Source organism: Macrotis lagotis, chromosome 5, assembly GCF_037893015.1.
Source record: "Macrotis lagotis isolate mMagLag1 chromosome 5, bilby.v1.9.chrom.fasta, whole genome shotgun sequence".
Classification (NCBI taxonomy): Eukaryota; Metazoa; Chordata; class Mammalia; order Peramelemorphia; family Peramelidae; genus Macrotis; species Macrotis lagotis.
The window spans coordinates 174,833,503-175,375,711 of NC_133662.1; the positions used below are offsets into that span (position 1 = coordinate 174,833,503).

The 542,209-nt window shown below is 36.5% G+C and overlaps 4 protein-coding genes and 2 pseudogenes across 14 annotated transcripts; 4 read left to right on the forward strand and 2 right to left on the reverse strand.

Moving 5' to 3' along the window:
* The first annotated feature begins 53,532 nt into the window (after window positions 1-53,532).
* TULP4 (TUB like protein 4) lies at window positions 53,533-282,166 on the forward strand. 7 transcript variants are annotated; one of them, XM_074187933.1, is made up of 17 exons: window positions 53,533-53,627; window positions 71,680-71,781; window positions 97,354-98,332; window positions 98,935-99,762; window positions 205,644-205,772; window positions 207,730-207,891; window positions 237,332-237,512; window positions 242,126-242,260; window positions 245,274-245,440; window positions 254,307-254,531; window positions 256,146-256,380; window positions 261,897-262,041; window positions 264,255-264,399; window positions 265,142-265,235; window positions 269,438-269,581; window positions 274,274-276,861; window positions 281,708-282,166. In XM_074187933.1, the coding sequence occupies exons 4-17, from the start codon at window positions 99,511-99,513 to the stop codon at window positions 281,822-281,824; spliced, it is 4,719 nt and encodes a 1,572-aa protein (XP_074044034.1). In that variant the 5' UTR covers window positions 53,533-53,627; window positions 71,680-71,781; window positions 97,354-98,332; window positions 98,935-99,510; the 3' UTR covers window positions 281,825-282,166. The 7 variants fall into 7 exon arrangements, with proteins under 7 accessions (XP_074044034.1, XP_074044033.1, XP_074044035.1 ...); XM_074187932.1 differs by having other exon boundaries at window positions 97,354-97,473; window positions 98,135-99,762; XM_074187934.1 differs by having other exon boundaries at window positions 97,354-97,449; window positions 98,135-99,762.
* Window positions 238,936-239,468, reverse strand: LOC141488128 (peptidyl-prolyl cis-trans isomerase FKBP2 pseudogene; annotated as a pseudogene).
* A 24,517-nt stretch (window positions 282,167-306,683) lies between the features above and the next one.
* Window positions 306,684-404,679, forward strand: TMEM181 (transmembrane protein 181). Of its 3 annotated transcripts, none has more exons than XM_074187939.1 (17): window positions 306,684-306,829; window positions 344,040-344,143; window positions 359,086-359,144; window positions 365,012-365,102; window positions 365,487-365,608; window positions 370,128-370,247; window positions 373,417-373,497; window positions 379,944-380,043; window positions 380,807-380,937; window positions 381,195-381,286; window positions 383,012-383,069; window positions 387,766-387,868; window positions 388,558-388,609; window positions 398,491-398,573; window positions 399,856-399,945; window positions 400,110-400,176; window positions 400,627-404,678. In XM_074187939.1, the coding sequence occupies exons 1-17, from the start codon at window positions 306,699-306,701 to the stop codon at window positions 400,703-400,705; spliced, it is 1,563 nt and encodes a 520-aa protein (XP_074044040.1). In that variant the 5' UTR covers window positions 306,684-306,698; the 3' UTR covers window positions 400,706-404,678. The 3 variants fall into 3 exon arrangements, with proteins under 3 accessions (XP_074044040.1, XP_074044041.1, XP_074044042.1); XM_074187941.1 differs by lacking the exon at window positions 306,684-306,829 and adding an exon at window positions 322,337-322,440 and having other exon boundaries at window positions 400,627-404,677; XM_074187940.1 differs by lacking the exon at window positions 373,417-373,497 and having other exon boundaries at window positions 400,627-404,679.
* A 740-nt stretch (window positions 404,680-405,419) lies between these two features.
* On the reverse strand, window positions 405,420-417,581 carry DYNLT1 (dynein light chain Tctex-type 1). The gene is made up of 5 exons (XM_074187942.1): window positions 417,406-417,581; window positions 414,223-414,264; window positions 408,271-408,394; window positions 408,094-408,171; window positions 405,420-405,738 (listed from the first exon to the last, which is right to left on the reverse strand). The coding sequence occupies exons 1-5, from the start codon at window positions 417,430-417,432 to the stop codon at window positions 405,668-405,670; spliced, it is 342 nt and encodes a 113-aa protein (XP_074044043.1). The 5' UTR covers window positions 417,433-417,581; the 3' UTR covers window positions 405,420-405,667.
* Window positions 417,582-417,791: 210 nt separating this feature from the next.
* SYTL3 (synaptotagmin like 3) lies at window positions 417,792-535,389 on the forward strand. Of its 3 annotated transcripts, XM_074187943.1 has the most exons (14): window positions 417,792-417,835; window positions 431,994-432,097; window positions 450,709-451,213; window positions 455,476-455,694; window positions 479,225-479,289; window positions 492,628-492,679; window positions 493,627-493,693; window positions 495,445-495,517; window positions 505,183-505,307; window positions 513,003-513,134; window positions 522,710-522,888; window positions 527,220-527,322; window positions 530,178-530,348; window positions 532,888-535,389. In XM_074187943.1, the coding sequence occupies exons 3-14, from the start codon at window positions 451,104-451,106 to the stop codon at window positions 532,954-532,956; spliced, it is 1,365 nt and encodes a 454-aa protein (XP_074044044.1). In that variant the 5' UTR covers window positions 417,792-417,835; window positions 431,994-432,097; window positions 450,709-451,103; the 3' UTR covers window positions 532,957-535,389. The 3 variants fall into 3 exon arrangements, with proteins under 3 accessions (XP_074044044.1, XP_074044045.1, XP_074044046.1); XM_074187944.1 differs by lacking the exon at window positions 417,792-417,835 and having other exon boundaries at window positions 431,766-432,097; XM_074187945.1 differs by lacking the exons at window positions 417,792-417,835; window positions 431,994-432,097 and having other exon boundaries at window positions 450,210-451,213.
* Window positions 516,738-518,735, forward strand: LOC141487898 (vacuolar protein sorting-associated protein 29 pseudogene; annotated as a pseudogene).
* Window positions 535,390-542,209: the final 6,820 nt, after the last annotated feature.

Below are 542,209 nucleotides of genomic sequence, written 5' to 3' on the forward strand. Positions count from 1 at the left end.
AAAGTTAGAAATGTCCCTGATTCCCTAGGAATACTTCACTTAGAAGTAGTAATTAACAATGCCTAGAAAAGAATACTTAGACTGTTACGTTGGCTTTTCAAATAAACTACTTTACAGAATTTGAGTTTCAAAATACTAAAATTATATAAAGGAAAATATCCTGAATGGTAACTACCTAATTTTTTCTTAAAAAGAGATACATATTGTTAATAAATAAAATTTATATTTAAAGTAAGGGATTTATTGTAAAACAGATACCACCAAGAAATATATTTCTCAGAAAAGCATTTGTGGTTTATTTTAACTACAGTCTAGGAGTCTCTAAGAAGTTAGCTTTAGGTTGCATGATGAATGCTAATGGCAGCCAAATTATGAAGGTCAGCCTGAACATGATGATAATCATTTTGATTGCTAGTGTCACTTTTGTCATAAGAGACTTGCCCAGAGTCACCCAGCTAGTTGACTCCAAGGTCAGTGCTCTTATCAGCTGTGCCACCTAACTACCCTAGATGATTTCTAAAAATCCTTTGCAACCCCAGGCCCATTGATCTGGGAAGCAGTATGGTATACTGTCAACAGATTTGTAGCCAGAATCTGGATTCAAATTCTGGTTCTGATACTGCCCATGTGAACAAGTCACTTAGCCTTTTTATGCTTCAATTCCCTCAATTCTAAAATGAAAGGGTTGATCTACAGATGGTCTCAATATTTGACCAACTCCAAATCTGTGATTATATATGCTACATTTTATGGTTACAAGTTGAATATCTTCTCCAAATTCTTGAGTGAAATGCAAGTTAAATTTCTAACTAGTGAAGTAATACTAAGGATGTTCCCAGCATTTGTTACAAACTAATGAATTGGCATAATTTTAATTAATCCTTACAATTCTAAATTTATAATAATGGTGTTGAAGGTGATGTGTTTAACTGAAATTTCTAATCTTTTCAGAAACTTGATAATATTTATATACTTAAAATGCCACTTGATCTTTTATGACCTTGTCAGGTGGGTGAAGGAGTATACAGATAATTTAGGATAGAGTACTCCATGATTTAAATCCATGCATTCTCAGAAGAATACTAGTATTTTAAAATGTAAATTATTTTCTAAGAAATATACTATTTCACAAATGATATCAGTCTATGCTCCTTTTTTAATTTTAGCTTTAATTCACTGTCCCATCATTTTGTCATGTATTATGTATGTTTATATACACATAAAGATCTAATTATCGGGGGTGGCTAGGTGGCACAGTGGATAGAGCACCAGCCCTGGAGTCAGGAGTACCTGAGTTCAAATCTGGCCCCAGACACTTAATTACCTAGCTGTATGGCCTTGGGCAAGCCACTTAACCCCATTGCCTTGAAAAAATCTAAAAAAATTTTTAAAAAAGATTAATATCTATAGTATCTAGATATATCTATGTATGTATATGTAGATTGATGGTTAGAATCTATATTATCTATTCAAATACCTAAACAAGCCTTCTTCATCCACATTTTACTGTCTGGATTGCCAAATTTTCTTGAGTTGTCAGTCTCTAGTGTGCCCAGACTTGTAGTCAGCACAATCTCATCTTCAGCTGGACACCTAGAACTTCTTCAGCTTAAATTCAGTGCTGGGCTATCTCTGTCATGTTGGTAAACTCTTTGGTGATTATCTATTTCCCTGTTTTATTCCTCTTTTAATATTAATGATCAAAAGGTTGTAAAAACAAATCTTTCAGGGAATCTTGTATGATTTTCAAACATATATATATATATATATACACACACACACACACACACACACACATATGAATGAAAGTCATTGTTGAAAGAAGATCCTTCTTGGCACCATTTTGTTCTATCCAATCAATTTTTTTTAAATGTAGTAAGTAGAGAGGGAGCCTGTATTACCTATACCTGTCAAGACAGCTGTATAAATATGTGTTTTACTATGGAGTATCATTTGTAGAAGCCTGTAAGTTTCCTTTCAATACCCTTACCAAGGATTCTCTTGATGTATGTATAAGATTATTTTTATGAATTTTCTATAGGTGGGAGAGTTGCTACTAGATTAAAAAAATAGAACAGATAATCCATAATAGGATATATACAAGATATTAGAGTTTATTAGTTCTCATGTTGTAAAACTTTAGGGGAAAAAAATGAAATTGTTGAGAAAACTAGCATCATAAAAACATTTAAATAGGGGCAGCTAGGTGGCACAGTGGATAGAGCACCTGCTCTGGATTCAAGAGGACCTGAGTTCAAATTCGGCTTTAGACACTTAATAATTACCTAATGTAACCTTGGGCAAGTTATTTAACATCCTTTGCCTTGCAAAAAGCAAAAAAAAATTTAAATACATTCTAATTGGGTTAATAATCCTTAAAATGGATACTCCATATGGAAATAACCAATCAAAGAAAAGAACTACTAAAAGGAAGGATCTTTCTGGTTAAGAAGACTATAGTGTGAAGGGATCTTCCAAATTAAGAAAGCTGCTTGAGAATTTAAGATAATTGGAAATGCAAGGAAATTGTACTCAAAACTTTCCAGTTCAATTGCAGACATCCCTGAAGATTTTAAATCCAATTTTTTAGTAATTATCTCCGAATTATGATCTTGTTACATGTTTTTTACTATCCAGATAAAGTCAGCCGCTTTTAAGACTGTTTTCTCTGCTTAGAAATAAAAAAAGAAATTTAGAGTGGAAAACAATTAAGAAGTAAGAAAATTTTGTATCAGTTTATGTTACTGAAAAATCACTTGGCAATAAAGGCAGAAATGTAAGTGGTATTAACAATATTATTGCATTTGATGGGGACAGGACTGGGGGGGTTGGAGCAGTTTACACTTACACATCTAGGACTTTCAAATGTCCAATCTAGAAATATATTAAAATAACTATATGATATATAGCTTAAGAATAGACTGGAATTTAAGAACACCTTGAAAGATCAAGCTGAGTCAACTGACAGTACATTGTATATAGTAGAGATAGAATGAAACTGGTTATTTCAGAGTAAAATTATATCTACTTGTAATTATATTTAAATTATGATTGCTCAGCTAGGAAAAAATGTAGTAAAATTACAAAAATAATTGTTGGATTAATTGATTCCTTACAGTGTTAAGAGTATTATTATAAGTATTATTACTTTATAGAAGGAGAAAATGGAGTCTGGGAGTGATTTGCCCAAGTTCAAACAGTGACTGAATCCAAGTCCAAGTCCTTTGATTGTAAAATCAGTGCTATTTCTGTTAAGTTGCTTAAAGCTTGGTAGCTTATAACTGCTATTGCTGCTGGAGGATTGGTGTCAACACTCGAGATTTATTATATAAACCTGCAAAGTTGACAGAGTAAAAGCCTTTCTTCTCCTGGAGGATCTGCAAGTGTTTTGTGGGCAGGAGTGAATAACAAAAGGTTAGGCTAAGGGGTGTGTGTGTGTGTGTGTGTGTGTGTGTGTGTGTATGTGTATGTGTGTGTTTTCAGGTCACACTTAATCCACTACCTGGGTATAGGTCAGGAGAATAAGGCCAAAGGGTGAAGTCCCTCCCCCCCTTTACTCAAATCTCATAAAAGGCCGAAAGCTGGGGAGATTGGGGCAGGGAGGTTGGAAATGAGATGAGGTTGCAGGAATTAATACATTTAACAGTGAAACAATAGGAGCCAATTTACATCTCAGGCACAGATTTCCTTACTAGACAGATACTTCCCCTACCTATTCCCCACTCAGAATTTAACAGTGTAAAAGATTACAAAATTTGTTTCCAATTACATTATTCCCTATGTCCATAACTCTCTACATCACTATTACAAAATTTAAAAGATAGTAAATTTGTAGATTTTTTCTATTGCAATTTTCATATCAAACATATTAATTGTATGAGAAAAAACAATTTTACATTTTTTTATTATTTTATTTATTTAAGGCAATGGGATTAAGTGACTTGCCCAAGGTCACACAGCTAGGCAATTATTAAGTGTCTGAGTTCAGATTTGAACTCAGGTCCTCCTCCAGGGCTCTATGCACTGCAAAACCTAGCTGCCCCTTTTTTTCTTTCTTAATTAGCATAACAAGTAACCATAAGAAGTACTCTATACTTGTAACTTCAAAATTTCCATAGATCTATTATCTTATCAAAGTAGATCCTATCAACAGTATCCTTTGCAACCCTTATAACTAGAGACAGAGACCTTGAGAGGGGCAGAAACAAAATTACAGACTTCAATTAGAGGCTTTGTATTGTGATTTTAATGAGGTTCAGATTCGTTCCTCAGTTAAAAATGGAAGTATTTTAATTATACAATACAAGGAATAGATTGCTTGCAATAGCATCCAATACAGCAGATAATACATAAAGGACGAAGGATTATTAATACTATAATCAACATAGAAAAGAAGGGTAAGAAAACATCACCAATTCGGGAAGCACCAACACTCGAGATGTTAGGTCGGGGAACCCCAGTTTTCATCGACCTTTGAGGTCCGAATGGGAGATCAAAGACCCCAGGCAGGACATCTCCTCCATGGGTGAGATTCCAGTAAATGCTTGGAGTCTCAGGATATTTATTAGAGGAGAACAAAGAAGGCTTGGAGGGATCCCAGAATTCTTAACACAGGTGCAGGAAGTTAGTGGGTAACGGTTTTAGGGAGATGCCATATGGGGCCACCTTACACAACATTATCAAGGTCAGTACCGTGAGAATAGCCAGTTCTTCCCAGTACTGTTTATGTTCCAAGGAATGGCTAGTTCCTGGGACTCTTAAGAACCCGCATCCAATCACATAGGACATATTCCCGGGGTGGGGGAAGGTTAGTTCATGGACCAGACACTTTCTCATACAGCCTCAAGGGAACTTATTCATATAAGAATATTAATTTCTTATACAGGCTTATAGGACAACTTTTGATCAGAAATATTTTAATTCCAATTTAAAGAATATCAGATTTGACAACCTTGAGTTGAAGTCAATCAGTCCCTAGATGAAGTTCCAACTGAAGATGAAGTTTTAAATACACCTGGTGCTGATTCTATCCCAGTTGAACTCCACAGGGTGGGAGGTCCATTGCTCATCCAAATAATGACTGAAATTTTCCAGGTTATACGGCACAAAGAGGTCATCCCCCAAGAATTTAAGGATACCTTCATTGTGCATCTCTATAAAGGTAAAGGGAATATATTGTCCTGTGACAATAACAGGGGAATTTTTCTTTTATTTATTGCTGGTAAGATTCTTGCCAGAGTCCTTCTCAAATAGGCTGATCCTCCTGGAAGATGGTTATTTCTCTGAGAGCCAGTATGGCTTCAGAAAGTGTAGAGGAACAGTTAATATAGTGTTTGCTGCCCAACAATTCCAGGAAAAATGCCAGGAACAGAACAGAGATCCGAATACAACATTTACAGATCTGACCAAGGCCTTTGATACCATCACTCATGAGGGTTTACAGAAAATTATGTCAAAATTTGGTTTCCCAGAGAAGTTCATCAGTATTGTACATCAATTTCATGACAGTGTGCATGCCCGGGTTCTGGATAGTGGATGACGCTCTAGAGATTTCCCACTCACCAATGGAGTGAAACAAGGATGTGTCCTTACTTTTTAGCATGGTGTTTTCAGCCATGTTCTCAAACGCATTCACTGAGGACAAACATGTCCTCAAGGTCAGTGATGGCACCAATAGCAAATTCTTCAACTTGTAAAGGCTATAAGCCAGGATCAAAGTGGAGGGAGTATTGGTGTAGGATCTTCTGTTTGCAGATATGTGCACTCAATGCAACCTCTGGAGCTGAGATGCAACAAAGTATGGATCAATTCTCTGCTAACTTGTGCTAATTTTGGCCTAACAATTAACACTTAGAAAAACACAAGCCAGCACCACTCCATTGATATGTGGAACCATTGATTACAGCAAATGGAGAAGCTTAGAGTACTGTAGACAAGTGCACTTACCTTGGCAGTGAGTGTCCTTTCCAGGAAGGCAGAAATTGATAATGAGGATGTCACACAAATTGCCAGAGCTAGCTCAGTATTTGGCAGACTCGAAAGGAAAATGGGAGAAAAAAGGCATTAGATTGACTACCAAACTGATGGTCTACAGAGCCACTTTGCTATATGCTGTGCCTGGACAGTCTACCAGCGCAATATCAAGAAACTGAGTCACCTCCATTTAAACTGTCTCAGGAAGATTCCAAAGACCACCAAGCAGGAGGGATACCATACTCTGAGGTCCTTTCTTGAGCTAAACTACCTAGCATTCCAACATTACTACAGATTATTTAACTACAATGGGCTGGACATTTTGTTAGATGTATACTTGCCAAAAAAAACTGTTTTATGGACAACTCATACAAGGTAAGCACTCAAAAGAAGACACCCTGAAGGTCTCATTGACGAACTTTAAAACTGATTGTACAGCATGGGAGACACTGGCACAGGATTGCCCAGCATGGCATGCCCTCATCAGTGAGGGGGCTACACTATAAGAAGCTCAAAGGAAATGTGACATATCTAAGTTTAGAGTGCCCATTCCAGTGGACTACCTGTACCTGTGGTAGAGCATTCTTGGCCACACAGTAATTTGTCTCAAACATAGTGATGTCATTTTGGTCTTCTTCCATAACAAAGGACAAGAACCAACTACCAACAAACAGATTTAGATTTAAAGGTGTAATCAAGAAGCTTTATTTAAAACACAATGGGTTTTTTTAAAAAGCCTGAATTTTTCAGAGCTATATTTCAAGAAATCAAAAAAACTGCACAGAATAAAAATTATCAGTTTTTTGAAAAAATAAAAAGGAGGAAAAGAAATAATAATAATAGCAACATTTCTCAACTTCTGTTTGAATTGGCAGGTTGAGTCCCCATTAGGGCAACTACTAATACTCCATTCAGATAGCTATGTTTGTCATGTTCACTCTTTCCCACAAATACACAAGCATCCTTGGGAGAATTAAGCACTTAGACCATATTAGTAGTGAGACAACCATGTAAGAAATATATGTGATAAAGTTTTGACACACATCTATTGCTCTAGAAGTTCTCTCCATATGCAGAACTCTTTTTTTATTCTCTCAAAAGGGACAAATGACATCACAAGAGTGATGTTGCACATGTATTGGATTTAAGTGAAGCAGAGCTTTGCAAAATTAGTCTTACTTTCTTCTTCAGAGAGTGAAGGTAAAGGGTGTACTGGATACGAAAAATGAAATACTTTGTGTTTCCATGGAAGGAGGAGATGGTTAGTTGGTGAAATACAAAAGAAGTAGCTACTCTACCTACTCACATCCTGATTGAAAAATTCCAAGAAGACAAGTAGATAAATGAATTAGTCAAGTAGATAAATGTAGGAAAAGGGGTTACTTGACTTCACTGCTTTGCACATGCTTAATAAATTCATGCATATGAACTTTTAAGCCCCAGAGTTTAAGCTCATTTACCTGCAAATGTGATTTAAGATGGGGTGGGGAACATATCAGGGAGTAACATACAGGATAAGGACTGACTGGGAATTTGTGATTTACATAATCTCAATAAGGTACCTGAGGGAGTAATCTTGCTTTTTGAGGGCAGAGATAAAAGTTGCTTGCTTTTTTGCTTCTGTAATCTTTGATTACATATACCTTTCCTTCGGGAATGTATTAAATTTTGATTACTTCAGTCACCCTGGAAACTTGATTTTTTTCCTTTAAGGTATTTCTCTCACTAGATAAAACTTGTCTTATCATCCTGAAGTTTATAGTCCAGTAAAGAGATGATAGACACAGAGATACTCATAATATTCAGTATTTCAGTGAAGTATAAAATTTGAGCTATATGAATTCCAAAGGATGATTCATATTTTTGAATTAGGAGAATGAACAGTATAAACAAAGGAATGGAATCAAAAAGATACAGGATCTATGCTCTAATTTTTTTCTTATTATCCATTTCCATATTTTCCATTGAATATAGTAAGGAATAATAAATAAAATTGGAAAATTGGTAAGGTGGTATTAGATTGTGAAGCAGTATGTTCTTATGCTGTTTAATTTCAGTTGTATCTGACCCTTTATGACCCCATATGGGGTTTTCTTGGGAAAGATACAGAATGGTTTTTGCCATTTCCTTCTCCAACTGATTTTACAGGTGAAGGAATTGAAACAAACAGGGTTGAAACTTGTCCAGGGTCACAAAGCTAGGAAGTGTCTGAGGTGGGATTTGAATTCCATAGGTTATCTATTCTACTCTGGAAGCCTTCCTGGCAGAAATCAATGAACTTCAGTGGAGTACCTTATCCCTTAGCAAGGACTGGTAAATCCCTGGTCCTGGGCATAAGACAAGACCCTATAAACAAAACAATAAATCCCTGCCCTAGTCTGAAAAAATTAAATCTTTGAGCTACTGCCCCTCATCTTCAACTCTTTAATTTCTTTGTCTCTGCTCTCTGAACTATACAGCTTATCCTCTGCCCCAGGCTACAGATCTCTGATTATCTCATCTCTATCCTTTAAAAGTTCACCCTCTCACTTGAGTTGCTGTCTCCCCTCTCTTTTGGGGAATGTGATTCCCCCCAAATAAATGCCTTCACTGAATTTGAAAATATTCTAAGTCCTTGAATTTTGGGGGGGACATCTTGCAACTCACCACTATGCCCTGACATTCTTCTAAGGTATTTTTCATGTTCAGCCTTACTGACCATCTATTATCTTTTTCTATTACTTTTCCCAGATAATGTCTTTTAGATAAATCCATAAAAGGCCACTTAAAGTCACTGCATATATTTGTTTTCCAAAAAGTTTCCTTTTTTTCCCAAAGTAGAAAAAAAATTACAGAAATTTTACACCTCTAAGTTAGAATTCACTACTCTTTTCATTAGAGTAATAGAGAGAGCATGTAGGTGGTGGTTTTTTTTTTCATTTCAGCTTTTCAGTAGTTTATTTCACTAGCACAGCTGTTTGCAATAACTGCCAAGAGAAGTGCTGAGCATGCCCAGCAAGAAGCCTGATTTGGGTAAAACTTGCTAATTAGAAGATAACTGATTTCCCCCAGCAGTAGCTGATGCTATTTATTGATGGTAGTTATCTCATTTTGGATCCTTTAAGTAGTCTGAAGAATGTCTGTGTTTTTTTTATTTTTTTAAAAGTCGAGATTTCACTGTTAAGTTATTTAAGAAATTTCTTTTCATTCTATTTCTTCTTGTGGACTCAGTATCTCATTACAGGAACAGTTAGAGCCATGGAAAAGAATGCTCCACATTTGTAGTATTGTGAATTAGAAAAATATCTCCCCCCCCCCCCCCCCCCCCCCCCACGGCAATGGGGTTAAGTGCCACAACACAGCTAGGTAATTGTTAAGTGTCTGAGGTCTCATTTGAACTCAGGTCCTCCCTCACTCCAGGGCTGGTGCTCTATCTACTGCACCACCTAGCTGCCCCAAGAAAAATATCTTACCAAGAACTCCTCAGACTCAGACCACTGATGAAGCTAGGAAAAGTTTTTATTTACATTCTTAAGAATGGGTGTTCCAAAAAGGGGGAACACACTCACATATTTCCCTTTGCTATGTCCCTCCTCCTTGATCATATATTGAACCTATTAAGCAAGTGTGATTACTGATACAGCTACTCCAACCTATGTTCAACCTAAGAACTGGTCTTCATTAGCTTTTATCTACTGACTAGAATATTTCTAAACATTACTTCTTGAATTTTACTCCTATCTCTTCCTGTCTGAGTCAACTTGACCCCCCCCCCTTCTTGCACTCATCACTCACATTCTGTTTATTTTTTCTGTATAAACTAAAGTTAACTTTTTCATCTATTTCTCCCAGTATTGTACTTATCATTTTTTCTATAAATCTCATTCTCTCTTGGTTATACTAGAAAGATTGGAAAACAGATTCACAAAGATGTAAGGACTTTAGAGATAGTTTGGCTGTCTCATTTAACAAATAAAGGAAAAGACTCAGAGAAGTCAGGTAGTTTGCCTTAGATTCACTTCAATTCAAGAGTATTTTTTTTTTTATGGGCCAGGCACCTTACTAACAAATAGGTGATAAAGAAGACAAAAAATCTCTACCTTACCCTGAGGAATTTCCATTCTGCTATGTGGGGAGGTGAGTGGGATAGAGGGGGAGGAATGTAACATGTTCACAGATATGTAAATACAAAGAAAACAAATACAATACAAATACAAATTAATTTTTCTCAGGAGAGGGATAGCAATCAGCAAAGACTTAAGCAAAACTAAAGGAAACTAGGTATTTTGAAAAGATCTTATTTAGGAAGACAGCATTCTAGACCTGTGGGCAATTTTGTTCAAGAGAATAGAAAAGTAGGTCAATCTGGTTAGAACATAGAGTACAGGACCATAAGAACTACCTAATCAGTTTAGAAAGATAGATTGGAACCAGATTGTGAAAGACAAATTCCAAACAAAGGATTTTGAATTTTATACAAGAAACAATAGGAATTCACTGAAGCTTCTTGATTAGGGCAGTGATGTAATCAGGACAGTCCTTTAAGAATGTCAATTTGGCACCTCTGTGGAAGATGGGTTAGAGAGTAGAATGTTTGGATAAAGGGAGACTGATTAGTAGGAGTTAGGACTATATTTCTAGTGAAGAGATGATCAGAGCCTTAAGTTGGGTAGTTGCAATATAATCAGAGAAAAGGTTCCTGATGAGAGAGATGTTATGGAGCCAGTATTGACAAAAATCTATCAATTGATTGAATATGGGGGGGAGAGTAAAAGTAAAAAGGTGAAGTTAATTCCTATAACATATACTTCATTAATTGAGAAAAGATGATGATAAAGCAGAATAGGAATGGATTTAGGTAGAAAGAAGAGGTCAGTTTTGGTTTTGATGCCCAAAGGATATCCATTTAGAGATGACTCTAGCATTTCAGATATGAAGGGGGAGTTCAAGAGAAAGATAAAAGTGGGAAATGTTTGTCTTTTGAATAGACTGTTAGTTGAACTAATGGTTATAGATCACTGGGAGAATGTATAGAGAAAAATAACCAGGAGAAGTATGTATTTGAGAGAGAGTACAAAAATGGTACAGAAGCAATGTTGGAAGCCAGGGTCTCTAAGCTGCTTGACATAGTCGTGGCAAGGAGACTCAAGGTGGCCACACCACCTGATGGAACAACATTTCCTTCTTCGATATGTATAGGGATTCCATGTATACCAATATTTGTAGGATTAATATTGATTGCAAAACTTACTCATCCTAATAGTGGAATGACTATAAAAGAAGGATTCCAGAGAAATTCCTTGAATAAAACAGATTGTGAACTCTGTCCAAATTTAACAGGGCTACCTCCCCCCAAGGCATACAAAAGGTTCCAACATTATGAAATTCCCAACACTGGGAATTCCAAGGAGATGTCAGAATATATACAGGGAAAACAGATACAAGATGGGTTTGGTAGAATTCCTGGGAAATCAACAGTTTTGTCCATCCTTACCATACACAGGAATATATGATAAAGATGGTGTAAGAACAGTTAGTATAGGTGACCGATATGTGAACTTTAACAGCCTTAGTTTATTGGGAAAGAATAAAAAAGTCACAGAAACTGTGGTTTCTACCAACAAGGGCTGAAAGGAAATTGCTTATTGAAGGAGTCAACCGATGGGTGGACAAACACAACTATCCTTACTATAGGTTGTCAAGGGAGCATATCAAAAAAAACATTACATATACAGAAACATAAAAAACATGCCATTAAATGAATTGCTTAATTAATAACTTTAAATGAAAAAATAATTTTACAATGCAGCAACAAACTAGGTAGAAGACAGGTTGAGGTCATCATGGTCTGAGCAGGGATAAAAATTATTAACTACATGCTTGATAATCAAACTTGTAACCATATGAACTACATGATCAAGCTTGTAACCACATGAAATATATGACTGATAATGAAAATTGTAAATTTTTGTAACCAAGGAAATGATCTTAGCTTGCTTGCTTGATGCTTATATGATTCTGAGACTATAAAAATAAATCTGAGCAGCAGTCAGTTAACCTGCTTCTGCCTTCAAACCCTTGCATTGACTCAATTCCTTTGGCCAACTCTATCCTTCCTGTCAGGTTCCAAGGACCCTGCAGAGGCTGGACCCCTGCAAAGCAGATTGTTACTAAGACAGATCAGGAATGTGCAGAACTCATAAGGAGGGGTTAGTGGAGCAAAAGATTTTGTGCGAATCATTCCACTTCGGGAATACTGAAAACTTAAAGGTTCCCAGCTTGAGCTTTTCCTGGGATCCTAGAACGACATTCACAAGGAATCAGTAACAGGGACAGCCTGCAACTTTCCTCCAAAAATGCACATAGTCTAGTCCTAGCATCAAGTTTGAAGCAGAAATAGGTTTGATTAAGCAAACAAAAAAAAAAGGATCTCACCATAAAAAAGGCTCAAGACACACCCAAAATATCTATAAGTAAATTCTTAAATCAAAACACAGAATGAGCAAAAATTTAACCAGAATTCCCAGAAGAGATGAAGCAAGATTTTACAACTGAGTTGAAAAGTACTTTTGCCAATGAAATTAGACTGCTAAAAGTTAGCAATTAGAAATTAATTCAGAGATGTAGAAGAAAGAATTGAAGAGTAAATTAACAGTTTGGCACAAATGGTACAGAATCTTGTACAAGCAATAAGCTCCCTGAAAGTAAGAAGGGACCAATCAGAAGTCAAAGATCTGATGAGAAAATGAGAAATATCAAAGCAAAGTCATATCTAAAGAAAAAGAAAAGTGTAAGATATCTCATAGCAAGAAACAATTGACTTGGAAAATGGAAAAACAAATAAGATGCTTGAAGAAATCTTAAAATTACCTGGAAGTCTTAGCATTAAAGGGAAAAGTGAAAAAAAGAACCAACCAATCAGCTTCTGAAGAAATCTTCCAAATGAAAAATTCCAGGAGCATTATAGCTAAAATCCAAGACTTCCAGGACATAGAAAAAAATTACTTAAAGCAGCCAGAAAGAAAGAATTCAAATGTTAAGGGACCACAGCCAGGAGCTCACGCAATTTTGCAGCCACAGTATCAAGGAGTAGAAAGCTTGGAATGCTACATTCTAAAGGCAAAGGATATAGACTTATAGCCAAGATTAATTTACCCAATAAATCTGATTATTATCCTGCAGTGGGAATATCAGAACTTTAATTAAAGGACTTCTAAGCAGGCTTGATGAAAAGATCAGTGCTTGTAGAAACTTTGAAGTTTAGATATGGGAATCAGGAGAAACAAAAAAAAGTAAAAAATTTTAAAGGGCTAATAGAGAGATGATAAATGTGTGACTCCACCAAATCCTATCCTCAGGGATCATAGAGGGTGGCCTTGAAGTGTTTCTAATATATTACATATTAAATATTGATGATCTTTAAACTGGGGGAGAGAGGGAGAGAGAGAGAGAGAGAGAGAGAGAGAGAGAGAGAGAGAGAGAGAGAGAGAGAGAGAGAGAGAGAGAGAGAGAGAAATACATGAAGAAAAAGGGAAAGGTTGGGAAAAATTATCCCACATAATCAGGGTGTATTAAGTAGAGCTCAGAGCTCTATTCAAACAAGGAGGGATTGGGGGGGGGAGCAGATGACACTTGAACCTCACTCTTGTCTGAAATGGTCAAAGAAAGGGAAAAATATGCAGGCATTTTAACAGTGTAATGGGAGAAGAGAGAAAGAGGAATTAGTGAGAAGATATTTTAAGGGAGGATTAGTGTTAAGCAAAACAAACTCTAAGAATGCATAAAAATATTTATAGCACTTTTTGAGATGGCAAAGAATGGGAATCTGAATCACCAGTAAATATTGGTCATAAATTGGGAAATGACTGAACAAGTTAAGATATAGAAATATGATGAAATATTTGTGTGCTGTAAGAAATAATGGAAATGGTTTCCTAGAACCATAGGAAGACTTTGATGAACAGATGAAAAGTGAAGTGAACCGAATCTGAAGAACAATTTATATGGTGACAGCAATATGGTAAAAAAAACAACTTTGAAAAAATTAGGAACTCTGATCAAAGTAATGACCTTTGGAATCTTTTTCTCTGTCTCTATATATACTTACAAAAATATTTGTTTATACTGCCATTTATTTCTTCATTAAATATTTTTTTTAGATTTTTTTTTTTGCAAGGCAGTGGGGTTAAGTGGCTTGCCCAAGGCCACACAGCTAGGTAATTATTAAGTGTCTGAGGCCAGATTTGAACTTAGGTACTTCTGACTCCAGGACCAGTATTCTATCCATTGTGCCAGCTAGCCACCCCCATTTATTTCTATAAATATATATGATATATATTTGTACAGAATATATGTTTGTATAGATACATATATATGTATATATAAATAATATGTTATATATTATATATTATATATATATACTCATTCTGTAATCTAAGTTCTTTACCTCTCAATTCTTCACCTCAGAGATTTTAGCTTTGTTTCATTGTCAACTGGGAGAAAGATTGAAGGAAGGAGAAAAGGATGATTTTAAAAAATATATACATATACATATATATTTACATATACATACACATATATATTTAAGTTGAGTGAGAAGTGAGAGAGTGGAGGCAAAAGTATACATAGGTTTTTCTAGGAGAATGGCTAACAAAAGAGAAATAGAGGATAATAATGAGGACATGGTAATATCAAGTGAAGGATTTTTAATTTTTCCATTATTACAAATTTAGTTTTCAACAAACAAATATTTTTGGATACAAAAACAGGGAAGAATATTGTATAAAAGCTTAAACTATTATTTTAAACTCCTGCAATTTTAAAAGTAATATTAGTGGGACAGATAGGTAGTGCACTGGACTTAGATTCAAGAGGCCTCAGACACTTGACACTAACTAGCTGTATGATCCTGGGCAAGTCACGTAACCATGATTGCCTCACATCCAGGGCCACTTCCAGATATCCTGATTCATATCTGACCACTGGACCCAGATGACTCTGGAAGCGAAAGTGAGGTTGGTGACTTAGCACAGCACCCCTTAACTCAAATCCAATGCATGTCATGGCTTCACTTCCCTGATGTCATCATGGTCTTCTTCAAGAATGAAGGGTAAACATTATTACATTATTTAATAAGGTACTAAGAAATTTCAGGGTCTCCTGTTCTATTTTCTGTATATTTAAATAATATTTATGGATACTCTTCTTTTTCACGTCTATTATTTCAACATACTAACTCACCTTTCTCTAGATACCCCCAGAAGTCATCCTCCTTTATAACAAATATTTATTGTTAAGCATTGAACACATGGACCACAAATGAGAATGCATTCTTCATTCTCTATATTTTTACCATTTCTTTTCTGCCAAGAGGAAGAAGGTATATTTCATTCTTTTGAAGTGATAATTTGCTGTTGCTATGACTGGAGTTCTAACATTCTTCAAGGCTGTTTCCTCTTATATTATTATAGGGGAGATCACATAGATTTTTCTTCTGATTTCATTTTCCATCAATTATTGTCAATTTCTGTATTATTCTGAATTCATTATATTCATCTTTTTTAGCACAATAAAATTCCTTTATACCTTTATGTCACTATTTATTCAGCCATTCCTTAAAAAGTTTTTTTTTTAAATAAGGATCAGTGAAAAATAAGCATGTTTGTAGGTAGAAAAAAAATTGGATAAAGAGATCTTGAAAATTTTGAAGAGAATGATCAATGGGGTAATCTGTAGGAAAATATAAGGAAAGAATGGACCCAAGGGCACAAATAGAGGAGTTGGTGGCATTCTTTCTTCCTCAAAAATTGGTTCAAATTAGGGACAAAATATAGGACTGGAAATTAGGGTCCCTGAATTTTAGTCCAAAAGTAAAGGCAGATGATCCCTCATTGTAGCAAGGAGGTGATCCTTTGTTAACAGAGCTCAAACTGTCTTAAGCCCTGCAAAGTTAGAAATGCTTCTAATATGATTGGTAACAGGAAGCCTAACAAAATTTGGAAAAGTTCATCACCAGTAGTTTGATTATGGGTTAAATGAACTATTTAATCTCCCCTCTCCTGGAATACAAGATCTTGGAAAGCAGGACCTGATGATCTTTTTTACCTTTGAATTCCTGACCTTTCCCTTGGCACTTAACACTAATGTTAGTAGTAGATGGTAGTAGAAACTTAAATAGAATTTATTGAAAGAGGAGTATATTGCATGATTATACCATGTTATACTATTTATTGTTGTTGTTGTTTGTCCTTAGTTTTCAAAATCACCAATGACATCACAGGATGATGTCTTGACTCATGTGTGATTTGGATGTGTGAGGCAGAATTTGCCCAAAGTTGTTTGCCTCCATCTCACTTCCAGAGTGAGTGGCAAGACAAAAGACAAGATGACAGGTGATGACCTGGAATTGCAGTGAATGACCTTGATGTCTTAACTTCTACACTCTCCACAATGCTTGCTTCAGCCACTTTCTTGCCTGTTCGAATAAATTGTTCTAATCTACCATTCCCCTAGTGGAAAATCTTCATGTGTTTGGTATAGACATCCTCCTAGCAGTGGGATCTGAGGCCTTCAGTTCAGTTACCTTCAATTCATTTAGCCTCTCTGCTAAGACAGTTTAACAGGGTGTGACTACTGCCAATGCGATGACTTCTTGGAGCTACAGGTGAGAGTTGAATTATAGGTAGACACCAAAATTAAATGAGCAGCCCTGAAAATATCTCAGCAAGCCCTCTCACCAGAAGTACCAGTCCTCTTTGAACTCCCCAAACACCTCCATAATATTAAATGGCCATACGAAGAAATAAACATTTCTAAATTTAGAAAAATCTTATTCTCATGGTCTGTGGGCATTATCTAGATGTTTAAAATAGATATTTGGCTACATTACCACGACTCTCTTGTGGATTGACTTAACAGAACATAAAGTGGAGTAGTATAAATGTACTGAAAAGATTAGGGAGGAATGGAATGTTCCTTTCTTTTAGTACAATGTGTTCCCAGTCCTACCCTTCTTAGTAATTTCATATTTAACATCTGACACTTTATAGCTTGAAATACTATCCCTTGAAATACTTTGCCATAGAATTACTTCTAATCATTTGAAAAGAACTTAGGGTTGTAGAAGAAGCTGCCCTTCTTCCACCTAGCTCACTAATACAAGATTATTCTCCAAAGGAATCAAAGGATTGAAGGAGTAACTTTCCATGATAGTCTGGGGCGGGGGGGAGGGCAAATGATATAATACTCTGAAACCCTAATAGTCATGTGGAGTAAATTGAAGAATTGACTTTTGGGTTGTATTTTTATCCCTTATAAAATGACTCCTTTTTACTGAAAAAATTTGCAGTTGGAAGCATGGTACTACTTGTAGGTGCATATGAGGTATTTATAGCATGTGACCTGGTTTGAGTGAAAGAGTAAGCAGGGCTCTGAATTTATTCTCTTAACTTTTCTTCTTCCTACTTCTTCCTGACCAATAAAATCGTGACATCCTAGTGCTGCCTACATATATAAGAGCTCCTTTTTTAGACCTACAATGGTGAGGATCTCTTTTTTTCTTTTTTCTTTCTGCTTAAAGTTGACACGTTCATGTGGCCATGTTTGTGCAGACCCACCTGCCCAAGTAAAAAGGTATTGGTCCATTACTCATTTTGTATTTTATATAATTAGAACTATTTTAAATATTCTATTTCATTAGTAATAATATATTCATTTGTTTGTTTATTATTGAATTAACAATTCATTTAATAGTACATGGTTTTACAGGTCAATTTACTGTACAGACTGATATATTACTGAGTTAAGAATTCCTTATGTCTATGAGTTGAAAATTCCCATTTAACTTCTCTTGCAAGCAAAATGACTGATATATTGCTGAGTTAAGAATTCCCTTATGTCTATGAGTTGAAAATTCCCATTTAACTTCTCTTGCAAGCAAAATGATACAGTTATTTTATGAGCTTTTGCTTTTCAAGCTTTCTGTGATCAAGATCTAAAATGATCCTAGAATCTCAACACACCTGAAGGTATAATAGACCCCTTAGTTGGGAATTCTTGAATGAACTGATACAATGAAGTGAACCTAATCAGGATCATATTTCCACCTTCTCTTCCTTCCTCATTTCCTGTAGCAGTAAACAGTCTGGTAAAAGTTGTAATATATACATACATATATATATATATATATATATATATATATATATATATATATATATATATATATATATATATATATATATATATACATATATATAAAAGTAAACTGTAGGTAACAGATTCTTGATTGCATATATAAACCTTTGCTTGGACTTCTCTGAAGATGAAAATGTTCATATTTGTTGATGATTGTTTAGTTTGTAATAAAAACTATAAGTAAGGACATCAAATTCCTCACAAAAGTCTTCAGAAGGAGATGAGAGATAGGGAGAAGGGAAATTACGTGATTGAATATCTATATTGTTGAAAACTCATTGAACAGAATTAGAAAACCTCTTCTGGGATATGGCATCAGACACTGGGAACATTGAAAAAAATGAGGTAGAAAAACTCATGCTATAAGTTATACTATAACATTAGAATAATGAACAATTCTGAAAGACTTAAGAATTATGATCAACTAAATGATCATCCAGGATCCCATAGGATTGTTAAAAAAAGAATACTACAGGGGCAGTTAGGTCACACAGTGAATACAGCAACGGCCTTGGAGTCAGGAGGACCTGATTTCAAATCCTGCCTCAGATGCTTTAATAATTACCTAGCCATGTGACCTTGGGCAAGTCACTCAACTCCATGGCCTTGCAAAAAAAAAATCTAAAAAAAAAGAATACTACCTTACTTAGGACAGACTGAGGAAGTATGCGGAAATTAGAAATAAATTTTTGAGTAAGACCAGAATGGGAATTTGTTTTGCCTTACTGTGCTTAGGGGGTATATAGGCCCTTGAAATTCTTCCTTCTTTCTCTACTTCCTTCCCCTTCCTTCCTTTTTCTTTCTCTCTTTTTCTATTTCTTTCTTCCTTCTTCTTTCTCTCTTTCTATTTATTTCTTCCTTCCTTAATCTTTTTTCTCTTTCTTTTCTCATTCCTTTTTGTCTTTTTCTTTCTTTCTTTCCTTTCTTTTCCTTCCTTCTCTTTCTTTTTTCTCTTTCTATATCTTCCTTCCTCTCTCTCTTTCTCTCCCTCCCTTTCTTTCTTTCTTTTCTTTCTTTCTTTCCCTTCCTTCCTTCCTTCCTTCCTTCCTTCCTTCCTTCCTTCCTTCCTTCCTTCCTTTCTTTCTTTCTTTCTTTCTTTCTTTCTTTCTTTCTTTCTTTCTTTCTTTCTTTTTCTTTTTCTTGAAAGCAGCTATATCTGACATTGTTCTTTTTCCTTCTATCTCATCACCTTTTATAGTTCTTCCATCTCACCGCCTCTGACAGCGAGTACTTATCCCTCTCCTTGCCTTCTATATTCTTATCCTAACTTCCCCTCGCCCCTGAATGAACTGATAAGAAGCAATTAAAAAGTCAGGAATTTATGCAAAATTCACAATATTGCCTTATTAGGGATAATGCTTAAGTCGAAACTGTTCAAGTAAACCTCAGTATTGCACAGAGCAGTAACTAGGACACTAAGACTTTTGACTTGAATTTTTAATAACATTGTTAACATTTTTTATTGATATCTTTTGTTTTAACATGACAATTATTTCTGAAAACATCACTTTTCTATCATTTCCCAATTAAACTCTCCCATGTAACAAAGAAAGAGATAAGCAAAAATCCCACATACACAGACTAAGTCTGACAGTGTATATAATATTCTATCCTTATGGTCCTCCACCTCTCTGCCAAGAAGATATGTTTCATTATTGCTCTTCAAGGGGTGTTTCTGGAAATCCAGTGTTTTGTAAAATGCTAAGTGCATCAAGAAAATTTATTTTACAAGGGAAATTGTCCAAGGTCTTACTTAGAGGACACAGAAATATCTGTTTTGAATGTGAAAAAAAACATTTAAGTCATCATTTTATGTTATTTCCAAAGGGAATTCATTTAAAATTTTGATGGACTCTCTGAACAAATTGTTTTGGAACAGAGCTTCATAGCTATTTTATCTCTTTTATTAAATTTGTGTTAATCAATTTACCCCTTAATTTCTATTTAGGGATTTTTCCCAAAAATATATTATACCAAGTGAGTTTAGATAATCACAGACATAATCAATAACTACTTAACCCTGTTTGCCTTAGTTTCCTCCTCTTTAAATGAGCTAAAGAAAGAAATGGAAAACCACCCCAGTATCTCTGTCAAGAAATACCCAAATGGGGACACATAGAGTTATACACAACTGCCCAAGAACAAAAACAATAGAAATTAACCTACCACAGCGGAAAGAAGATTTCAAAAAATTCAGAGAAAAAAAAATGGTGATTTCCCAAATTCTATAGAAAAAGTTATTCAAGAAAAATGGTATACACTTAATAAATTCCAGTAACAAGAATGCAAGGGAAAGAAAAGGGAGTTCTATCTATCTAGAGAGACAAATGTGGATGCATAGGGAATTCATTGACCAACTTTGATTTGAAAATCAAGGTAGTCATTGATAATAAATATAAAAGAATGGCATAGTCATGTACAAATAGAGTTAGAAAGGGACATGTAGGTGGTGGTTTTCCTGGAGTAAAGAAGACCTGAGTTTAAATTCAACTTCAGACTAGCTGGATGACTCTGGACAGGTCACTTACCCTCCATTGCCTAAAAAAAAAAAACAGTCAGGAAGTTCCAAAGCTCAGAATGAGTTGAAACTTTAACTAATAATAAAGATACACATACACACACACACACACACACACACACACACACACACACACACACACACACATTATTTTGTAGCAAGAAAAAAGACTAAAGAAGGGATAAGACTACTACCTGACATGGATGGGACAGTTATAATGGAAGTCAGAATGCAGGCAGAATGAATTTATTTTTTCTATTTAATTCAATTCAACAAATATAAGTTAAGTGATGAAGGATGCAATGATCAAATGAAAGAGCCAGTGACTTCATAAAGCTTACATACTATTGAGGGTATATTACATGTACACAGATAAGTAAATACAGAATACATTGGAGGGAGGGAATTCTCATAAGTAGGACGAATCAATCAAAGCTTTACATAGTCACTCAAGCTGAACTTTTAAGAAAATTGGATATTCTAAGAGGCAGAGATAAGGAAGTGAATTCCAGGCAGAGGAGACATCCTGTACAGAATTGGTCTATACAGTTTGACTGGAATATGTGCTTGAAGAAGTATAAAATAAAATGTTTAAAAAGGTAAGTGGCAGGGGGAAGCAAGGTGTCACAGTGGATAGAGCACTGGACCTAGAGTCAGGAGGATCTAAGTTCTAATCTGACCTCAGACACTTAATAATTGCTTAGCTCTGTGACCTTGGGCAAGTCACTTGGTCCCATTGCCTTAAATTAAAAAAAAAACAATAAAATGCTAAATGGGAGGCACATTATGGAGGACTTTAAATGCCAGGCAGAAGAGTTTGCATTTTAAGAGTGAAATGTTTTGTGTGTGTGTGTATGTGTGTATTAATAACAGAAAGAAGAAAACAAAAAACAGTTAACAGGAAATCAAAATCTAAGATAAATGAGAAGACTAAATGAAAGTTCTTAACTGCTTTTAATAAATTCACTTTATCAGACTAAGAAAAAAAGACATCAAGGAATACAGAAAGAACTCATAAATATAAAACATCACTGATTTTTCAAATTTGGGAATGATGGAAGAGATGCTTCAGAACTGGAGAAAGGAATATTTCCTTTTTTTTTTTTCCTTTTCAAAAAGGGGGATGAAGACCCAAAGTAAATCTGTGGGATAAAGTAGACTTTTATTTTTTTTTTAGATTTTTGCAAGGCAAATGGGGTTAAGTGGCTTGCCCAAGGCCACACAAGTAGGTAATTATTAAGTGTCTGAGGTTGAATTTGAACTCAGGTACTCCTGACTCTAGGGCTGGTGCTCTATCCACTGTGCCACCTAGCCGCTCCTCAGAGTAGACTTTTATATTTGACAAATGCAAAGACTTACACTTTTGGGATAAGTATACATTCTTTGGTTAAAAATTATTGGGAAAAACTGAAAAGCAATCTAGAAGTTGGGTTTAAATAAATATCTTATACCATTTACCAAGATGAGGTCAAGATAGCTACATATCCTAGATATAAAGGTGGATATCATAAGAAAACTGGAGGAACATGGAACATATTACATATTACATATTACATATCAGATTTGTGAAGAGAAGAATTTATGAATAAATGAGAGATAGAGAGCATTGTGAGATATAAAATGGATAATTTTGATTACATTAAATTAAAAAGATTTTGTACAAATAAAACCAATATAACTAAAATTGGAAAAAAATTTCATAGTTTCTTAGATAAAGGTCTTACATCTCAAATATATAGAGAACTTCATCAACTTTATATGAATATAAGTCATTCCCCAATTGATAATTGTTCCAAGGATATGAACAGGCAGTTTTTCAATATTTTTCAATATTTCTTCCTACAGTTGCTATCACTAGCTGTATTTCCCTCCATCCTATTCCTCCCCATCACCATTTATTCTATTCTTTCTCTTCTTTCACCTTTTTCCTTCCTCAAAAGTATGTTATATCTGACTACCCTCTCCCATGATCTTCCCTGTCTTATATCATCTACACCCCCCCTCCTCCCCTTTCCTCTAGGGTAAAATAAATTTCTTTTTTTATTTGAAAGATTTTATTTATTTTGAATTTTACAATTTTCCCCCCAATCTTGCTTCCCTACCCCCACCTCCCACAGAAGGTAGTCTGTTAGTTAGTCTTTACATTGTTTCCATGGTATGCATTGATCTAAGTTGAATGTGATGAGAGAGAAATCATATCCTTAAAGAAGAAACAAAAGGTATGAGATATAGCAGAATTACATTATAAGATAACTTTTTTTTTTAAATTAAAGGTAATGGTCTTTGGTCTCTGTTCAAACTCCACAATTATTTCTCTGGATACAGATGACATTCTCCATTGCAGATACCCCATAATTGTGCCTGATTGTTGCCCTGTTGTTATGAACAAGTCCATCAAGGTTGATCATCACCCCTATGTTGCTATTAAGATGTACAATGTTCTTCTGGTTCTGCTCATCTCGCTCAACATCAGTTCATGCAAATCCTTCCAGTCTTCCCTGAATTCACATCCCTTCTGGTTTCTAATAGAACAATAGTGTTCCATGACATACATAAACCACAATTTGTTAAGCCATTCCCCGATTGATGGACATCCCCTCAATTTCCAATTCTTTGCCACAGTAAGATAGATTTCTATACCCTATTGAGTGGGTAAACTATTTCCTCTCTGAGCCACTTCTGATGAGTATGAGATAGTAAAATTACATAATAATGTAACTTTTTTTTTCTAATTTGATGGTAATAGTCTTTGGTCTTTGTTCAAAGTCCATAATTCTTTTTCTGGATACAGATGGTACTCTCCATTGCAGATAGCCCAAAATTGTCCCTGGTTGCCACACTGAAGGGATGAGCAAGTCCATCAAGTTTGATCATCACCCCCATGTTGCTGTTAGGGTGTACAATGTTTTTCTGGTTCTGCCTATCTCAACAGCAATATTATTCAAAGAATAATTGTGTGGGACGGAGCCAAGATGGCAACAAGAAGGGATTGAGTCTTAGGCGCTCTCTGATAAAACTTTGAAACTAAGGACTCCAACTAAATTTTCGAGAGACAGAACTCACAGAGGGACCCAGTGAGGCAGTTCTCCTACTCAAGGTAACCTGGAAAAGAGAAGAAAGGCTCTGCTCCCCTGGGTTGGAGGGGCTGCCTGCTAGAGGGGTGGCCTGCCAGAGCGAAAGAACTTCAGCCTCCTGGAGGCAGCCCCAGGGTGCTGGGAGCCTCAGCTCACAGCAGTGGGGGAGTCTCCTGAGCTGCACCCCGGGGAGCACCAGGCACAAAGTGGGGGAACAGTGCGGGGGACCTCTGCCAGAGTGAGCACGTGGAGCCCTGCCCTCAGGTCACGCAACCAGCAGCCCTGATCCGGAAACAGAAGCAGCAGGAGCCCCCAGGGCATGAGCCCATTGAGCTGAGGGAGGGGAGTGAAGAGAGACTGCAGAGCTCTGTCCTCTGCCCCTGGAACAGGACTCTGGGGTTCTGACCTGATCCCAGTCTAGGCCCCCTCATAGAACAACAGGGCCCCCCCACCTCGGCCCCATGGTAGAGGGGGGCGCTTATGGTCATTCACAGATCAGGAGGGAGGACAGAGCCTCACACACCGAGACCCTTGTGGGAGTGTCCCAAAAGCTCAGGAAGCACCCCAAAATCAGGCCCCGGCTGGGAAAATGAGCAAGCAGAGAAACAAGAGGAAGACCATTGAGAAATATTTTGCATATGAGCCCAAGAAGGATCAAAATACTCAGTCTGAAGATGAGGAAGCACAAGCTTCTGCATCTAAAGACTCCAAGAAAAACAGAAATTGGGCTCAGGCTATGACAGAGCTCAAAAAAGACTTTGAAAATCAAATGAGGGAGTTGGAAGAAAAACTGGGAAAAGAAAGGAGAGAGATGCAGGAAAAACATGAAAATGAAGTCAGCAGCTTAGTCAAGGAAATCCAAAAAAATGCTGAAGAAAATAGCATGCTAAAAACCAGCTTAGGTCAAATGGATAAAACAGTTCAAAAAGTTATTGTGGAGAAGAATGCTTTAAAAAGCAAAATTGGCCAGATGGAAAAAGAGATAAGAAAACTCTCTGAGGAGAACAAATCCTTCAGACAAAGAATAGAATTCAGGGAGATTGATGAATTTACCAGAAATCAGGAATCAATACCTCAAAACCAAAAAATTGAAAAAATTAGAAGAAAATGTGAAATATCTCATTGAAAAAACAACTGATATGGAAAACAGACTTAGGAAAGATAATTTAAAAATTATTGGAATACCTGAAAGTCATGATCAGGAAAAGAGCCTTGACATCATTTTCAAAGAATTACTACAGGAAAATTGCCCTGATATTCTAGAAGCAGAGGGCAAAATAGAAATGGAGAGAATCCACCGATCCCCCAGAGAAAGAGATCCCAAAAAACCAACCCCTAGGAATATTATAGCCAAGTTCCAGAACTCCCAAGTCAAAGAGAAAATATTACAAGCATCCAGAAGGACACAGTTCAAATATCCTGGAGCTGTAGTCAGTATCACACAGGACTTAGCAGCAACTACATTGGAAGCTCGGAGGGCTTGGAATATAACATACCAGAAGGCAAAACAGCTTAGAATGCAGCCAAGAATGAACTACCCAGCAACGCTGAATGTCCTCTTCGAGGGAAAAATATGGACTTTCAATGAACCAGGGGAATTTCAAATGTTCCTTTTGGAATGGCCAGAGCTGAACAGAAGGTTTGATCTTCAGATACAGGACTCAGGTGAAGCACGGAGACTGGAGGAGAGGGGGGAAATATGAGGGACTTAATGAGGATGAACTGCATGTATTCCTGCATAGAAAAATGACACTGATAATACTCATATGAACCTTCTCAGTTAACAGAGCAGGTAGAGGGAGCTTTTATAGTTGAAGCACAGGAGAAAGCTGAATTCAAAGATAAAATATGGTGTAAAAATGGAGTCAGTAGGAAAAAAAAGGGAAATGTAATGGGAGAAAGAAAAAGGAGAGGGGGGGATAGGCCAAGATATTTCAAATAATAAGAAGAAATAAAGGTATAACACACTTGTGTGATGATGGTGGTGCTGAAAATAACAATAAAGACAATTTAGAAAAGGGGGAAAAAAAGAATAATTGTGAACAACTAAATTATTCTGAGTATGTTAAATACTCAAATCAACTTCAAAGGATCCTTGAAGGAAGATACTAGCTACCTTTAGAGAAAGATCCGATAAATAAAAATATGCTTATTATAGTTTTATACATATTTATAAACTTATTTCAAATGGTAGCTATCTCTAGTACGGAGTAGTTCAGAATTTGAAATGTAACAAAAAAAGATAAAATGAAATTTAAAAAAGATAGGGGGCAAAGAATATTATTGTAGGCAGCATAATGGATAGAGCATCAGCCCTGGAGTCTGGAGGACCTGAGTTCAAATCCAGCCTCAGACACTTAATAATTGTCTAACTGTGTGTCCTTGGGCAAGTCACTTACCACCATTGCCTTAAATAAATAAAAAATTTAAAAAATAAATCCATAAAGAATATGATTATATAGATTAATGAGTTTCACTTTGATAGCAGGAAATACTCTAGATTTTATTGCCAAATGTTTGGTTTGTAAATACTAAAAGGAGCAGTGAGAGCCACCATGGATTCCTCAAAAACAAGTAATGCCAGAGTAATCTCATCTTTTTCTTTGTTTCTTTCCTTCTTCCTTCCTTCTTTTCTCTTTCTTTCTTCCTTTCTTCCTTCCTTCCTTCCTTCCTTCCTTCCTTCCTTCCTTCCTTCCTTTCTTTCTTTCTTTCTTTCTTTCTTTCTTTCTTTCTTTCTTTCTTTCTTTCTTTCATATTTGGGAAATGCTAAAGAAATAATATAGCTAGATTTCAAACTAAATATATGACTAAATCTTTCATGACTTTCTTGTTCCAATGGTAGATAGGTATGGGACAGATGATTGTAGAGTTAGGTGAATTTAAAACTATTTGAAAGGACTCCTAAAATAATGATTAATCAATTGGTTTCACCCTAAATGGAGTTCTTTAATGAAGTACTTCAAATGTCTATTGTTGACTCTATTCTGGTCAACATTTTTATAAATGGTTTAGGTGAAGGCAGAGATGTTATACTTTTTTGTTTTATATATATATATATATATATATATATATATATATATATACACACACACACACACACACACATATATGTGTGTGTTATATATGTTATAAGAGGGATACCTATTATATTAAATGACAAAATCATGATTCAAAAAATTCTTGAAAAGCTAGAATGATGGGCTGAATCAAAGATGGAATTTAATAGGAATAAACTTAAAGTCCAACATAGTGTAAAATAAATTTGTGTTCATGAAATAAGTTCATGATAATACTTAGTTCAAAGGGTTAATTGTGCTGGACTCTCTTTTCATTGGTAGAAATTGATTCTCTCTCTCTCTCTCTCTCTCTCTCTCTCTCTATATATATATATATATATATATATATACACATGTTTATGTGTTGTTGGTGTTGGTGAGAGCTAGAGATGAGAGATTCAACTATTTTGGTTTTCAGTGTCAAAAGAGGATTTAAACTTTTGTTAAGATCCATGAAGGGAAAAAGACTGGGATAAAGTCATTACATAAGGTTGCTAGTGATCTCTTTCATGTCCCTATTTCTAGTTTGCTGTATTAGAGACTTTGGGAAATTTCTCTTTGGACAAGATCTGAATATCTCTTTCTTGGATGAACTAAAGTTATCTTGTTCCCAATGGGAGAGCTCATAAATTTGCAAATTGCCTGTTATATATTCTCCTGTGTATACTTTCTCTGATTTCTGTTTTGCTGTTAACTTGGATAAATGGTTCTATTTTCTACTTGCTATGCACGTTCATGGTGGAACTGACATTTGGTGGGAAGGAGTCAAGACTTGGACGTATAGCTTAGAGCCCTCTTTTCCCATTCCTTAGAATAGCAGTCAAGAGTACAGCTTGAATCTAAAAATTATTTCTCCTAAACTAACAATATTTAAGGGAACTGATAGATAGAATTCGAGCCCAATAACCTCTTTCCTTGAAGAGAGCAAAGTGGTCAACTTCTAGCACCCTGCTTTCCCTCCTGGCAGAATTCAAAATCTGTCTTGGAGAAAGTGGGGGAGGAGGAGATTCTGCCATAACTAGACAAATCCATGTGAGCATGCATAACCTACATGGGTCAAACAAATCTAGCACCCACACACATCCTTTTCACATGTAAAAAAGATTTGAGAATTTCAGTGGGTTGTAAGCTTATATAATTCAGCAGTGTGACATGGCCACAAGACAAAGTAATTGAAATATTAGCCTATATTAATAAAAATACTACATCTAGGAGGCACAGTAGATAGAGCACTGGGCTTTGAATCAGACGGACTCATCTTCATGAATTCAAATCTAGTCACTTGACATTTACTAGCTGTATGATCCTGAGCAAGTCACTTAACCCAGTTTGCCTTAGTTTCCTTATCTGTAAAATTAACTGTAGAAGGAAATAAAAAGCTATTCCAGTATCTTTACCAGGAAAACCCCAGTGTCATGAGTTAGACACCACTGAAATGACTCTCAACAACAAAAATAAAAACACAGCATCCAGAAGAGGGAGATATAATCCTACTTTCCCCTGCTTTGATCAGAACATGTTTAGAATATTGTGTTCAATTCTGGGTATCACATTTTAAAAAGGGTATTATTAAATTGGAGCAAATTCAATTAAGAGTGACCAGGGGTGCGGCTACGTGGCTCAGTGGATAGAGCACCAGCCCTGGAGTCAGGAGTACCTGAGTTCAAATCCAGCCTCAGATACTTAATAATTACCTAGCTGTGTGGCCTTGGGCAAGCCACTTAACCCCCACTTGCCTCGTGAAAACCTTAAAAAAAAAAGTGACCAGGAAGACTGATGATAATCAACACACTAAGTCAAATCATTAAGTGCCTACAATGCTCCAGTCACTGTGCTTGGGTTATAAAGAAAGGGAAAAAACCAATTTCTGATATCAAGGATTTCAAAGTAATGGGAGAGTCCATGAACATGTAAGCTAATATGTCTAAGACATATATATGTATGTATCAATACAGGATAAATTGGGGAGAATTGAAGGGAAAGTACTAGTATTAAGTAGGATCTGTAAAAGGGTTCTTGCAGGAGGTTAAATTTTAGCCACACATACTATATACTGCTGGTTGGGACTAAAGAGGAAAAATGACTTTCTCCTATCCTTTACTGCAAGGTATAAGGAAATTTTCAAAGAACAAATTCTTAAGAGGTGACAGTTCCAGAGTAGGCCCAGCCTGCTAGGCCACAAGGGCAGCTGTCCTCAAGATAAAAATTGGGGGTGGCTAGGTGGCACAGTGGATAGAGCACTGGCCCTGTAGGTCAGGAGTAACTGAGTTCAAATCCAGATCAGACACTTAATAATTATCTAGCTGTGTGTCCTTGGGCCACTTAACCCCATTGCTTTGCAAAAAACCTAAAAAAAGATAAACTCCCCCTCACTTTTAATTTTTATATGAGGAAGAAAGAGGAGTACAGAATCAGTAGTCATGGACAAGTTGAAGCTGAAGGAAATGAACTGGAGATGTTTAGCTTGAAGAAGACTTAGAAGAAACATGGTAGCAGCTGTCTTTAAATATTTCAAGAGCTGTCATGTTTTGTTCCAGAGGGAAGTACTAGAAATAATAAATGGAAGTTTCAGAGTCACAATTCAGTTTAATTAAATACAAATAAACTTCTTAATTATTACTAACAAATAATATCATGTGTTGGAATGAGTAGCCTCTGGAGGGGGTAAATTTCTCCTCTCTGGAGGACTTAAGGTAGAAACTGAATGATCATTTTTGGGAAATAGAATAGTGGGGAGATTTCTGAGTTCAGAATTACAGCACTATAATTGAAAGGGACCTTCTATTTCAATGGTCTCCATAGTTTGGACTGATCTGACATGAAGGAAACTGGGATCTGACCCCAAAGATAATGTGATCAGTGAATCAAAGGGTGGAAAGATGGATTAAATTCTACCCTCCCCTCATCCCACAATGGCAGAGGGTGCTTGTCTTCAACATAATTATAACATTCTCTTAACCTATTGTAGCGCAATACTCCCCAACTCCACTTAACTTCCTCATCAGGCTGTACAGGTTTGCATCTTTCCAAATATTTATAACTTGACCTGGACCAGCAGTTAGGTGGCACATTACACTACTGAGCCAAACACTTACTTACTACCTGTGTGACCTTGGAAAAATCACTTAACCTCAATTTGTCTCAGTTTCCTTATCTGTAGAATGAGGATAATAAGAGCAACTACCTCTCAGGTAGTGAGAATGGTTGTGAGACTCAAAAGAGATAATTGTAAAGTACTTAGTATAATGTCTAGCACATAGTGTTTTATGTATGTTAACTATTATTATTATTACTAGGGAGCAAGCACCAGAAGCAGGCAGATCACCTTTTAGCTGCCATGGATGCCCCTCATTGCCAAATTCTGTAGCACTTTTCATTTGTGAGTGAGAAAGTAACACAGGATAAGCAACCATGGATACATTACAATTTGCAATGAGGATGTCATTTTATTATCATTCTCCTCAGACATATCCCTCTTCTGAATTTCCCTATTGAGTTTGTCACCATTCTTCAAACTTCCAGGTTATCAATCTCGTCTTATTCTTGAATTCTTAATTTCTTCTTATCTTTGAATTCTCACTCAGCTGAAATTATTGCCTTTACTGTTACTGATGGTCTCTTAATTGTCAAATTTTAGCTCAATCTTCATTCTTGATGTCTCTGTGGCATTTGAAATAGTTAACCATTTTTTCCTCCTGGATATTTATTCTTTTTTTTTTTCCTATGCGGTTGAAAATAATATGTAACCTGTTTAAAACTCTCATATCTATTTTTAAATTAAAAAAAAAACCCTTAGAAACAGAATTTTCTAGCCTGTTTAAAAATCTTCCAAATGAAGAGTTTCAGTGGGTTTTGAAACCATTTGTTGAAAATTTGAAAATATAACCCATTCCATTTAATTTTTAAAAACTGACTACAGAGAGAGATAATAGAGGTTCACTAGCTGACTTTCATCAAAAACCTTGGCATAATTGGTTTGGTAGGACTAAAAAAAAGAGTATAATAAATTTTATGAGCACAGTCAATAATGCACTTATTCCATTAGGATCTCTATGTCTTTATAAGGCATCTTTTCTTTTCTCTCTTCTTTTTTTTAAATAACACCTTTTTCTTTTCTTTTTTGCAAGGAAATGGGGTTAAGTGACTTGCCCAAGGTCACACAGCTAAGTAATTATTAAGTATCTGAGACCAGATTTGAGCTCAGGTCCTCCTGACTCTAGGGCCGGTGCTCTATTCACTGAGTTACATAGCTGATCCATATTTTTTTTTTTAGTTATGACAGCCATTAAAACTAAATAAACTGGGGGGCAGCAGTGGTGTAGTGGATAAAGCACAAGCCCTGGAGTCAGGAGGACCTGAGTTCAAATGTGACCTCAGATACTTAATAAATTCTATCTGTGTGACCTTGGACAAGTCACTTAACTCTATTGCTTTGCAAAAAACCCCCAAAACTAAATAAACTGAAGTTAGAGTCAAATCTTTGAATTTCTATCACATAGTATTAAACTATGATTTATAAAAAAACATATTTAATCACATTGCTCTTATGAAAGACATCATTGTCATTTAAAAATTAGTGAAAGCAAAACGACTTTTTCTACTGGTAGTAAATAAAATATTTTCAAAATTTTCTGTCCTTTTAAAAATGTCTATTGTGTTTTTTGTGTTGTGTATATTATTAGTACAGTTGTAAATGTATATAATTCAAAGTTAAGTAAACACACATAGTAAGAGAGACACATGCTCAAATTTCTGTTTAGTGATAGGTATTTTAGCATTTGGAGGCTCCTCCCCCCACAATGAAGTGTACTTCTTACAACTCTGAACTTTGGTGATTCTAGTCATTATGTGAATGCTCCCTCAAATTATATAAGTTAAGATCAGGAGTGATGGGGGTGGCTAGGTGGCACAGTGGATAAAGCACCGGCCCTGGAGTCAGGAGTACCTGGGTTCAAATCTGGTCTCAGACACTTAATAATTACCTAGCTGTGTGGCCTTGGGCAAGCCACTTAACGCCATTTGCCTTGCAAAAACCTAAAAAAAAAAATCACGAGTGATGTGGTGTGATGTGAAGAATGCTGGATATGAAGTAAGAAGACCTGGATTTAAATTTTTGTCTCTGCTACTCAGTGTGTGACCTTGGTTAAGTATCTTTTCCATCTCTGAGCTTCAATTTACACATTTCTGAAATGAAGATATTAGCTTAGATGACCTCTAGGTCCTTTCCAGTTCAAAATTCATGAACCTGTCACGAATCACTGACCCTTAATAATCCCCTGAGGGGAACTTTAATGTTAGAAAATATTAATTTTTTCCCCCTGTGCCCTTCTACACCACTGGGATTCCCTGATGATTAGTCTTCCTATGTATTTCCTCATAGCAACTCTTTCACATGAAAAATATGAGTAGTCCTGGGGTCATCCAGAGAAAATTCTCTATGGCCTTAGATACAATCAAGGGCTCTATAGATGATCCCAAAGCAGCTGACTGTGACAACGACTTCCAATGCAGAGATCTTTCATGTCCCTCTTTGCTTTAAAACTTTCAATGATTCACTATTGCTTACTAAATCCAATCTTTCTGCTTGGCATAAAAACCCATCTACTATTTGAACCCAAACTACTCTTGAAACAATACTTTTTTTCCTTTTGTTAATAAATCCTAGAAAGATCTATTGTGGAAGTAGAAGTAAGAGGAGAAATCTATTTTGAGGGTTTGGAGGGTGGTGGAGCATGAGAAAAAAAATTAAGTTTCACAGAGACTTGGGAGTGGAAAAAATTAAAATTGTCAAGAGTGAAACCCCACCACATTCTGTCATTTATTATAAATTATAGTATCCCACTAAAATCCTATTTTAATGTCTCATGATGGTATAGAGTTTTACAAAACTAGGTTCTTAAAAGCTATATTAGTCTGAAAAGGTTTGTGGGGTGAAGTGCTGAGAGGAAGTTAGGATAGCTCTTTTTAAGTATTTGTAGTATTTGTGAGGCAATATGGTGACTTGCGTCTAAATTCTGGCTGACAATCGCTGTGTTTAAAATTTTTATAAAGATCCTTTATAGTGGTGGCTGCTAAATTTTATGTGATCTTGATTATGATTCCTTTGTACTTAAATTCTTTACAGAATATTTTCCTTGACAGGAGAGCTATGATTTTGGCTGTCATCTTCCTGGGACTTTTCCCTTGGGGATTTCTTTCAGAAGTGACTGCTGGATTCTTCTAATGTCCATTTTGTTTCTTGTTCTAAAACATCAGGTGATTTTCTTTAAGATTTATTGGAGTGGGTGGCTGGGTGGTGCAGTGGATAGAGCACTGGCCCTGGAGTCAGGACAACCTGAGTTCAAATTTGACCTCAGACACTTAATAATTACCTAGCTGTGTGGCCTTGGGCAAGCCACTTAACCCCATTGCCTTGCAAAAACTAAAAAAAAAAAATTATTGGAAATATTGTCTAGGTTTTTTAAAATTGTTTTCAGGTAGCCCATTGATTCTTTAAAAAAATTTTTTTTATTTATTTAAGGCAATGAGGTTAAGGTGGCTTGCCCAAGGTCACACAACTAGGCAATCATTAAATGTCTGAGGTCGGATTTGAACTCATTTGCCTGACTCTAGGGCTGATATTCTATCCACTGCACCACCTAGCTGCCTCAGTTCATTGATTCTTAAATTATTTCTTCTCAAAGTTTCAGGTTAGCTGTTTTTCCAATGGAATAGTTTATATTTTTTTTCTATTTTTTCATTCTTTTGACTCTATTTTATTATTTCGTAAAGTCTCAGGGAATCATTAACTTCCATTTGGTCAATTCTAATTTTCAATGACATTCTTTCATAAGTTTTCTAAGCTATTAAATCTCTTTCCATATCTTTCATAGCTCTTGCTTCTTTTTCCATTTCTTTCTTTACTGCTTTCAACTGGTTTTAAGTTTTTTCTTTTTTTTTTAAAAATAAAAATTTGCTTTACCTCTTCTATAATTCTTGTTGAATTTATGTCCAAGCTGGATTTTTTTGTTGAGGCCTTATTTGTAAATATTTTAGAGTCATTTTCTTTTTGTTGGTTAATTCTGTGAGATTTTCTAATATATAATCTATATATAATATAATCTATATATAATATATTTTCTAATATATAATCTAATATATAATCCTAATATATAATTCTATAATCATTCTTTATAATGTTTCTTTTTTTGTTTATTCCTTCTTCCAGCCTGTTCTTGACTTTAAACTTGATATCAGAACTGGGCTCTGAAACATTTCTTGGGGAGGATGAGCTTCTATCCTTCTATTTCCATTTGGTCTTTTAATAGGTTAGGCTGGGAATTTGTACACTTTCAGAGGTCCCAAAGTGATATGATCCAATTCTGCTCACTACTCTCCTAGTCTAGGCTCTATAAGTTCTTGACCTGAGATGAAATCTGTGGACTTGTCCCTGATTGAGGGTCATTTGACTGTTGACGGTCTATTGATGGGAGGCTCTGCAGGTTCAAGCAATTGCATTGAAGGTGCCATTGGTCTGAGATTCTGCCCTATTGCAATGCAAGCTTGCATGTGAGGTTGGAGACTAGAAATGAGTTGCCTCTATGCTTCTGGGAACAGTAGCAGAGTTACATAACTACATTTCACTTTGAAAACTTGTTACTTGTTCAATACATGACTAGGGTTCCTGCTTATAACCATTCCTTTACAACCTGGATCCATGACCCCAGAATGATTAAACAGAGATGCTACATACATAGTACCCTGATCTAGTTCAAGGGATCTCTTCTTATCTTTTTCTGAACTGCTGTACCATTTCTGTGATCTTTCAGTCCCTGGGTGCTAAAATACTTCCCCTTCATGTATACTTCTAGCCAGACCCCATTCACACAGTCAGAAGACTTTTCTGTCTCCCTTAGTCTCCCTGGGTTAGAAAAATGACTATGTATTTTCTTTTTATCTTTTTCAATCAGAATTAGGTCTGGTGGTGCGGCTAGGTGGCGCAGTGGATAGAGCACCGGCCCTGGAGTCAGGAGTACCTGAGTTCAAATCTGGCCTCAGACAATTAATAATGATCTAGCTGTGTGGCCTTGGGCAAGCCACTTAACTCCATTGCCTTGCAAAAAAAGTTAAAAAAAAAGAATTAGGTCTGGTGCATTTTCTAGATCATTGTAGAGGAGATATCATGAGGAACTAGATAGCACTGATCTCTCTTAATGTTTGTCCTTCATTTTTTTTTTTTTAGGTTTTTGCAAGGCAATGGGGTTAAGTGGCTTGCCCAAGGCCACACAGCTAGGTCATTATTAAGTGTCTGAGGTTAGATTTGAACCCAGGTACTCCTGACTCCAGGGCCGGTGCTCTATCCACTGCGCCACCTAGCTGCCCCTGTCCTTCATTTTCAAAGACCATACACATGAATTAGATTTGAGTGAGTGGGTGCTGCCAGTCTCACTTTTTCTTCCAGCGTCATCTGGGTCCAGTGGCCAGAAATGAATCAGGACAACTGGAGACAGACTTGTTTGTGAGGCAATCAGGATTAAGTGACTTGCAGTCACACAGCTAGTATGTGGCAAATGTCTGAGGCTGCTTTCGAACACTCATCCACCTGAATCCAAGGGAGGGAGAACTTAGACAAGTCTAAGAAAATATAGAAAGGGTAGAGTCAAGAAAGAAGAGTAAGAGGGGAAGCCATCTAGTTGTACCATCTAGCTTCCCCCTCTTACTCTTCTTTCTTGATTCTACCCTTTCCATATTTCCTTAGACTTGTCTATTAGTTTTGCAAACCAGTTTACTAAGATAGTTCCTCATATTGGGAATGTTCTCCCTCCTCACCTTCAATTCCTGAAATCCCTAATTTTACTCTAGCAATTACATAAGTTTATTATTTTTTTAAACTCCCTCAATTGCTAGTGTCTTTTTCCTGAAATTACATTAAATTTATTTTGCATATATTTATATTTTTATGTATATTTGTTGTTTCCCTTTATAGTAGAATGTAAATTTCTTGAAGACCGGTACTATTTTCATCCCTGGTTGCTACCACAATTCCTAGATTAATAGCAGGTTCTTTAGAAAAAAACTTGTTGGAATGAAATAAATTTCAAGAAGAATGGCCATTGCATGGCGGAAATGACCTCTTCTGGAGAGGGAGACCTCCACTAGATGTCAGGGTACATCTATCATGAACTAGTTATGCTCTGATTTGAATCAAGCCTTGAAATATTTATAGGAAATAAATAAAAAGGAGGTGGAGAAGGATTGAAAGCAAAAGTCAATTGCTTTTAAAAATTGCTTGAAGATTCATATCAATATATTCTTAATTATTTCAATTTTAATAATTATAGCTGAATATATGTACCAATTTGCATTATTACTTCTTGTTATTTCTAGCTTTATGCTTCTATAAATCACTAGTATCTAAAAAATAGAGTATCACTGGGGGCACATTAGGCAAAAGGGAAATGTAAAAAGGAAGGTGGGACATGAACTTTTTTTTTTAGTTTTTTTGCAAGGCAATGGGGTTAAGTGGCTTGCCCAAGGCCACACAGATAGGTAATTATTAAGTGTCTGAGGTTGGATTTGAACTCAGGTACTCCTGACTCCAGGGCCAGTGCTCTATTCACTGTGCCACCTAGCCGCCCCAACATGAACTTTTAAAATGAAAAAAGTAGTAAAGGTTTAAGTCTTGTTTGTAAAAAAAATTGTGAATTTCACATCAGGTAAATCTGAATAATATTCTGTAATATATGTGGAATACCAGTAGAGGGAACTCCAACCCAGAATGTTAGAAATTTTAGCGTATTCCCTGGAATTTCAGGAAAATACCTGTAGTACAGAGCTTGACCTCCCTTTTTTCCCTATTAAGTATGATCTATTAAGTGTGATAGGCTCCTGATGCAGCTGTATGGATTTTGAAATTTAATGCTCCTATGAAAGATATTTTTCTCCTAGAAAAATATCCCCTGGAACAAATAAATTTGCTTTCCTCAATCCTTCTCCTCCCCTATATCTACTGCTAACTTCTTTTCCATTTCCTAATGATGGATCTTCCTTTCCTGACAGTTCCTGCTTTTTCCCATTAGTGAGTTCTTTCTGATGTCCATTTTGAGAACATGCTCAGGCCAACCTTGTTTATTTTCTCTTTCATTTCTCACCTAGTTCTACTCCTAAGTTTATCTTCTTCCCTTCTCCAATCTTCTCATCCCATTGCTTTTCAAATTCCTTTTATGTGTTGCCTTTTGCCATTACAAGGTAAATTCCTTAAGGACATGGGGCTATATTTTTCTTTTGGCTTGCATTTGTATGCCTGGCTTAGGACACTGTCTAGCACATTTTCAGTAGTTGTTATTTAGTCATTTTTCTGTCATATCTGACTCTGTTGATGCCCTTTAGGGGTTTTCTTGGCACATACTAAATACTTAATAAATGCATATTGATTTAACTTGTTGAAGTTCAAACTTAATAGTTAATTGACTGGCTTACATTGCAATGAGAGTATTTTTAACCAATTTATAAAAAGAAATATCTGGGCACTGATAGTGCCACTGATAGTCACATTTCTTTTTTTCCCCTTCTTTTGAGGCTGATGTACAAAAGGTTACACACCCTAACAGCAACATGGGAGTGATGATCAACCTTAATGGACTTACTCATACCAACAGGGCAATAATCAGGAACAATTTTGGGGTATCTGCGACAGAGAATGCCATCTGTATCCTTAGAAAGAATTGTGGAGTTTGAACAAGACCAAAGATTATTACCTTTAATTTTGAAAAAAGTTACCTTATTATGTAATTCTGCTATATCTCATACTTCATGTTTCTTCCTTAAGGATATGATTTCTCTCTCATCACATTCAACTTAGATCAATGGAAAACAATGTAAAGACTAACAAACTGCCTTCTGTGGGGGGTGGGGGGAGGGAAGCAAGGTTGGGGGAAAATTGTAAAATTCAAAATAAATAAAATCTTTCTTAAAAAAAATAAAATAAAGGGGCAGCTAGGTGGCGCAGTGGATAGAGCACCAGCCCTGGAGTCAGGAAGACCTGAATTCAAATCCAACCTCAGACACTTAATAATTACCTAGCTGTGTGGCCTTGGGCAATCCACTTAACTCCATTTGCCTTGTAAAAACCTTAAAAAAATAAAATAAAATAAATTTTAAAAAAACCAAAAAAGGTTACACAAAGGGTTTTGGGCCTCAAATATTCACTCATTTTTTTTGTACTCTATCTTTTACTCACAAGAATCCTTTAAAAGGAATTTGAATTATCACAAGAGAAGCTTTTTCTGAGGTCATAGGTCAAGCAGGTGAGCCCTTTTCTGACTCTCCAGAGAGACACGAAAATCCAACGTAGATTTATGGTTATATATAAGGCCATTTGTCCAAGGGTTTCCCTTTGTCCTTCCCTATTGTGAGGTACACTTATTTATAGCAAACATTTGATCAGAATGAAATAAAAATCAGTTTTTCTTCAAATGAAGACAAAACTCTTTATAGAACAATAGATAGAAAAGAGTAAGAAACTTCTGAGGGTAAGTGAAATCACTTTTCCAGAGAGTAAAGGGGGGAAAGGAGGGGAAAGAAGAGGAAAGGGGGAAAATTCACCAAGTCTTAGTACCCAGCAAATTTCTTTTAGGAAGATCACCCCTTAAGCAGGTCAGTAAGCTAGGCAAGACTCCAACCGCTCTTGATTGTATTCAATTTGATGTAGTAGTGCCCTTCCTTTGCAATCAGCAAGTCACCAGTTGCTTCATTTCACAGCACCCTGGGGAACCTAAGTTCCTAGGAGTAATTGCTTTCTCCTTCCCTGCTCCTTAGTCCTTTAAGGCATCTACCTTCAGTGTACATTTAGTGCCTCTTTCCTGCTGGGAAATGCTACATTTCTCATCAGTCCCCTTGATGATAAGAGGTTTTATGTGGAAAAGAATTTAAGTCCCTCAATGTCTGCTCCTGACTTTTATCTATGCCATAATGTAATTTTTCCATAGATGTAAAAAGAGGGATTAGTTTTGCTTTTTCAGATATAATTTCATTCCTACAGTAATTTCCATTGTGTTAATGTTTTGAATGTGAACAATCTTAGAGCTATAGAATATCACTGCAGGAAAAGATCTTAGAGATTAACTAGTCCATTATCCTCATTTTACTGAAGAGGAAACAGAAGCCCTTAAGTGAAATGATTGATTTATGATCATATAACTAGTTAGTGGCAGAATCAGGACTATAACCTGTCTCCTAAGTCCCAGACCAGGTTTTTTCTTTCATATAGCATATTTTCTCTACTTGTTCTTAATGTTTATATTCTTGTGGTTCAGTCATTTTTAAGTTGTGTCGATCTTTGGGGTTGCATTTGGAATTTTCTTGACAAAGATACTGGAGTGATTTACCATTTCTTTCTCCAACTTATTTAACAAATGAGAAACTGAGGCAAACAAAGTTAAGTGATTTGCCCAGAGTTACACAGTTAGGAAGTGTCTGAGGCCAGATTTGAACTAAAAAAAGATGACTATTTCAAACTTGAGGCTTGGCACTCTACCCACTTGCTATATAGCTGCCCTTATTTTTTACAAGTTGTTCAATAATTGTGCTAAATTTTGAATATCTAGACAATAATAGGGAACACAGCTCAGTATTTTGAAGTTGCTAGGCAACCATTCTAGTTCTTTTTATACCATTTCTATTCAAAGGGTGTGGTAAGGAGAGAAAAGGCTCACAACTTTTAGGGTAAATCTATACACTTTGCTAATCGGCTAAAAGAGTATGAAATTTAAAAAGGATAATTCTTTTGTTTTACCATATTGGTGTCTTGTAGCAGAAAAAATAATGACCTTGGATTTTTGGATATTTGGATTTTCTTCCTGACTCAGTTAATGTGTGACCCAAAGCAAGGCATTGGACCCATTTTTTTTCCTCTCAAAAACAAGTGCTAGATTAGGTTATTCCCAAATGACCCTTCCATCTTTATGATTCTATTTGGTATGGTTGTTTTAGCAGAATAAGTACTAGGATAACTGTTTTTGCCTTTGGATTATAATTTTTAAACTCATGATAGATCACTTTTCTAAAGCTAACTCTAACATCATCACCTTACCAGATTCTAAATTAAATAAAACTAAGGTATTAAATCATTTTTACTAAGTTCTCCTGTGGTGAAAGTGAACCACAATATATCTCCTCCTTTTTACCTCCCAAATTTCTCATATGAGACCTAGTCTTTTCATAAAAGTAGTATTAAATGAAGCCCATAGATTTATCATTTCATCTCAAGTGACACATATATTGCTATATTACTACATATATGATCAAGTTATAACCTGGAACTCCAAAGACAAATTATTTTCTCTAGGGTATTTTTTCTGTAATTAGAATAGGCTTCTACCAAGGGAACCAACTTGGTTATATAGTCAAAGCAATAGGGTATGCATTTTGATCTGAAATCTAATTTATAGCCATGAATTTTTTACTCCATATGTTTATTAGAAAAATATTGGTGCAACTAAACATAATAGCTTAAAAAGTATTATTAAACTTTATTTTTTAAAAATGATATATAAATTGACAACTACTCAAAAGAGATCAACTTAACTATTCACTCAGAGAAAAAAAGGGTGAAAAATACCATTTTTCTACACTAGGATATGTAGTTGGATGGGCAGCCCATTGAGTTTGTCCATCTTTCTCAGATTACAGAGTTCTCTCTATCTCTGTCTCTCTCTCTTGTCTCTTTCTCTTTCTCACTATACATTGATATTGTGGACCAAAAATTTTGGTAGAAAGGCAAGAGAGATCCAGATTGAATTTGTGAATAGTCTAGAAGTTCTGACAATCCCAAACTATTTCTTGATGCAAAACCTTATGTTTTTAACAATATCTTCCTAATGATGCTGTATGGTTGCAAATCATAGAATGATGATAAAACATGTTGTCTACCTTTTGAAAGATTTAAGATGTAGAATAAACATTTTTTGAACACCGCTAACTGGCTTTATTTCATTATGCATATTTGATGTAAGGATTTTTTTGAAAGAAGTGGAGTATGGTAGGTAGAAAAAAATGGATTTCTTTTAATTTTAAAAATACTTAAAATGACTGCTTATAAGTTCTTTTGAGAGATGGTTAAAAATTCAAACATTAATGAACATTATTTTATGTCTTAATAATACATTTTATGTCATATCATTTTTATAATCTCCTTATAGTAATTGACATTATAACAAAAATAAAAATGTTTAAATAAAAATTGACCTGTATACCAATGAATACAAAATGTGACATTCTGCACTTAAAATCCAAATATTAATGAATGTTTTTTAAGAAAGAAAGTAATGTATAAGTCAACTGTCAGTTAAGGTATAAATGTTAGCATTTTCTATAATAAAATTATTTTGAAATGTTGAGTTTGGGACTTTCCATAAAATGACCTTTCACTTATCCTAAATAAAAAGTTTATAATTTTGCTTTCATGAGCAAAGCTATTCAATCTATATATTAAAGTTAAATATTCACAAAAGGTATGGTTAGTTTTCTAAATGAAAAGCCAAAATACTTTCCTTTATGAATATCCCCCAAAGACCTCAAAACCTTTTATCTATATTCAATTGTTCTCAGAATAAATGCATCATATAAACTCTGAGTATTATAATTTCCATTCACAGATGCATACCACCAGAAACAACAGTTAAATAACTTGCTCAGGACAATAAGACTCTGATAGTACAGTAAAGGGAACTGAAGATTTTTCTTTTGGTTCTGTCCTGTGGGATATCATTGAGATACTATTTCTTTCTTTTCCAGAGAGGTTGGTATAATGCTAGTATTATTCTAAACCTACTACATGAAGTCATTCACTTAACATATTGATTAAACACCTAGGGAGCAGTGCTGGGTATTGTAGGAAATACAAAGAGTCTCCCTGGTTCCCAGCAGGTAATCATATTAGCCTTAATAAGCAGTATTAAATTTATATATATATATTAAAATAATATATAAAGTACATTTGCATCTACTCAAAAGAGATCAACCTAACTATCCATACAGAAAAAAACAAATAGGTGAACATGTCTCATTTCTATACTATGGTCCATAGGTGAATGGGCAGCCCCTTGAGTTAGTCCATGTATGTTTTATATGTCTATATATGCATATGTTCTAATCTATTTCTCCAACATTAATATTTATATCTATTTGTTTTGAATAGCACTATGAGGATTGTGGATTAGATTGGTTAACAGGGCAATCCTATTTCCTGATGTAAAAATCTCATGTTTTAAACAAGAATATTCCCCTAATGATGCTATATGGCTGAAAATTATAGGATGATAATAAAAGATATATTATCGGGGGGGCGGAGCCAAGATGGCGAAAAGAAGGGATCGAGTTTTAGGAGCTCTCTGATAAAATTCATCAGCTAAGGACTCTAACTAAACTTTGGAGACAGAACCCACAAAGGGACCCAGTGAGGCAGTTCTCCTACTCAAGGTAACCGGGAAAAGAGCAGAAAGGCTCTGCTCCCCGGGATTGGAGAGGCAGCCTGCCAGAGGGGTGGCCCGCCAGAGCCAAAGAACCTCAGCCTCCCGGAGGCAGCCCCAGGGTGCTGGGAGTCTCAGCTCAAAGCAGCGGGGGAGTCTCCTGAGCTGCACCCCGAGGAGCACCTGGCACAAAGTGGGGGAACAGCGGGGGACCTCTGCCAGAGCCAGCATGTGGAGCCCAGCCCTCAGGGCACACAGGAAGCAGCATCCTCTTTCCCCAGCCCTGATCCAGGAAACAGAAACAGGCGGAGCAGGAAAGCAGGAGCCCACAGGGCATGAGCCCATTGAGCTGAGGGAAGGGAGTGAAGAGAAACTGTCTAGCACTGTCCTCTGCCCCTGAAACAGGACTCAGGGGCTCTGACCACATTCAGATCCTGATCCCAGTCTAGCCCCACCCCACAGAACAGCAGCCCCCCCCCCTCACCTCAGCCCCTTGGCAGAGGGGGGAGCTTATGGTCATTCACAGACCAGGAGGGAGGACAGAGCCACACACACTGAGACCCTTGTGGGAGTGTCCCAAAAGCTCAAGAAACACCCCAAACCAGGCCCAGGCTGGGAAAATGAGCAAGCAGAGAAACAAAAAGAAGACTATTGAGAAATATTTTGCAAATGAGCCCAAGAAGGACCAAAATACTCAGTCTGAAGATGAGGAAGCACAAGCTTCTGCATCTAAAGACTCCAAGAAAAACAGAAATTGGGCTCAGGCTATGATAGAGCTCAAAAAAGACTTTGAAAATCAAATGAGGGAGTTGGAAGAAAAACTGGGAAAAGAAAGGAGAGAGATGCAGGAAAAACATGAAAATGAAGTCAGCAGCTTAGTCAAGGAAATCCAAAAAAATGCTGAAGAAAATAGCATGCTAAAAACCAGCTTAGGTCAAATGGATAGAACAGTTCAAAAAGTTATTGAGGAGAAGAATGCTTTAAAAAGCCAAAAAAGAGATAAGATAACTCTCTGAGGAGAACAAATCCTTCAGACAAAGAATAGAATTCAGGGAGATTGATGAATTTACCAGAAATCAGGAATCAATACTTCAAAACCAAAAAAATGAAAAATTAGAAGAAAATGTGAAATATCTCATTGAAAAAACAACTGATATGGAAAACAGACTTAGGAAAGATAATTTAAAAATTATTGGAATACCTGAAAGTCATGATCAGGAAAAGAGCCTTGACATCATTTTCAAAGAATTACTACAGGAAAATTGCCCTGATATTCTAGAAGCAGAGGGCAAAATAGAAATGGAGAGAATCCACCGATCCCCCAGAGAAAGAGATCCCAAAAAACCAACCCCTAGGAATATTATAGCCAAGTTCCAGAACTCCCAAGTCAAAGAGAAAATATTACAAGCAGCCAGAAGAACACAGTTCAAATATCGTGGAGCTACAGTCAGGATCACACAGGACTTAGCAGCAGCTACATTGGAAGCTTGTAGGGCTTGGAATACAATATAAGCAAAAGAGCTTAGAATGCAGCCAAGAATGAACTACCCAGCAAGGCTGAATGTCCTCTTCCAGGGAAAAAGATGGACTTTCAATGAACCAGGGGAATTTCAAATGTTCCTTTTGGAATGGCCAGAGCTGAACAGAAGCTTTGATCTTCAGATACAGGACTCAGGTGAAGCACGGAGATTGGAGGAGAGGGGGGCTGCATGTATTGCTGCATAGAAAAATGACACTAATAATACTCATATGAACCTTCTCAGTTAATAGAGCAGGTAGAGAGAGCTTTTTTCGTTGAAGTACAGGAGAAAGCTGAATTCAAAGATAAAATATGGTGTAAAAATGGAGTCGATAGAAAAAAAGGGAAATGGAAGGGGAGAAAGAAAAAGCAGAGGGGGAATAGTCCAAGATATTTCACATAAGATTTTTTTTATTACAATGAGCTATTGCAATGATATGGAAGGGGGGAGGCAAGGGGGAATGAGGGAAACTTTGCTCTCATCAGAGATGGCTAGGAGAGGAAACAGCATATATACTCAATGGGGTATAGACATCTGGAGTAAGAAGGAGGGGGGGAGCAGGGGGAAGGGGTGGGGATGTGAATAAAGGAGGAGAGGATGGACCATGGCGGGAGAGTGGTCAGACATAACACATTTTCTTTCTTACTTCTTGCAAGGGTCTGGGAATGGAAGGCCTGTCCAGGACCACAGGGCCAGGTGGATTCTGGGCCTAAGGGGTGGTATGGGGGCTCAGGGCTTGTTGGCCCTGGGACCAGGGATCTGTCTGCTATGCCACTCAGTGACCCTACAGCAGAGTCATAGTGAAAGGAGAGAGAAAATAGAGTACATGGTAGTGGAGAAATAAGAAAGGAGGGAGTTGCGATCAGCAATGGCAATGGTGGAAAAATATGGAAATAACTTTTGTGATGGACTTATCATAAAGAATGAGATCCACCCATGACAGAGTTGTTGGTGTTGGAACAAAGACTCAAGCACATTTTTTTGTTATGATTATTTGGGGGAGGGTGCAGGGCAAGTAGGGCTGGATGGCCTGCCTGGGGCCACATAGCGGGGTGATCTTTGGGTGTCTGGGGCCGTATTTGGACCCAGGTGCTCCTGGCTCAAGGGACAATGCTCTGTCTGCCACCCAGCTACCCCTACTATTATTACTATTTTATTTTATTTTGGGTCTTTTTTTTCTTTTTTCTTTTTGGTTTTTGCAGGGCAGTGAGGATCGGGTGGCTTGCATGTCACACGGCTGGGTGATTGTTGGGTTTATGAGGCTGGATGTGGACTCGGGTGCTCCTGGCTCCAGGGCTGGGGCTTCATCCATTGCGCCACCTGGCCATACCTACAATTATTACTATTATTATTTTTTTATTTTAATTTTTTTCCTCTCCCCTTTACTTTTTTGGCCCAAACAAGTCTATCTATATTCATGGGGGAGGAGGGGTATTTTGTTTACTTGTAAACAAGAATATTTTATTAATGTAAAAAACCATTTGTACAAAATGAGAATAAAAAAATAAATTTAAGATAAAATCAATGAGATAATTTAAAAAAAGATATATTATCATCAAGAAACTATACATGTTGAGAACTTTTAGCATTTTGGGAATAAGTCAATCAACTAACACTCATTTATTAAGTACCCTATTCCAGTTGCTGTATAAGGTATCGGTAAAAGAAAAACAGAATAAAACAAAACTGAAACAGTTCTTTTCCTCAAGGATTATATCAGAGAGACATTACACGAATATATATATATATATATATATATTTATATTTATTGATAAATATATGTATATATGAGCAAATTTTTGCACACAAATACATATAAAGTTATATACCCCCCCAAAACGCAAGGCCACTTGAGAGCTAGAGCAGCAATAGAGGGAAGTGAGGAAAAATCTCATAGAGGAAATGGCACTTGAGCCAAGCTGTGAAGCAGACTGGGGGTCCTAGGAGGCAGATTTGACATTGGCATGGAGAACAACTACTGTATGGGCAACAGGCAAGAGATAAAATATCCTATGAAAGAAAGCAAGTAGTCAGACTACAGGAAGGGAAATGTCAGAAGTGAAAGCATTTATAGGATAAAGATCACCAGCTACTCTTCATCTTCTTTGACAATTCCCTATGATTTTCTTGCCCTGGACCATCATTGTTCTCATGGAAGGGAAAAGAAAATGAAACCTAATCTTTAAATCTAAGAAAGTGTAGACAAAAAGAAATTCATTTCTTGCTCCCATCCTTTCTCACTTTAGCCCTAGCACGAAAAAGGTTCATAAGGTAGATAATCTAAGCCTGAGAGGTGTTGTTTTATTTGTTTTGTTGGCTCAGTTTAGTTTCTGTAGTCCCTGGGGCTATGGCTAAAGACTCTGAGCCCTCTTCTGTGACTCTTTATAGAGGCTGCAATTTAGCAGAAGACCAGTTGATGGTGGAAGAGGACCCAAAGAAAACACTTGGCAGTTAAGACCCGAAAGTGCCAACAGAGAATAGCAGCAGCACCAGAGATAGGAGTTTATCCAGAGCAATAAGAGCAAAGACACCATGCAGAGAGAGCCACAAAGCATCCAAGCTTACTGAAAGGAAAAAAAAAAGCAGCTCTAAACTGATGACATCACTGGAAGATATCAGTAATTTTGAAGGTGGAAACTGGTCGAACTGTAAATTGTCTAACAATCCATGTTCTCTCAGTCCCTGCAGGAATGTTTCCTGGTTACTTGTGTTACTAGTCAAAATTCCCTGAGTGAATCTCCTCTCCCACTGGTAGCTGGTAAGAGATATACTATTGATATAGAGAGAAATCTTTCTAGTCATTTATAGTTATGTTGTTTGGTTAAATATCTTTTATTTTGAACTAATGTGTTATCTAATTGGTTGAGTAAAAGAAGTATACTGATAGGAGTTTTTGAGCCATGATTTTGAATGGATGGTGAACCAAAAGTGCCTTGAACATGGGGAAACTAAAAACCAATATGCAAGTGGGGCAACAGGGTTTGATTAAATCTTTTTAATAAAAAGTCCTTTCAGAAAGGAAACAAATAAATATATATACCATATTTCCCAATGTATATGAAGCACCTTAACTTTGGGGCCCAAAATTTGAAAAAAATTATATGTTATTGAACTCAAGTTTTATTCATCATGAAATTCAAAGAACTTCTGCTCATAGCTTTCAGGCATCTTTTGGGCAAGTCTGGTGTGTGGATGCACACTTAGTCCATTCTGTTTCATGAACTTGAAGCACCAATTGTGTCCTCCTTTGAAATCAGTAATTTCTTTTTCATCAGCAATTCTTCTGGCCTCATGGTGAACCATCATTGGTCCTTTGTTCTTCAATCTATATCTTCAATGTCCTCTATCAATCAGGGCAGGCTTGCCTCTCATGGCCTTCTTCTGCAGGGGTGTTTTCTTTCTTTCTTTTTTTTTTTTTAAGGTTTTTGCAAGGCAGTGGGGTTAAGTGGCTTGCCCAAGGTCACACAGCTAGGTAATTATTAAGTGTCTGAGACCGGATTTGAACCCAGGTACTCCTGACTCCAGGGCCAGTGCTTTATCCACTGTGCCACCTGGCCACCCCTGCAGGGGTGTCTTCAAGGAGGGTTTCTCCCCATAAGCAATCTTGGATTGTTTTCTCAGTTAGAGGAGGACCACACTGACATTCAGCAGCACAGTTTCCATTTAGTTTTGCAAATTGGATCACTTTGAACTTGAATTCAGCACTGGACAAAAATCTTTTCTGAGCAATTTCTGGGCAGAATGTGGCAAAACATAACCTAAGATACTAGTAATAAATGTGAAATAATGAGTGCAAAGACATCAAAAAATAAAAAGTGGAAAATGCAAGTAAAAAGATCTACAACTGTTGTTAAAGATACTCCCAGGTTTTAGACTCCAAATTTTTCAAAAAATGGTGTGTCTTATACATGGGAAAATAGAGTACATATATATGTACTACAATAATGGTATATAGTATGGTACAATATTTGTTTTTATGCCTGACAGAACACCTAGGACTCTGTTGTCCATTTAGAGCATTCAGTTCTTATAAGCAATGATAATGGTCTTCATAAGGATTTGTAGGAACAAAAATCTGACTAAAACTAGGTGTCTAACCTCTTTTACTAAATTTTCATCAATATACCATATGTATACCTTCCCTTCTCCACCCCCGGTACAACTTCTACAAACCATTTTGATGACTCATACTATGGAGCCAAGGGACAGGACAATTTCTTGTAAATTCAAGTGTCTTATTTCTGCAAATTCTTCTAAGCCTCCAGCAGAGATAGTATTGGATTGGAGGACAGCATTGAACATTATTGGTAATTGAAGGGGTTACTTACAACCTGGATGTATTTTGATTGAGAACTAAAATTATGCTCATTATAGTAAACTAGTATGGTATTCTTTTTTTTTTTGGTATGGTATTCTATAGAACATAGGAAGCCCAAATTGTAATCTTAGGGATTTAAAAAAAGTCCTACTTTCTTGATCAGATGCGTAAAAATAAACATTTGTATTGCCATTCTAACTTAATCTTGTATTTCCCAAAACCCTAACCTAAATGTGAATCAAGAAATTTTAATTCTGTTATTTTGTTGATAAACTACTTATTCAAATACATGTCACCAAAAGCTCCCCAAAGAAATAATATATTTGAGTTAATGGAACTTTGCATGATTGGGATTCTTTGCACCTGACTTCCTTGCTTTTTAACATTTAAGTGTTTTTTCCTTCTAGCTGTGAAGGAAATCTCTATTTGCTGGAAATGTTTGGGATTCCAGATGTCAATCTAGAGAATAGTGTATGAGTAGGTTAAAAAAAAAAGATCCTGGCTACTACTGCTCTTTCTACTTTACTCACTCTTTGTGAAGTCTGTCTTGCATTTCTGTAGCCTTCTGGACTATTTGTGAAATACTTTCATAATTAACATTTTGACAGTGGATGTTACCCTTTTCTCAGAGCACCACAAAAGGGAAATGCACTTAGACAAATCAAGAAAAACTCTAGGAATTAGGTTGGCATCTATTTTAAGAAACTGATGCAGAGGACCAGTCTTCTGAATATTACCCATGTGTCCTGAAATGTCCTCTTGCAGCTCATAAAAGGGAAAAAAAAATCACCAACCATCTAACAGTAAAAGAGCAAGCTGTTACACTGAAGCTGTTAAAGTATTCCAATGAGCTTATAATCAGTGAAAATTAGCTTATAATCAGTAAAAATGTACACATTTTTAGATTTGAGTGAGCATCTGTAACAATGCTATTTCCAACTGTGAATCTTGTCCAATATCAAAGAAATGGTCAACCTCAACTGGCCTGAGAAAACTGTAGAGGAAAATGATTTTCTATTGTCAATTAATATCCCCTAAAATTTTGAGTAGAGCATCATGCTACATGAATACATGACTGTGAAACTTTTAAGACTAATCATGCATGTATAGACTTTAGTAATTAAAAATTTTTTTGATACCAGGACTGTGATTTCACCTAGGGAGCTTCCTCAAAATCAATACAAATTAGTATTTTTTCAACAAATTACTACCTTAGAGAGTTGCCTGTGGGCCTTGAGGGGAAGGTCAAATAGCCTGTATTTATTAGACACAAACTTGAATCAAAACTTATAAGTTAAGACATTTTTAATGTTATATATATATATGTATTTGCTATTTTGTTGGATGGTAACTAGGCATAATATAAAAGGTTCTGATTAGTACAAAAAATGAATTCCCCATGGTGTCATATTTATTTGAATTTATACTTTTTGAAGCTATGAGTATGTACCATATGGTCACTGGAATGTAAATATATGCATGATTATGTAACATTAACAATATGGACCAATTGAAATATGCAATGCAAATTAAATAGTTCTAGTCACAGGATTCATAATTAATATTATTTAGGACCTCACATCAGTTTTTAATATATTTTGGGATTTTCTTTCTAATTTTTTATTTCTCCAGCATCTATAAATAGTATGAATGCTGACAATTTTACACTGTACAACTATCACGTAATCATTGTTATCTTTAACTGTCACACACTGAATCACCTAACTATAGGATCTTTGACCCAGACATGCTAGGGAAATGTAAAGGACACAAACCCTGCTCAAATGAATAATAGTATAGGAGAAAAGAAGTCTTCAATTTGGAATGGATTTCAGTCCTCTTCCCAGTAAATCCAGAAACATATTAAGTTTTGCAAACAGAGGCTACGGCCACAAATGAAAATATATTCTATCCTTGTACTCATGCCCGTGGTTTCATTTTCAATTTTTTTTAAAGCTATATGCATGTTCATTGTCTTACAGTCATCAATGCTATTTCTTTGAACATGGTAAAAATGATAGGAAAGCTATGGGGCTATAATCACCCTGAGTCATTTGGGTTCACAGCACCATTTGGAGACCCTCAAGTTACAGCTTATTATTTTTTTACGTATCCCCTATTTATTTCTGAATTCTCTTATATACTGTCCTGGGAGAATATAAAATACTTTAGTCTTAGTATCTGCCACTCCTAAGAATATATGTACATCATTTAATAAGAGAGTTGAGATCCCAAGTTCTCCCAAAGTTTTGCATTATGGTTAATAAATCAAGAGAGAAGGCTAGAAGATCAAAAAGTTTAATTAGTATCTGCTGATGGGTAGTTGCCAGGTGGAAAGGTAGGTAAGGAACAAAAGGAGATATATGGGATTTTACAAAACCCCAGGACAACATTCTAGGTGACAAAAGGAGCCTATCAAATGAGACTGCTCAGTCATTTTTCTTATTAAGTTGAATAATAGGGATATGATGTCAAATAAGATGGGGCAGGGGGAACATGTTAACCTTGGAATTAGAACATGTTAACTTTGGGGTTTCAGGAATTGCCAAAAATCAGATTTGTTCTTGTGGGGATTTTTCTCTGTAGTTAATCTCATCAGAATACCCTAGTGGGGCAGGAAATTTTGAAGATAATGGAGTACTCCTTCAATATAGAATTGGTGGGTTTATCCTGTTATTAAAATATAGACTAAGGATCTGTCTTTACCCAATCTGCTAGCTCTTGTTATTTTATCTCTAGGGAGATTTTCTCTAAACTCAAATTCTGCCTCCTTCATAGAACAAAAGCAGTTATTTTCCCCCTTAAAAGTGAAAATTCATTACACATTTCCTTTCTAATTCTCTCCCTTTCCCCCTATACAAAAGTAGTATTGTTTTTGAGATCATCAACAAATGACTCACTGTTTTCATGTACTGGATATATGGTGCAAGTTGCTGGTGGTGCTGGTCCTGGTGCCTTCCAGTTTTAAAGATGATGGCATTCATTTCCATCATCTAGCTAATGAGATTCAGAGTTTAAAGATGATAGTGTTCATTTCCATCATTTGACTAAGGAGATATCAGGAGAGTTTATAAGATTAGCTTTTAGGTGATATCATTTAATAGAGAGCAGGAGAGACCTGGGTTCAAGTCTCAGTTCTGAAACTTAAAGGATCACAGTTAGGTCATTTAATTTCCATAAAAAGAGAAACAACATTATTTCTCCTGAATTTGTTTAGAGGAAAACTTTTCTGAAATGCCTAATAATAGTTAATATTTTTATATCACTGTCTTGGGACCAGGGACCCACTGCAAGTGCATTAGCTCATTTATCTTCTCAATTACCCCTTTTACAGATAGGGAAACAAGGTAAATGAATGAGTCATTTGCTCTGGGTCACACACTTAGTCATTGAGACAGCATTTGAATTGAGGCCTAATCTGTTTTCACTATACTATCCAGCTGAATATTTATATATACATATATCATACATCATACACATAAATATGACATACATTCACAATGCTACACATGCATGATACATTTACATACATTACATATAAATGACACATATCCACTTACATGTATAAATGATGTTTATTTACATATCAATCACATGCATATGATATATTTACATATATAACACATATAAATGATTTATATATAACAATATATAAATGATATATATTCATTTACAAATATACAGAAATAAATGATATACATTTACTTACAGATATAACAATATATAAATGATATATATTTATTTACACATTACACACATAAATGACATGTCTACTTACATACACAACACACATATAAATGACATGTATTTATTTACATATGCAGCACATATATAAATGATACATATTCATTCACATACATAGCACCTATAAATGACATATTTGTATCTACACATATATTACACATAGAATGAGACATATCTACATATAAGACATATAAATGATACACATTTCTTTATACATATAACACATGTAAATGATATATTCATTTACATACCATTACAAAATATCTATTTACACATATAACACATAAATTACATTTATGTTTATTTGCACATTACATATAAATGACATATATTTACACATTACACACATAAATGATATATATTTACTTACACATATAAATGATATGTATTTATTTACATATATAACACATACAAATGGTACATATCCATTCACATGCACAACACATATAAAGGATATGTGTATTTACATATATATTATACATAGAAATGACACACCCACACATAACACACATAAATGATATACATATAACACATATGTAAATGATATATTCACTTACACATCTATCTATTCACACATATAATGCACATAAATGACATTTATCTTTATTTGCATATATAACACATCTATAAATTATATATCTTACAGACATGAATGATATATCCATATATAACAGACACAAATGGTATTCGTTTACTTTTCTACTGTTTATTTGCCTATATAAGACATGATATAGATGCATTTCCATACGCGGCACACGATACTTTACACAGGCAACATGCACACGTTCCTCCACACCCATGTCACACACACACACATACAAATAGGATCTTCACTTTTTCCAGCAGTCCTGAGTTTTGCAGGCCCCCGCGCTCGCCTCCCACCCCCACCCTGCTGGTGTTTACAGTGTCCACGGTGTACGCGGCCGGCCGGGAAGGCGGTGGGAGAGGAAGCACGTCTGTAGTAAGGGTTGGCCATGAAGCTGCGTTCCCTGGGCTTGGGCACTGACCGCCGGCGGCGGCCAGGGTGTCCGGGGGGGGGGGGGGGGGGGGGCGGCGGCCAGGGTGTCCGGGGGGCGGCGGCCAGGGTGTCGGGGGGGGGGCGGCGGCCAGGGTGTCCGGGGGGGGGGCGGGGCCAGGGTGTCCGGGGGGCGGCCAGGGTGTCCGGGGGGGGGGGGCGGCGGCCAGGGTGTCCGGGGGGGGGGGCGGCGGCCAGGGTGGGGGGGGGGCGGCGGCCAGGGTGTCCGGGGGGGGGGGCGGCGGCCAGGGTGTCGGGGGGGGGGGGCGGCGGCCAGGGTGTCCGGGGGGCGGCGGCCAGGGTGTCCGGGGCCGCGGTCGCGTGCGCGTCTACCGCATTTTTGGAGTTTCTCGGGGTTCCCTCTCGCCCTCCGGGGTGGGCGGGGGAGGTGTAGCCGCGCGGCTCCGGGTCGGCGGACCGGCGACGTCACAGCGCGTCTCGGCGCCCCGAGGAGTGGGGGCCGTTGTCCCCGCGTGACCCCGGAGGCCGCCGACCCTCGCGTCCGTGGGGGCGGCGGCGCGGCGGGCGAGGAGCGCTCCGGGCCGGAGGGGGGGGCGCGGCCCCGGCGGAGCGGGCGGGCGGGTCATGTGACGGGCCACGTGACGCCACAGTCAGGGTCCGGAGGCGGAGGGAGGCGGAGACTCCGCCGGAGACACTCGGGAGGGAGGCGGCGGCGGCGGCGGCGGAGGCGGCGGGGGAGGCGGCGGAGGCGGCGGAGGCGGCGGAGGGGCCGTGGCTGCGGCCGGCGCGGACCGAGGACGCGACACGAGGCGAGGCCGCCGCCCCGGGGAGGTGAGGCGCGGCGCGGCGCGGGGTGGGGGCGCGGAGCTCCGGCCTCGCGGGCTCGGGCCCGGCCGAGGAGCGGCGGCGCCGGGAGGGGCGGGGGCCGGGGCCGGGGCCGGGGCGCTGCCGCCTCGCCGTGCAGTGTCGGCCTTTTGTTTGGGCGCCGGAGAACGGCAGGAGGAGGAGGAGGAGGAGGAGGAGGGGGAGGAAGAGCGATAGCGCCGGGAGGGGGGGATCCGGAGGCGTTTGGCTCGGAGCCATTTTATTTCACGGCGGCGGCAGAAAACCCCTCCAGCCGCGGTGCCCCCGCCGGGGAACGGGGTTCGCGCGCTCCCGTCGGCCTCCCCCGCCCCCCTCAGCCAGACCCGGGGAGGCCGTCGGCAGCGGGGTGTCTGCCAAGCGGCGCCCAGTCACCTGTCGTGCCAGCTGCACGGACACCCTGGCACGCGTGTCGTCTGGAGCCCGCCGCGCGGCGCGGATCATCAGCCTGCTTCCTCGCCCCTGCTCCCAAAAAAGTTACTCTGCCAGCCCCAAAGTTTGACCCCTTGGACGGACTCCCGTTGGACCCCCCGAGACTGGGCGGCTGCAGAGCTCTTGGTGCTGGGATTTTGAGGATTGGTTCACGCAAATGAGTGACTATTGCAGCACCTGTTTAATGGGAATGGGTTATTTTCTGAGTGAAAAATGTATTCTTTTTCTTTATTTTCTCTATTAGCTTATTTCCATACCTTTCAGAGAACCTTTCACGGAGATAGGGCTTCCATTTAGTCAGTCTCAAAAACTTGTTTATGCAAACGCTGGAAGAAATTGAAATACTAAATCTAAAGCTGGAAATCTGCTTTTTAAAGTTCTCAGTTTTTCTTTCACACGTCCAGGGTTCTGCCTTAATCAGTCCTGCCTTAATTTAACTCTGTAGGCAAATCCATTTTGTGTGGAGAACTCCTGACACACCAGTCAAATATAGCTTCCACTTTCAGGTTTTCAGGAATGTGAAATAACAATTAAAAAAAACCCTAACAAACATGCAGACTAGAGAGTGACTTAAAATTCTGGTCTTGCCTGCCTGGACAGGTTGGAAGCTGATTTCAGAAGTTCATATATATAATTACATACATACGTAGAACAAAATGAGATTTTTTTCGACCAGATGTAGTCAGTCATTCATTCACTGGTGTGGAGATATGAATCTATGAATGAAACATGAATATCTAAATTCAGTGTTCAGCTTTTTAACTTATGGAAGTAAATCTAGTAACTTTGTTTCAACAAGCATTTTGAAAGTTTTGGTAAATGGTAGATTCATAGTTGTATATCTGGAGATCTTAGAAGCTTTAGTAATTCCTCTCCCTTGCCAAATGAAACTGGGGCCTTGAAAGGTTAAATGACTTGACCAAGTTTTCACCTCTCTAGTAAGTCACAGAATTGATTTGAGACCAAACCTCCATCAGATTCAGTGATCTTTCTATCAACATTAAGGAATTAGAAATAGTCTTCTGCATGAACCACAAAGTTAGGGGTTCAGAAGATAAGTGGATAATAGACTTATTTAATGAGGATTTTAAAACTTTGGCAGCTTTCGCTCATGGAAGATATGCAGAAAGATAGGACTCCCATCAGTTTTTGAGAAATGAAAGCACTATAGTGAATCAGTCCCAATACGTTTCTCATTTCTCATAATTCTAATGCTTTGCTTAATGTGAAATTTGTTTATCCAAAACAAATTGGGTATTGAGATAAATACTAGTCTTTCCACCCAGTCCTACTTTCTGCAATATGACAAACAATACTTTTTAAATTTAAAAATCCAGGCTGTCTCCAAAATCTTAGTGCAGTTTTGATCTCGTGAAGCTAAAAACTGTACATGCTGCCACACCAAGCCTACTTTAAACATCATCCAACATAGACCCACAGGGTACCTAGAATAGGGTTGAGACCAGGAATAGATTTTTCCATTTTGACAGGTATGGTTTTGTACTTAGGGAATTGGGGTCCAGAGAACCAGAAGCGAAGTTAGGTATCCTTTTCTAAAGACAAACTCAGAGACTGAGACCAAAATAAATTTTAACATTATTGAAGATTATGTAAGTTACTTTATTTGTAATTTTGCATTTTCTGCCAGACTTTTTTTATTGTGACATGCATTGGCATTAATGTTTTGTGAAAGACATCCAAAGTGCCATAAAACACTCTTTTCTTTACTATTCTATAAATTGAGATATCCTATAGATAAATAATATATTTTCGTGGATCTGTGGTCTCATCATGTCTATATTTTTATTTGTAAAGATTGTAGCATATCTTTTCACCTTAATCTTATGTGATTCTTTCCATGTCTTCATATAAATCTGTCAGAGTATCTACCTGGTTTGCCATAGTCCTCTCTGGCTTTTAGTATTTTATAAGTACCAATACTGCTCCTTCAATCAACAAGCATTTATTGAATCTCTACTATATGTTGAGGCTCTGTGCTAGGTGCCAGGGATACCTTGCTCGCAAGGTGCTCATATTCTGATGGGAAAGACAAGTCTGTTAGCCATGGAATTAACCACCTAATTTAGGTTTATTATGAAGTTAACTTGACTGGCTCATGTCTTTTTCTAACCCCATGCTTTTCAGGGAGTAATTTTGCTTAGAAGTCAAAGTCTGTGATTACTGTAGTCTGCTTTTGCTTCCTTTTAAGTTACTGGAAATTTTTCTATTCAGATTTTGTTATAGTCTCTGCTTTGCAACTGTAGCCATTAGTTAGCAGGCACTGATTAAGTGCCTTCATTATGCCAACCATTGTGCTAGACTTGAGATACAAAGAGAAAAGGAGGGGAATACTTATTGGTAGATCTCCATATAGTTTCATATAAAAGAAAGGTTAAATTTAGAGGAACTGGGGAAGATCAGGAAAGTTTTTATGTAGAAGGTGGTACTTAAGCTAAGACCTAAAGGACATAAGAGATTCTAAGACAAAGTTGAGAAGGGATTGAATTCTAGATGTGGACAACTTTAAGAAGGTCAGTAGGACCTAGTCATAGTGTATTTGAAGCTGAGTAATATTGATCATTTTGGAAAGGTAAATTGTGGCAGGTTGGGAAGATATTTAAATGCTAACAAAGGAACTTGCATTTGATCCAGGGAGCCACTGTAGTTTGAGTAGCTTCATGGGAAGATCATTGGTGTTAAAAAAAGATGATTAGCATATGACAAACAAAGAGTAGCTTGGTATCTCTGAAAACACTATAGAATTTCTCAAATGCAATTTTGCCCTCTAACTCCTATTCAATTCCAGACCTAGCCCTGTATGTCCCATGCACATTGGCAATCCAAGATAGCAGCTGATAAGCTTACTCCATGGGGTGACATAGCTTGGATAATAAGCATTGTTCATCCATTTGGTTCTTCCTGTGTGACTAAGTCATGTTCTCTGGGGACAAAATATAAGCTAGTTTAGCTGGAACTTGGAGTTGGCAGAAGGATGATAGAAACAAGTAATATGAAAATCAGGGTAGGGAAGTTAGAGTGACACTGGATTATGTTCTATTTTTTTCAACTTTATTCAACTTCAGTGGCAAGAGAGAGCCACTGAAAATTTTTGAACAGAGAAGGTATGACCATGCATTCGGATGATGATTCTGGCAATAGTAGGAAGAATTGTGTTGGAGGAGAGTGGTGACTGCAAGATCTAGTTCAAAGTAGCTATTTCTGTAGTTTAGTAATGTCTTAAATGAACACCTGTACTGTGATTGTAGTTAAGAATAAAGAAAAACTGTAGAAATGGAATTGGTAAGATTTGATAATTGATTAGAGATGAGATCAAGGGAAGAATTGAGGATAAACCCCAAAGTTTTAAATGGAAGAGATTGGGAGAAACTAGGCAGTTACAAATGGAAACAGTGAAGTCAAGAAGAGGAACACTTTTTAGGAAAAATGTTCGGTTTTGACTGAGGGTAGTAATAGGGCATACAAGATGTCTTCTAAGCAGTTCAAAAGAGAGATTGGTATTATAGCAGGGGTGTGATGAGTGAGTCTGAGCAGTGAACTTATTGTCAGATTTTAAAGTGTGAGCATTTACATCTCAGAAATCTGCAAACTTTATAAATGAAGTCTTAATTTGTTGCTTTTGTTGACTGACTAAAGAAAGTGGTTGAAAAATGATATAAATTTAAGTGTCATGGATCTACTACCCCTTCCTTACCCTCAGTCATGGACCCCTGTGGCCTCCTTGAACTCCTAGCCAAGCTAGTTGTTAAACATTTGCTAGCATACCCTTTTAATAGAGGAAGGGATTTCAGAGAGTCATCTGGTGGTTGAAATCTTGGGAGTGAGTACCTAAGGAAGAAGATAAAGAAGGAAAGTAGTTTGGACAGACAGATTCACATTAATGGATTGGGAGAGAAGGACCCAGTGAAGGAGCCAGGTGGGATGCTTAGTAAGAGAATAAAGAGAGCAGGGAGGATGTGTCAGGGAAGGAAGGGCAGTGATTCTAAAAATTTCAAAAAGGATGAGAAATGAAAAAAAAAAGGTCATTGGATTTGACCACTGGGGGGGTCTTTTTTGAAAGAGCAATTGGGGACAGAAGTCAGATGACAGTTAGATTGAGGAATCCCAATATATTGGGTATAAGCAAAATTTTCAAGAAATTAATATTTTTATTGTCATTTAGTGGGAATTAACTATATTGTCTTTAGCTGCTGTAAAATACACTTACCCTTAGGATCAATGCCATATTAAGCCTTTGATTGATAAGTTGGTGGTGTTCACATGAAAAAGAGATTTGTGATCCAGTGGATTATAAAACAAATTGCTTATAATTGAATTTAACTGTGGCTTCTGTAAAATTCTCCCCAAAATTACCATTTAATTTCTTATGCTGATCCATAATATAGCTAAATCATGATGGGGAAAGTAAGATAACTGTACTCACTAAGGTTCTATCCTTACTACTTTTAACTTTTTGTTCTGAGATCATCTTCAAGATCAGAAGAAAGTGGACACTTTCAAGTTAGTATCCTAGGAGGCAAAATTATTTACAGGAAAAGTCATGTATCAGATGGAAATGTTTTATAAGGTCTTAAATAGGGCAGAGTTTCATGTTTATCATTTTGTTCTCTTTCTATGCTCTTATTTCCTCATCCCTAGCTATTAAAATTGTACATTAGTTCCTGGGAAAACTACTGGTAGATCTGTTACTGCTAGCTTTGGTAAAACTATCATTAGACTTTAGTTTTATCACTAGTTTTTAGGGATGGTATAATTATGACTAGAAAGTTGATCAACACTGCTATTATTATTGACTATTATTGAACTAAGAATTTATAGTGTTAGTAAATTATCAATTTCTAGAGTCTGAGACAAAATTCTTCTAGTTCAGGGGATGTGACACTTAAGAATGCTTGTTGATTGATCTCCTGTTAAAATGATAAACAGTATTCAGTGTCAATAATTGGAACAGGAAAAACTGCTTGATTAAAAAGTTGTGCCTTGTGCCATTTAAATAATATCCTGGCTGGTTAAATTTTTGTCTTATAGTTGTCAGAATAGCTTCTAGATTTAGCTGATACTCAAAAGTTCAAAAATATTTGGCATTTGTCAATAGTAGGCTTAAAATTTTGTGTGTGAAAGTGTGTATATAGGTACACACAAATATACACATATATACATATAGTTTCCACTATTTTTCTTCCTTTACTGATCTCCTTGCCTTCTTATCTTGTTTTTGCCAAATTTTAAAATGAAATGAGAAACACAGAATTTTTCCTTTATTTGGTTATAACTGATGAATGAGGTAAATTCTGAAATACCTAAAAATATTTATGTCCCTGGGGAAAATGCAATTTGCATATATTGTCTGTTATCCTATATCTTTATACTATATACTTTGTCACTGAAAAGTTTTATTTCCTGTTTTTACACAAATTCGATTCTAAGATACAGGAGAAAAAATAAAGTAGTCTTGGCGTGTTGCCCAGAATCCACCTATAATAACTTACCAGATCAGTGATTTCCAACCTTTCTAGAGTTTTGATATCTTTGTTGGATTTCACAGGTTTCTGATTCCTCCCAAAAACTGTATGGAATGGCACACACACACACACACACACACACACACACACACACACACATATATCAGTTTTTTAAATATAAGTGAATTAAAGCTTTTTAAAGAATTTTTTTCCTTCTTCAATATAGATGAAGTAGAATGGAAATCGTTGTTATGATCAGTTAATCAAAGTGAAATAGGCATGCATCTTGTGTGACTATATCCTTGGAATAACAGAAATATTAAGCACATGTTATAGGTTCCTTATGTACTAAATGCATCATGCTACTCCTCACAGAATAATCTGACAAGAATATTTGGAATCAATTTGGAAACTTTTTGAATAGTGCAAGTGGAAATAATTGAATAAGACATCCCAAGGCATAATAGAATATCAGTCATAATTTGAAGTGGGATGAGGTGGTGGTGGTGGTGGTGGTGGTGTGATCACTCTCTGCATCTTGATAAGTCTTGGGGCATCAAAATTTGTGTTTTCCAAGTTGATCTTGGCACCAGTATGTTGATGTTAATGTTGTAAAACCAGATACCTCAGACTTTCTTGTTCCCACATCAATTGAAATTTTTCTTCATGTATATAGACAGTATTGACTCTGTGCTTCTATTTGGGAAAGCCCCCCTTCTCCCTCAGTCTTTTTAAAAAAATTTTTTTTAAGGTTTTTACAAGGCAAATGGAGTTAAATGGCTTGCCCAAGGCCACACAACTAGGTAATTATTAAGTGTCTGATGCGGGATTGTGGGATTTGAATTTAGGTACTCCTGGCTCCAGGGCTGGTGCTCTATCCACTTCGCCACCTAGCTGGCCCCTCCCTCAGTCTCATGTCAACTAGACAACATTGTACAATCTGTGGTAGACAAAGAGAAATTTGACATATGAAATACATATGTTAATCCTCACACCTCAAATTTTTCTTTTTTTTAATATTTTTAATTTAATATTTTTAAATATTTTTAAATTGCAATGGCACCTTCCTCATAATAAGAAAAATAGTTAAACAAAACTAATTGACGCAGCAAATGGACCATTTCCCACTAATTTTTATATCAAAAGAGGGAAATATTTTCATTATTATTCCTCTGGTACTAGTTGTCTCAGGCTACCAATTTCAGCCCAATTATTTTGAACCTTTTTAAAACAATTAGACTTGTGTAAGTGTGTCTTTAATTTTTTTCTACTCATTTCATCTTATGGTAGAATTGCTAAGTATTTGAAACCAGGTAGACAGATGGTAAAAGGAGGGTAGTAGAGTGATTTATTGAATGATGAGGATCTAGAATAGTTTTACAAATTAAATATCACTTCCTCAATAGTTGAGATTATTTGGGCCCATTTTTGAATACTTTGTCTACCTGGGACTTGGTAGGTAGTATAGATTGCCTCTTCGAATATGGTCCTCTGAGAAGTATGACATTTTACAGAATAGGAATTCTAGTTGAGAAAGATCAGTGAGCTTTAAGTTGGGTTGGTTTTATGAATACCTGCATTTTGTTTGTTTTTTACATGTATGGAATTAAAGACCTGTTTGCTTTTTGATTTCTTAATTTCATATGCATATGGAAACATCTGGAAATAGAATATACTCCTTCCTTTATTTTCTGAATCTTTGCTTTATCTGTTAAGCTAGAAGACAGACAAAAATCTTAATAAAAAGAATTGCCCTTAATATAAGCTTTGATATAAAGTGATAAGTAAACTTAATTTAAAAGAATATATATATATACTTATTAGTTTTTTTTTTTTTTTTTTTTTTTTTAGTTTTTGCAAGGCAGTGGGGTTAAGTGGTTTGCCCAAGGCCACACAGCTAGGTAATTATTATGTGTCTGAGGTCAGATTTGAAATGAGGTACTCCTGACTCCAGGGATGGTGATCTATCCACTGCGCCCCCTAGCCACCCCTGAAAAAATATTTTTTTCATGAGATTTTCCTTGCTTGAATATGTGGATCACTTGAGGGTCAAATACAAATAGTGATCTGCCTACAAATATAAAGTGCCTTTTTTGTACTAGGTGTTTTGATAGGGACAGAAGTTATAAAGATGAAACATGATCCCTACTGTCATGGAGATTGTACTCTAATGAGGAAGACAAAATGCAAATAAATTGTACATGCATTATATTTATTAGATAAAGGTAATTTACGTGTGTGGTAGAGGGGTGTGTGGCAGGAGGAAGGACCAGGAAAGACCTCTTGTCTGAAGGAGGCTTTGAAGTCTGAAGTGAAGAGGGAGATGAATTTTGAGTATGCAGTTCAGTCAGTGCAAATGTAGTCTTGAGAGCTAGAGTATTTTGTGTGAGGAGTAGCAAAAGTCCCCCAAAGAGGGAAAGCATTTTGAGTATGGAGTTCAGTCAGAATCTTGAGAGCTGGAGTATCATGTGTAAGGAGAAGTGAGTAGGCTCGTGGACCTGGATTATAGAGTGTGCAGAAAAGAGAGATATGGAAGAAGACTGGAATAGCAGGAAAAATCCAGATTTTAAAGGACTTTTGATGTCCAGAAGAGTTTCTATTTAATTCTGGAGTAAGTAGGGTTAAATCCTTCTAGTTCATTGAGTAGGAGGAGGACATGGTTTATTTTATGGTGCAGATCAGAAGTATCAAATAATTCACAACATTGTGGCCTGAGCCTAATTTTTTAAAATTTATTTTTATTTATTTTATATTATTGCAATAATCTTGTTGTGAGAGTAATCATACCCCCCCCCCCAAAAAAAAAAGATGAGAAACCTCAAGAGAGTGTTCAGATAGCTCTTTTTCTTAGATGAGTTGCCTTCCCGATCATGGCCACCAGAGAAGTTGCTTCAATATTTTTCCCACAGTTACTATCACTAGCTGTATTTCCCTCCACTCTATTCCTCCTCACTCTCATCTGTTCCATCTCTCTTTCCTTTCATCCTGTCTCTGTTCAGAAGTGTGTTGTGTCTGAGTACCCCTCTCCTATGCTCTTCCCTCTGTTCTATCACCCCCCCCCCCATTTCCCTTTATCCTATTCCTTTTCTCTCATTTTCCCTAGGGTAAGATGTATTTCTATATCCCATTAAGTGTGTATGTTATTTCCTCTCTGAGCCATTTCTGATGAGAATGAAGGCTCACTCATTCCTCCTTGCCTTCCCTCCATTTCACTCCATTGTAAAAGTTTTTTTCTTGACTCTTATGTGTGAAATATCTTAGCCCCTTCTTCCTCTCCTTTCTCTTCTCCCCACTACTTTCCTTTATTACCTATTGACTCCATCTTTTTACTATATTATATTTAGCTCCTTCTATTTGTCTATTTAGGCAGTAGATGTGTGAATGTAGATGCAAGAAATGTTATGGGGGTAGAAACTGCAAGATTTAATTGTTTGACTTTGAGGGGTAAGATTCTGAGGTAGGAAAACCAGGGTGACTGGAGGGATGGTGGTGGCTTTGACAGTAATAGGAGACTTTGGAAGAGGGAATGAATTTTGGAGGATATATAAGAAGTTCAATTTTGGAAATACTAATTTTTTTCTCTTAATAGTATTTTATTTCTTTCCCCCTCTCCTTTCCCACTTCTCTCCCTAAGACAACAACCAATTTGATATATGTTGATACATGTGCAATTTTGTAAACATTTCCACATTAGTCATGTTGTGAAAGAAGAATCAGAACAAAAGGAAAAAAATCAGGAGAAAGGAAAAAGAAAAGACAAAGTGCAAATAATATGTGTCTGCTTTCAGACTATTTCTTTCTCTGGATGTGGTTAGCATGACTCTTTTGGAATTATCATTTCTTATTGTGTTGCTGAGAAGAGCTAAGTTTATCATAGTTGATTATTGCACAGTGTTGCTGTTAGTATACTCAGTGTTCTGGTTCTGCACACTTCACTCAGCATCAATTCATGTGAGTCTTCCACATTTTTCTAAAAATGCCTACTCATCCTTTCTTATAGAATAGTATTCCATTGCATTCATATATCACAACTTGTTCAACCATTGCCTAATTGATAGGCCTCCTCTCAATTTTCAATTATTTGCCACCACAAAAAGAGCTGCTATAAATATTTTTGCTCATGTGAGTCCTTTTCCCTTTTTTATGATCCTTTTTTTGCAGACTTAGTAGTGGTATTGTTAAATCAAAGAGTATGTATGCAGTTTTATAGCCCATTGGTTATAGTTCCAGATTGTTCTCCAGAATGGTTGAATCAGTGCATAACTCCCGCAGTAATGCTTTTAGTATTCCAACTTTTATTCACATTTTCTCCAACATTCATTTCCTGTTCTTTCCTATTAGCCCATCTGATAGGTGTGAGGTGGTACCTCAGAGTTGTTTTAATTTGCATTTGATTGAGACCTTTTTTCTTTTTTAAAAAAATTTATTTAAGGCAATAAGGTTAAGTGACTTCCCCAAGGTCTTATAGCTAGGCAGTTATAAGTGTCTGAGGCCACATTTGAACTCAGGGCCTCCTGACTCCAGGGCCGGTGTTCTATCCACTCTGCCACCTAGCTGCCCTGATACCTTTTTTAATGACTTAAAGAGAACTTCAATTTCTTCATCTGAAAACTATCTGTTCATATCCTTTGACCCTTTTTCTGTTGGGAAAAGACTTGTATTCATATAGATTTGACTCAGTTCTCTATATATTTAGAAATGAGGCATTTATCAGAAACACTTGCTGTAGAAATTGTTTCCCAACTTCCTGCTTCCTTCTAATCTTGGTTTTGTTTTTAAGGCCATACTAATTTTGAGATGCCTTTAAGGCATCTTGTTTGAAATTTTCAAAATTGAGTTGGCAATTCAGCATCAAGCTTAGATGAGAGATGGGGGTTGAATATGTGGATCTGAGAGCATCTGCATAGCTGTAAGCCCAAGGGAGCCACTGAGGTCACTGAGACAAAGTTGAGAGAGAGAGAAGAGGACCCAGAAAAGAGAATTGGGAAAACTGTCAAGGAACATGATATGGGTGATAAACTAATAGACTAAAAGAAGGAGTGGTTGGAGAAAAGGAGTGTTTAGAAAACCTAATGAAAAGAATGTACTGGAGGAAAAGTTGTCAATAGTGTAGAATGCAGGAGAGATCAAGAAGGATGTAGATTGTCAGATTGGGCAATTAAGAGATCATTCATTGCTTTGGAGAGTTTCAGTCAATTAGTATGAGTTTGGATGAGAAAGGGGATACATTCTGCTAACAGTATGTGTTGGGGAGAATTGAACATCTTGAAAGAAGTAGGGAGAGTAGAAAGATGCTGAAAATTAGAAAGGAGAAAGTGTAATGATTGGAAGGGGCAATGTGCTGGAGAAGATAGAAATGAATGAGATAAAAAACATGTATAAAGAAGTTGGCTTTGACAAAAAGAATAGCAAGGAATCGTAATTGGAGATGGAGAATGCACTGAGAAGTGGGGTATTTCCTGTTCTATTGCTGAACCCTGAGTACAGTTTTAGATGAGTCCAATGTGTTCTGTCATACTTCTCTTATTCACTGATCCTGATGTTACTTACTTCTACTTTTCATACATGAAATACTCAGGGAAATACTCAGGTGATTAGGTTTTACTTTTTTATATTTGTCTAGCAAAAAGGGAGTTGAACTGAGTTGGATTAAATTTTGGAGTACAGAAGGTAATTTTAGACATGAGCGATTGAACAAAAACAATTAGATCCAGAAGTTGAGACAGTTTCCTTGAGCTGCATTCTCTGGGACTAAACATATGCTAAAGCAGGATACTAATAGAATGTATCATGAGATGAAGTAGTTCCCATTTCATATGACATGAACAGAAAATTAGTTGTATTGTCCTCTGACTCCTTATAACTTCCCAGAGCAGGTGTTCTAGACCACCTCCTTTGTCACTGCCTTTAGGCTCAGCAGAGGATTTCATCTCAGTTCCCTGAAAAGATCAAGGCTATTTGTTAGCTTCTTGAACATTTTTCTTTTCACTCTTTTAATCCTTTTCTGTCCTCATGAATCCTTTCTTTCTGTCCTTTCCTAAAGGATGAGGTAGTCTTTCCCATACTAATCACTCCATCTATGCTTTTTTTTTGTTTCCTCTAGGATTTTTTCCAGAGTTCATTTCTTTCATATATTTTTAGTAATCTCCCTCTTGATTAGTCCTTTCTACTTTGCTTAGAAACATGCTCAGGTTTCTGCCATCCAAGAAAAAAATCCCTTTCTTGTCTTTGCTGTCGTTTTTTCTTTCTCTTTCCCTTCATTACTGAACTCTAGGAAGAATAGTTAACATTTCCTTCTAATTAACTAAACTCATTGCAGTCTGGTTTCTATTTCCCCAAAACCACTCTTTTCCATGGTCACCAAATCTAGTGGTTTTTAGTTCTCAGCCACTTTGAGCTTTTTTGCTGCATTTGAGATTTTGATTTTCTTAATTTTTCCTTGACATATATGACACGGCCCAGTTCTGGCTTTCTTTCCTGTTTGATGGGTACTTCTCAGTAATCTTTACAATTCCTCTTTATATATGCAAAATTTGGTCATTTTTTCCAAGACCCAATCCTTCTGTTCTTATTTGTTCTCTCTCTCTCTCTCTCTCTCTCTCTCTCTCTCTCTCTCTCTCTCTCCCCCATATATATCTATATCTATATCTCTATATATCTATAACTGTAACCCCCAAATTCTTAATTCCAGTGCTTGCTGTGGATATTTCTATCTAGATTCCCTTTTGAGACCTTAAATGCAAGAAATCCAAATGTGAACTTATTATTTCATTGAGTGATACCATTATCATTATTTCAACAAGACATCCTGATGGAGAGCCATCAGGGGGCAGCATGTGTCAGACAAGTCATTTCCTCTTAAAATAAAACGATAAAACTAGCTCAGGACCAACAGCCTTGGGAATAGCAGGACTCTCTAAAACCACCAGGCCTATTAAGACTATTCCCAAAAGTTTTATTGAAAGGAGAAATCCTTTTTTCCCCTGTTTGTCAACATTTTATTTGTTTTCTAATTATATACAATAGTTATATGTACCTATCATTTTTGTAAGGTTTTGAATTTTACAACCCCCCAGAAGGCTGTTTGATAGTCTTTACATTGTTTCCATGTCATATATTGATGTAAATTGAATGTATTATAAGAGTAAACATAAGAATAAACATAAACCCCCCTCCCCCCCAAGAAGATGAGAAACCTCAATAGAGAGAAAAAAATATACCTCAGTCTGTGTTCAGATTCCAATGGCTCTGCCTCTGGGGTGAATTGCTTTCCTTATCATAAGTCCACCAGAGAAGTTGCTTCAATATTTTTCACACAGTTGCTATTACTAGCTGTATCTCCAGTCTATTCCTGCCCACTCTCATTTATTCTATTCTCTCTTTTGAAAGGGGAAATCCTTGTGGAGAGTAGGCCCACTTTTCTTATCACCATCTGACTGCGGCCTAACTACTATGGCAATCAGGCCCCTGAAGTATGGAAATGGACGCTTCTCCCAGACCACCAATTTTGCTTCCATTTAGGCTCTCACAGTCATTATCTAGGGAAGCAACACCTGTGGAGAAGGGTCCATTCAGTCTTGCTGAAGCAGGCTGACTTTTTGAGTGATACCAAGCAAGTTGTATAATTACTACCTGTACCTCCATTTTCATTCAGCCTAGAATTATGGGATAACTCTGCTTCCAGCCCTTATACATAGAAACAGGCTGACTATTACTTCTGCAAATGTTATAGCTTCCTACAAAGATGCAGGGAAGAAAGATCTTGCCAACAAAGTCCTTGTTATAGTCAAATGGTTCAGTATCAGAAATTTATATGCTCTCATCAATGGAAATGATATTAAAGAAAAGACATTTCCATCTACTTTGCTGCTGCATCCTAAGGACCATAGGAAGTTTCCATCTGTCTTGAAATTGAAACTCATATGTGCTGAATGTGAGCTTCCTAAGAGCAGAGACTGTCTTACTCTTCTTTTTGTATTCCCAACACATATCCTAGTACCTTTTGATGGAGAAAGTGTTTTAAGAAATACTCATTCATTACCCTTTTTTCCTCTTTGAACTTGCTCTTCCTCATTTCTATATTGTTGTTAAACTTCCTACTTTAATAGTTTTAAAACCTTCTGAACATCTTTTTCTAGCCAATCATTATTTCCAGTCATGTTGTTTTGACCTCCACAGTAACTATACATCCATTCTCTCCTTTCCATTCCCAATTTCATTTCTTTTTTTTTTTTTTTTTTTTTAGGTTTTTGCAAGGCAAATGGGGTTAAGTGGCTTGCCCAAGGCCACACAGCTAGGTAATTATTAAGTGTCTGAGACCGGATTTGAACCCAGGTACTCCTGACTCCAAGGCTCCTGACTTTATCCACTACACCACCTAGCTGCCCCTTCCCAATTTCATTTCAAGTGCTTCCTTACTTTTCCTCTGGAAAATATTTTTTGGGCCTTTTTAATTTGTGCAGATACACGTTTCACACTTCTATCAAGGTCATCTGTCTTAATATGAATATGAATATTCATCTATTAATGTGTAGATCTAAATTACTACTATGCTCAAATGAATTCAGGGATTCCTTGTTACTCTGATGCTGCCATCCAGTACACTACATAATCTGACTAATCAATCAGTTATCATTTCCCCAGTCTTGGTTCTATGCTGTCCATCCTCAGTGCATTTGTGTATATCTTCCCAAATTTTAGAACAGACTCTCCACAGCTCTGACTCTTGAAAATCTTTATTTTATTTTTCAGTGGTCTTATGAAGTTACCTCTGGTACCCAGCTAGAAGTGACCCCGCTCTATGAATATTTTAGTCCTTTCTATTTGACCTCTTTTATATACTTACTGCCTTTTAGTTTGTATCATAATTTATGAATAAGCATTATCCCCTAAGTAGATTTAAGCATCTCGAGGACAGGGACTACATAGTTTATCTTTATATCCCTGATGTACTGAAATCCGTGCTTATTGAATTGAAAAGTATTTTAGGGATTTAATTTCAGTTAAATTTAATTCAGCAAGTATGTATTAAGTATCTACCATGTGCCTGCCTCTGTGCTAAGTGCTAGGGGGGATACAAATAAGAAAAAGGAGACTTTGCCTTCCCTTGCTGACTTTACTGTCTAATGGGGGAAAATACACACACACACACACACACACACACACACACACACAAACACACACAAGTGGGGGGAGGAGGCATACTAAAAGGAATACCTCACATGGAGCATAACATTCCCTCAATTTAAGTCAAGTAGAGCTGCTGATAGAAAATACACTCAACTGAAAACTGGACCTAATTGTAGACATTATGATGCTGTTTTGTTTGGTTCTTGATTTTTTTTTTAAGGGAACCAGTACCATCATGGGTGATGTTTTGACTTGTTGGCAAATTGGATTTATGTGAGGCAGAGTTGTACAGAGTCATCAGCCTCACTCTGTCTTCTTGAGTTATTAAAAGTTCAGTTGCATAATAAAGTAAGACTGGTATTGACTCAGGATGCTGTAGATGACCTTGGAAATGTAGACATGATGTCTTTGATATGAAATGTGAAGAAACAAAGTTGCATATTGATTAACCAAGCATGTAAAAGTTAGAAATGTGTTTGCCTTTTTTCAAGTGCTAGACTTTTAAATGGAGGCAAAGCCACAAAGAGCAACAAAATCCTGTAAAGGCTAATTTGGGTCTTAATTGAAAACATGTCACATAAAGATAGAGACTCCAACAGTGACATTATTTTAAAAATGTGAAATACAGTACATACATGCAAAAAAGTATTATTCTAATCTTCCAACTTGTCATTTTCTTTTCCACTATACACATATCTTCATTTCCTAAAGTGCCTTTTCTGTCAGACCTCTGGTATTTTCCTTTTTCCTGAGGCAGGAGTTGAAAGTTTGTCAAATTGTTGCCACTATTTTTTTTTTGCAAGGCAAATGAGGTTAAGTGGCTTGCCCAAGGCCACACAGCTAGGTAATTATTAAGTGTCTGAGGCCGGATTTGAACTCAGATACTCCTGATTCCAGGGCTGGTGCTCTACCCACTGTGCCACCTAGCTGCCCCTCCAGAGATATAGACATTTATATGATGATTTTTGCTATGAAGAAGCCTTTTATGTTCCTAGATGACAAAGATGAACTAACATGTAAATCTAGGAAATCTCTTCTCTTATCCTGTACAGCTTTGGGTTTAGGGAAGACCAGTATCCAGGTCTTTTTACTTAGACCCTATTCTCTCTTCATGTGATAATATTTTTATGTGAATTTGAAAGCTCTTCTGTTTCTTTGCATGGTTCTTACCTAACTTTAATTTCTTTCTTTCTTTTTTTTTTGCAAGGCAAAAATGGGGTTAAGTGGCTTGCCCAAGGCCACACAGCTAGGTAATTATTAAGTGTCTGAGGCCGGATTTGAACTCAGGTACTCCTGACTCCAGGGCTGGTGCTCTATCCACTATGCCATCTAGCCACCCCATCTTACCTAACTTTAAGAGGGGACTAATGATGACTTGAAACTAAGTGGGAATGGTAGGGAGGAAGATGAATATAAATGATTATAACTTACATTAGTTGTTCTTGTTGTACCTTAATCAATCTTAGATACTATAAAGAGATTGGTATAGAACATTTATAGTTGGCCCCAGAATTTTTTATCTGCAGGACTCTCAAGCCATCCACATTAGTTATATTGTTTTTTTTTGTCAGTATAAGTTTCTTTTTATTTTAAAATGGAAACAGTGGAGTAAAGTGGTTTGTGGCTAAAACAACCTTCACTGGAAAGAAAACTGGAGCCCACATAAATCAAAAGAACAAACTCCGAAAGTCTGAACCAGCTGCCCCGCCTCCCCAGAGGACAGAGTAAAGGACAGGGTTAAAGCAGAGGGTATAGAGAGGGTACAATCAGAAAGAAAGGTCATTTACAGTCAAGTACAACTTCCCAAGGCAGTACAATCACATAGATAGAGGGTAGCACTTAAGTTGAGACACATTCAAAACTACAAGCCCTACTCCACCCCCAACCCTTTCTTAAAAATTCTTTTTCTCCACTAAGGAGGGAACAATGACATGGAGCATTCATGAGGGTAGGGGTAGGAAGGCATGGTACATGGCCTGTGTTATTTTTGCCAAGGCCAGGATGTTATCAATGGTAGTTGTAGGAATTGTGTATTTTTTCATAAATGAAGTGGAGGAATCCAGTGTGGGATTCAGGCATTTTTTTTAGGTATTACCTGCCAGAGTTAGTTTACATTGCTATACATGAAGTTGCGAAGAAAAGTTTTACTACACAAAAAATATTACATTAAAAAAAGTTCCTCCCCCCCTTACAGGTGCAGTGGTGGGTAAGGCGTGGAGCCCTCCAAAGCAATGGCTTTTGTGGGGTGACCTGATTCTCAAGGGTGTTGGGGAGAGGGAAGTGAAAGAGCCCAAGTGAGGCTTGCCAATGTGATAGGGGGTGGGGTCCACTGTAGATAGTTGGGGAATGCTGTACCCAGAAGGAAATCGAATATCTTCAGAGTGGGGAATGGGTGGGGGAAAGTCGCAGAAGATTGAAATGTATTTAAGGGAGAGGAAAAAATCACTGGGGGAATCTAGACAGTCTGTTGGATATTGGAAAAATGTCTCTTTTTTTTTTGGTTTTTATATTTTATATTGGTTTTGACTCATTAGATTTTATTTTATTGAGGGCATAAGTTTTATTACCCAATTTGATTTCTTCTTTTTTTTTTGGCTACATTTTCAAACTTAAACTTTTTTGACTTCCCAGTTTCTCAAGAGTGTTTTTTTGAGTGTTCTTGAGAGATTCATTGTTAACTATTCATTCATTTAAACTTTTATATATTGTATGTAATATTCTATATACAAATAGAGGCTTTTAAGACAGGAGAAGAAAAAGAACATTTCTCAAATGTTGTTTAACACTAATTAGTTAAAACAACTTAATTGTGAAATGGAAGTATAATAAAGATAGTCTCCCTAAAAAATATGAAACTGTTTCTGCTCTAACAGTCATCTATGCTGATATTTAAATTTGTAGAACAATGATTTGATTCTTATCTGCCAAATTTTTTGGTAACTAATGGACAGTTTATATGTTCTTGATTTGTGTTTTTGCAGAGGCAGTTAAGTCTGGTAGAATATCGGCCTGGGAATACTAGATTGCCCCACTGCCATCACTTCATTTATCTGTATCTATTTCTGAACTAACACTAAGAAATGGTAAGTATATTCAAATTCAATAAATATTTATACTAAGTTCCTTATTGGATAGTATTTCTTGCATTGCTATAACTGTTTTTGAGTTTTTGCTAGAATGAATTGTAGGAAAAGATATCCTATGTAAAGATAGAAAAAAAGAATTAAGATTAAAGAACAAATCGCTAAGAGCCTAAACAGGGTAGTAAGGTACCCAGGAAATGCAATTGCTTAGAAAAGAAAGTGGTGTAGTAGAAAGGTTAAGACAAAAAAGATGTTGGTCATGTTTTTCTGTACATTTTTTTTTTGTAAGGCAAACGGGGTTAAGTGGCTTGCCCAAGTCCACACAGCCAGATAATTATTAAGTGTCTGAGGCCGGATATGAACCCAGGTACCCCTGACTCCAGGGCCAGTGCTTTATCTACTACGCCACCTAGCTGCCACTTTCCTGTACATCTTATAAAACTTGTAAGAGAACAGTTTCTGTGAAGTAGTTAATATAGGAACCATTCCACCATTGTAAAAATTTTAAAAATAACCCAAACTTTAAAATTCATTGACAGATGCCCATTGACATTTATAGGTAGCTTGAGAAATTTTTCAGGGTAGATAATAAGAGCCCTAGTCTTTTTTCTATACTTATATTTTCAAAAATATCTTGCCTTTTTTACTACCATTTAATGAACCACTTAATGACCTCACATGAAAATCAGCAAGCTTCAGGTTTTCTCTTGGTTGTGAAAAGGCAGAATTGACTATTAGAATGTGTTTCTCTGGGGTGTCTAGGTGGCGCAATGGATAGAGCACCGGCCCTGGAGTCAGGAGTACCTGGGTTCAAATCCGGCCTCAGACACTTAATAATAACCTAGCTGTGTGGCCTTGGGCAATCCATTTAATCCCATTTGCCTTGCAAAAAACCTAAAAAAAAAATGAGAAAAGAACATGTTTCTCTTTGTAAGTTTTCTATTTTCGGAACTTCTGGCCAAGATGGCGGAGAGAAGACAGGCACAGTTCTAAAGTCTCCTGATCTCTTCCCCATCTATCACATGAAACAAACCTCTTAAAAGAAAACTGACCCACAAAACCCAGAAAGAAAAGCCAGGAGAAAGAAAATCTACCTCAGGATTTGTCTCCCACAGTAGCTTTGGCCGAATTCTGGCGTGGGTGAGTCTGGGCTCAGAGGGAGGATCAGCCCCGGATCAGCCAGATTAACAGCTGAATTGGAACTGGGAGTCTGAGGGCCAGAGAGTCGGACCTGCTGGATCAGCGGTGGGGCTGGATGAAAGGGGGCTTGGGTCTGCGGGGAAGCAGAGGTGCTGGTGTTGGTGCTGTCCCCCTGGAGCTTGCGGACCAGGCTGAGGGAAGAGTTCTGGTGCAGGAGAGCTGCGGACACCATCCCTGGGCTACTTGGGTCTGAGAAACTCTGAGGGTACACCTCCATTGCACAGAGGCCTCTCCCCAAACAAATGCAAACTACTTCTGCCTCAGGCCCAGAAGAGCAGAAGAACCAGCCCAGCTGAGGAATGACCTCAGGCCAGGGTAAAGCTCACCATTTATTGAAGGCAAAAGAATTCAATAGCTCCAATTACTCCCTTCGGGCAAAGGGAGAAGGCCTCCCAACCCAGGTCACAGACACTCCAGAGAGGGCAACCAGCACCTCCTACTGGCCACCCAGAGAAACTGCAGCTTTAGCGGTCCCAAGCCCAGGTGAACCAGTCCCCCCCAACTCAAGGTCTTAGCATAATGAAGAAGGGTCAGTGGAAAGGTGGATCTGTAGAAAAATTCCTGGAAGGGAAAGACCCCAACCCAGAGAGACCTGGAACCTCTGAGGAGAGTACAATCTGGTCTCCAGCACAGAAAGACTTCCTTGAAGAAATAAGGAAGGAGCTTAAAAATTTGGGAGAGACAATTAATACCACGCAACAAGAAAACAAAACCTTAGAAAGTACAATTGGACAAACACAAAAGGAGAATAAATCTCTCAGATCATCAATTGGACAATTACAAAATAAGAATAATTCTCTCAGATCCTCAAATGAGCAAATGCAAAAAGAAATTAATTCTCTCAAAACCTCAATTGGTCAAATGGAAAGCTCTTTCAAAAGTAGAATTGACCAATTGGAAAAGGAGTTACAAAAGGTTAATGAAGAAAACTCCTCTCCCAAAAAATAATGGAGTCTACAGAAACTAATGACTCCACGAGACAGCAAGAGTCAGTTAAACAAAATCAAAAAATAGAAAAAATAGAAGCAAATGTAAAATACCTCATCAACAAAACTACTGACCTTGAGAATAGATCGAGGAGGGGCAACCTGAAAATTATAGGACTTCCTGAAAACATTGAAGAGAAAAAAAAAGTCTGGACTTAATACTACAGGATCTAGTGATGGAAAACTGCCCTGATATTATGGAATCAGAAGGCAAAGTAGTTATTGAAAGAATACATCAATCCCCACCAGAAAAAGATCCTAAAAGGAAAACACCAAGGAATGTTGTGGCCAACTGCAGAACTATCAGATAAAAGAGAAAATCCTGCAAGCAGCCAGAAAGAAACAATTTAAATATCAAGGAGCCACAGTAAGGATCACGCAGGACCTGGCTGCATCAACATTAAGGGATCGAAGGGCCTGGAACGAGATATTTCGAAGAGCAAGGGAGCTTGGAATGCAGCCAAGAATCTACTTTCCTGCAAAGCTGAGCCTACTCTTCCAGGGAAAAAGATGGACATTTAACGAAATGGAAGAATTCCAAAAATTTCTGAAGTTTTCTATTTTCTATTAAAGGTTCTCTAATTTTAAGTTTGCTCTTTCTCAGTGTAAATTTAGGCTTAACACATCAAATAATATATCAATTGTTAAGGCAGAATGATGTTATCAGGGAAGCTAGAAGGGAATAGTGTCCAGAAAGTCCCAGTGGAGCATTTTATTTGTAAATCTGATTTATTGAATTTGTCGTAGTCTCATTGTCTTTCTTACAGACTTACTGTATTCTAATTTGTATGTTGCGTCTTTAATTATTTAAGAAGAAAATTCAAAAAATATATGTATGTTTAAAACCAGGAATTAATATTATAAATTAAAAAAGTTTAAGTTCCTAACATTTCCAAGTTCTCTAGGATCAAAATAATAAGATATTATTTCTTTTCTCACATATATATGAAGCAAAACCATCACATCTCAGTGTAACTATGTAGAAAACACAGCATATAGTAACACTGTGATAAAAATAAAGTTTTCCTGTATTCTCATTATAATGTAATTTGATTCCTGCTTGTTTTAATTAGGTGTGTTTTAATGAAATTAATTTTATTACTTATAATTTAAGAAATGAGAACCAGGAGTTGAATAGAATTCTAATTGTGATTAGAAGCTTTTTGAGTAAAGGTGGTGGAAGTATTGGTGTTTCAGATAGCAGCAGGTGAGCATACTGTTAAACTTGCCATAATTGGAACAAGACTCTTCTGAGTTGCCATCTGTTCCAGAGCTGTTCAGAAATCAACAGTGTTTTTTGAGTTGTATAGAATTATTCTGTTAATGTTGAAATTTTTAAGAACTAGTAATAGTAGAACAGAACTGGTCAGGCATTAATAGCCTGGGGAAAATTAGTATTTATTGAAGGGGAAATTACTGAGTTATTTATGAATGCCTATATTAGCAGACAGACAGGATGAAAACTATACCTTTTATCTCTTTTGGATACCCAGATGGTTACTCAGTTAGATTCAGTTCTGTATTTGTTAGGCATGGCAATGAACATTATTTGTGATTATCCCTATGTAGAGGATACAGAAGCAGAATAGTATAGTGGACAGAATATTGGATTTTATCAAGAAAGACGCATTTGAAACTTTTGCCTTAGACACATATTAACCTGAGGTTAAGTCATTTGCCCAAGGTCACACAGATAATACTAATTAAAATACTGTTCTCAAGTACAGCCAGACTTGGATTAAAATGTAGTTGGGAAGTAATTTAACAAAATAAATAAAAATTCAAGGAACTTAAAAATTATATTAAAATTGAAAACTAAGGCAATATATAGCCTACAGTGACCTTATGACAGTTTAATGGACTCTTTCTTATTTGAGTTTGACAATACTGACTTAGACATGGTGGTGGTCGAGCAGATGAGAATTGTAGCTATAATGGAGAAATGCAGGAGCTTAAGGGCCAACATTCTTTTGGCTCAAAAGATATGAATAAGAAGTTGGTGAAAAGATTAGAGAATTACTTTTTTCTTCCCATTTGAATTTCTTGTTTAGCAAAATACTATTCTCTGATTGACTCAAAAATTGTCCTAGTTTTCTAATTAATATGGCACGTTTCATGGTGTCAGGAAAGAAACTTAATGACTCTTAAGACCCTCAGGCTAGTCATTTGATCTTTTTTGTGATGTTGATAACCACTCCCTCGTTTTTCTTGTGTAAAATTTCAAATCTTCTTAAAGCCTACTGGTACATAGCAGTGGTCAGTATACCCTATTGGGTTAGAACTTTTATTAGTATTGTTTTTCTCCTGAACCCCAAGGTTATAAATTACAACATTGGTTAACTGGTTCTTGAGTATGTGATCCTCTATATTTAGCTAATTGCTAGCTTTTGTATCATGAGGAGGCTAAGCCGAGATGGTGGATTGAATTCAGGAATTTACCTGAGCTTTCATCTCATTGGAAGAGCTTCTCTTCCCAGCTTTTCCTCTGTCTCTTTTTCTTGAGCTCTTCCATGAACTGTGAGACAATTCATATTTTTCTTCAAAGGTTTGGATATAGGAGTGTGTATTCTGATCTTTCTGTGGAACTGCCTCATTACCTATTAGATTGACTAACAGGACAGAAAAGGAAAATGGCAAATGTTGGAGGGGATGTAAGAAAATTGTGAAATGAATGCACTTTTGCTGGAGTTGTGAACTGATTAAACCATTCTATGGAGCAATTTAGCAGTACCACTAGTAGGATTGTATTCCAAAAGATTTTTAAAAAGCCAAAAAGAAAAGAGGACTATGACTATAATGTACAAAAATATTTAGAACAACTCTTTTTTTGGTGGCAAAGAATTCGAAATTAAGATTATGGGAATGACTATCATTTGGACATGGCAGAAGGATTGTGTTATGTCATTAGAAATGATGAGCAGGATGCTCTCAGAAAAATCCGGAAAAATTTACATGAACTACTAAATAGTGAAATATACAGTATACAAAGTAACAGCAATGTTGTATGATGATCAGGTGTACAATGATCCAAGTCAACTCTAAAGGATTTATGATGAAAAATGCCATCTATAGAAAGAACTGATGGTGTCTAAATACAGATTGAAGCATCCTTTTATCTTTCTTGAGGATGATCTCTTTTCTTTCACAGTATGACTATTATGGAAATGTTTTGCATTAATAAACATGTATACTCTATATCAAATATTAAATTTATGAAGGGGATGGGAAGGGAAAAAAGAGAATTTGGCACTGTGTTAAAAGTGAAGGCAACTCTAAATGGGTGGTGCAGATAGAGCACCAGACCTGCAGTCGGGAGGACCTGAGTTCAGATATGTCCTCAGACACTTAGCAAATCACTTAACTCTGTTGCCGTGTAAAAAAACCAAAAAACAGAAAAAAATGTTAAAAATTGTTTTTTTTATAACTGGGGAAAATAAAATATTAAATGAGAATATAGTCTGAAAATTTGGTTATATGATCCATATTATATTTAGAACTAGAAGAGAACTCAGAGGCTGTGTGTTTTAATTTCTTTTTTTAAGAAAATAATCTTCATTCAGAGTATTTTATATATATACTATTCCTTATTCATTACTCCTTTACATACTTTGCTTCTTAGAATCTCTATTCTCCTTAAAGAATATTCAAATACTATGTTTTGTAAAGAAGTCTTTCCCCAGGCCCAATATTTCCCAGTTGCCCCCCTCCCCCTCATGTAAATACTTTATATTCAATTTGTATATATCTTTATTAATAAATGTTGTCTTCTCTGGTTGAAATTTTTTGAGAAAAGGATTGTTTCACTTTTGTACTCCCAAGACTTGTCCCATTGCCTAGAATATAACAGATACTTAATAAATGTTAGGTGATAGATTGACTTGAGAAATGGGGGTTTAATAGGGCCTGGTAAAATGCCACTTACTAACTTTATGAACTTGACAAGCTGTACCCTCAGTAAATTTTAGTTTTTTCACCAGTAAAATGAAGGGGTGTGAATAGATGATCTTTTGCTGCAGTTGATGCTCTAATGTCCTGCTATTCTATGAAAACTTGGGCTCTTGGAGGTAAAACTTACTTGTCTGAAATCTGATAGACTGCAAATAGCAGAGAAAAACCCTATTTAGAGCTAGAAGGGAGTGTAGATGACCTTTTGACCTTCATTTGGTTACAGTGCGAATTAGGGAATTTGTTGACTTTCACACAGGTCAGAAGTGGGATTAAATTCATCACCTTTGACTGAAGTGCCAGTATTTGCCTTTTCCCTCCTTACACTCTAGGTCTGAGTACAGAATTTCTGGTTCTAAGTACTCTTTATTTTTTTTGGCTACATCTATTAAATTCCATAAGCATCTTTACCAGACTTTGAAAATGAAATGATAAAAATGAAACAGATCCATCCTCAAGGAACATAGATTCTAATTGGGAGAAACAAAACACACACACACACACACACACACACACACACACACACACACACATCTATATATCTAGATATAGATTTTAATATATATTATTTATATATATATAATATATAAAATCAGTGTTGTATTTATTGGCTTGTATTTACCTGTTCATTTAATTATTTGCATTTTATTTCTTACTTGTTTTAATCAGCCAAATTATTACTTCTCATTCTTCCACTAATTAATTAAAAAAAAATAAGTACCAAGTTTTCATAATTGCTACTTTGTAATTTAATTGGAAATTTGATGCTGTCAAGCCATGTTTTTTTTCTCCACTTATCTCATGTTACTCTAGATGGATTTTGTTATTTTTTCTAATTGTAACCATTGTTAGTAAGTTACAGTTTGTTAGTAAGGTACTAAGAAAGTTATTTAGTTGCTATTGTTTTTGTTATATTGGCACAGTCCAACTATGAGCAAATAATATATTTTCAGTAATTTTAAATCTTAAATTCTCTAAAACAAGTTTTCTAGTATATATATATATATATATACATACATATATATATATATATATAATTCCTTTATCTTGGTTATTGAACTTCCAAATTTTTTTTTATTCTATAATTATTGGTAATATAATTTCTATTTCTGTCCTTTTAGCATTTTAGTTGTTATTATACAGAAAAGCTAATTACTTGTAAAGGTTTTTATTTTATATTCTGCAGATTTGCTGATTTGTTAACTCAGATTCTTTAGACTCATTTACAGAAAGTAAATTTGCTTATTTTCTCTCAAGATTTTTCTTGCTTTATTGCAATAATTACTATTTCTATCACCATGTGTGAAGATTACTGTGGCAATAAGGGGTGTCCTTGCTTTTCCCTTAATCTTAATGGAAAAGCTTTTCTTCATTGCATAGCATATTGGTTTTTGGTTTTAGATAATCATATTCACTTTCTAGGTTTTTTTTTTTATTTTTTGGTTAAAGAAAGATGGAATTTGGATTTTGCCAAAAGCCACAAACTATTATTTTTGTATTCATTTATAATTAGTCTATTTATAGTTACCCATATATTGAACTGACCCTGCATTCCTGTAATAAATCCATCTTGGGCACAATGATTAAGTGGATACACACTGGACACTCAGAAAGGCCTGAGTTCATATCTGACCTCAGACATATAATAACAATATGAACCTGGGCAAATCACTTAACCTTTGTTTGTCTTAATCTACTGGAGGAGGAAATGGCAAACCACTCCAATAGCTTTGCCAGGGAAATCCCATGGACAGTATTGGCATGCTGTGGCCAGTAGGATCATGGAGAATCGGATATGACTGGACAACAACAGTGTATACTCCTTTGATAGGTTCTTGTAAGCCTCTTTGGTAACATTTTATTTATTTTTGCATAGATGTTTATAACAGATATTTATGTATAAGTTTAATATTAATAGCCAGCATTTATCTAGCTTCTCAAGGTTTCCAGAGCTCTTTACAAACATTACTTAATTTTATCCTCACAACAATCCTGGGAGGTAGACAATAATGTGCTCTCCATTTTACAGTTGGGAAAACTGAGAAAATAGAGGTGAAGTGACTTAGCTGATTCACACTGCTGATGGTATAGTGGATAGAGCACTAGCTGTGTGATCTTGGACATGTCACTTAACTCTTGATTGCTTTGCATCCAGGGCCATCTCCAGTCATTCTAATTTATATCTGGCCACTAGATCCAGATGATTTTGGAGGAGAAAATGAGAAAATATCATCCCTTCACTCAAATTCAATTCATGTGCTTGTCATGACATCACCTTCCTGACATCATGGTCCTCTTCATGAATGAAGGGCAAACATCATAACATTTGTATCTAGAAAGAGTTTAGGAATCCTATCTTATTTTTATAAACAGTTTATGTAATATGGAATCAATTGTCCTTTGAATATTTTACGGAATTCAATTTTAAATTCCCTCTGATGTTGAAATATTTTCTTTTGGAGTTCATTTATGATTTGTTCTAATTTCTGAGATTATGTGATCTAAATTACCTCTTTTTTCCTTCTGTTAATCTCTGGGTGTTTTATATTTTTGTAAATGTTTATCCACTTAGTTTATCAGTTTTATTGGTGTATTACTAGGTAAGATAGTTTCTAATAATTTCCTCTATTTTCCCTTCCTAATTTGTGAATTTTTCCTTTTCCTTTTTAATATTGCCAATTTGACTTTCCCCTTACTTTTTAACTGGATTAGCTAATAGTTTATCACTTTTATTTTTTAAAATTAGTTTCTAGCTTCATTTATTTGTTATATGGTTTTATAAAACAATTTGGTGCTTTTCCAGTTTTTTTTTATTATATGTCCAATTTATCAAAAGGTTCTTCTTATTTTTTAACGAAAACATTTGGAGAGTTAAGTTTCTCCTTAAGGTCTTCCTAATATTACTATGTTTGTTGACTCATTGTTGAAATTTTCTGTAGTTTCTATTTCTTGTTCTTGGATTCACCAGTTTAATCCTTTTCTTAAAGGTCCTTTAATGCTTATAATTTTTAATTGCATTGTAATCAGTAAAGGATATGTTTAATATTTTTTTTAAAGTTTTTGCAAGGCAAGTGGGGTTAAGTGGCTTGCCCAAGGCCACACAGCTAGGTAATTATAAGTGTCTGAGGCTGGATTTGAACTCAGGTACTCCTGACTCCAGGGCCCAGTGCTCTGTCCACTGCACCACCTAGCCACCCCTATGTTTAATATTTTTGCTTTTTAGTATTTGAAGTTTTATGTTTTATACATTATTAGTTCCCCTAGTCTCCCCTTTGTCTGCTCTTTTCTTTCTCCTCTTAGTACTATCCAAAAAGATTAAAATCATTCTCAAACCATGTGTCTGTTTTTTCAACTCTTAGTGATTTTGTGGGACATTTATCTCCTTTCTTCCTTTTAGAATATAAATATTTCATCATCGTTCAATCTCTCTCTATTGTTCAGGTAGCTTTACCTTCCTAGATTTTTTGTGTTTTCAGTTTTGATATTTTCTTCAGAAATATTTGAAAGTGCTTTATTCCTTTACAGATGCATTTTTTTTCCTTTGTAAGATTATACTCAGACGTGCAGGGTAAATTAACCTCAGTTGTTAGTCTTTAATCTTTAATTTTTTGGAATATTGTTTTCTGTTATTATTAGTCTCTATGTTAATTTTGTGTGATGCTTACTGTTGTTTCTTTCTGGCTTATTGCAGTGTTTCTTCTTTTAAGTGGACGTTCGAGATCTTGACTGTGACATTCCTTGGAGCTTTTATTTTGGGATTTATCTCAGATGATGACAAATGATTCTTTTTTACTTTTTCATTTTGCCCTCTGATATTAATAGATCTTTGTAGTTTATATTTATTTCTTAAAATATGATATTCAATCTTTTTTGTTGTTTTCAGGGAGTCTAGTAAATTTTAAATTGTCTTTCTTCTATCTGCTTCCTCCATTTAATTTGATAGTAATAAATACCTTTTGACATGCCAGCCAAGGTAAGGGGAAGCTATTAAAAACCTAGATTTTTGCTATAATAACTTCAACAAAAAAACTAGAAAAGCATACTAGACACCAAGACTTTATCATGAAAATTAAGGAAGAATCAGTCATTTTTCTAGCCTGAGCTGGCATAGGGTGACAGAGAAAGGCCTATATAGGGAGTAGGATCAGGAGACAACTGTCATACCATGTTTGGAACTTTGCCTTAGATTCAGTGCAGACTAAGGAGAAGGGCATGAGACCAGGGCATGAGTAGTTCTGGTTTTTTGACTGTGTTGGAGCAAGGAGCGGGAACAAAAGAGAATAACAGCTGTGAAACTGACCCTGGATCAGGGTGTTGAATTAAGTCCCTAGGCGTATCTATGCCAAAGCAGCTCAGAGCAAAGAGACTTAAATTTCTGTCATTCTGAACCCGTGGAACTTTCAGCTAGGTGACAGTGTCAGATCTATTAGGGGGTTCAGACCATATCCAGGATCAGTAGGTTGCAAAATTTAGACCAGGAAGGTTGTGATGATCAAACTTTACCATAGAACAGATTGCTTTGGACATGGTTAACCATTTTAGATCTCTAGACTGAGCTGCTCCAGAGATCCATGAAGAAGACAGTACTTAATACTACTCTGATAACGTAAGAGTTATACTAAGTAACCTAAGAGAATACAAAACAGGATGATGTAAGACCCAGATATTTACTCCAGAATTTCAGAGTCCAACTCAGAACAAAGCCACAAAGACAAACACAGCTTGGACATGATTTAGCAGCCACTGGTATAAAGAAGCAGAGTATGATATATCAGAAGACAGTTCATATTGGTTTACAGCAATAATTTACAAAGCAAAATTGAGTATAATTTTACAGAAAGGAAAAATGGATCTTTAATGAAATAGAGGACTTAATGCATTCTTGATGAAAAGAGCAGAGATGTGGAAAAATTTTGAAGTGCAAACAGGAGTGAAAAGGTAAATATGAACAAGCAATAATAAAGAACTAAAAAGGAAGAAGCTGTTAATTCAGATATGGAGAGATATGTGTTCTGAGCTGTTTGCAGTGATTTTTCTTTTTTCTTTTTGCAAGGCAATGGGATTAAGTGACTTGCCCAAGGTCACACAGCTAGGTTATTGTTTAGTGTCTGAGGCTGGATTTGAACTCAGGTCCTCCTGACTCCAGGGCTGGTGCTCTATCCTCTGGGCAACCTAGCTGCCCCAGTGATTTTTCTTTTAACCTTGAAACTCTGGATTTTGGCTGTGATGGTTCTAGGAGCTCTCACTTTGGCATTTCATTCAGGATTTGGCCTCTTAATTCTATCTCTTTCTTCTTTATTCTCTGTTTCCAAGAGCCCTGGGCCATTTTCTTTTAAGATATATTAAAATGTGATTTCTAGACTTCTTTTTAAAAATTTTTTTATTGTGATTTTTAGATAGTCCAGTGGTTTAATTTTTTTTTTTTAACTTAAGGTTATGGGTTTAAGTGACTTGCCCAAGGTTATACAGCTAGGCAATTATTAAGTGTCTGAGGCTGTTTTTGAATTCAGGTCCTTCTGACTGCAGGGCCGGAGTCTATCCACTGTGCCACCTAGTGGTTCTTAAATTTATTCTCTTTAACCCTTTCTAGGTCATTTACCCTAAATTTTCTAATTTTTTTTTCAGCATTTTGACTTTGTTTTCACATTTCTTATGGTGTAATCAAGTCATTGGCTTCTTGAACTGTCCTAATTGTCAGGCAGTTTATTGCTTGGGTAAGATTTTGTACCTATTATGTTAAATTGTTAATTCCCCTTTTAATTTTTTCTTTCATAGCTTTCATTTCTTTTGAGTGAGTACTCTCATTCAATTTAAAAATAAGAACAAAAGAAAAAAATACTCTTGCCATTGTCTCTTCAAGGAATTCTAGTTGAATTTGTGCCCAAGATATGTGTTTCTCTAAGACTTTTCTTGTAGGTGGTTTAGCATCATTCTCTTTTGTATTTGTGTCTTGGGTTTCTAATAACTTTATGGGGGGGCTTCTGTTTTTGTTTACCCATTTTTCCAGTCTACTTTTAGAAATTTGGACTTGATGTTAAGATTGGGCTGTACCCATTTCTGGAGGGAAGGTCTGGGCAGGTCCTGTTAGCTATGGAGTGTTCTATACCAGGATCTTAGAGTCATGTTGGGGAACTACCAGCTTTCAGGTCTCTTAATGCTCTGATTCATGATCAAATTTGGTTGTTTCCTGCGTCCTGGAAATTGCTGACCCGAGTTTGGGTCTGAACAAGTGTATAGACTGCCTCTATCCTTGTTATTCTTTTACAGACTGAAATAGTTACTGAGAATGAGACCCTGTTCTTTACGTGAGGTCTAAGCCACACTGCTGCTGCTTGCTTCTGAACTTCTTCATTTCTCAGTATGTTGTCCAGGACTTCACTATACAAGAATACTTAGTTCCCAGTCCCTGAGCAGGTTCCCTTCTCATCATGCCTTGGATCTATGACCTGCACTTATATCTGTGTCTCTCCCCATTGCAGTGTCCAATATGATTCTGGGGAGTGCCCAGATAAAAGTCTAGAACCTCCTCCAGGTTAGTACAGTCTCTCCTTGCAGAGTAGGAGTATTCTTGTTACTGAATATGTCCCCTAGGATCTATAGTAGTCCCTGTTTGTCTTCCTTATGCTTGATTGGGCCAGACAAAGAACTTGGTGTTTTTTTTTTCTGATGCACTTCTTTTTTTAGTTTTGTTTTTTTTTTTGCAAGGCAAATGGGGTTAAGTGGCTTGCCCAAGGCCACACAGGTAATTATTAAGTGTCTGAGACCAGTTTTGAACCCAGGTACTCCTGACTCCAAGGCTGGTGCTTTATCCACTGCACCACCTAGCTGCCCCTCTGATGCACTTTTTAAGATTATTTTGGAGGAGTTTGTGGAGAGGAGCCCCTGGCTTTATTTCCTATGACTTTCCATATTCTTTTTGAATTTTTATTTTACCATATAGACATTTCCCTTTTAGTACTGTTTTGGATGTCTTTGTCATCATTATCTTTTAAATAATCATTGTTTCTATAATTCATTAATTTCAGGTTTTTTTAGTAATTTGCTTCCTTTTAGCCTTATACCTTTTGATATACTATTGTTTCCTCATTTGTAGTGTAGAGTTTTGGACTAGTGAATTTATAAAGTCCTATCTTGCTCTAAATTCTATTCTGTATAATTTAATTCATTGTCTTCATTTTACAGAATGTAATGTCTACATATTACAGGTTAAAAAACTGAACCCATGAGAAGCTGACATCTTATTATCTTTTCTAGTTTTATAGACCCTGGTATTTGAAATACCCTAATTTGACCTGACCATCAAATATGCTAGCAATTTCCTATTTCTCTTCTCCCCTTTGTGGCTAACCTCCTTGAGAAAGTCATTATATATCCATTATCTCTGCTTCTTTCATTCCCTTTTAAATTTTGTTTGCTGTTTAGCTTCTGATTTTTTATTCAACTGAAAACTGAATCTTTAAGAATTATTAGAGCTTTCTTGTTTGCCGAATCTAATGAATTTCTCAATTTTGATCCTTCTTCACCTGTAGAACATTTTATACTGGCAGTCTCCTTCTTCTGGATCTTCTTTCCCCTAGGTTTTTGTAACACTGCTTTCTTTCAGCTAAGTTCCTTTATACTGTTCTACTCTTTCCACCTTTTCCTTTTAGTCTGTCTTAACTTCAAGACTCAGCTCCAATTTCACCTTTCTTGGTCCTTTCAGATGATAATACCTTCCTCTTCAGATTATTTTTATCTACTCTGAGTGTGTCTTATATGAACCTAATAATTTACATTTTGTGACTACTTTAGAAAGTGCATTCCTTTAGGCCAACCATTGGGTTTTTTTGGCTTTTATCTCCAGTGCTTAACCCAGTGCTTTGCAATAAGTGCTTAATAAGTCCCTTAATAATTGGTGATTAACTGTTCTTCTAAACCTAGATTGCCTTTCGAAATGAGAGTTTTTATACTTTTCCCTCCCAGAATTCTTCTCTAGTTCTACTTGACCTGGTTCTGTGCCCATAAATGTATTTTTAGATTAATACAGGCTTTTCTTTGAACAGCCTTTTAATCACTTTTATTGTTTTATACCAGATTTTTTCATTTTGCATTGTGTAGAATATTTGTAGTGATGTTATTTGTATTCTACTTTAGGCTATTTAAAAACTTAAAGAATAACAATTTGGAAAATTTATCAAAGAATCAAAAGCAGTCTCAGTAAAATATTTTTGTCAATTGAACATATCCATTGTCTGGATAAATTCAGTCTACGCTAGTCTTATACCTTCTTTGTATGGAATTATTATTATTTTTTTTTAGTTTTTGCAAGGCAGTGGGGTTAAGTGTCTTGCCCAAGGTCACACAGATAGGTAATTATAATGTATCTACGACTGGATTTGAACTAAGATCCTCCTGACTCCAGGGCCTGTGTTCTATCCACTGTGCTACCTAGCTTCCCCTGTATGGAATTTTTTATAGCATACTGTGCTTTTTCTTTTGGAACATTTCAAATATGTATTTTCTTCTTCTAAATAGCCATAGACTTGTCTAGATCCTAGTTACTTTTGCTTGGATTTTTTTTAACATGTTTTTAAAACTTGTGCTCTATCCACTGTGCCACCTAGCCACCCCTTAAGTTGTGTGGCCTTGGACAAGTCACTTAACCCCATTGCCTTGCAAAAATCTAAAAAAAAAATTATGAACTTAACCATCAACAAAAACAACCAAACACAAAAATGAGCAAAGTATTTCTTAAAACCCTTAGCATTTCACAAAGTGTAGCCAATATTGTTTGATTTATAAAGCCTTTCTCTTTGGCCTTGTCACTTATTCATTAATACCATCTCTGACAGGCCCTAATAAAAAAAATAGCAATAGATCTTGTCTTAAAGAAACTGACTTTCTCCAAGGATAATCTGTACACACATGTAAATGTAAAATTTGTATAGTTAAAACACAGAAATTAATTTTATTGGAGGTGAGGTTTCCAATATTCATTGATTTACAAGTTTTTCTACCACTGTTTTCTTTCTTTTCCCACCCCATGGCAGCTAACAATCTGGTAAGAGTTGAACATGTACAGTCATGTTTAGCATAGTTCCATATTATTCATGTTGTAAAAGAGGAATTTGCGCTAAGGGAGAGAAAAATCATGGGAAAGTAAAAACAAAAATTTATAAAAAAGTGAACCCAGCACACTTTACTCTTCATTCAGACTCCATAGTTTATTGTATTTTTTTGTCTGAATGGGGAGGTCATTTTCCATAACAGGTTCCTCAGGGTTGTCTTTGATCACTTAACTGTTGAGAGAAGCTGTGTCCATCATCGTTGTTTCATGTCACAAAAGTTGCTGTTAATGTGTATGGTGGTCTCCTGGTTCTGTTTGTTTCACTCAGCATAAGTTCATGTAAGTGTTTCTAGACTTTTCTAAAGTTTCGTTGCTCATCATTTCTTAAAGAATTAAAACATTTGTATATCATAACTTGTTTAGCCATTCTCTAATGGATGAGCATTCCCTCAATTTCTAATTCCTTGCCACTACAAAAAAGAGCTGTTATGAATATTTTTGTACATGTGGATCTTTCCCCCCTTCTTATGATCTCTATGACCAGTGGTATTGCTGAATCAAAGGATATGCTGTTTTATTGCCCTTTAAGTGTAGTTCCAAATTGCTCTCCAGAAAGGTTGGATCAGTTCACAACTGCACCAACATTGCATTGGTATCCTAGTTTTCCCTCGCCTTCTCCAACATTATTTTCCTTTTTTTGTCATCGTAGTCAATCTGATAGATGTGAATGGTACCTCAGAGTTGTTTTAATTTGCATTTTTCTAATCAATAATTATTTGGAGCATTTTTCACATGACTTTAATTTTTTCATCTGAAAACTGGAGTGGATTCTTGGGTCCAGGAATTTATTTTAAAAAAATAATTTGATGACTGTAATTGGTTTCCTTTGTACTCCTACTTGTTTTATGCATTTTTACAAAACAGAATTTTTAAGCTTCATCAAAGTGTCAAAGGAGTCTATAACTCAAACAGTATTAAGAGCCTTGTTTTGTTGGAATAGGTAGGACAAAGTTTTTTTGAGCAGAGGAATTACATGTTCAGAGCTGTGTTTTATAAAAATCAATTTGACAGCTATATGAAGACTTGAGCTGTTATTAGCCTTGGAGTTAATAAAACTCAAATTCAAGTTCTACCTGTGGCATATACTGACCTTGTGACCCTGGGCTATTTGTTTCTGCTAGGTGCTGTAGGCGATCTCTCTCTCTCTCTCTCTCTCTCTCTCTCTCTCTCTCTCTCTCTCTCTCTCTCTCTCTCTCTCTCTCTCTATATATATATATATATATATACACATGCACACACGCATATAAAATCAACTTTTTTTCTTTTTTAGTCTCTCTTGCTATTGATAATCACTCAGGCTTTTCATTACAGAAAGTTTGTTTTATAAAACCAAATAAGGCTAACACACTCAGAAAAACTCCTCCACTGACATTAGAAACATTTTTGTGAACATTGTGTTTCATAAGGAATCTCTTATTAAAATGTAGAATGGTTCTTCTTATTGCCCTTTCTTATTCATCTCATTAAAAAATACTGCTTGAAGAGATTATTCACAGAGGTTAAGACAAATAGATGAATCAGAAGAATAGTAATATGTTTTAGCTGTGTGAAAATGGTCTTTTAAAGACTTGAAGCTTCAAATAAAAAAAAATAATTAGAATTTACTCCAGTTACCTATGGATTTTTTTTTTTTTTGGTAAAAAAGGATAAGGTGTTGTTAAGGATAGAGTAAAAGTATGTTGACCTGACCCCAAACTACAGTTTATTAAGTTAGCAAAAACCTCATCTTGAAAAGAAATTTATTCACTCATGATTGAATGAGGTTTCTTAAGTATAAAACAACTTTATGCTTTGTCTTATATGTTGTAATGTCAGCAAGCTAGAATAGAGCTTTGAATATGAGGTTTGAAATCAGGAGGATGTGAGTTCAAATCCAGCCTTAGATACTTACTTGGTATATATATATCTCTTTCCCAGGGTTATTGTGAGGATTAAATGACATATTTTCAAAGCACTTGGTATAATTCCTGGCATATTGTTCTTTTCTCTTCATAGACAAGTATTTGAAATTTTCACTCTATAGTATTGACTAGTATATGGACAGAGACTGGGGAAAAAACTGCTTGTATAATTTATAATTGTGACTTTCTTTGTACCAATATATCCAGTATGCTAATTTAATCAACTAAATTCAATATTGTTATAACACTCCTTAATTTTGTCAAAAAAACTATTAAATAGTAATGCTCATTCACCATTATCCAAAAGGAAATATTTTACTTAATGAATTTGTTACATTAGAGCATATCCTTTAAGTACCCCAAATTTTTACTTAAATCATTTTTGCATGCATTCCTATTTTTGTCTACTTAAATGGAGAATATTTCATCTACCAAGCTTTATTTATTTATTTATTTTTTTGTTTTTGTCTCTTCCTTTGTAACAAGGGGAAAAGTTTAGCTTAATAAGTTAAAGTGTTGACTAGAGATAGCAACAAATGTAATGTTGCACATCTTAAATCTTCTGCTTCAGAACTGAAGGGAGGGCATATGAGTTTTTTGAACTTTTCTCTGATATTAGACTTAGTTATTATAAATGCCCAACATTCAGTTTTATTTTATTATTATTTCAATTTATATTATTTAGTAGGGATAGATATTATCTTCTTGGTTTTGCTTGTATCACTTCAAATTAGTTCATATATTCATTTTTTCTTATAGAGCAATGATATTTCATTATATTCATATATCACAATATATCACATATATCCAATTGATGGTTACTTACTTTGCTTCTAATTTGGTGTATCTAGAAATACTATATAAACTTTGACCTTCTTGTGGGAAAGGATGAATTCCAAATTGGTTTCAGAATAGTTGGAACAGTTCTCCTATTAGTGTGTTTGTGTCCTTGTAACTCCTTTAATATTGAATATTTCCATCATATTTCCATCATCTTCACCATTTCTTTAATCTGTATTTCTCATAATTACAAGTTATTTGGAGCAAATTTTCATAAGGTTATTAAATATGCAATTTTCTTTTGAGAGTAATTTGATCACTTCTTTGATGTCTTATATGTTGCTAAATGAGCCTTGATCTCTTGGTCTTTTTTTGTAATTTAAATTTTGTAAGAAAGAAAGTTTACCTTTGTTCTAGAGGGAGTTTTTCCTAGGTACTTCAGTTGTACGAATTACAAAATAAAAAAGAGATATTGAGAAATTTTCTTTTAGCCATAACAATGTGATATCAATCAATTTGAGATTAAGGCAATTGGTATTACATAGAAAACTTTTTTTAAAGGTTTTATTATTTTGAGTTTTACAACTTTTCCCCTAATCTTACTTCCCTCCTCCTACCTCCCACAGAAGGCAATTTTCCAGTGTTTACATTGTTTCCTACATAGAAAACATTTTGTGATTGATAGAGCCATATCTATGAAATATGCGTAGGTTAAAATCAAATACTACTTTTGCCATAATGATGGATGGGATCTCTTTGAGGGCCAAGGTTGCTATTTGGGATGGGATTTGGAAATGGTTAGGGGTGGTTAAGCTATAGGGTTTAGGACTGATTCAAAGTTTAGTTAATGGGGAAGGGATCTACACTGTGGGGAGGACTTTGTTGTCATCTTTTCAATGTTGATTACTCTGTATACCCTGAGCAAAATTAGTTGCTTTGGAAAAAAGTATGGTTGGGTTATATTATCAGCTTGATTCTTACTATAATTGTGAGAAAGCTACTATTCTGATAGGACTGACAAAAATGCCATCTCAGAAGTGAAAAGCATGACAAAATGCCTACATGTGAATCCTCAAAGGGGTTTTTGAATTGTTCTCAAGTCCACAAAGACTACATTGAAGAGCTCAAAAAAGATTTTAAAAAACTAAAGAACAGATGAAGAAGAAAAATGGAGTCATGCAGGAGAAATATGAAAAATTGAAGAAAACAAAAAAAATTGGCAAAATGGAAAAAAGATTGTAATTCATCAAAAAAAGAATTGACAACTGGAAAAGGAAACAACTCAGTAAAAATGAATTAACTGGAAAAGGAAAACAACTCATCTAAAAGTAAAATTAACCAACTGGAAAAGGAAACCCTAAAAATTAGAATTTGACAAATGGAAAATTTGTGTCTCTAAGACACCAATCCATCTGCAAAAATAGAAAAAAATGTAAAGTGCCTCTTAGGAAAAATGACCAACCTGGAAAATAGATCCAGGAGAGATAATAGTTATTGGTCTACCTGAAAGCCATGATCTGAAAAAGTGCCTGGACAATATCATGCAGGAAATTATCATGGAAAACTATCCTAATATCCTAGAACAAAAAGAGATAATAGTCCTTGACAGAATCCACTGATCACACTCCAGAAAGAGATCCCAGAATAAAAACTCCAAGGACTATTGTAGCCAATTTCAGAATTGTCAGCTGATGGAGGAAAATACTGCAAATTGCCAATAAGAAACAATTTAAATGCAAGGGGGACACAGAATTATGCAGGATTTAGTAGCTTCAACATTAAAGGATTGAAAGGCCTAGATTAAATATTCTGGAGGGCGCAAAGGAGCTTGAATTATCCAATAATCAACTACCCTGAAAAATTCAGGATATTCTTTCAAGGGAAAAGATAACTTTCAAACTTAACCTGAAGACTAAAACTGAACAGAAAATTTGATCATCAAATACAAGACTTAAAAGATACATAAAAAGGTAAACAGAAAGAAAAAAATAAGTCAATGAGACTAAAGGAAAAATGTTAGTCAGTAGAACTAAATGGGAAGATAATACCTCTTATCTCTTGAGAATTGTATTTCTCTTAGGATAGCTAAAAGGAACATAAAGTGTGTGGATATATCTATTGGGATAACTGGAGTGGAAGGGTACCCCTCAAAGGATATGGATATAAATTGAAATATGCTCCAGAGGATATTAGCCTGGGAGGAATGTTTACACAGGTAGTAAGAGTCAAGTTTCTTTTATTTTTTCCTTTTTCTTAAAGGCCTCATTTATTTATTTATTTATCTACTTATCTATCTATTTATTTATTTAACCATTCATTCCTTTATTTATTTATTTATTTGGCAAGGCAGTGGGGTTAAGTGGCTTGCCCAAGGCCACACGGCTAAGTAATTATTGTCTGAGGCTGTATTTGAACTCAGGCACTCCTGACTCCAGGGCTAGTGCTCTATCCACTGCGCCACCTAGTCGCTCCTTGAGTCAAGTTTCTGAGGCTGAATTCAAACTCCTGTCCTCCTGATTCCAAGGCCAGTTCTCTATCCACTTTACCATTTAGTTGCCCCTGCCAAGGAAGAATGAAGAATACTCAAGAATGAAAACAATAAGAAGTCATTCCAAGTAGGAAAATTCTATTTGTCTGAAGAGATCAAAGTAGGTGAACAAAGAACTCACAAACTGATTTAAATATGAAATGCACAAAAAATGGAAGAAAGAGTAGTTAACAGAAGATAATAATACAGAGTTGTTAAAATAGCATGAGAAATACTAAGGATCAGAGTCAAAGATAAAGTCACCAAAATTTTTATTTTAAATCAACTATATTGGGTGAAAAAAGGAAGATCAAAGAAGGGTTGGGACATTTGCTTAGGAAGAACAGGATAGTGATAATAGAGAATAGGCAGAGTTACTCTGTAAAGAATGACTCTTCCTTAGAAATGACAAAACAAAAGTAACCAAGAGAGATTAAGAGATATTGAGACAGTGAGTAATTAAACTCAATGAATTCAAGTCTCTACCCCAGAAGAATTCCTCAAATAACTGGCAGATAAAACTGCTGAACCAAGAGATTTTGATAATTGAAATTCATGGAAAATGGGACAGGTACCACAATATTGGAGGGGAGGACAAAAAAGAGAAAAAAATGCAGATTGAAAACCATTGGCCTGTGAACTTGAATTCAAAGTCTGGGAAAATTATTTAAAAAAAATTTTTTTTTAATTTTTAAAGATTTTATTTGTTTTGAGTTTTACAAATTTTCTCCCAATCTTACCCCCCCCCCCCCCCCCCAGGAAAGCAATCTGTCTTAAAAAGTTTTAAAAATTTATATTCTTTCAATAATCTTGTTGTGACAGTAAGCATAACCCCCAAAAGAAGAGAATCCTCAAGAATAGTGAGAGAGAAAAAAGTGTGCTTCAGTCTGTGTTCTCAGGCTCTGTCTCTGGGATGAGTTGCCTTCAGTATTTTTCCCACAGATGCTATCACTAGCTGTATTTCCCTCCACCCTGTTCCTCCCCACTCTTTCATCCTGTCCCTTCAGAAGTGTGTTGTATCCGAGTACCCTCTCCCATGATCTTCCTTCTATCATCTACTCCCCCCTTTCCTCCTCCATCCCCTCCCTTTCCTCTCATTTTCTCTAGGGTAAGAGATATTTCTATACCCTATTAAGTGTGTATGTTATTTCCTCTCTGAGCCATTTCTGATGAGAATGAAGGCTCACTCATTCCCCCTTGCCTTCCCCTATTCCACTCCATTGTAAAAACTTTTCTTGACTTTTATGTGAAATATCTTAGCCCCTTCTTCCTCTCCTTTCTCTTCCTCTCAGTACTTTTATCACCCATTGACTCCATCTTTTTACTATATTATACCATTATATTCAGCTCCCGTTGAGTCCCTGTTCAGACATCATATGTTGAGTCTCTTTCTGGACTCTCCCAATCTTCCCCAGGCAAGGTAATCAGTGAATTCCCTCAATTTCTGTTTTGCCCTCTGCTTCTAGAATCTCAGGGCAATTTTGCTGTATTATTATTATTATTTTTTTTTTTTTTAGTTTTTGCAAGGTAGTGGGGTTAAGTGGCTTGCCCAAGGCCACACAGCTAGGTCATTATTAAGTGTCTGAGACCGGATTTGAACTCAGGTACTCCTGACTCCAAGGCCAATGCTCTATCCACTGCGCCACCTAGCCACCCCTGTATTATTTCTTGAAAAATGAAGTCTAGGCTCTTTTCCTGGTGATGACTTTCAGGTAACCCAATAATTTTTTTTTTTTTTTTTTAGGTTTTTGCAGGGCAAATGGGGTTAAGTGGCTAGCCCAAGACCACACAGCTAGGTAATTATTAAGTGTCTGAGGCCAGATTTGAACCCAGGTACTCCTGACTCCAGAGCCGGTGCTTTATCCACTGTTCCACCTAGCTGCCCCATCCCAATAATTTTTAAATTATCTCTCCTGGATCTGTTTTCAAGGTTGGTTGTTTTTCCAATTAGATAGTTTTGGAATAGTTTTATTCTTCCTGAGTTCTCTCAAAAGTCATCAGCTTCCTTTAGTTTTATTCTGCATTTGAAGTAGTTATCAGAGAGCTTTCTTTATCCCCCTTTTCCAGCTGGCCAGTTCTGCATTTTAAGGCATTTTCCTCCTCATTTGCCTTGTGTGTTGCTTTTTCCATTTGGCCTAAACTGGTTTTAATGTTATTTTCCTCATTTTTTTTTGTATTTCTTTCACCAAGTTGCTGACTTGATTTTCATGATTTGTCTTCATCACTCTCATTTCTCCTCCTAATTTTTCCTCTACCTCCCTTAATTGCTTTTCAAAGTCTTTTTTTGAGCTCATCCATGGTCTGAACTCACTTTCTATTTCTCTTGGAAGTTTTGGATACAGAAGCTTCGATTTTGACTTCATCTGTGTATGTATTTCAAAGTAATTATCTATGATCAGATTGTTCTTTTTCTGTTAGTTGTTCATTTCCTCAGCCTATGACTAATTTATCACACTTCCAAGGCTTTGGGGTTTGTTTTTGGGGACAACCCACAGGGGCATTAATTCCTTCAAGGTCTTATACTAGGCTTTGACTGCTGTCTTGCCTGTGTTCAGGTCCTCCCTTCTGCCCTGGAACTGTGAGGATGGTCCCTGTTCAGCTATGATGGTGTTGTGGCGGCCCAGACTCCAACCTGGATCAGCATATGGGCAAACAGCAGAGTCCTGCCCCAGGAGAGCAGAGAGACCTCTGTAGTCTCCCCTGACCCCTTTACCATCTCTAGGCTGAGTGCTCTGAATGTGCTGCGTAGTTCCACTGATTCCTGCTGCAGGTTCTCTCACCTCTGCTCTGAGACCATTGCTTTTATTTTAAATAAAAACCACACTGGTGTGTCAGAGCTCTGTCACCACCCCTTCTGGCTGTCCCTGATGATCCCTGGCCCAAGAGAGGTCTGGAAACTGCCCCTTCTGCCATGGATCCAGGTACCCAGCCCAGCTGTGCTGTGCTGGGGCTGCACTGAGGCTTTTTCCAACTCCTGGTCCCAGTGGAATAGATCTTTGCTGCGGATCTTCAAAGTTATCTTAGCCTGGGAAATTGTATCACTCAGTCTTTCTGTGAGTTCTGCCCCTCTAAATTTTGGCTAGAGTCATAATTTGATGGCTTTTGGAGTTTTTTTGAGAACAGTTTCTGGGGATTCCTGCCTTCATGCTGCCATCTTGGCTCTGCCTGGGGAAAATTCTAAAGAGATGTTTAGTGAATGTTTAGAAAGGGAAGTGGTAATTACAAAGAGGTCACATAGCTTCATTGACTAGAGATCATGCCAGGTTAACCTTATTTCCTTTTCTTAAAGGATTACTAAACTAGTACATGAGGGAACTTCTACAACTGTAGTTTCCTATATTTTAACAAAGTTTTGATTAGATATTTCAAAAATGATGAACAGATATGAATTAATAATAAATGGATTCAGAATGAATGAATGAACCAGTTGGTTCATGATAGAATTCAAAGAATAATTGTTAGGTATTCAGTGTCACTGTGATAGGAGGTGTCTAGTGTTGGATCTGAGAGATTTTTGTTGGGTCCTGTATTTACCTTTTTTTTTTTAATGAATGGATAAAGATAATGTGTTACTCACATTTACAGATGATATAAAGTTGAGAGGGATAGCAAATGGTGAATGTTGATATCCAGAATTATTTTATCTAGAAAAATTTCATGAACATTTAGTTGCCTGTATTTTTTCTTCCAAGAGAAAGGTTAAGCAGTTATTGAGAATAAGCATTTATATGGTGCCTACTATATGCTATGACACTGTTCTTAGTGCTTTAAAAGTATCTTGTTTAATGGGGGAAATGAGGTATAAAGGATGGAAGTGAATTGACCCACATATCTTGAGGTATTAAGGGAAGTTTTTTTTTTAATTTGTTTTTTGCAGGACAGTGACACAATTGAGAGTATTAAGTGTTTGAGTTTGAATTTGAACTCAGGTTCTCCTGACTCCAGGACCATTGCTCTATCCGCTACCTCACCTAGCTGCCTCTGAAGGGAAGTTACAAAACATCAGCGTTGTCTTAGTTAGAACAGCTTATTCACTGTCACTATGTACTTTGTCATACCTAAAACATGACCCATTCTTGTGTTACTTCATAAGGTATTGATAATTTTCTATAAAAACTCACAAAATCAATTCTTAATTTTCAAATTTTAAGTTAAAGAACAAAATTAAACCCTTCTCTTTTTTTCAGTTGTTTCTGTGCAGTTGACTTGAAAACTTTATGCTTTAATTATGATACTATTTTAAGTTATATTAAACTGTTTGGTTGGGTGGTAGCTATTAAATGAGGATCAGTACATCTTGGGAAATAGATTTTTACCCTCTATTGCCATAAATTCTTAACAGACCAATCATAATATTGTTGGGTAGCCTTAATACCATAGGAGAACGCATAAGGGTGTGAATTTTAGTTTCATAGGTTTTCTTCTTTGCCGTATCACTTTGAGAGAATTTTATTTACTATTTTGATTGATGGATACTTTCAAGCAGTTGATAAAATCCACAAATCTGAGTGAGAGTAACTCAGAAAAATTATTCAGAAACTTTCATTCCTACCAAAGTGATTAAATCTTTAATAGTATATATTCCTAGAACATAGATGTGCTTGTTAAACAATTTGGGTTTGAGAGTGAGCAAAATTTGAAAGTGGAATTCCAGAGAGGAAGGAATGCTATTTAAGACTTAGAATCACGAAACACAATGGGGAACTAATTTGCTTCACATTCAGTCAGCCATTGGCAAAAAGACTGACTTTTTATAGTGTTTAATCTGTCTGCTACTCGCCTCCTTTTAACCTATTTGATTGTTGGCCATTAATAGATTAGCTCTATATTAGCTATGTAAGTAACTATATTAAACATGTCTCAATTTGTTATTTTTACCTTGTGTTTACAACTTCTTTTTTTCAGTATTTTAAAAATTTATAGGGGCGGCTAGGTGGCACAGTGGATAGAGCACTGGCCCTGGCGTCAGGAGTACCTGAGTTCAAATCTGGCCTCAGACACTTAATAATTACCTAACTGTGTGGCCTTGGGCAAGCCACTTTAACCCCATTTGCCTTGCAAAAATATAAAAAAAAATTAAAAAAAAGAAAAATTTATAACCCTTTGTTTATATTTTCATTTTTACAGATTTGGAAGAAGCTTGGGACTGAATGCTATGGTTACTAATATGGCTCCTTCAGTGACAACCCTTCGTGGCAACTGACTGGAAAAGCAGAGGCAATTGCAAGTGACAGGCTGAGGAAGTGTGTGTGTATCTGTGTTTGTGTGCGTGTGTGTATATTTAATACTGCATACAGCTAGACATATATATGTGTGTGTATATATATGCATATATATATACACACACACACGTAAGTACATACATACGCACACATATACAGTAACATATGCACTCACTTTGGCCCCCTCTCAAAAGTTTTACAACTCATGAAATAAAATTAAGAATCAGATGGGTCAACTTGGCAGTACTGGACTCTGGAGTCCAGGGAGAAAAACACACTACTAAAAGTCAACTTTTCATATGGTCTTCACGGGTGAAGAAAGTTTGCAAAAAGAGGAAAAAAAAATCCTGCATAGATCACGTCCCACAAGTACTTCTACATTTAAAAGAATGCACTAGATAAGGAGGTGACAGGGTTGGGGGGGGGGAATCTGTCTTTTAGTACCATGAGTATGATCATGTGCTGTCCTTGGCACTTTGTTTTTTCAGTGGGTTCAATGAATTGAACTCTTATTTCCTGGACTGACTATCAATCATTACTTTGTGATTATGACTGGAAGAAAGTAAATTCAGGAGTAATGCAACAAGTTTGGACATTGAACTGATTTGTTTGCCTTTTTTTAAATTTTTGTTTAAAGTGTTTGTGAAAATATAATTTATTTCCCCTTTCTCTTCCTGCATCTATAGGATAAATATCTTAAAATTGTAATCTAAACCAATAATTAAAAAAGAGATGAAGAGAAACCAAACAGTAAGTTTCCTTTTTACTGGACTACAAGTGTGGTATTTGGAGCACCCTTTCTGAATTTGAACAGAAAAAATTCATCGGACAAGCCATGAAACATCAACAGGGCAACAGTGACAAAAAGGAAATCTGATTTTTGTGTATGTGCTTTTGTTTTAAGTAATTATTTTCTTCTCTTGAATCCTAGAAGACTTGGAGATGAGTGGGAGATTACTTATGTGCTTAATTCTAGGACTTGTTTTTATACCAGGATGGAAAAAACACATGATCTTTGTAGCAGAATAGTGGAAAAATAACTGAGGGAGTTCAAAGTGGGGGTGGAAGTGAGGGAAGAATCAAAACTGAAGTGTAGCCCTGTTTTAAAAGAGGGAGGACTTATGATTCACCCAAGGCAATGTTTTTTACTGCATTAAAAGCTTTAGAGCATTTCTGATTCTGCTAGATCAAAGAGGGATTTTCTTTTTGGGGCCTCTATGGCAGCAAGAAGTGAGAAAGCAGGCGAAAAAACGTGATAACAGTTCAGGGTATGTTAAGTTATAGGAGGAAGCAAAGACCTGCCGTGAATGTGAGACTGGCTTTGATTTACAAAAGCCATAGAATGCAGTGGGTTTCCTGGTTCTGAAGGGAGGAGGAAACACCCTTTCTTTCCCAAATTTGGACTGGTGTGCACCTACCTGCACAAGCTCTGGTCTGTTTTGCACGGTTTGTGTGCCTTTTTTTCCCTTTATGCAATCTTTTTCAGCTTTAGCAGCAGAAATTCGTCTAGTTCAGAAAACATGCCAGAGGGTGGCTCAGAATAACGGATGATTATGTATATTCAGCTTCTGCTTTTGAACTCCTGAAGAGAAAAATCCAACTAGAGGAATTCTTAAAGCCTTAAGTTACTTGAAATCTACACATTTGCAACTCTTTGTCTCTGGAATTGTATTACCCTAAACTGGAATCTCAGGCTGTATAAAGATAAACAAGTTGAGCAAAAAGACGACACATCTGTTTCTTGATCACCACTTCTTAATCTTGCTGTTTCTCCAAAGGATAAGTGAACCCTCACTCTAAGGACTTGAAAATAAAAATGAACCTGAAGTTTTTTTTAAGTGTTACTTTTTCTTAGCAGACTGCCATCATCTTTTATAGAGGAATTTTTCACTATGCATTTGGTGGATATTTCTAAAACACTGACCCTATAATGTGTGTGTCAGGTCAGTATTTATGATTTGAAGGAGAAAAAAAAAAGCAAGTCAAACCAACAAAAAAGAAATTGGTTTAAAGTTTTCTGCACTAAACATTAATTTTTTTGTAAAAATATTAATAAAAAAGCATGTATGCAGCAGTGGAACATGGACCTGTCCTTTGCAGCGATTCAAATATTCTATGCCTCTCCTGGAAGGGTAGAGTTCCTAAGAGTGAGAAGGAGAAGCCAGTGTGTAGGAGACGGTATTATGAAGAAGGATGGCTGGCAACTGGCAATGGTCGAGGAGTTGTAGGGGTGACATTCACTTCAAGCCACTGTAGGAGGGATAGAAATACTCCTCAGAGAATAAACTTCAACTTGAGAGGCCATAACAGTGAGGTGAGTAGATTGTGGTATTTTTTCCTTTATAAAAATGTTCAGAAATTTATACACTTAGAAGTGAGCCTCCCTTGACATAAAACTTGATCCCTTTGATTCAAAGAATGTTGTGACTTTGCTTAACTGGCTCTTAGTAAATGTACTTTTTCAGCACCTTTGGTCTCTTCTAGGTTCCAACTGGAACAGTTTTAGTGAGGTTGAATATTCTTCTCTGTAGCTCTCTCATGTAACAAGTGTACTCCACCCCTATTGTTTTGTATTTCTCCCTAAAAATAATTCAACACTGATTCATTGGAAGTGTTAAAGCAGGCTAAATCTGTCAGGGGGTTGTAGATGGTATTATTGCATTGAATGCTTGGTCAGAATAAATAAATCTTTTAATTAAGGTTATTTGATCATTCACTACCTTTTCATCCTTTCCAGGGACTTATTATTTTCTAATAAGATAAAGAAATGATATTTTTGCATGATTTTTTCTTAAGAGTTGGGGTAGAACCAGCTAATTTACCATGGAAAACCAAGAAAACCTTGATTTAAGAAAAATTTAAATATCTAAGTTCATAAAACTCAATAAAATTGTTTATCATAAGTTTGAGTGGGAGTGAGAATCTAGGCTGAGTCAGTGGGTATCATTGTCTCAGGAATTAAATAATAAGGCAAATAAAGTATTTTTATTTTGAACTAGAAAATCATCAACCACCACAAATATTTCCTTTCACAAAGAAGGTAGTAAGTGGGGATTACACATGAAATTGTAAATTTATTATATACAGTTCAGTTTAAAGTAATGTACTTTAAATTTAATGTGGTAGTACCAGTGTTTCTCTGCTTATCTGTGTGCCCCTGTAAACTTCCCTCAGATCTCCTGTCAGTTTTTACAAATATTTCCTTGGTGTTCTTTTCTCCCCCTATCCTTTTATATTGCTTTACTTGTACAGTTCCTGTAATCAACCCTCTCTCTACACACACACACACACACACACACACACACACACACACACATACACACACACAAACTCTTACTTGTAAAATAAAAGTACAGTTAAGCAAAACAGCATGAGACATTTTCAGACAACTATAATACAATCTATAACTATAGTCTATCATTTCTTTAGCAAGAAATGAAAACCATGCTTCATAGTCTGATTGCTTTCAAAGTTGTTTTCCCTTACAGTATTGAAGCCATTTTATAAATAGTGTGTTTCAGTTTATACGCGTCTCCCCAGGTTTCTCTGGATCTATACCTTCCATAATTTCTTATAGTACAATAATACTTCATTTCTTTCATATACCATATTTTGTTCAGTGGCATATCCTTTGATAGACACTATTTCTGGTTCTTAGCTACAATCCAAATTTCTTTAGATATAGTACCACACTAGTACAAATAAAAATATATTTTTATAACATAGATCATTTTCCTTTGTCTCTGAGCTCCTAAAGATAACTGCATCTTTAGAAAAAGCTGATATTTTTCTTCCAGTCAAAATTATAGTTGCTGTTTTCTGTTGACCTTTAAGATACTTTGGTTTCTTCCTGAATGATTTTAGTGCCTGGCTCAGTCTTTTTCTCTTCTCTGACTCCTGAATTATCCTAGCTGCCTTATTGTTTTTTCTATGACCTACTCCTTTGCTCCACCAGAGAAATGATCTTGCAGATATCCTCAAGTATTCAATTTCTAAATTTGTTATAAGAACTTTGAAATTCCTTCATATGATTATAATTTTTGATCTTTTTACCTCTACCTTTACTTTGCAACCTCAAACACTGTTCTTTGTCCATGTACTTATTGAATGAATGATTGACTAGTTCAGCATGACCTCTGATCCCTCTACTCTTCCTTTTTCCCCATTCTATCATTCACTGTAGTTAGAGAGCTAGTTCAGCTTTATATTTTTATATTATTGTCTTCTCTTGCATTTCTTGCCACTATTGAAAATTCTATTTTGCCAAAGCTTCATCTTGGATTACTCCTCCCTTCTATCTACTGCATTTCCTCTTCTGCTCAAGTGATGTCAAAGGAAACTGAAAAAAAAATATGAAACTTTGCCGAGCTCACCATGTATTTACAGCAAAGGAAAGTGTTAGACTTTTCTAATTCATTATTCCATTCACCATTTACCTTTTTGATCACTCCTTAAACCTTCTTTCTCCCAGTCTTGTTAAATATTTCATTGAAAAAAATTGAGAACTTTTTTGAGAACCTTGATAGCTCTATTTCCCCTTATCTCATATCATTTGGATGCCTTCCACATCTTCTTTTTTAGCCCTGCTTCACATGAAGAGGTTGCCTTTCTCTTTGCCAAAGCTAATCCTTCTATGTGCTCAAATGATGCTATTATATCCTGTTGGGATGGAATGCTGGATCCCATTCCAGCAGATTGTTCCCTCTCCTCTTCCTGTGTGTTGGTTGTTTCTCTTCTGCCTATAAACATCTCCATTTATTTCCTATCTTACAAAAACCTTATCTGTCCATCCCTGTTAACTATCCCCTGTAGGTCTTTCTGGTGGTTAAATTTTTTATGAAAGACTAAGTATGGTTGGTGCCTCCACTTCTTTTTAAGTCTTACCCTCCTAAACATTCAACTGAAGGGAAGAAAAGGACATTTATATAGTATTTGCTGTGGGCCTGGCAATATGATAAACACCTCACAAAAATGACTAACACTGGAAGCGAGGTACTCTTTATTATTCCTATTTTACAGCTTTGGAAACTGAAGCAGTCAGCAGTTCAGTGATATGTCCAGGATCACACAGCTAGAAAGGGTAAAGTGTGTGAAGCTGGATTTATAGTGTGCTCTCAAGCTGCCTCAGTAATTGCTCAATCTAACAATCTGTTCCCAATCCTTATCTCTCTTGACCTCTCTGGAGTCTTGGACCCTGATTTCCTCTCTCTAGGTTTTCTATCACATCTTGATCTTCCTCTCCCCTGCATCTCTTCTTGCCTCCCTGAGGGCTCCTTTTCAGTCTTCTAGGATGTGCCTCATGACTGCGGTATTAGCTCTTGAGTCTTGATCCTGTTTGCTCCTTCTTTTCTCTTTCTGTATTTGGTATACTGATTTTTCTTGAGCTTCTACCTCTAAATCCAGAGGTTTTGTTGTCATCTCTGTGCAGATGATTCTCAGATCATTTAACCGGTCCCGTTTTCTCTTTTGATCTCCATTTGAGTGTGTCTGATTGCTTAGTGGATATCTTAAACTGAAGATCCCGTGGACATCTTAAACATGGCAGATCCAAAAACTGAACTAATCATTTTTTTTGATCACCAAAACTTTTTAAAATCATAATAATTGTCAGTTCTCCTTTTGCAAACTTTTTAGTTCCACATTTTACACCTCTCTTCTTTCCTTTTCCCATCCCCATGGCAGTGAACAATTTGATATGTTATACATGTACAATTATGTTTTAACATATTTCCAATTAGTCATGTTGTGAAAGAAAAATTAAAACTAAGGGGGGGGAGCTATGAGAAGGACAACAACATAAAAGGTTTTTTTTTTTTTTTAGGTTTTTTTGCAAGGCAAACAGGGTTAAGTGGCTTGCCCAAGGCCACACAGCTAGGTAATTATAAAGTGTCTGAGCCCGAATTTGAACCCAGGTACTCCTGACTCCAGGGCTGGTGCTTTATCCACTGCGCCACCTAGCCACCCCAACACAAGTTTTAAAAAGTGAACATTCTGCATTCAGATTGCATAGATTTTCTTTGAATGTAGATGGCACTTTCCAAAAAAAAAAAAAAGGTCTCTTTGAATTGTCCTTGATCATTAAATTCCTGAGAAGTGCACCATGGGGGTGGCTAGGTGGCACAGTGAATAGAGAACCGGCCCTGGAGTCAGGAGTACTTGAGTTCAAATGTGGCCTCAGACACTTAATAATTACCTTGCTGTGTGGCCTTGGGCAAGCCACTTAACCCCATTACCTTGCAAAAAACCTTAAAAAAAAAAGTGTGCAGTCCATCATAGAAATTTTTCCTACTGTCTAATTTTCGTACTAATATTTGGGGCACCACCATTGTCTCATTCACCTAAGATTTTCTACTTAGGTAAACATAGTGCATAATGTTTGTTGTCTAGCTTAGCAGAAACTGATTCCATGTTGAGTGTTATATATAAGGTGCTTGCTATTTTTAGGCACCAGTTACCATTCTGTTTTTACTAGTCTTTATAAAGTTATTAACCTTTTCTTTATTAACATTTCTTTAATTGTTGGGTTCTTAGGATGTTGAAGGATATAATATGAACAGCTGAGGGACATGAGGGTAGAGAAGCTTTAGGTAGAACTATTTTTCAAATGATTTAATGTCAGTCATTAAATGTAGAGGAAAATATAAAACTTGAAACATTGTAGAAAAAAACTATATAAGTTTTGGGCTGGTAAGTTAATAGTATGAAGAGGTGGGTTTTTTTTTTTTAATATTTAGAGATGATTCCCAGTGGAATGGGCTGCCATGAAAAATAGTTTCTCATCACTGGACATATTGAAATACTGGCCAGTGATCACTTCTTTAAGGCTATTTATTGTCGAGGGATTTATTACCTGAATGATAGTTTGAATCTAAATACCCTCTCTTCTGCTAACTTACAAGATTCTTTGATGCATTCAGGGTCCAGGTCAGGACATAGAAGAGTCAATGGTGTCTGCAACAAATTACCAATTGGAACCAAAGATTTGGGCATAGAACCAACATAATGAACTAAGTCTAGGAAAATATATTCTGGTATTTAGTCAGTGTTGTATAAGTTACCAAACTGACTGTACCTCAGTGTAGAAGTAGCATGTCAGCTCACTTCTTTCATAACAACATTCTTCCATTAATACTTTATGGGTCCAAGTCAGTAAACATCACAATCTCAGAAGAACCAAAATGCAATGGACTGTTGCAAGTATATTTTAATACACTGCCAGTACTACCAGTATTTTTTTTATAATGTTCAGTTCCAAATTTTTTCTCTCTACTCTCTCATACAATACATATAGAAGTCAAGAGAATTATATGAAATACAAAACATTTTCATGTTACACATGTTGTGGAGGAAAGAAGGCAAGGAAAATGAAATGGAAAATATGTTTCAATTCACTTTTTGGAGGGGGATAGCATTTTTTCATCAGGAGTTCTTTGAAATTGTTGGGGTTCATTGTATATATGATTAGTATAGTGTCAGCTTCATTTTCTAACTTTCTATTTTTCAAAATTTTGAGATCTCTTACCTTCTTGCCAGTCCCTCACTGAGAATGCATGCAGTATGATACCCATTGTACATGTGAAGTCATATAAAACATATTTCCACTTTAGTCATGTGGGGGGGTGGGGGGAAGGGGGGGCAGCAAGATAATAAAGTGAAAAATATGCTTTTGTCTGCATTTGGAATTGCACCATTTTTCCTCTAGAAGTTAATAACATTTTTCATCATAAATCCTTTGAAATTGTCATGGATCAGAATGGCTAACTTAAGTCTGTTATAATATTGCTGATGCTTTCTCTAATATTCCTGGTTCTGTTCACTTTGCTTTTGCATCATTTCCCAAGGTTTTCTAAAATTATCATTTTTATAACATAATATTTTATTATAATTGGATGTCATTACTTGTTCAGCCATTGAGTTTCCCAATTCTTTGCTGACACAAAAATTGCTACTACAAATATTTTTGTACATCTGGGTTGTTTTCCTTTTTCTTGATGCCTTTGGTTAGTGGTTAAAGTACTGACAGTTGACATTTACTAGCTATGTGACCTTGGGCAAATCACTTAATCCTGATTGCATCGCATTCAGGACCACCATTTCCAATGGTCCTGATCTATATCTGGACACTGGACCTAGATGGCTGTGGAGGAAAAAGTGAGTCTCACTCAAATCCAGTTCATGTACTTGTCATGGCATCACCTTCCTGATGGTCATGGATCTTTTGAAGAATGGAGGACAAACATCATACAATGAAATTAATTTATTGTACAGATTTCTTCTTTGATTAACCAATTTTAGGCTTAAGTTATTTAGTTTTGCTTCCAAATGAATGTGATCTTTATTGTATTATTTTCCATAAAGGATGCAGTTACTACTTCTGCTTTTCTGCATTTGCTTTTTATGCCCTAACACATCAATTTTTATGAACATGTCATGCACAGCTGAAAATAGGAATGCCTTTCTCTTGAACAGTTTTGTGGCTTCTACCAAGCACTAATCTTCCTAAAATGTTTTTCTTTGCTTCCTTTTAATTCATTTTTTTTTTGTTATATTCATCTAGGTTTGAGAGATCCCCACATTGTAATAGTTTTATTCTGTTTCTTCCTGATCTCATTTAACTTTTCCCTTAAGAATTAAGTTACTATCCTATTTGGTGTATGTGTATTTGAATATATGTATGTGTTTGTTTCTTTACTCAGTGCTTAGTTTTGGCTCCTTAACCCAGAAAGTCACCTCAGATCTCCCTATTATCTCTGACTGATCTTGGTGTAGTGCCTTTGTCAGAGCTGATATGACAGTCATTCTTGCCTTTGCAGAAAAAGTGGAATCCTCCTTTTACCTCTGTTTTCCCCCTGGTCCCAGGGTGTCCTGGTGGACAGCTTTGATCTTTTCTTCAGTCTATTGGTGCTTTGTCTCCCTGAGTTAGACTGTTCCTAATATACACAGACCTCTATTCTCTCTTTTTGCTGAATTTGAATGGGAAAATAAGTTTTTTGTTCTGAGTTTTCAGTGTAATGTGTTTTCTAGTTTGTGGAGAGTTATGGTGGAGGATCTGATCTTATATAAATCTTCCCATTACTCTGTCTTCTTGGCTCTGTTTCTTCTGGATTCTTGTATGATGATATACTTAGCAGGAATAATGAAAGTTATGCAATTTATTTTCTGTTACAAATATCTTCCTGGTCTTTAATTGTACTTTGCACCCAACTCTTTGATTCTTCAGCTTTGAAAGTCTTAGGCTTTTTTTTTGTTTGTTTGAATTATTTCCTATTTCCTATTTTCGTACTAATTCATATATTGTTTTACTGTTTATAAAGTATTTTATATAGATTATTTTCCATAAAGGATGCAGTTACTACTTATGCTTTTTCTGCATTTGCTTTTTATGCTCTTAATGCCTTAAACCATTATGGAAAACCTAGTAATGATCAAAGGTGCAATTTGACAAGTTCTTTTTTTATTTTAAGTCAATCACTTTTTTTTTTTGGATTTTTGGCAAGGCAAATGGGGTTAAGTGGCTTGCCCATGGCCACATGGCTAGGTAAATATTAAGTGTCTGAGACTAGATTTGAACCCAGGTACTCCTGACTCCAGGGCCGGTGCTTTATCCACTATGCCACCTAGCCGCCCCATTACAAAATTTAAAGATAAAATGTTTTCCTTAATAATTGAGACTTGGGGCAGCTTGGTGGTACAGTGGATAGAACATCATCCCCGGAGGACCTGAGTTCAAATTTGACCTCAGGCACTTAATAATTACCTAGCTGTGTTGACCTTGGGCAAGTCACTCAACCCTGTTGCCTTGTAAAAAAACAAAAAAACCCACCAATAATTGAGACTCAGAAAAGCATTTAGAAGTATAGTATTTGCACATATATATTCTGAGATTATAGTCTAGATTAAAGAATTACAGAATAATATATGTGTGAACTTTGGTAAAGAATTATTATTATTTTTTTTTAGGTTTTTGCAAGGCAAATGGTTTAAGTGGCTTGCCCAAGGCCACACAGCTGGGTAATTATTAAGTGTCTGAGACTGGATTTGAACCCAGGTACTCCTGACTCCAGGGCCTGTGTTTTATCCACTGCTGCACCTAGCTGGCCCCATGTGGATTTGGTTTAAGGAATTTTAAGTTCTCTTATACTTATGGTAATTAAATGTGAATCCTTTGTTGACTTAAGGTTGTTGCTGAATTGTTGACTAGCCTTCAGTATTTCCTTGCTTAACCAGGTACTCAATGAATATTTGAAACTGCAAATTGCCAAGCCACAAGTTGAGAAGGTTTCCTGGGCTGGGCTTTTACTTTGGTAATAATTTATATTCGTGAAAGTGATGAAAATAAGGGAGAGTTCATAAATTGATAATAATTTAAAATGCAAATATGATGATTAGATTTTAATGTTTCATCTAGCCTGTAGCGAAAGGATACATTTAGAGGAGAAACATGAAGTATGGAAAGAAATACATGGTGAACGGGAGGTTAAAATGATTTTCCTAAGATCATATAGCTAGAGGCAGAGTTGGGATTATAACTAAACTTTCCTGACTCTCAATGTAGGTTATCTGGTTAAAATTAAGTATAAAATACATTTAAAATTTATAGGGTTAACAATAAGTTAAGTGAAGTAACGAGAAGTTACTCTGTTAATGTCAGCAGAACGGATTGCACTGAATAGCTTTGGAATACAGAAAATAATTATGTACAACTGTCTTGCTCATACATAGTTGCTTTTTTTGTTGTTTCCCCATCAGACTGTGAAACTGCTTGAATACAGGGACTAGTTTTGTGTCCTTTTGTTTTGATATTTCCAGCACCTGGTACAATGCCTGACAGAGTGGTCACTTAATAAATTTTATTGACTGACTGACTGATGACTTCAGAAGTTGCAACTCCCACATGCTTGATAAAGTTAATAGAGAAAAAGGAAGTCACTGCAGAATTGGTTGCTAAAATATAGGATACACATTCTGAAGTTTTTCATGGAGAAGACTTGAAGCAGACCTTGAGGGAGTGGGAGAATTTGCAAAGACCTGGAACAGGAAAGATTGCAGTCGCTTTGGTCCATTTGTGGAACAATGAAGAATCTGACCAGAACTGAGTTGGAATGAGGAGGATATTTTCTAGGATAATGAAACTAGGTGGATAGGCCCAGCTAACTAGCAGTGAAGAGAGTTTTTCAATTATCAGGTATTTTTGAATGCTTACCATGTGCCTGGCATTATACTAGTAATTGTAAATACAAAGATGAAAATAAAACGCCCCTTAGGAACTTTCATTCTAACATTGGAACTAATAGGCACACAAATAAAGAAACTTAAAATCTACAAACATAACTCACAAGAATTGTGTGTGTGTGTGTGTGTGTGTGTGTGTATCTAGAGAGAGAGTTTCTTCATATCCATGTATATATATATATATATATATATATATATATATATTACTACCACAGTTTACAAAGTAAATACAAAGTAATTTCAGATATGAGTGACAGCAAGACAAGGAGATGAGAAATAATATTTGGGTATGAAGAGTAAGTAGGACAGGTTTGTTTGGAAGGGAGGAGTACTAAGAATTAATAGAGGGGCAGCTAGGTGGCACACTAGGAAGTCTAGTCTCAATATGCTAATCTCAAGCCAGGCTTTGAAGGACTTCAAGTGAATAGAGGAATTTGATTTCTTAAAAGGGCAGAGAGTGCACCCCTAAAGCTTTTTTTTAAGTTTTTTTTACAAGGCAAATGGGGTTAAGTGACTTGCCCAAGGCCACACAACTAGGTAATTATTAAGTGTCTGAGGCCGGATTTGAACTCAAGTAACTCCTGATTCCAGGGCCGGTGCTTTATCCACTGCGCCACCCCCTAAAGCTTTTTGAGCAAGCAGTTGACATGGCCATACCTGTGCTTTAGCAGTTTAACTTTGGAAGCTTTGTGGAAGATGATTTGGAGAGGCGACTGGAGGCAGGGCAATTATAGTTGGAAGGCTATACACACACACACACACACACACACACACACACACACACACAATTCTTGTGGTGCCCTGAAAATGTAGATTAGGGACTGTCAGAAGTGTCCTGATGATAGAATCAACAGGATTTGGTAACTAATTGGATATGAAAATGAGGAGTGAGGAACTGAGAATTACTTTGATGCCATAAACCTGGCCAACTTTAAGAGGGATGATGATAAGTTTTTGAGGAAGGATAATGAGTTTTGTTTTGGAAATGTTAAGTTTGAGATTTTGTGTGTGAGCTGGTGGTGATATATAGGAGTTGAGGTTAAGAAAGAGACTTAAGGTTGGAAGTGTGTAACTGGGAGTCATTAAATCTATTGGGAATATTGATAGTTAAGAAAGCACAATAATAATCATAATCATAATCATAATCTTTTATATGGTTTTAATGTTTACAAAATATTTTACATCTATGATTTCATAGAAAAGAAGATACAAATACATACAAGTATACTTGGTATAGTCACAATTAAGAGATAGAGATGTTGGTCCAATGAAAGGATGACTGAATAATGAAAAGTTTTACTGGCCAGGCCTTACACAAATCTTTCTGGTGGTTAAGGTTTGGTATTGTGAATGAAGCAATATTTTTATAGAACATTTGATAGTTAACAAAGAAGTTAACTTTGCTTTAGCATAAAAGGAATGTTTAGCCAAAGATACAATGCTGGTTCAGGTAAACTGCTTTATTTCCATATGGAAACATATTTACAGAAGAATGTGTTGATTTCAGTTTCAGTGTTCTCCCTTCCTGTGTGCTGGCCTTTTTATGGCCTCCCTTCCCAGGATGCTGTGTCTCCAGTCCAAGCTTTAACCCTCTGGACTCCTAAAGTCTCAAAGACAGCTTTCCTGATTACTATGCCAAACTCCACTAGCCAACGAGTCAGGGTCTTAACGCAGATGTGTCCTGAGAGATAACAGTGTCACAAATGTTTTTAGTGCCACATGCTGCTGAGATTGCAGAAGGATAAGGATCGAGAAAGGGCCATTGATTTGGCAATTAAGAATTCATAGAGGGGCAGCTAGGTGGCACAGTGGATAGGGCACCGGCCCTGGAGTCAGGAGTTCCTGAGTTCAAACCCAGCCTCAGACCCTTAATAATTACCCAGCTAGGGGCGGCTAGGTGGCATAGTGGATAAAGCACCGGCCTTGGAGTCAGGAGTACCTGGGTTCAAATCAGGTCTCAGACACTTAATAATTACCTAACTGTGTGGCCTTGGGCAAGCCACTTATAACTCCATTGCCTTGCCAGAAAAAAAAAAAAGAATTCACAGAGTTGTAGAATCAAGGCTGAAAGGGATGGTTGAGGCCATATATTCCAACAACTCCTTTTACAAATGATGAAATGGAGACTGGGAGATTAAATTGACTTGCTTAGCATCATCTAGAATGTAATCTTCAAAAGTAGAATTTGAATCCAGGTCCTCTGATAGAGGTGGAGAGGTTGTTATTAATGCTTTAATGATGCTCATTTATTAGAACTGTCTTACAGAGGTATCTAGATGGCACATTGGATATAACACTGCACCTCAGATCAGGAAGACTTAAGTTCAAATCTTGCTTTAGATACTTATCAGTTGTGTGACCCTGGACCTGTTTGCCTCAGTTTCTTCAACTGTCAAATGGAATCATGATGCCACCCAGCTCCAGGGTTGTTGTGAGGATCACATGAGATCTTTGTAAATAGCATTTACCACAGTGCTTGCCTGGCATGTGGTGTAGGTATTATATAAATGCTTCCTTCCTCCTCATTATAATTATCACAGCATGTAGCTTGCAGTGGATTATCTTTAGAGGTTGGGAGTTTCTTGCATATATTAACTTAGTCATATTCAAATGCAAGTACAAAAATGAATTCTATAACAATCTAAGGATTTTGCATGAACTTGCCTTTGTTTTCTTTCTGTGGATGGGGGTGAGGGGTGGGTAATCAACCTGAGCAAAATGTTATCTTTTTAATTTGTTGTAGGGCAATTTGTTTGAACAAACCAGTCTATAAACATGAGCTAGAGAACTGAGATAATAGTTGTATAGACAAAATGGGAGGATGAAGGTTATTGAGAAGTAATTCTTTTTGTATTTCCCTTTATAGCTTAAATAAATGATTTATAGTAAAATGAAAGGTCTTTGAAGATGGAGATTTTTCATTTAGTTTTCTCAGGAGTGCCCATTGTAGCACCTTTCTCATAGTACACCTTTTATAAATAATTGTCATATTTAATTGAACAAATTCTTGATGAATCCAAAACATCATTGTATACATGCCTAATTCCAACAGAAAACTGTTCTAGTGATATTTTAACTTTAACAAAACATTGTTGTTCTGCTTTAATAATAGCTAGAGTTTAATGTACTTTTTTTTTAAGGTTTACAAAACAATTTGCAGAAAATAATACTGAGACGTAGATGGTATTGCTGTTCCAGTTTTATGAGGAAACTGAGCCAGAGAGAGGTTGTGATTTGCTCAGAATCACACTTGGCTGAGGCTGAATTTGAACTCAGGTCTTCCTGACTTCAGGTCCAGTGCCTTTTCTCCTGGGCCACTTTTGAACCTCACAACATTAGTAATAATAATAGTATGTCTAAAAATGTGGGTTCAAGTATTTTTTAAAGTTCTTTGAAAACAACTACTATTCTAAATCTCTCCTTAAAATAAAAACTGGTTATAAAAATGGAATAAATAATAAATTATAACTTTGTTTTCTGTAGCTGACTTTTTAAAAGCAATTTTCTTATTCTGTTAATGGCAATAAATGTATGAAAGCATCAAAAAAATGGTCTTTGTTTTAATACTCTTTTTGACCTGATCATAATGTTTTGGGAAAATTGCTATAGTTACATTAAAGCAAAGAAGGGATGTTTTTATGAACTATTGTTGCACACATTTTGTGTACTATTGAGTTTAGTATATGTGACCTTTATTCAAAATTATTGTTTTTATTTATTAAATGATTTTATTTCACTGTCATTCTTGGGTTTTCTACCTATTTTTCATCTCCAGTGTCTGCCTTTCCTACTCCCTCACATATGCTAGAATAATTGTTCTGACACCACTGTCTGATAAGAAATGATGGCCCTTTTGATTGCTAATTTTCATGAGAACAGAATCTAAGGAATTAGATGAGTGGAATTATGGGGCTATCTTAGTAATTGATATGTATAATGCCAGTAAAATAGAAGAGTTGGGGAGAATAAGGAGAATAAGGGTGTTTGAGTATCTGGGATAGTTATCTGACATATCATGGGTATGGAGTTGTAGAACATTGTCAGTTATCAGCATATAGATAACTCCCTTATCTATATGTCATTTTATATATATCTAGGGTTTTTTTTTTTCAGTTCATTTATCATCATTTACTTTTAAGTGAATAAGCTGATTTTTTTTTTTTTTATTATTTTTGCAAGGCAGTGGGGTTAAGTGGCTTGCCCAAAGCCACACAAGCTAGGTAATTATTAAGTGTTTGAGGCCGAATTTGAACTCAAGTACTCCTGACTCCAGGGCCAGTGCTCTATCCACTATGCCATCTAGCTGCCCCTGAATAAGCTTTATTTTGACAAAAATCTGTATAATGTATACATGGACTTTACCCCCTGAATTGGGCCCTTAATGAAATGAGTGTCACTCTTCTTATAGCAGAGTTGTATTGAGTAGGATTAAAGTAATTCTAGGAGATTGTTAGAGAAGTGAAGAGTAGAGCAGTGAGAGAAGTGAGAAAAAAGGAAAGCCAGCTTGCACCAAGCAACAACAGTTCCTATTTCTAATTGGATCCACCCACTCACTTGGCTCTGAAAGTCTAAAACAAACACGTCTGTGCCATTATGCTGCTGTGTGTATTTATTGTACCTTCTGGCAACCTACATTGGTTTCTTTTCCTCATTGTTGCTATTTTATGGAATTCTTACAGGTTCTTGTTGTTTTTTCCACTTGACCTACATAGATTTTGTCTAGTATGTATTCTACTGGGTCATCTTTTTTCTTAATATTTATGACTGAGCTCAGTATCTGCAACATAGTAAGTTCCTTAAAAAGGCTTATTGATAGATTGAATCTTCCTTTTCAACTTTTGTCCCCTTTTTTCTTTCTTTCCATAGATGTAGTCATCATTCTACATATGGAAAAAGTAACACTTTGAGTTCTGATTCCCTGCCTTAATCTGATTTTTTTTTGGTTAAATAAAAAAAATCATAAGTATTTAGAATTAGATGGGACCTTAGTTATCTAGTAACCATCATGAGAGACAGCTAGATGACTCAGTGTATAGAGGTCTGGGCCTGGAGTCAGGAAGACCTGAGTTCAAATGTGGCCTTAGTAACTTACTGTGTGATCTGAGTGAGTCCCTTCTCTTCTGTTTACTTCAATTCACTGGAGAATGAAATGACAAACCATGCTAGTATTTTTACCAAGAAGATTTCATATGGGGTCAGTAAGAGTTGGATAAGACTAAACAACAAACCATCTACCTATGCCACTTTAAAACATGAGAAAACCTGAGTTCCAATCCTACATGTATTAGCTGTGTGACCTTGGGCAAGTAACTTAATCCTGATTCATATCTGGCCACTAGACCAAGATAACTCTGGAGTAGAAAGTGAGGCTGGTGACTCAGCACAGCATCTCCCTCAATCAAATACAGTTCCTGTGCTTGTCATGGCTTCGCCTCCATGATGTGGTCTTATTTGAGAATGAAGGACAAACATTGTGCCCCTGTTTCCTTATTTCTAATAAAGGAGCTAATAACAGCATCTGTCTTCAAGGATTGTTGTGGACGTTTGAGTTAATATGTGAAGTGCTTTGTGTGTTTCAATATATTATACAAATGGTAGCTGTTGCTGATAGTACTGCCATTGAAACTCGTTATTAAGAAAACATAATAGTCTATAAAGTATTGGTTAATTTGTTTTTTCTTGTTTGTGGCTAATTCAGGAAATGCCTCATAGATATGATCTATGATAATTGTTCTGGTCTCAAACCACTTTGAAGAAAAAAGTTACCCCTTTCTATAAATATAAAACACAAAAAACTTATTTCAGAATTTATTTACTGTACTGATACCTCTGAAGAATAACCAACATCTTTATGATTTCTTTCTTTTACAGTAGTGGTGAAATATTTATTTAAATAGACCATTGAAGAGTGTGGTATAATTTTATATTTACCTCTAAATAGTTTGTCTTAGAGATATGTCTTTAGGAAAGAATTTTAAGTCATACAGTGAAGACAAAAGCAGCTTAATAATATTTTATACCTGCTGAGCCTCTCATCCTCCTGCCTCCAGGACCAGTGCTCTATCCACTGCAGTACCTGGCTGCCCCTATTTAAAGATCTTTAAAAACTTTATAAATACTAATTAGTCACTGTTAGGTTTGTCAGGAAATGTTTATTTCTGATATATACTGGAGAGAAATTATTTCAAGTTATCAGTGCCTTTTTTTTCCAACTACCTTTATCTTTTAGCCTCTTGACATTTTCATCTAGAGCTTTTTGACATCAATCCAGCCCCAGTCCCCTTACTGCAAACTGATAATAAGGAGCTTTTTTCCTTGCTAAAGACAACTTTTCTTCAAGGATCCATCTCCTTTTCTTCAGCAGTTTATCTTCTCAGTTTGCATTTTTCTTTATTTCACTCATCTTTGAATTAAATATTTTATTTATTTATTTTCCCAACTACTTGGAATGGCATGGAAACCCTTTTTTTGCAAGGTTTTTGAGTTTCATAATTTTCTTTCTCCCTCTTTTCTATCCCCTTCTAATTCAACATAGGTCATACATGTATAAATCATGTTCAGCATAGATCTTCAGATATGTTGTGAGAGAAGGATCAAAATGGAGAAAAATAATAGAGAGAAAAAAACAGACAACTTTTAAAAATTGAAGATAGGAAGTTTTGGTCTACTTTTAAACTCTACAGATCCTTCTCTGTATATGGATGGTGTTTTCCATCACAAGTCTTTTAGAATTGTGTTTGATTATTGTGCTCTTGAAATGAACAAGTCCATCATAGCTGATCATCAACCAGTGTTGCTGTCATTGTGTATAACGTTCTTCTGGTTCTGCTTACTTCACTTAGCATCAGTTCTTTTAAGTCTTTCTAAGATATTCTAAAGTCCTGTTTCCTTCGTGATTTCTTAAAGAACAATGGTACTCCATCACATTCATCTACCACAGTTTGTTTAATCATTCCCCAATTGATGGACAGTGCCCTAAATTTTATATTCTTTTCTATTATAAAAAGAACTGTTATTAATAATTTTATCTGTATGGGTTTTTTTTTTATACTTTTTTGTGATTTTTTTTTTGGGGGGGGGATGTGGTAGTGCTATTGCTGGATCTAAAAGTATGTAGTTTTTATTGACCTTTGTGCATAATTCCAAATTATTCTCCAGAAAGGTTGGATCAGTTCACAATTCCACAACAATGCATCAGTGTCCCAGTTTTCTCACATCCCCCTAACATTGATCATTTTTCATTTTAGTCATATTGGTCAATCTGCTAGGTGTGAGGGGTACCTCAGAGTTGTTTTAATTTGCATTTCCCTAATCAATAATGATCAACATTTTTTCATATGTCTATAGATAACTTTAATTTCTTTATCTGAAAATTGCCTTTTGACCATCCTCTTCTTTCTTTATACTTTAATCTTTTACTATGTCCTAGTTCTTTCCCTTCATCTTTCAAAAATCTTCCTTAACCCAGGCATAGTTTCACATGCCTGCAATCCCTGCTACCAGGCAGGCCAATGTTGGTGGATCATCTGAACTTTTTTATTTTAGAATGGGTTTAACCAGTCAGTTAACCAATTGGGTGTGTATATTAAGTTCCAACACTAATATGGTGAGCCTTTGGGGCAGAAACTATACTACCTATGGATAGGTGAACTGACTCAGGTCAGACAAATAAGTCAAAATTCTTGTATTGATCAGTAGTTGGATTGGATCTGTGAGGTGCCATGCTCAATGAGATAGGAAGACATATTTCTCAAAGCAGACAAACAAGAAACCACTATTCTCTGTTCACCTTTTCAGCCAGATTCTTAGAAGAAACAGAACTAACACATCATCCTGACTTCTGCCCACTCCCAGTATATCCAAATGGCAGAAATTTGCTGAGACTGGGATAGAACTATGGCTATGGTCTGTGAAGCTCATCTAGATAACTGAGGAATAGAGAGAACAAGGCTAGGATACTTACGAATGTGGTGATGCGGCACTCCACTAAATTAGAGGGCTAGTGGCTGGCATCTATCTTTAGCCAGAAGTCACTTGGGGGCAGAATCCAAATTGTGATTTATTCCACATAGAAGGAGACTCAGTGCTTTGTAATCCAATCCCTTGAATATCCATCTGGGAGGGAGAGAGTTGGAAAATGAGCAGTAGGTGAAAACAGAGCAAAAAAGCATGAAATATTTGAGCAGGAAAAAAAAATTCAACTGCGAAGATGTTCATAGCAAAAGGCAATATTGCGTCTAGATCAAGTGGAAGAGTTTAGGGATCTATGAATAAATATTGTGAGACAAAAGAAAATGGATGAGGCAGAGGACAGTATGAATTCTCCAAAAAGTATAGGACTACAGCAGGATGTTCCTGATTTGTAAAAAAGAAAGCAGAAATTTACATAGCAGAAATAATTACCAGAATAGAAAAAGTTGAATTCACAAGTCTCAACAAAGAAACAATGGAAAAGACAACTGGTTGATAATTCAAATACATAGAAGTGAAAGGCTACCCAGAAGAAAAATATAAAATACCCAAATTGATAGAAAACCAAAAAGGAATCTTAAGTCATCCATCTCAGAAAAGGAAATAGTACTAGTTACAAAGAAACTACCAAGAGTTGGGAGAAAGGGACTGTGTATGTGTATGTGTGTGTATGTGTATTCACTAATTCTTTTTTTTATTATTTTATTTTTTCCAATTATATGCATAGTTTTCAATATTTTTTGTAAGATTCTGAGTTTAACATTTTTATACCTCCCTCCCTATGACAGCGAATAATATGGGTTATGTATATGCAATCATATTTAACATTTCTATATTAGTCATTATGTGTAAGAAGAATCAGACTGAGAGGGATATAGAAACCATGAGAAAGAAACATGCATAAAACAAGTGTTAAAAAGAGAAAATAGTATGCTTTGATCTGCATTCAGACTCCAAAGTTTTTTCTCTGGGTGTGGATGACATTTTTCAACACAGGTCTTTTAGAAGTGTCCTTCATTACTGAACTCCTTAGCTAAGTCCATCACAATTGATCATCTCACAGTATTGCTGTTAATGTGTACAGTGTTCTCTTGGTCTTGATGGATTTATAGGAGAATCCTTCTAAATGTTTTAAAAATAATAACTATATAAGAAATTTTCAAAAATTGAGAAAGCACCCAATGAGATTCATTTTTGAGGCAAATGTATTTCTCATACCTAAACCAGGGAAGGGTAAAAAAAACAACTTTAGAATAATTTAAAAAATTTTAAATTTATCTAAAAAATATGACAAGAAATTACTCATTTTGACCAAGTTGGTCTAATTTCAGGGATGATTTAACATTTAGAAAACAATCAGCACAATTACATTAAAAATAAAAGCATCCGGGGCAGCTAGGTGGCACAGTGGATAAAGCACTGGCCTTGGAGTCATGAGTACCTGGGTTCAAATCCGGTCTCAGACACTTAATAATTACCTAGCTGTGTGGCCTTGGGCAACCCACTTAACCCCATTTGCCTTGCAAAAAAACCTAAAAAACAAACAAACAAAATAAAAGCATCTAAAACCCGCAAAGTTATTTCAATAGATGTGGGGAAAGCTTTTGATACAGCACTCTGTATAGGCTTTGAGGAATTTTTTTTAATATTATAAAAATTACCTAAAAACAAAACCAAATATCTTATATAATGAAGATACACTAGAAACTTTCCCAGTAAATAAAGGAGTAAAACAAAAATGCCTGTTCTCTCCACTATTATTTGATAATAGTTCATGAAATGCTGGCAATAATGAAGACAGTTGAAAGAATTTGAAGCTATCAAGATAGGTAAAGAGTTAATACAATTTTTTCTGTTTGCAGATGATCTTACCGTATAAGGAGAGGGAGTGAAGAAGCACTGCTATGGAATGCATTATGAGCCAGACATTAGGCCAAGCAATTTTTCAGTATTACATTTGATGCTTACGACAACTCCACAAGGGAGGTGCTACTAATGTTCCATTTTTAAAGCGGAGGAAACTGAGGCAGACAGTGATGTTACTTGTTACTGTTTGTAGTTAGATTTGAACTTGAATCTTTCTGTCCCCCAACCCAAGACTCTTGTTCATTCTGCCATCTAGCTGCCATAGCTGGTATACTTGGAAAAATTCTAGGGAGTCAGTAAAGGTAATTGAGATAATCACTTGATCAGAGTTGTCAGTAACAAAATAAACATTGAAAAATAGTTGTATTTTTAAATATGTAAAACCAAAAGCATTTTCAATAGATAACTGGCCAAAAGATATTTACCAAACTCTTCTCTCAAAAGAATTCCTAAGTATTAACATCATTCATTCTTTGATATTGAAGAGGACCAGTAACATCATGACATGATGGATGATGTCTTGGTTTGAGCATGAATTGAATTTGTGAGGCAAAATTACACAAAGTCGTCAGCCTCACTCTCTCTTGCAGAGTCATCGATGTACAGTAGCAGAAGGACAAAGTCAAGATGGAAGATGACTAGTGATGACCTGGGATGCAGTGGATGACCTTGGTGTTTGTGATGTCTGACCAAGCTCTAAGTGCTCCATAGCACCTGCTTCATCTGCCTTCATGACCATTGGAACTCCTTATGTTGCTAGGGGATGTCTTTACATACTTGGTGGGGTAGACATTCCTCTAACGCACTATCAAGTTTGAGGCCCATATATTAAGTAATACACCAAATCATCATAATAAGAAAAATGGAAATATAGAAATAGAAAAAATGGAAACATCTAGCAAATTAGCAAAAATGACAGAAGTTCGAAAATTGTGTGTAGGAGGAGTTATAGTTAGGTAGACACAAGTACATTTTAGATTTTGATGTGAATTGCTTTAATTGTTTTGGAAATAATTTGGGATTATGACTATGAAGTGACTAAAATATTCATATTCTTTTACCTGAGAGATTACTCCATTTCTGAGATCATACCTTAATATCGATTTATACAACTTTCTTTAAAGTATATACTGATTTAAACATCTTGCTTTCAGAGTTCTTTATCTTCCTAGTTTCTTCTTTTATAAAGTTTCAGTGGCCCTTTTTTTTTCCTTTTCTTTTTTGGGTACATTATTATTGCTAGCTCTCCTCATTTTACCTCATTAAAAGAAACAAACACCTTTGTCACAAATAATTATGATCAAGAAAAAAATCCTCAAAATGACTGTTTGAAAAAGATAATTCTTATAGCTCATCATCATTCTGTGATAGCTCAATTCAAATGGGTGGTATCCTTTGCTATAGGACACTTTGAATATTGTTGGTTCTATGATAATTTCTTATAATGGTTTGTATCTTTATGTTCTTTTCTCCTAACTTAAGTTGTTAAAGTAGGTTTTTCTACTAAGGATAAATTTGACACCCAGATGCACTTTTGGGTGAGGAGGTTGACTATGCTTAGACTTTTGGTTACCTTGATTCCTTTTTTTGACCACTTAGGTAGTTGGGAGACTGGAAGGTTTTTTTTTTTGTTTTTTTTTTTAGGTTTTTTAGGTTTTTGCATGGCAAACGGGGTTAAGTGGCTTGCCCAAGGCCACACAGCTAGGTAATTATTAAGTGTCTGACTGGAAGGTTTTAAAACATGTTTCTTCCCCCCTATGAAATTCAGAATACTGAATGTTCATGTTTTTCTTTGGCACCCATCCTGTGGTGTCCTGATCTTAAAGCTTTGCCCAGATTTGAAACTTTTTGGTATAGAACTTTGCATGTAGTATGTCTCTGGCCCATCTGTGAGCCTATGAGGTTTCTGTCTAGTTGGCTTGCAGTGGCACTGGTTTTCTGGAAAGTCTTTTTTTTTCTGTTGCCCATAGATTTTAGACTAACTTACTGGGCTGTTCTGGTCTGGTTAAAATTAATTTAAATTTAAGTAGTTTCCTATTGGATTTCTTGATTGCTGTTTGGTCCAGTGTTGTTTTTAAGTTTCTGCTTCAGGAAATGAGTGAAAGCTTGCCTCTATTCAATTGTCTGAGGTGTGTACATATAACATTTTTATTGGATTATACCACACTCTTCCATTTAGTCTTTCTTACCTGCCCTTGTGTTCATCTTTTGTGCTTTTATGCGTATCTTTTTAACATCTAAATTAACAAGTGAATTTTTGGTGGCATCCCTTTGTCCAGTTTGTTCTTTTCTCTAAACACTTAGAAGGTTAAAGGAGAATTGGCACTCTCTCCCTCTCTCCATTCAGCCCCAAGGTAAAGAGAAATTGTCACTATCATTTATTTGTGTATGTGTGTGTGTGAGTATGTATGTGTGTGGGGGAGAGAGAGAGAACGAGATGATGGATGGAGGGAAGGAGAAAGGGAGAAGGACATTTCATTGCATGAGTATATTTTCATAATGTAGACTTAATGCTAATTTCCCCTCCACTTTTTACCAATTCTATTACCCTATTTCTTTTGAATTATATACATCCATCCTTGTACAAATCCATTAAGTCCCAGTGATATCTGTGGAGGTCAGTTTTATCTCCTTGCTGTAGGTATTCTGCTTCATCTTTTTTTTTTTTAAGGTTTTTGCAAGGCAAATGGGGTTGCCCAAGGCCACACAGCTAGATTATTATTAAGTGTCTGAGACTGGATTTGAACCCAGGTACTCATGACTCCAAGGCCAGTGCTATCCACTGCCTAGCCGCCCTTGCTTCATCTTTCTCATTGGCTGAACTTGTATGTTTGTGTAGACACTTTTGAGGGCATGGGTTTTACCACTGTCTTCCTTCTTGGATTTTTCCTGCAGGGCTGGGATTTGACCCCATGTCCTCTGACTCAGGATCCACTGCATATTCTACTGCAATGGGAGTCTCTAAGGTAGAATTTATTTTGTATGAAAAGAATATAATATGGAATCTAATATAATATAAGCACTAGCCTAAAAGTGTATCGATTCAGATTAATGTTTTAAATGAAGTATTTGAAAAGTATAACTGTTTAAGTTAATAAATAAAATAAATGTTGTATTTCAAATATGTAGATTATTTGAAGTTTTTTTTAGAGGAAAGAAAAGTCTGAAAATTACTATTGTATTAAAGATACATACCATTATCATTATGATCACAAAATTTGATGCCTTCTTAACCATTCTGGTTAATGCTTTCTGATAGTCACATTTGTTTTCTGGCTCCTTCCTACTTATGTATTAAATGTATATTATTCTAGTTTTAACTTATACTGTTATTTCCTTCTCCTTTTTGAATTCTTTCCTTTCATTTGCTTGTTAAGGTTTGGAAGATTAGCATCATCTTATATCTAAGTCACAACACTGTATGCTTACATTGTGAGTGCGTAGTAGTAGCTGTTAAGAACATAATGTTGTCATTGAAACAGATTTCAAGACTTTAATACATGTAAAATTATGAGCTCATGATACAGGGACTTTATAAAGGATGTTTATAGTAGCTCTTGGTGGCAAGGAACTGGAAATTGAGAGGTGTCCATCATTTGGAGAATGACTGAACAAATTGTAGAATGTGATTAAGATAGAATGCTATTCCACTATAAGAAATGTTGAATAGGATGCTCTCAGTAAAACCTGGAGGGACTTAACATAAGCAGATACAATAGGAAATATACTATGTATAATGAAACAGCAATATTAATGATCAGCTGTGAATAACTTTTTTTCAGCAATGCTGTGACCCAGGATAACTCTGAAGAACATAGGATAAAGAATACTATCCATCCCCAGAGACATGCTTTTTGACTTTATTTTCATTTTTCTTGAGGTTTCTTTTTTTGGGGGGGGTGCTATCTTTATTTTCACAACATGACTTATGGTAATGTTTTGCATGATTTAGTTTATATCAAATAACTTACTTTCTCAATGAAGAGAATTCAAAACTCAAAAAAGTTTTTTAAATGGATGTTAGTGTTAATATTAGTTAACCTTTTTTTACATGTAACCTTGGAAAACTAAAATAAAGCATATCAAAAGAAATGCTTAAACTATATGCTTGTCTTCCTATAAGAATAGTTTTTTTCCCTTGAAATCTAAAATTGCTTTTACATTATGAGGATATTTTGCCTAATTGCCTAATTAATTCTATAGGAATAGATTTTAGAATTGGAAGAGATCTTAGTGTTATTTTTTTGGTAATTTTTTTTGCAAGGCAGTGGGATTAAGTGACTTGCCCAAGGTCACACAGCTAGATAATTATGTCTGAGGCTGGATTTGAATTTAGGTCCTCCTTACTCCAGGGTCTGTGCTCTATCCACTTTGCCACCTAGCTGACCCAGTCTTAGTGCTCTTTAGTTTTTGTTTATTTTTAAACTTTTTACTGATGCCTTTTGTTTTTACATTAGTCTTTGTTGAATGTCTCTTACTTTACTGACTAGTGAATCTTCTCTAGTAATATCTTCAACAAAAGTTGAGCATTGTCACAGCCATTATATTAGACAGGATAGGCAGCATTCCATTCCATCTGATGACTTTCTTCTTCTTTCCACCCCCAGTGAAAGAAGACTGGTTATATTTCCATATCTTTTCTCTTAGGGTAAGATTCAGCCCCCTCCTTTTAGATTATTTTAAAAAAATAGGCCAAGGGAGGACTTTGAACTAATTGTTTCTGTCTACAGGAACATGGTAAATGAATTCATTGTAAATGAAATAAATTTGATTATAATGTATATAAAATGAAATGATGAATTTGATCAGAAATAATCTTGTTCAGAATGACAGTATACTCTTTAGATTATCATTTGTGCCATTTGTAAAAAAAAGGATTACAGAATACAGGATGATAATAATGTTCTGTTGACTGAAATCTTGTTCAGAATGACAATATACTCTTTAGATTATCATTTGTGCCATTTGTAAAAAAAAGGATTATACAGGATAATAATGTTCTGTTAACTGACAGTGTATCTTCTTATTTTTTAATTGTTTTTTTTTTGGCAAAGATACTGGAGTGGTTTGCCATTTCCTTCTCCAGCACATTTAACAAATGAGGAAACTGAGGTAAACAGGGTTAAATGACTTACCCAGGGTCACACAACTAGTAAGTATGAGAAGTTGGATTTGAACTTAGGTTGTCTTAATGAAAGTCCTGGCACTTTATCCTAATATACTTCCTGGCTGTCCTAAATGCCTAACAGTATATCTAATCAACTCTGAAGTATGCTATTCATATGACCTTGGTGAAGTTATTTAGTCTTTTTGTATCTTTGTTCACTTTTGTGAAATGTGGAGTTGGATAAAATGATTAGTTCTAAATTCTATGATCCTAAGACTCTTGTGAAAAACAAATTATTATCATGATAACTAATTCTTGATTTCTTGACACATTTATCCGCTCATCTTTTTTTGGTTTGTTTTGTTTTTTCTTGTAGCATAGCAAAGGTAATGCTATCTTATTTCTTAGTATGATTTGAGGAATTTATAGGCAGAGTTTACAAGATCATCCAGAAATTAATCAGTAATAATCAGCAATTATTAAATATTCAGCATTATGTATTAATGTTGGCTTAAAGAAGACTTGAATACTTCTAAATACTTTTATCACATGTTGAGTAATAGCTGAGTCACTCTTGGTAAAACACTTGAACTCTGTGCTTATTGTCCTCATCTGTAAAATGGGAATAATAATAGCATTATGTTCCAGGTTGTTGTGAAGATTAATGAGACCATATTTGTAAACTATTTTGAAAACTTTAAATGCTATGTAAATGCTAGATATTATTATTCTTACTATTTATATCTGCTCTTGACTGCCTTGGTCAAGGCATGTTGTATCTTGCTTCTCCATATTTATCACATTCCTAGTCAGTGATTATGTTCATGTACCAAAATTTTTTAGTCATTTCCCCATTCTATGCTACTTTAAAATTAAGCTATCAATACTTACATGTATATGTCTAGTATTTTATCATGATTATGTTTTATTGTGTAATTTTATTATTCACTTTCTATATATTTGCTTAGTATCAAAATCTTTGGATCACAGGATATGGCTATTTTACTCACTTCCTTTGCATAGTTCAGAATGGTTGAATCAACTCACTGTGCCACTAATAGTGTTTTCATGTGTCTTTTCACACTCCTTCCAATATTGATTATTATTCTCTTTTTGTCATCTCTGTCAGGAGCATTATTTCATATATTTATACTTTGTAGTTCTTTTGAAAACTATTTGTTCATGCCTTTTGAACCCTGACTTTTTTGAACGCTGGGTTATCGATTTTGATTGTTTCTTATCTAGTCTCTTCCATTGAACTGTTTTTCTGTTTTTAAAAATCTAGTATGAAATTCAGGTTTATGTTTTTACATTACTTTTTTTTTATCTTTCTCATTTCCATATAGGTTTCAAAACATTGCTTTTATTTTATAGATGAAGTAAACTATTTGACATACTTTTTTCAAAGTTTAGATTGAAGACTTATATTGATTCAAGGTATACAAATCAGACCATATCCATGGATTCCCATCCCTAAACAAAATTACATGGAAACTAAAGCATTTTTGATAAAAATGAATTATAAAATATAGTATTTTTTAGGCTACTATTGCTCACTCCTCTGAGACACAAAATTATTAGGGTATCTTTAAGAAGTAGCAAATTTTGCATGCTTCAGACTATTATAGCAATCTGGGTAAATTCCTAGACATAACGATAGCTCTTTACATCCAAGGTAGGCATTCAACATCACAGTGATAAAAGTATGTTCTCTAAACACTGATGCCAAAGAGGCCAAAGTTGATCAGTTTTATGGAGACCTACGATATCTTCTAGAAATTACATCAAAGTAAGCTATCACATTCATTGTAGAGAAATTGGAATGCTATTCTTAGAAGAGGCTTTGGAATATAAAATGAAGCAGGGCAAAACAAGAGTTTTGTCAAGTAATCTTGACAAAGAACTCAGAAGGTTATGTTACCAGATGATCAATATCAAAATCAGATCACTTTTCAGTCAAAGGTAGAGAAGCTCTGTTAAAATAACATATTTCAGGGAAAAATTATTAGACTATATTAACATCTCTTATGAAAGTGAAATGGAAGTGGTGTTTAGAAGGGACTAGATCTGGTAGATAGAATGCCTAAAGAACTCTGGACAGGAGGCAGCAACAAAGAACATTTCAAAGAGTAAGAACAGGAAAGCAAGGTGGTTTTATGATGAAGCTATACAAATAGCTGAGGAAAGAATGAAAGTGAAAGGGAATACCCAACTGAATGCAGAATTCCAAAGAATACCAAGGAGGAATAAGACTTTTCTTCTTCATGAGGAATACAGAGAAATAGAAGAAAACATAGAATAGGAAAACTTAGGGATCACGAGTTATTAAGAGAATGTTTCATGCAAAAAAATGGTCATGATGACAAAAACAGTAGGGATTTAACAGAAGTAAAAAAAGGTTAAAGAGGCAAAAATATACAGAACTTGATATATAAAAACTATAGATCTTAGCATCACTAATAAGCTGGAATGGTTAATGATCTAAAGCAGACTTCCTGGAGAATAAGTCAAGTGAATCTTAAGAAGCATTGATCACAGTCACACTAGGAGAGTTCCAATTGAGCTATTTAAAATCCTAAAAGATGATGCTAATAAAAGTGTTGCAACCAATAGGCAAGCAAATTTGATAAACTTAACAGGGACCACTAGATTGAAAAGGATCAATTTACATCCCAATCCTAAAGGACAATTACAAAGTGAAGAATGTTCAAATTACCTAACTCTTGTGTTCATTTTACATAGGAAATAATGGAGCATAAGATTCTGCGATCTAGGCTTCAGCATTATGTATACTGAGAATTAGCAAAAGTTCAGGCTGGCTTCTGAAGAGGTAGAACTAGAGACCCAAGTTTTCATTATTTGCAAGGGTGTTAGAGAAAAACATCTACTACTTCCAGAAAAAGTTTTCCTTCATGAACTACACTAAAGCCTGTGAGTGGATCCCAATAAGCCTTCTAAGAGATGGTCGTTTTACTTGTCTTCTGCCGAACTTTTATGTGAACCAAGATTGGAAAAGATATGTGACAAGACAATATGTTGTCATCTAATAATTTACATACAGAGTACATCATGTGAAATGCCTGATTGTACAAACCAAAAGCTGGAATTAAGGTTGCCAGGAGAAACAACAAGTATACAGTACCACTGTAGGGTGGCAGAAAATGAAGACAAGAAACTTTTGATAAGCATAAAGAGGAGAGTGTAAAAGGTGGCTTGAAGGTTAATATCAAAAAATGTTGGCAGCTGATCCCATCACTTCCCGGCAAATAGAAGAAATGGAAGGAGTGTCAGATTTTATATTTTTGCTCTTAAAGATAACTGCAGATAGTGACTATGGTCATGACATTAAGAGGTACTTGCTCTTTAGAAGGAAACTTGCAAATTTGGACTAAAAAGCAGAGCTGTTATCTTGCTGACCACAGTCAAAGCTATGATTTTTTCAGCTGAGTGCCATAAAATCTGTGCTTTTGAATTGTGGTACTGAAGCAAGGCAAGGAAATCAGTCAAAACATAAATTGAGAGTATTCATTGGAAGGACAAATATTGAAGCTGAAACTCAATTGGCCACTTAATGAAAAGATAGGATTTATTGGAAAAATCCCTGGTGTTGGGGAAAAATTGAAGGCAAAAATTAAAGGAGATGGCAGAGGATAAAATGGTTAGTGCAATGCAAAAAACAAACTTGGGCAGATAGTGGAGGGACCTTGGGGTCACAAAGAATTGGATATGAACAAGACTGAACAAGAAGATACATTAGAAAATTATTTCAATATTTCATCAAGCATTGTAGAACCCTTACAAATGAATGGTTTTAAGTCAGTAAATAATATTTTTATATTAGTATTAAATATTAAAGAAGGTTTGAAAATGACTATTTTAAAAACAACATACTTTAGAGAATAATTGAATTTCTCATTGGATAATTAAATAAGCAAAAGTAAATTTTCCATAGAAGAATATAAGAAAAATATAAAATATTACCAAAATATTTTGTTGTTAAACTGTGCCTTAATTTTTATATGGTTTCTTATGGATTTGTAGCTGTACAGAGATAGTCTCAACTATATAGTTGACAATTCTGTTTTTAGAGGATAGGAATACTACTATTCATTTCTTCTCAACCATGTCTTACAGACTAGGTAGAGTATGAAATTTGAAGTTAGATAACTACTACCAATGATTACTTGTAAGAACCTGTTAAATTCCTAAAAAGTAATTGGCCTTAGGGATAGAATCAAGATGAAAGAGAAAAATGGCAGGGAATTCCTTGAGCTTTCCCTAATTTCCCTTACAAAAAGCTTCAAATCATGACTCAAAATGAATTCTGGAGCAACAGAACCCATGAAAGGGTGGGTGAAAGAATTTGCTAGCTCAAAATAGCTTAGAAGAATTGCAGGAAAACTCTGTCTCACTTTGGTAATGAAGAGCACAGCACAGCCCAGCATGGGCAGTGTAAGGGCAAGCCAGCAGCTCAACACAGATCAAGTAACAAAGCCCTATGGTCCCAGTTCAGCAAGGCAGTGGCACAGCAGGTCAGCTATGAGGCCTTTTACCTCCATGAAGCAGATTAGTGGTCAGATCTGGCAGGTCCCAGAGTCCTAGTATAGCCAGCTAGACTAGGTTAGGTGATCCCAGCACAATAGGTAGTCTGTCAGACTCTTTAGAGATCCAGAGCAGAAAGCCAGTGACAAGGTCACTGACCCCTGCCTCAAAAAGCTTGGAACAGTGTCTCTTGTATCCCAGGGGCAGAACTCAATTTTACAAGTCATAAAATAGACTGGAAAATGAGCTAAAAAAAAACTCATTAAATGTTCTGACCATAGGAAATTACTATGGCAACAGAAGAGGACAACAATATCAAAATACCTACAAAGCCTCAAAAGAAAAACATGAATTGACCTAGAATTCCTCTTGGGAAAAAGCTCAAAGTAGAGTGTACCAATCAAATAAGAGAGAAGAAAAACTGGGAGTTCTATAAGAGAATCATGAAAAAGTCAACCCTTTGGTAAAAGTAACACAAGTTGGAAAAGAAAATTCCTTTAAAAATGTAGAATTGGCCAAATGGAAAAGGAGGTACAAAAACTACTTCAAATTTTAAATTGGGCAAATGAAAGCTACGATCAAGAATCAGTTAAAATCAAAAGAATGAAAGAATAGAAGAAAATGGAAAATGCCACATTAGAAGAACAGTTGATTTGGACCATAGGTCCAGGAGATAAAATTTAAGAATTATTGGAGTAGGTGGAACCAAGATGGCGGAGTGGATACAGAAGCTCTCCCTCAGACCACTCCAAATAACTCTAGTTCTAGAGTCGCAGAACCCAGAGAAACACAATTTTGTGACCCAGGACAACTTTGAAGACCTGTGGGAAGGGTCTGGACCACTGGGGTGGGAAAGGGAAAAGGCTGTGCTGCATGGGTGTGCAGTCTTCCAGGAATAGCCTGCAGAACATCTGGGTCCCTCGGGGTGCTTGGATGCATGGCATCAAGGAGGTTTCCAGACCTCTCAGCTCAGGGATCACCAAGGACAACTTGGAAGGTCAGCAGGTAAACTCGGCCAGAGTGAGCTTGGAGCCCAGGCCAGTGCAAACCTGTAGCAGGCACAGTTTCCTACTTCCAGAATGTTCAACCCACAGAAGGTAAGGGGGTCGGAGGAGATTACAGAGGTTTCTCCACTATTGCTGGTACAAGACTCTGCTTTGCCCATATTCAAAACCAGGTCAAGGTCTGGGCCTCATACTGCTATAGTGGAGCAGGGACCCTCCTCATAGCTTCAGGGCAGAGGGGAGTGTTTGTGGTCTTCCACAGACCAGAGCACAGGCCAGGAGAGCAGTCAGAGCCTCTTGTAAGACCTCAAAAAGGTTAAAAAGGTGAAAATCTGGCCATAGTCTGGGGAAATGAGCAAACAGAAGAAAAAGAATCTGGCCAAAGACAATTATTTTGATCCCAGTGGATCAAAATACACACAATTACACAGATGACAAAGACAAGGCTTCTGTATCCAAAGTCTCCAAGAAAAATATGACTTGGTCTCAGGGTATGGAAGAGCTTTGAAATTTTGAAAAGCAAGTAAGGCAGGTAAAGGAAAAATTGGAAATAGAAATGAGAACAGTGCAGCTTAATGGAGAAGCAAAACAATTCTGAAGAAAATAACATCTGAAAAACCAGTTTAGATCAAATGGAAGAACCAGTTTAAAAGGTCAGTGAGGAGAACGTCTTTTTTTTTTACTTTTTATTTTTATTTTATACAAATGATGTTTTTTATACATTACTAAAACATTCTTGTTTAACAGTAAACATAATACCCCCCCAAAAAAAGTATAGACCTGCATGAGCGATAAAGGAAAGATAAAAAAATTAAAAAAAAGTAGTTTCAGCCAGGTGGCACAGTGGACAGAGCACTGGCCCTGGAGCCAGTAGTACATGAGCCCAAATCCAACCCCAGACAAACAACAATCACCCAGCTGTGTGACCCTGGGCAAGCCACCCCAAACCCATTGCCCTGCAACCCCCCCCCAAAAAAAAGACCCAAGATAAAATAAAATAATACTAATAATAGTAGGGATGGCCAGGTGGCACAGCAGACAGAGTACCAGCCCTGGTGCCAGGAGCACCTGGGTCCAAATCTGGCCTCAGACACCCAACAATCATCCAGCTGTGTGACCCCAGGTAAGCCACCCAGTCCCATTTGCCCTGCAACCCCCCCCCCCCAACAAAAAATAATAAAAATGCTTCAGTCTATGTTCCAACACCTCCAGCTCTGTCATGGGTGGATCACATTCTTTATGGTAAGTCCATCACAAAAGCTACTTCCATATTTTTCCACCATTGCCATTGCTGATTGCAACTCCCTCCATTTGTACTTTTCTACTACCACGTACTATATTTTCTCTCTCCTTTTATTCTGTCCCTCTTCTTAAATGTGCTGTAGGGTAGCTGAGTGGCATATGAGACAGATCCCCGGCTCTGGGGCCAAGAGGCCCCAAGCCCACATACCGCCCTTATAGGCCCAGCATCTACCCAGCCCTATGGTCCCAGACAGGTCATCCAATCCCAGCCCCTTGCAAGAAGTAAAAAAGAAAATGACCACTCCCTCTACAGTCTATCCTCTCCTTCATCACTCACATCCCCCCCTTTCCCCCGTCCCCGTCTTTCTTGGGGAGATTGGTGTATTCTCTCCATTTCTATTTTGCCCTCTGCTTCTAGGATATCAGGGCAATTTTCTTATAATAATTCTTTGAAAATGATGTCAAGGCTCTTTTCCTGGTCATGACTTTCAGGTATTCTAATAATTTTAAAATTATCTTTCCTAAATCTGTTTTCCAGATCAGTTGTTTTTTTCAGTGAGATGTTTCACATTTTCTTCTAATTTTTCATTCTTTTGGTTTTGAAGTATTGAGTCCTGATTTCTCGTAAAATCAGCAGTCTCCCTGAGTTCTATTCTTTGTCTTAAGGATTTGTTTTCCTCAGAGAGCTTTCTTATCTCCTTTTACATCTGGCCAATTCTGCTTTTTAAAGCATTCTTCTCAATAACTTTTTGAACTGTTTTATTCATTTGACCTATGCTGTTTTTTAACATGTTATTTTTCTTCAGCATTTTTTTGGATTTCCTTGACTAAGCTGCTGACTTCATTTTCATGTTTTTTCTGCATTTCTCTCATTTCTTTACCCAATTTTTCCTCTATCTCCTTCACTTGATTTTCAAAGTCTTTTTTGAGCCCTGTCATTGCCTGAGCCCAGTTTCTGTTTTTCTTGGAGTCTATAGTTGCAGGAGCTTGTATCTCCTCATCTTCAGATTGAGTGTTTTGATCCTTCTTGGGATCACAGGCAAAGTATTTCTCAATGGTGTTCCTCTTTTTTCTCTGCTTACTCATTTTCCCAGCCTGAGCCTGGTTTTGGGGTGCTTCCTGAGCTTTTGTGAACCCCCACAAGGATCTGTCCTCCCTCCTTGTCTGTGAATGACCATAAGTGCGCCTCTCTACTATGGGGCTGAGGTGGAGGGGGCCCTGCTGTTCTATGGGGAGGGGCCTAGACTGTGATCAGGATCTGAATGTGGTCAGAACCCCAGAGTCCTGTTCCAGGGGCAGAGGACAGGGTCTCTCTCTCTTCACTCCCCTACCTAGGCTCAGCATTTACGCCTGGGGACTCCTGCTTACCAGCTCCACCTATTTCCAGTTCCTATATCTGAGCTGCCAAGGCCATGCTGCTCATTGAGTGTCCTGAGGGCTGGGCTTCACATGCTCGCTCTGGCAGAGGTCCCCCCACTGATCACCCAAGTTGTGCCCGGTGCTCCTCAGGGTATAGTTCAGGAAACTGCCTCATGCAATAAGTCATGGCTCCCAGTGCCCTGGGGCTGCCTCCAGGAAGCTGAAGTTCCTTCACTCTGGTGGGCCACCCCTCTAACCATGTGGAGCAGAGCCTTTCCACTCTTTTCCAGGTTACCTTGGGCAGGAGAATTGCCTCACTGGATTCCTCTGTGGATTCCGACTCTCTCGAAAATTCAGTTGGAGTCCTTATTTTATAAGTTTGATAATATCAGACAGAGAAAGAGCATCTAAGAGAGGATCCTCTCCTGTCACCACCTTAGCTCTGGAGAATGTCTTAAAAAGCAGAATTGTCCAGATGGAAAAAGAAATACGAAAGTTTTTAAAGAAATTCTTCAGGAAAATTGCCCTGATATCAGAGAGGAAGTGGATAAAATGGAAATGAAAGAGATCCTAAAAGAAATTCTGAGGAATATTATAGCCAAATTCCAGAATTCCCAAGTCAAAGAAAAAATATTATATGCAGCCCGAAAGAAACAATTCAAATATTTTGGAGCTCCATCTGGGATACCACAAGGTTTAGCAGCTTCTACATTTAAGGGCTTGTAGGACTTGGAATATGATATTCCAGAAGGTAAAATATCTTGGTTTATAACTGAGAATCAACTACTCAGCAAAAATGGACAGCATTTTTCAGGGGAAAAGATGGATATTGAATGAAATAGGGAATAGGGGACTTTCAAACTTTTCTGTTGCAATGACTCTAGCTGAACAGAAAGATTGATTTTCATTACAGGACTCACGTGAAGCATAAAGAGAGTGGACTTAATAATGTTGAACTGCTTATATTCTTTCATGGGAAGATTATATGGACCTTTTTATTTAGGGCAGTTAGAAGGAACATACATAGACATGGCACAGGAGGGAGCTGAATATGAAGGTAAAATACATTATAAAAATGGAGTTAATGAGTAAGAAAGTAATGTACTGGAAGAAAAGAAAAGGAGAGGTATAATGGGCAAGAAAAAAGTTTTTGCAATGGAGTGGAAGGGGGGGAAGGGTGGGAATAAGTGAATTTCATTCTTGGCAGTGACTTAGAGATCCACATACAATAGGGTATAGAAATCTTATCTTACCCTAGAGGAAAAAAGGAAAGGAAGGGGATGGGAGAAAAGGGACAGGGGTGGGGAGGGGGTACAGGTGATAGAAGGGGGGAAGATTGTGGTAAAGAATAATCAGATACAACAGAGAATAGAATAAATGGGGGTAAGGATGAATAGGATGGAGGGAAATATAGCTAGTACTAGCAAATAAGGGGAAAAATACTGGAGCAACTTCTCTAATTCTAGTAGTAGAGTTTTTTTTTAATCCTATATATTTAAGGCAATGGAGTTGAGTGACTTGCCCAAGGTCACACAGCTAGGCAGTTATTAAGTGCCTGAGGCTGACTTTGAACTCAGGTCTTTCTGACTTAAGGTCTAGTGCTCTATCTACTCCGCCATCTAGCTGTTCTTTTTTTTTTTAAGTTTTTTTTGCAAGTTAATTGGGGTTAAGTGGCTTGGCCAAGGCCACACAGCTAGGTAATTATTAAGTGTCTGAGGCTGGATTTGAATTCAGGTACTCCTGACTCCAGGGCCACCACTGCGCCACCTAGCTGCCCCATCTAGCTGCTCTTAACTTCTCTAATTTTAAAGAATGTGATCCTTCCCAGGTACAATTTTTTCTCTTTATTTTTCTTGAGTTTTCACTATCTTTGTGTGTGTGGGGGAATCATCTTTACTTTTACAACACGCCTATTGTAATGTGACATAAATAAATGCAAATAAAAAGAATTATTGGGCTAGCTGAAAGCCTATACTTTGAGAGATCATTTTGGTAATACGTTATTACTAGAGAATTGTGGTTGAAACAGAAAACCAAGATTTAAAAAAAAAAACAACTGAATGGTATCTTGTCAAGAAAAACTGCGGAGATCCCATCCTCAAGGAGCTTAAAATTTGACAAATGCACCCAACACACAAAAGGAAGCTGAAAACCTGAGGAATGTACCTGACATTGTGGGAGAATGAAAAGGTCAGAGAAATACTAAAGGATTTAGCCAGGTGGGAAATGAGATGTTGTGAACCAGCTACTGCTTTTAATGATTCCACAAAGGTTCTACCCAATGCATGAGGCCTTTCATTTAGGTTTTATAGGTGATTGTTTTGAGATAGATGTAAAAGTTTAAGCTTTATGTGCTATGTGAACATGAATTATGATCATTTCTATTATCAGTTATTACTAAACCAAATGTTATTTTAATTCAACAAACAAAATTTATTGATTTTGAAGTAGTATATCTGTGGTGCATTGTTGGACCAGTAACTGCATATATAATTGATCCTGACAGAGATGTCTTTTTTTATTTTAGAAAGGTTTTATTTGAGTTTTACAGTTTTCCCAATCTTGTTTCCCTCCACCCCGCCCTGCCTTTTTACATCATTCTCATATTTACATCATTGTCGTAGTATACATTGATCTAAGTTGAATGCGATGAGAGAGAAATCATAGCTTTTAGAAAGAAATATTTATTATATAATTCTGCTTTATCTGATACTATGACAATTTTTTTTTTTAAATTAAAGGTACATTTAAAGTCTTTTGTCTTTGTTCAAACTCCACAATTCCTTCTCAGGATACAGATGGCATTCTCCATTGCAGATATCCCGGAATTGTCCCTGATTGTTGCCCTGTTGGTATGAGCAAATTCATTAAGGTTGATCATTACCACCATGTTGCTTGTTAGGGTGTACAGTGTTTTTCGAATTCTGCTCTTCTTGCTCTGCATCAGTTCATGCAAATCCTTCCATGTTTCCCCGAATTCCCATCCCTCCTGGTTTCTAATAGAACAGCAGTGTTCGATGACATACATATACCCCAGTTTGTTAAGCCATTCCCCAGTTGAAGGACACTTACTTGATTTCCAGTTCTTTGCCACCACAAATGGGGCTGCTATGAAGATTTTTGTACAGGTGATGTTTTTATCTTTTCTCATAATCTCTTCAGGGTATAGACCCAGTAGTCCTATTGCTATGCACATTTTTGTTGTCTTTTGGGTATGCACATTTTTGTTGTCTTTTGGGTGGAATTCCAAATTGCTCTCCAGAAAGGTTGGATGAGTTCACAACTCCACCAACAATGTATTAGCTGACAGAGATGTCTAATAGAACGAATAATATTTTTAAATGGTAAAAAAATTGAAATTTTTTTTGTAGGCAATTGGGATTAAGAGACTTGCCCAAGGTCACATTTGAACCCAGATCCTCAGAACTCCAAGGCCAGTACTCTATCAAGTGTGCCACCTTGCTGTTCAAACTGTTCTTTGCTTCTGTAGTTGGGGGAACAGACAGGGATTTCACAGGACTGAGGGTCACTTAAATTTTTTCTTAAGATCTCCATGACCAAATAATTTGCTACTTACAGTATAAACCACTAGTGATGAGCATTTTTCCATTAAACTGGCTTGAGACTCAGATTGCAGAGTTTTTTCACTTTACTTAAAACTTTATTTTACTTAAGCCTTTCTACATTGTAGATTTAACATAACTTATGAAAAGTTACTCTCCCTGAAGAACTTTGGTTTGGATTGAATGTGTGATATGGAAGACACTGGCACATGACCAGCTTGCATGGTGTGCCCTTCTCAGAAAGATTGCTGTGCTCCCTGAGGAAGTGCGGCTCATAGGACATGTGAGATGCACAAGTTTAGCAAACCCAGTCCCAGTGATCACATGGTTGTTCACATTGGTTCTGAGCTCTAATCAACCACAACTGGATACATTTGAGACTTGTTTCTAACGGTGAGGTTGTTTTGCTCCCCTTCAAGAACAAAGGATGGTAACTAAACTTATGAAAAGACAGACTTGTCTCCATAATGTTGGGAGACATTGGAATAGGACTTAGATGAAGGGTTTTTACATTATAACGGTGAGTTTTCATTCTTTTACAGTGGTGCTGTTTAATGTTTTGTCACCATGTGGTATAAATGGTCCTAAAATGAGAAGCCAGTGAGTAGCTTCAGATAGTACAAAGCATTGTTTGGTCTCTAAAATGAAATCCTACCTGATTTTCTAGGCCTGTTTAATTCTGGGACCAGCTCATTGTCTAATTACAATATTTGTACAATACATTCAGATACTGATGGGCTAAATTTAGAGGGTAGTCCTTTTGCTGGTTGTCATTATTTTGATAGTATGCATTTTAATCTCTTGTCGCTTTAGTAAGAATAATTAGATAACTCCTTTGAAAAGCAGTTAGAGGATCTTTTGTGCATTAGTAAAATGTCAGAGCATTTTAAAAATGTCTCCCCTATTGATGGGGATAAAAATCAATTACTAGACACAAAGACGTTAGGATTCAATTTTGATTTCAGGGAACTGATATGATACCCTTTCCTCCCCTTAGAACAAAGGCTCAAATGCTATAACCCTCATCAGGTGTTTAGGATGGTGCCCTGGAATATGGCACTGTTTAGTAAATGCTTGTTACCTCTGCCCCTCATACCCCAAACGGTCTTTTTGATAAAGAGAACTTTATGAGCACAGAATGTTGTATATGTTGTTAGATATCTCTGAGTGAGATGCTTTTATTTAACCTTTTTTTTTATATAAGGGAGACTAATATATTGATATAGAATTATTTGGACATAACTGGTACATAAAAAATTGATTTGAGAAATCCTAATGCTGTTAGTCTAGGCTTGATGATTTTATTAATCTTTAAAACAGCAGTCCCAGGGTGTCTAGGTGGCGCAGTGGATAGAGCACTGGCCCTGGAGTCAGGAGTACCTGAGCTCAAATCCGGCCTCAGACACTTAATAATTACCTAGCTATGTGGCCTTGGGCAAGCCACTTAACCCCGTTTGCCTTGCAAAAACCTAAAAAAAAAAAAAAAACCCTAAAAAAAAAGAAACAAAAAACAAAACAAACAGAGCAGTCCCTATCAACAGTAGGACTAGGCTCCTCTCAGCAATTCAGTGATCATGGTTTTGAGATGGAAAATGCCATCCACATGCAGAGAAAAATGAAGGCAGACCAAAGCATACTATCTTCACTTTTTTAAAACTTGTTTTATGGTTCCCCCCCCCCTTGAGTTCTGATTCTTCTTTCATTACATGATTAATATGTAAATAGATTAAACATGATTGTACATGTGTAACCTATATCAGATTACTTTCTGTCATAGGCAGAGGGAAAAGGAGGAAAGGAGCTGGGAGGGAAATAGAGAATAGAAAAGTGTGGAATGCAAAGCAAAAAAAAGATGAATGTTGAAAACAATTTTTACATATAATTGGAAAAAAATAAAAATAATTTAAAAAATGGAGCAGCTTCTACTAATAAACTTAATCCTTGTGAAGTTATTAGATGACTTGAAAACTTTACTTATTTTACTTAATTTGAATAAATATTATCATTTTAACTAACCTGAGGCTTTTAGGTTTCAGTAGGACCAAGAACCTGTTTCAAGAAGCTAAAGAGGCTTCATGATTGCTTTTCTGTGTAGTTGTTAGAAATCTGTTAGAAGTAAAATATATTGTTCACTTTTTTTTTTTTTTTTTTTTGGTTAGGTTTTTGCAAGGCAAACAGGGTTGAGTGGCTTGCCCAAGGCCACACAGCTAGGTAATTATTAAGTGTCTGAGGACTTCAGGGCCCATACTTTATCCACTATGCCACCTAGCCTCCCCATATTGTTCACATTTTTGTTAGAACTCTCATTTCTAATTATCTGCTTTTGTTTACTTAAATTTCAGCAACCTAGTTATATAGGAAAGACTTTTGTTTTACTTGCGTTTTACTGCTGGATTATAAGTCTAAAAGGGAATCTTTCTCATAAGCCATTTAGTCTTGAGGTTTCCAACTTTTTTGTTTTTCTAACCCCTTTCAGTTAAAAAAATGAGGTGTTGTGAAATTGTAGTTTAATATACTACCTATTATATTCTTTTAGATCTTACATTGACAACTTTCCCACCAAAAGCTCTAAATTAAAATATAGTTTCATCTATAATTAAAAAAGCCTATAAATTATAAAACTCTGAATTGTAAAATAATTTTTAGTCAGGAAATTCTATAAGAATTAAAAGGAAAAAAGAAAAAGCTTATATTTACTATTATCTGTAAAACTTATTTTTCAGATTTTATCGTAAGATAATTATAATAGAGATATGTATACTTTGATTTATTTCATTACAGGTTGGCTTAACATCAAACAAACATAGATTTAAATCTGATTTGGCATTATTAATTTTTCCATTTTGATTTAAATAAAAGTAAAGTGTTCCCAAATGTATTTTGGGAAATAGTAGATTGAGATGGACATAAGTTTTAATCACTTAACCAGTCAACAAAAGTGAATAGTTACAGTAAAATATAGTTACTTTTCTACTGCCTAAAAAGAAATAATATATTAAATGCTATTTAAATTTTATTTGCATATAGTGCATTCCTTTTTAAAAATATTTTTATTCTTATTTTGTACAAATAATGTTTTTTATACATTTCTAAAATATTCTTGTTTAAGAGTAAACATAATATCCCTCCCCTCAAGAAAATATAGACCCACATAAATGATAAAGTAAAGGGGAGAGAAAAAATTAAAATTAAAAATAACAACAACAATAATAATAATAGTAGTAGTAGTAGTAGTAGTAGTAGTAGTAGTAGTAGTAGTAGGTATGGCCAGGTGGCACAGTGTGGACGGAACATCAGCCCTGGAGCCAGGAGCACCTGAGCCCAAATCTGGCCCCAGACACCCAACAATCACCCAGCTCTGTGGCCCCAGGCAGGCCACCCAGTCCCATTTGCCCTGAAACACCCCCCCCGCCAGAAAAGAATACTGATAAAAAATGTGCTTCAGTCTGTGTTCCAACATCAACAACTCTGTTGCAGGTAGATCACATTCTTTAGGATAAGTCCATCATAAAAGTTACTTCCATATTTTTCCACAGTTGCCATTGCTGATCGCAACTTTCTCCATTCATACTTCTCTACTACCATGAACAATATTTTCTCTCTCTTTTCACTCTGTCCCTCTTTTTAAATGTGCTGTAGGGTAGCTGAGTGGTACAGCAGACAGATCCCCGGCCCTGGGGCCAAGAGGCCCCAAACCCACATACCACCCCTTACCCAGCATCCACAGGGCCCAATGGTCCCAGACAGGCCATCCAATCCCAGCCCCTTGCAAGAAGTAAAAAAGAAAATGTGTTATATCTGACCACTCTCCCCATGGTCCATCCTCTCCTCCATCACTCACATTCCCCCCTTCCCCCGTCCCCCTTCTCTCCTTCTTACTCCAGATGTCTATACCCCACTGAGTATATATGCTGTTTCCTCTCCTAGCAACCTCTGATGAGAGCAAAGGTTCCCTCATTCCCCCTTGCCTTCCCCACTTCCATGTCCTTGCAATAGCTCATTGTAATTAAAAAAAATCTTATATGAAATATCTTGGCCTATTCCACCTCTCCTTTTTCTCCCATTACATTTCCCTTTTAACTTTTGACTCATTTTTACAATATATTATGTCTTCAAATTTAGCTCTCTCCTGTGCTTCATCGATAAAACCTCCTTTTACCTGCTCTATTAAATGAGAAGGTTCATATGAGTCTGAGTATCATCTTTCCATGCAGGAACACATGCAGTTCATCATCATTAAGTCCCTCATAATTTACCCTTCTCCTCTACTCTCTATGCTTCCCCTGAATCCTGTATTTAAAGGTCAGACTTTTTGTTCAGCTCTGGCCGTTTCAATAGGAACATTTGAAATTCCCATTTCATTGAAAGTCCATCTTTTCCCCTGGAAGAGGATGTTCAATTTTGCTGGGTAGTTGATTCTCAGGTTACATTCTAAGCTCTTTTGCTTTTTGGAATATTATATTCCAAGCCCTGCGAGCCCTTAATGTAGTTGCTGTGAAGTCCTGTGTGATCCTGACTGCAGCTCTATGATGTTTGAATTGTGTCCTTCTGACTGCTTGTAATATTTTCTCTTTGACTTGGGATTTCTGGAACTTGGCTATAATATTCCTGGGTTTTGGTTTTTTTTTTTTGGATCTCTTTATTGGGGAGATCAGTGGATTCTCTCCATTTCTATTTTGCTCTCTGCTTCTAGGATATCAGGGCAATTTTCTTATAATAATTCTTTGAAAATGATGTCAAGGTTCTTTTCCTGGTCATGACTTTCAGGTATTCCAATAATTTTAAAATTATCTTTCCTAAATCTGTTTTCCAGATCGGTTGTTTTTTTCAATGAGATGTTTCACATTTTCTTCTAATTTTTCATTCTTTTGGTTTTGAAGTATTGAGTCCTGATTTCTCGTAAAATCAGCAATCTCCCTGAGTTCTGTTCTTTGTCTGAAGGATTTGTTTTCCTCAGAGAGCTTTCTTATCTCCTTTTCCATCTGGACAATTCTGCTTTTTAAAGCATTCTTCTCCCTAATAACTTTTTGAACTGTTTTATTCATTTGACCTATGCTGTTTTTTAATATGTTATTTTCTTCAGCATTTTTTTGGATCTCCTTGACTAAGCTGCTGACTTCATTTTCATGTTTTTTCTGCATCTCTCTCATTTCTTTACCCAATTTTCCCTCTGTCTCCCTCACTTGATTTTCAAAGTCTTTTTTGAGCTCTGTCATTGCCTGAGCCCAATTTCTGTTTTTCTTGGAGTCTTTAGTTGTAGGAGCTTGTATCTCCTCATCTTCAGATTGAGTGTTTTGATTCTTCTTAGGATCACAGGCAAAGTATTTCTCAATGGTGTTCCTCTTTTTTCTCTGCTTACTCATTTTCCCAGCCTGACCCTGGTTTTGGGGTTGCTTCCTGAGCTTTTGTGACACCCCCACAAGGATCTTAGTGTGTGAGGCTCTGTCCTCCCTCCTGGTCTGTGAATGACCTTAAGTGCCTCTCTCTGCCATGGGGCTGAGGTGGAGTGGGCCTTGCTGTTCTATTTGGGGGGATGCCTAGATTGCATTCAGGTTCTGATTGTGGTCAGAGCCCCAGAATCCTGCTCCAGGGACAGAGGACAGCGCTCCGCAGTCTCTCTTCAGTCCCCTCCCTAGGCTCAGCAAGCTCATGCCCTGTGGGTTCCTGCTTACTGGCTCTGCCTGCTTCTGGTTCCTGGATCTGAGCTGCCCTGGGCATGCTGTTTGCTGTGTGCCCTGTGGGCTGGGCTTCACGTGCTCACTCTGGCAGAGGTCCCCTGCTATTCCCCCAAGTTGTGCTTGGTGGTGTAGGTCAGGAAACTGCCGTGCTGCTGTGAGCTGCGGCTCCCTGCACCCTGAGGCTGCCTCCAGGAGGCTGAAGTTCCTTCACTCTGGAGGGTCACCCCTCTTATCCGGTGGAGCCGAGACTTTCCACTGTTTTTTCAGGTTACCTTGGGTTGGAGAATTGCCTCACTGGATCCCTCTGTAGGTTCTGTCTCTCGAAAATGTAGTTAGAGCCATTAGTTTATAAGTTTTGCTCCAGATCAACTCGGAGAAGGTCCTCTCCTGTCGCCATCTTGGCTTTGCCCCTCCCTTTCCTTTTTAAAAAATGATAAATTAATCTTTATAAGGAAAGAATTCTTTCATTTCAATAAATGATAGAGTCATTTTATTTCAATTCAAATGCAACTTTCTTTTTACCATTGGCTTAATGGCTCCTTCTTTGAAACTCTCCCAACCTGTAGATTTTCAGTAGTAGCAATTAATAAAATGTTGAGTAATAGTATGATGGTAGACTTTTTTTTTTTAGGTTTTTGCAAGACAAATGGGTTAAGTGGCTTGCCCAAGGCCACACAGCTAGGTAATGATTAAGTGTCTGAGACTGGATTTGAACCCAGGTACTCCTTACTCCAGGGCTAGTGCTTTATCCACTGCACCACCTAGCCGCCCCAACTGCACCACTTATCTGCCCCCCCATTTATTTTTCTTTAATTTATTTACACATTACTAAAATATGTGAAAGTAATACATAATACCCCCTTTCGCATAAAAATATAAAACATCATGAGAAATAAAATAAAAGATTGAGAAAAATGTGTTTTAGTCTGTGTTCTGATGCTATCAACTCTGCCTCGGGTGGATCACTTTCTTTATCATAAGTCCATCATAATAGTTACTTCCATATTTTTCCACATTGCTGTTACTGATTGTAATTCCCACCATCCATTCTTCCCCATTATTATCTATTATAATTTCTCTCTCCTTTCACTTTGTCCCTCTTCAAAATTGTGCTGTGGGGCAGTTGAATGGCACAGTGTACAGAGCACTGGTCCTAGGGCCAGGAGGCCCCATGCCTACGTCCCACTCCAGAGACCCAGCAACCACCTGGCCCTGTGGCCCAGGCAGAGCATCCAATCCCAGTTCCTGGCAAAAAGTAAAAAAAAGAAAATGTTTTCTATCTCTCTATCCTCTCCTGTAATCTACCCTCTCCACTTTCACCCACATCCCCCCTCCCCTTCCTTTGTTGCCCTTCTTTCTTTTTTCTTCCAGATGTCTGTACCTTATTGAGTGTGTATGCTGTTTTCTCTCAGAGTCATTTCTGATAAGAATGAAGGTTCCCTCATTACCCCTTGTCTTCCGCCTTTCCATACCACTGCAAAAGCTATATAAAATATCCTTTATATGAAATATCTTAGCCTATTCTACCTCTCCTTTCTCTTGCTCCTGGTATTTCCCTTTCACCCACTGACTCCATTTTTACAATATATGATACCCACAAATTCAGCTCTCTCTCCTGTGCCTTCTATAAAAGCTCCTTCTACCTGCTCTATTAAATGAGAAGGTTCATAGAGTCTTATAAGTATCATCTTTCTATGCAGGAATACATGCAGTTCATCATCATTAAGTCCCTCATAATTAACCCTTCTCCTCTACTCTCTATGCTTCACCTGAGTCCTGTATTTAAAGGTCAAACTTTCTGTTCAGCTTTGGTTGTTTCAATAGGAACATTTGTGATTCCCGTTTCATTGGAAGTCCATCTTTTCCCCTGCAAGAGGATGTTCGGTTTTATTGGGTAGTTGATTCTTGTTTACATTCTAAGCTCTTTTGCTTTTTGGAATATTATATTCCAAGCCCTGCGAGCCCTTAATGTAGTTGCTGTGAAGTCCTGTGTGATCCTGACTGCAGCTCTATGATGTTTGAATTGTGTCCTTCTGACTGCTTGTAATATTTTCTCTTTGACTTGGGATTTCTGGAACTTGGCTATAATATTCAGTATTGGGAGTCATTATGATTATTATTATTATTTTTTGGATCTCTTTCTGCAGGAGATCTGGATTCTGTCAATTTCTATTTTACCTCTGCTTCTAGGATATCAGGGCAATTTTCTTGTAGAAATTTTTAACAATGATTTTAAAATTGTCCTTCCTGGCTCTGTTTTCCAGGTCAGGTGTTTTTTGAATGAAATACTTAACATTTTCTTCTACCTTTTCATTCTTTTGGTGCTGAATTATTGTGTCTTGATTTCTCGCAAAGTCATCAGCTTCCTTTAGCTCCATTCTACATCTGAAGGATTTGTTTTCATTAGAGAGCTTTCCTATCTCCTTTTCCATCTAATTCTGCTTTTTAAAGCATTTTTCTCTTCAATAACTTTTTTGAACTGTTTTATGCATTTCACCTAAACTGGTTTTTAACATGTTATTTTCTTGAGCATTTTTTTGGATCTCCTTCTAAACTGCTGACTTGGTTTTCATGTTTTCCTGTATCTCTCTCATTTCTTTCCCCAATTTTTCTTCTATCTTTCTTACTTGATTTGCAAAATCTTTTTTGACCTCTGTCATAGCCTGAGCCCAACTTCTATATTTTTTGTAGTTTTTAGATGCTTGGACTTTCTCATCTTCAGATTGAGTATTTTGGTCCTCCATTGGACCAAAGTAATTGTCGATGGTCAGGCTCCTTTTTTCCTGTTTACTCATTTCCCCAGCCTGTGCCTGGTTTTGGGGTGCTTCCCAAGCTTTTGAGTATTATTGGGACACCTCCCCAGAAGGAACTCAGTGTGTGAGGCTCTTGACTGCTTTCCTGGTCTGTGAATGACCACAAGCTCACCCCTCTGGCCCAGGGGTATGTGTGTGGGGTCCCTGCTCTATGGGGGGCCTAGACTGCGATCAGGGTCTGAATGTGTTCAAAGCCCCAGAGTCCTGTTCCAGGGACAGAAGACAGACCTTGTCAGTCTCCCTCCACTCCTTACCTTTGGTGGGCTAAGAACTCAGGGCAAAGCTGCCTGGAAGCTCCTGCTGGGTGTTTCCACAGGCCTGTTTCCATTTCCTGGGATCTGGGATGTTGAGGCCATGCTGAGGGCCTGGGTTTTGCATTTGCTTTGGCAGAGTTCTCCCCGCTTATCTTCCAAGTTATACTTGGTGCTCTCTGGGGTGCTGGTCAGGAGACTGCTTCTGTTGCTGGAAGCTGGCACTCTAGGCATCCTGAAGCTGTTCCTGGGAAACTGATGTTGCCTCTTTCTGGCGAGGTGCTGCCCCTGCAACCTCATGGAACACAGTTTTCCTACTATTTTCCATATTACCTTGGGTTGAAGAATTGCCTCACTGGATCTTTCTGTGGGTTCTCTCTCTTGAAAACTTAAGAGTCATAATTTTAAGGTTTTTGAAATATTTTGGAGACAGCACCTAAGAAAGGTTCTTCTTCTGCCTCCATTTTGGCTCCACCCCTTCTCCTAGACTGTTTTTAATGCTCATATGCAGCAGTCATAGTTTTCAGATAGGAAATCATCATCTATGTAATCATGTAGTCTATTATAGAGTAGTAGAGGGGAAATGAAAGGAACTATTACTTTGCGGTGTATAAAAAGCATGTGTGCATGCATTTGAGATTCTGGTTTGTGGTCAGATGTTGAATTCTTGCTTTGATGACCTAATTGAGAAACTGCAAACCATATTCTACTTACTGAGAACTCATCACAGTTTGATGTAGTTCCTGCATGTACACCAAAATTGTGTTCAAGATCACGATAGTTTCAGTTATTGTAGAACCAAATCTATAATTTATATGTTTATATGTCATAGAGAAAAATTGTGCTTATGACCATCTATTGCTGTTGGACCACCATCACAATCTTCTAAGGGATCTCCCAAATCGTTACATGGGTACACTTGATCTGGTCCAACACCCACATTTTCCAGTGGGGAAAAAAATGAGTTCTTAGGAGGTTGTGACTTACCTAGTAGCAAACAAATAGTAAATATCAGAAGTGAAATTCAACACAATTCAAATGATTATGCTTTCACCTCAGGCCTTCCATTCCCAGACCCTTGCAAGAAGTAAGAAAGAAAATGTGTTATATCTGGCCACTCTCCCGCCATGGTTCATCCTCTCCTCCTTTATTCACATCCCCACCCCTTCCCGCTGCTCCCCTCTCCTTCTTACTCCAGTTGTCTATACCCCATTGAGTATATTTGCTGTTTCCTCTCCTAGCCATCTCTGATGAGAGCAAAGGTTCCCTCCTCCCCCCTTGCTTCCCTCCTTCCATATCATTGCAATAGCTCATTGTAATAAAAAAAAATCTTATTATGTGAAATATCTTGGATTATTCCCCCCTCTCCTTTTTCTTTCTCCCATTCCATTTCCCTTTTTTCTATTGACTCCATTTTTACACCATATTTTATCTTCGACTTCAGCTTTCTACTGTGCTTCAACTATAAAAGCTCCCTCTACCTGCTCTATTAACTGAGAAGGTTCATATGAATATTATCAGTATCATTTTTATATACATGAAGTTCATCCCCATTAAGTCCCTCATATTTCCCCCCTCTTCTCCAGTCTCCATGCTTCACCTGAGTCCTGTATCCTGAGATCAAACCTTCTGTTCAGCTCTGGGCATTCCAAAAGGAACATTTGAAATTCCCCTGGTTCATTGAAAGTCCATCTTTTTCCCTGGAAGAGGACATTCAGCCTTGCTGGGTAGTTCATTCTTGGCTGCATTCTAAGCTCCTTTGCCTTCCGGTATATTGTATTCCAAGCCCTACGAGCTTCCAATGTAGATGCTACTAAGTCCTGTGTGATCCTGATTGCAGCTCCAGGATATTTGAACTGCGTCCTTCTGGCTGCTTGTAATATTTTCTCTTTGACTTGGGAGTTCTGGAACTTGGCTATAATATTCCTAGGGGTTGGTTTTTTGGGATCTCTTTCTCTGGGGGCTCAGTGGATTCTCTCCATTTCTATTTTGCCCTCTGCTTCTAGAATATCAGGGCAATTTTTCTGTAGTAATTCTTTGAAAATGATGTCAGGGCTCTTTTCCTGATCATGACTTTCAGGTATTCCAATAATTTTTAAATTATCTTTCCTAAGTCTGTTTTCCATATCAGTTGTTTTTTCAATGAGATATTTCACATTTTTCTTCTAATTTTTCATTTTTTTTGGTTTTGAAGTATTGATTCCTGATTTTTGGTAAATTCATCAATCTCCCTGAATTCTATTCTTTGTCTGAAGGATTTATTCTCCTCAGAGAGTTTTCTTATCTCTTTTTCCTTCTGGCCACTTTTGCTTTTTAAAGCATTCTTCTCCTCAATAACTTTTTGAACTTTTTTATCCATTTGACCTAAGCTGGTTTTTAGCATGCTATTTTCTTCACCATTTTTTTGGATTTCCTTGACTAAGCTGCTGACTTCATTTTCATGCTTTTCCTGCATCTCTCTCCTTTCTTTTCCCAGTTTTTCTTCCAACTCCCTCATTTGATTTTCAAAGTCTTTTTTGAGCTCTGTCATAGCCTGAGCCCAATTTCTGTTTTTCTTGGAGTCTTTAGATGCAGGAGCTTGTGCTTCCTCATCTTCAGACTGAGTATTTTGATCCTTCTTGGGCTCATTTGCAAAATATTTCTCAATAGTCTTCCTCTTATTTCTCTGCTTGCTCATTTACCCAGATTGGGCCTAGTTTTGGGGTGCTTCCTGAGCTTTTGGGACACTCCCACAAGGGTCTCAGTGTGTGAAGCTCTGTCCTCCCTCCTGGTCTGTGAATGACCATAAGTGCCCCCCTCTGCCATGGGGCCGAGGTGGGGGGGCCCTGTTGTTCTGTGGGGGGGGGGGGCGGCTAGACTGGGATCAGGATCTGAATGTGGTCAGAGCCCCAGAGAACTGTTCCAGGGGCAGAGGACAGAGCTCAGCAGTTTCTCTCTCTTCACTCCCCTCCCTCAGCTCAATGGGCTCATGCCTTGGGGGCTCCTGTTTACTGGCTCCGCCTGCTTCTGTTTCTGGGTTTGGGCTGCCAAAAGACCAAGCTGCTGACTGTGTTCCCTAAGGGCTGGGCTCCACGTGCTCGCTCTGGCAGAGGTCCCCTGCTTTTCCCCCACTTTGTGCCCGGTGTTCCCCAGGGTGCAGCTCAGGAGAGTCCCCTGCTGCTGTGAGCATGGCTCCCAGCACCCTGGGGTTGCCTTGGGGAGGCTGAAGTTCTTTTGCTCTGGAGGGCCACCCCTCCAGTGGGCTGCCCCTCCAACCCCAGGGAACAGAGCCTTTCTGCTCTTTTCCAGGTTACCTTGAGTAGGAGAACTGCCTCACTGGGTCCCTTTGTGGGTTCTGTCTCTGGAAAGTTTAGTTAGAGTCCTTAGCTTATGAGTTTTATCAGAGCTCCTAAGACTCGATCCCTTCATGTCACCATCTTGGCTCCCTGTTGTTATTATTTCGAAGAAATAGTGTTCTAAATTGCTTTCGACATTGTACCTTTCATCGAAATACATTAGGCCTGACTCCTGGCTAAATATTTTTACTGTTACACTTGTGGTAGTTCCTGTAGTTGTTTATTCTTTTTGTTGTTTGTTTTGTTTTTTGACTATATGTTTTCTTTATTTTAAATTTTATTTAGTTTGAATTTTACAATTTTCCCCTTAATCGCACTCCTCCCCCCCCAGAAGGCAGTCTGTTAGTTTTTACATTGTTTTCGTGGTATACATTGATAGAAGTTGAATGTGATGAGAGAGAAATCATATCCTTAAGGAAAAAAATGAAGTATAAGAGATAGCAAAATTACATAATAAGATAATTTTCTTTTTAAATTAAAAGTAATAGTCTTTGGTCTTTGTTCAAACTCCACAATTCTTTCTGTGGATGCAGATGTTATTCTCCATAGCAGATATCCCAAAATTGTGTCTGATTGTTGCATTGACCATTAAAGTTAATCATCACCCCATGTTGCTGTTGGGGTGTACAGTGTTCTTCTGGTTCTGCTCATCTCACTCAGCATCAGTACATGCAAATCCTTCTAGGCTTCTCTGAATTCCCATCCCTTCTGGTTTCTAATAGAACAATAGTGTTCCATCACATACATAATGCTGCAGTTTATTAAGCCATTCCCCAATATTTTTGTACAAGTGATGTTTTTACTCTTTTTCACAATCTTTTCAGGGTATAGACCAAGTAGTGGTATTGTTGGATCAAAGGGTATGCACATTTTTGTTGCCTTTTGGCTGCAATTCCAAATTGCTCTCCACAAAGGTTGGATGAGCTCACAGCTCCACCAACAATGCATTAGTGTCCCAGATGTCCCACATCCCTTCCAACCTTGATCATTTTCTTTTCTGGTCATATTGGTCAGTCTGAGAGGTGTGGGGTGGTTAAAGCACTCAGAGATGCTTTAATTTACATTTATTATTTTTTCTTTTTTTTCCTTTAGGTTTTTGCAAGGCAAATGGGGTTAAGTGGCTTGCCCAAGGTCACACAGCTAGGTAATTATTAAGTGTCTGAGACAGGATTTGAACCCAGGTACTCCTGACTCCAAGGCTGATGCTTTATCCACTATGCCACCTAGCCGCCCCCTAATTTACATTTCTTTAAGAAGTTAGTGATTTAGAGCAATTTTTCATATGACTGTGGATTGCTTTGGTTTCCTGATTTCCTCATCTACAAATTGCCTTTGCATATCCTTTGACCATTTATTTGTTGGACTATATGTTTTCACTGATATTGACAGTTCTCAGAGAAAAAGTTTTCACTGATATTGACAGTTCTCAGAGAAAAAGTCAATGTAGATCCACAATTCAGTTTAGAATCTGAGTGACACAGAGATCTACTGACTTGCCTAGCATGTTAGAGGTGTAGGATCTTAAACCCCAGTTTTTCTGACTGTAATATTTGCTACTTCTCTCAAGTTAGGAAAAGTATATCCTAAAAAACCCACAAAATTATAAATTATAAAATTATAAAAATTACAGTGACTTCTGTTGTAGAATTCAGTAATCCTAAACAAAAAAATTTGACCTACAATTTTCAATTAATTTACTAAATATGAAAATTTAGTCAGTTTCACGAGAAAGAGTTTGAGATCCATTGTTTTCTAAGATGACTTTGCTGCTGGGAAGAGACACACCATGCACTTTGTTTAATAGCTAAACAACTGCTGTTGTCATGTCCTTTCCTACATTTAATGGTTAATTTGTTCCAAAGATGGATTATATCTTTATTTCAACACTATCCTTTATATAGCTTGAACAGTTTTTAGTTTTCCTCATTTTGCTTCCAAAAAATTCATGTGCTTTTTTGTTTTGCAAATTTCTCTGGTTTCAAAGCTGGTTTCAGATTTTTTTAAAGCTGAATTTCCTTTTTTTTTCTTAAAGATTTTATTTGAGTTTTACAATTTTCCCCCAGTCTTACTTCCCTCCCTGCCCCCCCTTGGAAAGCAATCTGTCAATCTTTACTTTGTTTCCATGTTGTACATTGATCCAAATTCAGTGTGATGAGAGAAATTGTATCCTTCAGGAAAGAAAGAAACAACAAGATCAGACAATAAGATATCTGTTGTTTTTTTCTAAATTATATAATAATAATAATAATTATTATTATTATTATTATTATTTTAGGATTTTGCAAGGCAAATGGGGTTAAATGGTTTGCCCAAGGCTACACAGCTAGGTAATTATTAAGTGTCTGAGCCCAGATTTGAACCCAGGTACTCCTGACTCCAGGGCTTGTGCTTTATCCACTGTGTCACCTAGCCCCCCCCCCCCTTTTTTCTAAAGTAAAGAGAATAGTCCTTGAACTTTGTTCAAACTCCATGGCTCTTTACCTGGATACAGATGGTATTCTCCATTGCAGACAGCCCCAAATTGTCCCTGATTGTTGCACTGATGGAACGAGTAAGTCCATTGAAGTTGATCATCACCCCCATGTTGCTGTTAGGGTATGGAGTGTTTTTCCGGTTTTGCTCATCTCATTCAGCATCAGTTCATGCAAATCCCTCCAGGCTTCCCTGAATTCCCTCCTAGTTTCTTATAGAAGAATAGTATTCCATGACCTACATATACCACAGTTTGCTCAGCCATTCCCTAATTGAAAGACATTTACTTGATTTCCAATTCTTTGCCACCACAAACAGGACTGCTATGAATATTTTTGTACAAGTGATGTTTTTACCCTTTTTCATCATCTCTTCAGGGTATCAATCCAGTAGTGTTATTGCTGGGTCAAAGTGTATGCTCATTTTTGTTGCCCTTTGTACATGGTTCCAAATTTCTCTCCAGAAAGTTTGGATGAGTTCACAGCTCCACCAACAGTGTAATAGTGTCCCAGATTTCCCACAACCCTTCCAGCAATGATCATTATCCTTTCTGTTCATATTGGCTGTCTGAGAGGTGTGAGGTGGTACCTCAGAGAAGCTTTAATTTGCATTTCTCTAATAATTAATGATTTAGAGCAGTTTTTCATATGGCTATAGATTGCTTTGATCTCATCTATAAATTACCTTTGCATATCCTTTGACCATTTGTCAATTGAGGAATGGATTTTTTTAAAAGTATGACTCAGTTCTCTGTACATTTTAGAAACGAGTCCTTTGTTAGAATCATTACTTGTAAGTATTGTTTCCCAATTTACTACATTTCTTTTGATCTTGGTTACAGTGGTTTTATCTGTGCAAAAGCTTTTTAATTTAATGTAATTGAAATCATCTAGTTTGCTTTTGGTGATGTTCTCCAGCTCTTCCTTAGTCATAAGCTGGTCCCCTTTCCATAGATCTGACAGGTAAACTAGTCCTTGATCTTCTAATTTGCTTATAGTATTGTTTTTTTTTTTTTTAATGTCTAAATCAAGGGTCCATTTGGATCTTATCTTGGTAAAGGGCGTTGAGGTGTTGGTCTAATCTAAGCTTCTTAAATACTAACTTTAAATTTTCCCAGCAGTTTTTATCAAAGAGAGCATTTTTATCCCAATAGCTAGACTCTTTGGGTTTATCAAACAGTTAGTATAATTGTTTCCTGTTATTGTACCTCATCTATTCCACTGGTCCACCACTCTATTTCTTAGCTAATACCAAACAGTTTTGATGACTGATGCTTTATAATATAATTTTAGATCAGGTAGGGCTATGCCACCTTCTTTTGCATTTTTTTTCATTAAATTTCTGGAAATTCTTGACTTATTTCTCCATATGAATTTACTTAAAATTTTAAAGTAATTTTTTGGAATTTTGATTGGTAAGGCACTAAACAGGTAGTTTAGTTTTGGTAGAATTGTCATTTTTATTATATTAGCTCTACCTATCCATGAGCAGTTGATATTTGCCCCCTTATTTAAATCTGATTTTATTTGTGTGTTTTGTAATTGTTTTCAAAAAGTTTCTGAGTCTAGCTTGGCAAATAGACTCCCAGGTATTTTAAATTGTCTCAGCTTCCTTTGAATGGGATTTCTTTTTCTAGCTCTTCCTGCTATATTTTCCTAGACAGTTATAGAAAGTTGAGCATTTATGAGGGTTTATTTTATATCCTGAAATTTTGCTAAAATTGCTTATTGTTTCTGGTAGTTTTTTTTTGTATGATTTCTTGGGATTCTCTAGGTATACCGTCATGTCATCTGCAAGGAGTGTCTTCCTTCCCAGTTCTAATTCCTTCAATTTCTTTTTCTTCTCTAATTGCTTAAGCTAACATTTCTAATACGATATTGAATAGTATTGGTGATAATGGGCACCCTTGTTTCCCTCCTGATTTTATTGGGAATGCCTCTAGCCTCTCCCCATTGCATATAATGCTTGTTGATGGTTTCAGAACAGTCCATTTATTCCTACACACTCTAGTGCTTTTAATAGGAATGGATGCTGTATTTTGTCAAAAGCTTTTTCAGCATCTATTGATATGATCATATAATTTCTGATAGGTTTGTTGTTGATATAATTGAGTATACTAACAGTTTTCCTAATACTGAACCAACCCTGCATTCCTGGGATAAATCCTACTTGATCATAATGTATTATCCCAGTGATAAATTGTAATCATTTTGCTAAGATTTTATTTAAGATTTTTGCATCTATATTCATCAGGGAGAAAAGTATACTTTTTGTTCTCTGTTTTAACTCTTCCTGGTTTAAGTATCAGCACCATATTAGTTTCATAGAAGAGTTAGAGTTCCATCTTCCCCTGTTTTTCCAAAGTGTTTATAATAGAACTGGACCCAATTTTTTCCTTAAATGTTTGGTAGAATTCACTTGTGAATCCATCAGCCCCTGGAGATTTTTACTTTGGGAGTTCAATGATGGCTTGTTGAATTTCTTTTTCTGAGATACGGTTGTTTAGGTATTTAATTTCCTCTTCATTTAACCTGGGTAGCTTATATTTTTGTAAATATTCGTCCATTTCACTTGGACTATCAAATTTATTGGCATAGAGTTGGGGAAAATAATTTAGAATTATTACTTTAATTTCCTCCTCATTGGTGGTGAGTTCACCTTTTTCATTTATGATACTAAGCAATTTGGTTTTCTTTTTTTTTAATCAAATTTTATTTTTTTCATAAAACCAACTTTTGGTTTTATTTATTCAGTAGTTTTTATTTTTGCTTTCGATTTTATTAATTTCTCCTTTAATTTTTAGAATTTCTAATTTGGCATTTAATTGGGGATTTTGAATTTGTTCTTTCTCTAATTTTTTTAGTTACATATTTAGTTCATTGATTTCCTCTTTCTCTTAATTTATTCATGTAAGCATTTAAAGATTTAATATATCTCCTGACTGCTGCTTTGAGTGAATCCCATAGGTTTTGGTATGTTGTTTCTTTATTATCATTATCTACGATAAAATGATTCTTTCAATAATTTGTTTTTGGGTTCACTCATTCCTTAAAATGAGGTTATTCAGTTTCTGGGTCTTTGTCTCCTTGGCCCAATATTGCATATGACTTTTATTGCATTGTGATCTGAGAAAGATGTATTCACTATTTCTGCCTTTCTGTAGTTGATCATTAGGTTTTTATATTCTAGTACATGGTCAATTTTTGTATAAGTGTCATGTACTGCAGAGAAAAAGGTGTATTCCTTTCTGTCCCCATTCAATTTCTTCCATAAGTCTACCATATCTAGTTTTTCTAACAATCTATTTACCTCCTTAACTTCTTTCCTGTTTACTTTATGATTTGATTTATCTAGAACTAAGAGCAGGAGGTAGAGTTTTCCCACTAGTAGAGTTTTGCTGTCTTTGTCTTCCTGTAGTTCTTTCAGCTTATCCTATATGAATTTGGATGCTATCCCATTGGGTGCATATATATTCTGTATTGAAATAACTTTATTGTCTATGGTACCTTTTAGGAGGATAAAGTTTACTTCCTTATCTCTTTTAACACTATTTTTGCAGCTTCTTTATATGAGATAAGGATTGCTACCCCTGCTTTTTTCACTTCAGCTGAAGCAAAATATATGTTGCTCCAATCTTTTACCTTTACTCATATGTATCTCTCTGCTTCAAATGAGTTTCTTGTAAGCAGCATATTGTAGGATTCTGGTTTTTAATCCACTCTGCTATTTGCTTACGTTTTAAGGGAGATTTCATCCCATTCACATTCAAAGTTATAGTTACTCTTTATTGCCCACCATGCTATCTTCCCTTTGTTTGTATTTTTTCCCTTTTCCCCTTTATCATATTCCCCAGTGTTTTGTTTTTGAATGCTACCACCTTCAGTGTGTTTACCCTCCTGTATCTTTCCCCTTCCTTTCCTTTCCCCTTTCCCATTTTCCCTTCTTCCTTCCCTTCCTTCTGTTAGTGCCCTTTTTTCTCTCCTGCTTCTCATCCCCCCTCTCCTTTTCCTCTTTTAATACTTGAAAGGTAAGATAGGTTTCCTAAGTGAGTATGTGTGAGTTTACTTTATTTAAGCCAAGTATGATAAGAGGAAGATTCAGGAGGTTCTTACCTCCTCCCTTTTTCCCCTCTATTATCATAGGCATTTTGTACCTCTTAGTGTAATGAGATTTACCCCATTCATTCCCTCTTTATCATATTCCCCAGTATTTTGTTTTTGAATACCACCCCCTTAAGTGTTTGCCCTCCTATATCCACCCCTCCCCTTTCTTTCCCCTTCCCCTTTTTTCCCTTTTCCCCTTCCCTTCCTTTTGTTCCCCTTTTGTCCCCCTCCCCTCCTCCTCCCTTTTTCCATTCCCCCCTCCCCTCTTCCCCTTTTAGTACTTGAAAGGTTAGATTTCTTTAAGTTAACTGAGTATGTGTGTAAGTTGACTTTAAGCCAAGTCTGATGAGAAGAAGATTCAGGTGTTTCTCATCTCTTCCCTTCTTCCCCTGTATTACCATAGGCATTTTGTACCTCTTAGTGTAATGAGATTTACCCCATTCAATCCCCTCCCTCCTCCCATCTCCTTCCTGTCCCCCTTTTCAAGGAGGTAGTGTTTTTAAAATCATTCTGAGTCATAGAAAATTCTGAGTTTTATTAACTTCTAGCTAAGTACATTCTATCTAATAGAGTTAAAATTCTTTGAGAGTTATTAGAGTCCTTCTCCCATGTGGGATTTTAGCCAGTTTCTTCCCATTGGATAGTCTCATGCATAGGTCATGAATGTCCATCACTTCTGGCTAGGTATATTCTCTCTGTTAGAGTTACAGTTCTCAAGATTTATGAGAATCTTTTCCCCCATGCTGGAATATAGCCAGTTTCAGCTTATTGGATAGCAGTTTTTTTTTCTTTACTCCCCCCCCCCTTTTTTTTAACCTTTTCATGTGTCTCTTGAACCTCCTGTTTGATGTCCAGATTTTCTATGTAGCTCTGGTCTTTTTATCAGGAATTTTTGGAAGTCTTCCATTTCATTAAATGTCCATCTTTTCCCCTGTAAAAGAAGCCTCAGCTTTGCAGGATAGTGGATTCTTGGCTGCATTCCAAGCTCCCTTGCTCTTTGGAATATCTTGTTCCAGGCCCTTCAATCCTTTAATGTTGATGCAGCCAGGTCCTGCATAATCCTTACTGTGACTCCTTGGTATTTAATTTGTTTCCTTCTGGCTGCTTGCAGGATTTTCTCTTTTAGCTGTTAGTTCTGGAATTTGGCCACAACATTCCTTGGTGTTTTCATTTTAGTATCTCTTTCTGGAGGGCAATCGATGTATTCTTTTAGTAACTACTTTGCCCTCTGGTTCCATGATATCAGGGCAGTTTTCCATCACTAGATCCTGTAATATTAAGTCCAGGCTTTTTTTCTTTTCAATGTTTTCAAGGAGTCTAATAATTCTGAGGTTGCCCCTCCTCGATCTATTCTTGAGGTCAGTGGTTTTGCTGATGAGATATTTTGCATTTTCTTCTATTTTTTTCTATTTTTTGACTTTGTTTAACAGGCTCTTGCTGTCCCATGGAGTCATTAGTTTCTACAGAATCCATTCTTTTTTTTTAAGGAGGAGTTTTCTTCATTTACTTTTTGCAAGTACTTTTTCACTTGGTCTATTCTACTTTTGAATGCGCTTTCCTTTTGACCAATTGAGATTTTGAGAGAATTATTTTCTTTTTGCTTTTGTCCAATTCTGAATCTGAGAGATTTATTCTCATTTTGTATTTGTCCAATTGTATTTTCCAGTTATTTGTTTTCTTGTTGCAAGGTGTTAATCTTCGCTTGGGTTTCTTTTTCTGAATTTTCCAATTGATTTTTAAACTCCTTCCTTATTTCTTCAAGGAAGTATGTGCTGGAGATCAGATCATGGTCTCCTCCGAGGTTCTAGGTCTCCCTGAATTAAGGTCTTTTCTTTCCAAGAATTTTTCTATGGATCCAACTTTCTGCTGACCTTTCTTCATTTTACTAAGACCTTGAGTTGGGCAGGGGCTGGTTCACAGAGGCTTGCTGTGGGGTTCCCTAACGGCTTTACTCATTGAGTGCATTTTTCCGGCTGGCCAGTAGGCGGTGCTGGTTGCTTTCTCTGGAGTGTCTGTGAGCTTGATTGAGGCCTTCTCCCTTAGCCTGAAGGGAGCAGTTGAAGCTGTTAAATCCTTTTGCCTTCAATCAGTGGTGGGCTCTAGCCTGGGGTGAGGTCATTCCTCTCCCTATTGTCAGCTGGGCTGGTTCTTCTGCTCACACACCTGTCCTGGGGCAGAAGTAGTCTCTAATTGTGTTTGTTCTGGGAAGAGGCCTCAGCTGCAATGGAGGCTTGAACTCAGAGTTCCTCAGACCTGAGGAGCCCAGGGATGGTGTCCACAGCTCTCCTGCACTGGAACTCTCCCCTCAGCCCTGTTGGCAAGCTCCAGATGGTCATCACCAACACCAGTGCCTCTGTTCCCTAGTAGACCCAAGCCTCCATGGTCTAGCCTCTCTGCTGATCAAGCAGGCCTGGCACTCGGTCTCCAATCCAGCCCCTTATCATGCTGATCCATGGCTGATCCGTCCTCTGCGCCTGGACTAGCCCATGGCTGCAGAAGACAAATCCTGTGGTAGATGTTCTTTCTCCTGGCTTTTCTTTCTGTGTTTTGTGGGTCGGATTTCTGTTAAGAGGTTTGTTTCATATCATAGATGGGGAAAGATCAGGAGACTTTAGAACTGTGCCTGTCTTCTCTTTGCCATCTTGGCCAGAAATCTTTAAACTGAATTTCTATAAACTAAATGCAAAGCAGTTAAAGTATCTAAAAGTAGATAATTGTTTTGTATTGTTTATTATTCAGCAATCTGCCCCATACCCTGTTACTCTGTGACCAAGAACAATTTCTTTCAGCATTACAGAATGATAAATTCTTTCTCCATGATGGCATCAGTTGGAAAGGCAGTTACCTAGATGCTAAAGAACCTTAAAATATCATCTTGTAGGAAATTTGTTCAAAATCATAGATAAATCTACAGGCAAAGTTGTGTGCTCTGTGGTCCAGGGAAGTCTTTGGAATACTTTCACCATCAGAGAGAGTGTTAGGTAGGTAACTTTTTTTAAAAATTGTTTTTTATGTTTGCAGTATTCTATATTTGTGGTCTTTCACTTCTCTAAAGAGAGTGATACATTTTTTTTAATACATTTGTTTCTTTGGGCCAAGATTGGTCATTATAATTAGAAGGTGTTTAACCTTATATTAATTTTGATGATATTTTAGTAGTTGTATTTATCATTCTCCTGATTTTGTTTACTGTACGCCTGCTCATGTATATTATTATGTTTTTCCTAACTCTTCATGTTTGAAGTTTCTTATTGCACAAAAAATACTCGGTTACATTTTTATGCCACAGTTTATTCTGGCATTGGTTTGTTTAGTCCAGTTTTCCAATTTTTTTTCCTACCTCAGAACTGCTAATGCTTTTTGGTGTAAATAGAAACTTTGTGTATTTGATCTCTTTAGGATATATATCTATCAACTGAATATCTGGGTTAGCCAATATAAAGAATTTAGGGACTTTTCTCATGTATAGTGTAAAATTGTTTTCCTAGTTGGACCAATTTTCAACTGTACCATGTTCCTGTTTTTTTTTTCACAGCCTTTGTGGGTATATAATGAATTTTGAATTGTTTTAATTTAAATTTTTTCTTAAGTAATTTCAGCATAGTCTTTTTAATACTACTTTTTTTCAAAACAGTATATTCACATCCTTAATTATTTGTGTTTGTTTGTAAGGCTTGTATATTTCCACTTAAATTGTTTTAACTGTATCCCAGAAATTTTGGTATTTTGTTTTATTATTTGTCATTTTCTTTTACATATTTCTAAATTACATGATTTGTCTTTTGATTCTCTGATTATTTAAGATTTTATTTGGGTCAGAGTCAATTTTTATTGGAGGATATATTAGTTATTTCTGTCTTTTTGTGTTTATTTGCAGTATCTCTGCTCTAGTATATGGTTAATTTTTATAAAAGTTCCATGTGATTCTGAAATATATATATATATATATATATATACATATATATATACGTATATATATATTCCATTTTTTTCATTTAGAAGGTAACAAATTTTTCTTGTACTTTGTTCAGTTCCTGTTTTTTTTTTAATTTTTAGATTTATCCAAAATTGAAAGAAGGATATTGAAATTTCTTGTCACAGTTATGTTACTGTCTGTGTTATCTTTGAGCTCATATGATATTTTATGAATTTGTCATTTCGAGCATATAAGCTTTTTTACTATATTTATCTGTTGTCTAGGGTTTCTTTCAATATAATGTAGCATCTTCCTTTTATTTTTTGAATTTTTGATTTTGTTTTGTGTAGTTACATGATGGTAACCTCTCCTTTTTTTGGTTTAACTTGAAGCATAGGAAAAAAATTTTGATTCAGAGTTTTATTTTGTATATTTCATTTTTAAAATATGTTTCTTGCAAGCAATGTTATGGGATTTTTAAAATCTAATCTCTTTCATTTTATTGGATTGTTTAATCAATTTACATGTAAAATTATAGGAATTAGGTTTATATTTTTCTTCATCTCTTAATAGCTGCATTTTTCCCCAACTTGTGATATTTTCCTCTTTTTTAAAATTTTTTTTTTACAAGACAATAGGGTTAAGTGGCTTGCCCAAGGCCACACAACTAGGTAATAATAACTATCCTTTATACTTGATCCTTTTGCTCTTTTCACTTATCTTCTCTCATGCCTTGCCATCCTTATCCCTGGATTACTTTTTTTTTTAGGTTTTTACAAGGCAGTGGGGTTAAGTGACTTGCCCAAGGCCACACAGCTTAGGTAATTATTAAATGTCTGAGACCGGATTTGAACCCAGGTACTCCTGACTCCAGGGCTGGTGCTCTATGCACTGAACCACCTAGCCAACCCTCCCCTCTCTTCTTTTGTAAAGGCATGGTATCATATTCCTTATTTAATCTTTTTTTAATAGATGTTTCTGTTGACTCTCGTTGTCTTCTGTTTGATCTCCTCTTATTTGCTCTCCTTTTCTCTCTCTCTCTCTCTCTCTCTCTCTCTCTCTCTCTCTCTCTCTTTTTTTTTTTTTTAGGCTTTTGCAAGGCAAATGGGGTTAAGCGGCTTGCCCAAGGCCACACGGCTAGGTAATTATTAAGTGTCTGAGACAGGATTTGAACCCAGGTACTCCTGATTCCAAGGCCGGTGTTTTATCCACTATGCCACCTAGCCGCCCCTCCTTTTCTCTTTTCTCTTGATTTTACCTGGTCATTTCTTTTGTTCCCCTACCTCACTTTTTGAATTTCAGATAGTTGATTTCCCTTTTTTCACCTTAAACTAGTCCTATTCATTGTTTTTAAAAATTTCTTTCTTCTCCATTCCTTTCCAGGAAGGATGTCTCTCATTCTCTTCAATCATCTTCTCTTTCTGAATATTCTAAAACTTTGTTCTCTGATTTATGACCCATATAATTATCTGATCTCTATCTTTTTTTTTTTTTTTTGAGTATTCTTCATGCTTCAAAGCTTCCAAGGTATTCATTGTAGACTCTTGCCTCTAGGCACTTTCTGCCTCTTATCTTGTAGAGTTTACCCTGTGGCAACTCACTTCCAGAATAGTGCCAATTATTAGAGGTACTAAAGAGGATACTGCTCCATGGTAGGATGTTCTCTCCTCAAACATGTTTCAAATTATGCAGCTCATTGTTGATCTTTTTCCCTCTACTAATCTTTCTTCTACTCTTCCCCCCATTCCAATTGCCTCAAAATCCCTTTGGTTCCTTACTCTCCTACTCTCTCTCAAGTGCCAGTTGCTCTTAGCAATTCCAACTTTTGAAGCTCTAAATCTCATGTTAGGTCCCATCTGTCTTCACAAATTGAACCCTTTCCCTTCACCAAAACAAGACCTCTAACCATCTTCCCCAAGCTTCCCCATGTTTTAAGTCTTTCTTCTCCAGTCCTAACTTGCTCTTCTTATGTTCTTCTCTTTCTGTTCTCTTTCTGAGACCACCTTGTCTTCCATTGGACCCCAGCACATCATATACATTCCTCTTTATCCCCTTGCTCCCCCCCATTTTATATCTCTTCTCATTTTATAACATAGTCCCACCCACCCTAAAAAAAAAGAAAGCATTCATTTATATACAGTGTTGCTAGATCCTGTCCATAATGTTCCCTGTCAGCCTCTTCACAATTACCAGATTTGCATCTACACCTTTGTCTCTTTTCTTACATATAAGAAAGATGTCTCTTAGTGGTCTTACTCCTGACATTTTGGCTGCTGTTGCTGTCTTTGGCTGTTGCACTTGTTCACTCCTCCTACATTTCTGTTGTGGGGGTTTTGAAAAAAAAAAAACAACTTTCCTTAGTTCTGGTTTTTCTTTATAAAAATGATTCAAATTCAAATTCTACTTTATTATTGTATGTCCATCTTTTTTCATGTATTTATTTTACAAGTCACCCTGGGCTACTATATCCTCAACTCCATAATTTATCAATCCCTAGATTTATAGTTGGTGCAAAATACTCTGGCATTAATTCATATATTTCCTTTGCATTTGAAAGTCTTTATTTTGATTGCTTGCAGAACTTGTTTCTCAATTATTGAATTGTTAAATTTAATTATTTTTGTGTTTTGGAGTTTGCAGGTTGGGTTTTTTCTTGTAGTAATTTGTGAATTCTTTAAATTGGGGTTTTGTTTTCTAATTTAAGAAGTTCTGAACTGTTAAAAAAATTTCCAATTGCATGCAAAAGTAGTTTTCACCATTCATCTTTTTTCAAACTTTCGCATTTTTTCTATTACCCTCCCTTCCCTTCCCCCTCCCCATAGCAGTGAACAATCTGCTATAAGTTGTACATATACAGTCATGTTTAATTTTATTTCCACATTAGACCTATTATGAAAGGAGTTAGTTCTAAGGGGAAAAAGAGAAACAATATAAAATCTTAAAAGTATGCTTTGCTCTACATTGATTCCATAGTTTTTTCTCTGGATGTAGATGGCATTTTCCATAACAAGGATCTCAGGATTGAACGAATGGGAGGAGCTGCATCCATCATAGTTGTTCATTGCAAAATATTGTTAAGGTACAATGTTCTCCTAGTTCTGCTGATTTCCCTCAGCATTAGTTCATGCAAACCTTTCCAGACTTTTCTAAAGTCTATCTGCTCATTATTTCTTCTAGAACAATAATATTCCATAGCATTCATTTACCATCCCTTAATCAATTCATTCCCCAATTGATGGGCATCCCTTCAGTTTCCAGTTTTTTGCCACTACAGAAAGAGCTACTATTATAATGGACACCCCCCCCCCCCCTTTATGATCTCTTTGGGATATTTGATCTAGCAGTGATGTTGCTGGATCAAAGGTATGTACAGTTTTAGTGCCCTTTAGGCATCATTCCACATTGCTCTCCAGAATTCACAATTCCACCCACAGTGCATTAGTGTCCAGTTTTTCCCACATCCTTTTCAATATTTTTTTTGTCATTTTAGCCACTCTGGTAGGTATGAGTTGGTACTAGTTCTTTTAATTTGTATTTCTCTGATAACTAATTATTTGGAACACTTATTTCATATTAAATCAGATAGCTTTAGATTTTTTGTCTAAAAATTGCCTTGAACCATTTAACAGTTGAGGAATGACATGTGTTATTATATATTTGACGCAAAACTCTATATTTTAGAAATAAGTCCTTTACCAGAAGTACTAGTTGTGAAAATTGTTTCCCAGCTTTCTGCATTCCTTCTAATCTTGGTTGCATATTTTTATTTGTGCAAAACATTTTTCTTGCCCTTCATCCTTTCTTCCCCCATTTGTACTTTACTTTTTCCTTTCTCCTTATTCCTTCTCCCTCCTCACTAGCGGTTTGCTTCTAACTGCTACCTACCTTACACTGTCCTATCTCCTGTTCCCCACTCCTTCCCTATAGGGTGGGATAAGTTTTATCTAAACCCAATTGGAAATTTATATCATCTATATCATTTTCTCCTTGAACAAGATCTGTTTGAGAGTAAGATTAACTCACTGTTTACACATTATCCCTACATTTCCTCTATATAATAAATCATTGTTTTCTCTTCATATAGTTTTAAGTATCCTCTAATGCCTCTGCCTTCTACTCCCATATATTCCTTTCTTCATGTCTTAATTGTTTTATACCTGTCCTGTACTCATATCCACTGTCAAAATATATTATTTTGAGCTGTCCTGATAGGACAATTCTCAAATCATGATAAATTTATGCCCACACTTTCTATCTAATTATGTTCCATTCAACTGTTCTAAGAGAAAGACAATTCTCAAGAGTTACAGGTTACAGGTAATCTTATTGCCTAATATTTTTTCCTCATTCCGTTTACCTTTTTGCCCTTCTCTTATATTTGTATTGGAATATATCATGTTTTCTGTTCAGTTCTGGTATTTTTACCAAGTAAATTTGAAAGTCCCCTATTTTTATTGAAAGTTCAACTTACCCCCGAAAGAACATGTTGAATTTTGTAGGGTAGTTGATTCTTGATTGTAATCCAAGCTCCTTTTCCCTCCTTAATATCATATTCCAGGCTTCTTGTTCCTTTGAAGCTGCTAAATCCTAGGTAATCCCGATTGTGCCTCCCTGGTATTTAAACTGCTTTTTTTTGGCCAGCTTGCAGTATTTTCTCTGTTAATTGAGAATTCTGAAATTTGGTTACAACATTCTTTAATATTTTTATTTTGGGCTCTCTTTCTGTCGATGAATAAAGGAGTGAGAAGGGATTGATGCTTTCAGGAATGTTATAAAAATGAGAGATACACACAAACCAAATTTATAGATAACTATGAATATGTGTATATGTGTGTGTATAAGTGTGGGTATGTGTATGAGTGTGTATATTATATATATATATGTATATATATATATATACACATATATATGTATGTATCATACTTATTTGTAGCCATCCTGGTGGGGGGGATGGGCCTACAAGGAACCAAAGAAAAGATGGACAATTTTGAGCACAATGGGCAATATTTATTATATAGACTTTCTTGAATTGGAAATTTATTGTTTTATTTATGAATCATTTCATATTTTGCCACACTGTACACAATCTATATTTAATTTTGTATTTGTTTAAATTTAAAATATACCTCAGTAAATACAATACAAAAAATTAAATTTCCATACTCTATGGATACATGTTCCAGAATCACAAGATCTGGGTTTTCTAGTCAATATTTAGACTTGATCATGGTAGTGGACAAAAAAAGAAAAATTTTATAGGCTTATAAGGAAGACAATAGTGAATCTTATTTCAAGGAGGATGTTGGTTTCACAATAAACTTTTTTTTTCTCTCTCTACACCAGATTCTGTGCCAGCATGATAGAGCATAACATAGATGCTAATGCAAAGCAAATAGTTTTTCTTAGGACTGCCATTAGGAACTTTGAGATGTGCTTTGCTTTCATTCTAAGTCATGTGGGCCAAAGGTGTTGGGGAGATGGGAGAAAGAAGTTAATAAGCAGAAGTTGTTTTCTTTTTTTATGGTTTTAAGATATGCTTACTAGGGATATTTTAAGCATAATGTGTAAAACAGAGTTGCCAAATTTGCTACTAACAATAGATATTTATTGAATATTTCAGATTGAGATTCTTTCAGGAGTTAAAAAAAAAGAACAGACAATAAAATCTACTCATTTCTATAATATTCACTCCCCTGTACAAACCAACTAACCAGTTTAACTTAATTATAAAGTTATAAGTAGTCCCTTTCGTAATTTTACAAATAAACATTAAAACATATCAGCAGATATTTTGGAGAAATTCAAATTCAGAAAATTTTTGAAGTTTTTATTCTGAAATGAGGGTATTCATCCCCATGATCTTTTTTGTGGTTAATACTAAGAGTAAAAAAGGAAAAGTAAAAACAATATGAAATAAAATAATTTTCTTATCTTTGTAACCAAGTGTGGGCCCACTGTAAACATTGTATCAGTCTAAGTTCTAAGAGAACTATTTACAGATTGGTTGATAGGTGTTGAATTAAATTATTAAAACAGTTATCAAGATAATGTTCTACTAAGGCATAGAAGAATTTTTAAGTTTTTTTTGAAAGGCAATGGGTTTAAGTGACTTGCCCAAGGCAAGTAATTATTGTGTGAGGCCAGATTTGAACTCAGGTACTCCTGACTCCCGTGTGCTCTATCCACTGCACCACCTAGCCACCCCCATAGAAGAATTTCTAGAAGGAGCACTCACTTATAAATTCTTTGGAGTGTAAAATGTTGGAATAATTCTGAAACTGGAAATGCTTTCTTGCCCTAAACATACAGAAAAATACCTATAGAAAAACCCAAATGTTATTAAGAGTTTCATACTTGGCTACATTTAGGGATTGGACAAGGTGAAAATGAGGGACAGGTGATATCAACCAAATGATTAAGAAGGACAAAAAAGCGTTTTCTTTGAAGGGAGAGAATTTGACTGAATATAATTGACAATTCTTAGAAATTAAGAACCACTCTAATAAAGAGGATTAATGCTTTATAGGTGAGATATTTAGTAACTAGGCCTGAGTACATCTCAAATACAGCCCAGAAGAACTAAGTGAATGGTTCTGAATTAACTTATGTCCCCATGTATAAGATGCACCTTAATTTTGGGGCCTGAAATTTGAAAAAAAAATGTATTACATTAAGTTATTGAATTCATTTCATTCATCATGAAATTCATACAACTCACCACTGTCAAAACTCCCATCCATTAGCTTGTCCTCTGTGTTTGATTAGGAATCACTGTCTTGGGAGAGGCTCTGGCTATTCTCCTGCCTCTGCTCTGGTCTGTGGTTGACCAAAAGCAAGTGGGCAAGTCTGGTGTGTGGACACACGCTCAGTCCATTCCATTTCATTTCATGAACCTGAAGCACTAGTTATGTCTTCTTTGGAAATTAGTCACTTCTTTTTCATCAGCAATTCTTCTGGCCTCTGGCTAAACCATCTTTATGGACACAGGAATTCCAATGGTCCATTCCCTTTCTAACTCAGGGCATTTGACTGTCTTGCCTCTCATGGTCTTCTTCTGCCAGGGTGTTTTCTGTTTGTTTTCTTCTTCCTGTAGCCAGTCTTAGATTGTTTTCTCAGTTGGAGGAGGGCCAAACACAATTTCCATTCACTTTTGCAAACAGGATTGCTTTTAACTTGAATTCAGCACTATATGAAAATCTTTTCTGAACCATTTCTACGTAGAACATGGCAAAACGTAGCATAAAGATGTTCCCATTTTTTAAACGCCAAATTTGTTGATAAAGGGTGCATCTTACACATTGGGAAAATATGATATGTAGTTTAACTGAGGAAGAATAGGTAACATTACTTTGTAACATTCAGCATGACTTAATGTATAGAACTAGAAGTCAGAAAATTTAAGTGAGTCCTAGGTCTAGTTCTTTTACGATTCCTATAGTTTTATAATAGTTTCCTTATCTGTAAAAATGGAATAAAAATAATTTGTATAGCAAATCATAAAGGGAAAGCAATGTACTGAATTTTTAGGATTGTAAGAAAAGATATTAGTGGCAAGAAATTTCAAACCGGTTCAGGAGAGAGAGGTATAGGAGTTTATATAAACATTTATCTATACACATACACACAATATATTGGTCAGGATGTGTGATTTCACTGGTGTAGGAAATTCCTTCACAGATGTAAACTGTCAACTTTCCTCCTAGAATCTTTGATATCTGCTTGGGGAATTGAGAGGTTAAATGTATTGGTTGCATGACTAGAATGTATCAAATTCAGGATTCAGCGCTTCCTGATTTTCAAGACTGCCTTCTTGTCTGCTATGACGCACTACATCACAGAAAAGTAAAGGGGAAAAAATGGAGGATGAAACTTGGGGCAAAACTCTGTTTTTTAAAAAAATTATTTAATTATTTTTGAGTTTTACAATTTTCCCCCTAATCTTGCTTCCTTCCCCCCACCCCCCACAGAAGACAGTCTGTTAGTCTTTACATTGTTTCCATGCTATACATTGATCTAAATTGAATGTGTTGAGAGAGAACTAATATCCTTAAGGAAAAATAAAATAAAATATATGAGATAGCAAAACAATGTTTTTTTTTTTTTTTAAACTAAAGGTAATAGTCCTTGGTCTTTGTTCAAACTCCACAATTCTTTCTCTGGATACAGTTGGTATTCTCCATCTCAGATGCTAATACATATATGTGTATTTATGTGTGTGTGTGTATATATGTATATATATGTATGTGTATTACTATAAAATTACAACCATATACTTTCTTTTCTCAACTCACATAGTCACAGCTCTGGTTTAGGATCTTATGACTTGTCTCCTGGACAGTTGGGTCAGTCTTCAAATTGAATTCTTTTTAGAATTTTCCCTCCTTAATCTATCTTCCAGATAGCTAAAATAATCTTCCTAAAGTTTAACTCTTACCATGTCACTAATCTTCTCAAGAATCATCATTTGGGCTGCTAGGTGGTGCAGTGGATAGAGCATTGGTATCATTAAGGTAATGAGGTTGAGTGACTTGCCCAGGGTCACGCAGCTAGGTGATTATTAAGTATCTGAGGACCTGAGTTCAAATTCGGCTTCAGATACTTAATAATCACCTAGCTGTGTGACCTTGGGCAAGTCACTTAACCTCATTACCTTAATTTTTTTTTAGGTTTTTTTGCAAGGAAAATGGGATTAGGTGGCTTGCTCAAGGCCACACAGCTAGGTAATAATTAAGGATCTGAGTCTGGATTTGAACTCAGGTACTCCTGACTCCAGGACCAGTGCTCTATTCACTGTGCCACCTAGCTGCCCCCTTAATTTGTTTTTTAGAAAAGAGAGATTATATATAAAAATCTTTGTTGTCAATTGACTTATCTCAGTTTGAAAGTTCTTCATTATTACTTTGTTTTTATTTTAAAGATTTTGTTTATTTTGAGTTTACAATTTTTCCCCAATCTTGCTTTCCTCCTCCCACCCTCCACAGAAGGCAATTTGCCAGTTTTTACATTATTTCCATGGTGTATACATTGGTCCAAATTGAATGTGAAGAGAGAGAAATCATATCCTTAAGGAAGAAAAATAAAGTATAAGAGATAGCAAGATTACATAATAAAATATCAGGTTTTTTTTTTTTTTCTAAATTAAAGGTAATAGTCCTTGGTCTTTGTTCAAACTCCACAGTTCTTTCTCTGGATAAAGATGGTGATCTCCATCGCAGATAGCCCCAAATTGTCCCTGATTGTTGCACAGATGGAAGGAGCAAGTCCATCAAGGTTGATCATCACCTCCCCACGTTGCTGTTAGGGTGTATAGTGTTTTTCTGGTTCTGCTCATCTCGCTCAGCATCAGTTCATGCACATCCTTCCAGGCTTCTCTGAATTCCCATCCCTCCTGGTTTCTAATAGAACAATAGTGTTCCATCACAAACAAATACCAGTTTGTTAAGCCATTCCCCAATTCATGGACATTCCCTCAGTTTCTATTTCTTTGCCACCACAAACAGAGCTGCTATGAATATTTTTGTACAAGTCATTTTTACCTTTTTCATGATCTCTTCAGGGTACAGACTCAGTAGTGGTATTGCTGGATCAAAGGGTGTGTACATTTTTGTTGCCTTTTGGATGTAATTCCAAATTGTTCTTCAGAAAACTTGGATGAGTTCACAGCTCCATCAACAGTGCATTAGTGTCCCATATTTCCCACATCCCTTCCAACATTGATCCTTTGTGGTCATATTGGGTAGTCTGAGAGAGGTGTGAGGTGGTTTCTCAGAGATGTTTTAATTTGCATTTCTCTAATATGTAGTTATTTAGAGCAATTTTTCATATGGCTATGGATCACTTTGATTTCCTCATCTGTAAATTTAGGACAGAACTCTTAAGGAAGAAATAAAATGAAAATAAGTGGTATAGAACTATTGTTATAGAAGTTTTCCTTAATAGAAGAAACATTGTAAAGAATGGCAGTCAGAGGTAGAAGTACAACAAAATTTGACATAACAGAGTTAATAGTGTCCACCCTCAAGGAAATTACATTCTGTTTCATTTTTGTCTTTGTATTCCTGGTAATTGAATTGAATTGGGCAATATTACATCTTTGTGACACAGTGAATATAGTACTGGGCCTGGATCAGATCAGGAAGACCTCAGTTCAAATGTGAGCTCAGATACTTATTAGCTATGTGACCTTGAGTCAAAACCTTGTTTGCTTCAGTTTCCATTGAGAGATAATATTTATAAAGTATTTAGCAACAGAATCTGGCTATTATTAGCCAGGTATTTTTAATGATATCAATAGTAGAACAACACATGTATTTGTTATGTGCCAAAGTGGCTCATTTCGAGTATAGAACATGTGAAATTAATTTAAGGATTACAAGTGTTCCAGAAAAGCACAGTGAAATATTTTGATAAATAATATAAAAATATTACCCAGAATTATTGGATAAAGGAAGCAAAATACTTAATAGGATCTGTAGGTTAAATGTGATAGACTACCCAACTTAAAATAAGAAAAGTATTGGTAAAAAATGTTAGGGCTTTCAGTATCTTTTACAAAACAAATGCTACAGGCAGTAAAGGAATAATCTTTTACCTACCAAAGAAAATTATTTAGGATTGATCAAGACTAGTCCTAATTTATAAGAAATAAGAATAAATTGGAATATAACATTTCGAAAGTGATTGCTTTGTAGGCAACTGTATCTAATCATCTTTGGAGACAAAAAAGATGCGACTCTAAACAAAAGGGTAGAATTTGAGTGATTTCTTCTAACCAAAAGTGGTAAACTGACATTTGATATGTTGTTTCAGTAATTAGAAATATAAGAAAGTTAACTTAAGTGCAGTTTATAAGAAAACACAGAAACAAGAAAATCAGTGTTTTTGTGATTGTATGGGACTAAGTAAGACTTTTAAAAACCCCCACCACCTTTGACATTTCATGATGTCCAAAAAGAGAACCAAGTGTGATCAAAGGATCTCAGGGAGTTAAAAAGTCAGGAGGTTGGAATGAAGAAGAATTCATATTTGTTGAAACACAACACACATTCCCTCAAGTGAATCAGCATTTTATTTATTTGTTTGTTTGTTTGTTTGTTTGTTTGTTTTTGGTTTTTGCAAGGAAATCAGGGTTAAGTGGCTTGCCCAAGGCCACACAGCTAGGGTATTATAAAGTGTCTGAGGCCGGATTTGAACTCAGATACTCCTGACTCCAGGGCCAGTGCTCTATCCACTGCACCACCTAGCCATCCTGAATCATCATTTTAGTGGATAAAGAAGGTATATGAAATATTTCAGCCAATTCTACTTCTCCTTTCCCTTTTTCCCATCTCCTAGTATATTAACTTGTCACCCATTGACTCCATTTTTAGAATACACTATACCTTCAAATTTAGCTCCCTCCTGTGCCTTGTCTACATGTGTTCCTTCTAAACTGTTATAATAAATGAGAAGGTTCATATGTCATTTTCTCATGCAGGAATACATGCAATTTATCATCATTAAATCCCTTGTAATTTACCCTTCTCGTTCACTCTCTCTCTCTCTCTCTCTCTCTCTCTGATTCACCTTAGAATCCTGTACTTGGAAGATGAAACTCTGTTCAGCTCTGGCAGTTTCAGCAGGAACATTTGAAATTCCCATGTTAAATTGAAAGTCCATCTTTTCCCCTGGAAGATGTTCAGTTTTGCTGAATAGCTGATTCTTGGTTGCATTCCAAGCTCTTTTGCCTTCTGGAATATCATATTGCAAGCCCCATGGGCCTTTAATGTGGATGCTTCCAAGTCCCATGTGATCCTGACTAAAGCTTCATGATATCTGAATTGTGTCCTCTGCATAATTCTAATATTTTCTCTTTGCCTTTGGGTGTTCTGGAACTTGACTATAATCTTGGGGGTTATTCTTTTTTTAATCTCTTTCAGGAGGAAACTGGTGGATTCTCTCAGTTACCCTCTGCTTCTAGGATATCAGAATAATTTTCCCATAGAAATTCTTTTAAAATGAAGTCAAGTCCTTTTCCTGATCATGACTTTCATGTAGGCCAGTGATTTTTGTCTCTCCTGTATCTGTTCTCCACGTCAGTTATTTTTCTTTTAGTTTTTTTTTTTTTGCATGGTAATGGGGTTAAGTGGCTTGCCCAAGGCCACACAGCTAGGTAATTATTAAGTGTCTGAGGCCAGATTTGAACTCAGGTACTCCTGACTCCAGGGCCGGTGCTCTATCCACTGCACCACCTAGCTGCCCTGAAGGTTTTATTTTTATTTTTATTTTTTTTAGGTTTTTGCAAGGCAGTGGGGTTAAGTGGTTTGCCCAAGGCCACATAGCTATGTAAATATTAAGTGTCTGAGGCCAGATTTCAACTCAGGTATTCCTGACTCCAAGGCTGGTGGTCTATCTACTGTGCCACCTTGCTGCCCCTTAGTTGTTTTTCCAATGATATATTTCATGTTTTTCTTCTAGTTTTAATTTTTTTGATATTGTATTATTGTCTCTTGATTCTTCACAAAGTCATGGCTTCCTTTAGCTCCATTCTACATTTGAAGGAGTTGTTTTCTTTCTTTTTTTTTTTTACTCATTTTAGATTAAAGATTTTATTTGAGTTTAACAATTTTTCCCCCAATCTTACTTCCTCCCCCCACCATGGAAAGCAATCTGTCAGTCTCTACTTTGTTTCCATGTTGTACATTGATCCAAATTGAGTGTGATGAGAGAGAAATCACATCCTTAAGGAAGAAACAAAAAGTCTAAGAGATAACAAGATCAGACAATAAGATATCCATTTTTTTTTTCTAAATTAAAGGGAATAGTCCTTGAATTTTGTTCAAACTCCACGGCTCTTTATCTGGATACAGATGGCATTCTCCATTGCAGACAGCCAAAAATTGTCCCTGATTGTTGCACTGATAGAATGAGCATGTCCATCAAGGTTGATCATCACCCCCATGTTGCTGTTAGGGTGTGCATTGTTTTTCTGGTTCTGCTCATCTCACTCAGCATCAGTTCATGCAAATCCCTGCAGGCTTCCCTGAATTCCCGTCCCTCCTTGTTTCTAATAGAACATTAGTGTTCCATGACATGCGTGTACCACAGTTTGCAAGCCATTACTCAACTGAAGGACATTTACTTGATTTGCAATTCTTTGTCACCACAAACAGGGCTGCCATGACCATTTTTGTACAAGTGATTTTTTTTTTTACCCTTTTTCATCATCTCTTCAGGGTATAGACCCAGCAGTGGTATTGCTGGGTCCAAACGATATGCTCATTTTTGTTGCACTTTGGGCGTAGTTCCAAATTTCTCAAAGGAGTTGTTTTCTTCAGAGAGCTTTCTTATCTCATTTTCTATCTGGCCAATTCTGCTTTTAAGTTATTCTCCTCATTAACTTTTTGGACAGTTTTTTTTTTTTACCTAAGTTGGTTTTTAATATATTGCTTTCTTCAGCTGTTAAGCTGCTGACTTGGTTTTCATGTTTTTCCTGCAGATCTCTCATTTCTCTTCCAAGTTTTTCCTCTACCTACCTTACTTGATTTTCAAAATCTTTTTTGAACTCTGTCATAGCCTGAGCCCAACTCCTATATTTCTTGGATACTCTGAATACAGAAATTTGGGCTTTGTCATCTTCTGACTTTGTGTTTTGATCCTCCATGGGACCAAAGTAATTGTCTATGATCTGCTTCCTTTTTTTCTCTTTACTCATTTCCCCAGCCTGTGCTTTGATTTTAGGGTGCTTCCTGAGCTTCTGAGTATTGTTGGGACACCCCTGCAAGGACCTCAATTCCTTCAAGGTCTTAAGAGAGATTCTGATTGTCCTCCTGGCCTGTGTTTGGTCTGTGGATAACCACAAGCATACCCTTTTGTCATGGAGCTGTGAGGAAGGTCCTTGCTTTGCTGTGACAATATGGGGGCCCAGGTTGTGATCAGGGTCTGAATATGGACAAAGCAGCAGAGTCCTGTTCCAGGAACAGAGGAGAGACTTTGACAGTCTCCCCCCACCCCCTTACCTTCTGTGTTGTTGGGTTCCATTGGCTTCCATTTCTTGGGATCTGGGCTGAGGGCCACAGTGGATCCCACTTACTTTGGCAGAGGTTTCCCTGCTGATCTTCCAAGTTTTGCTTGGTATTCCCTGCGTTGGCAGGTGAGGAAACTGCCTCTGCTGCCAGGAGCTGGTGCTCCCAGGGACCCAGGTACCCCATGGGCTGTTCTGGAGGGCTGGAGCTTTTTGCTCCTGTGTGATAAGCCTGGCTGTGCTTCTGCCTCTCCAATCTTGTGGAACAGATCCTTCCTGTGATCTTCCAAGTTTCCCTGAACTGGAGAATTGCTTCATTGGATATTTCTTTCAGTTCTGTCTCATGAAAATTTAGTTTGTCATAATTTTAAGGTTTTTGGAATATTTTGGAGAGAGCTGTTCTCATGCTGCCATCTTGGCCCCACCCTCTATTCAATATTTTCTAGCAATTTAAAGTCATATTAAGGATCTTAATTGAAATGTGACTTTTTGTTTTCGTCAAAATTTACAAAGTTTATTGATAAACCAAAATCTCATCGAAATACCCCTAAAAAAGGTCAAATTATAGTTTATAAATTTTCACTAAAGAATAGAAACATTTAATCTCTAATTAGTTTTGTATCTGTCTCTTCGCTTGCAGTCTCCAACATGGCCAGTGTTTGAAATATAGAGAAGAAAAGAGAGACCTGTCTTTTGACAGTTTTACTTTTTTGCAGTCTTTTCCTATTGATTGATTAGGCCAGAGGAAAAGTTGAGAGCATATATATGCATATAAACATGTGTTATAAATGACTCGTAAATACTTAGCCCAGAGTGATTAAATTGGCTTTTATTAAGATGGTCTTAGTTAAAGAGCCACTTCTCTCTAAAGGAAAGAGGGTCCTGGATGAAGAGGGTAAAGAAAAATCACTTGAGGCAGAAGAGGAAGAGAGAGACAGGACATTTCCTGATTGATAGATAGCATCCTTCATTGCCTCTTGGGCAAATGAATATTTTGGGGGAATGAGTCTTCTCAGAATAAGGCCATTTAGACAAAATTAGTAGGGAAGGATGGGGGTACTCATAGTTGGAATAAAACTTTCAGAATTCCCTCCTTGGATGATGGATAAGAAAGGAAAAAAGAATGTGTAAGCATAAAGCCAGTGAATGGCAATATTATAGTCTAGAAAGAGAAAGAAGTAAATTAACATTTCTTGCATAAGTATATATCAAATGAACATCACTCTTAAGAGTAGATTTGGAGTAGAGTGAGGTTAAGGGAAATGGAGTAAGGAGAAACTTTAAAAATGATTTTGAAATTTTGGTAAGTATCTTTTTGGAGTTCTTATACCACAATTATTTGCATCTATTCCCTTTTTCATTGAACACTCTTTTTTTAAACATGTCAAATGATTAACACTAGAAGACATAGCTGCTACATTCTATATAGCTGTGCTTCATTATGTACCCAGAGTGTCCCAACTGTATTGCAAGAAGGCAAGTGTTTCCTTATCTCTTTTTCAGGACTAAGGTTGGCCTTTTTTAATGAATCAGAGGTTGGCTGTCTCTGTCTGTCTGTCTGTCTGTCTGTCTGTCTGTCTCTCATATACATATAATATATAATTTGTTTACTGTAGCAGTTCTTAGAGGTTGTCGAGAAATCCTTATATTCATAGTTTTTTACTTTATAATAGAATTTCATCACAGTTAGTAGTCATGGCTCTAAATTATATTCCTACCTCAGTGGGAAATTATAATAAGCATAAACTCAAGACATTTGGGTTAGGGCAGAGTTATGGGATGGTGGAGAGTCTGGTAGGAACCTGGGATCATGTAAATGTAAACGATCTTAGGAACCAACTTGAGAGAAAGAAATACAAAAGAATAAAATAAAATGAGGCTCAGTTTATTCATATGAATGGATTGAACTTTCTTATAAAATTAAAGAGGATGGATAAGAAACGAAAACTCAACAACTTTGTTCATTCACCAAATATTTAAAACAAACACAATAGAAAAATAAGGTGCTAAGCCATTTATGTATTTATGTATTTCAGAATTCAAAAAAAAACCAGATAAGTCAACAAGAAAAATGCGTAGTAACCAGAGAACCTACACAATGTTTAAAAGTACCATATTCAATTATACAATTAAAGTGGGTTTTTTTTTGGTAATGAATTTTGTAGATTACAATTTTCCCAATTTCCCAATTTCCCAATTTCTTGTGTACCTCATTTTCTTCTTCAATGAATTTATTCCATGGGATCCTCCCATGTTTAGAACAGGCTTTTTCTTGAAATTAAAAGGTAGGGTGTGGCTAGGTGGCCCTGGAGTCAGGAGTACCTGAGTTCAAATCTGGTCTCAGACACTACTTAATTACCTAGTTGTGTGGCCTTAGGCAAGCCACTTAACCCTATTTGCCTTGCAAAAAAAAAGCACTAAAAAAATAAAAATAAATAAATTAAGAGGTAACCCATGGATCACTGCCAATTCATCTGCCATCTCTTGTCAGTCCTGCACATTTTCTCTTCCTGTCATAGAACCCCATTGGTTATGAGTTAAAACTTGCTTCCTTCCATCATATACCTCTTCATTGTCCTCTTTGTGATGCTTATTTTTAATTTTTAAGAAGCAGTTTTATTTCATGTGTGATTGTTACATCACAACACTGGGATAATGTTAATATTCAAAAAGATGAGCTTTTGCTTTCATGAAATTTGGGATTAGTAAAAGAACCTTGCAATTTCCTGGCAGCAACCCATTTTACTCTCTGTGTTCAATTCTTGAACTAAGACATTGCAATCCATTTGAATTCTGGCATGGGTAGAGAAATTGGAGAGACAAGCTCCATAGGGGATCCATTCAGACACATGTCATCAGCTGGGAAATAGTTACTTTTCATGTCTGTTATCTATAACATAGCCAGATGGCACAATGGATAAAATGCTGGACCCACACTTAGGAAGACCTGAGTTGAAATGTTGTCTTGTTAGCATTGAGATTAACTAAGTCACATAACTTCTGTCTGCTTAGGTTTCCTCATCTGTAAAATGAGGATAATTGCATCTATCTCACAGACTTATTTTGAGAAGAAAATAGATAAAATATTTACAGTTTTTGTCAACCTTAAAGTACAGTATAAACATTAACTTTTTTTTATCTATTATCTATTCATTTGTTCACTTTTGTCATTTCAGAATGAACAGGCCCAACTATGTGAATGATCATAGATTTTTTTCCAAGAGACTTAGTAATATTCTTCAGCTTGAAATAATTAATACTCTGTCATGGATTTTATTGGATAACCTCATCATCCACAGGGAAATTTTCTTTGATTTGAATTCTGTGCTATCTTCCTTTCCAAATGGGAATCTCTTTGTGACATTTATTACTAGAGGGTTATTGAACAGAATTGTTTGTATTGTTATATCTTTTTGAAAATTTTTAATGATTTTGATATATATATAGGAGAAAAACTTGATTGTATTGAATCTTATGAGCAATTATTTTACTGTACCAAATCAAAGGTTTTTTTGTAACCAACAAAAAAACACAGATCTCATATTCTTAATACTTTAGTTACATAGAGAAAAAATATTACCTGTTTTTGAACATTATTTGGGAAAGTCAGCTTATTACTAATATATCCTATTCATGTGTAGATAAATCTCATAGTTCGTATATATGAGAATATAGGTATATAGGTCTATAGCTTTCTTCAATATTAATAAGTTGCCCAGATTTTTTCCATTCTTCACTTAGCTTCCTCTTATTTAGATATCTTATATATTGTTCCTCAGTTCTCTTATATTTATATTGTCTGTCCAGCTTGAATCTCCTCTAAATATATTTGGTCTGAGTGCTTTCCTATATTTTTAGTGGCATTTGTCTCCTCTATAAGCTCATTGAGTATACTGTAAAGTTGAAGTCCATTGTCTCAACTGTTGTTGGCAGAAAAAAATGTTTGTTTTAATGATTTTTTGCAAACCTTATCCTTTTTCATTTGTAGGTTTCTTTTTTCCCCATCCTTGAATATGAATAGGATGACTTTTACTTACTTGCATATTTTATCCACCTTTTTATCATTTTATTTATTTTCAAATTAAATTTTTTAAACCAAAAATTCACCTTTTTCTCCCCACTTGTAAGAATAAACATAATACCCCTCCCCCCAAAATATAAAAACTTAGGAGCAATAAAGTGAAAGAGAGAAAAAAATATTTCATTATATGTTCTGATGCCATCAGTTCTGTCTCAGGTGGATGACATTTAATTTTAAAATTAAAAACAGTTTAAGAAATAACACTAAGACCAGTTACAAAGATTAATAAAACTGATGAATCTTTTGCTGACTTCATGGAGTTACTAAAAGAGAACATTCTACAAATAAAATTAGAAATAAAGACAACAATTAGAAACTTTGACCCAAGTTGTCACTTGTTTGTACTATTTTATTTCCAGTGTCTTTAATGTATATTGCACCTTATTATTTGCATATTCTTGACTTTCCATTAGCAGTCATTTCTGTTTGGGGCATGTAAGAGAAATATGTGCAGATTATTACACTTTCTGAGCTTTCTTTGTTCTCATTATTTTTTTTTTTTAAACAGTAGAGTTAAGTGATTTGCCCAAGGTCACACAGCTAGTTAGCATCAAGTGTTTGAGGATGGATTTGAACTCAGGTTCTGCTGATTCCAGGGCTGGTACTCTATCCACTGCGCCACATAGACATCCCCATTAATCCCTCTCTTGACCTGCAGTCTCAATCTACAAATGCACAGAAGATGAACATAGGAAAAGAAAATTTTAAAACTAAAAATGATTTAAGAAATAATTAAAACACTAAGACCAGTTAAAAAAGACCAATAAAACTGATGAATCCTTTGCTAATTTCATGGAGTTACTAAAAGGGAATATTCTACAAATAAAAATGATAAAGACAATTAGAAGCTTTGTATGACCCCAGATGTCACTTGTTTGTACTACATTATTGCTAGTGTCTTTAAAGTATATTGCACCATATTCTTGACTTTCCATAAATTACTGTTTTAGTTGGTTATCTCTTCAATAGGATTCAATTATCTTATGTGTGCAGGTAATTCTCAGTTTATGAGTCTTTATGCAGTCCTAACCATGTGAGAATGGGATCATCAGAAATTGGATGACACTGAAACAATCATGTTCTTCACTTCCCCCTGAATTAGTTTCTCTTTCTTGTCCATCCCTCAGGTCTCCCTTTCCAGTTCAGTTATCAGAATAATCTTCCTAAAATTCACATCATATCTTGTCACCCCTTAGAAAATTAACATCAGTAGCACCCTAGGATCAAATATAAAATTCTCCCTTTGGTTTTTAAAGTCAGCCTCTCCATAACCTGGACCTGGCCCACTTTCTATCTTTACCTTTGACCTTTCTCTGTACAATGTATGGATTGTAGCACTGTTCTTCTTGCTGTTCATCCTGCCAAACTTGCAGTCTCTCGACTTGGCTGTGCCCTTTACTTTGGTTTCAGATGAAATCTCACTGTCTACATGATGCCTTTCCTAGTGTTGCCCCTCTTTTGATAATTTCTAATTTATCTAGAAATATTTCCAATTTGTCTGTAAACATTGCCTCTCTATATAGTTGTTTTCATATAATCTCTCATTAGACTGTATGGATTGTTTTTGTCTTTTCCTCTTCAGGGCTTAGCACAGTGCCTGGCACACACAGTAGATGCTTCATAATACATTGATTATACTTCTCTTGTATTTCACCATGCCTTTGCCTTCACCTGTGCCTCTCTGCCTTGCCTTACTTCTTTCTTAGCTTTTAGAATTCCTAGCTCTCTAAGGTTCAGCTGAGCTACTCTTTCCTTGTTGATATTTTCTTTCTTTATTCTGATTCCTTTGTTTGATTATCTGGATGGATATAAATATATATAAATAAATATATATATATATATATATATATATATATATATATAATACACAGAAAAACATCATAAGGATAAGGACAAGACTTAGCTGAGCCTGATTTGAATTGGTACCTTTTTTTTTAATTTTTAAAATTTTTTTTTAGGTTTTTGTAAGGCAGTGGGGTTAAGTGGCTTGCCCAAGGTCACACAGCTAAGTAATTATTAAGTGTTTGAGGCCGGATTTGAACTCAGGTACTCCTTACTCCAGGGCCGTACTCTATTCACTGTGCCACCTAGCCACCCTTGAACTAGTACCTTTTTGTCATAAATGCTTCATTTTGCTCTAATATAAGTAATTTAGCTAAGAAAAGGAATGTTATTTTGCCATAGCATAGAAAATATACTTATCTTCACTTAGCTAGTTTAAGTTTGGTTCCCACCTCTTCTCCATAAGTAATCTCATTAGCTTTTGAGCAGCAAAGCAGGATATAGTGACTACTCTCAGTATGTTGAGAGCTAGACCAAAGCTGAAAGGAGTTCTTTTTATGCACTTAGACAATGAGAAAATCTGTCAAAATGACAAGGAATTTTGAGCCCTAGCCTCAAGGAAATTGAGAATGAGGGGCTAGCAACAAACCCCTCTTTCCCCCTGTGACTAAGAAATGTTGAAAGTTCTCATTTGAATGGTCGTTGGCTTCACCTGGCCTTTTTCCCCAGGCTTGTTATCCCAGGCCATTTTGTTGTCTGTAAGTGGGAGGAAAAATCCAATTTAATTAACTCATGTGGAAAGGGGAAACCTGGTAGATAATAATTCTATTATATTCTATTATATCTTAGCCCATGGTAGAAAGATATTCTGCTGGTCTTTCCAGCCATATACATTTTTTTTCAGGCTTTTATTAGGCAAAACCTCATGACTTAGGCAGTACTGAATGTGGAAGATGACTTTTAAAGTTTATCTTAGTTTCAAAGAATCAAGGCATGAATGAAACAACTGAAAAATCTTAACAATATCAAAGAAATGCTGGGCTTAGCACTTTTTTTTTTTATCTACTGTGTCTTCTCTATCTCCCACTAAGTTTCAGTATTAGTTTGATTTCTGTTCCAGTGAGTGGAATCTTCAAATGTTACTAGAAGGGTCCATGCTTCCTGGGGACACAATTTCATTTCCTGAACGTTCAGGTACCCCACTGTACTTAAGTGAAGCTCCCATATACCTTATTTTAACCATATTGTGAGTCACCAGGCCATTTTGTTCCAATTGAATTCAGATTGAGACCTTGTTGCTTCAAGTTTGATGTTAAAGTATTAGTTGGCAAAAAGGAGGTTTTCTGGCTGTAGAAACATAGAAAAGATATTCCAGCATTAGCTTGGATAAAACAAAACATCCCCCCCCCCCTTCCTTATCTCCCATCATCCACCAGTCAGCAGGGCATAATGGAGAATCTTAGGCTATTGATTCAACTCTGAAGGTTCTTGACTTTTTTGTAGGTGGACCATTTTATGCCCCAAGGCAATTAGGATGCCATCATCATGGAGCAGCTAGGTAGCACTGTGGAGGGAATTCCTGACCAAGAATCAGGAAGACTGGAGGTCATATCTAGCTATGTTACCTCTGGCAAAGCACTAAATCTCTGTTTGCCTCTGTTTTTTCAGCTTTAAAATGGGGAATATAATGGCCCATATCTCCCAGGTTGTTTTGAAGGTCAAAGGAGATGTTAATGGTAAGGCATTTTGCATAGTGCCTGGTATATAAAGAATGTACTTTCATCATCATCATCATCATCATTATTAATTATTAATCTCAGTTTTAGCTGAGGCCACCAGGAAGCTTCCCCAAGGGACACATCCCTTGGACCTTGGAAACCATGGCCAATAATCCCAGGAATAGCATTTTTCTGTAAGTGAATACTAAAAAACTAATCTGACTTATGGGGAAACCCAGGGAGAGAGTGATTTTGTCACATCTGCAATAAGAACAGAACCTTGTTGTTTTCTGAATTTCATTATGACTCATTGACATCCTTTACCAATTCTGTAGTTTCTCAGTGCTGCCAGGAAAACTGCTAACGTCATAGTTTTGACTGTGTGTCAAAGTCCACAGACACTTATTTTTTAGTGAGATTATTTCGTGAAAGTATTTAGAATTACTAGAAGAAGGCAGGAAGTTTAGTTGGGTGTTCAGGTAAGGAAATAAAGACAAAAAATTATGGAAAGGATCTTGACTAGATTGGTAATTGTGGGAATTTAAAGGATAGGATGAACAGCATTTGACAACATTGGATTTAAGATTTGAAGGAAAAGGGGCACTCCAAGGCAACTGTTGTTTTGAAGCTGCATGATTGTAGAAATGAATCTTCAAATGTAGAAATGGACAATTTGGGGCAACTAGGTCATGCAGTGGATAGAGTATTGGCTCTGGTGTCAGGAGAACCTGAGTTCAAATTTGGCCTCAGAAACTTAATAATTACATAGTTGTGTGGCCTTGGGCAAGTCATCTAACTCCATTGCCTTGCAAAAAAACAAACAAACAAAAAAGGGCAACGCACAATTCGTAAGGGTTGAGTGAGTTTGGTGAAGACCTGAAAATATGTCATAATTTATAACTTTTCCACTAGATGTTCAACTATCAGCCAGCTGTGGTTTGATGATATTTAACTAAAATTTGATTGTCCCACATCCAGAGCCATCTCCAATTATCCTGAACTGGTCACTGGTTCCAGATGTCTCTGGAGGAGAAAATGAGGCTGATGACTTGCTTAGCATAGCTCCCTCACTTAAATTGAGTGTACTTGCTTGTCCTGGCATCATTTTCCTGTATATCATGTGTATCATATGTATATCATCATTGTCATCATCATCAAAATTTGAAAAGCAGGTCCAGAGGTATAAATCTGCTTTTACTGTAGGATAGTTAGGAAATGAATATGCTGAACAATTGTTTCTTAGCACTAAATTGGCCATTTCTATATTTGGCAAGCCTGCCTGAAATACCTCCCCCATTTCTACCTTCTAATATTTTTTTCAACAAAACGAAATATATGATACAGTAATGTACCTGATCCAAAAAGGTTTTGTGTTCATTTAGAAAAGCTCTTTCCTTTTTAGTTTTCAGTTTGTATAATAAACAGATTTATGGCTAAGTCCTACTAACTTCTTAATCTGGATGGTTTTTGTTTGTTTTACATTTTTACAAATGTTTATTTCCTTGAGTTGATTCTTTTAGGTTTATTCCATGTTGAGAGTGGAGTTCATTTTACATATATAATTGAATTATTCAGTAATTCTCACTTATTATTATCTTATCAAAGGCAGCTAAATTGAAGAATAAACCCCCATTTTTGACCCTTCTTGTAGTTTTTTATAAAAAGCATTAGCTATTTTGTCCCTAAGCTCTAGTCACTTGAAACTGATTTCCTGACAAGTCTAGTGTATTTTATTTCTTCATATTGCCTTTTTTATTCATAGAATTAAATTATTTAATTTAGGATGCATATCTCCTTCTTAAAAAAAACATTTCTTTCCCTCTTTTTCAAAACTTTTGCTTTTGATAGAATTTAATAAAAAGTAAACTGAGGTGCAGGATTCTGAACTTTATCAGTTTATTAGCAAGGTGTGAACTTGTAGCAAAGTGGGTCAAATGACTACTTCAGTTAAGTCAATGACTCAGAGGAGGAGGCATACCTCCTTTTTAAAAGCATGGAAGAAAATAGAACTGGGAAAGTGAGAAGAAAATAACGCCTTTGGTTACAGGGCTGGCAGTTTTATGGGGCTGAGAACAGCACAGTTGATTGGAAATTGAGGGTGAGGGGCTAGCAACAAACCCTTCCTTCCCTCTGTGACTAAGAAATTTTGAAATTTCTCATTTGAATGGTGGGTGGCTTCACCTGGGCCTTTTACTGAGGTTTCCAGACCCACTACATTGACTCTCCTACTGGAAAGGCCTTGAGGCCTCAAAGGGGACAGTACCTTCACCTACTACTCTATGGCTTTCCCATTGCCAGGTATAGACCAGTGCTCCAGCACCATCCATTTTCTGGGCTAATTGAAGGCTAAAATGGAGAAGAGTTCCATGTAAACAGTAGTTGAACATGGGACAGTCAATTCTGAGAGAGTTGAGTGCTGTTCCAAAGGGAAAGACCATGGCCTTCATTGTCCTCAGCCAATCTAAAGGGAGTCAGGTTCAGTTCTCCAAATCTGGAGTGGTGGATACAGCACCAAGAGGCATCTAGTGTTGTAATGTAACAGATCCTGGAGAAACTGGTGGAATCTTAGAAAGTGTAGTGGTTCTGGCCATGTCCATTTAGATTAAGCTCTAAAGAATACACTAACATATACTTAGAGCAGAGCAATATAGCCCTAATAATGCAAAGCTGATATCGTCATAGTCTTAAAGCTATTGCCAATTGTTATCTTACTAATTAGTAGTTCAAAAAAAGTATGGAGAGTTTGAGAGGAAAGGCTGTATTGATGATTTGCCTATTGAGAGACAGGTTAGAATGGACTGGATAGTTTCATTCTATTACCACATAACACAGGTATTGATAATGTGCCATGAGACAGGATGGATCGAAACCATTTAAGGCCAAGATACTCCTGAAAAGCCAGACTATCTTAAGTCCTGTGTCCTATAAATCAGATTTGGGATAGAATGATTTCAGAAAAGGCAAGTGAGGAAATCTTGCTCAACATGATGATAAACATAATTGTGCAACTCATGCCTCCAGTCGGTTGGTTGGTATGGTTCTCTTTGATACCGAAGGACTAGTAGTATTAGTCATTATTTGAGTCCACTTGCAAAGAGATAGTGAGCCAAATTTGTTTGGATAACAAACCAGACATCTTTGAAAGATAACTTGGTATTGTAAAACCCTATTCTAAAAACTAAAAACTATTCCATTGCATCTTTCAAGGATAGCAGATTTCCTAAGATACAAGAATAAGGATTGAAATACGGATATTAATATTCTTTTGAATGAATGAATGAATGAAATACTATTTGGAATAGATCTTTTTTTAAAGCAGCATTCCAGAAAAATGTCCACCATTGAGGATTGGGAGAGGGTGGGTTCTTTAGGAGAAAGTAATCTGGCAGTTAGAAACATTAAATGACAAGATGAAAAGAGACACATTATATAATCTAACTTTTTAAAAGTCCTGGTGTTAATGGTAGCTTTTCTATGGTATACATTGATCCAAATTTAATGTGATAAGAAAGAAATTATATCCTTAAGGAAGAAAAATAAAGTATAAAAGATAGCAAAATTACATAATAAAAAATAATAAGATAACATTTTTTTTTCTAAATTGAAGGTAATAGTCTTTCGTCTTTGTCCAAACTCCACAGTTCTTTCTCTGGATACAAATGGTATTCTCCATTGCAGACAGCCCCAAATTGTCCCTGATTGTTGCACTGATGCAGTGAGCAAGTCCATCAAGGTTGATTATCACACCCATGTTGCTGTTAGGGTGTACAATGTTTTTTTGGTTCTGTTCATCTTGCTCAGCAGCAGATCATGCAAATCCTTTCAGTTTTCCCTGAATTTCCATCCCTCATGGTTTCTAATAGAACAATAGTGTTCCATGACATACATATACCTTAATTTGTTAAGCTAAAATTTTGTTCTTAACGTGGTATAAAACATTGCTTTGGGTTCTTTAGAAAGGTATTTTTTTCTCTGTTTTCTTGTGAAATGGAGGCAGAAGGGGCAGCTAGGTGGCATAGTGGATAAAGTACCGGCCTTGGAGTCAGGAGTACCTGGGTTCAAATCCAGTCTCAGACACTTAATTATTACCTAGCCGTGTGGCCTGGGGCAAGCCAGTTAACCCCATTTGCCTTGCAAAAACCTAAAAAACAAATGGAGGCAGAAGATCTCAGAAGAAAATGAGCTAACAGTTATTGAGAATCTATAGGGAACATGGATATTATATTAAAATTTATAGTTTCAATATACTTTGAGTTATTTTGGTGTCTCTTCAAGGAGACTTCTTGGAGTCTCAAGGAAAAAATTAAAACTATAAATGGCACTATAAATAGGTGAACTAGAATAACATTTTAGAGATAATAGAACATATAAACAATCACTCAGTAGGATGCTGTGGTAATGGTAGGAAAAATTTGATGTACTAAATAAATGTTATTTATTAATATGATTATCATTATTATTAATCTGTAAAAGTTTCTTAAAGGAGAAATATTTCAGAGTTATATTTGAAAGAATGCAGAAGGATAAGAAAGGGCCTTTCTATGTTGCAAGGATAAATAGAGTAAAATATGGAGTTCAAGAGAGGAAAATCAACAGATAGGTCTTAGCAGGTACAAATGTAAATATGTATTAGGAACTAAGCATGTTTAGATGGGTTTAGGTAATGTAACATGGTTTTTCCAAGGCCAAGAATAGAAATGTATATATTTGAGTCTTTGGAACCACATGGGAGAGATAAATTAGAAAAATTATCATGAAAAATTTTTTTGTAAAATGTAATTTCAGGGTTTTTTAAATATACATTTATTTATCACATGCATATTTACTATAAACCTTTAATTTCTTTTTTGAATATCAGATTTGTATTATAAAAATGTTTACCTTTATATTTATATTTTCATTAAAATCTTATTCTTATGCCTTGTTATGACATTGTGATTTCTCAAAAGCTGTGCCTTGTAATTCAAGGCTTTAGCAGTTACTGCCAAGCTGGAAAAATCTGTGAGTATAAGTCCACTTGTGTATATCATCTGTGCTTGAACCAATCTAGATGCTTATCACCAAATTGACCCCAGATTGATGAATTTTTCAGGCACAACAACTCCTGAAGACTAGCTTTCTTTCTTTCTTTCTTTTTTGCAAGGCAATGGGGTTAAGTGGCTTGCCCAAGGCCACATGGCTAGGTAATTATTAAGTGTCTGAGGCTGGATTTGAACTCAGGTCCTCCTGACTCTGGGGCCGGTGCTCTATCCACTGCGCCACCTAGCTGACCCGAAGACTATCTTTCTAAGGTTGTGATGAATATCAGTGGAGAAAGTACCTACACCAACCAATCAGTTAATAATTAGACATTTATTAAATTCATACTATGTGCCAGGGAATACATGAAGAGGCAAAAGACAATCCTTGCCACAAATATATATATATAGTAAACTATATATAGAATAAATAGGAAATAATTAACAGAGGGAAGACATCAGAATTAACAGGTGTTGGGGAAGGCTTATTTTAAAAGGTTTTTAATTTTAGTTGGGACTTCAAAGGAAGCCAAGCACGTCAGTAGTTGAAGTTTAGAAGGGAAATGCATTTTAGGCATGAAGGACAGAAAGAGAGAGGGCTTGAAGCCATGGGATGAAATCTTTTTTGTTTGTGAAACGACCAATGTCACTGGATTGAGGAGTATGGGTCAGGGAGGAAGGTATAAATAAGAAGCCTGGGAAGGTGGGAGAAGGCTCAGTTTTGAAGGACTTTGAATGTCAAATAGCATTTTGAGTGGGTCTTTAAGTTAGTAGGAAGCCACTGGAGTTTTGCTTTGTTTTTTTTGGCAAGGCAGTGGTGTTGAGTGACTTGCCCAAGGTCACACAGCTAGATAATTATTAAGTGTCTGAGGTTGGATTTGAACTCAGATGCTCCTGACTCCAGGGCTGGTGTTCTATCCACTGCACCACCTAGCTTCTCCTAAGCCGCTGGAGTTTATTGAGGGATGGTATGGTGATGACATTATTGAACTCGTCATTTTAGGAAAATGGAGTTTGAATAGAAATAGATAGGAGTGGGGAGAGACTTGAGACTTGATTATTAGTTTAGTGCAATACCCCAAACTTGAAGTGAAGAGCACACCTACTAGAAGAGAGAAGATGAGGCAAAGGTGAGATTGACAGGTAGGGGGGTAGTGAGGAGTTCAAGATGACTCTTAGGTTGCAGCCCTGGGGATCTGCAGTAATAGGGTGCATGTAAAGGGACAGTCTATTAGAGGAGATGGCTTGGAAGGGATGAAAAGGTTTGGAAGAAACAGAATATTTTGTTGATAAGGAAAATAAAATAAAGCTTACCTGGTATCAGTGAGAGCCCAGTTAAGATTATTTAACATGCATTTATAATAGATACAATTAGAACAATATGTGACTTTCCCCTTCCTCCTTTTAGCAGCACATGTATAAGAGAAAAGGTAATGAAGGTGTGGAGTGATCCAAGGCTGAGACTTGAGTATGCCCACAAAATTATATATTTGAAATTTGTATTGTCTTAGGCAGTTGTTTAAATTTCTATTACAGAACAAATACCCCAGTTTTATTTGATCAGTCCTCTAGATCAAGTTGAAAAGAAAGTTGCAGTAATCACTATTTGAATTTTTGGCATTACTGATCCTGTTTTACGGTCCCCCCCCTCTATCCCAAGCAATCATGATCTAATGAAAAAGAATAACAAAAAGATTATCAGAACCTCAGCTATGCACTTAGCTTCATGCGGAACATAAGGCAGTTTGTTGTTTTAAATACCAGACAGTGGTCTGATCCAGCAAATTTTTGGAATGTGTTTAGCATGCCATTATTGCAAAATCAGACTCTCCACTTGGAACATTTCCCACAACAATGTTTTAGAATTTCTGAAATTCAATTCCAAAGCCTATTTCTCTGTGTTGTGACAGAGTGGTACCTTTAACTGAAGACATCAGCTTTTTCTAAACAAATCTCTCTCTCTCTCTCTCTCTCTCTCTCTCTCTCTCTCTCTCTCTCTCTCCCTCCCTCCCTCCCTCCCCTCCCTCCCTCCCTCCCTCCCTCCCCCCCTCCCCTCTCCTCCCTCCCCCTCCCTCCCTCCCTCTAAATTGGGTAGTATTTTGGGCATTTGGTGACTGATGCTGTAATCTAGATTGTAAATATCTTTTATTTACAAATATAGAAAAAAGTACTCTGTTGACTAGTCAAAATAAAACAATTTACTTTTAAAAATTGATTAAAGTCAGGAAATTAAGATGCTTAAATGTTCTTTAGCAGAAAATTATTCCAGGACTATTTTATCTCTCTCTCTCTCTCTCTCTCTCTCTCTCTCTCTCTCTCTCTCTCTCTCTCTCTCTCTCGTAGTGGAATACTAATTCCTGTAATTAGTGTACAATTCCCGTGTTTTATGTAATGATATAAGTGTATCATAGAGGATTATTTTAATTGAAATATATGAACAGAATATTTGTGGAAATATATGTGGTATAGATTTTCTTATATCAGAAAAAGCCCATGTATACTTTTTCATTGTCTTGTTATAAAGTATTTATGTGTCAGATATTGTGGGATGCAAAGGGAGTCACTGCCTTTAACAAAAATTGTTAATGAAAGAGACAACAAATAACAGTATACATATATATTTATACACACACATGTATATGTACATATTTATATAATAAACTGAATATGATCTCAGTGAAGACACTGTTAATTAATGGGGACTGGGAAAAGTGGCATTTTAGCTGAGACTTGAAAGAAGCTGAGAGATAAAGAAAAAGAAGACTAAGGACAAAGGGGGATGGCAAAAATAGTAATGGGTCAGATTATGAAAGCCGGAGAGGATTTTTTTTATTTGATCCTGGAGACAATAGAGGACACCAGAATTTATTGAGTAGGGGATTAACAAAGCTATGGGACATCTGGTTTGAGATGTCTAATAGACATTTGGAGATGTGAAATGGGAGATCGTAAGAGCGGTTAGAACTGAATAAATCTGAAAATCATCTACAGAGAGGTAATGCATCCATGAGATAAGAGGAGATCAAGCAAAATACATAGAGGAACAACAGAATCTTGTTGACATCCATAGGTAGGAAGTATAAATTGGATGAAGATCTAGTAACAAGGACTGAGAAGCATAAGTCAAACAGGAGGAGAATAGAGCAATATTATAAAAAATCAAGTCCTGTTCATGGGTAGGCTGATTTAATATAATAAAAATGAGTTATATCATCAGACTACCAAAAATTATTTTATAGAGCTAAGAAAAATCGTAATAAAATTCATCTGGAGGAACAAAAGGTCAAGAATATCAAGAGAATGATTTATGAAAAAAAATGCAAAGGAAGTTGACCTAGCTGGACCAGAACTAAATTTATATTATAAAGCATCAAGTTGGAAGGGAAGCCAAATTGGGGCAAAAATTGTGAAATTCAAAAATTAATTAATTAAAAAAAGAAAAAAATAAAGCATCAGTCATCAAACCTGTTTGGTACTGGCTAAGAAATAAAGTGGTAGGGGCAGCTAGATGGTGCAGTGCATGGAGCACCAGCCCTGGAGTCAGGAAGACCAAGTTCAAATCCAACTTCAGATACATAGCTGTGTGACCTTGGGCAAATCACTTAAAACCCTTTGCCTTGCAAACACCCCCCCTCCCCGAAATTACAACAGCTCTTTCTGTAGTGGCAAAAGAATTGGAAATTGAGAAGATGCCCATTAATTTGGGAATGTCTGAACAAATTGTGGTATATGAATATGATGGAGTATCATTGTTTTGTAAGAAATCATGAATGGGGGGCGGCTAGGTGGTGCAGTGGATAAAGCCCCAGCCCTGGAGTCAGGAGTACCTGGGTTCAAATCCTGTCTCAGACACTTAATATTGACCTAGCTGTGTGGCCTTGGGCAATCCACTTAACCCAATTTGCCTTGGGAAAAAAACCTAATATATATATATATATATATATATATATATATATATATATATATATATATATATATATATATATATATACACATACACATACACACACACACATATATATATATGTATACATATGTATGTATGCAGAAGTGAGAACATTGATTATCATACCATGTTGCCATTAATGTTTACAATTATGATGAACTTAGCTCTCCTCAGCAATACAGTAATCAAAGACAGTTCTAAAGAACTTGTGATAGAAAATGCCACCCATACCCAGGGAGTTTGAATGCAGAGCAAAGTATACTATTTTTCCATTTAAACATTTTTGTTTTATTTGCCCTCTTATGGTTTTATATGTTTTGTTCTGAATCTTCTTTCACAACATGACTAATAAGGAACTGTGTTTAACATAGTCATACATGTAAAAGCTATATCAGATTACTCAGGAGGAAGGGCAGGGGAGGGGCAGGAGAGAGGAAAATATGGAACTCAAAACTTTACAAAAAATGAATGTTGAAAACTCTTTGTATGTAGAAAGATTGACATGGTGAAAAACCATTAAGTTTAGAAATCATTAGTTATATTGGAGATAGCAGGTTCAGTCCTGTTGGATATGATGGATATTTTAAGCACTTACTATATGCAAAGCATTATAATAAGCACTTGGAATTAAAATAAAAAAGTAGAATTGTCCATGCTCTAAAGGTAGGCACTTTATATGGAAATCAAATGGAAAGGTCTCATGCTTCTTAAAGTTCAATGGCAAAGCAAATCATTTCTACAGATGTTTATGCATTTGACATCCTTCTTTGCTTGGAGTAGCCCCTAGATTAGGAAACCTCAAATTGAAGTTTTCCAGAAACTTGCCTATCCTTTCCCTGAGCTAGGACAAAAAAGACAACCAAAGAACTGAAGAAACTGGGCAAGGTTTCCATCACTGAAAGTGATGGTAAAGAAAGAATCCAGTTAGGATCAGGCAGTCCCTGCAGAAGCTACCTCATGTAGGTTAATGAATTTCAGAAGAGACCCGAGTCAGTTTTGAGATCCTATTCTGGCCCAGTGGATTAGAAGTTAAGAATTCAAAATGTGAGTAACGGGATTGATTATAAGGGAAAAAAGCACCAAAGATCTCAGGAACTAAAAACAGAGGAAATATTAATATGTTAGTTTGTAAAAGTACACAGGACAATAGAGATGAATATTAAAGTATCCAAGAAATGGCAGGAACAAGCCTGAAAATTAAGGTATAAGCATTTATTATATGCTGGTCACAGTTCTGAGCACTGGGGATAACAAAGGCCAAAAACCAAAAATCCAAAATAGTCTGATCTCAAGGTAACACACAAAGAACTGTGTTTAAAAAAAAAGATGAAAAAGAGCATAAATTGGGAGATAAGTAATGTTTAAAACTTGCTTTAGGTGAAATTTTAACTGGGACCTGAAGGGAACTGAAAATAGGGATTGAAGATGAGGAGCAAGTGAATTCCAGGTGACGGGCTAATTCTGTGAAAAGATGCAGAATTCAGACATGGAATATCATGCTCTAGTAACAATCAGGCCAATACTCTGAATCATAGCAGGCAGAAGAAGACTGCAGAGGTGGGAAGGAATGAAATTGTGAAAAACTGTTATAACCAATATTTGATCCTGGAGTTGATAGAAACCAATGGAATTCATTAAATAGGGGGTGACATGAGCAAATATGATTGCTGGGTGGAATATAAACCAGAATGAGGATAGTCCAAGGAAACTAATCCAAAATGTATCATTATAATCATGATTTTAGATGAAGGATCTGTGCAAGAGACTAAACTTCACAATTCACTCACATATGCATTATACAGTCATACAGAATGGGAGGGAGAATAAAAGGGGAGAAAGGAGATAAAGAAGGAAATTGTGTGGTCTATTAGTTTTCCTATGTAATTTATGTTTGGGAGTTTATTGAATATTGGATTTTTGAGTCACACAATTTATTTTCCTTTTCTTGACTGTTATTCTGATCTAGTTTTATATCAATATGAATACCTACTGCTTTATAAAAAACTTATTAAAGGCATGATTTTCCTTCATCCCTATTTTTTTTCAATATTGCCCTTGATATTTTAGATATTTTGTTCTTTCAGGAGTTTTATTATTCTGTCAAATTCTGTAAAGTATTCCTTTGATAGCTTGGAGGATATAACATTGTCATTTTTATTATATTGTCAGAGCTGAGACATGAGCATTGATTAGTCTTTTAGCTATTTAATTTGTTCTTTATTTCTTTATAATTGAATATTTCACTTGTTGATCTCATCAGCTCCCATGGATTCAATTATCATCTCTGTGTTGATGATTCTCAAAACTATCTGCCTCTAATATCTCTCCTAACCTCTAAGTCACTCATCTCCAAATGCCTATTACACATCTTAAATACAACATAAAGTCCAATAATGATTAAACCTTTATTGTGTGCCTACTGTGTGTCTAAGCACTGGAAATACAAATATGGAATATATAGTCTCTGTCTTCAGGAAACATTTAATGACAATTTACAAACCAAAGGACAACACACAAAACTGAAAAAACAAAGGGGGCACTGTGAAGAAGTTTAAAAAGTCCAAAATGAGTATAGTCAGGCAAATAAATGAGAAGATTGATGTCTGACCTGTGCCTCCCCTATAAATGGAAGTTGAATCGATTCATGATTCTACCCTCTGAGCAGAGGATACTCATGAGTTTTGAGTAATAAGGTTGATTCAATCCTGTAGGACAATGAGATTTCCCAGTGAAGAGGTTCTTCAGAGTGTGGTGAAGTCAAAATGAATACAGCCTTGGGAATAACAGTTCTTTTAGCTCAGTATCCACAGCAGTCATCTTGGGAAGAAAGACCTAGAAAAGAAATTTCCTCACTGAAGTCCAATGACTTAATATTAGAAATAACTGTCTTGGGATATTTATCCATCTGACTTAAAGCTGAAACTTTCCACCTGTATTTTCTCCATTAGAATTCAACACCCTTGATAGCAGGGACTGTATATTTTTTGATTTGTATCCCAGCCCTTATCACAATGCTTTGTACATGGTAAGTAGTACTTAATAAATGGTTTATTCATTCTTTCATTCAAGGTGATAGGATGATAAATTCTAGGAATTGTTTATTTAATTCATTTTGATGGTACTGAGGTATCCATGGTAAGGAGTATTTTGAAATAAGTCTAGGGGGCAGCTTAGGTGACTCAAAGGATGGATCATTGGCCCTGGAGTCAGGAGGACCTGAGTTCAAGTCTGGTCTCTTAATATTAGCTGTGTGACCTTGGACAAGTCACTTGATCCCATTGCCTAGAAATGTAGATTGGTACATAATTGTGGAGAGTTTTAAATGTGAGCCTAAGGTGTTAGCCTGTAGATCTACTGGATGCTTTTAAAAGGGAAATGACAGGCCAGATTTTGCCTTTAGAAGATTGTCTTGGCATGAAGAGGGAAGAAAGGAAGAAGTAAGACTAGTTACAAGTAGTTTATAGTTGTCCAGGTGAGGTGTTTGAATATAAGGGGAGGGAGCAAAAACCAGAAATGTTGTATATAGAATAAAAATCATTCAGAAATTAATACACTTTGGGTATGGGACATGAGACTTAAGGAAAAATCAGGTTGTCTCCAAATGTGGGAGAATATTAGTATCCTCAAGAGAAATAATGGTGGTGGTGGTGGTGGTGATCTATAGATTGTGTTTAGTTATATAGATTTATATTATTTATATAGATTTAGTTATAGATTGTGTGCAGTTTTTTCTAACATAACGTCTTAAAATTGTTGCTTGGAGGACGTAAGTAGTATGTAATCTAGCTTCCAATCTCATCAGAACAGAAACTCTTCTCTTCCTTTACCAGGGGTGTCTTATTTGCTTAATACGTTCTTTTATTTGCTTTTATTTTCGTGGATCATATCTTCTCTGTAGCTTGTGACACTATCAATATTTGCCCCCTGAATACTTTCCTTTTTAGTACACTATTATTTGCTGGTTTTTCTCCTGCCTGAGTGCTGTCCTTTGCTGCATCTTTTTCAGGTCATGCCAACTAAGTATTCATATCTATGTGTATGATTCTCAAATGTGTTTATCCAGCACTAATTTCTCTCCTATCCTGTAGTCTCATATCATTGACAGCCTATTTTGTTGAATGTCTCAGAAATATCTCAAATTCAATATATCCAAAACAGAACCTGTTTTCTTTCCTCCAAAACTCAGTTTTTCTTCTTCTTTTCTAATTTCCTGTTTCCTTTTAGGGTATCACCATCTTCCTCATCACATAGTTGGGCAACTTTGGTCTCATCAATTCTTTTTTTTTTTTTAGGATTTTGCAAGGCAAATAGGGTTAAGTGGCTTGCCCAAGGCCATGCAGCCAGGTAATTATTAAGTGTCTGAGCCCGGATTTCAACTCAGGTAGTCTTGACTTCAGGGCCGGTGTTTTATCCGCTGCGCCACCTAGCCCCCCGCCCCCCCCCCCCCCCCACGTCTCATCAATTCTTAAGCCACACTCACTCTACATAGCCATCTGTGCTAAGTCCTAACCATTCTACTTCACAGTAGCTATTATGTTTGTTCTCCAGTCTCAAGGATGACCATTAGGGAGATGATATCATTACAAGCTCATAACTTGGATTTGAATGAAGGGGTTCTGTGCTAAGTCACCAACCTCACTTTCTTCTCCAGAGTCATCTGGGTCTAGTGGCCATATGTGATAAGGACTGGATATGGCTGTGCATTCAAGACAGACAGAGTTAAGTGACTTGTCCAAGGTCACACAGCTAATATATGTTAACTATCTGAGACTGGATTTAAACTCATCCTGGCTGATGTCTATACACTCTACCACCTAACTGCCCTTATCTCTACTCATACAACCATTATCTAGTCTTATATAGACCCTTTTTACCTCATGCCTGAGCTACTGCAATAAATTTATGGTGAGTCTCAGTCCCTCAGGTCTCACTCAACTTCAGGCCATCCTCAGCTCTTTAGCCAAGGTGATTTTGCTAAAGTGTAGGCCTGACCATATCATGTAGCTCCCTTTTACTTCTAGGGTCAAATAAAAGAATCTTAATTTGACTTCTAAAGCCCTTCACAGTGTGTCCCCTATTTTATTTTAAACACTTTACTTTCCTCCATGACTCTACAATCAAATTATGTTCCTTGCACTGTGTCCCTGACATTTTGTTTTTTTCAGTTGCTGTTTCTCCTCCTTTCCTTCTGTTTCTTAGTTTTCTTGGAAGATCAATTCAAATCTCAACTTGTAAAAGAGACTTTCCTCATTCTCTGTCACTGATGGTACCTAGTCACTTCCCTTTCATATTCTCTATGTTCGGTATATATTTATTTACATACTGCTTCTCTTAGTAGACTGCGAGCTCTTTGTGGGCAGAGATTCGAGCATCTAGCACATTGGCCAACATACAGTAAATGTTTAATATAAATTCCCATTGTTGGTTTGACACCTGCTGACTAGTTTGTAGCTACCTGAATTATTACTTTGAGGAAAGTCTTAAATAAACTTTTCAGACTCAGTTGAGTTCCAGATGAGTCAAGTTGCTGTCTTTAGGTGAGAAAGTGACTAGGAATATTATCACTTTAGTTCCAGGGTTCTGTCCCTGGGGTCTTTAATTTCTTTTTATAGCTGTATTTCAATTATTTTCCTTTGTAATGCTGTATATTTTATACCTTTAAAAACATTGTCCTCAGAAAGGATCTATAGGCTTTGCCAGATTTCCAAAAGGGTTCTAAGATAGAGAAAAGAGTTGATAAACCCTACATTAGTTGAACAGTTTGAATTATGTAAAGTCGGCAAAGAAAAAAGATGAATAGGGGCACTTTATAGTTAGAAAATATGAGGCAGATACGGACAAAAAGATAATTGCATCACAATTAGAACATATTTACAGAAATCATAGCTATTGATCTGTTATAACCAAATTATATTTGTATCAACTTAAGCCATTTGTTTAAATAAGTTTTCTTTACAGGACCAAGTCAGTCATATATATATATATTTTTTTAGGTTTTTTGCAAGGCAAATGGGGTTAAGTGGCTTGCCCAAGGCCACACAGCTAGGTTATTATTAAGTGTCTGAGACCGGATTTGAACCCAGGTACTCCTGACTCCAAGGCTGGTGCCTTATCCAATACACCAACTAGCCGCCCCAACATAATTCTTTTTTTTTTTAGGTTTTTTTCAAGGCAGTGGGGTTAAGTGGCTTACCCAAGGCCACTCAGCTAGGTAATTATTAAGTGTCTGAGACCAGATTTGAACTCAGGTCCTCCAGTGTTCTATCCACTGCGTCACCTAGCCGCCTAAGTCAGTCATATATTAACTTTGTCTTAGGATGTGTACAGATGTCTACAGATAATTTTCCAGTTCTAATTTTTCTAAAGGAATATCCCACCAACATTCAAATGCTCTCATAATATGCTCTCAAAATATATTCTCCCAAAAATAATTTTTTTAAAAAAAATTTAGTTTCAGTCCTACGTTAGATGCTATATGGACTACATAGGAGATAGTTCTCTAGATGTTCTCTAAAATATGTTCTCTCTCGTTACATCCTAGCTTCCTTCAAATATTAGCTAAAATTCCAGCTTCTTCAAATAGCCTTTAATGTTTGCATTCTGATCATTATTTCCTATTTACCTTGTGTGTGTGTATATATATATATATATATATAATATATATATATATATCATTTAAAATTAGTTGTTACCTTGTTGTCCACCCCATTAATACTGTCAGTTCCTTGACAGCAGGGACTGCCTTTTTTGTCTTTCTTTGTATCTGAATAGTTTAATACCTAGAACATAGTTAGATACAATAAATGAAAAAAATTGAATTAGATAGTCTGCTTTATAATGTTTAATATAATTCCCACTGTGCTGAAAACTTTGTATAACTTTCTGAAATCCTACCTGGCTGTTTGGATTAGCAATTTTTAAGTATTTTTTAAGAGTGGCTATTTAGAAAACAAACTAGAAAGATAACAAAAAACAAAATTGTGATTAATAGAAATAGAGAAAATAAGATGACTAAGGAGAGAAAGTACCACTATTAGAGTTTCATTCATTCATTCTTATATTTGATTTCTTTGATATAGGGATTCCTAGAATTCCTCTACCAATATAGGTCAGAATCCAATTTTTACAGTCTTAGTTTCCTGTGGGTAATGGGACATTTAGTGACTTAGCTAGTCTCCATAACCAGTAATGTGTTAGTTCATTGAACCACAGACTGTTTCATATCATATTTATTTATCATATTTCATTTTTATTTCATATTTATCCCTAGGGCCTAGCACAGAAGTCCATAATAAATACTTGTTGATTGATTGAGAGAAAATTTGAATATAAGTCTCCCCCCCCACTTTATCTAGCTCTTTATTAGGAGTACCTCCGGTGTATCCATGTGTATGGGGGAAGAAAGAGAAGATACATTACATTTCTATACTTTTCCACCACCCCCCCACTATTGTGCTTCTCCAAACAAATCAACTGTTCATAGTGATTGCAAAAGAAATCAATAACATCATTTTAACTAATAAATTTGAAAACAGAAAAAAATGGTTAACTCTAAAGAAAATCTGCAGTACTCAATATGACAGAACACAAAATGGCCATGTATAAGCAGGCTAATCTCAGAAGGAGAAATCAGGCAGACTGCCCAGTAAGAAGACACTGGCAGTAAATGCATGTATCAGTCAATTAACAGGTATTTATGAAGTGCCTGCTATGTTCCTGGCACTGTGGTAGGTGTTTAAAAGTCAAATGTATTAATTTAGAGATAGAAGGGACCTTAGAAAACATTTAGTTCAAAAAAAAAAGAAAGAAAACATTTAGTTCAACCCTCTCATTTTATTGAGACTTAAATTATTTTTAGAATGGTTAAGTGATTTGTCAGATGTCACAGTTATTGAGAGTTAGGATTTATAGCATCTATTGTTTTTCAATTGTAGCATCTCTATCTCTTGAGAAATGGTCATTTTAACCAAATGAAGCAGCTATTTTTCAAGTTTTTAAATAATGTTTTTAATTGGTATCTTCGGTTTCTTAAAACATCATAGTTATCCCCAGTCTCTCCTTTCAAAGAGCTATCCCATAGCATAGTGATTTTTACCTTGGCAAAAACATGAGAACAACTAATACATATATTAAAAAAGTATATCAACTGGGGAATTTTCACCTTTATAAAATGATGTATTAAGGATCTTCTCATTTCTTCACTTGAGTACTGGTTTATCTTTATAATTTTTTTCATTTACTTTGGAGAGGGGGAAAGAATGTAGTTCTTTCTATATACATTTGTTGTAGTCAATGTGTAGACATGTTCTTGTTTCCTTTTACTCTACCAGTTCATATGGTTTTTCAAGCTTCTCTATATTTATCACACATATAATCGCTTACAGAACAGTGATATTCCATTACATTTTTGTTCCACAGTTTGTTTACCCATTCCTCAGTTGATTGACATCTACTTTATTTCAAAATTTCTCAAGAAGTACTGCTGTAAATATTTTGGAGTATATGGGAACTTGCTTCTGATAACTCCTTTGACATATAAATCCAATGATGAAATCTCTGCTTCAAAGGATGTGGATATTTTTATTTTTTAATTCCATAATTCCACATTGCTTTGCAAAGTGGTTATACCATTTCATAGCTCTACCAACAATATGTGAGTGTGCCTATCCTTCAACAACCTCTCTTATCATTGAGCATTGACATTTTTTGTCATTTGCAGGATATGAAAATTTAGGATTGTTTTTATTTTCATTTCTCTTATTAATAGAGATTTGGTGCATTCTTTCATATCATTTGAATACTTTCAATTGCTTATTCACATCCTTTGACTTCATAATTGTAGAAGAGATACTAATATTATATTTCAAATTGTTTTCTAGAACTTGGATACCATACCTTTGTTAGAAAAATTGGAGACAAGATTTTTTTCCTCTCATTCCTAGATAAATCAATGCTGTTTGTGCTGTAGCTTTTCAGTAACTTTATCATTTTTCTTTTTCTTTATTTCTTGTTTGGTTAAGAATATCTCTCTTAACCATAGCTATGAGAGGTATATAAGCTATTTTTCTTAACATTAATTATCATATCAAAAAATTTTAAGGTTGAATATTCATTTAAAATAAAGAATACAGTGCAATATATTGTCTAAGCCTAGTCTTTGCCAGACTGATTTCCAGTTTTTCTAGCAGTTTATAATCAAAGAATGAATTTTCCCCCAGGTAATTGTGTTTTTTTATGTTAATTTAATTTTTAATTTTTTTTTTGCCCCAGCTACATGCAGAAGCAAACCTTAAGTTCCAAATTCTCTCCCTTCCTCCTACCCCACTTCCCACATTGAGAAAGCCAGTTACTTGGTGTAGGTTAAAAATGTGTAGCCAGAAAATGCATTACTACAACAGTCATATTATAAAGTAAACATAAAGTAAACACATAAATAAAGAGAAATTTCAAGAAAAATAAAGTGAGGGGGGGAAAAGTGCTTCAGTCTGTATTTAGACACCATCAACTATTTCTTTGGGATGGATAGCATTCTTTGAAATTGCTCCAATATTTTTTCCTACAGTTGCTATTGCTAACTGTATTTCCCTTCATACTATTCCCCCTCACCCCCATTTATTCTTTTCTCTCTCTCTCCTTTGACCCTGTTCCTCCTCAAAAGTATGCTGTATCTGAGTACCCATTCCCATGATCTTCCTGCTCTTCTATCACCTACACCCCTCTTCTTCCCCCCTGTCTACTTTCTCTCATCCCTTTCCCTTCCTGTTTACCTCTAGGGTAAGATAGATATCTATACTTGATTGTGCTTGATATTTTCTCTCTGAGCCACTTCCAGTGAGAGTTAAGACTCACTCATTTCCCCTTACCTTCTCCCTCTTCCATTCCAATGCAAAAGCTTGCCTCTTTTATGTGAAATATCCTTTCTCCCAGTACATGCCTTTCTCACCCATTACTCTATCTTTATAATATATATTATACATTCAAATTCAGCTCCCTCCTGGATTTTGTCTATATATGCTCCTTCTACTTGCCCTAATAAATGAGAAAGTTCATATGAGTTATCAGTATCTTTTTCCCATGCAAGAATATACATAGTTCAAATCCCTCATGATTTGTCCTTCCTGTCCATCCTCTCTCTCTACTTCACTTGAGTCCTGTACTTGAAGATCAAACTTTCTGTTCAGTTCTGGTTATTTCATCAGGAAAGTCTGAAAAGTCCTTTATTTCCCCTGAAAGAGGATGTTCAGTTTTTCTGGGTAGTTGATTCTTGGTTGCAATCCAAGCTCTTTTGCTTTCTGTAATATCATGTTCCAAGCCCTAAGAGCCCTTAATGTAGATGCTGCTAATCTTGTGTTATCTTGACTGTAGCTCCACAATATTTGAATTGTTTCTTTCTGGCTCCTTGTTTGGAAATTTGACTACAACATTCCTGGCAGTTTTCATTTTGGGATCTCTTTCAGGAGGTGATCAGTGGATTCTCTCAATTTCCACTTTACCCTCTGCTTCTAGGATCTCTGGGCAGTTTTCCTGGATTATTTCTTGAAAAATGAAGACTAGGCTTTCAAGTTAGTCTAATATTTTTTAAATGATCTCTCCTAAATATCTTTGCCAGGTCAGTTATTTTTACAATGAGATTATTCAATTTTTCTTCTAGTTTTCCTTTCTTTTGGTTTTGTTTTATTATTTCTTGATTTCTCACAAAGTCACCTTCATCCTTTATTTCCATTCTACATTTGAAGGGATTTTCTTCAGAGAGCTTTTGTATCTCTTTTTCTATCTGGCCAATCCTACTTTTTATTTAAGGGTCTTTGCAGTGATGTGGGGGAGAGCTTTTGGGAGTTCCTGGCTCCCCCGCCCCAGTAATTGTTAAAGAATAGGAAAGGTAGCCTGGGTTTAATGAAGTACCAATATTTTATTGTTTTTTAAAAATAGGAAAAGGAAGGAATTTGTATGCTGTAATCTTGTAATTTTGTCTCATTCATGGAAACATTGTAAGATTGTAGGATTTCCTTCCACAATTTCTTTTTTTCACACAAATGTATATATTTATGATTTATTATTTGTAAATATGTTACATCTTCCCTACTAAATTAAGTGCTGGATATGCTTTACTTATGTCCTATTTATTTGTGTCTTAAACTCTAATTTTAGGGGCAGCTAGGTGGCACAGTGGATAGAGTATCTGCCCTGGAGTCAGGAGTACCCGAGTTCAAAGCTGGCCTCAGACACTTAACAATTACTTAGCTGTGGGGCCTTGGGAAAGTCACTTAACCCCACTGCCTTAAATTAAAAAAAAAAAAGAAAAAAGAAAAGAAAACCTTAAACTCTAATTGTATCTACTTTTGTCTTTAAGAATATTTTTGAAACCCTTTCAAAAAATGTTAATTGTTACATAGGCTGGCTCTCTGACAAGGAAAGACTGTAAAAAAACCCAAAAATACATTAAATAAAAACTTATTTTTGATTAATTTGAAATTTTTTTGGAGGCAATCAAGGTCAAGTGTTATGCCGAAGGCTACAGCCAGTAAATGTCTGAGGCTGGATTTGAATCTGGGTCCTCCTGACTCCAATCCCAACAAAACATTTTTTCAATACTTTTGTCACCTCCCTGCATTCTTCTGTAGCAGTGGTGGTGGACTGGTCTTACAGGTATGGAACCCTGTGTAGAGTCAGATTATATTTTTAGAATGCATTGAACAGGGGTGGCTGGGTGGAACAATGGATAGAGCACCAGCCCTGGAGTTAGGAGTATCCAAGTTCAAATCTGGCCTCAGACACTTAATAATTACCTAGCTGGTGGCCTTGGGCAAGTCACTTAACTCCATTTGCCTTGTAAAAAAAAACCTAAAAAAAAAGAATGCATTGAACATTTTTGTAGATTTTTTTCTTTTCCTCTTTTGTAAAAAAAGTTGTCATATGGGATGACTCTTTGGAAGAGGCAGTGTCAAAAAGTAGCAATTAAAAAATTAATGCTTTTTAAAGGGTATTTAAAAAAATACTTTAAAAATACTGAGCACCCAAGTTTCTCATGCTCATCTACAAAATTATGTGCCCCATACCAACCATCAAAATAGGAATCAAAGGCTTTTCTCTGCTCGTAGCTATAGAAGCACTTTTCCCAATAGAGAGCCAGTTCCATGCAGACTGCTTCAACCACTTTTTTCATGTTCTGCATCTTTAGCTCCTCCATTTGATCCACTTCTGATTGCAGCTGAGTCCTGTATCTGAAGATCAAACCTTCTGTTCAGCTCTGGCCATTCCAAAAGGAACATTTGAAATTCCCCTGGTTCATTGAAAGTCCATCTTTTTCCCTGGAAGAAGACATTCAGCCTTGCTGGGTAGTTCATTCTTGGCTTCATACTAAGCTCTTTTGCCTTCCGGTATATTGTATTCCAAGCCCTACGAGCTTCCAATGTGGTTGCTGCTAAGTCCTGTGTGATCCTGACTGCAGCTCCAGCACAATTTCTTTAAAAATAATTTTTTTAGTTTTTCCAATTTTTAAGCATCAGCAGAAATAGAAAAAGAAATTCCATTTAAAATAATAACAGACTAGGGGCAGCTAGGTGACCCAGTGGATAGAGCATCAGCTCTGGAGTCAGGAGGACCTGAGTTCAAATTCAAACTCAGACACTTACTAGCTGTGTGACTTTTAACCCCACTGTCTCACAGAACTCAAAATAAATGAATGAACTAACTACAGAATGTATAAAACACATGGGACAGTACCTACCAAGATACACATAACTATATTACTATAACTATAAATGCTATTTACTGAGATACAGAAGAAAATAACTAGAAGAATATTAATTGCCAATAGCTAGACTTAAATCTATAGAATATATCTTTAAAAGAATGGCCAGTGACATGTAAAAGAACTCTCTCTCTAATATATACAACAAAAAAAAATCACAAAAAGCTTGAATAACTTCATTAGGAGCAGGACATAACCATACTCATTTTATTCCTTTTGCTGATGAGCTGTAGTATACCAAGATTTTAGCAAAAAGTTGGAGAGAGGTGTTCTGGATAGTATGATTAGCTGGATTCTGAACTAGAAGAACAGCTGAACCTTAAAAGTAGTCATTGATGGGGGCAGAGCCAAGATGGCAACAGGAGAAGATCCTCTTTTAGGTACTCTCTCTCTGATATTTACAAACGTATAAAATAAGGACTCTAACTGAATTTTCAAGAGACAGAATCCACAGAGGGATCCAGTGAGGCAATTCTCCAGCCCAAGGTAACCTGGAAAAGAGTGGAAAGGCTCTGTACCATGGGGTTGGAGGGGCGGCCCGCCAAAGTGAAGGAACTTCAGCTTCCCAGAGGCAGCCCCAGGGTGCTGAGAGCTGCTGCTCATGGCAGCAGGAGCAGGTTCCTGACCTACACTCCGGGAAGCACTGGGCACGACTTGGGGGGACCTCTGCCAGAGTGAGCACATGAAGCCCAGCCCTCAGGGCATTCAGCGAACAGCATGGCCGTGGCAGCCCAGATCCAGGAACCAGAAGCAGGCGGAGCCGGTAAGCAGGAGTCCCTGGATGTGAATGCTGAGCCTAGGTAGGGGAGTGGAGAGAGACTGCTGAGCTCTGTCCTCTGTCCCTGGAATGGGTCTCTGGGGCTCTGACCACATTCATATCCTGATTGAGTCTAGGCCCCCCATAGAACAATAGGCCCCCCCATCTCAGCCCCATGACAGAGGGGTGCCCTTGTGGTCATTTACAGACCAGGAGGGAAGACAGAGCCTCATACACGGAGAGCCTTGTGGGGGGGGGTGTCCCAATAATACTCAAAAGTTCAGGAAGCACCCCAAAACCAAGCACAGGCTGGAGAAATGAGTAGGCAGAGAAAAAAGAAGAACACCATTGAGAAATACTTTGTCTATGATCCCAAGAAGGATCAAAATACTCAATCTGAAAATGAGGGAAGTACAAGCTCCTGCATCTAAAGTCTCCAAGAAAAACAGAAATTGGGCTCAGGCTATAACAGAGCTCAAAAAAGACTTTGAAAATCAAGAGGGAGATAGAAGAAAAATTGGGAAAAGAAATGAGAGAGATGCAGGAAAAACATGAAAAAAAGTCAGCTGCTTAGAGGAGATCCAAAAAAAAAATGCTGAAGAAAATAACATGTTAAAAACCAGCATAGGTCAAATGGATAAAACAGTTCAAAAAGTTATTGAGGAGAAGAATGCTTTAAAAAGCAGAATTGGCCAGATGGAAAAAAAGAGGTAAGAAAGCTCTCTGAGAAAACAAATCCTTCAGATGTAAAATGGAACTGAGGGAGGCTGCTGATTTTATGAGAAATCAAGACACAATACTTCAAAACCAAAAGAATGAAAAATTAGAAGAAAAATTAGAAGAAATTGTGAAACATCTCATTGAAAAAACAGCTGATATGGAAAATAGATTTAGGAAAGATAAATTAAAAATTATTGGAGTACCTGAAAGTCATGATCAGGAAAAGAGCCTTAACATCATTTTCAAAGAATTACTACAGGAAAATTACTCCAATATCCTAGAAGCAGAGGGCAAAATAGAAATTGAGAAAATCTACTGATCTCCCTGAGACAAGATCCAAAAAAAAAAGTAGTCATTGATGATTTGATATTAGCTTGAAGTCCTTTTGGAGTATCCCACTGAAATTGCGCTTGGCTTTTGTACTTTTTTTTTTTTTTAACATTTTTTCCATATGATTTAAGTAGTCATAGAAAGAAGCTTATCAAATTTGAAGATAAAACATTTCTGGGAGGGATCACCATTACAGTGAAAGATAGTCAATATCCTAAAGTACCTTGAAAGGTTGGCTACAACATGGATTAATTTAATAAGATGAAATTTAATAGGAATAAGTGTACAGTCATAAAACTGAATTTGAGAATCAGCTTCACAAGTACAAGATTGGTAGAGGCATGTGTAGAAAACAGCTTGAGTCAAAACAAAAAATTCCTGCAGTTTTCATGAACTTTTTTACTCTATAAAAGAAAGCTCATATGATCTTCAGTTGTCTTAAGAAAAGTATAGCTTCTAAGAATAAGGAAGTGATAGTCTTGTATTCTGTTTTAGATAGATCTCATTTGGAGAGAGCATCCAAAGCAGAGCAGCCAGGATGTTGAGAATAACCTCTAATTCATGCCATATGAGGATTAGTTGAATTGGGGTATTTATTATATAGGTAGCTGGATATAGACTCTAGGAGGAGTCTATTTTTTTGATCCTGGTAGAGGAATTAGATTTGCTTTGTTTGACCTTAGAGACCAGAAGTAGGAGCAGTGGGTTGAAACTGTTAAAAGGCACTTTGAGACTGGAGGTCAGTTAAAATTTTCTAACAGTTAACTAAATTGGTAGATTCTGCAGTTTTTCTAATTCTTTCAATCAGAGACTAGATAACCACTTGTTGGATGTGATTAACTTTTTTTTTCTTATATTTTTGCAAGGCAAATGGGGTTAAGTGGCTTGCCCAAGGCCCACACAGCTAGGTAATTATTAAGTGTCTGAGACTGGATTTGAACTCAGGTCCTCCTGACTCCAAGGCTGGTGCTTTATCCACTGCGCCACCTAGCCGCTCCTGTGATTAATTTTTGATATGAATGAACTATTCATTTTTGGGAATTATTTTCATCAAATGTTGTTGCAGTTCCTTTCATCTAAAAAATTCTGGGAATCCACAACATCCAGAGATGTCTTCTGTCTAGTTTTTTACAGCCTGCTTAAATGAACTTTTTAAAAAAGTTGATAAACTTCTATCTTAAGATGGAAGAGTTTGCATATGACCCTAAACTCATCAAATTTTGGCTTAGCAGATCCATCAGAGAGAATTATTTTGTGGATCAATTGCCTGCAGTCATAGGATTAGTTTGAAGCCAAACCAGAACCAAAATCTGGGTGTTGCCACTGACAATCAAGTGCTCCTTCTACAAATGCTATGTTCTGGAAGCTTTAGGGCCAAAATTTGGGGAGAAGCTTTTAATAATTAAGAGTGGGCCAAACACATGACAGGATTCTTTGAGAAAGAAAAGATTGTATTCCATTAGATGTGAGATTGATGGAACAGCAATGACTAGTTCAGAAATCAATGAATTTGTTTTTCTCTTATATGGATTGTTATATTTCAATATAATTGGTTTCCTTTCTTTTATGCATTTAAAGACATCCTGAGAAGGGGTTCATAGTTTTCCCCATAGGGGTCCATGAGATAGACACAAAAAGGTTCAAGAATATCTGATTTAAGGTACAAATAAGACTGAAATTTTGATCATGTTTTATAATGTTTTGGATGAGTGTTAGGAAAGTATCATGATGATGTTTAACCTTCATTGCAAAGGAGACCATGACATCAAGGAAGTGATGCCATAACAAGAGCATGAATTGGATTTGTGTGAGGTGGCACTGTACTAAGTCACCAACCTCACTTTGCCCTCCAGAGCCATCTGGGTCAGATATGAATCAGAATGACTGGAGATGGTGAGATGGTCCTGGGTGAGAAACAATCAGAGTTTAGTGACCTGCTCAAGTGTGAGGCAGAATTTGAACTCCTGTCTTGACTCCCAAGGCCAGTGCTCTAGCCACTGCTCCATCTAACTGCCACTGAGAGTGTCATTTTTACTAACAAAAACAACTTCATATCTGCAGGATTTGATTCTTCAGATTTTATCTTGGAAAGCTTAATGGCTTTTAATATTTTCTTTTAAGTTCTAAATTTAATTGATTCATTTCAGCTGCATGTTGATGTTGCTCAAATTGTGGTTCTTAGATATTGAACCTTTCATGGGAAGAAAATGATTTTAAATTCCAAAGTAAGACAACTGTTCTTTAGAACATTTAGAGAGGAAAGGAAGTCTTCTCCCTTTTGTCCAAAACTGAGCACTGAATGCTCAGATTAAAAATCTGAAAGAAATTTCACACTGATAATGTAGCAGAAATTCAGAGACTTGTAAATGTAGCAGAAATTCAGAGACTTGTATCAGGGCTTTTCTGGTTGCCAGTGTCTCCTGGAACATTGGTCCATATTTTAACCGTGTTTTTATTCTCTTATATAGCTGTATTCATCTATAATTCAGCAGTTAAAGCAAAAATTATTTACTCTTAATGCTTAATCTACTCCACAGTTCTTTAGTTTAATTTTTATCTCGAATTGTTTAATTATTAGTGTTTTTGATCTGTAATTTTTTGCAGAAATAATAAATTTTTGTTTGATTATTTTACAGGTTGTATTGGTAAGATGGAATGAACCATTCCAGAAATTGGCTACCTGTGATTCAGATGGAGGAATATTTGTGTGGATTCAGTATGAAGGCAGGTGGTCTGTAGAACTAGTGAATGATCGAGGGGCACAGGTGAGTGAGAAAGTCTCATAGATAAGACAATGTTGAAAAAAACCCCCAAGTATTCTTGAACATATTTATTAGCATTTTCTGTTTATTTTGTCATCATGATTACACTTAGAGAAAGTCATTTTACTTTTAACTGTATTGTTTGCATGAAAAAGCTCCTAAGTTTTTATATTTAATTAAAATGAAATCATTTTTACCTGAGTTATGAGTGCCCAGAAAAACCTAAATTTATTATCACATCCCTTTATGGATTCTTCTTAAAGTATTTTCCTTTTGTGGCATCCTTTATATTAATGCTGTCGGCTTTAAGATCTTCTCCTTTATAGCTTATTCTTTGATCAAATATTTATAACACACTCTTCAATAAGAGTTTTTATAAATTTGGATTCTTGTCATTCTTTTCCAACTTTACAGTCCATATTGCTATAACTTTACAAACATGCTCCTAAAAATCACTACTCTCTATACAATTAATTGCACAATAGAAACCATAAGGCCTATGGGGCAATACACTAAAAAAAACTGCAGCATTGACACATTTAAAAAAGATAGGAAAGAACCTTAAAAAATGGAAGCAGTTTTATTCATGTTTAATGGTTTATTCTGCAATAAATAGTGGCAATTTCTACAGCTTTAGGTTGTTTTTCAGTCTGGACAACAAAAATCAAGTCACTGAGGATTGATCTCATTGTGCCCCAGTTTGTAGAGTCAAGGGAGCATGTTATTATGGGGGATGGGGGGGAGACAATGCAGTCCTCCTGCTCCTTTTGCAACAAAAAATATACAGTAAATATGGCACTTTACCTTAAAAAAGACATGATTTGCTTGTGGAAGTAGATGTGTGTGTAATGTGTTGCAACTTGTAAGTTTATTATGAAATGGTGTAGTTTTCTAGGTTCTCTTGATAAAATCACACATAAACAAGACAAAAGTCATATTATCCTCAAATCATTGCCTAATATATCAATTATATTGAGATAAAGTTGCATTTTCAAAATAAACATTATAGCAGAACTGAGGGTATTTATCTTCATCTATATAAAGGATAATCCATAAGGACATAACTGAGTGATGCTGCTTTGGAGATTCTTCTTATTTACCAATACATATCTTCCTTTAATGTGACTGTTATACTGATCCTTATCTAACATTGGTTAAGAGCACAAGCAAGCCTGTGGGACAGTTCCCATTCTGTAACACTAGCAAGAGTATGACATTATATCCAGTATCCTATATTGAAAGTGTTTAGTGAGGAATATCCTTTATTATATCATTATATTTTAATTAGTTAAGTTGCTCTTTATCTTAACTTCCAAAGCAGTGCTATACAAAGTATATTCCACAGCCTCAGCAGGTTTTATGTCATGTCCCCAAAGGGATCCAAATACAGAGAAATGGACTGAAATTCCATTGAAATCCCAGTAACTAATTGCAGGTATTATGTGTGACAAAAGTAGACATTTTGCACATTTATCTCCCAACAATATTCCTTCCTCCATATTTTTCAGTGTTTGTGCTAGGCCTGAACATCTTTTTTGTAACAGGTGTGGATCTTTCTCGATGAATATAACTCATCTGTGATCTGGGCATCTATACAGATGTCATTTGGAATATTTTACCCTCTTAATCTTAACTGCACCCTTTTGTAGTTACAGATCTTGTAGACTGCAGAATGTGTTAAAAGATTGAAAACATCGGAAAGGATCAGTTTGTGAAGATCTTTAAAAAAAAAAAATCTATCTTTTACTATGGTATTATGAGCAAGACTAAAGACTCATTAAGGAAAATCTACTTTATTAACATTTTAGTAACTCTATTTAAGCATTAATTGACTCTCCATGTTAGTAATTTCATAACTTTTCATCAGAATTTGTTGTTTTAGGCATTTTTTATTTTTTATAGAAATATTTCCCATTGCTGTACAGATTTTTAATCTCTCTTTTTTAATGTGTATCTTAAGGTCAGTGATTTCACATGGAGTCATGATGGAACTCAAGCTCTTATTTCATATCGAGATGGATTTGTGTTGGTTGGTTCTGTCAGTGGACAAAGACATTGGTCATCAGAGATTAATTTGGAAAGTCAGATCACCTGTGGCATTTGGACTCCAGATGACCAACAGGTAAAATTTTTTTAAAAAAATGCATGTGTACAGGGGCGGCTAGGTGGCGTGGTGGATAGAGTACTGGCCCTGGAGTCAGGAGTATCTGAGTTCAAATCTGGCCTCAGACACTTAATAATTACCTAGCTGTATGGCCTTGGGCAAGCCACTTAACCCCATTTGCCTTGCAAAAACATTAAAAAAAAAACCTAAAAAACATGCATGTGTACAAAAAAGATCATTCATGAAAACTTATTTGCCAAGTTTAGTGGAATCAACAGTATATTTTATTTACTATTATTAAAATTTCGTAACCAGACATCTAATAGATTTTACAATGAGTGAACCGAAGATGACAATTGTAATTACCCTGAATTGGGGGAGTTTCTTCATGATTTATTGAATAATTTTGATCAGGTCATTTTTTAGCAGTGCAATTCAAATATTTCCAAAAGTATTCTGGGAGAAATTGGTGCCATCAATCAAGATTGAGAGCTCTTGTGGAAGTGACTAGCCCTGAAGTAGAAATAACTCAGGATTTCTATTTCTTGAACCTGCAAAGTTCACAGATTAAAACTTTTTTTTACTGAAGAGACAATAAACTGCTTGTAAGTACTTGAGGGCAGGGTCCAGGTGAAGTGCCTGAGGGAGAGGGAAAGGAAAGCTGACTGGGCTGAGATTCCAGTGAGTCTGTGCCATGGAGCAGAGACCTTAAGCTTGCAGACAGGTTGAACAAAGTTTTAGGCAAGACTGCCTGAGGGTAAAGGAGAAAGGAATAAGGGCCATGTAGTTCTAGTTTAAAAAGAGAAAGTGGCTATCCTACCAAGAAGAGGAAAGAAGGAAGAAGAGGCCTGATCTCACAGAAGCCCCTATGTATTTCCTTAGTGGGTTGGACAAGGGTGATGCCTAGGGAGTGGTTTATCACCTGACTCAGGTACTCTCCAATATGCATGCCACAGCAGTGGCCCTCCAAGGAGTGGCCAAGATAGTATCCATTGCACATGGGTGAGGGTCTGTACACTAGTCTTTCCTGTGCCAAAGGGTGTGACCTTGGCAACATAAGTCCAACTATAAGTCATTTGCTGTGTCCTGTATCAAAAAGACAAAAAACCCCCCCCTAAAAAATAAATGTTCTAGAATTTCTTTAGTTATATGTTTTTGACATAGGTAGCAAAAGAGCATCAACACATTTGGAACTGAAATACTTCTGTACCTAGCATACCTAAGGAATTGAAAATGATCATGAATAACAGCTGAACAGAACTGAGTAAATAAATCAATGCTAGAGGTGACACAGTTTATCATAAATGAGAAGATAGTGACAAAAAAGATCAGTATTATACAAAAAAGCTGATCAAGAAAATAGCAGAAATTACCAATTCATAACTTTTTAATCTTTATTAAATCTTTAGGCAAATGATACATTAGAATATGTGCTGTTTGATTAAAAGAATATAACAATGAAACAGGCATGCTTTCTTTTTCTATAATAAATCAAATCTTTGTAGTCAGATTACTAAGTGCTCAACTGGGTTTGTGTAGGTTGGTCACATCTCATCTACTTCTGTGCGTCACGTGTGACTCTGGTTGATCTATTTGGATAATTTAGTTACAGAGAACCAGCCTTACTTATTTCTTGTGTGTCTTTGCTTTATTTCTTATGGCATCAGAAAGGAGCCCTTAGATTCTCTTTTTTATTTTCCATCCCCTCTGCCCATCTTTTTAGTCATTTTCTTCTTCTGCTCATTTTATAGCTGAGGAAACTGAGGCATACAGGGTTAATTAAGTAACTTGTCATGGGTCACATAACTATTAACACATTTGAACTCAGTTCTTCCTGAATCCAGATCCTACTCTTGTTCTGGTGTAGATGGCTGTACTAAAAAGAATGCTTTATTTCCTTTGTAATAATTTAAACATCCTCTTTTCTCTGAGCAAACTCTCACTTGAAGCACTTCCTTTTCATTTATTAATCTAATCTCCCATTGTTAATGTCCCATTAGCTTGGGGAAGGAAAAAATTGTAGGTTGAGCCACCTGCCTATCTTATAATACTAATGAGGTCTGATGCACTTTTAAGTGAATAAACTGTGCTTTAAACTATGTCTCATGTGCTGGCTTATTCTGTGGTAATAGTCAAGACTCAAAGGAAATTTGCATAACAATGATTAAAACTAGTCTTAGCAGAACCTTTTCATTCATGTTTTGTTTGCCTACTTCTGTTTTTATCCTAAATGCCTTTGGGATGATACTTCATAGTTGAATCTCTAGGACTATAGATTTAGAGCTAAAGGGACTCCATTTTTAGATAAGGAAGCTGCCACTTAGAAAAATAAAGCTTAAAAGTAGTTATAATGTGAGGTAATGCAAAGAAATTTCAAGTGTTAAAAGTAAAAACAAAGCTAAAACACAAAACAAGGACTTTTAAAATAGGACATTTCTATTTTGTAACCCATGTTTTTCTTTGCTTTTCCCCTAAAATTTAGCCTTATGCTGGACTTCACTTATTCCTAGTTCTTTCTTTTTTCTTTAGTCCAGTTGTACATTAGGGTTTTTTAGATTACCAAATACCAAATCACTTGGGAGGAAATTAGTAACTGGTTTATTTCTAAAATACTAAAAAGGGAAATTATTTCCTTATTTATCTCTGTGGTAAAATTAATCTGAGAAGATTTTGAATAGATGTTTAAGTAATGCTTTGAAAAATATGATATACAGTTTCCCAAAAGACAAAGGTAATTTAAAAAATCTCTTATTTAATGAGTAATTGGGGATTAAGTCTTCATTTTTTCATAGATCCTACAAATGGTTACAAAGAGGTTACAAATGAGATAATCATACACATTTAACACATTTTGTGTCCTTGCAAGATTTTTTTAAATGAGTTTATAATATAAAAAGGTAGTTTTTTCAAGCCCTCTCTTTTCACTTGGCAATTGTATTTTTATACTCTTAGTATTTGTGACAATTGATTTATATAGTTGAACTTTAATATCAAAATAATATGATAGATATCAGCATCACTTATGCTGTGCACTTCCTATTTTTCTTTGTCAGATATTTGTTTAAATAGTTCAGAATTGAGTTATATCAATTGTAACATCTTTTTCTCCTTACCATTAATACTAGCTATTTAAGCTTTTTTGCTAATTCCCATCTAGAACATCATAGTTCCTTTGATTTCAGGCCTTCCATCTCCTGCTAAGCTCTCCATTTGAAGGAACAAGAATGGTAGCCTTCAGAGGGAATTCTGGGAAGATAGCAGAGTAGGTCAGAAACTTCCAGGCTCTCCAGATTCCTTTACAAGTCAAAAAAAAAAACAACTAAAGGTGAAAAATCAAACAAAAGTTGCAGGAGAGCAGTGTTTCTTCTGGGACAACTGGAGAACATCTGAAGAAAGATCTGAGTGAGGTTCTGCTGGCTGAGAGAAATGTCATCCCTCCAGGCTAGCTCCTGAAACAGCAGGAGGCAGGGTGGAGGGGCAGCTGGGGTGGGAGGTAGCCTCTGCCTCAGCCACAGGAATTTTCATCTCCTGGACAATGTGGGGGGTTGGACATCTGCTTATGGGAAGAGAGAGAACCTTTGCTGATAAGAGGTGCCAGGCCTAGCTGTGAAGGTGAGACCAGTTCTGTGCAGGAGGGAACCAACCAGCACATTCCTGGCAAGTACAGAGGCAAGTGCAAAGAACTGAGCTTTTGTCTGGTCCTTGACCAGAGGGGAGAACTGAAGATTATAGCCACTGGAAGATTCTCACAGAGTAAGATCATTTTGAGCAGAGTGTGCCAAAGGGCCCCAGCAGTGACTTGAAGGGGAAAGGAGTGCAAAGGTTGGACCAGGACAAAGCTTCTGAAAGTCAGAGACACCATCCCCTACCTTGTAGAACTGGAGCTGAAAAAAAAGAAAGAGTTGCTAAAAATATATTTAAAAATGAGGAGAAAGAACCCAACCATTGATAGTTACTATGGCCATAGAGAAGACTGGGGTTTTCTTCAGAGGAAGATGCTGAAAAAAAAAAAATCTCTCCTTCTCCAAAGAGTAATTTCAAATAGCTCTCTTCTCAAAAAGAATGTAGAGGAACTCAAAATAAGATTTTTTAAAAATCAGAGAAAGGGTAGCTAGGTGATCCTGCTCTAGAGTAAGGAGGACCTGAGTTCAAATCCAGTCTTAGACACTTGACACTTCCTAACTGTGTGACTGTGAACAAATTGCTTGACCCCATTGCCTCACCCAAAGGAAAAAATTAAATAAGAGAAATTGAGGAAAAACTGAAAAAAGTGAACCAACTGAAAAAGGAAATCCAGAATCTTAAGGAAGCAAAGGATTCTTTGAAAAGTAGAATGAAGCAAGGGGAAGTCAATGAAATTAAAGATAAAGAAATATTAATACAAATATAAAGAGTGGAAAAAATAGAAGGTAAAACACTTCACAAGAAAAGCAACAGACTTGGAGAACAGGTCAAGAAGGAAGAAAAATAATTAAAAAAAGAATCTTGATAAAATACAAGAGATAAAGAAAATTTTCCTAAAGTGTTAGAACAAAGGGGAAAGTAGAAATAGAAAAAATATCTGACAATGAAAATCTGTAAGCAAGCAAGTAGGAAAAATTCCAAAACCCTCAAGTAAAGAAGAAAATATTAAGAGCAAAAAAGAAAAAATCAATTTAAATATTGCAGAACCACAATTAGAATTACTAAAGACCCAGTAGCAACTCCTTTAAAAGACCATAGTTCTGGGAACACAATATATTAACGAGCAAAAGAACATACTCTGCAAAGTTAAGCATAATCCTGAAAAAAACTAAATGAACAAGAGTTTGTTGCAAAAAGACCTGAACTGGGGGCGGCTAGATGGCGTAGTGGATAGAGCACTGGCCTTGGAGTCAGGAGTACCTGAGTTCAAATCCGGCCTCAGACACTTAATAATTACCTAGCTGTGTGGCCTTGGGCAAGCCACTTAACCTCATTGTCTTGAAAAATCTAAAAAAAAAAAAAAAGACCTGAACTTCATATAAAATCTAATATACAAGGAATAAGAGAAATATAAGGTAGACATCAAAGACTAATTATGAGGGACTCAGTAAGGATACTCATATACATGTATATGTGTGGAGAGAGAGAGAGAGAGAGAGAGAGAGAGAGAGAGAGAGAGAGAGAGAGAGAGAGAGAATAATGTCCAAGATTGTTGGGTAATTTGAAGGAAAGAGTAGAACTGCATGGGATGGGATTCTTAAAATTAAAATGGTCTAGGAAAAGAGTTGCCATCTTATATGAATGAGGTGTGAGAAGAATTGATACCAAAGAATTAAATGGGGAAGGAGAGCTATAGTTCTGAAAACCTACTCTCATTAGAACTGGGTTAAAGAGGGAACTATACATAGCCATATTTGTCTATATATGTAAGGCTATAAAACCCTTCTACATTCAGAAAGAAGAATTGGGGATAGGGAGGGTAATGATAATAATAAGGGTATGTAGAGGGAGGGATTCCTTGAAGGGCAGTTGATTAAGAAATAAGAAGAGAATAGAGGAGTGGGGAAGATTTCATGCTTTCAGTAAATTTTATAAAAATGAGAGATACACACACCAAACAAACATTTATATTATATATTTATGTGTATGTGTACATGGCTGTGTGTATATATGGGCACATATTTATGAGTATATATGTCTATGTATGTTAATCTATGCTTAATTCTTGGGGGGGGAGGTAGGAAAACAAAAATAGTAGAACAGCATAGAACAGAAGAAAATCTGTAAGCGAGCAAAGAAAAGATGGACAGTTTTGAACACAATGTTTAATATTAATAATCATATAGACTTTCTTGAAACCAAAATTTGTTCTTTTGTATTTTGCTTTGTACTTGACAATTTTATTTTTTGTAAAATAAGAAAAAATAGATTAAAAAAAGAATGGTGTCCTTTACTCAGTGATGAATGCTGGCACTAGTCAAATCCTTCTCCCAGTGACTCTGAACTCCTCTAGACCATTATCCAAATTCTACTCTACACCCCCGATTACCTGATTGCTTTCCACCTCCAAAGTTTCATACGAACCCCATCCAGTGCTTCTACTTTGCTCTCTAGAATGCCTGTTCCATAGACATGAACATTCTTTTATCTTAAATCTAATTAATTCTTCTTCCACTTCTCCCTGACTACTCTTTCCAGTACTGGCTATACCTTCACTCATTCTCTTTGATTTACTGGTTGAAACAAAGGAGTTGGACGACTTCTTGCTCCCCATTACCACTTCTAGGTTTCCCCTTTCCTCCATAACTCAGTAGCCTCTCTTCCTTCGAAGTTCATACTGTTCATATCTACCTCCCAACTTAAATCTTAGTAACTATTGTCTACAGACCCCCAATGATTCTGATACCTGGCTTACAATTTTTCTCTTTTTCCCAACTTCTGCCTTTATAATGAGGGACCTGGATATGTATATTGATTCTCCCACAAATACCCTAAACCTATCACCTACTATGGCTATCCTTTGATCCTATTTCAGTCTTACACAAAGATGATCATCATATCTTTGCTTTGCTATTACCCAGTTTTGAAATTCCCTTAATTGATCATAGTTTCCCTCTGTCTTTGCTTCTATAATCCTATTCTTCATCCTTACCATGACCTCCAGTAACTTGAACTTTCATTTCTTTCCCAAGCCATCTACCCAGCACTAGCCATTCCCTCCTCTTGAAGCCTTCTTCTCATATTTCTCATATTTCCAATTATGCCAAACCAAACCTCAGTCTTGGATCCAGTATTTGTCACCTACACATACTGCTGAATGTTGGTGGAGAAAATGGAACAACCCATCTAACTGGGACCATTACACATTTATGCTACATAACCTTAGAGGGAACCAAGGGGACTAGTGATAGAAACTCTGCCTCAAAAAAAAATGAAAGAGGATAATTCTAGTATTTAAAAGATAATGCACAGATCAAAAGAAAGTTCCAAAAAGACAAGATATTTTTGAAAAGATATTTAATATATTATTACTTTTAAAAAGGAAGTTATACATAATATTTGCATTTTCATATACATTCAGCTTTTTCTGTTCTATTTTGCATGGGGAAATGTTTGGTTTTTTTTTTTTTTTACTGTTTTTATGTGCAGAATAAGAAAAAGGGAAACTATGGGCTGCTAATTAAAACTAAATAAATTATAAAATCAGTTTGTCAAAGGCATGTCCAAGGAGGCATGGCTTTATGATAAAAATTAAACACGTTTAAAGTTGTTATATTCAAATAGGGAGGCGACAGATGATTCATTCTTGGAATTTTCAGTTCTACAGGGAAGTTACAGAAGGAGTTTAATACAGAAGGCTTAATTTTAGTTTTGTTATACTTTGATGCTCTTAAGAAAAAAGAAAGCAAAGAAAAGAAATGTATATATCAAAGGAGAAAAGAGAAGAAAAGGTGAAGAGTTACTTCTTATCATGCATTTAAAGTCCTCACAGAGAATGCTGTACAATCAAGGAAGAGATAATGGGAGTGAGTAAAACTGGTTCAAGGAGGACAGGATAAACACACAATGCAGTGGGTTGAGTGCAGGAATATAAAAGGAGAGAGAGAAAAATAAGAAGGTAGGTAGAGTGAGGGAAATGTTAAGTCTTAAATGGAAAAGCTTTTCCACCTGGTTGAACAGGGGCTTAAAAAGAAAGAATTGATTAAGAACCTGTGAATGGGGATCTGAGATGAGAAGACAAGTCAAGGGAATGTAATTTTGCCCATTGTATCAAACATAAAACACTAGTGTTGAATGCACTTCTCTCTTGGTACCACCTTCTTTGTAAAGAAAGGATTGAATATGGGAATTTGTTTTACTTGATTGTACATGTTTATCATGGATTTTTTTTCTCAATGGAGGAGGAAAATGGAAGAGAGAGGAAAAAATATAATTGAAGGGAAATACATATTTAACAACCATAACATTTAATTTAATGAACTTATAGGGAGCAGATTAGCTTAAATGTAGCTTGACTTTTGGTATCCAATTAATCAATCCAATAATAATGAGTCAACAATAAATCAGTCCTTAATGGGAAATTTGTATTGTAAACATTTTCATCAAAAAGAACAGATCAGTAAATTGGGCATGCAACAGAAAACTAGAAAACAATTTTAAATTAAATAATAATAATAATAATAAATACTAAAATAAAATTTCTGAAAATTGACAAGATTGTTAAATTTGGAAGTTAAAAAAATCCATTGAATAGGAAAAATGAAACAAAAAACACAAGCTATTACCTAATTTGATTAAGAAAATAAAAGAAGAAAGTATCAAAAATTGGAAATAATTCACACCAAATAAAGATGAAGTCAAAGAAATTATTAGACTTTTATAATGAGAAATGATTTAACAAATTCATAATAGTGTTATTGACATGTAATTATAATGAACTTAACATCTTGGTGATTTCATTAGTTTCCAGTGATTTAATCTGATTTTTGCAAATGACTCTTGGATTGATCAATTGGGATATATATATATATATATATATATATAATTTTTTTCCTCCTTAAATCCACATTATCAACTGCAAATTCTACATTGCTACATATATGCCATCTAGGTAACTTAGTCCATATATACAAAGCAAAAATCATCTTCCTCCATATAGCCCCCTACACTTGCTTCTTGGTAAGGTCCTCCTTTATATTGAGTATATAGCTTTCCTTCCACCTACCCAGATCCATGCTTGTCTAATTCTTCAAACCCTGTTAAAATAATATCATCTCCATGGTGTCTCACTTCTCTAATTTGCTCTCCACTTAACACAGCCACCAACCTGATTCATCTCTTGTACTTTTAAATTGCTTCCTATTTGGTTTCCACTTAGCTGCCAGTTTGCTGTTCCTAAAGCTCAATTTTGACCAATACACTTTGCTTTTTTCCTTTAAATTGTGTCTCAACTCCGAGTCACAATACAAACTTATTTGTTGGCATTTAAAGCCCTTCACAAATTTACAATAACCTACCTTCTCCTTCTTGTACTTATATTCCAGCCAAACTGACTTTTCTGTCATTGATTATACATGATGTTCCATTCTCCTCTACCAGTCTTCCTTCCCTCAGTTGTTGTCATGGGTTGTTATGGCTACAATCCTTTTGGTCCCTTGAACTCTGTAGCAGGCACAGCTCACATTGCCTCCTATGACGAGTCCAACCTGTTCTACCCCATTGCTAGTGCTCTTCTTTCTAGGAGTCATATTACTTTTTCTACATGAAGAGTTTGCATTGACTTAATTGTATATATGTTATCTCCCTTAAGAAAATGTCAATTTTTTTTTTTTTTTTTTTAGTTTTTGCAAGGCAATGGGGTTAAGTGGCTTGCCCAAGGCCACACAGCTAGGGAATTATTAAGTGTCTGAGACCGGATTTGAACTCAGGTACCCTGACTCCAGGGCTGGTGCTCTATCCACTGTGCCTCCTAGCCACCCCGAAATGTCAACTTCTTGAGGGCAGGGACTATTTCATTTTTATCTTGACTACATTCCCAGATTTTTTAGCTCAATACCTAGCACATAGTAGATCCTGAATAAAGGCTTGTTGAATGAATGCATGCTGAGGGGATAAAAGTTCTCTCAGGCAGCTGATTCTACATTTTTGTTTATTTTTAATTGTTATCATGATAAGTATTCAAAGACATATATCATTTCTGTCCTCCACCCACCACAAAGTTAAATAAATAGTATCATCTGGGATATCTCAAGTTAGGTTACCACTCTCAACTTCTTTCCCAAATTATAACTAAATCCAATACCTTCAGGTGGTCTGCTAAATAGAATAAAACTTGCCCCTTGCCTCATTTTGGACACTTTATACAGTCTAAAACTTTTTTGAGATACCATCTTACATTGTTGTCTCTCTGCATGCCTCCCCATTTTTATTTGTGAAACTCAATTTTTAGACTAAGTGTAAGGCAGATTTGTTGTTGGTTTATACACTTAGAAAAATTAAATGCAAAAATATATTAAATAATTTCTTTCTAAAAATTAGGAAATTAGAAAATATGAGAAATGATTGGAGAGCTAATATCAGATAAGAGCAAACAGAAGAAAAATTCACCTGAAATAAAGAGAAATATATTTAGAATCTTTTTTAATATTTTGATTCTTATACTTAACATGTAGTTTAATCTTTAAAATGTTGTTTTGAAATTCCTGCATGCTAGTGCATTTGTTTATGATTCTCAGTTACTTGCTGCTTTCTATCTTATAAATAAATGCATCAATGGATGAAAAAGCATTTATTAAATGCTTACTATGTGCCAAACACTGAAAGAGCTGGGGACATAATTGCAAAAACTAGTCAGTACCTCTCCTTGGTCAGCTCACATTGATAGAATAAGACAGTCAGAGAAGGAATAGGTGTGTCCAATCTACAGATTGATGTTGGCACACTTCCATTTGTTATGTTCATGGTGGTGTGGTTTGCATTGTATTCATGGATATTGAATTCTGAGGGGTTTTGAGGTAGAGTTTGGTCCAGAAAAGCTAAAAGATTGGATACCTCCAGGCCTAGGTAGACTGTGGGATAGTAACTAACATTATGACAGTTTATGCTTCATTTCTGAAGGCAATGGTAGTATTGATATTATTTTCTGTAGTTACTATGCCAATACTAACTCCTTTTGAAAGTTTTAAAATGTTATATTCAAAACAGCCAAGAAAGAACGTGGTACAGATCTTTTGTAAATACAAGAAAGGAATGAAATCTCAGTGATTTATTACTTTCAACCCAAAATAGTTAAAACTATCTTTATGGGAAATATACAATACGATGCTTGTATTCATATGTATGTGAATAGGATTCATGCAAATTACTAGTTAAAAAACCAATTTGGGGAAGAAAAGTTGGAAAGAACCTCAACCTTGATCACAAGGTTTGGGTCCCTTCTGTGACTTTTTTTTTAACAAGTGTAATCTCTCCTTAAGTAATAAAAGAATTCATTATCTCAAAAGATATTTTGTTCCTTTTTAAAAAATTGCTCTTATATATTTATCTGAAGTCAATCAATCTTCCCAGAAGTCTCCTAAAATTGAACCATCCACATACAGTCTTTCCTCTGAAATTTATTCTATTTGTATAGTTGGTTCATAGTTGTTTGCTCATCTCTAACATTAGATTGAGAGCCTCTTTGAGAGGAGGGACTAATTTTAGACTTTTTGTATCCCTAGCATGTAAGCAAAAGTGCCTAGAAACTTGTAAAAATTTGATAAATGCTTGCTTGACTTGATTTCTTTAACTTCATTCTCTCATTCCAGTTGGAACAAAAAGTAAGTTTAACGAACCTCTTAAATTTGTTAGCTCTCCACTATTTAGATACCTATCTTGCACCTTTTGACTTATTAAGCAAAATTCTATTAATCAAGGGAAAGGTTGGAACTAATCCTAAAAATTAAGTGATAAGGAAGGAATAAATACGAATTTACTTTTTACCCCACTTAGTTGTTATACAAATTTTGAAGTTTTTTTAGGTTTTGTTTTTTTGGGCTTTAAGCTTCTTCTACAGTATTCCTTAAGGGAGGAAGCAAATTCCTTGACAAAAGTATAAACAATTAACATTTCTCTCTCCTTTCCATTCACACATGCACACATAAGCACACATATAGGATGCAAAGTGTTAATGAACATAGAATACAAGTCATCTTTGAAGACCAAAATTATAAAGTTGAAATTGTAAAGTTTTCTTTAAGCATTGTGGGGACTAGATTATTTATAGGTCATAATGAAATTATGAACATACAGATTGCAGATTGTTAGGAAAATTAAATGCAAAAATATCTTAAATACTTTCTGAAAATTAGGAAATGAGAAAATAAATGATTTTCATAGCACATGGTTTGCCATTAATTACATCTTTTAAGTATATATATATATATATATATATATATATATGTATGTATATGTATATGTATATACACACACATTCATAGGCAATCTTTTTTAATCCAAATCCACAGTTGTTCAAAATAGATTTATCTTGATGAATATGATTCCAGTGTGGGAAAGATACAAACATATTCAAAAACACCTTTACTTGAATGCTAATATTTGGTCAGATAACAAAACATAAACAGAGCTTCACCAACTTCTAATGCAGTTTTCTGGAAATGGACACTGTTGTTCTGTCAGGGCACCTGTACCCAGTGTTTAGTCCTAGGTGAGGAGGAAGTGAAGTGTATACTGTCTTAACCCATTTGTGTTATTAAATAATAAGTAAATAAAACATTCACTGTCATGTTAGTACTACAGCTTGATATCTGTCATTTAGAAGAGTTCAAATCATTGGGGAACTTTTCCTTTGGGAAGATTTTTTTAATATTAATTTTTTTCCAATTATATGTAAAGATAGGTTTTTTTTTGGGGGGGTGCAAGGCAAATGGGGTTAAGTGGCTTGCCCAAGGCCACACATAAAGATAGTTTTTAACATTCATTTTTCTCCCTCTCTGTTCCCCTTCCCATGACAGCGAGTAATCTGCCACAAGTTCTATTTCATATAAAATCATGTTTAACATATTTCTATGTTAGAAGTAGAACAAAAGAGAAAAACATGAGAGAAAAATAAAATAATTTTTTAAAAAATGAAAATATTCTTTGATCTGCATTCGGACTCCATAGTTTTTTCTCTGGTGTGGATGGCATTTTCTATCACAGTTCTTTTAGAATTGTTTTTCTTTAGTGGACTTCTGATAAGAACTACGTCTAACTTATCTGATCATCACATAATGTTGAGGTTAATGTGTACAGTGTTCTGGTTCTGCTCACTTTATTCAGCATCAGTTCATGCGAGTCTTTTCCAGGTTTTTCTGAAATCTACCTGCTCAGGATTTTTTACATCACATTCATATACCATGATTTGTTCAGCCATTCCTCAGTTCATAGGCATTCCCTCAATTTCTAATTCTAGCCACTACAACTATTATCTTTTGCCCTTTGTTATGATCTCTTTGAGATATAGACATAGTAGTAGTACTTATGGATCAAAGGTAGTTGGATAACCCTTTGGGCATAGTACCAAATAGCTCTCCAGAATGGTTAGATTAGTACTCATCAGTGTCCCAGTTTGCCTACATCCTCCCCAAAATGGATCATTTTCCTTATTTTGTCATATTGCCTAATCTGATAAATATGAGGGTAAAGTTCAGCATTGTTTTAATTTGCATTTCTCTATTCAATAATGATTTAGAACATTTTTTCATATGACTATTAATAGTTTTAAATTTTTCATCCGAAAACTGCCTGTTCTTATCCTTTGACCATTTATCAATTGAAGACTGTCTTGAATTATAAATTTGACTCAGTTCTCTATATATTTTAGAAATTAGATCTTTGTGAGAAACTAGCTGTAAAAATTGTTTCCTGGTTTTCTTTGTTCCTTCTAATTTTGTTTTATTGGAGTTTTTTTGTGCAAAACTTTTTAAATTTAATGTAAACAAAATGATTCATTTTGCATTTTATTCTTTGATCATAAACTACTCCCCTCTCTATAGATCTGACAGATAAACTATTCCTTGTTCTCCTAATTGGCTTATGGCGTTCACCCTTTATGTCTAAATCATGTACCCATTTTAGCCTTATCTTGATATAGGGTATAATATGTTGGTCTATGCTTAGTTTCTGCCATACTGTTTTTCAGTTTTTCCAGAAGTTTATGTTATAAAGAATGAGTTCTTAGCCTATTGGTTACTATGTCATTTACTACTGTACCTTATCCATTCCACTGATCTAACACTCTATTTCTTTTTTAAAAATCAAAACATTTATTTTAGTTTATTATACCAAAAAAGTCTCCATTCATAAAATAATAGAATAAATCACTGAAAGAAGACACATTATTTTTAAAAAATAGACCTTTGAAATAATAAAAACTATTTTACTGTGTTCTTAGATAGTCTACATGAATGTGATTAGGGAGATATTTCAATGCATAAATATTGTGATATAGAATTTCAACTTAGAGATCTTATGTTTAAACTCAAACACCCCTGATAGCGTTTACTAATTTTTTATTTAATTTAAAAGTTTAAGGTAACTAGAAAAACATGTCAATCATACAAAATATAATGCCTGCACATATATGTGATCCCTGCTGTTGGCAAGTGTGAGGCTCATGAATTGTTTGATCTTGGGAATTCTTACCTAGGTAGGGATGGGAATTACTTGAGGGAAAATTGGTCCAGATTAGAAATTAAGCAGGTCTGTTCCAATCACTAGGGGGATTGACATCATGAGTAACCACTTCATTTCCAGCCTGAGTGTCAAAGACCCAGTTACACTCCAACCTCACAAATTAGGACTTCCAGAATTGTTTAGCCAAAAGTTTAATCAGTAGTTTGCTGATGACCTTTTAAACTGAAACATTCTAATTTGAAAAAATTTATGGGTAACATAAAGTATACTTTAGACAAACAACCCTTATCCATACCTGTACTTGAAACATTAGAAAGCAGTAGAAAGTCTTCTTAATATATGCTTTTTTTTTGCTTCATTATTTTATTTTATTTTATTTTTTGAAGTTACAAAAAGGTCAATTTATTATTTTTAAAATATTTAATATTTATTCTCATTTTGTACAAATAATGTTTTTTATACATTAATAAAATATTCTTGTTTAAGAGTAAATAAAATACCCCCTCCCCCCCAAAAATATAGACTCACTTGAGCAATAAAGTAAAGGGGAGAGAAAAAAATTAAAATTAATAAATAATAGTAGTATTTGTAGGTATGGCCAGGTGGCGCAATGGACAGAGCACCAGCCCTGGAGCCAGGAGCACCTGTGAGTCCATATCTGGCCCCATACACCCAACAATCACCCAGCCGTGTGAAATGCAAGCCACCCCAACCCCACTGCCCTGCAAAAACCAAAAAAAAGAAAAAGAAAAAGAAAAAGAAAGACCCAAAATAAAATAAAATAGTAATAATTGTAGGGGTGGTTGGGTGGCAGACTGGCCACACTGGCCCTTGAGCCTGGAACACCCAGGTCCAAATCCGGCCTCAGACACCCAATAGTCACTCTGCTATGTGACCCCAGGCAGGCCACTCAGCCCCATTTGCCCTGCACCTCCCAAAAATAATAATAATAAAAAATGTGCTTCAGTCTGTGTTCAAACACCACCAACTCTGTTGCAGGTGGTTCACATTCTTTATGATAAGTACATCACAAAAGTCACTTCCATATTTTTCCACCATTGCCATTGCTGATCGCAACTCCCTCCTTTGGTATTTCTCCACTACCATGTACTATATTTTCTCTCTCCTTTCATTCTGACTCTGCTGTAGGGTTGCTGAGTGGCACAGCAGACAGATGCCTGGTCCTGGGGCCAAGAGGCCCTGAGCCCCCTTACCATCCCTTAGGCCCAGTGTCCACCTGGCCCTATGGTCCTGGACAGGCCACCCAATCCCAGCCCCTTGCAAGAAGTAAAAAAGAAAATGTGTTATATCTGACCACTCTCCCCCCATGGTCCATGCTCTCCTCCATTACTCACATCCCCCCTCTTCCCCCTGTCCCCCCCTTCCTTCTTACTCCAGATGTCTATACCTCATTGAGTATATATGCTGTTTCCTCTCCTAGCCACCTCTGATGAGAGTGAAGATTCCCTCATTCCCCCTTGTCTTCCCCCTTCCATATCATTGCAACAGCTCATTGTAATAGAGAAAAATCTTATTATATGAAATATCTTGGCCTATGCCCCCTCTTCTTTTTCTTTCTCCCATTACATTTCCCTTTTTTCTATTGACTCCATTTTTACACCATATTTTATCTTCAAATTCAGCTTTCTCCTGTGCTTCAACTATAAAAGCTCCTTCTACCTTCTCTATTAACTGAGAAGGTTCATATGAGTATTATCAGTGTCATTTTTCTATGCAGGAATACATGCAGTTCATCCTCATTAAGTCCCTCATATTTTCCCCTTCTCCTCCAATCTCTATGCTTCACCTGAGTCCTGTATCTGAAGATCAAACCTTCTGTTCAGCTCTGGCCATTCCAACAGGAACATTTGAAATTCCCCTGGTTCATTGAAAGTCCATCTTTTTCCCTGGAAGAGGACATTCATTTTTGCTGGGTAGTTGATTCTCGGTTGCATTCCAAGCTCTTTTGCCTTCCGGTATATTATATTCCAAGCCCTACGAGATTTTAATGTAGTTGCTGCAAAGTCCTGTGTGATCCTGACTGCAGCTCCATGATATTTGAATTGTGTCCTTCTGGCTGCTTGTAATATTTTCTCTTTGACTTGGGAGTTCTGGAACTTGGCTATAATATTCCTGGGGGTTTTTTTTTTTTCCTTTTGGATCTCTTTCTCAGGGAAATTGGTGGATTCTCTCCATTTCTATTTTGCCTTCTGCTTCTGTGATTTCAGGGCAATTTTCTTGTAATAATACTTTGAAAATGATGTCAAGGCTCTTTTCCTGGTCATTACTTTCAGGTATTCCAATAATTTTAAAATTATCTTTCCTAAATCTGTTTTCTATATCAGTTGTTTTTTCAATGAGATGTTTCACATTTTCTTCTAATTTTTCATTTTTTTGGTTTTGAAGTATTGATTCCTGATTTCTTATAAATTCATCAATCTCCTTGAGTTCTATTCTTTGTCTGAAGTATTTGTTTTCCTCAGAGAGCTTTCTTATCTCTTTTTCCATCTGGCCAATTTTGCTTTTTAAAGCATTCTTCTCCTCAATAACTTTTTGAACTGTTTTATCCATTTGACCTAAGCTGGTTTTTAGCATGCTATTTTCTTCAGCATTTTTTTGGATTTCCTTGACTAGGCTGCTGACTTCATTTTCATGTTTTTCCTGCATCTCTCTCATTTCTTTTCCCAATTTTTCTTCTAACTCCCTCATTTGATTTTCAAAGTCTTTTTTGAGCTCTGTCATAGCCTGAGCCTAATTTGTTTTTTCTTGGAGTCTTTAGATGCAGGAGCTTGTGTTTCCTCATCTTCAGACTGAGTATATTGATCCTTCTTGGGATCATAGTTAATATATTTCTCAATGGTCTTCCTCTTTTTTCTCTGCTTGCTCATTTTCCCAGCCTAAGCCTGTTTTTGGGGTCCTTCCTGAGCTTTTGGCGCACTCCCACAAGGGTCTCAGTGTGTGAAGCTTTGTCCTCCCTCCTGGTCTGTGAATGACCATATGTGTCCCCCTCTGCCATGGGGCTGAGGTGGGGGTGGCCCTGCTGTTCTATGGGGGGCCTATACTTCGATCAGGGTCTGAATGTGGTCAGAGCCCCAGAGTCCTGTTCCAGGGACAGAGGACAGAGCTCTGCAGTCTCTCTCTCTCTCTCTCTCTCTCTCTTCATTCCCCTCCCTCAGCTCAATGGGCTCATGCCCTGGGGGCTCCAGCTTACTAGCTCCACCTGCTTCTGTTTCCTGGATCTGGGCTGCCTTGGCCACACTGCTAGCTGTGTGCCCTGAGGGCTGGGCTTCACTTGCTCGCTCTGGCAGAGGTTCCCCGCTGTTCCCCCACTTTGTGCCTGGTGCTCCTCAGGGTGCAACTCAGGAGACTCCCTGCTGCTGGGGGCTGGGGCTCCCAGCGCCCTCAGGCTGCCTCTGGGAGGCTGAAGTTCTTTTGCTCTGGTGGGCCACCCCTCTGCAGGCTGCCCCTCCGACCCCGGGGAGCAGAGCCTTTCTGCTCTTTTCCAGGTTGCCTTGAATAGGAGAACTGCCTCACTGGGTCCCTCTGTGGGTTCTGTCTCTCGAAAAAGTTAGAGTCCTTAATTTTGAAGAATTATGAGAGAGCGCCTAAGACACAATCCATTCTTGTCACCATCTTGGCTCTACCCTCTCTTCATTATTTTAAAAAAGCAAAGGTCCATGACTTGGCACAACTCATTCTAATAAGTACTACTTCATCTCCCCTTTTCCATTCATCATTTTTCCATTCCATACATCTATCTCTTCTATTTCATATTTATTCTTGAATCTTTTAATAATGTAGTTTTTAGCATTTTAAAGCCCCACTTTAGACATTTCCTTGGCAAAACTAATCAATTATAAATCTCAGTCCAGTCTGGCACATATACATTTTTTTATAAATAATGGTGTTTAATACTACTGATAAACTATTACTATTCTATATCCTCTCTACTTTTATATTTTGTGACCTAAAAAAAAATACTATTTTTTGACCATCATTCAGCCTAACTTTGCCATATGCCAATTATTTTTTGCAAGGTTACTTTTGCAAGAGTGAAATTATGAAATTATGACTTTCTCTCCATAGCATCTATTTACCCTCTACTTATTCTTGCTCCTATTTTAGAATAGTGATCTACTATCTTCAAAACCTTAGTTAACAGGGCGGCTAGGTGATGCAGTAGATAGAGCACCAGCCCTGGAGTCAGGAGTACCTGAGTTCAAATCCGTCTTCAGACACTTAATAATTACCTAGCTGTGTGGCCTTGGGCAAACCACTTAACCCCATATGCCTTGCAAAAAAAACCAAACTAAAAAAAAACCCTAATTAAGGTTTACCTTTCACCTTTTCTAATTCCAAATGGCCAAGAAAAAATTGTTTACTTTATCATAAAAGCTTATTTTGCTATATTATTCTCATAATTTTGGTCATCAGTGTCATGACCATAATTCTATAGCACCTAAGAAAGAAGAGATTTTAAGAGGAAAAAATGAGTAGTGTAAATCAATAAGAACCTCTCTGAATATAGGGAAATGAGAAAACAAATATGTGTAAGGAACCACAGGGAGCAGTTTGAAAAGATTGGAAGAATAGATTGGATATAAGAAGCAGTATTGTGGTACTGTCCTTGATTTGAGCACCTCTACTTTTAAGAGAATCACTTTGGCAACCATATGAATATGAAGGATGTGCTTTTGGAGATAATATTAAGAGATAGGAGTGGTGAGGGGGGACAGAGATCAATTAGGAGTCTTTTGCATTTGTTAAAATGAGAGGCATAGCTTAGTTAAGAAAGAAAGTGAGATCTTGCAAAGAGTATACTGTGGAGATAGAAATGCAATGTTTTGTTTACTTTCCAATTATTTGAATGAAGTTAAGGAGAATTTGGGGTGGCTAGGTGGTGCAGTGGATAAAGCATCAGCCCTGAAGTCAGGAGTACCTGGGTTCAAATCCGACCTCAGACACTTAATAATTACCTAGCTGTGTGGCCTTGGGCAAGCCACTTAACCCCATTTGCCTTGCCAAAAACCTAAAAAAAAAAAAGTTAAGAAGAATTTGCAGAGTTGGAGCTAATGCTGATGTTGTGAAGCTATGAGAATTAAGGATATTATAACGGAATTAAGGATATTGAAAAAATAACAATATAACAATAGAGAAATTTAGAAGGGCATTGAATCTGTTGGGAAAAATATTGAATTTAATTTTGGATACATTGTATTCAAGATTCTTATAGTTCATCCTGTTTGAAGTATTTAATAAGCAGTTGGAGAGTCACAATTTCAGGAGAAAGAATTGATTTGTTAATTTAGTGTGTCTTTTTATAGATTGTTTTCATCAGCTCTTGATATTTTTCAAAATTTCCCTTCTTGACATTCAGGAAAATTCTGAAATTTAGGTGTATAATTGTTTTTTTGGGGGGGGGGATTTTGGTTTATTTGTTTTTATATATCTGTCTTGGTTGCTCTATATTTTACACAATGCACATTATACCCATCTAATCTTGATACCTTACACCTGGATATTAAATTAAGTTATTCATCAAGAAGTCATTTTAAAAATAGTTTAAAGACTGTGAGTTTATTTCATTGTGATCTCAGAGGAGTGTGAGTACAGTTTGAAAAAGTGATAACCTAGAAGCAATTTGGCAATTTGTTGTTTAGTTTTAAGATTTCAAGAAACCCAGGGGCGGCTAGGTGGTATAATGGATAGAGCACTGGCCCTGGAGTCAGGAGTACCTGAGTTCAAATCCAGCCTCAGACAATAATTACCTAGCTGTGTGGCCTTGGGCAAACCACTTAACCCCATTGCCTTGCAAAAACTAAAAAAAAAAAAGCCAGGGAAAAAATTACTACTTGTTCACAATTTAGCACCAATATTTCTAATTAAATTCTGTTGCAGCTAGAATAAAATAAACATTTGAGAATTTTCAGTAATATCTATTTTGATAATGGGAATTTACCACAACAGTTTTTCAAACTGTTTATTAGGCATGTATAATTAGAGACTGAAAATTTGAGGTTTTTGTAGTTCTATTTTTTAAGTGGTGATATTTGTGCTCTTAAAATTGTAGTACATAAAAATATCATGGAGTTAAAAAAATTGAATTGGAGAAGACTTTGGTTCCTGAAAAATTTAACTGATATTCACTTATATTGAGCATTGATGATAATATAAAATAAATTTGAAGATATAGTGGAAGTCACTCAACTCACATAAAGTCACTCAACTGAACATAAAGAGGTACTGAGTGATTTATTAGGGAATTTTTACTCATTGAAGAGCAAGCACATTATTTTGTCTCTCAGGAATTTAAAAGGGATGATGGAGCAGAAAGTGCTTAAAATAATTGTATAAAATCAGTAGTTGCAAAAGTTGAAGTAAGAATTTTGAGAAAGGATTACTCATAGAGTATGATCAAAAATTCTGATTTAAAGAAAGGAAGGTATAAAATGAAAGGAAACAAATTATTAGAAAACATTAGGTAAGACTCTAGAGGGGTTGAAAATGAGAATTGGTGAGAAGAGGAAAGTAGTAATGATAATGAATACTATAAAAGAAATGAAATGGAGGAGAATCAAAAGTGGAGACCTAGGAGAATAAGAGGAAGGTTTAGAAACGTAGTTGATCAGTGAATATTACTTGAATAGAATAACAGATAAAGTTGGGAACCTGTTCTTTATATCTGTGTGTGTATCTGAACTGGGATTCCTCCATAACAGTTTTTTAGTCAGCCAACCTGGAATAAATTCTCTCCATATGTAATCTATTATGTTTTTGAATGGTTCTAATTGTTGGGAAATGTTTCCTTAAACCCAAGATCCCTTATTTTATCCATTGCTCCAATTCTTCTAACCTGGTAGCCCTTCAAATACTTGAACATAGCATATATTTCTTCCCTAGATCTTCTTTTCTCCAGCTTGACCACCTCCTGTGCCTTCCAGTATGTAATCAGCATTATTCAAAGTACTCTCTATAGTTAACACCGCCCTGAAGGAGCACAGGAGATTCTAGTTGGAGAAGCAAGATTAATGTACATAAAACAGCAAGACATTGAATGTGGTTTATAATTGCTTAAAAAGTGAAATAGACTGAAATGAGATTTAGTTAACAGTAGGCAGTTTCTATTTTGTCATCCAGTCAACTTTTATTAAGTGTCTTCTATGTACCAGGTAGTGCTAAGTCTTGGGTTTACAAAGAGACAAAAGGAAATTTCTGACTTTGAGGAGATCACAGTCTAATGGGGAGAGAATAAACAAGCAAATATAAACTACATACCAAATAAGCAGGAAATAATTAAGAGATGAAAGGTATTAGAATGTAGAGGGTTGGGAAAACCTTCCCTTAGAAGACAGGATTAGATTGGGTAAAATTTTATTGATATCTCAAAAAGTAAGCATTTCTTAAGCACATATGTACAAATAAGCTATATATAGAGAAAGGAGTTAAATGGGATTGATAAAGACTTTCTCCTTCATGAAAAGCAATTTTGCTAAGTTTGGAATGGCTCACAAGTTGCAAGTAGCAATTCCTAAAAAAATAAAATTGCTCAGGCCCTCCATCTTATGCTACTTTCTTTCCTACCACTCACACACAGACACACACTTCTTGCAATGACAAAATAAGATTAATGGAATACTAATAACATTAATTGTGACACAGAAGTTGAACCATTGTTTAATCAGTTGTCATAAATAGAGGACTTATTTGACTTATTTGCCAAGTAAGGGAAGATGGCGACTAGGCAATATTAGAATATATAAATTTATTTGGAAAGTCATATGCAAAAAAGATTTTGCGCAGGAGCAACTAGTTTATGGGAGACTTGGTTCAAAACCCAAGAAAGCAGTCACCCCAAGGCTATATTAAGGTGAAACAATTAAAAATGAAGAAGAGGAAAGGGAAAAAAAACCTGGAAATTTTTTTTCTTAATTTTAAAAATATTCACAAGGAATAGTGGAGCCACCACATTTAGATTCAGATAGCTCAGTGCTGTATATGTTTATGACAAAAATGGGAATGGCATTGGATAAGAAAAGCAGATGGTCTTATTCCACATCCACATAGAGGAACTCATATTTGAGAAATTTTGAGGATGTTGAAAGGAATCTGAAGGAGAGGAACATACCAGAGAGGATGGGAAAGAAGTTTTAGACCCATAGTTTTACTTTCCTATCTATGAATTTTTTATAAAGAATACTTTACAAGGGCAGAGCCAAGATGACAACAGGAGAAGAGCCTCTCTTAGGTACTCTCTCTAATATTTCAAAACTTATAGGACAGCTAGGTGGCACAGTGGATAAAGCACTGGCCCTGGAGTCAGCAGTACCTGTGTTCAAATCCAGTCTCAGACACTTAATAATTACCTAGCTGTGTGGCCTTGGGCAAGCCACTTAACCCCATTTGCCTTGCAAAAAAAAAAAAAAAACTAAAAAAACCCACCACCTTATAAAATAGGGACTCTAAATTTTTGAGAGACAGAACCCACAGAGGAATCCAGTGAGGCAATTCTCAAGCCCAGGGTAACCTGGAAATAAGCGGAAAGGCTCTGCTCCACGGGGTTAGAGGGGTGGCCCATCTGAGTGAAGGAACTTCAGCCTTCTGGAGGCAGCCCCAGGTCACCTGGGACCCCTGGCTCATGGCAGGGGTGGGGGACCCTCTGCCAGAGCTAGCTTGTGAAGCCTGGCCCTCAGGGCACCCAGCCAGCAGCAGGGCCCCACAGCAGCCCAGATGCAGGAAATGGGAGCAGGCAGAGCCAGTAAGCAGGAGCCCCCAGGCAACTGAGCCTTGAGTGTTCAGCACACCTAAGGGGAGTGGAGAGAGATTTCCCAGGACTCTGGGGCTCTGACCACATTCAGATCCTGATCACAGTCTAGGCCTCCCATGGGGGGCATCAGCCCTGTGGCAGAGGGTCATTCATAAACCAGGAGGGAAGACAGAGCCTCACACATGGAGATCCTTGTGGGATTGTGTGTCCCAGTAATGCTCAAAAGCTCAGGAAGCACTCTCCAAAGCCAGGCGCAGGCTGGAGAAATAAGCAAACAGAGAAAAAAGCGGAACACCATTGAGAAATTGTCTATGATCCCAAGAAAGATCAAAATACTCAATCTGAAGATGAGGAAATACAGACTCCTGCATCTAAAGACTCCAAGAAAAACGGAAGTTGGGTTCAGGCTTTGACAGAGCTCAGAAAAGATTTTGAAACTCAAGTGAGGGAGATGGAAGAAAAATTGGGCAAAGAAACGAGAGAGATGTAGAAAAAAACATGAAAAAGAAGTCAGCAGCTTAGTCGAGGAGAGCCAAAAGAATGCTGAAGAAAATAACATGTTAAAAACCAGCATAGATCAACAGTTCAAAAAGTTATTGAGGAGAAGAATGCTTTAAAAAGCAGAATTGGCCAGATGGGAAAAGAGAAGAAAGCTCTCTGAGAAAAACAAATCCTTCAGAAATAGAATGGAACGAAAGGAAGCTGCTGACTTCTTTTTCATGTTTCATTCAAGACACAATACTTCAAAACCAAAAGAATGAAAAATTAGAAGAAATTGTGAAACATCTCATTGAAAAAACAACTGATCTGGAAAACAGATTCAGGAAAGTAATTTAAACATTATTGGGATACCTGAAAGTCATGATAAGGAAAAGAACCTTGACATCATTTTCAAAGAATTCCTACAGGAAAATTGCCCAGATATTCTAGAAGCAGAGGGCAAAATAGAAATTGAGAGAATCCACCAATCTCCACCAGAAAGAGATCCCCCCCCAAAAAAAAACCCAACCTCCAGGAATATTATAGCCAAGTTCCAGAACTCCCAAGTCAAAGAAAAAAATATTACAAGCAGCCAGAAGGACACAATTCAGATATCAGGGAGCTGCAGTCAGGATCACACCGGATTTAGCCTCAACTACTTAGGGCTCGGAATATAATATATTGTAAAAATGGAGTCAGTAGCTAAAAGGGAAATGTAATGGGAGTAAGAGAAAGGAGAGGTGGAATAGGCTAAGATATTTCCTATAAGATGTTTTTTTATTACAATGAGCTATTGCAATGCTATGGAAGGGGGGAAGGCGAGGGGCAATGAGGTAACCTTCACTCTCATCAGAGGTGGCTCGGAGAGGAAACAGCATATATACTCAATGGGGTATAGAAATTTAGAATAAGAAGGAGAGAAGGGGGGCAGGGGAAAGGGGGATGTGAGTGATGGAGGAGAGGATGGACCATGGGGGAAAGTGGCCAGATATGACACATTTTCTTTTTTTGCTTCTTGAAAAGGGCTGGGATTGGATGACCTCTCCGGGACCACAGGGCTGGATGGTTGCTGGGCCTTAGGGGTGGTATGTGGGCTCGGGGCCTCTTGGCTCCAGAGCTGGTGATCAGTCTGCTGCATCACTCATCTACTCTACAGCACATTTAAAAAGAGGGACAGAGTGAAAGGAGAGAGAAAATATAGTGTATGGTATTGGGGAAATATGAATGGAGGGAGTTGCGATCAGCAATGACAATGGTGGAAAAATATGGAAGTAGCTTTTGTGGTGGACTTCTCCTAAAGAATGTGATCCACCAGTAACAGAGCTGGTGGTGTTGGAACACAGACTGAAGTACATTTGTTATTACTATTATTATTATTACAATTAGAATATTTTATTTTATTTTGGTTTTTGCAGGGCTATGGGATTGGGGTGGCTTTCCTGGGTTGCACAGTTGGGTAATTGTTGGGTGTCTGGGACTGGATTTGGGCTTGGGTTCTCCTGACTCTAGGGCCAGTGCTCCATCCACTGTGCCACCTAGCTGCCCCTATTATTATTATTTTTTTTAATTTTAAATTTTTTCTCTTTATTGCTCATCAGGGTCTGTTTTGGGGGGGGGAGCAGTATTATGTTTACTTTTAAACAAGAATATTTTAGTAATGTATAAAAACATCATTTATACAAAAATAAAATAAATATAAAAAGGAAATTACAAATGTCACTTTAAACTCTAAAACTATTCAACTTGTTATCAACATCTGTTTTTTAAAAAAGAGGATGGAATAGAAGAAACTTTTTGTGAGAGGAGTTGAAAGTGACTGGCAGACTTTCACAAATGTTTTGTAAAAGACTATATTTTTATTACCATTCATTTCACTGAAGGTTTTAGAAAATGTGAGATTCTACTGTACTTTGTATACACTGTATGCAATTTTCCAAAAATTTGATTTAGTAGAGCAAAATACTACTTTAAAGGCTCTTTTCTAATATGTATCTCATAATATTTCAGAATTATATAAAATCCTTTGAAAGATAAAACAATACAGAAATGTTTTTGATGTTACTCTGATCTTTAATGTCAAGAGATACTTAAAATACAAACATGGATGTTCCCCATAAGTGTTAGCTACTTACATGAAAGAGGTAGATTGTCCAAGTGTCCTTGTTTGCAGATTATATTATGCTTGCATGAAGTCTCAGAACAAGAGACTTGCAATATATTTATAAAAAAAAAGTAATCCCTTGATTATCTTCATAGGAAAAAACCAAATGAAAAATATCTATTGTTTAGATTTTAATATATATAATTGGGTGAATGACCTGAGGAGTTCATCCATCGATCTATACATCCATCCATAGAGCTGAACCAGGAAGCTGGACTGTCAAACAAATCATTAGCATTCATGTGATATTAAGAGAAAGCTAGTCGTCCTGGGGCCACATTGTTTGAGGACATAAATGCTGCAAGAGTTGAGATTTATATCATTGAAAGGAATATACAGATAAATGAGATGATACATCAATTGATTATTAATGTTATAAAGGTGAGGATTGGTGAATTGAGCAAATTCCATTCAGAATTGAATTTTGAAGAATGAACATGATTTGGAAAAGTGACAGAAAGAGTATATGTAAATGTTTGGATACATAAATGAAAATAATATTCACAGGTCAGTGAGATCAGCTCTGTTATAGCAGAGGTTGTGTCAGCTAGCAGTGGAAAATAAGGTTAAATAGGAAAATCTGGGACTAGGTAATAAAAAGCTTTGAGATCCAGACAGACAAGATTGAATGATGAGAAAATTAGAGAGCCTTTGAAGGTATTTCTTTAGAGAAAGGGCAAGACAAAAATCAGACAACTAGGTAGCTCATTGGATAGAGAAGAGAATAAGTGCTGGACCTGAGTTCAAATTTGGCCTCAGACACTTAATAGCCATGTGACTGGGGATGAGTCACTTAACCTGTTTACCTTAATCCCCCTTAACTATTCTAGAATCTTTGTCAAGAAAACCCCATGGGCTTTGGCTTGCTTTGGTTCATGAACTCAGAACGAATCAGACACAGCTGTGAATGAATGAATAACAAAAATTGTAAATAGGAAAATTAGTCTAGTAGTACTGTGTAAGTATATAAATGAAATTTTGAAGGAAAGATTTATAGAATTTTGTGCTCAACGCAGGTGAATAGTTAAGAAGGGTAGCAGTGAGTCAAGACTTTGAAATTTGGTAATTCTGAAAGGTTATGTGTTTTGTTGGCTCCATGCTTTCCTCCCATCCTCCTACTACTACTTACTGGTTATGGTGAATCACTATGGTACAACTTATTTGTTTGCTCTGTAACATAGAAGTAATCTCTTATCCGCTTAAATACAGGCTTTCACAAACTTATTTTTTCATGTCCTTTCTAAGATCTCCTTTATAAATTATAGTAGCATTTGAGAAATGAATCACTAAATCAGGTGACAGAATGGGACTGTAAAATGCAGGTTTGAACCTCAGTAAAGCGGCTGAGAGAGACCCAATTACTGAATGAAGCATATCCAAAATTTAAAGGGTGGGAGAAGGAAGAGGATCCAGCAAAGATATCTAAAGAGCATATAAAGTAAGACTTTTGTAGATTCAAATGAAACTTAATTATTAACACAATTTAGAATAAGTTGTTGAAGGTATACTAGAAGAAGGAAAAGATAAATTTTTTTCTGTAATTAAGGACCTTATATAGCAAGCTTTTCTAAAAAGCTTGATAGAGATTACTACCAGTTGTAAGAAATGCTTTTCAGTCTGTTGAAAGGTTTAAATAATCTGCTGTTCACTTTTATAAATTAATTCATCTCAGATTGCTTAAGAATGAAGAGAACTAAACTTTTGTAAATAGTAGAAAACTTGAATTTAGGTTGACTCACAAATATCACAGTTATGTGTGAAATACTTCTTGTTAATTATACATGTTATTCCCAAGTATCTTTTACCTTATTTGTAAAATTTCTTATAACTTTATTGTTGTGTTGTCTATCTTTTGCTTCTTTCACACTTAATTTTGAATAGTTTTAAGACTCTAATGATATGATAGATGTAAAACTTTTATTATTCTCCCTATATCCAACACTCAGATCACTCACTGTACCTTCCTCCAATTAAGTGTGATAAACTAAAATAAGAACATTTTAAAAATACTTCAAAATTTGACTCAGAAGCTAGAAGTCTTTTCCCCTCTCCCTGTTTTTAGGTCCCTCATAACATATTTATTTTATACATGTTTTGTACTTATTTATCTTTGTATGCATTTTCTCCTTAAAGGATAGGTCTCCAGAGCCTGGCACATAAGAGTATACTTAATATATGTATAATAGAGATTTGAAAACTTACTGGCATTTTGAAATTTTTTTTTGTCAAGGTGTAAATAGTAATTTCATCTGAAAATACATATTATATATATTATATATATATATCATATATGAGCAACATAATCTTAAAAATTATGTTGCCTTATGCATGATTTTCTTACATATATATATAAATCTGTGTTTGTGTGTATATGAAAACTATGAGGCAACATATTTATATGCATATACAACATATATATACACATTTATTTATACATTCATAAATATACAAATATATGCATTCATGTACATGTATCCAAATCTGACTACTGTTCTGAATTCATTTTCTTGATTGCTCTTTTAACTTTCCCATATAGAACCTTGAATTCTAAAGTGTTAATGTTCAATTTTATTTCCTCAAGCATGAACACTTAAGAATAGATCATTGCAGAAAATTCCACCATTGTCCATAATAGAAGGGACTACAAAGCGCCAAGAGCTGGTTTGTCTTTTTAACAATTTCATGGTTCAAAATTGTCGAGAAATTGATCACCAAGTTTAGAGTAATCCATGTTTATTTAATCTCAGAGAGCAAAGAGAAAAACCCTATAAATCTGATAGAACCTGCTGGAATTTATGCTTCACTAACATAACTTTTCGCAGTGGATAGAGCACTGGCCCTGGAGTCAGGAGTACCTGAGTTCAAATTTGGCCTCAGACACTTAATAATTACCTTAGCTGTGTGGCCTTGGGCAAGTCACTTAACTCCATTTGCCTTGCAAAATCCTTAAAAAGAAGGCAATGTATTAGGATGAATTCAGCATCTCATCACATCAACATAGTTCACATGGCTCAAGAAATACAGTCATTTGTGGTCAGAGAATATTAAAATCCTGAATATGTGTGTTCCCCCAATTGAAGACTGAATTCCTTCACATCTCTGTTGCTCAGTGTTCTCTCTAGAGTAGTAGAATTTCTTATGTGCTGGAACATAACATGTTTAATAGGTATTTGTTAACTTAATGTTTGAAGTAATTTTTTTCTGCTTATGACTTTCATCATATCCTCAAATCTAAAACTATAGTCTTCTTTGCACAGCTGCCAACTTGTTTTCCATTTCTTTCAGTCTTTTACATTCTTGTTAAACTTTCTCTTCCATCTTTTAACAATGCCTGGACTTTTCTATCTTGGAAAACACCTTTTGAACCTCTTAACCTTCTATCTAACTGCATATCTGCTTCTCTCTTTTTCCTGCATAATATTTAGAATATTTACTGCCTTGTTTTTTCTTACTTTCTTATCTATCTTACCCTTAGTCTATTGTTTCTAGTTATGTTTGGAAGAAAGCCCCTTTTTGGTTTGTTGTCTTGGAAAAAATCAGAGGATTATTACATGAACTCCTGTCACTCAAACTTTGCCTAGAAATAGCATGGCATAGTAAATAAAGTGTTGAAGTTGCAATAAGGAAAACTTAGGTATAGATCCCAACAAAATCTCTCAAATTCTATTGGGATAATATTATCTGTGCCTCACAGAATAGTTTTAAGACTCTAATGATACGATATATGTAAAACTTTTATTATTCTCCCAATATCCGACACTCAGATCACTCACTGTACTTTCCTCCAAAATTCTAATTATCTGCCAAGTGAACTATACCCATTATTTATCTTTGAGTTGAGGCAGTTGCATTTGCTTGAAATAGCAGTTTCCTTCCTCTTTCTCTAATAACTATTTTAGTAACTTTATTTTCAGGTACTGTTTGGCACTGCTGATGGGCAGGTGATTGTTATGGACTGCCATGGCAGGATGTTGGCACATGTTCTCCTTCATGAGTCAGATGGAATCCTGAGCATGTCCTGGAACTATCCCAGTTTTCTGGTAGAAGATAGCAGTGAGAGTGACACAGATTCTGATGACTATTCCCCACCTCAAGGTGACTCCTTTTATTTTCTTTATTATTTTTTAGAGTAATTACATACCTAAAATTGATCACAACCTTAAAAGTATTTCAAAAGAGAAGACAAACATATAGGGTATTAACTGACCTGGAAAAATTGCATCCAAACCATTCAAAAAATAGTCCCTAGATTTTTGTCCTTGATTTCTCCTTTCTATTTCTTGAGACAAACCACAAGGGACAGCCAGGTGGTGCAGTGGATAGAGCATTGACCCTGGAGTCAGGAGGACCTGAGTTCAAATCTGGCCTCAGACACTTAATAATTGCCTAGCTGAATGACCTTGAGCAAGTCACTTAACCCCATTGCCTTAAATAAATATTGGTCTTCCTTTAGTGTAAATTTTCCTGGCTTTATCATGAAGATTGTGAAGTGATATTTTAGTGATACTGTAAGGCTTTACTGGTTAAAAATCTTAAAGAAGTCACTGAAAAAAATTACCTCTTAAATACTATATTGTAGTGAAGAGTGTGATAAACTAAAATCCCCATTGATTTTATGATCAGATGATTTTTGCTCACACTTCAGGGTAGTTGTGTGTCTTTAACGAAAGGGGCACATTCTATATATGTCCTATCATTTTATTATTCTAGTCAAGAGCTAGAGTCATTAGTTTGAGAAGATAATCTAGCTCTCTTCTATAGTTACTATTGTAGGAGTTTCTGCCTGAAATATAGATTTTACATGTTGGTTTTCTATATTAGATACTGTCAGATGTTACAATCAATAGATTCAACTGTAGAATACCCCAATATGCCTTTGGACTTCATTATCACCACTCTTCTTTTAGGAAGACAGATATCTCAGGAAATAGAGGAATAACATTTTGAGAGATTTGATCAAAGACATTCTAAAACTTCTCTAAGTCATTATGTTTCTAGCTTCCTATTTCAGCAATTGGGTATCTATTTCCTTTCTCACCCCTCCTAAAAATTGAGGTGCAAATTAGCTTCTGCCACTCCTCTCCTTTCAGAATCTCTCTTCATCTATCCATGGAAGAAACCATTGTCATAAATTCATTCTCAGACATGTTAGGATTTTAGTCTATTACCTATCTGGGGTATTTATGATTAATAGAGTATTGTAGGGAACAATTAAATGTGTTTCTTAATATAAATAAATCAATAAACATTGACTTTTTATTATATATTGAGGAAAAACAACACATTGCCACTATTCTGAGTTTATTTTGCTTATATACTTCAAGGATACACATCTTTAAAAAATCTTACTAAAAAATGAATAATACTGTCTAATGTGTCTGGGAGTAGGGTATTTTTGAGGTAGGTGTATTTTTCTCCCCCTTTGGCTTTTTTTATTTTACTTTTTTTAAACAAAGTCTGGTCTCCTGAGAGAAGGCTGGGTGGGCTTCCTTCCCCCTTTTTCTCCTCAACCCCTCCGCTAGATTTCAGGTCTCCATTTAATCTTCAGCAGCTCCACCTCAAACACCAATGTGGATCTACCTGGAATCTTTGGGGGAGCTCCTCAATCCCCATATCCCAGCTCTGAAGGGATCACCAGTTAACACTTCTCCCCCTCATCCCAAGGAGCCCCTGGTCCCAGCCTTTGATAACCTGGCCTGTCCCCAAGGAGAAGACAAAGGGCTGGTCCTGTTGGAGGTTGCTGTCAAACTCAGTACTATCCTCCAGTCTCCCTGTGTAATGGATGTGCAGTATGTTGCCCTTGCAGGTTTTGAGTGGGCAGTGGTCCACCCATTTTTTTGACTCCAATCTGGAGCTTTCACTTCCCCTCCCCTGCCCTGGTGGGCATGACACCCAGGCAGAGGGAGACCAGAAGCCAGCTCAGTTGTCCATTGGAAAGAGGACTTGACCTTTGAGCCCAGCAGTGGGGGAAGGGGATGAGGGGAAGATGCAATAGCAGGGCATCCTGCCCCAAAGCTGTCTACATGGATCCCACCCCCCACTCCGACTCATTCCCTGCCCTGATACCTTGCCCTTCAATTTCCTCCTGTGCCCTTGGTGGCCTCCCCTTTCTGCAAGGTCCAGACTCTCTATAGCTGCCCCCCCCCCCGGACTCCATGAACACCCCCCATCCTGCCACACCCAGGCCCCTCTGGCCCAGCACACCCACACCTCTTCAACGAATGGAGGCCACCCCTGGGGACCCACACATCCCCCAGGGGCTCTGGAGAGCTCCTCTCTGCAGAGGTGACCCCTCAAACCTGCCCCCTGCTGCCCCAGGGGCACCTTCCCCCCATTTCTGAGCCCACAGGGGCCTGCAGGGCACATACACAGGGCCCGGGTCTGGCGCCCATTGCTCCTGCTTGACCCACACCACCTCTCCCAGAGGGGTCCGCCGTTGACCCCGACCTAGGACTCTCCCAGAGACCAGGAGCACCTAGGTGTATTCTTGTACTTCTCTTGCTATTCTGTCTCTTATTGGAATTAGGGAGGGGAAAGCATTACTAATACATTTGTGTTATTTCATTCTGGACATTCAATACATTTCTTTAAAAAAATAACTCTGAAATAGGTAGAGGAGAGCGTGGTATCATAGAAATTTGGAGTCAGTAGTAAAATTAAAGATAATTAAGTCTATCTTGAATAATACAAGTAAGAAAATGAAGTACATAGTTAAGATAGTAATAGGAAAATGCCTATTCCATTTTCATGACTCTGGCCCCGCGGTCTATACAGTCTTTGTGTTATACTACAAGGCCACAGATGATTTCCATCTTATAGTTAGTTGAAAAACTTATACAGGGGCAGCTAGGTGGTGCAGTGGATAGAGCACTGGCTCTATCAGGAGGACCTGAGTTCAAATGTGGCTTTAGACACCTAATAATTGCCTAATTGCATGACCTTGAGTAAATCACTTAACCCCATTGCCTTAAATAAATAAAAAATTAAAAAACAGAAGTGATTCATAATGATTTAATTTATGTTCACCAGAACTTGTAAAACAAGTTCAGTAATTCTGAAAGAATTTGAATCTGCTACTCTATTGAATTATTCAATTCATTTTCAAAAGCATTGGCATAGAAGCATGGCATAGTGCATTTAAGAGAAGAATAATGTAACTAAAATGCCACAAAGAAGAAAAAATAATTGATAACTTTTGTGGACTCCTGAATTATCTCTGAGGTGGTGAATTACATGTAGGCCTCCTTGTAGCTAATTTTCAAGTATGAGTATGGTCTGTTGGATCAAGCTTTGGGTGTATTCAGAAACTGTTAATAGTCATATCCTTGACTCACACAGCCATATGGGAGGGCTTTAATGATTTTCCTAACCATATGAACAGCATTTTTTAAAAAATAAATCATCATTTACATATCGTAGAATTACATCTTTCTTCAAATCTGGTTACAACCTTCTGTGAGTATTTGAAACCATTTTATTCCTCCTGACAGTTGTACATGGGGCAACATAATTTTTGGCAAGCCACCAGTGGCTGAAATCCAAATATAGCACTATCTATAAGTTGTGCCATATGTTGAAAGTCATCAGAAATAATGACTACAGCTGCTGCTGTAGGCTAATATCCAGTAAATTAATTGCTATGTTAAACTTAAAGATAACTTCCCTAATATACAATGTTTGACTAAATAAAAAAATTAATCTTGGTTCTTTTGTATTAAGGGATTGGAATGTTCAGTTTTTCTTGTAATTGGAAACAAAAATGTTATATAGATAAATTAGCCTATTTAATTTCTATATAAAAGGATATTTTTGAGAAGATCTAAATTATCTTGAGCATATAACCTTATTCAAACTCTCAGATCTTCCTTATGGCTAAGAATTCTCTTTCTTACAAATCAAAATATGTAAATTGAGAAACAGATATGAAAAATGGGAGAAATCCCAAAGTTATGAGAGCAATATATATTTCCCTTGTTTTGCAGAAGACTACTGGTGATTTGTGGTCATGGAATTGAAACACCAATGGTAGCACTTCAACCTGAGCCTCTTTCTTGTGCTTACTGTACTATTCTAATTTTCTGTTTTTCTTCCTTTGGGGAGAGACACTCTTAATAAGTGTTAAAAATATTCTCTTCATGGGTGAAACTATACATTATAGAATTGTTGCTTGTTATATGAAATTCTTGAGTCCTTTTTCCTAAATTTTTTGGAAAGTGCAATATCATTTTGATATATTGCTCATGGACTTTTAAAATAGTCCTCTACATTTCATATCAAAAGAACTTAGAATGCTGAGGTCCTTGAGATTGCCTGACCCCTAAACTTAGGGTGGTTGGTGAGGCTATAAGCTCTTTCCAAAAGTTTGGCTATAGACTGGAAGATAATCCAGTTCCAGGCTTCTGAGATGAATTAGTTTTAGGGTCCACTAAAAAAGAGCAGCTTTCTTCTTCCTAAGCAACCCTATCTCACCTATCTCACATCCTTTTTTCCCTAACAGTTTAATAGTGAAAGTAATTATGCACTTAAACTAAGTAGGAGTGCCAAAATATATTGTTTTGCTTTATTTCCATGAAAATATTCCAAGCCAGAGCCCATTCCAAATTTTCAATTTTTTTTGGTGAATCTATACTACATTTATAGTATTGTGAAACTAGATTTGTGTCATGTAATCATCACCTTTTGCTTACTCTACACTCTTCTTCCTGCAGATGGTCCAGCGGCATATCCCATACTGGTACAGAATATCAAACCACTGCTTACTGTCAGCTTCACTTCAGGAGACATTAGTTTAATGAACAACTATGATGATTTGTCTCCTACTGTTATCCGCTCAGGGTTGAAAGGTACATAAGACTGATTCTACCTCCATTACTGTCTTCTTTTAATGCATGCTTGGTTTCCTAAGTGTGTCTTATATTCAATATTTATTGATTCCTGTCAATCTGGTATGACTTGAATTGTTTTTTTTTTTTTTTAAGGTTTTTTGCAAGGCAAATGGGGTTAAGTGGCTTGCCCAAGGCCACACAGCTAGGTAATTATTAAGTGTCTGAGACTGGCTTTGAACCCAGGTACTCCTGACTCCAGGGCCTGTGCTTTATCCACTGCACCACCTAGCCGCCCCTAGACTTGACTTGTTCTTAATAGGGTCTATTTTTAATACAGATCATACCCCAATTGGATCTCTTGCTGACAGATTTGTAGCTGGTTTCATAATCAAGAAATGTTTCTGGTAATCAGGTATTAGTTTCATTCTTCCCTTTTCTTAATCAATGCAAAAATATTAAAAGATTCACCTCCTCAGTATTCAGCTCTTTCCCAGGACCTGGTTTACATTGCATTTATATCATAAATTGACTCTAGCTCCTGTCCAGGCTTATAACTCCAAACAATAAAGAATATATGATTTTTAATGAATTGCCAGGTAATTTTAAGATTCTGGTTGATGTTATAAAGAAAAAAAACAAATTATGATACAATAAATTAGCCTTGAAATACTTGTGGATATTTTATTTTGTTTATCTATTGCCAGGCTAACACTGATGTGTTTAGTGAACCCCTCAAAAATAAGATTGTGAAATACTTTTGTTTCAAGAATAAATCAGTCAAAATATTTCAGTTAAAATGTTTTTCAGTTTGAGATTTGTTACTACTGGCAACATTACAAGATAATTCCATCTGTTTAATGGGAAGGTGCCAAAGGGGATTGGGGGTGAAAGAATGTTGAAAATACTGTGTTCCTGACTTTCTGTCAAGTGTCCCTGGGAAATCAAGATCCAAATAAGGGTAGAATTGAGGCTGCCCCTTCTTAGCTTTCAAAATGAACCAATGCTATTAGATTTGATGACATGAGAATTTGTGGTTGTCTTCTTGACTCCCTGTATTGAACAGTAATGATGCTATTTATTACAAATAATACTGTCTTCTTTGGTGGAAACATACCATCTTTCATCTATTTTTTAAAAAAAAAGGTCTCCATAAAATCTATTGCTCGTAGAACTTAATAAGCACTATGCTAAGTTCTTGGCATACAAAAATGGAAGAGAAATAAAAAATTTATTTTAGTAACCCTCTTAGATATCTAATCCCAGTATTTTAAAACTCAGATTTGAAGAATTTTTTATTAGATAACAATCTCCTAAAATCCAAGGATTATCTAATAAGCAGTTATTTTTTGTGTCTCACAGTGATCTGTATACACTGAAAGATTAAAATTTTTTATCAGGGTGGACCTATTATTCTGGTCTTGCTCTTTTTCATATTTTCTTTTTGTTGAAAAAGGATAGAGGGAGCGACTAGGTGGTGCAGTGAATAGAGCACCAGCCCTGGAGTCAGGAGTACCTGAGTTCATATCTGGCCTTGGACACTTAATAAATGGAGGTGGTGCATCTGGTCATTTCATAGTATAGTATTTTTTTTTAAATAAGCTCTGCTCTTCATTTAAACTCTGGATATCCATATCTAGCACAAGTCTTTTAAAATTTTCCTTGATTATTGCACTGCTGAAATGAACAAGTACATCATGGTTGTTGGTGTGTATAATGTTCTTCTGTTTCTGCTCATTTCACTAAGTGTTAATTCATTCAAGTCTTTCCAGGTTTTTCTGAAATTCCGTCCCTCATGATTTCTTAGAGAACAATAGTGTTTCATCCCACACAATTTGTTTAGTCATTCCCCAATTGATTGGATCCCCTCAATTTCCACTACAAAAAAACTACTATAAATATTTTGTACATGTGGAATTTTTATCCCTTTTCATAAACTCTTCAGGATACAGATCTAGTAGTGGTATTTACTAGATCAAAGGGTATGCACATTTTTATTGCCCTTTGGACATAATTCCAAATTGTTCTCCAGAAAGAGTGGATCAGTTCACAACTCCATCAACAATGCATTAGTTGTCCCAGTTTTCCCACATTCCCTCCACATAGTATAATATATTTTAAAGGATAATTTAAATTCATTTTATTTTTAATCCATTTTAAAACTGAACCTCAGACTAACTCATTAGATAGGTATTTCTTCAGATGATGAAATTGAAGTCCATGGTCATACAGCTCTTTAAAGTCAGAGATAGGATTTAAACCTAAATCATGCTGTCTTTTAAGTTCTTATGATGGCTGTCATGCTATTATAGTCTTTTATCAAAGTTCCTTGAGACATTTTTCCAGATAAATAGCAAATATAAATTTCACATCAATTTTTGTTTCTAGTTTTTCCCAACTGTTCAGTTTGTTAGTCAATTAGCAAACATTTGTTAGGCATCTACTATGTACCAGTCATTCTGTTAAGCACTAACTTAGAAAGAAAAATAAAAGACATATACATTAACTAAACTCATAGCTAGCTTCTCAGGAGCTTCACATTGGATACACCTGTGCAAGTAAGAAATGTGTAACAATAGGAGGCTATTGTCAATGCCATTGTCTTCACATTATTTGTCAAAGTGGAAAAATAAACCTATGATATAACTCATGACTAGATATTTTATGATTTATAATAAATTGAATTCTATGAATATCAGTTGGTAGATTATCTATATTGTGTGATATCTTACATTTGATTTCTTTGTTTCACTGGAGAAATTCTAGAAAGCTCAATCTATTCTTAACTGACTTTACTACTTCACTCCATCAATCCTCATTTCTCCAAATCAATTCTCCATTCCTCCTTTCCTTCCACCCTCTATATTTTCCTTCCTTCTTCTTTTTCTTCCTTTCTTTCTATCCCTCCCTCACTTCTTTCTCCATATATTCTCCATTTTAAAAAATACTTAAGAAACTTAATCTTTTCTGTTTATAAGTTCAGGGTGAATCAGTTTCCAACTGTTCTTGATTGGGTATGTCTTTGTGATTTCAGAGGTGGTTGTCCAGTGGTGCACCCAGGGAGATTTGCTTGCTGTAGCTGGTATGGAGAAACAGAACCAACTAGTTGAAATTGCCAATGGTACCTTTCTGAAGAGTGCCCTGGTCAAATTCTATAATGTTCGTGGAGAACACATCTTCACATTGGATACACCTGTGCAAGTAAGGAAATGTATAATAAAAGGATGCTATTGCCAGTGCCAGTGTCTTCAAATTATTTGTTAAAGTGGAAAAATAAACCTACAATATAACTCATGACTAGATGATATTTTATGTTTTATAATCAGTTGAATTCTATATTGTGTGATATATCTTATATTTAATTTCTTTGTTTCATTGGAGAAATTCTAGAAAGCTCAATCTATTCTTACTGACTTTGCATCTTTACCATTCAATCAATCCTTAACCTGTTACTTTGTGGTTTCCATCTCTTCCCAAGGATCTTAATATGAAGGCCTTTTTCAGTCCTTATTTATACTTGGCTAATTCACAGCATTTGAACCTATTGACTATCTCTTCCATCTTTAAATTTATCCTCCCTGGATTCTGTACAATACATTCCCATAGGTTTTTGCAAGCTTTCTATTTCCTGTCTGTCTTGTTGGCTTTTCATTTTTTTCAAAACTAGTTAAATTTGGGGTTAACTTCATGTAGTCCTCTTTTTACCAATGCTTTTCTCTTGGTTAGGGTAAGTTTATCAACTCACATATCATTTATCATATCTTAAGTAGGTAAATCCAAATTTTTTCTCTCTATTACTTATTTTTCTTTCTCTTTTTTAAGTTTTTTTTTTTTTTTTTTTTTTGCAAGGCAATGGGGTTTAAGTGGCTTGCCCAAGGCCACACAGCTAGGTAATTATTAGGTGTCTGAGGCCAGATTTGAACTCAGGTATTCCTAACTCCAGGGCCGGTGCTCTATTCACTGTGCCACCTAGCCGCCTCTACTTACTTTTCTTCCAGACTTCCAACTTCCTGGTGCATGTCTAGTTGTACTTGAGAATTATTCTGTTCAAAACTAAGATGCTTACAAAAAGACATGCCTCCCCCAAACCTCTGTTTTTGTCTATACTGCCACCATCTTCTAAGTATTATAATAAGCATGAGAGCCATCTTTAATCTTTTCATTCTAATATCTAATTATTTGTCACATAATATAGATTCTATCTCTACAATATCTTTCCTATCATTTCTTTCTTTTTTATACAAGATCCAGCATAATTACGATTCTTGTCACATCTTACCTGGTTATTATAATAACCTCCTATCCCTTTCCTTTTTTGTCATAAGAGTTTATTCTACATTTACTACATATGTCATTATACCAGATACTGGGGATATTTATACTCAAATGAATCTTGGGTCTTGTCCATGTAAGTATTCACTCAGTGTTCACTCCTGACCTTGGAGTCAGGAGAATGGGAGTTCGAATCCAGCTTCAGACACTTGATACTTACTAGATGTATGACCTTGGACAAATCATTTAACCCAGATTGCCTCACATCCAGGGCCATATCCAGTTTTCCTGATTTTTATCTGGCCACTGAACCCAGATAGCTCTGGAGGAGAAAGTGAAACAGTACACAACACTCCCTCATTCAAATCCAATTCAATTGCTTGTCATCGCACCACCTCCCTGATGTCATGGTCTTCTTTGAGAATGAAGGACTAACATTATCATCATCATCATCATCATCATCCTATTTGTCCTGGGCTTTGATAAGATCAACAATGAACCTGGTGAACCCCTGCATCCATAGAAAATTCCTTTTTTTAAACTCTGGACTGAATCTCTTCTGTGATAGTGGCAGTCACCTCTACTGAGCTTATATCTCAGTATCTTATTCCTTATTTGATAAACTTATTTAATGATTATCTTTAAAATTATCTTTCAAATCCTTCTGATAATTTTGCATAATTTTGATGTTTTCATATGAGACAAAAAGGTATATTTTACTGTGATTACTATTTAAAAAGTTTTTGATTTATTAAACAGTAAATACAATGATATGTATGTCTTGTATGTTTCTGCATATTTCAATAATTGTTTCATTGTAAAAATGGGATCCCTTGTGCAATATCATTTGCAACAAACATATTTATTCTCCACTAATACCTTTACTGAGAGTGCCCTTGTGCTTATACAAATTATCCTACTAAACATTTTATATAGACAGTGTAACAGGCTACAGGTTTGGAATTGGAACAAAATGAGATATTCATATGTCATTCTGTTTTTAACAAAAAAGGCAATTTATTGGGCTGTTTATAAAAAAAGTATTGTAATTTAAATGGTATTGTTGGTATCAAACTTAATTAGATAATTGATTATTGAGTATAAACTGAAGCCCAACATATACTTATATATTATAATATAAATCAATTAAGGATTAGTCAATAATTTGTTCCTCACCACTCTATGATGTAATCTATATTATATATGATTATCATCTGTTACTCTATTCCCATCAATATACATATTCCATTTTAAAGTAATAATGTAATATGTCTCTTGGCTCTGGATCTATATACAAAAGTGGGCTGGGTCTTCCTGGCTACATCTCTTCTCATGACTGTAAGTATCACAAGTTATTGGATAAGCGTCATTTTCTGTACTTTCAATACAAGGTATCTCTGCTACCATTGATTTGCTGCTGGGTTAGGTCAAGCATGTCATTTCTCAGGACTAGCTTTCAATTGCATTTTTAGCTTGACTGTTTTGTGTGTGTGTGTGTGTGTGTGTGTGTGTGTGTGTGTGTGTGTGTGTGTGTATATATATAAAACTATTCCTGTGCCACATGACAAATTTTAAATATCTAAATCTTGAGAATAAGCCTCAGTAAATAAGTGGTCAAGGGACATGTACAGTTAGTTTTCATGACTTTCAGGTAGTCCAATAATTGTCTCTCCTGGATCAGTTGCTTTTTCAATGAGATATTTCACATTTTCTTCTAGTTTTTTTTATTCTTTTGGTATTGTTTTATTGTTTCTTGATTTCTAGCAAAGTCATCAGCGACCTTTAGCTCTATTCTTGATTTCTAGCAAAGTCATCAGCGACCTTTAGCTCTATTCTAGATTTGAAACTCTGGATAATTTCTTTTATTAAAATGTTCAGGTTTTCTGATTTATGTTCTGCAAGATCTATACTTCTTAAGTTGTCTCTATGCATCTCATTTTCAAGATCAGTTTATTTTGCTTATATGAACATACAATTTTTGTTTTTCTTCTTCCAAATTAGCCTTCATTAATATGAATCTGAATTCATCTATTTCCTCTATTTCTTTGGAAAGTCTTGCTACTGTCTATTATTTAACTGCTGCTAATAAATTCTGCTTTCAAAATTCTTATTTAAACCATTTAAGAATATCCTGTTTCATGATAGGTGGGGATTCACAAGGTCCTCTGCTTCATTATTTATTGATTCATTTTCCTTTGTCTTGCAATATTTATTCTTTTATCTGGAAGCCATATTTCCTTCTGTTATTTCCTTTCTTGTTAATCTGCTTATGATCAAAGTCTTTAATTGAGTTTTCCTCCTCCTGAGAACTTTGGTAATTTTTATCCTTTTATCCCCTTTTTCCTCACTTTCTGATTCTGATTTCAGGCAATTTTTCTGGATACTGGGCAACTCGCATTTCATCAGTCTCACTTAGTCTCTGTCCCAAGTAACTTCTGCAGAACCGAACTGGCCCCATACAGATGCTGAGTTCTTTAAGTTTAATAGCTACCTAATTGTCCTGCTCCAGGTTCCAATGTTCCTCAGTTCCTTGATCAGGCACTATTACATTAGGAATGTTGCTTTGGGGCTTTCATAGCACAAGTGAATTTCTACCCTTAAATTTTCCCAGCACTGGGAAGAAGAAATTATATTATTATATTATGTTCTTTTGCAAGCCATAGGCAGGTTCATGAAGCCCTGATCATTTGTTGGAGAGTAGAAGGTCATCTGTGTCCATAAATTATTCTTCCTCTCCTAAAATAAGTGAAAAGATGGTATACTGATACCTTTGTTAGTTAAGACTAAGTGAGCAGAGGCATGAAACTAGTTGTAATCAAAAAGAAGATATCAATCTTTATGTTTTCAACTAAGTTTGAAAAATCTTTTAAAATTTTAAAGTCTATCATAACCATTATATGAAGTGACATGAAGTCACACAGAAAGTGTATTCAGCTTAACTAAGGAAACTTGGTCATACCATGAATGTCTTTTATAAAATAAATATGTATATATGTATGTATGTATGTGAATATATATATGTATATATATATATGTATATATATATACATTTATGAATGGATAAATAAATAAAATAGTAAAGCACTTCAGAATTCAGAGGATTCAATGTCAGCATAGTGGAAACTTCCTGAAAAATGTCTGAGAAAACAATTGGGAGAGGGAGAGACTCCTGGCCTTGACTTTCAGTTCATCTCATCTCTTCCTCTTCTCTCTTGATCAGTCTTGTGAACTTTTATAGAGCCTGGGATTTTGGACTTTACAGCAACATCCTATCCTGAGAATCATCCCTAGAATAGGTTATAGTGTTTGGATAAACTGGAAACAATGAAATAAGATAGCTTTAAGATGTTAGAAGAATCCTAAAGAAGACGAAATTAGGGTATTTTATTATATCACACTAAGTTAAAAGGAATTTTTTATTAGCATCCCACAAAGAGGAGAACACTACTGTTGGCAGCCAGGAGCTCTGAGTTATCTCTGTGTGATATGAGTTGTCTAAGCTTGGGGTCAGTTCCTCCAGGATTCTTTAGGGACCTGTGGGAGAGTGAAGGGGGAAGGGGAGTTTGGAGGGTTGTTATGTTGTGACAACTGTTCTTACCACACCTTCTAGCTACTCCTCTTTCTAAAAATATAAACAAGTTTTACTGACTAACTGATATCAATTGATGATCAAGGGAAGAAGCACACTTGTTGGGGAGTTTAAGCCACAGTATTCAATAATTACTCAAGAATCCCTTAGGGTTACTCTGAGAATATTGAGATAGGGTATTATACCAGTCATGCTCTTAGGCCTTAGTCTGTCATCAGAAATGGGCACTGAGTGGTCCTGCAGCTTGTGAATGATGGATTAAGAACTCTTATGTTATATAAACTTTTATATAAATAGCAGATAAAGTGCAAGAATCAAGAATCAACATGTTGTCTCCAAAGTATCAACTAATCCTGTTTGTAACTTGAAAAAGAATATAAAAATTGGAAGAAAACAGCATCTTTCTCTTTCATTACATAAATTACTAAGTCTTCGGAACATCGTAAATGGAGAGCATCAACTTATGAAGTTCCTAATGTGGAAACTGTGATATAAAGCAATTTGCCATAGGATGTAATAGATGATAAATCTAACTTCAATCTTAATTAGAACTGCCAATTTCTGAAATACTCCCTCCAAAAAAACAAAAAACAAAACCCAACCCCAAATTTTCTTATCAGATAACCTTCATATGAAGAGTCATATTAGACAGAAGGCCTGGGAGGGGTTCTGTTAAGTATGATCTTAAGAATGGAAACAGAGGGGAAGAGGATTACATTGGAAGGAAAGTAAAAGAAGATTAGGGAAAAATACGTCAATCTGAAGATTTCATCCACCATCAGTACATGGAACATGCAGTCATAGACAAGATCAAACAACATACTCATGACAATGAGAGTGCCACTTCCATGAAAAGGCCATGCCACCATCATCAGTGCCTATGCTCTCACTATGATGAACCCTGAGGAGAAGACCCTTCTCATCCATCTACCAAAAGAAGATAAACTTACATAAATGAAATAAAACTTTAGATACACCCTCCTAGCAAACACTGGCATCTAACAGACTATGAATTGTAAGGAGAAGGGACAGATGGGATGTATGAATGATACAGGCAAAGTATGCTGGACTAATTACTCATCCTCCCCAAGCCAAATATTAATATTCAACCAAAGCAGTGTCCCCAAGGCAAAATGAATACTAGAAGAATTAATGTCAAGAAGAAATTAGAAAGTCTCTCTGAGCAGGAAAAGTTTGTTGCTGACTTGGAGGGAAAACTGAGCCAACATACAGTTGGCAATAGTTGAGCAGAAAAAGAGTGGGCAGCTTTCAGAGAACTGGTGTGCAGCGCTGCATTGTGCTCATCTGGCTAAGTACATCAAGACTGGTTTGATGAAAATGATGGGGTATTACAGAAGCAAGTAAATGAAAAACAAGAACTCCACAGTGTTTACCAGCAGGATAGTTCACCTAGGCAGCATTTAATTCCATGCACAGGGGCAGCTAGGTGGCACAGTGGATAGAGCACCAGCCCTGGAGTCAGGAGTACCTGAATTCAAATCTGACTTCAGATACTTAATAATTGCCTAGCTGTGCGACCTTGGGCAAGTCACTTAACCCCATTGCCTTAAATTGAAATAAGTTATTTAAAAAAAAGTAAAGCATAAGTGAAGCTTGGAGAGAGATGCAGGATGCTTGACTCATTAAGAAGGCAGATGAAATTCAAATTTGTGAAAATAACAAATCAAAGTGCTTTTATGAGGCCCTGAAGGCTATTTATGGGCCAAAGACCTGTGATGAATCTCAACTGATCAGTGCTAATGGATCCACATTGATTAACAATAGGGACATGATCATAGTAAGATGAGTTGAACACTTCCATAGTGTTCTGTCATCAATCAATGCAAAAGCCATTGGTCATTTACCTCAAGTTGAAGTCAGTCTAGCTGAAGTTCCAACTGAAGAAGAGGTTTTTGAATGCCATTAGGCTCCTTTCAAGTGACAAAGCACCTGGTGCTGCTTCTATCCCAGCTGAGATCTACAAGGGGACGGTCCATTGCTCATCAAAAACTGACTAAAATTTTCCAAGTTAAATGACATGAAGAGATTATTCCTCAAGAATTCAAAATTCTTGCCAGAATCCTTCTTAAAGACTAGCCTTCATCTGGAAGATGGTTACTTCCCTGAGAACCAGTGTGGCTTCAGATAGGGTTGAGGAAGAGTCAGTATGGTGTTTGCTGCCTGACAACTCCAGGAAAATTGCCAGGAACAGAACAGAGGTCTGAATACAATATTTGTCGATCTGACCAAGGCCTTTGATACTGTCAGACACGAGGGCTTTACGGAAAATTATGTCAGAGTCTGGTTGTCTGGAGAAGTTCACATCATACATCAATTTCATGCTTGCCCAGGTTCTGGATAGTGGACAATGCTTTCAAGATTTCCCAGGAATCAATAAAGTAAAACAAGGATGTGTCCTTGCTCCCATGTTTTTTAGTATGATGTTTTCAGCCATTTTATCAAATGCTTTCACTGAGGGATGACCATGGTATCAAGGTCAGCTACTGCACTGATAGCAAATTCTGTAACTTGAAAATGCTACAAGCCAAGACCTAAGTGGAGACAGTGTTGGTTCCATGATCTTCTGTTTGCAGATGATTTCACTTTTAATGCAGCCTCTGAATCCGAGATGCAACAAAATGTGGATCAATTCTCTGCTGCCTGTGCTAATTTTTGTCTAAAATTAACACCAAGAAAACACAGGTGCTCTATCAGACAGCATCACACTATCCATATATGAAACCATTGATTACAGCAAATGGAGCATTTTTTTTTGCAAGGCAAATGGGGTTAAGTGGCTTGCCCAAGGTCACACAACTAGGTAATTAAGTGTCTGAGGCTGGATTTGAACTCAGGTATGCCTGACTTCAGGGCTGGTGCTCTATCCACTGTGCCACCAAGCTGCCCCTAAATGGAGCTGTTTTGAATACTGTGGACAAGTTCACTTACCTTGGCAGTATCCCTTCCAGGGAGGACCACAATGACAATGAGGTTGACACATGCATTGCCAGAGCTAGCTCAGTATTTGGGAGGCTCTAAAAGAAAGTGTGGGAGAGAAGAGGTATTAGCCTAATTTCCAGAGTGAAGGTCTACAGAGCCATTGTACTGACCTCATTGCTATATGCCTGTGAAACCTGGACAGCACCATGTCAGGAAACTGAATTGCTTCCATTTAAATAGTGTTAGGAAGATTCTGAAGATCACCTGGAAGAAGATAACAGACACAAAGGTCCTTTCTCAGCTAAGTTGCCTAGTATTTCAACATTACTGCAGAGAGTGCACCTATAATGAGTGGGCATGTTTTTGGAATGCCAGAAGTACACTTACTGAAAAGACTAATTTGTGGAGAATTAACACAGGGCAAGTGTTTACAAGAGGGTCAAAAGAGGTAATACCAAGATACCCTAAAGGTTTCTCGTAAGAACTCTAGAATTGTTTGTACAGCATGGGAGATGCTGGCACAGGACTGCCCAGCAGACTGTGCCCTCATCAGTGAGGGTGCTGCACTCTATGAGGAAGGCAGAATGGAAGCAGCTCAAAGGAAACATGACATACATAAGTTTAGATACATTTGTAAGTTTAGATTATCCACCCCAGTTCTTCACATACTATGTTTATGCCCAAACTGTGATTGAACATTCCAAACTCATATTGGTCTGATCAGCCACAGTTGGACACTGTAATTTGTCCCAAATATAGTGACATCATTGTGGTCTTCTTTGATAATGGAGGACATGAATCAACCAACCAGTCTTCCCTGTCAGTACCACATCCGTGGCCATAGTAATTGTAAAGAAGGCAGAAACAGAAGACAGAAAATGAAGCTTTAGAAAGTGCTCCTAACTCTTCTCCCTTTCCCCAAGCTTTCCCTTGACCATTTCCTACTACCATGAAGTTGTAGTGACCCTATTTTTGCTGTTGGGGCTTTGCAGTTCAATTCCATATATGTGCACATACATGTATCTGCCATGTGCTAAACACTGAGGTATTTAGAAGTGTAAAATCTCATAATTCCGGTTCTCAAGGAGCATACATTCTTCTGTGTGTTGTTGTCAAAGAATAGATTTTCTTGGGAACTAAATTCAGAATTCTAAATGTACTGTGCCATAACACAGTTTAGATACATTGTTGATTAAATAGGTTTTGTGAAAAAGTCTAGGAACCTGACCACTTACAGTGAATTTTTATAATATCTTCTTTCTACAGCGTCCCATAATCTCAATTTGTTGGGGCCACCGGGACTCGCGCCTACTTATGGCATCTGGACCTGCCCTGTATGTAGTTCGTGTGGAACACCGGGTCTCTAGCCTTCAGCTCCTATGCCAGCAGGCTATTGCCAGCTCCATTAGGGATGACAAGGATATCAGCAAGTTAACCCTGCCACCAAGGCTGTGCTCATACCTCACTACTGCCTTCATTCCAACAATTAAGGTAAAGTAAACTTCACACCTCATTCCTCCTGACATTGTTTGTTCCCCTCTCTTCTACACCCTCTCCAAATACAGACAACTTGATAGAGCAAAGAAAATAGATCCACCTGCTAATACTAAAATGACAAGCAGGGGGCAAAAGTATTATAGCAAAATCATATTGCATTTTCCTGTTGGCTACATTTAACATCAGTATTAATCCTGATTTTTCATGAAGCAACTGGGTTGCACAATGGATGAACAACTGTACTTGGAATCAAGAAAAACCTGAGTTCAAATCCTATACTGAATATCTGTATCCTGGGAAGTTATTTAACTTCTTTCAGTCTCAAGTCCCTCATCTTTAAAAATGAGGATAATAAGAGCATCTTCAAGCTCTCGGGGTTGTTGTGGGGATCAAATGGTGAAATAGCAAGTGTAAGAAGTATCCTTCTTTTATAGAAGAGGAAGCTAAGTCAAGCAAGGACCCAATTTGAAAGGACTCAAGGGCAGCTAGGTAGCGCAGTGGATAGAGCACTGGCCTTGGAATCAAGAGCATTGGAGTTCAAATCCAGCTTCAGATATTTGATACTTAATGTATATCCTTGGGCAAATCACTTAACCCTGAAAGCCTCACATCCAGGGTCATCTCCATTCGTGTCCTGTTTCATATCTGGCCACTGGATCCAGATGGCTCTGGAGGACAAAGTGAGGCTGGTGACTTAGCACAAGCCCCCCCCCCCAAAAATATAAATTCATGTGCTTATCTTGGCATTACCTCCCTGATATTATGATCTTCATTAACAATGGACAATCATCAGAAAGGAATCAACTAGTAACAGTTGTAAGAATTAGAACTCTCCTCAGTGTAAGGACCTATGATGATACATGCTCCCCATCTCTTTTTAGAGGATAAAGATTGAAAATACATGACCAGAATGGGAATTTGTTTTGTCTATGCTTATTTCTTGGGAAGATTTTATTTTTCCTTTTTTTATTGTTTAATTGGAGTTTATATATGGGGGGGGGGATGCTTGTCAGAAGGGGGAAATAAAGGGTAAAAACTGAGATTTAAACTCTTAATTAAAAATTTTTCCATTTTTCATGTTGTCTCTTTTAGGTTATATATTCAAATTAATATTCATGACCTAACTACTTCTATCTTATTATTTCACTTTCCTTCCCCAAAGAAATTGAAGTATGTTATTGAATGTGTTGTTATTTTGCAGACTGGCATGCTATATAGACTTTCCAATACATTTTTTATCTTTTGCCGCCCATATTATCTTTTTTGTTTTTTGTTTTATACTTTTTGCAAGGGTTAAGTGGCTTGCCCAAGGCCATACAACTAGGTAATTATTAAGTGTCTGAGGCCAGATTTGAACCCAAGTACTCCTGACTCCAGGGCCAGTGCTCTATCCACTGCGCCACCTAGCCGCCCCTTGCCGCCCATATTATCTACTGGCTAGTATCTGAAATATTAGTATTGAAATTCTTGTCAAATATGTATTGTTAGTATTAAAAAAAATCTGTAATGGAAAATTACCTTTTAAAAGAAACTATTTTGATCTTAATTTTATTTCTTTTATGTCCCTTCACTAAAGTAACACCTATTCTTACCTGTGTTCACCTTTAGCCTCCTATCCCAGATCCCAACAACATGAGAGACTTTGTCAGTTATCCACCTGCTGGTAATGAAAGACTCCATTGTACCATGAAGCGAACAGAAGATGACCCAGAAGTAGGGGGCCCATGTTACACACTCTACTTGGAATATCTTGGTGGATTAGTACCCATTCTGAAAGGACGTCGTATTAGCAAGCTTCGACCAGAATTTGTCATCATGGATCCAAAAACAGATGGCAAAACAGGTGGGATGTCTTTTTTGGGGGGAGGAAACAGGAAATGCTATTTTAATATAGGGTCATAGGAAATTACTCTATTCAGAAACATTAATCTAAAAGTATTTATTTATGAAAGTTAAGTTCTTGGTGGATAAAGACAAAAAAAATTCCTAAAGCTAGAACATAAATCTCATTTTCCCTTCCCAGGCCTATGAATCTCAACTTTAAAAAAAAAAAAAATTTATAGCACCAAAATGTAATACATAGTCTCTGACCAAGAATTTCTGACCAAAATTGAATTTGATATATGCTGCTTTTCATTAGGTTTACATTTTCACATTTTTTCTTGAGTATATATTAATTATTGTACCTATTCATCATTGCCTTTGATAGCCTCTATCAAAACTATTCTACTCTAGAAATATTGCTAAGGTTTGGCTAGATTGAATTAATATCATTTTCTTCATAAGCTTGACTTTCAGATTCTTTGTACACTATAATTTTGAAAGTTCAATTGGAGAATATTTTTAAAATTAATCATTCTTTAATCATTCAGTTGCAATAACTCTTCATGACTCCATGTACCATATTGTCCATGTGGTTTTCTTGGCAAGGACACTGGAGTGGTTTGCCATTTCCTTCTCTAGTGGATTAAGGCAAGCAGGTGAAATGACATGCCTAGGGTCACACAGCTGAAGTTAAATTTGAACTTTGGCCGAAATGACTCCAAGGCTCAACGCTCTATCCACTGAGCCATTTGGCTGCCTTTAAATTTATTATCAATATGAAATTCCTCAGCTCTGCTAATTTGGTTCAAACTTGGGTAGACTTTTGTTTTAAGATTTTTTGAAACGTAGTTAGTCTTTTTTTTTTATTTTTTTTATTGAAGATATTATTTGAGTTTTACAATTTTCCCCCCAATCGTACTTCCCTCCCCCCACCCCACTCCTCACGGGAAGCATTCTGTCAGTCTTTACTTTGTTTCCATGTTGTGCATTGATCCAAATTGAGTGTGATGAGAGAGAAATCATATCCTTAAGGAAGAGACAAGAAGTCTAAGAGGTAACGAGATCAGACAATAAGATATCTGTTTTTTGTTTTTTTTTTCAAAATTAAAGGGAATAGTCCTTGAACTTTGTTCAAATTCCACAGCTCTCTATCTGGATACAGATGGCACGCTCCATCACAGATAGCCCAAAATTGTTCCCGATTGTTGCACTGATGGAATGAGCGAGTCCTTCAGGGTTGAACATCACCCCATGTTGCTGTTAGGGTGTACAGTGTTTTTCTGGTTCTGCTCATATCACTCAGCATCAATTCATGCAAATCTCTCCAGCCTTACCTGAAATCCTGTCCCTCCTGGTTTCTAAAATATACAGAGAACTGAGTCATATTTTTAAAACAAAAAGCCATTCCTGAAATGCAGTTAGTCTTAAGGAATGTCGTTAGATACCTGGTGGCTTTTGCAGTTGCATGAATTTTCTCATTTAGGAAGCCTACAGTGTTGTACAATAATAAAAATGGTAATATTATTTTGTATTTGAAATTCAAAACCAAGTCTATCTTCAGATATCTGTCTTCTGAAATCAGAACCCGAAAATTCTTGCTTAGCTTTAATGTTTCTTTTTTTTCTTTTTACATAAGATTTTTTTTTCTAAATTGAAGCTAATAGACTTTGATCTTTGTTCAGACTACACAATTCTTTCTCTGGATACAGATGGTATTCTCCATCATAGATAACCCAAAATTGTCCCTGGTTTTTGCACTGATGGAATGAGCAAGTCCATCAAGGTTGATCACCACCCCTATGTTGCTATTAGGGTATACAATGTTTTTCTGATTTTGCTCATCTCACTCAGCATCAGTTCATGCAGATCCCTCCAGGCTTCCCTGAATTCCCTTCCCTCCTGGTTTCTAATAGAACAATAGTGTTCCATGACATACATGTATCACAGTTTGTTAAGCTATTCCCCAATTGAAGGACATTCACTTAATTTCCAGTTCTTTGCCACACAAACAGGGCTGTTATGAATATTTTTGTACAAATTTTAATATTTCTATGGAAATATTATAATGTGGATAAAATTCTTACTTTATAAGATGTAAATATCATACACCAGTTTAGAGAAGGAAACTGATTCCCTTCTATCTGACTGGTTACTATTTCCTGGTCTCTCTGGCTGGATTATCATCCATGTCTCATCTCTTGTGTGTAAGTTTAGAGCTTTTCTTCTCTCTCAGCCTCTTCCTTCTTGGTGACTTCCTCAGTTTACATGTGTTTGGTTTTCATTTTTATTCATCCAGATCTATTTCTTCAGCTCCAGTTGTCCAACTGGATATTTCAAACTCAGTAAATGTTTAGAGCAGCACCATCCATCCAGTCTCCCAGGTTTGCATCCTTAAAACTCATTCTTGCCTCTCCCCTCTTCCTTACTCCTCATATCCTGTCACTTGCCAGCAAGATCTTTCATATTCATCTCCTCATTTTTATTTACATGGCTACCATGCTTTTTCTTTACCCTTTATCCATTTTTTTTGACTGGAACACAGAAGGAATAGGAATTCCTGAGCCTCTTACCTTTTCTAGTAGGGTTCTGATACAGTTTTAATTCTGGTATGAATCATTTGACCCTGGGAAAAATATTATAAACATATTTTCAACACATCTCTGTTGAATTCTCCTTGTGCTTGTTTTGGAAAGTGATATCTTTAGTTATTCTCTTGATAGAGAATTGCTGTGACTAATCATTTTATATTTCTTTAACTCTGGAATTCATTTTCCGTCTCAATTTGTCAGCACCTCATTTATAATTTAGCAGTCATGTATAGCTTCTTTTTCCTATATTCCTCATCTCTTACTCTTCTCTTACCAACTAGTAAGATGGGAAGAATATTTTCCTTTGAATTTGTGAGCTAGATTACTGCTCTCAAATAAATCTTTTTTTATAAATTTTTTTATTGTTTTTTGAATTTTAAAATTTTCCCCTCAAACTTGCTTCCCTTCCACAGAAGATAGTCTGATAGTCTTTACATTCCATGCTATATATTGATCAAAATTGAATGTATTGAGAGAAATCATATCCTTAAGGAAAAAATAAAATATAAGAGAGAGCAAAAATACATAATAGGATATCTTTTTTTAAAAAATAAATAGTCTTTGGTCTTTGTTTAAATTCCACAGTTTTCTTTGGATACAGATCGTATTCCCCATCACAGATACCCTAAAATTGTCCCTGATTGTTGCAGTGATGAAATGAGCAAGTCCATTAAGATTGATCAACAACCCCATGTTATTGTTAACTGAAATAAATCTTAATACAGAAATTGTAGTGATACAAATGTAAGTTTTATTATGCTTGTACACAGGTTCAGGATTCAGAAAAATAACACTGATCAAAGATTAGGATTTTTTAGGAAGTTTTTTTTTTGATAATTACATTTGGAGAAAGTTGAGGTTCTCAAATGAGGCAAACCTTGACATTATTTTTGGCTTCTTTTCTGAGAAAAGTTTGAGAAATTAAGTTAATTTTAACATGTAATAATAAGATGATTTCAGCCAGCTCATTAATATCTGAACTAGGAGAAATAGCCCTAAAACACCTCTCCCCTATAATATATAAATGAATAAAGGAAATTTGAAAATTCTTATAACTACCTCATCTGTCCCGAGTCTTCATTCTTTTTCCTTAGTTGAAGACTTCTCATATTGTTCTGTTTCTCCTCCTCTTCCTGCTTTTCATGTTCTTCTGCACTAGTACTAGTACTAGTATATTTCCCTAGTTTTTTTCTTTTAGTTCTCATCTTTTTCTTTTGGTTGAAGTCTTTTCCTTTTTCTTCATTTTCTGCTAAATTCTTCCAAATTTTTCTTCCCCATATTTAGTCTCTGCCCTTCAAAATGTCTTCCTAAGTATTTCCACAATTCCTTTTGCTTTACACCTCCTTATAATCCTTTTATTCCTTCACCCATGGAAATTGGATTGTGTACTTAATACTTACAAGTTAAATTTTTGCTTGTCTGCTGAGAATATCTAAAACTTAAATGAATTCTGATTCAATGACCAATTTGAATTGAGCAGTGTTTCAGCCTTTCAAAAGTGAGATAACAAATTGTGAATCTGAATGCTTCTTTGAATTTTTAAGGGAAAGAAAATCTGAATTAAACTGGGTTACTCCAAAGATTTTTAGTCTTAGCAATTACCCTTTAGCAATTCAGTGACCAAGGACAATCCTGTTAGGGACAATGCCATCCACATCTGGAGAAAAAAATACAGTTTAAATGAAGAGCAAAGTACTCTATTTTTTCCCTAGTTCTAATTGTTGTTTCACATCATAACTAATAAGAAAATCTGTAAAACACAATTGTACATGTACAACTTTTACCAGATTGCACTGCCGTGGAAAAGGAGGGAGGGAAGAGAAGGTGGTAGAAAGAAGTGGAACTCATAAATTTGCAAATAGATGAATGCTGAAAACTAACTTTGCATGTAATTGGAAAAATAAAATAAAATTTCAATAAAAAAAAATCCTTTCCCCACACTTTTTATCAATTTTTTTGAGCTGAGGAGGGAGGCTTTAAATTCAGATATCCTAATAAACCTAAACTTATCAGTCATTTGCATCTTTTGTGAATACTTTAATCTTAATTGTGTTATCTTCTCCTAAGGCTGATATCTAATATTATTGTCTTTGGAATAATAGTTTAATTGGCAGGGAGGACTTTAGAGGATGACAAACCTGAGTGAGCTGCAAAAAAAAATGAAATGGTGGTGGGAAGAGTACCAAAAACAATTTAAAAACTGTGGTTTTGCTAAGGACTTCTTCCACTAAAAATAATCTTGTCCCACTGCCTTTGCCTCACTAGTATTTTATCTAGATCAAGGATAGCCAGCTGGCAAGGTGATTTGAATTTGGCTAGTCAGAGTAACCTTAGAGAACCTGTTCTAGATCTGTTTAAACATTCTGTCCAAATATCCCCCTACAAAGAGGACCTTTCCACTCATACAGATGGAACCTACAGCTTCACTCTCAATCAAGTAGTTTAATTGTTCTTTTCATAATTATGCTATAAAGAACATCCTTCCTCAGCTCCTTGATAATCCCTAAATTTAAACTTTTTTTCCCCTTTTCATCTCTTGTATGCTTAGAACACAACCAAACTTCCCACAATATTTAACAAGAGAGCAAGCTCTCTGGGGGGGGAAGCCCTGGAGGCTCTATTGGTCCTAGAATTAGTGTAAATTGCAGAAAAGCATCTGTGACTCAATTGAATATCTCTTAGAATCTTGAGTCACAATGGACAGGTCAGCCCTTTTGATTCCAGCAATTAACAGAATAAAAACTGCCATGCTATTTTGCACATTATATGAAGCATTAAATTGAAATCACCATCCTCTTTCCCCAAAGAATACACCCTTCTCTACATCCAGCCTTAGTAAATGAAAGTACATACACTAAGGAAATAATCTGTTGGACGCTTTATCAATTTTTTTGAAATGTGTGAGCATAATGTTACCATAATATTACTTATTCTTCTATCTTTCCAGATGAAATGTATGGAAACAGTTGGATTTCTACCATGCTTGACAGCTGCAACTGTTCAGACTCCAGTGATATTGAGTTGAGTGATGATTGGGCTGCCAAGAAATCTCCCAAAATCTCTAGGGCTAGCAAATCACCTAAACTCCCCAGGTAATCTCAGCTATTTGTAAGATTTTGTGTGTGTTCCTATATGAGTATCTTTGTATGTACATTCACATATATTCTAACATCATTACTGACATTGTAATGGTCACAGCAGTTACAATAAAGAGTGAACAAAAGCTGGGATAAGGAAAGATTTTTATAGAAGGATTCTACCAGGTAAAATCGGAGTTTTGGGGGGTTTTTCCCCTTGTACAGAGTTTTGGGGGGGTTTTCCCCTTGTACAGAAAAGTTACTAAAAAACTAGAAAACCTATCTAGACCTTGAAACTCTTCTCTGTAGTTACTTCTGATAATTAAATAAAGAAATATTCCTCTGATTCACTTTTTCTATCTCAAATTAGAAACAAGGACTGATCATAATTTGTTCAAAGTTAGAGAGAATATCTAGATGAAATGTCTGTAATCCTTTAATTGAAAGAAATATAGTTAAAAGAAAAATGTTTAGTGGCTGCTGACTCCCTAAGGAATTGTCTTAAAGACTGTCAAAGCTTGTGGTAATGAGTATAGTTAGTAAAAAAGAAGAAAGCAATGGAAGGTGGGAGACCTAGACTTTAGATTCAACTCTGCTATTAAGTAGCTGTGTGGTTATAAGCAACATGTCTCTGAGTCGTAGTTTTCTCATCTGTTGAAATGAAAAGGTTGCATGCTCAAATGCTCTGACATCCTCAGTATGGTGCTTGTTCTCATAATTTAGGTCTTTAACACCTCAATAACCCATTTGTCCCACCTAAAAGGGACACCTTTTTTGTAAGCCTTCATTATCTTGTTTTATAGGCTCCTGATCACATGATGGAATAGGTAAATTGCTAGAATTTTGCGTCAGAAGATTAGGATTCAAAGCCTTACGCAGAAATACTCTAGCTCTATATGGTCATGGTGAAATTACTTAGCCTCTTGAAACCTCAGTTTTTCCATCTGTAAAAAGGGGATAATATTATTGGCACTTAGGACTGTTATAAGGAAAGCTTTTGCTTTTTTTTAAGGTGTTATGTGTTGAATTGTCCAATAGCTACCCAGCAATTAACCCCCCTCCTATTACATTTTGTAACTTTTGTAAACTTTATATCATTTTTTTTTAGAGAAAGATTCACATATTAAATGCTATTATCTTCATGTTTTAAAGAAGACACTGGATCCTCAGGGATTTGCTCAAGTGCCTTCAGATAGAATAACTTTAGGCTCATTGCTTAAAATATTGCCAGAAGTAAATATCATTAATTCAAGTCTGTTCAATTAAGAATGTTGCATAAAGTAACAGTGTAACAATGAAGGACATAAATGTTGGTTTGGTTTATTTTTTTTCTATACTAATGAAAATAAATGCCTCCTTCTTCATCGTCTTCAGTTCTGTTTTTGTGTGGTATTCCCACAGAGGCCTCATGCATGCCCTGATATACACGTGCATGTTCTAGATCTATACATTCTGAACTGATCATGTGACCAAAAGTGAAAACTTGTTTTTCCTCTAATGTTCATCAGCAACTGTAATGTGTAGACACTCCCATGCCAAATGAGATGATGATAATAATAGTAGCTAATATTTACAGCATGCTGAATACAAGCCTAATGCTGTGCCTTTAGAATTAATATCTTATTTGATCCTCACAATAGCCCTGGGGGAAAGGAATGTAATTATTATCTCCATTTTACAAGTGAGGAAACTAATGCAAATAAAGTTAAGTGACTTGCTCAGGATCACATAGCTAGTAGATGTCTGGGGTTGGATTTTAACTTGGGTCTCCCCAGGCCCAGTGCTGTACCATTCTGGAAGGAATTGTAGATGTTATATATTTGCCTTTTTTTTTAAAGGTTTTTTCAAGGCAATGGGGTTAAGTGGCTTGCCCAAGGCCACACGGCTAGGTATTAAGTGTCTGAGATTGGATTTGAACCCGGGTATTCCTGACTCCAGGGCCGGTGCTGTATCCACTTCGACACCTAGCCACCCAGATGTTATATATTTGGAAAAATTCAGTCATTTTCCTTTTTTACTCATAAAGCAAAGGAGATAGGATACTATGCCACTGACAAATTTTGTTAAATTGAGAACCTAGCCTTTCGGGCTGTCCATAAATGAAAAGAAAAAAAAGATTTTTTAACATCACAATTTGTAGCTTTGAGATAAGTATTTGATAAATGATTGTGTTATTTAATTATTTCTAGCTGTAATATCTAATTACATTTAACCCTGTTTTCTGACAGAATCAACATTGAAGCCCGGAAATCTCCAAAGTTATCCCGAGCTGCTCAAGAGATATCCAGGTCCCCAAGGTTACCAATTAGGAAACCTTCAATCGGCTCACCAAGTTTAACTCGGAGAGAGTTTCCATTAGAAGATATCACTCTGGTAGTGTATGCCTTCCAGGCTCACACTGTTCTTTTGTATCCATATCACCTACCAGCTTTTGACCCATTTGACATACTTCTTTTAGTTTGCTTTTGTTTTACTTGATGACTGCTGGTGGGTTGAAAAGAGGTCTTTTATGGACATTACAACTTCAGTAAGTCAGAAATGATCAATTAAAGAGTGGGATATTCTCTTTCCTCTAGTCCTTTCATTTCCAGGTTGGAAATGCAAGGGTGGTGCAAGGAACATAGTGATGTTAAATGTTCTTTTGAGTTAGAAGATAATAATCAAATCTATCTAACAGTTACAGAAGTAGACTGGCCCTTCACCTGCAGTTAATAAGTTAGAAGTAAGACTATTATTAACAATATAATATTTGTGTTGTGGTATTTAATAACAATGTGGACTCACTAATGAAGATTTATTATGTAATAGTAGAACTAAGCAGTTTTCAATGGGGAAGTAAGCTCCAAAATCAGAATACATTTCCTGGCTGGTTTTCAGATAGAGCTTTGGTGACCGACTAAGGGAAAAGTGGAAAAAAGCAACATAACACACTAGGGAGCCCCAAAATGGAGAAGCTTATAAGAAGAAAGCATATTGGAGGGACACATTTGTCTTCTAGAGAACATATTTGTTCTGAGAAGTACTTGGCTTTTAAAATTGATAATAGTATTCAATGCTCCTGGAAAATCATAAATTAATAAATCAGTTTGTGATTCTTCTTTTCTTTTCTTCACAGCACAACTACCTTGCTCAGGTTACATCTAATATCTGGGGAACCAAATTTAAGATTGTAGGTTTGGCTCCTTTCCTGCCAACTAACCTTGGTGCAGGTAAAAATTTATTCAGTGTTTTCTGTCTGTTAACCTACACATTTGTTTTAAATGGAAAATGAACTGCTTGCCTTCAATTGAGTTAGTGGCACAATAGATAGAAAATTGGAACTGGAGTCAAGAAGAGTTGAGTTTAAATCCTAGCTTGAAACAGTTACTGGCCTGTGACCCTGGGCAAGTCCCTTAACTTTTTGCTTCAGTTCCATTTCTTATAAAATGGGGTTAATAACAGTATCTACCTCATAGGGCTGTTTTAGAGGATCAGTGAGATTTTATTTGTAAAGGGCTTAGCGGGGGAAGCTAGGTGGCGCTGTGGATAGAGCACCAGACCTGGAGTCAGTTCAAATCCGGCCTCAGACACTTAATAATTACCTAGCTGTGTGGCCTTGGGCAAGCCACTTAACCCCATTGTCTTGTAAAAACCTAAAAACAAACAACAACAACAACAACAAAAATAAATAAATAAAGGGCGCAGCAAATTCCTGGCACAAAGTAGGCATTGTTTAAATGCTTCTCTTAACCTTTTAGATAAAATAGTTTCTCAAAACTCTCATATTATAAAAGAGGATGATTTTAGAAATTGATTTTGGTTATTAGAGTTTTCATTCTTTTGGATATTTGATTATGATTGAAGTAATTGAAACAATGTCCTACTGAAGCTACAAGAAAGTTCTGGATTTGATTTTATTTTTTTTGAACCTTTGCTTTTGCTAGCTCATAGTACCAATATCTCCAGACTTATAAATCAAAAGAAACTCAGTACCAAAGAAAGTGAGAAAGATATGTTGTTACAATAGTAGAAGATTGTGTGGCTAATTAATACTAAATTCCATGGTGGCAGTTCTTAATAAAATATAGTCTTGAACTTGGTAATTAATCTTAAGGACAAATTATATTATCTTTACCTTCTTAATAAAATATAATCTTGAACTTGATAATTAAGAACAAATTATATTATCTTTACCTTAGATATATGGGAAAGACTGAAAACTTACCCAAGGGTGACTGAACAAATTTAGAGATAAAATTTGCTCATCTACTCTGACTCTATTGATTGTTTCATTAAGTATAAATATTTATGCCAAAGGATAGTATTTAGGGCAATTTAATCCTAACTTGCAGCTGGGTGGTACAGTGGATAGAGTGCTAGTACAGAAGATTTGAATTCAAATGTGACCTCAGTCACTTTCTAGCTTTGTGACTCTTGAGCTGCCTCACTTTCTCATCTGTAAAATGAGCTGGAGAAAATAACAATTCCAGTATCTTTGCCACAAAGAGTGGCAAACACAGGGTCTCTCTTGATTTGAAAAGTACTATTGACAAGCATTATCATTCTTATTTTCATTGTCAATCCAGAGTATATAGGTCTTCATTGAAGAATGAATAACATTGACATTATATTACCTATTCAAGGACTCCTCTTTAGTCCTTTGAGCTATTTATAGCTTTTTAAAAAATGTTTTATTGATGTTTTTTGTTTTTAGTTTTTAGATAGTTTAGTTTTAGTTTTTAGTTATTTTCCAGTATCTCCTATAGAACTTTCTCTTTTAACAAAGAAATGTTAAGCAAAATAAATCCTTAAAATACCTTCATTTAATGATGTATATAATAGTTTGTACCCATAATTTTTGATATTATCTTGATTAAGAAAGTGTTTCTAGAAACTATCCAAATTCTTCTGTCATTTTGAAGTTAATATCCTTTACTCTCTTGTGTCATATTTGTTGTTCTTTTGGTACTGCTTTCTTCACTTTCTTTTTTAGTTTTTTTTCAAGGCTATGGGGTTAAGTGGCTTGCCCAAGGCCACACAGCTAGGTAATTATTAAGTGTCTGAGTCCAGATTTGAACCCAAGTACTCCTGACTCCAGGGCCGGTGCTCTATCCACTGCATCACCTAGCTGCCCCTTTTTCTTCACTTCTTAATAGTTTTGTTTAGTGTGATTTTTCAAATCCTCAGTCTATCTTAAGAGAGCTATCTTCCAGCATAATTAAAAGCTAATAGATGACTTCCCTAAAATGGCTGTTTGTCTCTCTCTACATTCATCTCCTATTTTAGGCATTAGTGCCTGTTTATGGACAGTTAAAGGACAGGAAAAAAAGGAGAAAGGAAATAATTTGAAATTATTTTGCCAAATTATGTCAACAAATTTCATAAATAAGATGAAGTAATATTTACAAAAATATAAATACACAGGTTAATTAAGAAATAAAGAATTTTAGACAGGTCAAACTTTTTTTTAAAAAAAGAAATATAGGGGCGGCAGTGGATAAAGCACCGTCCCTGGAGTCAGGAGTACCTGGGTTCAAATGTGGTCTCAGACACTTAATAATTACCTAGCTGTGTGGCCTTGGGCAAGCCACTTAACCCCATTTGCCTTGCAAAAACCTAATAAATAAATAAACAAACAAACAAATAAATAAATAAAATAAAAAGGAAATATAGGTACATTCTTCAACAAAATGCCAGGACAAATGATTTTACAAGTGAATTCTATCAAATGTGCAAAGGAAAATTTGCAAAAAATAGGAAAACCTGTTATCTTATCAGAGTTCTTCTTTGAGACAAATATTATCATGATACCTAAATCAGGGAGCAATAAACTGCAGATCATTATTTCTAATGAATAATAATAATGGGAAAATATTGAATAGAAAATTGAAATTGAAAAAAATTAAAAATATCAGCAAAGTGGCCACAACTGTACACTGTTTCAGGATTGGATTTATGCCAGGAATAGAAGGTTGGTTAGATATTAGAAAATTAACTCATTAATAAACCATATTAATAAGAAAACACTCAGTATAAGTGATTTGCCCAAGGTTACACAGCTAGGTACTTCATAAGTGTCACCATCTAGCTACCCCTATAAAAGACTTTTAACAAAATGTAACATTTATGTTAAAAAAAATATTAGAGTATTCTGGAATGAATAAATGGACTTTTCCTAAATAGAGTAAGTGAAAAATTAGAGGGTTAGGCAAAAGAGATGGTTAAAGGGGATAGCAGAAATAAAATTGAAATTATATAACATCAAAAGGGAAAAGCTTTGTAGCAAATTTCTGAAGTCCAAGATATGTATAGTGTCTAATATAAATATATTAGGTAAGATTCATTTCCCAGTAAGTCAAAAGATAGGAAGAAACAATGTGTAGAAGAAATGCATGTTATGAATTAACATAAAATGTTCCAAGTTACTATTAATAAGAAATTCAGATTATAAAAATTCTAAGATTCCACTTCATCCCCATCAAATAGACAATATAAGTAGAGGAGGGATTTTCTCATAATGATATATATGTATCAGATCTGGGTCTTTGCATTACAAAATGACCTTGCATATTTTTCTGCTGAGCCTAATTTACTTTACACCTACTTAAGGGTCTGAGTGAAATTTCAGTTTCAGATTGATAGTTTGTAGAACATGAATTCAAACACTTCACAGAGTATAAGTAATCAGTCCTGGGGTCATCCAGATAGAAGTTGTCCTTTTCAAAAGAGGGAAGGTCATAGAATTTAGAAAAATCTTGCCACCATCTCATTGCCATTTCTCCACTTCTTCCTACTGCTTCTGGACTGTATCACTGAGAACCATTATGGTGGCTTCAAAATATTATTCATGACACTTACAGTAAAAACCTTTCCCAATTTTGGCTGGTTTGTTGTTGAAGAACATCAGAAAGAATTTCTAGTATCTTCCAATTTAGCTAGTCTGTATAATAACAGTGTACAAAATTCAAAAATACAAACCATACCATATGTAATAAAAAGCAACTATAATATATCATTTCCATAGTTTCTTAAATTTTATTAAACGTCAAAATGCATAATTATATTTTATTTTTGTACATCATTACCAAATCTCCACCTGGTTCTGTACCTTTTGATGTTTTGAGTAATTTTACTAAGTTGTGTTTTAAAAATGTTTCAAAACTATTCTGAACTTGTGATTTTATTGTGAGACTACTGACTAAATAAAAACCAGAACTACAATCGCTAATTTGAATTTACAGATCTAGTTCATTATTGTCTCAAGTCCCATTATGGTTCCATGTCTGAATCAAGAATGGAAATCTTACAGTTCTTTTTTATATGATGGCTTAGCAGCTTTTCTCTCCTTTTATTCCCATGAATTGTCTGACACTTGGAATCTGCTCATAAAGTATATTACTGATAAGTAATTCATATTTTTTCTTCTCTTTAGTAATCTATAAAACCAGCCTGCTGCATCTTCAGCCCAGACAGATGACCATATATCTCCCAGAAGTACGCAAGATTTCCATGGATTATATAAATTTACCTGTCTTCAACCCTAATGTTTTCAGTGAAGATGAGGATGATTTGCCAGGTATACAAAATGTAGTAGTTTCTGTACAGTTTTTTAGGTCTTGTGTGTGGGTATGTATTTGTAATTGTTTGCTACTCTGTTCTCTCACTTATTGAAGACACATTTTCTTTCTTAATAACAGGATACCAAATAGAAGCCCTGTTCATGGATTTTAAAAGATGGAAAATAATACAACTCATTGTTAATTGCTAATGTGCCCAAAAACTTTATCATTTTGTGGAAATCCATAAGATAATCACCCAGCTGTAGCAAGTACATAGGCCATTCTAGTATTTAGTAGGTGTCCCACCATGTCTTTCTTGTCTGCACTAAGAGAAGTTGATATAAGATGAAGATGGATGAGGATGGGGATCATGATAAGGATATTTTACATTTTGGAGGACTTTACCACCCATAATAATAATCATAGCTTATATTTATATAATAATTTATAGTCTACAAATTACTTTCCTTCTAGCAACCATTTAAAGGTAGATACTGCAAGTATTCTTTTTTCTCTCCACTTTACAGATTCAGAGATGAAGTGATTTATTCAGTTGTAGAACTGATTAGGACTAGAAATGGACTTGCAACTTAAATCTCCTGACTCCAAGTCTGCTTTTTCTTCTACTGAACATGTTGCCACCCTAAGCTCTTTCATATCTAGCCATATTAATCTGAAAAAAATTCTTTGAAAGGAAAAATGGTATACACATTTCTTAATTCTAGTGACAATCTTGGTATGAAGACTGCTGATCTGTATCTTCATTTCACTGTTGGGTATTTTTGAGTATTTTTCTAAGCTCCTAGCACTGGGATGGGACATATTCAGATGGAAACTATTTTGCAGCAGGGAGCTGAGTTTTTAACTTTGATCCTGGTGTGTAGATTGGGTTCTTGCCCATGGGTACAGTATTTATCATGTGGAATTAAACCACAACAGGAGGCAGTATGGTGGAGTCAGGACATCTGTGTTCTAGGCCTTTCTTGACTGCTAACCTTGAGAAAGTCACTTTATTTTTCTGGGCTTTCCTTTTTTCATATATAACGTGATGGGTTAGATTAGATGATTTTGAAGGTACCTTCCAGGTAGGAGAATAGGAGACTATTTTGTGGTTTTTATATTTTGGTCAGTATTATTGGCTATGAGGGAGAAACCATTTAGGTAATTTGATAAACTTAAATGCACTAAATTGACAAAAAAATTCACTCGAGGATTCTTAAAATATGAAATTATAGTTTTATTCCTAAAAATATGTGTTTAGTGAATCTACCTATGGGGTCTTATTAATTTCAAATTTAAGCTTTATATGAATAGAGGAAAGATATATAACTTTCTCTCAGGGAAGTAATTCTCTCTAGTGATTTAAAGATTCATTCAAGAATTTTCTTCCACTTAAAGAAGTGTACCTCATTTACTAGATATGTGATCCTGGGCAAGCCAAACTCAATTGTTTGCCTCAGTTTCCTCCTCTGCAAAATGAGCTGGAGAAAGAAAAGGGTGACAAAGAGGCAAACACAACTGAAACAACTAAATAACAACAGCCTAGCTTAATAAGCAAAATTAATCTTTTAAAATCCACATTTCTTTTTTTAATTTTTATTAATTTTGAGTTTTACAATTTTCCCCCCATTCTTGCTTCCCTCCCCTATTCCCCCCAAGGCATTCTGTTAGTCTTTATGTTGTTTCCATGGTATACAGTGATCTCAGTTGAATGTGATGAGAGAAAAATCATATCATTAAGGAAGAAAACTAAAATTTAAGAGATTGCAAAATTATATAATTTTTTTTTCTAAATTGAAGGTAATAGCCTTTGGTCTTTGTTCAAACTCCATGATTCTTTCTCTGGATACAGATGGTATTCTCCATTGCAGATAACCCAAAATTGTCCCTGATTGTTGCACTGATGGAATGAGCGAGTCCATCAAGGTTGATCATCACCCCCATGTTGCTGTTAGGGTGTACAGTGTCTTTCTGGTTCTCATCTCACTCAGCATCAGTTTATGCAAATCCTTCCAGGCTTCCCTGAATTCCCTCCTGGTTTCTAATAGAACAATAGTGTTCCATGACATACATGTATCATAGTTTGTTAAGTCATTCCTAATTGAAGGTCATTCATTTAATTTCCCATTCTTTGCCACCACAAACAAGGTTGCTATGAATATTTTTGTACAAGTGATGTTTTTACCCTTTTTCATCATCTCCTCAGGGTATAGACCCAGTAGTGGTATTGCTGGATCAAAGGGTATGCACATTTTTGTTGCCCTTTGGGTGTAATTCCAGATTGCTCTCCAGAAAGGTTGGATGAGTTCACAGCTCCACCAACAATGTATCAGTGTCCCAGCAAATCCACATTTCTAAAACTGCTGAAGTAGTTATTTTCTTTGTAAAATGATTCACTGTTATTCTTTTAAATAATGCTTCTCAAATAATTTCATTTACAAAAATACAATTTATCCAGTGTTTTCAAGGATTTGCCTACTGTACTAGGCACTGTGCTATGTGCTAGGCATACAAATACATGCAAAAAGAAAAACAATCCCTGTCCTTAAGGAGCTTACATTCTGACAGGGGAAGGCAGTACATAAAGTAAAAAAGTAGGGGAAGAGAAGTACCTACATGGGACATTGTGTCAAAATCTAGAAAGTAAGAAGCAGAATGGGGAAGGAAAGCTGAGCAGCCTGAATCCCTCCACAAAATGGGGAGGGCATTGGAGGAATTCAACAGTGAAAGAAGTGGGGGTGGGGGGTAGTCTGGTGAAAGGCTGTTCCAAGTGAAAAGGCTGTGGGAGAAAATGAGAAGGACTCAGGTGCTGAAGAAAATTCTCCCAAAGTAAACTTTGTGCCTGTAATTTAGTTGATCCTCAATGATAGAATGCTTAGGATTTCAAACAGTGTTGTCAAAGACATTATACTGGCTATTGGGGTAAAGCATGTCTCATACAATGTTTATACCCATAGATTTTATCTATAATAATTAACAGATGAATTATTAAACCAGCATAAATGTTGGCCTTACATTAGTCTTTTATATTGCTTTTCTATATTGTTACTGTGCTATTATAATTTACTAAATGACCCCCAATACAAATGTTTTAGGGTCAGAAAAGGAAGAGGATATGTGACACAAATGATATGCTGTCAGTTCACAAATCCAAAAACTCATTTCAACTACAGTAAGACAGAATTGTAGTGGTACTTAGCTCTAGGCTGGATGTACTTGCTTTTCTGCCTTGAGATAAGAATGGCTTCATTATCCAGTCTTTCATTTGTACAACTAATATGAGACTATCATATGGTAGTAGCTTTTGGCTGAAAATAACTTCTATTTAATGGCTTTGGAGTTGCCTTGTACTTTTCTTGTCAGTCAGCAAGCATTTATTAAGCACCTCCTATGTGCTAGTCTTGATGATAAGGATCCAAAAATAAAAATGGAACAATTCCTGCTCTAAAGGAGCTTACATTCCATTAGGGAAGCTAATTTGGTGTTCCCATTTTGAGATGGCTAGTTAAATTTGATCCTTTGTTCACAAGTGAGGAAATTGTCTAAGGGAGGATATGGGCCCGGTTCATTAGTGGCACCAGAACTGGAACACAGGGCTTCTTACCCTAAATCCAATGATCTTTCAGCTATGTTGTACTGTTCTTCATTCTTCAAGTACTAATTGCCTATTAATATATAAAGCAACCTTATAGATGCAAAAATAAAATTACTAGCATTTACTTGGTGCTTTAGGGGTTTGCAAAGAATTTCATGAACATCTAATTTGAACCTCACAATAACCCCAGGTTATTATTGTATCCATTAAGTATTTATTAAGTATTATTGTGTCCATTCTACAGATGAAGAAACTGAGGCACAGAGTAATTTAATAACTAGCTCACTATGACATAGTTTCTAAATGTCTAAGATCTAACTCTGACTCCAATCCAGTACTCTGTGACCTAGGTGTAGAGAGGGCAAAACAAGGGGCCCCTCTAAAGATTAGAACATCCAACTACACATTCTGCATTCAACTGCACACACCAAGATTTTGAAGACTGGTTCCAGAGGAATGATGGACATCTTTGAGGCAGCTGTTGGCACAGTATACAAAGTTCTAGGCCTGCAGTCAACAAGATCTGGCCTCAGATCTTGAGTAGTAGCTGAGCAATTCATGTAACCTTGATTTGCCTCAGTTTTTTCAACTGTAAAATGTGATAATGTTAGCACCTACTTTCCCAGAGTTGCTATGAGCATTAAATGAGTTCATTGTCAAATGCTCAGCAGAATGTCTGATAGGCAGGAAAATGGATGTCAATGCTTCCTCTCGCCCCAATCTTCTCTTCCTTAAAACAGCAAAGGTTTGTTAGCTTCTAAGATTTCAGAGGAGGCATAGAGTGAAGATACATCCCTGAAATTAATTTCCTCCCTATGCAGAGCTTGCACACAGTACTCCCTTCCTAAGAGGCTCCTAGTCACCAAAAGCCACTTTTCTAAGGCCTCACCAAATGAGAAATCAGAAAGCTTCTGGGGGTGATGTCAGCATTACATACTCCAAAAAAATTTTGGCCATTTTAGCATTGTAAAATAAGGCTGCCCTTCACCGACAGTTTTTCTTGTTCTAAGATCCCAGGAGTCTAGTCAGGATGATTTTCTGTAGTTGAAGATTTAGGCATGTCATTTTTATTCTGACCCAATTTAATTTCACTGCTTTTCCCTCTTTCTTATAGTTACTGGAGCATCTGGAGTACCTGAGAACAATCCTCCTTGCACCGTGAACATCCCTATTGCTCCTATTCACAGCTCAGCACAAGCTATGTCCCCCACCCAGAGTATAGGACTGGTGCAGTCCCTGCTTGCTAATCAGAATGTGCAGTTGGATGTTCTAACCAATCAGACCACATCCGTAGCCACAGTTGACCATGCCACTGAGAGTGCCATGCAGTATCCGGTCCCCAGCCGCTATTCCAGTCCAGGACAAGTGATTTTTGGAGGAGTAGAAATGGGACGAATGCTTCAGGCGCCTCCCCAGCTCTCCCTCCCACCCCCAGGAGCCATCCAGTTGTCTATGGGGGATCATGGAGACCGAGAACATGAGCATCTGCAGAAGGCAGCCAAGGCCCTAAGGCCGGTGCAGCAGATGGCCACAGAAGGGGATGCTGTGGTCTTCACCACTCCCCAGGAGATCCAGATGAATAAACTGAACCCCCCACCCCCATACCCAGGGACCATCCCTGCTGCTCCTACCACTGCAGCCCCTCCCCCCCCACTACCTGCACCTCAACCCCCTGTGGATGTGTGTCTGAAGAAAGGAGATTTCTCTCTCTTCTCATCTTCAGGACATTACCAGACACCTCTTGGCTATGAGAGGATCACCACCTTCGACAGCAGCGGTAATGTAGAGGAAGTATGTCGGCCTCGGACCCGGATGCTGTGTGCTCAGAACACATACACCCTTCCAGGTCCTGGAAGCTCAGCCACCCTGAGAATCACAGCCACTCAGAAGAAGGCCCCACAGCCCTGCTCCAGCGCCACCCTCAACCGACTGACCGTGCCCCGCTACTCCATCCCGTCTGGGGACCCTCCCCCTTACCCAGACATTGCTAGCCAGTCAGCACAGGGACAAGGAGCTGCCCAGAGACTAGATGGTGGCTTTATCCATGGAACACTACGTAGAAACAACCAAAAGGTAGGTCAGAAGATGGCTCAACTGGCAGATAGTCAGCGAGCTACCCTCCAGCACCCACCGAAACCTAAGAGTAGTGTGGTGACTGCCCAATACCAGCCCCGGCCGCCTGCTGCTCTGTACACCTGTAGCCAGTGCAGTGGAAGTACAAGTGGTGCCAACAGTGGTGGAGGGACCGTGGGTGGTGCCAGTGCCAGCAGTGGCACACCTGGCCTTGGTGGCAGCCTGCGGCCCGACTTGAACTCAGCGGGCAGTTCCCAGCACAGCTCAGTCATAGCGCACTCAGTCAGCGCTTCGCCCTTGGCCTCCCAGTCTTCATACAATCTTTTGAGTCCACCTGACAGCTCTCGTGATCGGACAGACTACGTCAACTCTGCCTTCACAGAGGATGAGGCCCTGGCCCAGCACTGTCAGGTGGAAAAGTCTGTAAGACATGCAACACTGGCTGATTCAACTCTGGGAGTGAAGCGGCCGCCCCCTTACCAGTGGGACCCCGTGTTGGGAGAGGCTATCTGGGTTCCCCAGGAAAGGACAGTACAGAGTTCAGTGCCCAACCCCCTGAAACCACCACCTCTGATGCTGGGTCAGGCCCAGCACCTAGATGGATCCCGAGTGCCCTTTGTTTCCCCCAAGTCTCCAACCAGTCCTACTGCCACTTTCCAAACAGGCTATGGGATGGGAGTACCTTTTCCAGGAAGTTATCACAATCCCCCTTTGCAGGGAACACAAGCTCCCTGCTCCCCTAAAGAAGCTCTGTCCCCAACACAATTTGCACAACAGGAGCCCACTGTAGTACTTCAGCCGGGGTACTCATCCAGCCTTTCCTATTGCCCCTTGCCACCCATGTACCCAGGAAGCAGCACATGTTCTAGTTTACAGCTGCCACCCATTGCCTTGCATCCTTGGAATTCTTACAGTGCGTGCCCACCTGGACAGAACTCCCAGGGCACTCTTCCTCCCAAATCACACTTGGTTGTGGAAAAACCCATTGTGTCTCCACCTCCAGCTGAGCACCAAGGCCACTTAGGTACAGAAGTGATGGTGGAGACTGCTGACAATTTCCAAGAAGTCCTCTCCTTGACAGAAAGTCCTATCCCACAGCGGACAGATAAATTTGGGAAGAAGAACCGTAAGCACCTGGACAGCCGTGCTGAAGAAGGGAATGTTCAGGCCATCACTGAGGGCAAGGGGAAGAAAGAAGCAAGGAGCTTGAGTGACTTCAACTCCCTCATCTCCAGTCCCCGTCTTGGGAGAGAGAAGAAGAAAGTAAAGAGCCAGAAGGACCAGTTGAAGTCAAAGAAGCTCAATAAGACGAATGAATTTCAGGACAGCTCTGAGAGTGAGCCTGAACTATTTATCAGTGGGGATGAGCTTATGAACCAGAGCCAAGGCAGCAAAAAGGGTTGGAAAACCAAAAGGAGTCTGAGGACAGCCAGTGAACTGGAGGAATTCAAGTGCCGGAAAGCTAATGAAAAGGAGGATGGGAGGTTGGGGAGTCAGGGATTTGTGTATGTGATGGCGAATAAGCAGCCTTTGTGGAATGAAGCAACACAGGTGTACCAGCTGGACTTCGGAGGGCGGGTGACCCAAGAATCTGCCAAAAACTTCCAGATTGAGTTGGAAGGGAGACAGGTAAGACTGCTTTAAAAGTGATAGCTAATTTATTTTGGAAAGCCATGTGCAGTCCCAGAAATCTCTTTCACTCTCTTGCCCTCATTTCCTTTAAAAAAAATTTTTTTTTCATTTTACAAAATAAAATATTTTCTCCTATTGCCTATTAAGAAAAAAAGGAAAAGAAAAAAATTATTGTAAGCCCTAAGTATAGTCAAGCAAAACAAATCCCTACATTGGTCATGTCTAAAAAAAAAGTCTCATTCTGTACCCCAATTCTTCTCTATCAAAAGATTTGTCCTCCTTCCTTTCCTTCTTTCCCTCACTTCCCATTCCTATATTTCCTAAGTTACTCATAAGGCCTATTCTGCTGTGGACTGGCTTAGAAACTTTGACCTGTTTCATTTCTGACATAGACAAGTTCCCACTCCTTAGAAAACCTAGTGGCAACTCCCATTTCCAGGGTTCTCCCATACCCATGTAAGTGTGATACATCATTAGCTCTTCTGCATCTCAGACCTACCAAGCTCCAAAGGGACCACAGGCATCTTCCTCCACATTTAGCTTGGACTCACTTTAAAACAGAAATGTTTTACTTCATTTAAAAAAAAATCTTTATGCATAGTGGTTTAAAAACTAGTGTTACAAACTAGTTATTCAAACAGTGTATAGTAATGAGAGAATTCAGACAGTACATGTTTCTTCACTTTTCCTGTCAAAGCAATGAAAAGGCTTCAGTGTATTCATTATCTTTAGTAATACTGATGACTTCTACAAAAGCAAAACCCAAGAATTTTGTTCTACATGCCAGTAGCTGAATTAATGAAATAGGGCCCAAAGGAGACTGTCAATATAAGCAATTTAATAGCTGTCTGAATAACTAATTATCTTTGGTCTGGCAGAGTTCCTTTACATGCTTACTTTGACTGAATGTGATCAAATTCAGATGGTCTGTGAATCCTATTAAACACAGTGAGATTTTACTTAAAGAAACATTTAATGAATTTGTATGTTAAGCCATAAGTTATAAAACATTTTTCTACCTTGTTACAACCTTTTTATTTAATTAAACTTTCTATACCTAGCTGTGTGGCCTTGGGCAAGCCACTTAACCCCATTGCCTTGAAAAATCAAAAAAAACCCTGTAATCAATTAAACTTTCTATCTTTATTAGATTGACTTTTATTTTTTATCTTTTTGCCTTTGTTTTGCTGAATTTTTGCTGAACAGAACTGATAGAACTAATGCTTCTTTGAACATTACATTATTCAGAGGAGAAAATTTTTCAAGGACCAATGAGCAAAAATGAAAGTTTGTCAAACCAACAGAAATAAATGTATTTTGACCTTCTGAAAATCTTAGCTGTCTTTGTTTTTCCCATTTAACTTTTGCCCTGCTTTGTAGAAGGAATAGAAATGCCAATTTATTACAGATGAACTATTTCTATCAGAATTTGGGATTTTTCAGCTCGACTTTCTTGGAGGTCAGGAATAGGATGAACTGTGTTAAGCACTTTCTCTTCAAGTAATAATTTATTTTAAGATTCTGAAAACTTTTCAGCTCCTTGAGGATTACCAGATCTCCTCTTGTTAAGCTATGTTTTTGCCATTAAGAATTCTGTTCAAGATTAAATAAAACAAAAATTACTTTGTATTTCAATGCAATTTTTAAAAATTGGATTGAAAGGCTTCAAGGGACAGTTTTTCTCAGAGGTGTGCCAAGAAATGCATCAAGTTCCTCAAGTGATTGGAAGTCATCTTTTAGGGAACGGAAAGTTAACTATACACAGTAGAAATAAAAGTGGCTTACAAAAGTGTCTTCAATATTAGAGAGGAAACAAGATGGTAATGTGATTAATGATCATTAATGAAGTCAGAGGACAGTTCAGATCTCAACTAACTCAGCTGCAGCCTGTGTGACTAGGAAGAAATCACCTTATAGCTTTGGACCTGTTTCCTAATCTCTTTGATAATGAAGTTTATTTCTTGCTCTAAATCCTATAATTCTATATGTTGGTTTGTTTAGCTTGTAATTTTCTCAGAAGTACTATGAATTTCTCCTGGGTAGTGGGAAGGGAAGGGAAGAGAGAGACAGAGACAGAAATCCTTCCTCATATAACTGGATCATAATACTGTTTTCTGTTCAAACATAGGAGAAAAAAAAGACTGTAATTGCTATTTAATATTAGTTGATACTTAATTTCTGGTTTAAATTTTTCAATAATTTTTCATTTCACTTTAGTTAATCTGTTTCAGATTTTGACTTAATTCATATCTTCTCCTAAATTACCTTTTTAAACATAACATTTATAAAAGTTACAATAAAAAATATATTTGATGGAATATGCTAAAGATTGTTAAGGTGTATCCTGAAGGACAATCCCTCCCCATTACTCTAGCTGACATGAATTGTTGTTTGCAGCCCAAACTAGGCTTGTGCAACTGGGACCTTGTAAAAGAGATCATCCTATCTTCGTAGTCTAGTAGTTCCCCAAGGGAAAGAATGTGGCCTTTGCCTTGCCTCCTCCCCTTTGGGAGGGGTTTTTTCCTTTTCTCACCTTTACTGCACCTATCCTCTCCTGTGCCAAACCCATTTAGGTGGAGAGTCTGCTATCTCCTTCCTTTGTCTTGTTGTCATAAATATGCAAACTTATGTATGAATTGTGTTTAGGTTCCTCATTCATTTCTCATCATAAACCTAATTTTCACATAAGTTTCATGAAGTTGTAATTGCCTGTTTACAAATGTAATAATATCACATCCCAGTTGAAAAATATGTAATGATTATGAGCTAGCAACAAGAGCTAAGTCATTTAAACTCCATGAATCTCTTTTTCCTCATCTGGAAAAAAGAGGGAATTGGACTAGGTCATTCAGTTGAATATTAAGTGCTAAGCCCTAAGACAGTCCCTGAGTCTAGGAACTTGCAATGTAATGGGAGTGACCACAAACAACAGATATGGGAAATAATTAACAGAGGGAGAAAGGAAAAAGGTTTCTCTATAGCAGGTGTGTCTAAATCCACTCCATCAAGTCACCAGAAAATGAAGGTGCAACATCACAGACCAGCTTAACCCTAACTAATAGGGCTTGAAAACTAACACTGTGTGGTCTCTCAGACTGCCGGAATTTTTATTTTTATTTTTTAACAAAAGATAGGCATATAGGAATTGGCTGTTATGACTCATCGTTATTGCAACAGACAGCTATATTGTATGCAGCATTAATTGCTACTTTTGTCACAGGACTTTGAGAATAGATTTCAGGATTTTAGAAAACACCAATTGCAGTTGACATCAACATGTTGCCTGAAAATTTGCAAATAGAATGTTTAGAATATGCAACTTAAAACTTGTTCAAGTGTCTTTCTTGGATTTTTATAAGTTGTACCTACTACCTAAACAAAAATATTCAGCATTTTATGAATATTTTCTGTTCATGATGTCTCTTTTGGGAAATATGTATATTTATGAGTAACTTTTTTCCCATATGAAGCATACAAAAAGTAAACATCTTGAAAACAATCTTTGCATCACTACAACCTCGATCAAATCAGATATAGATGCAGTGCTATCAAAAAAGCAGGCTCATTTAAAATGGCATATTCTTGTTTTTTGTTTAAAAAGTAAGTGTTTTACTATTATACTTTATTACATTATGTTTTATTGTTATACTCACTGGTAACATGAGTTAAATTGTAGTCCTAAGTAAATAAAAATTTTATCTGTGGTCCTCAGCAGATTTTTCTTGGGCAGTGCAGCCCCAAAGAGCTAAAATGGACATTAATGCTGTAGAAGATGGGATTTTAGTTGAACCTTAAAGGAAGCCACAGACAGAGATGAGGAGGGAGAACATTCTGGGAGTCAGTGATAATGATAATGGAGTGTCTTAGTCATGAAACAACAAGGAAGACAGTTCACAGGATCAGAGTACACAGTGCAGTGTAAGAAGATGTAAGAAGGTGTAAGAAGACTGGAAAGCTAGGAGGGGTCTGGGTTACAAAGGGCTTTGAATGCAGGAGAATTTTGTATCTGATCCTGGAGGTTATAGAAATCCACTGGAGTTTATGGAGTAGAGAGGGTTGACAAGTTATTGCAATAGGCCAGACGTGAGGTTTTGAGTGGTAGCTGTCAGAGGCAGATGATGGGACACAGGCGAATCTGACAGACCTTGGCAATAGACTAGATAGAGGAGAGGGAGTGATGCCTCCAGGATGACTCCCAGGTTGTGAATCTGAGAGACAAGAAGGCTGGTGCTACCCTCTTCTGTAATGGGGAATGGATGTTTATAGTGGGTAGGGTGGGGAGATTAGAAGCATTAGCTCGGTTTTGGATATGTCTAGCTTAATATATCTACTGGACTTTGAGCTTGAGACATCTGAAAAGACAGTGGGAGATTCAAATTTGGTCAGTAGAGAGATTGGAGTAAGATAGGTAGGTAACCTCTAAAGATCCTCCCAGCTCTAAATTTGGGGATAAGCTCTTATACCAAAACAGAAAATTTATATTTATAATTACTACTAGCCCCTTAGTTCAAAAGAAAAAAAATCATTTTCTAAATGACTGTGTGCAATCACTTGCAATAACCACAAATTATTGCAGTAGCATGAGATAGACACTTGCTAAGGACTATGCAGTTGTCATGTAAGCTTTCATCCATCTCTCACAAGGCAAACTCCTGAATATGTCATACTTCAGGAAGTTTTGGTGGTAGGGTCAACTGTAGAGTCACTTGACTAGAACTCAATTTTATTTTTCATAGATCACATAATTAGTGCACTTTGGGTTTGAATTGAATTTTGAAAATCTGTGTTGCAATTTTAACTGTTTTCCTTATTTTCTTTCTTCTCCCTCACTGCCATATCATAGGTAATGCAGTTTGGAAGGATTGATGGCAATGCTTACATTTTGGACTTTCAATCCCCCTTTTCTGCTGTCCAGGCATTTGCTGTTGCTCTGGCTAATGTGACTCAGCGCCTCAAATGATAAAAAAAGGACTCAAAGGAGAAAGAAACACAAAGAAACCTTTTCAATGAAAGTCCAATCCAGAAAATACTGGTGGACCCCAATGATGGGTGTTACAGAGGTGCCTGCAAGGACCAGAAGACAACCACAAACTGGAAAAGTCTTATCAGGCCCCACAGAGAGGCCACTGAACTGCATTTGTTATTGTTTATTTGAGTTTTTAGTATCCTTTTTTTTTTAAAACAAAAAGCAAAATATAGTGCTGGTGTTTGAGAGCAAAGGGCTGGAACCATTCAGTGTTATGTTGGGAAGTGTACTTTTGGCTTGTGGTAATGGTTCTATTGTGTTTGCTGATGTAAAGCTTGGGGGGGGAAGAAGGGGGGAGGGTTGGGAAGTGGGGTGGGGGGAGAACAGGACAACTGTCCTTTAGGATGGACTGCCATTATATCACACTATTCCTTTAAAAAACAAGAAACATACATGTTACTTTTCATTCCTTCATTGCATCCACCTTTTATTACTACCCTAACATTGACAGTAGTGTATAAAAACAAAGCAACTCCCACAGAAAATACTTCAGGTTTTAGGGTGGAGGGAACAAACTGTAATTTCTAAATTCTAGGTTGTTACTACAGAGAGAATAATTGATTACCAACAGTCATTTTGTTAACACACTTTGTGAGAGAAATTTGCTTCTGAAAGGTGGTATCATCATCTGGGATGAATATGATTTACTCGTTGATGAAATTTGATGGGGAAATGAAAAACAATTTTCCAATATTGTTAACAATATTGTATTAACAGTATTGTATGTACATGTAAGTAAGAGGCCTGTTGTACCTCACTGTAGACCAAGGACTACATTCTTCTTTGAATGATGAATGTTTAAGATGAGCTATTTTAGGAGTTATATGAGTTTCTTTCCTAAAAGTAGTTATTTGGCATGATTGACTGAAAGGAGGTGAAGAGGCTGAAATTAGAGAGATACTTGCTGAGTATGTCATACTAGGATACTTTTGGACAGTATGGGTTGGATTATATGGTTACTGAGATAGCTCTTCCAGCTCTGGAATTCTGTGATTCTGTAGTAGGAAGGTGGTGATTTTTCTCAGACTAGTGGTGTGTAACCACTGCCAAAAACCAACTCCAGTCACCTATAAATTAAGATAGGGCTATGCAGAGGATGTTTCTGTAAGTTTTCTATTTTCTCTTAAATTCCAGATATGTCTCTTTATTGCCTTTTTTTTTTGTTAAAGAGAAAGATTTTACCTAAATAATTTTTTTCATGGAAAATATTCTTTATTATTCTTTGCTTCATATAAATTCTAAAATCCCTGAAGTAATTTTTCCATTAGAATGGAAACCCATGTATTTATAAGGGCATATCAAGCAGGATAGTGAAAGATATTAGTTTCACCAAGTTTTGAAAGTCGTCCTGTTGTTGTCCATGAGTAAAGTTACTTATTTGATAATACAGAATATTTTGCTGAGGAATAAAGCCTTTACAAAAATCGGTAAAAGTTAGAGAGCCTTAGGAATTACTGTCAGCTTTCTTAAACTTTTTTCAGTGGATTTCTGTTCCACTTGTTTGCTGCTGTTAAGAAGCTATTTAATAACACCCATCTGGGATTTATTTGTATTCACTTGAATGAAAGCTTCTTAAATAGAAGGACAGAATGGTGGCTGTGTGCATTTTCAAGCAGATGTATCACAAATGCTTTTTAAAGATGATTTTGAGTTAGGCCTTCCATTTGAACCACTGACATAAGTAACATTTTTGCACTTCAGTAAGGACCCTTCCTCCTTTAACTCAAAACCAAGATGACTCTCCATAGCAGAGTGCTGCTTTTTTGTATCACCTTCATCCTGCACCTCTTCTTCCCTCAGGTGGAAGGAGGATTTCTTGGGCAGCGTTTGGGCCCTGAAACCAAGATCTTAACTGATTTTTCTGAATACTCAAGTTTGCTATTGCTAAACAGTGTTCCTAGGAACATGCCAAATGTTAGTTTTAACTTGTCTACTAGTTTAGAATTCTGTATTTGAGTTTTGTTTGAAAACAGACAAGTAGAAAATGTTTTAAAAAGTTAAAATAAGTATGTTCATTAAGCATTTATTTTTAAATTCCTTATTTGGTTTAATGAGCAGAACAAAGCAGCATAAGAATTAGAAATCAAAACTGGCCCCTTCATTGCCGAGAGCAAGCTGTAGTCAACCACTGTGCTCTTCAGGCCCCACCAAACAACAGTGATGTGATTTTAAAAACTTGTGCAAGCTTGCTGGCCAAAGCTGAGTTTAACATTTTATATTACCGACTGGTTTTCTGGTAGATAAGTTCTTCTAGGAAGACTTTAGCAATGTGTTCAGAATTATCTAATTCTTTTATACGTTAGTTTTCTGCAGCCTGATAATGGTTTTTCATTGCTTATTTTTAGTTGTGCAATAATTGTTACAGCCTAGTTTTAAATAATTTAAATGCAAATTCTCTTATTGTCCTAAAGACAAATTATTTATCTTGCTTAATGTAGTAAGTGTTTTTAGGGATTATTTTATTACTATGTACTGGTGAGTTATACCTACTTTCTTATTTATATAAAAAGAGCATCTGTGTAACTAATTATTTGGTAGCAGTACATTTTACTGCAAGAATTGAGAATATGTATAGAAAGATTTTGTTTTCGCTGGACAATTTGCAACTTTTTATAATTTTAAGGAACAAAATCTTAATTAGGCAGTTAAAAAAAACCAAGAATATCTTTGAGTATATTCCATTAAGACAATAGTTTTCTTGTGATGATGTAACTTACCTAGATGTTTTCCTTTTGTGTTGACCCTTTTTTTAAAAAATATAGTGTCTTTTGAGTGGGGAAAAAATGAGAAAATGGGAATAGTAGTGGGGAGAAAATTTTAAGTAATCTGCTTCAAATTTTTTAAAGCCATGTTGACGTAAAAGGATAAAATACAGAATTATAGAATAAAAGCCTTTCTAAATGAGGGTCAATGCACACAGGAATTCTTTAGAATTACTTTTGAAAACCCTTTATGTCATATAAGTTTAGAAATTAGCAAAGTTAATAAGCCTTTTAAGAAATTCTTGACCTGTTCCCCAAAAGACAACTAGCTTCTGCCCCAAATAATTTTGTGTATTTTTAGTGCTTCAGCCTCATTTGAGACCTTGGCCTTGACCAGTGTCTGAATATCAAGGAGCATGCAGTTCGTACTTAGCACCTTCCATATGATCAAGGAAGTGTAAGAGACAGAATAACCTGGTAACAAAATAAAGCATAAATATATATCTCTAGTAACTATATCTAGAGGGTCTTTAGATTAAGGGTGATCCTTTTATTCATAAAAGAATTCTTTTCATCTGAGGCATAATTTGTTATGAAGTTTATATATATGTGTGTGTGTGTGTGTGTGTGTGTGTGTGTGTACAAATATGTGCATGCACATTACATAATCACACATGGATGAAAATTCCTGATGAGAGTTCTAAATTTAACAAAAAGTATTATTCTCAAAAGAATCATTTTCATGAAGAACATAGTTTTTTTATGGAAAGAAGGTGCATAGTTTTGACCTAGAAGCCAATTTAAAGTTTGTTTTTACCCTGATTTCATCAAAGGAAAATAAGATTTTGTGTGCAAACATAACACCTTAAATGTAGATCATCATGATATTGAGACCAATAAAATAAACATTTTTCTGAATTTTGATTGTCATATAAACCAAAATGTTTTCCAGGTTAATTTTTCTTGACTTAGACTTTTGTTAATTGTACAGTGTCCTACAGAATTACAAGCAAAACCTTTTGTTATTGTCTTGTTGTGATAAGATGCAAAGAGCACTAAATTGTGAATCACATTCTAATGATTTCTGATTCTGGCTTTACCTGTTTTCTAGCTATGTGACTTTGGGTAAGTCACTTCAGTATTCTCATTTGTTTAAAAAAAAAAAAAAAGAAGAGGTCCCTTTCAGCTCCAACAGAGTCTTATTTCAAGTGGTATGGTTTTAAGATTCTGTTTCAGTGATTGAAATACAGATTTAATCCAGAGAAATATCTCTTTCCAGGCCTATTAGAGATATCTATGGAATCTAACCATTTCATTTTTAAAAAGTAATACCTTTAACAATTTGTCACTAAGAAAGAATTGATTTGGGATTTTGCTTGCTTTCTAAAAATTTTCGAGAAACCTTGAACCAAAGAGGATGACATAAGAGTTTCCTTCTGATTGCCTCCTGATTGCCTCCTCTGCAAAGACAATTCAACCACTACACCTTATTTATATATTTCCATTGAGAAATAGTGTTATAGAATGCAATATGTGTGTGTTTGTGTGTGTGTGTGTGTGTGTGTATACATATATATATATATATATATACCATGAAGACCCAGAATTCCTGAAATATTCTCTCCATTGTTACACCAGCTTTTAAAAGGATTCTTTTCTTACAGAAGCTTCAAAGAATGAACTTTAAAAAGTTTTTCACTTGGCCATGTAAATGTTTGTTAAAAGGCTAGTCAAGATAAGTTTTTTCTTGATTGAGTTTATAAAATTTCATAATAGCACACAATTCATAACTTTCCATTACATGTTTTAAGTCCCTGCCTTATAGAAAACCTTAGAGGTTTTCTCTTTCCAAATATCTATCTATCTATCTATCTATCTATCTATCTATCTATCTATCTATCTCTCTCTCTCTCTCTCTCTATATATATATATATATATATATGCACATATGTATGTGTGCATATATATATATATATATATATTTGTTCACTTTCATTTTTTTCTTGTAACTTTCTTTGGGGGTGGGGGTGGGACTTTAAGAACTTGTTGTTTGTTGTAGATAAAAATATTTTTAGTATTGTGGAATAGCATGGGTATGCATTTGACTGAAAAAAGGCACTATTGTTTACCAAAAGGGATATTCTTTGCATTTGTTTACAAATGCATTACTTTGGTACTGTAACTTTGTTCATTATTTCTGAGTTTTTACAGTTGTTTTCGTCTTTTATTCCTTTTTTTTCCCAAACTAAGTGTGCAGTTATGAAGGTGCATAAGTCCCAAACCAAACAAAACCAGCATGCTATTTTCAGTCCCTTGGGAAACAGAGTACACCTGTGCTGTGTTCTCATCCATAATTGTTTAGTATTATATTTCAATTGACTGCCTTGCTTTCTTTTTACTTACTAAACCAAGAACTAATCATTTCCTGCATTACAGTGCGATAAAACTCATCCTAATCTGTCTCTCCTTATGTATTTTGTGTATTAGATTGTGAAGAAAGTATCCTAGAAAGTATTAATGGTTTCCATTTTAAAAGATGTGGTTGTCTAAATTCTTTACTGTCTTTATTATTGAGATGGATCAATTGCCCTTTTATTTCCTTGATGATTTGGAGTTGTAAGAGTTGTCCAGCTGTTGCTTAATAAAATTTTGCAGAATAGAAAAATCAGTATCCATAGAATTGAGATGCTTTTTAATGTCTTAAATCCTTTTAAAATAGAGCACTATCTTTCTTGAAATTTCTTGAATACCTAATGACTAACTTTCTCATATATACTGAATTTTGTGATTACATTTTAAGCCATTGAGAACCATACCTACCATCATTCCTATGGACCTTCAAAACTTGCCATTAGGCTATAAATTCCTAGAAGAAAGAACCATGTTAGGTTTAGGGTTTGAGTAGGAGGCTTTTTAGAGGGATGGGAGTTGATAAAGATAAGATTCTGTGGTCTAAAGAGCATCTAATATTGGTGTTCTTAAACTTTATTGTGCCATAGATCCCTTTGGTAGTCTGATAAAACATGTAGCCTCAGAATAAGGAAAGAAAAAGAAAAATATATAAGATTACCAAATAAACCCATTTTATTAAAATACTGTTATGAAAATATTAGAAAAACAAGTGAATATGGACCCAAATTAAGAGCCTTTGATAGGGGCGGCTAGGTGGCATAGTGGATAAAGCACCGGCCCTGGAGTCAGGAGTACCTGGGTTCAAATCTGTTCTTAGACAAATAATAATTACCTAGCTGTGTGGCCTTGGGCAAGCCACTTAACCCCATTTGCCTGGCAAAAACCTAAAAAAAAAAAAAAGAGCCTTTGATAGAACATATAAACACTTAACTGGCATATTTTTGAAAATTTATATTCTTCTGTTTTTTAAGTCATAGGCAATGATTAAAATCTATTTTCCCTTTGCTATAATTCCTTTAGGTTATATAATTTATTTGATGTACATTTTCCAGTATCTGCATATATTTTAGAGACATTCTTATTTTGACTTTAAAGGAATCTATTTTAGGATGTAAGGAGAATACTACCTATTGCATTCTCCCAATTGTACACATATTCCTTTTGTGAGGTTCAGACATACTATTAATGTAAATAGGATCCATTCATCAAGTAGTTTTTTTGCACTAAGAAAAACTTCTAAGTCATTTCTAGTATCCTGTTCTAGGATCTTTTGATACATTGTGATGCTTGTCCTTGATTATTGAAGAAGACCACATCAGGGAGGTGATGCCATGACAAGCACATGAATTGGATTTGAGTGAGAGGAATGCTGTGCTTAGTCACCAGCCTCACTTTCTCCTCCAGAGTTATCTGGGTTTTGTAATCAGATACGGATCAGGATGACTGGAGATGACCTGGGTTGCAAGACAGGGTTAAGTGACTTGCCCAAAGTCAAATAGCTAGTAGGTGTCAAGTGGCTGAGTCCAAATTTGAACCCCAATCCTCTACTGCACCACCTAGCTACCTAAAAATAACTATGAGGCTGTAACCCTGTTCTTCAATGATAGTAGTTAGAGAGGTAATTTCTACTTTTAGATGTTAATATCATTATCATGCATTCTCAATAGAAATCAAAGGAAATTTTATAGCAAATTTTGTAGCCATAAAGATCTGAATTTCCTCATCTGAATAAAGTAGCAAAGAAGAATACCAAAAAAACATAGTAATTGAAAAAAGAATGAAGAGATTTGGTCCATTGTTGAACTGAATGGATTTGTAATTTAGTTCTCCAGCTACTCAATTGGAATCAGTCTAAGATAAGGAAATGTTGACAAATTCTCTTTTCCACAAAGAAGTTATGCATTCTATAGAAATGACACATTATAATTTGAATCTAGTTTGGATTATCTTTATAACCTTAGAACTACAGACAAGAAATTTAGTTCGTCAAAAATTCAAAGAAAAATGACTAGTTAAATTAGGTCAAAAGGTTGTATGTAGAAATTGTGCCATTATGTACTTGTGTCCTGAAGTGCTTAGCACAATAGTAAAAACCTGGTAAATGTTTATTGAGTTGTTGATTTGGGAATGCCTTTCCAATGAAGCCGTAAGCTTTATGATCTCATTCAGCAGATGACAGGTTTCCTTTTCAGAATAAAATCAAAGGTCTAAAAAATCAAAATGATTTTACTTAGCTAAGCAGATTGAGAATTAGATTTTGGAATTTGAGTCCAAGTATGTATCATAAATTTTCCATCCCACCACCTCCCCAATACATTGTTAATGATGTGCTTAGTATAAGGCACTCCTAATTGTATTCCCCTTCCAAGCATAACACTCCTGCATTAGAATGGGAGATAAAGAAGGGGGAAAAAACCTTACATTAGTGAACAATCTATAATCTGAAAGTCTTTCCCATTATATAATGTGAATCGTAAATCATGAGATTTGGGAAACTTAGTTTTTGAATTAAGGAAAATGTTATGGATTTCTTTATTATGGGAATAAGTCAATGATTTTTCTTTGTCTTAGAAATTATTCCAAGAACTGGAAAACATGAAAATTCTGGTGAAGAGGGTTACAATACTATTATTTTATATAATGTTCTTGTTAGAATAGTCAGCATAAGTAGGACAAAGTATAAAGGTGCAAGGATATGATACTAATAAGAAATTAAACTGAATATGGGTAAAATTTTCTTCTTGCCTACATCTGTCAATAGCTGGCACTTGCTTTTCCTAGTATCAAGTAGATACCTCATGGAGCACTCCTACTTCTCATAGCATTTCATTTGACTTAAAGATATGGTGGAATTCCTGAAAGATGACATAAATGTCTAAGGCCAGCCTTCTACCATCACATCAAAACAGAAAGTTATGCATCAAATAAAGTAAAAGAAAAATGAAGGGGAATGAGGGAAAAGAAATAATTAAAAAACTGAAAAAAATCAAATGATTAACCAAATGGTCAAAGACTTCATAACACAAAGAAATATGAGGTTTTAAAAAAAACAATTAAACTGTCCCAGAAGTTCCAAACTGTTCTGACAATATTACTGTACTGTATACAATGTTTTCCTGGTTCTGCTCAGTTCATGTAAGTCCAAGTTTTTCTGAAATCTACCTGCTCATCTAGTAGAATAGTATTAACAGTAATACTCTTTTTTTAAAATTTTTGCAAGGCAGTGGGGTTAAGTGGCTTGCCCAAGGCCACACAGCTAGGTCATTAAGTGTCTGAGGCCAGATTTGAATTCAGGTCCTCCTGACTCCAGGGCTGGTGCTCTATCACTGTACCACCTAGCCATCCCAATGGTAATACTCTTGAAATAACCAAAATTCTCCCCAGATAAGATTAAACAAGAAATAACAGAATTGTATGAAAAGTAAATTCCCTGGGGAGGAAAATGCATTAGAACAAGCCCTAAGGTGTAATTGAAGGGGAAAAAATTTTTTTAGACACCTCAGCCCAGGTCTACATAGGGAGATGAGAGGCCTACGGACCCAGGGGGAGAGTCTGGCCAAGAAGATAACCCATGGAGCACTCCAGCACAGAGAAGAGTCATGCCCCAGATCAAGAAGCCTAGACACTGACACTTCTGGATTATAGGTCTAGAGCAGACTAGAGGGAATGTGAGCCAGGAAATGGAATTCTAGGGTAGGAAGACCCTATCTGAGAAAGGAACAAGTTCATCAAAGAGGCAGCAACCTGGTTCACACTCAAGGAGCAGAGTTCCTGGTTTCTACCTCAATTTGAAGACTGCAGAGTATTAACTACAGTAGGAATTGCAGACCAAATGGAGCCTAGTAAGTAGAAGAGATAAGTCACATCAGTCTACTGTTCTCAGACCAAACCCCACTCAGGAATATGCAGACTATGGTGGCATGGGATGGGGTGACCTGATAAGATTTTGCTCTTGAACTAGGGTTACTCATATTGTTATATTTTAAATGTGAGCATTTACACCAGCAAAATAGGCAAGGGATTGTGTAAAGTGATGGCTAAAATAGTAAAGTGCTTTTAGAACCAGTTAGATACAAATGCATGCCTAGATCACAGTACTCTGGGAACACTGAAAGTTTACAAATCCTCAGCCTGTAATAACAAATCCTGATGGCCTGTAATAACACTCGGTACCCTTAAGAAAGCAACCGAACCAGCTCAGACCTTCCCTCCAGAAGAATGATCCTAACAGCAAGCCTATGTCAGAAAGAAAAATAAAAAAGAACTGTGAAATCACCTAGCCCATCCCACACCTGAACAAGGATCTTCTTGAACATAGCAAGTGATCTTTCAGATAGCTTGATGAAGTCCAGTGAGAGGAAAACCTTTTTGAGATAGCCCATTTCCCTTTTGGATAATTGTGGAAAATTTTTCCTTTCTTGGAATCTAAATCTGCTACTCTGCAATTTCTATTGAAGCAGAGCAAGACTAATCATCCTTGCACACATGACAATCCTTCGGCCATTTGAGAAAAGGTGCCACTTTTTCTAATTCTAAACATTCCCATTTTTTTTTTCAGTCCTCATATGATATCTAAAGATCCTTCAACCATTCTGACTACTCTCCCACTCCTTTTGATACTCTTCACTTAAAATCCTAATATGTGGTGGCTAGGACTAACTATAATCTTTTGGTTATCATCTGAGCAGGGCAGGCAATCACTTTGCTATGTGAGTGCAACAACCAGGGTGAAAACCAGCTGATAGGGATTTCAATGTAATGCTTCATGAGATAATTTTGAACTGGTTTGAAAATAATGTGGTCAAGCTAATTTTATGTGAAATAAATGATTCATGCACTATTTACAAATGAGAACTTAACTGCTTTGCATCATACCAATATCTTTTCAGCCTACTTTTTAATCTTCAATATAATGAAAAGGTGGAGTTAAAATTAAATTCTTTGCTAGATATTTTATATCACAAAAATGTCATAAGTCTGTGATAATACAAAATTTAAAAGAAAATACCAAAAGAACATCCACTCCACGATTCCAAATGTCCCCAGTTACAACTATTGTTGGGAAGTCATTCATCCAAAGTTGTAGATGGGGAAAACAGGAAAGTTTAGGAAATCAGAACAATAAAAAGGCCAATAGCAATAAGTGATCAAAGGATATGGATCAAATACTCAACCTTAATATAAAAGATTACTCCAAATGACAAGAGAAAAATGAAAGCAATTCTGAATTTCCACCTCACATTTAGCAAGTTGGCAAGGCTGAGAGAAGACAGAACTCTATATTTGAGGGAACAATGGAAAAATGAGCACCAGCCCTTTTGGAAAATAACTGGGAAGTATGTGAGAAAATTTGACTTGGGAGATTCCATTTTGGAAACTATAACTCCCAAGGAGGTCAGACCAAGAGGTTCCATAATAAAATATTCATGTTTTTTCATGATAGCAAAAGCATAGGGGATGTGGTTGCTTATTGAATGTGGAATGACCAAACAGATTATGGCATATTAATGGAATGGAATATTGTACATAACAAACAATGATTAGAAAGATTTGAGAGAAATATGCTAAGACAAATTGATGAAAAGCGAAACTAGGAAAATTATAGCAATAAGAATACTAAAAGGTAAACTGTATGTATTATAATCACTCTTGGCTCTGGAAAACATGAAGAAATATAAACTTTTTCTTAGACAAGGGTGGACGAAGAATTCAGAACAGATTTTTTTTAATTGCAGAAATGATAAATGTAAAAGAGCATGTGACCTAAAGTGAGAAGGCTTGGGTTAAAATTCTGCCAATGCCAGTTGGTTGGTTGGTTGGTTTTTGTCCTTCGTTATCAAAGAACAAAGCAACATCACTGTGTTAGGGATAAGTCTGAATATGACTGATAAGACTAATACAAACTTGGAATGCTCTACCACAGGTCAGCACCAAAAGTCCTTATGAATTCCTGGGGTGGGTACTCTTAAACTCATCTCATGTTTCCTTTGAGCTGCTTCCATTCTGCCTTGCTTACAAAGCATAGCATCCTCTCTGATAAAGAGCATGACAGGCTGGGCAATCTTGAGCCAGTATCTCCCGTGCGCACAATCAATTCCAAAGCTCTTAACAGAGATCTTAAGAGTGTTCCTGCATTACTTCTTCTGACCTCCTTGTAAGCACTTGTACTCTCAGTTCTCTCTTTTGGGCAAGTGTACATTTGGGATTCGAACAACATGGACAGCCCATCATAGTTGATCTATGTAGTGACATTTAAATGTCTAACAGTTTAGCTCAAGAAAGAAGTGTCTTATCCTGCCAGGTAGCCAGGAGATCTTTGAGGTTTTTTCAAGGCAATGGGGTTAAGTGGCTTGCCCAAGGCCACACAGCTAGGTAATTATTAAGTGTCTGAGGGTGGATTTGAACTCAGGTACTCCTGACTCCAGGGCTGGTGCTCTATCCACTGCGCCACCTAGCTACACCCAGGAGATTTTTAGAATCTTCTTAGACAATGTAAATGGAAGTGATTCAGTTTCCTGGCATGGCACTGTCCAGGTTTCCACAGGTATACAACAATGAAGTCAGCACAATTGCTTCAGTTTGGTAGTGTCTAATACCTTTTCTCTCCCACACTTTCTTTCGGAGCCTCCCAAATGCTGAACTAGCTCTGGAAATGTGTGTGTCAACCTCATTGTCACAGTGTACCTCCCTGGAAAGTACACTACCAAGGTAAGTGAACTAATGCACAGTATTCAGAATTTCTCCATTTGCTATAACCAATGGTTCCACATATGGATGATGAACCTCTTGTATTGTTAATTGTTAAGCCAAAATTAGCATAGAGAATTGATCTGTACTTTATTGCATCTCAACTTCAGAGGCTGCATTGATCATCTGCCAAAAAACTATCACCAACACTCCCTCTACTTTGATCTTGGCTTCTAGCCTTTTCAAGTTAAAGAATTTACCAGCACTGCAATAACTGACCTTGATGGTGTTCATCCTCAGTCAAGACATTTGATAACATTGCTGAAAACAGCCTTTGTTTCACTTCAGTAGTGACTGGGAAATCTCAAGAGCATCGTCTACTCTGCAGACCCTGGGCATGCATGCCATCATGAAATTGACTTATAATACTGATGAACTTCTCCAGAAAACCATAATTTTCCATATACCCTCAAGACTAACAATATCAAAGCCCTTGTTCACTTCTACAAATGTTGTATACAAAACCTCAGTTCTGCTCCTGACATTTTTCCTGGAGTTGTTAGTTAGCAAACACCATATTAACTGTTCCTTGACCCTCTCTGAAGCCACACTGGCTCTCTGGCAGGACTCTCAATAGCAATAACTAAGAGAGAAACATCCCTATGATTGTCACAGACCAATCTATTCCCTTATCTTAATATAGAGATGGATAATGGAGGCATCCTTGTATTTCTGAGGGATAATAATCTCATGCCATCTAACCTGGAAAATTTTAGTCAGCTTTTGTATGAGCATTAGACCCACTGTTTTATAACTCTTGGCTGAAATAGAATCAGCAGCAGATTCTTTGTCACATGAAAGAAATCTAATGGCATTCAAAACCACTTCAATTGAACTTCAGCTAGGGATGGATTAACTTCAATTTGATATAAACAAGTCAATGGCTTCTGCACTGATTGATGATGGTCTCTTAAGAATACTATGGAAGTGTTTAACCTCTCTAGGACCTTGTCTCTATCACTAAACAATGTAGCTCCATCAGCAGTGAGTAGCTGAGATGCATCATAGATCTTTGGCCCAGAAATAGCCTTTAGGTCATCATAAAAGTATTTTGGATTGTGGCTATTTGTATAAAATTGAATTTCACCTGCTTTCTTCCTGACCAAGAATCCTGTATCTAAGCTTCACTTGTACTTTACTTTTGATGAAATTAAAATGCCGCTTTCTTAGAAATAGATGAGCTATCCTGTTGGTTAAACCCTGTAAAGTTCTCAGTTTTCAGTCAGCAGCTTCTCTATTTACTCTTCATTTTCATCAAACCAGTCTTGATATTTGCATATGTTCTGACCCAGATGAGCAGATGTAGTGCTTTACACCAGCTCTCTGAAAGCTGTTCACTACTTTTCTGTTCCGCTGTATGTTGCCCCAACTTTCCTTCCAAATTAGCAACAACCTATTCCCATTCAGAGAAGCACTCTAATCTTTTGACATTGTCTTCTGATAGTCATTTTGCCTTGGGGTCACTTGAATGTGGTTTAACTTGGAGAGAATGAGTCTGTGATCAGTCCAGCACTCTGCACCACACATTGCCTTCGTCATTTTTCACAAGCCTTTCTGTCTCTTACAGCCACAGTCTATTAGGTGCCAATGTTTGCTTGAGGATGCATCTAGGAAATCTTATTGCATCTAAGTAAATGTAAGGCAGTGTTTGTGATGAGAAGGTCATGAGATGCACAAGTCTTCAGTAATATTACCATTGCTGTTGCTGTTTCCCAACTCCATTGCTCCCAAGGATTCCCTGTCATATCTCATAGTCTGAGCCTATCCTAGCATTAAAGTCACTAGAATTATGTTTGTCTTCTTTTGATATGCTTATGATGAGTGTCTCCAGGTCTTCATAAAATTTTTCTTTGACTTCATTGGGATCCAACATGGTGGAAGCAGAGACATTAATGGTGGTGGTGAGGCATTTTTCTGCAAGTGGCAATCACATTGTCATGAGCCTGTTTTGTTCACTCCTTTTGGTAGGCAAGCAAGCTTGTTGACTAAATTAGTTTTGATCACAAGACCTTCCCCAGTTTCACAGCACCCTTTCTAGAAAAACATGTATCCTAGGGGCGGCTAGGTGGCGCAGTGGATAAAAGCACCTGCCCTGGAGTCAGGAGTACTTGAGTTCAAATCCGGCCTCAGACACTTAATAATTACCTAGCTGTGTGGCCTTGGCCAAGCCACTTAACCCCATTGCCTTGCAAAAAGAAAAAGAAAAACATGTGTCCAGCTCCAACATCAGTAAACTGATCTTCATTTGCTAGTCTTATTTCATTCTGGGCTGCTATTTGGATGTATATCAACAAAAGAGCTGTTCGTCTTTCAAGTCTATTGAATCTTGTGTTGTCTATGAGTGTGTGCACATTTCATGTATTGATGGTAAGTGGAATCTTCTTTGAAGAAATATTTGAACTTTTTTTTGTGTTTTGACTCTAGGATTCAGTCCCCATCTGCCACGGTAATCTTGCCAGGGTAGGGTAAGAAGACAATTTTTTTTTATGTTTTTGCAAGGCAAATGGGGTTAAGTGGCTAGGTAATTATTAAATATCTGAGAGCGGATTTGAACCCAGGTACTCCTGACTCCAGGGCGGGTGTTTTATCCACTATGCTACCTAGCTTCCCCAAGAAGACAATTTTTAAAGCATGTTTTCTAGCCCTTCCTCTTACCAGGAGGTGAGCAGTGTGATGCTTAAAAGACTGCTCAGACACCCAGGAGGCTGCCAAATCCCACTGCTGCTTTCAGTGAGGAGACAATCCTATGACCTTGGCCACTTGCGTGTGTAGGGTTGTGACTACAGCTCCCTGTGTATCCCCACCTACTACTTCTTCATTTGCCTGTTGCCACAAGGCTTTGAGATAGGAACGGAAAAATGGTAGGTATGATGTCTTTTGATTACTACTTAAATTGGATTTGAGTGAGGTGGAGTTGCATGAAGTCATTGACTTCACTCTCTCTTCATTTGTCCTCATGTTCAATAGCAAGACAAAGTCAAGACAATTGATGATGACTCTAGATGCAGTGAATGACCTTGGCATCTTCCATGTCTAACCAAGCTCTAAGCATTCCACAGTACCTGCTTCAGCAGGCCATTGGAACAAAATTTTCTCATCAACCCATTCCAACAGCAGAAGACTTCACATATTTCACATACCCCCTCTAACTCACTGATATATTTGAGACCTTCGGTTACCATCAACCTGGTTTAGCCCACCTGCCGAAATGTTTTGCCAGGGTAAGGCTCCTGTGTATACTATGGCTTCTTGAAACCAGAGGTGAGAGTCAGGTGGACATCAAAGGTGGAAAGCAGTCTTAAAAGGGGCTCAGAAGGATAAAGCACTGGCCTTGGAGTCAGGAGTACCTGGGTTCAAATCCTGTCTCAGACACTTAACAATTACCTAGCTGTGTGGCCTTGGGCAAGCCACTTAATCCCATTTCCCTTGCAAAAACCTAAAAAAAAAAGGCTCAGGAGTCTTCTCATCCAAATCTTTCTTGAGCACCCCCTACATCTCCTATGCCAGTTAACAGCCTGTTGGAAAGAACCCTATACATATCATACTAGTTGTGGAGCTTGTTAAAAATGACCTTACCCAAACTAGTGATCTGAACCCCTGTAAGTCATCATCCAAACCCCATTTCTCATTCCTCAGCACTTGATTTCTTATCTCAATACTCCTCAATCTTCTTCAATCCGAAATCTCAAACCATCCATCCCTTCCACTGTGCTCTCAAGAATGAATGTTCCATAGGCAAAGAACTTGCCTTCACTTTAAATCTTTTCCTATCCCACTCCATCTATCTTTTGTCAATAGGCCTGGCTCCCTAATGATGGCTATCCTGGCTACCCTTTCTTGTACTGAGTACACTTTCACTTTTATTCTTTAATCCCCTGATTGAAATGGGGAGATAGAATATTCCTTGCTCCCCATTGCCATTTCCAGGTTTTCCCTCTACTTCTATCACTCATTAACCACGCCTCTTGAGGGAAATACAGTCCACATCTCCCACTCAATTAAAATTCTGATAGTTGTTTACAGACTTCCGGGACACTCTCCTTCTTTAACAAGTTCATTACTTGGTTTACAATCTTTCTCTTCTCCAGAATTCCAACTACTAAGGGACTTCAACTTATATACTGGCACTTCTCAAAAAAAATCATTCCTTTCCTCTGCCTACTCATTCTCATGTCCCATTTCCCCACTTACCCCATCTTAGTCATATGCAAAAAAGGTATGGATTCTAGAATCACATTCAGGAGATGTCCATATTATGAGGGCCACCAGAAATGAAAACTGACAGAACAGGAGATATATTTCTCCCATCTTATTTGACTTATAAGTATATACTCATCGAGTGGAATGTGGCCTGAATCGAGGCATTATTTAATATATTTCTCTGATTTGGACTGGGTCTAAATCAGGACAGCCCTCTGGTAAATTCAGCCCAACATTCCAGCTTGAGATGTTTTTGAATCCTATTGCCTGGTATTTTAGCTATCCCTCCTAGATTTTGTGTCATCTGGAAATTTATCAAACACATCAAAGAAACCTTTAAACAAGTCATTGAGGGGGAAAAAAAAAAGCTAAACAGCAGAGATCCTTAGATCACTCCCTTGGAGACCTAAAATCAAGTTTGTATTCCATTTGTGATAGCTCTTGGGTCAAAACATTTAGCCAGGTCTGAAAGCACTTAATGGCATTAATGCCCAGACCACAGTTCTTCATCTTAACCACTTTTAGAAAAGGAAAACTAGTTCTGCAAAATAATAAATTTGTAATCTAGTTCTCTTTTTACTAAATGTTTTGTTTAAACAAATTCACAAATAAACAAAGGCAGTATGTTGTCCTTACCTCAGATTCAAGAACAAGATTTGAGTCCCATCTTGGTCACATATTGTCTATTTGACTGCCAGGTAACTCATTTGCCTTTTGGTATCCCTAGGCCACTCTCTAAATTGCAGACAAATTACCAGTCTGCTATGGGAGAGAGAGTTCACTCATGAAAAGTTCCTAAAACTAATGAAATCACAGGACTGCTCCCCTCCCCCCACATTATATAGAATTTTAAAAGATGATACATATATTGGTGCATTTGATACATTTTCATTAAAATAATTTTGAAGCCATTTAGAACCAACTTTAAGAAACAGACCAGTGAAAGTTGTCTACCAATTATTTTCATTCCAGTTTGTTATAATGACCTATTTTCATTGTTTGCTAGAATCAGGAAATTTTCCCAGTACCTTCCTAGGGGCATTGTTTTCAAAGTATCAATTATAATTATTACATTAATCACATTTCTTCCTTTCACCACCAGTGAGGAAGATTCATTATGCTGCTGCCCAACTCCTGGAGTGAGAATTATGAGTGTTACTTACATACAGAGTGTGAAAATTGATCTTGTTTTCTTCAGACACCAGCATACTTCAGTGCTCATTGGAGTTCCACATATGGGTTTTGAAATCTCCCTTCAAATGATTTTCTAAAATCATTAGTCTGCTTAGTCTGCAAATTTTGCATTTCTCTTCACACTATTCCTCTACTTTATTCTGACCAACAATCAGTTATTATTGGGTTAATTAAGGAATAAAACCATCTGCCTCCAGCAAATATGAGTAACATTTCAAATACTGATTCCCTAATGAAACCTGATGACTTGGGAATAGAAATACAAGCCAAATGATATGAAAACTTTCTGCCCTCTGTCTAGTCCTACTGTCTAATCACCCCTGACTTATTTTAGTCTTATTTGTGATTGGATCTCTGTCCCAGTTAAAGGGAAGAAGTTACAAAATTCATTCAATTGACCAATGAGTATTTTTTGGTGGTATTGTGCTCAGCACTAGCCTTTAGAAGAAATATGCATGGATGCCACTACTTGGTCTATATCCTGAAGAGATCATGAAAAAGGGTAGAAACATCACTTGCACAAAAATATTCATAGCAGCCCTGTTTGTGGTAGCAAAGAATTGGAAATCAAGTGAATGTCCATCAATTGGGGAATGGTTTAACAAACTGTGGTATATGCATGTCATGGAACACTATTGTTCTATTAGAAACCAGGAAGGATGGGAATTCAGAGAAGCCAAAAAGACTTGCATGAACTGATGCTAAGTGAGATGAGCAGAACCAGAAGAACAATGTACAACCTAACAGCAACATGGGGGTGATGAGCAACCTTAATGGACTTGATCACTCCATTAGTGCAATAATCAGGGACAACTTTAGAATACCTGGGATGGAAAATGCCATCTGTATCCAGAGAAAGAACTGTGGGGTTTAAACTAAGACCAAAGTCTATTACTTCAATTTTTTTAAAGTGTCTTATGTACTACATAATTTTGCTATCTCTAATATTTTATTTTCTCCTCAAGGATATGATTTTTCTCTCAACACATTCAATTTCAATCAATGTATAGCATGGAAACAATGTAAGGATTATCAGACTGCCTTCTGTGGGGATGGGAGGTGGGGGAGGGGAGGGAGGGTGGGGGAAATTGTAAAACTCAAAACTTAAAAAAATGATAGGTAGAAACTATTGTATATAATTGGAAAACAAAATATTAAAAAAAGAAGAAACATGCATGGTCAGCCTTATAGATAGGCAAAGCTGGTATGATTTGAAAAACAATGCCATCAAGGCTCCTTCTAAACATTGTATATGAGTTTCTCTCTCTCTCTCTTACATACACACACCCCTTTAACTGCCTTCTGAAACTTCATCATGAGATATTAATTTCCTTAGTTAAAAATAATCCTCTTTTAAAATGCAAAATAGCCATTGAAATGATAACATATTGTGCTATTAATCATTCACAATGTATTGTTTCTTAGCAATGGCTAACAAAGTTCATTATATTTAAAGATTGAGGATTCTGATGGGTGAAGAAGAAAGGAAAGTTTTAGTGTTTGGCACACTCATTGCCTGGGGAGAGTAGGTTCAAATGGAGTTCAGTAATGGTGAGATTCTAAATAGACAAATTTTCTGCTTAATATTTTTTCTTGGGGCAGCTAGGTAGAACAGTGGACAGAGCCCTGACCCTGGAGTCAGTAGGACCTGAGTTAAAATTCAGTCTCAGTCACTTAATTGCCAAGCATTGCCCTGCAAAACAAAATAAAACATTTTTTCTTGCGTATCCTCTGCCCATGATTTCAATGTGCTCATTGTGCAGTTGAAAAGATGACATACATTAAACAATTAGTTAATGCAAAATGACACATAATGCATAAATTATCTGTTATGTTAAAGGTTGATGAAGATATCAAGATTTTTAAAAATGGTACAAATCTTGCCATTCTAAGTGTGGGGTAGGGAGAAATAGGATGCACATGGTATACACACATGCATTATATTCATATATATGCACAAATTTTGTACACACAAATTATATATATATATATATGAATAGATACATATATACATACATACTATAGAAAGATAATGTGAAAGATACTCAGACAAAATTCTCTATGAAATTATTTTTGGAAGAGAAAGAGGATACCATTCAGTTGCTTAATTGTTTAGTACTATCTCTAAGTGGAATCGTGGATGAACACCAGACCTGGAACCAGGACTACCTGAGTTCAAATCTGACCTCATACTAGTTGTGTCACCCTGGGGAAAACACTTAAACTTGTTTGCCTCTATTTCCTCATCTATAAAATGAACTGAAAAAGGAAATGGCAAACCACTTTAGTATCTCTGCCAAGAAAATCTCTAATAGGGTGAACAAAGAGTTGGTGACAACAACAACATTCTCTAAAGAGAAACATTAAACTTGAGAGATGTACACTGGGAGATAATCTAGTTCAAAACCTTAAAGAAAAAGAAAATAGGGATCAGAAAAGTGAAACCATTTAACCCAAATTACACAAATAGTTAGTGAATAAACTTGTGGCTATTAGTTGAGTACTTTTCCATCAAACCAGGCTGTCATTACTAGGATTGTAAAGAAGGGACAGGTGAATGTAGTTGTCAGGAAAGGGTGTAAGAAAGATTTTAAATATACTACAGTTTATTTCTGTGGTTGAATAAGAGGCTATACGAAGTGGATATAATATATTCATTCTTTTCACAATCTCAGTCTGGAAAATATCTGCACATTTATGTTCATGAAGTAGCTCTTAACTGCTATCTTAACAATCTTTTGGATAATGTCAACTCTAATCTCTTAAAATGTAATTGCTTATTTAGTAATTCAAATCTAAAAACTATTCTTAGCTCAAAAAAAAAATCAGAAATTATAGAAAATTCACTCCAAAAAAAACCCAATATAGGATCTCCAACAATAAATAGTAGCTTATTCCAAATATGGTAGACAGAAGGAAATAAAACATGATCACAATGACTAGGAAAGAGTAATAAAATTGAGTGAAGTTGAGTCAAATATGTAGGTTATAAACATCTTTGGATTGGCCAAACTTTTCATCTCTGCTGCTAAGTGGGAATTCATGAACTGATTCGTCTGTCTACTCAATCTTTTCTGGAAGGGGAAACAAAAATGAGATATTTCAAAACTTCTTTTAATAATGCATACCAAATGATGGCTCAATATTAGGAAAACAGCATAAGTGGCCATATCAATAACAAAAGTAATAAAAATCATATCAATAGATGCTGAAAAAGACTTTGACAAAATAGGAATTGAGGGGAATGCCCATCAATTGAGGAATGGTATATGAACACTTTGGAATACTGTTGTTCTCTGTAAGAAATTATGAGCAGTTGAACTTGAGAAAAGCATGGAAAGCATGAACTGATGCTGAGTGAAGTGAGCAGAACCAGAACATTATACACAGCAACACTGTGAGATGAATCAACTATGATGGATGCAACTTCTTCCAGCAGTTCCATGATCAAGACAATTCTGAGAGACCTGTAATGGAAAATGACATCAATTTCCAATTCTTTGCCACTACAAAAAGAGCTGCTATAAATATTTTTATACATTTTCCCCCCTTTTTTATGATTACTTGGGGATTAGACCTAGTAGTGGTATTGCTGGATCAAAACACAACACCCATTCCTATTAAAAACATTAGAGAGGGGGCAGGGGATAGATCACTGGTCCTGAAATCAAATTTGGTCTGACACAATAATTACCTTAAAATGATAAGTATTGTCTATCTAAAACCATATCTAAAACCATCAGCAAACATTATATATAATGGGGATAAATTAGCAGCAATTGCAGTAAGATTAAGAGTGAAACAAGGAGGCCCATCACTACTATAGGATATCTATCACTCCTATTGTTTGATTTTGTATTAGAAATGTTAGCTTTAGCAATAAGAAAAGAAAAAGAAATCGAAGGAATTAAAATTTGCAATGAGAAAATGAAACTCTTAATTTCTAAAAGTACCACATACTTAGAAAACCCTAGAAAAATCAACTGAAAACTATTTGAAACAACACCTTTAGCAAAGTAGCAGAATATAAAATAAACTCACAAAAAATCATCAGCATTTCTATATATGACCAAAAAAACTCAATAGCAAGAGAGAAAGAGAAATTTCATTTAAAGAAACTGTAGACAACACAAAATACTTGGGAATCTACCTTCCAAGACCAGCCCAGTATGAACACAATTATAAAATACTTTTCATACAAAGTCAGATCTAAGGGCGGCTAGGTGGCTTAGTGGATAAAGCACCAGCCTTGGAGTCAGGAGTACCTGGGTTCAAATCCAGTCTCAGACACTTAATTACCTAGCTGTGTGGCCTTGGGCAAGCCACTTGACCCCATTTGCCTTGCAAAAACCTTAAAAAAAAGTCAGATCTAAACAATTGGAAAAATGTTAATTACTCATGGATAGACTGAGTTAATATAATAACAATTCCACCTAAATTAAATTACTTATTCAGTGCCATACCAAACTACCAAAAAACTATTTTACAGAACTAGAAAAAAATAGTAACAAAGTTCATCTGGACAACATAAATTCAAGAACATTGAGGGAATTAATGAAAAAAAATGCAAAGAAAAGTGACCTAATTGTACCAGATCTAAAACTATATTCTAAAGGAGCAGTCATAGAAACTATCTAGTACTGGCTAAGAAATAGAGAAGTGGATCAATGGAATCGATTATATACATAAGAAATAGCAGTAAATGACTATAGTCTATCTGATATAGACTGTCTGATAAGCCCAAAGATTAGCTTCTGAGATAAGAACGCACTATTTGCAAAACTGTTGGGAAAATGGGGAAATAATATGACAGAAACTAGGCATAGATCCATATCTCATATTCTATACCAAAATAAAGTTGAAATATAGGATTTAGATGCAGAAGTCAATTAGGAGAAGGAAAAATAGTCTATCTGTTAGATTTATTGAAATGGGAGAAGTTTATGACCAAACAAGAGATAGAGAACATTACAAATTGCAAAATGGATGATTTCAATTACACTAAATTACAGTAAGGAGTGAAATTTTTTGTACAAACAAAACTGATTCAGCTAAGATTAGAAGGAATGCAGAAAACTGAGAAAAATTTTTATAGCTAGTGTTTCTGATACTCATTTCTAATACAGAGAACTGAGTCAAATTTATAAGATTATAAGTCATTCCCCAGTTGATAAATGGATGAAAGATATGAATAGGCAGTTTTCAAATAAAGAAATAAAAGTTATCTAAAGTGGAAAAATTGTTCCAAATCATTATTGATCAGAGAATTTCAAATTAAAATAACTCTGAAGTACTACCCCCATACAATCAGAGTGACTAAAAGGACAAAAAAAAGGAAAACGATCAATATTGGACAGAATGTGGAAAAACTGGGACACTAATGCATTGTTGGTGGAGTTGTGAACCAATTCAACCATTCTTGTAGAGAAATTTGGAACTATGCCCAAAGAGCAATCAAACTGTGCAAACCCTTTGATCCAGCAATACCACTACTAGGTCTAATCCTCAAGTGATCATAAAAAAGGGGGAAAAATATATAAAAATATTTATAGCAACTCTTTTTGTAGTGGCAAAGAATTGGAAATTGAGGGGAATGCCCATCAATTGAGGAATGGTATATGAACACTTTGGAATACTGTTGTTCTCTGTAAGAAATTATGAGCAGTTGAACTTGAGAAAAGCATGGAAAGCATGAACTGATGCTGAGTGAAATGAGCAGAATCAGAACATTATACACAGCAACACTGTGAGATGAATCAACTATGATGGATGCAACTTCTTCCAGCAGTTCCATGATCAAAGACAATTCTGGGAGACCTGTAATGGAAAATGACATCAATATCCAGAAAAAAAATCCAAAACACTATAGTCTGGATGTGCAGCAAAGTATACTTTATTCATTTTTTAAAATTTTTTGTTTTTTTCTTTCCCATGGTCCCCCCCCCCTTAGTTCTAATCCCTTTAACAGCATGACTAATATGGAAATGTTAAAATATGTTAAAAGAAAATATTGTACAAGTAACAATTTTAATCAGATTGCAAACTGCCATGAGGCGGGGGGGAAGGGAAAGAGGGTATTAGAAAAATGTGGAACTCACAAATTTGCAAATGGATGAATGTTAAAAACTCCCTTATCATAGCTTTTAAAACTGGTACTCTAATCTCATTTTTGAAAAAGGAAATTAAGACCCAAAGAAGGATCTTCCAAAGAAGACACTTGTTCAAGGTTACAAAAGTACCAAGTATCAGGGGTGGAATAGATTTGAATTAAGGTTCTCTATTCTTTTCATTATGCTTTGGAATCATGAATCTTGAGCTGATGGAAAACCTAGTGGTTATCTAGTCCAACCATGTCACTTTACAAATGGGGAAATTAAGGCCTCCCCAAAGACCTATTCCACTAGTAAAAAGTGGAAAACCCAGATTCTCTGGCTCAATATCCACCATCTTGCCACAACACCATGATTCCCTTTACAAAATATATCTACGTAGAGATGGTTTTGTATCTTTCATAATTACAATAAAAATTTCAGTATATAGTGCATATTAGGCCTCTTTACATTCTGTTAGGATTATAGGAAACAACTGGGATCTTCTGTTAAGAGGCTCACTTCTGGATATTGTGTATTCTTAGTTCAATAGTATACCTCATTTTAAAATAACAAGAATAACATTTTGAAGTTTTTGTTATGAGATGCCTCTCTGCGAAGGAAGGGGAAGGATTGAGGGGCAAATTAGATGGTGTAAAAACAAAAATGTCAGTAAACATCTATCTTAATAATAATCGTAATATGTTGGGGAGTAGCAGGAATGAAAATGCTTGCGAATGTAGGCTCCGAAGCCCCGTCCATGGTGCTGAAACCTATAGGCATTTAATTTAGGTACCCTTCCCATCAGGAAGAGGGCTCTTTCCCCTCTCCTCTCCTTTCTTTTCCCTTCCTTTATTTCAGTATGAGGAGTAGCGATGTTCATTATTATTTTGTAAGTGAGCTAATGAAAATGAAAATGGCAAAATGAACTTGCGCCCAGGATGATGCTATTCCCTCAGGCCCCCTCCTCTTCTCTGCAGATACAGCATCATCATCAACTAGCGCAACCCCTCTCCCCTTAGTCCACCCCCTCGCTGGGACATCAGTGCCTTCTCCCTATTCCCCACCCCACCCTTACAAGACCACAGGTTTATCCTAAAAGGCGTCGCTTGTGTATAAAGCTGGAATTGGAGAAAAGGAATGATGATCTTTTGAATAGACTCTCTTCCTCTTCCTCCTCTTCTTCCTTCTTCCCTTCCTCCATTATCTGCTCCTCCTCTTTCTCCTCCCCTTCAAGTGGAACTCCAAACCCTGAGGCAAGAGGAAAAACAAGGGGAGAAACCCGAGCCTGGGAAAGAGAGAAGGGAGGGAGGGTGCCGAACCATCTGCAAAGACAAGAGGAAGAGAAAGGTGGATTCGGTGTAGACTACGCAGGGGGACTTGGCTGTGCCTGACTAGGCTAGTGATTGCCAGGCAGGGAGCACGAAGCGGAAGAGAAGGCGCCTAGCTGGAACTCAAGGGAGGATGGACGAGGATTATCCTGCCTTTGAGAAACCTCTCTGCAGAGAGCTCAAGCATTTCTGCAAAAGACTCGGTGAGGCGTACCAAGAGCTGAAGGAAGACCTCACCCCTTACAAAGATGATCGCTACTACAGGTAGGATGAGCCTGGGAACCAGCGACCCGAGGGATGCCCTTCTCCGACACGCCACTTGGCCACAAAACTGGGGCTGTCTCTGCCTTGTCCGCTATCACCATCAGGGAAACATGGAGATGGGCTGGGGAAGGGGAGGGAGAGAGGCTGTAGAGCAACTGCCGCTGTTGTTTGCTAATGCAGGATAAAGAGCAAATGGAATGTACCAAAAATCCAATGGTTCTTTAGGGGGTTGATCAAAGTCCCCGACCTCTTTCCTCGGAAATGGCTGCGCTCAGAGAGAAGGGGAAATCATATTCTCCCATTCTTTGAGTTGGTAAGGTATATCTGGGAATGGGAACGATTGCCCATCTTGCTGTTAGGGTTACAGGGCTTGGACAGTTGAGTCATCGTCCATCTGGGGTTCTCAGAATATCTCTGAGGTGGTAAAATTTGGCCTAGGAAATCCTGCAATCATTGATTCCAGGAATTCTCTTTGAAACGCCATTCTTCATTCTTGGAAAAAGAGAAAAAGAGAGAGAGAGAGAGAGAGGTGCGTGTGTGTGTGCGTGTGCGTGTGTGTCTACATACCTCTCAGGCAATCTCTGGGGAGGCCCACTGGTCACTTTGACACCATTTTTTCCCTCCTGCTTCCCTTCCTTTTCTGTCTTCCTATCATTTAGTTCCTTGCTTATGCCTTTGGCTTGCTGGAGCCACCTATGAGCTGTTTATCACCATAGAGTATATTTGAAGAATAATTTTTTTGATTGTCCTTGGTTTTTTTTGTTTTCTTTTGTTTTATTCTTACTTGTCGACGTCTCATTTTAATTAATACTCAAGGTGAGAACTTGAGGATTTTGTCAAAGATTATGACATTGAGATTTCTCAGACAATATTACATCTTAGCAATAAAATAGTCAACCTTACAGATAACTGAAAATTATTCTAGCACAGCAAGCTGGTATAGTGGAATAGCACTTCTACTAGATATGAGAACTTGGTTCCAGTTCCAGATTTGCTACTATGTGATTCTGATCAACTGTTTTATGATGTGATCATGGAATCTTTTTCAAGAATTACAGAATTTTTAGGGACCTCACATATTCTATGCAGTCCAACCTACATCTTAATAAGATCCCCACAACAACAGACCTGAGTATTAGAGGTTGAAGTTCTCTGGAGAGGTGGGATTCTGGAGGTAGCCCATGCTTCTTTTAGAGACCATAAATTGTTGATTTTTTCCTTACCAAGCCTAAATGTGCTTGTCTGCAAGTTTATCCAACTGCTCTAGTTCTGCCCTCTGGGACAGGCAAAATCATTTGCTTCAAATATTTGAAGATAACTATCATGCTCCCCCTAAATCTTCTATTCCATCAGCTTAAGCATCCTCAATATTTTTTTAGAAAGATTTTATTTTGAATTTTACATTTTCCCCTGAATCTTGCTTCTCTCCCCCCAATATTTTTTTTATTGCTCTTCATATGGCATGTACTTTATTCTATTCTGAACATTCTCCTACTTGTCAATCTTCTTTCTAAAATATTGTGCACATTGGGCGGCTAGGTGGTGCAGCGGATAGAGCACCCACCCTGGAGTCAGGAGTTTCTGAGTTCAAATTGGGCCTCAGACACTTAATAATAACCTAGCTATGTGGCCTTGGGCAAGCCGCTTAACCCCATTTGCCTTGCAAAAACCTAAAAATAAAATAAAATAAAATTTTGTGCACAGAATTGAATGCTGTTGTTCATTTGTGTCCAACTATTCATGATCCTATTTGGATTTGGGATTTTTTTTTTTGTGGTAAAGGTATTGGAATGGTTTGCCATTTCCATCTTTAGTTCATTTTAGAAATCAGTAAACCATAACAAAACAATGTTAAGTGAGTTGCCCAAAGTCACACAGCTAGCATCTGATACCAGATTTGAACTCAAGTTTTCTTGACTCCAAGTCCAATGTTCCACTGTGTCATCTAGCTGCCCATGGAATCAAATCATACTCCACACCAATGAACCATACTCTAAATCTGTTCTAATCAGGGTAAAGTACAGTGGCACTATCACTTGCCAAATCCTGAGCATTATGCCACTCTTGATGCCCCTTAATATCACTTTAACATTCTTGGCTATCATCACAATGCAGATTTATTGGATTATACAATCTATCATAATCTCTAAATTTTTTCAGATGATCTACTTACACCTTCACCATCTTATATTTGCCTAGTTGAGTTTTTCAACCCAAGTATAAGACTTTTTATCCTTTCCTCTTAAATTTATATCAATATTCTTGCCTAATAAATTTTTTTTTTGGATTCTCTCTTCTACTGTGTTAGCTGGGAGGCCAACTCCTAGTTTTATGTCATCTGTCACCTACCTCACAAGGTTGTTGTAAGGATCAGGATCATTCAACTAGTTTATTACAAACCTTTAATTGCTATAAAAGTGTTGCCTATATTTTGTTTTTAATCTATGATAAACATATCATTTATGCCTTTCCTATCTGTAAAATAGTTGAATTAGATGATTTCTAAGATCTACTCCAGGTCTACAATTCTAATTTTAATAGTGATCTTTTTAAAAGATGATGACTTGATTTTGTTATTGTTCAGTTGTTTTTCAGTTGTGTCAACTCTTTGTTACTCCACTGAGGATTTTCTTGACAAAGATATTAAACTGGTTTGCTATTTTTCTTCTCCAGATCATTTTACAGAGGAGGAAACTGAGGCATACAGGGTTAAGTACCTGCCCAGGATGACACAGCTAGGAAGTATCTGGGGCCAGATTTAAACTCAGGAAGATGACTCCAGGCCCAGCATGCTATCCATTGTACAACCTAGCTGTCTGGATTAATTGACTAGTTTCTGAAAATGTACCAACTTGGTGGAAATACCATCTGGAATTAATCCAAGAGAAGGTACTGGATTTGGAGTCAGAAAACTTGAGTTTGAATTTTAATGACCTCATCTTAATGATGAGCAAGTTTCTCAGGGTGTCAGGTTCTCACCATCTGTAAAGTGATGGATTTGGAATAGGTGACTTCTAAGGTATCTTTTAGTTCTAAATCTATGATTTTAGGATCATCCTTTTTTAAAATTTCTTTGAAGATCACCCCAAGATAAAACATTTCAAATGTATTCTATAATCAATTACATGTTTGGTTCACATTGATTGAGTTCCATCTTTGAAGAGTCTCACACATTTCTTTGGCCAATCGTCTTCCTTTTCCTGCAATTACAAGAATTTGGTTTATTTTGTCACTTAGAATTTCTTAGATTTATACATAATGAATGTAGGGCTAGAAAGGATCTTAGAAGTTATCTAGTCCAATTCTCTCATTTATAGATAAGGAAACTGAGTCCCATAGAGGTTTAGTAACTTGTCTAAGACTCAAAAAGTGACAGAGTCCAGTTTTGAGCCTAGGTTCTCTGACTCCAAATCCCAGTTGTCTTTCCACTGGATTTTCTTTGGGAATATATTTTTTTTTACTTTTAGATCTCTGAAATAAAAGGAAAAAGCCTATTCTAATAAGACATCAAAAATACAAAATATTGGAATTAGAACATCTAGCTTTGACTCTGTCACCTATGAATTTTGTGATACTAGGAAATTCAGTTAATCTCTCTGTAACTCAGTTTTCTTGGCTATAAAATGGGTTGATAATAATACTGTCACTACCTTCCGCACATGACTGTTGTGAAAGCATAGAATCATACAGTCTCAGAGTTGGAAGGGACTCCAGGGATTATATATTCCAAAGTCTTTCTGATACATAAATGTTAGATCTGGGAAGAACCTTAAAAGTCATTTTATTCTACATCTTCCTTTTAGCCATGGAGACCCTGAGACCAGAAATGTGAAGTGATTTGCTCTAGAGCACATATACACACAATATGTTCAAAAAGCATCCAATTTCTATTTCAACCCTTCCAGTAGTAGAGAGTGCACACTACCTCAGAGACAATCCATTTCACTGACAGACAGTACTAATTAACAGGAAATTCTTCCTTACTTTGAAGTTACACAACATAAATCTAATTCCTTTTCCCCAAGGCTATTCGTATTCTTGAAGGCTACTATAATAGCCTCTCTTTCCCAAATATGTTCATCTCTAAACTAGAAATTTCCACTTACAACAACAATCTTTTTATCATAAGGTTTCCAATTTCTTAGGTATTCTAGATTTTTTGACATTTCTGACATCAGTTAAAATTAATGACTAGAGCTGAATACATTTTATTAAGGAATTGAGGTTAAATTATTTTAAAACTCATTCCTTTAAATGATATTTCATTTAATCATCAACTTGGTCCTTACACTGTGACTAATATCATGTGAATTTCTGAATTTGCTTAGTGTTAAATGCATTGAGATACTGGGAACAGTACCACCAGTTATCTCAGTTGATATAACTGTCTTTATGCTATTGAAAATTGTTCCTAGTCAGAAAGGAAAGTGCTAACTTCTCAGCAATGGTCATTCATAAAGCAAACAAAAAGACCCCACAGTTTTGTAGAAGGGGAAAAAGAAGCTATCAGAGTTCCAAAATAAGTCATCATTTTAATGTGCAGTACAATTGTAACTGAGGTGGATGTTATTAACTTTCAAGTGTTAAATTAAATGTAAACTATTATATGTATTATTAATATAACTGGGTTTCTCTTTGGACAATGTGCAGTCTGGCTACATAGTAAAACTGTTACTACTTCTACTCTTCAGACATTACTATGTTAGATCTGGGAAGAACCTTCAAAGTCATCTCATCCTCCCTCTTCCATTTACCAATGGAGACCCTGAGATCAGAGAGGCAAAGTGATTTGCTCTGAAGTACACAATTAATCAGTTGCAGAATTATGACTAGGAACCAAAAATCCCAGACACTACTTTTCAAGTTGCTTCTACTGTCTCTGAGGGATCTCAGGACCAGGAAACTCTGATCACACACCATGCTGCCCGTAAATGATTCTTTCTCTTCAGAGGGATCTCAGACTTTCAGAGAAGTCTGGGCAGTTTCTTAGCAACCAGAGGAGGGAAAAGAGAAGGCTGTTAAGGCACTCCTTCCAAAAGATTATTTGCATATCAGTTAACTTTTACAACAAACTGCATATTACCTGTGTAAGTTTGTACCTTTGAAAAACGATTATATGATCTAAGGATGGAATGAACTTTTGACTGTTCCTATATATGAGTGACCAGTGAAATTAAGTTAGCAGGTTTTTCCCATGGGGAATTGGAGGCCAACAGTTTTCCTAACCTATCACTTTTGTTTAATAATATCATAATTTTATCTCAAACATTCCCTTCTCAATTCCAGTACATATACACCTGGTAGATGTCCCTTCCAATGTCTCTGAAATTTGGAGTTCTCTTTTCTTCTGTCCCTTCCAAAAATAGTAAAATTATTCCCTAGACTAAAATTTATGAGAATATAAAAATTATACATGTAAATCAGATCCAGAGAGAGAACTTACTTTCTTTTTCTCTTGTTTTTGTGCAGAAAAAGCTTTAGGCCCTAGCAAGGCTGAATTTTGGATAGATAACAAACATGGGATCCTCAATTTACAGGCATTGACTAAGCCTTTGGCTTTGACTTAGTGGGTAAGGGTGCCTGGAAAGATGAGAAATCTGAAAATTTTCTTTGGCTTTGACTGATTCAAGGTGTTCACCCTCAGTCCTGAAGGATTGATTCAATCTAGTATTCTTACCTAACAAAAAATTACTTTTATGTGATGTGGGTTAATCTAATCAATGGGAGTCCTATCCTTATAACAATTAGGTACCAGTTCAAAATCAGTGATATTTGTGGGTATCCTGCAATTGGGCATATAGAGAAATTTTGAACTAAAATCCATAAGTTTCACTGATTCATGATATAATCTGGTCTGGGTCACACAATCTCTGAATTTTTCTTAAAGTTTTATTATTTTATAAAGTGGGAGCATTTTTGCACCCCAAACTACCTTCAAATTTTGTCTTCCATATAGAAAAATTAAGAGAAAGTAAATCATCTTATGAGGGAAGCATCCAAAGCTCTTTGGGAGAGCTCTGTTACTCTGCCGGGTTCAGCATGAACTGTCAATTCTGCCAATGCGGGAGAGCCAACACTAAGAATGAATGTTGCATGTGGAATATAAAGAGTTGACAGGGTTTCCTTGTGCTCTGGCTGTGACCTGTTTGTTGGTGGTCTGATTGGGTGTATGCGTCCCATTTATTAAAAGTCTAGCTTTATTTAGAATTGTGATCATATCTATGTTCTTAGATGTGTTAGACATTCCCAGGTGTGTTATGGTGAGTTAGTGGATTTCTAAAAAATCAGGTTTCTGCTTAGTTTTTTGAAAACTAGACATCTACTTGGGGAAATGTGATAAAAAAACAAAAACAAGTATAATAAAAACAAAAAAAAAAACTTTTGAAAAAAGGCAAGAGTTACTTTCAGGAGTGAGCATTGCTATTCATATTTTCTGTTCATAGAATAGCCTTAAAGCTCAATTCAATTTAGTAAACATTTATTAAGCATTCACTATGTGCAAAATACCTAGAGAGACACAAAGTTTTGATAAGATGTAGTATCTGCCCTCAAGGAGCTTAAATTTAGTTTAGGTATATATAACTGAATCAGGAAGGATCTCAAATACAACTTCTCTATCTTCTTTATGCTGTATTTGAACAGGTAATCATTGATAATTACTTAATCATGTATAACAACAATAATACTATTGAATAAAGAGCTCACTGATTTTTCAAGGCATTTGAATAGCCTTTTCAAGGATATTGACATTTCTATTTAGTATTTTCTCAATGTTAAGGCAAAATATGGCTCCTTCTAGCTTACTGGTTCTAGACAAATTTATTCCCTCTTTCACAAGAAAATCTTTCAGATTTTTAAAAATACTTATATTCTCCTTTAAATCTTCCCTTCTCTAGTGAATACTCTCAGTTCAGCCAAGATCTATTCATGACATGATTTTCACATCTGACCTTCCTAGCTACCCTTATCAGAATGTTCTCCAGATTCTTACCTTACCCACTCAAAACAAGATATAATACTCAGACATGTGATCTGACCAACAAAAAACATAGTAATTATTAGTTCAAAAAATAGAATATTCTACTTCCATTAATACTAATTTTGCATTAGTTTATTTCTTTTTTAGCAGTTAAAACATGCTGTTGATGTGATTTTGACTGTTTTTTGTATTTTTAGTATGGACTATTATATTTATAGTTTACCTAATACTGGACTAATCTCGCATTCCTTTTATGTTACCGGATCACACTGTACAATCTTTTGATGTTTTGCATCATCTTTTCTAATATTTAACATGTTTGTATTTTTATTCCTTAGGGATGTTCATATGTATTTCTTTCTTTCGTCGCTCCCTGTATTACTCCTCAAGAATCGAGACCATATTTTATAGTAAAAAGAAGTTGTTAGGAACCATTTCCTTTGGCTCTTCCCACTTCCACTTTTGCAAATACTTTATATATATAAAACATTGAAATTAATTAGTCTTTTCCATGATTGACAGAATTCACTTGGAATTTTATCTGGATTTAGGGTTTTTTTTTTCTCTTGGAGATTTCATTTCTGACTTGTTGTATTTATTTTCCTGAGACTTGATTAAATTCCCTAATTCTTGCTCCTTTAATCTGAGTATGCTACAATTCCAAAAAATTCATCCATTTTGTTCAAATTGTTAGTTTTATAATATAAATTGGGCAAAATAATTTTAGATAATTTCTTTTATTTCTTATTTATTGTGATTTCTCTTTTTTCATTTTTGATAAAAATAATTTTTTTCTTTTTAATTAAACTATCTAAAATTTTTTCAATTTTTTCTTTTTTTAAATTTAATTTTATTTTTTTCTGAAAACACCTAGTTTTACTAATTAATTCATTGTCTATTTTTAATTCAATTTTGTGAATCTTTTATTTGATTTTCAGCATTTCTATTTTAGTGTTTATTTGGCATTTATGATTTATTAGTCCTCTAGGATTTTTTTTTTAATTGCCAAATTCTCTGAGGTGTTCTTTTTCTTCTTTTGTAGATAAAAGTGGTTAGATAGCAATTTTCCTTCTTTATATGATTGGGACTATGTTCCAAAAGTTTGGTTATGGTATTGAATTTGTCATTTTTTGATAATTTTTTTCCTATGATTTGTTCTTTGTGCCATGAATTCTCTAGGATTAAGTTTTTAAGTCTCCAATTAATTTTAATCTTCTACTCAAAGATCATTTTTTGAATAAGGTTTTTTGTATTGTGGTCAGTAAAGGATATGTGTAACATTTCTGCTTTCCTACAATTTATAAGTGAGGTTTTTTAATACCTAAACACATAGTCAGTTTCAATAAAGATACTTATACATAGCTGAGACATATGTATATATTTTTCCTCTCCTAACTTAGTAATCACTAGAGATCTATCTTATCTAACTTCTCTAAAATTCTTTTTAGAGTTATACATTTCTTCCTGGATCTTTAAGGTTAAAAACTCTGGATCTTCATGAATCTCTCTGGCATCTCGGAACAGAATGCTAGGAATCTTGGAATTTCTAGGCCTAGGGTTTTCTTGTCTGAGAACTGCTATGATCATACCTATTGGTTTTACTCTCAGTGATTTCCCAAAACCCTTCAGTGAGTATTTAACACATTGGAGTTTTCCTGGAGAAGATCTTCCTTTCTTATTGCCTTTGAGATACAGAGATCTAGGGACAAATATCTCTGGCAAACGTTGGGCTACTCTGGGAGCCTTCTGGCTTGTTAGCTTGTGCTAGAGTTAGTTTTATTGGTCACATCCTCTTTCTGATTTCTCACAGGCTTCTGCCTGACTTTGTGTGGTTATTTTGTGAAAGTCACTTATAGTAATTTCTCATTGGATTTCCTGATGATTATTTGGTCTGGAGTTAGGGGGGCTGTTCAGCCAGTCATTTTGACCAGAAATTTTCTTACTCATTTCTCCACCCCTTGCTTTCTGGCCTCAAGCCTGGTTACTCAACTAAAATTGCTCTTTCTAAAGCAACTATTGACCTCTCACTTGATAGCTCCAATAATCTTTCCTTACTCTTCATCCTTTTTGATCTCTGTAGCATTTAATACTGTTGGTCATCCTTTTCTCCCACATAGTCTGTCCTCTCTTGGTTTTCCTTCTACATGTCTGGTTAATGTTTCACAGTCTCCTTTAATAGACCATCATTCATGTTCTGCCCCTAACATACAGCTGTATCCCAAGGATATGTCCTATATCACTTTCTCTTTTCTTTCTATACCCTCTATCTTAATTATATCATCATCTCTCATGGATTCAGCTATTCTCTCTCTCTCTCTCTCTCTCTCTCTCTCTCTCTCTTAAAGTTTTTGCAAGGCAGTGGGGTTAAGTGGCTTGCCCAAGGCCACACAGTTAGGTAATTATTAAGTGTCTGAGGTCATATTTGAACTCAGGTCCTCCTGACTCCAGGGCCAGTGCTCTATCCACTGCGCCACCTAGCTGCCCTAGATATTCTCTCTATGGGGATGAAACCAAGATCTCTATAAGCTCTAGTTTCTCTGGAGCTCAAGTTCCACATGCCAACTGCCTACTGGATACTTCCAAGTGGATGTCCTGTAGGTATCTCAAACTCCAAAAATGGAACTTATCTTTTTTCTAAACCCATCCAACACACATTTTCCACATTTTGGATGGAAATATTAGAAAGATAAGTCAATAATTTCTCAGATGTTTTGTTTTTTGTAGAATTAGACTTCTGGCAAATGTCTAAATTCTGAAATTCTCTATTACTACAAAATCTTATCTTCGTGCTATTTTAACTATCTATATCTAGAAAGCATTGTCCATATACTCCATCTGTCTCAGTGAATATATTATACTCCCATCATATCATTTGCTTCTCTTTTTAAAAACTTTGAAGTCAGAAAATTCAATGAACACTTATTAATTACTTACCTTGTGCAAGGTTATTTTAGAGCTTGGAGGACACAAAAATAGAAACAAAAGTCTTTACCCTCAATGAACCTGCATTCTATTAAGGGAGCTTCTTCTTCTTTTTTTTTTATAAAGATTTTATTTATTTTGAGTTTTACAATTTTTCCCCTGATCTTACTTCCCTCCTCCATCCCCCACAGAAGGCAATTTGTCAGTCTTTACATTGTTTCCATGGTATACATTGATCCAAATTGAATGTGATAAGAGAAAAATCATATCCTTAAGGAAGAAACATAAAGTATAAGAGATAGCAAGATCAGACAATAAGATATCGTTTTTTTTTTCCCTAAATGAAAGGTAATAGTTCTTGGTCTTTGTTTAAACTCCACAGTTCTTTCTCTGGATACAGATGGTATTCTCCATTGCAGACAGCCCCAAATTGTCCCTGATTGTTGCACTGATGGAATGAGTGAGTCCATCAAGGTTGATCATTGCCTCCATGTTGCTATTAGGGTGTATAGTGTTTTTCTGGTTCTGCTCATCTCAGTCAGCATCAGTTCATGCAAATTCCCCCAGGCTTAAAGGAGCTTCTTTATATTCTACTTCAACTATCTTCACCCAAAGGCTTTCACTTTTTTTTTGTTTTTTTTTAGGTTTTTGCTAGGCAATGGGGTTACACAGCTAGATAATTATTAAGTATCTGAGGCCGGACTTGAACTCAGGTACTCCTGACTCCAGGGCCAGTGCTCTATCCACTGCTCCACCTAGCCACCCCAAGACTTTCACTCTTAAGCTTATGCATTTCCACATAGGCAGACATTCAAATCAATTCAACAAACATTTATTTAGGCTCAAGCATGAGCAGTCCTTCTGCTTTGAAGGAAAGATACCGTATGGTATCCAATGGAATTATGATGTTACTTTAGTATGGTGTTACTCTGCTGCTTCTTTTAGCTAATATTCCCTTTTTAACCAATGTGAAGTAGTGTGCAAGTTTCCATCAGCTGCGTTGGGTTGCTTCTTAAATTTCCAAAAGCCTATGTGGGAGGCATTTCCCCAGAGAACAGCTATTCTTTCTATGTTTTAAGTAAAGAAATTATGCTACTTTTAGCTTTTTTGGTTGGACATTGTTTCTGCTCTAATAAAAATCTGTCTAATCTCTGACTTGTTTTCTCATAAGGATACAAAAAGTAACTTTTTTTTTCAGCTAGGGATCAAATTGTCCCCAAGCTACGATTGATTCCCTCATATTTATTGATTGCAGTTTTCTCTGACCTTTAAATAAGAAGTGAGTGCACCTAGACCTTTTCCTGGGTCTTTATTGCCTCCTCTGATAAAACTTGTTTCTAGCACTGATGGTATCTCTTTAAACAAAGTACAAGAGTTATACTTTGTCCCACTGATAAGGACTTCTGTCAAGAATTGATGATTTTTCCTATCCAAGAAATAAAATATACTTTTTCCACAGATGTGGAGTTTTTTCTTTTGTATTGATAATGTCTTCAGAATAAAGTATAAATTCTTTGCTTTGACCTAGTTTGTTTCATTGACATCCCATTAAGGATAATGGATTGATTATGGTCAATTCATTCTCTAGGATATATTCTTCAATTTTTTTAAGGATTAATAGAGAGAAAGAGAGAAAAAACAGATCTGGGAGATTGGAAAGAAGCTGATACATGAAGAACTTGATTCTCTGAAGTAAAGTTGTTTGGAGGAGTGTCCCCTTAGGAAATGGATGAAGAGAGAGGATCACGTGGAGTTTCTTAACAAAGCCTCCTAGACTCAGAGGAGTTTCTGAACCAAAATGACTGTATTTAGTAGAAGAATTCTTGGATGAAGTAAAACTTAGAGCTGAAGAGCATATTTAGCTTTTGTCCTTTGTTTGTGTTGTGTTTATATACATGTTTTACTAAGCTCAAGTTCTTTCCTCACTTGTATGGGTATGAGAAGACTTCCTTGATGATCTTTTTTGCATCCATGATTTCAAGCATCATCTGTTTGCAGATGGCTTTTAAATCTATGTATCCAGGCCCATTCTCTCTCCTGATCTTCACCCCTATTTGAATAACCTATTAAACAACACAAATACAATATAGGTCCCAAACTGATCTCTTTATCTTGGCACCTTGCTCTTTTCTTCAAGTGTTCATTGGGATTAACAAAACTAGGGGGTTAGGCAGGAGTTCTGAGGAAGAAAGGTGGCATCTAACCAGGTCTAGTGTCCATAGAATAGGTTTGGCAAAACTATGGAGGGAGGATAATGCCAATGCTTAGCAAAATGATGATTTGTCTCCAACTGAGTCTTCTACCAAGATGGTATGCTTTTTCAGAAGTAAAAGATTAGCCATGACTACTATTGTCTCAACTGTATGTAAATACAGTAAATAAAACAAATATAAATATGGACAATAAATTCATGGAAGAGAAAAAGTCTTTCATTTGATCGAGTTTTTAATTGTACATCTAGATGATTGGGGGGGGGGGGAAGCCAAACTAGCTTAACTGCTTCGGAAAATAGTAAAAAGTAGAGTCTTTTGCCTGAATATTTTAAGTAATAGTAACTATGAAGATTTGGATATATGTATTAAGATCTGTATCATTTAAGAGAAGACTACGATTCCTATTGGGGACACCATGTAGTTTTGTTATATAGGAAAATGTCCTTGGGAGAAAAAATGAGTCATCTATTGACTCATGGAGTCATAGATTACTCCAGATCTCCAGAAGTGAAAGATGCATATGTTAATGTTTTTTACTCCTGAATACATGGTACATAAGGGAGGTGGGTGGGTCAACCTAGAGGAAACATTATTCTCTTCTCTTCTGTCTCCTAGGAAATGTATTAAACATAAATAATTTTTCAAAATGACACAATCATTTCAAAGCTGTACTATTTCAATTTTTTTAATAGCCCACCTCTCACATGGATAGAAAAAGTCTGCTTCCAATTGCTTTTGTTCAAGAACAAATCATCTAATGTGATAAGCCTGATGTTATGTTGAGCACTTTATCTCAAGTATTATCAACTCTTGAAATAAAGGATTATTTTTACACATGTACACCATTACTAGCTTCCTAATCATTTCATTGCCTCCTTTCATACTCTGATATTGATGTCTGATATGCTCTTGCAAGAGCTCAAACTGAGCTCAAAAGCTAAGAGATTTAAAAGTCTAGTAAGAAAAAAGTAGCATTGCCTGATGGGGTCTGTATTTCATGGAGAATCCAAGGCACTAGCATCTTAAAATCTTCTGAGGAAGTTCCAGTGTTAGATAATTTTATAGGGTGAAGAACTACAATAGCTTCTAAAATTCTTGGAAGAATTTTAACTATTACAGTTATATTCCAATAAAGTCCTACTTCAAGTCTCTTCAAAGTAAAGAAATAGCCCTGGATTCTCAAAGGCTATGCCAGTGTGGTACAAAAAAAGCAGGTCTTAATGAGTTTGAAATAATTAATAATAATAATAATAATAATAATAATAATAATAATAATAATCCTTTATTTTTGAAGAAGACTATGCCATCAGGTAGGCGATGCCATGACAAGGACATGAATTGGATTTGAGTGAGGGGTGCATTGCTAAGTCACTTTCTCCTCCAGAGTTATCTGGGTACTGAAGATGGCCCTTGATATGAGGCAATCAGGGTTAAGTGACTTGCTCAAGGTCACACAGCTAGTAAGTGGCAAGTGTCTGAGGCCAGATTCGAACTCCTGTCTTCCTAAATCCAAGGCCAGTGCTCTATCCACTGTACCACCTAGCCACCCTTGTTTGAAAGAATATGGGAATGATGATAGACTGTGTGTCTGTCATAGGAGAAGAATGCTAAGTTTGAAATAGTTAAGTTTGGAAAAACTCATCATCATGAGTCTGCCCTCAGGAGATTAATATTTTTGGTCATTACAGCTCACAAAACTAATACTGAGATTTTGAGATGAATTGATCAAGGGAAGACTCAGTTCCTATCATTACTGATTGCATTAGATTTGGAGTCAGGAGACTTGGAATTTGAGAGCAATTGACTTGGGCAACTCATTTCCTCCTTCCTCCTGCCTATTGAGCCTCAAATTCCAAATCATATTTGCAGTAGGTACTTTATAGTGTGGTCATGGAGAAAAGACTTGTAAAAATATAATGTGCTATATGAGCTACAGCCTAGACTCATGAAATAATTAGCATAGGGAACTCTTGGATGGTGAAATCCCTCCTACCAATGCAAGTTGGCCTCTTTATAAGAATCTTTTAAAGTTTCCCTTTAAGTCTCAGTTATCTCACCTCCTACAGGAAATCTTCCCTAACCCCCTCTTTATTTCAGTGTTTCCTCTCTTTTAATTATTTCCTTTTTTCCCTGACTACAGTTTGCTTTGTATATATTTGTTTACTTGTTGCCTCCCCATTAGACATAAACCCTTTGAAGGCAGGGACTGTCTTTACTATCCCCAAGACTTTGTACCACACCTGACACATGGTCCTTACTTAATGTTTATTGAATGTTTATTGAATAAAGTTGATCTGAGCACTTAGAGATTAAATGACTTGCCCATGGTTATACAGCCAGTAATTATCAGAGGGAGGACTTGAATTCAAGTCTTCCTAATTCTGAGACCAGTTATCTGCTATGCCAAGTTATCTGTTTTTTTATTAATGTGCATCAATATATCGTGTATTCCACACACATATGTGTTAGAATGTTATTTTAAAATTTACTTTTAAATAAATCCATCCCCAAAAGGGGTATATTCTAGTTAGAATTTAGGGGGGGAAATAGCTTGTTTTGTGAGTGAGTGGTAAAGCCAAACTTGAACTTTAACCACACTTTGTGAGTGCCAAGCCCTTTTTAGGGCTACTGCTCCTCCTTTGGCATCCGCCTGTCATCCAACTCTTACCTGTGGCATGAACAGGGGTCACATCCCAGTGAAGCAGTCTTGGCAGGTGGGCTAAAGCAGTCCCTTCAGCCGACTCCGGGGCCAGTTGAGAGATGCTTTACCTCCAGCACAGGAGACTTATGGACGGAGGAGGAGGGTGGCTGAAGCGGGGCGCTGAAGATGCCCAGGCCACTGTCCTGGGTCATTCCCAGTCACCTTGACTTTGGGGTTCCCTGACTCTGGGAAAGAGGGTGAGGCTGATGGCTCTGAAAACGGGGAGACGGGGTGGCTAGGTGGTGCAGTGGAGTTCAAATCCTGAGTTCCAACCCGACCTCAGGCGCTTAATCATGACCTAGCTGTGTGGCCCTGGGCAAGCCACTTCACCCCGTTGCCCCTTAAATAAAATCCTAAAAAATATTAAAAATAATAATAAAAAAAGAGACGGCTGGGTGGCGCAGTGGACAGAGGGCAGGCCCTGAAGTCAGGAGGACCCGGGTTCAAATCCGGTCTCAGACACTAAATAATGAGGTAGCTGTGTGGCCTTGGGCAAGCCACTTCACCCCGTTGCCTCGCAAAAAACCTAAAAAATAAAATAAAAGAGCTCCTCCACGCGCAGAGGGCGGCCATCCCGGCCGGCGAGGCCAGGCGCGGGCCCGTTTCCCGCCGCGGCCCGTCCTCGCGCCCTCCCCGCCCCGGGCCGACCCGCGCCACGTGACCCGGCGACGCGCGACGTCGCGCTCTGATGACTGTCCGGAAGCGGCGGAGGCTCGGGCTCTGGCCGCGCGGCTCGGGGCTTGGGCCGCGGCAGCCCCTGCGGGCGGGAGCCGCCGGCGCCCCCGGACATGGAACCGTGAGTGCGCCGCGGAGGGCCGGGGGCGGCGGGGGGGATCCGGCTGGTGTCGCTCGGCAGCCCCTCCCCCCGGGGGGGCACCCGCGGGCTCTCGGTGCCCTGCGCAAGCGCACACGCAGCCGTCGGGGGGAGGGGCTCCCGGTCCACGTGGAGCCTTTGGGGTGGATGGGGCGGGGGCCCCGCATGCAGACCCCGGGCGGGAAGCCGGCGCCTCCCCCCCCCCCCGGGGTTCAGATCCTGCCCCAGAGGGGGGTCGCAAGGATGGTTTTGGGGCCCCCCATCTCCAAGCCACACTGACCCTCGCCAGTCCACCCCTTCTCCTGACGCTCGCCTCACCCCCGGGTGGGGATAAAGACACATTTAAAATATAGAGAGACGCCTCTGAGCAAAAGGGAAAGTTTATTCTGGCTTTTCTCTAGAAAAGCCCCACCGAGGTAGTGGAGATCAAGGTGACAGGCGAGCAGGATTATGCAGCCTAGCACCCCGCCTTCCAACCCGATGGCCTAAGGTTGGCGTCTTTACTCGAAAAATCTACCCAGCAACAAATAGAGAAACGAAAGGTTTTAATACAATTATTATCGGAAGATTTCTAATGACTTTCTCTTCCTGTCTGAATGCAAGGCCTCCTTAGTACTTCCCAAGTAAGAGAAGGGGGCTACTGTTCTCGCAGTGCGTTATCCAAAACACTTCTGTCTTTCTAACTTCTTTATTCCTGTCAAGAATGCCATCATCTATAGAGAAATGCAAATTAAAGCATCTGTGAGATACTACCTCACCCCTCTCAGATTGGCCAGTGTTTCACTGCCCAGCAGAATCAGGAGGGTGGGACTGGGAATGCAAGGCCCCTCTCCCTCTCCTAAGAACTAAGGGTAATAAGTCTGTCTTTGTTTTAATGATTTTTAACCCCGGGAGGACTTCTCTAAGAATATTAACTCTTAAAAGGGAACATTCCGCTCACCTGGACTATTGCAGTAGCTGTTGGTGGGTCTGCCCACCCCACTCCCGTCCATCTTCCATCCAGCCGCTACAGGGATTGGCCTATAACACAGCCTATGAAGTGGCATCCAGTCCAATTGCTTCCACAATCAAATACAGAATCCTTTTTTTTTTTTGGCATTCAGAGTCCTTCATAAGCCATGCCTCTCTACTTTTCCTAACAGATACTCTGAGATTGGTGACGTGGCTTCCTGGCTCCATCTCTTGGTCCTGCATTTTTTCTCCAGCCCCCCCCCCCCCCCATGTGTGGAACAGTCTCCCTTCTCCACTCTGGCTACCAACTTCCCTGGCTTCTTTTAAGACCCAATAAAATTGCCCCTTCTGTAGAAGTCTTCTTCAACTCTTCTTAATTATTTCCTATTTATCTCATATATAGATTGCTTAGCATATATGTGTTTGTATGTTTTCTCCCCATTTAGATTGTATGCTTCTTGAAGGCAGACTGTCTTTTTATCTTTTTTTATATTCCCCCCCATTGCTTAGCGCAGCTGATATATAGGAGGTTCTTAATAAATGCTGATTGATTGACTATAAAGAGTAACAGAAAATATCAAAAGAAATTGGACATTTTGAGGAAGAAGTTGTTTGGGGGAAAAATTTAAGGATAATAAGGTATGGTTATTATTTAGGTAGAGAATAGTGTTAATACTTCTTTTATAGTATAAAATGAAGTTGTAGTGTAAACTCTTTTAGGAAGTTTACTTATGCCTGCAGTCTAATATTCATAACCCAGAGTGGATTTAATAAGCTGCTGGTTTTCTTTCTCCTTATTTAGGGGTGTGAACTTTATGTTGATTACCTTATTTGTCAAATAGGATGATGGTGACTCAAGGTTAAAAGAATGTTTTGTGATGCCTGAGATTATTGAGGATATTGTATATTTAAAAGTAAGTGATTGAAAAGGCCTTGGATGGCTATGAAGTGCTGCAGGTGCCCAGTATGTGCAGATAAACTTCTGAGAAACCTTGAGGAAACATCTAGAGAGAGAGAGGTACAATCCAAATGTAAACTGGCATTATGAAAAAATGTATTTTATTATTATACACACCCATTTTCGTCATACATCCTGCACTATGACAGTTTCCTTCCTTAGTTGCCTTTAACTTCCTTCTCATTGCTTATATCCTCTTCCCTACCTCTTGTAAAGGTGGTTTTTAGTTTTCCCTTTGAGTGGGGGATAGATTGATTAACCATCAAGCTTTCAGATTGCCAGAATTTGCTTTCTGTAGCTCTTTTTTTTTAGTGTTTTTTTTTTTTGCAAGGCAAATGGGGTTAAGTGGCTTGCCCAAGGCCACACAGCTAGGTAATTATTAAGTGTCTGAGACAGGATTTGAACCCAGGTACTCCTGGCTCCAAGGCCGGTGTTTTATCTACTATGCCACCTAGCTGCCCCTTCTGTAGCTCTTTGTACATATGTGCCTAGCCCAGCATCAGGTACAATTAGGACCTGTATAAATACCATTTTGATGATGATGATGAGCTGGGTAACCTTATCCAGCCTTTATGAAGTTAGGAAAACCCTGTTTTATTAGTTTTTCTATTAAAATACTGCTGACCCTGAGGTTTGCTTTGAGCTGTTTGTTTCAGGGCAATATAATTTTTGTGTTTCATTGGCTTGCCTCTTTGATGTCTCAAAGGCTCAATAAGTGAAAATGACTGAAGGGACAGTGTCACCTGGGATCCCTCAGTAGTCATCCAAAAAAGAAGATGAAAGAAGAGATCCCAAAGTAAATGGTCACAGGAAATCACAAATAATGTGGTGTCTTGAGTTGGTGCTTCTACCATCTGTGACATAAAATCAAGGATATGTGTGTGGCTGCTGGTCATTGACTTTAGAAATGTAAGGAACTTTCACCTCAATGATCCTGATGGGCATGTTGTTTTTGTGTGCAGACTTTGTCAGAGAAGCAGCATTCTTGATTGAGTCAAGTCAGTAAGCATATATTAAGTGCCTACTGTGTGCTAGACCTGTGCTAAATGCTGGAAATATAAATTCAAGCAAAAAAGAACAGACAGTCCCAGCTTCCAAGTAGCTTCCATTCCACTGGGGCAAGCAATACATTCAAAGGACTGTCCCAAACTTGTTGTTGTTGTTGTTGCTGCTGCTGCCAGCCCATGTTAACCAAAAACTAGATTTGCGTTTGTTTCTCAGTATTCCAGAAGTTCTACCCCTGAGGAGTCTATTCACCTAGCTGTATCAGCACCATGCTAAGTCCCCAGAGGCTTTTCTAACTAGTTTTTGTTTTAATGTAAAACTTGAGTTCAGAGGACAAGTGCCACATTGGTAAGGGATGGAAAGGAAGATAAGAGCAGGTATTGGAACTATAGAAAGAAGTAGAGGCAGCTGTGTTAGAGAAAACTGAACATGAAGTTCTGATCTCATTGTTAATATCTGCTCTGTTATCTTCAAGGTGCATGATTTAAGGCAAATAATTTTTACCTCTTGGAGATAGCATTTTCTCACCTGTCAGATGACAACAATATTTCCATCGTCTACTTCCAGGAATATTGTATATTTTTAAAACTCTAAAGTGCTATGTAAAAATATGCTATTATTAAGTGAATACAAGTCCTTCAAAGAAACATTGGCCATTTAAAAGGGTTGGGAACAGGTCCCTGGAAAGCCTAATAGTTTTAAGGGCTAGGGGTCAACTGCTCTGCCCCAAGGGCCTTCCAGTGACAGCTTAGGGCTGCAGTTGATTTTTAAAACACTGACTTCAAAACAAAGTTTAAATTAAATTTAACATAATAGATGTTTTTTTGATATGTAGTTGACATGCTTCCCTGTTTAAGAAGGCAGGGAAGTTCTTGACACCTTTAGAAATATTTCCATTAAAAAAAAGTTTCCTGGACAATTAAGTTCTGGGGAACAGCTTATTCCAAGGTAGTACCTGATAAATAGGCATAGGTCTAATGAGTACTCTAAGAAGGAAAAAGGCAAGGAAGGAGAACAATTTAGGATGGTGAGGGGAATATTTGAAAATTACTAATGCTTCTGCTTTGGTTGTATAGTATTTTTTTTTAACTCATGTTCATGATTTGACATTTTCATGTTCCTTGGCAGCTTTGGTATTAACAGACTATTTGGTTAAGAGAGTACAGTTAAAAGATTATTGTGTTTTGGATTTTATTGTTCCAAATTAGCTGTTAACAGTATAGGTTAGATAAGATGATCTACAAGATCCCTTCCAGCTGTAAGATGCTGTGTCTGTCTGTGTCCAAATTGGCAAGTGTTTGTCTCAGTCAAAAAGAAAATCTGGCAAATAACAAAAATAAATCAAATATAATAGGAATGATAGTAGGTCAAGAGCGAGCTTGTCTTTTTAGGTAGGGAGCTTCAGGCCTGTTTCTGAAGAGAGCTGTCTGTTGGGCAAATCTTAAATTCCCAATTGGAAATTGTGGAGCAACTGCTGTTCTTTCTGCCTTAGTTCCTTACTGGTAGTTTTCCTTTGTCAATGAAAACACAGATTTGGTCCTAAATCAGAAGTATTAAGACTTATACTCTTGACTTTTAGGTTGTTGGGGGAATCAAATGATGCAGTATAGGGCATCTTAAAGAACTGGATATATGGGGGAAGCACTAGACCTCTGACTTTTTTATACTTGGGAACTCCCAGATGAGGAAGTTCCCTTTTGCCAATGCAGGGAGTTTTCTCATCTGAAAGTCCCCTACACCAATGAAATTGCAACAATATGTAGTCAGGAAGACCTGGGTTCAAGTTGTACCTGATCCTTAACCCTGTGTTAACAGGCACTACAAGCTTTAAACTTCAATTTCTTCATCCAGCAAAATGGAATTAATACATGTAGTATACATCCTTATGGAGTTATCATAAGGGTTAGTCAGTCTACTACTGTTTATTAAGTGTCAGTTATATGGCAAGCACTGTCTGAAGAGCCAGGGATATAAGACAGGCAAAAGACAATCTCTGTTCTTAAGGAGTTCACCGTCTGATGAGGAAAACAACTAGTAGACGGCTGTGTACAAAAATGATATATGCAGAATGAATATAAGCAGGTGGAAGATGCTAGCATTAAGGGGGTCAAAAAGTAGGATTTTTAGCCGAAACTAGAAGGAATTCAGGGAAGGCAGTGAGTAAGTGGAGATTGAGGAAGGAGAAAGTTCCAGGCATGGGGGATAGAAAGTACAAGTGCCTGGAATTAGGAGCTAGTGGAACAGCAAAGAGGCCAGGTCACAAAAGGAAGTGGTGTAAGGTAAAAGAAGACTGGAAAGGGGGGGCGGCTAGGTGGCACAGTGGATAAAGCACTGGCCCTGGAGTCTGGAGTACCTGGGTTCAAATCCGGTCTCAGATAATAATTACCTAGGTATATGACCTTGAGCAAGCCACTTAACCCCATTTGCCTTGCAAAAACCTAAAAAAAGAGACTGGAAAGGTAGAAGAAAACTAGCCAGTGGAGGGCAGATTTTAAAAGCCAAACAGCTAAACAATATTTGATCCTGAAGACAATAGGGAGTTATATGGAGTTGATTCAGTAGGGAAGAAGCATGTCAAATTTTTACTTGATGAAGATTAGTTTGATGGTTGAGTGAAGAATGAACTGGACTCAGAGAGTCTTGGGGCAGTTACACTCGCCAGGGCTATCGTTAGTAGTCTATGCATGAGATGATGACTGCATACTGATTTGCCTGGCTTCCTTCATGGAGAGAAAATGGTACCATAGAAGAGATAATCCAAAGGTTTTGGCAGCTGATGGTCTCTGATGGTGATAGATGATGAGAAAGAATGAGGAGTCCAGTCCAGGAATACTTAGGTTTTGGGCCTGCGTGACTAGGAAGATGATGGTATTCTTTTTTTCAATATAAATATTTTATTTGTTTTCCAATTATATACAATACTAGTTGCTACCTATCATTTTTTGTAATGTTTTGAATTTTACAATTTTTCCCAATCCTCTCTTCCCTCCTGCCACCCCCCCCACAGAAGGCAATTTGATAATCTTTACATTGTTTCCATGCTATACATTGATCAACATTGAATGTGTTGAGAGAAAAATCATATCTTTCAGGGAAAAAATAAAATATAAGAGATAGCAAAATTATGTAATACATAAGACAACTTTTTTTTTAATTGAGGGTAGTAGTCTTTGTTTAAACTCCACAATTCTTTCTTTGTCCATCTTTAAACTCCACAGTTCTTTCTATTCTCCATAGCAGATACCCCAAAATTTTCCCTGATTGTTGCACTGATGAAATGAGCAAGTCCATTAGGGTTGATCATCACTCCCATGCTGCTGTTATGGTGTACAGTGTTCTGGTTCTGCTCATCTCATTCAGCCTCAGTTCATGCAAATCCTCCCAGGTTTCCCTGAATTCCCATCCCTCCTGGTTTCTAATAGAACAGTAGTGTTACATATACCACAATTTGTTCAGTCATTCCCCAGTTGATAGACATTCACTTGATTTCCAATTCTTTGCAACCACAAACAGAGCTGCTAAGAATATTTTTGTACAAGTGATCTTTTTACTCTTTTTCAAAGTGATATTGCTGGATCAAAGGGTATGCACGTTTTTTTTTTTATTGCCCTTGGGTATAATTTCAAATTGCTCTCCAGAAAGGTTGGATGAGTTCACAGCTCCACCAACAATGTATTAGAGTTCCAGATTTTCCACATCCCTTCCAACATTGATCATTGTCCATACTGGTTATATTGGCTAATCTGAGAGGGGTGAGGTAGTATCTCACAGATGCTTTAATTTGCATTTCTCTATAGATGATGGTATTCTTGACAGGAATAGAGAAGTTAGAAAGACAGAAGTGTTTTGGAGGAAAGATAACAAAGTCAGTTTTGCATATGTTGAGTTTAAGATGTTTTTGAGTCATTCCATTTGAAATGTCCAATAAGCAGACAAGAAACAGGAGAGAAGTACAGGCCAGACAAACAGAATGCATAGAGTTAATAGTTGAATTCATGGAATTGGATCATCAAGTAAAATAGCAGTGGGGAAAAAAGAAGAGGACCTTGAATGGTTTCTGAGTCAAATGAAATAATGTATGCCACATGCTTTAAAAATTTTGAAGTGATATATGTCCATATGTATTATACATATATGCCAATTATTAATGATATAAAGTTGGAATCTAGGTGTCCTGATTGTCAGGACTAGTGTTCTTTAAACTTGTAACTGTGTAGGAACACTGGGTTTAAACTCTTAATTAACAATTACGATAACAAAGAGGTATTGCTGCCTAGTAGACAAAGAACGTCATCCCAGATCTTCTCACTCTACCTCCTCTTCTAATCCTAATTCTTTTGGCCCATTGCCTAACCTACTTCTTCTTTGAAGAGCTGGAGACTATCTGAGGGAGCATCTGTACTTCTTTGCACCCCTGCTCTAAACTCTGTACCAGCAATTATTTAGCCTATCTTTCCTCACTAGGTCTCTTCAGTAAGTCAGGAAACAAAGTGAAGCTGGTGACTTAGCATAGCCCCCCCCCCCCCCAACTATAATTCATGTGCTTGTCAAGACATCACCTCCTTGATGTCATGGTCTTTTTTGAGAATGAAGGACAGACATCATCAGGTGATGCTAGGCACTCTTGAGCTCTGAGGATAGGAATACAAGCAAAAAGGAGAGTAGAAGTTGAAATGTCAGCTCTGGGGATTGGTACAGGGAGTCAACTAGAGATGATCCTAAACCTTACTGGCTACACAACAGACTCATGTTATCTAACCCCATGAAGGACCTCATTGAGTGTTTATTAAATATATCTCATAACCTAGAGTTACAAAGAAAGGCAAAAGACAGTTCCTATTTTCAAGGGGCTCACGATAATTTCCTTTAGTAATTCCAGGTAATAGAAATAGAATGGCAAGCAGTAGGGTTTACCTAGAGAGTGGGTGTGATGAAAGGAAAGAGAACATGGGTTTCCAGAGTACTAGCCACAGGTTTCTTATAAAGGCTGATCAAAGAGAAAGATGTAAAGCTAGAAGTTAACTGAAGAACCCAGAGAAGAGAAAATAATCAAGGTACTGTCGTCATCAGTGGATATAAAGAACAGTTTTAACAGTAATGTCTTAATTTACAGTTTACAGAGTGCTTCCTTCAGAAAAATTCTGGGAGGAGGGTGGTACAAATATTTCTTCCATTTTACAGAGGAGACTAAGACCCAAAGAAGTTAAGTGAAATATTTGTTTATCCCCCTAGTAAGTGTTGATATCTTCTGAAATCTTGGAAGTAGAACCAGTTCTTAGTGATGGACCAGTGGCCAGGGGATGGTTGATTTTTGTGCACAGTATAAGTAGGGTAGAGATGATAATCATCTGGGACTAGGAAGTTGAAGAACCATGAGTCCAGGATGCTTGAGGGGATATTGAAGTGGATGGGGATAAAGTCCGGAGATGAGATGGCTGGGAGAGACTTTGGCCCAGGTGTGGAAATAATCAAGAATTTCAAAGTTCATCATGTTTATTCATTACATTGCAGAGAGATAATAAGGATGGGAAGAAAGCATCAGAGGTAAGTTACAAAAACTTCTCTTAGGAGAGACTGTTGAGGTAGTGACTTAAAGGATATGACCACTTGAGTGGAAAATCTTGCATTTTCTTACTGAGACTTGAGAATTCTTTGTCTTCTCCTTTAAGAGTTGTGTTCAAATGAGAATGTTCTTTTTTCAGGTGAAAAACTTTCCTAAAGGACCCAGTTATTAGTGATTGAGCTAATACTTAACTCTGCCTTCAAGTCAGATAGGTTATCATTCATAGTGGGTATAACTTTATGCACAAAAGGTAAGTCTTTAAGAAGTAGTCTTAACTAAAAAGCTTTTTTTTTCTTGCAAGGCAAATGGGGTTAAGTGGCTTGTCCAAGGCCACACAGCTAGGTAATTATTAAATGTCTGAGGTCAAATTTGAACTTAGGTCCTCCTGACTCCAGGGCCGGTGCTTTATCTACTGCGCCACCTAGCTGCCCCAAGAGGACTATTTTATACTGAATTCATAGGCCTCGAGGTCCCCTAAAGTCGTTTTGAGTTCCAAAGGTCTAAGATGTTAGTTCTAAAAGGCATGTTGAAAAATGACAGCAGTTTGTGAAATCACCCAGGAATTGTCTTACACTCCATTAATAACTTCACTGAGAATCTGGAAGAGAAGATAAGAAATTGTGTTCTCTTAAAAAGACCACCTCAAAGACTCCCTCAAGGACTTTTATGTAATGCAACCATTCTCATTTCTTTTGCCTTTTTTTTTTTAAAGTAGTATACTCAGGTTGCCTAGTATTTTCTTGTTCTTTTTTCTTCCCCCTCATCATTTTAAGAATAAAATCTTGGATTGTTTATAGCCTCTTTTATCCTAAACACTCTCCTTCATATTTCTTCTGTAGACTTCATTTCCTTCCTTTTCAGTCACAATTTCAGATTTAGAAGGGACCTCAGATGCCATCTAGTGATCTAAACTACTGATATTCTCCAGAATACTCCACAAATAGTCATTGTTATTTTACAGAAAGGACTTAAGTGAGGATCCTTTTCCAAGGCAAGCCATTGCACTTTAGGGATAGTTATAGTTATTAGGAGAGTTTTCTTTCTATTAAACCTAAATTTGCCTCTACAGCATTCAAGCATTGCTTGCAGTTTATACCCTCTGGTGCCAGGCTGATCAAATCTAATGACTCTTTTACATGAAAGCTCTTCTTTACTAGAACATAGCAATAACACCTTTTCTAATATTTTTTCCTGGAAAATATCACCATCCAACTCATCTCTTGTGACATGATCTTAAGACCCTTCTGGTCACTCTCCAACTAATTTTTCCCTTAAAAGGTGATACCGGGGGCAGATAGGTGGTGCAGTGGATAGAATACCAGCCCTGGAGTCAGGAATGCCTGAGTTCAAATCCAGCCTCATGCACTTAATAATTACCTAGCTGTGTGACCTTGGGCAAGTCACTTAACCCCATTCCCTTAAATAAATAAATTAAAAAAAATGTGATGCCCATATCTAAACATAGAATTTTCAGGGGTATTCTGATCTGGATGGGTGGAATATAGCAGAATTGTTACCTCTCTAGTTCATTGTGTCTCTCTTAGTTCCTCCTAACTTGACTTTTTTTTGTCAGTTTAATTGCACTGTGGATTCTTAGTGAACTTTCAGTCAGCTAAAAAAAAACCCCATATCCTTAACAATCTCTTTGGGAGGAACTGATATCTAAATTTACCTTCCATCTTGTACTTCTGTAGTGGAATTTTTGAACACAAGTGTAAGACTGACATTTTTATTAAATAAGTTTTTATCTAATTAGATTTGGCCCCACAGTTGAGCTTATTGAGTTTTTTTTTTATCCTGACTCTCTTGTCCAAAATGTTAACTCTCCTTTGTTGGCTCTACAGATTTAATAAGCATACCAATGTATCATTCAGTAGACATTTATGAAGTGCCTACTATGTGTAAAGCACAGTCTGATATACCGAGGGTACAAAGACAAAGACTCCGTGTGTGTGAGTGGAATACAATATTTATGTAAGTTATCAAAAGTAATTTCAAGCTGGAGAGAGTGCTAATGACTAGGGGGGGGGGGAGGAAGTGGTACCTGAACTGGACTTTGAAGATGGGGAAAGATTTTACCTGGCAGAGGGGAGGGTTGGAGACTGGACTCAGGTGCCAGGCCCAGGGATGGGAGAGTGCCTGAAGGGGATAATAGGAAATAAGACTTGAAAAGTCTGTGGGAAAAGGTCATTAAAGGCTCAAAATGCCAAGTGAGTCAGTAGGGAGCCATTGAAGATCTTTGAATAGAAGGCATGGGTTTTCTTTTAGGAATGTGGATTTGGCATGTGGAGGTTGGATTAAAGAGGGATGAGACTGCAGGGAGTTAGACCAATAAGGTGACTGTCACCGTAGCCCTTACAGTTGGATTTAGGCCCAAATTAGGTTCTATTAATGGAGAGAAGGGCTAGATATGGGAGATGCAGTGTGGGGATGTCAGGACTTGGCAAGTGACATAAGATATGAGAATTGAGGGAGAGGTAAGTCAAGGATGACAATGAGAAAGGTTATCCTCAGTGACTAAAAAATGATGTTTTCATCAAAAGAAAGGGCAAGTTTGGGGGAGCTTCAAAGGGGAATATACATACTGTTGTGGACATTTTGAGGTTGAGATGTCTTAGAGAGATTTCCAGTAGGCATTTGGCAACATGAGATTGAAGTTCAGGAGAGATCTTAGGGTCTTACTAGTCCTAGATTTGTGAGTCATCTCCAGAGAAGTGACTGCACCCATTTGAAAGCTTATGAGATCACCTAGGGAAAATGCAGAGAAGAGAACTCTAGACAGTCTTGGGTAGTATTCACTATGGGTAAAAGAAGGTGATCCAGAAAAGGAGACCGAGCAGTGGTTAGACAAGTAGAAAAAGAATCACTTAGAGTGGTATCATAGAAACCAGAGAGATGGTCAGGCAAGCTGTATCAAAAACTACAGAGATGCCAGGAGAGGTAAAGACTTAGAAAAGGTGGTTGGTTTCAGCATTTAAGAGATCATTGTTAACACTGGAGACATTTTACTTGAGTGCCTGGTTACCAGGGATCGAGAAGAGAAGTGGGAGTTAAGAAAATGGAGATCTTAGTGTAGATGATACTTTCTGGGAATTTAGCTATGAAGAGGTAAAAAGATATAGGATGATAACTAGAGTTGATGACTGAATATTTTTACATATTAGGAGAGATCATGGTTTTATTTATAGAAGACAGAGAAGAAAACAAGGGAAAAGGAAAATTGAAAATGAGAGAGAAGGAATAAAACATCTGGAAGAGAACGGAGGGGAAAATGCCTAAGAACTGAGGTGGAGGAATTGTCTTGTCAAGGACAGTGCTTATCCCTTCAAAGATTGAAGCGAAGGGGAAAAGAATGGGGAATGAAAAAAAGATGGGGTATGCCTTATGGGACTTACTCTTTGTTAATGGACTATCTTTTCTCAGCAAAGAGAAGGCAGGGTTTTCTGAGAATGGTGAAGGAAGAAATGCCTGAGAAAGGTTAAAGTTTGCAGTAATAGTTACTGTCAGGCTTTGAGAGAAGAATAAAAGAATTGGTGTGTAGAAATGTGGGCTCAGTTGAAGTTAGATAACAAATTTATGGTCTGCTGAGTCACACGATTGCATAACTTTCTCCAGGAGGGTTCTGTAGCATCTAAGCAGGGATAGAGTAGGCAGATAATAGGAATAAGGGCTTTGCAAAATATATTTGGCAAATAATAAGGGATTTAAGATGGTGGGTCAGTATTTTGTTTATACTCCCTACTTATTTCAAATGGACAGTGGATGAAAACAAAATTAACTAGTTTTTGAGCACCTCCTCTTTGCTAGGCATTGAAGAGAATAGAGAAACCCAAGGTAGATTTAAGACCTTACAGTCCAGTTTGAGGAATGAGTCATTTTCATATAAAAAGAGAAATTGAAATTCTGAGAAGCAAATGTGAATACCTGGTGAATGAACTCTGAGAATGGGAAAGGACTTCCTGCTGAGGCTGGGCTTAAAATTTCTTGGGAAGTCAAGGAAGAGGAAGAATTAAAGCTGATTTGGAAGATGCATAGGATTTAGGTACTTGAAGAAGAGTGGGAAAGAGTATTCCACACAAAGGAAATAATAGAAAATGGATTAATAATAATGATAATAATGTTTCACATTTATAGAACTCTAAGTTTTACAGAGCACTTTTTTCTTACAACTGTGTGGGCTAGTTAAGTACTATTTTATTCCCTCTTTTGAAAAATGAGGAAACTGAAATGAAATGCTTGGCTCCTGGTTACTCAGGTAGTAGATGTGAAACACAGGACTCAAATTCAGGTCTTTAGATTCCAAGACCTATACGATTTACATTATATCTGTAAAATAGTTTATTGATCACTCTGTCTTGAGCATAATAATCCTTTCATGTAGTGACCCTATCATTGCAGTGAGTTAGAAAAAAAGATTCCATTTACTTGAAACATGAAATAAATCCTTATCTGTAAGATGCTTTTTAGTGCTAAATTCTGAAATCTGTATGTGAAATGAGAGTTGGACTAGATGATCCCTCCTTCTCTGATTCTATGATTGATATAAGGGTTGGATGACTTAGGTGTGTGTGGTCAGGAGTTCTGACTTTCTATATGTGGTTTCACTTCCCTTTGCATGGTATCCTAAAGAAAACAATTTCCTCTCTTGATTGCCCTCAATGAAATGAAGTGATTAGATAAGGAGAATAGTATTATGATGTAAAAACTAAGGTATTAATATGTAATAGATCTGTCCTTTGTACAGTAGCAGTAAAAGTGAATACTGGGAAACTTATAAATTAGTGCTGAGCCTAAAGAAATAATGTGCTGTGTAGAGTCTAACTTGGGTGTTAAAGTAGCTTCTTCTTCAGGTGTATGTTTCAGTGATTTCCTCAGTTGTTAGAATAATTAAAGTCAGAGAACATGGGACGTTGATTTTTTCAATGTTATGAGAATGCTCAGGACTGAGATGGCTTGACCCATTTTAGAGGTAGAGAAATTGCAATTTTTTGCAGACCTAAGTTTCTTAGGACTTGGCTTATGGGAAGGAAGATGGAGAAGGTCACAGTACTTCCTTTATCGTTTTCAAAAGACCCTTTAAATTGTTTTCCATTGTTCTCTTATGTAAGGTGATAGATAGCCTTACTTATCTTTCTTGGGAATAGTTCCCTTGGAGAATAAAACTAAGGTTGTACAGTGGAGGGAAGACGATGTTTGGGGTGATTTGAATTACATTTCTAATTTATTTTTAATGTCTTCCAAGAAGATCTTTCTAGGAAATGTTGATTACTGATGGGCTTAAGCATTCAAGAAATTGGTAATGATTTGGAAAAAAGTTTTTAGCAAAGGGCAGTACATTATTCATCTGGAACCATATTACTTCTTTGCTTTTGCTATGTTTAGAGATCAGCTTTCTAGGGAGGCTAAATCTTTCTAGATTTGGCCAAAATTTTTTGAATGTGTTAATGATATGATTTTGAAAAAGGAAGTTGGTTCTGTTTACAAAAGAGAATTATGCGTGCTATCAGCCAACTGGTACAATGAATAGACTGCCAGCTGAGCCTGGCTTCAGAAAGACCTCATTTATGGCCTCAGACCCAGCTGTGTGACCTTGGGCAAGTCATTTAATCCTATTTGCCTGTTTCCTCATCTGCAAAATGAGAATAATAAAAGTATCCACTTCTCAGGGCAGTTGTAAGAACTAAATGAGAAATAAAACTGTTAGCACAGTGTCTGTTACTATGTATTTTAAGTAGTTAGCTATTTGTGTGGTGGAATGTGGATTTGGAGTAAGACTCTTGTTTCCAATCCCTCTGTTTCCAGGCTTTAGGATTCTCTTCTATGAAAGAAGAGGATTAAACTAGGTAACATTTTAGGTCTCCTTCTAACTCTAATCCAAGATGATATGAACTTCAAAGGTCCTGATGTAGCTCTTATTATCTGAAAGAGTCTGCAGTCTACTTCTAAGTGATTTATTCTGAACATCTATCATCTGGTGGTAACTCCAGGACTGGTGGTAAATGTTTAACAACCGATTCTGAAAAGAACATGACACACTTTAAAGTTTAATGTGTATTAACATTTTCTCTATCACTCTCTAAAGTCTAGACAATCAGCAAAGCAACAAACAAGTCTTGATCCTATAGCATTTGCCAGTGTTCAAGGTGTACATGGTCATATTACAAAAATAACAATCAGCTCTCTTGAACCTATATGAGCTGGTTCCAGCAAACCTCCAGTTGTATCAGACAGCAAGAGTTTGTAGAATAGTTGCCTTACACTTTTTACTGTTGTTGGTGCTGAGGGAAAAGCCTAAATTTAAGGTTTAAATATTCATAGCAGCTCTGTTTGTGGTAGCAAAGAATTGGAAATTGAGTGAATGTCCATCAATTGGGGAACAGTTGAACAAATTGGGGTATATACATGTTATGGAACATAGTGTTCTATTAGAAATTAGGAGGATTGGGAATTCAGAGAAGCCTGGAAGGATTTGCATGAACTGATGCTGAGCGAGATGAGCAGAACCAGAAGAACATTGTGCACCTTAACAAGCAACATGGGGTGATGATCAACCTTGATGGACCTGCTCATTCCATCAGTGTAACTAGTCAGGGACAGTTTTGGGGTATCTGTAATGAAGAATACCATCTGTATCCAGAGAAAGAATTATGGAGTTTGAACAAAGACCAAAGACTATTACCTTTAATTTTTTTTCCCTTTTTTTTGTACTTAAAGATTTTATTTATTTTGAGTTTTAAAATTTTCCCCCAATCTTATTCCCCCCCCCCCCCCCCACAGAAGGCAGTTTGCCAGTCTTTACATTGTTTTCATGGTATACATTGATCCAAGTTGAATGTGATGAGAGAGAAATTGTATCGTTAAGGAAGAAACATAAAGTGTAAGAGATAGCAAGATCAGACAATAAGATATCAGGTTTTTTTTTTTCCTAAATTAAAGTTAATAGTCCTTGGCCTTTGTTCAAACTCCACAGTTCTTTCTCTGGATACAGATGGTATGCTCCATTGCAGACAGCCCCCAATTGTCCCTGATTGTTGCACTGATGGAATGAGTGAGTCCATCAAAGTTGATCATCGCCCCCATGTTGCTGTTAGGGTATATACAGTGTTTTTCTGGTTCTGCTCATCTCACTCAGCATCAGTTCATGCAAATCCCTCCAGGCTTCCCTGAATTCCCATCCCTCCTGGTTTCTAATAGAACAATAGTGTTCCATGACATACATATACCACAGTTTGCTAAGCCATTTCCCAGTTGAAGGACATTTACCTGATTTCTAATTCTTTGCCACCACAAACAGGGCTGCTATGAATATTTTTGTACAAGTGATGTTTTTACCCTTTTTCATCATCTCTTCAGGGTATAGACCCAGTAGTGGTATTGCTGTATTAAAGGGTAGGCACATTTTTGTTGCCCTTTGGGTGTAGTTCCAAATTTCTCTCCAGAAAGGTTGGATGAGTTCACAGCTCCACCAACAATGTATTACCTTTAATTTAAAAAAATAAAAACAAAAATGTTATCTTACTATGTAATTTTGTTGTCTCTTATATGTTTTTTTCCTTAAGGATATGATTTCTCTCTTAACACATTCAACTTAGATCAAGATATACCATGGAAACAATGTAAAGACTAACAGACTGCCTTCTGTGGGGGTGGGGTGGGGAGAGGGAAGCCAGATTAGGGGAAAAATTGTAAAACTCAAAAATAAGTAAATAAATGTAATAGCGCCCCCCTCCCAATAAAGTATAGTTTTTGCATTTAATTTAAAATCCTGCTAAATAGGGGTGGCTAGGTGGTGCAGTGGATAGAACACTGGCCTTGGAGTCAGGAGTACCTGAGTTCAAATCTGGCCTCAGACACTTAATAATTACCTAGCTGTGTGGCCTTGGGCAAGCCACTTAACCCCAATGCCTTGCAAAAACTAAAAAAAAAATTTCTGCTAAATCAATACTTGTCATACCCATGAAACAGTGACAGAACCCTGGAAGACAACTGGAGTGCTGCTGACAGTATGAGTATGATTGTAAATATGAGAGGAAATCAGAGGAAAGAATGTTTAGGAAAGTTTTGACTTATGAAGTCAAAGCTTAAACTAAAGAAGAGGTAGAGCCTAGGAGAAGAGAGAGTATTATAGCCCAGAATAATAAAATGAGTAAAAGAATGTGATATTGAAAGTATGAAAAAGTACAAGTGGAATAAATGGTCTGTATTGGGGAACATTGTTGTAGTGAGGTAGGTGCTAAGCTCCTAGGGATGGGTGTGCAAAAATGAGTCACTTTTTTGTCATTTAATTTCAGGGTTTGAGAAAATAGTTTGTTGTTGTTTCAAATGCTCGTTGAAATGAATAGATTCAGGGCTATATTTTGTCTCCTTGGAAAGAAAAAACTATGAGATCATAGGTCTTTTGATATGTCAAAGAAGTGACATAACTATTGCTCCTCCTTGGGAAGTGACTTGCCAAGTTTAGAGCAGAAACTTTGTTGGTTAGCTGGACATGCTTGGCATTTTGGATATAATTAACTTGACTTGTAGAATTCCAGGAGAATTTCAGGAAGGAGGAGGGCTGGATGAAGCATGCAATAAATGACTTAGGAAAGGGCAGATGGACATATGGAGAAAGCACAACTCTATTTTAGGACAGAGGCCTGTTCCTCACAGCACTTAGGACAGTGGGATGGAAATATCTCTGATTCTTCCCGTTCTTTTTCTTAATTTTTTGAGAGTTTTAAATAAAAATTCCCATTGTTTAAAGTAGTGTGCATGGGGGGGGGGGTGAGGAGGGGAGGCAGTTTCAAATTTATGTCCTATTCTGAATAAAATGATGCAGTTGAGTTTCAAATTTTTTTCTTCTAGCTCTTTCAGAATAGGAGCGTAGAACACTATCTGATAAGATTATTTATTATAGCCTGTGCAGTCTTCCTCTCTAACCTGCTAGAGATTGGGTGAGATTAAGAGAATGCTGAGCAGGGAAAGAATTTTGTTTTTTCTTTTTTTGGTTAGTTTCTTTCGGCCAATTTAATCCTATGGCCATCTTGACCCTCAACAACCCTAATGTTCCAGCTTATTTTCCCTACTTTTGTTTTATTTTCCTGTTTTTCATATGAACTCACCTGAAAAAACCTCTTTCCCAGCCCTTAGGAAAAAAGTGACAGTGTTTAGTAATAGTCGTTTTTTGTTACTGATTGACCTTGGGTAAACCTGCAAATTGAAGTAATTGAATTCTTACATCCTGTGCTTCTATGAGGTTTTTAAATTCCCTGTATCTTAAGACAAGTAAAATTGAAGTCTTAAAAACGAGGTCAGTTAAATTGCTTTTGATTTTCACCCAAGTAACAACTTTTATGGTTTCCTTAGTTTTCTGATAACAAAGTTTGAACCTCATTCTTTATTTGAAACACATGAATTTTTTAATGGCATGATAATACACGGGTGGGGGGGGGTTAGAGATGTATGCAGAGCTGACCAAATCTGTAGACACCAAGAAAAAAAGTCCAGCAGAAGGATGGCATGAATCATGTTTACTTATCTTGGGCATTCTGGTTCTCTCCCAAGGAGGGATACTATGAAAATAAATAAACTTATTTGACCTCAGACATTTAATATTTACTAGCTGTGCAACCTTGGATGAGTCATTTAACTCCACAGAAAAGAGAAAAGAAATAAACTTCCTCTGAGATCAAATTGTATTAATCTAGTGGGTGGGAGGATATAAAGATTTTTGTTACATGTTAGTTGTGTGGGAGTTTTCTTAGCTTTTTCAACCAGGGATTTTTAAATTTTCTTTTTTATTAATTTTTATTAAAGATATTATTTGAGTTTTACAATTTTCCCCCCAATCTTACTTCCCTACCCCACCACCACCACCACCTCACCCCCACGGAAAGCAATCTGTCAGTCTTTACTTTGTTTCCATGTTGTACCTTGATCCAAATTGGGTGTGATGAGAGAGAAATCATATCCTTAGAGAAGAGACAAGAATTCTAAGAGGTAACAAGATCAGACAATAAGATATGTTTTTTCCTAAATTAAAGGGAATAGTCCTTGAACTTTGTTCAAACTCCACAGCTCCTTAACTGGATACAGATGGCACTCTCCTTTGCAGACAGCCCAAAATTGCTCCTGATTGTTGCACTGATGGAATGAGCAAGTTCTTCAAGGTTAAACATCACCCCCATGTTGCTGTTAGGGTGTACAGTGCTTTTCTGGTTCTGCTCATCTAACTCAGCATCAGTTCATGCAAATCCCTCCAGGCTTCCCTGAAATCCCATCCCTCCTGGTTTCTAATAGAACAATAGTGTTCCATGACATACATATACCACAGTTTGCTAAGCCATTCCCCAATTGAAGGACATTTACTTGATTTACAATTCTTTGCCACCACAAACAGGGCTGCTATAAATATTTTTGTACAAGTAATGTTTTTACCCTTTTTCTTCATCTTTTCAGGATATAGATCCAGTAGTGGTATTGCTGGGTCAAAGGGTATGCACATAAATTTTTTACAATAGAAATTTGGCATAAAGCATAGCAGGCTGTGATTTATGTCTAAATCCTGAGCCCTCCTGAGGGAAAGATTGCTCATCATTATGAACCTTGTCATTATGAACCACAGAATAAACAAATCTGGGGGTGAGATATTCTGCCTTCATTGGTCTTCTTCAGTGAATAAATTTGTGAAGTGTATGTTTATATATATATATATATATATATATATATATGTATTTATATATATGTGTGTGTGTGTACATTTACACACATAAACATGAATGCATAGACACGCATATTTACATTATGTGCATACAGGTACAAACATACCCATATGATTTCCAGTGAAATCTTGAAGCCATTGATAAGCAATTGTGTGTGCCTGGAAGTGACAACAAAACCCTTTCTTCCGATTAGGAGAGCTCTTGTACCTTAGCGTCATAGGGGCTAATACATTCATTTTTTAGCCTTCTTTGGACCCCTTTGGCAGGGTGGTGAAACCTATAGACTCCTTCTCAGTGATAATTCTAAATGCCTAAAATAAAATACAAAGGAAACATATTGAAATATAGTTATTAAAATATATAAAGAAAAATAAAGATTCGCTGAACTCTTGGATTCCAATTAAGAGTTCTTACTTGAAAGAGTTGTTATTCAAAAGCTGCCCTTATAGATTATTTTAAGTTTGTCTCCTTTCTCAGCTTAGGGCATGGTAAACACTGAATAAATGTATCTCTGGCAAAAAAATAAATAAAAAAAAATTTGCCAGCTTATTTTTAATAGCCCTGTAGAAATAAGTAGGAAAGGAGAATATGGGACTTGACTTGCTCTTGAGTAAGGTAGCCTTTTCTCTGCTGATTTATTTTCTGTTTATTCTCCTATCAAATACCACAGTCAAACTCATTTTAAAACATAGGTTTTTCTTTAAGAAGAGCCCTGCTTTTGAAAAAAATTACTTTAGAAAAATGGAGATATTTTGTTAGAAGTTTTCTCTAGACTGTGTCAGCTGTATAATCTTGATTGGTTTAGATTACATAATTACTGCAGGAGCTTTCTGTTTGTTCAGAACCACAACTTTATTCCCCAAGGTAAAGTTTAGTGCCACCCAGCAGGCTCAGTGTACAACAGAGTAAACTTCATCTGTTTGAGGTAAGAGGGTAGAGAGTTGACACTCACCCTGTATGTGAACGGATATAGGATCTCAAAATCTTCGTGCCTTCAAGTTATTTCCAAACCAAGGGTATGAGGAATTGAATGTCATGTCAAAATAATTTGTAATCTCCCACTCTTGTTTATTTCTCCTTCCTATTTTCTTTTTCTCTCACACATCTTCCCCTTTCTTCCTATATTACTAGTTTTCCTTTGATTCTCTTTTCCTTTTACCTTTCAAACTGACGATTTCCCCCCAATTAGTTTGAGATAGCTGGACTCTGTTAAATTTAGATATCATGTAGTAAGTGACCCATGATAGAAGGGTTTTTTTTTTTAGATTTTTGCAAGGCAATGGGGTTAAGTGGCTAACCCAAGGCCATATAGCTAGGTAATTATTAAGTGTCTGAGGCTGGATTTGAACTCAGGTACTCCTGACTCCAGGGCAGGTGCTCTATCCACTGAGCCACCTAGCTCCCCCCCCCCCCCCCATGATATAAGTTTTGAAGGAAACTAGAGATCTTGAAAAACAGAAGGGAGAGGGATTTAGGTTAGGCCAGAATTTTGTAGCCTCTGCAAAGGGCTACTGGTGGGAAATGTAATGTCCTTTATAGGACAGAAGCCAGTCATACAGTTTTCGCTGGACCATAGGAGGTGAACAACTAGACAGAGTATGATTGTGAAGGACTTCTTGGTTCCTAGCACTCTTCAAAATTCCTTCAGTGAGGCATTCAATTAACTGCCTCTTGAAGCGTTCAGCCCACTCCTTCCCCCTCCCCCCAGCAGAACTTCATTATCTCTCTAGAGAGGACAGTTCCTGAGACTTCAAAGTAACATCTTGGTGAGGAAATGGAAGAGAACTGACCTAAATTATAGTTGCATTTGTGTGGAAGCATCATCTTGTGGTCTGTGAGGCTTATGAGTCATAGCAGTTCCCATTGATTTCATAGCATTTTAAGGCTTCCATAATGTTTTCCTCCCCACACCTTTGTGAGGCAGGTAGGAAACCCCATGCTTTAAGAATATCCCAAAGCCTTTTACGGCAAGTTATGGTGTTCACCTGAGGATGGCACTTACATTCTGTTCTCCTTGGCACAGGTCATGATAGAGTCAAACCCAAAGTAGCAGGAAGGTTTGCATTGAACATATGGTTTAGCCCTTAAAGGAATGACATTCGCTCCATGTCAAAGGTCCGGTTTACATCAGGGTGTCCTAGAAATCTTAGTGCAGGTGTTAAACTGCATAGTTTGAAGCTGCCCTCTTTGGGGATACCCTGCATTCTTTTCTGCCAGAGAATCTAATGTCAACCCCCTTCTGTTGAGATGCACTGACAGCAATCTTTTTTATACTGTTGCTTCTTGCTGATAAACGGTTTTTGTGTTTGAGGTGTGATGGGTCTTTATTATTGTCTTTGTGTGCACTTTCCTGGAATGTGTCCCACTCATGACTTGACTCACTAACATTTGTTTTCTTTAGGTTGGCACCCATGCGATTGTACACCCTGTCCAAGCGCCACTTCGTCCTGGTCTTTGTTGTGTTCTTCATTTGTTTTGGCTTGACTGTCTTCATTGGAATTGCAGGTAAGACCATTGGATTGACTTTTGGACTAGAGATTAACTAGTTTTGCTTGGGCCCAGTGGGGAGAGAATTAAGTTACAGAGAAGCGGGTTTGGGCTAATATAAGGACAAAAATTTCCTAAGATTTAGAGTTGCCCAGTGGTGGAATGGGCTGCCTTATTTCATATAATTTTACTGGAGATCCTTAGGCAGAGGTTGAGAATTTGTAGGTGGAATTCACATTTAAGATAGAGGTTAGATTGAGTGACCCATTCCAACTTGGAGATTCTATGAAAACCTTAACTAGTTCATTCTACTGTTTACTGTTAACTGGTATTACTACAGTGTTATTAAAGCTGCTGTCTTAAGAGACCTCAAAACTAGGCTTTTAGGAATGGGAAGTGAGGGAGATACTGGAAATATACCTGTGATTACTTAAAAAAATGCAATCTGACCAAATATTTTTATAACCTCATTAATTGCTGTGTGCACTTAATCACTGAATGGGTATTGCCTTAGATAAACTGAGACCTGGGAAAGGCCTTAGCTTAAAAAAAGCCAAGGGGCATCTCCAGTACTATCTATTATTTATCCCTGGACCTAGATGGCTCTGGAGGAAAGGGTGAGACTGGTGACTTTGCATAGACCTCCCTCACTTAAATCCAGTTCACTTGCAAGTGAAGATTTCACTTTTCTGTTATCATTGATCCTCTTCAAGCATGCAGGACAGGGGCTGCTAGGAGGCACAGTGTATAGAGCACCGGCCTTGGAGTCAGGAGTACCTGAGTTCAAATCCAGCCTCAGACATTTAATAATTACCTACCTGTGTGGCCTTGGGCAAGCCACTTAACCCCATTGCCTTGCAAAAAACAAACAAACCCTAAAAAAAAAAAATGCAGGACAAATAGCAACAACAATTTGTTATTGCAAAGAAACTGGAAGGAACTCAGATGCCTACATGTCCAGGAGAATAGCTAAATAAATTGTAATCTACCAATATAATGTTATATATTAATAATTATTTTTAATATTTGGGTTAATATACAAACACTGAATTAATATTAATATTTGAACTATTATATTACTATTTGCATTAGTATTTAATAAAATAATCTTAAATACTATTTCTAAATACATATTATAAATATAAATTATATTAATATTTGTAATTGATCAGTTGTCAAGCATTTATTAAATTTCTGTTCTATATCAGACACTCTATTAAGTCCTGGAGATAAAATCATAAAATTTAAGACAGTTCTTGCCCTCACAGAACTTATAATTCTGCTGGGGGCATGGGGAGGAATACAGGAGTTAAGAAATGATAAAATAGAGACTATATTATAACATAGAAAGAGACTGAGTGGGGCAGGGTGAGAGGGGAGCATCAGGGATAGTGGGAGAGCATGCTAGATGCAATGTTGACCAATTTGATAAGCATAATGGAGTAATGTTTAAATCACTCTAGGAGAGAAAAGCTTGGGGCATATTGAGAGGTTTCAATACCAGCAGAGGAGTTTGAATTTTATTCTAGTAGTGGTGGATAGCCCCTAAAGCTTCTTGATTAGAGGAGTTCCAGAATTAGACCTGTATTTTAGTAGATTCAATTTAGCAGCTGTAAGGAGGAAAAATTGGAGAAGGAAGAGATTGAAAGCAAGGAACTTGTTAATAAGTGATGAGGGCTCAAATGAGGGTGGTTACCATCTTTGTGGAGAGGATGAAGTAATAATGCTAAGAAGGCAGAATCAGTGGGATTTGGCAACTTATTTTATCTGAGGGTTGAGAGGGTAAGGAATTCAAGATGACTTTGAGGTTGCAAATTAGTGGTGCTCTTATACAAATAGTCTTTTAGAAAGAGTAAGGGATGGGGAGTGGATAGAGCACCCCTCTTGGAGTCAGGAGGACCTGAGTTCAAATCCAAACTCAGACACTTAATTACCTAGCTGTGTGACCCTGGGCAAGTTACTTAACCCCATTGCCTTGTTTAAAAAAAAGAAAAGAAAAGAAAAAAGAGTAAGGGATTTGGGAGAAAAGAAAATAAATTCTGTCTTAATTACGTTGAATTTGAGATTGAAATGGATATCAGAAGAGAGATGTAGTCTAGATATGTAGATTTGGGAGTCATTTGCATAGAGATGGCAGTTAAAATTATTGGTGCTTTTAAGATCACTGAGACTATGGGAAGAAAAAAGATAATGACTTAGTACAAAGTTCTGAATTGTGTCCACATAGAGGAAAGAACTGGACATAGATAAACGAATGGTCAGAGAGAGAGAAAGGAAATGTAATGGAGCAGTATCTTCAAAACCCAAAGAGAAAGTAGAAAAGGAATAGAAAAAGACCTGGAAAGATTCATGTGAAACAGCATGAAGATATACATTGACTACAAATGTATAAATGGAAAACTCCATTCATAAGTATATAGAATGATTAGTTTGCAGAGAGAGAATTAAAGGGGATACAGGAATAATAATATAATATTAATTAGCTAATTAATATTATATTAAATACTATATTTATAAATACATATTATAAATATGTAATTGAAATTATATAAACAATAATTGAATTGATCAATTGGCAAGCATTTATTAAGCTTCTGTTTTACATCAGGAACTCTGTTAAGTGCTGGAGATAAAAACTGTAAACAAATTGTTGTTGCTATTTGTCCTGCATTCTTGAACAGGATCAATGACATCAGGAAAGTGATATCTTCACCTGCAAGTGAATTGGATTTAAGTGAGGGATGGCTGGGCAAAGTCACCAACCTCTGGGTCTAGGGATAGATAATAGATAGTACTGGAGATGCCCTTTGGCCTTTTTAAGCTAAAGTCTTAGTTTGTCTGAGGCAATGCCTATTCAGTGATTAAGTGTACAATAACAAATAATGTTATAAAAATATTTGGCCAGACTGCATTTTTTTTTCTTTTTTAGTAATCTCAGGTATATTTCCAGTAATTCCCTCACTTCCCATTCCTAAAAGCCTAGTTTTGAGGTCTTTTAAGACAACAGCCTTAATAATGCTGCAGTTATACCAGTTAACAGTAAATAGTAGAATGAACTAGTTGAGAGTTAAGGCTTTCAAAGAATCTTCAAGTTGGAATTGCCCCTGATGCTTATTTTCTGTGAGGCAATGGGCAGGTCATTTAATCTCTCTGAGCTTTAATTTACTCATTTCTTCATACTTATCTCATAGGGTTATGGTAAGGATCAGATGAAATAGTATAAAAGCATTCTACATTTAAACTTTAAAGCCCTAGGTAGATATATCAGTTATTGTTTTTTATGTGTTAAAATTCAGATTTTCAGATAACTTTATTTTCTTTCTATTCATTGTTGATACCCTATGCTTATTTTTGAGCTTGGTAATTTAGTTTTTCTTTTTGCTTATTTTCTCTCCCAAAAAATTCAAGATTAGTCCTTGTTTTGAATTTTGTTTAGCTTCCTTGGGCTTTCCAGTTTTCTACTTTTGTACTTACTTGGAGATTATCAATTTGTTGTTTGCTAATTTTAAAATTTAATGCTTATTTAATTTGTCTTCTCTCTTTCCTGGCAGTATAAGTGTTCAGAGAGATCTGTTTTTCCTTAGGGACTACTTTGATTTCATCCCAGAAATTTTGGTTTGTTTTTCTCATTGCCATAATTTTATTTGTTTTTTTCTTGTTGTTGTTGTTTTTTTTGTTTTTTTTTTTGCAAGGCAAGCGGGGTTAAGTGGCTTGCCCAAAGCCACACAGCTAGGTAATTATTAAGTGTCTGAGACCGGATTTGAACCCAGGTACTCCTGACTCCAGGGCCAGTGCTTTATCCACTGCACCACCTAGCCGCCCCCATAATTTTAAAAATATTCATTGTTTCTGTAATTTTTATTTACTCTCATTATTTTGACTCCATCTTTCTATTCTTATTTTTTATTTTATTACCTTATGATTTGTAAAGGATGTACTTAGTATTTCTGATCTTTCAATTATTTACTCATTTTCTTATTCTGAACTTAAAACAAGTACCAAATAAAATGATCATTTTAATAGAAAAAGCAAAAAATAAAAAAACTCCAATTCTCTTCTGAAGTTTTCTGAATTTATTTTTGAGTTATTAGCACATGGATCTTTTTGTAAAGGTGTCATATGAAACAAAAATGTGTATAATTCTTAAGATTTCTATTCACTAATTTGTAAATGTCTATCATGTCTATTTAGATCTACAATTTAATTCTTGTTTATCTTTCTGTTAGGTTTGCCAATTTTTATAATGGTGAATTGAAGTAACCCACAGTTACTGTCTTTTTAAAAAATAGATTTTAATCTATATCTTTTGTTTTTACATCTCCTTGATTTTTTTCTCTCCTTTCGGAAAACTCTTCTATCTAATAAATATTTTTTAGAAATAGAAGAAAAAAAATTAAAGCCAATCAGTACAACAGAAAAAAAACCTGTCATTGAATTGCATGTTTCACACTTATGGATTTCCCTCCTTAAAGTAATAGGGGGAAATGTCTTTCTTATCTCTTCAACCCTGTCTTCCTTTAGGACTCAGTTAAGTCCCACTTACTTAAAGTTGTTTTTCCCAGTTCTCCTTAGTCTTAGTACCTTTCCTCTGAGATTTTGTCCATTTTATCCTGCAATTGTCTTGTTTATGTGTAGTCTCTTCCATTAGACTGACTTCCTTGAGATCAGGGATTGTTTTGTGCCTTTTTTTGTATCTCCCCTACTTGGCAGGAGGGTGACTGGCACATAATAGGTATTTATTAAAGGTTTGTTACTTGAGTTCTGCCATCAACCTTGTTCTTCACCATTTCACAACATTCATTTTTTATTATTTTGCTACAGTGGTTCTTACCATTTGTATTGTTGTGGTCATTGAGTAATAATTGTTTTATTGTTTCTACTTGCTTCATTTTGCATAGGTAAGTCTTTCCAAGCCTTTATGTATTCATCTTGTATTGTTTTCTAAAACAATATAGTAGCATTTCATTACATTCATGTACTCAAAATTTATTTAGCCATTCCCCAATGGGTAGACTTCTACACTGTTTCTAGCCTTTTCTGAAAATGTATACAGAGTACATAAAATGAACTGTTCTAAGTAGTTTGATGTTTTGCAGGGACCTTTTTTTTGTCAATGACCCCATTGTAGTATTTACCTAGTAATGGAATCTTTGAGTCAAAGGTGTTGGAATTTTAGCTACCTTATTTGTATAGTTCCACATTGTCTTCCGTAATTGAACTATTTCACAATTCCACCAACAACAGATTGGTGTGCTACATCTTTTCACAACCTCCAGACATTGACTGCTTTTATCTTTTTTCATCTTGACAGTTTTCTGAATGTGAAGTGGAAGCTTTAGGGTTGTTTTTGATTTTATCTTATTACTAGAGATTTGAAGAATTTTTGCCTTAGTATTTGTCTTTGCAGATGAATATGCTTTTGCTTTATTCATTATAATATTGATATTATTTTATTTCTCTCAGATGAATGAATATCCATAAATTTACATATTACATGTTTGCATACAATTATACAATGATTAGCATAATTCTAAATATTTAATCTAGTGAGAAATTCCTAACATATTAGATTAACTGCTTGAGGATTTATTACAGAACATAGTGAAGCATGACATTGGATAGGTTATGTTTTGGACCAGGTACAAGCTGGTTTTAAGTGCAAGTAGAGGATTTTTTGAGAATGAGTCAATGAGACAGCAAAAAAAATTACAAGCCCCCAAAACCCGTTCTCTTGCCAGATAGTAGCAAGGTTATAAATACTTGACAATGATATGCATTGATGGATGCTCTCAGGTCCCATCAGTGTTAGTTTCTGGGATTCTCTGGTATCAAAAATGGGCCTGGTGTAGCTTATCATTTCATGAATACTCCATATGATGCTCCCTATGTTCTTATCCTTGGACTTCATGTGGCCTAATCAACCTCTTAAGGGTCTAAGGCTTAGGAAGAATCTGTAGTGCTCCAGACAGTGGTGATTTGTTTTGTTTATCTATGATGTCTTTAAGCATAATGTAGTTTCTTTGTCAACACAGAATAGCTTTGTAGTATAGCCTTATCTGAAATCACATGACTACTACTTTTTTTTAAAGTGAGATCACTTTTATTTTAATTGTGTCTCAAAAATTAAAACTTGCTTTATAAAGAATATTCTCATCAAGGATTAGAAATGACATGCCCCTTGAGCATTCTATAAAAAGTCATCTTTGTTCCTCTCATATTCTTTTCCTTTTTTGCAAGGCTGCTGGCAAGAATCGAGGCAGTGATCATTTGTGCCTGTTAGGATATTGAACATTTGAACAACTTGCTAGGATTTTGTCCAGCATCATCTGTAGGGAAAAGTAAAGCATGTTCTTGTGACTCTTTGAGAAGACATATTTCTTGTTCTCACATTCACTATCATTTGTTTTCGGAAAGTTTAAGCTATTTTACAAGCATTTTGTATTGGATTTATCTGTAGTGTTGTCATAGCAGATGGCATGAAATAGATATTCCGATTTTCCAGATGAGGAATCAAAAATAGAAAGACATGCTTTTTTAAAAGGAGACTTCAAGATCAGAATTGTTTTTTCCCTGTATCTAATTCTGTTAAATTGCCTCATTAAAAATCAAAATCAAAAAAGAAATTAGTTCCTTGTTTTGCTTGAAACCATATAATTTATTTCCTTATTTCTTCTTTAAAATCTTATCCCCATTTTTATCAGTTCAGACTCTGGAAGTCTGCTTTTTTATTTTATGTAGACATTCTCTTCCTTTAGTCTACTTTCACTGATGTTTTAGAAATATTTTCTTTGCTCAGCTTAGATAAGAATATGAGTCATGAGCCTTCTTTCCTTTGCCATATCTTCCACTTCATCGTTTGAGTGATCTTCATCTGTAAAATTCACATTTCTAGAAACATAGTCGATTCACTTTTGCTTACCCCTCCCCTCCTCCTTTCCTTTCTCTAGAATACTTCTTTCTGAACTATAGAACTCATAGTTTTCTTTTTTCTTTTTTTTTTTTTTTGCCTCAAATATCCCTAACCTGGTGGGACTTCTAAGGAATGTTAAGCTTGTTATTTCATTGTAGTATGTATATTGTGATTCATTACTTGGTCTTTTCAAGTTCTGTGGATGTATATTTGTTACATTTGGCTTTTTTTGGTGGTGGGGGGAATCTTTTGAGTTTCCCTTTCTGTTTAAATGTGTGAGTTTCCTCATGAGAATTTTTTCCCTTTTCCAGTCTTTTTTTTTTTTGGTCTTTTAGTGGATTAAATACATTTATTTCTGTTTATAAATTATGGAGGAAACTTATACATAAACCATTTAATCATCTTATTGGAACATGTATTCCAATATTTGTAAAATGTCTAGGGGCGGCTAGGTGGCACAGTGGATAGAGCACCGGCCCTGGATTCAGGAGTACCTGGGTTCAAATGCAACCTCAGACACTTAATAATTACCTAGCTGTGTGACCTTGGACAAGCCACTTAACCCTTTGCAAAAAAAAATCTAAATGATTTTCTTAGCATTTAAAGTTATTCATAAATAAATCATTTATGAGGAAAAAGAAGAAACCCAGGCTGGTTTCTACCATGTTTTCTAAACATTTCACCATCATGATTATTTTTAAATTTTTTGTGAATTATAGCAGCTATTATCTCTTCTACTTATTTCTTTTATAAGCTAACACACTGGGTGACAGACAAGACCAAAATGATATTAAGAGGACTATACCACTAGAACAAATCTGAAAAGATGAAATTAAAGCTTTTCTTTTTTTTTCTTTACCATCAAGGATAGTATAATTACCATACTTGCTCCCCAAATCAGAGTTCCAGGTATGCTTATAGGAATGATAAAAAATTAAGATAGAGGGATGGCTAGGTGGCGCAGTGGATAAAGCACCGGCCCTGGAGTCAGGAGTACCTGGGTTCAAATCCGGCCTCAGACACTTAATAATTACCTAGCTGTGTGGCCTTGGTCAAGCCACTTAACCCTACTGCCTTGCAAAAATCTACAAAAAAAAAAAATGGGAAAAACTAAGGTAGAAACTTCTCACTAAGGTGGAAAAAGATGAGAAAAACAGTCAAATTAGACCAGATCTATACATAGAGGAATTTCATCCTAGAGAGAACAGGGGAAGGAATACCTTTCTACAAGGTATACAAAAGAGGGAAAGATATAAAAAACTTGGGAAAAATCTCAGACCTTATTAATGTCACAAAAAGACAACTGACAGAACTGATAACTGTTAGTTCATGTTTGCCTATTCTCCTATCTATATAATATTTTTATGAAAATTATCTATATAGGTTCAGGGCATCCTTGATAAGGTCATTAGTAGGGAATTGGAAAGGTTTAGTCCAAAGGAGACCTTGATATTTTGCGCTTTATGTTTATCATTACATAATTTACTGAGGTATTCTTCCACAGTAGTGTCTGTCATCTATATCAGGTATTCAGTCAACAAGAAATTATTAAGAGTTTGCTGTATGACTAATATGGAATATATCTAACAGGATTGTATAAGTATAGCCTATATCATATTACTTGCTATCCTAGCGTGGGGAGAAGGGAAGGCTGGGAAGGAGAAAACTTTCCAAAAATGAATGTGAAAATTATCTTTACATAAAATTGGAAAAATAAATAAAAATAAAATAAAATGAAGAAATTTTTTAAAAAGAGTTTGCCATAAAAAACAAAACAAAATGTGAAAAAATAGAAGAAAATGTTTGGTATCTCATACCAAAAACAGTTGATTTGGTAAAAAGATCAAAAGAAAGAATTTAAGAATCATCAGACTTCCTGAAAGGCACCCAAAAAAATACCCTTTTGGGCTGTGGTTGAGTTATTTCAATAGTCTGATTCTGTGATTCTATTTAGGGTTTTTGGCAAAGATACTGAAGTGATTTGCCATTCCTTCAGTCTATTTTATAGATGAGGAAACAGATTAAAAAGGGTTCAGTGACTTGTCCAGGGTCACATAGTAATGTAAGAAATGCAGATTTGAATTCAGGTCTCCCTGACTTTGGGACTAGTTCTCTATCCACTGTGCCACCTAACTACCTCCCAAAAGAACCTCAACATCATCTTTTTCATTAACATGAAAGAAAACTGCCCTGATCAGAGGGTAGAGTTTCTTGGTCAAAGGAAAAAATATTGCAGCCAGAAGAAAAAATTCATATATCTAAGAACCAAAATTTATAGTAGCTACCAATTTATAGATGTAGAGAGCATGGAATATACCATTCTAAAAGACAGATATTGGGCAGCTAGGTGGCACAGTGGATAGAGCATGGTCCTGGAGTCAGGAGTACCTGAGTTCAAATCTGGCCTCAGACACTTAATAATTACCTAGCAGTGTAGCCTTGGGCAAGCTACTTAACCCCATTTGCCTTGCAAAAACCTTTAAAAAAAAAAAGGTAAATATATATGCAAAATAAATAGTTTGGGGAGAAAGCACACTGAAAGGGGAAGGTTTTATGTAGAAAATCATGCTTAAACTAAATCTTGAAGAAAACTAGGGATTTCAGAAGATATGTATTCTAAGACTGTATATTCAAGTATTGGGGATTACCAGTATAAGAACTCATGGAAGGGAGATGAGTGTTGCATATGTCAAATTCTATAAGATTCCTTGAAAGATAAACACAATCTATTTCAGTTACCATTGATCGTATGTTTAAGGACAGCCATAAAGCAAAAAAAAAGGTAACTTTATTAAATGTGTTTGGTCCTACTTTGGTAGAGAACCAACCAATAGAGTCCAGGTTGAGGAGAAATCCTCTATGGATGCTGTCTTCTCAATTTTTCTATTTGTGGATAACATGCTGTTTGCATCAAGGCCTGAAATATTATAGAACTTCCTGGATGAGACTTGTTATTTACTCAAGAGTTTACCCTTAAAAAAAAAAGAGTTTACCCTAACTGTCCAGCCTAGGAAAAACCAAGTGAATATAGCCTACTTATGTTCAGTCAGTGGCATGCCTCTACATGAACTATCTTAAGTACTTGTCCTTCAGTATATTCAGGATCATCAGTCCAGAAACCAAGAAGTTAGGCCCAGAATTAAATAAGAAGAGGAGAGAAAATTGGATTGTCTTCAGAAATTGCTCCTTTAATTAATTAATTATACATTTCTTCTCAAAACAAAGAACTCATTTTAAAAACCCCCCATCAGATTTCTGATAAAAAAAATTAAAAATGAATTACTCAGGGCAATGAGTGTGGCTCATTGTGTATGTAATAGGTGCAGGTGGAGTAGGTATAGTAGGTGTGAGTAGGCTGCAACATAGACTAAAATAAATAAATTTGAAGAACTGGAGTAAAGGATGTCATTTATGATTAAAAGATAAAAAAGATGGATAGATCACATGGGAATTGAGAGAAAATAAGTTTTTACCCTGAGTTCTTCATTAGCATCCTCACAATGACAGAAGAAAAGTGAGGAAGTCCTTGAGCAGGATGTTTATCTTCCTTCCACTGTGGTGAATCTAGAAAAAAATAAACAAGAGTTGAATATAATGGACAGGCATAGATAAGTTAGGATACACATCATAGGAAGTAACATCTGAATTAATATTAGGATAATAGATCTATTTGAGAAAAATATAAAGATTTATATTTTGGTTAAAAAATTGATTTTACAAATACAAGAAGTGGGAGGGTTGGTTAGATGGCAGTTTGTCTGAAAGAGGTCTGAAGTTTTTAATGGATTGTATGCTAAATGTAAATCAGCCATATATGATAGCTTAAAAACATTAATAGGTATGTTGGAGGCACAGCATCTAGGAATAATGAAGAGTTAGTCTCATTGGATTCTTATCTGAATGAGATTACATCTAGCTTAATGTTCTGGGTCCTAGAATATAAGACAGATAATAGTAAGCAGGAGAGTGTCTTAAGAACAGTACCTAGAATGGCAAATGATTTCAAGTCCATGTTATATGATTATTAGGGGAAGAAACTGAATATATTAAGTTGGAGAAGAGTAGAGAGAGCAGGGCATGAGAGCTATTATTTTGTTTATTTGGAAGATTATCATACAGAAGAGAGAAATTGGATTTACTCTGTTAATTACCAGGGAATAGAACTTAGGAACAGTGGGTAAAATTTGCAGAGTGATACATTTAGGTTTACTATTAGGGAAAAACTTATAGTACTGCCTTAGAAAAGAAGTGGATTTACTCTTATTGGAACTCTTCAGGCAAAGATTGACTATCTGACCAGTATGTTGCAGTGAGGATTGTTTTGGTAAATTGGGTCAGACTAGATGAATAGTGACATCCCTTTCAACTGTGATTCAGTGTGTCTCGTATCCTCAATGGTTTTAAGTAAATTCAGACCAGGAATAAAACTATGTATCTCTTCCAGTTACTTAGAAATATTCCATTTATGAGGAACATAAGGAACATGAGTAACATTTTAAATAATTGTTTCATTGGAAACTTCTTCCTCCACAGATTGAATGTCTCTGTTTTTGATAGAAATAGATTCTTATCACTGTGATAGGAGGAGGGGAATATTCCTTATTATCAGTTGGAACCCAGAAGGCACCATTCTATAGAATGATTATTATTCTTAATTCAACTTTACTCTTTCTTGAATATAAATAGACTTGTCCCTGGGAACCTAACCATCATTTATGATATTGTTTCTATGGGAAAATACCTGTTGAATTCAAAGTGACTGACTTAAAAATAAACTTTTTGGATTTAACCCATTCATAATTGTGTTACTTTCCATATTTCTCCAAAATTGTTGGTTTTTAAGGTGTTTTATCCATAGTTTTTAATTTCCCTGAAGAGCAGAAATCATACTGGAAAATTGAAATAAAAGCAAATGAAAAATAAAAGCAAAATGAAATAAATGACAAAATAAAATATAACTGTCTTTTTGGCTATGTGTCATTTCAAATTTGATAGTTTTTGTTTTTGTTTTTTGTTAATCATAAGGTGTCCCTGATTAAGGAAAAAGTAACATTTAAGAGGCTGATTTTTAACAATAGCATTTCCTATTTCAAAAAGCCATACAAACAATTTAATTTTAAGTCAGCAATCAGAATTTCTGCCACAAGTTTCTGGATGACTTTGGACATATCCCTAAATGTCTTTTTCCCTCTCAGGGATTTTGTGAGAATCAAATGAGATAATAGATGGAAAATGCTATCTAAATGTCAGTTACTTCCTCTAGCTGTGGTTTTAAGCATTTACCATGCTCATCTAACCATTGCTACTGGGATAGAATCTTTGTCTCTCCAGGGTTTCTCCTTTTCTTCACTGTTCTCTAAATTCTCATTGGGATTTGAAAACAGGTCTTGCTGACACCAAGTTGAGAACTATTCCCATTATACTGCCTTCCAAATACTTTGTTGTGTAGCAGTGGAATGGCTATCTTACAACTTGATGAGTTTTCTCTGACTGGATTACAGAGACTAGATGACCACTCAGCAGGGTTGTTTTATAGGGTATTTATGCTTCAGGTCAGAATTGAACTTCTAAGACTAATACTGAGAATCTATGATTTGGTGAGGGTGAGGACTGGCCCAAAATTTGTCTTTACTTTAGCCTTTCTTTCCCGACCTTCTGCTAACCACAACAATACTTATCAAATCATAGATTCTCAATCTCTATGCCTATTTTTCTATTCCTGCAAAATTTTATGAGAATAATATGCATATTTATTTGGGTACATTATTGATGAAGGTATGAGAAAGAAACAGGAAGGTGTTTGCAAATGATATTCTAATAGCAGAAACTGTATAAGTTCAGTGACTAAAAAGTGTAAATAATACAAGATCTTAAGATCTTTATGACTATTAAAAAAAGCATTTGATTCACTAGATCAAAATATCTCCTTGATGACTCTCCTGATAAGGTCTCTCCTATGCAAATGTTAAAATCATTGAAGTTCCTTGCAAGATAAAATTATTGAAATAACTGATCCTCAGTTGAATTATCTCAAGTAAAGTATAAAATTTGAAGATGTAGGTTCATCAAAGGTTTTTGCGTTTTGGACACTTGCAAATGGATGATGACCTGGGCCCAAAATTGAGTAGGAGGAGACAGGATTGAATTGGACTTGGGAAGTAGATAATCCTTTTAATAAATTCTGAAACAAAGGCCCATTTTTAAAAGACATCAATATTTTTCTGGTGATAGTATGGAAAAGTCATGGATTGACACAGGCTCTTAGAATTGAATAACCAAAATATTCAATATCCAAAGGGCAATGAAAAAGTCCAGAGTAGGACTGAGCTGGCTGCCATATGTTGCAAAAAAACAAAAAAGGAATTGAAGAGCAGTATTGTATAAAGGATGGCATCAGAAAAATGACTGGGGCGAAAGTATGACCTTGTCATCAAAGGTAACCAGTAGGAAACCTGTTTACCCCACTATTTGATCTCCCATGATATTAAGATGTTTAGAGTATGGCACATGAAGTAGTAGTGGGGAAGCTAGGGCAGATTTATGGGAAGAATGAGACAAGACTTGACAGAATGGACAGATATGTGTAGTTTACAATCTGCATTATTGTTAGGTTAACAGATTTAAGGCAGTTATCATATAACATTTTATTTGAGTCCCAGAACAACCCCTATGGTGGGTAGTTGAAATACTGTTATTGTTCAACAGTAATACCTTTTATAGCACTCTTTTCATGGGAAAGTGCATTTTAAATGCCATGCCAAGTGGCTTATAAAGAACTCTCAGTGCATATAAGCTATTCTTAAATTGGGGATTGCCTGTATATCATAGTGCTTTGTGTCTGTGTGTGTGTGTGTCTGTGTGTGTGTGTGTGTGTGTGTGTGTGTGTGTGTGTGTGTGTATACACAGACTCATTGTTGTATGGAGGTGGCAAATTCTATAGTTTCCATTTTCTTCTTAGAAAAAACTGGCATAAATTGACAGATTGTTGTATCCAGACTAATTTAACATCAAAAACAAAAAATCCAGGCTCTCCAAGTCCCTTTATTCTCTCCACAGAGCTTGTTCTGATTTAATTGTAGAGTAGCTACCTGTGAGTGTCAGAGTATTAGTACACATAATCTTTTCTCTCAAAAAAAAAAAACACCTTGATTTCTTATTTATAAACTCCTTAAGGCTAGGAACTATGTACTCAGGCTTATGAACACACTGAGGTGTTAGATGGCAATTGCCTCATGTTGATATGCCTGGGCCAGAACTGGAAGACAATCTTCTCCAACCAGCTCCTAATTCTTCTAGGAGGGAGGTAGTAAACAACAGAGTTGTTTTGGTGTATCTCTTTGGTGTCATTTTGGTGTATCTCTTGTAGCAGGAGAGATTTTGCATTTTTAGACTGCTTGGTCAAGGTTGGTCAGCATCAAATTGGCCATGGTATAACAAGATTGTCACTGGTAGACCAGGTTGGTACCTTGGCTAACTAATGGCCTGGGAATGACCCATAATTGTTTCTAGAGTCTCATTAGCACTAATTCCTGTTTGTAAGCCTTTCTCTGTTTTTCCTTGTATATTGCACAGAATGTTGTTTAATGTTATGCACATTGTAGGCCTCAATAAATGTTCATTGAATCTTTTTATTTTACTGCTGTCTGCTTTCTCACAACATGAAATGTAAGTGTCCTATGGATCTGACACATATTTTGCTCAACTCCTTGAGAAACATTACTAAAGGAAAAGGAAATGATATTTCCTGCCAAAAATACATTAAAATTAACATAAAGCATTATGCTTATTAAATGGATTAACATATACTTTGCTTGACTCTGAGGAAGGCCAAAAGCCCAGTAAGGATGGACTGCATAACATCCCTATTGCCCCCTAAAATTTATTTTCTCTTAATAGCCATAGTCTCCCAACATTAAACGAGGTGCTTAAATGAGTCTGGTTTTGAAGTGTATAAGCCAAGGAAAATACTACCTCTTTCCCCTCATCTTCAAAAGTCTGCCTTGGAATTGATTAATCAAATCTATTTTCTTTCTATTCTGATGAAATTTAGGTCCTCAAGCAATCCAGTCTACTTCAGAAGACCACCAAGTAAACAGCAGTAGCTCAAAGGTAAGACTGTCTGAATGAATGTCAGTGGGGGGGGGTACTATAAACTGTCATCTTAGTAAATAATGTGCCAGCCTGGAGCATGCCCAAGACAAAGCATCTCTGAATCGAATCTGCAGCTTGGTTTTCAGTGTGTGGGCTTTCAGAAGTGTGGGCTTCTTGGCCCTTTGGGGATAATCAGCTATTGTTTGGTAAAATTCTATTTCTGTGAGTGCATCTAGCCCAAAGTGGAAAACATTCCCTGACTCTAGAAAGGCTTGAGTTCTAGGGGATAACAAATTTTTGCTATCCCAGTTTATGCAGTATAGTTCTTGATTCCTTATGATCTTTGCCTCTGGGAAGTGGAACTTGGTTCTGGATTCTAACATGGGCAGTTCTATGTAGTCAATAGAAAGAATTTTTGGATTCCAGTTTTGAAGGTTTTCTTTTTTCTCCTGACTTTGGCTTTGACATGGAATATGTGCTCTTAGGTCAGTCACTTAATCATCCTGTCAGTTTTCTCATCTGTAAAATGGAGCAAGTTGTACTTTATATTGTCTATGTCATAGGACTGATGTAAAGATTAGATGTTGTAAAACTGAAAGTACTGGGGCAGCTAGGTGGTGCAGTGGATAAAGCACTGGCCCTGGAGTCAGGAGTACCTGGGTTCAAATCCAGTCTCATACACTTAATAATTACCTAGCTGTGTGGCCTTGGGCAAGCCACTTAACCCCATTGCCTTGCAAAAACCTAAAAATTCAAAACTGAAAGTACTATTTAAATGTGAGTCATTATCTGATGTTGAATAAATTATCTACAAATTAAAACTTCCTCTGCATGTCAAATATATCAGTCTCTAAATTAAGGCCACATGAATTTCCACAGTTGCCTAAAATCTGTAGTTTGAATTTAATCCTTTGACTCCACCTCTTTATTACCTCAGAGACAGTGCTATTTGGGATGTGTTGTAGAGGTTGTGAGTAAGGGAAAGGGTGGTAACATTTTCTTCCCTATACTTTATTGAAGGAAACCTAATGATATAGATTTGTGTAAACCCTCAAACTTATCTGTGAACCAATCTACTTTTCAGTAACAACTGTTTAAGAAGCCACCTTTTTTTGGAGCAGCTAGGTGGTACAGTAGATGGAACACTGACCCTGGAATCAGGAGGACCTGAGTTCAGATTTGATCTCAGACACTTAATAATTGCCTAGCATGACCTTAGGCAAGTCACTTAACCCCATTGCCTTAAATAAAAAATAAAAATTAAAAAATAAAAGAAAAATTTTTAAAAAGAAGCCACCTTTTAAAAATGTCATTTTATTTTCTCCACAAAAGTCTTATTCTGGCACCTCATTCTGATGTTAGATTCTTTGTGCCCACCTAATTATACTATCATCAAGTCTGTTTTTTTTTCTGAGTTGTTTTAGAGATTTTTGTCAAATCTTAATGTTTTCTGGAGTGAATTACCTGGGATGGTTTTGACATATGATTATAACAGGAGACAGTGACAAAATAAAAATGAGAATGTTGACGTTCTGAACCGAGTCCTTGATCATGTTGCATGAGAACAAGGTTGCTCCCACAGAACCAGGGATCCTTCAACCCTTAAGATGGAAGTGCTGATTTTTCAGTTCTAGCATACCCCTTTTGGTCATGTTCTGACCAGTCTTATCAATCTGGAAGGGATGTAAATACAGGCTTATTTCTGACCCATATTAATGAACAATATTTTGGCCCAAGAAACAGGTCACTTTAACTAAGAGAGAATCATCATTAGAAAGTTTGCTAACATTGGGGGAGGGGCAGATTTGGGGCCTAATATCATTTACCAAGGTGTGAAGAGATTGCATTTTATATCAATGGAGGGTGAACTTGCAAGGGTAAATTTACAGATCTTAAAATATTGAAGTTTAGGATCATATATTTAAAGCTTTAAGAGGCCTTAGATGTCATCTTGTCCAACCTCTTCATTTTGTAAGTGAGGAAATTAAAGCTCTAGGAACTGATGTGACTTGTTTTGGATCAGTCATCTAATAAATGTATGACCAGGGATTTGAAACCAGGTCTCTACCTCTTAAATAAATGCTTTATTTATCTTAACATTTATTTCACCTTCAAGCCACCTTAGTGGGAGGTTGTCCACATCACTATAAAATCCCAACTCCAAAGTCAGTCAAGAATTTCTTAAGTACTTACTTTGTGTTAAACTGTACTTAGAAAAGCAAGGAGGCAGCACCTTGCCCTCAGGTGAGGAGATGACAGATAAGTAATCATGTACATAAATAATCATGTAGGTGGAAGGTTGTTTCACAGGGAAAGGACTTTGTGGTAAGGAGGATCACTAAAGACCTCTTGTAGAAGGCATGATTTGAGCAGTCTTTAAAAAGTCAGAATTCAAGAGAAGGGTAAGAAAAGAGCATTTCAGGGATGGTGTGCCAGCATTGGAAGGTGACATGTCCTATGAGAGAAGCTACAAGGTGGTCAGTGTAACTAGATGCTGGAAAAGCAGATGGAAGAAAGACAGTGAGTTCTGTTTTGGATATGGTGAGTTTAATGTCTATTGGACATTCATTTTGAGATGTTCAAGAGGCGATTGGAAGTGTGTGACTAGAGCTCAGGAGAAAGACTCAAATTGAATATATGAGTCTGCAGATCATCTGCATAGAGATCATAATTGAACTCATGGAAGCTGATAAGCTAGCTCACCAAGTGAAGGGAGTATGAAGAGAAAAGAGAAGAGGGCGCAGTACAGAACCTTGGTTGCATGGAGGAAGAACCGGGATAGGAGACTGAAGAAGACTGGTTGAATAGATGAGAAGAGAGCCATGTGAGAGCAGAGTTATGAAAACCTGGAGAATAGAGTGTAGCTAGAAGGAAAGGGTAAACAACAGTGTCAAATGCTGCTAAGGTCTCTGAGAAAAGACCTTTAGATCTGATGACAGAGATAGATCATTGGCACTTTTGGTGAGGTAGAATCCAGATTACAAGATTATAAAATCTTGTGAGAGTTGAAGAAGTAGAGGCATTGGGTATGATTGACTTAATCAAGGAATTTAGCCAGGAAGGGGAATATAGGGATCTAGGATAATAACTGACAGGGATGGAAGGATCAAGTGAGTGTCAGTGATCTATCTCTTAGTCATCAGATCTAAAGGTCAGGGGACATGGGCATATTTGTGGGCAGAAGGGAAGGAACCAATAGTTAGGAGAAGGTATAAAGATAAGAGATAGAGCTGATAGTGGAAAAATCTTCTGGAGAGTCTAAGGTGGCAGAGAATCAAGATTGCCTGAGTTTTTGGAGGAGGCACTTAGCAAAGGCTTGTTGAGTTTACTTGAGGGGTTTGGCAAGAGAAGCCACTCTGAGATCTTTGTGAAGGAACATATGGAAGAGGAATATGTCTGAATGATGAAATGAGGAGGAAGAGAGCTGGGAGGCCTAAAATAAATGTTCTAAAGAGAGTGAGTAGAGCAGTACCAGGGAAGGTTTGGGAAGAGAGTGGATTAGTGAATGTTTTAGGGGAAGAATAAAAGGTTGTAATGAAGGCCCTTTGGGATTAAATGACATAATTTTGTATTGGGTCCACACAGCTCATTTGTTATTTCCTTTTGCTTCATTCAGTAGCATGTGCCTAGGAGCAAAGATGGTAGATGGTGAGAGTAGTTCAAGGTTGGTGCTTTGCAAGGGGTGATCAGATAGTAACAGGGGACAGTGAATTGAGGGTAGGTCATAGTTTAGAGTTGAATTGGTTCACCAAGAGCTCAAAATAGGGGAAGGTTGAAGAGTATATCCAATGTAGGAATGATCTCTTGGAAAGTACTGAGGAATAAAGAGATATGGGATTATAGTGAAGATGAAGCCCAGAAGTGAAATGAAAAAGGAAAGATGGAAGGATACTTTTGACAGATATCCTTTTAGAGGGAATTGCCTCTAAAGCCAAAGCTTCTGATAAGAACCAAACCACAGAGAGAACCCATATAGTCAGGCCATGACTATACCTCAAAAAAACCTCTTACAAAAAATTTTTTAAAAGCTCATAAAACTTTTCTTTAAAATTGGATGAAATTCATCAAGTTTCATTTAGTAAAAGATTTAGTTTAAAAGTATTGGTACGGGGCAGCTAGATGTTATAGTGGATAAAGCACTGGCCTTGGAGTCAGGAGTACCTGGGTTCAAATCCGGTCTCAGACACTTAATAATTACCTAGCTGTGTGGCCTTGGGCAAGCCACTTAATCCCATTTGCCTTGCAAAAACCTAAAAAAAAAAAGTATTGGTACCTAGGAGTGTCTATGGATAGAGCACTGGTCCTGGAGTCAGGAGTACCTGAGTTCAAATGCGGCCTCAGGCATTTAATAATTATCTGTGTGGCCTTGGGCAAGTCACTTAATCCCACTGCTTTGCAAAAACCTAAAAAAAAAAAGTATTGGTACTAGTATAGTGGCTTTTGAAAATTCAGTATTCTTGATAATATTAATACACATATATGTATATTATATGTGTATATATAATACACACACACACACACACACATATAGTCAGTTCTACTGTAAAGTGGCATGAGTTCCTAAAAATGACTTGCAAGCTGAGCAAAATCTCATAGTTAAAACTGTAGGAGCACAACACTCAAAACCTTTGTCATTGACACAAGGGAAAAATTAGGAATCTAATAAAAATGACAATCCAGTTTTATGTGTATTAATTGGTTAGGAAATGCATTCGTGTTCCATTGGATAGAGGTGGTGCTCACAATGTCAGGCTGTCTCTGGAGATTTCCTTAGCCTTGGGCTGGAGCATCACAAGAGTTGCAGGGAAGTAACTGGCTGGAGGATGAAAAACAGAACAAATAAATGTGAAATTCCCATTATGCCCCAATTGTTCCTTAACATAGCTATCATGTTGGAACAAATTCATATTTTCAAAACAATTGTTATAGCAGAATTATCTCCCAAAGGTTTTTGGAATGCTTTCCTTTGCAAAATGAAACAGAAGTGCTGTTATTCTCCCATTTTCAAATGAAAAAACTGAGTCACAGAGGTTAAGAAATTTTCCTAGTGTTAAATTCAACTAGGAAGGTTTATAAGATGTAGAACAAAAGCTGGAAAGGATATCACAGGCCATTCAATCCAACTGTCTCATTTTACAGATAAAGAAACTGAGGTCCAGAGGGGTTAAGTAATTTGCTCAGGGTCATGCAGGCAATAACTAATAATAAACTAAAGTAATGAATAGCAAATCTGAGATTTTAACTCAGGTCTTACTTGTTGGAGCTAGGACTTGCATTCCCATATCCTGACTGCATCTCTTCATGATCCTGATCCTTGTGAATGAACCCTTGTAAACTTAGTTGAGAAGACCAGATCCTTCATAGAGCAAACAAAAAAACCAGGCATCCTCAGAGAAGTGTTTAGAACAGTGTACAGAATTAATGGTTCTGGATACAAAGTGAATTGCAACTACTGAAAACATTTCCTCTGTTATGTTTTTATTTTGTGTATTTCATCATTTTGCTATTTTCATTCCTTTTTTGTTTGTTTGTTTGTTTGTGTTTCCTTCACATTGCATTTTCTCTGGATTAGAAGTAGGACTCTTGCCCTTGTTCTCAATTGTTCCTGCCTATGAAAACTGCTCAGGATACAGTAAGGGTATGAAATTGATTGGAGCAGGTTGTCAGGCCCTTAGCCTCTTGTCACTGGTGCATAATTTAATTCATACCATTAAAGGGAAAAATATGTATATTTCTATTTTCAGAACAATAACTGGAGCCTACAGTGTGAAATGTAAAATGTTAATATTGTATGCTAGGGTGATTTGTTCAGCAGGATCAGGGAGTGATGTGTGACTGACTCTTGGCTTTTTTTTTTTTAATTTTTCTCTTTCCTTTTTCCTCAGCTAAAGCCATTTCTTCTCAATTCAGGACCACTTTCTACTTATAATCAGCAGTTATGGCTGACATGTGTTATTCAGCTGAATCAATCAGATGGTAAGAGGACTGACTGGGGAACAGGTTTTCTTTCCATAAAGCATCATATTCTAGTGTTACAAAGATTTAAAATAGCTCTTTTATGTGGGGAAAACTATATGGAGGGGCAAAACCTAATTTTACTGTTCATGAAATGATTTGCTTTATAATTTATTGTAGTTAGTTGATAATGATGGGGGATGGGAGTGTATTTTACTAATGTCATTTGAGGCACATTCAACAGCACCACCTTGATATCTTTGGGGCCCTTTGGAGTTTGTCGTGTCAGTGGTTGTAACTTTAGTCAACTATCAAGACCAATATGAAAATTGATGCCCATGTTGGGATCTGGCAGTTTATTCACACACTCCTTTTTCCCTTCCATTCCATTTTCCTTTTTTGTAGACACTACATTTCAGACAAGCTTTTCTATGACTGTGAAAGTAGATGGTGTGACAGAAGGTGCAAGCAAGACGTTTGTACATAACAAAGTTCACAATCGGACGAGGACCCTCAACTGTGCAGGGGTAGGTACTCATGATCCTGAATGGCAATGGCATCCTTCACAATCATCTGGTCCTTGTGAATGATATTCTGTCTCCTGCCCAAGGTGGTCTAAGATGAGATCTCTTCTTACCTCTGCTTCATAGAATTTCTATCTTCTGCTTCTAAATAAAAACTCTCTTTTTTTCCCTAGATTTTAAGTATTGTCTACCACTTGAAATTACCTTGATTTACTTGTTTTGCATATATGTTAGATCCCTCTAGAACAAGAGATTCTTAATCTTTGACATTCTGGGAAAGTGTAAACACAACTTCTCAAGATAATGTTTTTAAGTTTAGCATAAAATAAAATACATAGAATTTCCAAGGAAACCTATTACGTTGAAATTCAATTATCAACATTTTTTTAAAAAAGATCAAATGAAAAAATAGACTATAGATGAAGTTCTCTTGTTCCTGAGGCAATGTTTTATCTTTGTCTTTGTGTTCTAAATTTTCCACACTAGCAGAATTAACTTCTTGGAGACATAAGTAGGTAATATCGCACTTGTTGACATATTTGTTTGGGAAGGATAGCTAACTTACTGAAAAACTAACGTTGCAACATTTCTTTTAATTGCTTACTTCTAAACCTTACCTTGCTTTTTTTTTTCTTTGCAAGGCAAATGGGGTTAAGTGGCTTGCCCAAGGCCACACAGCTATGTAATTATTAAGTGTCTGAGGCCGGATTTGAAGTCAGATACTCCTGACTCCAGGGCCAGTGCTCTAGCCACTGTACCACCTGGCTGCCCCTTACCCTGCTATTTTAAAATTGGTGAAACCCCTTTTCCCATAAACGTTTTCTTCTCTTTAAGTATCCATCTTAACCTTAAGTCTCTTATAGACTTAAATAAGGATCTGTGTTATTGTTTATGCAATTTATTAGCAGAGTAACAATACAAAGACAGATTGAAATCTTTCAACAATATGAGAAAGATCTCAGCTTATTTCTTAGCATTAAATTCATCAGTGGATTCCTTCACAGACACTGGTACCATGCCTCACCATTGAATTCTCTCAGGAGCATAGGTAATCTACCAAATATTTTCAGGATAGATTTTCCCCCAGCTTGTCTTCTCCAGAGGATGAGTCAAACACTGTTCTCTCAAAATGTAGCTTCAGCCTTCAGTGAGAGTCCCTCCCAAAAATAGTTGTAGTCCTTTCCCTCTGCCTTACACACTCTTTCTCTCCAGCTGGGGCAGTTTAACTGTCACCATATGACAATCACATTGTCTCTTTCCATGATGCCAGTTCCTCTCTTGAAGATTCAGTAACAGCATCCAAAGCCTCTATGAAAGAGCCCATCGAATTTGGGACTCTGTCTGCTCTGTTTGCAGCCCTGTGTGCTCTTTTCCCAGGCCCTCCCCTCACGAAGAACCACTCTTCCTATAGCTTGTTTCTTGACTAGTCTACCTGTCAATCTTGTTTTCCAGCAGTGCAATATTAAATTGGTAGACATTTATTATCAGGTGTATTCTGAGCCAGGGCCTCTGCTAAATTCTTCATTATGGCATATTTCTTTTAGTGATCTTTAGTGTGTTTCTGTATAGAACTCCCATTCAGTGAAGGTATTTAGGGATACTTTCTGCTGATGTCTATGCTCTGTTCAGCATAGTTTAGGTGTCACCTCCTACAGGAGGCCATCCCAGACTCTGTCTCTTGAAAATACTTTGAACTATATTTTATGATCTCCATGTCACCAAACCCACTGTGCTAGTACTTTTTGATCTCTCTGGAATTTTCCACACTGCTGCCTATTTTCTTTTCCTGGACATTCTTTCCTCCCATGAGTTCAGAGATACCATGTTCCCATGGTTGTTTTCCTTTGTCTATTTCTTCTCTATCTCCTTATCCCCTTCCTTATAAGGAAGAGATGTCTCAAAATTCTGTTTTTTGCTCTTTTCTTTCTCTTTATTTTCTCTTCCTTGACCTTTTTTTTTAGGTTTTTGCAAGGCAAATGGGGTTAAGTGGCTTGCCCACACAGTTAGATAATTATTAAGTGTCTGAGACCAGATTTGAACTCAGGTACTCCTGACTCCAGGGCCATTGCTCTATCCACTTTGCCACCTAGCTGCCCCTCCACTGCGCCACCTAGCCACCCCACTTCCTTGACATTCTTATTCACTTATCCTGTTTCTGCTATCATCCCTATGCAGATGACTCTAACATTTATAATATAAATTTGTATTATAAATTTATATTTTTTTATCTTTGACCTTTCTCCCGCTATAGCTGGATGATATAGCAATGGATAGAGTGCTGGACCTGAAATCAGAAAGATCTGAAATCCACTCTCAGATATTTATTAGCTCTGTGGCCTTGGAAAAATACTTGTCAACAAGTGTTTCAGTTTCCTCAAAATGGGTATAATAACAACTACCTCCCAGTGTGATAATTAAATCAAATAAATATTTGTACAGTGCTTTTTAGTATACTGTAGGCACATGGAATAAATAACCATAAATTCTTTCTTCTTTTCTATCAGTCTGCCTTCATGCCTTCCTACCTGCCCACCTAGGACAGAGTAGAAAGAGCATGGGTTTTTGTAGGACTGACCTTCCAAATGACTGAGCATTTGATATCCATGGAATTCTACTGGACTCCCTGCCCTTCTTTGGATCTCTTTGTTGTAGTGCTTGGGGAACCTTTGACCTTATCACTCAGTCATAGCTACCTGAACTTTGAGGGGAATGGTTCTGCCTTTGTTAGGAGTTAAAGTTTTGGTGTTCAAAGTCAGGTAGAAGAGAAATCACAGAGCTTTTTAAAATAGTTGTGGGGATAACCTTAAAGTTCCTCCCCATTCTTTTTGATGTTGCAGTGACCCTAGAAGGACTAACTCATCAATTATGGAGGGAATTATTATGTTACTTAGGATAGCCTGGAGCTCTGGTTTTGCTTATGGATGAAAGGAATAATTAATTCTGCCAATATTCATAGCCTGGTGCTGTGTGTAGAACACTGGGCTTGGAATCTGGAAGACTCATCTAACTGAGTTCAAATCTGGCCTCAGATGTGTTTTACCTATGAGATTTTAGCAAGGCACTTGACCTGTTTGCCTGTTACCCCATCTGTAAAATGAACTGAAGAAGGAAATGGCAAACCATTCCAATATCTTTGCTAGCAAATTCTAAATGGGGTTACAAAGGCACAACTGCAAGAAATTGAACAGTTCACAGCTTTTCCTTTTTTTCCCTTTCCTTTTCTTTTAATTTTGTTTGTGGCTATGGATGTAAGTAGCCTTGACTAAGTGCTCCATATGTCTTACTGGTAAGTCTCTGCCCTGCTGAGCTCAGGAATAGATTCAAAACCTGTAGACATATTGGAGCTAATGTTAAGAATTTATATTCTTAATTTTAACAGAATAAAAAACTGAGCACACTTTGGTAAGTAGGTCCTGGTTATTCTCATATAGCTTTTGTTATTGGTATAGACTAGATGATTTAATGCAGGTCAAGATGTAAGATGGCTTAGCTCAAGAAACTCAAGATGATGCATCCTAATAAGGGAGGAAAAATACAGTAAACTTAGAATCAACTGAAATTTATAATTGCCTTAATACATTAGGAGAAAACTTCAGGGCTAATTGATTAATTGTGGAAGTTTCAATCCTCTTGCACCTGGTGCATTCATGCATGAAAAATATAGAGGCAGCATGGGGTGGTGGATAAAGAGTGGATTTGGGATTCAAGACCTGGAAGCTGAAGTTTCAGACCAGGTTCTGTTACTGATTAGCTCTCTCACCCTGGATCAAAATCTTAACTCCCCAAATTTTAGGCATTTTCTGTAAGACTTGAAGTTCAGAATGGTTAGGATTATGCCCTGGTACTTGGTTTCCTCATTGGGAGTTCTTGATGAAATCACAAAGCTATAACAAAAAACTGCCTCCTCCCACTTCATATTTATATTAATCCTAGAATCAGGAGAGACCATCTAGTATAACTCCTTCTTGACACATGAATCCCTTTAACACCTTCTCTGACAGCTGCTCACCTAGTCTCTTCTTGAAATATTCCCCTGATGGTTTTTAAATGTGACTGTTCAAGTATTTATAATTTTTTAGGGTCTGAGTCTCAAGAAACCATAAATGCTGTCATTTGCACTTAAAAAAAATAACTATTTTGTCCTTTCTTCCAAAATAGACTTAAAGAAGATGTAGTAGTCATGGGGGGGGGGAGAAGGACAGGGAAGAGGCATAATAAGCCTTTAAATAGAACCTGATGGGTCCATACTGCGCTAAGATTCTCCCACAACTCTGAGTGATAAGTGGTGGGGTTATCACCCAGGCAAGCCAAGGTCTCACCACTGGTAAGGGTCTGGGGCAACCCAAATGGTCCTGTAGCCACTTCACTGCCTCACTGCCCCTCTGGCAGCTAGACATCAGTCCCTGGGCTTCTCCTTTGCTCCTGTTCCTCCCAGTCCAGCTCCAATCCTTTTCATGAGTCCCATGGCCAATAAAGTAGATCTTGGGTGTGGTCACTGGGATGTGACTTCTTTTATTTGCAGAAATGTGCTGAAATCATCGTGGCTCACCTTGGGTACTTGAATTACACCCAGTATACTGTCATTGTGGGCTTTGAGGATTTGAAAGCTCGGAAGATCCACATCAGAGATGTGAACTTCACTGTAAGTATGCTGGTTTAGCCCCCCCCCCCCCCCCCCCCCCCCCCCAACTGGCTTCACTCTTCTATAGGACCTTTTGTAGAACTGTGAACTGTTGACAGCATCTAACTTGGATGGACTCCAGCCAGCATTACTGGGCCAAGGTCCTTTGCAGCCTAACTAGAAATTCTCAGATCTAGTATCAGGAGACAGTATGACCAATGGAAATTTAGCGTAGGAAGGATGGGAGGAAGAAATAAGTTCGATTAAGCACTGTACTAAGGCTATGAATACAGACTGAAAGAGAGACAAAACACCCCAAGGGAACTGAAAAGGGGAGGTGTATAGGTGGGGAAATGGGACATCCAGGAACTGGGATGGAAATGAAGATATCCAGTGTGTCTAGCCTGAGAGAGAGAACTTGGTTGTGAAGTCTGAAAGCCAGGAATGGACCTAGGAGGGGAATGGGTTTCCTCTTCAAAATGGAAGCACTCTCAAGTGGGAGAAGGGAGTAGGCTTTCCAGAATGACCTTCCAGGGCCCCAGGGGATGTACCAGGTTCTGTGGGAAGTTCCAAGATCAAACAGTGGCAGAGACTTATAGAGCTCAGAAACCAGGAATAATGTATTGTGCTTTTTTTTTCCTAGAAATTCCTTTGAGATCTATTTACTTCCCTTTAAACTGTTGAAATCTCAGAGTGAGGGAATTAGGAATTTGATCTGCAAGTAGCTCTCAGCTCATGTTGGCAGCAACTCTAGAGGGAAGCATAAGTGACTCCCCTGTTGGCCTCTATGGCTTTCCTATTCTGGGTAGAATTTCTGAAGGTTAGATAAAAGCATTTGAAGAGCTGTGTAGAGCAATTAACCTATTTATTCTTTGAGGGGTTTTCCACTCTGTCTGCCTGGGAATTCCTTTACACCAGAAGGATACAATTAGACCGGAAAGATTTTGTGTTGCTGGTGGTGATGATGGGGAATGCATGGCTCAAAATGTGAAGTAAAATGATGATTTCAAAAGGATCATGACATGAGTTGATTCTCTTCCCTCAAAGAGTGAAGACTTTCCTGTAATTTTTGAATAGCAAAAGGATTTTGAGGCTTGAACTAGTGAATTGACCAACTTCTCTCTCAGGGTTTAACACAAATTTTCTAAAATCTAAATATTGCATGGGAAAATATTCCAAAAAAATCTTTGAAGTTCAAAAGTAAAAGGAGAAAAATCTATTTCTAGCACAGAAAGGACTATATCTAAGTTGTGATCCTAATTCTAATATTAATGATTTATATGACTGTAGCCAAATTATTTAACTTTGTTCATTTGTAAAAGGAGTCCCTTCCATTTCTAATATCCTCTGACTTCAGACAACTAAGCAAAGTCCTCATTTCTATTCCTTGGGGTTGTGATGCTGTGTTTTGATGCCCACAGTCCAAGTGGGTACAGACAAATAGCTATTCTTACAGTTTCATCTGGGTCAGGACACAAATGAACACTCAGTTGAGTAGCTATACTCAGGTCCCCAAAGGGGTCACTTCGACCAACTCATTATCTCTCATTACAAAGGAAATTGCTTTCTGTGGAAAATTAGATGGAGGAAAAAATTCTTGAATTCAGGGTAAAGAGAAAAAGAGAGATAATAAACTGACGAAGGGTTTTCTTATTGCAAAGTTCTTAAAATGTGTAAAAAGTGCAGCTCCCCAGGACAAGGACCAGCATGACTGCTCCCTATTTTCTTCTTCTCCCTTCACTGTCCTTTTCTTTTCTCTTCTTATATCTCTCCATTAAGAGAGCAATTGGAGACATAAGGTGTCAGCAACATTGGCACCATTTTGGTTGCCTGCTCCTGAGATAGGAAGATTTTTGTCTTTACTTTTTTTTTTGTATAGGAGACTTTGAAATGTAGGAAATGTGTTGCTAAATACCTCTACAGAAAATTCATATTAGTTTATGGTATTACTTCTCTCATTTACTAAGTATTGGTGATATCCTCAAAGTTATAATGACTGTAGTAAGACAGTTACTAACCTTGAATTTGTGGGGCTCAGATGCAACTAGATATAATATGTTAGAGCTGCTTGGATGGTATTGACATCCATGGTTGGGGTAGACATTTGGTGTTAATAGAGGCAATCTTGCCCCAAGGCTGGAGAGCTGACCTCACAGTCAGTAAGATGAGGGAATTACTTCACCTCTGACACACAGGCTATGTATGTATCTCTTAAGTGTTGCAGGCTATTCTGTAAGAGTAAGTAAGAGTTGCAGGTTAAATGACAGTTTGTATATCAATATATATTTACAGACATTTCCTGAGAGCAGTGAAATTATAGATCCATCCATCCCTCTATCATGGCCATATCCCCCCTCCCCCCCAAAAAAAGTTTGGTGATTAAATGGAGGATTACCTGCAGGCCTGCCTTTTGAAGTGATGCCAAAGCATCATGAAGTAATAGCCCATTTCTAGAAAATATACACATAGCAAAAGTGAAGCCACTCACTTGTTAAGAGAGCCTGTAATTTTAAGCAAGGTCTCTATTTGCATTAGCACCTCTGCTGTAGCAAAGTGCCTCCATTTTCCCCACAGGTTTTCATGATATTGCTATTAAATGGGGGGCAGCTGTGTCTGGAAGTGCTGAGGTTTTAGGCCAGTGCTTTCTGGTTAATGGAAGAAATTATCTTCTTGAAAGGGCAGGCAGAGTTCGTTTTCTGGTGAAATATTTAATGGAAAATTTTAAAATAATGCCACATCCTGGGGCAGCTAAGTGGCACAGTGGATAGAGCACCAGCCCTGGAGTCAGGAGGACCTGAGTTCAAATCCAGCCTCAGACACCTAGCGGTGTGATCTTGGGCAAGTCACATAACCGCATTGCCTTGCAAAACACATACATACACACATGCAGGCCACATCCACGTGAGAGTTTATATGTCAAAGTTGGGGTAGTGTAGTGTAAAGAACATGGAATTTGGGGTTAAAGGACCTGAGTTTTACTGCCAGCACTGCCTTTTGAACTTGGGCAATCTTAGTCAAATTACTTAAAACTTTCTGGATTCAGTTTCCTGAAAAAAAAAATAAGGGAGCTGGACTAATTGACCTATAAAAGCCTTTCATGTTCTAGATCTAAGTTTCTATGAAATACCATTTTTGAATTATTTTCAGATGCTGCAGTTAAGATTTCTTTCTTTTTTCCCCCCCTTCACAGTGGAGGACTTATAATCCATCCTTTTCACAAGTGGAAATTTGGTTCCGGTTTGTCTTTGTGGTGTTTACTTTCATGGTCACCGTAAGTGCTATTGATCTATAATCCTGTATTTGAAAATTTTCTTGATAAAAATAAATTTAGTATAATTAATAATTAAAAAAACTCAGAAGGGTATAACTAGATTCTTTAGGTTCTTCTACCAAATGGTATTTTGTAATGTTTATAAGATGTTTAATATATCTGGTAGCAAACTATAGTTCCTTAAGGAAAAAAGTGCCCTCAAGCAGTAATCTGTACTTATTAGAAAGATTATGATTTAATACAGGAAGAGATCTTGGAAAAAGCCCCACATCTGACATTATCTGGGTAACTTCTCTTCAAGATTGTAAGTTGTGTTGGGGCAGCTAGGTGGCGCAGTGGATAAAGCACCAGACTGGAGTCAGGAGTACCTGGGTTCAAATCCAGTCTCAGACACTTAATATAATTACCTGCCTTGGGAGGGAGGACATTTCCTTATTCAGGAATTCTCTGTAATAGTGAAATCACAGTTCCAATCCTTATCTTCTAGCTCTATTCCCTTTGCTACAGCAGAAATGCTAATGCAAATATAGACCTTGCTAAACAGAAAATTATAGGCTCTCTTAACAAGTGAGCAGTTCCATTTTTGCCATATGGATGTTTTCTAGAAATGGAAGTATGTATATATATATATATATATATATATACATACATACCATGTTATTTATGTTAACATGTATAATTTTTCAATATAATTTGAAGATGTTTCAATATAATTAGTTTCCTTTGTAATCCTATGTATTTATGCATTTTAAAACATTATTCTGAGAAAGGGCTATAGGCTATAGGCTTCATCAGACTTAAAAATCAGATCCATGACACAAAAAGAGGTTAAGAACACCATATTTTCATAATTTCATAACTAGATTTTAAAAATCAGATTAGGGGATGGGATGTTTATTTTTATCATATTAAGTAATGCATGATTTCACCTGCCACACAAGAAATGATATACTTAAAATGAACTTTCTTCTAATCTGAAACCCTTTCTTAGACTTGTCATGGCAAATGAAGCATTGAGTTGTGGTTTTAGAAAGTGTGCATTGCAGATTTCTTTGCCAAATTTTTTTTCCTGGGACAAAAAAACAGAGCATTTCTAGGAAAAGTATCTGAACTTGGAAATATGACCTATTCTTTGAAGAACTCATCACACAACAAATAGAGAGGGATGATATTCCCTGATACAGTAACATTGCAAGGGGTTGTGATTGAGGACTTTGTTGTTTTTTTTTTTTCTGTTATATGATAGGAAGGCTGGGATCATTCCCTAGACCTGTCCAGTGGTAGTGAATATGCTTACCTAGGTCTCACTAAAGGGAGACTTGCTACCTGGTTGAGAAGGGGAATCCATACATGTCTTGAAGAATGGGTGATATGGTGCAGTGGAAAGAATACTAGATTGGGAATCTGAGGACCTGGTCTTCAAATCTATTTCACTTCACTGCCCTGGCATTGTCCTTGATGGGGTCTTAGAGAGAGAGGCAGTGGGGTATAATGCTTAGAGGGCTGGACTGGGAGTCAGGAAGACCTGTTTTCAAATTCTGCTTGTGTTATTTGATTCTGGGCTAATCATTTCAACTCTCTTAACCTTAGTTTCCTTAAAATGAGGGGGTTGCATTCAAGGACTTCCAGGGTTTCTTTAAATCTATGGTCCTATGTAGGATTCTGTGATCTTAGGTTCCTTCTCATTCTAAATCTATGGTCATAGGTATTAGAAAGGATTTAAAGGTACTGTGTGAGTCTTTTATAGGACTCTGTTGTGTTGAATATCCCCTTATTGTGGAACTCATTTGGTGGCAGGCATTTGGGAGTTGAGGATATGTGCAAGAGAGGCCAAGCTTCTAAAGTTTGTTGTAGGAATCACTCTTGTGAATGCAGCAATGTCCTTGATGCTTCAGTCAGAAATAGATTGCTCTGACCTCTGTACTTAATGACTAAGTCATTAAGTACCACCAAAACCTGTGTAGGTATATCTCATTTGACCACATTAATAGATGCTCAGTGTCCAGGTCAGACCATACCTGGAGTCATGAGAGGTATGTTTTGAAGAGGACATCTTAATGACTAGGCTCATATGGCACTTTAAGGTTTCAGAAGTCCTTAATTACAGGGCTGTGTGGAAGGTGGAACAGCTGAGACTCTGAGAATGTAGCTTGTCCAGGTCTGGTGAATTGAATTCATTGAAGGCAACTAGGTGCTCTCTTTCTATCTCCCCATTTTTCTTGGGTTTTGAAGGTTTTCTTTTAACCATTTTTGTTCAATCCTTCTCAGTCAAAAAAACATCTTACTTATAAAGAAAACAGAAATGAAGTAAGAATTGAATTAATTCTGTTTTCACTCCATTATCACTGTCCCATTTCCCTTTATCTATGGGCTTATTATATTCTTTCTCTTATTCCTAAGCTTTACTTATCTTAGCTTCAGTTTTAAAGTAGAGAAATGTAAATTAATTGCCACAAAGAGAAGAAAAGATTTCAGAAAGTACTTTAGTTTTTCTTATCAAACTGAGAAAGATGGATGCTAAAAACATCACTGGGATTAGAATATAAACTGTTTTGGTAAAAGCTTTTGTAAAGGAAAATAGATGACTATAAGCAATATCTTCTCACAAAGCCAAGGAAAAACCTGGAGAATAAAGCCAGTTTAAAAAAAAGTTTGGCAAGATATTTAGCTAAGTGATATCCCAAAGGAACTCAACCATGAAAATGGAAGTACTTCAGAGAGATAATAAACTGTTTTCCTCCATCATAGAACTTGGAATTACCACATTTGGAACACAATATCACAGTGCCACCCATACTTATAGAAGAGCTAGAGTTGATATTTCAGAGAATAAAGATAGGGGAAGAAGCTGAACTAGAATAAATAGAGAGATCTGTGCTGGAGATAGTACAGTGATCAGAGCTTGGAGGGATGTGATGTCTCAGAGGATGAAAGATAAGAAACCCATACCTTATTAATAGAGGGAGAAACAAGACTGTGCACTTTTTAGCATATTTTCAACCATGTTATCAAATGTTTTCACTGAGGATGAACATGGCCTTAAGGTTGGCTACTGCACTGATGGTAAATTCTTCAACTTGGAAAGTCTACAAGCCAAGACCAAAGTGGAGGGAATGTTGGTTCATGATCTTCTGTTTGTAGATCTCAGCCTCTGAAGCTGAGATGCAACAAAGTATGGATCTATTCTCTTCTGCTTGTGCTAATTTTGGTTTAACAATTAACACCAAGAAAACACAGGTGTTCCATCAGCCAGTGCCACACCATCCATATGTGGAACCATTGATTACAGCAAATGGAGAAGTTCTTAATACTGTGAACAAGTTCACTTACCTTGGCAGTGTTCTTTCCAGGGAGGTACATTTTGACAATGAAGTTCACGCTAGCATTGCCAGAGCTAGCTCAGTATTTGGGAGGCTCCGAAAGGAAGTGTGGGAGAGAAGAAATATTAGTCTGACTACCAACTGAAGCCATTGTGCTAACCTCATTACTTATAGAAGAGCTAGAGTTGGTATTGCAGAGAACAAAGATGGGGGAAGAAGCTGAACTAGAACAAATAGAGAGATCTGTGCTGGAGATAGCACGGTGGTGAGAGCATCGAGGGATGTGATGTCTCAGAGGATGAAAGATAGTAAACCCAGACCTTATTAATAGAGGGAGAAACAAGACTCTGCTCTTCTTTACTGTAGACCTGTGAAACCTGGAAATCTACTAGCATCATGCCAAGAAACTGAATTGCTTCTATTTAAATTGTCTTCAGAAGATTCTGAAGATCACCTGTCAGAAGATACCAGAAACTGAGGTCCTTTCTCGAGTTAAACTGCCAAGCATCCAAATGTTACAGAGAGTGTACTTTCGATGGACTGGACATGTTGTTAGAATGCCAGATGTACAGTTGCCAAAAAGACTGTTCTATGGAGAACTCACACAGGGCAAGTGGGTAGAAGAAGCAGTACCAGGACACCCTGTTGGCCTCTCTTAAGAACCTTAAAATTGATCATCCAGCATGGGAGACACTGACACAGGACCTCCCAGCATGACATGCCCTCATCAGAGAGGGGGGTTGGGTTGTACTCTGTGAGCAAGGCAAAATGGAAGCAGCAGCTCAACAGAAATGTGAGATATGTAAGTTTGAGTTGTCCATTCATTTAGGAAAGCCCAAATGGATAAAGAATGTTGCCCACATTGCAACCTTCATTTGGATAGGCATACTGAAACTTGTCCATCAAGTAGATATATATGGGACAGACAATACAAATGGACAGTAAGTTGAATCCAGAATTGATGGGGGGGGGGGTAGACTGTTTTGCTCTTAGGAAACTACAAAACATCCTTATTGGCTTGCAAGCTTGCCCATTAAAGCAAAAGCTTATCTTTTTAATACCAATCTTCTTTTGGTATTACAATATGGCAGCCAAACATGGAATACAATTCACAAAGGGCAGTGGAGCAGGCTTCAAAATACTGAAGAACTCTGGGGAACAAGACTATGATAGAAAGTATGATAGAAAGAGGAGATGGACTGGTCATATCACAATAATATAAGATAACAGGTTAACTGCCAGAATGTTTCATAGTACTCTCACAATCTACCCATATTCTAATACATATTAATGACTTTTGGTTGTGGCAGACTTCTGAGAGACTGGTGACTTGGATTTTCATTCTCATCATAAGAGATGACTCCTGAATCAGGGAGATTACAGATTCACTTAAGTGTCATTGATTCCTCACCTAGCTCCTTCTGAATGCTTTTATCTCTATCTTTACACAATCATACTTTCATTGGGACCAATCCTCAGTCTCTTATCCCAGCTTCCATAATTTGTACCTATTTTGTTTTTGTCTTTGTAAGGTAATGGGCTTAAGTGACTTGCCTAAGTTCACACATCTAGGTAATTATTAAATGCCTGAGGCCGGATTTGAACTCAGGTCCTCCTGACTCCAGGGCTGGTGCTCCACTGCACCACCTAGTTGCCTAAACCTGTTTTTTTTAAATCTGATTTAGTTGTTGTTCATCCACATATTTTTCTTAGATTTTCCTTTTCTCTTCTTGATGAGAATCATTTCTATTTCTGTCTCCAGAATTTCATTCTTTTTTTTAGTTTTTTTTTTTTTTTGCAGGGCAGTGGGGTTAAGTGGCTTGCCCAAGGCCACACAGCTAGGTACTTATTAAGTGTCTGAGGCAGGATTTGAACTCAGGTACTCCTGACTCCAGGGCCAGTGCTCTATCCACTGCGCCACCTAGCAGCCCCCAGAATTTCATTCTTAAGAGTTTCTCATATTCTTGGGTCAACTTCCTTGGAGAATTTTAGGGTACAGAATCCTATCTGTCCTTTCCCTAAATGTTTCAAAATCTCTAATAAAATATTAGATATGTATTAGATTATACATAGCTTCCCTTTCCTTCTCTATCACAAACCCCAAGATTGTCAGAGATTCTCACCCCTTCTCGTCCAAGATTCCTACCACTTCTACCTCAACAACTAATTTCTCCTTATTGATCAGTATCAGATCTGTTTTTTCTAAATTAGATTTTTTTTGAAGTTTACTTCATAAAAAATTCTCATACCCCATTCTTTTCAACAAGTGAGCTGCTTTGATAATAGCTTAATTTGCTCATTCACAAAGCCGAAAGAGCAGCCATTTTCATTGATCCTCCTTGCAGTGCAGGAGATGGTATAGGTTCAGTCTTATAAGGTCAGTAGGACCAACTTGTTATAAAACACTTGTCTTTAAAAGTAATGCAGTGGGGAATCTCTGGCAAGTATTTCGAGCAATTGGAGATTTTCTAAAGGAGGCATTTTGAAAATCATGAGACTGAAGCAGGTCTTCAATTCATTTACCTTAGCCTTTCCTGCAGGATCCCTGATGTTTCTTCTTCATGAGAGCTGCTTGGGAGCCCTGCAGATAGCTCTCTTGAGAGGCAAGGTAGCTCAATTAGCTGAGGAATATCATGTGATATCAACCCTGCCATTGAACATCTGGGCTTTTGAGCAAATAGCTTATCCTCCTTTCTTTGTCCATTCCATTTCTGGATCAGGAATAATGGTATCATATTGTCTCAGGAGGGAGTTGGTGAGGAGTGATTATTTTGTTCCAAGTGATTTGTGTTCATTATATTTCATGTTTTGTCTGTGTCCATATGATAGCCATTTGTGGGCCATCATCTTAAGGGGTCCCATTAGCAATAGTTTCGCTATCTTATCTCTATTGTCTATTGATTACTTATAGACATGATAGTACTTCATTTATCCACATTATCTCAAAATCAGTGAAGTCTTAGCTTGATGCTCAAACTATCAGTTGATTCAGGAGGTTAGAACAATAATAGGGCACCATGCCTCTCAGAAAAGAATGACAGCTGTAATAAGCACCATGACTGATCAGATGTGAGCAGGGAAGAGTCTGTTTTTAGCAGTTAACCTAAGCTATTGGTCTTTTTGCAGTGCCTGTTTGCACATTCCCTCCGGAAATTCTCCATGAGAGACTGGGGAATTGAACAAAAATGGATGTCCATATTGTTGCCCCTACTACTGCTCTATAATGGTGGGTACCTTTTTCCCCCCCTTCATTTCTGTGACTTCAGTAAATCTCATAGGACTTAACATTCTAAATAATTGAGCAATGCAAGGGTCCTTAGGGGTTATTTAGTCTCTTACCTTTTAATACCAACTCATGGGTTCAGAAATAAGATATTTATCATATGGTTACCTGGCCTGAATCCCTGCTGTGTTGCCTCTTAGTGGTTCATGTTTAGCCTGACATGTAGCTAGTAGTTATTATCCTTAACAAATGAGTGACATTTTTGGTAGTTAAAATTTGGATGAGCTACAGACACAGCGGTTCTAGAAATTTTTGCTGAAGGTGGCCAAATGCTACTGTCTGCTCCACATTACCTGTTCCAAAATGTGTATGCTCCTGGTGATGACAGCATTCTGGATTCCCATGCCTGCTATGAGGATCCAGTGGCGATAGCAGACGGCACTCTGTGATTGTTGCTAGAAAAATCTGTTAATTGGCTTTCAGGTCTAAAAAAAATCAGAGCCTTTGGATCAGTCTTGGGGCAGGGGAAAGGAGATAGAGAATTTTCCCCACCCTTCTCTTGCCTTCTTAATAAGGGTCAGAGAAGGCAGTATGTTTAGTAGAAAGGACTCTGGACATGGAATCATGTGGCTTTGGGCAAGTCTCTGGCTCTTTGTTTCATAATCTGTTGCCTGCTTTTTCTCTGGGTTGTTATGAAGAAAGTACTTTGTAAATGTGAGTTATTACTGGCTTTTTTGTTATGCTTTATTTTAATATTGTCTTCCAGATCCATTCTTCCCCCTCTCCTTCCTGGTAAACAGTTGGTTTCCTGGCATGCTGGATGACCTCTTCCAGTCTGTATTCCTCTGTGCATTGTTACTCTTCTGGCTCTGTGTATATCATGGGATCCGAGTACAGGTGAGCAGAGGACAATCAGCTATCTTGCAGGAAGCTGTGAAAAGTCTTTTCAACATTGCCCTTTTTTCCCTCTTGCTCTGAACTGTCTTGGCTTTTCAAGGACAAGTACCTTCATAGGAAGTCTTTAGTACTCTGCTGAACACACTAAAAACTACATAAATGTTAAATTATAATAATCTAAAATTACCTCAAGGTAAATCTTTGTTAGAATTAGTATCATTCATAAGAGTTTCTCTTCTTTCTTTTTGTCTCAATAGGGAGAAAGAAAATGTTTAACTTTCTATTTTCCCAAATTCTTTATTGTTGGACTACTGTGGTTGGCTTCTGTCACATTAGGAATTTGGCAAACGTGAGTAATTTTATCATGTCATTCATTGAAACCCTAATACCCTTGAGAAAGAAAAACAGCCATCACAAAGATCTGAGGTTTCTCCATATGTTGTTAGGTCATCTAAAAGGAATACATTAAATGACTTTGATTTTCAAAACTAAAGAGACATAAGATAGCCACGATGGAGAAAACTAGTTTCATTTTAGGTCTCTCTGATGTTCAGGGAAAATGCTTTATTTTAGGGAAGATGTGAAACTGGTCCCATGTCAGTTACTCTTGTATTTGGTGTTCTCTTGTTCATTGTATCTTTAGCTCTTCTTTGAATCGGATTTCTGTGGATGTTTCTTTTTAGTATTTATGCCCTTATACAAGCATAGTATAACCATGAAGTTCCTTTTTATAACTTGGGCATTAGAGATACTCAGAGGAGTTATTAGATTGTAGGACATGCTTTGACCAATGGAGGTATCCAATATGTCATAGCAAGTGATGTTTTTTAATGTTTTAAGTTATTTTGAATTATACAGTTTTCTCCCCAATTATGCTCCCCCCCACACACACAGAAGGCAGTCTACCAGTCTTTATTTTGTTTCCATGGTATACATTGATCCAAGTTGAATGTGATAAGAAAGAAATCATATCCTTAAGGAAGAAAAAAAAGTATAAGAGATAACAAAATTATGTAATAAGATAATGAGGTTTTTTTTAAAAAAAATTAAGGGTAATAGTCTTTGGACTTTGTTCAAACTCCCACAATTCTTTCTTTGGATAAAGCTGGTATTCTCCATTGAAGATGGCCCCAAATTGTGCCTGATTGTTGCACTGATGGAATGAGCAAGTTCATTAAGATTGATCATCACCCCCATTTTGCTGTTAGGATGTACAATGTTCTTCTGGTTCTGCTCATCTCACTCAACATCATTTCACGCAAATCCTTCCAGGCTTCCTTGAATTCCCATCCCTCCTGGTTTCTAATAGAACAATAGTGTTCCATCACACACACACACACACACACACACACACACACACACACACACATACTACAGTTTGTTAAGTCATTTCCCAATTGATGGACATTTACTTGATTTCCATTTCTTTGCCACCACAAACAGAGTTGCATAGCAATTGATGTTATAGAGTTCTAAGCTCATTTTCATTATTTACTCCCTTTTAGTTCTTATTTTTGCCTATAAGATCATTATTAGCCAGTTATTCTAGACTTTCACTCATTTTTCTTTATGGTTCTTTATCCTTCAGTCCCACTGTATAGTTGGACACATCTTTTGAGGGTAAAGGACACCAACATTATCAAAGGATGTCTGTGAAAGAATTTTCAAATATAGGACCCACAGATGAAGAAGGTCTTTAAATTGGAAACTTTAGTAAGAGAAAATGCTGAAAGCCATATTGGGTCACTGACTACACCCATTTAATAATTATTTAATTGTATCCTTTTTTTTTATGTCTTTGGGATATAGATCCAGCAGTGGTATTGCTGTATTGAAGAGTATGCACAGTTTTATATCCCTTAGGGCTCAGTTCCAAATTACTCTCCAGAATAGTTGGATCAGTTCACAGCAATGCCAGTCATGTCCCAGTTTTCCCATGTGCTCTTTAACATTTATCATTTTCCTTTTTTGTCATACTAGCTACTCAAAATCAGATTGTTAATAAAAATGAATAATCTTGGGTAAACGTGTATCTTAATGTCTGATCTTTCATTTTTTTCTTTTTTTTTTTTAGGGTAAATGAATTACATGACCCCATGTACCAGTATAGAGTTGACACAGGCAATTTTCAGGTAAGTGGTTTGTGAAATCAAAGTTTATAAAGTTCAGAATTGTATTATTTTTAAATCAGGCTCTTGGAATAGGTTTATTTAATATCCAGAAGGATTAAGGAAAGTTTCGAAAGAGAAAAGTGTACAAGAAATGTCATCCTCCCCCTGGGCTTTTCTTTTTCATTACCCAGAATTCTTTATAGGTCATTCCTGATTTGCCAGGAAAGAAGAAAAAAAATTATTTTATTCTTACCTAGCCTTTCAAATTCTTAGTCACCACAAAAAAGAACCACTATATTTTTTGTACAAATAGTCCTTTTCCATTTTTTTATGTCTTTGAAACAAAGACCTAAAATCATAGCCAACTTCATGGCAAATTTTGTTTTATTGTTCACTGAGTCAGTTGTTTAATTGTGTAGAAAGGTGGACATCTACGATTTGGTGATGCTTCCTTCATGTCTGTTGCTAACCAGGTTTCTGACACTGATTTTTTTCCTTTTGAGCATCTAATCATAGCCAGGTGGTCCTCAGTGACCTTGACTCTCCCACTCCAATCTATTTTCCATTTTACTGCCAAAGCTTTTTTCCTAAAGTTCAAGTCTGACCTTGCCAACTCCCCACCCCCTCACACTGTAAGCTCAAGTGACTTCCTAGTAAGTCCAATAACAAATAGAAAGTCCTCTGTTTAGTGTTTAAAACCTTTCACAACCTGACCTCTCCCTGCCTTTCCAGTCTCCTTAACACTTTACTTCCCTCCACACTCTCCAGTCCCAGCCACATGGCCTGCTTGCACAAAGCATTCTCTCTCTGGACTCTTCATTGTCCCCCATTCCTGAAATGTTCTCCCTCTGCAATTTTTCCTGCTTCCCTGGGTTACATCAAGATTCAGCTCAGACCATGCCTTCTGCAGCAGAAGGTCCTTCCCAATTCCTTCTGCTGCTAGGACCTTTCCTCTGAAATTGTCCTTCATCTATTCTGTCCATGCCTTGTATGTCTCTAGTTTTTTGATATTGTTTCCCCCACATTCGAACATGAACTCCTTGAGGACATGGATTAAGTTTGACCTTTCTTTGTCCTTGGCCCATAGCACACCCTTAACAAATGCTTGTTGACTGACTGATCATCATTTTGATGACCAGGTTTGGAGCCAGAGAAGACATGTTAGAAGGTATAGCTACTGAATTGGAGAACAGAGACACTCCCCAAAAAAGCTTAAGAGGCCTGAATGTTGGGCCCAAACTAAGAAGAGGAAATTTAATGGGGATGCATGTAAAGTCTTACCAACTTGATTTAAAAAAAAGAAAAAGAAAAATTCCTAAGTGCAAGATGGGGAAAGAAATCAGGTCATCTAAGAAGGGGGTTTTAGTGAACTACAAGATCAGTATAAGTGAAACACTCTAAGGTGATTTTTAGTATGTATTAAAAAAGGCAGGGAGCATCTATGATGGAGAAGCAATAGTCTAGTATACTTTATCCTTATCACAGCATACCTAGAATATTGTGTTCAGTCCAGGTGCCATACTTTTGGAAGCTCAATGATAATCTGGAGCACATTCAGAAGGCATCTGGAAGGCCTTATTGAAATCTTGGGATGATTTCATGAAGATCAACTGAAGGAATTGAGGTTGTTTCACCTGGAAAATAGAAAATATGGGGAAACAAGGATGGCTGGTTTCAGGTATTTGAAGGGCTGTCAAGGAGAAGAGAGATTTGATGGGTCCTGCTTGGACGTAGAGGGTTAGATAAAAGAAAAACAAGTCTTCCTAACAAACTAAACTCTTTATAAGTAGAACATGTTGTCTTTGGGGGTAGATTCTTTCTCCCTGGAGGTCTTCAAGCAAAGACTCAACTATCTTTGTCAGGGGTGTTGGAGAAAAGGTTTTTTTTGTTGAAATAGAAGTTGGAGTAGGATGGTTGGTCTTTGAGCCTCTTCTTCTTTGGGATTCTATGATTGAAAGGTCGGTGGAGACTTCTTCATTGAATGATGAATTTATTTGAAGATTTGGTATGAGCCTTCCCATTAGCCCAGTAAGAGCTTGTAGGAGGTATTTGGCCACTAGAACTCCCACCTTAAAAAGAGAATTTTATTTTATAGAGTATGTTCTTACATTTCATAGGATAAAGTAAGCTGGTGTTAGTTAACTCTTCTGATACTTATTTTTAAAATCTGAAAAATGGAGATAATAAACTTTCAAATTTTATTCAGGCTGCGATAGAAAAGCAAGCCACTAGAGGGCACAGAGTCCTGAGTGATCCCTTGAAGAGTTGGGGCAAGACCTTGCTTGTGAAGCCTTTGACAATTCTTGTACTTCAGTACTGATGTCAGAGCTCCCCAGTAACCTTCTGAGTTCAGCCATGGACTCTGAGGAGAGGAAGCATTTAGGAAGAGCTTTATCCCCTGACCACTTTACCACTTCTCTAGGAATTAGCTCCTCTGAAGGGTGAGGAATTTGAAGACCAGAGAAGTTAAATAACTTATGAAAGGTCACACAGCTTCCTGTCAGAGGGATCAAGTTCAACAACAGGCTTGCCTCTTCCTTGGCTGTGAGGCTGTGCAGCAGAAAAGTGATTGAGCCCTGAGGCAGGAAGACCTGAGCTCTGACTTCAGATACTTCCTGGCTGTGTGACCTGGGCAAGGCAGGGCACCACCAAGGCAGGGCCCTCAACTGTAAATTTGGGATAACAGCACCTCCCTCCCAGGTTGTTGTGAGGAACAATTGTGATAATATTTGTAAAGCCCTTAACCCAGTGGACCTGACAACAGAGCAAGCACTTAACACATCTTCCCCGGCTCTATCCCTCTTCCTTCCCCTTCCATCTTTTCCTTCTCCCTTTTCCTTCCCCTTCTCTCTATCCCTTCTCCTTTGCATTCTTTCCTTTTTCCCTCCCTTTTCCCCTTCTGTTTCCTTCTCTCCTCTTTCCTTCTTCCCTCCTCCCCTGCTTATCCCTCTTTCCTCCTTCCCTCTCAACTCCTAGTCCAGTGTTTTTTCTGCTGTACAATGAAGTCATTCTCACACACAAGGCAAGGCACCAGGATTTTTTGGCCATAGTTACCAGACTGAGACCAATGAAATTCAGCTATTCTCAGGAAGGATGCCTTCTACATTTCCTTCTTCTACCCTAGCCTTCCCACCATTTGTCCCCTTGTCCTTGGAGGCCTACATCTCCTGGGGCTGACTTAGTATTTTGTGCTCATTGTAGGGCAGGCCCCAGAACCAAGGCAGCCTTCTTTGCCCCATAAACCCCCAGCATCCCCCACGTCATTTCTAAGAAAGACTTGGAATTGTTCCCTTGTAGCATGAAAAGTCACTTCCTTCCCATCTCACCAGATGAAGTAACTATAGTAGAAATCATAATTGTAATATCTGGTGTTTTTCCAGTGCCTTAAATGTACATATACAGTTTCTCATTTGATCATTGAGGTAAGTTAACTATCCTCAATTTACAGATGAGGAAATTGAGGCTTAGTAAAAATGTGAAGTAACTTGCCCATGATCACTTTTCATTAGGAGTTTCTTTTAACAATTAGATTTCTTTTAACAACAAGCTCTCCCCCAGTGTGAGAGTAGAGTTTGTGGGAAGGTGAGATAGTGGATCTTTGATCTTACAGACAGTCCATATCCAGCATCAAGGACCCCGCGTCCTCTGATACCCTGGACATACCCTCCTCCCCTAAGAATATGCTGGTTGGCCCCTTGGAGTTCCAGGGGTTTGGTCTTCCCTTTGTCTGCCTAGTATCAGTACCCCACTGGAGAGGCCTCTAGATCTGGCTGCATGATCCTCAGCAGCTGTCAGCTGTCACCAGCATTATTTATGTTCCTATTGTGAATATTTACCAATACTTGCTTGCTTTATTTCTTTTTGTTATGAGGAAGGAAGGAGGGTGATATGTAAATGGTATAAAAGACCTTCATTGCACAAAGTGGTTGGAAGTATGTGAGTAGTGCGTATGAGTGGAGAATAGTGGGGCCAAGAACAGTGAGAGAAAGGAGGGAGAGGTAAGCTAGCAGCTCTAGAGTCCGAGCTGTTTCTTCCCCTCTTTAATGCTTCTCATACAGGTGTCCTAGTAATGTTTGAAATCCTGCATTTCCCATGTGCAAACCAAACATTCTTTCTTCAGTGCTGCAGCCTCTATTAGTTTACAAGGTTTTCAGTTTCTGGGATTCCTTCATCCACTGCTCATTATATCCAGAGTGCTTTGGCTTCTCGGCTTGGATAATTTAAGGGACATTCTGTCTCTTTTCCCTTTGAACATCTCACTCTATTTCATGTCTGCTTTTACTAAGGATACTACTGATGTACAAAATGCCCAACATCTGTAAGCACAGAGGGAAGCTTGTCATGATTTGCCAAAGGCCAGGCAGGAAACACAGGCATCATCCCAACATAGGGGCATCCATCATTTTTTGCAATTTGCCCTTGGAGGTACTAATGCCATTTTAATTGTAATGAACAGGAAGTTTTGAGGTGTGAGTTCTGTTCCTTGTGTGACCTTGGACAGTCTTTGAACAATGTCTCTGAACTGAAATGAAGGGGTTGGACAGGATGACCTCTGAGGTCCTCAAGTCTGTTACTTGCCCTCCCTTCTGAATGGCATAAGATCTGGTCCTCAGGTGATCCAAGTATAATTGCTCTCTTGTTGCTAGGGACAGCATCTGAAGGAGAATCATTTGAGGAGGCGTATTTTACATGGCATTTCTGTCTTGTTTACTTCCAGGGGATGAAGGTTTTTTTCCTGGTGGTAGCTGGCATGTATATTTTATATCTTCTGTTCTTGATTGTGAGGGCATGTTCAGAACTTCGCCATATGCCTTATGTTGGTAAGTGACACTGCTCCTAAGTCCCTAACGTTGGTGGAGGAAATGGTTGCCCAGGATGAGAGTGGTCCTAACCTTCCCATGAGTGAGACACATGGGCCAGAATTCTAAACTGTGTCCAGCTATGAAGCACAGGAGCAGTCCAGAGGAAGCCCACCTGGCCTAAGGAGACTAGAACTGACCTTATAAAAACAGTCGCTGTGATTGCTTCAAAACACACCCAGGTCTGATACTCAGCTGGAGCAGAGTGCTAGGCCAAGGCTCCCTTCACTTAAATCTTTGCCGAATCAAAAATTGTGATTTCACCTAAGACTCTTTTGAGTCACAGCTAATGTTTTATCTTTGTAAATCTTTTTTTTTTTTTTTGCAAGGCAGTGGGGTTAAGTGGCTTGCCCAAGGCCACACAGCTAGGTAATTATTAAGTGTCTGAGGTCAGATTTGAACTCAGGTCCTCCTGACTCCAGGGCTGGTGCTCTATCCACTGTGCCACCTTGCCTCCCCTATTTTTGTAAATCTTAAAAGTACAGTGTAAAATGTAATTATTCTTGAATAGCATCCTTTCTGGACTTCAGATGAGGGAGCATTGTTTGAAACCCAAATTAGAGAGTTTGTCTTGAAGAACTTTTCTGGAATGGGGGAATGTTTACTGTGAAGATTGTCATAAATTGTCATTTTTGACTTGTCATTTCCAGATCTCAGGTTAAAATTCTTGACTGCATTGACCTTCGTAGTACTTGTCATTAGGTAAGGAAACCTTTTATTCTAGAATAAGAAAAATCTTTGTTTTTATTTTTATTTCCTCCTTTTGAGTAATGAGTTTCAATGTAAAAGTTCCAGCCCAATACTTATCCTTCTGCTGGATAGAATATCAGTGTGTGCTGATGGACTTCCGAGTTCCTCTTGCCAGGTGGGAGGAATGCCAGGTGTCAAGCAGGTGGGTGGTGGAGAGGGGAAGCCATGGCCCACTGCCATCCATCTGGCACAGCCAAGGACGTTCACCTCTCCAGCATCCTGAATGGTCATGGGATGGGGTGTTTTCATTCATTAAATATTTTGAGAGTAACTGCACCACGGAGAGTAGTGATTTTTCAGAGGATTCTATCCCAGTAAAAGACATTGAACACTCCCAGCTCTTCAGGGCTTGGTAGTTGTGGTTTTCTTTTTGTATCCTCAGCACTTAGCACAGTGCTTGGCCCATGGGAAGCACTTAATAATCGATTTTTTCATCCCCTTATTCATCCTGATCATTAGTTATCACCGTATGGAACAGTGGGAGCAGAGAGGAGCAGTTAAGGTTGAATGAGGAGGGTAGATCTGTGGCTTCATCAGCATAGATGAAACATTCCCAGTAAGAAATTTCCCTCCCTCAGAGCAGATGGACACTTGCTGTACCATTTATCTTTTTTAGAGAGTAGCTTTTGGTGACTTGCCCAGGGTCACACAGCCAGTACATGTCAGGCCCCCCTGTCACAAAGTTATGCCATCTTTTTAAAATATGGTACTTTGAATGATTAATTATACTACCTGTAAAAATTACTTTCAAAAATCAATTCCAGGTGGTGGCTTGTTTTCTTGCCAGTGGTTCCTTTTTAACAGAGTAAGAGTACAGGAAAGAATAGTATTGTTTTCTGGTAGCCAGGATTCAAAGAAAATGGATAATCACTTCTGATTCCTTTGACCTCTAAAGATGCAAGCCATTGTTTATAAAGACATCCCTATGGGAAAGTGGGACCTAGTGTTTTAGTATACCCTTCTATATACAACATATAGTATAAAGTAGTTTTGACTGAATCAGTGTGGCAGCCGACAATTTGGGGCTTGTAAAATGTCAACAGAAATTAATGCTCCTTAGACAAAGAAGGACTGAGGAAATTTTGGAACAAAATAGAGGAGATTAAAGCCATTTTTTTCTAAATTTTGGAAATTGCCCTGTGTAGCACTTTTGACATATATGTACTATTTTAGAAGATAAACTATTATTCTCATCACAGTTTTTGCACAGAGCTTCATTTGGCTCTTTAGGGAATACAGGAGTGAACTTTTTCCTCCAAACAAAATATGAAACAGATTATCAGAGCTCTCCGTCACACACACAACACACACACTTTGATGATACCTTAAAAAGCTACATGATTTCCCTGTTATATTTATTCCTTCCATCTCTATAAATTTGAATCTCTTAATGTGACTGTGACCAAAAGCATCAGGCTTAGCTAGTCTAATCCTCAGATGCCACACCTAGTTTCTATATGTTCCTGGGCTTATACACTTGAATAGAGGTTGTACTCTACTAGGTTGCTTCTACCACGCAATGAGATCCTAGTGGTATAGCGTCTTGTGTATGTTATTCATTTACCAGCATTTATTAAATGCCCACTATGGATAAGACACTAGGAATGCAGAGTTTCTTCTAACCTTCCCCCAAATCCCCCACCACCACCAGGGGCTTAAAGTCTTAATGGGGAATGTGTCATGGACATGAATATTTATAACCAGGTGGAATAGGACAAAGATTAATATGACAAAAATTCTAAAGAAATGTAAGGATGGAGAAATCACTTTCAGCAAAGGAGAACTGGAGAAGGTTTGGGGTTGAGAAGAAATGATATCATGAAAGAAGAGAAGAATTTCAGAAACCTCAGACATGTAGAGAGAATGTTCTAGTCAAAGAGATGATGGACGCCTTGAGAGAGAGAAAAGTGTATAGAAAAGATTGGGGAACAGCTAGAAATCCAGATGGTTGAAAGGAGCACAATGCTGAACTGGGGACTAAATTTTCAAAGTTGTTAAGTATTAGGCTAAGAATTAGAGACTGGTAAAGGGTTGCTATAAAGTTTTTGAGCAGGGAAGTGCAAAGTCATCTAAGCAATAGAAGAATTTTAATGGCAATTGCATAAAAGAATAATGAAGTTCTTCGGAAGAAACTAGAGGCAGAGAGACCGACACTGGTCTATTGGACCAGATCTGTTGTTTTATCCAAACAAGAAGTTGAGAGACCTTGAGCCCTCGAGGATAGTGGCAGTATGGTGGAGGGGTACAGACAGTATGTGCTAAAGACACAGTGGAGGGAGAATTGACCTGGCTTGGCTATCTGAAAGTGGAGTGGGCTATCTTAGGAGGTGGTTTTCCATCCTAAGTAGAGGCTGTCTGGCTGTCATGTTGCAGGAGGAATTCTTTTTTTTTCTTTTTAATAATTTTCTTTAGTTTTCCAACTGCACATAATAGTTCTTAAAAATCCTTTAGGAATTCTTTTGGGGTATGAGTTGGATTAGAAGGGTATCTAAGGTCCCTTCTAACTCTGAAATTTTGTGATTATATGTAGGAGAAAAAAAAAGGCAAAAAAAGCCAAAAGATAATTGAAGGTTTTTTTGGAGCATAGGCAACTGCTATCAATAGCAGTAGAGAAATTGAGGTTAGGAAGATAAATTCAGTTTTAGATGTTAAGGTTGAAGTGTTGGTAGAATATACAGGTGAATGTGTTTAATGGATGCTGGTGAAATGGACCTGGAGATCATGAAAATATTGAAGCTTGGATATCTATGAATTCATCTGCAAAGAGGTGATAAATGAAACTGTGGGAGTGAAGAGAGACTATAGAGAAAGATGAGAAGAGTCTCGTGGACAGATTTCTAAAGAATGTGCTAAAGGAGGTGGTGTGGTTAATAGAGCATGAATAACATAGCATACGAATAACATAGCATGAAAGACCTCAACAGAAATTCGATAGACAAAATACAGAAAGAGAAGGTAGGAGAAGAACATCTACCTCAAGGTCTGTCTCAAGGGACCATGGGTGAACCGGGGCAGAGAGCAGACAGCCAGCGCAGGGGAAACAACAGGGTGAAGGCAGAGGATTGGCCTTAGTCATGGAGGCTTTAGTGAGTGGTGGGTCTGAGGACCAACCTTAGTGTGGAAACTTTGGCTGGGGGATCGGAGTTCTGGTGAATCCCAGCTGGGCTGGATGGCCAGTTCCAACACAGAGAGTTGCAGAGCACAGCTGGACATTGACCAGTTGGGCCAGGGCCCTGAGCTCCATACTTTTATTGGAATAAACAGTAACCACCCTTCCCCTTACCTCCTTAGATTCAGGTGTGGGCAGCAGAGCTGCTTCAGCTGAAAGGGAGATTAACTACACCCTCCCACCCACCCCCACCTCCACCCCCACCCCCCAGGGCCAGCCCATTGGAAGAGAAAATTAAAGTCTTGCAACAAGAAAACAAATTCTTGGAAAATACAATTGGACAAATACAAAATGAGAATAATTCTCTCATCAACTGGGCAAATGCAAAAAGAAAATAATTCTCTCAAAACTACACTTGGGCAAATAGAATTGACCAATTGGAAAAGGAGTTGCTAAAGGTAAATGAAAATTCTTCTCTAAAAAAAATGTAATCTGTGGAAACTAATGACTTCATGGGACAACAAGATTCTGTTAAAAACCAAAAGATTGAAAAAATAGAAGAAAATGTAAAATACCTCATCAGCAAAACCACTGACCTTGAGAATCTATCAAGGAGAGACTACCTAAGAATTATTGGTCATCCTGAAAACATTGAAGAGGAAAAACAAGCCTGGACTTAATATTACAGGATTTAGTGATAGAAAACTTCCCTGATATCATGGAACCAGAGGGCAAAATGAAAAATGAAAACACCAAGGAATGTTGTGGCCAAATTCCAGAACTATCAGATAAAAGAGAAAATCCTGCAAGCAATTTAAAAAATTTAAATACCAAGGAGTCACAGTAAGGATTACTAAGGGCCTGGCCACAGCAACATTAAGGGATCAAAGAGCCTGGAAGGGGCTGCTTGGAATGCAGCCCCAAATCCACTATCCAGCAAAGCTGAGCCTTCTCTTCTAGGAGAAAAACTGGACATTTAATGAAACGGGAGACTTCCAACATTTCCTGATGAAAAGACCAAAGCTAAAGAGAAAATTTGGACATCAAACAGGAGACTCAAGAGACACATGAAAAGGGTAAAAAAAACCCAAACCTGCTATCCAATAAAATGAAACTGACTATATTCCCACCTGGGAGAAAGATTCTCATAACTCTTGAGAATTGTAACTCTTATTAGAGAGAATATACTTAGCCAGGAGTGATGGGCACTCATGACTTATCCATGAAACTGCTATCCAGTAAGATGAAACTGCCTAAATCCCTACCCGGGAGAACAATTCTAATAACTCTTGAGAATTGTAACTCTGTTACAGAGAATATACTTAACAAGAAGTGAAGAACACTCATGACTTTTCTGTTACTCAGATAGAATGATTTAAAAACAATACCTCCTTAAAAAAAGTCAGACGGTAAGGAGATGGGAGGATGGAGGAGATTGAATGGGATAAATCTCATAATAAGAGATAGAAAGGATCTATTGCAATAGAGGGGAAGGAGGGAGAAGATGAGAACCACCTGAATCTTACTCTAATCAGATTTGGCTTAAAATGAACATACACACACTCAGTTAAATTAAGAAACTTATCTTTCAAGTATTAAAGGGGCTAAAAGGGAAGGGGGAGTAAAGGGGGAACTAATAGTAGGAAGGGAAGGAAGAAGGGGTAAGAGGGAAAAAGGAAAGAAAGAGAGGGTTGGATATAGGAGGGCAAACTCACTGAAGGTGGTGCTATTCATAAACAAAATACTGAGGAATATGGATAAAGTGAAAAAAGGGGAAAAATACAAATAGGGAAGATAGCATGGAGGGCAATAAAGAGTTAGTAATTATAACTACACCCCCCCCCCCCCAGGACCAGCTCATTGTTCAAGGACAATTCAGATCCTACTGGTGCCCCACCCCCTCCCCTCCAAACATAGGGAGAATGAATGGATGAACTCTCCCTTAAAACTAAGCTAATAGAGTAAATTAAAAACCAGAATCTTACAGTATGCTGCTTACAAGAAACTCATTTGAAACAGAGTAAAGGTGTGTGTGTGTGTGTGTGTGTGTGTGTGTGTGTGTGTGTGTGTGTGTGTGCGTATGTGTGTATGTATGTATATGATATATATAAAGGTAAAAGGTTGGAGCAAAATACATTTTGCTTCAGCTGAAGTGAAAAAAGCAGAGGTAGCAATCCTTATCTCAGACAAAGCAGCTGCAAAAACAGATATCATTAAAAGAGATAAGGAAGGAAACTATATCCTCCTAAAAGGTACTGTAGACAATAAAGTAATTTCAAGTATAAATATGTATGCACCCAATGATATAGCATCCAAATTTTTAGAGGAGAAGTTGGAGTTACAGGAAGATATAGTCAGCAAAATGCTACTAGTGGGAGACCTCAATTTACAGCTCTCAGATTTAGATAAATCTAATCATAAAATAAGGAAGTTATAGGTAAATAGATTGTTAGAAAACCTAAATATGATAGACTTATGGAGGAATTGAATGGGGATAAAAAGGAATATACTTTTTTTTTCTGCAGTACATGGCACTTAACAAAAATTGGCCATGTACTAGGGCATAAAAACCTAATGATCAATTGCAGAAAGGCAGAAATAGTGAATACATCTTTTTCAGAGCATAATGCAATGAAAATCATATGCAATATTAGGCCAGGGAGATATAATCCAGAACTAATTGGAAACTAAATAACCTCATTTTAAAGAATGAGTGGATCAAACAACAAATTATAGAAAGAATTAATTATTTCATCCTGGATAATGACAATAATGAAACAACATACCAAAACCTATGGGATTCACTCAAGGTGACTTTTAGGGGATATATTATATCTTTAAATGCTTACATGAATAAATTAGAGAAAGAGGAAATCAGTGAATTAAATATGCAACTAAAAAAATTAGAGAAAGAACAAATTAACCCCCCCCCATTAAATGCCAAATTAGAAATTCCAAAAATTAAAGGAGAAATTCATAAAATTGAAAGCAAGAAAACTATTGAACTAATAAAACCAATAGTTGGTTTTATGAAAACAAAATAAAATTGACAAACCTCTGGTCAATTTGATTAAAAAAAAGAAAACCAAATTGCTAGTATCATAAATGAAAAAAGGTGAACTTGCCAGCAATGAGGAGGAAATTAAAGTAATAATTCGGAATTATTTTGCCCAACTCTATGCCAGTAAATTTGATCTCAGAAAAAGAAATTCAACAAGCTATAGTTGAGCTCCCTCAGAAAAAATCTCCAGGGCTAGATAGATTCACAAGTGAATTCTATTAAACATTTAAGGAACAATTGGTTCTAGTTCTACATAAACTCTACATAGGTGAAGACAGAACTCTGCCTAACTCTTTCTATGACATAAATATGGTACTGATACCTAAACCAGGAAGAGTTAAAAGAGAAAAAGAAAATTATAGACCTATCTCCCTGATGAATATAGATGCAAAAATCTTAGCAAAATGATTATAATAAGTTATCACTAGGGCAATACGTTATGACTAAGTAGGATTTATCCCAGGAATGCAGGGTTGGTTCAATATTAGGAAAACTTAGTATAATTAATTATATCCATAACAAATCTTTCAGAAATCATATGATTATATCAATAGATGCTGAAAAAACTTTTGACAAAATATAGCACCTATTCCTTCTAAAAAAACACTAGAGAGTATAGGAATAAATGGATTGTTCCTTAGGATAATAAGCAATATCTGAATCCATCAACAAGTATTATATGCAATGGGGATAGGCTAGAGGCATTTCCAATAAGATCAGGGTTGAAACTAGGATGCCCATTATCACCATTACTATTCAATATTGTATTAGAAATGTTAGCTTCAGCAATGAGAAGAAAAAGAAATTGAAGGAATTAGAAATGGGAAGGAAGAGACAAAATTCTCACTCTTTACAGATGAATCTGAAAAAGCCATCTAAAACATTACTAGAAATAATTAGCAACTTTAGCAGAGTCATAGGATATAAAATAAACCATCATAAATCCTCAACATTTCTATATATATGACTAGCAGGATGTAGCAGAAAGAGCTAGAAAGAGAAATCCCATTCAAAATAACCTCAGACAATATAAAATACCTGGGAGTCTACCTGCTAAGGCAGACTCAGAAACTTTTTGAAAACAATTACAAAACACTTCTCACACAAATAAAATCAGATTTAAATAACTGGGCAAATATCAACTGCTCATGGATAGGTCAAGCTAATATAATAAAAATGACAATTGTACCAAAATTAAACTACTTGTTTAGTGCCCTACCAATCAAAATTCCAAAAAATTATTTAAATGAGTTAGAAAAAAATTGCAAGTAAATTCATATGGAAAAATAAAAAGTCGAGAATTTCCAGGAATTCAGTGAACAACATTACAGAAGCTGGTAGCTTAGCCCTACCAGATCTAAAATTACATTATAAAGTGTCAGTCATCACAACTGTCTGGTATTGGCTAAGAAAGAGAGTGGTAGATCAGTGGAATAGACAAATGCTATAGCAGGAAATGATTATAATAATTGGCTGTTTGATAAACCCAAAGAGTCCAGCTATTGGGATAAAAACTCTCTCTTCGATAAAAACTGTTGGGAAAATTAGAAGTTAGTATGGAAGAAACTTGGATTAAACACACACCTCACACCATATACCAAGATAAGATCCAAATGGATACAGGGTTTAGATATATAAAACAATAAGCAAACTAGGAGATCAGGGAATAGTTTACCTGTCAGATCTATGGAAAGGAAAGCAGTTTAGGACCAAGGAAGAGATGAAGAACATCATTAAAAACAAACTAGACAATTTTGATTACATTAAATTAAAAAGCCTTTACACAGACCAAACCACTGTAACCAAGATGAAAAGAAATGTAGTAAATTGGGAAACAATTTTCACAACCAGTATTTCTGACAAAGGACACATTTCTAAAATATACAGAGAGACCTGAGTCAAATTTTCAAAAAAAACAACTTGTTCCCCAATTGACAAGTGGTCAAGGGGCAGCTAGGTGGTGCAGTGGATTGAGCACTGTCCCTGGAGTCAGGAGTACCTGGGTTCAAATCTGGTCTCAGACACTTAATAATTACCTAGCTGTGTGGCCTTGGGCAAGCTACTTAACCCCATTTGCCTTGGAAAAACCTAAAAAAAAAAAAATGGGACAAGTGGTCAAATAATATGCAAAGGCAATTTACAGATGAGGAAATCAAAGCAATCCATAGTCATATGAAAAATTGCTCTAAATCACTACTTACTAGAGAAGTACAAATTAAAGCATCTCTGAGGTACCACCTCACACCTTTCAGACTGGCCAATATGATCAGAAAGGACAACAATCATTGTTGGAAGGGTTGTGGGGAATCTGGGACACTAATTCATTGTTGGAGCTGTGAACTCATCCAACCTTTCTGGAGAGCAATTTGGGATTATTCCCAAAGGGCAACAAAAATGTGACTCAGCAATACCACTCCTCGGTCTATACCCTGAAGAGACGATGAAAAAGGGTAAAAACAGCACTTGTACAGAAATATTCATAGCAGCCCTGTTTGTGGTGGCAAAGAATTGGAAACTAAGTGAATGTCCTTCAATTGAAGAATGGCTTAATAAACTGTGATATATGTGTGTCATGGAACACTATTGTTCTATTGGAAACCAGGAGGAATGGGAATTCAGAGAAGCCTGGGAGGATTTGCATGAACTGATGCTAAGCGAAATGAGCAGAACCAGAACACTGTACACCCTAACAGCAACATGGGGGTGATATGCAATGGAAAATGCCATCTGTATCCAGAGAAAGAATTGTGGAGTTTGCACAAAGACCAAAAACTATTACCTTTAATTTAAAAAAAAGTTATCTTATGCAATTTTGCTCTTATACTTCATTTTTCTTCCTTAAGGATATGATTTTGTCATCACATTCAACTGAGATCAATGTATACCATGGAAATAATGTAAAGATTAACAGACTGCCTTCTGTAGGGGGGTGGGGGGGAGGGAAGCAAGATTAGGGAGAAAATTGTACAGTTCAAGACAAATAAAATCTTTTATTTAAAAAAAGCCATTTCAGTGGAGTGTGGGATTAAAAGTCAGATTTCAAGTAACTGAAGAATGAGAGGGTGGTGAGGAAATAAAGTTAACAAAGGATGGGTAGATGACTTTTAACAAAGTTTGGTATTAAAGGAGAAATAATATTTTAGAAGGTAGATTGGAGGGAATTGCAGGGTCAAGGGAAGATTATTATTAGAGAGACTTAAGAATGTCTATAGGCAGTAGGAAAGAAGCCAGTAGAAAAAGAAATTGAAAGATGTAAGAGAGTGAATAAATAGGTCAGTCTGGAAATGGATGGATTTGTGGGCAGTATCCAGTGTTGGATACAATAGAGAAAAGGCCTGGTAAAGACAGTGTTGGCAGTGATTTCCTAGGAGGTGAAGACTGTTAACCTCCATTTTAATAAAGTAGGAAGCAAGGACTTTCTTAGATGCAGATGACATATGGAGGGGGGGCAGGAGACAGGAGGGGATGATGAGAGGTGGGGTGGGGGAGGAAGAGGAAGAAGAAAAGAGAAAAAGATTTGGTATGGTAAAAGGGGAAAGGATAAATTACCATGTGAAAATATACTAATGAAATTGCACACTAAAACTGCAGATATAAAAACTTTTGATTGCAGTTCTTTACATGCTTACTTGCTTAGTTTTCCTTTTTTCTTTTTTTTTTCAGCATTGTTATACTTTATCTAAGGTTTGGATCACAAGTGTTACAGGACAATTTTGTTGCTGAACTGTCAAATCGCTACCAGAATTATATCCTTTTAATTGAAAGTCCCTTAAGTCTGTTGTTATTACAATGCATGCAGCTTATATTTGTGAGAATAAGAAAAAAATTTCAAAATCAAATCAGTTCTGGAATGGGATACATAAGTGGTACTTTATATGAACTAATTTGAGTCATTTTGATCTCTTTGCTGGGTGAGAGCAGTTAGGTGACTCAGTAATAGAACATCAGACTTGGAGGCAGGGAGACCGGTGTTTAAATCTGACCACAGACATTTACTGGCTGTGTGACTCTGGGTGAATCACCTAGCCCCATTTCCCTCAATTTTCTCATCTCTGGAGAAGGAAATAGCAAAACCATTTTTGCCCAGAAAACCCCAAATGGGGCCATGATTGAAAAGACCAAATAATAATAACTATCCTGAGTGTTTCATACTTTTTCCTTTATTCCAGTGAAGGAATTTTTATAGTTCTGGTCATCACTGGCAGTGTACATATAAATTGTTTAAAACGTGAAAAATGTTAGGCATAGAGATCTATGATTTTATTGCTTTAGGTAACTCCCAGACGAGAACTTTGTCCAGTGTGGGTTAGCAAATTCTGTACAACTTAGAGCCTTGGAAAGTTGTCTAGAATATGGGGAGGTGACTTATCCAGTCACCCAGCCAGGACATGTCAGGGGCAGGACTTTCATTCAGGGTCCTGGCTCCTAACCCAGGTGTCTGTCTAGGATATCTTCCTGCTTCTCAAGGTTTAAGAAATCAATTTCAAGCTGTCCAAGTAGTTGGTGATAGATTCTAAGCTAATTTGTTAATCCATCAACTATTAATGCTTATGATAGGTAATCTATTATTTGTTTCCACATGAAACTATGTGGAGGCTATTTGAGGTTATTAAAGGTTTGTTTCTCACAGTTCATTATTGTGTGTAAAAGGCTGAATGGACCAGCACTTCATGAGCTCAGTTTGTCCTTTGCCATAGTGGAACCCTGTTTTCTGATTATGGGTGTGCAGCAGCACTGCATTGTATTATCTTATTGTGAGGATAGGTTACTGTATAAAATGAGAGATTATGGATAAGCTACTATTTAGCATAACTCTAGATAGTTGCAGTGCTCTGACTATAGCTTTTAAAAGTTACATCAACCACTGGATCAGTGACCACTTGAAGAACTGCTGAAGATATTGACTGATGCTGAGCACTTCACTAAGAGGACTAGCTCAGAGCAAGCATCGCAGCATGGAAGAAGAAAACCCATGGAACTAATCTAGTGACCCTGGAATCATATGCTACTAACCTTAACTGATCTCACCAGCAGAATTCTTATCTTTCTATGGCCTGCTGAACTTTTATCTCTACACTTTAGCCTTTGTGTATTCACCATCTAAGAATGCACTATATGGTAAGTGATCTTACTTCTTAGGTACTTGGCTAGGTAGCTGCCTAAGAGTCAGCAGAAACTGAGGTAGCCATGTATCCACGTATTTATTAAGCACCCAGGTATTTCATTATGCCAGTTAAGAAAAACTTTCTAGTTAAACAGAAATTTTTGTTCATTTTTTCCAGAGTCACAGTTGAAAGATAATCCAGCCTTTTCCATGCTTAATGACTCTGATGATGATGTGATTTATGGGTAAGATATTTTTCTCTTGTTAAATAACAGCTTTGGGCATTGCAGTCCTCATTTGGCCATTTTTGTGTCTCCATTGTTTTTCACTTAACTCTCAAAAGTTCTTAAGCCAACAAGACTGTGTAATGTGATTCCATTGCTCTCCACAGTTTTCCAGCTTTCAGGCAGTAAGCCTAAAAGTGCGTATTTTCTCCAAGAAAAGGTTTCTATTCCCCAGCACTGGCACAAGTTCAAATGGATAGTCTGTAAGGAGCCATTTTCTCAGGAATATGTGGAGTTGGGTATGATGAATTGGGAGGTGAAAGCACAGGTCATATAAGTTTGATATACAAAAAAGGAGACAAAATCTCTCTTGAAATGAGTACAAGGTAGAATGGCAAGTCATTTTGGAAGATAAGTACTATGTACCTGTTGTTAGAATGAGAATGCTTTCAAAGATCTCTTTGTTAATAGGAGTGACTATGAAGAAATGCCCCTGCAGAATGGCCAGGCCATTAGAGCCAAGTACAAAGAAGAGTCTGACAGTGATTGATGGTGCTCCAGAGAGACCAGCTTGGCTGGCTAGAGGTGGTCTTGGACAGTTTTCCTCAGTACGCCAACTCTCCAGTCTTCCCAAGCCATCTGCTTAAAGCTGAATGTTTCTTCCCAAGAAAGGCAGTTTTCCTTTTACCTTTTTGTGTTTACTGATTTTAAAAGACCAACCAGGACCAAAGGAAAAATTACAATGTTGGGTAGAGGTATTATCAGGGTAGGGAGATGGGGGGGGCAAATGGGGAAGATTTTGCAATCAAATGCCTCTCAGAATAATTTTAGGGGAAACTATTTTTATGTTAGAGCTTCATTTCATTGGAGCTAATGTAGCTGCTCCTGAACTGAAGGTTTCAAAGTCCTATGGTGTCCCAGAGCTTCTGATGCCTCTAAGTCACCCCCATTTTTTAATCCCAAGATGTCTGCACTTGTCTTTTGTAGCATGTTCTCCTTAAGTGATGTAAAAAAAAAAAGCACTTATGAGCCACAAAGTGGCCTAATGGAGTAGTGTTGGAGTCAGGACAACCTGATTAGTCTTGCCTCACTTATTGGCTATATGACCCCTACCCTCACACAACTCCTGTCAAATGAGAATCATTACAGCACCTACCTCACGAAGTTGTTGTGAGGCTGGGAGATGTAGAGAAAGTGCTTTGCAAACCTTATAGTACTTTATAAATGTGGGCTCTGATGATCACCAGTAAAGTGGAAAAATGCACTCCACTCCCTAGAGTCTCTATAACATCAAGGGAGACTTAGAAACTTGCTGCGATTGCCTCGTGGGGGCAGCATCCTGCTGTTTGGTGGCAAACACCATACTGGGTCTCCAAGGAGCTCAAGTTAAATTATTCTCCAGGTTAGGAGTAAAGCATGAAGCTGAGGCTCAACTGCTTCCAACGCTGAAGTTCAAACAATGAAATACCAGTCAAATATTGTGTACCTTTTGGTACACAGTATACCCCTGAATAGAAATAGTCATTTAAACGATAGTTAGGCAAAGGTGCTACTACTGTGGGTAATTGGTTGGGATTGGGGCAGAGGTGAGAAACTATGACAAGCCCAATAAAAAAAAAAAATAGAGGCTAGGCAACTTTGGAATTCTATTATACAAATGAAACACTCTCTAGAATGGAATGCTGAAAAGTTATTTCAGTTGTATATTGAAAGACCAATGAAATTAAATAATTTTCATATCAATTTTGAAACAAAGTTTGTTTAGAAAACAAATTTTGGAGAAGATCCTCTCAAGAAAACCAATTGGAGCTTTGTGTAAACGAAATAATTCACTGTTTATGGGTCATACAGTGTAGGAAGGTAGCCAAAGGTTATCAACTCCCCTTTTCCTGGAGGATTAATTTAAAAGGAGACAGGTGCATGCTTTATATTTATTTCTGCATCTTCCTTTCTGTCACTTATCTTTGACGTGTGCACTCTGGAAACCTGTGCAGATGATATCCTGGAGAACAGGCATAGCTAGAGTATGATGTGTGATGTATGATGCATGCTTCTGTAGCTCAGGAGCCTTCTCCTTATACATACCCACATTTACATGTCTATTGTGTGCAATTAGAATTAGACTCTTCCCTGCAGTGCTTGGACCTTATATGTCCATGGGAATGTTCTTTATGATGATAACACTAAAATTATCTTTCTTCATAAGTTAACCTTTAGTGATGTGATAGTACCATTAATTACCTCTGTTGCTTAATATGGACTTCCACTTAGATTTCTGTAGTTTTTAAAAAATCTTGTTTAAAAAAAAAATCAATGTTTGAATTAAAATTACTGTAAGATCACAAAGATGATTCAAGGTTTACATAGGTTTTTATATATGTAATGTCAACTATTGGTATTTTATTCTATGTAGTCAGTGATATTAGAATAATTTTTAAAATAGAATTTTAAAATATCTTCCATCAGGCCTACTTTAAAAAATAATTTTAGATAAGATGGCTTTGCCAGTTAATAGATTCCAGAATATATTTCCCTAGTTTTGTTTTGCCATCTGTGATTTGGAATGCCCTTGTTTCTTCATGCATGTAAATAAAATAATGGAGGGATTTTAAAGTCCATATTTAGATCCCTGTTTTGAAAATCAATTTTTACTTGCAAGATATATAACTTTATAATTTTATTCTTCAGTCTCAAAATCACTGATCTAAAAATATGAGCAAACTTTTTCATATTTCAATTAATGAAAAGAGTTTTGCTTAACAAATGTATACTTTTTTTTAATATAGTCCAACTATTTATGAAAGAGTCCTACCTTATGGGGAAATTGCTCCCTCCTTTTATTAAACCAGGCACTTTCCAATTTCTTTGTTTGGAGTAACATGTTATATCCAAAAGTATTAAGTTATCCAGCATTCAAACACAAAGAAAATATTTACCATATTGTAATTAAGCTGGACATTATATTTTGCTGGGAACTATTAGGAGGAAGAACATTCCTGATTTTTTTTTCATTAGGTTGGAAACATGAATCCAAACTTTGTGAATTTATACCACAAACCAAAGAACTGGCTCTTGTTCTTCCTTAGTAATAACTTGGGTGGAGACATTTTTGGCAAGTTTGAGAGAATTTTGCACTTTGGGCCAGATTAAGGGTATAGTCTAGAAGATAGCCATCAAAATCCCAAGTTTTATTTTGATGATTACCAGAGGAAAAATTAAACTTTCACATATTATTTTAGTCCTAGCAATAAAGAACTTTTCCTTCCTAGTGTAATCTTCATTCCTCTGAATAATGAATGGAACTGAAAGCTGGAGGACTGCCTCACTTGCAGCTGTTTCCTTGATTATGTGAGATTATAGCATATTTGCCAATTGTAACCCATTCTAAGGATGTCATTGCCCCAAATGTTTATCAAATTATAGTATCAATTTGAAGAGATGGGGATTTCTGCCCCAATACCCTTTCTCTCCTATTACTCATCAGTTTGGCATTTGTAATGCAACATGTTTTGGTGTTTACCTATAAATTTTTTATTTTCAAAAATCACAGTTTAGTAGTTCAGTCTAATATTTGGACTAACACTGTTAATGAAAGTATACAAATTTAACTTTAAAAAATTGCCTGGGGAATTTTTTCCAACTCTTCTTATTCAGGGAAGTCAATATAAGCTCTCACTTTTGCTTATGTGTAAATCTGTACTTTTTCTTAAAGAGAAGATTCTGAAATTGATCTTTTAATGTTAGATTTTTAAAAGATAAGAATCTTCTAATAATTCCTTCTCTAGGTCAAAGGGAATTTTATGCAGTGCCATCTTTTTATCCTTGTTTGATCTTGATTCTAGGTGTAGTGTGCTGTGAGATATAGAAGGGACTTGTACTACTACAAAACTGGCTTTTAAAATAAAAATTGTAATATTTATAAAATAAAATTGTATTTAAACTTGTATACCAAAAGGAAAGATTGTGTGGGTGATATATTAAAAGAACTATTACTACAACACAACTTCTAAGGAGGGCTGTCATATTCAAGAAGTGATATTCTGTCAGTTCAGTCAGTTGTTTGCTTTTAGCAAATCTCATTGATTTTGGGGGGGTACATCTCAAGAACAGAAATAAACTTTTATATATTCTGCCATCAAATTTGCATCTAGATTGTATACTTCATTCTTTTGTTTCCTTTTCATTTGAAATTAATTTGGCCTACTCAAGATGAGACATTAAAAGGCTAATTTAGGAAAAAGAGCCACCAGTCTCGATTAGAATGTTAAAAAAACTGACTGCAGGGTTTTGTTTCAATAAAATTTGGCTACCTGTGGTCACCCCCCAATTCTTCCTGGGTTGTTACAATTTGAAAAATACACATTCTAAGTCCCTAAAAAGGTTGGAAGATATGGTTTGAGAAGGGGCTAGGTTTTCCAGATTCTCAAGTCATCTCTAATTACTACAAATCTTTACAAACGCACTCAGGGTAAGAAAAACTAGGAAAACATTTTAATCAATGAGCAAAATCAGGGAAGATTTAGAGTTGTCTATTTCTGCTTATTAGTGCTATATATAAATATTTCTATCTCTTCCTGAGACATACCTGAAAAGTCAACTGAAGGTATTTTTATTTCATTTTTAAATAGTTTAATGTACTAAAAGTGGAAAGGACAAAATACTACATCTATTCATTAATGTTGAAAGTTATAGTGGAAAGCTGGCCTTAAAACCAAGAAAAGACTGTGTTCAAGGGTGACCCAGAGTGCTCTAAATCACTAAGTTGCAGGGGTGTTTTACTGAATTGGGAGAGTTTCTTCACTTGAACCCTGGACTCTTGAAATTACACAGGTCCAGCCTTGAGCTCTAATACTAAAATTGATATTTTGATTATCAGGTTGATCTAAGCACAACTTGCCACAGTGGCAGCCCAGGCAGATTTTTTTAACTGCTTGAGCAGTTTAGGAATTTCATTGTCAGCCCTATACCACCATATGTATTGTAAGACTTTAGGGAAATAAAATGATAACTTTCCTACCCAAAGGTCAGGTAATCCTATTTTTAGGTACTACATATTCCTTTTATTATAGTACAGTCAAATAAACCAATTGGTTTTCAACTGGATACCCAAGACTATGAATTGATTTTTCCAGAGCCTTAAAAACAAAGGAACACAATTTATGAATTTTAATAATTTATTATTCTACTAAGAAAAGTATAAAGTGGGAAGTTAGTGTTCATATAAATCATTTCAGAAATTAGAAAAAGTGTCATGCTGCAGCAGATTTCATTTTTAGCACCTTTAAATACTTTTGAAGTATTGAAGAGTTAAGACAAAGTAACAATACTGGATGTTAACTTACGGTGAACAAAGTGAAGTGTGCAACCCATGTAACAATGTGGCCACTTTGGACTTTCCCCCTACATTTAGAAGTAGATACTTTTAAAAGTTTGCTGAATTCACAGTACGTTGATAGACCATGGAATGAAAATGGTTGAAAAAAAATGATGAACCTATACAATTCCAAGAAAGTTAAATTGACAGTCCAAAGGCACTGACTATACAGTACATGGTCTTATTCTCCCATCTCACAGTGCAGCTTCCTAAGGAAAGAACAAAAAGAACAGTTAGCATTTTAAATTTTAAAAAGTTGTTTCAATGAAAAATGTAGAATACAGTTTTGGCATTTCTATCTGACATACAGTAAGATTAGGATATATTTTGGCATTTTTAAAACTTTAACCTCCCTTTGAATTTCTTAATCTCAATTTATCCTTTCTCTGATAAAATGATCTCCCCAGCCCCACCCCGCCCCACTGGTTTCCTTTCCCATCTCCCGCCAGAAATTTAATGGATCTTTGATTTTTCCATCTTCACTAACTGGTTTACAGAAGCCTTTCTAAGCATACCTGGGCCTCTTTAAAACAATGTTCTTTTTACTCTACTATCCCAGGATCCTCTTTAAAACAAATTAAAAACATCATTCTTTTACTCTACCATCCCAAATTCAAATCATGATTGCATTTGATACTACATACCACCACCCCTTTTCTTCAGGGTATGACTACTGTAACACTGAACCAGCATAATTCTCTTATAGTCCTGACGGTTTTGTTCTTTCTAAAAGTGGATATACTAAAAAGCAGCCTGGAATTGTGAACAGTGAACTGGCCTTCACACAGAGTCAGGGAGACCTGGGTTGAAATTTTAACTGGCAGACATGGCTATATGACTCAAGCAAAGCCCTGCTCAGCCTTTCAGAGTAAGTGCTGAAGCTGATCAGCATTAGGAGAGGAAGTTCCTCCCAGAAGTTCCCTCTACCAATGAAACTAAAGGCCTTGTCAAAAATAATTCTAAAGTGAGCACCCCAAGGCTTTGTCCTTGGCCCTCCTCTCTCTACCTTCTCTTTGATGAACCTACACACAATGCAGGGGCTTCAACTCTCTCTACATCTATAGCTCCCCAGAGCCCCAGCTGCCTTGATGTCACAACCAACTTCTCAATTCCATATACTCTAAATTGACCTTAGACCTACTCTCCCCAAACCTACCCATCCTCCCAACTTCCTCACTTCTAACCTGGGTGTTGCTCATCTAATCAAAAAATTTCCCTAATGTCTAATGAACAAAGTATAAACCTCCTAATCCTAATACCTGTGTATTGACCACTAACAATCTGAACTGTAGAGTAGGAAGAAACTGAAGAGGGTCATCTTGCCCAACCTATACTAGGAACAAATGGCCTTCTAGAAGCTGCCCAATTAAGTGCTCCTCCAGTGAAAGGAATAATAGCATTTTTGAGGCAGGCCATTATCAGCTTTAGACAATGCAATTTGGGAAGAGGTTTTCCCTTATACTAAATTGCAAGCTGCCTCTTTGAAGCAGAGGGGAACAAAGATTTTCAAGAATTTAAAACAGCTATTATGTCCCCCCCCCTTTAAGTTTCTTTAAGTTAAAATTTAGATAGGCAGTTCCATCAACTGATCTCCATTTCCCACAGACGCCTGACTGCCCCCACACAATGTAAAAATGAAAGGGACCCTTTGAGATTACCAAGTTCATTTCCTTTCATGTTTTATTTCCAGTCAAACAACTTTCTTTTTTCATATTTCTACTTATAGCACCATCCACTCCTAGAATGTATTTCTTATTCTCTCCTTTCTGAAGACTTGCCTTTCCCTCAAGTGTTACCTCCTCCATGAAGGCCTTCCTTGAAACCCTTCCTTCCTAGCTATATAAGTATTCTTTTTTCTGTAGTGTTTATTTTGCAGGGAAATGGGGTTAAGTGACTTACCCAAGGTCACACAGCTAGGTAATTATTGAGTGTCTGAGGCCAGATTTGAACTCAGGTACTCCTGACTCCAGGGCCAGTGCTCAGTTTACTGCACCACCTAGCCGCCCCTTAGCTATAAGTATTCTTTCAAATTATGTTCTTTCCCTAAATCTTTCCATATTTAGAACTTTGTTCCACATAAGTATTTGTATATGTGTTGCTTTTCCAGCCATTAAATCAGAATGTGATTCCTGCCTATCTTAAGTACCCAACAACACTGCTTCAAACATAATATATTTAATTTTTTTAAAAAGCCAAAAACTAGACAGTAGAAATGAAAAACACATCTGTACAAAGGAAGTTATTACATCTCTTTATTATTCAGTTGAATACAGGCTCCTGGAGGGTCTGTTCTATATCCCTAATACCTTGACAAAATAAGTATTCAATAAATGTTTCTTGAATTTTAAAACTTCATATATAAAGCATGTCATATTTTCAAATAATTCAAACATTTACTCCTAAAGAAATGTTAGTACTTTGGCTGAAAATTTTTTATACAGCAATTTAATCACACCAAAAGTAAAAAATGCCTCTCATAGCAATTCTCTTAACCTAATCCTTTAAACTTTCAGTGAGAATGAAAATGGCAATTCCTATACATGAAACTTAAAATAATTTCATACCATCACTGGAGTTATCCCAAAAGCAAGAGCTCGCTGTATGCAGCCCAGCTCCATTCTTCTGCATAATCACACATGTCACTTAAGAAAAGAGAAACTTTTCATTAGAGAAATCCATGTGGTAGTAATACATTGGTTTTCTGTGTATCCATTTTAAATGTACTTTTGAAACATTCTTACCAATATACTTGAATGGTTTCCCCAACTTGGTAAGTTGACTTAAAGTTTGTTCAACTACATTTGTGGTCCACTGATTGACTTTGCTGTGTTGATAAGCGTTACCACCAATTGCGCTTTCTATGGCCTAGGGAAGTATAGCACAGGATATAGTTAACATAACCACCCAAGAAGTTTATAACAATCTGGCATTTGCAAATTTTAGTAATATAAAACAAGTATATATTAAATAAAAAAAATTTTTGAAGCATATTTCAAATGAATATATACCACTAGTCAAAGAATCTTGGATTGGAAGGGATTTTGGAGGCTACTTCATTAAGAAATGCTAAGAAAACACCCTACATAATTGGGCAGCTTTACCTTGAAAGACGATCCTTACAGCTCTTAAAGGTAGAAAGGTTTTCCCTAGTTAAGCCTTCTAGGACCAAGCTGAACAAATATCTTTCAAATGACAGTCTTTTAAATCCCTGAAGACAGCGACTCTGACCCCTTTAAATCTTCCCTCCATCTACACAATCTATATTTCTTCAAGTGATCTTCATTACAATATGAAATCCTAGTCATTCAACATCCTGACTAAGCTTCCCTGGCTACTCTAGCTTATCAATGTCCTTCCTAAAATATATTTCCATAACTGATTATCATTCTTTGGGTCAAACCAGACCAGAATGTGGTGAGGTCCTATAGTCCTAAATAAGATGCTTTCCTCATAATAAAGTCTAAAATGCCTGTTGAAGCTCATCAGATCTCTTCCAGATAAACTGCTTTCTAACCATATCTTCTGTGGTTTGTACTTTTAAAGCTCATTTGTTAAAATTCAAGTTTATCATTAGGTTTGGAGTCAAAAATCTTGGGTTTGACCTAATTCCATCACCTGTGACACTGGACAAGTCATTTAAACTTTCTTAACCTTAAGCTTTTTCATCCTTAAAAAAGTAGCTCGACTAGATGGTCTCAAAAGTTCTTTTCCAACTTTAAATTTATAATCCTAAATATTATTTTATTAGCCCTGTTGGGATTCTGATTCTTTTATCCATTATGTTGGCTAACCTTCCTAATACTGAGTCAAGTGAAATTTGGTAAGTAAACCATAAATACCCTTTATGAAGTATGTCTGGCTGCTTTTTTTTGGACAGCTCTTCACTTTTCCTCCTCATAAGGATTATTTCTGTTCTCAGAATTCACTCTTGAGAACATTTCATCTCCCCTGGATCTTACTTCACCTAAAGAATTTTAGTTTATCCTTTTTCTAAACCCCTTAAAATCAACTCTCATTTCCTAAAACATAAGGGACATGATAAAGAAGGAAAGAGAAGCTAGGCACCAACTATCATAAACTCTAAGATGGTACTGGTCACTTTACTCAAGTTCCCTACAATTTCCTCCCCAACATCATATCTTTCTTACTGCAGAGTAGAATGTTCCCTCATCCACAGTTTGAAAGAGAACTGTCAGTGAGATAGAATTAGCTGCTCTGTTTTATATGGAGTCAGATGTCCAAATAATTTAAGTCTCCCCCACCACTATGATCCTGACCCTGTGCAGGGGATTGAGATTGTTTTTCCAATTCCTCACATCATGTTTTGTTTTTAAGCTGAAAGGGACATTGGAGATCATCTGTTTCAAATCCTTTATTTTACAGATGAAGGGGTCTAAAGATGTCTTTTAGGTGACTATTGTGAGGTTAGATTAGGATGTACTCTTAACTCCAAATTCAGTGGTCTTTCCATTTACCTTCCTTTTCTGGTCAGTGTAGTCCATAGTATATCCCTGTGTTACAATATTGCTTCTGTGTTGCCTCCAATGGACCCCCCCCCCCCGCCATGCTCTTGTTCTTTCCTTCTTATTCCCAAATTTTCATATGTATATCTTAATATATTCTGCTAATAATCTATACCTGTCTTTTCCACTTTACTTTTTGGGCCTCAATTTCATCTATACAAATGAGAGGGGCTGCCTCTTAAGTCTCCTTCAGCTGTATTTATAATCTTATTATCCTTTTATATAAGGTTATGTTCTTGAGGCATATGCCATTCATGAATCTCCTATCAATTCTTAGGGATACACATGGGATCAGATTTTCTTCTTTGTTTTAGAATTTCAAGGCCATTAACCTAGCTTGTTTGCCTATGCTAAGGTATATTTTAATGTAGACATCCAAGACCATAGGTTTGCTTGTTGGCTTTCTTGAGTTCTATTTCCTGGGTCATTTCTGCTATTCTTCCTATTTTTTAACTACTGTCTGGGACATCTAGGCTTGTCTTGAGGGATAAGCATTCAGTTTTCTATGTTCCTTTCCAGTTTAAAGTCTTTCAGATTAGATTTATTTGGATGCAGACATACATTCATCTAAATATGCATTTATTTAATCCTACAGTGTGCTAGATGTATATATAAAGATAAAATACACATATATAAACAAATATATATATAAAAGATAAAACATGTAATCTTTTTTTGAACATTTTTACAACTGCAGTAGTATGGACTACTATTATCTTAAGGTTCAGAAAGATGAGGTGGCATTAATTGTATGATCTTGTATATGTACTTTAAATGGCAAAGTCCAAAGTTTCAAAAATGGCTCTAACCAAATCAAGTGTTTTTCTATTGGGGTATTTATAGCTGTGATCCCCAACTGATTTCCAATACTACCAGGATTTTACTCTCTATACTCTCCACCAAGGCAGATAGCAATTCATCTGTAACAGAGAGTGGCTGCGGCACTGTACTACTTATCCAGGATCACGTATCAGAAATAGGGTTTGAACAAAGTTGTCTCTTCTTATTCCAAGGCTATTTTGCTATCCATTGTGTTCACAATGCCTCTCATAGATACATGTACGCATATATATGTGTGTAAAGCACTGAACATTCATTGTAGTCCTGTATCTATAGGATTAAATATTAATGTGATCATACCAAACATTTAAGTTTGGAACTGTGTCTAGTAAAGAGCTGAATTGGCCATTATTCATCTAAAATTAATGACAAAAGACTAAACTGGATGACATATATTCCAACACTTACTAAGAATGGATCAGTTTCTATCCTAATACAAATATATGCAAAAAACTAGCTAAGATTAAACTGATCTGAAAAATATGTAGATGAACTCTGCTGTCTTAAGTTTCTAAGTTCCAAAAATTTCTGTTGAGCCCAGAGAGTAAGAAGGTACTTAATATACTTGCTCTTACAACCTCAACTAAATTTACATCTCATATTCATCGCCCCTCAGTCTTTAGATTCTGAGCTTTTCCCTTATCTTCAACATCACTTCCAAGACATTTTAAAATTTATTTTATTTTTTATTTTGAATTTTATTTATTTAAGGCACTGAGATTAAGTGACTTGCCCAGGTCACATAGCTAGGCAATTATTAAGTGTCTGAAGTCAAATTTGAACTCAGGTCCTCCTGACTGCAGGGTTAGTGCTCTATCTACTGCACCACCTTGCTGCCCCACTTACAGGACATTTGCAAACATAGCACCCAACCTGGACCTGCCCTTCAGAATGTAAGCATTTTGAGGGCAGGGACTGTTTTTGCTTTCTTGTATTTATTAGTATACCTAAAGTTCAGTACAATGGCCAGAAAATAGAAAGTGCTTAGGAAATGCTTTATTATTCATTCATTCAGTGTCCACAGGACTCTCCACAGTTGCATCTTGCTGAGAAATACTTTTTTTTTAAGGTTTTTGCAAGCCAGTGGGGTTAAGTGGCTTGCCCAAGGCCACACAGCTAGGTAATTATTAAGTGTCTGAGGCTGGATTTGAACCCAGGTACTCCTGACCCCAGGGCCAGTGCTCTTATCCACTGTGCCACCTAGCCGCCCCAAGAAATACTTCTAAGATTAAAGAAACCCCGTTTCGGAATTTCTGAGACTGAAAATAATTGGTCCATTCTTAAAGATAAAAGACCAACCTAGGGCTTGTGATACTGTTACAAGCAACAAAAGACTAGAGTAGGGGCAGCTAGGTGGTCCAGTGAATACAGCACCAGCCCTGGTGACTCCAGGGAGGATCTGAGTTCAAATTCGGCCTCAGACACTTAATTATCTAGTCCTGATACCCATTGCCTTGCCAAAAAGAAAAAATAATAAAAGACTAGAGTTACTGTTGAAGTTGCTAAAGTTCTAGATTCTGATTATTTAAAATTAGTTTTCTAATGCACTGATTCAATGTCAATCAATCCGCTCCTATATGGATCTAGAAGAGAGGTGTCAAACCCAGGAACCAGAAATGTTTAATAAAATAAGTAGGAATACAACTTGGGCAATAATAATTTGTGGTTTTCTAAGCCAATAAGCAACCACTAAGATCTGTTTGTATTTCAGTTTGACACCATTGATACAGAACACATGTACTTTTTTTTTGTTTACTTTGTTGTTTAGTTACTAAAAACAAAGCAATAATGTAGGCAAGTCAGGGCATGGCAGGTTTCTTACTAAATTTCCTATTTATAGCATCATGCCCATTTTCTAAGTGTAAGTGTTCTGTTTTCTACTTGACACTGCCATTGTAGAATCTGGTGAATACCTTTTTCTACACAACAGTCATTTCCCTACATACTACTGACCCCACTGAAACTTCCTTTACAACAAAGAAAAAGAATTATACGAGATGAAAATGGTGACCATGTGGAGTAAAATATATAACCTCTAACTGTAGTCTCCCTCTTCTCCAAAGAACTGGGAGGCAGTTATATTCTCCAGGACTGATAGTAGTTAAGTCTAATTAATCACAATTCAGTTGCCTTTTTAGTTTAACTTTCATTTACATTATTGTAATAATTGTAGTAATTGTAAATTGGTGTCTCAGTCCAGATATATTTAGAAAAACAATAAACTGTTATGGCAACATGAAAATATCTGATTTTCAGTGCTAACGTATGGTGAATGTAACTATTAAGGGAAAAAGAATTTGCCTTTTCCAGATGCACGTGACTTTGTATAGTCACAGTATGCCAGGACTTTACCCATTATTTACATGTTAGAATTAATTCTAAATTATATGTGGTGATAAAATAACAAGAGGAATAGAAAAGTAAATTTAGATAATCTGCAATTACTTTAACAAACCTCATGTGAAATCTAACAATTAGGACTAGTTTTGATTTTCATGACCTCCCTTTCTTCTTAACTTTACCATTGTTTCGTAAAATACTAATAAATATTGATAGTCAATATTGGTGAAATAAAACAATGGACATGCTAGAACTAGAAAATCAGTTCTGAAAAATTAGGAGCTAAGGATCACAAGTTAATCATGAAATTTATTTTTATTCATTAAATTTACCATATCTTTTTAACCTTTATTTTATATTCAAATTAGCTGCTGCTGCTGTTGCTATAGTTATCAGTTTCTATATTACAGGAAGTTTTTTTTTTAATAAGTTTACTAGGGGTGGCTAGGTGGCACAATGGATAGAGCACTGGCCCTGGAGTCAGGAGTACCTGAGTTCAAATCCGGCCTCAGACAATGAATAATTACCTAGCTGTGTGTGGCCTTGGGCAAGTCACTTAACCCTTGCAAAAAAAAAGTAAGTTTACTATTAATACATATGAAATTTCCCTTCTATGGAACTTAAGTCACTAACTATGGTCAATAAAAACGTCTTAACTCCCATCATTTTAAAATATTTACATCCAGGGGCAGCTGGGTGGCACAGTAGATAGAACCCAGGTCCTGAAGTCAGGAAGACCCGAGTTCAAATGCTTACTTAGCTGTGTGGCCTTAGGCGAGTCACTTAACCCCAGCTGCCTTGCAAACCACCCCCCTCCAAAAAAAATTTACACCCTATGTTTGGGATAATAATACATAATTTACAAATTTTTATTAATAAGTTTTGAAGGTCACAGCTAACAGATTTGAACCAATTTTTTAAATACAGAATATTAAATCAACTCTGCCATTTTACCAATCAAAATTTTAAAAACTCTTTTTTATAGCTTACCTCTTTTATAATGTTACTCACTTCATCAACAACAAAAGAAGTCTGGCAAGAAAAAGATAAGTATAAATTAAACCCGTGTAAAAGATTAAATTCCATTTTATGCAAAGTTTTTCATTTAATACAAGGGTTAGATAATGATTATGAAATTTTTAGAAATGGAAAGGATCTTAGGGAAATTTGAACTAATCTCCTCTCTCTCCCACCCCCATTTACAGATGAAGGAAATGATTTTACCAAAATCCCATTATTAGTGGTGGAACTAGGACATAGGCCTTCTGTTCAAGTCATTTTATTTTTGTTTTTAGTTATACAATAAAACCAAAAGACTGCCAGAGTTTACTGTAAACCATACTATATCTATAATTATACTGCTTAATTATAAAAAAAAATTTAAAGTTACTTTGCCTAGAGGCAGCTAGGTGGCACAATGGATAAAGCACCTGCCCTGGAGTCAGGAGTACCTGGGTTCAAATCTGGTTTCAGACACTTAATAATTACCTAGCTGTGTCGCCTTGGGCAAGCCACTTAACTCTGTTGCCTTGCAAAAAAAAAACCAAAAACAAAAAAACCTAAAAACCCCCCTAAAGTTACTTAGTCTAGCATTTTAAAAGCAATTGTGAACTAAGTAAATTTTGGCATGCTAGTTTTAATCTTTTTTCAAAATGAAAAGTATTAGAAGTTTTTATTTTAAGACACTATGATTTGGTTAGAATTCAACCAAAAGATATATGATTAAAATTTTTTTACCCTTCAACCCTGCTAAATCCAAAGAGTGAGATGGAGACCAAAATTTTCTAAGTTATAAATATGAGATTCTTTATTACCGGGGGACTGCCTGGGAGGTTGAGAGAATTCATCTCAGACAGTGCCTGAGTGTTCAGAGGATAGGGTTTTTATAGTGTTTTGCGGGGGGGGGGGGGGGGGGGGGGGGAGCAAGCAGTATACTGAGGCAGAGATAGCAGTTAGATATATATTTTCTTGTCAGACTACTACAAACATATGGTTTAGTATATATAGAGGGCTGAACAAGGACAGAAGAGGGTCAGGGTCTTTGTGTTATGTCTGAACATGTTTTCTGAGACAGAGGGAGTCACATATTCATGGGCTTCCCACAGGTTTAAGCGAGTTGAATTTACTATCTTATGGTTCCAGCTGCATCTGGGGGAAGGGGAGGCAGTCTTGGGAGGAAGCAGGAATTTTACAGAAACAGTAAGATGATTAGGTTAACAAGAGTGCTTTATGAATCTCAGACAAATTTATAGTATATCTTGTGACTCTTGGGTCAACTATTTGGGTCTGGTCAGAATATTCTCAGACCCAAAGGCACCTAGCCAAAGTTATATTTCTGAGGAGTTTCTCAGGGCCCAGAAAGGTGTCAAGGACCCCTTTTATACAGGGATTTTACAAATATTTATATTGTACTTCAACCCAATCTATTGATGAGCCTTTTCCAAATTTAGGCCAAAAAAAAAAATAAAGATTGTCATAAGGCTCATATTAAAAGCTTTTCCAGTTTGTTGGACCCACCAAAGCTTAAGGACTGCTATCATCAACCCTCTGAAAACAAGTATTACTACGAGAAGATATTGGAGCAGAACTTCAGTAGTTAATACTTTTCCATATGACACATTCCTAAATGCAAGTAAAACAGCATTCTATGATCCCATGATAGATTTACTTAAAGGACCTTAAAGGTCATATAATTCAAGATGTTCATTTTAAAAATGAGATTAAATGACTTCCCCAATATCATATAAATGACAAAGTCAGAACATGAACACTTGTCTTCTAATTCCAAATCAATATTCTTATAAAAAGGAAAACAAATTCAAGAAGTCAGAAACCATCAGGTTGAATTTTCTGGATGATTTCCAGTATTACTGTTATAAGTTAAAATAAGTTCCTAAGCAGTTGCTTACTGTGATCTACCCAGTTATCTTAAAGAGGCAGCATGAAACTAGAATTGTAAAAGACCATACTGTTGGGTGAATATGGGGGGGGATGCAGTTTTTTAAAAAATTACTCTTATTATTCTTATTTTATCATGCCAATCCTCAAGATTATGACTGCATAGCAAAAGTTTTCCTTGTTTGTTATATATCTTTGCAACTACTATTTTAATTATCATTAAGATTAGTATTAAGAAATATGATGCAGGTAGACAATTATTCAATCTTATTAATATACAAAGTATTTTTTAGTCGTTTTTTTTTGCAAGACAATGGGGTTAAGTGTCTTTGTCCAAGGCCACACAGCTAGGTAATTATTAAGTGTCAGAGGCTGGATTTGAACTCAGGGCTGGTGCTCTATGCAGTGTGCCACCAAACCACCCTAAAATGCAAAATATTTTCAAAAGATCTCTTTTAAATGAAAAAAAAAAGGGGGGCAGTTGGGTGGTGTAGTGGATAGAGCACCGGCCCTGGAGTCAGGAGTACCTGAGTTCAAATCCGACCTCAGACACTTAATCATTACCTAGCCCAGTGACCTTGTTTAAGTGACTTAACCCTATTTCCTTGCCAAAAAAAAAAATTGAAAAAAGGTGATAGCACCTTAAAAAAACTTAACTATAAATTTCATAAGACACCCTTTTGTTGCATTTTAAGCAAAATAGGACCCAGTACCAAACAATTAGATGTACTATTACACTAGATGGTTGTCATCCACTGCAGCAGTCCCACCGCAACAGACCTCAGTAATAAAAAACCGTTATACAGATTAATGCCCCTTTAGATGGGGGGGGGGGGGGGGTGAGGTGACCAAGGAGATCATGCTAAAACAATAAAAAAAAACCTTAAAAAATAAAAAAAGGGAGATCCTGCTATTTCCAAAGTCAAAACCTGGCCGAACTACACGGGGTCAGTCCCGGATGCCCTCCAGGGCATGAGACAAAGAAGCCCTGGCACTGCGCGCCTCCGGGCGGCCAGCGGCTGGGTGGCACACAGGTGCCCCCCACGAGGAAGGCGCCGGGGCCCCGAGAGGGAAGGCTGCGGGGGCGCGCAGGGCGGGGGGTAGGAGTGGGGGGAACTGCAACTCAGAATAAATAAAAATGTAAAATAAAAACAGTGTTCGAGCTCCGGGCTCTCCGGGCTCTCCGGGGCCCGGTCGGTCGGGGGGCGGCTAGGGGCCGCCTGCCCTCCCTCCCCTCCGCTCCGCGGAGCCCGGCCAGACCCCGGGGCCGCTCACCTCCTCGGAAGCCTGGAAGTCGTCCATCTTCGCCGCTCAGCCGCCGCGGTCCGGGCGCGCCCCTGCCCCTGCGCCTGCGCAGTGCCTGCCGGCCGCCGCCGCGGGAGGCTCCGCCCCGAGGCCGGCCCCGCCCCCGCCGGCATTGTGGGCCGGCCGGCGCTCTGTGAGGTCCGCGCCGCAGACTCACCTGCCGCGGGGCCGCGAGGCAGGCCGGGCTTCGGGCGCAGGCGCAGGGGGCGGGCGCGGGCGCAGGGGCGGGCGCGGGCGCAGGGGCGGGCGCGGGGCGCAGCACCGGGCGCAGGCGCAGCACCGGGCGCAGGCGCAGGCGCAGCGCGCGCCCCCTCCCCTCCCCCCACCCGCCGGCTGGCTGCCTTGGCAACAGGCGCCTCCCGGGGCGGCGCGGCGGGGCGGGGCCCGTGCCTTCCCCCAGGTAAGGGCTTAGCAAAGGTGGCTTTATAGACAAGCTTTACGTGCCCAGCCGGTGGGGCGAGGGCGCGGGGGGCCCGCGTGCCGTGTAAGCAGCTTCCAGGCGGAGAGGCTTGGACAGCAGCGACCGGCGGCCAGCGCTGCGAGAGGGGACGGGGCTGGGGGCGGCCAGGCCCCGGGGGCCCAGACACAAGGACTGCCCAGCTGGGCGGCCTTGGCAAGCCGCTTAGCCCTGTTTGCCTTGCAGGAACCTCAAAAAATGATGAGCAGTCATTCAATTTGTATTTATTAAGCAGCTATGTGTCAATCATTGTGCCAATCACTGGAAATACAAAGAAAAAAGACAGTTTCTGTTCTCAAGTAGCTTACTGTTTTTTCTGTTCGAAAACTTTCATATATATATATATATATATATATATACATACATATATATATATATATTCTAGAATAGAGCTAGATCCTGAAATCTTTTTTCAAGATTTAATGGATATTTTTTTCCTAAATATATGCTATGCATTCATTCATTTACAAATTTATAAGTTCCACATTTTTCTACCTCCCTTTCCCCCCACCCCTCCTGGGCGAGGAACATTTGGGTAAAAGTTGTACATGTACATTTGTGTTTAACATCATTAGTAAGAGAAGTTTTTTAAAAAAGCCAAGTATACATTTAGATTCCAATTTCCCGCCCCCCCCCTCTGGATGACATGTCCATAATAGGAGTTTACGTAATAAAAGAAGAGATAATATACAAACTCCTAACAAGGTATAAATAGGATCAGAGATAATCAATGGAGGGAAGGCTCTAGCATTATAGCTAGGTGGCACAGTGGATAAAGCACCGGCCTTGGAGTCAGGAGTTCCTGAGTTCAAATCCAGCTTCAGACACTTAATAAATACCTAGCTGTGTGGCCTTGGGCAAGCCACTTAACCCTGTTTGCCTTGCAAAAACCTAAAAAAAAAAAAGAATCAGAAAAGGTTTCTTATAGAAAGTGAGAATTAGCTGAGATTTGATAGAAGCCAGGGAAGTTAGGAGACAGAGGGAGTTCCAGACCCAGAGAACAACAGAACAGTATAAATATTCCCAGTGTTTGGGGTGGAGGGATTAATATGTAAAGCTTAAGAAGATTTAGGGAAGGACTAGATTTTATTTGACCCTGCAGGCAAAGGGGATCTCTGAGGTGGATCAAATAAGAAATAGTAAGATGATTAGCTCTTCACTCCAAGAACAATTTGACAGGTTAGTAGAGGATAGATTGGAAAGGAGAAAGATGAGTCAGAAAGGCCAGCTAGTGGGTTATTATAATATTCTAGACTCATGCAGATCTACACCAGGATAGAGGTAGTTTCCAAGGAGAGGAGGAGGTAGGGTGTATACTGACAGACTTGACAATTGATTGAATGAGAGGGTGCAAGAATGTAAGGAATTTAGGATGAGTTCAGGTGACTGGGAGAATAGTGGTGCCCTAGACATTAATAGAGAAGTTAAGAAGGGGAGAGAAGAGGAGGATATCAAGAAAGAGAGAATGACTGGCAGAGAAGTCAAGAAGGATGAGGGAAAAAGGGGAAGTTACCTATAAAACTGGTACATGGGAAACTAAACAAATGACTTTGATTTTTAAGATACCAGTATGTCTATACCCTAAAGAGATCAAAGAATGGGGGAAAAGAACCATATGTACAAAAATATTTATAATGACTTTTTATAGTAAAGAACAGAAACAAAGGGTTACCTATTTATAAATGACTGAAAAATTTTAAATTTTATCTTCAATTCAAAATTCTCTCCCTCCACTTTTCCCCCCACTCACTGAGAAGACAAGAAATATGACATTCATTTTGCATATGAAATCATGGAAAACATATTCCCATGCTAGCCAGTTTGGGGAAAGGAAGCAAGAAAAAAGAAAGTTGAAATTGCTAGAGTTGTTGGAAATACCTAAATCACTCTCTCCACAATTTCTACCTTTAGTCTTGCTTTCTGGAGCCCACAAGAACCAATCTAATCCTTTCCCCAGCTTAAGAGCATTCTAAATATCATGTCTCCACCAAATTTTTTTTTTTTGGCAAACTTTCCATTTTATGTTCCTGACATTGTCAAATACATATATGATCAGAAAGAAACAGAGTTGGTGATGCAGAGTCAGCAAGGCACAACATATAGACTGTCATGTGACTGTTGCATTGATATCCACAAAATGATAAAAGATCTAGTTGAAGACCTAGAAAATTCACCAGTCATAGATTAAAATAAAATGAATGGTCTTTATACCAATAAAAAGAATGCACACAATGTTCAGATCATAGAACCAATGAGAAGATGGTATTTGACTAGTATTTTATTGATTTTTCAAAAGTGTTACTTATGATTTGAATTAAAATGATCTCTCAGGGTCTTTCATCTTTTTTAGTATTCCCAGTATTTAGGACAGGCAGTGCCTGGCACGTATAGATGCTTAAATGTTTATTGATTGACTGAATGCTCTGGTAATGTCCAGGGGGATAATTTTCTACATCTCTTTTAATTTTTCTTTTAATTTAAGGTAATGGGGTTAAGAGTGACTTGCCCAAGGTCACTCTGCTAGGTAATTAAGTGTCTAAAGATGGATTTGAACTCAGGTCCTTCTGATTACAGGGCAGATGCTCCTCTCTTCTAATTTGAAACTTAAAATTTTCTCTGTCACTACTTCCATAAGAGAAATTGTGTACCATTTGTTCCCTTTCATAGATAAGCTTGCAGGGATTTATCTTTTTGACAGCATTACAGGCTATCAGTTCATTTATTGACTATATGTAGTATTTTATATTATAATTGTAACATTTTATAATAATTTGTTACAATTATTTTATCTACCTATTAGATTGTAAATTCTATGATAACAGAGAACATATTCTATTTAAACTTTGTATATTCTCAAACATCTAGTACAGTACTATGAACAGACTAGATGAACATTTAATAAGTGGTTGGTTTTTCAAATTTGTTTTTACAAGATGAACAATACCTTTAGGTCATTATACAAATATGTGCAGAATTTGTGACTTTTCTCAGTATCAATTAATTACGAATTTGTTTATGCTAGGCACTATATAAGACTGAGGCTATAGAATACAAATATAAAGTATCCCCTACTATCAAGAAGTTTACATTCTATTAATTGAGAAAACATGCCTATATATATATATATATATATATATATATATATATATATGTAAATTCAGAATGAATATTTTAAAAAGATACAAAATAAATACAAAATAGGGAAGCAATTGAAGGGAAAGAAAGGCTTAAAGGCTTTGTATAGAAGGTAAATCTTGAAAGAATCAAGCTTATGGTTTTTGTTTTCCTTTATATTCTGATTCTGTTTTTGCAATATAATTAATAAGTAAATGTGTTTAACATAGTTATACATGTTCAACCTATATTAGATTACTCTCTGTCTAGAGGAGGGATAAGGGAAGGGAGGGAGAGAGTAAAATGAAAAGCTCAAAATGTTACAAAAAAGTGATTGTTGAAAACTGTCTTTACATAGAGTTGCAAAAATAAGAAAGGCAATATTCTATGAAGTGAAGGTAAGGTATGGATGACATCCACACAAAGGCACACAGATGGAAGATGAATTTCCTAGTTCTTCCCAATTGAAGAACATCCCATTGAGGATCTAATAGATAAAGCCTTAGATACAACTAATTTAAACGACTGGCCCAGGATCTCAAACTACTGAATGTCTGAGGTAGGTGGCACAATGGACTTGTCTTTAGGAACATGTGTTCAAATCTGGCCCCAGACAATTATTAGTAACCCTGGATAAATCAATTAATTTTTGTTTGATTTATTTTCTTTATCCACAAGATGGACATAATATCAATAAAATGAGATTTTTGTAAAATATTTTGCAAACCTTTAAGTCCTATACATATATAAACACTAGCAAAAAAAAAATTCCATTGCTTCCTTTCTCTAAACCTGATCCTGTATTCAATTTAATTCAATTATGAGAACATTTATATTCTATGTCAAGTTGCCTTTTTGATTAGTATTATTGATATATTTTGATTTTCTTGTTTAATATATCACTTTTTTATTCTCCTCCATAAGATTTCTTTGATTTCTAAATTGGAGCTTTTGAATTTTTCAGCCTTAAATGAGACTGTTTCTTTCAGTCAGAAATAGGTCACAGTGATACATTGCTTTATCTTGTCCAATCAATGTGCAGTCTATATGGCAAAGCAATTTAAAATGATGATAGCATTTGGCAGTGCTCTCACTGCCATTTACAGCAAGTAGTTGACCAGCTCACCCAATTTTCCAAAGAAGAGTGTCTTTGAGAAGCACCAGAGTGTAAAACACATTTACTCTGTGGCAGCTCATAAATCACTGATATTTCACCATATTTAAAAATAATGTTTAGTTTCTGTACTATATAAGTCAATGGAGTGAAGCTTAGGTTTATTTTTCAATTTTAGAGAAAGCTTTAGGTTGGCAGCTCTATATAACAAGGACCTTTCTTTCTCTACTGATTGATTAGGTCTGAGCCAAGTCTTCTGAATACATTTTCCTTAGGTAAGGTCTGGTATTAAAAGATGACCCTTTCAGTCTCAGTTGGGTTCTGTATTCAGTATGAGAAGAACAAACTGAAATGGAATCAACTTTTTTGTTAACATTTCTTTTATGAATACCAATCATCCTGTCTCATTTGAATCCTATATAGAGTAAAAAAAGTGTTTTATCAATTATCTTTTTAATTATATAGAAGACATGGATGAGCCTTCCCTCCCCTGGTTAAAAATCTTTCCTTCCTTGGACTACACATAGCCTTGAAAAAGAGAATTTTTGAATGATGGCAGGAATGTAGATAAAAGGTCCTTAATGAGTCTTCTCCCAATCTCTTTCAGTAAAATTTAATACTTCCTTGAATATTATTTAAATACCTGAGATGATGAAAATTGAAAGGGCAAATGAAAAATGCTGTATTCATTTATCTGCACTTAAGAAAGATTCAATAGGAATTGTAGATCATGTGGGACTAGGGGTATACTGTTTTCACTCTGAGGAAGGAAAAGGAATTTGTTTTCCTAAATTCACCTAGGAGTGAGAATCTGGGACGTTTTTGAGAGGGAGGAATTAGTAAGGAAGACTTTGAGATCTACCTCATTACCTCTTTGGTGAATCATCAAAATGTGGTATAGGCATTTATAACACATTTAAAAATGTTTTACTAATGGCCTAGGACAGACTCACAAAAAAGCAATAATACTCCTCCTGGAGAAGAAACACCAGTATTAGATAGCTCCAGCAGAAGTAGAAGCCGTTAAGTGGGGAAACTTCTAGTTACTGTTTCAAAAGTACAGAAAAAAGAGTGGCTAGATGGTATAGTGGTTAGAGCACCAGCCCTGGAGTCAGGAGGACCTGAGTTCAAATTCAGACTCAAACATTTAATAATTACCTAGGTGTGTGAATTGGGTGAGTCACTTAACCCCATCGCCTTGCCAAAAAAACAAACAAACAAACAACCCCACCCCCAAAAGTAGAAAATATATCTACAGAGGTAGAGTTTCAGGAGATGACATCTATGGAAGTGGAGTAGAAGTAGCAGGAAGGTCTCTGGGATCACACCCAGAGTTCTATGAGGAGTGAATATGAGAAGCATTTGGGAATAGCTAGTTGTTTGCAATCAGACAAGTGTTTCAACCATGATGTGACTTTTCCTTCCCTAGGACTGTTCTCTGGGAAGCAATTCTCCACTGTAAGAGCTTGTTCCCCTTCATTTTTGAGAAGCTAATAATGATTTCTTTTATTTACTTTGCAATTCTGTCTTAATTAAATGCCTTGTTTATTTGACTTCTGGTTCCTGTTTTGTGGATTTGGTAAAGAATACACTAGATGGTGGTTTCAGCTCCATTTGTGTAATTATGGTACTCCAAAATCTTTTATGGAACCTAGAGTAGTAGCAAGGGGTTTTTAGAATTAAGTAGGACCCAAGTTAATATTCTTCTTACTATTCTATATTGTATGTCTCTTGGAATATCTAATTTCCTAGAAGGCTCAGTTCAAGTGCCACCTCCTTCAATAGCCCTTTCCTTATTCCAGCAATTGTTAGTTTTCCATCAAATCACTGGATATCTATTTTGTTTATATCCTATATTTACTTATCTGTGAACATTCCCCTAATAGAAGACAAGGTTGATGTCAGTGGACTATCCTCACAGTTGATTTTTTATCTGTAGCACCCAGCACAGTATCTGTAATAATATAGGTACCTAATAAATTTGTTGATTGACTTTAATTCATGATAAATGTATTAAGTTCCTTCTATATGTATAGAACATAATGAGTCCTAGAGATAAAATAAGATGAAATGAGATTCAATATTCACCCTCAAAGAAGATGAATAAATAAATAACTATAATATGAGTTTTGTATGTGTAATTAGAGAAATCTAAATATAAGTGAGATGGCAAAGGGGATAGAACACTAACCCTGGAATCAGGAGGTCCTGAGTGTACATCCAGCCTCAGAAACTTACTAGCTTTGTGACCTTGGACAAGTCACTTCGAATTATTTCCAAAAAGGAAAAAAAAATGATAATCCTGGAGAGAAGGGGGATGTTTAATAAAATAGAGATTATGATTATGATGATGATGATGACTTGAAACAATTTACAAATTCAGCAAAATAGTAGGATTTAAAATAAACCCACATTTATCATTAGCATTTATATATATATATAATATATATATATTATATATATATATTATATATATATATATACAAAGCCTAAGAGTAAGGGATAGAGAAATTTCACTTATAGACAATATAAAATACTTGAGAATCCACCTCCCAAGACAAAACTAGAAACTGTATGAACACAATACTTCACACAAAGATCTAAACAACTGGAAAATGTCAATTGCTCATGGTTAGATCAAGCTAGAGAATCCACCTCCCAAGACAAAACTAGAAACTGTATGAACACAATACTTCACACAAAGATCTAAACAACTGAAAAATGTCAATTGCTCATGGTTAGATCAAGCTAATATAATAAAAGTGACAATTCTACCCAATTGAATTATTTAGTGCCATACCAATCAAACTGTCAACTATTTTGGCAAGCTTGAAAACATAGCAACAAAATTCATCTGGCCAAAAAAAAGGTCAAGAAGAACTGATGGAAAAAAAATGTAAAGGAAGGTGACCTATCAGTACCAGATCTAAAACTATACTATAAAGTGCTAGTCATCAAAACTGCCTGGTACTGGTTAAAAAATAGAGTAATGGATCAGTGAATTAGAAAAGGTATAAAAGGAACAGTAGTAAATGACTAAGACAATCTATTGTTGACAAACCCAAAGACATTAGTTTCTGGGATGAGAACTCACTATTTTCAAAAATTGTTGGGAAAACTGGAAAATAATATGTCAAAAACCAGGCATAGACTCACATCTCACATTCTATATCAAAATAAGGTCAAAATGGGTGCAGGAATTAGATATAAAGAGCAAAACCATAGACTAATTATCAAGAAATACTGTCAGATCTATGGAAAGGGGACAAATTTATGAGCAAACAAGAAATAGAGTACATTATAAAGTGCCAAATGGATGATTTTGACTTAATTAAATTAAAAAGGTTTTGCACTAATAAAACCAATGCTGAAATATTAGAAGGAAAATAGAAAGTTGGGGAAACAATTTTCACAACTGGAGTTCTGATAAAGGTCTCATTTCTAAACTATATAGAGAATTAAATCAAATTTATAAGGTTACAAGTCATTCCCAATTAATAAGTCAAAGGATATGAACAGTCAGTTTTCAAACAAAGAAATTAAAGCACATGCTCTCTCTCTCTCTCTCTCTCCAAATCATTATTAATTAGAGAAATGCGAATTAAAACACCAATGAGGTTCCATCTCACATGGATTGGCTAACATGACAAAAAGGGAAAAGAATGTTGGAAAGATTGTGGGAGGATTGGAACATTATTGCACTGATGGTAGAGATGTGAACTAAACCAACCATTCTGGAGAGCAATATGGAAATATGTCCAAAGGGCAATAAAACTGATCATGCTTTTTGACTCAGCAATTCCAATATTAGACCTATATCCAGAAAAAATCATAAAAAATGAGAAAAGTCCCACATGTTTCAAAATATTCATGCAACTTTCTTTGTAGTGACAAAGAATTGGAAATTAAGAGGATGCCCATCAATTGGGGAATGGTTGAATAGATTAGTTTATGAATTTTTTTTTTTAGATTTTTCAAGGCAATGAGGTTAAGTGGCTTGCCCAAGGCCACACGGCTAGGTAATTATTAAGCGTCTGAGGCCGGATTTGAACTCAGGTGCTCCTGACTCCAGGGTCAGTGCTCTATCCACTGTGGCACCTAGCCACCCCTAGTATATGAATGTTATGAAATACTATTATTCTATAAGAAAACATGAATGGTTGAACTCTAGAGAGGCATGGAAAGACTTAAGGAACTGATGCAGAGTGAAGGGAGCAAAACCAACACATTAACAACTTTGATGGATGCAACTCCTCTCAGCAGTTCAGAGATCTAGAACAATCCTGAGAGACCTATTATGGACAACACCATCCAAATCCAGACAAAGAAAAAACAAAAAAAAAAACACAAAAAAACCCCAAACTACAGAATCTGAATGAACCCTATGTTCATTATTTTTTAATTTCTCTTATGTTTTTCTTTCCTATCCCGATTTTCTTTCTTTCCCTTTAGTCTTAATTCCTCATACAGAAAATAATATGTAAACATGTTAAACACAAATTTATGTGGACAATATTCACTAGTCTGATTGCTGCTGAGGGGAGAGGAATGGATAGAGAGGGCAAAGGAAAACTGTGTAACTTATAAATATGCATGTAGATAAATGTTGAAAAATTTTCTTATGTAATTAGAAAAATGAAATAAAATTTCAATAAAAATATTTTGATGACAGTGTTTGCCCTTTATTCTCTAAGAAGACCATGACATCAGGGAGATGATGCCAGGATAAGCACATAAATTGGATTTGAGTTGGGGGGGGACTGTGATAAGTCACCAGACTCACTTTCTCCTCCAGAACCAACTGGGTCTGGTGGCCAATGTGAATCAGGATGATTTATGGAAATGGCCCTGGATGGGAAGCAATCAGGGTTAAGTTAGGATAAATAGAGTAGCCACTGAAACATCACGGTGTAAATACTGGCATCCTTGTGGATCAAAGCAGGAAATGGTAGATAGAAAAACCATGTAACAAGAACTAAGTACTAGGAGGAAAATAACAGTGATGAGGCTGTTTTTCCTTCCTATATATAGGATGACAATAACCAGTAAATAAACTAGATGTTATTGGTGGATGAAGTGAACTTCAAGGAAGGTTATATTTCTGAATGATGTGAGTGCTAGGAGAGGTACTGAGGGAAATTAAAATAGTAATAGCTCACATTTATATTTAAAGGTTGGGTTACTAAATACTTCTATATCATTTCAGTTGATTCTCATAAGAACCTTGTGAGGTAGGTATTATTATTACACCCATTTCACAATTGAATCTGAATAAGGCTAAGTGACTTGCCCAGGATTGCACAACAAGTAGATATCTGAGGCAGGATTTGAACTCGATTTTTTTTATCCCAAGTCCATCACTCTATCCCTATCCCTAGCTACCTTAAGTGTTGATGGACCTTTGCCTTGGTGGATAGCAATTCCCAAAACACAGACATTAGAGGGACAGCTTGTGTGCTAGTCATGGGACTAGAAAAATACTGTAAATGAGGGATACTCATTTGATTGGAATGGGTGATAAGAGGGTTAGTGTTCTTGGTGTTTCAGAAGACTAAGTGGTGAAGGAAGCAGCTAGCTTCATAGAGCATGTAGTCATCTCTCGATACCAATCCACTCCACCAAAATCCTATCTCCTGGCCATAGGCTAAAGCTAAAACCAGGAGAGCATTATTGACTGCGAAACCCCTGAAGTGATTTCTGCCTCCACTCATGTGGATTATGTGGTGAAAGAGAAGATCAGATGCTGCTTTTACAGATGCTTTTGTCCATTAGTTTACAGTGACTGAAGCAGGAGTAATTGAGATCTCAACTAGATGATGAAATTGGCAGTTTGAAGGTCTGTCATGTACACTCCCAGTGCCAATCCCTGTATTGGCCTGGATTGAGAGCAAGACAAGTAACAGATATGAATAGTGGAATTTTTATGTGAACCCTCTTTTTGTTTTGAATTATAAAGATTTCATTTATTTTAAGTTTTACAATTTTCCCCCTAAACTTACTTCCCTCCCCCAACCCCCCACAGAAGGCAATTTGCCATCAACCCTCTTTTTTTAAATTCAAAATATAAAGGACATTTGAATTTTTTTTATCTTTTACAAGAAATGTGGATCCAAATCCTGACTTTGTTACTTTTACCACCTGTGTGACCATATGTAAGTCCCATCACTTCTCAGGAAGTGCTTCTTTTTAAAAAATTTTTTAAGGCAATGGGATCAAGTGACTTGCTCAAGGTCACACAGCTAAGTAAATATTAAATGTCTGAGGTTGGATTGGAGCTCAGATCCTCCTGATTCCAAGACTGGTGCTCTATCCACGGCACCACCTAGCTGCCTTTCAGGACTTGTTTCTTTACTGTCAAATGACAATAATGCACTGTATGTTCCCTTAAGATCAACCCACCCTCCGTTTAAATAATATACATGCTCCAAAATATTTTCCAAATGTACGCATTTGGAAGCATATTTTGGTTACTATTTGGTTTTAATGATTTATTAATACATTGCAATAGAGACCCAAGAACCTCCTCTGAACAATTTCCTTTTCTAGTGATTATGAATTAGGGAAGGAAGCAGCAGCCCCACTCCATTGGAGTTTTTCTTTGATTTCTATCTTGAGAAGGGAGGAAAAAGCACCAAGCTTCCTAAGTAGCCTGGGTCTTAAAGACTGACTTACTAAATATCATCTCAGCCCTGATTGCATATATTGCATATATTCAGAAACTAAACCCCTCTCCTTTGCTCTCTACTCTTTTGTTGCTACCCTTCATTCCTATTTTATGCAAAGATTGTAAAGTGGTCTTATAGCATTGTTAATTTAATAGTATCAATAAAGATTTGGAGGTATGGGACAGATACCCCAAAGAAAGAACAGTGTGAATGATTTCCTCCTGGTTGACGTTGTGATAAGTGATTAGATTTCATTTCTACATTAGTTATTGGAAACTGAGGAAAATAATTTATATCTTACAGAGAAATAGCTAGGGAAGATGAGAAAAGAAACTATAGTGATAGAATCTGAGGAATGTTGACTTACAGATGTAAATCAAGTTAATTGGGAGCAAGGGGAATCTTTATAGAGAGGAGGGGGATGGACTGGCACAGGAAAACAAGGGATCATAGAATTAGCAGGTTGGGCTAATTAGTGAATGAAGTGGTACCAGTAGTCAGATTCAAACATCTGTGTTATCCCTTTCAAAGTCTGACTACCAGATTGTGGGGAAGGGAAGGTTTGATAAGAAATTTGGACCCATTTGGGGAGAGATTTGGTTATTTCAGATAGGCCTTTGACCTTGGCAATTCCCAACCAACAGGGAACATGGGAGGGACTTGTGTTTCTAGACAGGAGATAAAAGACCCTGATTTCATGGACCACATGTGCCCGTTTCTATTATGGATACACGTCCTTAAGGATGTTTTACCAAAAGGATCCTCTTTGGTCTACTAATGGTAGTTCTGAATTCTTGATAAGGTGCTTGTTTCTCAATCATGAACACTTCGGCATTACTTTGTGATACTGTTTGTTAGCCAAGTCAAGTGATAAGCAGGAACATTGGTAGTAGAGAGAAATCAATAACCTAAAGTGAATCATGCCTCTAGAAGTATAGAATATATTTTGTGATTGAAGCAAATTATTTGGGCGTTCTTTACCAGTATACACATTGCTTCCTGCCTAAAATTTTCTCATGAGTAATAATTTTACAGGGTAAGGGGCTGCCTTTAAATTCTTCCATTACCTACTTCTGTATTTGTGTTCACTATACTTAAATAGAACATGATTCCAGTATTTGAAGCTATTTTCTGTTAAGGAGTAGTGACAATCTAATGATATTAATGAAACCTAACAATGAATAGTAACAAATAACACTTCTCTTTTGGCTATAATCTGTAACCTTTCACAATTTTTTGATTCAACTCAATGCAACAGTTCTAAATACCTACTGTGTGTAAGACTTTTGTGCCAGATTATGGGGAATTTAGATATGCATGATTAGACTTGAGTTACAAAGTTTCATCCTAGTAAGTAGAATTTTCTCTCTTGTCTTTCCTGGTGTTTGGGTATACAAATCGGGATATTCTATGGAATTATACTGAATTTTCAAAGCAATGTCAACAAAACAAAACAAATATTTAATAAAAGTGTTACATTGAATGAATAAATAAATGATAAGTGAATGAATAAAACATTAGGTGGTTACTATGTGCAAAGCACTGTATAGAATAAACTCTGGTGGCTCTGTATCACCTCCAGGATCAAATACAAAAGCCTCTGGTGTTCAAAGTCTTTCATTACTTTGTCCTCTTTCCCCTTTCTTCTTATACCTTACTCCCATCTCTCAGCATGTTCTCCAGCTGTCCCCCTTGGCTGGAATGCTCTCCCTCCTGAACTCTTGCCTACTTCAAGTCTCAACTAAAATCCTCTTTTCTCCAGAAAGTCTTTGTCATCCTCTCTTCATTTTAATGCCTTATCTCTTTATTTATTTTCTATTTATCCCATATATAGTTTGTATATATTAATTTGTTTATTGTTTTCCCCTTTATATTGTGAGTCCTTTGAGAGCAAGGACTATCTTTTGCTTCCATATATCTCCAGTACTTAACACAGGGCCTGCTTCATAATAGGTGCTTAATAAATTGACTTTCCTGATTCATGTTTGTAAAGGAATCCAATATCTTTAGAAATCAGACCTTGCAAGCTGGCTTTGTAGGCAATTCAGAATCAGTTTGTGGTTCTGGGCAGGGCCATTTTCTTTGATCTACAGGGTGTATTGCTTCATTTCTCAGAACTAGAATAAAGATTGAGACCTATATGATCATAAAAGATTTTTACCACTTTTCTTTGAATGTGTTTGCATACTAAGATTGGTTTTGTGTACTAACAATAAATCCTGTGGTTAGCACAAACTGAATTTGAAACTTTGCCTGCCTTATATTCCAGACTGAAATCTGGTGAAACCACTTAGTTAAGTTTTATCTCCCCCTCCCAAATATCCCTTGAAATCCACTTTTACAAATTTTTTTAGTTTAGTGTCTGACCACTAGATCATACTCTGATTCATTCTCTTTTAAATTTTTCCTCTTTAGCTCTTAATGCTTCCATATGCCTTCTGATCTTTAGTTCATCTTTACTTCCTCATAGTATTAGTTTATAGATTTTAGCATTTTTGAACTGGGAGGGACCTTAGAGATTATCTAGGCCATTCTCATTTACAGATGAGGGAATTTTTCTAAATAACACAAAAAGGTCATAAAAATCACAGTATTAAGGCAGTGGTCTGTCAAAAATAAAATTTCTATTGACCAGAGTTTATACTTATAGGCTATCATAAGAGATTATCATAAGAGTTACATGAAACTAAATATAAAGTTTATGTTACCAAAGAAGTCCTTTGAAATTATTCCTAGCATGAAAGACTTTGAGCTGGAAGATACCTTGTAGCTCATTTCTTCTAACACCCTCATTCTGAAGATGAGGAAGGAAGCAAAAGACCAGAGAGATTAGAAAGGATTTGCCAAAGGTTACATAGTTTGTGACAGTAAAAAGAACAGGATTCAAATCCAGACCTTGTGAGCTCAAATCTATGATGCTTTCCACCACACCAGGCTGATGACTTGTGGTGAAGCCTGGAACATTATGAATATGAGAATATTTGAATATTTGCAACCTCTGAGCTTGGTTGGGATTTCCTTGAGAGTAGTATTTTGTTCACATCAGTTGTGTGCTTCCTCCAGTCTGACTTTTTTAAAACAGGCACTTATAAAGATATTTGGTGTGGTTACTGTGGTAGAAGAAGCTATTCAACATCAAGTGTTCATCAGCCCATGAGCTAGAAGCTTGTGGTTCAAAGAACTGATACTCCTCTTTTGGACCTAACAGGAAGGAAAGAGAATGAAGTCAGTTTTTCAAACCAAAAGGCAAGAGTGACTTCCTCATCTCCAGGGCATGTTACCCTGAGTTCTACTCCTAAGGCACATCAAAAGGTAGGACTGGCATTTTCAGTCTAACTTAAGAACTTTCTAGTAAAGACTTTTTATAAAATCTTCTAGATTGCTGAGATGGTGAAAGGGGAGACAATCTAAATTGGGGACTTGAATTAGTAGGTTAAGTGAGAGATAAGGTGATCTAGGGGAAAAATGACTAGATTTGGAGTCATAGGACATGGGCTTGAATCCTAAAAATATCCTTAGAATTTTTTTTTGCAAAGTTTAAAATAAGATGGGAAAAGGATAGTTAAAATGACATGCAAGAAGTATTGGTGGTAGCACCTTAGTAGAGTGGAAAGTGCATTGACTCTGGAGTTAACAAACTGGGTTTATATCCCACATTTGACTTTTCAGTACCTGTGACCTTGGGTAAGTTACTTAATCTTCATAAGCCTCAATTTTCCCTTCTGTAGAATGAATGTAAATGGATATGATGATCAGATCCAGATCTGATGATAATGTTTGTCCTTCATTTTTGAAGAAGACCATGGCATCAGAAAGGTGATGCCATGATAAGCATGTGAATTGGATTTGAGTGAGGGGCAGCTGTACTAAATCACTAGCCTCACTTTGTCCTTCAGAGTCATTTGGGTCCAGTGACCAGATGTGAATCTGGACAACTGAAGATGGCCCTGATAGAAGGCAATCAGGATTAAGTGACTTGCCCAATGTCACACAGCTAGTAAGAGTCAAGTGCCTAAGACTGAATCTGAACTCCCATCTTTCTATTATCCAAGGTCAGTGCTCTATCCACTGTGCCACCTAAGTGCCAGCTTCCAAATCTATGCTCTTTAACAGGAAAATGTCATATTTGGTAGCTATAAATGAAGAAGGAATTAACACAATTTTATTATGTACTTTTTTGATTTCTAGGTCTTAATGTATTTTATTACAGGAATAAACCAACTTCATATATTCTTCTAGAGATTTTTTATAAATGCTCAGGCTTATTACACACACACGCACGCACACGCACACACACACACACACACACAAACACACACAAATCTGGAGTCAAAGGATTTGAGTTCTAATCCTTTCTTTGTTATTACCTTTGTAACAGGCAATCACTTAACCTCTCAAACCTATGAGAATAAACAATTTTATGGATCAGAGATTTTTTTAGTCAAAGAACTGTCTCCTAAATTTATTTTGATATTGATACAACTCTTCCACATTAACCCCTTTGCTATATTTTTTAATAAGAGAAAGAGTCATGAAATGAAAAAAAATGAAGCTTAAAATATTTAATTTGCTAAAAAGTTAGAAATATGTTGGAGTAGAGGATCAACCTCAAGAAAATCCAAGTTAAAGTGAGGACTTTAACCCTGGTAAGTCATCTAACCTCTGGTTTGGCTCCAGATAATTTTTTAAGATCCTAAGTTACAGATGATTGCATCTGTGCAATTGTGTTGTCTTCACTAAAACAATTGTAAATCTGAACTTAAATAATTTAGAGATAAAAGTTACTAGCTATCTTGAAAATTTTCTTTAACTACTTCCATAGACATATTTGCAACTAACTTACCTGCAGAAACTTTTCCACCAAATCTGTCTATTTTTAAATTAAAATTATAGCTTTTAAGTAAAAACATGGAAATCTATAAATTTTGGCTGCTCTAAGGACATTTTTCTTCTTTCTCCTCAATTTTATTATGGTTTTCACACAGTAAGTAATATGATTTATTGAATAATAAAGGGTGAGAGTGGATCATGAAACAAATGCCTTCTCAAAATTTCATCTAATAAAACCATGTCACCTAAACTAAAACCTCCACGGAGTTGTTTAAAATTCTAGAGATATATTTTTTAGATAGTCTCTTTTCTTTTGGATTTCATAGTGTTGCTCTCTTATAATACTGTTCTACTCCTAATTACCTGACCTAATCATCTTTTTTGGTCTTCTATGCTCAATTGGCATCTATTCTTTACCACACTAATGAGGATACAACTATAAAGCATAGTTGTATGTGTATTTGTGATGTCTTCTTTGAAAAACAGCGTCTGAAATGTAAAAAAAAAGATTCTCTTCTTAGCAATAAATTTGAAGAGAGATATTTTATCCTAGTTAGTTTGGAACTTTGGGGTTATGGGATTTCAAAGAAGAGTTTTTAATTTATCTTCTTTTGGCTTCTTTGGTTGAACTTCAAAGACTGCCATTAACAAAATTTTCAGAAAACTAAAAATGTTGCATATCAGTTACTGACAACATGTTAAGATTAATTAATCATTCAAAATTTCCCCAGAACTCTGAAAGAGTAAGTCAGTGATATGGTTGTGTACTGCAACAGCAAAGATTCTCACGGAAGTGATTGTGGTGACAACCATCCTAAAGAGTAGGTGGTCATTTCTCTGAAATGATCTGCCATATGAGTGGAGGTAATGCTGTGGGATTATGCTTTTTGAGAGTACATTGTAATTTTCCACAAAGGTCTGGGCAGTGTAAAATGATTCATAAAATCTGTTTCAGTTTGTTCTTTCTCCATTTCAGTGTAAATTTTTTTCTGTCTTCTTGTGTCACAGTTTCTTTTTCTTCACTCTGATGACTTGCTTATCATATATAATAGATACATTTAATGAAAAGAATAGGAAACTACCTCCTGAGAATGCAAGAACTTTGTTCCCTTTCCAGGTCTGACATGTTCTCCAATTTGTCAAACCAAATTCCAAAGTAGAAGACTATTATGTAAGTGGTGAGGGAGTCTGGGGGTCCAATCAGCCATTTAATGGTGTAAAATGGATCCAGGCAGCCCAACAACTTGTTTATACCTTAGTCTGAGAGATAGCTTACCTAGGCTCCCGAGAGGTTAAATGATTTTGTAAAAGTTGGTTTGTGTAAGAGAGGCAGGACTTGAATCTAGGTCTTTCTGACTTTTAGTAAGAAATTCACTATTCTTTACTTCCTCTTTTAGTTTTTAGTGGTTACAAAAATTTATAACAGTTTCAAAATTCTACCATGCAACTGCATATAGTGCCACATATTCCTCCAAATATAAGTTAAGAATCCCTGGTTTCCTTCAAAGGAATGTTACTTTGTGGACTTTTCATGATCCCCCTCATTTGTCGACTCTCTTTGTTTTTGAAAAATATTTTGAAAAATTCAAGTATAAAAATATATAGACCAAGTATGTCCTTATTTATTGTGCATGAAGTATCCCTCCAATAAAAATGAAATTTTCCTTAAGGAAAAGACAAGTGTTTTTTTTTAACTTTGTTTCCCTTGTACCTTGCACAGAGCAGGACCCTAGAAATATTTGTTAAACTGTGTTATTGTTAAATATCAGAGGAAAGAAGAATTTTTAAAAATGGAAAAAGAAAATACCCACTATCCTAAAATTTAAAGTTCCTGCTCCTTTCCTGCTTCTTCCACTCCTTTCCACCTCTCTCCTTCCAACCAGGGTTAGCTCCCTTGGAACTTGACTTCTGCCTGTGACTCTGCTCTCTACAGATTTGTGTCTGACTACTAAAGTCTTTACTTCCTACATTGACTATAACTGAATTTACTCAACCTGTCTTCTTTCTAATCTTAGCTGCTTTGCTAGCTTCATTGGAAGTAGAGAATGAGAATAAAATATTTCTTTATCCTCATGCTTTAAAAAAATTAAAATCTCTTGCTTTTATATCACCTCCACTTACCAATATATTTTTCCCCAGAGAGCAATCATTTTAAACAAAACTAATGAGGAAGGGGAAAAATAGTTCATCAAAACTACCAATATATCAGCCATTTCTCACAGTGTATGCAATGTTCCACAATCCACAGTCCCCCAACTTTGCAAAGATTGGAGGGAGATAACATTCTCATATCTCTCCTTTGGGCCCAGGGTTGATCATTATAATTTCAGATCATTCAGTTTCCATTTTTTTTAATTTACATTGTTGTAAGCATTGGTGTATATTTCACTGCTCCTTCTAATCATTATTTCTTTTTTTGGTTTTGGTTTTGGTTTTGCAAGGCAATGGAGTTGTGTGACTTGCCCAAGGTCACATAGCTAAGTAAATATTAAATGTCTGAGGTCGGATTTGAATTCAGATCCTCTTGATTTCAGGGTAACCAGTGTTCTATTCACTGTGCCAGCTAGCTGACCCATAGTCATTATTTTTTATGGTGCAATAATATTTTATGGCATTCATGCCATAAAATTAGCCATGTGTTAATCAATGAACATCATTTTGTTTTTTTAGTTTTGTTTAGTTTTAGTAGTGATTTTTGTTTGTTTTGTTACTACTATAAATATTTTTGTACAAATGGAACTTTTCTATCTTTGATTTCCCTGGGCTATATGTCTAGCAATGGAGACTCAGCTATATTTACTCAACCTTGGTGAGATCTGCCTTCCCCAGATACCCTATTCTGTCTCTAGAGACACAGAGAAGGACATTGGGATTGAGAGAATTTCCTTTGCTTCCTTGATATTCTTATAGTATTTAGAACAGCTAACTAGTTATGTCTTAGTTTATTATTTACTGTCCTCAGGAAAACTTTCTTGTCATTAAAGAAATGTTCTAAACTAATAAGTGGAGTGGTACAATTAAAAAAACTTGGTTTTTATATCAGAGTCCCTGGATTTGTTTGTTGGGTGCCACTTCTGTGATCTCAGGGATGTCATTTAACCTCTATGGAACTAATTTTTCAAAGAGAAAACATAATTCTACTCTATTTTTTAAAGAAACACTGCTGAAAATACTAATGTTCTGATTTTGAAGGATATCAAGAAAGATTTTTTTTAAAAAAGAGCTTCATAGGAATGCAACAAAATTTCTTCAAATGATAGGAAAGAAGTTTTAATTTTAAAAAGGCGTGATCAAGGGGGGACCCAGGCTTTGTTCAAGGGACTGACATGTAAATGTACTTATGGAGCACATGTATATATTCATGAAAAGTACATCCATCATTAAAGGATACTAGGGTATTTATATATATATATATATATATATATATATATATATATATATATATATTGTTTATCTTTTGAGTTTGACAATATTGTATCCTTCACAATTTATTCACTATTGACCATATATCTATATATATATGTGATATGTGTGTGCATATTTATATACATATATTCTTATTAGATAGCTTCAGATTCAGATTCAAATTCATTATGATCATTCATTCAATAAATATTTATTTAGCACACGCTCTGAGATAGGTACAGATGCTAGGCATTCAGAAACGAATAGACATGTTCCTGTACTCCAGAAACCAGTGAAAGAGATAAGAAGTGTACAAAAATAGCTCTAATATAAAGCAACATGTGATAAGTATTCTAAGAGACATAAAAACAAAATGCCATGGAATTCAAAACGGAGAGCTGCCTATTCCCAATGGAGACTGGGAAAGGCTTCATGGAAGAAGTGCCATATGCTGGGCAGAAATGGAATAGTGGAGTATATGGGGCTGAGTGGAGAATATATCACCCTTATGCTAATTGTGTATAAACAAAAAACCCCCATGGACGTGGCACTGTGGATGTGCTAAGACTATATTATATTTTTGAGTCATTTTTCTAATTTCCTTTTAATTTGTTGGTATTGATCTATTCTACTGGATGATTCCCTTTGTGGCCCCCAAGCTACCATTCCAGGGAACCACAAGCTCAGCAGAGAAGAGTGTAGTTTTATTTGACTAGCAACCTGAGTCTTTTCTTTGTTGGCTGAGTTATTCAAGATAGTACTATACGTCTAGGGAACTATATAGGTCCCTGGGAAGGGAAGAGATGCACCAGGGAGAAAAAGGAGAGGTCTTAACTATTTATAGACTCAGATGCAGATATTTTGTAATTTTTTTGTTTAGTTAAATAAAATCTATCCTATATTCAATGTCAGTAGTCTGAGAACATATGTAGAAACTGAGGGCCTGTTCTGTATGTGTGTATATGTGTGTGTGTGTGTGTGTATTTGTGCATGTGTATGTGTAACTCTATATAAAACAAATTCTTATGTTTCTAGAGGAAATTCCACTTCCTCCTCACTTCCTGTCTGTTCTTTGCATCATTGCTAAATTAATCTTCTTTATACAAAAAAATACAACAAAAAGAAAACTGGTCATGACATTTCCCTGCTCGATACCTTTCATTGGCCCTCTATGACCTGCCAAGCTTCTTAGCCTGTCATTTAAAACTTCTACAAGCTGATGCTTCCCTTCCCTTATAGCCTTATCTCAAGCTATTTTCCTCTGCATAATCTGGTCTGTTTTCCTGTTATAATATTCAATACATCAGTGCTAGTTTACATACTTATCCTTATTTCTGAAGGATAAATCGTCTATTTGCTCTAATTTTTTAAGTAGTATATATTTCTATATTTAACATAAGTATGGTATGATGAATGCAATACTGGACTTGGATTTAGGGATAATAATAATAATAGTAATAAATGATACTAAATACTTAAGTTCTGAAAAACATTTAGCATAATTTCACTTGATCCTTACAACCAACATGTAGTATAGGTACAATTGCTATTATTATCATCCTTATTTTACTGGTGAGGAATCTAAATCAGAAAAGTTAAGTATCTTGTCTAGATTGATGAAAATAGTATCAGAATCAGAATTTGAACCCAGGTCTCCTCTCATAGGAAAAAATAGAGACCATTATCTTGCCTATTCTATACTTCAAGCTACAGTAAAATTATCCCCTATTCTCCCTTCCTTTGTTCCAGTTTCTAAAGAAGAGATGAGCCTTCTAGACAAGATCAAGATCTCTCTACCCTTAATCTAATTCCTACCATCTCCTCCAGCAACTTGCCCTTCAATCAATATATCTTCTTTCTCATTTTAAAATTTTCTATCTAATAAAACCTTTCCTAATGTCTACAAATAGACCCAGACTTCTCTTATCCTAAAAAACCAAAATAAAACCAAGATAAAACACTTTCAAAAGTTTTATTTTTCATCTCTCCAAGCTAGTGTCCTAAGTCCACAGCAGAACTCCTTTAAAAAAGCTGTCTGTGTGGTGTTCTATTTCCTTCTTCCTCTTCCTCCTCCTCCTCCTCCTTGTTCTTCAAAAGTTTTATTTTTCATCTCTCCAAGCTAGTCCTAAGTCCACAGCAAAACTCCTTTAAAAAAGCTGTCTGTCTGGTGGTGTTCTATTTCCTTCTTCTTCTTCTTCTTCTTCTTCTTCTTCTTCTTCTTCTTCTTCTTCTTCTTCTTCTTTTAGTTTTTGCAAGGCAATGGGTTAAGTGGCTTGCCCAAGACTACACAGTTAGGTAATTATTAAGTGTCTGAGGCTGGATTTGAACTCAGGTACTCCTGACTCCAGGGCTAGTGCTCTATCCACTGTGCCACCCAACTGCCCCCCATTTCTTTCCTCTCCATCATTTCTCAGCCCCTTGCAATCTGTTTTCCGATCTACCATATTCTCCATATTTACCAATGACCCCTTAACTGGTAAATCTGATGACTTATTTTCAGTTTTCATCCTCTTTGGACTCCTTGCAACACAAGATACTATTGAACATTTCTTCCTTCAGGATATATCTCCTCCCTGGACATTTTTGTGAATTTTCCTCTTCTGGTTTTCCTTCTTCTCAGTTCTCTTTATAGAATGATTATCTATGAACAGATACCCAGTCAGGGGCAGTTTCCAGTGACTGTCCTCATTCCTTTTCCTTTCTTTTTCTATGCTGTTTCTTTCAATAATCTTATCAAATCTCACAGGTTTGCAAAAGACTTCCAGATCTATATATTCAATTCCAGTCTCTCTCTTCTGCCTTTTGGATATCTCCAACTAAATAGGCATTTCAAATTCAAAATACTCTAATTGGAATTTTTAAAATCTTTCCCCCTAAATCTACCCCTTCTCCAAACCTCCTTATTTCTATTAAGGGCAACACCATCCTTTCAGTCACTAGGTCCATTGTCTCAGAATTACCTTCAACTCTTCTTTCTTTCTCACCTGTGTTAGATTGAATAAGAAACTATTACAAAATCTGTTATGTTTCAACTAAATGAAGAAAGTCAGGAATTTTGAGTATGATTTTATATAAAGTAACAACACTAATTAAAAAACCATTATACTAAAGGTACTATAGAAAATAAAGTAATATCAATATTGAATATATATGATAGGGTGCTGGTATATGTAACTTCCATGTTAAGAGATACAGGTCAATACCATATCTGCAACATGTACTCCTAGAAATTTTCTAGAACAAGGAAAGGTTCTAATATCATTATATATTCACCAAATGTCATCTTTTATTCATATTCATTTATGATTTCATCTCATTTTTCTACCTGCAGAAACTAAGAAACACATCTATATATAATTTGTATGTGTATATATATGTATATAGTTACTCACGTATATGAATATACACACATACACACAGAGAGGAGAGAGACAGAGACAGAGAGAGAAAGAGAGAGAGAGAGAGAGAGAGAGAGAGAGAGAGAGAGAGTGGGGGGAGGGGTAAGAGGAGGGAATAGTATGTTATTCAGGACTTCCTGACTCCAATTGAAGTATGGAAGACTTAGGTTCAAATACTGATTTTGGAGCCTCTGGATTTGACCCTGAGCAAGTCATTTACTCTCTCAATGACTCAGACAGCTCTAGGTCTCTAAGCTACACTTACAGATCTACAGAGGAAGATCCCTAGACCAGTGAAATCACAGACCCATATGTGTGCACATGCATAGACATATGTTTTGTATGTACATATTGTGCACATGGATAATTATTCTGTAAAGGATATTGAAGAGTAGATCCATGACTTCCAGTGGGGAGCTAAGATGGTGGTGTGAAGCTAACATGCTCCTGGAGCTTTTCCCTACCAAAGATAAATGAAGCCTCTACTCTGACATTCAAGCTACAGATCCCACCAAGAAAAAGAGAAGATCCAAAGAAGTTTTCAATGGTAGACATCATGGAGGATCTTTGGTGAAGGTCTGTCTCTTTGTGGGGGAAAGGGGAAGTGAGGCTGGACAGTGGGAAAAGTCAGTTTGGAGGCTTTTAGCCACAGTGCAATCCAGGTTGTGACAGTTTGACAGCAGCAGAGGTCCCAGCAGCTAGATAGCAAGCCAGTCGGGAGGATCCTGACCCCAAACGAAGTCTGAGAACACCAGGGTAAAAGACAGGACTAGGTTAGGAACAAACCACTGCTAAGTCAGAACCTGGACATGAAGGAGGAAATAAACCTCTGCAAAGGCTAGACCTGGACTACATAGGCAACATCTTAACCAACAACAAGTCAGGGATCAGACCCCAGCCATAGTTAAAAAAAAAAAAAGCTTGGATCTACATGCTCTATACCTCAGGAGCAGAACTAAAACAACAAAGATGAGCAAAAAAGCTGAAAGAACTCCCACTATAGAAAACTACTTTATAAACAAAGATGACAACAATGCCATGTCTGAAGAAGAAATCAGTGAAAAATCTCTTACAGGGGAAGTATCAAAAATAGTCTATAAATTGGACTCAAATACAAAAGCTTACTGAAGAGCTTAAAAAAAATTTAAAAACCAAAGAAGAGAGGAAGAAGAAAAAATGGAAAAAAGAAATGAGAGTCATGCACAAAAATTATGAAAAATTAACCAGAGAATTTGACACCTTTAAAAAGGAAGCACAAAAGGTAATTGAAGAAAATAAAACCCTAAAAATTATAATTAAACAAATAGAAACCAATGAATCTCTGAGATTGCAAGGTTTCATCAAACAAAATGAAAAGACTGAAAAAAAAATGAAGAAAATGTAAAGTATCTTTTAGGGAAAACAAATGACCTGGAAAATAGGACAAGGGGAGACAAACTATGAATCATCGGACTACTAGAAAGCCTAGCTCAAAAAAAGAACCTGGAAAACATCATATAGGAAATTATAAGAGAAAACTCTTCAACCCTACTAGAGTAAGAAAATGTAACCATTGAAACTACAAAACCCCTCCAGAAAGAGACTCAGGATAAAAGCTCCAAGGGCTGTTATAGCCAAATTCTAGAACTCTCAAATAAAGTAGAGAATATTGCAAGCAGCAAAAATAAAACAATTCAAATGCAAAGGAAACACAATCAGACTCACCCAGGACCTATCAGCCTTAACATTAAAGGACTGGAAGATCTGGAATACCAGCTATTGGAGAGCAAAGGACCTGGGATTACAACCCAGAATGTATGGTCCTGAAAAATTCAGGGGAAAAGATGGATGTTCAATGAAACAGAGGACTTCTAGAATTTCCTGACACAAAGATCAGAAATGAACAGAGAGTTCAACTGCCAAATATGCAACTCAAGAGCTGCCTAAAAAGGCAAATGAAAAGGGGAAGGAAAAAACAAAACAAAACAAATGTTGGACAAGAGCATCAAACTGTATACAACTTTATTTTTTTTTTAGGTTTTTTTGCAAGGCAAATAGGGTTAAGTGGCTTGCCCAAGGCCACACAGCTAGGTAATTATTAAGTGTCTGAGACCAGATTTGAACCCAGGTACTCCTGACTCCAAGGCCGGTGCTTTATCCACTATGCCACCTAGCTGCCCCTGTATACAACTTTAAAAGGGAAAATTTAACACTTCTAATTCTTGAGAACTTTATTTCTCTTAGGATAATTAAAGGGTCAAAATATAACTGAAGACATTGGACTTAAAGGATATGGATATAGTTGGGTCTTGTCTGTCATTGAAGAGATCCAAGATGATATCACTAAGTTTGAGACAAAAGCCCTGATGAAAAGCATGGGTATTAACTTTAAATTTAAGTGTCTCATTATCCTTTGACCCACTTTAATTCTGCTATGCTGACAAAGCTTAGAACTTTGTTTTAGGAGGCTATAAAAAACTGGGAGGTCCTGGTTCAGTGTCTCTGTAACTTATAATCATTTGTAAGGTTCTCAGGTGAGACCTCTAGAGCCTCCAAGTACCTAGAGGTCTTTAAGATTTTTACAGTTAATTAGATCAGGGTTTGACTTAATCTGTGCTTCACTTAATAAGGGGTTAATTACCTTGGGGGTGGGGAAGGATGTAAAGTATGAGAGAAAATAGACCTGGGGGGAGGGGCACAAATAGTTCAACGAATGATTTGGTTTTGGATGATACCTTGGCTCATGAGAAGGATTTTATGTCCTAGGAGGGAACTTGAAAAGGGGGTAAGATAAAAATGATTATAATTATAATTTGATGTAATTTGAGACAATGCTACTTATTAAGCAATCAAGCAATCTATGATCATACTTTGATAACAATATGAGCTTATCAAGCAATCAAATAATCAAACTGTGATTGATGATACCTGATTAATAGTACTAGAACAATAAATCACATCAGGTGAGGAAGCACAAAGATGTATATTTTAGAGGGAAAGAAGGGAGAGTGTGAATGCTGAGTAAATTCTGTTCAATAGATTTGGTTCAGAGAGGGAATAAGATCCATTCCCACTTGGTTTAAAATTTTATCCTAATCTACAGGGAAGGGGGGTGGGGAAGGGAAAGATCCAGGAAGAAGGGACTGATAAAAGTGAAGACAAAGATATAAGTGAAAATAAACTGAAAGTTAAATTTTGAAAGAAAAATAAAAGGGGAAAGGACGTGAAATTTTGGTGAGGAGGAATAAGAGGAAAGGAAAAAGAAAAATAATTAAATTAAGAAAGATAGCATGGAGAGAAATACAGAATTATTAATCTTAAACATAAATGTGAATGAGATGAACTTCCCATAAAATGGAAGCAGATAGAATGGATTAAAAACCAGAATCCTACAATATATTGCTTACAAGAAACACATTTGAAGCAGAGAGATACATACAGGGTAAGGGGAAAAGGTTGGAGCAAAATATTTTATGCCTCAGTTGAAGTAAAAAATTCAGGGGTAATGACTCTGATCTCAGATAAAGGAAAAGGAAAAATCAATCTCATTAAAAGGGATAAGGAAGGAAACTACATCTTCATAAAAGGCACCATTGGTAATGAAGCTATATCACTGCTAAACATGTTTGCACCTAGTGATATAGCATCCAAATTCCTAGAGGAAAAACTGAGTGAATTACAAGGAGACATAGATAGCAAAACTTTAATAATGGGGGACCTCAATCTCCTTCTATCAGAGCTAGATAAATCTAAGCACAAAAACAAGAAGGAAGTTAAGGTAAATGAAATCCTAGAAAAATTAGATATGATAGACCTCTGGAGAAAACTTAATAGGGATAGAAAAGAATATACCTTTTTTCAAAATTGGCCATTTATTAGGGCACAAAAATCTTATAATCAAATGCAGAAAGGCAGAAATAATAAATACACACTTCTCAGATCATGATACAATAAAAATTACATGTAATAAAGGGTCAGGGAAAGATAAACTAAAAATTAATTGGATATGAAATAACTTCATCTTAAATAGTGAGTGGATCAATCAGCAAATAATAGAAATAATAATTATATCCAAGAAAATAATACTAATGAGACATCATACCAAAATCTATGGGTTGCAGCCAAGGCAGTTGTGAGGGGAAATTTTATATCTCTAAAATGCCTATATAAATAGAGAAAGAAGAGATCAAATGAATATAGGGTGTGCAACTAAAAAAAAAGCTAGAAAAAGAACAAATTAAAGATGCCCAATTTAGTAACAACTTAGAAATACTGAAAATTAAGGGAGAGATTAATAAACTTGAAAGCAAGAAAATAATTGATCTCATAAATAAAACTAAGAGTTGGTATTATTAAAAAGCAAATAAAATAGACAAACCATTGGTTAATCTGATTAAAAAGAAAGAAAGAAGCTAACCAAATTGCCAGTATCAAAAATGAAAAGGGTGAATTAACCACCTACGAGAAGGAAATTAAAGAGATAATTTGGTGCTACTTTACTGAACTGTATACCAATAAACTGGATAACCTGAGTGAAATGGATGAATATTTACAAAAGTACAAACTGCCCAGATTAACAGAAGAGGAAATAAATTACTTAAATAACCCATTTCAGAAAAAATAAATTAAAGAAACCATCAATAAACTCCCTAAGAAAACGTTTCTAGGTCTAGATGGATTTAGAAGTGAATTCCTCCAAACATTTAAGGAACAATTAATTCCCTTTTGGCATAAATTATTTTTTAAAATAAGAAAAGATGGGGTGGCTAGGTGGTGCAGTGGATAGAGCACCAGCCCTGGAGTCAGGAGTACCTGAGTTCAAATCCGTCCTCAGATACTTAATAATTACCTAGCTGTGTGGCCTTGGGCAAGCTACTTAACCCCATTGCCTTGCAAAAAAACCTAAAAAAAAAATTTAGGAAAAGGAGTTTTGCCAAGCTCCTTTTATGAAAACAACATGGTGCTGATATCTAAACCAGGAAGAACCAAGACAAAGAAAATTATAAACCAATATCCCTAATGACTATTGATGCAAAAATCTTAAATAAAATTTTAGCAATGATACTACAGCAAGTTATTATTAGGATGATACACCATGATCAGGTAGCATTTATACCAGGTAAGACAGGAAGGGTTCAATATTAGGAAAACACTCAATATAATTGAACATATCAATAGCAAAACCAACAGAAATCATAATATTATCTCAATAGGTGCTGAAAAAGTCTTTGATCAAATACAATACCCATTTCTATTAAAAACTCTAGAAAGTTTAGGAATAACTAGACTTTTCCTTTAAATAATAAATACTATCTATCTAAAACCATCAACAAATATTATATGTAATGGGAATAAACTCAGAACATTTCCAATAAAATCAGGGGTGAAACAAGGATGCCCAGTGTTATCATTACTATTCAATTTAGTATTAGAAATTATAGCTATAGCAATAAGAGAAGAAAAAGAAATTGAAGGAATCAGAATTGTCAATGAGTAAGCAAAGCTTTCACTCTTTGCAGATGATAGGATGGTATACTTAGAGAACCCAAGAAAATCATCTAAAATCTTCTCGAAATAATCAAGAAATTCAGAAAAGTAGCAGGATATAAAATAAGGCCCCCATAAATCATCAGCATTTCTATATATGAACAACAAAGCTCAAGAGCAAGAGATAGAAGGAGAAATTTCATTTAAAGTAACTACAATAAAAAAGCAACTATATTAGATACTTGGGAATCTACCTCCTAAGACAGACACAAAAACTGTATGAACACAATTATAAAGCACTTTTCACCCAAATAAAGTCAGATCTAAATATCTGGGAAAATGTCAATTGCTTGGGGTTAGGTTGAGCTAAAAAAATAAAAATGACAATTCTACCAAAAATTAAGTTACTTCAGTGCCATACCAATCCAACTACCAAATAACTATTTTACCAAGCTAGAAAAAATAGTAACAAAATTCATCTGGAGTAACAAAAATTCAAGAATAGCAAGGGAAAGGGGCAGCTAGGTGGCGCAGTGAATAGAGCACCAAGTCAGGAGTACCTGAGTTCAAATGCGACCTCAGACACTTAATAATTACCTAGCTGTGTGGCCTTGGGCAAGCCACTTAACCCCATTGGCTTGCAAAAAAACCCTAAAAAAAAAAAAGAATAGCAAGGGAACTTATGAGAAAAAAAAATGTAAAGGAATGTGGCCTAGCTCTACCAGATCTAAAACTATATTATAAAGTGGCAGTCATCAAAACTTCCTGGCACTGGTTAAGAAATAGAGTAATGGGGCGGCTAGGTGGCGCAGTGGATAGGCCTTGGAGTCAGTAGTACCTGAGTTCAAATCCAGCCTCAGACACTTAATAATTACCTAGCCATGTGGCCTTGGGCAAGCCACTTAACCCCATTGCCTTGAAAACCTTAAAAAAAAAGAAATAGAGTAATGGATCAGTAGATTAGGATAGGTTCAAAAGAAACCACAGTAAATGATTACAGCAATCTACTTTTTGACAAACCCAAAGATATCAGCTTCTTGAATAAGAACTCACTATGTAACAAAATTTATTCAGAAAACTGGAAAATAATATGGCAAAAACTAGGCATGGATCCATATCTCACATCCTATACCAAAATAAGGTCAAAGTGGGTACAGGATTTAGACATAAAGGGTGACACCATAGATAAATTAATAGACCAAGAAGCACTCTATCAGATCTATGGAAAGAGGATAAATTTATAACCAAAAAAGAATTAGAGTACATTATAAACTGCAAAATCAATGATTTTGACTATATTAAATTAAAAGGTTTTTACACTAATAAAATCAATGCTGCCAAAGTTAGAAGAAAAGCAGAAAAGTGGGAAACAATTTTCACAATTCTGAGTTCTAAAATATATAGATAATTGGATCAAATTTATAAGATCACAAGTCATTCCCCAAATAATAAATGGTCAAAGCATATGAATAGACAATTTTCAATTTAAGAAACTATATAATATATAATCATATTAACAATGCTCCAAATCATTATTGTTTAGAGAAATGCAAATTGTGAGGTATCACCTCATACCTATCAGATTGGCCAAGATGAGAAAAAGGGGAAATGATCAATGCTGGAGAGGCTGTGGGAGGTTTGGGACATTAATGCATGGTTGGTGGATTTGTGAGTGGATCCAACCATTCTGGAGAACAATATGGAGCTATGCCCAAAGAGTAATAAGTCATTCCCTTTGACCTAGCAATTCCATTTCTAGTCCTATATCCAGAAGAAATCATAAAAAATTGGGAAAAGTCCCACATGTTCCAAAATATTCATAGCAGCTTTTTTTGCAGTGACAAAGAATTGGAAATTGAGGGGATGCCCATCAATTGGAGAATGGCACATAATTAGATGAATACTATGGAATATTATTGTCCTATAGACTCTAGAGAAGCATGGTATGACTTACAAGATCTGATGCTCAGCAAAGGGAGTAGAGTCAAGAGAACAACATTATGACCAAAAAAGAATTAGAGTACATTATAAACTGCAAAACAACAACATTGTGCAATGATCAACCTTGATGGAAGCAACTCCTCTCAGCAGTTCAGAGAGCTAGGACAGCTGTATTAGATTACTATGGACAATATTATCCCTATCCAGAGGGAGAAAAACAAACCAAAACCCCAAAACCCTTCAGAATGTGATGAACACTTTATAAAAATTATCTCTTACATATCTCTTTCCCTTAATCCTAATTCTTCATACTGAAAATGGCTACTCTATAAGCATGTTTATCAGAAATATGTATGTTCACTGCTAACTTGACTGCTGATGAGGGGAAGGGTATGGGAAGGGAGTATGGAAGGAAATTTTGTAATTTAAAAATATACATGTGTATATGGATAGAAAAAAATAAAAATGCTACTCAGAAAAAGAAGAAAAAAATAGACCCACGTGAGGAAACCAATGCAGAGCAGTGTTACAAAATCACATGTACAGGGAAGACAACAGTGCCTAATTTTGCAGTGTTCAACAAAAATGAAGACAGAATAAGTCATAAGATTTATCATTTAAGAAATTATTGTCTCACATAAATATGTAACCTTTCTAATATTAGATTGGATTCTATGTATTTGTGGTTCAAAATCTCCCCAAGCATACTCCTGAACAGTTACTAATAAATATATTTTAGTTTTCCCAGTGATTCATAATATTCACTTAGTTTATAGTATTTCAAATAAACAGCAGTGTTTAATTAATTAAATCACAGTGTATTCCTTTACTATACCTTAAACTTACTCCTCCAGAAATATATACCTACCTAGTGGGAAGAAGGGACTTGAGTGTACTGCCATATGAATTATATATCAGACATTTAAAAATGGAGAATAAATGAATGAGCTTCTAATGTACCAAATACCACATGGAATACTAGGGATACAAGTACTTAAAGAACTTCTGTTTTGCAATCTTTAATTGAGTTCCATCTTTAGGGAGAGTTGTGCCTCAATCATCTGTTGGAGATTCTGTGTTTAGGCAGAAGGGACTATAGCTCTCAGGCAGAATTATTAGCCAATGTCTATGAAACTCATTTTTTCCCTTTGGGAGGGCTGCACCAGAAAGTACAAAGAGTTAGATTGAAATCAGACCTATCCTTTGAACCCTTCTTTTAATGACTTTTTAAATTTTTTTTATTTATTTAAGGCAATGGGGTCGAGTGACTTGCCCAAGGTCACACAGCTAGTTAAGTATTATGTCTCTGAGGCCAGAATTAAACTCAGATCTTCCTGACTCAAGGGCCAGTGCTCTGTCCACTGTGTTACCTAGCTGCCCCTGAACCCTTCTTAAAACCAATATCAACTGCACCTTCTTGGCTCTGAATTCAACTAAACCATCCTCTGGCACTCTCATTTCAACTATGGGCTCTTAAGTCTTACCAGACCCCTTCTGATCACTTCCCAGCTGAGGTAAATTTTCCCAGAGGTCTACTTCCTCAATGAGCAAAGGAATTGAGAGAGACATTATAGTAAAGAAATGATTTCATCCTCATTCCAGAATCCCCTGTTCTCTATAAAATAGCAATAATTGTGTTGACTAATTTTGAAATCTTGTTATATACTCTGTGAATATTTCCCTCCACTGCAATCCCATTAAACTGTGAGTTACTTGGAAGAAGGGACTGCTTTGCCTTGAACTTAGCACATAATAGCCATTTAATAAATGCTAGTTGAATGACAGGAGATGCAACAAGTAAAAGTATAATCATTAGCATGGTCATTTGAGAAAGGAGAGAGAACAAAAGAGGTCTAATGTAGTTATTTTGCTAGATAAAATCTCTGTATTAAATGCTTACTTGCAGCAAATACATCTGATGAAATGAATTAATTAGCCTATATTTGTCCATTGTACTGTGAACTAAATGCCTTTTTGGCTTTATTTTAAGTAGGTATAGGAAAGGACGGAAGGGGATGTGGGCGAGAAGTTGTTTGAAAAGATAGCAAGCAGAATATGTGCAAAACCTTTTATCTAGTTCCAACAGAAGTAAGATAGGCATGATTCATATGACAGTCTACAAAAAACTATGAAAGCCCATGAATAATTGATAGAATTGCCACATAAAGATGACTCCTTGCCTCCTCATGCCTCTAAATATCTTTATAGCCTCAATTTCCAATTAGAGTAACTAGTTAAAATGATTTTAGTATCAAATATTATATTCAAGAAATATTTTTATTAAGCATCAACAATGTACAAAGCTTATTATGGTATTGTCTGATATGTTGATATAATAATTGAGTGATTAGTTAAGAATATTTCTTTTTTAATTCCTAATACTTTGATATGAGGTTCAGGAAGGTCATATTTTATATAGTTCTTTATACTTGACTATTAAGGTCCCAGCATACATATTCATAGAATTAAAATTTAAGCAAGCTATTGTTCATTAAAATATAGTATCATCTATTTAATACTTCTGAAAATACATAGCAGTAAATCAGAAAAAAAGAGCTCCATCTTTGTGTGTAACATATCACCCTTTGTCTAGTAAAGCTTTGGTTATTCTAGGTGAAGAAAAATGAGAGAAAAAATGTTTTTCCTTTGTTTTTTTTTTTCTATATTTCTTGAACCAGACTTTCTTTTTATTTTCATGACAACTGACATAGACTTTAAAAACTTGGAAGGTCATTTAGAGGTCTTCTAGTCCAACTTCCCATCCCATGCAAGTCTACTGTCCATATTATCCCTGACAGGGTTAATCTTTGCCAGCCACAGGGAACTCAATGAAGTATTGCAAGTAAAACAAGCTATTTCTATACCTTTTTTTATTTCCCTTAGCTCACAGATTACTTTTTCCTTGCCAAAATATCTACTTGGGACCACAACTTGCTTTTGGAGCCACTTCTACGCGGTGGAGGTGTTTTTGTCTTTGAAGGATGACCAGTGAAAACATTCACCAGGTGCTAGAGAAGTTTTGGAAATAATGACTTAAACAGAGACAATCTCTTGATGTTTTCCCCTCCCAAAGAGCATGACACAGTGAAAAAAAAAAAGAACAAAAAACAAAGAACAAAACCACAATCACCAATGAAATAAGAGAGGTTAGCTCTTTCAAGAACTCTTAGTCACTATTCTTCAGAGGCGTGAAGCCAAAACAACAAGGGGAACTGGTGGAATGAGGCAAAATTAACCAAGTTTGGGACCTGGTAAAAAAAAAAAAAAAAGGAAAGAAGATGACCCAAGAAGTCAATCTGAATTCCCTCAAGGAACTGGAACTTGAGATGGTACTTCAGGTCCTATACCGAGATCAGATGGTGCAAAAGGTTGAGGAAGAGAGGATAAGGTAAGTTGGCATTTGAACATGATGTCATGGTTTTGCTTTCTATTTCTTGGTGTCAGCCTTTATTTGTACTTTTTTTCTTTTCTGCTTCTTTTAGAGAAACTAACAAGCAGTGGCTTGCTTGGGGAAGTAGTTCTTCATCTATGAGAAAATGCATAGACTGAAGGAATTAGGATGGAGGTCACCATCCTAGTCCATCTGAATTCAAAAAGTGGGCAGGAAACTAGAGACATGTCTTTCTTAGTCATTTTCAAAATGGTGACTGGGGCTTTCCTTAATGTACTCCAAAGGGCAAGTACCCTTATGGTTAAGGAATGTTCACTCTAGTATTTGGTGGCAGAATTGGGAGTTTATTAGTTAAATGTGCAAAGCTGCTTGAGTGAAATTTGGAACCTGATGCTGAATAGGCTGCCAACTCAGGTGGTGAGATGCCAATTCATTCCCATAAACAACTCTCAGGGAAACACCCAGTTTGACAGGGAACACTTTGTCAGCCCAAAGCCCATATCTCTTCATTTTTGAGGCACTTCATAACTCCTGGATTTAAGGGAGATAAGACTTTATTTATATATGCACCTAACACTTCTCCTTCCCCATACCCATCGTCTGATAAAAGAGGAGCTAAAATAGTCTACAATTTGTGGACTTGCATTTTCATTTTTTTTTAGTTTTTTCTTCATTTATTTGGCTCAGTTAAAGGGAAATATGGAGGATTTTATGCATTTAAATCTTGAAGAGACCTTAAAAAATCATTTAAATTAATCTCATTTTATAGATGAAGTAGCAGAGTCTCAGAGAGATTGAGTTGCCCAAAGACCCTGAGCTAGCAAGTGAAAGAGGCAGGACACAAATCCAGGGCCCCCGATTGCTCTGCTTTATACTATTCATAATTTAAATCTTAGAATTCATTAAGTCCAGTTTCTTCATTTTAAAACTGAGATGCAGAGAGGTATCTAAATAACATCTTCTTTTCTGACACCTTTAAATAAGTTTCTGTTTGCATTTGAATTGGAAGGAGAAAAGACTGGAGTAGCATTGAGAAGAGAGATTGAGCGAATATAAAGAAATGACCTTTTCATAAAAATCACTGATCTGCCCTTCAGAGTCATTCTGTGTACTCTCTTGTCCAGAGAGGCAAGGCTTAGGAATGGGGTTGGGAAATTGTTAATGAAAAGAGAAAGCAGCCAGGAGACATTAAGAATGGAGGCAACTTTTTTTTTTTTTTTTTTTTTTTTTTTTTTTTTTTTAGTGTTTCTTGTCTCTTTTTTGCTTCCCAAGAGGAAGGGGATTATTACATGTAAATCTCCTTTATCTGTACAGATGTAAACTTATAATAGAATTGTGATTAGAAACTGCTTCCATCCTTCTGTCATTATATGCATTTTCTCATTATTTAACAAGCACTATCATTTAATAAGATAATATTATTATATATTTAAACTATATCCACATTTGTGAAATACTTCAAAGTTACAGAGTGCTTTATATAAAAATGTATGAACAAAATCCAATTGAATCTTCACCTTGGCACTCATCAGGTGGTAGCACCATCTTGCAGATTTGGAAACTTAGATTATAAGAGATGAAATTGTTTGCCCAAATCATACAGATGATGAAATTACTTTCCCAAATCAAACACATAATAATGGAACCTGAACTCCAGGCTTCTGTCTGTAAATCCACTGACCTTTCTACTCATAACTGAATAGATGTAGGCTATGTGTAAATACATATGCATATACATTCTGAATTCTTAGACAAACCCACTATTATCTTGGTGCTTTGTGCTTTCCTTAATGCATTTGAATGAGATGTGGTATTAAGGGGAGAAGAGGGAGCTACAATGAATCCTTTCTTCATCATATCTAGGGACAGAAGTTTGAGACTTTTCAATACAATGAATAAAAGTATGAAGAAAGAAATCTACTTATAATGTCATTGCAGAATCTGAATACTCAGAGAAGGGGTGTTCAAATTTTCTGGTTATCTGGAAGCCATCCAGAGTACCATTTTTATTTCTATTCTTACTATTGAAAACTATCCAAATGCATTCAGAGATGTTTCTGCATCAGTGAGTAGAGTGACAGGAGATCAGGTTTTCTTTTATCTGGGAACTGTCAGTGGCTTGGAGCCATTTTTTGGAGCATTAGTACTGTCTTCTAGTCTTATAAATAGCTGTTGAGGAGAAAAAAGAATCCTAGAATCCTAGAATTATCATTCTAGGATTAGAAAGAATCTTTTAAAAATATATTTTATTGAAATCTTTTATTTTTATGTAATCTAATTGTCCAATGTAGCTTCCTCCTTTCTCATCCAAAGAACTAGAATAATAGAAAAAGAATAAAATTGAAACGAAGTTTGTGTGTGTGTGTGTGTGTGTGTGTGTGTGTGTGTGTGTGTGTGTGTGTAAGTTCACAAAAGTAACCAATATAATGAGAAAGTCTGATATTATATGTAGTGCATAATTTTCCATTTCTGTGGGGGAGGTACTTTCTCATCTTCTTCCATTGAGACTAAGTTAGATGCTTAGAATTCTGTAGCATTCAGTTTGTTTTTTTTTCTTTCCATGTCCCATATATGTTTTCATAGTCATTGTATATATTATTTTCCTGGTTCTCCTTACTTCACTTTTGCTATCAGTTAATTTTCATGTTACTGTTTCTGTGCTTCACTCTATCATAATCATTATTTTTATAGCATAATTATACTTCATTACATTTATCTATCATTGATAGACATTTACTTTGTTTGCTAGAAGCAAACTTAGAGATTACCTCTCATTTTTCAAATAATAAAATTGAAACCTAAAGTGAAGCAGTGACTTGCCTAAAAGAAGACTGCTCTCAGAGTGTCCCAACCTAATACATATTTTTGGGGGGGTTAAAATAAATTCCTAATATGGCTTTGATTTCTGTGTTTTTTTTCTAAATACCATAAATACCATAAGTATTTGGCAACATATAAATTTATTCCTTTCCCCAATGTTCTTTTTCATCTTTTTCATGCCCCTAACCCAAGCACAGTCAGTGTAGCAGAATGGAAAGTGAGATGGAGTCAACAAGTTCTGGATCCTAGCAGTGAGATTGTGGGCAAGTCACCTTCCTTCCCTGAGTCTTGTTTTCCTCAATCCTAAAATGGAAGTGATATTTGTACTGCCTTTCTCAAGGGGTTTTAGAAAGGAAGATATTTTGTAAGCTGTATAAATAGAATGCTATATAAGTAGAAGCTGTTATCGCTTGTTCTGGCTTTCAATTTCATTCAATTTCATCTACCAATGTAGATCAGCAATTGTTCTTCAACTTAGAGGTATTAAGAAGGTAAATGACTTACTCAGGGTCTCCCAGCCAGTATAGAGGTGGGACCTGAACTCAGGTCTTTCTGACTCAGAGGCCAATCTTCAATCATACCATGTTACTTTTTAAAACTATTATTAAGTACCTAATAAATATTTGATGGAGGGGACAGGTTTGAGGTATGCTTGGCATAATGATTTGTATAGCAATAAAAAAGTTTTAGACACTTAACCTACTTACCCATAAAATGGGGATCATCATAATTGTGCTGTTTCCCTTATAAGCTTATTATGAGGAAAAAAATCACTTTAAGCTAATAGTACTTTAGTTTCTTAGTATTAGGGAATTGCAAATTTGTCTCTTCCTTGCAAAAATACTATATTGCCTTTTTTCATGTATTTCTTTTCTTTCTCTCTACTGTCTTTTTTTTGGTAGTGATGATGGAATTACTATTATTTATTATTATACATTCTAGTAATATCTAAAATTCAATATATTATTATGTATATGAAATATATTATGTGAAATGATTATATTATTTCACCATAATATGCAATATATATTTATAACTACATGGAATATGTTATATTATGTACTTTATTATATACATTATATTTTACATATGTGTGTGATGTGTTATATAAAATATTACCATATAATATTCTGTTATAATATGAAACACACATTTACTTGTTTAATGTGATATATTACATAATTATTATAATATGTTATTTTATAATATGAAATACAGTGTAATATGTGATATATAATTATATTATGATGTGTATCATATTAATCATGTTATGATGTGTTATATATTAGAACATATCATACTATGTTACTATTGTATTCCTAGGTGCTTTGTCAGGAGGGAGTGGGATTGGAATAAAATTACCCTGTTGAAACAGATTGAGGGATAGGTGTCAACTTGTGCCACATTATGTTTTATCATTTGGTTTCTTGGGTTCACAGGAAACTGAAATTGCACCTACAAGATCTTCGATGGAGACCTGCAAAGAACACAAGTCAGGAATACAAAGAGAAGTTCTGTGCCCGGTGCCAGAAGCCTCTGGGCTTGGTGATAAACCGAGGAGGAGTATGCCAGGGCTGCAGCCATCGAGTATGTTCTGAGTGCCGGGTCTTCCTGAGGAAGACTTACATGTGGAAGTGCACTGTCTGCTTTGCTGATAGGTGAGCAGTTTAAATTGGTTAACCAAGTCATTTGAAAACTAGTGATTGTTGCTATGTTTACCAAATTCATTTGACATAAAATTGGGAGGGGCAGCAACAAAATCAGTGGCATCCAAAAGAGCTTGACAGCTTATCGTAATGGACCATTTTTAATAAAATGATTTTCAATAGGAATGTGTAAAGTTTTAGACTTGGGTTAAAAAACAAAACCAACTGCACAAGACCTCAGGAGGGGAAACATGGCTTGACAATGGTTCTTGTGATCTCTTGGTCTGGGGATTTTAGTGAATCTCAAGTCACTGTGAGTCACCAATATAACAGAGTTGTGTTTATGTGACTTTGGGCTATATTAAAAGAAGCTATGTCCAAAAACAAGAAAGACACTTGTCCAACAATACTCAACCTAGGTAGGACCACAACTGGAGTTCTATTCTGGGCAACCTGGAGAGTGTCCAGAAAAGGGTGACCAAGAGAACAAAAAGGCTGCCCTTCAAATTACATGAACATGGCATGAAGCGATTTATATTTCTATAAGTGGACGTGTCAGAGATTTTGTAGAGAGTGTTTCCAAGCTGGGTTTGGCTCCCCTGTAGGGACCCAGAGTGACATCCCAGACACGATCAGATATCAGGTGTAGTTAGACTCTGGAACACTCGGTGTCCTTTCCACCCTTGTGATCCTATGATAATAAAAATTGAAGAAAATCAAACTTGAAAATTATGGTCACTTGCCAACATTTTGTCATTAGGTCATGAGCTCCTTATGGGCAAGGATCATCTTTTGCCTCTTTTTGTATCCCCCAGAATGTAGCACAGTGTGTCTGGCAGATTGCAGGTGCTTAATAAATATTCATTGATTGTCAAATTAGTAAACATAGATTTGACTAGAAGTCTTTTACCAAGGACTATTGATTTCTTTAGGTTGTTTGGATTTCTGAGTACCTCAATTTGGTGCTTCTGTAAAATGGTGCTTGCAGTAGGGCTGCCCTCTTTCAGGAAATTGAGATAAGACTTTACAGGAGACCTACTTGAATTAGTTCACCTTTATTGTTCTGACTTAATTTTTGTGCTTAGATAAATGGTGCTGTGTGTAAGTTCCTTTACTGAATCAAAGCAAAACCATATCTTAGAATCCATCTGTGGGTCAGCTCTTTCTTCCCCCTTTTTACTTTGTGCAGTTTTCTTTCTTTCTGATAATTTAATGACCCTAAAGAATTGAGGGTTGGAGAAGCATACTGCAGAAGTAGCTGAAAATCAGCATTTCTTTGCCAGGTGTTTTGAACACATCTGCAGTGGGTAACATTCAAATCTTGCTGACTTCAGTTCCAGCTCTCTAATCATGATACCTACTAATTGCATTATGGTCCCAAGGCAAGAGGAACATCCGTGAAATAAGAGCTAATATTTGTACAGCTTTACAATGTGGAAAGTTGCATATATATATATATGTTATCTCATTTGAACTTGACAACAACTCTGTAAGGTGGGTGCTATTATTATCCCCATTTTACAGATTAGGAAACCAAGATTTAGATAGGTTAAATAACTTGCCCAAGGTGACATAGTGTCAGGGAAAAGGTCTGAATTCAGGAATTCTGATTCCATGTCAGGACTCTTTCCACTGAACCATTTAGCTGTCTAATGTTCTAATAAAAATGTTTTCAGGTGAAAAACACAAATAAAGGGAGGGGTAAATTAACATTGCATCCATATTAACATACATTAGAACATAGTTTCTTTTTTTTGTGGTTTTACTTGTTAAGGCAATGGGGTTAAGTGACTTACTTGCCCAAGGTCACACAGCATCCTTTTTTGCACCTTGATGAACTGCTATGTCCAAATAAATTCAACACCTGGTGTGGATTCTCTCCAGACCTAGGCAGGCTGGATATGGGATGACAGAATTCTCCTGTGTTGCAAGGTCATTCAAACTTTTCCAGCTTGGAAAGATCTACCAGGGTTTGGTTCCCCTGTAAGCACCCAGAGTGACATCCCAGACACAATTAGATATCAGGATAGAATACAAGTAGAAATGCAGACTGACAAAACTAGAGGAGGCCTCAAAGGTCACCCTGTCATAAGCTCATAGACTTATTATTTTTAAAAAATATTCTTAACTTAAGCATCAAAAGAGAGGAGTGTTTTTATATACAACATAGAATAGAAAAAGTTCTGCACATGAAGCTGAAAATCTGAGTAATGTACAATTTGTTGACTTCTCTTTATTTATAATAAAATCTTTTAATGTTGTTTTCTTTTTTGCACTTTATGCACTTTTAAAGACTTTTTAAATTTTATTTTTTTCAATGAGAATATTTTTCCTCTTATTCCCCCTTTTCTTCTCCATTAAAAAAAACCCTTATGACAAATTTGCAGAGTCAAGCAAAACAAATTCTGCACTGGTCATATCCAAATATATGTCTCATTCTGTCTCCTGTAGCATGAGTCCATCATCTCTCTTTTGGGAGGTAAATAACTAGCCATCAGTCTTCTGGAATCTTTGTTGTAGTGGTCATCATTATGAAATTTGCATTTGTAATTTTGTTGTTATTTCATATGCTGTTCTGCTTACTTTGCTGTGCATCAGTTCCTACAAGTCTTCTCTGAAACCAACCCTTTCATCATTTATTTTAGCACAACAGTATATCATTACATTCTTCTGTCACAGTTTTTTTCATCCATTTCCCAATTGATGGACACTCCCTTAGGTTTAACATGTTATTTTCAAAATCAATCTGCTTATTTGTTTCCTACAGACTTTCCCTCTTGTTCTCTTTTGTACATTTTTCTCCTCTTCCTCTTTCAAAAAAAATTGAAAGAACCAAAATGTTCTTTATTTCAATTCTGCTTTTTTAAGCAAAAAAATTTCACATTTTTGATGTATGAAAATTAAATCTCAAATTCATCACCTCTGTATCAGAAACCAATCTTATTACTTCATAGAGGAGGAAACTAAAACTCAGGGAAGAGATTTTTCTCTTCTGCCCAAGGTCATACAAGGTATAAGTGGAAAAGCAGGGATTTGAATCGAGGATTCTGACATATAATCCATCATTCTTGATATGGACTTTGATGATTTTTACAGATGAAGAAGCTGAAGTCCTAAGCAACTTGCCTGAGATCAACTAGGTTCTAAGTCTGTGTTAAGGGATGCCTGGAAAATGTGGTTTGTGAACATAAAGACCAATCAAGCCTCATTCTAAGAGAGGTTGCATGTTTGTGATTAGGGTTTTTATGTGAAATCAGGAGGACATTTTGAAAGACCTTCCTGCTCCAGTGCTTTAATACTATAAGCAGAAGCTGCCTCTCTGATTTCAAACAGTAATTACACAGAATGATTGACTGGATCTGACCCCAAAGGGACAATGTTCTTTCCTCAAACTTAAAGAACAATAGTTGATTATATTCTTAGTAACCTATGAAGTAGTAAGGAAAAAATGCATGCAAAAAAGTGGAAATACTTTGTTTTGAAATTAGAAAACTTTATTATCTTCTTTTGTTTTTAAAATATGGAATTATTTTTCCATTTCCTTTTGGGGGGTTATTCATTCAAGGAATCCTGAATTCAAAGATATACTAAGATGAATGTATTTAGGTCAAACCTATATCACAGTCTGCCAACCAATCATCAAAGAGTGAATGCATAAGTTATTATAAATTTGTGGGTATAATTCACTAGCTTTTCAGCATTTTGGTCTGTGTCTTATGTCAAAGTAGAAAATAAGAAAAAGGGCAAGAATTTGACAATATGAGTCTGGGAAAGTAATTTGTAACCCTAGGATTTAAAAACATTCCCTAAGTAAATAAATGATAGCTATATGTGGCCCATTGGGAATAAGAATATTAAGGACATTAATATATTGTGTATGTAGCAGTTGAATTCTAACTTCTATATCCTCAAATGTTATCTTCATGGACATCATGACACAAATCTATTTAAATTGCTTCTTAGGTACTTCATCCATTTCAATCATTCAGTCAAGAAAGAAAGGTGAAATTGTTTAACCTACTTCCGTTGGAACTTTCTTCTCTGTTTCTATATTATACCAATTTACTATGAACTTTAACAGGGAAGAAGGGGTGGTACACTAGATAGAGTACTGAGCTTAGAATCAAAATACCTCATCTTTGTGAGTTCAAATTCAGACTCAGACACTTACTAGCTGTGTGACCCTGGGCAAGTCACTTACCCTGTTTGTCTTAGTTTCCTCACCTGTCAAATGACCTGGAGAAGAAATGGCAAACCACTCCAGTATCCTTGGCAAGAAAACCCCCAAATAGGAACACAAGGAGTCAGCTACAATTGAATAACAACAAATGATCTTTAGTATTTCATATTTTTATAACATTATAAGGGCAAAACCCTTTCTCTTCATCATGTAGTTTGCTCCTTACAATAAAACTGTAAGGCAGGTTGTAGTCATTTTATAGACAGAGAAACTGAGGCTCTGAGCAGTTGAATAACTTAACCAATATCATGGAAGTGTCTGAGGTTACATTTGAACTGGTGTCTCCCGACTCTGTGCCTCCCATTTCAAGTCTCTCTTGTGGCACAGCTACCCTTCTACACATCACATTTCTTGGATTTGGTGTTTTAATAACCAAATTGGTGCTTAATAACCAAAACAAAGCCCAAACTAGCATGGGCAAGCAGGGTTTTGGCTCAGGGTATAGGCATTGGAATGAGGTTGGAGGAGCTTTCTGTCTAGGCAGCCCATTTCCTTGCCATGGGAAACCTCCATCCTCTAAGAACAGTCCAGTCTCCATATCTCACTTCATATTCCTTGATAAGGATGGCACAGAATTGGGCCCATGGTATTTTATTGAGGAGGGTCTCTGTCTCCCAGAACAACTATACTCAAGGAATCCTGAATTCAAAGATGTCCTAAGATCAAAGGTGTATTTAATTCAAACCTATATCACATTCCACCCCCTGTGCTCCCTCTCTAATTAATGCTCCACCTAGAAAACTGCCTTACAGGGTTAAGGATCAAATGACAGAGGTAAAGTACCTCTTTATCTCCATTCAGTTTTCTCCAGACTTAATTTCAGCTAACTAAATATCTGTTGAAGGAAAAACAAAGGTATTATGGCAGACCAAGTTCATGAGAAAGAACTGGAGGCTAAGTCCTTGCTCTGGACAATATTTAGAACAGGAGTTTTTAATCCAGGGTCAGTGAATTTGATTTTTAAAAAATATACATTTTGGTAACTGGTTTTCAAGATAATTAATTTATCTTAAAATCCTAAGTATTTCATTTTATGAATTCAAAAAACATTATTTAGAGAAGAGGTCCTTAGGTTTCAATAAACTGCCAGAGGGGATCTAGGATTTAAAAAGTTCTAAAAACCCTGGTTTAAAAAGAATTTTAAGATCATCTTTTTCAATTTCAGAGACCAAAAGACACTATCTTTTGAGGTTGAATATCATTGAGTTTGAAGAAAAGAGTGTCAAATAATGCTTAGGGATTTTTTTTTTTGCTCCTCAGAGTTGACTTGCTGAAATCAAAACTGAACAACCAGTGAGGCAATCTCCCAGGAAGACTGCCATTTTGAAATCTTTATACTTGGGCTTAGATGTCATTAAAGCTTTATCCTCCTAGTACATGAGATGTGATTTCTAAAACCCCAGCTTCCTTATTTTGAAACAAGACTTTTCAAAATACACAAGAGAGTTGCAATACTAATAGTGAACTTGCAGAGGTGCTGCTATTGAAGGAGAGATGCATTCATTTCAATTATTTACTCATAGGCCTTTTCAACATTTACCAAAATATTTATTATATCGATGTTATAATCAGGTGGGAAGTTGTGTAATTATCTATTTAACTCCCTCATTTTAGAGAAAAAAATTTGCTCTTAGTAGGTTTTGCATACTATGTTTTGACTCTGAAAGAATTTTAAAAAAAATTACTGAAGGCTAAAGTTAAAACTTCTAAAAGCCTGGCAATATTTGGTATCAGCTATTGTCTTACATTACTTTTTGCTTTCTGGATTGCCATTTGCTTTCTGGATAAAGATTCTCATATCAGTTGTAAAATAAGGAAAGACATATGACAAGAAAATTTAAATTATAACTGCAAGGGCAGCACTAATAAAAACTGGTAACTTTAAAATTGCCTAAGAATAGCAAACTTAGACTGTGTATGCAAATTTTAATCTGTGTTCAGAGCTAAAAACTAGAGGAGATGCCAAAGAAGATGTATTATCTGTTCTCAAGAAGTGTACAACCTATTTGGGGAAAGAAAACTAATATATAATAAAAATCAGAAATCAACAAAATGCTTAAAATTATGAACTGCTGACTGGGAGGGTACCAGGAGTTCAGAAAAGGGAAATATCAGTAATAATTTCAATAATGGAAAAGACTTTATGAAAGAGAAACTCAGGTTTATCCTTGAAGGATGGACAAGATCTAGATTTACTAAGGAAGGAGGTAGGTTGATATGGAGAATGGCATTTTAGGTTAAGAGGAAGGGCTTAGGCAAAGGCATAGCAATAAAAATGAGCTTGTGTGTGAAGGGAACCCCAGGTAGAGGTCTTGGACTAGGGTAGAGGTTGCAATCTGGAGAGGAATGGGACAAAAGGTAGATAGGCACTGAGGGAAGTAGATTATGGAAAGTCTCAAAAGTCAACTGGAAGCCATTATATGTTCTTAAAAATGGAAATGGCATGATAAAAGCAACTAATGTTAGGATAATTAAATGGATTACTGCAATTAGCTATTGTAAATATTGGTCCAGAGTATAGGTCAGAATTATAGATGCAAATGTGGTAGTTCACCAAATAGTAGTAACAGAAGTAGTGTGATATCATTGATAGAAGGCTAGACTCAGAGTCAGAAAGGTCTAGATTAGAATCTGGCTTTTAATTATTTGCAAACCTAGCCATGTTGATATCCAGGATGGTGATGATGATGATGATGATGACAACAGAATATTTTTAAATGTTATTATAGTTTTTTCCAATAACATGCAAAAATTGTCTTCAACATTCATCTTTTTGTAAGATTTTTGAGTTCCACATTTTTCTACTTTCCTCCCTTTCTTCCCCCTTCCCTAAAACAGCAAATTATCTGATGTAGGTTATACATATACAAACATGTGTAATGTGTGGTTTCACTCCCACATCAGTCAGACCCACCTCCAATAGTCCTGTTTCCTATCAATCAGGCCATGGAGGGGAACAATTCTGGAAAAGGCAAGTGAGAAGAATGCCTTGCCCAGAATACTCTTCACTAGAAAAAGCATAAATGTGTAACTCACACATGTCAATCACATCATGTTGTGAAAGGCAAACAAAAGGGGGAAAAAGTCATAAGAAAGAAAAGAAAACATAAAACAATTTTTAAGTAGTATGCTTTGGTCTGCATTCAGACTCCAGTTTATTCTCTGACTGTGGAAGACTTTTCCATCATGAGTCTTTTAGAAGTGTCCTTGATCACTAAACTCTTGAGAGGAGCTGAGTCCATCACACAAGTTCCTGCTAATATGTACTATATTCTCCTGGTTCTTCTCACACCTCTCAGCATTAGTTCATGCAAGTCTTTTCTGAAGTCTGTCCACTTGTGATTTCATACAGAACAATAGTACTCCATCACATTAGTATACCACAATTTGTTCAGCCATTCTCATTGGTATTCCCAGTGAGAGAGATTATTGAAGGAACAAAGGACAGGGAAATAGTTATGGCAAGGGGTGGTTAGAAGAAGACAGAAGAGTCAGCAAAGGAGGAGGGAAAAGAAATCTAGAGTTAGAAAAGAACCAGAAAAAAAGTCACAGAGATTAAGGGAGAAGACAGTTTCAGGAAGGAAGGGTCAAAGGCTACAGAGAGGATGAGGAGAATATATTTAATATGTACCACTTCACTTAATTCACTTAAAAATACCCATTAAGGGGTGGGGGCAGAGCCAAGAAGGCAGCGTGAAGGCAGCATCTCCTGAGAACTCTGATCCTCCAACTCCCCCAAAAACAAATAAAGGATGACTCTAGCCAAAATTTAGCAAGCAGAACCCATAGAAAAAACTGAGTGATACATTTTTCCAGTCCAACATAACTTAGAAGTTCATTGGGAAAGGTGTGCTTCGCCAGGACCAGGAGTTGGATAAGTTGGATAAAAAAAAGCCAAGGCGCAGCCCAGCTCAGCACAGCCCAGAGATCACCTGCAACAGCTTGAAGGGGTGATGAGAGAACTCTGCTCCACCAGAATGAGTGTGGAGTGAGGAACACCTGCTGCAGAATCGGAATCGGAAGAATCGGAAGAAAGCAGCCTGCACCCCCAGAGGCAGCAAGGGAAGACTGCAGAGATTTCTCTCCTCTCCCTGGGGTAGGACTCTGCTGTTTTCCTACACTCACATATTGCAGTTTGGGCCTCCATACTAAATAATCAAGCTGGATCCCACCTTATAGCCCCAGGGAAGAAGGAAATACTGAACCATCTACATATCAAAGCACAGACTAGAGAGCATAAGACCTTGGAGGAATAAAGGTCCCAGTGGGGTGCCCCCCCCAAAAAAACAACCCCAAAGCCTTGGAAGTGTTGTAAATTACTCTTGGGCTGAAAAAATGAGTAAACAACAGAAAAAGAAGGATCTGACCATAGAGAATTACTTTAGTCCCATGGAAGATCAAAACACATACTCAGATGATGACAAAATTAAAGCTTCTGTATCCAAAACCTCCAAGAGAAATAGAAAATGGGCTCAGGCTATGGATGAGCTCAAAAAAAGACTTTGAAAAGCAATTAAGGGAGGTGGAGGAAAAATTGGGAGGAGAAATGAGAGAAATGCAGAAAAATCATGAAAACCAAATCAAAAGTTTTGGTGAAAGATATACAAAAAATTACTGAAGAAAATAATATGTTAAAAACCAGTTTAGGTCTAATTGGAAAAAACAAAACAAAAGGCAAATGAGGAGAAGAATGCCTTGAAAAGCAGAATTGACCAGCTGGAAAAGGAGATAAAAAAAGCTCTCTGAAGAAAATAACTCCTTCAAATGCAAAATGGAACTAAAGGAAGCTGATGACTTTGAAAGAAATCAGGAAGAAATAAAACTCTTCCAAAAAAGCCAAAAATTAGAAGAGAATGTGAAATATCTCATTGGAAAAACAACCGACCTTGAAAACAGATCCAAAAGAAATAATTTGAAAATTATTGGACTATCTGAAAGCCACAACCAGGAGAATAGCCTAGACTTCATTTTTCAAGAAATAATACAGCAAAATTGCCCTGAGATCCTAGAAGCTAAGGGTAAAATAGAAATGGAGAGAATTCACCAGTCACCCCCTGAAAGGAATCCCAAAAGAAAAACTTCCAGGAATATTATAGCCAAATTCCCAAACTCCCAAATCAGAGAAAATTCTAAAAGCTGCCAGAAGCAGACAATTCAACTACCAAGACTCCATAGTCAGGATTACACAGGATCTGGTAGCATCTACATTAAAGGCTCGTAGGGATTGGAATATGATATTCCAGAAGGCAAAAGATCTTGGTTTACAACTGAGAATCAACTTCCCAGCAAAAATGAACATCCTCTTTCAGTGGAAAAGATAGACTTTCAATGAAACAGGGGACTTTCAAACTTTCCTATTGAGACAACCAGAGCTGAACAAAAAGTTTGATCTCCGAGTACAGGATGCTGGTAAACCATAGAGGGAGTGGAAGAGAGGGACTAACTATGAGGAACTTGATGATGTTGAACTCTTTGATATTGATAACTCATATGAACTTTTTCATTTATAAGAACTGTTAGAAGGAGCATATATAGACAGGACATAGGAAGGAGCAGAATATAATGGTATGATGTGGTAAATGGGATGGAGTCAATGGGTGATGTACTGGGAGGAAGGAGAAGGAGATGAAGAAGAAGCTGACAGATTTCACATGAGAATCAAGAAAAAGTTTTTTAAATGGAGTGGAGGGGGGAAGGCAAGGGGGAATGAATGAGTGAGCCTTTAATCTCATTAGAAATGGCTCAGGGAGGAAATTACATACACACTTAATAGGGTGAGGAAATCTGTCTTGTCCTGGAGAAGGATGGGAGGAAAGGGATGGGATGAGGGGGAATAGGTGATAGAAGAGAGGGAAGAAAGAGGAAGAGGGTACTCAGATACAACACACTTTTGGACAGGGCCAGGATGAAAGGAGAGAGAGAGAGAGAGAGAGAGAGAGAGAGAGAGAGAGAGAGAGAGAGAGAATAGAATAAATGAGAGTGGGGAGAAATAGAGTAGAGGTACAGCTAGCACATTTTGAACATCTGTAAAATGAAGGGATTTGAATAGGTGATTTCTCAATTTCCTTCCAGTTCCCTCAGTTGCTATTATTAGCAACTGAGGGAAAAATATTGAAGCAGCTTCTCTGGAGACTTATGATAAAGAAAGCAACTCACCCCAGAGACAGAGCCATTGGAATCTGAACACAGACTGAAATATATTTTCTCTCTCTCTCTCTCTCTCTCTCTCTCTCTCTCTCTCTCTCTCTCTCCTTGAGGTTTCCCATCTTCTTGGGAGGGGGTTATGTTTACTCTTATAACATTCAATTTACATCAATGTATGGCATAGAAACAATGTAGAAACGTCAGACCGCCTTTGGGGGTGGGGAGGGAAGGGAAGAGGGGGGAAAAATTGTAGAATTCAGAGTCTTGAAAAAAATGATGGGTATATATTACTATTGTATATAATTAGAAAACAAATAAAATGTTTAAATGTTTTTAAAAATTAAGAAAATAAATGAAAATACCCATTAAACACTTATGCTATGGGCAAAGAACCGTACTATGAATTGTAGATGATAAGGCAAAAAATAAATTGTCCCTGTCCCTTCCAATGTGCATATAACAAATTCAGAGTCATTGCATAGGACAGGACATAAAGTATCAAGAAGGCCTCTTGATGATGAAGCAATTGGCACTTCCATTGAACCTTGAAGGAACTGAGAGATTACAGGAGGAGAAGGAAGGAAAGAGAAAATTTCTGGCATGAGGGACAGCTTGTCATGTAGCAAATAGACCATGTTAGTTGAAATACAGTAAGTCTGAGGAGGAAGGGATATGAAGTCATTCTGGAAAAATGGGAGCAAATTAAGTAATTAGTTGATTAATGAGAAAAATCATTGACCTGAAAATCCTTGGTAATTTTTAGGTGATAAGTTTTAATAGTGTAAATCAGCTATCCCCAATTACAGGGGATTAAGATGGGTAGATTGATTATTCATATTTGTTAAAAGGATTTTGTTTTTCTTTTTGCACCCCCAAAAGAGGGAAGAAGAAAGAAGAGAAAAGTAAACCCTCATTGAAAAAAACTTTAAAATTATGAAATTGGATAGATAGGCAATGTATGTAACAGGAGTGAACCACATTAAAAGGTTTGGGAGTAGAAAAGGAGAGACTAAATGACTAGCTTCAGAAATTTGCTTTTCTCTCCTAGTCCAAAATATGACAATTACCTGAAATTTTTCTTTTTAATATTGTTTCTCTCTGATATTTATCAGAAATACTACTGGTAAAGATATTCAAGTAAAGGAGACCTAACAAATTGTGAAATTCAGTACAAAATTTTTGACTCTGAGTTGCAATTAATAAGAAATTTCACATAGCAAAGGTAAGAGGGCAGGACAAAGTAGAAAAGGCCCCTATTAGCTGTTAACTGATGGTGAGTAAGGGTTGGGAATGAACAAAGAAAGAGAAAGAGTAAAAGGAGAAGGAAAAAAGGAAATCAGAATTTTTTTTAAAGTAGTGTTGTATATGCTGGGTCATCAGAGGATGGACCTGGATTTCTAGGAAGACTGATCAAAACTGACCAAAACTGAGCAGGGAATTTGGGTCATTTCTGAATCTGATTTAGGATAACTAGGTTTCAAACTAGATAGGATTCCTTTGACATTTCCAGAAGCAGAGTAGAAACAAACTTTCAGATTAGTCCCTAAAGCAAATTGGGTTCCTATTGTTCTTTGATATTAGGGATTAACCACTCAAATTATCAATCAATATTTATTAAGTCCTGTGCTCTGTGACTAGCACTGTACTAAATACCAATGATACAAAGACAAAAATGAAATTGTTCCTGCCTTAAGAAGCTAGCATTCTATTGATGGACCCAGGTTTATAATTGTGCCTGCTGGGATTGAACTAGAACTATATTGATTTTAATGAAATGGGATATTTGGGTCCAAGAAACTCATCAGTCATATAGATAGTGAAAGACATACATTATAGTATTTGATTCTCTGACTTTTTCTAATCTTCCAGGCAGAGAGACCCTTCAGACTTTCCCCCTCTGTCATAATTTCCTTCCAAAACTCTCAAAAATTTTCACAATGAAAAATGCATGGTTTTTGGGGCAGCTAGGTGGCGCAGTGGATAAAGCACTGGCCCTGGAGTCAGGAGTACCTGGGTTCAAATCTGATCTCAGACACTTAATAATTACCTAGCTGTGTGGCCTTGGGCAAGCCACTTAACCCCATTTGCCTTGCACAAAAAAAACCCTAAAAAAAATGCATGGTTCTTATGTATTACATTTCAAAAGATCATTTTTAATTGACTGTCTTTTAGAGAGAAACTAGCATTTTCCATAATACATCTATTCTTTTTAAGTTAAGTAATATTAACTTACATTTGTCTATCTAATGCTTTCTGATTTACACAGCACTTTCTATATATTAAGCTAGCTGCCATTATTGAACCTATTCACAAATAAGGTTAACTAGGTGTAAGAGAGGTTAAATAATTTGTGTAGGGTCACAAAACTATTAACTGTGGGATGTACGATTCAAACTCAGGTCCTCCTGATTCCAAGTCCAGCTATCTTTTTCCTATATCCTACTTCCTCTTCATTCAGATTCAGAGCAAATTCCTTCTTTAACCTTTGGCAGATTTCATTTTCTTCCTTAGCTCCATTTTTCCAAATAATTAAATGAAACCCCTGACCATTGTGATCTAAAGAGATGTAGAGATTAGGGATGGGAGGAAAAGTCATTCCTAGAATTTTTTTGCTAAGGAGTGACATTTCAAAATCCTGCCTGCCGACTGAAGGCAGACTTATTAAGAGAAGTGGGAATTATCTTCACATCTGATATAACTGGGCAAAACTATATCCATGATGCCAAATAGAAGACAGTTATCAAATCTGCTGCAGAATTTTCCCTCATCAGCTTGAGAAAAATAGCTTGTTTATCTTCATCTCTGACTATCTTTATTCATCTCTAGCTCCTGCCATAGTAACTAGGTTTTAACCACAATAATCAGTTATTTTCCCCAACAAACTATTGATATCAAACTAACTAATCTAGGGGTGGGGAGAAGCCTAGTTATTTTTTTTTAACAAGGAAACCCTTAGATATAAGATAATTTGGCATAAGATGTCCAAATATGTATGCACACAAAATTATTTTAGTTGCTGATTGTTGATATTGCAAATTACTATATGCCTCTCCATGTGGGATATAAAAGAGGCATGTGTCTCCATTTGACAGTGTTCATCATGTTGAAAAGCTTTTGGCATTTAAACCATACTAATGAGGCAGACCAGCTGGTGTTCAGGGCTTCCTAACTGCTAGAATATTAGTCAAGAGCAGGATCCTGTTATTTCAGTCTTTTAAAGAATGCTGGCTCTGTAGCTCAGGTTCTTTAGTCTTGTCCAGTAAATGATGGGGATATATTAAGGAATTGTTGGGGTGAAGTACTGACTCTTCCTGCTGTTCAAAACAGGGAGGTGATGTTTTAAGCCTTTGCCAACAGCAGTAATTTCAGATATAAAATAAAAATATTGTTCTAGTGAACATTTTTGGTTTGGTGTTTGGCAATGGAATACTCTGAATTCATGTTTCTGCTAAGGGACCTTCATCCATTTTATGAGAAAATATTTATTGAATAAAATGTAAAGGTTTTTTCAGCCTTAAGTCCCTGTACTAGATACTACACCTTAGAGTCATAACTAAGTCTGGCAAATTAGAACTTTAGAGTGTATTTCAAATACTTGCACTTCTTTAACTAGTAGAAACAGTTGAATTTAGCATTAGTTAGAAAGGTTAATTTATTCATTTGGAAACCACTAGCAGAACTGGCATGAAACAGGCACTTAAGAAATATTTTTTGATTTACTTGAGCTCACTTTCCCCAATGAGTTCCTCTCCTTTTGGTCCTACCTTGCTCCATTCCTTTGGTGATAATCTCCCCAGTAGCAGCCTCATGGTGTTTCCCTATGCTTGAAGTTTCTTCCCTCTCCAAGAATTTGTCTTTAAAATTTGATTTTAAATTGCTTCCCTCCCTACCCCCCACTTACTTTGGATGCCAGAGTTGCTAGTCATATCTCTGTTTTACCCATGAGATAATGATATACTTTTAAAAATTATTACTGAGTTAACTGGGAAAAAAATACAGTGAAAGGTTGGAAGAGAGAGGGAAGTGTAGAAAATAAACCCAAGAAATACCTGAGTAATTGTAAAAGAGCTTTGGTATATTAGAAGGAAGCAACCCTAATCCATATCTCAGTTTCAGACCCTGACTGCTCTGCTCATTATTTTCTGCACAGTTGTAACCCATAAATATCAAGTGGAAATGGATGAATTTATAGGATGATAAAATCTCAGAGTTGGGACTTCAGAGGTCAATTGAGAGCATCCTAAGTTGACCCATCGATATTTTAGCTGGAAGTTCTTGTTTATTTTTTAAAATGTGATGTGTAGACCAAAGGCCATTCTTTTTTTTTTTTCCTTTTTCTTTTTTTGGTAAGGCAATGGAGTTAAGTGACTTGCCCAAGGTCACACAGCTAGGTAATTAGTAAGTGTCCAAGTTCAGATTTGAACTCAGGTACTCCTGACCCAAGGGCCACTGTGCCACCTAGCTGCCCCCCAAAGACCATTCTTAAAGACTGTCCTCAAAAAGGTTTTTTCTACTTATTGATTAAAATCATATAGCTGACACTATGGAGATAGTAAATGGTAGACTGAATACCAATATACTTACCTAACTTGCTCTCTTATGTTAAAAAAAATGTTCTTTGCAAGCTGACAGTGTGTTAGTTGCAAGTCCTACAGATGGCTGAGATGGACTGTACTGGCGAAAGTACATAGTATTTTTAACGATTCCCTTCTACTTCATGTCACAGGAATGCAGCAGTTTAACTTTCTGCGTCTTCTAGGGCTGCTATATGTCAGAGAATCTTGGAAGATCTCTCTCAGAAGTATCTAAATTACAGGTGACTCAATCCATTTGGTCCCAAAAGGCTTTATGCAGTAAGACTTTTAGAATTGAGGCTGTTCTATCATTTTTTTCACTCACATTTGAATCTCTATGACCCCATTTGGAATTTTCTTAGCAAAGATACTAGAGTGGTTTGCCATTTTTTTCTCCAATTCATTTTACTGATAAGGAAACTGAGGCAAACAGGGTTAAGTGACTTGTCTAGGATCACATGGGGAGTAAGTGTCTGTGACCATATTTGACCTCACAAAAATGAGTCTTCCTGACTCCAGGTTCAGTACTTTATTCACTGTACCACCTAACTGCCCCAAGACTTTTAGGATACCCTGTATTAAAAGAAGGTCATATCAAATTGAGTGGCTCCTCTACAGGGGGATTATTTTTTAGGTTTTTGCTAGGCAATGAGGTTAAGTGGCTTGCCCAAGGCCACACAGCTAGGTCATTATTAAGTGTCTGAGGCCGGATTTGAACTCAGGTACTCCTGACTCCAGGGCCAGTGCTCTAACCACTGCACCACCTAGCCATCCTTACATGGGGATTTTCTTTCTCCTGTTACATTTCCTATAGTCCTAATGTCTTTATGAGAATGAATAAGTGATATTTATCAGATCTTGTTTGCACAGGTGTTTACAGCATGCTAATAATAAAAGTAAGTTCCAATAGAGCTATCCCAAAGCAAAATGAATTGCCTCTGGAGGAAGCAGGTTTTGCCTCTTGCCAGATGTCTTCAGGTAGAGGCCAGATGTAGAAAGAATTCTTGAATAGGTATACATTGAACTAAATGACCTATAAAAAGTCCCTTTTAATTCCAAAATACTATAATCCTTGCTTGGGGCCCTTAACTTTACTCTTCCATAGCCATAGACCATATCTTTATTCTTTGTCATCCATCGATCTTAGAGATGTATGTTCTTGGCCACAAAGATGAGTAGATGAAAGATTCCAAAAGGACCAGCCCTAGCCCAAGCCATCATCAGTATTCAAAAAAGAACTCAAAAGCATATATATATATATATATATATATGTATATGCTATTGAGTCAGAGCCAAAGTGACATGTCTGAATATGAAAGTCAGTACATTCATCAGAGGGAAGTTTGCTCAGTTCAGTACACTGGTTTTATTCTCACTCCAATGAAACTTGTCATGTTTCTTAGGATGAAAGAGACAGTCTTAGTAATAGAAAGTAGTAATAGAAAAGGGCATTTCAAATGAGAACGTATTTACTGCATCATTAGTCTCTGTTACATTTTCTTGGCAAAGTTCCTTCTTGTAAGTGCTAGAAAGAAAAATTCTGAAGTCAAATGGATTCATCAGCCCTTATTATATGAACTTAGATCAGACAGAGTCAAGTTTTTTCCTGTTGGAAGCAGTTTCTCTAAATCAATAAAATATATAATAAGCACCTACTATATTCCTATATTATGAAATGTCTGGGAATATGTACAAAGGAAAAAGGATCAGCTCTGCCCTTTAGAAAGGCATTCCATTCAGGATATAATTAAGTAGAAACAAAATACAGACAAAATCAATGCAAGGTAATTATGGGGTGAACAGCTAAGAACTCAAGAAAGGTCTCATACAGAGGAATTGTTTCAGAGCTAAACTTTGAAGGAAATTAGGACACATGAGAAGCAGGAGTGAAGGACTGTATTCCAAGGAGACAGACCTGACAGGAAGCAGAATATGACATCTGACAATAAATAAGAAGGTGAGTTTGACAGGATCATACATTAATGTCTTAAAAAACTAGAAAAACTTTAGAGCCCGCTTGTGAAGGACTTTCTGTGCTGAACAGAATAGTCGATATTTATTTTAGAGGTAAATAGGTAGCCACTGGACATGGGAGCAATATGTCACACCTATGTTTTCATGAAATAATTTTGGTGACCAAATAATAGATAGAGTGGAGAAGGGAGAAACTTGAGGCAAGGAGACTCTTTAGTAGCTATTGCCATAATCCAGGAGAAAGGTGATGAGGATCTGAAGTAGGGTTATGCCTTTTGTAGAGAGAAGGGGACACATGGGAATGGTGTGGAACCTGAGGCTGCCCTAGAGTACCTAAATTGTTTGACACCCCCGCCACACACACACATTGCTACAAATCAGAGTTGAGCCAATTTCTTTTTATATCCCCCTTCTCCCCAAAACCTCTCTTTCACATGTAACATATATATAATATGATATATATTTTGTTTACATATTAAATATATTTGCATATGATTATACACACATATATGCATATACCCACATATTATTTATATTAACAATACATATATTTAAACATAGCTACATATTCTATATATGTACATATACCCACACATTTATATGTGTACACACACACACACACACACACACACACACACACTCTGATATTTTACATCAACATCATCCCTCCTTATAATCTTATACTCAGCTGTTGATTACCAGCTGTTATCAATACATGTTCACAATGTCTCAGCTCTCCTTTTCTGTTTCCACTGATATCACCCTAGCACAGGCATCTTCACTATCACCTTTGGTCAATTTTATAGCCAACCCACACGTTTTCCATTGTCTTTTCTCTTTCCCCTTCAATCCATCTGCCCTAAATTACAGTTCTAATGATATCAGTCCTCTATACAAAAACCTTCCATGACTGGGGTAAAATCTAAATCTTGCATTCTAGATATAATATAAAATTTGCGTTAAAGTTCTTCTATGAAAACACTCAACCTTATTTTTGGTGCAGTATATACAACTCTGTATTTGGAGTCAGGAAGACCTGAGTTCAAATTCCATTTCATTAGCTAGCTTTATGACTCTAGATAAATCACCTAATCTTTCTTAGACTCAATTTCCTCATTTGTAAAATAGACATAATAATAACACCTACCTCACAAGAGTATTGAGAGAATCAAATGAAATAATGTATGTAAAGCATTTTGGAAATTTTAAAGAGCTATGTAAATAAAAGTTTCTATTGCTGCTTCTACTATTGCTGGTATTCTTGCTACTATTTCTGTTACCACTAGTAGAATGACTATTACCACCAATGCCATCATCAGTCTTCCTCCTCCTTGTCATGGTAGTCCAGGCTCTGGGCTCATTCTCCCAACCCCAAGTACAAGCCCTTTTAAGGCTCTAGGGTTAAACCTAAAGGGTTGGGGCTAGTTCCCTATCAATATCAATTGGTCAGGTAACTTCTCCCCAATATTAATTATCCAGTTATTATTAAATAACTTTTACAAAGGACTATTTACTAAGAAGGTAAAGCAAGGACCAAGTATAGCAATATTCTCAACCAGTGTTTCCTATCCTCTCTACACCCACTCAATTCCCAAGGACAGTAGACTCAAACTTAAAGAGGTCCTTGTAAAACATTCCCCCTAACATGTTCTGGGTAGGGTATAGCTAAAGGGCGAGTGGCTCCCTTGATTGATTGAATTGACTCCTCAGTGGGCTGGATCAAGTGGATAATTTGTTTCTCAGTCACTTCATCAAACTTGGACTTGGATGAAACTCAAACTATCAGTAGATTCTATTACCAATTCCAACTGATGGGCCTCTGATGGTTATTCTGATCTTTGAGGCTCACAACATTGTAAACTGGTCTAATCTGACTCTAATGTTCAATTTCCCATGATTAGAAAAGCAAAAAACGAGACCAAATAAACATGAAAATCTTGCAGTCATGCAGTCATATGGCAGCTGGATGAGAAACAGGACCTGAGACTCCTCCCCTAGCCAGAGACCCACAGCAGGTCTCACCTGGAGTGCCACCAGAGAAAAGAAGGTGCTCAAACCTGTTGTATGCACCTTAGTTCTGTTACAGAAGCCAATTAAGAGACTTTTCATCACCTCAAATTCAGCCAGTAAGGAAGTGTCAAATAATACCTGTACTTTCTCAGCAGTGAGGAAGAGTCCTTGCAATATGCATTTCCATAAGCAGGCTAACCTAACAGGTAGAGAATATGGTACATACTTTAAGGACTGGGACTTCGTTGGCCGGTTCCTCCATTACACTATTAACTGTTTATTCTAATCAAACTGTACTACTAATTCTTCTCCAACTCATTCTTCCCTGTCATCCCACCATAGATTCTCCATATCTCAAATATATGTCTGGAATTCTTTTTTATCTTTTCCTCTCTTTTTATTCCTTTATGATTTTGCTGAGATATTTCTTCCTTAATCCCCTTAGTTATCAGTGTATTCATTCCTCTATTTTCTTAATATTATACCTATTTGTATATATGTATGTATGTATGTATATATGTGCCCCTAGCTCTACAGAACTTTTAGAGGGAAGAAAGTGTTTTGTTTTTGCATTTGTTTCTGGATTGCCTATATCACACAGTTGTTATGAAGAAGGCATTTCATAAACTTCAAAGTACTTTGTAAATGTGAGTTATGATCGTTATTATTATTGGTCCCTAATATAGTGCTTTTCATACAGCAGACATTTAGAACATGTTTGTTTTATCACTCCTAGGGTGTTATTAGTCTGAGTTATTACTGAGGTTCAGAATAGCTGAATATTTTATGGTGTTTCCAGTAAGCCATAAGAGAAATTTGATTTGGTTCAATTCAGCAAAACCTCATTAAGTGGTTACATATGAAAATTATCAAAAGAAGGTTTCAACAATAAGCATATTTTGAGCACCTACTATGCAAATGTAAAAGAAACAGAAGAAATGGTTACTGCCCTCAAATGAATTTATAAAATAGTTGAGTTAAATGGAATGAACACATATGAAACAACAAATAACTATGAATAAATATTTAAATAATATAATACAAATTAGATATGTCAGAGAAATCATGAAATCTCAGAATTAGAAAGGACCTCAGAGAGTATTGAATCTAACCCATATCTAAAAAATAATTTTCTCTAAAGATATCTGACCACCCTTTGCTTGAAGATCTCTAGTGCAGGAGAAGATACCAAAGAAAAGAAAAGGGGAAGAGAATAAACATTCATGTTAAGACATATCTACATCAGTTCATGCACCGATCCATATATATGTATATACATATATATGTATATATGTAACATAGGCCTATTTGATATACATATGTATGTATATCAAATAGGCCTATGTTACCCCAGGCACTGTGTGAAATGCTTCCAACTTGTTCCACGTATTCTTTCAGTCAGCTTTCATTGTGAAAACTTTTCTCTCCCCATATTTCCTTTGCAACTTCCACACATTGCTCCTAGTTCTACCTAATGGGGTCAAGGAGAACAAATCAAATACCTCTTCTGAAAATCCCTAAAAACCTTGAAAAAAGCCAGTAGGTGCTTAATAAAGGTGATTACTGATTTATTGACTGATAGTACCCCAAATCTTCTCTTCTTCAGATGAAAAATTCCTATTATTGATTAAGTCAAAGTGCTTTACCATCCTGGTTGTCCCTCTTTGGACACCATCCAGCTTATTTGTCTTCTTAAAACATAATACTCAGAAATGGACACAACACTCCAGACCTCAGTCTATCTAGGGATGAATACTGTGGAACCATCACTTTACTGGTCCTTGGTGTGATGCCTCTTTTGATGTAGTATATGATTGCACTAGCTTCTTACCTACATATTACACTATTGCATATTCTTCTTGAAGTCCAATTAAACCCCAGGTCCTTTTCAGACAAACTATTAAGCATTCTTCCTTTTGTTTTAAACCTGCAAAATTGATTTTAACTCAAATATGTCCCTATTGAATTATTAAATTTAATCTTATTAAGTTTATCCCAAAGGTCTCTGTGATTCCTGATTCAGTGTATTTGCTAACAATACCTCCAAGATCCCATCAGAAAATTTTATAAGCATGCCAAAGTTACCTTAAGGCAGCTTGTGGCTTAGTGATAGATTACTGTGCCTGGAGACAGGAAGACCAGAGTACAAGTTCAGTCTCAGACTTTTGCAAGCTGTATGATCCTGAGCAAGTCATTTAACCTCTCTTGCCTCAGTTTCTTCAACTGTAAAATGAGGATGATAATAATAGCACATGGTTGTTGTAAGAATCAAATGATATAATATTTATGAAGCATTTATCACATAGTAGTAGGTGCTTTGTAAATTTTTATTCCCTTTCCTACCCCTTTGTTCAAGTCATAGGATCATAGCCTTAGATCTGGAAGGAGACCTCATTTTACTGAAAAAGAAAATGAAACTCAGATAAATTATATGACTTGCCATTTTTTACAAATGATGAAAACAGGATTTCAACCCCCATTCTCTGACTCCAATATGATGCTCTTTTCATAATTCCATATTGACATTACCAAATTCAGCCCCCTTGGATGCTTGGTTTCCAAGGAGAGTTGACTCATATTCTCAACAAGTGCACTTCCAGGCATAGTGTGGCTGATGGACAAATGGCTCCCTTGCTCAGCTAGCATTTCCTTTCAAGTAGGTTAAGGACAACACTTTTTGGTCTAGCAATATGGCCAGCTCTGAAACCACCTAATGACACTTTTCTCTATATGCCTCTAGTTTGTTTACAAGAATATGATGGACTTTGTCAAAGACAATGCTAAAATATAGATAAAATATCTATCTATATCTATCTATCTATCTATCTATCTATCTATCTATCTATCTATCTATCTATCATCTATTGCATGGAATCCTTGTCTACCAGACTAGTAACCCTATGTAAAGTCTGCTTTGATGTTCTTGATGAAACTATGCTGGCTCTTTGTAATCTCCACCTCCTCTGTCAAGATCAATAAAAATGGGACTACTAATTTATTGATAAGGATCTCTGTGGGCTACTTACTTAGTTTTAAAATGTAATGTTATTTCTGGGTTTTTTTGTATTTTTATTTATTTTGCTAATTATTTCTCAAATATATTTTAGTCCTGTGGCTGGTCACAATAGGGATTGCTGCTTGCTCTAGAATCCTAAATTCTAGAATTTCCCCAGGAATTAAAGCCAAGCTTACTGGTGTAGATTCCATGTTTTTCCCTTTTTTGAAAACCAGATCAACCCTTGTTATTCTCTATCCTTGTGGCCCCTTTGGTTCTCCACCACCCTTCCAAGATCATTCCACACATTGGCACTCCCTTACACCTCTTAGCATTCTTTATTCTAGGATGCATTGTCCTGCCAGGTGACTTGGGTGGAGTGAGGGAGTAAAGGTGTTACAGGGTGTACTCTTGCTAACTTCTCTCTTATCTCAGGTATCAACTTTCTTTTAGCCATTGTTGTCTTCTTCCTTTCAAGCCAAATATCCATCTTCTTGGCAAAAGAAACAGAAGCAGAATAACAATGGGACAGCTTTACCTTTGCTTACTTTATTGCTTATTATTTTTCCCATCCATCTTCATCACTGAGGTTATTCCTTCTTTGATCCTCAATGTAGCTAAAAGAAGTGCAAAAATTTTAAGAATATTTTTGTTGTCCTTAGTTCCTTATTAACTTGCACCTGCTCTGAACTGAAATATTAATGACACTATTCTCATAGGGACTTTATGCATTTTTGTATTCATCCTCTGTTATTTTCCCTTTCCCCATATTCTATGTATTTTTTCCTTACCTAAATTTGTTGGGAAGTCCCTGATGCAGCCACATCCTTTTATTTTTAAACAATAACACTTCTTTTTTTCTCTCATTAAAATTGTTTTTGTATCATCAGACATGAGGCAACTCCCTTTATGTTTCCTGTTTTGACTCACATTTCCTGTGGGATTTTTAGTTCATGGGATGGTACCCAACTCCATGTGACTCAGTTAGTCCCCCAAAATCTAAAACTTGAGTCAGGTTATGCCCTTCTTTTCTTTTTTCTTTTTTTAGGTTTTTGCAAGGCAAATGGGGTTAAGTGGCTTGCCCAAGGCCACACAGCTAGGTAATTATTAAGTGTCTGAGACTGGATTTGAACCCAGGTACTTCTGACTCCAGGGCCAGTGCTTTATCCACTGTGCCGCCTAGCCACCCTATGCCCTTCCTTTCACAAACAGTTGAACTCCTTTCTTTTATTGGTTTTATTTGATCAAAATGGGTTCTTAACATGCCTAAGGTAACAGAGCATATCATAACTTTTAGATAGGATGGGATAATTTGATAAATTTGCTCAACCAACCCCACCTTTGATAATATGCATATATTAATTAATAACTATTAGCTAGTATAATGCATATATTAGTTAATGAATCTAGAGATAGTATATTATGGGGAAATGAACAATAGACAAGAAGTTAGAAGAGACCTAGATTGTCCATCATTGTGTGAGCTGACTTCCTTATTCCTTGGTTCCCTCATCTGGAATTCTCCTTGCAGCATTCAGAACAACATTTCATTTGTACTTTTCACATCTCTTTTCTCTGAGGTTTGCCTTTTCACTTGTTTTTCAGAGATGCAAAAATAAAAACTGGAGAGTGGTTCTTTGAGGAACGAGCCAAGAAATTTCCAGCTGAAAGTAAGTGCCATAATTTTTATTTTTATCAAAATAAAGCTGTATAACAATATTTTAAACAACACTTAGCTTATATATATATATATATATATATATATATTATATATATATATATTTATAGGGAGAGATGAAGATATTTAGAATTTAAAGCCTTTATGATGTTTAGCATATCATACCCAGTGTTCAAGGCAAACTGAATGACTCGCATCCCATACACAAGGGCTTTTTTGCCTCCATACTTTTGCTTTATGGAATTTCATCTCCTAGAAAGGTAATGTTTTCCCCACCCTGTCTAGAATTGTAAATTACATTTTAGAAAATTTTAATTCATTTAAAAAACTTTTAAGCTATAAATTCTTGCCCTTTAGCCCCTTCCTACAGTCTGAGAAGGCAAACTACATATCAATTATACATGTGAAATCATGCAAAACATAATTCCATATTAACCATGTTGCAAAAGAAAACTTATACACACAAATAAGGCAAGATAAGTAAAGTTAAAAAGTGAACTTCAATCTGCACTTTGAGTTCATAGTTTCTCTGGAAGAGGATAACTTTTGATATCATGAGTCCTCTGAAATTATTTTGGATCATTGTCTTGATCAGAGTTAAAGTATACCTTTAAAGGTAACACAGTTATAGATCACTGATTGTGCAAGGGCTCATGAAAGTGTTATGTTAGGGCGTCTAGGCGGCACAGTGGATAAAGCACTGGCCTTGGAGTCAGGAGGACCTGGGTTCAAATCCAGTCTCAGACACTTAATAATTACCTAGCTGTATGGCCTTGGGCAAGCCACTTAACCCCATTTGCCTTGCAAAAACCTAAAAAAAAAGTGTTATGTCAGAGGATATGAACAATGGGACAGACCTAATTATATAGGAGAACAGCTGCATACATGTCTATCAAAATGCCAAAGTTCAACCAACCTTCTTCAATGATGGTCTCAGGCACATTTGTTTATGGCAGTAATATCTTTGGCAGTGATCCTGTGACTTCCAAGAAGAGAAATGTAGCCGACCAGGAAATGAAAGTGGGCAGGGAGAGCTCTTCTCAGTTGGAGGCCGTGGAGCAGTTCAAGACATACAACCATCTTAAGAAAATTTTGGGTTGGAAACAAAAACCAGTACCCAAAACAATTTGACTATTGGAGCTGGCTGGTTGGTTTGGTGCATAGATCACTGGTCCCAAAGTCAGAAAATTCTAGGTTCACAGCTAGCCTTAAACAGCAGCTCTGTGACCTTAGACAAATCACTTATTCAATCTGCCTCAACTATAAAATGATAGCACGTATTCCCAAGGTTGTGAGGATCAAATGAGAGCTTAACTTACAGTAGGTTTTTAATGCTTGTTGCCTTCAACAAAAAATTCATTTCAAAGGAGGGGATTGATAAAATCAGATCTAAGGACTTTGGTGATTTGAGAACTTTCTTTTCTAAATCTATAGTAAAGGGGGGAGCAGGAATTGCCAATGCCTCTCCCTAGCAGGTGCTTCTTTGGATAAAGGCTGAGAGAACAAGTTGTAAGGAAGGTTGGTGGCCTAGGGGGAGATGGATTATTGTTCCTGGTTCCTGGTCTTATCTGCCAGTGATTGTCACTATTGGTGATTGTGGTGGGGAGGATGGTGAGCCCTTTCTCCATGTAGTTGGTTCCCTGGATAATACAAACTAATACAAGCTTTCCAACAAAAGAAAAATCGCATCTTATGTAGCCTCTTTTAGGAAAAGAAATGTCAGCATGAGATTTATTACTAAGTTCTCTTGGTTCTCTCTAATAGAGACAGTTTCTAGCCTGAACTGCCCAGGTAGACACAAAATGGAACTGGCCTGGAGCCAAGTGTTAACCTCTGAAAGAAGTTATTTCTAAATTCTATTTTTCATAGCTCCTTGGCTGCCACTCTTAAAGGTAACTTTTTTTTTGTTTTTGGTTTTTGCAAGGCAAATGGGGTTAAGTGGCTTGCCCAAGGTCACACAGCTAAGTAATTATTAAGTGTTTGTGAGACTGGATTTGAACCCAAGTACTCCTGACTCCAAGGCTGGTGCTTTATCCACTACGCCACCTAGCTGCCCCCAAAGGTAACTTTCTAAACAAGAAAATGTACAGGCCATGAAAGGAACTTTCAATTTTTACCAAGTCTTGATGAATTCTCCATTAAAAAGTATAATCAACAGCATTTTCATAAACTGAGCAAATTTCTAGAAGTCCAGTTTGTTGAATTCAAAGAACTTCCATATCTGAAAGACTTATATTTTTAACCCAAATTTCTGTAGCCCTTTCTTTGTCATGGTCTATATTATCTGGAGAGCTTACTTCAGGAGAAAAGAGAGTTGGAAGCTCTTGTCCCTGAAGAAAGGGGTGTTGCATACCACCAGAGACTGTAAGGATAAATAGAAGATGGGGAAAAAATAGCCAATAAAAAACTCCAAACGGGGGTAGCTAGGTGGCTTAGTGGATAAAGCACCAGCCTTGGAGTCAGGAGTACTTGGGTTCAAATCCAGTCTCACAAACACTTAATAATTACTTAGCTGTGTGGCCTTGGGCAAGCCACTTAACTCCATTTGCCTTGCAAAAACCTAAAAACAAACAAACAAACAAACAAACTCCAAACAAGCAACAACAGAAACAACTACACCTAGTCTAAGTACAGGTATTCAACTTCATATCACTATCAAGAAGAAAAAACAAACTAAAAATGTACCCACTGTATTTTATCATTGTAGAATCTATTCTGCTCAAGAGGTCTTTTAATTTTCTTTTCTTGGTTTTCTAGGACATTGCATGTCCTACCTTTCTCCTTCTGATCAGTTGATTTTTTGAGTGCTTTGGACCCTAAGCATCAACTGAGACAAGTGTTGCCTATGACACCTTTTCTAATAATTTTGAAAGGCAAACTAAGGGAAAAAGCCAACAAACAAAACTTACTCCATCATTGTTCATGAGAGCTATTAGCACTGACTTCTTTCTGAAATTGTTGTTGTTAGGACATTTTTCGGTTGTATCTGACTCTTTGTGGCTCCATTTGGGGTTTCTTTCTCCAGTTCATTTTCAGATGGGGCAAGTGAAGCAAACAGGGTAAAGTGACTTCCCCAGGGTCACCCAGCTAGTTGGTGTCTGAGGCCAGATTTGAACATAGGAAGAAGAATCTTCCTGACTTCAGACTTGCAGCTCTATTCATTGTGTCACCTAATTGCCCCTATTCCTCAAATTATCCTATGCTTAATGGTCTGATTATATTTTGTATACCTTAGTAAAATATATGAAGTCCTTGAGGGCAAGGACTAGTTTTCATTTTGGGATTTGTATTCTTCTTACCTACCACAGAGTCTCATATATGGTAGAAGTTTAATAAATGCTAATTAAATTCAGTTGAAATACTACATCATAAACATACATTGACATTTTTCAATTCAGTTTCATTTTCTCCAATTTCATATTTCAACTCATTTTGCTGATTTGAAAATATAGCTTCCATTCTGTAGAGTATCTGAAAACATTGGAAAATTGAGTTGGAAGTATCCCAAATAACTAATAAAGGGTATTCTGTAACTGAAATGTAAAAAGTTAGTCTTTAGGCATCCTGCCTCCATTATAGAATTAGCGACCTCTTCTGGCTAATTTGTGTAATGTGGATGATTTCTCTACTATTTTGCAATTATGCATTTTGCTACTTCTTAGTTCAAGCTTACGAAGCAGCTTGAATTAAAAGATAACTTTTAATTTTAATAGCTCATTTAAAAATAATTTTTATGAATTATAAATTTATAAAATTATAAGTATATAAAATATATAAATAACATACAGTATTTTATAATTTACAAAGCACATTTCTTTTTTTAGTGCTGTGAGGTGGAGAGGATTTTTTAAAATAACATTTTATTTTCCCCTAATTATTTGTAAAATAATTTTTAACATGTTATTTTTTTTAAGTTTTGAGTTCTAAATCCTATCTCTACCCTGCCCCCATCCAAGTTGGTAAGCAATCTGATATAGGTTATACTATACAATCAAGTAAAACATTTTTTCATATTAGTCATTTTGAGCAAGGAAATACAAGCAAAAAAAAAGAAATTGAAAAAGAGTAGGCTTTGGTCTGTATTCAGATGACATTGAATCTTTCCCTTGAATTGGATAGTTCATTATGAGTAGTGGAAGGATTATTTTTTTCTATTTTTTTCACATATAGAGATTGAGATATTAAAAGGGCAAGTCATTTTGCCCAGTATCAAAGAGTGGGTAGATGGCAGAGTTGAGCCTCAAACCCAGGTATTTTAACTTTCAGGTCCAATGCTCTTTCCACCACACCAGTCGTATGTTATTTAAGTTGTTTTTTAATAGAAAAAAACCCCTGTATTTCTAACTTTCACTAAATTGCTACTTCTTAGAGAATAAAATAATGTAGGATAATTTAAGAGGTAATCCATTAAGATAACCACCAGTAGATATGGCTATAGTCTAATTAATATGTAGCCAGGACAATTACTATATTTTGTAATTTTGAGGAAAAATAATGTTGATCTTAGCTAGTTTGTTTTGTCCTTTAAGAGGAATTTTTAGGAATTGTTCTAATCAGTATAGTAATAGATTAAATACTGACATTGTCACGCTTAGTCTATTTATTGAAAAACTAGATGTTGAGGTTAGGTGCAGCCATCACAGTGAATGAATTTGAACCATAGTCTTGCTGACTCCCAGGCAGACCTTTGATCACCTCCCTATGCTGCCTCTCATACTGAAATCCTAAATGGTCAAACAGAACCTTGAATTTTTGTATTTTCACCTGTTTTCCCAGGCATTCTAAAGCAAAACAAAAGCAAATAAAAAAATCTTCATTATGTAAAGTCAGTCAGAGGAGAGAGAAACAGTGGTTGCTGGATGCTAACATGGAAGTCATTCAATAGAATATCTGCTATGACAGGATATGAGCAGTAAAATTACAGGGGAAAATAAGACTTCTTCTGGCCTGCTGCTAGGCAGGAGATTCTTGTTTTAATGGTAGATGAGCTGGTTGAGAGCAACCATATTCCAAGGGAATAATAAATATATTATTATTAATTTGACTTCTATAGAAATAAACTTGTGACTGAAGCAATCATACTATTCAACCTCTCTTATCTTGTAGGACAGTATCTCATCCCTCTAATGTGTCTTCAATTCATGCTTTCTCTGCTGAGTAATCAATGGCAAGTGGCCTTTTCTTTTCAGTGCTCTGTCTCTCTCTCTCTCTCCTTTTCTCTCCCTTCTTACCTTCTCTTACCCTTTCCTTCCTTTTTCTCTTTCTCTCCTCTCTCTCTCCCTTTCTTCTCCCTTTCTTCTCTCTTTCTCTCCCTGAATGTTCCCTTTCTAGCCTCTGTTTATTCATGGTTGTTTACCTGTCCCCCCCCCCCCCATTAGAGTGTAAACTGCTTGATGGCAGGGGCTATTTATATCTTTCTTTATTCACATACTGCTGGTTCAATAAGCATTTCACAAATGCTAGTGAATTTGACTTGGCAGTGACTGTGTCTCTTAAATCTTCCATTCTCCAAAATCAAACATCTCTTATTCATTGCTATTTTTTTCATTTTATATGGATTCAAGACTTCTGACCTTTCTGGTTTTTCCCCTCAGAATTAGTTCTAGTGTATCAATATATCTCTTAAAAGATAGCATCCAGGGCTGTCCTGAATACTATAGACCCAGGTCTAATAAAATAGGACAATCCTCTCCCTTGTTCTGGATGTCAAACTACTATTAATATAGTCTAAGATTTTAATATTTGTTTTGACCCTATTATCCTACTTTTGATTCACCTTAAGTTTATGTTCAGCCAAAATACCCCAGTCACAAGATTTTTGGCAGAGTAGGTGCTCAATAAATACTCATTGAATTGAATGAACACAGGATGTTATAAAATTTTACATTCCAAGTAAATTTCACATGCTAAAAATTCAAGTTTTTCTTATTTGATATTCATGGCCCTCCATAATCTTATACTAATCTATTTTTCAGACTTAACTCATAATACTCTGGTTTATACATCTGTAATTTTGTTTTTTGAATATTATTTGACAACCACTTCAATATTATGATTGTTGTAATTCCATATATTTTATTTTGTGAATTAAAAAACACATTATTCTGAGAAGTGTTCATAAGCTCCATCAGAGTGTTCAAGGGATCTATAACTTTAAAAAAGGTTAAGAACTGACCTATTCTCTATACAAATTGGTTCATAAGTACCCAAATGTGTTTCATTTTCTGATCTCTATTACTTTGTCTGATGTTGTCATAAGTTGAGGAATCTGGAAAGAAGGAACATCTTTGGCATTTGAGGCTACAGAGAATCATACCTCTCAATAACAAATATGTTGTCTTCTTTATTCCTGGGTCTCAGGAATAGAGGGAAAAACCAAAAAATGGGGCAAAGGGAAGATATTTTATGATTCTAGAGAGCTATGACATATGGTATTATACAATTCAGATGTCAAGAACCTTTAGAATATGGAGGATTAGAGATATTACAGTTCTTCTACCCACTCTCACAGACTGAGACCCAGACTGAGATTGGAGAGGTCTCCAGTTCTTGGACTATCCTGCTCTCAGCTGTGTCCAACTAAGTAAACCAGAGAGTTGAAAGATCTTCGACAGAGGCGGACCCTAAGTGATCACTGGAAGTGATGATGTATTGGGTTTGAGGTAGTTACAGGTATTGTAAGTGATTACCATACTTTTGCTTTGACTTTGGTTCCAATTACACAGAAGACTTCTAAGTCAGAGTTTGAATACAGGACACTGCCACTACAATCCCTGAGGGGGACCTGGATCCTGGGTCACTGGCACTGATAAGACAGAATATAGTTTTCTGAGTCCTTTAGGTAGAGCTGAAAGTCAAAAGCCAAGAGACTTCAGTTTTATATGACCTGAAATGAATGTCTTCTGTCTTCAGTTTTCCCATATGTTGCTATTTAGTTGTTTTTCAGTTGTGTTTGACTTCTCAGGGCCCTCTGTGGGATTTTCTTGACAAAGATACTGCAGGGATTTGCCATTTCCTTCCCCAGCTCATTTTGTGAGATGAGGAAACTGAGGCAGAGTTATGTGACTTGCTTAGAGTCATACAGCTAGTAAAGTCTGAGACTGAGAACTCAGGTCTTCCTGATCCCAGGTCCAGCACTATGTCACTCACACACATCCATCCATCCATATGCATATGTATATGTAGGGAAAGACTTATTCTATAGCCTCTTTTTTCCCCATGCTTCTCAAATGTCTCTGGATATTTTTCAATTTATTCTTCAAATCTGGTGTTCTATAGTCACTCAAACTGAGGCCAAGAGAGAGAGATTCAATGAATTGCAAGGATTTGAACCCATATTTAATGGCTCTCCAGCCAGCACACTTCCCTCTGAAGTTCACAGGAGATAACAATACTTGTATTGTGGTGTAGTAGTGGATGTGATAAAACTGTAGTCTTAAGATCTGAAAAGAACCCCTAACAAGAAATTCTTGCTTTTCAGCTTTGGGGTATAAGTTTCCTTTGCCCATTTTCTTTGAGATGTATTGTGCCATATAGTTACATAATGCCTTTTTTTCCTTAGTAACTCAAGCTCTTTCACAGGGGCTATTTACTCATACTAATCCTTTCATCACATCCCTTAGACGTCCTCAAAGCAAGTAAGTTAAACTATATTATGTTCATATTCTAACTGGGCAAACAGTGGCATAAAAGGTTTTATGTTAATAGTTTAGTAGTAGGATATAAAACAATTTCATTTCCCCTTCCCCGACCCCCATTATTGTGATAGAATCACAAGATCCTCCAGTCATCCTTTGGAAAGAAGCACAAATGGATATCCCTCTCATGGAAAAACTACCACTACCTCCAACCCATGCCCTGTTCAATATTAAACAATATAAGGATTAGAATTGACCATGTCTTTAAATTCTCCCACTACTTCTATGGAATGAATTAATGAGTTAAAACAGGTATGAAAAGGACTTAAGTAATTTGAAAGAAATAAAAACCACTGGGTGAAATGAAATGATGATACACAAAACGTGTATTGGGATTAGATAAAGAGACTCAGTGACACCCTGACTTGGATGGGTCTTGGATAAAATACCAAGCCATTTTGGAATGCAAGCTTTCATCTATCTGACTAGTCCAGTGGTAGAAGCAGTTTGAGCCAAGCCTCTGAAAAGGACTTGTTGGGAGTAGTGAGGAGGAGGCTTCTGTGTCTCTGTCTACTAACTCCATTCTACTTTGTGAATTCTCAAGGCTGGAAAATATTTTATTTTCAATCAGTATCCTAGTAATGCCCCCAGAATAGTAGTGGATTATAGTAATTGTTGTGTTAGGAACTGGAGTTCTTTTGAGGAAATGAGGCTTCAGGACTCTATTTGGATCTCAGAGAAAACCACATAATACCTAAGAAAAACTTCATGAGGACCTCCTTAAGAGAGGAAAGAATTTTTTTAAGTAGGAACTGGACCTTTTACTATACATACTCCCTAAAATGAGTCAACTTTCCCTTAAATTCTAAATATCGTTATGGGAGACCATGCCTCTGAGGGATATTTTATGCTAATTATACTTATTAAAACCTCTTAGTAAATGTTCATTTATAAAAAGCTAATTATATCTATCTGACTAATTTATATCAACTGATAATCAATAAAAGAATACACTGGTGGGGGCTTGAGTGAGATGATACCAAAAAACCATCCCCAGACTCTCAGGATTACCCTTGAATTCTGAGGGGGGGGGGGAAGAAGGGGTTCATTTTGCCAAAGCAAATGGGAGTTCAATCTTATAGCACATACTACTAAATATACTTTTAAAATATGCAGTTTTTCTGAATATAAATAGAGAAACTAGACAGGAAATCCATCCATTCATTTGGTTTTTCTGATTTGTCCTTGGTTTTCTGGAAAGAACTTGAATTTCAGGTTTTTGTGGTTTTAAAAAAGTATAGCTAATAATAATACAGTACTTTGAGGTTTACAAAATGCTTTTCACATATCTCATTTTATCCTTTCAACAACCCTAGGAGGGGTCAAATTTCTTATCTCCATTTTATAGATGAGGAAACTGGAGCAGATAGAGGTGCCCAGGGTCACATAACCAATAAGTGTCTAATTTGAACTTAGGTTTTCCAGGCAACAAGTCCAGCCATTTAGGTATTTATGGAATGCTTTAAGGTTTATATGATGGTGTTTGATAATCTAAAAGAGTCCTGTGAGGTAGGTGGCATTATTGATACTGCCCATTTTATAGATGAAGAAAGGGAAGTAAGCATATTATAGGAGAGAAAACATTGATAATGGAGTCAAAGGACTGGGTTTTTTAAAATCTTGTCTTTGATGCTTTTTACAATGAAACTTTGGGCAAGTCACTTAACTTCTGTTTTGGCTATGAAATGAAGGGGTTGAACTAAAAGGTCACACAGCTAGGTAATTATTAAATGTCTGAGGCTGGATTTGAACTCAAATACTCCTGACTCCAGGGCCGGTGCTCTATCCATTGAGTCACTTAGCTGCCCCAAGCAAGAACTTTATTACATTGTTATCAGAGAAATTCCTGTCCCCATGTTATTATTGCACAGGCTGTCCTTCAGGAATAGAAAGTTGTACTTAGATTTATGTAGAATCTCAACTAAGGGAATTTAGGCTTAAAGTATGTTATAATTTTTGTTAGTCATTCTCATTATCACTGTGACTGTTCAAATATAAACACATACTTCCTGTTTTAATCATTAAAGTAATATCCGAACTTATATTTGTACACATGCTATTGATAAACGAGTAGGTTCGGATAAAATTACTAATCATCTTTTCTATCCTATGAACTCATAAAGTAAACTATTTTAGGTGTGGCCTTTCTTTCTTTGAGATTCTGTCACTATTCCTAAGCTCATGGTTGTCCTGGAAACTTTGCTGAGAAAGAGATGAAATGTTCTCAGTTATTGTCTGTCATATAAGTAGCCCTTAGCTCTAAGAATCTCAAATTTCTTTCACAGAATCACAGATTTAAATTTGAAAGGGATATAGAGACCATACAATCTAATCCTGTCCTATTAAAGATAAGGAAACTGAGTTCTAGAGGTACTGAGTTACTTGTCCAAGAACACACAATTTTTTTTGTTTGTTTTTGCAAGGCAATGGTATTAAGTGTCTTGCCCAAGATCACATTATTAAGTGGCTGAGGTTGGATTTGAACTCAGGTCCTCCTGACTCCAGGGCCAGTGCTCTATCCACTGCACCACTTGGTTATCCCAGAACACAAAACTTTTAAGTGACACACTCAGGAATTGAATCTAGCTCTCCATAAAAGGGACATTTTTAAGCCCTTCAGATCCTGTTCTCTTCCTTTCAAATTTCCTTACGCCTGATACTCCTCTACATAGTACATGATCCAGTGACTGTGGTTTTGTACAAGAGGACATTCAATTTCCAGACTCAGGGCATTTTCTTTTCTTTCTCTTTTTTGCAAGGCAATGAGGTTAAGTGACTTACCCAAGGTCACACAGGTAGTTAGTGTCAAATGCCTGAGGCCATATTCAAACTCCCAGGCTGGTGCTCTGTCCTCCTGACTCCAAGGCTGCTCTGTCCACTGTGCCATCTAACTGCACTACCATGCTGCTTCTACAATCACCACCAGAACAAAGGTGAACTGGAGTTTTTCTTGGTCTCATCAGCTAAAAGAGTCTACCCTTCTCCCCAAATTATTTTGCATCTATTTTGCCCCTGTCTTTATACATATACAGGTTATTCTTCTCCTTTCCCCTACAACTAAATATTAACTCTTTATAAGAGGATTGTTTCCCTTTGGTCAATGTATCCTAAGCACTTAGCACAGTGTTGGCCAAGTAATAGGCATTTGATAAATGTGCTTAGTTTGTTTACTGTTATTGTTTTCCCAGCAGCCAGTCATTTATACTGAAAGGATCTTTGCTTTATTGAACTGTGTATCCTCAAAGGATTTTTTTCCCTTTTCTTCTTGATTGTGGTTTCTCCTATGCATGTGGTCTACTCAGCAGATCCTTGAACATTGTAGGTAGACATGTGACATTTAGGGATTTTGTGCTCCTCTTGCCCCTCTCCTTGCAAATGAAACTGTAAGTGGTACTGAAAAAAGCTCAAGAAAATTGATGTCATTGTTAAAGAGGTAGTAGCATCCCATAGCAAAGAGTATAATTGACTCAGTATTCAGGAAGATCTGGGGTCAAATCCCTCCTCTGACACCAGCTGCCTGATCCTGGGCAAGTCAACAATCTTTCAGTTGTGCCTTCCTCATTTGTAAAATGGAGGCAATGGCACCTTCCTCACAGAGATTTTGTGAGGATCAAATGAGCTAATACCTGCAAAGTACTTTGAGAATCTTAAAAAGCAAATAAATACTTAGGTCTCTCAGTTAAACTGGGTGTTATTACTTTATAGATGCTCACCAATGAAATTTGATGTGCTCATTTGTACGGGCAGCAGGTTCTTGTTTGCCAGCCTCGCAAAGGGCATGTTTGATTTGCTTTTTCAAAATCCTTGTCATTCATGGCATAGGTCACCTGAAAAGAAGATCTATTGCTCAAGTATGGAGCAGATTGCTTCCTTCTAAATGAGCAAAATGTAAATTCAATTCAATGCAATGAAGCAACATTTATTAAATCTTTACTATTTGTAAAACTTCGTCTAGGTCTTGGACTGATCTCACAGGAAATGAGAGTTGGCATTTTTAGTTCAATACTAATATTTTCTTCCTTCCTTCCTTCTTTCGCTTTTCCTTTTTCTTTCTTCTCCTCTGCCTCCTCCCCTCCTTCTTCATCCTCCTCCCCCTCCCCTCCTCCTCCTTCTTCTTCTTCTTCTTTCTTCTTTTTCTTCTTTTTCTTCTTTTTCTTCTTTCTTCTTCTTTCTTCTTCTTCCTCCTCCTCCTTCTTCTTCTTCCTTCTTCTTCTTCTTCTTCTTCTTCTTCTTCTTTCTTCTTCTTTCTTCTTCTTTCTTCTTCTGAGAGAAGTATTCAGGATTTCCCTGATGACTTCTATAGGATATACAGTGCAGGCTTATAGATTCTGTAGCTTGATTTCCATGACCCCTAGAAAAAAGTTTCTCCCCGCCACCTCCAAATCCTCTTGCAATATAACCTTTACAGAAATAAAAGCAAAAATTCTTTTTCTTGTTTTTCTTCCTTGTTTTCATTTTTTAAAATCCCTTTTCTCAAACAACAAAACCATGCCCACAATGGGCAGTCAGTGAAGTTGGGTCATGTGATTTCCTCCATGAAGGGAATTCCCAGTATGGAAAATTCCTCCACTGATACATATTAGCTGTAATTTAAAATCTCAAAGAATTGAGTGGATCCTTGAGAAGCTTAGTTACTTGCCTGGTAAATGTAAGAGGCTATCCTTGAGCCAGGTTTTACTAATCTGAAGACCAATCTATAACCACTTATGTCAGGCTGCCTGTAAATTAAAAAGATGTCAATTCAATTATTCCTTAGGAGGCTCAGGGGATAAAGTGCTAGGCCTGGCGTTAGAAAGATTTATCTTCCTGAATTTAAATCCAGCTTCAGATATTTATTGACCCTATTCTAGTCACTTAACCCTGTTTACTCATAAAATAAGCCAGGAAAGGAAATGGCCAACCCCCCTAGTATCTTTTCCAAGAAAATCCCAAATGGGATCTCAAAGAGTCAGACACAACTGAAATGACTGAACAAAATATTATTCTTTGGAAAAATAATTTCTGTAAAAGGCATGTCAATCTAATCTCTCATAACTCCATTTACCACCTTCTTAAAAAAAATACCCCTTCCTGGCTACTATTCATTATAATTTAAGCTACTTGAGGTCCAGGACTGATTTTCCTTTTGTATTTGTACACTTAGCATTTAGTATAGCTCTTGACACATTAGAGATGCTTAAAAAATGCTTTTTAAAAAATTTAGTCATTCACTGAGGATACTTTTAGAATGAGATACATCAGCTAATAATTTTTAGAAGAGGAAAGCAAGCTTGCTTGGGTTGGTGGATCCAAGGGGTCAAAAACATTTTCATATTAGTTCTAAAGTGTATAAATTTCTAATACAGTAAGTATCAAAAAATTTTCAAAATATTAAGGAGACCTGAGACCAAAGAGTTTGAGAACCTCTGTGTCCTATAAAGAACTGTCCTAACTTAACCTCAAATAAAGTTTGCTTTTCCTGATCCCAGCAATTAGAGTTGAAAGATGTCCTTTTGATCTAATCGTACTTGACTTTTTAATCATTAGAATCAGTATTAGGAAAATAATAATTTTTTATTTATGACTTCCTGTATTTTCATCTTCCAAATTATGTCCACGCTAATAAATAACCTCTATTCTCTATTTTTTCTCAGGCAAACATGAAACAGCTGGTGCAAAGCTCTTGAAATCTTATCAGAAACTAAGGTTAGTATGGTAACAAGGATAAGTTGTCCTAGGACATTGAAGTAGAAAGAAGCTTATAGAACAGCAGAAAAGAACTTTTAAACTTCTTGATTTCGAGATGTTAGAGCTTTATAATCCAAATTCTTTATGCTGAGGTCTTTGAAAAAAGATTCAGACTTATATTTTTCTATAGTAGATTTTTTTTTAAGTTAAGTAATTTCTTTGCATTAAATTTCCTTGAAATTTAATGATCTGTAAAATGACTGGGCAATGAGAAAGGAGTGGATTTTAGATGGGTGAGAGTCCTTAAAGTTCTACAATTCCTACAGTCTATCTAAGGTTCTATGACGAGTTATCACTAAGCATTTCTGTACCTAGGGCAAGCAGCACACAACCAATAAGTCACTTAAAAAGCATTTAAGAGCTTCCTATGAATTGGGTCCTGCAAATTTCCCTGAAATTAAATGAAATGGGAGTACTGAATGTGGTAGGTGCATGATTGTAAATTCTCATTCAGGTTATAAATTAGTACTAGAAGGTCCAGACACACTAATTGTCTCATTTGGCACAAGAATTTTTAATATAATTTTAAGCAATTTTACCACAATTTATTTTAATTTCTACTATCTGTTCAAATGAGTTTTAAACTCAAATAATTAAAAGCAGACATTTTTTTTTACTTTTTAATTTTATTTAATTCATTTTACTTTGATAAAAATTTCATGCTGTTATCTCTGTTTGTACAAATATATTGTGTTAATTGAAGCAGTTTGGTCCTTCGAGACATTCTTAAATTCTTTAAACATACGGAACCAAAACAACAGCAATGGAGAAAAATTATATAGCAACGTGGTCTTCACTGTTTTCACTTTTGTGTAAATTCTTGGAAACTTAGTTTTCCTGAAGCTAACAATCAGCTTTGATTTAGTATTTGGTTTCTTACTTCTGTGTATTTTCTTTGCCTCCAGCAAAATTTCTGTGGTTCCTCCCACTCCACCTCCTTTCAGTGAGAGTCATTGTGGATCCATCACAGGGGTAATGTATCTGTTTGTACTATCTTCTTCTGTGGGATAGAGAGAGATGAGTGCAACATCTCTGAGGGACCTAGAAAAGGTCCCCTAACTTACATTGATCTTAGTCACAAGAACATGGGACTCCTAAAAACAGTTTAAGCCTGTTTCCAAATGCTGCTGTTTCAAGTAAATTTAATCAAAGTCATTGTCTCTCATTTTATCTTAATTTTCTTATGTAGCATTGCTATTCTTCAAGTTTGGTCTTCTGCTAGCTTCCTGAGATCCCTTGATTGACCAGTCCCATGATTTTTTACTGACCTATTTAATTAGGCTCTTTCTTTTTCATTTCATACATTTGTTCAGAGATCTATGTATCTGTTCTGTTTAATGTGTGCATCTGACTGTGTGACTATATATTTGAGGGCCTAAGTAACCTCTTTAGGCCACATTATACTCATCTGTAAAATGAAGGGGCAGTGAGGGAGAGTTGGATTGGCCAAGGTTCCTTACAATCTATGAATCTCTGGTCCTATGCACAACTGTCACTAGTCATTGTGTGTGTGTATGTGTGTGTGTGTGTGTGTGTGTGTGTGTGTGTGTGTGTGTGTGTGTGTGTATGCACAAAATATTCAGCACACACATTTAACAAGGCATGTCCACCATGTGCCAGACACTATGGTTGAAGACTCAGTTCAGTTGGGGTTGGGATGGAAAAATCCAAGGACACCACAAGGTCACTGCTGGGAGGATGCGTATAGTGAGCATTGCGGGAAAGTTCACCTGTGGAGGAAGTATGTGCAATCTGGTATCTTCCTACTTTAACTATTTATTCTTGCTATCCAGCAGCTAAACTCTGCTGTTTCTCCATTGCAGAAATATAGTAATGTCAGTAACTTTTAAATTTTGGCACCTTGGTACAAGCTTTAGTTATCTTACATTGCTTATAGCTATGACCTTATGTATATCAACATAGAAATGTATGTGTCCTGTAATCATATCTGTTTGAAAATGGGAATATATGTCTATGAAAATGTGTGTAGGCATTTATGTATTGGTATGTTTGTTGAAAGCTATGTCTATGTACTTGAGTGTGAGTAAATATATGAAATCTATATGTAGGTGGGCATATTAGGAAACCTGGGAAGAGGGAAAGGAATGAATGCCTTTGCATTCTGATAGCTAATTTCATGCTGGGATAGGAATGCCAACATAAATTCTGTTCCTTTCTTCCATAAACTTTTAAGTTCTCTTGCATTATTCCTATATAAAGATGAGCCTTTATGGGAAAATGATCTTTTTTTTTTATAATATTTCCCTCTTCCTTTGCTATTTCTTCTGTTTGGAGAGGAAAAAATTTAAGAGTCAACCTGGTTATTCAAGCTCCTCCTGGTAGTCTTTACCCCGTAACATTTGTTTTTCATAGTGGTTTGGGAAAATTGGGGAGAGGAGGAGGAGAAGGAAAGACTGATGGAAAGGAAGGAGGGAACAGTGAGTCCACCCAAAATTGGGTTGGCTACAATCTCTAGGCCAATGAAAAGTGGACTCTTTTTCTCTTAAAAACTCCCATTTATACTGCTTGCTCTTTCTAAACAATTGATTAAGCCACACTTCTAATGCAGGTATTTATAGACAGTGGAGGATTAGATTCTTATGCTTCTGTAAAGTTAGTCTTCATAACATACACAGAGACACACACATCTTTTTTGCTTTTAAATTGGGGGGTTAGAGATTTTTGGTTCAGACATAACTCTTACTCTCTCTGTTTTAATACAGGAACTTGGTCAGCTTAAAGGATTTAATAAATCGATGGAAAATTTGTTTCTGTCTCTTACCACACACATAAAAAGTAAGTGAATGCCCCTTGATGTGTTTGTAATAAGCAAGGTATAAGCAGGATCACCAATCAATGACTATTTGGTAATTATCACCTTGACAAACATTTTTCAGGTGCTTCTTTGTACCTTCTTTGTGCAAGGTGATGGGGAAAAAAATCTGTAAACAAATAGATCTCTCCCCTCAAGAAGCTTACATTTTACTTAGTAGGAACATTCAGGGCCATTTCCTTAGGATGATCCCCCACGCCCACTGTGTGGAATAGCCACTGGCATTTTCTCCATCAAAAAGTTAGATAACAAACCCTCTGTATTATGTGCTGGAGATATAAAAACAAAAAAAAAAAATGAAATACCTCACCCCATGCCTCTGAACCCTTAGCCGTCAAGAGTAGCAGGGCTTTGGATTCATCTGAACTCCATTTTACTTCATATTAGGTGCAGCACGCTTGTCATCCTAACCAAAGCATTAGGTTGTTTTGTCTGTATGCCACCCCCAACCCTACTCTGAACTGATGAGATTCATTAAGATTATCTGCTGCCCTCCTTTTTCCATCCCCCACCCCAAGATATTATAACTGCTCTTCAACTCTATTGAGGTTTGAGGAAACTACCTGGCAGCTGAGTCTATTGTTTATTCAGATTTTCTGTGGGTTATTTTAGACTGTTGCAAGGACAAAAGAAAACAAGAAGCCTGCCCATTTAAACTGTTTGATACTTGAATACAAAAATAGAAGTCTTCAGATCTCCTATATTTCATTATTTTATTTGATTTTTCTTCATTGTTTCCCTAGCCTTGCTTTCTCCTTAGCTTAGAAAAGTTGCTGCTTTTGGTAGTGCTTGCACAAGTTGCAAATTAAGAGTGCTTGCCAAATTATCCCTATAATATTTCATCACCTTCTGGGCCATTCTATTTTTTTCCTCCTTGAACATCACCTGTATCCAGGAATGTGCTAGTAAATGTTTAATAACTGACTCTTTAGGAGAAAATAAAAGATGTGCTCATGACATATTTGAACATTTTCTCCCTCATGCTTTTAAGCCCTAATTTATAGCACTTAGCAATTTCTGAGGTATAGAGGTTCAGATTAGAAATATAACTAATTGGTCCATATTTTTTGACTTCTCTGAGGTAAACCCCAGGTTAGGTCCTTAGAGCTCATAATCAGAGGCTTTGTGATTCTTAGGTCCTCCTTCAGTGTGTTTGTATTTTTCCTCTTTAGGAACCTGTTGAGCCTCCCAGTGTAGTTTGTATTTAGACTCTGGCACCATCTTTAATTAATCATCCTCCTTTCTTACTATCCCTACTTCAACTGGCTCATGATCAGAATTTGAATCAATTAGTCTTATGGGTGGACATAAGTACTATCCCCTGAAATATGTGGCATCTTGATATCAAGCGGGGAAAGAGAAATGTTTTTCTCTGTTTGCTTGCTGACCAGGGTTAAATGACTTTTTTAGAAATTCTTTGCCTGCCCTGCCAGGCTCTTTGTTAGTCTCTGTACTCTGGAAGAAAGAGTGAGGATGATGACTTTGTACAACTCTGCCTCACTTAATCTAATTCCTGGACAAGTCAAGATATTACCTCTTGATAGTATTTGTCCTCTTCGAAAATGAAAGATGAGGGGCAGCTAGGTGGCACAGTGGATAAGGGACTGGCCCTGGAGTCAGGAGTACCTGGGTTCAAATCCGGCCTCAGACACTTAATAATTACCTAGCTGTGTGGCCTTGGGCAAGCCACTTAACCCCATTGCCTTGCAAAAACCTTAAAAAAATGAAAGATGAACAGTAACCAAGTTATATACATCAGCCTGACAAGAAGATTTTCAATTCTCCCCCAATGCTTCCCAAAAGTGAAGTTTTCCTTAACCTGGTCCTATATCTTCCAGCTATCTAATGCCCCCATGCTGTCAGCCCTTACCACCAATGGATGATATAGTGAAAAGAATACAGTCTCCAAAGACAGGATCTGTGTTCAAACATTACTTCTGATGCTTATCAGCTGTGTGGCTATGGGAAAGAAACTCAATTTCCCTGAGATTTATTTATCTTAACCATAAAAAAAGAAGGGAGTTGGATTAGAGGACCCTTTCAAGTCTTGATATGGAATTTTATACTGCCCTTTCTTGTTACCTAAAGCTTCTCTACACATTTTAGCAAAACTAGTTCAAACTGTGTTCCTTTTGGAGAAACACACAAAGAAGCAGAGAGATCTTTTCTTATGATTTTTTATTAGCACAAGCAAGCAGATATCCTCATATACTCAGGCACAGACACATTTATTTACACATAGAAATAGATTTTAAACAACTGATAGAGTGGAAGAAGCATTATACCTGAAGCTCTGGAGAGGTAGCATGTGGTATAGTATGGAAAGAGCTGGACTTAGAATCAGGAAGGCCTATGTTCAGATCTACCTCTACTACTTATTATCTAGATAGCCAGTGTTGACATATTGGGGTGTCAGTTTCCTTATCTTTAAAATGGATTCTATCTGCATTTTTATGTCATATACCCCTTTGGTAGGCTGGTAAAGCCTATGGACCCCATTGCCAAATAACTTTTTAAAAATACTCAAAATATACAGGATTTCTAAGGAAGCCACTTATATTGAAATACAGATATCAGAATATTATTTAAAAAACCCCCCAAACATCTAAACTCAAGAATCCCAGATTAAAAACCCCTGGATTAGATGGACTCTTACTAAGATCTAAATCTATGAATCAAAGGACTGGAAACCAAACCCCAGATATGCCTTAAGACAAGTCATTTCCCATCTTTTGGTTTCTGATTCTCCATCTGTAAAGTGAGGGGATTGGACTGGATGACCTCTGATCTTCTGGTTTTGTTCAAAGATTGTTAATTATACACGAACAAGTCATATATATATATACATATATATATTCATGTGTATATCCACTTGCAGATCTATATAAATACACGTACATAAATACATATGCATACATATCTATTTCTCCCTAAATGTTAATAACCCTAAATTGAAAATGCAGTGGGGGAACAGGGCCAACCCCCCTCCCAAAGTTATGAGAGGCTTGGTAATATTTTATTCATCATCATATTTATTGTTAGTCCCTCACTAATTTTTTTAATAAATGTTTTTTTAAGATATCTTAACAAAATGGCACACCTACCCTAATAGTGGGAGAGAGGGGCCAGTCCCTCACTAATTAAACAATGTGGTTATAGTTGATGATATCCCAGGGTCCTTCCAGATCTAGAATGTAAGAAACTGGGAGGCACAATTTAGGAATTATTTATTATAAATTATAAATTATGTTATATAAATCATATAAATTTTATTATATTATATATATATACATATGTATATATATAAAAAGCATTATAAATATGCTGACCTCAGTCCTATAGGGATCAAAGCAGGAAAAAGAAGGAGAGAATGTTTTCCAGGCTTCAAGGGTTCTTTTGTATCTAAGACATTAATTGTGGAGCTAGGGATATTTATTGTAGATCTCAATACCCATTCCCTGATCCTATCATTCATTAGCTGTATGACTGGGTAATTTAGAGCCCTGTCTCGGCCACAGTTTCCCCATCTGTACAAATAATGGACTTGGATGGTATAACCTTCCAATTCTACCATTTTATTATGTCTGGGCTAGTCTGTAGTCTAAAAAGTACTGATGAATTCACATTCATAGAAAGGCAGCAGGAAATACTAGAAAGACCATTGGGGAGTTAGAATAATTCCAAGATACTTTGAAACTTAAAGTTGTGTAGCTCAGGGGGGAAAAAAAATCATAGGATCATAGATTTAGAGATGGAATGGACCTTAAAGATAATCAAATCCATTCCTCCTCATTTTATAGATAAGGAAATTGAAGCACATAAAATGTTATATAGCTTGTAAGTATCTGGGTGGGGGGGAGGATTTGAACCCAGGTCTTTTTTACTCCAGATCCAACACTTGATCAAATTCTCTCTATATCTCTGCACTTCCATATTCCTCTGCAGAGTGTAGTAATACATTACCTACCTTTAAGGAATCTAAGTTATTTGGGGTATGGGAAATCCATTCATCCTTTTGGTCAATAGCCAATTTGTCATTATTCAGCTTTTCTATATTTTCTCATGTTTTCTTTTCTTTTTTGTTACTAATAGTTTTCCAATAATGTTAGGGAGCAGATAAAACTTTTGTTTTGGTACCGGTGAAGTGTACATAAATGATGGAAAGACAAAAAGGGGAATTAGGATGGAATTGTGGGGCTGGAAGGAAAAAGTAGAGGGATACTCTAGTGGAGTTTGGTGTGTCCATCAGAGGGCAGTGTCCTCTTACTTGAAGAAGGAGTGAGCCACTTTGGTAAAACTCCATCATCACTAAGGCTTTTTCAAAGACATTTGGCACCATCACCTATAGGTTGCTGTGATTTTCCCAGTTCCAAGAACTTTTGACTCATTCTAAGCAAAATAGTGAAGTATTTCTTTAGGAAATGAATTATCTAGATTGTTTTTAATAGTTGTACATCTTCAGGAGAGTTTCCATTTGATTACCTTTTGGGAAAAGGGGGAAGGAGAATATGATGGTAATTGTTAATTGCTTCAAGAAACAGTCTGCTCTTCTCTCTCTCTCCTCTTTCTCATTATGAACTTACCATGGTTGAGTGTCAAATTTGTTGCAGCATCACTTGTTCTGTGGAACTCTCTAATGACTTAAGTTGTAGAGAAATGGAAGGCGTATCTTCACCTGGGAGTTAGCCATACTTAGTCAAAAGTCTAGTTCCTCTCAGCTCTCTTCTCCTTCTCCTTTGTTTAAGGAGACTTTTTCCCTACAGATGAAATAAATGTTAAAAACCAGAGGACTACGGGGTTGAACAAACAACTGGATTGGAGATAATATTGGACCTGGGCTTAGAAATGAAAGCTCAAGTCCTTGCCATCTCAAATTGAAAGTCATCCTAAGATGACAAATTTCTAACTGGTATTGGCGGGGGGGGGGTTACCAGAGGCACTAATGTATAAGGGAAATGTTGAAATGGCTTACAGAGGGATGTGGTAGAATGCTTTTTTCTTGATAAGATTGTTATCAGCTAGTTCTATCTGAATCAGTACTGGGTATAGAGAAGGGTATTTATTACATATACTGAGTGAATTGGTATTTAGTAAAATATTGTATGAATGATTATGAAGGTAGGCAGACAGGCTAGATGATCATTTAAGTTTCCTTTAAGACCCTAATAATAACAATAGAACAATAATGGTCAATATTTCTATTGTGCTTTAAGGTTTACTAAGTATTTAATATACATTATCTCTTTTGATCCAGCCAACAACTCTGAGGTTAGTAAGACAGATTTAGAAAGGGGGAAGGTGAGTGGATACATGTAATTTCATTGTCAATCAACAACTCATTGATGATTAATATTCTTAGAGGGCAGTCTAAGGCATAGAGAGGAAAAGTTACTTGCCTATGGTCACACAGCTAATACTGGGAGAGGCAGGACTATAACAAGATCTTCTTGACTCAGGAAAGGTCTTCTATCTACTATGCCTCCCTTAGGAGGAATATTAGCTCCATTTTACAGATAAAGAAATAGAGGCTTAGAGAAGCAGACTAAATAACTTGTTTACAGTCACATAGATTGTAAGCTTCAGAGGTGGGTGACAATATGGAAGACAAGGGAATAGCTTTTTCTCGAGAAGAAAAATTATTTTTTTCTGTTAAACTCTGTTCACTTTCTCTCCTTTTGTTTCAAGGAGTTACTAAATAGTAATTCAATGACTGTGACTTTGAATTTACCATAAGGTTATCCTAGATCTTTTTGTACTCCCATGTTAAAAAAATTACCTGTAATATTTTATTTATTTATAATATTTTTTCAAAGAATTTCTTGAAAAGACTGATTATTTGTTAGACTGCCAATTTTTTAACTTGAAAAAGTACAAAAAGATTGTGTTTAACCAGAAATATTTCTCTATAGCCCTGGTACTACTAGACATTTTCCAACTTCAGAGTAGTACAAAACAGAGTCACATTTTTTCCATGAACTCTATTCTATTTTTATATTTGCAAAGTGGAGCATAATCTTTGTTCAATATTTGATAGTTGTTTGCTCATCCATTTTCTTGCCAACTTACTATAGTTGTCTCCCCCTACCCCACCCCCCCAAAAGGTTCTGTTCTGGGTCCTCTTCTCTGTTTACACTTTCTCATTGACATCATCAACTCTCCCAGGTTCAATTATCTTTCCACTGATAACCTCCAAACCTATACCCCTAGACTTTATCTCATTCTTAAATCCCAGTTAAATTTCTCTGTCAAATACTTGATGGACATTTCCCTCTGGATGTCCCATCAGTATTTCAAATTTAACATGTCCAAAATGGAACTAATTTTCTTTCTCCCATAAATTGACTTCTTCTCCACTTCAAGTATGCAACCTTGGAGATATTAACTCTTCTCTGTTCTTCACCTTCTCCCCTAAAAAAATTCCAACCATGTGTCTAGTCTTATGGTTTATACTTCTATAACATTTCTCAAATCAGTAGCATTCTCACTAATCATATGGACGCTTTTTTGGTTTAAACCTCCATTATCTCTTTCTTGGACTATTGCAATTGCTTCTCAATTATTCTTCCTACTTCTGTTCTCTCCACCCTCAAACCCATCCTCCATGTATCTGTCCAATTGATATTCTTAAAACACAGAGAGATAGTATTATACAATGGATAGAGAACTGTTCTTAAAATCAGGAAGATCTGAATTTAAATACTGCCTCTGATCCTGAATGGTTACATGGATTTTGACCATTTGACCTCTTAGTACCCTCAGATCTACATTGAGAAAGTAAGTTCCTCATGAAGAAATCCCAACACCAATTAAATCATTGATTCAGTTAAAAAATAAAAGAACCAGATGTAACCATGTCACTCTTCTGCTCAAAAATGATTATTGTTTGTAAGGTAAAATATAACTCCCTTACTCTTGCATTTAAAGTCCTTCACTTAACTCTTCAGATATATTTTGTGTTTCTCCTGTTCATGCATGCTGTATGCCAGCCAGACTGGTCTACTAGCTATTCCTTTAATTCTATCTTATGTAGTTTGCTTCTTTGTCTTTGCCCAGATTGTCCTCCATGCCTCTTTTGCTCTTACCTGTTTCTTAAACACAATCCTTACCTTCCTTCCAGGCTGAAATTGTAAGTCACTTCCAAACCAAAAATTTTCCAGACTCCTCATTTATATATTCTCAAGGATGATTGATGGATTCTTATTCTAGGATGGTAGGGCAGTTTTCCATGATAATTTCAAGAAAGATATTCCATGCCTGTTTCCTGATTGTGGTTTTCAGATAGACTAGTAATTCATAAATTATCTCTCCTGGATCTATTTTTCAGGTCAGTTGTTTTTCCTAAGAGATGCTTTACATTTTCTTCTATTTTTTCAGTCTTTTTGGTTTTGTTTGAAGGAATTGTGATGTCACATAAAATCATTAGTTTCTGTTTGTCTCATTATAATTTTGGAGGTCTTATTTTCTTCAGTTAGCTTTTGTGTTTCCTTTAACAATTGGATAGTTTTACTTTTTGATGAGTTATATTCCTTGCCTAGTTGGTCATTTTTACTTTTAAAAGAGTTGAATTCTTTTTACTTTTAAAGGTATTGTTTTCTTCAGTCAATTTTTCATAATTTTCCTGCATGGATTTCATTTCTTTTCTCAATTTTTCTTCTTCCTTTCTTTTCTGTTTTTTTATTTAAAATTTTTTTAAATTTTTTTTAATTTTACAATTCCCTCCCAACCTCGTTTCCCTTCCCCCCACCCCTAGAGAAGGCAGTCTGATAGTCTTTATATTATTTCCATGGTATACATTGATCAACATTGAATGTGCTGAGAGAAAAATCATATCCTTAAGGAAAAAAAATATAAGAGATAGCAAAATTACATAATACATTAGAAAACCTTTTTTTTTTAAATTAAAGGTAATAGTCTTTGGTCTTTGTTTAAACTTCACAGTTCTTTCTTTGAATACAGATGGTATTGTAAAATTGTCCCTGATTATTGCCCTGATGAAATGAGCAAGTCCATTAAGGTTGATCATTGACCCCATGATTCTGTTAGGGTGTATAGTGTTCTTCTGGTTCTGCTTTTCTCACTCAGCATCAGTTCATGCAGGTCTTTCCAGGCTTTTCTGAATTCCCATCCCTCCTGGTTTCTAATAGAACAATAATGTACATATACCACAATTTGTTTAGCCAAATTTATGGACATTCACTCAATTTCCAATTCTTTGCCAGAGCTACTATGAATTTTTTTGTACAAGTGATGTTTTTACCCTTTTTCCATGATCTCTTCAGGATATAGACCCAGTAGCACTAGATCAAAGGGTATGCACATTTTTATTGCCCTTTGGGCATAATTCCAAATTGCTTTTCAGAAAGATTGGATGAGTTCACAGCTCCATCAACAATGTATAATAATAATCTGTATTATAATAATAATAATACAGATTTCCCACATCCCTTTCAACATTGATCATTGTCCTTTCTGATCATAGTAGCCAATCTCTCCTCTTTGGTTTTTAAAATTCTTTTTGAGCTCTTCCAAGAAGTCTTTTGGTCTTTGAGATCAATTTATAATCCCCTTTGAGGTTTCACATTTAGGCATTTTGCCACTGCTTTCCTTTTCTGACATGATGCTTTTAATCATGCCTATTAGAATAATAGCTATCTATGGTTAATATTCTTTTGAGTTTTTTGCTCATTTTGATAGTTGTGCTCTGCTCCTGGGGCCCAGGGGGTATAGTCCCAAATTTCTTGTGCCTGGGGCTGGTCCCTGGCTTACCACTTGCCTAAACTGTTGCCTTTGATGTTTCAGATGTTAGGGATTTGTTCCCTCTGTTTGGGTTGCCTAACCCAGAGTCTCACCTATTTCTTTAGCATTTCTGGGTTTGAGCTTTGCTTTCCAAGCTGGGGTTGAGACCCTCACTGCTTGCTGGTTGCACTATTTGCTGAACTGGACCTGAATTGTACTGTGGTTAAGAGCTTCCCACTGGCTTCCTAGCTCCCCTGCCTATGCTAGGCTATACTTCCCCTTTATCCACTTGAGAGAGACCTTTTTCTGAAGTTCCTTCACAATATTTTGAGTTGAGAACTCAAGTTGTTTCACTTTATTTTTTTGTGGGTTCTGCCACTTTAGGGTCTATTTAAAAAGTTCATTAAAAGTTGTTTTGGGAAGAGTTCTGGGAGCATCCTACCTTCACATTACTATTTGACTCTACCCAGGAAGAGTCCCATTTGTATATTCTCTCTCTCTCTCTCTCTCTCTCTCTCTCTCTCTCTCTCTCTCTCTCTCTCTCTCTCTCTCTCTCTCTCTCCCTCCCTCCCTCCCTCCCTCCCTCCCTCCCTCTCCCTCCCAATAGTTTCAACTTCTTGAAGTGAAGGCAGGAAGGGCTATTTGGTTTTTCTTGGTATCACCAACACTTAGCATGGTGCATTGCACATTGTAATTGTTTAAATGTTTATTGAATTAAATTTCACAAGTTTGCCAAGCTTTGTAGCCTTGATTGAACATCCTCTCAGGGATAGAACAGCTTTCTGCTCTCTTTACTTCTGCCCAAGTACATCCTATTTGTTATTGGGTTGGGTGGCAAGAACAGCTAGAGAACAGGTACCTAGATTTTCCTTTCCTTGCATTTTTTTTATAGAAATCTCCAAGTCCCAGAATGACATGACTTCTGACAAACATCTTCTAACAACCAATTACAGGGAGGGTATGGACCGGAAGGAGAGGAGGAGCCTATCTGACACTGCCATCAACTTGACAACCAGGGTACAAACAAATAACCCAACCCAAGCTGAGGTTCCATGGGCTATGCTAGTTTTCTTAGGAACTGGTGTAGACTCTGGGTGTAGCTAGGTGGTACAGTGGATAGAGCATCAACCCTAGAGTCAGGAAGACTCATCTTCTTGAATTCAAATATGGCCTCATACACTTAATATCTGTGTTACCCTAGGCAAGTCATAAAACCCTGGTTGCCTGAGTTTTCTCATCTGCAACATGAGCTAGAGAAGCAAATGGCAAACCAATCTAGTATCTTTACCAGGAAAACTAAAAAATGGGGACACAAACAGTTGGATGTAACTTGGAAAATGAACAATGACAACAGGTGTTCTTAAGGTTTTTTTATGTCACTTGGACCCCTTTGGCAGTCTGGTGAAGCCTAATTGCTTGCATTTATCGCTAGAAGAATTGTTCATTCCATACAAGTCCAGAATTTCCCTGAAATCTACCTATGGATTCCTGTTTCAGAATCTCCAGGAGAGAATGGCAACTGAGCATGCTCTATGTGATGATGGCCTTGATAGGTCAATTAAATTTGACTACATTGGAATAGGATGATATTTACTTCAATGACTTTCCAACTCATTTTGACTTTTAATTTAGTTTAATGACAAAACTAAGCAAACTGAAAAAATAATGAAAAGCTCCTATTTGGGGGAGGTTGAAGAATGAAAGATCAAAATTCAGAATGAATTTAGAATCCAGGTAGGGCAAAGTGAAAGAAGGCAATCAAATGTTCAAACCATGTCTATGTTGTTTGGGAATGTCAGTGACCTGGGTTAGAATTCTGCCTCAAATATTTACTAGCTATGTGACCCTGGGAGAGTGACTTAATCTTGATGAGTCTAAGACTACTCACCTATAAATTGGGGATAATGATAGTGCCTACCTCATAGAGTTGTTTTGAGAATCAAATGAGATAATGAGACCGGTGCTTTGCAAACTTTTAAATGCTATGAAAATATGAGCAGACACCATCATATTCATCATTACCACAGTGATATCATGTTTAGAAAGCCTTTTAACAATGTAAAACACATTTAAAAGGATGCCAGAATCAGAAGGAAAATGAAAGACTATGTAGTACAACTTGTAAATGAAAATAGTCCCCCTCTGTAGCATAACAGAAAGGTAGTCTTGGAGTCTTTGCTCAAAGGCCTTCAGTGATGAGGAATCCTCTACTTCTACCTCATTTACTTTGGACAGCTCTGATTATAAGGAAGTTGTTCCTTCTACCAAGCCTAAATCTTCTCTGCTACTTAGAACCACTGTTCCTTATTCTGCCCTCTGGGGATAATGGAACAATTAATTCGCAAGTCCTTCTAGTACTGGAAGCCTACTAAGGTCCACTCCCTGACCTCTCCCAAGTTTTCTCTTCTCCAGGCTAAACATCCCAAGTTTCTTCAGTGCAAAGAAAGATTGATTCATATCTGCCTTCATCTCTGACTAAAAGAGTAAAGAACAAAGGGAAGCACTGGTGATGCAGCCTGATGCTTGTGCCAGACTGTTGGAGAGACAAACTCTCCTGGCAATGAAACCAAAAGAAATGTTTCACCCATACCCGCCTTTCAGAGAAAGCAAAAAGTTCAACACTCTCCCAGAGTTTTAGGACTTCAAGTTTGCCAAGAAGAAAACAGCAGATCAAAACAAGTTAACCTCAACTTTTTAATGGGTCACTTGCATTTTTAGTTGCTTTCCTCCAACAAAGCAATCAGACTTTGCAAATTAATGCCACGGTAACACTTTGGATGGGAGACACAATGAAGAGGTTTGCATATAGGTGGTATTCCAGTGTCTTATTTGACTAAATCAAAATGAAAATAATTCTCTGTGTCCGTCCTTCGAACTGACGGAGTCTAGATAAAGGAGGACAATTTCAAATAATGAGGTGCTATGAAGCAAAACTTGCTCTTTTCAGTCTGAACATCTTTCTTCCTTGGAAAGGGGGACAAAATTACTTTTTTTTTTTTATTAAAACTGAATGTGCATGCTTCAAGAAGCAGATAATAATAAAATCCAATATTATGATAGCACTTTAAGTGACCTAAGCCTAAGTCTTATAACAACCCTGGGATATCAGTGCAATATGTATTATTTTAATTCCTATTTTATAGATAAAGAAACTGAGGCTAAGAAAGGTTAAGTGACTTGCTTGGAATCATAAAGCTAGAAAGTATCAAGGGTGGGATTTGAACTTAGGTCTTCCTGATATGTCCAGAATTCTACCCACTACTTCTCTCATATACAAATGAGTTCTCACATATCAGAAGAAGAAAAGTGTCAAAGTGTCTGTGTTGTAGAATTTAGACAGAAGCACATATATATATATATATAAACATTTGTTATAATAGTCACAAATCCAATCAATGGTCAAATGCTAGATAATAGTTGGGGGGCTATAGGGAAGTGACTTGGGGTGCCTTGAGATAGTAGTACAGAAGGCCTAGAGGAACCCCAAAACACTGGCCAATCAGGTTAGTGATTTACCATTCATTAGGTTAGCCCCCCATCAAGTAATTGAACTGCTTCAGTAAATCTAAGTAAAATATGAGGGAGCATACAATTGCAGATTGGACCTATTAAAAGTCAACAGTTTTACTAAGAAGACTGCCTGATGGGTGGTCCTTTGCATTCTTGTAAAATATTTTGTAAAGATATGTGGGTGTAAATCTGAAAAATCAATACTCTACTTTGATGCAGTTGGTGTTTATTGATAAGGTAGAAAAATTGTGAATGTTTGTGAAATGGATTTAAGATATGCATATTTTATCATGTATTAATAGGACATCATGACAAAGCTGACATAGCATCAATTAGAGCCAAAAGTTTCATATTGATTTTTGTCAGTGCTACCCAGTTTGATGTTACATGACAAGATGCTGTAGATCAATGCAGAACAATCATAGAAAATAGTTTCATTCTTAAACCCAGCTTAGATTTTAAAAGTATGGAAACTAAGGAGCTACTTAAATCTGAAGAAGAAAAAAAGCTGAAAAACATTTGAATGCATTTGACATCTATACTTAGCAGAATCTCCAATCAATACTGAAAAGAATTGTCTTTCAAAGTAGAAAACAAATTGGCTTCTTGATTTTCAAAGCTAAGAAAGAATTTTATCAAAACATCATCTCAATCATTTGATAAACATGAATGATATCAAAATCATGATTTATGATTTCCTCCCTGGAAAGTTGATGAAAGTAGATGAAGTAGCTTCTTCATCTCAAGGAAACTTTCTTCAACGATATTAAGTTATCATTTATGCTTCAGAAGTGTAAAATTCTTAATGTTCATGAAGAAAGGAAAGACTTGATTAGAATAGAAGACTAGAAGCTTGAATCTAAAAGATAAAGACAATAGGTACAAATACATTGGTCTTCTCTAGACAAGACATATTAAAAATAAAGTTATCAAGGAGAAAATTGAGGATATTTTATTTTTAAAGTTGACTGGCATCCTAAAGTCAAAACTGAATGAATGTATATGTGTGTATACATATATATGCATATATATAATAAAATAGGCAACAATGGATCTAGAGAGTTTCCAAACCAAATTTTGCACAATATTAATAAAATTACCCATTGCAACTATAGAAAGATCAAACATTTCTCTTTCCAAAAGGAAGAAGAGGATTGATATATGTTCACTGAACTCACAGAAAACATATTAAAAATGTACAGAAATGTTTTTGGAACAGATTTAAAAACACAATATTGAGATCTGACAAAAAGATATATTACACTGAATTCATTGAAGATGACTAAAAGTGATTTATTTCTGGATGAAAAGATGCAAGAATAAAATTTTAAAGTGCTCTATAAGTTGTATCAATATGAGCTCAGACAACAATCAATGAAGCATAGAACAAAAGTCTGAGTTATGCTGATTTCTTTATACAAATGTAGGGTAATATAGTAATTAAAGAATGGTTACAATTGAGGTAATTGTATCCAGAAGAATTATTCTATGGAATTCAGAAATAGCTCATTGCAGAATAATAGTTGGGAATGTCAGTGACTTGGTCCAGCTTTATTTTTTCATCTGAACTCCATCAAACAAGATCATGAGAATTTTTTTTATTAATTACAGTATTAAATTTCAGCATATTAAATAATCATGATTTCTTAGTTAGGTGTAATGAAAAATTTTCAAAACAAAGAGGCCTGAGGCAAAGTTAAGATGGTAGAGTAAGAGGAGAAAACTCATGAACCAAATCTTCTTCATAAAGATCTAGAAAACTAACTAAACCACATAGGAATGAATAAATCTAAGAAAAAGTAACATTGCATCATTTTTTTTTCTAGGCCAGGAGGGCTTAGGAAGTCAGTCAGAGAGGTCTGAGGACAATGGGGACAAGATCTGACCGATATTGTGCTGGTTCAGAATGGGAGAGAGGGAGAGAGGGAGGGAGGGAGGGAGGGAAGGAGGGAGGGAGGGAGAGAGGGAGAGAGGGAGAGAGGGAGACTCTTTTTAATCTCAAGTAATTGTTAACATTCACCAATCAATTAATAGAGACTGCTCTGCTTCACCAACATCCTCATTTTATCTGTTCTGGTGATTGTGCAGCTAGGTGGTGCAGTGGATAGAGCACTGACCTTGGAGTCAGGAAGACAGGAGTTCAAATCCAACCTCAGATAATTGACTCTAACTAGCTGTGTGACCTTGGGCAAGTTACTTAACCCTGATTACCTCTCATCTAGGGCCATCTTCAGTAGTCTTGATTCATTTCTGGCCACTGGACCCAGATGACTCTGGAGGAGGAAGTGAGGCTGGTGACTTAGTACAGCAACCCCTCATTCAAATCCTATTCATGTGCTTGTAATGGCATCACTTTCCTGATGTCATGGTCTTCTTTGAGAATGAAGGACAAACAACAACATTCTGAGAGTATCCTGATATCCCTACGTATAAAATGGGAGGATAACTATGGTGAAGAATAGATTATCAAAGAAGAGCACATGTATACATAGAATGATTTATAAATACTAAATAATTACTATTTGGTTGAAAATTTAACTAGTGTATCTTTAAAAAGGACACTTGTCAAGCTGCAATTATATAATGATGTCCTTTAATTAGTGAAGTCTTAATATTACACTGACAGAGGTCCTTTCACTGAAGAATCTAGAAACATATTACCAAAATTAATTATGAGTCACAGTATCCCTGTGAAGTTGGTGTCCACCTTCCAGATGGATAAACAAAAGCACAAAAATTTTGAGTCACCTGCCAAAAGCTGCTCTGTGAATCAGTGATGATAACTGGAAAAGTAGAGAAATATTCATCATCTTAACTCATTTTCTCAATCACTGGAAGTCAAATACGCATTCTAAGATATGAATACAAGATCATCACCAATACATGTGGTCTAGATTTTCCAGTGGATTCATCTTTATATTTTACTTTAAAATTTTATCTTCATTTTAAAGAGACAGTAGGAAATTGTCCAGGTTATTCTTTAGATTGTTCAAGAATATCCAATAGAATAGGGGCAGCTAGGTGGGGCAGTGAATAAAGCATAGACCTTGGAGTGAGTAGGACCTGAGTTCAAATCCAACTCAGACATTTAATAATTACCCAGCTGTGTAATCCTGGACAAGTCACTTAACCCCTTTACCTTGCAAAACCCAATAAAACCAAAAAAAGAATATATGATAGAATATTATCTATATCCATATCCACATCCATATCCATATCCATATCATATCCATATCCATATCCATATCTATCTATATATCTATATCTACATATCTATATCTATCTATCTATCTCTCTCTAATCTATCTCTATCTCTATCATCTCTATCTCTATCTCTCTATCTCGATCTATCTATCTATCTGTCTGTCTGTCTGTCTGTCTGTCTGTCTGTCTGTCTGTCTGTCTATCTATCCATATATCTATCTGGAATTTTCCTAGTCTTCAAAGCTATATAACTCAACATTGTCTGACTCTTAAGTTTCATTCTTTTCAGATTAAAGGCAGAGCAGCAAATAAAAATGGGAATGGGAAAGGGACTGATGCTAAGCTTCACAGAAATTGAAATTGAAAGGGAAGTAAGTGAATTGCCCAAGATCACACAGTTTGTAAGTGGCAGAGTCAGAGTTTTAATTATAATCCTCTGAGTATAAACCAATGTTCTTTCCACGATACATTCCTGCCACTCAATCATTTTGTTGAGCTTGTGATACAGGTTGTAGATTGTGATTGTAGATTGTAGATTGTGATTTATCAATGACTTAGAACACTTTAGTGGGCAATCAAAATCTTAATGTTTTTCTTGAGACATTGTTCAGAGTTCATTTCACAAAGAATTGCTAAGATGGAGCTCAAGGAGGAAGAGGGTCAATGTTATTATTTTTCTTGCTCTTGTTTCCATGACCACCTCTAAAGTCTACTTTTATATGGAAAAGTCTCAAATCTAGGTTGATTGCTTTTAGGGAGGAGAGATTTTATTAAAATCAAATCATATTTATTGCTATAAATATATAATATATAGACTGATAATGGTCTTTTCTCAGGTCTCATCCCTCTTGCTCTCTTCTACTTAGTGTATATATACATATACATATACATATACATATACATATACATATACATATACATATACATATACATATACATATACATATACATATACATATACATATACATATATAAAGAGAGAAACAGATATCTCTCTATCTATATGTATATATATATATAATGTATAAAACCTTATATCAGATTTCTCACTGTTAAGGAGAGGAGAGGGGTAAGGGAGGGAGGGAGAAGAATGTGGTTCTCAAAAGCTTACAAAAAAGATGATTATTGAAAATTACCTTTGCCTGTGAATGAAAAATAAAATGAAATAAAATAACATTCAAAAATATAATAAATAATAACCTTAACAATAGTATTTATATAGCACTTTAGAGTTTGTCGAGAGCTTTATGTATTAATCCAGTTTGACACTTCATTTGACACTTTTAATCAACCTGTTCTAGACAGGTTTTAGACAGGTCCTCTCTGGGTTTTTGTGATACTGCTTTCTTGTAATTCTCCTACCTGTTTAACTGCTCTTTCAGTATCCTTTGCTGTCTTATCACCAAATAGTAGTGCTCTATCTTAAACTCTCCTCTTTCCTGTTGACCTCATCAGATGCTATGGGATTAATGATGATTTCTCTGCAGATGATTTGTAGAACTTTATGTCTGGTCCAAATCTTTCCCTGATGAACTACGGTCTTGCATCACTAAATGCCTAATGGAAAATTTAGGGGTGAGATTTGAACTCAGGTCTTACTGAACACAAGTCCAGTATTCTATCTACTGTATCAAACTACCTCTTTGAGAGAGGAAATTTTTCAATGAATAAAGAATTCATCAAATTCTTTGTTTTGTACTGTGACTTTTATCAGGTAGCTAATGTCCTCTCCTACCACTATATTCAATCTTTATGGTAATTTTGTAAACTCGACATCCATCTCCTCTAATTCAATAGTTTATAGATATGATTCCATTTCTATCTTTCCCTCCCCCTACCTTATTTGCTACTTTCTAAGATATTCAGTAGTAATACATTGATAAATGGTTGTACACATTATCTGCCAGCGTTGTGTATTTTCCTGTGCTCACCAAACATTTGAACAAAAACAAAAGGGTAAGTGAACCATATGATTGGTGATTTTTTTTTCTTTTTCAGACTGTCAGTTTGTCAGATCATCTTAAACTCAGCACTCAAGAGGATGATGAAAGCTTTATGAATCCCATCTTACAGAAAGAAAACATTTTACCTTCTACTCATAACATCATATTTTCTAGTGACATCAAACATGTGAGTTTTAATTTAATATGGTTGGCATGTGACATATAAATATCATAACAATCTCAAGCTGAATTTAAATGCATGAGATATAATTGAGTTATGGTCTTATGATATAGACTGAATGAAATCCAGAAGTGAGTACTTTTGGTTAGGAATTAATAAACAACAATTAAAATAATAAACAACTTTCCCATGCTTTCCCATGGCTATATCAGCTGGCCATTTGGGGCAGTGTTCAGAGTACAATACTAAGATAACAAAATCTGGGTTCTAGCCTTGGCTCTGATATTTATTGTACATGTAACTTTAAGTAAGTGACTTCATTTCTCTTAACTTTATCTCTAAAAATGAAAATGATAATAATAAAAAATTATACCTAACATGAACATTTTAATGAGTTTGCATTGCATTGTTAGGACAAGAAGGGTTAAAAATTTAATAAAGTATAGACTATTGTGGGATGCCCACTTATAGTGTTGGTGAAGTCATACCCAGGTAATGATAGTAATTATAATGATAATAATTTATAATAATAATAATAAAAAATAATAATTCCAAAGATGCTTCCAAGGAAACTAAAGAGGGTGAGCTTAAATTTCAACACATAAATTACAAAAAGCAATCATTTAAACCCCCTATATATAATGCCTCACCAAACACTAAATACTAAAGGATAATGTCAGGAAAGTGACTTATGTATGACAAGACCATTTTTAGTTGATCTCTGTTGAAAAAGGAGGACAAGATAACAATATCTGACCTTTACATAACTACTTGGCAGGATGCTATGTGTTCTGAATTCAAATGTGCCCTCAGACACTTATGACTTGTGTGACCCTAAACAAGTCACTTAACCTCTGTCTACATCAGTTTCCTCAGTAAAATGGAGATAATAATAACCTACCAGGGTTGTCATGAGGATCAAATGAAGTACTATTTTTAATGTGCTTAGCACAACACATAGTAAGTGTTAAGTAAGTGTTTGCCTTTAAGTTTTGCAAAGCATTTGATTGACATATTTTCATTTGACTTTATAATAATCCTATGAATTAGATATAGATACTTTGGTTATTATTATGACTATTTTACAGGGAAAGAGACTGGGGATCAAAAAGGTTAACCAACTTGCCCATGGTCCCACAGCTAGTAAGGACTAGAAAAGGTTTTCCAGTTTGTTCCAAGATCAGTAGCCAAATAGGACAATATTGAAAGAAAAAGACAGGATTGTATGCCAGCTTGGTATTATTGAAAGGACCATAGAATTCTCAAAATGTGTTCTAGACCACTCTCCTCCAATATTCCATTCTATACTCAGCTCATCATCCATATGCAGTGCCTATTCAGGTTATGCGGTATGTCCTAAAATTTGGTTTTAAACCAATAAAGCTTAAAGCTTAATACTGCACTAATACTTTGGGGATACCCAGTATTTGTGTGTGTATGTGTGTGTGTGTGTGTGTGTGTGTGTGTGTGTGTGTGTGTGTATAAATGGATTAAGTCCATAGATTGTTCATCCAATCCTATCTAATAAACAGGAATTTTTCATCCACTTAACCCATATGAACTGTTAAACTGATCCTTTTTGAACATAGGTCTCAGTGAGTAGTAGCTTTTGATATTCCTGCATATTCTGAGGTTGATGCTGTCAGCATGTCATTTGTAAATAGAAGTATCTGAGAATTTTACCATTTTCAGGAATTCCTCTTCTATCTGATCTCCGTGATATCCTGCACCGTTTGGTCAAACAAATATCTCCCTGTTTCTATTACTTGATCAACAATCATAGTAATATTGATTGAAGTAATCTGAATCTGTCAAGGAATTATGTACATTTCTAACATCTTTGGGGAAAAGCTTTGTTGAAAAAGAACCTCCAAAGTTGTGTTTTGCTGTACCCGAATACTTTTTCATAATCGGTAAACAAAAAGTCTTATCCTTTTTGTGTCATCATGATTTGGAGTTGACCAAGAATCTCAAAGATGGCAGCATCTATTAATCTAGAGAGATTATGAAGCTTTTGGATAGAAACATTTGGTGAAATCAAGTCCTACCTGAGTGATTTTTTTCAGGATCCTTAACAAAGCTATTTTCATTTGTTTATTTTTTAATCATTCTAGAAACATTTAAGTGCCAACTATATGTGACTGAATCCCCTTTTTAATCCCCAAATATATTTATATCCTTTGTTTTAAAAAAATCAATTGAAATAATCCTACTTGAATATTTTCATATTATTTACATTTTCCTTTCTGTTGTGTTTTATTTTTTTCCTTCCCCTCGCCTTCCTTCTTGGGACTGCCCTGACTGGGGAATGAACTAGTAGTGTGTGAAAACTCATCTCCACCACTAGACACATAGCCAGATCTACACCCTACTGCACACCACACCCAGCCAGCTATGAGGAAAACTAGACCTACCCAGCTTGAATATATTTCCATTTCTACCACCCACCTCTTTCTATGTCTAGCTCTTACTTTGAGAGTAATAATCAAATCAATACTATCATTGTTCCTGGAAAAGTTATGACAAACTTGTGCCTAATGACTTCTTCCAAAACTTCTGTGATGGGGTAGAACAAAACCACCTTTCTTCAATTCTGTTCTTTTGTAAGTGCTGAATCCACCAATTAGAATGTAAGCACCCTGAGGTCAAGGACAATTTGACATTTGCTTTCACAGCCCCAATCCTTAGCATCCTTCTTGATACATGCTACTTGCTTTAACAGTAATACTCATTGATTGATTGATGAAGATATAATTTCTGGCTGAAATGTACCAGCAAAAAATTTATACATCATCATTTCTAACAGGTTTCAGAAAATCATCATTCTACAATACATAGAAAGATCAGTGAACCCAAATTGAGGTGGGATGTGTATGTGATTATGTAGCATTTTTATCCCTTAATATTTTAACAGCTCCCATCCTGACTACAGCTGCTTAAGAAGCATTTATATTTCCCGAGCAAATGAGGCTGATGTATGTGGCTTCCGTTTTTGTTGTAAGGTTATGATGCCATTATACTATTTCTAGTCTTTACCTTTCTTAGTAGTTACAGTTTCATATTGCAGGTAGGATGACACAGTGGCTGCTGATAAATGCAGAGTTAGTCACACCTGGATTCAAAGGTTGCCTTATTAGCTCTGTGACTCTGGGGACTCTTAAAGACAACATGTATAGAGGGAATCATAGATGAGATCACCAGATCTTGATACATGATTTCAAACACAATATTCCTTTTCATTAAGATTTTTTCAACTCCTATATTTCCTTCTTTAAACAAAAAAAGTACAGATGTGGGGATGAATGTGAGGACTGATATAGATTTTGACAGTAATAATAACTAGGCTTGATATAGAGCTTTAAGGTTTGCAAAGCACTTTACATATATTCCATTATATCTTCACAACACCTCCATGAGGTAAGTGCTACCATTATCATTCCCATTTTACAGATGAAGAAAACAAGGTTAAGAGAAAGTAAAGGACTTCACCAGGGTATCTCAGGTAGCAAGAGTCAGAGGCAGAATTTAAACTCAAGTCTTCCTGACTCCAAAACCAGCATTCTATCTACTGGGTCATCTAGCTGCCAGTAAGGAGTTTTGTAGTATCTTCTTGAAAAGGCCTCTCTCCTCTATCCCTGGAAGTCATTAGCATGAATTCTTAATTGACTTTTGTAGTCCTTTTTTTTTTTTGTCATTCAACAGTATTCCATCCAGTCTGAGTTTCTTACTGTAATTAATTGACTGCTATCTTAGCTGCCACTGCATCCTTGCTATAGCATATTGTCTCTCCTGCCGTTCATTCATCCTTAGGGCATGATATAAGAAGAGGGTTGAACTAGAAAAATGAAATTAGTACCAAAGTACTTGGTGGCAGGAGGGGGTTGGGGGGGCAGAGAATGTCAAGAAGGAGCCGATTGCATTTACCTTGGTTTATCAACCACACCAGCTGCACTGCAATTCAACATACATGTTACGCTCATTTTCAGATTTTAATCTAATAGAATTGATATGATATGGCAGTGAACTCTAGAGACTGAGGGAAATGAGGAAACCTAAGATAACTCCAAGGTTGCAAACTTGGGTGATTTGAAGGATGGTGGTGCTATCCTAGCAAACAAGGAATTCTGAAGGAATTAGATTCGGAGAAAGTCTAAAGAGTTCATTTTCGATATACTGAGTTTGAGATGCCACTGAAGAAGATTTGGGGGACAATGTCTAGCAGATAGTTATGGGTATAGAACTAGGATGCAGGAGAGAGACAAAACTGAGTATATAGAGTTAGGAACTATCTTTAAAGAGATGAACATTGAATTCAAGGGAACTGATGGGAATTCCAAGACAGAGTGAAGAGAGAAAGAAGAAAATAAAGCCCAGAATGTCATGGGGCACAGCCATACTAAGTTATGGTCACCCAACAAAAGAAAATCATGAGATAGCTTGGAAAAGAACCAGGGGGGGAGCAATGTTACTAATTCAAAGGGAGGAGAGAATATATAGAAGCAAGGATAGCCAAGAGCAACAAAAGATACAGAAAGGTATTAGAACTGGAAAAGATTTTCAAATTTAGCAGTAAAGAGATCCTTGTTAATCTTATCTGGATGGAGCAGTTTCAGTTGAATGATGGAGTCAGAAATAAGACTATAAAAGGTTGAGAAGCAAATACATGTTTTATGATCTCAATTAAAAAGAAAAAATTAAGAAGTTAATGAGCAATGAGGAAATGGAGGAAATGTATATAGACAATTATTTCTGGGAAATTGGTAGTGGAGGGAGAAGAGGTAAGGGATGATACTTTGGCAAGGTCAAGGGAATATTTCTTAGCAATGGGATAAAGTTGAGCATGTCTGGAAGCAGTGAGAGAGGAGTCAGCCAGCACTTAAGAAGAAAGTGAAGATGAAGGAAAGAAGAGGGAATGATCAGTGGAGAAAGCTCCTGTTGGAGAAAGTATGGGATTAAAAGTAAAAATAGAGGGGTTAGAAAGAGTTGGCAGTGACAGTTGCTAGGGCAGACAGGGGTTGGTGACAGGATGTCGGTGTTAGTATTAGTAGACCTGCACATCCTCAACTGTTACAAAAGTCTGCCAAGTCAAATTAAAAAAAAAACTATTGGTGCTTGGAAAAAGTTCAGCATATTCTCTGCACGGGAAACCTTTGCACCGAAGAAAATTATGACTGTCTCAAGAGTCTAGCTGGAGATTTTCACTTTGTTAGACTTTTATGAGAATCTGAATTATCCAGAATTGTTGGACAGTTCAAAATTGTTTTGATACTTGGACATCAAGTTATTCCATGGGGGCAACTTGGCCAGTTTAGTGTTGCTACAAAAACAGTTTGATGTGGACATTCTCATATCAGGAGACACACACACACACACACACACACAAATTTCAGATCTTTGAATGTCAAGATCACTTCTCCATTAATCCAGGATCTACAAAACCTATAATGCTCTGGAAATAAATATTATTCCTTCATTTGTACTGATATCCAGGCTTCTACAGCTCTCATTTATATGTATCAACTAAATGGAGATAATGTGAAAGTAGAACAAAGTGAATATAAAAAAATCCTTATTTTTTTATTCCATTCTCTTATTCAAATCAAGTAATTAAGCATCCAGAAGCCTCAAAACTATGATATTTTAAAAGCATTATGCATTAAAAAAAAAACCTACACCTATTTGGCAACATATAGTTTGCATCGCAAACTACAAGAATGTATTTAGTTTATAGGATATGATTTCTAATAACTTATACCGCATAGTAAATTGTTATATGGAAAATAAAAAAGTTTAGTTATGTATATATATCAGTGTTAACATTCAAGCCTTTGTTACCAACATAATGCTTGAATAGAAGAGTTCCAGACTTCCTCAATATGTATACTATTCTCTTTTTATACTGCAATAAGCACTTACCTTTCACCTGAAAGACTACAGAGGGGTTGACCACATCTACTTCAGACACAGAAGTAAAAGAAGAAAGAATGGATGAAAACATAGAGCGGATTTGAGGTGTGGCATATTGGTTATAAGAGAGAGGCCTCAATTTTCTCAGTAAAACTGTACATTTACTGAGGGAGAAGGACCTGCAGGTGGCATTGGGAGCTTGAGGAATGAAGAGAAGTTTTGGAGCTGCTGCTGGGAGTCAGAGGTATTGCTGTGCATCATGGCAGTGAGATTAGAGAACATGAATTTGTAGTACACACTGTTGATTCTGTTATATGATTCATTCTAGGCAATGACAAGTTTGAGAGAAGGTGAATAGAATGGGTGATGCAGGTTGGGGGTGATACAGGCTGAACATTATTAGGGCATGACTGGTGAAAGGACAAAGGAGCAAAGAGATGGAGGGTGAAAGATACTAACATTGTTTAGCCATGCACTGAATAGGGGATCAAGACTATCAAGAATTGAAAGTGGAAGCAAAGCAGAGGTTGTAGAAGGATGAGCAGGGAGAGGGACTGGATATCATGGTGAAGATTATTCAGCCAGTCAATAAACAAATACAGACAAAGATAAAAAGACTGTTTTTGCTCTCAAGAAGCTTAAGGTGTAACGGAGGAGAGAATATGTAAACAGCTATGTATTAATAAGATACACAGGATAGATTGATGATAATTATCAAGGGGAAGAAAAGTCACTAGGATTAAAGGGGATTATTGAGAAATGGTTCTTATAGAATGTGGAATTTTAGCTGGGAGTAAACCAGGGAAGATATGAGGAGATCATTCCAGGCAAAGGAAATAGCCAGTGAAAAGGACCAAAAGGAGCCTCTTATTCAAGAAACTACAAGGACATCAGTGTCACTGGATTACTGATTACAAGGCAAAGCATAGGGTATAAGAAGCACGGTCATGAAAGTTTTGAAGGGCTTTGAACCTCAAAAAGATAGTTTTATATTTGAACCAGGAGGTAATGGAGCCACTGAAGTTTATTGAGAATGAAGGTAACATAGACAGAACTGAAATTTAGGAAGATCCTTTGGTAGCTTGACTGGAGGATGAACTGGAATGTTGTATTAGGGATACCAACTAGCAGTCTATTTCAATAGTCTAGCTATGAGGGCCTTCATTGGGAGTAGTGACAGTAGCAAAAGAGAGAAGGGAGCATATTCAAGAGATGTTACAATGGTAAAATCCACAAACCTTGGCAAAGATTTGCTCTGGGGAAGTGGGGTAAGAGTTTGAGGAGTCAAAAATGATGCCTAGGATACTGGAAGGATAGCAGTACCCTTGACAGTAATAGGGAAATTAGAAAGAAGGGAGGGGTGAATGTGGGGAATAATGAATTCAGTTTTGGACATGTTGAAATCCAGGTATCTACAAGCATCCACTTCGAAATAACCAATAGCAATTGGAAATTTGAAACTAGTTACAATTTGACAAGTAGATTTGAAAATGATAAGAATGCAGATCACAGTTGAATCCATGGAATGATGAGATTACCAAATGAAATAGTAAGCAGAGAGCAGAGAAGAGGGTCCACAATATACCCTTGTGGGATACCCATGGTCAGCAGTCACAACATCATCTTGAGAAATTCCAGCAAAAGATACTGAGAAAGAATGGCCAGATAGGAAGAGACAAAAGAATGTCAAGGAGTAAAAGATAATTGATAGTATCAAAGAGACTTCTGTACAGAAGAGCCCAGAAAAATGAAAATAGAAAAAAAAGGTCATTAGATTTGGCAATTAAGAGATCATTAGTAACTTTGGAGAGAACAGTGTTGGCTGAATGATGAAGTCATGATAATAGAGTATTAAGAAGAGAGAAGAGAAATAGTGGAGATAACTATTGTAGATAATTTTCTTAAGGAGTTTAGCCACAAAAGGGAGAAAAGATACGGAATAATACCTTGCAGGGATGGATGGATGGATCAAGTGAGAATATTTTCAAGGATGGAGGAGTCATGGGCACAATTGTGGGCTGTATAGAAGTAGCCAATAAAGAGGGAGATAGATGAGAAAGTAGGGATGATAAAGCGATCAGTCTGCAGAAGAAGAGATGGAATGGGATCACTAGTGCATATAGAACATTGTCTTTGACAAGGAGAAGATAGGGTCACCAATTCAGGTGAGTTGGGTGAAAGAGGAGAGAGTGGCAGAGGGTATCTAGGTGAGATGAGATGAGAAAGAGAGGAAAGGAAGGAGCTCTTGGTGAATGACTTCAGGGTTTTGTGAAATATATGGTTAAGTTCTCAATTGAGAGAGCAAAGGGAGAGAAGTTAAGGAAGATTTGAAGAGGAATGAAAATATTTGGAAAAACAACTGTGATGAGTAGGATAGTAAGTCAATCAGGTAAAAAAGGATTATTTTGCTACAGTGAGTTCCCAGGTGAGATTACATAACAATTTTGTAGTGGACCTAGTAAGCACAGATTTCATGATTTTATCTAGTTTTTATTTGATAGCAAATGAGGAGTGAAGGCAGGTGATGATAGTAATAAACCAAGACTGAGGCTTGACTGGTCAATACTGGCAATAAGATAAGGGGCCAAAGGTAAAGAATAGGTTTAGGAAAAGTGAGATCTAGAAGTTGAATAAGCTCTGAATGTGGGCGGAGAGGGGAATTTCAGAATTCAGAATCCTGAAGATTGTATAATTATAAATTACAATATAGTTAATCAAGTAATATTTATTAGTTGCCTACTACGTTTCAATAACTAAGTACTGCAGACACAAAGAAAGATGCAAAAAAGCACTGTAGCCTGCTCTTGGGTGCTATAGAAGATAGAAAGAATACTGAAATTGAGATTAAGAGAACCTGAGTTGAAATGTTGCCTCACACATATTATCTGTATGTCCTGAATTTCTTGCTATTGTCATACCAGTCATGTCTAATTCTTCATGACCTCATGTGGTGTTTTCTTGGCAAATATATTGGAGCGATGTGCCATTTCCTTCTCCAACTAATTTTACATTTTACATCATTTCATGATGAAACTGAGACAGAATTAAGTGATTTGCCTAGGGTCATACAGAGTTCCTGAAGCTAGACTTGGACTCTGGAAGATGAATGTTCCTGATTCCAGATCTGGCATTCTATCTGCTGCCCCTAGCTGTCCAGAACCCTACGGGTTTGACTCAGTCATTTCATTTCTCTGGGACTTAGGTCCTCTCCTGTGAAATAGGAAATGGTGTTTTCTTCACAAGGTTGTTGTGAGAGTCAAGAGAGATAATATATAAGAAAATCTTTTGTAAACTTTAAAGTACTATATCAGTATTATATGAATGTTAACCATTTAGACTATTACTATAGAGGACTCCAGTGAAGTGAAGAGTTAGGTCTGAAGAGTGTCAAGGTCCCAGTTGGACCCTGGTTCTTTTGAACAATCTCAGTGTCATTGGTATTAGGCCTTTCCAGCTTCAGGGGTGTCTGAGGTCCAGACCTTGGCCTAGCTCTAGATCATTTTAAAGTAAATATAGCATAAGTAAAATAGCAGCATTTTGACATGTTGTAGCATTACACTCTATTGGTTTTGTTAATTTTGTTTTACTTGATAAGCTGAAAACAAGAATTATGAGAAGTTGATTAAGGTAGAGAATCTTTTTTTCTGTTATCTGTTTTTTTTTTTTCCTTCCAGGGAAGTTTGGCAAGCATCAGCAGCACTTGTACAGAGTTGGGCAGTTTTGACAATGCAGATGTAACTGGAGAAATACTATTTGCCCTTCAGTATGACTTTAAGGCTTCTACATTAGAAATCTGCATAAAAGCCTGTAGGAACCTAGCCTTCGGAGAAGAAAAGAAGAAAAAATGCAATCCGTAAGTTGCTGTTATTTTCTCATAATGATTCAGCTTGGGTTTGAATATTGAAAGAATTTCATGAAGACTCACGACTCAGAGTGATAAGGGACAGATAAGTTTTATTTTGCAGATGCAAAATTATTGCATGTGGACTCTATCCTTAGTGAATAAACAGCTACCAGGAGAAAAAGCTTGGATTTATATAGAGATTCAGTTGACATGCTGGGAAAAGTGTAGGGGTCAGTACAAGCTCAGTATAAAGGATTATGTCAGGATGTTCAGGGGTAACAAAGGCTCATTTTGGGTTACAAAGAACTAAAAGTTTGTTATTATGTTGGACTTCTGCCCCTGTTTCCCAGTCCTTCTAGGATCCTCTTGGCGGGTATCTTTTTCAGTTGGCAGAATGCAGATGGCTATTATCAATTCAAGGTTTTGTAGAGGGAGGAGGACTGTTCTCAAGAATGGTAGCAAGGAATGTTGCAAGAACATAATTTCATAATATACAAAGTCAGCATAGTAAGGCACAAGATTTAACTATTTGCTGTATGCCTAGTATTTCCACAGCAATAATAAGATTGTAAAGAAAAATATTTTTCTTTTCCTCCCTGACCTCTTTCCTTTATATTCTATATCAGTAGTTCTCACAACTTTCAGGTCCTTAAAAAGGTTTGAGAAGCAGTTTATGATGAAGGAAGAGATGGAGAATATCATTAAAAACAAACTAGATGATTTTGATTACATTAAATTAAAAAGCTTTTATACAGACAAAACCCCTGTAACCAAGATCAAAAGAAATGTAGTAAATTGGGAAACAATTTTTACACCTAGAATTTCTGACAAAGGGCTCATTTCTAAAAATATATAGAGAACTGAGTCAAATTTATTTTAAAACAACAACAACAACAACAACAAGCCATTCCCAAATGTCAAATGGTCAAAGAATATGCAAAGGCAATTTACAGATGAAGAAATCAAAGCTATCCATAGTCTTATGAATAATTGCTCTAAATCACTACTTATTAGAGAAATGCAAATTAAAGCATCTCTGAGGTACCTCACACCTCTCAGACTGACCAATATGATCAGAAAGGACAATGATCAATGTTGGAAGGGATGAGGGAAATCTGGGACACTAATACATTGTTGGTGGAGTTGTGAACTCATCCAACCTTTCTGGAGAGAAATTTGGAATTATGCCCAAAGGGCAACAAAAATATGCATACCCTTTGAGCCAGCAATATTACTACTGGATCTGTACCCTGAAGAGATAATGAAAAAAGGCAAAAACATCACTTGTACAAAAATATTCATGGCAGCCCTGTTTGTGGTGGCAAAGAATTGGAAATTGAGTGAATATTCATCAATTGGGGAGTGACTGAACAAATTGTAGTATATGTATATGTATGTCATGGAGCGCTATTGTTCTGCTAGAAACCAGAAGAGATGGGAATTCAGAGAAACCTGGAAGGATTTGCATGAACTGATGCTGAGCAAGAAGAGCAGAACCAGAAAAACACTGTACACCCTAACAGAAACATGGGATCGATCAACCTTAATGGACTTGCTCATTCCATCAGTGCAATAATCAGGGACAATTTTAGGGTATCTGTAATGGAGAATACCATCTGTATCCAGAGAAAGAATTGTGGAGTTTAAACAAAGATCAGAGACTATTACCTTTAATTTTTTTTGGGGGGGGGGGCAAGGCAATAGGGTTAAGCAGCTTGCCCAAGGTCACACAGCTAGGTAATTATTAAATGTCTGAGATCAGATTTTAATTCAGGTCCTCCTGACTCCAGGGCCAGTACTCTATCCACTGCACCACCTAGCTGCCCCTATTACCTTTAATTTTTTTAAAGTTATCTTATTATGTAATTTTGCTATCTCTTATATTTTATTTTTTCCTTAAGGGAAAATTTCTCTCTCAACACATTCAACTTAGATGAAGGTATAGCCTGGAAACAATGTAAAGACTAACAGACTGTCTTTGGTGGGGGTGGGGTGGGGGAAGGGAAGTGAGATTAGGGGAAAAATTGTAAAATTGTAAAATTAATTAATTAATTAAAAAGCTTAAAAAAATTGAGGGGGCAGCTAGGTGGCACAGTGGATAGAGCACTGGCCCTGGAGTCAGGAGAACCTGAGTTCAAATCCAGCCTCAACACTTAATAAATACTTAGCTATGTGACAGTGGGTAAATCACTTAATCCCATTACCTTGTAAAAATCAAAGGGAAAAAAAAAAGTTATTGAGCCACCTCTACCAGTAGCATTTGTTTATGTGGGTAATACCTATTGTTATTTATCACATTAGATATTAAATGGCTTAGTATTATAATGAAAACAGTTTTGATCTCATGGATCCCCTGAAAGTGTCTTGGTGCCTCAGTAATCCCCAGACCATATTTTGAGAATTCCTCTTCTGTATCTTCCTTTGATTTTTAAGCCTAAAATAAAAGGGGGTATCAACTCTTAAAACCTCTGAATTGAGATTTTTAAAAATAGCAGTGGCCCTTTCTGTTTTTAGTGGTTGTAAGATAAATTTTAAGACAAACTTAGAGATCCATCTTTAGACTTTAGACCCAACTTAAAAGTCAAGCAACTGGTCTCTGTGGAGGATTTACAGCTCTCCATAATAATTCATTTACCACATCATGACCAATGCTCCCCAGCTATAAGAATGGCAGCAGAGGTCCTCCATGCACTGGTCACTGAAGTGTCTCTGGGTATTTATAACAGTGCATTGTGAATAGATTGAGAACAGGCTAGAGTATGTGTGGCATCAGGGACACTGAGCAAGAGTAGGTGTATGCTAGTAGTGAGAGATGGATAAAGGAAATATTCACTGACATATGTGAGTCAGTGCCTGGGAGTTGGGGGGGATGTTTTGGTTGTGAATTCCCCAAACTATTTGAGGGTACACTTCTGGCTTGGCTCTCTCAGGGGAACCTCCCCATTAGGAGCATTGGAATAATAACTTGTAGAGTAGTCTAACTCCTAATGTCAGCATTTGGATCATTGTGAGGACAAAGCTCTGATAGATAGAAATTTGTTTGGCTCTAAATATGTGCCCCCAGTAGTCCCCATGAGTAAAGGAATACCTGGGGGGGAGTAGAAAAGAACTGCAGCCTGAGTATAGTAAGGGTATATATGTGGATCTGTGCCTCCAACTCTCTGTCCGACCTGCTACTGTTCCCCAGGCATAGTCCTTCCCTGACAGATAAGAATTCATTTTCTTCTAACCCCCCCCCCCACCCCCAGGGAGGGTAAACAGCTGACCCCCATCCTCTCTAGAATAAGCCTTCGTACTTCTCCCTTTACTATTTAATTGGGAAATTACTTTCTTTTATTCTGTAATATCAGAGTGAATATCTTTTCAGAAATAACTAACATCAAATGATAGGAAAAGTGATGGATTTGGATCAGGAAAGAACAGAATTCACATCTTGACCCTGACATTACCTGTTGTGACTATGAATAAGTCACTTAATGGCTCTTTGCCTCGGTTTCCTTGTCAGTAAAATGAGGATAATAATAGCCTCACGGGATTGTTCGGGTCAAATGAATTAACTTGTGTAAAGTTCTTTGCAAACCTTGAAGCACTGTATAGATAACTAGGTAGTATTTTTAACACAGTACTTTTTTTTAAAAAAATTGTGAGGCAAAGAAAGCAGAGATAGGATACAAACTTTTATTTTAAAGTAAATTTTAATAATTGCAATAAAATCGATGAGCTCTTGGTTTGTCATGTTAAATCCTGAGTGTGTACAAAAACTAATAAGCCTAAAGCCATTGTCCAAACTGCTTCCATGTCTTGTCAGAGAGGCAGTGCACTGTAGGTTTGTAATGAGACAAACACTATCAGATATGACTAATGAGTAACTGTAATTCATTGTGTTATATATAATATATATTATATATATATATATATATATATAATCTTTTGGGGTGTCAATGTTGGGGAGTCAATGGGAAGGTGGGGGGGTAGGAACATCAACAAAACATAAAAAATAAAATAGAGGAGCTAGACTAGGAGAAGAGATGGCCCATGTGATGTGAGAATAGAAGGAATTTCTATATCCATGTATTACATAGAAAGCATTTCTAAGAGTTTGGTCAATCTAAGTTTAGCTAAAGTAAGATTGAAATCAAGTGGGCTTCAAGTTATAAACAGCTTATATGGGAATAGTTACATGTAGTCTTCATTACACCCCTCAGCTCAAAATTCACTTTAAAAATTAGAAAAAGTTTCAAGAAGCAAAGTACATTTGTTACAAACAAAGAACAATTGTTCAACTTTTTTGGAATGTCATATATCATAATGTCTTTCTTCTTCCATTCTTTGGTCCACAGCTATATAAAGACCTATCTGCTACCCGATAGAAGCTCTCAGGCCAAGAGGAAGACGAGTATCAAAAAGAACACAGTAGATCCTCTCTTTCATGAGACTTTGAAGGTACCGATGGGGTCAGCATTCATTTAAAGACCCCTGCCCCTTTGCTGCTCCAGGTGTCACAACTGCATGGTCAAAGTCAAACTAATGTGTTTTCACAAATCCATGAGTCAGTTAAATTAAAAATTTAAAAAAACAACACCCAACCTATAGATATCAGTAAACCTGTGTCAATAAGTTGCAAGTTGGGGGAAAAAATAATTTATAGCTTTTGTTCAGGAAAAATGCAGTGTCCACCGAACTTGGGAACAATTTTTAGTTAATGATTTCTGGGGGGAAAGGGTAAAAAAGAGAAACTGGCTGGATCCTATTATCAATCTCTGAACTGGGCAAGGGGCAAGTTAAAAAGATTTTTCCTTTAACTTCTTGAAATTTAGTGAATATCAGAGAGGTTTTCTGTCTGATATGCACTGTCTAAATGGAAATACATTTTATATATGATGCATAGTAATAAGAATACATGATACACGAGATACATGTTAATAAAAATAGCAACTCATGGATATAGCACTTTACATAGTGCTTTCCTCACAGCCTTTTCTAGTAAGTAGTACAAGTATTATTAAGATAGGAAAACAGGCTCTGGGAAGTTAAATGACATCTGTAAAAAATTCTAATGAATGGCATATACTTCCAATTTTCAACTGATTTCATTGGAGAGATGTGGGCAAGAGTATAGTTCAGTTAGGAAATCGATTAATAGATCAGCATTGGACTAGAGGGAGACCTCTCATTTTATACCATAGGGTTCTTCTCCTCACCCCATTCTGTTGGACACTTTTATCAGTACTTTGAATGAAGGTATAGATGGCATGGTTTTCAGAAGGTTATCAGGAAGGGAAAGTTAACACATTGTAAGACAGAAGTAAGATCCCAAAAGATCTTGACATACTAAAATGATAATTGAATGTAATAAGATAAGGACAAGTATACAGGTTAATAAAATCAACTTCATAAGTTCAAGATTGGGAGATGTGGTTAGACAACAATTTTATGTGATAAAGACCCAGTTTTTAGAGGGCTACAATTTGAATGCTAGTCAACAAAATGACTTGGTGGCCCAGAAAAATAATACGATTTTGTTTTTTTGTTAAGAGAATTGAAGGTAGGTTACAATCCTGCAGTTCACTTCCTGAGAAAGACATTTGTGGAATTCAATTCTATATTCCCCATTAAGAAAATATATTGACTAGTTGGAGCATGTACAGAGGAGGTCAGCCATGTTGGTGGGGGAACCAGAAACCATTCTGTCCAAGATCCAATGAAAGGAAGTAGAAATATTTAGGTTAGAAAAGAAAATATTAGCAAGGATATTATATCTACTCTCAGATATTTGAAAGTCTGTCATGAAGAAGAATGATTGGATTTTCCATCCTTCTTTTACTTTCCTTTCCTTTAGGAACACTTTGGTTCACTCAGGCTGGCCTTTTTACTGTTCTTCACATATAAAGCTCTATTTCCCATCTCACTTGCCTTTGTACTAGACATCCCCAAGTCTGGAATGTGCTCCCTCTTTATCCTTACCTCTTCGAATCCCTAACATCATTTAATTCCAGAAAATTATAGCATCACTATTTATTGCCTTTATGATAAGGGACAAATCACTTAAATTTCTCTGTTTGAAGTTTCTTCATTTGTAAATGAAGAACCAATCTAAAAGCATTTATTAAGTAAATGCTGTGTAGCAAGCACTTTACTAGTAATTGGAAGGAAGGAAAAAAGGAAGGAGAGGAGGGAGGGAGGGAGGAAGGAAAGAAGATGAAGAAAGAGGTAGTTATTAAATGACTTACCAAAGGGTCTTACAGTTAGTAAGTGTCTGAAGTGAGACGTGAATTCAGATCTTCCTGATTTCAGACTCAGTACTTTATCCATATTGAGTCGTTTTTGAATTCTCATTGGAATTGTCTCATCATGGGATTTTTGAAAACAAGAATAAAATAGTCCCTACTGCCAAGGAAATTTCATTCTGTCTGAAAGCTTACTTTATATACTCTGCCCCTTTCCTTAGGTAAGCATAATAATTCTGCATTGTTACTAATTAAATTTCCTATATCTATTTCTGTACCATTTTTGTGTCTTCCTAAACTTAAGCCCTTCCCTGGTCACCATTTTCCTGTAGATGTAAACTCAGTGAGGACAGAGACTATCTTGCTTCTGTACTTGTCACATCAGAACTTAAAGCACAATGTCTGGCACATTTTCATTTATTCCTACATAAATGGAAGTTAAAACCCCTGAGTCAAGGTTTGAACAATCCCCCTTCTTCCCTTTTTTTGAACATATATGCCCATTTCTAATCCTAAGGCTCTGTTCTGAGCTGTTGGTTTTAATGTTTGATTAGTCTAGTATTAAATTCCTTGGGGGGCAAAAACTGGGGAATTTTCTTGTTTTTGTTTTTGGTAACTTTATTCCCGGTTCTAAGAGCAATCTTGTACCTAGCAGGTGCAAAATAAATGCTTATTTGATTGGCCTGGATTCCTAAGACTTGCCAGGAAAGAACCTCACTGTGGGGGAGAGTCATTGAGATTAGTGCCAGAGCAAATAGTTCTATTTTAAGCAGAGAATGCCGATGGAGTACAGTAAACCTTTACTGCTTCCAGATTGAGAACTTGACTGGTCAGGTCTGGAATGAAAATCTGACCTCTGGGAAGCCATGGGAGCATTTATGCTGTGGGGTCATTGTACAGGCAGACCCCAGGCAGCTTCTCTCTTTCTACTGTGACAACATGCCTGGATCTTGACCAATTACCGAAGCTCCTCTCTCTTCTCACACTGGCCTTTGTGTTGAATGGGCAGGTGGTATTTTGGCTGCCAAGGGAGGTGGTCATTCTCATCTTCCTTCTTGCTCTGTTTTGCAGTATCGTGTGGAGCATGTCCAGCTGCAGAGCCGGCAGCTCCAGGTCTCTGTGTGGCACTTGGGAAAACTCACCCGGAAAGTGTTTCTGGGAGAAGTTCTGATTCCTCTGGCTTCCTGGAACTTTGAAGATAGTTCAGCCCAATCATTCCACTGGTATCAGCTCAAAGCTAAGGTGATCCTGGGGGACAATGTGGTTTGTGTCATATAGGAAAAAACAAAACCAAAAAACTCTCCTAAAGTCAACTCTTTAGAGGGTCCAGGGGATGAAAATATGATTGGGAAGAGGGAGGCATCTCAATTACTCAGCCTTCATAAGCAGGTTCAGTTGACTGGGACTCTGATTTAAATTCTGTAGCAAGATACTGCTAAAACTGTCAGACAACATCATAAGATTTTACAGAGCTAGTTTACTTGGTGATTTAAAAAAATCATTGCTAAGGTTTTGTTTAAACAGTTCTTAGCCCCCCCCTTTTTTTAAAGCAAACTCAATGTGATACACACACAAAAGAGATCTGATACAGATCCTTAGGAGTTCATGCTCTGAGTGCTATGACAGATAATGAAGGGGCTTCATTCAGCAAGGGTCGGTTTTTTAAAATTTAATTATTTGATAAGAAACTATGGGAGAGTAAAGGATCTCTACTGCAGTAGTACCCACATGCTTCCTGTCAAAGACTTCCTTTTGGCACCTTACTCAATTTCCTGAACCTCCTTCCAAATTTCAGTTGTAGTTAATCAGTATTGGCTGGTGATAATCACCCCACCCTTCCCTGAAATCCCTAAAGTCCACAGCCTGGAATGAGAGACATGAGAAGACTTTGAATTCAATTCCTCTGCCACTGAAGTAAAGGCTATGTATTACTGAGTTGTTGAAATCTGAAGTTCAATTCCAAATGTACCTTAGAACAATAACTTCTGAGTAGTGAATGAAATGCTAAATTAGAGCAAATAATCTTCAGAAAACTTAAGCCAAGACTGAGCTGGAGAGGTAGCTATTTCAGGATCAGTTCCATAATTGTAACAGCAGCTTTGAAGTGGGAAAAGCTGTTCATACTTAGGGACTTGGATTTACAGGTGAGGGAACTAAGGCAGAGTTAAGTGACTTGCAGAGGGTCACACACCCAGCCTATGTCTGAGGAGAGTTTGAATTGATATTTTCTTGACTCCAAGTTCCAAGATGGTGAATTTCAAAGAATATCAACCAAAAATGAAATTGCTGATACTTAACAGGTGGCAAATGTCTGGCTATCACAGTCAAGTCATTTCAGAGTCAATTGTGTTTAATTAGATTATCCACCGGTTAGAACATAGGTAAACATTAATACTCAAATAAAAGAAAGGATAAAGATGAGAGGCTCCTGCTTCTGATCTCAAATAGTGACCCCCCACCACCACCACTTCAAAGAGAGTCAAATTCATCAAGTCCTTTAAGCCAGGATCTTCTAACATTTCCGTGGTATTTTCTCAGAAAGGGGTGCTAGGAGAGCCAATTAAACACAGGCTAAACTCACAAAGACCTGGCAAGGGAAAGAAGAGTCATCAAAGTGAGCAAATACATTGCTCATAGCTCATAAAGGGCAGAGATAAAGGAATGTTTTTTTCATGCAAAGAGAAACTTGCACAATTCAGATCAGTTAGGAAGGTTATCAGGGAAGAAACTCTTCAGATTATTAGTGTAAGAGGATATAGACTTTTTCCCAGGCTGACCCACCAGACAACTCCATTAGTATAGAGGAAGACTTCTTTAGAAATGAAACATATATATATATATATATATATATATATATATATATATATGTATATATATATCACTGAGCAAGTTGTTTCATGCCTTCCAGAATAAAAGAGGCCTGAACTCAGAGATGTGGGCCCTAGAGTAGGTTCATGGACTGAAGCAACAAGGAATATTCTTAGCTGAGAGGGACAGATGGGGATGCTTCTTATTTGGCAAAAGAGGGTCAGTTCCCAACATATCTTTTTCCTTTATTTATATTTTAAACTTGAACAGACACCCAACCCTCAATTATTGAAATTTTGAAGAGGAAGACCTTGGGAGAAGTCAAAAGACACAATCAAAAATGGCAGAAAGATGTGTGTTTAAGCCGTGCCTCTGATACAAATTAATTGTGTGACTATAGATAAGTCACCTAAACCCTCAGGACATCTAGGCAACTCCTTTAAGATTCTAAATTGCAGACAGATTACTAACCTGTATCCTGGAGGAAGTTTCCACTGATAAGAAAAGAAGTTGCTGGGTGAGAATGAGGAGATGAAGGACACAGTGTAATCTGCCCTGACAAGCACATCTACATTACTGCTTTTACCTACATACACTGTTTTTAGATTGTTGTTTCACCCTTTATACTCTTCCTAAAGAGAAACTAGACAGAGATCAGAAATGTGCCACTTTACTATATAAAAACTGACTAGACTCTCTCACCCTGGCTCATCCAAACAAGTATCACCTCTTAGGAAGCCATTAGGATAAAAGACAGTGTCTCTGGGTATAGATGAGATGTGACCCCATCTGCTATCCTTGAGTCTCCCTGCACTCCTTCAGGGTAAGGCTTAGGGCCAAGGCTTCATGGCTCCAATTCCTAGCCACTCCTTCCTTTTCTTGCTCCTGGACTCCATAAATCTGGGGCACACCTTTAATCCCCAGGACTGATTCTGATTCATACTGTGTATTTTTTTCTTCCTTTCCTTCACAGAATAGCAGAATCCCAGAATTTCAGAGTTGGAAGAGAACTCGGAAGCCTTCCAATCTAACCTGTACCTGAAGAAACGTGCTCTCCAACACCCAAACCCTGCAAATGCTTGACCAGTCTTTCTTGGAGTGCTCTGGAGATTGGGGAGTCGTTCCAATCCATTTCCACTTTGACATTGTTCAGTTTGCTGGAATTTTTTTTCTTAACATCAAGCCTAAATAGGGCTTTCTGCACCTTTTGTCCAATATTTATAATTCTACTCTCTGAGGTCAAGTAGGGCAGTGTTTCCCCCAGCCTTCTCTTCAAATTAAACATCTCTAGTTCCTTCAATTGATATGATCTCAAAAAATTCAAAAAATTAGAGAATTCACTCCAAATGTTCAAATGACCTATTTGTGCCCAACCTGTTGTAGGACATTTTGAGCTCATATTAGTCTGATCTGCCACAGTTGAACATACTGTAACTTGACTCTTAACATAGTAATGCCATTTTGATCCTCTCTGAGAACAGGACAGCAACCAACCATATGATATGATCTTGTAGCCTTTCATTATTCTGGTTACCCTTTCCTGGATGTGCCTGTCAATGTTCTTAAAATATATGATCCCCATCTGAACCCAATGTTCTCAGTATAGACTGAACAGGGAAGAGGACACATAATTGAATTCTTTTTTTTTTTAGTTGCAGTATCATACAGCTGATGCTTATTGATCTTGTAGACTACCAAGTTCCATCCGAACCCCTCCCCAATCTTTTCCTGATAACTATTATCTGGCCATGTTTTCCCCATCTTATATTTATAATTTTTTTAATCAATGACACACATTACATCATTTTCTTATTAAAGTTCATCTTAACATGATTCAGAGTCTTGTTCTCCATACTGACTCAGTCAGTGAGAATTTCACACCCCTAGGGTCAGCAGTTTCTACCACCATGCCATATGGACGATTAGCAACAAAAGAATGTCCTACTGGTACTAAATACATGACCTCCACCACCACCGAAATGCTAGCAACTGTTTCCCAGCCCAACCCCTAATGTACAGCTGTTCTGCTTTCCAGTCCAGGTCATGAGCCTAGAGGGAAGATTTGGGGACACGCTTCATGAATAACAGAACCTGTGGCTAATCCCAGTCTTTCTCTGGCCACCAGTATCGATCTCTTCTATTCACCAACAATTCCCTCAGCAGTGGAAGTATGTTACCATCACTGTTTTGATTTGAGCTTCATCTTTGACTCTTCCTTCTCTCTCCCAGAGCTTCTACATAGCTATAGAATGACAGATATTAGGTGGTTAGAGGAGAAACTAGAGAACTGGTTAATTAACAGACAATATTATGTTTTGATTGATCAAGATTTAACCTTTTTTTTTGGTGGGATAGGGAAGGAGTTCTACCCTCCATCTAAACAAAGATCAACTTGGCATTCTCCTTACCCAGAAATTTACTGGCCCTGGGTCAATAGTCAAATGGCAATTTTCAAGGTAGATTTTCTCTTTGTAGCACTGGGCCAGGAGAATCATCTTAGGGCAGCCAAGCAATGTCAGCCATAGACATGGCTTACATTACTCTTTCAAAAAGTAAATACTCAGGGCAGCTAGTTGACACAGTGGATAAAGCACAGGCCTTGGAGTCAGGAGGACCTGAGTTCAAATGTGACACTTAATTGCCTAGGTATGTTACCTTGGGCAAGTCACTTAGCCCTATTATGTTGCAAAACCAAACAAACAAAAAATACCCAATGTGAATAATTCAGGCAATCAATCAATATTTCTCAAGCACTCAAAAAAGTACAATATAAATTATGTATGTATTTTAATGTACCAAGTCTCTCTTATTGCCATGTCAGATAAAAAAGCATATCTCAAAAGCCTGGAGAGTTTTACCCTCCAGCTCATCAAAAAGTTCTAGTTTTATTGTAAAGAAAATTAGTTTGGAAAGACTTGAGACTTCTGATTAATTTATTGACTGACTATGAGTTTAGAAGACTAATGATGCAGCACACTAATCCATTACTTGACAGAGAGATGACAAATTCCAAATGGAGAATGAGACATATTTTGGGATCCAGCCAATGCAAGAATTTGTTTGTTTGTGTATTTGTTATACTGATTTTTTATTTTTCCAGAAATGGGATAGTGAAAGAAAAAAAGGAAACAAAAAGATAGAGAAAAAGAAGGAAAGGAAAAGGGAAAAGGGAAGAGAAGAGGGAAGAAAAATGAAAAAAGGAAGGAAAAAAAGGGGACTATTGAGGTATCTAAAAAAAATTAGAGAAGAGTATGGAAGGCCAGAAAAAAAGCACAATTGAACAGAACAACTTTGAAAGCCAGATTTCACTTGTTTTATATATTTAAAGAAAAGCAAGCTCTGTTGAATAAAAATATGCAGTTTTATGTATAATCCACTTTTCTGTTCTACTGTGTGTTTGGAAATACCCATTTTATTTGGTGTTATGTTCATAATAAAAGTCTATCATGTCAACTATGAAGTCTCTTTTGAATGCCTCCCCCCAAAGTTCTTTCTTCCTCATTTGATGATTTTAAATACCTCTTCTAACTCATCAATGATCTATATTGTTTTTGTACATATCTCAGCATTTTTACTATATTATAAACTTATTCCTTGAGAGAAGTTATTTCTAAATTTGTGCTTCCAGCCCAGCACAATTCCTTGTTTATAGTAGACACTTAATAAGCAAGGCCAAGGTGACTAGTATTTATTAATCACTTACTGTGCTGAGTTCTGGAAATACAAATACTAGTCAAATGAAAGATGGTTCCTGACCTCAAGGAATCTTCATTCTAATGGCAGAAGGCAACACACAAAAGGAAGTTTATTGGAGGAATGAAAGTTGAATGTAGTTTTAAAGTCTAGAAAGTCAGAAGTAGCACAGCCAGGAGGGGAATGAAGGTTGACCAGCCTTGACCTCCCTCCAAAATGGAGGCCTAGTGTGGAACTCGCCAGTAAAGAAAGTGGTCCTGGCATGGGTCCCAATTCTGAGGCAGGTTCTACAGTTTCCTGAAGAAATCACTGTCTGAAGGAATGAATATCCCCATTACTGACCATCAGAAAGAAATTGACTTTTACCAATAAACAGGATTCTAGAGCTGGGATTCAGGTTTGTTTCCCCTCCCAGCAAAGAGAAAAGACTCACACACTTCTAACTCTATAAGATTACAAAACTGCCAGGAGTCTAATGGGATTTGCTTAAAGGAAATTGAAAATAGAGTCTTAACAAATACTAGACAAATAGGGCTTTGCCCCAAGGTGGGGTACTTCCTCCCTGGGAGGCAGAGGGCATCCTTCTTGTCTCAGTTGAGTTTCTTCTCTGTGTTGACCCAACATCCCAATCAATGCTTCCCCTTTTGTTCTACTGGCCTATGCTGCTAGGAAGCATATCTGCCAAACTTATATGCTCCCACCAAAGTGGGAGACAATATATATGGAAGAGTAGGGAAAGGTTCTTTGGTTTGGGAAGTCAAGGGATGGCGAGTAGACCATGTGGATACTTTATTGAAAGCCCTTTTCTAAAAACCATGGTTCTGTTGATTGGATTACAGTTTTCCAGTGTAAGAGATGGAAACGCAGATAGAGGATAGAAATAAACAGGGCAGAAACATTGTCCCAAGGAGATCGAAGCTGAGAGGCCGAGCTCCTTGGGTGAGTATGGCCTTTGCAGGACCATTTTGGAGGGTACAGTAGTAGGAAGGCAGCTCATAGCCGGAGATGACTAGAGAGAAGAGGCAGGGTCAGGGACAGACTCTTCCCTTTTCTGATTGAAGCCCCAGAACCACTCCAGTGCTCCAATGGTACCTTTGTTAGGACTGAAAACATAGTTCATAGTAGGAGTTGGTTAAAGTACAGAATCAGGGTTAGGGTAGAATTCTCCTTTTTTTTGGCATGACTGAAACCATGACTGCACCCTAGCATCCCAATTGTTCCTCCATCCTGGCTAGTGATAATTAGAGCTAGGGCTTCACCTAGTTCTGACTATCATAATGTTTCCAGTTCTAATTCCCGTCACTATTTGAGTAGTGAAATTCTGCTGCGGGAAAGGGAGTAGGGCAAGTCAGAAATCCTCTAAAAGGAGGAAAGGGATAGGTGGGCAAAGAGCCCACTTTTCGACATTCTTCCCCCTTTAAATCCTTTTTCTCACGGTCCCCTTACACTGACTTGCCTATTGTTATTGTCTGTCTCATTCTCCCTTGCTTATAAATGCATTTGAGGTTTATTAATTGATGGCTTAGATGTGGGGTCCATGGAATAGACTCATGAACCAAGCATTCCAGAGGCATTCTTAGAAGTTGAGGGGGAAGGATAGGATGTTGCCCATTTGGCAGAACATCAACCTATTTCCTAACTTTTGCAATTCTGCCCTCATTTTTAATCAAGGCTTCTAGTCACCTGAGCTCATGAAACTATTCATCCAACTCAAACATTTTTTTGAGGCAGCATAGTATTTACTATGGAAAGAACCTGAAATTTGAAGTCGGAGGACCTGTAATCATATTCTGACTGTTATTTACTACTTCTGGGTTATCACTATAACTTGGTCATCACTTTACTCTTTCACCCTTCAATTTTCTTGTTGGCAAAGATATTTAGAGATAATAATGCCTCTTTCAGTCCTAAATGTGCAAGGTCTGGGGTTCAAAAATGACAAATAAAAATAGCTAAAATTTATAAAGCACTTTACATGTATTATTTGTTTTGCTTTATCCTCTCAAGCTCCAGGAGGGAAATGCTTTTATTATTCTCACTTTACAAATAAAGAAACTAGGTCAGACAGCAGTTAAGTGATTGGTTCAGGGTCACACAGTAAGTATTGGAAACCAGATCTGAACTCATGTCTTTTTTGAGTCTTGGTCCAGAGTTTTAGCTATTGTGCCACCTAACTGTTCTCGAAGACACAGTTCTTATTTTTGAAAAATGAAGACTCTTATGGGAGAGTTAAATCATATGATCTAATCAATAGAACATAGAGAATCACAAATGGATTGCGGAGTTCTTGGGAAGAGATTGTTCTTATGTAGAGGTCCCAGGGAAAGCTTCATAGAGAAGGCAGGACTTGAATTGAGTCTTGATGGAAGGGAAGGTAAATATTTTAATATAAGGGAATATATAATGTAATATAAATTAATATAGTATAATAAGATGTAATATAACATAGCAATAGGATATGACACAAGACAACCATAATATAACATGACTTGACATAAAGACAACATAATACAATACAATATAAGGCAACCAGGTGGCATAGTGGATAGAGTGCTGGCCTCCGAATCAGGAAGACTCATCTTTGTGAATTCAGATCTAACTTCAGACATTTAATAAGTCACTTCATCCTGTCTGCTTCAGTTTCCTCATTTGTAAAATGAGTAGGAGGAAATGGCAAACTACTCTAGTATCTTTACCAAGCAAACCCTAATGAGAATCAGGACACTTCGGAAAAATGACTGAATAACAAAATTATAATATGATATGATATAATGTGAATTTCAATAAGTGAAATGAGGGGGAGAGCGGAATGCAAGTGTAGGCAGGTTTGTACTGGATCTAGATCCCTTGGGCTTTAGAGAGTTGATTGTTAAATTTTCACTGTGAGCTTTTTCATCAGAAATTTGCTATAATTATGCTATATTGCTTTTTATTTATTTTGTTAAATATTTGCTTGTAATCTGTAGGCTGTTGATTTGACACCTTTGGTCTAAGATAAGTTTTAATAATGAAGATTAAATTTTAAAGTTTATAAAAATTTTTTGATATACTTTTTTCCCCCCCGAAGAACCTGGCTGTTATATATATAAACTCATTTCTGTACTGAGCTATAGACATTGTTTGAATTCAGAAGGCATGCAGTTGAAAATTCAGGAAATTAAATCATCACTAGACTAGAAGCTAGTAAATGTAAGTTAATAATAGTAACAAAAATGGCAACTCACATTTATATAGTATTTTAAAATTTCGCAAAGGCTTGATTTACATCCATTTTCTTGTTTGTTTTTTTTCTCTTACAAGACTACTGGATACAGGGGGGATAGAATGGAGAAAAACTTGGAAAAAAAAACTTGGAGAAAAATAGGTGGAATCTTTTCAAACCTTAAAGAATTATAAAGTAAATTGTGGTGGTGGTTGTAGTTGTCATGCTTTGCTGCCTCTTGGGAAGGCTAAAACTACAGTGTTAGATTTTGCCCTTTGGGGTTCCTTCCCCATAGATAAGTTATGACTTTATCTTGCTGAATGAAATTAGCCCTTTTCCCATTATTTCTACACTATTTTGCCTCCTCCCTGTTTCCTAACTCTCCATTGAGTTCTTCCTCATTAGAATGTAGACTCTTTGAAATCAGGAACAATCTTGCTCCCTTGTATTTGTATTAAGGACTGTGGTTTGTATGTCTGTATTTCTGTACATCGTGCAGAAACTAGCAATTTCTGAAGCCAGATGAATGATTCTAGATCCAACATTCTATTAACCATTTTGTTTCCCTTTGTTCTTGAAGAGGACCATAGCATCAGGTAGGTGATGCCGTGAGATACATGAAGGATTAGGGCGATTGAAAATGGTCATACATTAGATGCTCCATGTTATCTCTCCAAAGCAAGTCAGTGCCTTCTTTGAAAGTTATAGCCTTGGAAAGTATCCTGGTTCCCTGAGAGATTAAGTGACTTGCCCAGGAGCATATAGTCAGTATATACCATTGTACAGTACATTGAATCCAGGTCCTTATGATTTTGAGGTCAATGTTGATAGTGTGAAATAAAATTGAAAAGATAGTGGCCCCACATTGTCAAGGACCTTGAACATAATGCTAAGGAGTTTGGACTTTACTTTGTTGATAATGGGGAGTCATCGATGTACAAAGTGGCCAATAGATAGACAAGTAAATGAATGGATAGATGGATAGATAATGATAGAACATTTATTATGTGTGTCCCAGGCATTGTGTTTATAAGTGCTAGGAATACAAACAGAAAGAAACTGTTTCTGTCCTGAAAGAATTTATATTTTAGTTAATGAAGACTAAAAAATAATAATAGAATAACAGCTGAAATAATGTAGGGAAAATATCTGTGGTGGGTGGGGTGAAGAGGTGGAGAGGGCGAGAGAATGAAGGAGACCCTTCCCTACCTAGCTGTTTGCCTCAAGTCATGAGACCGGCAAGTCTGATGCCCTAAAAGGACCGTGTCTTCATCCACCTGATTCCCCCAAGGAAGCCAGATTTCCAAAACCTGACTAACAGGGAAGGATTGCCTAGGATTTGAGAGAACCAGGTTTCAGCTCTTTCATTCTGGGTGAAATCATCTAAAGAGCTCTAACAGGCTGCAAGTCTAATGAGATTCAGGCTCCATTTGACTTCACAGAAATTGAGGCTTAATTGATGAGTTGAATTATCAGTTTCTTTGTGCCTTCTGTGGGGTCTCAGTTTCCTTCTCTGTGAAGGACTAGCGGCAGCTAGATGGGGTGCAGTGAATAGAATGTTAGATCTGGAATCATGAATCCGGCTTCAGAAACTTGCCAGCTGTGCGGTCCTGGACAGTTGCCTCATCTTAAAATGGAGATAATAACCTACCTCCCAGGGTTTTTGTAAAGATAAAATGAGATAATATTTGCAAAGCATTATAGAAACGTAGGCTACGGTTATTATTAAATGACCCTGAAAACTTCCTTCCAGACCTATCTAACATGATACTTTGAAGTTTTGGGGGTGGGGTTAGCCTCAAGAATCTAGTCGCTGTAAACATTTACACACTATCACCTAGTAATCAGAGAAATGAGAAAACACAACTCATTATTCTTGATAACTAGATACTGAGGTCTATTTAAATAGGAAGCTATCCTAATAGCCCTCTTCCTCTGATGAAGAACAGAGGCGGCTAGCATCCCTAACAATAGCCTTGCCTCTCTGTTCTTGCTCCAGTCTCTCCTCCACCCCTCTCTGGCCTCAGTATTTAGCAAAGTGAAAAGCACTTGAAATATCAACAGCAAATTTCCTTGATCGACTTGAAAGGAAGTCTCTGAAGGCTGTAGACAGGCAAAAGAGCTGAGTGGGGAGAGATCAATGTGGAGCACTGGGATCAGGAAGGCTTCCTGAGAGGTGAAGCTCAGGAGCCCTTTGGGGTGCTCCAGGGCTGCCGAAGGCTCAGCTGGGAGGAGAAAGGCTGAGAGCTTCTAGTGCAGAACTCCTGGATTGACGCACACCAACTTCACTCGAGTCTGAATCAGCGGGGTGGGCTTTTCAGCCTAGAAAGCTGGGTGCGGGGAGTGCGGGTCTTGGAGTCAGCCATCACCCAGTCACTTTCATGTATACCCCATTCTTCCTCCATATTTTTGAGGAGCAGTATTACCTTTCAGGACCCTTGTGCTCTGGCCCTTTTCCACCTGAGCCTTTCAGAAACCAGACCCAGGTAAAGTTCAAAGGCAGGCAGTGCTTGATGATCAGGTGAGTTGTGCCCTCCCTGAAAGGGCTTTAATCCGGGCAGAATCTTCACAAGAATTCCCTGCATCCCAGCCCCAAGTGACCAGCACCCATGTGCTTAAAAATCCAATGGTTCTATTCCTCTAGGTTCTCGGGTAAAACTCCACTTAGCTTTTTAAAGCCCTTCATACCCTATAGTTCTAGTCTCATCATCTCATTCTCCCTAGGACAGAGGGCACACTAGTGGTTTCTAGGGGGCTTAGAAAAGGTGTCGTTAAACTTTTTAAAGAAAAGGGAGGGTTTCAGTGAAGAAAGAATACATTTCCACCTGACAGTCTTCACACTACACAACTGCTAATCTCATAACGTCTAGGGTCTTCTGACCCAACTCGCTTAATTTGTCTTCACTTATTTTGTACATCCCCAAAGATGGTAAACTCTTTGAGAGTAGGGCTTGGTTTATTCTTTGTATTTTATTCTTGGCACCTGAAACATGACAGCTACCTAATAAATGTTTCTTGATTGACTGATTGATTATTTTAATAAATGTGGCCCAGGACTTTCCCAAGCATCCCCTCCCTTTCCAGCCTTGCCTTGACAGTAAAATTAATGACTTGGCATTTCGTCCTGTGCACTCTGGGCAAGGTTGATTATCTCCAAAGCTGAAGGGAAAAACATCAACCGTAAATGCTGAATCGTCAAATCTCAATGGCAAGATCTCTCTGGTTAACTCTGTTCCAGCAGGGCGTCTCGTGGGAGGGTAATGAACAGCTCTGAAGGAATGAGACTAAAGCACGTATCCAGAGAGCCAAATGGATCTTTAATCTCCCATGAAAGAGAATTTGTCTCTAAGGATAAATCTCTAGATTAGGACGGGAGGTCGAGTAACAGAGGTTTAATGAG

What these genes read in the sequence shown, in the direction of transcription:
- TULP4 (XM_074187931.1), top strand. Translation starts at nt 99,511, where the DNA reads ATGTATGCAGCAGTGGAACATGGACCTGTCCTTTGCAGCGATTCAAAT. An exon ending in TGAATGATCGAGGGGCACAG is followed by an intron (nt 205,773 to 207,729) that starts GTGAGTGAGAAA and finishes GTGTATCTTAAG; the next exon opens with GTCAGTGATTTCACATGGAG. An exon ending in CCTTCATTCCAACAATTAAG is followed by an intron (nt 254,532 to 256,145) that starts GTAAAGTAAACT and finishes GTTCACCTTTAG; the next exon opens with CCTCCTATCCCAGATCCCAA.
- TMEM181 (XM_074187939.1), top strand. Translation starts at nt 306,699, where the DNA reads ATGGACGAGGATTATCCTGCCTTTGAGAAACCTCTCTGCAGAGAGCTC. An exon ending in ACATTAGGAATTTGGCAAAC is followed by an intron (nt 381,287 to 383,011) that starts GTGAGTAATTTT and finishes TTTTTTTTTTAG; the next exon opens with GGTAAATGAATTACATGACC. An exon ending in TTGACACAGGCAATTTTCAG is followed by an intron (nt 383,070 to 387,765) that starts GTAAGTGGTTTG and finishes GTTTACTTCCAG; the next exon opens with GGGATGAAGGTTTTTTTCCT.
- DYNLT1 (XM_074187942.1), bottom strand. Translation starts at nt 417,432, where the DNA reads ATGGACGACTTCCAGGCTTCCGAGGAG. An exon ending in ACTTCCAGGCTTCCGAGGAG is followed by an intron (nt 414,265 to 417,405) that starts GTGAGCGGCCCC and finishes TTTTCTTGCCAG; the next exon opens with ACTTCTTTTGTTGTTGATGA. An exon ending in TTGGGATAACTCCAGTGATG is followed by an intron (nt 405,739 to 408,093) that starts GTATGAAATTAT and finishes TTCTTTCCTTAG; the next exon opens with GAAGCTGCACTGTGAGATGG.
- SYTL3 (XM_074187943.1), top strand. Translation starts at nt 451,104, where the DNA reads ATGACCCAAGAAGTCAATCTGAATTCCCTCAAGGAACTGGAACTTGAG. An exon ending in GTTGAGGAAGAGAGGATAAG is followed by an intron (nt 451,214 to 455,475) that starts GTAAGTTGGCAT and finishes TTGGGTTCACAG; the next exon opens with GAAACTGAAATTGCACCTAC. An exon ending in CAAGAAATTTCCAGCTGAAA is followed by an intron (nt 479,290 to 492,627) that starts GTAAGTGCCATA and finishes ATTTTTTCTCAG; the next exon opens with GCAAACATGAAACAGCTGGT.